Genomic DNA, 576,716 nt, shown 5'->3' with positions numbered 1-576,716 from the left:
GGTAAATATCTATCTATCTATCTCTCTATCTAACTATCTATCTGAGTGTCTATATATCTATCTATCTAGCAACTAAGTTAAACTTTAAACTACTTTAAACTACAAACTACTTTAAACTTTAAACTAATTTAAACTACAAACTAATTTAAACTTTAAACTCGTTTAAACTATAAACTACTTTAAACTTCAAACTACTTTAAACTTCAAACTTTCTGGTCCAAACTTTCACAAGCCAACTTAAGTTTGTCTCAAACTATTATTATCATTATGCTTACTGAAGTTTCTATACTAACTCCTCCTAGAGCTTTTAAGCTACAGGCACCAAACTCGGCACAGACCTTCAGACTAATCCCGAATAGTGTGCTATATCTTTTCTAACTGATCGGACTTACGGTTTTCCTAAAAATGATGATCAAACTCAGAAAAACTCCCATTGACTTAACATTGCGGAATGTTCAGAAATTCAAATTCCAACTGACATTTTCACACACACACACAAAAAGGGCCTGTCAGCCCTGCATCTCTCCTCTCTCTCTCCCTCAGAGGATTTCTTTTATCAAGCAGCCAAAAAGTAATGACCTAAAATCTTCCTAGCCACACGCTAAAACATGCTAAAAGCGTCTTAGCATCATGCTTAACACATGCTAGCATTGACTAGCGAGCGCTAAAACATGCTAAAAATGTGCTAGCATCATGCTAACACATGCTAGCATCGCCTAGCAAAGTGCTAAAAATGCTAAAAACGTGATAACATCATGCTAACACATGCTAGCATCGCTAGCGAAGTGCTTAAAACATGCTAAAAGCGTGCTAGCATTATGTTAACACATGCTAGCATCGCCTAGCAGGTCGTTAAAACATGCTAGCATCGCCTAGCGAAGTCGCTAAAACATGCTAAAAACATGCTAGCATCATGCTAACACATGCTTAGCATCACCTAGCGAGTGCTAAAAATGCTAAAAGCGTGCTAGCATCATGCTAACACATGCTAGCATCGCCTAGCGAAGTCGCTAAAACATGCTAAAAGCGTCATTAGCATCATGCTTAACACATGCTTAGCATCGCCGTAGCGGAGTGCTAAAACATGCTAAAAACATGCTAGCATCATGATAACACATGCTAGCATGATCGCGTAGCGAGTGCTAAAAATGCTAAAAGCGTCATAGCATCATGCTAACACATGCTAGCATCGCCTAGCCGAGTGCTTAAAACATGCTAAAAACATGCTTAGCATCATGCTTAACACATGCTTAGCATCGCCTAGCGAGTGCTAAAACATGCTAAAAACGTGGTAGTATCATGCTTAACACATGCTAGCATCGCCTAGCGAAGTGCTAAAACATGCTAAAAGCGTGCTACCATCATGCTAACACATGCTAGCATCGCCTAGCGAGTCGCTAAAACATGCTAAAATCGTGCTAGCATCATGCTAACACATGCTAGCATCGCCTAGCGGAGTGCTTGAAAACATGCTAAAACATGCTAGCATCATGCTAACACATGTTAGCATCACCTAGCCAAGTGCTAAAAGATGCTAAAAGCGTGCTAACATCATGCTAACACATGCTAGTATCACCTAGCGAAGTACTAAAAATGCTAAAAACATGCTAGCATCTATCTGTCTGTCTATCTATCTATCTATCTATCTATCTATCTATCTATCTATCTGAGGGTCAATATCTATCTATCTATCTATTTGAGGGTCAATATCTATCTATCTATCTATCTATCTGAGTGTCTATCTATCTATCTATCTATCTAGCAACTAAGTTAAACTTTTAACTACTTTAAACTACAAACTACTTTAAACTTTAAACTAATTTAAACTTTAAACTCATTTAAACTATAAACTACTTTAAACTTCAAGCTACTTTAAACAATAAACTACTTTAAAATTCAAACTAATTTAAACTTTAGACTAATTTAAACTTTAAACTAATTTAAACTTTAAACAAATTTAAACTATAAACTAATTTAAACTTCAAACTACTTTAAACTTCAAACTACTTTAAACTTCAAACTTTCTGGTCCAAACTTTCACAAGCCAACTTAAAGTTTGTCTCGACGAACTTTTTCTAGTTATTATTATTCTTCTTACTCTGAAATTTCTATATCTAACTCCTCCTAGAGCTTTTAAGCTACAGGCACCAAACTCGGCACAGACCTTCAGACTAATCCCGAATAGTGTGCTATATCTTTTCTAACTGATCGGACTTACGGTTTTCCTAAAATGACGATCAAACTCGGAAAAACTCCCATTGACTTAACATTGCGGAATGTTCAGAAATTCAAATTCAAACTGACATTTTCACACACACAGACAAAAGGGCCTGTCAGCCCTGCATCTCTCCCTCTCTCTCTCTCCCTCAGAGGATTTATTTTATCAAGCAGCCAAAAAGTAATGACCTAAAATCTTCATAGCCACACGCTAAAACATGCTAAACATGTGCTAGCATCTATCTGAGGGTCAATATCTATCTATCTATCTATCTATCTATCTATCTATCTATCTATCTATCTATCTATCTATCTATCTGAGGGTAAATATCTATCTCTCTCTCTCTAACTATCTATCTATATATCTAAGGGTAAATATCTATCTATCTATCTATCTATCTATCTATCTATCTATCTATCTAGCAGCTAAGTTAAACTTTTTTAACACTACACTGTAGAACTGGCTCATTAGAGTCATTCATTTGGGAATCAGGCTAAACTGGTCACACTGTAAGTTTCACATTGTAGATTCAAAAGAACCGGCTCATTAGAGTCATTAATTTGGGAATCAGACTACACTGGTCACACTGTATGTTTCACACTGTAGAGTCAAAAGAACCGGCTCATTAGAGTAATTTGTTTGGGAATCAGTCTACACTGGTCACACTGTATGTTTCACACTGTAGATTCAAAAGAACTGGCTCATTAGAGTCATTAATATTGTAATCAGATTACACTGGTCACACTGTATGTTTCACATTGTAGATTCAAAAGAACCGGCTCATTAGAGTCATTAATTTGGGAATCAGACTACACTCGTCACACTGTGTGTTTCACATTTTAGATTCAAAAGAACTGGCTCATTAGAGTCATTAATTTGGGAATCAGACTACACTGGTCACACTGTATGTTTCACACTGTAGATTCAAAAGAACCGGCTCATTAGAGTCATTAATGTTGTAATCAGACTACACTGGTCACACTGTATGTTTCACACTGTAGATTCAAAAGAACCGGCTCATTAGAGTCATTTCTTTGGGAATCAGTCTACACTGGTCACACTGTATGTTTCACACTGTGGATTTAAAAGAACTGGCTCATTAGAGTCATTAATGTTGTAATCAGACTACACTGGTCACACTGTATGTTTCATACTGTAGATTCAAAAGAACCGGCTCATTAGAGTCATTTGTTTGGGAATCAGTCTACACTGGTAACACATGCTAGCATCGCCTAGCGAAGTGCTAAAACATGCTAAAAAAGTGCCTGCATCATGCTAACACATGCTAGCATCGCCAAGCGAAGTGTTAAAACATGCTAAAAACGTACTAGCATCATGCTAACACATGCTAGCATCGCCTAGCGAAGTGCTAAAAAATGCTAAAAATGTGCTAACACATGCTAGCATCGCCTAGCGAGTCGCTAAAACATGCTAAAAGCGTGCTAGCATCATGATAACACATGTTAGCATCGCCTAGCGAAGTGCTAAAACATGCTAAAAGCGTGCTAACATCATGCTTAACACATGCTATCATCGCCTAGCGAAGTGCTAAAAATGCTAAAAGCGTGCTAGCATCATGCTAACACATGCTAGCATCGCCTAGCGAAGTGCTAAAACATGCTAAAAACGTGCTAGCATCATGCTAACACATGCTAGCATCGCCTAGCGATGTACTAAAAAATGCTAAAAACGTGCTAGCATCTATCTGTCTGTCTATCTATCTATCTATCTGAGGGTCAATATCTATCTATCTATCTATCTATTTGAGGGTCAATATCTATCTATCTATCTATCTATTTGAGGGTCAATATCTATCTATCTGAGGGTAAATATCTATCTATCTATATCTATCTATCTATCTGAGGGTAAATATCTCCCTATCTATCTCTCTATCTATCTATCTGAGTGTCTATCTATCTATCTATCTATCTATCTATCTATCTATCTATCTATCTATCTAGCAACTAAGTTAAACTTTTAACTACTTTAAACTACAAACAACTTTAAACTAATTTAAACTTTAAACTCATTTAAACTATAAACTACTTTAAACTTCAAACTACTTTAAACTATAAACTACTTTAAAATTCAAACTAATTTAAACTTTAGACTACTTTAAACTTTGAACTAATTTAAACTTCAAACTACTTTAAAATTCAAACTAATTTAAACTTTAGACTAATTTAAACTTTGAACTAATTTAAACTTCACACTACTTTAAAATTCAAACTAATTTAAACTTTAGACTAATTTAAACTTCAAACTACTTTAAAATTCAAACTAATTTAAACTTTAGACTAATTTAAACTTTAAACTAATTTAAACTATAAACTATTTTAAACTTCACACTACTTTAAAATTCAAACGAATTTAAACTTTAGACTAATTTAAACTTTAAACTAATTTAAACTATAAACTAATTTAAACTTCAAACTACTTTAAACTTCAAACTTTCTGGTCCAAACTTTCACAAGCCAACTTAAAGTTTGTCTCGACTGAACTTTTTCTAGTTATTATTATTCTTCTGAGACTAAAATTACCAAGACTAACTCCTCCTAGAGCTTTTAAGCTACATGCACCAAACTCGGCACAGACCTTCAGACTAATCCCGAATAGTGTGCTATATCTTTTCTAACTGATCGGACTTACGGTTTTCCCACAGCGGATGATCAAAAACTGGAAAAATCCCATTGACTTAACATTGCGGAATGTTCAGAAATTTAAATCCAAACTGACATTTTCACACACACAGACAAAAAGGGCCTGTCAGCCCTGCATCTCTCCTCTCTCTCTCCCTCAGGGATTTATTTTATCAAGCAGCCAAAAAGTAATGACCTAAAATCTTCATAGCCACACGCTAAAACATGCTAAAAGCGTCATAGCATCATGCTAAAATCGCCTAGCGGAGTGCTAAAACATGCTAAAAGCGTGCTAGCATCATGTTAACACATGCTAGCATCGCCTAGCGAAGTGCTAAAACATGCTAAAAATGTGCTAGCATCGCCTATCGAGTGCTAAAAAATGCTAAAAGCGTCATAGCATCATGCTTAACACATGCTAGCGTCGCCTAGCGAAGTGCTAGAACATGCTAAAACGTCGCTAGCATCATGCTAACACATGCTAGCATCGCCTAGCGAAGTGCTAAAAAATGCTAAAAATGTGCTTAGCATCATGCTTAACATATGCTTAGCATCGCCTAGCGAAGTCGCTAAAACATGCTAAAAGCGTGCTAGCATCATGCTAACACATGCTAGCATCGCCTAGCGAGCGCTAAAAATGCTAAAAATGTGCTTAGCATCATGTTAACACATGCTAAGCATTGCCTAGCGAGTCGTTAAAACATGCTAAAAACATGTTAGCATTGCCAGCCGAAGTGCTAAAACATGCTAAAAGCGTGTTAGCATCACCTAGCGAGTGCTAAAAATGCAAAAACCGTGCTAGCATCATGCTTAACACATGCTAGCATCGTCTAGCGAAGTGCTAATAAATGCTAAAAACATGCTACCCTCATGTTAACACATGTTAGCATCGCCTAGTGAAGTGATAAAACATGCTAAAAATGTGCTAGCATCATGCTAACACATGCTAGCATCAACTAGCGAAGTGCTAAAAAATGCTAAAAACTTGCTAGCATAACCTAGCGAAGTGTTAAAACATGCTAAAAACGTGCTAGCATCATGTTAACACATGTTAGCATCGCCTAGCGAAGTGCTAAAACATGCTAAAAATGTGCTAGCATCATGCTAACACATGCTAGCATCGCCTAGCGAAGTGCTAAAAAATGCTAAAAGCGTCATAGCATCATGCTAACACATGCTAGCATCGCCTAGCGAAGTGCTAAAACATGCTAAAAATGTGCTAGCATCATGCTAAGACATGTTAGCCTCGCCTAGCGAAGTGCTAGAAAATGCTAAAAACGTGCTAGCATCATGCTAACACATGCTAGCATTGCCTAACGAAGTGCTAAAACATGCTAAAAACGTGCTATCATCATGCTAACACATGCTAGCATCGCCTAGCGAAGTGCTAAAAAATGCTAAAAACGTGCTAGCATCATGCTAAAACATGCTAGCATCGCCCAGCGAAGTGCTAAAGCATGCTAAAAACGTGCTAGCATCGCCTAGCGAAGTGCTAAAACATGCTAAAAATGTGCTAGCATCGCCTAGCGAAGTGCTAAAAAATTCTAAAAACGTGCTAGCATCTGTCTGTCTGTCTATCTATCTATCTGAGGGTCAATATCTATCTATCTATCTATCTATCTATCTGAGGGTAAATATCTATCTCTCTCTCTCTATCTATTTATCTATCTATCTGAGGGTAAATATCTATCTATCTATCTATCTGAGGGTAAATATCTATCTATCTATCTCTCTATCTAACTATCTATCTGAGTGTCTATATATCTATCTATCTAGCAACTAAGTTAAACTTTAAACTACTTTAAACTACAAACTACTTTAAACTTTAAACTAATTTAAACTACAAACTAATTTAAACTTTAAACTCGTTTAAACTATAAACTACTTTAAACTTCAAACTACTTTAAACTTCTTCAAACTTTCTGGTCCAAACTTTCACAAGCCAAGACTAACTCCTCCTAGAGCTTTTAAGCTACAGGCACCAAACTCGGCACAGACCTTCAGACTAATCCCGAATAGTGTGCTATATCTTTTCTAACTGATCGGACTTACGGTTTTCCTAAAAATGATGATCAAACTCGGAAAAACTCCCATTGACTTAACATTGCGGAATGTTCAGAAATTCAAATTCCAACTGACATTTTCACACACACAGACAAAAAGGGCCTGTCAGCCCTGCATCTCTCCCTCTCTCTCTCCCTCAGAGGATTTCTTTTATCAAGCAGCCAAAAAGTAATGACCTAAAATCTTCCTAGCCACACGCTAAAACATGCTAAAAACATGCTAGCATCTATCTGAGGGTCAATATCTATCTATCTATCTATCTATCTATCTATCTATCTATCTATCTATCTATCTATCTATCTATCTATCTATCTATCTATCTATCTATGTGAGGGTAAATATCTATCTCTCTCTCACTATCTAGCTATATCTATCTCTCTATATATCTAAGGGTAAATATCTATCTATCTATCTATCTATCTAGCAACTAAGTTAAACTTTTTTAACACTACACTGTAGAACTGGCTCATTAGAATCATTCATTTGGGAATCAGACTACACTGGTCACACTGTATGTTTCACACTGTAGATTCAAAAGAACTGGCTCATTAGAGTCATTCATTTGGGAATCAGACTACACTGGTCACACTGTATGTTTCACATTGTAGATTCAAAAGAACTGGCTCATTACAGTCATTCATTTGGGAATCAGACTAAACTGGTCACACTGTATGTTTCACATTGTAGATTCAAAAGAACTGGCTCATTAGAGTCATTAATTTGGGAATCAGACTACACTGGTCACACTGTATGTTTCACACTGTAGATTCAAAAGAACTGGATCATTAGAGTCATTCATTTGGGAATCAGACTACACTGGTCACACTGTATGATTCACACTGTAGATTCAAAAGAACCGGCTCATTAGAGTCATTCATTTGGGAATCAGACTACACTGGTCACACTGTATGTTTCACACTGTAGAGTCAAAAGAACCGGCTCATTAGAGTCATTAATTTGGGAACACACAAAGACAAAAAGGGCCTGTCAGCCCTGCATCTCCCTCTCTCTCTCCCTCATTGCATAGATATTTTGTATTGAACATAGCTCTGGATCACAGTGTCATAGAGACAAGTGGGCGGGCTCATTTTACTCAGACGACCAATCAGTCTCTCGGGATCATTGTGAAGCTATCAAGCCACGCCCTAGCAACAATTTAAAGCACCTTAGCAACAACTCCCATAGACTTCTAATGAAAGACATCAAAGGGATATCTCCGGATAGAAGTGTCATAGAAACACAAGGGTGGTCTCGTTTGACTCGGGGCAGCAAACAGCCAATCATGAATCACCTCAACACTTCCTAGCCCCTCCCTAGCAACTATTGTCGAGCACCTTAACAACCAAAATCCATAGAGGGATATCTTCCATTCTGAATGTCACAGAGGCATGGGAGTTGGTTTATATCATTCATACTGACAAGCAGCCTTTGGAGTTTCATGATTGGCAGCTGTCAAGCCACTCCCTAGCAACTAAACAGAGTACCCTATCAACCGTTTAGCAATAACTATATCTCTGCACCAGAAAATCAGAGAGACTTCTGGGTTGATTTATTTCAATCAGGATGGCAAGGAGACTTGATAAGTATCACTATGGTAACTGCCTAGCAACCACATGGGGTTACCCTAGCAACCGAGTAACAAATCACATATCTCTGCACCAGAAAATCAGAGAGACTTCTGGGTTGATTTATTTCAATCAGGATGGCAAGGAGACTTGATAAGTATCACTATGGTAACTGCCTAGCAACCACATGGGGTTACCTTAGCAACCGAGTAACAAATCACATATCTCTGCATCAGAAAAAAGTAGAGACTTCCGGATTGACTTATTTCAATCAGGATGGCAAGGACACTTCATTAGTATCACTATGGTAACTTCCTAGCAACCAGATGGGGTTACCCTAGCAACCGAGTAACAAATCACATATCTCTGCACCAGATAATCGTAGAGACTTCTGGGTTGATTTATTTCAATCAGGATGTCAAGGAGACTTGACAAGTATCACTATGGTAACTGTCTAGCAACCACATTGGGTTACCCTAGCAACCGAGTAACAAATCACATATCTTTGGACCAGAAAATCGTAGAGACTTCTGGGTTGGTTTATTTCAATCAGGATGGCAAGGAGACTTAATAAGTATCACTATGGTAACTGCCTAGCAACCACATGGGGTTACCTTAGCAACCGAGTAACAAATCACATATCTCTGCATCAGAAAAGCGTAGAGACTTCGGATTGACTTATTTCAATCAGGATGGCAAGGACACTTCATTAGTATCACTAAGGTAACTGCCTAGCAACCAGATGGGGTTACCCTAGCAACCGAGTAACAAATCAAATATCTCTGCACCAGAAAATCATAGAGACTTCTGGGTTGATTTATTTCAATCAGGATGTCAATGAGACTTGATAAGTATCACTATGGTAACTGTCTAGCAACCACATTGGGTTACCCTAGCAACCGAGTAACAAATCACATATCTCTGGACCAGAAAATCGTAGAGACTTCTGGGTTGGTTTATTTCAATCAGGATGTCAAGGAGACTTGACAAGTATCACTATGGTAACTGTCTAGCAACCACATGTTAAAAAAGTGCTAACATCATGCTAACACATGCTAGCATCGCCTAGCGAAGTGCTAAAACATGCTAAAAACGTGCTAGCATCATGCTAACACATGCTAGCATCGCCTAGCGAAGTGCTAAAAAATGCTAAAAACGTGCTAACATCATGCTAACACATGCTAGCATCGCCTAGCGAAGTCGTTAAAACATGCTAAAAACGTCGTTAGCATCATGCTAACACATGCTTAGCATCGCCTAGCAAAGTGCTTAAAAATGCTAAAAACATGCTTAGCATCATGTTAACACATGCTTAGCATCACCTAGCGAAGTGTTAAAACATGCTAAAAGCGTCTTTGCATCATGCTTAACACATGCTAGCATCGCCTAGCGAAGTGCTTAAAAATGCTAAGAACGTCATAGCATCATGCTAACACATGCTTAGCATCGCCTAGAGAAGTGCTAAAACATACTAAAAACGTGTTAACATCATGTTAACACATGCTAGCATCGCCTAGCGAAGTGCTAAAAAATGCTAAAAACGTGCTAGCATCATGCTAACACATGCTAGCATCGCCTAGCAAAGTGTTAAAACATGCTAAAAACGTGCTAGCATCATGCTAACACATGTTAGCATCGCCTAGCGAAGTGCTAAAACATTCTAAAAACGCGCTAGCATCATGCTAACACATGCTAGAATTGCGTAGCGAAGTGCTAAAAATGCTAAAAACGTGCTAACATCATGCTAACACATGCTAGCATCGCCTAGCGAAGTGCTAAAAATGCTAAGAGTGTGCTAGCATCATGCTAACACATGCTAGCATCGCCTAGCGAAGTGCTACAACATGCTAAAAACGTGCTAGCATAATGCTAACACATGCTAGCATTGCGTAGCGAAGTGCTAAAAAATGCTAAAAACGTGCTAGCATCATGCTAACACATGCTAGCATCTCCTAGGGAAGTGCTAAAACATGCTAAAAAGGTGTTAGCATCATGCTAAAAACTCCTAGCAAAGTGCTAAAACATGCTAAAAACGTGCTAGCATCATGCTAACACATGCTAGCATCGCCTAGTGAAGTGCTAAAACATGCTAAAAACGTGCTAGCATCATGCTAACACATGCTAGCATCACCTAGCGAAGTGCTAAAAAATGCTAAAAACGTGCTAGCATCTATCTGTCTGTCTATCTATCTATCTATCTATCTGAGGGTCAATATCTATCTATCTATCTATTTGAGGGTCAATATCTATCTATCTATCTATCTATCTGAGGGTAAATATCTATCTATCTATCTATCTATTTGAGGGTCAATATCTATCTATCTATCTGAGGGTAAATATCTCTCTCTCTCTCTCTATCTGAGGGTAAATATCTATCTATCTATATCTATCTATCTATCTGAGGGTAATTATCTATCTATCTATATCTATCTATCTATCTATCTGAAGGTAAATATCTATCTATCTATCTCTCTATCTATCTATCTGAGTGTCTATCTATCTATCTATCTATCTATCTAGCAACTAAGTTAAACTTGAAACTACTTTAAACTACAAACTACTTTAAACTAATTTACACTAATTTAAACTTCAAACTACTTTAACCTTCTTCAAACTTTCTGGTCCAAACTTTCACAAGCCAACTTAAAGTTTGTCTCGACGAACTTTTTCTAGTTTACACTTGTTGTTTTCTAAGGGTACACCCAGGCATTTTACAAAAGTGCCTTTTGGATACTCCAAAAGGACCCTTGGTAACCATAGCCATATACCTAGGATAAAAAGGCTACTACTTTTGAATGCTTCAATGTACAGTCATAATTTTGGGCTCTAATGAAAGATGACACTTAGAGCTATCATATTCCATATCCAGATCCACTAATAGTTTTGCTGACACAGAGTAACTGAAGCATAAACACATTAGAGTGCTTTTTCCCTTCTTGAAACTAAACATTGTGCATATAAAAGAGTCAAAACTAGTGCTATGGTGGAAAATGTGTTTATATAAAAAATACACATCAAACAAAAAAGTATTTAAAAAGCTAGACAAAACTTTTCCATCTTTTCTGTATTCTACCTTTTTACATCCTCACATCTGAGCAATTTACACAATGAAACTAAGAGACACACACACACACACACACACACACACCTCCCCCAAAGGTCAGCTGTGAAACCAAGACACACACACAAACACAAATTATATTGTTATATTCAACGTGTATATATACTTTTTCTTTTCGAGTACGTAAATATATAGTTGTATATGTATATTTACTGTAAATACTGTATACTTTTGCAAAAACATCTTTTGGTAAAACACACACACACACACACACACACACACACACACACACACACACACACATATATATATATATATATATATATATCATGCCAATAGAGCTAGATCTGAAAGAAACAATGAACTAAAACCTCACACATGCACAAACAAATATAAACAACTCCCACAAACAGTTCAAACACTCACGAAAAAAGTAATACAAAATGTGTATTCATTATTCAAACTAAAGCTTATTTATGCAGAATATACAGTAATATATGTTATAAAATACAAGAAAACACTTACTTGTCCAGAGTAATTTCTCCTCCCTCCATAAACATTTCCTCTGCCTCAGAATCAATATATGACAAATCATCCGTATTTTGTTCCGAAATTTCATCTCCAGACTCATCGCTTTCACACCGAATTAATTCTTCTATCACATCCTGGAGCGAAAATCTTGTTTTCCTGGTCCGTTTCGCCATATTTCAATCTCCAAAAGTGTAAACAGTTCCAAAATTACACTATTCAGCTTTTACGCACAGATGCACAAATCACCTCGTGCTAGCCAGTAAACATTACGCACACACTTTTTAGAAACATTCTTGAAACTTCCCACTAAAGCCGCATATCATTGTTTTCAGAATTTCATTGGCTATACGATGCGCCAGTCATCCTCACACTCGGCTGTAACTGGCTTGATCTTTACACAAAGGAATGGGGGGAGGCACATACATTCGACACAGACTGAGATTGACTATTGAAGGCTATGGACAGGACATGGAAGCTCCTATCGGGCCATTTTGATACCAGATATAGGAAATGTTTACATCTGAACTGAAGTTATGACAGAGAATATGTGAAAGATTAAGTACAGCTGCCAGGTACTTTAAATGATGCAACAAGAGTCCGTGGGTATTTATTGATGTAATAATGTGATTTGGACTAAATATTTTACTTGATTTGATCGTTTGGACATTTCACAATGTAACAACACCGTTTTTGTCGGGAACTTATGGATAAGTGGACTACTATGAGGCTTCATAGGTGAGTTGCCTAAATTTTGTTATTGTTTGTTTATATGTTGGTGGTCTGACAAAGATATAGATTATACCTGCTGTTGTGATTATATCTTAAAATGGTTTATATCAAAAGAAAATCAAGAAATGTAGCTTTCCAAAGATATGTGGCATGTGTACCAATGTACACACAGCAGTTGTGTACATCGCATGGTTTTTTTGTAACATTTACAGGCCCGCCTGCGGGCTGTTAAAATGAGATCTATTACAATTTGGTGTCTTTTGAAAACATAGTTCCAATGAAAATTCACAAACAGCATCACAAAATTGTTGAGTTAGAAGCAAGTTTGGGGACAAGTCATGTCATTTTTATTTGTATAGAATTTGTATAGATTCCAAAGAAGCTTTATGGAAAATTGTGTTGTTTTATCTGTAATGTATTGGATTCCTCACTGAGCAGTTTCATTAAAAATATAATTGAAAATCATGCTTTAAAATTATTTATCTTAATGCCCCCAGAGAGCAAGCCAAAGGCGACTGTGGCAAGGAACATATCTTCATAAGATGTTAGTTAATGGAGACAATAAAAATCTTTGGCGAAACCAGGTGTAATGTTTAATGTGTGTGTTCATGTATTTCATGTCTTTTATTTTGAAAAGTTTAGTTCCTGTCCATGCCATGTGTTCCCTAGTCATGTGATTCCTGTTTTCCTCCATGTTCATGTGTCTTGTATTAATTGGTTTATTGTCTTGTTACTCATTATTAGTCTTGTTATCCTGTTATAGTTCTGTCTGTTCATTGGTTAACTAGTTTGTTTTGTTCTCCCATGTCATGTATTTAAGCCTCATGTTTGCCATTGCCTATTGTCAAGTATAGAAAGTGAATGTAGTTGTTTAAGTCAAGCCACGTTTATGTCAAGCAATGTTCATGTTTAGTTTAATTTATGTATGTAAATAAACTACACTTGGGTTCTCCATCTTCACGTCTTCGTCATTGCCAGCGCCAGCAGCTTAGTTACAAAATACTTGACCACCCATAATGAACCCAGTAGTTCAGCTCCTCCGCCTATGTCAGGGGTATCGTCCCCTGGAGGATTATGTAGAGGACTTTTGCAATCTGGCCAGCCAGGTGGATTTTAATGCGGTGGCCCTCAAGGACTGTTTCTGAAATTGTAATTAATGAGCCCATTTCTTCTCTGATGCTAGGCAGTAAGAGTACCCTCACCCTCGCTCAATATATCTACCTCACCCTGCAGATCATTGGTTCCATGTTCACTGTGGAGGAGCGAATGTTGAGCCAGAATTTCACGACATGGCCGCAGAATCAGAGTTCCACATCATGGCCGCCAAATCAGAGTTCCACGACAAGTCTCTGTCCATATTCATGACCACAGAGGTCGTCTCCGAGACTCTGTCTATGCCCACGACCACAGAGGTCATTCCCAAGGCTCAGTCCATACCCTCGACCATAGAGGTCACTCACAAAACTCTGCTCATGTTCACGACCACTGAGGTCTTTTCTCAGTCATCTAGGACACTTAGTTTCGAGCCTCCCACAGCTCCGCCTGCTAAGACTTGGCCACACGTCATGGCTGCCAAGCCCAAGTTCCACATCATGGCCGCCAAGCCCGAGCAGCTCCATGCAATGTCATGCCTCAGCCTACTCAATGCCATGTTACAACAACGCCTCAGTCTACTCAATGCCATGTCACAGCTATGCCTCAGTTTGCTCCATGTCACATTCACGCTTCAGCCTGCTCCATGCCATGTCACATTCACGCCTCAGCCTGCTCCATGCCATGTCACAGCCACGCCTCAGCCTACTCCGTGCCATGTCACAGCCACTCCTCAGACTGCTGCATGCCATGTCACAGCCAAGCCCCAGACTGCTCCATGCCATGTCATACGTCTGCCTCTGCTCCACAGCTCTGCTCAAGCCTCTCATGGCTCCACCCCCCCATGGGCTCCGCCCTGATCCTATGCTCCACACCCAATCACGCCAGACCATGACTCATGCCTCAAGACACCCCCTCCCCCCCCAGCTCCCTACAGAACTTTGGAATTTGTCATGTTCAATGTCTGTGTTCATGTTTGGGGCATCAGGAGCTGCCCCTATGGGGGGGATATGTAATGTTTAATGTGTGTATTCATGTATTTCATGTCTTTTATATTGAAAAGTTTAGTTCCTGTTCATGTAAAGTGATCCCTAGTCATGTGATTCCTGTTTCCTTCCATGTTCATGTGTCTTGTGTTCATTGGTTTATTCTCTTGTTACTCATTATCAGTTATAGTTTGTCATTGGTTTAAGTTTATTAGTCTTGTTATCTTGTTTATAGTTCCGTCTGTTCATTGGTTAACTTGTTTGTCTTGTTCTCCCATGTCATGTATTTAAGCCTGAATGTGAACGTAGTTGTTTACGTCAAGCCACGTTTATGTCAAGCCATATTCATGTTTAGTTCATGTATGGAGTTAGGGTTTTCACATATGTAAATAAACTGCACTTGGGTTCTCCATCTTCACGTCATCATCTTCATCATTGCCAGCGGCAGAAGCTATGTTACACCAGGCTGGGCCAGTTCCCTGCTGGGTATACAATATGAATATAATGACAACATCAGTTCCCCATCTGTCGACGTTGTGTCGGCGAAGCGACACTAGGGGTCTCTCTTGAGCACCGAATATGCCTCTGATCTATGAAAAAAGGCCAATGAGAAGTTGGCAGATAGTATTTGCATACCCCGCCCCCGGTCATACGGGTATAAAGGCGAGGAAATACTATGAGTTCATTCAGAAATTTTGCTGTTTGCTATGGGTCACACCTGTTCCTGTATTCCTCTGATGCTCTGCATGCTGTTGGATTCTACGGCGCATTACAGCGGCTTTCTCCTCTGCACGGCAGTGCAGTTGCCCCTGGGCGCATCGACAACGCAGTTAAAAGAGTTATTTTCTCTAAAAGAGCAAATACACAGCTGGAGATGAACGTCCTTTTCAGGACGCGTCTTTTTAAAGACATGTTTCCGCCTCTGTGTAGTTTCTGGATGCGGTTGATTTCTCCCCTCCTCTGACGGTCATAAAAGCTGCCATTTAATGCCTGGGCTGCGTTTACACGCAGGCAGCTTTTTATGAATGGTCTATGTTCTCAGTGCGAGAACATAGCCATGACAGCATTGTGGTTGCGGCTTTGTGGTTGGCTTTTGTCATGAGAGAAAGCCACTTCAGCCGCCCCCGTGCCTCGCCTCTTTCCTACGGGATTGGGCAGGCGCCACTGGCGATGAAGGTGATTTGGGGACAATGACGGGCTCTGTTCGCCGGGTAAATCCCCTCGAACCACCCGCCTCCCCGGCATGCTTGCTGGCTTCCGTCCGAGCTCGGGATGAGCGATTTCTCAAGGGCACCTTTTACTGCCCGGAACCGGCTTCCTCGCTCCTCCGCTCTCACTACCCTTGACGGTGGAGCGGTCCCAGACCACTTCCGCCTTGCATGCCACGGCCCCTCCTGCAACCAACACCAGGCCAAGGCACTTTAAACTTGCACTTGGGTAGTCCTGTTTTTGATGTGCTGCAGGAACTACGCTCAAAGACCGATCGCACCCCCCCGGGCCACAAAGGTCAGAAGCGCCAGAAGCGCCAGCACTCGAACGGGCGATGGCCAACCCTGTGGTCCAGAAACGCAATCTATGGACTGGACCTGGTCGAAATACGGGCGCCTTCTCGAACGCCCCTGTCTCCCAACTCAAACAACCTGCCCTGCCGCAAACCTGCCTCCAGGGGCCATGCCCAAGTCTGCTCGCTGAGGGTGTCCTCCTGCGGCTTAAAAATACAAACAAGAAAAAAGTGCTGCTCCGCCTCAAACAAGAGTGGGCCCAGCTCTCAGCCACAGCGTCAAGCACCCCGCAGGAAGCGCACGCCCCCCCATCTCACGGACCCCTTCGAGGACCCAGAAGGCTCCCAAGCATTCCAGAGATGGATGACCCAGAGATCGAGACGTTTGCTCCGGAGTTGGTAAACAGACCACTCCATCCCCTGGTGGAGGGCTGGGAAGAGAATCTTCAGTTAAAGGTATTTTTTTTGCACTTTTTTCACTAACAGAGCAATTTCCTCTTTCTGGGTCACCTGGCCCGCAAATGTCATTCTCAAAGCACTCTGCCGCCACACCTCAAGAGTCCCGGCACACTGGATGCGGACCCTCCGCCCTCAGCCCCACGACTGTTCCCCGGCCGGCCGGTCTCCTCCTCAGTCACTAACCCGCCCCCTGCCGGGTGTGCGGAGCAAGGTAAGTGCTTCGAGTCCTTTCTCAGCACTAGAAGCCTCTGGGCGCGTCCTCACCTCCCGACGCCGTACTACCTGCTCTGCCCCGCTGCGAAGCCCCGCCGGGTATGTCAAAAGTTATCATCCCCTTAGTGCCCCCAGCACGGAGCTTGGATGCGTGTCGGTTACTCAATTCAGTTTGCCAGGCCTCCTCCCCCTTCGTGGACATTCGCTTTACCGCAGTACATGGCAAATACGCAAAATCCCTGCGTGTGGAAATCGTCTCTTAATCAAAGACGTGATAGAGCCTGTCCCTCCAACCGAGATGAAGAAGGGTCCCTACAGCCCTTACTTCATGGTACCCAAGGAAGTGCGGCGGCTTATAACTGATCTTTTTCAACCAGGCTGTGCACAAACTCCCATTCAAAAATTTTCACGCAAGAACACATTTAATCTTGCGTTCGGCATCTAGATTGGTTTGCAGCGGTAGACCTGAAGGACGCGTACTTCCACGTCTCAATTCTGTCTCCACACCGACCCTTCCCACGGCTCGTGACGGCCAGGCGTATCAGTACAAAGTCCTCACCTTCGACAAGTCTCTGTCCCCTCGCCTCTTCATATGCGCTCACAGAGACCAGGTGACCCACCTCAGCCATTTAGGGCTTCAGGTCAACTGGGAAAAGAGCAAGCTCGCCCCTATTCAGAGCATCTCTTTTCTCGGCATGGAGTTAGACTCAGTCTCAATGTCAGCCCGCCTCACCAATAGCACGCGCAGTCGGTGCTGAAATGCCTCGCCGCCTTCAGTCCGGGCACATTGGTCCCTTTAAAACCTTTCCAAGCTCCTGGGGCATATGACATCCTCCGCGGTGGTTGCGCCACTGGGGTTGATGCATATGAGACCGCTTCAGCACTGGCCCCAGACTTGAGTCACGAGACAAGCATGGCACGCACCGTGTGATCATCACCCCCGCCTGCCGCCAAACTTCCAAACCCTGGACAGACATCTGCTTTCTGCGGACAGGAGTACCCTTGCAGCAGGTGTCCCGACGCGTCCTGGTCACAACCGATGCCTCCAGACTAGGTTGGGGCGCCGTGTGCAATGGGCACGCAGCTGCAGGCCATTGGAGAGGGGCCCCACTGCGCTGGCATATCAATTGCCTAGAGTTCCTCACTGTTTCTTTGCCCTGCGGAAGTTCCTTCCGTTAGTTCGGGACAAACATGTCCTAGTCAGGTCAGACAGCACCACTGTGGTAGCGTACATAAATTGCAAAGGCGGCATATGCTCCCACCACATGTCTTGACTGGCCCGTCGTCTCCTCCTTTGGAGCCAGGGACTGCCACTCACATCCCCGGCAAACTCAATGTGATAGCGGACGCAGTGTCACAACATTGCTTGCCCAGCGGAGAGTGGAGGCTTCACACCCAGTCGGTCCAGCTGATTTGGGAACGATTCGGCAAGGCCCAGGTAGATCTGTTTGCCTCCCGAGAGACCTCTCACTGCCCGCTCTGGTATGCCCAAACAGAGGCTCCCCTCGGGGCAGACGCACTGGCACACAGCTGGCCCGTGGGGCAGCGCAAGTACGCATTTCCCCCAGTGAGCCTTCTTGCACAGGTGCTGTGCAAGGTCAGGGAGGACGAGGAACAAGTCACACTAGTGGCTCCCTATTAGCCCATCCGGGTCTGGTTCTCGGATCTCGTACTCCTCGCAACAGCCCCTCCCTGGCAAATTCCCCAGAGGAAGGACCTTCTTTCTCAGGGGCAGTGCACACTCTGGCCTCCGCACCCAGACCTTTGGAACCTCCACGTCTGACCCTTGGTCAGAAGTGGCGCTTGTTCGCAAATTGGTGTTCTTCTCTGGCCGAAGACCCGCAGAGGTGCGCAGTTAGGTCAGTGCTCTTATTCCTGCAAGAGAGGCTGGACCCTTCTACCCTAAAAGTGTTTGTCGCTTCTATCGCGGCGCACCACGATGCAGTAGACGGCAAGTCCTTGGGTAAGCACGACTTAATCATCAGTGTCCTAAGAGGCGCCCGGAGGTTAGATCCCTCCCGGCCAAGCCTGTTCCCCTACTGGACCGCACACAGAGCTTTAGATATTCTGAGCAGCTCTTTGTCTGCTTTGGGGGACAGCGGAAACGGAACCCTGTCTCCAAACAAAGGTTTTCCCACTGGGTAGTGGACGCCATTCATTGGCCTATCACACCCAGGCTGTGTCCCCCCCCCCTTGCGGGTCCAAGCTCACTCAACAAGGAGTGTTGCGTCCTCGTGGGCACTGGCCAGGTGGACCTCTCTGGCAGACATATGTAGAGCAGCGGGTTGGGCAAACCCAATACATTTGCGAGATTTTACAGTCTCAGGGTTGAGTCAGTATCATCCTGTGTCTATCTCAGGTCCGAGCCAGTAGAACTCAGTAACACGCTGATGGGCTGGCCGGTTGAATCGCTTGCATATAGCGCCCTTTCCCTCAGTTGAGGTAAAATTGTGCGTTTTCTCTCCCAGGTGATCCAACTCCTCGGATCCCTGGATGATTCCTCCCTAGCCCTTGTGGGTCCGCAGTTCAGCAGAGCAACTCGCCGACCCAATCCACTGCGGTACTTAATCTACCCTGTACTGGAATAGGTGCTCCACAGGTTAAGGACTCCTACGTGGACTCCCCCTGTGTGTATTATCCGCAGTACGGTCCCCTTACAAAAGTGGACCCGCGTTTTCCTTAGGCAGTCCCCGGCTGCCCTCCGGTGGCCTTGTTGTAGCAACTCCCCCCTCCTTAGGCTGGTTCTACCACCGCGCCACTTTCCACATGTCGCCTAAAAACCCATGTGACGTATTCACCTCTCTTACCTCCCCTTCCGGGCAGGTGTGGTCTCCGCAGGGTCTTTTCCCCCTGAAAGAACAGGAAAATGGGTAAGAAACATAGAGAGAAAAGAGGCCCAGCCAGGCTCGGCCCGTTCCCAGGTTGGCAAGCGCTGCCTTGTTCCCCTGTCTAGGGTAACCAGAAGGATTCCGACGACTGTTTTGGGGCATTGGGGAAGGGTACGTGCAGTCTGACACAGCTGGTCACCTGTGCACGTAAAATATCTGCCCACTCCTGTGTCAGCAGAACACGTACACGGCTCAGCGCATGGCGTGATTTAAATTGGACCCCTAGTGTCGCTTTTCTGACACAACGTCGAGAGAGCGACAGACGGGGAACATCTAGGTTACGGATGTAACCTCCTTTCCCTGATGGAGGGAACGAGACGTTGTGTCCTCCCGGCCACGTCGCTGAGCCGAGCCACTGTAGTGGCCGGACCATTTACGGCTCCTCCTGAATGAACTCATAGTATTTCCTCGCCTTTATACCCGAATGTCCAGGGGCGGGGTATGCAAATACTATCTGCCAACTTCTCATTGGCCTTTGTTCATAGATCAGAGGCATATTCGGCGCTCAAGAGAGACCCCTAGTGTCGCTTCTCCGACACAACGTCTCGTTCCCTCCATCAGGGAAAGGAGGTTACATCCGTAACCTAGACGTTAGCTGAATGTAATATAAGTCATGTATTAATTGAGTTCACTGAGTAGATTTTTGGAGGGCAATGTTTAAAACTAAAGGATATTGATTGAACTGTAATATTTGACTGCGGAAGTGCACCTAGATATAGTGTCCTTAGTTATTTGGCTAATAAAGGCTTTAGTTGGCACTAATTTATTGTGTAACGGGGTAAGGAATTGGAAAGGAGCAGGCTGGAACTAAACAGTCAACATAAAGTTTAATGATAAAACGCAACATAAAACGCAACAAAAAACAAACATAAATGCAGACACACATGCAATGTGGCTGCACGCGTCTCTCTCTCTCTCACACAAACTGGCACCTCCGGCTCATCTTTATCCCCCTCCAGGCTTATTAGCCTGATTCCTTATCACATATTTTCTATGTATTCCATTTTAAGAAAGGTGATCCAAGCAGTGGTCAGAGAAGTATGTGTAACTCGCTGTTTGATTGGATTGGAGTTGATAGCAGTTTATTTGCTGTGTACTCCATCCTAAGTTCAACATGATGCAGGCAGTGGTCAGTGAGGTGTGCCTTTTAGTTTGGCTGAAAGCGTGTGGCAGTTCATTTTCTGCACTGTCTATGTTTCTTGACATCGTTGAGGCTTTGATATCTTTCATTCTATAAACAATCACTGACCACTTTAATATTAACACCTGTACATCTACTTATTAATGTGATTATCCAATCAGCCAGTCATGTGGCAGCAGTACAATGCATAAAATCATGCAGATATGGGTCAAGACCTTCAGTTAATGTTCAAATCAACCATCAGAATGCAGTAAAAAAAATTATCTTTGTGATTTCAACTGGGCATAATTTCTGGTGCTAGATGGGCTGTATGGGAAATGGGAGTATTTCTGTAACTGCTGATCTCCTGGGATTGTCTCAAACAACAGTCTCTAGAGTTTACTCTCATAAACATCCAGTGAGCGGCAGTTCTGCAGACAAAAATGCCTTGTTAATGAGAGAGGTAAACGGTGAATGGCCAGACTGATTCGAGCTGACAGAAAGGCTACTGTAACTCAGATAACCGCTCTGTACAATTGTAGTGAGCAGAATAGCACCTTAGAATGCACAACATGTCAAAACCTGAGGCGAATGGGCTACAACAGTAGAAGACCACATCTAGTTCCACTTGGCTGCTGTGGGCACAGGCTCACCAAAAATGGACATTTAAAGAATGGAAAAAAATAGCCCGGTCTGATGAATTTCAATTTTTGCTGAGGTACACAGAGCCTCAAGGTTTGACGTGTTGTGCATTCTGAGATGCTATTCTGCTCACAACAATTTTTATCTGAGTTACCATAGCCTTTCTGTCAACTTGAAACAGTCTGACCATTCTCTGTTGACCTCTCTCATTAACAAGGTATTTCTATTCGCAAAATTGCTCACTAGATGTTTTTTATTTTTGCTCCATTCTGAGTAAACTCTAGAGACTGTTGTGCTTGAAAATCCCAGGAGATCAGCAGTTACAGAAATACTCAAACCATCCAGTCTAGCACCAAAGATCATGCCATGGTTGAAATCATTGAAATAAAATGTTTTCCACATTCTGACGATTGAATATTAACTGAAGGTCCTGACCTGTATGATTTTATGCATTGCACTGCTGCCACACGACTGGCTGATTAGATAATCATATAATTAAGTAGGTGTACAGGTGTACCAAATAAAGTGGTCAGTGAGTCTATATCTTTCATTTTATCAAGACTTCTGACCCTGTTTTCATGTGTAACGGACACCAGCTGGTAGCTGTTCAGTGTGTAAACCTCACTCCCCTGGCCTCAAGAGGCGACTGACGCTAAAGGCTATAGCCTTTAACCTTCTCGTTAGCGTGCTTGCCTCCCATGCCAGAGACGCTGGTTCGAATTCTGCTCGGAGTGGGCTGAGTAGAACCGGTTGCACATACACTTAAGAAAACTACTTGCAGACAGCTGCATTCTGGAACGCTGTTTTCCTTACGTCACTAAAGGGATTAAGAGTAAGTCAATTAAAATTAAGATTCTCAGTCCTGCAGCCTTTTTTCAGGACAATTAATTTTCAGAATCACTGTTTTTAATAAATGCAGCTAATAATTAAACTTCTGAACCCCTATGCCACTATTAATTTTCTTCAAAGTCTCTGTCTGAAGTGTTTGCCCTCTGATGCACTGCTGTGGCTTTCTGCTTTAAATTCATTTAGCATTAATAGCATAATTCATCCTGTTGTACCTCTGCTTTTGCACGAAAGATCTCTTATGAACGTGAGCTGACTGCTCATATTCATTAGTTCTACTAAAGTTTTTAATAATTTTAACAGTCATTGCTTGCAAAAGTATATCAAGAATATAAATACAGTAGTTTGGCTTAAACACATTTTGTTATTTATTTTGTATTCTTTAGGCAATGGGGTAAAAAACTGTTTACACACTGTTATTGTTACAGTGTTACAATACTGTTGAAACACACTGTAATGTATCTTGAAGGTGGCACACTTGTTTATTTTAACAACAGAAGGCTACTAATCATAAGGAGACATGTCTCTGCTCATCACTGGGAAAGTAGGAATAATACATTTTTGGATGATAATGACATAGGGCTATGCTCTTTTTGCAATAATTACAATTAATTTGATCTCCTCGGTTCTTCCTATATTTGCAACTTATTTCAAGCTATCAATGCATATGGTATCCAATGACAACAGTATTTACCCATTCAGCTAGTCTAAAAGCTTATTTTTTCTGCACAGAGAAAGACTCTGTTGTACCAGTTTTTGATGGAAGGGTCTTGTGATACACTTCAAATGGACAGGATGTGGATGCGAGACTGCATCGGTTCAAATCCTGACTTTGGTTGGGAGGTTTTGTAGTCTTTGTAGTCTCATCCCGTAATCCTGATCAGCAGCAGATTGAGCTATAGACATACCTGCCCCCTCTCAAACTGCACTATATTCATGTATTAACATATTTAATTGATCATCTGTGCAATCTGTATTCTATGAAGATTACTGGTACCTTTCTTGATATATGGGAATGCCGTCCTTTTCCCAGTTTTGGAGTAATTATCATCCAATTCATCTGATTTGATACCTGGATCAGTGCCTATAGCATACCCGTCTTTATTCTGAATAACTTCTCAGCTCTGAACATTCTTAAACTATATAAGCATACTGTCCTCATTGATCTCATGGGAGTGATGAAAATGATTACAGACAAATGGATACCATCGTTCACTTACCACAAAATATTAGATTCTTTCTTTTTTGTAGGCTATTTTAACAGAATTTTCAGCAGATCAAATGGATGGTGTTAATGAGACAAATGTGAACTATTAGTGCTGCTGCTAATGCATTGATTAGCTTTCTGTAAATTGATCATGTGTACTCGGCAATGCTTATTAATCTAATTTCATCTTTTTGTTCGTATATATTTATTTTTCTTCTCTTTTAATGTGTATCTTTGTACTGTGCATCTCTATGTTTAGAAAAAACATTTGTTCAGCTATTTGTTGTCATTCATGTGACCATAATAAATGTGGATGCATGTGTCTGTTTTGCACTGTTGTAACCCAATAAACATTTGATGGTAAAAAAGGGATAAAGGTACTGTGGTATTGCCTTGTAGTACAGGGAACTATGGTAATATCATTTTTTTGTACTTGTGACATGGTAATACCATGGAGTGTTTTGAAGTAACTTTGATAACCATGTCAGTATATAATACAGTATATCAAAATACCATATATTATCATATAATACTATCACTGTCCAAAGGTATCCCAATAGATTTTTGTGCAAAATTGTTGGTGGGAAGGGCATAAATAGGCTTTGTTTGGAGTTACAGATCCCCTAGTTTCATTTCTGACTAATTAACTATATAATGTTTATTATGTTCAGAGATTTTAGAATGATTCAACATGTAGATAAAGAAGCAAAGCTTATTTTTGCAACTTACAGTGCAATTATTACAGGGACAATCCCCCCGGAACAACCTGGAGTTAAGTGCCTTGCTCAAGAACACAATGGTGGTGGCCGTGGGGTTAGAACTTGTGACCTTCTGATTACCAGCCCTGTGCTTTAGCCACTACGCATGAATGACAGATTTTAACAGTTTTGTATACTGTACATGATTTTATCATGGCTGTGAGGTCAGGAGCAAATGTAATGCTAGTTATAGGACAAACATGTTTGACTTTTGAATCTTTAAAATATGAATTGCCCATTATTTCTTGTCCGCCGATATCTTCCATATACATATTCCAGTTAAAAATGATCCAACCCATTTCAGATAATTATAAGGTACTCACGATGGATATAAAAATAACATAATGCCATATTATCAAGGATGAAACTAATACTTAGTAATATTACTAAATACAGCAATTACATTATTTATTTGAGGTGTAGTGGGTTAATAGAATTAAATTAGTCCCACCAGTCTATCAACTTTGACTTCATCATGTTTATGACATGTTTAGTAACTATCATCTTATGAAGGTTATCACAGTTGCCAATATCAGTTTGTATACAGTTTTAATTTTCATAAAATTATTGGGTGTGTTATTTAGTAGCTGTATTGTTGCTATAAAACACCCAACTATTCTTGTGGGAAAACATCACATTTGTTGTTAAATTTTTCAAAGGACTACTTACCTTTAATTTCCAGTTTGACAAATGACAAATCTGGACTGAAAAATCTTTGAAAACAAACTTACACAAACTAAAATGCAAAATAATGTATTTGTTTTTATTTCTGAGATTATTACTGGATACCACTTGCTTAATTCAGAAGCATTTTTCCCATTCATTTCTTCCACATGGATTCCACAAAATCCTTCATAAAAGAGTTTTAAGCCATTACACAAACCAACCAGCTCCAATGTGAATCACAACATTGTGTAATTTTTAACAAAAAAGTATTTGAAAATCAGAGGTGCAATACTGTGTAGTTAACGTCTTTAATGAGGGAATAAACTAGTCCCATGAAGCACTGTAGTTGACAATCAAATTAAAAATGATGGGAAAGTATAAAACTACTTATTTGAAAGTTACTGATTCAAAGAGTGAATCAGAGAGTGGGGAGAAAGACTGGGTAGCATAGCATCATTCACAGTATGTCATATGAGTGGGCGGTCGCTGCAGCGCTGACTCAGTTTCTCTCGATTCTCAGGTTGGTGGATAGATTCACTTCAGGATCATAAGTTGTTTCGTTCTTAACCAGAAATTATGCTATTAAACACTTTTTTCTTTTTTAAATGAAGATGAATTTACGCAGACAGGTGGCTTCGACAAAAGCATACACAATCCATTCACAACCTTGGTGCTCAAAGTTGGTCTGTCTAATTTCTGTCTGAAATTATTGTTAAAAATCAATATGTTAAAAATCAATATTAAAAAAACTAATGGGATTTTTACTTTCAGGACGAGACAGTTGTGCTCCATTAAACATGCAATCTAGTGAGGTCATGTGACATGCAACATAATGCAAACTGTTTCACATGCCATTTAAAATAAATAGGCAGTAGTGGTGGAAATATAAAAAGTTTGATTTGGGTAGTCATGATCCGATTCTTCTTTTCAGTGGCAGTACAAGAATTATCAATTTTTGAGTAAGTTATACATCGTGTCCCACTGTGTCCCACTTATACCGACAGAATCATACTGTTTTAAAATTTGATTATGATTTTTTGTCTATCACTCCAGAATCATATGAGAAAGAATCATGATGCAAGTTTTCTACACTGCATCAGTCAACATTTCTTCCTCCACCCTACCACTAAAAGGCAGTACACAGTAAGCAGTATGCTCGAATTCCATCCTGAACATAGCCTTAGTGATTTTTGAAAGTGTTATCAGATGGTTCTCTCATCTCACACTCATTGTATTAGAAATCCATGCAGACTGACATAATCAAAATGATCGATGACTGCAGTGAACAGCAGTGACTTGTGCATGGTGCATTTCAGAAGCTCCTGCAATGCAGTATAATTTTCACCTTTAGACCTGGTAAAAGTCATAGCACTAATAAGTCTTAGAACAGAAGTCATCATGTCATGTATGAGGTTTGACCAGCTCTAATGATAATGCAGATGAAATATAAATTAGCTCTTTATTGCAGATGTATTAGGGTATGAGCCCATCTAAGATTAGATTTTCCTTTCTTTGTAATATTTTTTTTTTATTGATTGTTACAATTAATAAAGAAAAGAAAAACATATATATACATAGAATCAACATTTAAACTCCACAAGCACCCCTCCCAATCCCAAACCCCTCCCTGACCCCAACAAACATCCCTGTAGTCACACATGAGTATATACACACAAAAAAAGCAAACAAACACACACAATATATATATATATATATATATATATATATATATATATATATATATATATATATAAACTGAATTTACAGAAGAGTGAATGTTTACCCATAAATCAATCTGGCCAAAAACTACAACAGAATGACATACCTTTCCGATTGGAGAGTTCTAAATTCAAGTATCTTGGTATTACTATTACTTGGAGTGGTGGTGATGTAGTGGTCTAAGCACATAACTGGTAATCTGGTAATCAGAAGGACGTTGGTTCAAGTCCCACAGCCACCACCATTGTGTCCTTGAGCAAGTCACTTGACTCCAGATTGCTCCAGGGGGATTGTCCCTGTAATAAGTGCACTGTAAGTCGCTTTGGATAAAAGCATCTGCCAAATGCATAAATATAAATGTAAATATATTAATGTTACCCTTTCTTATTCTGCCTTAAAGGCAGCAAATATTACACCTTCAGTTTCATACATGAAGTCAGCTTTTTTAAGATGGGCAGCTCTTGCATTATCTCCATTAGATAGGTTAAACACTGTAAAAATTAACATTCTCCCAAAACTTCTTTACCACTGTGGCAGGGCGGAGGGCGGGGCCGGGTCGTGATTCTACGCACCCGGTCCCGCCCTCCGCCCTGCCACAACCACTTTCAAGCTATTCCTTCACTGTAAATGATTTCTGTTGTTTTCACAGTAATATTGCTGTATTTTCAGTGAAAGTTTACTGTAGAAACAGTTTAGAGTATGTTGCTGTCAATTTCATAGCTTTTACAGTATTATTGCTGTATTTCCAGCTTTGTCTACTGTAGAAACTATTTACAGGAAAGTTGCTGTCAATTTATGCTATTCTTTGAAAAAAAAAACAGAGTTGGACAATAATAACAGTAATCCTTATATTACTGTTAAATTGATGACAGTATTATTTCAGACAAGCCCCGACAGAGGACGTTTTTTGGTTTATTGAGGTAATTTCAGCTTAGGAATTTTACAATACATTGTTTCATAAGGGAACCCATATATGAAGGCATTTAGTATATAGTTAAAAAAAAGTTAAACATTTATGTGGGTGTTTTTTAATTGCGTGTCTTTATGGTTGCCAGATTTTGTCACAGACCCAACTAATCTAATAGGTTTAGCCTACACTTTTTTGGGTGGGAGATGTGATTCCCATCCAATGATCAATAACATAGGTTATGCAAAATAGATAAAATCAATTCCCATGATTTTTTTTATTATTAGTATTTTGCTTTCTAATTGCACACTTAATTACACAAAGAGCGAAATCGCAATGGGTATACCTGGCAACCAATCATCTAAACCGTCAGCCAGGTGAGATGTAAAATTCTATTTGTATTCAATATTTTAAAGATGTGTATTTCTAAACGTTTCACCCCAAATGTGAAGATATTCGTTTTACCATTAAATAATCGGTGGTGATTTTGATATAAAGATAACGTTTGCTTTGTAACGCAAACATTCTTGCCAGTTAGCCAAATACTAGTTATCACAAGGTTTACTGTTAATGTTAGTTAATAATTTCAAGTTTAGAACAAAGTAAATCGAAATGTTATTTTTTCTGAACATTTGTGTGTAACGTTAACTTACACCGTGTGCGTGCGTGTGGCCTGTCACAATCAAGGCCTCATATGCGCCCGTTAACGTTACGTTACCCCTACAAGGCTATGTTCAAAATCGACCTATGTTATCCACGACTTGAAGGGACAACCACAGTGTTTTCACTCATATTATACATTTATAACGTGAGTACAACCGATGTACACTTAAAGTGAATTACACAGTCGGTGAAAGTCGCGCCGAATGAATTCCCGCGTCTCGGCATCCTTCAGACCAGACGTTCACAGGGTTCGATTTTGCTCACTCGTTTTCATTCACTTCAAGTACACTACCGTATATTAGTTTATTAATGTCTGGAAACAGCCACTGCCAACGGACTGAGGTAAATTTAGTTGTATATTTGATATTCGTTTGATATTCACGACAATGGTCATTATAATCTCCGTTTTTGTCACCTTGGGTGCTTCTCATTTCTTATTTGTGACAAATCAGGTTCTCCCTCGAAATCGGGTCTCTGTCAGGACCCCAAGCGATCTCAAATTAGTTTTAATTGGTAGGCCTACTCTCTTTAGTGTCTAATTACAATTCCTACAAAATCATGTTATGATAAATCCTTTTTGAACCACTTTAAAATGACCATTAATATCTGTAACTTATTATTTAGCATACTAGCACAGATACCGATTGGCCTGATAGCATAAACGCATTTACACCTACTGTACATGTATTCAGTCATCTTTAATGCAATTATGTGTTAAAAAAGATCAGGGTCATTAAGAAAGAGGATTCATTGTGAAACGAAGCTCTCCGTAGGTTTATGCAGTGTTGAATATGTTTTTCATCTCTTTCAGCGTGTATGTAGTTGTTCGACATTGCAGCGCGCTGATGAGTATTGCTCTTATGGTTAATACAGAGGTAAGTAATTTTCAGCTATTGAAGAACACATTCAAATACATCAAATTAGAGCGGTTTTAGCTTTTAACATGGATCGAGGAGATCAGGATCTTAGAATTTAGTTTAAAGGGATAGTACACCCAAAAATGTACTCACACTCACATAGTTTCATTCTCATTTAAAGGTATTAAGTTTTGGCTTATCTCCTGGTTCAATGTATTGTGGTTCCATATACTGTAAATTAAATGAAAGCTGTTTATCACATTGATGTCTGCCAAGCTGTAGTGCAACTAAATTTTTGTTTTGTTCTCTATAGGCAGCAAAAATCTGGGATCTGCATTGGCCCTTCGAAGTCTGGACTGGAGAATGTTTTTACAGTTTAATGAATTAAATTTTAATAAAAGTTTTTAAATGGACTTCTGAGTGTTGTCATAATTGATGTGACATCTTATAATTAGTAATATAACTGTGAAATATTTGTGCATACAAGTCTTTATATTTCATTCTTTTTAAACGTGTAACAGATTGTATTTAGTCATAATATGTATATATGTGAATATAAAAACTATAATATGTGAATATAAAAACTACCGTAATCAATTATACTGCATAGTAACTTTACAGTGTTTTAAAATACAGTGCAAAAACAAGAACTGTAATTAATTTTACAGTATAAATATACTGTAAGTTATTATACAGTATGCTGTGAACTACTGTAGTCAGATTTACAGTAATTTTACCATGGAATAAAATACTGAAGCTTGCTGGATATTTGTTGCCAGTAAGTTACTGTTGATTTTACGTTAAATTTTTTACAGTGTTTGTTTCTACCCAAATCTTTCTTCAAGAACATAGACCAATTAATATCCTCTTTTATATGAGCAGGAAAAACCTATATTTTTCAAATATTTGGAGGGCTTTCCTTGCCCAACTTTATGTAGTATTATTGGGTGGCAAATATTCAGAAATTGGTGTTCTGGGTACATGCCTCCTCTTTGCCATGGTGACACTTAAAAGCTAAGTCTTGAGCTTCAACATCTCTCCCTACTATGGTGTTCTCTTCTCTCCCCTTGTCCTTTTCACATTACACGGATAACCCAATAGTATGCTCTTCTCTCAAAATATTTTTTCAATTTTGGCGTCATTTTAAATTTAACTCGGCATCAACTATGGCTCCTTTATGTAATAATGATCTCTTTCCTCCTCCCTTTTCAGATTCCGTATTCTCTTTCTGGGAAAATAAATGCCTGAAATGCTTTGAAGATCTTTTCATTAATAATGTGTTTGCAAGTTTTTCTGAATTATCATCATTTAATCTGCTTCCCTCTCACCTATTTCATTATTTTCAAATTAGGCACTGTGCCTCCTCTCTGTTCTCCAGGTTTCTCTGTCTGCCTACAAAGTCTACATAGGAAGATGCATTAAAACTGAATTAAAATTAAAATTTGACATTTTGATATATTAGAAAAAATAGATTGTGTGTCAAAAACAAAATTATAAAGACCACGTTCCTACATCAGAGCAACAAACAAACCCCGAACTTCCCCAGAAAAAAAACAAAAAACTGAAAAAAGAAAAACATGCACATTAACCCCACGCATGACAGTGCCAACTGGTGTCCATCCCTCTAAACTCAAACAGTCCAAGTATGCCTACAAGAGCCCCCGCGACACTTTTGCTGTCGGATTGCTCAAGTATCTATACAAATTTTGTGAGACAGAATTACACAACAGAAAAAATCTAGAAAATAAACTTCAGCCAATATGAGGAATAAGCACAAAGAATGTGTAGATTCATTCACATAACTGTCCCAAAGGTGTGTCCGTCCTCAAATTAAGCTCCAGCCGCTAGCGGAACCAGCAAAAAAAAAAAAAAACACAAACACAAAAAAACAGTTCCCTCAGACAGTCAAACGAATGTACAGTGAGCTGGCTGTTACATGAGTGTAACACATGCCCTAATCACTCTAATGATTTGCAAGAAATATTCCACAAAACATCATGGTTACTGTTGTAACATCCGTTTCCTGAAGGAGGGAATGAGCCGTTGTGCCGAATGAAGTAACACAAGGGGTCTTCCTTGGGAGCCTCGCATACCTCTGAACTTGAGAAAAGGCAAATGTGAAATTGGCAGACAGAATTTGCATGCCCCACCCACAGACATACAGATATAAAGGGAAGCAGGCATGTGTCTGTCAGTCAGGATTTGCACTGAGGAGCCGAGAATAAGGCACGGCGTTTACAGTGGTAGGTCTAGTGCTGTGGCAGGAGGGACACAACGTCTCATTCTCTCCCTCAGGGAATGGAGGTTACGACAGTAACCATTACATTCCCCTTCTGTCACTCACTCAACGTTGTGTCGAATGAAGTGACACAAGGGGTCCCAAACACATTCAAAAATGCCATGCACTAGTCCGTGTTAGGTGAACTGACGAAACAGGTGCAAGCAGAGTGCTGCGTGCTAGAGGCAACTGTGTCGGCTGCACGTAGCCCTCCCCAACACCCCCAAAAGAGATGTCATATGTGACCCGTCACGGAAACCAGTGACACAAGTCGGCAGCACAACTTGTGAGCAAAATGAGAAACAAGTGTTTTTTTCCAAAATTGGTGATTTCCGCTTTTTTGCAGAATCTGTTAGTTGAGATCATGAAGAAGCCTCTCCATGTTTGAGATAACAGTATTGGTATATTTAAAAGCGTACATTTTGAGGTTGAAATCGGCTTGTTTTTCGGAGATTCTAGCATGCAGTAGGGGCGTGTCATTGTCTGTGTGTATTTCCGTACTGAATAGCCGCCGGCGCTTTTGCCCCCGCCCCTAACAGCGTGGCTACTTATTATGCAGCGCTCTAGCCGGCTCTATCTGATATCAAAATTCAATGAAGATGGACGCCGCAAAGAATGTCGCAGACGAGCTGAACCGTGGCCGTTACAACGAAAATGTTTTGAAGTACTTCTTCGACAAGCCGGATGCTTATGAACAAGCGTTCACTGATTCTGAAGACGATCTGAGCGACGATGAAAGTGGCATGATAAGACTGAATAATATCCCTAATCTACAACTGAGCGAAGATGAAGACGAGGAAGAATGTATCGGACTGGCGTCATGCGAATTATTGGACATTTAGAGGCAAACAGACGCACAGTGCAAACTTCGGAGATGGTTACATCCACAAAGAAGACCCCGACAAAGAGAAAGTGTGCCCGAACGACTTATTTCATTGGAGGCAACGAGATCTGCAAGAATACTTTTCTGTTTCTTATGGGGTGAGTTTCCATAAACATCAAAGTTTGTCGTTTTTTGTTCATTCTAAGAACACGTACACGTTATCTCATGTTTAGTCCATGTTTACAGGGGGGAGCTTTACAGGGGGTATGGCTTATCTAAATGAGATGTGTGCAAGCATAACACCCGGTTGGTTGTGCCGTGTTACAGAGTTCTACCGGGTAGGACCTGACAAAACACGGGACGAGACCGACTCAACCCTGATATTTTAAAACCTGCCAAATGTATTGGGTGTTGCCCAGCCCACTGCTCTGCAGATGTATGCTAGGGAGGTGCCGTTGGCCAGTGCCCACAAATATGCCACACTTCTTGTCGAGTGTGCTCGAACCCGCAATGGGGTGGGCATGGCCTGGGTCTAGTAGGCCAATGAGATGGCATCGACGACCCAGTGAGCTAACTTCTGTTTGGAGATGGCGTTCCCTTTCCGGAGTTCCCTTTCCGCTGTCCGCCAAAGCTGCTCAGAATATCTAAAGCTCTGCTGCGGTCCAAATAGATACGCAAAGCACATACCGGACACAGCAACGAAAGGGCTGGGTCTGACTCCTCCCAGGGCAGCACTTGCAGGTTCACGACCTGGTCCCTGAAGGGGGTTGTAGGAACCTTGGTCACATAGCCCGGACGCGGCCTCGGGATAAAGAGAGTATGCGCCAGACCAAACTCCAGGCAGGTGTTGCTGACAGAGAACGCTTGCAGGTCTCCAACCCTCTTGATGGAGGCTAACGCGATCAGGAGGGCCGTCTTCAGGGAGAGGGCCTTGAGCTCAACTGAATCAAGTGGCTCGAAGGGGGGGTCTCTGAAGGCCTGTGAGGACCACAGAGATCCCAGGAGGGGAACAGGCTTGGCTGGGGAGGGTTCAGCCGCCGGGCACCTTTAACCCTCTGGTGTCTGAGGGTATTTTGGGCCCTGGAGAAGTTTTGACTTGCCTTGATATTTGTGCTTTTTTCAGTTGCTTAAAAACCTATTAATGGCTAAAGTCTGATAACACTGTATTCAGCACAAACTGGGCTACAGTAATATGTGAGCAACATGTACATATGTACAGGTTTGTATTTTTGAGAAAATAACGTTTATGAGTGGTTTTTGAAAAAACAAAAATTTTAAGTCACTGAAATAAGGCCATATAACACATACGAACTGGATCTTGTAGCCTAGATTTGTTGCTACAAAATGATGTGAAAAACCATCCTGATCACTCATTCATACAAAACAATATAGCAATTTATCTTTTGTAAGACAATTTTAGTGTTGAAAGGTAATATGCGAGGAGGCGTGAATGATCACGAATATTCATTGTAATTCATTGTAATTCACACATGAGACACAAAGACCCACCCCTGGGACTATCAATGAGGGATAGAGAATGAATGTGAGGAGACTTAATGATCCAAATGAAGTTTTAAGTTAAAAGAAGTAATCTGACTATATATTTTCTTTACATAAAGACTTTACTTAACTTTAGACCTACACTACCGTTAAAAGAAGTCTCTTCTGCTCACCAAGACTGGATTTATTTGATCCAAAATACAGTGGATTTATTTGATCCAAAATACTCTTTTTACAATTTAAAAGAACAGTTTTCTATTTAAATATATTGTAAAATGCAATTTGTGATCAAAGCTGAATTTTCAGCATCATTACTGCAGTCTTCATCATTATAATATGCTGATTTTCTAATATGGACATATTTAAAGTGCATTTTACTAATTTACACCTGAACAGATATTAGCAAGCACAAGCTTTGTTGATGATAATGAGGCAGCATAAACGCTACTTAAAATATAATCTAAACATTCATATAATTTTATATCATATTACATATAATTTATATTATACAGCATACAATTTAAATACCTGCTTTAAATGTTCATCGGAGTCCCGCTCTTCTTCTGAGGAAAATTTTAACTCTTCCATAATATCCTGGAGCTTTCTCGTCTGTGAATCGTTGCAAACGTGCAGAAAAATGAATGAAATGTGTTTAAATCAAACCTCACAGTCGCCTGTGTATCATTACAAACAGGCAGAAAAGTTGAGTTGTGTTGTGTTTACATTAAACCTCAGAGTCGGGGGCGTGTACATTTGCATTGATCGTCTCAGCACATTAGCGTATGAATGGCGCGCTCTGCTGGTGGGTGGGATCGCATTACAGATAACTAGATAATTAAAACTGTACAAACTGAACATCGCTTTGTTTCAAACAGATTGCATTGCAGGAGAATATTTGTTTTAAATTTGACTTGTTTTATTTAAAAGTAGACATTTTAAGCTTTCTTTAGACATATGTTTCATGTTTGTGTGATAAGTATTCACAGAGTTTCAGTTCATTTATGTGACGTGTTTCTGAAATATGCTCGTGAACATGGAGACTGCTGAAAGCTCACCCTTTTTATTGTCTTTATTTTACAAAAGCACAAGATTTTGTTGTTATTGTGAGTGTACACAAATAAAAGTAGACCCTTTATAGTCTCTAATGATGTCTTACACTTATCTGTATACCCAAAAATGACGGAGTATTTTAAGTTGTTTCTGCTTTAATGACGAAAATATCCAGCAGGAGGTGCCGGCAAATCCGTCGACCCCAGAGGGTTAAGGAACCTGATAATCAAGTCGCGCTTACCCAGGGACTTGCCATCTACTGCATCGTGGTGGGCTGCGATAGCAGCTACATACACATTCAAGGAGGAGGGGGACAGCCTCCACTCCAGCCTCTCCTGCATGAATGAAAGCACTGACTGAACTGCGCATCTCTGCGGGTCTTCGACTCGGGAAGAAAACCAATTTGTGAATGAGCACCACTTTAGGGTGTAAAGTTGCCTGCTGGATGAAGATCTGGCTTGGTTGATCATGTCTACGACTGCAGGTGGTAGATCACTTAGATCTTCCACGTCCCGTCCAGGGGCCAGACATGGAGGTTCCAGAGGCTCCGCGCCGTAACATGCTCTGTGCACCAGGCAGGGGGCGGTTTAGAGACTGAGATCCTGGAGAGGCATCTTCATAATTCATCAGCACTGGCCTGCTGGTGCTGAGCAGTCGCAGATCCGGAGGCGAGAGAGCTGCATCCGGGGAAACTGGACTGTGGAGTTTTGAGGCAGAGGTGCCGGTGCAGGTAAATCATCTTTTAATGGCTTTTCAGTTTCACTTACACAGTCTTTGGCTTTTCAGCTTCACAATAAAGTATTGGCTTTTTAGCTTCACAATAAAGGTCTCAGGTCTCTGGGGTTTTGCACACACAACTTCACACTAATGATAATCTGCTTCACACAGACAGTTATAAATAGCTTTTCAGCTTCCGCTTTCGGGGTGTGTAGGTCTCGGACTCTCTCTGTCATCCTTGACAGCCTTTTCAAGCCCGTGTCCATCTTCACTGTAATGAGACTGTGGCAGAGGGGTCTATTTGAGCGCCAATCAGGAGAGACAGTGAAAGCGGTAAGGGTGCTTACACTTTAGCTAAATTATGTATAACACCTGTCTCTAATTCCAGTGAGCTTGGGGAGAGTGGCATATATACAGCCATGCCACCACCAGAACAGAGAGAGAGTCTTGCACGAGTCTCATATTGAAACTGCAGCGTTCGTGATGCTAAAGAATTGTGATAACATCTTTGTGATGATTAAGAGACTGTGACTAGGAGCCTGTGATGCTAAAGAGTTTGTGAAGCTGAAGAAGTTACTGTGCCAGTTGTGACTGTGTTACCCCTAAGTTTGTGTTTAACAAGCTCACCTGAGACCTGAACCTTCCTGTCCCAGTGACCTCCTTTCCTTTACACTGGTGCCGAAACCTGGGATCGAAGTACACCCCATGGATTCCTCCCAGGTTGCCGAGATCCTCCAGTTCATCGTCAGCCTGCATCAGTCCAACCAGAAATCCATGCTTGAGCTATGCCAAGACCAGGAATTATGGTTTTTCGAGATCCTGCGAGCTCAAGCAGAGGACCGGCTCACGATCCAGAGCCTCCTCGGCCAGGAGAGAGAGCAAGCGGTGACCCTGGACCACCGCAGCCAACAGCCTCCCCCCACACTCCTGAAGATGGGCATGGAGGACAATGCTGAGCCCTTCCTCGATTTGTTTGAGAGGACCAAGGAGATCTGGGCAGCCAGACTCCTCTCATTACTGTCCAGGGAAGCCCAGCTCACGGCCCAAAAGTTGCCTATCCTGCAGCAGGTGGGTCGTAGCCCAGAATAGTATCGCCAACTGTTCCGGACTTGACCGCCCATTTGCCTTTTTCCAACGGCTCCGAGACACGTGCTGGAAATAGCTGCTGCCGGGGAATCGTGAGGTGGTACTGAAACAGCTGATACATTGACTGCCGCAGGGGTCAGGAAGGTTCATGTCTCAGGTAATTTTTTTTTATCAGATCTTGTAGTTATCAGATCTTGTAGTTGTTACTGTAGAAAGAGCTTTAACTGTTGGTGACTTCAACATTCACATAGATAATGTAAATGACACATTGGGATAAGCATTTATCGATATTCTCAACTCTCTTGCAGTCAAACAAAATTTGACAGGACCAACTCATCGCCATAATAATCTCCTAACGTTACACAATCCACACCATGCTATCATTCAGGTAGAACTATTATTTCAACCACTGAAGATAGCTTCACTAATATAAAATCTTCCAGATCTATCTCATACACTCAATAAGCCCCAAAGTCTAGAAGAACTTGATGAAATAACAGAAAATATAAATACAGCCTTCTCTAGCACTCTTGATAGTGTCACCCCTCTTCGGTGAAAGAAAATGAAAGAAAAAAGCCCTGCACCATGGTACAATGTTCACACTCACGCTCTCAAGAGAGCAGTTCGGAAATGGAACGCAAGTGGAAGAATACAAAATTAGAGGTATTTTGTAGTACATGAAAGGATAGTGTCTTTAGCTACAGACAGGCACTAAAAGTTGCCAGGTCAGCATATTTTAGAAAATAACCACAACAATCATAACTTCTGCAAATTCTGCCTGCCAATTTCACATTGGCCTTTTCTCAAGTTCAGAGGTACGCGAGGCTCCCAAGGAAGACCCCTTGTGTCACTTCATTCAACAAAAAATCTCGTTCCCTCCCTCAGGGAACGGAGGTTACGACAGTAACCATGATGTATGCGTTATCCTTGCAAAATGATGGACGTTGGAATTGAATCATTTTATAGGGAAAGATGTGATGAGAGAGAGCCACCAACCACCACCAGATAGGTATGAAAACTTATGGCTGATGAATAGTTGAGCTTGTTTGTTGATTTGGGTTAGGTCGACTATAATTCAGGTAAGATGAGGAAGACCAGCGTCCGAGCGTCTTGATGGTGGACTCCTCGAATAGCGGCAGTAGTAGCTGCTCCGATGCGAAATGCGAGATGCAAGTTCCCCAAGAAGACATGAGGGGAGAGACCACAATGTTTAGGATATCGGAGAGGTGGTTTCTGAACCAGTAGCATGACATGGGGGCTAGGCATGGAGTGATGAATAGTGGAGGAAATGTGAGATGTCTAGTGTGAAAGCAAAAGGAAACGAATATGCACAATGGGAGATCAGAACGTAAAATAGAGGAGTACTGTGTGATTGGCAGAAGTAGGAATAGTGGGCCCAGGCAAAGTTGTAGGAAGTGAGTGTGGACTGGGCAAGTCCTTTCTGCATGAAAGTTGTAGTGGAATTTAAATGGGGTAGTAAGGAGGGGTTTAATCCGGCAGGAGGTCTGAGAGTGGTAGGCAGGGAATGTTTTTTTTTGCTGGCGGTCATAGTCTGTGGAACTCCTTGAAGCAAAATGAGAGAGGGAGTCTCTCAATGATTACCAAACCTACTTACCTGCTACTAAATTTAACGTCCTCAACTACACCGCCTGAGAGAGAAAGCGGTGGGTGCTTGCTCCTGAGCTAAATTATGTTTAACACCTCTCTCTAATTTCAGTGAGCATGGGGAGAGCGGCATATAAACGGCCACAGAACCACCAGACGGGAGAGAGTCAGAGACTGAGAGAGTCCTGTTGGGATGTTATTTTGACTTTGTTACTTGTGAAGCTGTAAGTGCTGACGTGACTAATTAAAAAGTCTTCCCTTGGTTTGGCGCAACCTGCCTCCCATGTCCTTCTTACACAATCCTCTACATACACCCTGTATGATCTGATCATATAGGCGAAATGCATTATGCTGGAATGAAACGATCTGATGAATAAGGGAATGCAGTGTGGAGCCTACCGCTAGGTGTCAGAGGCGCGCTACGACAGGGTGCGTCCGATGAGAACGTGGAATATGTATAGAATAAGAAAACGCTGTATTTTCCGAAGCGGCATTAATGTGCCCTTGAAGTCGCTCGGGTTGGGAACACCACTCGAAATGTTGAACCGAACTAAATACTGTAAGTTAATTATTTCACTAAGGACGCTTTCACAATTTTAGTGAAGGCTATATTAAAATGTGATGCCATGTCTTTCGTAGTGAGTAGGGTATAGGGATGATACCTTGTACTGGAAGTGATTTAGAGTGAAGGCGACCAACAAAATGGGGATATCTTACTGAATGGAGTGATGGGATGCCGTACAATGAGCACTGTACATCATGACATGCCTGAATAATGATCTTAATTCCCCGATGGGAAACATGCGAACATGCTAATAGTTCGATGATGTATAGCTGCTAGTCTTCCCGCTAGAACTACGCTGCACTTACATTAACTGTATTCCATTACAGTTACAATTTAATCATTGGTAATTATAATACAGTTACATTAAAAAGTATTTTGATTACTGAAGTGATAACTTTGCATTTTATTGTCATTTGTTTCATTTAATATTTAGTCCTGTCAAAGATGGAAATCATTTATACCTATAAATAATGCGATCAAAAGTGCATTTGAACAGCGGTTAAACACTTTCTTATGATGTGCTACATTCATACGAGCAGACAGAGAATTACGTTTGAAGTAAGTTTGGAGCAGAAGAAATATAAATAAACCTTGTGCAAATTGTCAGCTTTACGCTAAGCTAAAATGCTATTTCTAGCCATTTTACATGCACATGATCATATTTTTTATCAAGAAAATTCACATTAGATCATAATAAATTTTTTTCTAGTAAGATTTTTGATATTAGGGCAAAAATCATATTCTTGATAATTTTTGTATTGTTTTCCTGTAAAAATATCTAAAAATCCTTAAAACAAGATCAATTTAATTAATCTTGTTTTAGAAACAACACTTTATAAGATATTTAGGTTTTTCAGAGAATGTATTTTTAACGTGTATTTTGTTTTACTGTACTGGCAGAGTTTTTATAGTCAAAACAAGTGAAAAAATCTACCAGTGCTGAAGAAGTAATCCAAAGTATTTAGAATATGTAACTTACCCTGAGTAATGTAACAGAATATATTACAAATTACATTTTACAGCATGTATTCTGTAATCTGTAGTGGAATACATTTCAAAAGTAACCCTCCCAACCCTGCTTATTGCACATACCTACTTTACTACAGCATGTTGTGACCTATAAACCAAAAGTATCAAATCAGTGTATCTGATCAAACACAACATTTTCTTTAAATGTTCTTTTGTTTTAATTTAGTTGTGTTGTGGCTTCTTGTCATTATGTTGTGGTTTATTGCTGTTGTGTATTAAACGTTTGTTCGCTTTACTATTTTGGTTGTGTTTTAAACCCCTGGGCATCATACAGATAAAGCTGATTGGCAGTTGATTGTATGGAACCCAGAACATTCCTTTAAATCTTACAAAATGTTGAGTATAACTATGATTTCAGAAAGGTAACAGGGTTGACCATTTTTAGATTAAATTTTTTTTAATGTAATATTTATACTTAATATTAACAGAGTTAACAATGTAGATCACTCCCTCCTGACAAACTTAACAAAAAAAAGTGATAACAAAGAGGGAACATTTACTTGTCTTGAACAGATATCTCTTGGATTACTTCATGAAAAGATAACTCTTCAAGGACAAGTATGTTTGTATTGTTTTCCAGTAAAAATATCTAAACAATCTTAAGATTTGATTTATTTACTTGACAAGCAAACTGGCATAATATTTTTAATTCTTGTTTTGAGAGAAATCTAATCAAATTTAGTGAGATTTATACTTAAAACAAGAAAAACACTATTTGCCAATGGGGTAAGAAAAATAAACTTAAAACAAGAAACAAAATCTGCCAATGAGGTATAGCAATATAAACTTGTTTTCCCTTTGAATTTTTGTTAGATGTATCTTAAAACAAGTCTTAGTATCATATCCCATTTTGCATGACAATAAATAAATCACGTTTTAAGAATGCTGCATTATTTACAAGACAAAAATATTTGTCGTTTGGGCCCATTTGGGTTTGGGCCCATAGGCAACTGTTACGAATGCAGGAGAAGGCAGTCGGGAGGTAAGGATCTAAATGCGGTTTATTAGGCAAGAACCAGACAAACACAGGAACAAATGAAAAGTCCACAATGGGAAAATCAAACCAAAAACAGGAAAGAACATCCAGGGGGTACACAGATTGACAACACATCCACAGTGGGCAAAGTAACATAGAACTAACATCCATAAACATCGAGGGCAAACGTGGGCAAACATCACATTCAACAATGATCGACAATGACTGAACAAAGAACCAGGGTTTAAATACAGAAAGGAACAAACAAGGGAATGAGGGACACCTGGAGGAAATAATCAGAGAAGGAGAAATAATAAGGGGAACACCAATCATAAAAATAAACTACAAAGGACTACAAAAACCAAACAGGAACTAAACTAAACTTCAACATAAAAGCACAAAAACAAAGGCAACAGTGAACATGACAGAATCCCCCCTCAAAGGATCGGATTCCAGACGATCCTAAAACAAAAATAAATGACAAAAAACCCACAAAAAACAAAATGAGGGCACCAGGGGCAAACAGACAGTCCAAGGGGGCACAAGGGGCAGACAGACAGACCAAGGGGACACAACGGGCAGACAGACTGTCCAAGGGGGCACAAGGGGTAAGAGGGCAGCCCAAGGGGGCACAAGGGGCAAGAAGGCAGTCCAAGGGGGCACAAGGGGGAAGAAGGCAGTCCAAGGGGGCACAGAGGGTAGGCAGGAAGTCCAAGGGGGCACAGAGGGCAGGCAGGAAGTCCCAGGGGCAGGGACAGGTTCAGGACTCTGAGGGAAGAGCAGAGGCAGGCAGAGCCGAGGGAGGCTCGGGAGGCGTAGCCGAGGGAGGCTCGGGAGGCTCAGGAGACGGAGCTGTGGGAGGCTCAGGAGACGGAGCCGAGGAAGGCGGAGCCGAGGAAGGCTTGGGAGGTTCAGGAGGCGGAGCCGAGGGAGACTCAGGAGGTGGAGCCGAGGGAGGCGGAACTATGGAAAGCTCTGGAGGCTCAGGGGGCGGAGCCATGGGAGCCTCCGGAGGTGGAGCTGAGGGAGACTCAGAAGGCGGAGCTGAGGGATGTAGCGCCGTAGGAGGCTCTAGAGGCGGAGCTGTGGAAGGCTCGGTAGGCGGAGCCGAGGGAGGTGGCGCCGTAGGAGGCTCCTGAGACGGAGGCCTGGAAGGTTCTGGACGTGGAGCCGAGGGAGGTGGCGCCATAGGATGCTCTGGAGGTGGAGCCCTAGAAGGCTCTGAAGGCTCTGGAGGCAGAGCCGTGGGAGGCAGAGACCTGGAAGGCTCTGAAGGCAGAGCCGAGGGAGGTGGCGCCGTAGGAGGCTCTAGAAGCGAAGGCCTGGAAGGTTCTGGAGGTGGAGCCGTAGGTGGATCGAGAGACTCGAGAGGTGGAGCCCTGGGAGGCTCGAGAGGCAGAGCCCTGGAAGGCTTGAGAGGCGGAGCCCTGGGAGGCTCGAGAGATTTGAGAGGCGGAGCCCTGGGAGGCTCGAGAGACTTGAGAGGCGGAGCCCTGGGAGGCTCGAGAGGCGGAGCCCTGGAAGGCTCGGGAGGCTCGAGAGACAGAGCCCTGGGTGGCACGAAAGACTCGAGAGGCGGAGCCCTGGGAGGCTCAGGAGGCGGAGCCCTAGAGGGCTCGGGAGGCTCGAGAGGAGGAGCCCTGGGAGGCTCGAGAGACTTGAGAGGCGGAGCCCTGGGAGGCTCGGGAGGAGGAGCCCTGGAAGACTTGAGAGGCGGAGCCCTGGAAGGCTTGGGAGGAGGAGCCCTGGAAAACTCGAGAGACTTGAGAGGCAGAGCCCTGGGAGGCTCGGGAGGAGGAGCCCTGGAAGACTCGAGAGACATGAGAGGCGGAGCCCTGGGAGGCTCGGGAGGAGGAGCCCGGCTCTTGGACGGTCATGGCTACTGGCACTGGCTCTGGGACAGTCATGGCTACTGGCGCTGGCTCTAGGACGGTTGAGGCTACAGGCGCTGGCTCAGGGACGGTCGAGGCTACAGGTGCTGGCTCAGGGATGGTCGAGGCTACAGGCGCTGGCTCAGGGACGATCGAGGCTACAAGCATTGGCTCTATGACATCTGAGGCTACAGAAACTGGCTCTCTGACATCTGAGGCAACAGGCACTGGTTCACTGGCGTCTGGGGCTATAGGCTCTGGCTCAATGTTGTTTGAGCCTGTGGGCATTGGCTGGTTGACTGTGGTGTGCGCTAGCTTGGGCTCACTGGACGCTGAGGGCAGAGCCACGGGGGGTTCTGGGGACGGAGCTGCGGCAGGCAGAGGCTGGGGAGCAGAGGCCTTTCCCTTTCTCCTCTTCCTCTGGGCGGATGAGACTGGCGACGCTGGAGCGCTGTTCGTGGTCGGTGTGGCTTCAGGCTCGCTGGCCGTGGCTGGTTTGGGCTCAGGCTCGCAGGCCGTGGTAGGCGTGGGCTCAGGCTCGCAGGCCGTGGCAGGCGTGGGCTCAGGCTCGCAGGCCGTGGCAGGCGTGGGCTCAGGCTCGCAGGCGTGGACTCAGGCTCACAGACCGAGGCAGGCGTGGGCTCAGGCTCGCAGACCAGGGCAGGCGTGGGCTCTGGCTCGCAGGCCGGGGAAGGCGTGGTCCGGGAGGCGGAAGCCCGTCTTCGCTTCCTCCTCCGGGCAGATGAAGTTGACCGCGCTGGCTCATGGAAAGCGACTGGCGTGAGGGTTTGCTCGCTGACAGTTGGGGCTGGCGTTACAGGGAGCGCTAGGGACAACCGGAGAGTCACCGCCGTGGGTGGAGAGGTAGGGTCCTCCTCAACGACGCCCACGGTGAACGGCGAGCCGCAGACCAGCAAAGTTGCCTCCAGGAAGTCGCGGAGAGTCCAGCCGCGCGTTGCCTGCGGCAACCACTCCTTCAGCGAACTCTGGAGGTTGTCCCTGAAGAAGACCACCAGAGAGGAGTCCGGGAAATCCGAGATACTCGCCAGGTTCAGGAAGTCGCGGATGTGGTCTTCCACCGGTCAGTCCTCTTGCTTTAGGCAGAGCAGCTGGTAGTTTGCTTGTTGAACCGCTAGATCCATTGTGGTCGATCGTTCTGGCCGTGGTAGGCGTGGGCTCAGGCTCGCAGGCCGTGGCAGGCGTGGGCTCAGGCTTGCAGGCCGTGGCAGGCGTGGGCTCAGGCTCGCAGGCGTGGACTCAGGCTCACAGACCGAGGCAGGCGTGGGCTCAGGCTCGCAGACCAGGGCAGGCGTGGGCTCTGGCTCGCAGGCCGGGGAAGGCGTGGTCCGGGAGGCGGAAGTCCGTCTTCTCTTCCTCCTCCGGGCAGATGAAGTTGACCGCGCTGGCTCATGGAAAGCGACTGGCGTGAGGGTTTGCTCGCTGACAGTTGAGGCTGGCGTTACAGGGAGCGCTAGGGACAACCGGAGAGTCACCGCCGTGGGTGGAGAGGTAGGGTCCTCCTCAACGACGCCCACGGTGAACGGCGAGCCGCAGACCAGCAAAGTTGCCTCCAGGAAGTCGCGGAGAGTCCAGCCGCGCGTTGCCTGCGGCAACCACTCCTTCAGCGAACTCTGGAGGTTGTCCCTGAAGAAGACCACCAGAGAGGAGTCCGGGAAATCCGAGATACTCGCCAGGTTCAGGAAGTCGCGGATGTGGTCTTCCACCGGTCAGTCCTCTTGCTTTAGGCAGAGCAGCCGGTAGTTTGCTTGTTGAACCGCTAGATCCATTGTGGTCGATCGTTCTGTTACGAATGCAGGAGAAGGCAGTCGGGAGGTAAGGATCTAAATGCGGTTTATTAGGCAAGAACCAGACAAACACAGGAACAAATGAAAAGTCCACAATGGGAAAATCAAACCAAAAACACGAAAGAACATCCAGGGGGTACACAGATTGAGAACACATCCACGGAGGGCAAAGTAACATAGAACTAACATCCATAAACATTGAGGGCAAACGTGGGCAAACATCAACAAACATCACATTCAACAACGATCGACAATGACTGAACAAAGAACCAGGGTTTAAATACAGAAAGGAACAAACAAGGGAATGAGGGACACCTGGAGGAAACAATCAGGGAAGGAGAAACAATAAGGGGAACACCAATCATAAAAATAAACTACAAAGGACTACAAAAACCAAACAGGAAACAGGAACTAAACTAAACTTCAACATAAAAGCACAAAAACAAAAGACAACAGTGAACATGACAGCAACGTTGTTGCCGGTGATGTCTAGTTAGGACCTGCCTTACAAAAGGCCTACAAGCCCTCAGTCCAGCCTCTCTCAGCCTGTTGCGGTCAGTCTGAGCACTGATGGAGGGATTGTGCGTTCCCGGAGTAACTCGGGCAGTTGTTGTTGCCATCCAGTACCTGTCCCGCAGTTGTGATATTCGGATGTACTGATCCTGGGCTGGTGTTGTTACACGTGGTCTGCCACTGCGAGGATGATCAGCTGTGCGTCCTGTCTCCCTGTAGTGTTGTCTTAGTCGTCTCACTGTACGGACATTGCAATTTATTGCCCTGGCCACATCTGCAGTCCTCATGCAGCATGCCTAATGCACATTAATATTACAGTTCTACACAATCTTACAGGGACCCTGGGCATCTTTCTTTTGGTGTTTTTCAGAGTCAGTAGAAAGGTCTCTTTAGTGTCCTAAGTTTTAATAAATTTGACCTTAATTGCCTACCGTCTGTAAGCTGTTAGTGACAGTTCAACAGGTGCATGTTCATTAATTGTTTATGGTTCATTGATCAAGCATGAAAAACATTGTTTAAACCCTTTGAAATAAATAACTGTAAAGTAATTTGGATTTTTACAAAATTATTTTGTTATTTTATTATCCTGTCAACACTATGAACACATTTTCATGCTTTTAAGAAAACGGCTTATTTTGTGGGTTTTGCAGAAAGTTTTATGGATTATAAAAGTAACCAATATGTGACTTTCAAATGTGAAAGTGGAGATTTAGATTAAAAAAATTATTAAATATTGACCTGTTTGCCTCCCACACCCATCATATCGCTTCGTAAAATATAAATTTAACCATTCATATGGATTGCTTTTATGTTTCTTTTATGTTATTTATTCACTTGCATTGTAAAGACCTTCAGAGATTAAATATTCTTCAAAGAATCTTAATTTGTGTTTAGCAGAAGAAAGAAAGTCATAAACATCTGTGATGGCATGAGGGTAAGTAAATAATATATTTTTTTTATAAATAACTATATCTTTAAGGGATTAAAAGCTGTTAAGAGAAAGCACTTAATCACACAGTTTCTCTCAGAGAACACTGCTTTTAGGTCAAGACATTTTTATTTATAGTTATTTATTTTATTTATTTTTAGTGTTTTTCACAACACTCATAAGCAGCTTTACAGAAAATCATGCTTTAACAGAAAATGAAACTGTAATATCTATAGTATAAAGTCTTAGTTATAATTGTATAGTTGACTAAAAATATGATTATAGTGTATAGAGATATAAATAATTAATTAGTTAAATAATTACTGTATTTAAAATCCCAGTGAGCAAGCCAAATGTGACTGTGGCAAGGAACACAAAACTATATAAGATGTTGGTTAATGGAGAAAAATAACCTTGGGAGAACTCACTGTGAGTGCCAGTTCCCCTCTGACTATAATGACAATATTAGTTATGTGTGTGCAGTGCAAATCATGGTTTAAAATGGGTAAACTAAGTAATTGTTAAGGGTCAGTGTTTAAACATAGATTTTGTATGAACTGTAAGATTAATGACTAATGTCTTTGAAGTCCATTCTGGATTAACTGCACAAGTTCACATAGATCAATTGTCCTTTGTTTTTTGGCTGATGAAGGCTTTTGTTGCCAATTAATTAATTGAATTCAAGAGTGTAATCCATCAATAAACAAATGTGATACATGCAGAGATCAATGAGATGCATCGCAGTTCAACCGGCAGGTAATTTCAGTGAGGTTTGGTGGAGTCCATCCTAAATCCAAGGTTCAGGCAGTGGCATATGAAGTATCCAAAGTCTTACAGTTGGAGTTGTCATCAGTTCATCTTCTGAAATTCATCGTAAAAGACTGAAGTGATGTCTGGCTAGCACCGGCTGTAGTTTGTCATCATCACTCAGTGACAGGTAGCAGTGGAGTCCGACACAAAGCAAGAACGGAGCTGGATCTGGCTGGCTCTGGTAACCTTGGGAAATGAATCCCAAGGTTGAGACATGGAAAAAAATAGAATAATATTAGCGTAGATGCCATTCAATTTATTTCAGAATTATAGATTAGAAATATTTCTGAAATGTTTCTGGTTCCAGCAGACCTACCTAAAGCAGCCTAATTGTGAGTTGATGGATAAATTAGGTGAATGCCTGGATGATTAGATAGTCTTTAGTCTAGACTTAAACTGAGTGAGTCTGTCCGCATCCCAAATAGTGTTAGGGAGAGTATTCCAAAGTTTTGGTGCCAAATAGGAAAAGGATCTCCTTTTGTGGACTGTGATATTCTAGGAACTATTAACAGGCCAGAACTTTTGTGATCATAATGAACGTGATGGAATATAGCATGGTAGAAGGTCACTTAAGTATTGTGGAGCTAGACCTTTCAAAGCTTTGTATGTAGTTAAAATAATTTTCAAATGAATACAAAATTTAACAGGTAGTCAATGTAACGACGATAAAATTGGGCTTATATGATCATATTTCTTTGTTCTAGTCAGCACTCTGGCAGTTGCATTTGGAACCAATTGAAGTTTATTTACTGAACTTGCAGTATATCCTCTCAGTAATGCATTACAATAATCTAGTCTTGAGGTCATGAACACATTAATTATTTTTTCAGCATCAGCAACAGAGAGCATATGTCGTAACTTAGCAATATTTCTGAGGTGGAAGAATGCTGTTCTACAAACATTGGACATTTTCAAAGGACAGATTAGTATCAAATATAACACCTACGTTCTTTGCTGTAGATGACAACGTAACAGTACATCGATCAAGAGACTCGAGCTAGGCATCAGCAGCAACAGGTAAAATACACACAGATAAAACTGTAGAAAAGAAGAAAACACAGAAACACACAGTAAAATGACACACGAATGTATGAGAATAAGAATAAGCAATGCTAAGCAGGCTACAAACACTTGTTCAGCGTGCGGTCAGCAACAGCAGTGTTTACACTGTTTACAGTCCCGTAGTGTTTACACCCTGAGCTGGAGGTATTAAGGTGTCAGATTACCAGAGATAACCTTGGAGGAGCTTGGCGGGGTAGTTAAGGCCTTGCCTACAGGCAAGGCTCTGGGGCCAGATAGTTTTGCTGCTGAATTTTTTTTTTGTTAGAAGTTTATATGTGATCATTAAAGAATCCCGGAAGCCCAGATCAGTCTGATTCTTAAAAAGGACAAAGATCCAAGCAAGTGCAAGAGTTACCGTCCAATTTCCCTGATCCAGCTAGATGTAAAAATATTGGCAAAAATCCTGGCTACTCTTATATATATAGATCAGGTGGGATTTATTCAGGGCGTTTCATCAATATCAGATAATCAGTGGCGAATGATCAGACACTCACTTAACGCCGAAAAGCCATTTAATATGGTAGAATGGGGTTATCTTTTTAAGATTTTGGAAATAAATGGGTTCAGGAACACTTTTATTGGATGGATTAAGTTACATTATAGACATCTGGCAGCAGCGGTACAAACAAATTGATTAATTTCAGATTATTTTACTCTGGATAGGGGCACCCGGCAGCGTGAACTTCTTTCCACATTATTGTTCTATCTTGCCCTGGAACTATTAGCAGCTGCGATAAGAAAGGAGGATGATGTTCCAGGGGTGGTGGCGGGAGGAATGGCGCATAAACTTTTGCTTTACGGAGATTATATTTTATTATTTGTCTCCGACCCCACTAGAGATATGCCTTGCTTTCACAGCCTTTTCTCAAGTTCTCAGGATACAGAGTCAATTGGCTTTGGCTCTGACAGCATACTGCCTAGTAATGGGCTTCCAGCCGGGCACCTTCCAGTGGCCCAAACAGGACATTTAGTATTTGGGCATTTTATTCCCAGTAAATTTGTGTGATTTCATCAGAGTTAATTTTGACCCTTTAATAAAAAGTTTTTCGAGCGATGTGAGCAGGTGGGCTTCATTAGATTTATCTAAGATTGGGAAGGTTAATGTTATTAAAATTAATTGCATTCCAAAATTCAACTACCTGCTATAGTCATTTATTTACATTTACATTTATACATTTGGCAGACGCTTTTATCCAAAGCGACTTACAGTGAACTTATTACTGGGACAATCCCCCCGGAGCAACCTGGAGTTAAGTGCCTTGCTCAAGGGCCCAACAGTGGTATCTCGGTGGTGCTTGAACCCCTGACCTTCTGATCAGTAACCCTGAGCCTCAACCACTGAGCCACCACTGCCCCTATAGTCTCTCCCTGCAGAATGGAAAGAGTCCTAGATTACATTTTAATAAGTTACATAGGCCAATTGACAAAGGTGGGCTTGGCTTACCCAAAATTTAGTTCTATTATTATGCATTCGGTCTTAGACATTTGGCTCATTGGTCGCTTCTACCTGAGAGAGCCCCTCCATGGATTTGATTTGAAGAGGAATTTCTTGCCCCTATTTCGCCATTGCAAAGCCTTTCTATCAAACTAATCGGAGAAGTTAAGTTACACCCCGTTATCTCATATTTGCACTCAGTATGGACAAAAGGGTCCAGAATGTTTAATTCTGACATTTTTTCATGTTGCCTCAAGCATACGGCTGAACCCTAAATTATTTAGGGAGTTACTACACTTGGGGACATACATTGTATATAAGATGGAGTGCTGAGATCTTTTGAAGAATTGGTTCAACATTTTGGCATTCCTAGATCTGTTTTTTAGGTATTTACAGCTGTGCCACCTGCTCTCTACTATTTTTGGGATTAGCACCCTGTCATCAAGCTTTATGTTGTTGAACCAACGTGGTTCAAACAATGGATGTGCGACATAGTTACTTCGGTTTTGGAAAACAGTCTTAACTAGCTAGTTAATTTCTACAACAATGCATCATACTATGGTGGTTATTTGAATTTTATCATCAAAATGGTGTTTAAAATCATTAAAACTTGAATCAAATGAAAGCATAACAATTCATTTTCAACATTAAATTGTATTATTTATGTCAAATAAAGTGCCTCATAACAGAGCATCACAGATTTGAGATATTGCTTAAATATAATACAATTACTATTCATTTATTATCATTAGTAGTAGTATTAGTATTAGTAGTATAACAGTGAATATTACATAACTATACAGAAGTGATCTATTTCTGTCATAATTTGTTCATTTATATGATCAAATTATGAAAGAGCTTTTATTTTATAATGTTTATGTGTTATTTTGACAAAGGAGCTCTGAGGTTATGACAGCAGCTTCCCAATATGGAAAAGCTTGTCGCTTCATGACAAAGTGATTAAAGGCTACTAAATAATTAAAAAAATATATTATTGCACTGCTTGCTGTCATCTGCTACAAACAGAGCATTCGATACTCATAATAGTATTTTCCATGTGTGAGCCAAGGATCTCTTAACCCTCTGGGGTTGACGGACGCGCTGGCGTGTCCTGCTGGATTTTTCGTCACTACAGTGGAAACAACATAAAATTATCTGTCATTTCAGGGCATACAGATAAGTGTAAGACATCATTAGAGACTATAAAGGGTCTACTTTAATTTGTGTACACTCACAATAACAACAAAATCTTGAGCTTTTGTAAAATAAAGAAAATAAAAAGGGTGAGCAGTCTCTGTGTTCGCAAGCATATTTCTGAAACATGTCGAATACTTATCATATGTCGAATTCCTTACCTTAATCAGTGATGTGGATGTCAATATGGTCAACTATAAGACAGACATAGATGAGCTCTGCTGTGAAGTCATCACATCAGGTCAGGAATTCATCATTGGGCTCAGGTTGGTTTGGTTTATGAATAATGGAAATCCTTGTCAATCATGTGAAAAATGTACATAGACATTTCAAGAGTTCATTTTACTCTTGACAAGCTCAGATTTCTGAGACGTGTACAATAAGAGGCAAGACCAAGGCCATCCGATTTGAAATTACATTGTGCACATTTTGATTTAGTTTATTAAGGTCAGGGTCCTGATGACCCTGTCAGGGTTTATTTTGCAATAACAACCGGCTGTCTGTACATTATACCTTATATATACACACTATTATCTCTTATTATATAAATTAGCCCATTTTTAAGATTTACTCAGTTCAAATTCATAATATATTTTCATCAAATTGAACTGGGTAATCTTTAACTAAATAAAATGAATCAAACTTAAATATATTTAATTTTGTCATCTAAAGATTACTCAATTACATTTTATGGAAATTGGATATGAAATTAAATATATCTTAAAAACAAGCTAAAATATTTTTAGGAGAATCAAATTTTACTCAGATGTATACAGAACCTGACACACAGTATGGCTATATACACACCAATAGTCTGATGGAAACAAACATTTACGACAAATGCACTTCAGGTGTTGCTGCAGCACCGTGGAGTGTAACAGCATTGCAAATGTGCTTTTTTGTTTGGGCGGAAAATTTAATTAAGTCCATTGAACATTTAAAATTTTTTATGCATGTGTATATGAGGGACACAAACGGTACACGTTTTGTTAAATGACCTTTAAAATCTACAATACTCTAGCAAAAAGCATTACAGTATCCACAGCATTTAAGGCTTTTCAGTGCAAGACAAGAGAATGACCAGAGACTAATGAAGTTTTTAAACACAGAACATCCTGTGAATGTCTACCACAAGATTTCATTAATTTAACCTGATAACAAAGCACGTTGGAAAAAGTGCAGGCTATTGTATTTGTGTCAATCGAAAGTTAGAGTGTAAAAAATGGAGTGAGCACATTGTGCCGCAGCGGATGTTATACAGCATCAGTCCAATCCTATAAATTGTCAATTCAGTCAAGCTTTACCTCCCAAAATCAATAAAGGGAGAAATGTTAATGAAAATGGCATTTTGGCCAGTGCTGCTGTCTATTAGCATAATACATTGAAGGGCCATAGAGCAGCTGCGGAGAGCTTAGCTGTCATGGAGCAGTTGTTTAATGGAGGACTCGTCACACTGCTGCTTTTAATTGACATTAAACGTCAGTGAGCAGCATGCTAATTCACTGTACACCTGAATGCTAGCAACTCATTTACAATTCTGCACCAAATAACTATTTGTTATTGAGTGATTTTGTAAAAAAAAATGAAAATATTTGCCCAGATATGTTTGTTAAAACCTTGCTTTGCCCAGTTTGAAATAAGGAACACCGTGCCAAATATTTGTACTGAAATAAAAGCTTTTCTTCCCACTGTAGTTTTAGTTTTTATTGCCCTGTATTTTGCATAATAATCGCATCAAAGTAATTTTTTTTAATGTATTTACATAATATATGTAAAATTGTTCCTAATCCATACATTTATTAAAATCTTTTTTATTGATAACATTTTCAATACTAATAAATTATTATATTTTCACACATGTTCTTCATGTCCACAGCCTGCATAATAATTAACTGTAAAAGTTTTCAATAATTCAGAAGTAGAGGGCAATTGCAAATCATTACAAATCGTCATTAAAACATTTGTTTTTCAATTGTGGAAGCACATAACGTTTAAAACACAAGGACTGAATACTTGTGTAAACAGCATAATTATTTTTTTTAAGTTTAAAATGTTTTACATAAAACATTAGCAAATTAACAAACCTGAAATTTCAGTTAAGGAATTCATTAAAATGAGGGAACTAGTCTGAGTAATTTTGCAAATCATCTCTCTCTCTTATGATACCTCTTCATTTAAATTAAGCTCTTAAACCTTCAGATTATTGTATTGTTATGGTAAATCAAATTATTGATTTATTTTGTAATGAAAACATTCTATCTGACACTTCCTAATTCATGCACCAGCATCTCAAAACCTTCAGAGGTGACTCATGTGGACATTACAAAAAAAATGAGCAAAAATAAAATGACAGGAGGGTTTGGTGAGAGAGAGGGTCACAGAGTGAGAGCAAAAGAATGTGGGGCAACCCGGTCACTTTGTGGATAAAGAGAACGGTTAATGGATTGCTACATCCTGTTAAGAGGCTACAACAGAGATAAAGGTACAGTGAAATAAAAGCTGCATTTCAAAACCCCTTCAAGGACACATGACTCAAAGAGTCACTTCGATGGCTTCAACCTCACTTTAGGGGTTGAAAAGTGAAGTTTGGGAACATGGAACGATGCTCTTCCAGGGAGAGACTTCTGATTTGAACAGGTTACACCTGTTATTGTCCCTGGAAACCAGTGTTTAAATTGGTGCCCCAGAAGACCTATCAATAGTTCCCACTATACTAATATACACACATGGTCAAAAGTTTTTAAATACTTATTCTTTATTATAATTTATTTTTCACATTTTAGAATAATAGTAAAGTCATCAAAACTATGGAATAACATAAATGGAACTATGGGAAGTATGTTGTGACTAAACAAAATAAATCAAAACGGTGTTATATTTTAGCATCTTCAAAGTAGTCCCCCTTTGCCTAGATTTTGCCTAGACATGTATGCTTGACATTTTCTCAAGCAACTTCTTTGAGGTATCACCCTGGGATGCTTTTTAAACAGTATTGAAGGAGTTCCCATCTATGTTGGGCACTTGTTGGCTGGTCCAATTATTTGGTCCAAGTCATCAATTTCAAAAACTTTTTCTTTTTTAATTACATTTTAGTTTTATAATGAAATAAATTAATATGGTGGCACTATAATATTTTTGTCTACAAAACTAATTTCAAAGATTTAAGCATACACCTTCAGATCAAAAGATTTTTAAGATCACGAGAAATATTTCAGTCAAGTGTTTAAAAATTTTTGACTGGTAGTGTATATATATACACAACAAAAAATGGAAAAAATTGAGACCACTACAAAATTATCTGGGTCTCTGGATTTACTGAATAAAATAAACACAGATCCTCCACCAAATTTCACAGTGGGTGCGAGATAATGTAGCTTGAAGGCCTCTCCAGGTCTCCGTCTAACCATTATATGACCATAGGATCAATGATGATCTGGGGGTGCTTCAGCAAGGCTGGAATGGAGCAGATTCGACTTTGTAAAGGACACATGAATCAAGCCACGTACAAGGTTATCCTGGAACTTGCTTACTTCTGCTCCATCAATGTTCCCCAACTCTGAGGATTGTTTTTTCCAGCAGGAAAATGCTCCATGCCACACAGCAAAGTCATTCAAGGTGTGGATGGAGCACCACCGGATCAAAATCCTGTCATGGCCAGCCCAATCTCCAGATATGAACCCCATTGAAAACCAACTGGAATGTGGATGGCCACAAGCCATCAAACAAAGCTGAGCTGCTTGAATTTTTGCACCAGGACTGCATTAAGTCACCCAACAGCAATGTGAATGACCGGTAGAGAGCATGCCAAGACAATATGAAAGCTGTGATTAAAAAAAAATCAGAGTTATTCCACCAAATATTGATTTCTGAGCTCTTCCCAAGTTAAAACATTAGTATTGTATTGTTTATAAATGAATATGAACTTGTTTTGTTTGCATCATTCAAGGTCTTAACACTGCATCTTTTTTGTTATTTTGACCAGTTGTCATTTTCTGAAAATAAATGACAATATTTCAAATCAAATCAAATCAATCAAATCAAATCAAATCAAATCACTTTATTGTCACACTACCATGTACACAAGTGCAACAGTAGGTGAAATTCTTGTGTGCAGTTCCAAATTATTTTTATTTGTAATTGGGGAGGAAAGTTGTCAGTACTTTATAGAATAAAACTAAAATGTTAATTTTACTCAAATACATTACTATAAATAGTAAATCCAGAGAAACTGATAATTTTGCAGTGGTCTCTTAATTTTTCACAGAGCTGTAAATATACACTCAGCCACAACAATAAAACCACTGAAAGGTGATGTGAATAACATTAATTATCTCGTTACAATGGCACCTGTCAAGGGGTAGGCAAGCGTAAGAATCTCAGCGAATTTGACAAGGGACAAATTGTGATGGCTAGACGACTAGTTCAGAGCATCTAAAAAATGGCAGCTCTTGTGGGGTGTTCCCAGTATGCAGTGGTTAGTACTTACCAAAAGTGGTCCAAGGACGAACAACCGGTGAACTGGCGACAGGGACATGAGCACACAAGGCTGATTGATGCAAGTGGGGAGCAAAGGCTAGCCCATCAAGTCTGATCCCACAGAAGAGCTACTGTAGCACAAATTGCTGAAAAACGTAATCCTGTGATAGAAAAGTGTCAGAACACACAGTGCATTGCAGCTTACGGTGTATGGGGCTGCCTAGCCGCAGACCAGTTAGAGTGCCGATGCTAACCCCTGTCCACTTCCGAAAATGTCTACAATATGCACGTGAGTGTCAGAACTGGACCATGGAGCAATGGAAGAAGTTGGCCTGGTCTGCGCCTAGAAGAGGGTTTCCCGACGGCTCCTGTACTAACAATAGGGTTGTATTTCATGCATCACTAGATACAACCTATCTTTGATCATTGAAAAATATGTGTATGTGAGTGACACATCACGCCGGAGCGGTTGACCATCGATTACTCACAGTTGGTCAGTCGTGTGTTTGAGAGACTTGTCACGTGACTGCTCTAGAGGGAACTCTCTCCCCTGGGTCATCATGACATGGAGCAGATGCAAACGGCCCTGACACTGCCTCGCCAGCCATAGCATCACACGTCAAGAACGAGCTTCCATTGGTCATAAATTCATCTCCGTCTCTAGTCTCTTTCCAGGGGGCCTTAAAAATGTATTTATTTTCCCTAGCTTTTAATTAATTGCATTATAAATTGTACTTGGTCAGTTTTATCATATCCTGTTTTTATTGGTTTTAAATGCTTGTCGCATTCTTAAGCTGTATGCATGTGATTTTATATTTATTTTTTGTAACTCCCATGTAAAGCACTTTGGTACCCAGTGTGGTTTTTGAAAATGCTCTATAAATAAAATTGAGTTGAGTTGAGTCACACTGAGACAACATTTTACAGGACACATCCACACATATTTACATTAATAGATTCTTAAAACCAGGCCAATTCATTCCCAAAATCAGTGGATGGGTGAAATGGGAATTAACCACGATCTCTATACTTTTTCCCCAGAATAATATCTTAAATGGTAACCACTGGATACCTGTGAACATCCCCATGCACACACCGCACCCTCACTCGTTTATCCGTGCCCAAGCGTTGGTGAATTTAGGTTTGAGCCTGAATCCACCAATGTGTGGTATGTATCCCCTTACAATATGCCCCTGTACGATCAGGGGCGATCTGCAGAGCATCAGGGATCTGGACCAGTGTTGCCACCTCCATCGCCGAGCACTGATCCTGGAAGTGTCCACCTTCCCTTCAGCCACAGCAGACTGGCCCAGGTCCTGTCAACGTGGGGAGGAGAGTAGAGAGAGACAGGAGAAGTGGGGGACACAGATATAGGTAAGGTACAAAGTCATTGAACACAGTCTTTGGTCATACAGTGAACTTAGAGCAGAAGGCACAGATCCACAAATGGTTAATTCCAAACTAACGTGTGCCCAACATGTAACTTAAACTTCAGACAGGGTCAAAGGTGAGTCACTTTCATAAATTGAGGAGCAGGTTTGTATATCAAGACATAATGTAAATTCAGAGTTCTCAAAGTCACATTTCCAACACATTCAGAGAGTAGTATAACATGCAAGTTTCAAACAAGTGAGTAGATATGCAGTAAACGGGTTTCACAAAGTCACTTATCTTGCATGTCTGGAGCAGATCGTTGACAAACAGGTGTGGTTAATACAGGTGAGTAGGTATGTAGTAATGAGCTGCAGGTGTGCATGATTAAAACTCAGGCAAGTGAGAGCGGTTGACTGACGTAAGAGAGGGAGTCCGGTGGATAAGTGACAGTAATTGTATATACAGGCCCGCCATCAGGGGGTCAAAGGATACATATGACCTGCAAAGGTCTATAGTTGGCCCTTAATGGGATCAAGTACAACAATTTACTTATTAACTTATATCACAGAAAATAGAATGTATATGTATTTACATGATAAATACATTAATCATTATCATTAAAACACATTTCAACTTGTCATATGATTCTGATCCCCATCCCCCCGCTGTTATTGTGAAAATGGTTCGGTCGAAACATCTGGCCAATCAGATGTACGGAACACACACGATGTGCATTGTGCAGCTAATGTAAAGCGGGGACTGACTAGAGAGTCAAAATGCCTCACCATCTACTTAATTAAAAAAATAAACATCGCAATTTTCCTGCCATTTAGGCAGATGTAACTGTTTCAAGGTTTCACTATATACATCATTGACAGTATTGCATGAAGATAAAGGCTTAATCAGTTTAATTAACATAATCGCGACATTTACACATCATTATATAAACTTGGCTTGATAAAATACATTTTTAAATTGCACCTTCCTCATGTTGCATTTGACTGACACTCAGTTTTAAAGGTGACATGCAGGTGTTGTGAGCACTGCGCATTACTAGCACATCAGAAGTCCAGCACAAGCGCAACATATACAGACATGTCCGGGTGAGCCTGAACCTTTATTTCCACTGTCTGGGATTACTTGTAAAAGACCCAGTCTGTAAAGTTTGCAGCAAAAATTATCGGCTCAGGAAGGAAACACTTCAAACCTTAAGCACAATCTCCGTGAGCACAATCCCACTGAATTTGCGGAGATAAATGTATGTGGAAATACAGTACACAGGATAATAAATTATAGCCCGTTTCATAAAAACACAAGATTCAATTTAGTTTGACATGATTTGTAATGACTATTTATGCTGAAGTTTTGTTTATGCTTTCTGTCACATTCACAAATGAAGCATGTGCCAACTGTGTGTTCTTTTGCCTAAGTGCAGCGCAACAGCAGGCCAATGTGTTTTGTGATGGTTATCATACCGTTACACCCCTATTAGGCAGCAAAGACGGTGACAGGTCCACCTGCACTTGACCCCTGTGTGTGCAGTTTGATTGACATCAAACACAACCCCTTGATGACAGCCTTCCCTGCTTTCTTCACAGCCATTGGATACAATTATTTGATTGACATTTTAGATTTGTTTCCAGTGAGATATTGAGTTTATATAGAGACTTTTTGGGATATGGGGGGCCCAATTTGGAAAATGTTGTCCCCTGTACATAAATCCTGATGGCGGCCCAGGGTATATATCACAACGTAATATTTTTTTTCCCCCCTGGAATAAAAGGTAGCAAAAAAGGCAACAAAGTATATGGTAATGTTTTTACAATTTTTGGTCAATAAAGATGTATGATATGAAATATATCCTACACATGTTGATGGAAGTGATTGAAATAACTAATAAAAAATTATTACAATTGTATAAAAAAAATATATAAAGTTATTTTTATTTAAAATTATGTCCAATGTAGCCTAATGAAAGACCTGTCATGTCCATTACAATAAAAAGCTTTATCAATAAATAAATGTATTTTTTTTTTATATTTGATCTATTTTCTCTACTCTGTATTGCTTTTCAATACAAGTACAAATAGGCATTTCTATTTGAATATAAGCATTTGCGTTGATTCTGAAGCAAAGCCCTCCATCAGGGATTTGTTTTGGATTTTGTCTTCCATTAGATACTGGAAATCATTTTGGTAACTACAGTATATAGTCTAATTTATATAAATGCACTGTTGACAAAAGTGTTATTTATTAATTCCTGATGTAATTACGATCGCTTCTCAGTCGGTACAAAAAGCTTGAAGGTGTCATTGGCAGCTGAGGCTTGCTCTTTCTCCCTCACATGTCGTAAACAGGCTTTCATACAATAACGTGAGACCACACCTTTTAATGCAAAAATATATTCCTCCTCCTGCGTTTGACTTGTTTCGGAGTCGTCCTGCATTCTGTTTTTCTATCAGTCTCACCTTCAGCCAAGTAGAGTATTGCATGCAGATATTTGCATACCCTGATATAGACAATATAGAAACATTTCTACTGATGGACCCTTTATTCCATTGCTACTACATATATCGCCATTCCGCCCAGCCCTATTGGATACTACAACATATTGAACTGTACTCATGCTTTGACTACACACACAGATATTTCCCATTGCATAGACAGGAATTTCAGGCCTAGTCCACACTAATAAATTTTCGTTTGATAAAGCATCTTTTTCTCTCTGTTTTGGCATCCAAAATTTGTCCACGAAATCTGAGCTTTTTGAAAATGCACTCCAAAGTGGATACATTTGAAAATGCTGTTTTCGCATTGTAGTGTGGACTGTGAAAACAGATGCTTTGGAAAACTATGATGCAATTTTAGTCATGTGATCTATCCAACCATAACAATCAAGATGGTGGCCTGTGTTATAGTGGCACTTGTAAGCCCGTTTATCGGTCTAATGGCGGTCTCCAATAATACGGGTGAAGGTCTCTGCACGTTACTGTCTTTCATTTTACGCAACACAACAAGATTAAATTAAATAAATTTTCTCTTATGTATTACCTCGTTATTTCATCTGACTCCATAAACGAAAAAGGTTTTATTGATATCTGAGCATCATCAAAAGTGAGCGAATGTTTGATTATTCTTTTTAACTCTTTATTTATATTTTACCCATTCAGATTAGGAAATGTCGCTTTGAGGTCCTCTCTTTTACGCAGGTCTCACGATCACAAGCTCATCAGTCTTCGATCATCAAACAGAGGTAATTGCTATATACCTAAGATCGGTCACATTCACGTTTACACAATCAAAGATACATCAGTTTAGCCCCATGGAATTGCATACACTTGAATTTAACTTGACGTTTTCTTCAGTAGAGGTCATGGCCACTATTACAGATATAAATTGACCAACATAACTTCTCTTATAATAGCTTTGGATTGGCCATGCCGTGGTTTCCCGCGTACACTTATCTGGAGAAACATTCAATTAAAACAGAGGTAAGACACACCTGAATTTAGATTGGTCAAGCAGCGTTTGCTGTTCTAAACGGAAATTCCCTTTTTGTCTTTGCAAACCAAGTACACTTGAATTGATGCCAAATATTAGTCATCACTAATCTGACGCAGACTTGCGGATACGAATCGTTTAATCTACTTGGGAAAACAATTTCAGAGTCAGTCAGAATAAAATCAAATGTTTACAATTTATTGACCAGGTAATAGAACAATAATTCAATTCATAGAGTAAAATCATCGATCAATCAAATATAATAACAACAATTTGGAAATCAAGGAATTTATAGAAATATTTACCTGGCAACGAAACCTACACTCGTGTGGGAAGTCTACCTACAGACTCCCAGAACCTTTTGCCCATTTTCCTTATAAACCCAGATAATTCAATATGCTTACCAAATGGTGGTGTCTGTCATTATAATTAGATTTTGGTCCTCTATTGAGGGGTTCACAACTGTGGGATCAGAATTTGTAATTTAATTGGTTCTTGATTCCTGTAGATTTACATACAGGAGGTAGTTTGTATGGAGGATCTGGGGGAGGGCAAACCTTTAAGGGGCACACCACATTTCTGATATTTTAGAACTTCTTTTAGCTTTTCATTATGGCTGGGAGAATGAGACCCTTTAAATGATACCAAACATGTATAGTTACTTTTTTGTACACACTTAACTTTGCATAGGTTTTTAGTGAGCTTTAAGTGAGGAGGAGAAGGGGGGAGTAGGGGGAGATGATGAGACTGTAGAAGTGATGTGTGAGCTGCCCTGTGTGCTGCGTCTCGGATGTTGCTGTTACATATGCAAGAGATATTTCACATGTTAATTCTCATGAGAGCCTTTTGTTTTCTCGAGGGGTAGTCCAGACTTGCTGGCAGCCGCCTTATACACTGTTGTGCCTGATAATAAAAAATAAATGTCACTTTTTTCAACCTTCACATTGCAGTCTTTCAAAGGCGAAGGGAAGTTTACTCGGAATTTGTGTCCGTCGACAGAACATGAGGACAATTGCGTTCCCCTTCTATCACTCACTCGATGTTGTGTCAAATGAAGTGACACAAGGGGTCTTCCTGGAACGCCAAACGTACCTCTGAACCTCAGAAAAGGCCAATGTCAAGTTGGCAGACAGAATTTTCATGCCCCGCCCCGGACATACGGGGGAAGCTTCTCTAGTGAGTGCCAGTCAGAATTTTTCTTCAGAGCCGAACGGTTGTGCAACAGCAAGCTGAGTTCACCACTGTTTCACTCACCACTATAAGCACTGCTGTTGGATCTACGGCACATTTCCACCTGGCGTTATCTCTCTCTGCACGCTGTGCAGTCTACGCCCCTGGGCGCTTCGACAGCGCTTTCATTGCCTGAAAGTGTGTTTCTCCTCCTAAAAAGAGTTTATTTCCTCTAAAAGAGTTTGAGTTCCCACTCATAAAAGAGCAATATGCAGCAGGCGTTGAATGTCCTTTTCAGGACGTGTCTTTTAAAGATGTCTTTCCGCCTCTGTGTAGTTCCTGGATGTGGTTGATTTCTCTCCACTTCTGACGGTCATAAAAGCTGCCTCGCGTGCCTGGGCTGCGATCACACGCAGGCAGCGTTTTATGAATGGTTCATGTTCTCATTGCGAGAACATAGCCATGGCAACATTGCGGTCGCGGCTTTCTTTTCTCAATAGAGAAAGCCAAATCTTCTTCCCACGGGATTGAGGACGACCCGGCTGGCGATGAAGAAGATTTGGGGATGACGACGGGCTCGGTTTCGCCGAAATCCGACCCCGACGTGCATGCCATGGCTCTCCTGCAAGTTCACCAAGCCAAGGCACTCAAAGATCTGCACCTGGGTAGTTCTGACCCCGACGTGCTGCAGGAACTGCACTCTGCCACAGACCTCGCTCTCAGAGCCACGAAGGTCACAGCGCAGGCACTCGAGCGTGAGCTCTTTCACCGTGCTTCACCTGGTGGATATTGTGAGAAGCGCTACACAAGTATTTTAATTCTAAGAAGCCCTAAGAAGTGATTTCATGTGATGGTTTCTGTATGTGAATGAAAAAACACGCTTTTTCAAAGGATCTGTACCTTGATAAAAGACATGTTTACATGTGTCATAGCCAAAAGCCGACCATACCTTGCAAGCTGGTAGAAGAAAAAGCCCCAGCAACCCAGAAACTACGCAAGTTTGATTTGGCTACCTGATTACATGTTCACAAAAACACTGTGATACAGTAATCAGTATCACTGTATCCAGTATATTGGAAAATAATATTGCAAATACAAATATGAATTGTATTTTAATCATTTCAATTGTTTTATACCAATAAACAAACCGTGATCACAATAATTACCAATACCGTAGTATGAGTGTGCGCATGTGTGTGTGAGTATGAAGCTTTCCAATGTTCCAGTGCACAATATATACAACAGTTAACAGTTAATGTCCCGGGAGTGCAAAATCCAACCAGCGCATTGTTGAATGTTCCTCTCTGGTAAGTAATCCAATATGGTAGAAAACTCCTCAAAGAGACAAATAGAGTCCTCTATCCTCCAACTCAAATGCACAAAACAGAAATCTTTAGAATGTACAAATATCCAGTAGCACTTCACTGGCTTCTTTTATATCCTTATATGATTGCACTTGACTGAAGTCTTGCGGGAAGTAACACAGGAACCAAGCACCATATTAGGGCAAACAGAAAATGACAGGAGTAAACAGAATAATTAGGTTTACAGCATATGGATACATTTATCTGTGATTATACTGATTAATCCCCTTATGTGTTTTTTTTTTTGTAATACCAGGTAAGATCTTGATCCAAACTCAAATGGCGAGCCAGAACCTCTGATCTGTGATTCAAAATACATTGGGATTCCTGATCTGTGGTCCAAGATTCATCGGGATTCAACATGGATTCACTGGCTAGAATAATTCTACACCTTACAGCTAATCTGAGATCTCAGTACACACACTCTACCCGGGTAGAGAGAGAGGGAAAATAACTAAAAGGACTTTCCACGCATTGATTAAATTTATGCAACTATACATTGAGACATTTACACATTTCAGGGACCAAGGAACCTAAACACCAGTGGAGTGAAGTGAACGGACATTAAATCTTTGTGGGGGAAACTTTACTGAATTACATTGGGATGTTTCTTTTCTTCATTTTTTTTTCCTTTTCCTTTTATTGTTGTGTTGTTATTACATGTACTGGCTGTTAACCTTTTCCCAGACTACTGAGCCCACTTCATTTATATCCTCCTAGAGTTGAATGTAGCCCCAAGTATTTGATTGAGTAAAAACGTTTTGATACCTCTTACATGAAATTTTCCGATTTAAGTAAAAACATTATAATAATCATCTTTTACTGTTGATAATATTGCAGTTCTGCCACAGAGCAGATTAGATCTTAGATTCTCTCGAATAGGCTTTAGAATTATGTTGGCATTTGTGGACAGGCATGGTTTTGGGGCCTATTTATTGGACAGCTACCACTTTGTTTGTGTAAACTAAGAGTTTTCAGATAGAGTAGTATTGAAGAATGGAGTGCCACCAGGCTTAGTATTAGGTCCTCTGCTTTTCTTCTTGTATATGTTTCCCCTGGGAGACATTACCAGGAACCATAGAAATAATTTTCACTGTTATGCTGACAATAGTCGCTCTATATTTCCTCAAAACCTGATAAAATGTCCCAATGTCAAAAACAGCATCCCAATGAAGTTGTATATCCGAATCCACAGTATTCATGAAGCAGAAAATGAGAAATACCCAGATGACCTTCCATTTCCGGCAAGATTTTGAAGTGTGGATTGACAGGACAATTAATTATCCCTCAATCTTTCGGGAGCTGAGCTACGTCACGTTCAAAACACTGGACTTTAAGGATCTGTGGTGAATCACAAGACACCTTCTCAACTGTAAGTGCTATATATATACAAATATTATAGTCTTTGAGCTTGAATTATGCTTGTTTAACAAAACAAAGCAGATCATTGTTATTGTTGTTGTTATTACGTAATATATTTGTAAACATCCCCGGATGAATTATGCATACCTAAAAGAATGTACTGTTTTGCCAGCTGATAAGTGTCTGTGATAATGTTGAGTTAATGGGCAGTGGAGGAGTCAGGAGACAGCGAACAGTCAATCTGACTATTTTATAACAGCTTATCGACTGACTTGCTGTAGCTAGTAAACAGTGTTTCAACAAACATTCAGTAGCCTGTACATAGATCTCTATTAATGACCTACTTACATTATTGTTGAGAACATAAGTTCATAAAAGGTTATTAATAAAGATCTATATACAGGCCACTGAAAGTCTACTGAATGTTTGTTGAAACACTGTTTACTAGCTATAGCAAGCCAGTTGATAAGTCACTTTGTAACGAACCCCGCTCCTCTAGTTCTCCCCGCTTCATCGAGCTCACAGGCTCGCTCCCCGAGCTCACACGCTCACTCCCAATCACCCCCCTCTGGCTCTCATGCACGCTCCCAATCACCAGAGTATTAGTTTCACCTGTACTCGTCCCAATCACCTGGTTATTCGTTTCACCTGCACCGCTCGTTTTTTCCCCTATATATGTCACAACCCTTTCGTTTCACTCTTGTTGGTTATTGTTTAGTTTACCCCTTCGCTTTGCCAGCTCTAGTGTTCCCCTAGCTCCCCTGTCTATTCAACTCGCTTGTTTACCCGTTCTACTATTCTGACTTCCCCGGCTTCGACCCTACGCTTTCCTCGACCACTCTTTCGTAGATTCGCCCTTTACCATATCCTGATTCCCCGGCCTCGACCTTGCGCCCCCCCTGACCGCTCTTCTTCTGGATTTACCCTGTTGTACTTTTGCCTGCAAATAAATAAAAGCAGTTTTCATCGACATTGTGACTGTCTCTTCTTGTGCGGGTTACACACTTATTGTCAGTTCAATAGTCACTTATAGTCAGTTAAATATCTACTTGAGACCATCAAAATAAAGTGTTACCATTCTAATTTGTATATTTTTATGAGCAATTATGTGAATATTAGTTTTGTAAATTGTGTTGTTTAAATCTGACGTTTATTGTAGACTGTCATGACTGCTATGCAGGGGTGTAAAGTAACACATTTCAAATACTAATGTATTTACTGTAATTAACTACTTTTTCCCAAGAATTGTACTTTTTGAAGTAGTTTAAAATTGTTATACTTTTACATGAGTTCATTTTAAGTGCTGTAACTGTACTTTTACTGCACTATTCGCTACTTCCCTGTCCTGATTTTATTGTTATCTGCAACATGATTGGCTAGGGAGAGTCTCATGCTTTCCGTCAAATCAAATCACACGTAAAAAGCTTTAGATCAGTGGCAACTGTGGAGAATTCCTCAAGCACATTTCAACACCTGAACATATCCGGCCGCACCTGAAAGGGCTCTTTGCAGTGAAAAAGGCCAATTGCATGATCGTGTCATATGAGATTATCTGGCTCAAGCCAGATATCAGCATTAATCCTGCCTCTAATTTGAAGAAACATATCGAGGTAAATTTCATATTTCGTAGCCTGTAATTTAACTATCTATCACTGATATTATTGTGCTGCTGTGAGAGATTAATGTAAAGTTATCAATAGGGCTGGGCAATAAAATGATCTAGATGTTTATCGGAAAAAAGAAAGATGTCCTCAATCAAACATTTCAGTAGTTTCCTATATTTAGCCTATGTTTTACATCTAGAACAGGGGTGCTGATTACATCAATCACAATAGCAAGAGCACCACTGGTTGATTGATTTAGATGAAATATAAAAGATTTACTTTTTATTTCCTGACGCCTGTTGCTGCGTGCTCTTTTATTGACAGGCAGCTAATGCTAAATGCAGGTTCATGCCTAAATGATCAAATTGTTAGGATTACCATGTCTTGTCTCAATGTTGCCCTTTGTTTGTCATTTTTGTCACGTTTGCAGTTCCTTAGTTTTCACTTTTGTCACCCTTGTAGCTCCATAGTCTTCTTGTTAGCCCTCGTGTTCACTGTTCATTGTTTTCACCTGCTCTCATTAGTTTCCCATTGGTTTCTGTTGATCACCTTGTCATCTTGTTTGAGTTCTGTTTGTTCATTGATTCCCGTTTTCCCATGTCCATGTATTTTAACCCGGTTGTTTTCACTCCCCTTTGTCAATCGTTGAAAGTTGTCATGCCTGGTATGTGTTCCCTGCCCGAGTTCTCAGTTTTATTTCATCGTGTTTAGTTTCCTGTTTTCCCATTGTGGTTGCTTCTTTTGTGTTTATTCTTCAAATAAATAAGTTGCGTTTAGATCCACTCTCCTCGTCTGCCTTCGCTGCCTCCATTCGTAACAGAACGATTGACCACACACACATGGATCTAGTAACCTATTCGGCGAATTGGCTGCTCAATGGCCTCAAGCAGGAGGGCCGCCCTTTGAAGGACCACGTCCAGGATTTTCTGGAGCTGGCACACCTCTCTGACTTCCCCGACTACGCCCAGGTGGTATTCTTTCGAAGGAACTTGGACGAGTCTCTGAGGGAGCGGTTGCCACCGGCGAGTCGTCGCTGGACGCTCCTCGGTTTCGTGGAGGAGACCCTGCGGGTCAGCGAATCGCCGCCCACTGTGGGTGTTCTGGAGGATGACGCTCCTCCCACGAAGATACTCCCCCTGTCCGCCACGGTTCGTCTCTCCACGCCCGTCCTGACCTACACGCTGCCAACCTCGTCCGCTTCAGAGCCGGTGTGCCCCGCATCCGCGATCCTCGAGCCAGCGCGCTCAACTTCGTCTGCCCGCAGGAGGAAGAGAAGACGGGCTTCCGCCTCCCGGCCCACGCCTGCCCCGGTCTGCAAGCCAGAGCCCACGCCTGTCACTGTGAGCGAGCCAGCGCCCGCGCCTGTCACGGTGAGCGAGCCTGTGCCCGCGTCAGCCACGGTCAGCGAGCCTGTGCCCGCATCAGCCACGGTCAACGAGCCTGAGCCCTCGCCTGCCCCGGTCTGCGAGCCAGAGCCCACGCCTGCCCCGGTCTGCGAGCCAGAGCCCACACCTGTCACTGTGAGTGAGCCAGCGCCAGCGCCTGTCGCCACCGCCAGCAGAGAGCCAGTGCCAGTAGCCATGACCGTTCAAGAGCCAGTGCCAGTAGCCATGACCGTCCAAGAGCCAGCGCCTGTAGCCTCGACTGTCCCTGAGCCAGTGCCAGTAGCCATGACCGTCCAAGAGCCAGTGCCAGTAGCCATGACCGTCCAAGAGCCAGCGCCTGTAGTCTCGACCGTCCCCGAGCCAGCGCCTGTAGCCTCGACTGTCCCCGAGCCAGTGCCAGTAGCCATGACCGTCCAAGAGCCAGTGCCAGTAGCCATGACCGTCCAAGAATATAATTGGTTTCTCATTGGATGCACTGTCACAAAGAGATAGTCCTGCCCGAATTTACGCCATAAGTGAATAGTGAATAACATTCTGTAACATTGTTGGGGTGGGTATAAGTAGGTCACTCAAAACAATCAGAGCAATTTTCATAGTGCAACAGAAATAAAGTGATTGCAGGTTTCAAGAACAAATTGGTGTATATTTTAATCCCATTAAATATATACAATCCCATGTTCTTAGCTTCTAGTTTCTAGAATGTTAATTTGTTTATTTCAGTTTTAGTTATGTGTAGGCACCAACACAAATTTTTTAATTAAACATGAAAATCAGATGGTTACAATTTTGTTGAAATGTAGATAAAATAATTATGCACACTAACTGAGTGAGACAGAATGATTATAATGATAGAAACAGTGAGAGAGGGTTTAGAGAGAGATGCCATTGAGAGCTAGAGTCTGACATTATGGCCTGTAACTCAGTCACCCAGGAGCAGAGGCCAGAGAGAAGATGCAGAGAAAAGAGTGAGAGCACAATTTTCAATATTCGCTGTGTCCGAATATCCAAACTTCTATACTATATAGTATGTCAAAAACAGCATCCCAATGAAGTTGTATGTCCGAATCCACAGTATTCATGAAGCAGAAAATGAGAAATACCCAGATGACCTTCCATTTCCGGCAAGATTTTGAAGTGTGGATTGACAGGACAATTAATTATCCCTCAATCTTTCGGGAGCTGAGGCTACGTCACGTTCAAAACACTGGACTTTAAGGATCTGTGGTGAATCACAAGACACCTTCTCAACTGTAAGTGCTATATATATACAAATATTATAGTCTTTGACCTCGAATTATGCTTGTTTAACAAAACCAAAGCAGATCATGCTTGAATTATGCTTGTTTAACTAAACCAAAGCAGATCATTGTTATTGTTGTTGTTATTACGTAATATATTTGTAAACATCCCCGGATGAATTATGCATACCTAAAAGAATGTACTGTTTTGCCAGCTGATAAGTGTCTGTGATAATGTTGAGTTAATGGGCAGTGGAGGAGTCAGGAGACAGCGAACAGTCAATCTGACTATTTTATAACAGCTTATCGACTGACTTGCTGTAGCTAGTAAACAGTGTTTCAACAAACATTCAGTAGCCTGTACATAGATCTCTATTAATGACCTACTTACATTATTGTTGAGAACATCAGTTCATTAAAAGGTTATTAATAAAGATCTATATACAGGCCACTGAAAGTCTACTGAATGTTTGTTTCCTGTTTTCCCATTGTGGTTGCTTCTTTTGTGTTTATTCTTCAAATAAATAAGTTGCGTTTAGATCCACTCTCCTCGTCTGCCTTCGCTGCCTCCATTCGTAACAGAAAGATTGACCACTCACGGTCTGCGAGCCAGAGCCCACGCCTGTCACTGTGAGTGAGCCAGCGCCTGTCGCCACCGCCAGCAAAGAGCCAGTGCCAGTAGCCATGACCGTTCAAGAGCCAGTGCCGGTAGCATGACCGTCCAAGAGCCAGTGCCAGTAGCCATGACCGTCCAAGAGCCAGCGCCTGTAGCCTCGACTGTCCCTGAGCCAGTGCCAGTAGCCATGACCGTCCAAGAGCCAGTGCCAGTAGCCATGACCGTCCAAGAGCCAGTGCCAGTAGCCATGACCGTCCAAGAGCCAGCGCCTGTAGTCTCGACCGTCCCCGAGCCAGCGCCTGTAGCCTCGACTGTCCCCGAGCCAGTGCCAGTAGCCATGACCGTCCAAGAGCCAGTGCCAGTAGCCATGACCGTCCAAGAGCCAGTGCCAGCAGCCATGACCGTCCAAGAGCCAGTGCCAGTAGCCATGACCGTCCAAGAGTCAGCGCCGCTCGAGTCTCCCAGGGTTCCCCCTCCCGAGCTATCCAAAGCTCCGCCTTCCGAGCCTTTCAGAGCTCCGCCTTCCGAGCCTTCCAGAGCTCCGCCTTCCGAGCTTTCCAGAGCTCCGCCTTCCGAGCTTCCTAGAACTCTGCCTTCCGAGCTTCCCGAGCTTTCCAGAGCTCCGCCTTCCGAGCTTCCTAGAACTCTGCCTTCCGAGCTTCCCGAGCTTTCCAGAGCTCTGCCTTCCGAGCCTTCCAGAGCTCCGCCTTCCGAGCCTTCCAGAGCTCCGCCTTCCGAGCTTTCCAGAGCTCCGCCTTCCGAGCTTCCTAGAACTCTGCCTTCCGAGCTTCCCGAGCTTTCCAGAGCTCCGCCTTCCGAGCTTCCTAGAACTCTACCTTCCGAGCTTCCCGAGCTTTCCAGAGCTCTGCCTTCCGAGCTTCCTAGAACTCTGCCTTCCGAGCGTCCCTAGCTTTCCAGAGCTCCGCCTTCCGAGCTTCCTAGAACTCTGCCTTCCGAGCTTCCTGAGCTTTCCAGAGCTCCGCCTCCCGAGCCTTCCAGAGCTCCGCCTCTCAAGGCTCTCGAGCCTTCCAGGGCTCCGCCCCCCCAGCCTCTCGAGCCTCCCAGGGCTCCGCCTCTCGAGCCTTCCAGGGCTCCGCCCCCCCAGTCTCTCGAGTCTCCCAGGGCTCCGCCTCTCAAGACTCTCGAGCCTTCCAGGACTCCGCCCCTCAAGCCTCTCGAGCCTTCCAGGGCTCCGCCCCTCAAGCCTCTCGAGCCCTCTAGGGCTCCGCCCCTCAAGTCTCTCGACCCTCCCAGGGCTCCGCCTCACAAGCCTCTCGATCCTTCCTTGGCTCTGCTTTCGGAGCCTCCTATGGTCCCACCTCCCGAACCTCCTACGGCTCTGCTCCCAGAGACTCCAGAACCTCCTACGGGTCCGCCTCCTGAGCCTCCTATGGCTCTGCCCCCCGAGACTCCCGAACCTTCCTCGGCTCCCCCTCCTGAGCCTCCCTCAGTTCCGTCTCATGAGCCTCCCTCGGCTCCACCTCCAGAGCCTTCCAGGCCTCCGCCTCTAGAGCCTCCTTCGGCGCCACCTCCATCGGCTCCGCCGCCAGAGTCTTCCAGGTCTCCGCCTCTAGAGCCTCCTATGGCGCTACCTCCCTGGGCTCTGCCTCCCGAGCCTCCTATGGCTCTTCTCCCCGAGCCTCCTACGGCTCCGCCTCCAGAGCCTCCCGAGCCTCCCTTGGCTCCGCCTCCTGAGACTTCCTCGGCTTCCCCTCCTGAGCCTTCCTCAGTTCCGTCTCCTGAACCTCCCTCGGCTCCACCTCCAGAGCCTTCCAGGCCTCCGCCTCTAGAGCCTCCTACGGCGCCACCTCCTTCGGCTCCGCCACCAGAGCCTTCCAGGTCTCCGCCTCTAGAGCCTCCTGCGGCGCCACCTCCCTCGGCTCCGTCGCCAGAGCCTTCCAGGTCTCTGCCTCTAGAGCCTCCTACGGCACTACCTCCCATGGCTCCGCCTCTTGAGCCTCCAGAGCCTCCCTCAGCTCTGCCTCTTGAGCCTCCAGAGCCTCCTTCAGCTTCGCCTCCAGGGCTTCCCTCAGCTCCGCCTCCTATGGCTTCTCCGCCCCCCGGACCGGTCCCTATCCTGCGACTGCCGCCCAGGCCCCCAAACCTGTCCTTGACCTGTGGCCAGCTCCCAGGCCTCCTGAACCGGTCCCTGTCCTGTGGCCACCTTCCAGGCCCCCTGACCCAGTCCCCTCTGTACCCCCCTTGGACCGCCGGTCTGCCCTTTGTGCCCCCTGGACTGCCTGTCTGCCCCTCGTTGCCCCCCGGACTGCCTGTCTGCCCTTCGTTGCCCCCTTGGTCTGTCTGCCCACCACAAGCTTCCCCCCAGTCAATGGACATTTGTTCTTCTTGTTTTTTGTGATGTTACTTTTGAGCATCTGGAATCTGCTCCTTAAGGGGGGGCTCTGTTAGGATTACCATGTCTTGTCTCACTGTTGCCCTTTGTTTGTCATTTTTGTCACGTTTGCAGTTCCTTAGTTTTCACTTTTGTCACCCTTGTAGCTCCATAGTCTTCTTGTTAGCCCTCGTGTTCACTGTTCATTGTTTTCACCTGCTCTCGTTAGTTTCCCATTGGTTTCTGTTTATCACCTTGTCATCTTGTTTGAGTTCTGTTTGTTCATTGGTTCCCATTTTCCCATGTCCATGTATTTTAACCCGGTTGTTTTCACTCCCCTTTGTCAATCGTTGAATGTTGTCATGCCTGTATGTGTTCCCTGCCCGAGTTCTCAGTTTTATTTCATCGTGTTTAGTTTCCTGTTTTCCCATTGTGGTTGCTTCTTTTGTATTTTTTCTTCAAATAAATAAGTTGCTTTTAGATCCACTCTCCTCGTCTGCCTTCGCTGCCTCCATTCGTAACACAAATACACTTTAAATCCTCATCAAGACGGGCATTGGAGGTATTATAATGTAAACGCAGTCGTTTATGTCTAAAGTGAACTTAAACGGTGGGACAAAAAGTGTATTTGCATCAAAATGTCAGACTTTAAGGGTACATGTATGTGAATTGAGCACTGTCTAATATGTCATAAAAAGGCTATTTAATCAAACAATATTAACAAGGAAATGAGAAAACCACTCACTACTTTTGACTGAATAACTTTAGTAGCTTTAAAAGTATTAATGTAATAGAATAAAACTGTGAAATTTTTAATAATAATATTTGTAAAAAATATTGTTCGTTTTTTATTAATACCGACCCCCTGATGTAGAGAGTGTGTTAATTTCTATTCATAAAATAATTTATATTGTCAAGCTGGTTCTCACCTCCTCCTTTCCATTGAACTGATTACAGGTAAGTTTTTCAGTGGAATATATGTCGCATATATGCTACCGTTGCCTTGTCGTCTGTTCGAACCAACACGTGCTTGCCCTGGATCAATGGCTGGAACCTCCGCAGGGCGAGCAGTATTGCCAACAACTCGAGGCAGTTGATGTGCCAACGTAGCCGTGGGCCTGTCTTGGAGGCATCGGTTGTAACCACGACGCGTCTGGAGACCTGTTCTAGGGGAACCCCTGACCGTAGAAATACAAGGTTGTTCCAAGGGCTGAAAAGGCGGCCACAAATCGGTGTGATTGCCACGCGATATGTCCCATGGCACCATGCCCATCTCAGAAGTCGAGTCCGGAGCCAGTGCTAAAGCGGTCTCATATGCATCAACCAGAGCAGTGTGGCCACCACCGACGATGCCATATGCCCATGGAGCCTTCAAACAGGTCCGCACCTGTTTGGACATGCTCATTCGTGAGGCGCACCATCATTAAAACTGAATCCAACTCCAAAACGAGAAAATAGATGTTCTGAACTGGGAGGAGCTTGCTTTCTTCCCAGTTGATCAAAAGCCCTAGCCGGCTGAGGTGCATGAGCACCAGGTCCCTCTGTGCACACAACACATCTCGAGAGTAAGCTAAGATTAGCCAGTTGTTGAGGTAGTTGAGAATGCGAAAGGCCACTTCCCTTAACGGGCAAGGCAGCCTCTGCAACCTTCATGAAGACACAAGGATTCAAGGACAGGCCGAAAGGGAGGACTTTGTATTGGTACGCCCGACCCTCGAATGCAAACCGCAGGAAGGGTCTGTGTCGAGGTAGAATCGAGATGTGGAAGTACGCGTCCTTCAGGTCTACCACCGCGAACCAATCTCGATGCCGGACGCTTGCTAGAATGCACCTTAGCATCAGCATCTTGAACGGACGTCTGTGTAAAGCTCGTTTCAGAACTCGTAAGTCCAAGATTGGCTGCAAACCACCACCTTTTTTCGGTAGGGGCTGTAAAACCCTTTCATCTCGGCTGGAGGGACAGGCTCTATCGCATGCTTCCGTAGAAGGGTGGGGATTTCCACACGCAAGGTGGCGGCGAGCACCTGGCAAACTGAATCACGTGGCCTAGTCGGACGGTCCAGGTCAGCCATCGCGACAGGTTGGAAAGCGCGAGCCACGCATCCAAGCTCCGGGCGAGGGGGACCAATCTTGTACCGGTGGGTGGGGCCTTGCTGCGGGGTGGAGCCAGGGAGGCCACATTGATGGGGTTTGATCCCCTGAGATGAGAGACATCAAAGCACTTACCTGACTCCTGATACTCACCGGCAGATCAGTCGAGGAGGGGGGAGGAGGTGAGGAGATTAGAAGACGGTGGTCGGGCTGATGGCCGAACAAACTGATTATGTTACTCAGGGACTAAGGAAACTGTTCTTTTGTTGAATGTTTGGATACAGCAGCTACTGGAGCGTTCGGAAAAACAAAATGAAAAGGGAACAAAATTGACTGCATCAATCCTGGGGTGGAACTACCCTCGTACTTTCAGTGCCTTGGTGTACACGCAGGAGAGCTGTGGTGTGCAGGAAGGAGACGGCTTGTCCGGCGGCACAGTAGGCTCTGGCCATCAGGGACAACGTAAGCCTACAGGCCTTGGATGGAATTTTGGGCGTCCGCGCCAGGTGGCGGCGCTTCATGAGCATAGGTGCACCGCGAGCACCTTATCCACTGGTAGTATCACGGAGTAACCCCTGGCCGCTCCGCCATCGAGGGTATTGAGAGCGGGGAGCCGAGAGTTTGGGGCCGGGCAGTGAAAGGTGCCTCCTACGAACTCATCAGCTCCTCGTGAACCTCCGGGAAGAAAGGCACTGGCTGGAGCGTGGCTGTGAACTCAGATACCAATCGTCGAGCCGCGAGGGTTCATGGGAGAGCGTTCCACTCTAGCCCGATGCTTGCGACGGCCTGGGAAAGGATTTCCATCACCTCAGCGTCTGCCTGTGACTGGGCGACCACACCCGAGGGGGTAAGCTCAGAGGAGGTTTCCGTGTCAGACCGGACAAGCCCGCTCACTGATCTCATCGCCTTCACGGGCACCAAATAAGAGGTCGAACTCGCCCTGGGACGAGCCGGCAAACTAATCAGAGTGCCTAACCAGAGCAAACGAGCATGCCTGGGAATGGGAGGTCCGCAGGGATTTACCCGGTAGTGGTGGTCCAAATCGCCAGCCGGTCACCAGTCAGTGACACCTGGTCTTTCCATGGAGATTGATGCCCAGTGTTTGTTGACAGCCAATACCCTGTGGTTTCTCCTCTTATTTCTTGGATCAATAATTTTTCACAGGCATAGTGCTAACTTCTGTAAATAGTTTTTTTTCATTCGCTTAATTAATAGCCTTTATGCAGAGGGGAATCATGCAGCTAAATTATTAAACAGCAGTATCACACAGAGAAGCCACCAAGCCATGAAATGGTGGTTTTGGTATATGCATGTGTGTTGGCACAAATTGTGGGAGAGAGTAGAGAGATGCCTTTTGAGAGTTATGAATACCCTCTCCATTATGAATACATGATGCCCCCAAACTCCTCGGTCTCCTCTACACAAACATAGTTTTGCTCACCCCATTTATTTTTTCTCTCTGTCTTTAGGGACCTTGTTGAAAGAAGCCCTCAAAGGGCTTTTAGAATTGAACAACAAATAGCATAATTCAGCAGAATGCCACAACTTGCAGCTTGGACCCATGTGCTGTTCTTTACTTTTTATTTTGGAACAACACTATGCCACTAGCTCAAATATAAATTTGCCAGTTAATTTGTATTAATCTTATTTGCACAACAATAAGCAAAGTGTAAAATAGTTACTGTATACTTTTGTGGCTTTTTTAAGTGCCTGCCACAAAATGTTTTAAAGTGTCTGTTTTGAACTATTCTATTTATGATTTATGTTGTCATAGATGCAAGAGTCAGACCTGCCTCATTCTACTTAAGTTTTGGTGTTGGCCAACATTGTAAGTTTGTATCTATAGAGCAATCTGCAAAGCTCTATTTTCTGTTACAATTTCCTGCAAATCTGCTTTATAATTATGTGTGCTGAGAAAAACGCTATACAAAGACAAATTACTTGACTTGACATGTTACTACATGGAATACAAATTTCAAGTCTCCAATTTTAAAATGTTGAAAAAATAATTAATTGTGAATCTAACATTAAAAGAGGGCAAATCATTAATTTTCATTATATATATATATATATATATATATATATATATATATATATATATATATATATATATATATATATATTTGCCTTGAGGTCCACATATGTTAGTCAAGGTTTATTAAACCAAACACCTACCCTCTTTCTGATCCTCAGAAAGCAATAGATTTTGATGGATTCACAAAAGAATCAGACTAATCACACTTTGAATGATTTGAACCACTGACCCCAGAGGCCAAAATTGTTGAGATAAAATTTCCACAGGGTGGCGCCAAAAGTGAGTTGTAGTTTTAGTGGTAAATGATGTACATTAGTCATTAATATTACAGTTCATAACAAGTAGTTATGATTACTAATCTTAAACCATGACCTGCACTGTGTATAAATAACTAATATTGGCATTATATTCATGCTGGTTAGCCAGAGGGGAACTGGTTCCCACAATGAACCTGGTTTCTCCCAAGGTTATTTTTCTCCATTAACCAACATCTTATGAAGTTTTGTGTTCCTTGCCACAGTCGCCTTTGGCTTGCTCACATGGGTTCTAAATACAATTGTTATTTATTTATAACATTTTTATACACAATTTACAATCATATTTAATCAAACTACTCAATAGTCACTGTAAGACTTTATAGATATTACAGAAAATGTATGCATGATTTTCTGTAAAGATGCTTTGAAAATATGTGTTGTGAAAAGCGTTACAAAAAAAAAAATTACTTGACTTGATATAACAGTTAACCCTGCCCCCTAACCTAACTGTCAGTGGAGGAAAAATTTATTTTAGAGTGAAAATGCATAATCTGAATCACACTCACCATAGCTCAAGTGAACGTGATTACTTTCTGGTTTTCACAGGACCCGAATCTATGGCTGTTTCTCAGTGTGGTAGTCTTATATAGGTCTGAGTTCCATTCATCTTGGCTCGAGTAAGGTGATGTTTTTCAACAATAACAAACCTCTGGCCATAAGACCGGTAACCCTTTTTGGATTTGGGCTCATTCTGGTCTTCTCTGTCAAAATGGAACTTTATTACTCCCCATTCCAGTTGTGTTGTCTGATCTGTCATTCCCGCTTGGATTCAACAACATATAATATGTGTAAGAATCTTGGGATTGCTCATTGACCACGTTATATTAATCAGTCTCCTAGAGCTGGTGGATACGTAACTGCCCCTCTCCATCTTCGATTCCTACGTTCTGGTCTTATGGGCCGAGGTGCTGCCATCATATAGGTTTCATGGCTGTTCTTGATTATTTTAATACAACACAGCACATTGGTTTTCTCCTGAAGGCTAAAATAAAATGACAATTGTGGCAGGGCGGAGGGCGGTGCCGGGTGGTGATTCTACACACCTTGTCCCATATCAGGCTAATCAAGCCTCCGAGAGGGATAAAGGCTGACTGCGGAAGATGGTGCGGGAGAGAGATGTTGTTTACAGGCATGTCCGTCATGTGTGTGTTTGTGTCTTTTGTTTAAGTTTATCATTAAAACTATTATTTATATTGCCAGGCCTGTTCTCGCCGCCTCCTTTCCATTGAACTGCGTTACAACAATAACTTATCGCAACCTGAAATAAATAAACACTTCCCATTTCTATGTTACTATCTCTGCCTCCTCTCTACCATCCTCTGTCAACCTTTCCAGTCCTGATTAAATTCTCTCATTCTATAATGAGACCATCTCTAGTGTACTGAATGCATTTCCCCGGTAAAGACTAGGGTCGTTCTTTCCACTCATTCCTCTCTATGGTCCATACCCGAACTCCAAGTAATGAAAGCTAAGGGCAGGGCCTTGAATGACTTTACAAGAAAACATGCCTCTATCTTCATACTACTTTTATTCATATATTAAAATACAAATCAGCTCTTAACACTGCATGCTCTACCTACCAATCCTCTGTCATAATTAAATTCAAGTGTAAACCCAGAACACATTTTTGTAATATTAACAAACGTGTCAAACCTCCAATTGCTACTCTTTCTTAGACTTATGTGAATCATTTTAAACCTTTTACCTAAATAAAATTGACAACATCTATCAGATATTCTTTCCCTCTGATCCCTCAGAATTTTCTCCTGAATGCTCAGTCCACCCACTCATGGCCTTTTCACCTACCAATACATCCTTGGTAATGGATAAAGCTAGCAGGAGGAGGAATTTGATTTAGAAATCATCTCTGCGACCAACACATCTTAAAAACATCTTGTCTGCTATTATTTCACCTATCACCCACATGATTAACAGATATCTTGTTACTGGTCATGTACCGCTTAGACTAAAAATGGCTGCTATCACTCTGGGACTCAAGAAACTTGAGTAACTTTAGGCCTATCTCCAACCTGCCTTTTTTGATAAGATATTGGAAAATATGATCACCACACAGTTACAGTCTCACTTGGATTAATACAACCTTCATGAATCTTTTTAATCGGATTTCCGCCCCTTCAGAGTACAGAGACAGCCCTCTTAAGGGTAGTAAAGACCTTCTCTCATCTGACTCCAGTGCCCTCAGTCTCCTAGTCCTCTTAGATCTTCCCACAGCTTTTGATACTGTTTGCCACTCTGCAAACTACATCGCCTCACAGTCCAAATCTTTTTAGTGAGTTTTTAGACTCACTTCCGTTACTTCTTGTCCCCAAGATCTTAAAGTCTGGATGGTAGCAAACTAATAACTGAACACAGACAAAACTAAAAATTGTAATTGGCCCCAAACCTATATTTTCTTCATATCATGAACTCTCCATTGACATTTATGGTGTTATGGTTAGGACTTCACCCACTATACAAAATCTGAGTGTGCTTTTGGACACTACACTGTGTTTTGAGACCCATATTAACCAACTTGTTAAATCATGCTTTTTTCAACTTTGCAATATTTCACTCAACTTTAAATATGCTAAATCTGTCACCCATGCATTCATAACCTCTCATTTAGATTACTGTAACTCTGTTTGCAGGTTTACCTGCAAAAGTGCTTCATCGCTTATAACTTGTTCTGAACTCTGCTGTTCGTGTTCTCACACATAACAAGAAATAAGCTCACATCACACCTATCCTTTGCCAACTATACTAAAACTATTCTTGTCTTAGTGTGGTGGTGATTTGTTTTGATTTGTTTAAACTGAAGAGTGTAAAATCTAAAAGCTTTATGTTGGATTGTTTGCCGGCTCCCACAGAGTTACAAACCTGCCACATTCTTGTTACATTGGTGCCGAAACTTGAGATTAAAGGAGGAAGAACGCTCACCACTAGAGGAATTAATTGCAGCATCAGGCCCTTCTTGAGCTGTGCGTAGAGCAGGAACAGCGCTTCATTTCGATCCTCCAGGCCCAAGTGGACGACTGGCAGGTACTCTGGAGCTTGCTGCCCTGAGAGGGGGCTGCTGCCATGACCGCGGACCCCACATCTTCCCCACCCCATGTTCCGCTGGTCAAGATGGGCCCCCAAGATTATCCGGAGATGTTCCTGGAGCTCTTTGAGCAGACGGCAGGGGCATGCACTTGGCTAAGAACCCAGTGGGCAGTCCGCTTGATCCCACTGTTGTCCGGGGAAGCCCAATTTGTGGCACAGCAGCTACAAGTGCAAAACCTCATGGTGTATGCGAATTTGAGGAAAGCCATCTTGCAATGGGTCAGCCGGACTCCAGAGCAGCAGCACCAATGTTTCCTCTCGCTGACCATTGGTGAGCACGGTCGCCAGTTTGCCATTGCGCAGTAGCTCCAGGATGCCTGTCAGAGGTGGTTTCTGGTAGAGCAGCACAATGACGGGTTGTGATAAACCTGGTGGTATTGTAGCAGTTTATCGCCCAGCTTCTGGCAAGGATGGTGGTGTGTGCCCAGTGCCACCACACGTCGTTGCTCCACATGGCCATCCAGCTAGCAGAGGAACACTTGGTGGCATATTCGTTAGCGAGCCCCTAGACCCTTCTCTTCTCTCTCTCTCTCTCTCTCCTGTCTTCCCTCCAAGGGGGTTCCCCATCCCAAACTGGCTCCCTGGCTTCGGGGGCTGCCCCACCCACCAGTTTCCCCTGTCCCTCTGCGCTCTCACTCCCAGATTGGTGAATCCTCGGGTGCGGGCATGAAGACTGGGGCGGTTTGCTGGAGCAGCGGGGAGCCCGGGACCGGTTGCAAAGAGAATTCTCCAACATGTTCTCGACTCTTCCCGGTCATACGAACCTCAATGAAATCCATATCGAAACAACCCCAGGGGTAGTGGTACGCAGTCGATTACCCAAGCACCAAAAAAAGTGGTTCGGGAAGAAATAAAGGCCATGTTCGATATGGGGGGTAATAGACGAATCCCACAGCGACTGGGCCAGCCCAGTGGTGCTTGTTCTGAAGAGCAACTGTTCGGTCCAGTTCTGTGTGGATTATAGAAAGGTAAATGCAGTGTCTAAATTTTTCTTTTAATTATTATTATTAATATTTGTATTTTGTATACTTTTTTACATGCTTTAAATTACTTTCTGTTTTGCCTATGCTTTGTTAATCATCATGGATTCTTAAAAGGTGCTATATAAATAAAAAATATTATTATTATTAATGTCCTTTTTGTGTTCTTACATAACTTGCTTGACTTCATCTCCCACCATCTCAGAGGTTGCTAGCACATGACACTCCATTAGCATGCAGTCTTTACCACCACATCAATGAGCTTCTAGCAGGAGTCAAGTCAAGGTTGAGCTTGACTCTAGTGAGCTTGGTCCGTCAAGCTCACTAGTCATAGTTTTGTTTTGGGAACAAATCCATGATCATCTTGCACTGTATGGATAACACTTCCCATTACCCAAGAGTTTTTGGGTGCTGATTCTTCCACAACCAACACAATGTTTCCAGGGAAATAGTGTCGGGACACTTTTGTCAACTTTTGACATATTTGAAACTCTGGTAAATACTCTTTAAGCCATCACTTCCAAAAGATGTTAGCCATATATCATGCATCTTCTATGTGCATAAATGTCCTCTTTTTGGAAAAGTCTGGGGGGAAAGATGGTTTTTACTTTCATCAATAGCAAGTGGTTTGAAGTAACAGCTTCTAGATTGTTTCGATCAGAAGGTGTAGTTATGGATCGACTGTTCAAGATGTGTTCAATTCACAAAGAAATGTCAGAAGACCCTCCTCATTCAAGTTCAGAACCTTTAGCTTGGCATTGAGAATTGTATTCATAAAATGGATTATATGCTTACATAGTCATCCATGGTGAGAGCCAGCTGGAGGGTTGAACATCCATTTGATGCCACATTGCAGCAAAGTGTTCTCTATTTTGGAAGCACACCATACTTGAAATGCTTTTTCGGTGTCTCGATCAGACCCAATAAAATTAATTTATTGTCAGAATGTGTCTTGAAAACTTGACGTTTTCTTGCTGTAAAGCATTGAAGGACATTGATAAATAAGTCTGTATCCAAGGATTTTGTTTCCTCTGTGTGAAAAGCTCTGCAGACCAGGCAGATAAAGATGACACTGAATCATTTTACTGTATATCCATCTGGAAGGACTCTATTCCTAGGTTAGTCTATCATAATTTGTTCACATGTAACACCATGTTGGCTTAAACAAATTGTACATCTGAACATATACCAGATATTCTATGGTCCTTTGGAAAGCCAGCTAGATGCTTAGCTTCCACTGGCATGGTTGCACCACTTCCACCAACACAGAGAATTCTGTTTTGATGTTCTGGCTGTAGTATGAATAAGTAACTCACTCTCTCAACTCTCTTGTATTTGTAGTGCAGATATATCATTTTGATATTTTCTTTGCTGGCAGTATTGAATGATTTCCTGCTCACCTTGATGAAGCTCATCAACTGTGAGATTCTTCCTATAAATACTTGAAATTTTAATTTATCCTGTTCAAGTTCAACCTGCGTAAGACTCTCACTTAGTTGGAAAGGTTAACAGTATTTTTTTTAGACTGAGAAGACAAACAAAGACCCTTTTCTTGAGTGTCCAAGAATATAAGTATTCTATTAACTGCATTGCTTCACTCTTTTTCTCAAATGCATTAGAATTACCAACAATACATTTCCTAAGCTCGGGATCTGCTGCAGTAAGATCTCCTAATTCATCACTGTAGGCTACATGTTACTGGACTGTCCTATTGCTGATGGCACACCGCAAGAGTGTTTGTAGCCTGCTTAGCATTGTTTATTCTTATTCTTATACATTCGTCTTTTTATCCTTTGTCATTTTATCATGTTTCGGGTTCCCCTTTTGTCACTCACTCAACGTTGTGTCGATTGTAGTGACACAAGGGGTCTTTCTCGAGAGCCTTGCGTACCTCTGAACTTGAGAAAAGGCCAATGTGAAATTGTCCCGCCCGCGGACATATGGGTATAAAGGGAAGCGGGCATGCATCTGTCAGCGGTTGTGTGATCAGCGAGCTGTGTTCACGACTGCTTCACCCACCTCTGCAAGACAGCTTCTGTTGGATCTGATGGCGCATTCCAGTGGCTTTCTCCTCTCTGCATGCTGTGCAGCCTCTGCCCCTGGGCGATTTGACAGCGCTTCTTTCAGAAAAGAGAGTGATTTCTCTGAAAGAGTATATTTTCTTTAAAAGAGTTTATTCTGATAAAAGAGCAACATACACAAGTGAGTGTTGAAGGTCCTTTTCAGGACGCGTCTTTTTAAAGATGCCCTTCCGCTGCTGTGTATTTCCTGGATGTGTTAGGTATCTCTCCAGATCTGACGGTCATAGATGCTGCCTCCTGTGCCTGGGTCGCGATCACACTGAGGCGGCATTTGTTGATGGTTCATGTTCTTATTTGCGAGAACATGACCATGGCAATTTTGCAGTCATGGCTTTCATTCTTGAAGACGAACGCCACTCCAGCCGCCCCCACGGCGCTCCTTCCCACGGGATTGACGATGGAGGTGATTTGGGGATGGCAGCGGGCTCGGTTTCGCCTGGCACCCCCCGGCATGCTTGTTTGCTTCTGTCTGCCATCGGGACAACATAGGGTCACGGCCAGTTTTCCTCCTCCCTAGAGCCAGATCTGGATGATGACATCAGCGCTGCATCAGAGAGCGCTCAGGCATCTGACACTGAAGATTTGACTGGGCTGCCGTCCTCGGGTCTGAAGCGCAGATGGCCGACATGCTTTCCCAGGCTGCCGTTCTCCAAAGCCATTGCACCAAAGCTTTGCAGTCCCGGCTCCCCAGACACGGCCATCTCGCCTCCGGACCCATGACTGCCCGGCCCCGACAGGCCAGCACTGACGAGACTCAAAGGCGGCACTGCAGGACCTCCTCCTCTGCCTATAACCCGCCCCCTGCCGGGTGCGCAGAGCAAGGTAAGTGCTTTTAGTCTTTTCTCAGAACCCAAGCCTCAAGATGCGCTTTTGCCTCCCGAGGCATTATTACCTTGCTTTGACAGACCGTGCTGCTGAAATGTCGGCTTTCGTTACTCCAGATAATATTCTACAGTACACCGTCATGGTTTTGGGATGCAAAACGCCCCAGGAACATTTTAACATCTCATGACAAAGGTTTTATCTGGAGTACCGGACTGTGAAACTTATCTGGTGACATAGCCATTTATTCTGATACGTGGGAAAACCACCTTGATGCACTGTCCATTGTGTTCCAGCGTTTTCATGATGCCTCTTTAACACTAAATTTAGCGAAGTGTGAGTTTGGAAAAGCAGTCGTGACATATCATGGAAAGCAGGTCGGTCAAGGTCAGGTGTGTCCAGTACAGGAAAAAAGTATATATTGTATATATATTAAAGTAAACTATATTGAGTTTTCCTGTCCCTTGTTTAGGCATGTTCGGTTATTTGCGTGGTTATTGTAAGAACCATGCAGACAGAAATGTTTGTGTGGACTTCAGGTTGCTCTGCTGTGTTTAACACTGCAAAAAATCTCTTGTGTAGTGCTCCTGTGTTGGCACCCCCATATTTTGCCAAATCTTTTAAATTGGAGGTGGATGCATGTTCCACTGGATTAAGAGCTGTGTTATTACAGCAGGACCAGTTCGGCATTAATAATCCTGTTTCTTATTCTTCTGCCTGCTCAAATGAATTACAGCACGATTGAGAAGGAGGCTTTATTTCTATATGTCCACACTGCGATAAGACTCCAACCTTATTCTCTTGCTCTGTGACCCCCCTCATTGTAGAAATGCACTTCATTCAGTGCACTGCAGTGACAGTGATAGAGAGCCTATTGACAGCAGCTTTCATTTGTAAGTTGTTGTGAATAATAGCAATAGATTGAAGGCAGCATAGAACACGAAAGTGTATTGATTGCAGAAAGTTTGGCTTGAATAAAGACAGGCCTTCAGTGATCAAATCAATTGTCAACTTGGTCAACATTATGAACCAACATTAGAAAGGGTAATCACTGGTGACCTCCATGAAGAAGCCATTAATCATTCCAGATGTTCAGATAAACGGTGGCAAAGATGCCCTGTCTTGAGCCAAAGTCTGAACTTGGTAGCAGGTAGTGAAATTAGACTACATTTCACATTTTAGAATAATACAATTATTCTAATGGTTAAAGTGACTGACAGCTTCAGACAAAATATATTATGCATAATGTTAGGGTCCAGATCCTAACATTCTGCCAAACATCTTTGTGTCCAATATAAACCATGTAACACCGCAGGCAATCGTGCTTGGTTCTTTTGAGCAGCAGTTTAAATAAATATTTTAAACATTATATAATTTAATAAACTTTACTTATGTTAATAAAAATTATTATAAATAGATATATGGTTTACAATGAAGAAATATATGTAGGTACTATCTGAATTATCAGCAAAGTCAGTTTTAACTTGGCCCAACAGGCCTGTATGATTTTGTTTGACATGTTACAGGTTGATGATAGCACGTCCTTACATGTTTAACACACTTCTAAAGCCTGAGAAATTGGAGTAATATTATTCTCATGGCTTATTGACAATAATATTACACATATAGGGATAGCTTCGAAGCAAAATCTTTTGGAAACAGGGATGTGATTATTTATCAAAATATACCACAGTCATACTATCTTTAAAAGGGAAATATGAATAATTAATCATAACTCGTTATAGTTAATTATGAACATTTGGATCGGTTAACCATTTCCGGCCTGAGCCCAAAATTCAGAGAATTCCATTATGTGCTAGAATATGGCTTTCATATTCAAATTCATATTATATTCATATTCACATAACATAACACACCTGAACTCAATATACCATTTTGAAGAGAAGAACAAAGATTAGTGCAGGCAATTTTAAATAAATCAAAGTCAAAGAAATCTACTAAATAAAATTTATTTCTCTGTAGAATTGGTGATTCTCGCTAAACCTGTCAAAGAAATGTCATATTTAACCCCAAATAAATACATGCATTATATATATATATATATATATTGAATATAGAAAATTAAGCCTACTTTTAGGACAATTATTGCCATTATTTTCAGGACACTTAGGACACTTTAGCACATTTTACCCCCAAATTCTCAGTAGCATAACTTGGCAGCTGAAGGTTTATTTATTTGTATTTTTTTTACTGTGTGATGGATGGGTAAGGCTATCTGCTACATTATAGAAAGATATCTATCATTTTTTATTACATGGGGAAATCAACAAGCTAGATAACTTATCTAAATAGCAGGCCTGTTAAAAAAAAAAAAAAAAAGAAAATCTGAACAGTGTCTGCTCTCTGCATCACATTAATTCAGGTGGATTATTTAGCAAGTTTCACAGAAACTGATTTATATAAAAGGAGGCTCGCCGATGACGGTCAAGTATTTTTCCAGAAAAAAAACGTCTCAGATTACGACTGTAACCCTAGTTCCCTGAGAAGGGAACGAGACGATGCGTCGATGGGAACGCCTTTGCGTGAACACCCCTGAAGCACGTATGTCAACTAGTCCAATGGAATGAATGAACGCCACGGGCGGGTGACGTCATGACCAGGAAAGGATATAAGCACATCCGTTGCGTTACTCGCGTTAGCTTTTAGAGCCGAAGCAAAGTCAATTGCAGGGATGCAGGAAGTATGGCAGGGCGACGCATCGTCTCGTTCCCTTCTCAGGGAACTAGGGTTACAGTCGTAACTGAGACGTTCCCTTACGAGGGAACTCGCGATGCGTCGATGATGCTTTGGGAACGATAATACCCAATACGCCATAATTACAAAATGCCAGATGATAAAAACTGTCGGCAAATCAGTAAAAAGCACCTGGGATCCTGGGGCAACTTCCAGGTCCAGGCTATAAAACCCCACAAAAGTTAGTGGCGAGGACCAACCTGCCGCATCAGAAACCTCCTGAAGGGAAACTCCTGATACGAGGGCTTTAGAGGCCGCCATACTTTGAGTAGAGTGAGCTCTGACCACCGAAGGGCACGGCTGGCCAGAGGACTCATATGCAAGAGAAATAGCCTCAGCTATCCACTTACTGATTAGATCTTCTCCACAGGGCATCCCTGTGGACATAAGTGTCCAGTGCTCGCACTGGACACAAGAGATTCAGTTTTTCCTGGTCCGAAGATGTAAACGGAGGAGGACAGAATGCCTGCAGTACAATAGGCCTTGGAATATTGGTTGGCACCCTAGTTCGAACCACAGGCCTCAGCCTCAAGGTGCCACGAAGGAAACAAATAATCAGGGGGTCTCGACCCAAAGATGTCCTACCCACAGGGGCGTGGAAGGCCGCAATGGCCGCCATGTAAACCTTTAAGGTAGAAGGACATGAACCTGATGTAAAACTATACTGGAGAAACTCAAGTACTGTGTTGACTGAACAGTTAACTGGATCTCGCTGATGCTGGTGACACCAAGACGTGAAAAACTTTCCACTTAAGTGTATATAATTTCCTCGTGGCTGGAGCTCTGGAGCTAAGAATGGTCTCACCGACCTCAGTCGAGAGACCACTCTCTAAAAGTTGGGCCCCCTCAGAGGCCAAACCCATAGGTTCCAAATCTCCGGTCGGGGGTGAAATATTGTGCCCCCTGCCTGAGACAGAAGGTCTCTCCTGACGGGTACCTCGAAAAGAGGGCCGTCGAGGAGATGAATTAGGTCCACAAACCAAATTCGACTCGGCCAGCGTGGAGCTACTAATAATAGACTTACTCCGTCCTGGCGGACTCTCTCCAGAACTCCTGGGAGCAGAGCAACAGGGGGAAATGCGTACAGACGTGCAAACAGATCCACTTCTGCTTGGCCGTAAAATTCCCAAATGAGCTCCACCGCCTAGGGGTGGAATCCAGGGAATTTCAATGCAATCCAAGAGAGATGATGGTTCCTCCACAGACCCTGAGCTGAGCGGCCTTCCATTACCGCTCCCCAGCCGGTGAGAGAAGCGTCTGTCAAGATAGCAACTCGATGGCAAAGAGCTCCCAGCACCGGACCCTGGGACAGGAACCAATGTTTCCTCCATATAATCAAGGCGCAGATGCACCGCCGCGTGATCTTGAACATACGAAGTGGGTTCCCCCTCGGGGAGAACCCTCTGGTCCTGAGCCACCACTGCAAAGGTCTCATGTACAGCAGGCCAAAGGGGATCACATTGGACGCTGCTGCCGTGAGGCCTAACAGTCTCTCGAACTGTTTCACAGTGCGTGACTGGCCTAGCTTCAACTCTTTTGTGGCTGTGATGATAGCAGCTACACGAATGGGCGATAGTGTGGCCCGCATCATGACTGAATCCCATACCACACCAAGGAAAGTGGTTCTCTGTAATGGAGAAAGCACACTCTTCTTGGCATTGAGTCTCAACCCCAATTTCTTCGTATGAGCGAGAACGACATCTTGATGCCGAACCGCTGACTGCTCTGATTCCGCCAGAATCAGCCAGTCGTCGATGTAGTTCAGAATGCGTACGCCCTGCAGCCTGAGCAGGGCCAGAGCTGCATCTACGCACTTCGTGAACGTGCGGGGTGACAGAGCTAGACCGTACTTAGGGTACCAGTCTCTCGAGACTGGCCTCTGGTGTTAAAGAACAGCCACTTCAGCGACCTGATGCATATTGGCAGGAAACAACCAAACTGACTGTTTTTGAACCCCCCTCAGAGGGCTCATGTCCGACGCAACGTCGAGTCGACATTGCGCCGAACTTTCGCTGGATACCACTGCGCCCCGAAGCACCAAGGGTGGCGGGGTTGGCAGACTGGTCCCATGAGGACCCCGAAGTGGAGCGGGCACCGTATTCTGAGGTGTACACCGCTCCACCCTGTTAAAGGAACAGCCCCTTCGGCGACCTGAAGCATATTGGCAGGAAACAACCAAACTGACTGTTGAACCCCCCTCAGAGGGCTCCCGTCCGACGCAACGTCGAGTCGACATTGCGCCGAACTGTCGCTGGATACCACTGCGCCCCGAAGCACCAAGGGTGGTGGGGTTGGCAGACTGGTCCCATGAGGACCCCGAAGTGGAGCGGGCACCGTATTCTGAGGTGTACACTGCTCCACCCTGTTAAAGGAACAGCCACTTCGGCGACCTGAAGCATATTGGCAGGAAACAACCGAACTGACTGTTTTTGAACCCCCCTCAGAGGGCTCACGTCTGACACAACGTCGAGTCGACATTGCGCTGAACTTTTGCTGGATACCACTGCGCCCCGAAGCACCAATGGTGGCGGGGTTGGCAGACTGGTCCCATGAGGACCCCGAAGTGGAGTGGGCACCGTATTCTGAGGTGTACACCGCTCCACCTCAGTTGGGGCTGTCCTCGATGGTCTGACGTGCATAGCATCAGGACCTTTTTTTCTGAGCCGAAGCCTTCTTAGCCGTAAGCACAGTCCTCAGATCCGGCTTAGACTTAGCCGACTTCGGCTGAGAGTGTTGGCTCGGTCCCCAAGATTTCGGGGGAGCACGAGACGCAACACTTATTTTCTGTTGCACACGGTGCGAGGAGCTTGGCTGGGGATGCTCACGCCCAGCATCCCCAGGGGGATGGACTCGGCGAGGAAGGAATTTTTTAAAAGCCTCAGATTGTTTTCTGTTTTCTAGAAATCTTTCAACAACCGTATTCACCGAGTAACCAAAGAGACCAGAGGGAGACACAGGGGCATCTAAAAGAAAAGCCCGCTCTTTATCTTTAATCTCTGCAAGATTTAACCAAAGATGTCTCTCAGTAGCTACGAGGGCTGCCATAGACCGCCCAATAGCACGGGCGGTCTCCTTCGTAGCTCTGAGAGAAAGATCTGTAGCCCGACGAAGTTCTCGAATTTCGTCGGGACTAACTCCCTCACTCCTATCGATATCCCCCAGCAGATCTGCTTGATAGGCTTGGAGCACTGCCATCGTGTGCAGACAGGCTCCAGCTTGACCTGCTGCCGTATAAGCCTTACCCACTAAATTGGATGTGGTTTTTAGTGGTTTATTCGGCAACACGGGATCCTTCAGGGACGATGCTGACCCAGGAGACAGATAGCTCACGAGCGTCTGTTCCACTGGGGGCATTGACCCATAACCAAAATCTTTCAGTCCCTTAATATTTGAATATGTGTGAACAAGGGGACTAAAAAGACGTGACGAATATGGTTTATTCCATGATCTACATAGCTCACTATGTAGATCAGGAAAAAATGGAAGGGCCCGTGATTGAGATGAAAGATTAGATGCTTCTAGAAAACGCTCGTCTAATTTGCTTTTAGGACGAGTATCTCTTTTTTCTGCTGGCCAGTCAATATTTAATTTACTAAAAGCACGAGTTATCACCTCAATAAGCTCCTCATATGCTGGGGAGAGGGATGGCGAATTCTCTCCCCTTATTGTTGTTAGTGTTTGTGTCACTCTCATGAATGCTCATTAACTCTACCTCCTCAGAGCTAGAGCACCGAAGCATCGGGCTCTCTTCCCGGGCGGAAGAAGCCGCAGCGCGGGCTTCCGACACCGGCAAGAGAGCAATGGATCCCTCGGGTAAAGGAGGAGATAAGGCAGAGCCCGTCTCCAACCCCGCAGAGAGATCCATTTGTGAACCCCAAGAGAGCCTTCTCCGAGCTGCCTCGGCAGCCGCGGGTCCAGAACCCTGAGGCTCGCGAGCCTGTCCATCATCCTCAAATGCGGACAGACGGGAGCGGAGCATGCGGAGCGGCAGACGCTCACAATGGTGACAGTCAGCCCCCTCGAAAGCTGACATCGCATGCTCCACTCCCAAACAAACTACACAAAGCTCATGTGTATCTCCACCCGTGATATAACGAGGTCAAGGAGAAGCACAGGCTTTAAATAGTTGTTTCGCCATAATATTGATCAATATAAAGAGAGACAGACAACAATAAATAAGACAGACAGTTTTGACACAGAGCGCTTTGCTGAGGCACAAAAGCTAACGCGAGTAACGCAACGGATGTGCTTATATCCTTTCCTGGTCATGACGTCACCCGCCCGTGGCGTTCATTCATTACATTGGACTAGTTGACATACGTGCTTCAGGGGTGTTCACGCAAAGGCGTTCCCAAAGCGTCATCGACGCATCGCGAGTTCCCTCGTAAGGGAACTAGCTAGCAACGATACTACAAATAAATTCTTTTTAACTAAAAAGGTTTGACTATCTTCCACAAGAGTCAAAATTGTTAAAATTTTGATTAATGATTGATGTTAATTCACGATGGACTTCAAAAGAAATTTGTCATAAATCTTACAGTTCATACAAAAGGTTTTTGTTTAAACATCTGCTTCTAACACTTACTTTATTTATGTGTAGTACAAGTCATGGTTTAAAATGAGTAAATCTAGTAACTAGTATTGACAGTATAGCCAGAGGGGAACTGGCCCCCACAGTGAGCCTGGTTTCCCCCAAGGTTATTTTTCTCCATTAACCAACAATTTGGGAGTTTTGTGTTCGTTTCCATAGTCACCTTTAGCCTGCTAACTGGGGGGTCTAACTACAAATATTACTTAATGATTTATTTTGAGGCACAATTTACAAGCATGCTTTTTATTAAACCGCACCATTATGACTCTAAGACATTACATATGTTACATCTTCTTTTTCTGTTAAAGCATAATTTTCTGTAAAGCTGCTTTAAGATCTGTTTTGAAAAGAGCTATGTTTATGAGCAATGTAATGTGTTATTGCATTTAAGGCATTTGATTAGACTCAAAACGTTTGTTAATAAAACCTCTGAATTACCCTGTGACATTTGTTCTTAATTGTATTTAATTTCATTAAACCTGCATACTCCATACATTTCTGGTCGTATCTTTTATTGAAAAACTGGAAGAAATATTTATCCCAGGCAACACTATATTACATTATACAATAAATGTATCTATACAGCCAATGCTAATAACCACTGGTGGTATGATTCATTTCTGGAATCTGTACGAGGATGTTTCTTTCCAATGCTTGTTACAAGTTAACTGATGAGTTTACTCAAATTATTACCATTAAATCACAAAATTTCAATTTTTTTATATATCACATGAAGTACATTTGTAAAGAAAAGCCACTATACAGTCATTTTTAAAGTGTTAAATTTCACAATTTATAATCCATTAAAACAAAGGGACAAATAAAACCCCCACACACACACACAAACAAAAAAATTAAATAAATACAAATAAATAAAAAACATTGACCACAAGACAAGCTGATAATCAAACAACAGTTTTGGTGGTGTGGTCAGTAACACTAAAGAAAGAGAAAGAGACAAATAAAATTAAAATAAATGTGTAACTACTGTCATTACTGGCTTGCAAAACATAAGCATTTCAACAGTTATTGCCTTGACAGTGAACAATGTGTTGCATAGGTATAGATTAACCAGCGTAAAGACATCTAAAATACTGTTAAAGGTTACGAGTTATTTAAAATAAATCAAATGTAAATAAATAATTTGTAATTGAGCTTAGGCCCTTGGCATTTTGTCATAATTTAAATGTTGAGTGAGTGCATTGTAAATGTATTAATTATTTAATTAATATTTAATTTAATAGAATATCATTGATCTGTAAAACCACAGGTTTGAATAAAACCTAAACACACACACTGGATTTGTCAATAAAAGCCATTATGTGGCCGCGAGTCAGATATCATATGTGTCAAACAAAGCAAAATGACAAACAAAGAAAATTCTTTTTTGTAATGTTATGCTTCTGGCCAATATAATCTCAATATAGTTACATATAAAAAAGGAAAAGGGATACACCTGTCCTGCTATTGCCACTTTCCACAGATAGGGTAAAAATAGGGCCTGAAACGCTTAAAAAGGCCATTTTTGTGTTGTTGTAAATTTTGTTATTCAACAAATGGACAGTGAAAGGAGACCATTAGAAAATGTGGGTTGTTGTCAACCGGAGGAGGTTAAACAATATATTATATGATCAGATTAATTTTTTATTCATTTAGATGAGATTTGCAATTTCTGTAAACAATTTTTGGATATGTCTCCATACAGTTAGAAACATAGGTCTGTGTGATTTTATATTGCCTGGTAAAAAACATTTAATACATATCAAAATAAATAAAATGCGAAAAATTAAGCTTGTTTGGGATCAAATGTTGCATTGTAGTTATTGATGAACATATTTCCCATTTGTCTTGCAATAGCTTTGGTAACAGGGTCGAAATTGATCAGTAGGCTAATAGTGGATAACAGCTAAATAGGTAATAGTTTATTTACCATATCTAATGGTTCAAACGCACTCCCTCACTCAAAAAAAAGGAAAAACTAAACAAAAACAGGACAAAAATCATTTCTTTAAAAACAAGGGACACCAAATGTATCCTATTCATGAAAAGTACCTAGTCCTTTTTTATGAAATGCCCAATAAATTAACCTAAACATCTAAACCTATTTATATCAACATATAACTGTTATCTATGTATACCAGTAACCAAATGGAAATATAAACACAGCATAAACAATAAATATCTAAACAAATAAAGCCTTTGGTTCTTAATCTGTTTATTAGCAACTGCGAACATTTACAGTATGCATTTGACTATGTGCCTAAAATCTTTCAGGTTTGGCAGCAGTTCTGATTTAACTAGTAAAATTGTGTTGAGTCAGACACACATAAACAAATATTGACTTCAGTTAAACAAGTCTATAACACTGAACCACACACTGAAAACCCAAACACACATTATCAGGACAAGAGAAGTCTGAAACAGTCTGTGGGCAATTCCGTGTAATAAAGACAAATGGATGTGGAGTTAAATGTGACTCAATGAAACACATAGTTTCTGCCTTGCTGGCATAAGTCAGCTGGCATTTCATGAGCAAATAAAAATTGCACGTATGTAATGCAAATATTTTAAAAGAACGCTAAAAGACATCCAATATGTAAGAAATATTATCTGGCAAAATGTGTGCAGCTAGTTCATTCTGGTTTGTGAGCTCCGTTTAATCTTGAACAAACAACAGATTTGACACTTTGTGCAACGGCTTTAAAATATTGATTTTGAATATAGATCATTCCTCTTGCAAGTCTTTTTTTTTTAATTCCTTCTGTTTCTTTTAAACATTTCCCCTGTAAAGCAGAAAACACAAAATTTACGCTGTTCTAACTATGGTTTTACAAGAACATTACAATTATTTTTTATTTTGGACTGTCGTCTAATACCCTCAATTCAAGACTCTGACTTGCGTCTTAAAAGTTCAGAGATGAATTTGAAAAGGACACAAACTCAAATTATACAGAAGATAATATATGATTAATAAGACATTTATTAAATGATTGTTACCTGAATGGATTTAATTAGGTTGTTTGGACCTTAAATGTACCATATCTGTGTCCTTTTTATTGTTTGTAGGGGCTTGCTTAAATATTAGCGCAGCTCGCATATCTTATGGGGCTTACAAGCACTTTTATAAGCCAATTTAGACATTTTTGTGTCACACAAGGAGATTTCTCAATTAATCATGTAGTTTGTTCAGTGCAACAGTGGTCTAATTTAATGTTTGCTCTAAATTTCATACAAAGGATTAATATGTACTATTTAACATTTTTAGTAAATCATACAAATTTAGTAAATCATATTCTTTATTCCTATTTAACAAATACAATATTCTAACTTTTCATCTACTGTTATAACTGTTTTCTGTCTAGTGTTATAGGAAAATGTAGGACTATTTTAACAAAACTAAACATTGCTCTGAACAGTAAACACACACACACACACACACACACACACACACACACACACACACACACACATTGCTCTGAACAGTAAACACACACACACACACACATTGCTCTGAACAGTAAACACACACATTGCTCTGAACAGTAAATACACACTCACACACACACATTGCTCTGAACAGTAAACACACACACACACACACACACACACACACACACACACACATTGCTCTGAACAGTAAACACACACACACACACACACACACACACACATTGCTCTGAACAGTAAACACACACATTGCTCTGAACAGTAAACACACACTCACACACACACATTGCTCTGAACAGTAAACACACACACACACACACACACACACACACATTGCTCTGAACAGTAAACACACACACACACACACACACACACACACACACACAAAGAGCACAAATAGCCAAAATTTGCACAAGTTTTAAAGACAACAAAATGCACAGTAAATCTCATGTATGCAGAGAGCATCACACAATATTACCATACCACACCATAATTTTGTGTACTAATGTAAAACAGGCATCTTCAAAATGTTATGGCATATGGATAAAGCTATTAAATTGAGTGGTCTGAAACACTGTGATGACACAATTTTTTACATTGAAAAAACAAAAACAGGTGACACAGATGGACACATTTCCTGCAGTGACAAAATGCGGCAAGAGTGAAACATTGAAAAAATAAATATTGAATAACAATTAAAAAAGCGTTGTGCATAGTTTATTAATCACATATCCTTTCTAAGATACTATTTCTTCTGAAGAGGAAGTGCAAAAATGTACATCTCTCAGTTGAATTAGTTCACTGTTGCACTGAAGGGTGTCTTCTTTTGTCTCAATACTTGTTGAGATTTATTGTTGTTGTAATGCACATGAATAATCAGCCACAACATTAAAACCACCTGCCTAATATTGTGTTGGTCCCCCTCATGCTGCCGAAAGAGCACCAACGCGCAGCTTATAATAGCATTCTAAGATGATTTTCTTCTCACCACAATTGTACAAAGCAGTTTTCTGAGTTACCCTATAATTCAAATCAGTCTGGCCATTCTCCATTGACCTCTCTCATCAACAAGACATTTCCATCCATAGAACTTGTTTTTTGTTTTTGACAACATTCTGAGTCGATTCTAGAGACTGTTGTGTGAGAAAATCCCAGGAGATCAACAGTTACAGAAATACTCAAACCAGCCCATCTGGCACCAAACTGTTGATCTCCTGGGATTTTCTCACACAACAGTCTCTAGAATTTACTCAGAATGGTGCCAAAAACAAAAAACATTCAGTGAGCGGCAGTTATGTGGATGGAAATGCCTTGTTGATGAGAGAGGTCAACAGAGAATTGCCAGACAGGTTTGAACTGACAAAGTCTACAGTAACTCAGATAAACGCTCTGTACAATTTTGGTGAGAAGAATACCATCAGCAATAGAGATGCGGGTTGGCATTATTTTGGCAGCATTAGGGGCACCTACACAATAATAGACAGGTGGTTTTAATGTTGTGGCTTATCGCTGTATGTATGTGCGTGTGTAATGTGTATCCTTAAAAACCCGCATGTGTGTTAATTGCACTCACTACTAGGGTTGAGTCCATTCACATCCATTAAAGGTTTTCCCGAGCTTTGGCCCAGTGAGCTGATACAATCACTTGTATAACAGGCCAGCAGTACTAGACTCATACCTCCCCCACCCAAACCACCGTGTTCCCTCTCTTGATGTCTGACACCTCACAGTGAAGGCCGCTCTGTTTGCTGTCTATAACAAACAGAGACTCGGCCGACGATGTGACCAAGTACCGTCCAAACACCCCACTGGACACCACAACCCTATTGGTGTCTCCCCATGGCCAAGCAGTGACTGGAATAGGCTCCTTGAGGCTCTTGAAAATTTTACTGTTTCCCATTGACAGGTCAGAGAAGAGCAACTCTGTGCTCTGAGCTGAGGAGGCCACAACCACATACTGGTTGGACTCTGTGAAAGACGGATGAAAGTCCAAGTCTGAGAGTGGAAACAAGAAGTCCAATTCGTGGCTTTTCTGAAGCTCACCTTGAAAAGAAACAGTCTGAACTTGGAGTTTGCCACATCGCTTATCCGTGGAGACGATGAAGCGACCATCTGGAGATATGAACGGCTGGCCGTTGATGTTAGGGTTAGGTCCAATGACTGCATCGGATACGCTGTCAATGAGAAGCTGCACATTCAGACTGGAATTGTTTTTGACTTGGCACTCAATAAAATAGTAGCCACTTAAATGAGTGTAGGCCATGCTGGCTGGGATACAGCTGTAGCTCTGAAGACTGATGTTCTTAATGAGGTGGAAGGTCTCAAGGTCAATTTTATGCACTGCAGCCTCTGATTTGAAGTAGACAAAGCCAAACCTGAGATGACAATGGTCAAAGACAGGTTAATATGATATCTGGAGATTTATGAAGTGGTTGGCTTTTAATTATAACTGTAATTTGCTCAGGTCCCATTTCTGAAAGAATTACGCCAAAAAGCTAATGATGTCATGCACACTGATCAGTCATGATCACCTCGTACCTTACGTGAGTGATGATCAGATTGGTGGGGGGTATGTAGAAATCTTTCACTCTTTCATACAGAGTACGAATGATTTGATGCTGGTCGCTCAAGCTTGCAGAAGAGATCACCTAAACAAATAAGGTAAAATGTGAAAATGTATATAAAAAAGAACATGCATCTGAAAGCAGTAAATAATCGATATGTATACCTTTTTTACGACCCTGTCCGTCTAAAAGACGGACGATGAGAATGTCTAACGCAAGCACTGTATGTGACTTGTTTTTTGTTTTTTTGCATAGCCCAATTTCAAACATTACAATTAAACACGCTACTAAGACGGAGATAAAACATGGACAAGTTCTTGAAAATGAAAAAAATTGACGATGGTTAGCCTATGTGGGATGGTGTGCTGTGGCAGAAAAAGGTTGGGAAACACTGTATTAAAACATGTTTGTTAGTTTTGATGCAGGGATTCTGTGTATGAACTGGGATTCAAGAATATCTACTTTGCCAATGTACAGTATTATTAGGCGTACACATTCAATTGAGGTTGTTCTAATGTTTGTTAACTCATTAGCACCCCTGTAGAACTGGTCCTGGTTTACGGACTGCACATTCCAGCGTCACAGCGTCTTTTTCCTTCTATAAAACTTTGACCGTAGTCCAGTAAAACCATCCATTTAACCATCTGTTTATTGACATTTATATGGGAAGATAAAACCTATTTTGAAATATGAAAAAAAGTGACAAACCCCATCTTTCAAAATATATCTGTATTCAAAATGCAATAATTTAAACTGTCATTCAAGACTAAAATACAAAATGAATGAAATTGCAAAAATATAAAGGGTATACAAAACATAAAGTTATTATTTTGTAACAATGAAAATTGTTTTATTACCAAATTATATAAATTATAACATGCTGTATAAACATGTGATAATATCGCTCTGATAAAAACATGATAATTTGCCCCAATCTGATATTTACCCAAAATGTCCTCATTCTGAGAACACAGTTCAAATCTCCCTTTTTTATATAGTTGACTCTAGCCTGAATGTTTGTCAGTGTAATTGTATTGTGTTTAGTTGTTTACCAAAAGCTGTTACAAAAATATTATGAGATTGGAAATTTAGTTGAGTTGAATTTACTAAAATTATCCTAATAAGCCCGTTAAGATGGATGGATGGATAGAGACCAGTTCATTGTGTATGTAAACAATAAAATTGTGATTTTCCCTGTGAAAATTTTTATTTGTCAGATGACGACAAAGATTATAAATGCTTCTCTATTTCCCCTCACAACACTCGCCCTCATTTGTTTGATCTAATGAACTGACAACCAATTTCAGATGTTTGACTAAGGATGTTGAGCCTTTAAAAAAAAAAAAATAAAAAAAATCAGTTTGATGTTTCACAACTCTAGCTGAGCACAGCCTCAGGCCCTGACAAATTGCCCATGCCCGGGTCAATTACTTGCTTTCAAAATGATTAGAATATTATCAAGCCATTTATTTGCGGTGTGAATCCTTATCCCCTGTAGCCTCCTTTGAAAAGTGCTCTTTATAATTTCCAAGTTGTTCATAGCAAATGCTTGCATTATTCTGTGCCATCACGTACTGAGGCTAGTGCTGAACAAGCAAACATACCTGAGGTCTTTCCCATAATTTAATAAAACATGAATAATTCACGTGTGCAGGGAGTAATGATCATTTTATTTGTTAAATACAAATCTCTTTAATTTCTGTTTTGTTTGGGGCCCTGTGTTACTCATCTGTGTATAGAATAAAAATAGAAAAGATAATTTTTCATGGTAAAATTCAACACACAGCAGAAAGAGTGTAATTCACTCACAGCTATAGTCAGGAAGTGTACACTCACAGTGAAGTGAAATTAATGAGCACCCCATTCATTTAAACAAGCCAAAATCAAAGCACAAATGTATTTGTTGAGCAAAAACTCTCACATTTAAACCTAATGTTCAAAAATACAGACAACAACAAATAACAGGCAAACAGCTCCTCACAAACCCCTGGAATGAACCTTGGAAATCTAAGACACTCCTTTGTCCTTCGATATAACCAATTTGCTACACTTAAAAATTAGACTAATAAGGCAGCATGAGACACTTTCTCTGGAACGCCTGACCATCACATGATAAAAACTCATCCAAGACAAACGAGATTGAAGTCTTGAAGAAAGCAGACTTTCTTTGAAATGATCCCTTTGTATTATCTTTTTAGCAGGGCACAAAACTAATGCTCTGCTCATAATTTCAAATGTACAAAATGAACCTTTCATGTGTATACACATCAAGAAATCTCATCTTAATCCAGGAACTTTGACACAATTGCAAAACTTTACTGTAATTTTATCCTGCACATAATCTAATCATAAAAGTGCCTAGAACTCTCATTCAAGGTTTAACCTGACAATAACCCTGGAAATTGTGATACAATGACACATAGTCATGTCTTACCCATGTTGTAAAACCAATGAATTAACCATTATGATTTTTAATCAGGTATTCTCATGTTTTGTGACTAGCACGTTGAATATTCGTGAAAGTATGTCATATTTACTATCATTGAGTTTCATTTTGCATGTCTTGAAGGCTAATGGAGGTTATGTTATTATATACCTACCTTAGCATATGAATTATATTAAAACTTATGATTAAACATTACCCTTTTTCGAGCGGGAAACTGGAAAGTCTTGAGAACAATGCTCATAAATCACCTATGAAGAAGCAGGGAAAGAGGTGACCATGTGACATAGCAAAAAACACTTCTGACTGGCTCAAGACACCTTTGAGGTGCGGCCAAGCCCAACTAAAAAATATCCACGCCTCGAACAACAACTGTCCTTTTCCTCTCTGGAAATGTTTCAGCAAGACAAGTTCTCATTTAACAATCAAGCTAGTTTCCATCATGGGTGTCCTCGTTTCAAAGTCTGCAAAGTCACTAGAATGTCGAATAAGCAAACTTCTTCTGCAGCCATCTCTGAAGCTCAGCTGATTTTTCCATCATCGATCCAGCGTGCATAATCGTTTTCTGCTGCATCGGAACCTTAAGACCGTCAATCTCAACATATAACCAACCCAAGGACTTCACTTAAACACAGTGCAACATTACCTCCAGACTTTTGCTGAAATCTGGTGCTTTGATTTATAATTTGAGGATCCTGATCTCAAATCAAGACGTGTTAAATGAAGTATTGCAGTTGTTAAGGGCAAACAGGTCTCTAGACTCAACACGCATTCCTTTTCCTCTGTTAAAGTTCAATTAATTTCTTGTCAAAACTCATCCATTAACCTGTGTTCATGTTTGTCAATATTTGTTAGTTTTGTTTATGTTGTAGTTTAGTAAATAAAGTTTGTTTGTATTCAAAAGAGAAGTTGACTGGTAAATAAATAAATATATTCGGTCCCTTGAACTTTAAGATCCAAAATCAATGCTCATAAACAATATTTCAACATATTTGTGATGTTATTTTCAATGGCCATGAGAGTAATATTGCCAATATTTAAGAGTTAACATATACACACACATATATATATGGGTAAAATATAACCTGAACATTTCACAATAGGATATTCTCTGCAGTTTGAATTGAACACTCAGCAAACAAAAGTTCAGAGGTAAATGAGTGGCATTATATTGTGTACTGTACAGGTACCTATGCTCACCTGTAAAGTGGAACGTGACTTCAGCAGGTCTCCCCAGCTCAAAATCCACAGCTGGTCATGTGATTTATCATAGAAGAGTTTGACTGGCATGGGGTCTGTTTCCACAACCTGCCATTCACACAGAAAGAAAATAATTCATATTTACTGTGCAATAGCAACTGATAATGTAGTTGTTTAAAGGGAAGTGTGCGACCATTCCAATTATATGGCAAGTTTTTCATGTAACATAATAAACAATGAGGTTTCAATAAAAATACACACATAATAATGATTATATTAATAATAATAATATACCATATGACCATATGAGAGATGTATACTAAACTTCCTAGATGCACCTCAATTAAACATCTTTAGAGAATAGTTCATCCAAAAATGAAAATTCTCTCATCATCTACTCACACTCATGCCATCACAGATGTGTGTGACTTTTTCTTCTGCAGAACGCAAATCTTCTAAGATTTTTAGAAGAATATTTCAGCTCTTTAGGTCCATATAATATAAGTTAATGGGTGCCAAAATGTTGATGCTCCAAAAAGCACATAAAGGCAGTATAAAAGTAATCCATAAGACTCCAGTGGTTTAATCCATGTCTTTTGAAGTAATATGATAGGTGTGGGTGAGAAAGGAGGATAATTAATAGTACAAATTGACTTAAACATTGATCTGTTTTTCTCCCACACCATCATATCAGTCCTGAAGACATGAATTAAACAACTGGAGTCTTATGGATGTCTTGTGGGTATCCAACTGGCCAGCTACAAGTTTAGAATGGGCATCATATCCCTACGCTATGACTCCAGCCATAAGGACAATTGAAGCTTTCTCAAACAGAAGTCATTTGAGCTGACTGGAGATGGATGAATTCTTACCTGCAGCACTTTCTGAGCTTGTGTGTCGATGAGCAGGAGTCTGTTCAGCAGCGGTTGAGACACATAAACATACTTGTCTCTCACACTGACTGCAGATGCCCACACACACTCATGTGCTGACACACCTCTGCTTCTGTAACACAGCTCTTCCTGTGGGGAGAAGATGGACACAAAGTTAAATCAATGTCTGAGATCGTCTGTGAAGGTCACGAAACCTGTTGAAAACATTCCCAGGTCATATTTCACAAAAAAAAAAGAAATTAAATAATTTTAGTGTGCTCCTCTGACTAGTTATAACGCTTGTCTATAATCCTGCATTGTTTTTTGCTAACAAAGTTAGCTCATTGGCTAATGGCTGAAAACCCTGAAGGCGAAATTACTTTTCAAACTATTTGGAAAGATATTAAAGCCACTAAAGATGAGATTAGAACACAAATTGACAAGATGATCAACGACATCCAGCCTAAATCAACCGACACTGAAACGTCTATATGAACACTGTCCAAACAAGTGGTGGAGGTCAAGACTCAGGATAGCCCCACAGAAGATAATCTGTGGGAAGAAGCTCGGTAGTTTCCCCCATGGAGAAAGAAGTTTCCTACATCAAAGATAAATGGAAAACATAAGCAGATGTTTGAAAATCCGTGTCGTCAGCTTCCCAGAGAAATCCGAGGAAAGAGACATGTTTTTGGAACGAGTCGGATAATTTTCCATCTCAACCAATCATTGAGAGAGCTCACAGAACTGGCAGCATCTCTTCTGACAGACCAGGCCCTCAAATAACCGTGGAGAATCTATTAAACTTCAGAGAGAAGCAGAATGACTTACATGAGAACGCAAAATGGTATACTTTGGCAATCGCCGCATCCATTTCTTTCCGGATCAGCACAGAGCTACAGAAAGCCAGAACTGATACAATGGTGTGAAATAGATGCTGCAGGATTGAGATATCAAGTACTTCTTTGTATACCCTTCCAATCTTCGGGTAATGCACATAGGTAAATCAAAGGTGTTCTCCGCTCCATCTGAAGTCAAGAACTTTATTGATAATCACAAAAATTAGAGAGATGCATCTGCTTCCAAATAGATGATGGCCGACATATCCCTTAAAAGTTTTGTAATAGATTACATTTTTGTGATTAATGACATATTTGATTGATGGACATTATAGAATGAATTATTATAGACTAACATCATCCATTATTGCTGCTGAATTATACCCTGTTATTGTTTATTGGCTGTTCTTTAAGTTCAGAAATGTTTATGGCTTTTTTTCCACCAATCTTGTATTGACGTTTTAGCAATCTATAATCTGTTAAATGAATGGTACTATATATACTAGCTCCTGGTTAGTTTCGGAAACACTTTGTTGGTGGCTATCCAACTGGCCAGCTACAAGTTTAGGAGTTATTTTATGTGCCATTTTAAATAAACATATCCAGAATTACAACAAATTTATGAATCTGTGCAGCCAATATTTCTAATGTGTAAACCTTATGAATGGAAATGGGCAAAGTGTGATTTCAGAATGGATGGGCGTGGTCTCGACTTAGATTGTGGTCTCTGTTAATTGTGCACGTTTGGATCTTGTCAAGTGTAATATTAATATTAAGATATGACATCATATACACTTTTCACTTCTTGAAATATCTGTTAATATATCACATGGACCCACTTTATATTAGCTGGCCTTAACTACTATGTATTTAATCATGTGATACAATGTACCTATTGTGTACATACATGCTGTTGCTGTCACATTCAGTCTGCACCTTTTTCCATGACTCCTATTTTGAAGTTCTCTCCCTCACTAAATTTCCCATAAGCCACTGCCCTGATCACTCCTTTATTGTCCCCACCTGGTTGTCATTCCCTCGTCTAATCCTTTGTGTATATATACCCTTCAGTTTCTCCTAGTTTCTGTCAGTCCTTAAAGTGTTATGTTTAGAGTGTGATGTTTACTCCAGTGTTTGCTCCTACTCCAGTGTTTGGAGTAGTCTCCTCTTGACTCTCCAGCACACCAAGCGTTACAGTTGCATTGTAATGACATTTAAAGTACTTTCATTTAATGTTAAATTTTCCCCTAACTCTAACCCAACCAAAACCTAACTCTAACCCCTAATTCTAACCCTACCCTTACTCATAAACCTACTCTTACCTCAACTTCAGTAGCAGAAAATGTTGGAATTTTGCAGAACAACATGTAGTTACACAGTAAATACTAAACTTGTATGTATTTAATGTTAGTACATAGTAGTTAAGACCACCTAATGTAAAGTGTGACCTATCACACTATTCACATGTAATTCCCATGTATTTATTTATAGCCTAAACATGAGCCCAAATGTTAAATACCTGACCTGAAGTGATGTGTAATGTATGACCTTGTCTTGTTCTACTGTTTCCCCTTTGTCTTCCATTTTTGTCACTTTCGTTACTCCATAGTTTTCACTTTTGACCCGTCTGTAACTCCACAGTCTTGTTAGCCCTCGTGTTCATTGTTCATTGTTTTCACCTGTCCTCGTTAGTTTCTCATTGGTTTCTATTTAGCACCTTGTCATGTTCTGACGAGTGCACGAGTTCTGTTTGTTCATTGGCCCTTTCATGTATTTATACCCTGTCTGTTTGTTCAGTCACTGTCGATCGTTGTTTTGTTAGTGAATGTTTAGGTTTGTAGTTAGCCTGGTCTGTGTTCCCTGCCCTTGTGCTCTGTTCATGTTTACTTCCCCATTGCGGGTGTTCCTTTGTGTTTATCAGTTAATAAAGATACTGCAAGTGGATCCTCAACCTTCGTCTCCCTCCGCTATCTCTGCTCAGCGGAACAGAACGATCGACCGCACATGGATCCAGCAGTTCAACATGCAAACTACCACCTGCTCAGCCTAAAGCAAGAAGACCGCCCCATAAAGGACCACGTCCGCGACTTCCTTAGGCTGGCAAAGGTCTCGGATTTCCCGGACTCCTCGTTGGTGGTCTTCTTCAGGGGCAACCTGAATGCTGCACTGAGGGAGCGGTTGCCACCAGCGACTCGCTATTGGACACTCCGGAACTTCCTGGAGGCGACCTTTCTGGCCTGCGGCTCGCAGTTCACCGTGGGCGGCGATGAGGAGGACCCTGCCTCTCCTCCCACGACGGTGACTCTCCAGTCGTCCCTAGTTCCCCCTGTCACGCCAGCCCCTCCGGTCAGAGAGCAAACCCCCGCGCCAGTCACTTCCCCAGAACCCACACGGTCAACCTCGTCTGCCCGGAGGAGGGAGAGAAGACGGGCTTCCGCCTTCCGGCATAAGCCAGCCACGGTCAGCGAGCCTGAGCTGACGCCTGCCCCGGTCTGTGAGCCTGTGCCGACGCCTGCCCCGGTCTGTGAGCCCGAGCCAACACCAGCCCCGGTCAGCGAGCCAGTGCCTACAGCCTCAGTCGTCAATGAACCAGTGCCTGCAGTCTCAGACGTCAGTGAGCCAGTGCCTGTCGCCTCAGACGTCAGTGAGCCAGTGCCTGTCGCCTCAGACGTCAGTGAGCCAGTGCCTGTAGCCTCGACCGTCCCTGTGCCAGCGCCTCTCAAGTCTCTCGAGCCTTCCAGGTCTCAGCCCCTAAAGCCTCCCACGGCGCCGCCCATAGAGCCTCCCGAGCCTCCTATGGCTCCGCCTCCCGAGCCTCCTATGGCTCCGCCTCCCGAGCCTCCTTCGGCTCCGTCTCCAGAGCCTCCTACGGCTCCACCTCCAGAGCCTCCTACGGCTCTGCTCCCAGAGACTCCAGAGCCTTCTACGGCTCCGCCTCCAGAGCCTCCTACGGCTCCACCTCCAGAATCTCCTACGGCTCTGCTCCCAGAGACTCCAGAGCCTTCTACGGCTCCGCCCCCTGAGCCACCTACAGCGCCACCTTCCTCGGCCCTGCCTCCTGGGCCTCCCTCAGCTCCGCCTCCTGAGCTTCCAGAGCCTCCCTCAGCTCCACCTCCTGAGGCCCCTGAGCCTCCCTCAGCTCCACCTCCTGAGCCTCCTAAACCTCCCTCAGCTTTGTCTCCAGAGCCCCTCTCAGTTTCGCCCCCGGGACCTGTCCCTATCCTGAGGCTGCCTCCCAGGCCTCCTGGACCCGTCCCTCTGTTCCCCCAGGGACTGCCTAATTGGCCCCGTGTACTGTTTAATTTCCCCTCGTTGCCCCCCTTGGACTTCCTGCCTGCCCTCTGTGCCCCTTGGTCTGCCTCCCTGCTCATGTGCCCCCCGGTCTGTCTGTCTGCCCCCGGTGCCATCATTTTGTTTTCTATGGTTTTTGTCTTGGGTTTTGTTTTTTCTCTTTTGGATCGTCTGGGATCCGATCCTTAGAGGGGGGGCTATGTAATGTATGACCTTGTCTTGTTCTACTGTTTCCCCTTTGTCTTCCATTTTTGTCACTTTCGTTACTCCATAGTTTTCACTTTTGACCCGTCTGTAACTCCACAGTCTTGTTAGCCCTCATGTTCATTGTTTTCACCTGTCCTCGTTAGTTTCTCATTGGTTTCTATTTAGCACCTTGTCATGTTATTTTGAGTTCTGTTTGTTCATTGGCCTTTTCATGTATTTATACCCTGTCTGTTTGTTCAGTCACTGTCGATCGTTGTTTTGTTAGTGAATGTTTAGGTTTGTAGTTAGCCTGGTCTGTGTTCCCTGCCCTTGTGCTCTGTTCATGTTTACTTCCCCATTGCGGGTGTTCCTTTGTGTTTATCAGTTAATAAAGATACTGCAAGTGGATCCTCAACCTTCGTCTCCCTCAGCTATCTCTGCTCAGCGTAACATGATGATTTGTTGTTGGAGCTCGTCTACATGTATCCTTGTTTCAAAGTTGACAACATTTATATGCACATCAGCGATTGAAGTTAATAATATAGATGAGACTTTATTTAGAAAAAAGATAGAATATTCCATAAAGGTTTAAATGCTCTATAGAGTAGCCTATTCTTCTATTAAGATTATTCATCCTTACATAAAATGAAGAAACTGAAACATGCACCATCTTTTTTTCTTATTATTCTTTAAACTGTGCTAAATTTGAGAATGTTATGTGTTATTGAACTCTGGAAAGGCACTACATAAATGTAACATTATTATTTGTATTATTAGCCTATTATTATTATTATTATTATTATTATTATTAAGTAAATAATGGTGTCCTACCGCAAAAATTCCAAATAGACTTTCACTTGTTTGTAGGCTATTTTGATTTTATTTTCATTTCTTTTAATATTTGAATTTGTATTTAGTATTCACTGCAAAATATGTGCTTGACATTTCACATTTTGCTTGACACCTCCTGCCTCCAGAATAATGTTTTTATACATGTACAGACAAACACGAATTCTGTTTCATGCAGATATTAATATCAGAAATACCAGGAGAAGGTATTTCAGAGACAGATAATTTTGTCATATGAACAGATACAGATACAAAACAGATAATGACTTCGTTGCACTCCCTTAGTATATAGTATGCTAAAAGCTCTTTTCTACTGTAAATGCTATATACAGTATATCATGAAACTTGTTCCTTGTAGTTAAATTGTACTTCTTTAACAAAACCAGAGAGCATTTTTTTTAGTTTGGGAATTCTGACACAGCCATAGATTCAGTTTCGCTAAGACTTACATTACTACCCTGAATCCTCTCCGTCCGTTTGATATGTCTGCGGATCTCACAGTTGTCTGGCTGGAGTATTGTGATGCCTTCACTGGAGAACACATAGAACATGTTCGCCACACTCAGTCCTACAACAACAAACAAGCACACAAGGGAACAGCTTTATTCATGCACTTCTTGTAAAGAAAACATCACAAAACAAAACAGGCTCTGTCGGATTAGAAAACAGCCTCAAACAATCCAATTGTCCCTCCTGCAGCTTGTGTAGTCTACGAGGACTCCAGAAAGTGCATTTGCAGTTCTGTCACCTGCCAGCAAACAACAGCTGCTAATTAGTGTGCACACAATGCTGATGCTAGCTGCAGACTTGTCATGTTGTCAAAAAGCACGAGGTGTAAAAAAAACAAAAACAAATTGCATGTAAACTATGTGTGCTGTAATGCTATACCGCTTGTATTTAATGCTGCAACTAATCAGCGCTCATTGTTGGAGGATTATTTTACAATCTTCTCAATAAGTAAAGTAATTACGATCATTCAGTGAATGTGGCAGATGATGAGCTGGAGAGATAATGTGAACTGACTGTGGTCAATGAAATGCTATTGTTGGAGTGTCCCGCCACCTCAAAATTATTTTAATTGATTTTAGCCTGTTCTGTGGCATTAAAAAGCATCTTAAACTGTCACAGAAACACTGTGTAAGATGAGAATTTGACATCTAAAAAGTGTTATCATTTCACAGGCACATTTTGAAAGATTGTTGCATAGGTGACAATTTCTTGACATTAAAAACTTAAATGAACAGTTAAGTTCATTTTACCCCCCATTAAATCATCTATAACTTAGATCTATCATACAATATATCATACATAATACAAAATATCACTCATATAGCTGTACCTTCCTCCCTCCAGAGGATGTTGGCCACTGCACCGACAGCATGAAACAATACAGGACAAAGAATGTTAGTGAATGACAGAGAAAAACACAAACATGAAAACATCAGAATTTAACATAAAAGTATTTTCTAGATTATTTAAATTGCAGCCACCATCCTCTTCATATGGATTCTCAAAAGGTGTCACCTCTCCATTATTAGCTTCTTTCAGTTTAACTGACAAGATGAGTTATGGCATTTTTATTATAATACTTTTGATAAAGCTGGTGAAGTGTTCATAGAAAGGATATGATTTATGACCAATATCGATATCTTCTAGTTATATCATGATTCTTTTGTAATGATCTGTTCTATTGAAAGTGTTTTATGTTTACATCATTCAAGCTAGCCAGCTAATATTTATTCTGAAAATGGTCATTTATTCTAATAAACGCTTATAATAAAAGATATAACCAAAACCATGAAGAAGCATAGACATAGACAAACTATATATTACAATTCTATTTATTGGCAACGAGTTTCATCTGTCCTTATCGTTCTTTTTTTTTGTTCTCCATTTAATCAAAAAATGTAAGCGCATGAACCAAACATTTAGCAACATCTAGATAAAAGTTATATCAAACTATTTAATAATCTTTTACAAGAAATATCACATTAAACTTGTTCTTTATTTAGTGTAGTGAATTAACTCAGAATTATGTTTTTCTGTCTCTGTCATTAACTTGTGACTTAAGTCTTTTGAAACCATTCAAAAGAGTAGTTCAGATTCGTTCAGTGACCATTTTTGTGAATCACACTTTTACGTCAGTAGACAGCAACAAATGAACGTCTTTTATGTGTTTTGAGTGAGTCATTAAACCATTGATAAAGCAAAGAGTTATACTTTATTAAAATGTGCATGTCTACCAGAGTATGCGAGTGCAGCGAACTGGAGCAAGGAGCGATTTTAAAAAAAATGTCAGAGGGTCATTATTTTCTGAGAGCTCCACTATCGCTCCACCAGCACAATGGCCCGTCAATGGCCCATAATCCAGCAAGAATTCAATATGTGTTAAGCACAGTGTTAAACACTATTGGCATGAAAGAAAGATGGAATTTCTGAAATATGTGAGAGAATGTGCTAAAAATATTCAGTATGTATATATATGTATATTGAAAATAATGACAGCAAAAGAGAATGCGAGTTAGGAGGTGATTTCCATGACGAAAGGTTTGTTATGGAATCTTAAACAGCATCCAGAAAACATTAGAAAGTGTTCCGTTCACATCTGAAAAGAAAATCTAAAGGTCAGTAATACAATTCTCTCTTTCTCTCACTTTCTCTCCAACTAAATATTATGAATAATCATATCATCATTCTAGTCTAATGTATCGGCATCTCAACTGTATTATGTCCCGCATTAAATTAAATGTATCTTTTAACTATCTAAAACACCAATTGAACTTATTCATTTGTTAAAATCGCATAGATTGACTTAAATTGATTTAAAATAAAATTAATTTGAGTGCTGTAATTTATGCAATTTAGAAGAAGCTGAGCAAATGCGAGCCAAGGTAGAGGGGTCTATTTAAAATCTTTAAAAGATTTCAAAAGCTAGTATTTCATTCATTTTTTTTCTTCCCATTCCCAAAATTATATGGCAAGCTTAATTTAAATTTATAAGGCAATTATTTAAAATAGCTTTGAGCAGCGATGACGGGTACATTTCCACCCATTGGCTTTCGGAATATAATGCAAGGTGGACACATGCATTTGGCATTTGACATTATTCTAGACAATTTGGGTAACTACTATTTAAAAGTCTCTTTTAAGAGCCACGCTTCCTGCTGCCCGGTGATGGTGCTATGTCCGTAAACCAAAATCCATGTGATTAGCCCCCCAACATACATCTCAATTTTGATCTAAATCACACATTGCACACAGAAGTTGCGTGACACTAATGTTTCCCATTTTTTGCCATTCATTTAATGCCTCACTATGGCAACACCGTTCGATATTTCAAAATCTGTTAGCAATTTAGCATCTTCAATACCTTGACATAATGTTCTCTAAATGTGGTGACAGTTACATGAATCCCCTAGGAGGAGTATTTAAAAGTTCAGAGAATGCAATTTTCAAAAAATAAAAAATGGATGACTTCCTTTTAGGCAGAGCTAAAAATTATAATTCTGAAAGTTGAAAGTCGAATTATAAATATCCATAAATTTGTGATACAACTGCATTTCCATAGGAACCACATAGTAACAATTTTGCTACTGATTTGCCAACATTAAACACATCAACAAATTCTAAATGTTCCTTAGCTTGACATAAAACTGGCAATCTGGAATAAACATCACATTATGCAGGACAATTTTTGTGCATGTATATCCAATGTTATTCTGGTAATAAAATCCTGTAGGCCTATCAACTTTGTAACCACTGGAATAAGACATGTGAAAGGGAACATTAACACAAAGTTAGTTCTAAATATAAAATAAACTCTAAGAAAACAATACTTTGGGCGACAGTGCTGCGAAACTCATGAATATTAATTATTTTATGCACAATAAGTGATTATTTTAAATCACCAATTTTGATAAATAGTCATTCTTAATGACCTATTCAATCACTCAAATAGATATTTCACATAATATGGTCATTTTATCTCTATATCTGCCACTATCAGTCTTGGGATTTTGTTAGTGAGTAGATGAACATAGATCAGCAATTTAATCAAGAACATGACTGATTGGTCAAGTGCAGTGTTTCTCAACTGGTGGGTCGTGACCAACGTGTCTATTTGGACTGGATCGCAGACAGCAGGGAAAGAACAATGCCATCGTTCTCCCACTGAAGATTTTTAGGGTGACTGTTCAAGTGATAGCCCATTTAGGTCTACCGAGGCAAATTTAATGAAAATCTCTCATTCAGCCGAAGACTTCTCATCCACACTGCAATAATTTTCGCTGTCCAATTAAAGCTTTAGTGCAAGTGTAATGGAACCAGCTCACGCACATGATCTGCTCTGCTCTATGGCGCATGCACTCAACAACTTGGCTTCCCTTGATATTGTAGTGCACACTGCGCAGACCTCAAAACTGATGAGACCCATTTCAATTCTAATGAGACTTTTCAAGTTTAAGTGTTACGGAGGAAGTCAAGTCAAACCTCTCAAACTGTAGCAGTCCTGATATTCCAAATAGCACTGAGGAGGAAAGAGCAACATAGTGCAATGTGCTACAATAAATTTTTTTTATCAAAAATTAATTACACTTCATCACCTTAAAATAATTGTTTCACGATTTTACCTGAGTAAAGCTGACTGTTATATTTCGATTTTTTTTTTATAGTTGCATATGAAATAATCTATAGGTAGAATCTATTAGACCTCATTTTATATCAACAGTGGCAGTTGTAGTTAAAGTTTCAAGATGTCTTTTGGCTAGTTTATTATTATTATTATTACTCTTAGACTAGCTACATTGACCTAACCATGGTAATGAGGAGCCTTTTCTCCTGTGTAATATGTATGTTCTATTTTAATGATGTTTGAAATTAGGAAACAAACAAATAAATATGCTCCGTCTGCGCTGTTTTATAAATGATTTCAATGTAAACGTGCGCTAGATAGATGTCTTTGATGTCTTGTTTGTGTTTTTAGATGCTATATCAAGTTAAAAAGAGCTTAAATTGTTTAGCGTCTCAAGTTAAGGCCAAAATGTAAGACCTCAGCAAACAAAATTTTAGACTTCTTGTAATTTATTTAAGATGGCCTTACATTTTAAAAAGTAAATTTTAGAATTTTTAGGACATTTTAGGGATGCGCAGGTACACTGTTGGCATCTCATTGAGCACACAACTGAATAAAACAGGCTGCTTGACACTGATAATTGATTACTGCCAGAGTAACATTCGCATACAAGTGTGAGGGATAGTTCTTTGTGTCTCAAATAACACAAAGAACTATTCCTCTAAATAGTTTTTTCTCACTTGCCCCCTCTGTGTGCGAATGATGAGTATAATATTGCACTATTGAGGGCTAAGTATTTTATTTATTTATTATTCGAAGATGAGAGACAGAGACCACACTCGCAGGCAAGGTTGCCAGATTGAAAAAGATGTATATTGTGGCAGGCGATTTTTGTGAATGAAACGCAATCAAAAATAAGCCTAAATTGCATAGAAAGGAGGTGTGTTTGGACAGGAATGACAATGATATACTAATTAATTATTTTTTTATTTTAAAGCCATTATAATATATAGCCATTGATCCCGCCTACATTTTCATATCAGCAGTAATTAATCAAATGATGGAGAAGAGCATTACAACCAGGATAATTAAACGGCTCTCTTGAATACTCGACTCTGATTGGTCAATGGCACCATCAAACATTCTGATTAACAACCACTCATATGGGGATTAAGTCATATCAGACCGCTTATCCAGGTATTGCGAGTCATCTTTGCTACTTCTCGTATCACTTTGCGAACTCTCTTACACGCATATCAATGTTTTGTGTACATTTATTTATCTATTTGGCAAGTAGTATTGTAATAAGATGGATAATAAGCAAGTCATTTTCACAAAATAAACACCACCAGAACTCAAACCGGAGGTGCAAATCAGCTGTTCAGTGATTTCTTTCTCACATAACAACAATTTCATTGCAAATCAATATTGCATGCCCATTAACGTATTTATTTGGCAAGTAGTCTTGTAATAAGCTGGATAATGAGCAGTCAGGTGGTCATTTTCGCAAAATAAAACAACAGAATTCCAACGCAAAGATGGAATTCAGGTGTAGAGAAGTGCACTTTCTAAATATGATTTAGGTGTCTGGTTCACAGTAGACAGTGATGCTGTTCCTGCCACAGTGTCAGATAACAGTAGTTTGCTGCATCCTCCACTAAAGAGCCCTCAGAAGTGGCACATCAAAATTCCATTCAGTAACAAGTTTGTGGGACTTGGAGACTGAGTTCACCAAACTTGGACTTTTAAGATGCAGTGAAGTACAAAATTTCTTCAGAGAAGCTTGCATTTCCAGTTCAGTCTGTACTCAGTCTGTACTATCTGTACTATCACTCAGACAAATTATTCCTGGCAAAAGTAAGCTGCAAACAAAACGTTAAATTAGATTTGTTTTAGATATACATATCTTTGCTAAGTATAAAATTACACTTTAAAAAAAGGCAACCTTAGAATTAGATTTGTTGGTGTACCTTTATGATTCAGTGATGTTAAATAATATGTTTGACTTCATTTAGATGTTACAGCATGAAACACATTTCTTTTTAAGTTACTACTTTTTTTCAGTGTAGTAAGAATTATTCCAAATGTGTTTTGAAATAGCTTTGATTGCTTACATGTCTTGCGTGCCGAGTCTTCCACAAACAAAGACGAGATGTCTTCATCCACGCCAACTTCGTTCTTTGCGATGCAGGTGTAAGCCCCAGTGTCTTCATAACGCACACTAGCGATGTGTAGTTCACTGCCATTAGCTGAACAAAAACAAAAACACAATACAATAAACAGTTATACTGTATAATTGATTGCAATTTCCTCCTCACTATGAATTCCTCAAAAAATGCACACAGAAGCACATGTTTCCAACACAATCTACAAGCAAATACAGGGCAATAATTTTAATCTCAAAAGTAAGAAAAAGCTACCATCAACTTAAAGGATTTTGTTCTCAAATGAGCAAAATAACACTATTTAACAATAACATGGGAGGAATCCTTAAAACCTATAAGAGGTTCCCTGTGGTGTATCTTATACTGCTACAGCTTATAAAACCCAATACGTGGCTTTATTGAGCGTTTGTGTTTTTTTTCCCCCAGCAGAAAAAAATATATATTTTGAAAATGGAAAAGAAAGAAAAGGTAAATGATAAATGGGAAAACTCCAGTGTGCACATACATTAGTCCCTTTGTTGGCTGTACAGTATTATGTAGTAAAATCTAAATTAACTGGTTTTATTGAAGTCAACTATATATATATATATATATATATATATATATATATATATATATAGACACACACGTATACACTCACACACACACACACACACACATATATACATACAACAGTTAGTTCCAGTCCTCAATTCCGATTGGACGATTGAAGTTCCATGAGTATTGATTGTCTGACACCATCAGCACTCGGACGCTTCACTCCGCTTGTGTTTGTGCAGTTCTAAACTAAAGTGTAAGAGTAGTGCATAGTCGGTTTTTTTTTTTTACATGTATTTATTTTTTATATTACATATAATATATTAGCCAGCAGGTGGTGGCAAAAGATAATTTTTGTGCGTAATATGAGCCAGTTAGTTGACGTGAAGTTTAGAGCCAATGTCTACATAAAACGAATCTTCGTGATCGCATGTATTACTACTACACAACTAAAGCTTAATAGATTTAAGAAATAGATTTAAATGGCTTTAAACAAACAATTTCAGCATTACGGCTCATCACAGCTGAGAGACAAAACAGACTGATTAATTACACAATGGGTGCTGTTTACAATGGTGGAGGACATTGCAGTTTCTATAGTGAATGATTCTTGTGCACCAGCTACCGTGAAATAGGTAGAATTACCCCTGCTTGGACGCTATTTGTCCATTGAGAAATCTGATCTTCAGAAAGCTGAGAGCATCTCTGCTTGAGAGAGGCAACAGGTGATCGCACACGCTCCGTCATTCTCTCTCTCTCTCTCTCTCTCTCTCTCTCTCTCACACACACATCCTTGTTTATCCAATAATAGTTTGAAACAGCACAAGCCATGATACTAGTTCTGAGGTGACATTTTTTAATTACTAAAGAAGGCTTGGACGCATCATTTGTTTTGAACCAGCAACGGCATATTCTGGTCCATCGCGTAATAATGTAGTTCCAAGCATAAATGTGTTTTTATGACCGTACTCAGTTTTTCCTAATTTTTACAAATGTACTTGTTCATTGAACTGTTGTATATAAGCAATATCACACTCAAAATTGTGCTATATGGCCCTAAATCAGTACCGCTGTAATTACCTACGGCCGAATCACAGCAGTGCTGATGTACGGCCATATCACACTCTTGCTCATGTGATATTGCTTATATTATATACATATATAGAATACTTGAGATGTTATAAAATGGCAATTTTTTTTTTTTAATTATCAAGAAATTCTCAGACCTTTTCTCTGAATTTAATACTCAAAAACTTAGATCTTGATACATTTTGTGACCACAAAGTTTTTTCTTAAGGTGTTCCTTTAACCCCGTTGTACCCTATAAAGTATAGTTGTCAAAAAGGTCTTCAGCATGTCACGGAAGGCTACAACTTCAAATTACAAATAGGCAAAGAAATGTGTGATGCAGTTTCATTCAGGATGTCCTACTAAAAAGAGAGAAGCCAAATTTTTCCAGGAACAGGAAGAGATGTACTGTGATAAACCATATTTATCGTAACAAAATTAACCTGTTATTAACCAACCAGCATTTACATATAAAATGATCGTTACGGAACAATTGAAAGGGATTTTTTTCCCATTTTGCTCAGGCTCTGCGAAAAAAAAATACACAATTTTTTGTTTTCGTTCCTTGAACCGTTTTAGTACCTGTTCAGAAGTGATGAAATTTATGGCATATTCCCTTTTTAAGTTCTGTTTTGACTAATCCTACAACATTGCTCATTTCGAATAATTTCTTCTATTTGGAATGCACTATATGTCACTATCACTTTGGGTTGCTTTTTTTCTCCTATTCCAGAGCTTGGACACTATTTTTCCACTGAGAAAGCTGAGAGCATCTCTGCTTGAGAGTGGCAACAGGTGATCACACACACTCCGTCATTCTCTCTCTCTCTCTCTCTCTCTCTCTCTCTCTCGCTCTCTCTCTCTCACACACAAACACATACATCCTTGTTTATCCAATATATTGTTTGAAACAGCACAAGCCATGATACTAGTTCTGAAGTGTGATAAACCATGCACTATATGTGTATCACTTTGAGTTGCTTTTTTCTCCTATTCCAGCAGCACAGCACAGTCAAACGACACCCAGCTGCAGTCAGTTAGAGCTCATCATCGCTCAGCATGCTGCATGGTATTAGTTTATCTCTTGCAGAGCACAACCAGACTTGGCTGCCCAGTTACACTGTGTCTGCACCAGCTCGTATTCCCACACATCAATAGCACTCATCAGATCCTATCAGCACTTTCTATGAGCACTGCCACATAGCTGAAGAGCAGGTTTGTTGACACTTTTGAAAAATATCTTATAGATCCACATAGTAAAGTCATAAGGATGGATGAATGCACATACATAGTGCTCCCAGAACTGTGTGATGCACTGTTACTCCAAAACATGAAAGGAAGTTGTTTAGTGTCTGCAGACATTTTCATTCATGCCATCACTGGAGGCGTCTAAACACAGAGAAGATATGATTTGATGATGATATGATAATATATTTAAAAACATGTTGTAGATAAACAAACTAAGATGGTGTCATTCATATGCACATTAATTCACAAAGTAATAAGTTGACTGTAAAGTGATTATTTGTATATTAAAATACAGCCTCTTATTGTATGAAGTAAAACGATATATGGTGGTCAGGCCTGCATTTTCCAAAAAATAATAGATTGTAAAAATTATGAAACATAGACTTGCAGGCTGTTTCTCAAAAGCATTGTAACTTAATAAGCTCTTAAAAATCGACAAAGATCTATGAGCACTCTGAAGTAATCATAGATTGTCAGTGTCAAGTGCATTTTGAGTAGACAGACTTGTGAAGGACACCAGCTGGACAACCGCAAAATTACACCTAAACTTTACAGTTAGGATGTTTACACTTCATGTAGCTTGGTTGTAATTAAAGAACACTTTATATTCTATTCAATTATATTTAATATAATACTTAATTAGTAATTAATATTACATCAATTATATTTAAAAATAAAAAATAATATAAAATTAGACGAAATAGCTGACACTACTCTTATATGTAGTTGGTTTATTGCATTTTTAAGAAAATATGCTATTTGCTGCTGGTCAATTACATGTTTTAATGTTTGTTTGTATTTTTAAATCATTATTCAAAAGGTTATAATGAAGCCATAATGAAGTTACAATTATGAGTGATTGACTTTTCATTACTATGTGAACAGACGACTACTCTTAAGTAGCACTTTAGGCATTTAGATGCACATTCATGTCAAGATAATATTTAGAAAGACTTGTAGAAATGGAAAGAACGTTCGTAATATCACAAATAAAAAAGTGCTAAGATCCATTGTTATCAGCAAATGCAACCCATGTCCTTTTGCTTACACATAGTACTGCAACTACTAGCATAAATAAAATACATAAATATTTGTATTATTATTTTCACATGAGTAAGAGAAAAGGATCAGACATAAGACACAAAAATAAAAGTAAGTTGTTGAAGCAGCTGAGAAATTACAGGATTATTCATATTGGTCCCAGTTGTCTTAAAATGAACAGCATTGTTTGAATAGTAATATTTAAAGTGTGTTTACATGTGGTGTTGTTTACATGACACAGGGAGCAACCAAAATGATAGGGAAGTACAGGAGAGTACAATACATTGTACTTTTAACACAACAATCTTGCTGTTTCCAATTAATGTCCATCCATGTTCATAAACCTTAATTTTTATTGTGATAGGGAGAATAATGGTGATTGTACTTGCCTTAATGGTCAGACTCTAACACTACTGTTTTTGTACTGATGTTTTTAGGAAACAGGCAGAGAACATCTGACATGTCCGTTAATATGGAGTTCAGGGAGACAAGAGGAAACACTGATAGGACAGAGTAGGTTTTTTTAGTATTTATATGTAGCCCTGGTATATGCAAGTATACATATATCAACATCTTTTTTTAAGGCTAGTGATGATCTACCAGTACTTCAACCATCCCAGGATATGGATGTGCCAGATTGCTGGACTAGAGAGAGAAGTGGTGTGGCTGGAAGGACAGAAATCCCTAGCTGTACATACAGGATGGGAGCATATGATTCACCAAATGCAAGGATGCAAAGACATTGTTGACAAAAGAGTTAGACTGTATATTTCTGATGAGTGGATTAATGAAGTAGTGAGTAGTAGGAGCAATTTACAAACACAGGGAGAGTACATCACATCAGAGGACTATGGAAATATCAGACCTGAAACAGAAGGAAACACTTCCTACCAGAATAACAGAAACACTTGATCAATGAGATAACATGCTAATTTAGTACTGTGTAACTCAGCCCTCTCTAGGGCTGGGGAGGGGGATGAGGGGATGGAAGGGAAGGGAAAAACAAAACAAAAAAGAGGAGAGGGAAAGGGAAAGTGCAAGGCAGAGCAACAAATGAGAGAGAGAAAAAAGACACCAGACACGCCATCGCCAGGTCCTCGATCACTCCTCAGACCCCTGGCGGATGGAACACCCTGCTGCGTTTTGGCGGCCAGTAGGGAACTCCTCCGCCCCTGGCAGTGGCTCCACCACTCCAGGCGGCCGGCAGCGAGCCCTTCCTCCCCTCTCGGATGGTGGCCATTTCTCTGCATCCAGGTGGTCAGCAGCAACTCCTCCGTTCCCTGGCGGATGGCCGTGGCTGCTCCTTTGATGGATGGCAGTGGAGAGGACTCCACGACAGCGCATCCCTCCTCCTTCCCGAGCTTCGGCACCAATGTAACAGGGTTCAATGGAAAGGAGGCGCCGGGATACCGAATGAAGTATCAAAGTAATGTTTTAATAAATGCAAACATAACAATCACAAACAAATGCATACAGGGAAGCTGCCTGTAGCTCTCCCTCTCTCCTGAACTGCCACGTTCCGCTGCATTTATCCCTCTCCTTGGCTGATTAGACCAATTAGGGTCTGGGCGTGCATAGACACGCCCCCCTCGTCCCAGACTGCATACACTATTGCAAAAAAAAAGACTGTCATTTAAGACTGTCATCTTGGAGCTTCACTTTTGGACTGCTATGGGACAGGTGCACCGCACAGATCACTCATGTGCTGAGATAATAGAGTACATATCAAAGAAAATGAAAAAGAGGGTGGTGTCCAATTTAAAAGCTAAAAACTCTCGCATTAGTGTAACAATTGATGAGAGCACTGTATTTGGTGTTGCCTTTCTAATCATATTTGTCAGATCTGATGTCACTAGAGAGTTTACAGAAAGCTGGCTTTGATGAAAAAATTCTGCAGAAGAATATCATTGGAATTGCTGCTGATGGGGCTTCAGTTTTGACAGACCAAAAAAAATTGAGTGATTGTGAAGCTAAAACATGACTTCCCCAGAGTTAAATCCATCCATTGCTTGGCATACCGGCTGGAGTTATCTGTGCATGATTCATTAAAAACTGTATCTGGCTGCAGTCATTTTGAAGTGTTCCTCTCAAAACTGTAAAGCTTGTTTCAACAGTTCCACAATAATGCACGATTATTACGAGAGGCAGCAAAAGATCTGGACATTAAAACAATTGGCCAGCTCTTCACAATTAGAAAGGTAGCCAGTAGTTTTAACACAGTAAAAGCAGTGTGGAAAAGTTTCCCTGCACTAGCAAAATATTTCCAACTGGAAAGAAAAATCTCAGACTTAGGTTGAAAGACAAAAATAAAGGACTTTTGAAGCACATCACAAATGCAAGTTTTCTATATGATTTGGCATGTATGAAGGATGTTTTATGGGAACTTCAGAGCCTATAATTTAAGCTGCAGAGAAGAGATGCAACACACAAGTGTTGACAGCAGCCACTACAATGCTTCAAGCACTAAAATGTCAGGTAGGTAAATCTACTGCAAAAGCTGAATAGTGTATCTCAGCAGGCCAGTTTAAAGGGGTGGATATTATTGGTGAGAGAAAGGGGAAAATAAGTCAACCTACATTTTTTTCAAGCAGTTATTGACAGCTTGAAACAACGACTGCCAAGCGATGATCTTGTGGAGTTACTGAAGCCCCTTGACATGTCAAAATGGCCAAAACAGCATGAAGAACTTGTCTTGTTCGGTGACACTGAGGTGCACAACCTGGCTAAAGTTCTTGGTGAATCCACAAGACAAGCAGTCGAGGAATTTAGAGACTTTAAATTGCAAGGGACACTGAAGGGAGAAACCCTGAAGAAAATTAGAACTGCAAGTAAAACCTAGCTAGCTACCTCCGCAGAACATGAGATGGGATCCTCTACCATAAATGACAAAGACACCAAGTCTTGTAACAGACTTACTTCATGAAAAGAGCTTATCTTCTCTTCTTTTTGTTGACATAAATGGACCACCCATAGATCTTTTTGACCCTAATCCATTTGTGATGTCCTGGATTAAAAGTGGTCATCTTCTGTCTACTCCATGGCTGACAGGGAGGCAAGCTGAACAGAGTCAACCCAAATATTTGTGGTCAATTGTTTAGGGAAGACACCAGCTGTTGTTATTTGTGAGTCTGCTGCCTGTTTGTTTGGTGTATAAATAGTTTAAATGGTCTGGTAATGAAATTTTGCCATTGTATCGTACACAGTCTGAATCCCAGATATTGTTCTGGATATTATTGACTGCATTGCATTTTTTTTATTGAATAAACAAGATACAATTTAATTTCACAAAATTTAGTCAACTAAATACATGCTTGCATGTTTTAGACTAGAGAATCTGGTTGAAGTCTCTTTAAAAAAGGACCCCCCGCATATTATAAAGGTCACTGTATAATACGCACATTGGTCACATCCATAGGGGTAACAGGAAATAACAACTGACAAAGACACAAGCAAACAAAAGGACATTAAATACATTGGGGCAAACAAGGTAAACGAGAAACATCTGGGAACAATCAGGTCAGGAACCAGGAACTGAGACACAAGAAGGTAAACATAACTTTAAACTAAAAGTCTCTTAAACACCTAGCGAACTCTGGTGGCCGCTAGGGCAGAAAGTCTCAGGTGTAACACCAAGATTTACACCATAATGATCCAAAAGCATATAAAGATATAAAAAATAATAATGGATTTTTTTTTTCAAATAATATTAATAAGGTAATCAAGTGTTCCCACTTTATAGTAGGCCTTTATCTCAATATTTTACTCTATTTCAGTTGCTTATCAAAAGTGGGGAAGCACAAACGTCTAGGTTACGGATGTAACCTCCGTTCCCTGATGGAGGGAACGAGACGTTGTGTCGGAGAAGCGACACTAGGGGTCTCTCTTGAGCGCCGAATATGCCTCTGATCCATTGAAAAAAGGCCAGTGAGAAGTTGGCAGTCAGTATTTGCATACCCCGCCCCCGGACATACGGGTATAAAGGCGAGGCAAATACTAGAGTTCATTCAGGATTTTTCTGAGGAGCCGGAAATGGTTCTGGCCACTACAGTGGTTCGGTTCAGCGACGTGGCCAGGAAGACACAACGTCTCGTTCCCTCCATCAGGGAACGGAGGTTACATCCGTAACCTAGACGTTCCCCGTCTGTCGCTCTCTCCACGTTGTGTCGGAGAAGTGACACTAGGGGTCCAATTTAAATCCGCCATGCGCTGAGCCGTGTACGTGTTCTGCTGACACAGGAGCGGGCAGGTATTTGTTACATGCCAAACGACCAGCTGTGCCAGGGCACGTACCCTTCCCCAATGCCCCAGAAAAGTCATCGGGATCCTTCTGGTTACCCTAGGCAGGGGAACAAGGCGACGCTTGCCAACTTGGGAACGGGCCAAGCCTGGCTGGGCCTCTTTTCTCTCTATGTTTCTTGCATAGAGCAATAGACAGCCGGAGCCCTTACACGCACTGAGGGAAGGGGGTCTTACCCGATTTCCCATACTTTCAGGGGGGAAAAGACCCGCGGAGACCACCCCTGCCCAACTGGGGAGGTATGGTGGTGAATACGTCACATGTGTTTTTAGGCGACACGTGGAAGTGGCGCGTGGCAGATCCAGCCTCAGCGAGGGTGGAGTTGCTACACACGGCGGCCGGGGGGCAGCCGAAACTTACCCAAGGAAAACGCGGGTCTGCTCGTAAGGGGACCGTATTGCGGAAAATACACACAGGGGGAGACCGCGTAGGAGTCCCTACTCTGTGGAGCACCTATTCCAGTACAGGGTAGATCTGAGTACCCGCAGTTGATTGGGTCGGCAAGTTCCTCCGCCGAACTGCGGACCCATGAGGGCTAGGGAGGAATCGACCAGGGATTCGCGTTGAGTGGAGTCTCCTGGGAAAAAAGACGCACTGTTTTACCTCAAGCGAGGGAAAGGGCGTATATGCAAGCGATTCACCCGGCCAGCCCATCAGCGTGTTACCGAGTTCTACTGGCTCGGACCTGAGAAAACACGGGATGAAACTGACTCAACCCTGAGATTGTAGTATCTCGCAAAGGTGTTGGGTGTCGCCCAACCCGCTGCTCTACAAATGTCTGCCAGGGAGGTACCCTTGGCCAGTGCCCACGAGGACGCAACACTCCTTGTCGAGTGAGCTCGGACCTGCAAGGGTGGGGGCACGGCCTGGGTGTGATAAGGCAATGAAATGGCATCTACAACCCAGTGGGAAAGCCTCTGTTTGGAGACAGCGTTTCCTTTCCGCTGTCCCCCAAAGCATACAAAAAGCTGCTCAGAGCGCCTAAAGCTCTGCGTGCGGTCCAGGTAGGTATGCAAAGCACGTACCGGACACAGCAACGAAGGGGCTGGGTCTGCCTCCTCCTGGGGTAGCGCTTGCAGGTTCACTACCTGGTCTCTGAAGAGCGTGGTAGGAACCTTGGGCACATAGCCCGGTCGCGGTCTTAGGATCACATGAGTGTCTGCCGGACAGAACTCCAGGCATGTGTCGCTGACAGAGAACGCTTGCAGGTCCCCGACCCTCTTGATGGATCAGCAGGGCAGTCTTAAGAGAGAGGGCCCTGAGTCCAACTGATTCTAGCGGCTCGAAGGGAGGTCTCTGGAGGCCCGCGAGGACTACCGAGAGGTCCAAGGAGGGGAACAGGCTTGGCCGGGAGGGATTTAACCTCCGGGCGCCTCTAAGGAACCTGATGATGAAGTCGTGCTTACCAAGGGACTTGCCGTCTACTACGTTGTGGTGAGCCGCGATAGCAGCGACATACACCTTTAGGGTGGAAGGGGACAGCCTCCCCTCAGCCTCTCTTGCAGGAATAAGAGCACCGACCTAACTGCGCAGCTCTGTGGGTCTTCCGCCCTGGAAGAACACCAAACTGCGAACAAGCGCCACTTCTGGGCGTAAAGCTGCCTGGTAGAAGGGGCTCTGGCTTGGTTGATCATGTCTACGACGGTAGGTGGTAGACCAGCTAGATCTTCCGCGTCCCGTCCAGGGACCAGACGTGGAGTTTCCAAAGGTCTGGATTCGGATTCCAGAGCGTGCCCTGCCCCTGAGAAAGAAGGTCCTTCCTCAGGGGGATTCGCCAGGGAGGGGCTGTCGCGAGGAGCACGTGGTCTGAGAACCAGGCCCGTTGGGCCAGTAGGGAGCCACTAATGTGACTTGTTCCTCGTCCTCCCTGACCTTGCACAGCACCTGTGCAAGAAGGCTGACTGGGGGAAATGCATACTTGCGTAGCCCCGCGGGCCAGCTGTGCGCCAGCGCATCTGTCCCAAGGGGAGCCTCTGTTCGGCCGTACCAGAGCGGGCAGTGGGAGGTCTCTCGGGAGGCAAGCAGGTCTACCTGGGCTCTGCCGAACCGTTCCCAAATCAGCTGGACCGACTGGGGGTGGAGCCTCCACTCTCCACTGGGTAAGCTTTGTCGTGACAGTGCGTCCGCTACCACATTGAGCTTGCCGGGAATGTGAGTGGCACGCAGCGACCTGAGTCGCTGCTGGCTCCAAAGGAGGAGACGACAGGTGAGTCGTGACATGTGGCGAGAGCGTACGCCGCCTTGGCGATTTATGTACGCTACCGCAGTGGTGCTGTCTGACCTGATTAGGATGTGTTTGTCTCGAATTAACGGGAGAAACCGCCGCAGGGCAAAGAAAACAGTCAACAACTCTAGGCAATTGATATGCCAGCGCAGCGGGGCCCCTCTCCAATGGCCCGCAGCTGCGTGCCCTTTGCACACGGCGCCCCAACCCAATCTGGAGGCGTCGGTAGTGACCAGGACACGTCGGGACACCTGCTGCAGGGGCACTCCTGCCCGTAGAAAGCAGAGGTCTGTCCAGGGTTTTAGTGTTTTTCGGCAGGCAGGGGTGATTGTCACACGGTGCGTGCCGTGGCGCCATGCTCGTCTCGGGACTCGAGTCTGAAGCCAGTGCTGAATCGGTCTCATATGCATCAACCCCAGCGGTGTGGTCGCGGCGGAGGATGCTATATGCCCCAGGAGCCTCTGGAAGAGTTTTAGAGGGACCGTAGTGCCTGGCCTGAATTTGGCGAGGCATTTCAGCACCGACTGCGCACACTTGTTGGTGAGACGTGCGGACATTGAGACTGAGTCTAACTCCATGCCGAGAAAGGAGATGCTCTGGACCAGGGTGAGCTTGCTCTTTTCTCGGTTGACCTGAAGCCCCAAGCGGCTGAGGTGCCTGAGCACCTGGTCTCTGTGAGTGCATAGTAACTCTCGGGAGTGGGCTAGTATGAGCCAGTCGTCGACGTAATTGAGTATGCGAATGCCGGCTTCTCGGAGCGGGGCAAGAGCTGCCTCTGCGACTTTCGTGAAGACGCGAGGGGACAGAGACATGCCGAAGGGGAGGACTTTGTACTGAAACGCCTGGCCATCGAACGCGAACCGTAGAAAGGGTCGATGTCGCGGCAAAATTGAGACGTGGAAGTACGCGTCCTTCAGGTCTACCGCTGCGAACCAATCTAGGTGCTGGACGCTTGTCAAGATACACTTGTGCGTGAGCATTTTGAACGGGAGTTTGAGCAGCGCTCGATTGAAAACTTGCAGGTCCAAGATTGGTCGTAAGCCGCCGCCTTTCTTGGGTACAATGAAGTAAGGGCTGTAGAAACCCTTCTTCATTTCGGTTGGAGGGACAGGCTCTATCGCGTCTTTGAGTAAGAGAGTAGCGATCTCCGCGCGCAGGAATTTGGCATGTTGGCCGTGCACTGCGGTAAAGCGGACGCCCATGAAGGGGGCGGGGGCCTGGCAAACTGAATTGCGTAACCGAGTCAGATGGTCCGGGCCAGCCAGCGAGACGGGTTGGGAAGTGAAAGCCACTCATCCAATCTCTGTGCTGGGGCACCAAAGGGACGGTTATTTTTGACGTACCCGGCGGGGTTTCGCAGCGGGGTGGAGCAGGTAGTACGCTGTCGGGAGGCGCGGACGTGTCCCGAGGCTCTGGTGCTGAGAAAAGACTCAAAGCACTTACCTTGCTCCGGGCATCCGGCAGGGGGCGGGTTGGTGACTGAGGAGGAGGTCCTGTAGTGGCGTCCTCTGGACTCGTCAGAACCGGCCGGCCGGGGAACAGTCGTGGGGCTGAAGGCTGGCCTGGGGCCGCGTCCAGCGTGCCGGGACGGTTGAGATCTGGGGGCAGAGTGCTGTGAGAATGGCATTTGCGGGCCAGATGACCCAGAGGCAAAGGAAATAGTTCTTTTATTGAGAATTTGGGTACCGCTGCCCCGGTTAAGGGGAGCGGCAAAAGAAAAGTTAAAGGAAAATTCTCCTCCCGGCCCTCCATCGGGGGACGGAGTGGTCTTACCATCTCCGGAGCTAACTTGGGCTCTGGGTCGTCTGTCTCAGGAGCGCCTGGGAGCCTTCCGGGTCCTCGAGGGGGTCCGTGAGACGGGGGGCGTCTGCTTCCTGTGGAGCGCTCGACGCGTGGGCTGAGAGCTGGGCCCAGGTTGAGGCGGAGCAGCTTGTTGTTTCCTCGCAGGGGGACGCCCTCGGCGAGCAGACGGGGCAGGGCCCGGGGTGGCAGTCTTGCGGCGGGGCAGGATATGTGATATTGCCTCCGTCTGTTTCTTCACCGTGGAGAACTGCTGGGTGAAGTCCTCGACTGTGTCGCCGAACAGACCAAACTGGGAGACTGGGGCGTCGAGAAAGCGAAGCTTGTCGGTCTCACGCATCTCGACCAGGTTCAGCCATAGGTGTCGTTCCTGGACCACGAGGGTGGCCATCGCCTGCCCGAGTGACTGCGCTATGACCTTCGTGGCTCTGAGGGCGAGGTCGGTCGCTGAGCGCAGTTCCTGCAGCACGTTGGGATCAGGGCTACCCACGTGCAGTTCTTTGAGCGCCTTGGCTTGGTGCACATGCAGGAGGGCCATGGCGTGCAGGGCGGAATCGCCAGTTCCGGCGGCGCTGTAGGCCTTCGCTGTCAGCGAGGATGTTGTCCTACAGGCCTTGGAAGGGAGTACAGGGCGACCGCGCCAGGTGGCAGGGTTTCCGGGGCATAGATGGAGCGCAACAGCCCTATCCACCGGGTGGATCGTCGTGTACCCGTGGGCCGCTCCGCCGTCGAGGGTAGCGAGAGCGGATGAGCGTGTGGCTTTGTGATGTCGTGTGGTGAACGGTGCCCTCCACAGCGACGTCAGCTCATCGTGCACTTCCGGGAAAAACGGGATCGGGACCCCAGGAACCAGTCATCCAACCGCGATGGCTGTGGGGAGGACGGGGGATTCCAGTCCAAGCCCACGCTGGCGGCGGCCTGGGAAAGCATGTCGGACATCTGCGCGTCAGCCTCGGCTTGTGCGTGCTGGCCCGAAGGCGGCAGCCCAATGGAGTCATCCGCGTCAGACACCGCGCCCTCCGATGCAGCGGCGAGCTCATCCACCTCTAGCTCTAGAGGATAGGCAAGCTGGCTGTGAGGCGAGCTGCTGTTGCCTCGAGCACGGACGGGAGTCAACGAGCGTGCCGGGGGACGGGTGGTCCGAGGGGGGGTACCCGACGGAGCCGCACCCGCTGCCATCCCCGAATCGCTTCCAGCGCCACTCGCACCGTCCTCAATCCCGTGGGAAGAAGGAGCAATGCGAGGCGCGGCTGGAGTGGCTTGCTTACGGTTGTAAGCGAGCCGCGACCGCAACGTTGTCATGGTCATGTCCATGACCATGACAACTTTTTGGTATCTGCAATGTTGCTACCAAAAACTTATTTTAAACACATATAATTAACACAGCTCAAACTGTTTTTTGCAACAAATTAGGTAAAATATCAGTTTATGAAAATGGAAGTAAATGTTGCATCTGTATGCAAATAACTGTGTGTGTGTATCTCCGAGTCACTGAACACACTGCACTTGACAGCAGTGATTTTACATTTCACAAGCTGTCAATTACATACATTATCATTTCTATTATTGGCAGTTTGTTGCTTCCTGCCCATTTAAGACCTTGGCCAATCATCATATAGTGAAGCCGGGCTTCCAGGTGGGATGCAATTTGCTCCTATATTGTTGTAACTATATGAGCTCTGCTTTGCTTTCATCCTTATAAGCTCAGTGTGAAGCGTAATAATAACATTTAGACTGAGAAGAGATTTTGTGAACAAACAGACGATTAAGAAAATACATAGTTTGTCTATATTTTCCTAATGATCGCTGGTACAGTTCTTCATCTGCACCTGTAATTTGCTTCAGGCTGCATATTTAATACAAATCATGCTTTCTGCTTTATTCTATGAATGGAATCCACATTAGATAAGTAAGAGAAGCTGTTATAACTAGATGATAATTAAAAGTAAGATGTATTCAGTAGTTAATGTATTATTTGTAATGTTTGCATACTGTATTCATGGCACTAATGCTAGCATGCTAACCTTGGCAATAATATGCACCTGTTACCCTTTTATTGTATTTTATAGTCAAATGTGTGAAACTCTACGGAAGATCATAAATGTTTTTGTACTCATTAAAGAAAGACATTTATTGCTACTGCATGGATGGGAGGATTAGTCAATGGATAAAAGAACTGTACTTAAAGGCACATCAATGTGTCCAAGGTCTGAATGGTTTACAGACTGTTGATCAGTCCAAAAATAAAAATGTATAGCGTTTGCCATGTGTACTTCAAAGGGAGAAAAATAATAGCCATGCTGTAAGATATGTTCAAAATGACAGAACAAAAACAGTTTAAGAGGATAAATGTTATCATTCAACAGAACTGTGCAAATGTAGACTATTTGGTGGACAGTCTACAATTACTTTCAGATAATCACACCAAATAAAAAAAATACCTTTTTCTCAGGTCTCACTGATAATGCAGGTGATTGTGTGCCCTGCAGTGTGCAACCAAGCTTAGGTTAATAATGTAGATCTGTTCTGCATTTCCATGTCTAATTGTAACCCTCATCGGGGAATCGAGATACAATCTTCAAGCACGTCATCAGGCAGTACTCAGCATATGTGTTCTGATTATATCCATTAAGTAAGAGCATACTCTCACGTTTTGTTGGTCACTCCTATAGCACATTAATCTCAAAGCGTCTTTTGACTTAATAAGGTTATTTACGCATTCTCCTTAAAGCGGAAGTATCACTGCTGCTATGTGTCCTGACACAGCGTTAGGCTTTCCTCTAAATTTCTGCATTTCATTATCAATTCAATGCTCTCTGCACTCTAATAGTGATCTGGCATCATTACAGCATAAAGATGGGTTACTGGAATATAAATTATTTTATCAGTGATATACCATGAAGCTTCTAAACTATGGGTCCTTACTACACAATGGGGCTTTATCACAAATGTTTGAAATTACAGATTTCATTACACAAGTTTCTGCATACATTTCATATTCTGCATCTGCTGGTCAAAGCATACGCTCCCCATTATTTTTCTACATTAGTCATCAACATACGTGTTCACAATTTGCTTGTGGTCAGGGCAGTAACATTTAGTAGCAGGTAAGTATGGTATTTTTATGACTTTATTGAAATAATAATAATAATCACAGCTGCACAGCAACAGCTCCTCAAGGTCTATCAAAATTTGCGAAGCTGGGCACTGGGCACTCAAAGCTGGGCACTGGTTTTCTCCTGCTACAAGATATGAATTTGCCCAACCCTCAAACCATTAGCCACGTGCACCTCTCGTCAGCAGTAAGTAAACTCCATCATCGTAACATATCTGGTGAAAGCCTGGGATCACATTCATCCATTTGTTTCATGCATCACAATTGCAGGGGTATTGCACAATCCAAGCTTGCCCTAATCGCTAGTGTTCAAATCTCAAACATTGTTTATCCTTTAGCAAGGATATTGCACATGTTCCCTATCAAAAGCTACACTTTGATGCTGCTGCTGATTTTTAGGCGTGACCAGCTGTGAATATGTGTGCAACACATCAGTGAAATTGACTGGAATTTATAGCTTCTGCTGGTGACATCATCAGGATGCACTGGTACCAGGGGCTATAAATAGATGCGCCACTGGTGCTTCATCAGGTCTTTTGTCTTCAGACCATTCTGTGTGTGTTGTGCTTCTCAACCCTCACAAAAACTTTCTATTTCCCTCTGTTAGGAGATAGAATTTGTTAGGCAGTGTGCAGAAACCGTTCTCTTTAAAAAAAAAAGAAAGAAAGAATAAATGCCTTGTGGGGTTAGCCCCCCCTTGGGATGGTCGTGTGAGACATTCACCTGTACCTTCCCGATCCCCCACGAAACCTCTCCATTCCCGCCACCTCTGGTGTTTGGGGAGTTAGTGGTTTCAAGCTAAATGTTGTGTGTTCTGTTGTTTCCTGCTATAGTCCAGGATGTGGAACACTCAACATTCCCTTAACAGGAAGAGTCAAAATTGATACCCATCTCAGAGAACGTGGCAGCGTGGAAGCTACTGCCGGGTGTTTCTATGTGGGTCCTGAGAACAGTAGGAAAAGGCTACAGAACTCAATTTGTTTGCCGTCCTCCGCGTTTCAACGGCGTGGATCTCACTACCGTGAAACCAGAACAAGTATGTCTACTGTGGAAAGAACTGCAAAATCTCTTGGTCAAAGAGGCCATAGAACATGTTCCCCTTCCAGAGTGAGAGTCTGGTTACTACAGTAGATAGTTCCTGGTTCCGAAGAAGGATGGGGGGGTTGAGTCCGATTTTAGACCTTCAAGGCTTGTATTGCTCAGTCAGGCATTTTAGTTCTAGATGCTAAACGTCAAGATGGTTGTGTCTCAAGTCCAACATCACGATTGGTTGGTCACGATCGAGCTCATGGACGAAAATTTCTAAATTTCATATAGAAATTCTGCCACAACACAGGAAGTTCCTGAGGTTTGCTTTCAGGGGCGAAGCTTTCCAATATCGGGTTCTTCCATTCGTCCTAGCCTTAACACCCCGCACATTGACAAAGTGCATGGATGCAGCACTGGCTCCTTTGCAACTATGGGGCATCTGCATTCTGAATTATATAGATGACTGGCTGATACTACCACAGTCACAAGAACTGGCATTACAGCACAGGGATATAGTCTTAGCTCATCTGGTTTCTCTGGGTTTGAGGCTCAACGTCAAGAAAAGAATCCTCTCTCCCATTCAGTAAACTACCTATCTGGGGATTGTATGGAATTCAATCATAATGAGTGCACGATTGTCTCCCACTCAAATCGAGTCCATTCATAACACTCTGAGCAAAGTCAGGCTAGGCCAAAGTTGCACTGTTCGTCAGTATCAACGAATACTAGGTCTCATGGCATCTGCGTCCTCGGTGATTCCTTTGGGCTTTTTGCACATGAGACCGTTTCAGTTGTGGCTCAAAGCCAGGGGATTTCATCCAAGGGCCAGTCCCCTTAGGCTGATAAGGGTTACACGCCACGCACTATGTACCCTTTCTATGTGGTTCAGACCAAGTTCCTCACTTTGGGTCCCACTATAGGTGCGTCTTGCCATCGCAAGCAGCTAACGACAGACACCTCCCTGACGGGCTGGGGAGTGGTCTTAAGTGGTCGTCCAGCTCAAGGGGAATGGGAGGGTTGTCAGCTCGTTTGGCACATCAACTGTCTCGAGTTGATGGCTGTATTTCTGGCCCTGAAGTACTTCCTCCAGTATCTGAGAGGCTGCCATGCCACCTTGGTGCGGGTGGAGAAAACACAGCGGTAGTCTCTTACATAAACCATCAAGGAGGTCTACGGTCACGCCAGCTGAACAGACTGGCACGGCAGATTCTCCTTTTGGCCCAGGGCAAGCTCCTGTGAATCAGAGCAGTTTATATTCCTGGATGCCTGAATGCGGGAGCAGATTTACTGTCCAAAAAAGAAAATACCAGCGGGGAGTAGAAAATACACCCCGAGGTAGTGGAACAAATCTGATTGAGATTTTACAGAGCAGAAGTTGACCTCTGTTGCTGTTTTAAACAGCGCAATGTCCCCTCTACCTCTCTCGGAGTCACCCAGCTCCAGTGGTTCTGGACACGATGGCACATACATGGCCCAGAATGCGCCTGTATGCGTTTCCTCCAGTTTCTGGGAGGCTTGTCCAGGGTTCACCAGCAAGGGTCCTGCCTCTTACTAATGTGCCGCATTGGCCGAACAGGGTATGGTTCTCGGAGATAATTTCTCTCCTCGATGGCTCGCCTTGGGTGATTCCGGACAGGAGGGATCTTCTGTCTCAGGCGCAGGGGCCAATATTTCATCCCCGGCCTGAGTTGTGGAACCTTCATGATTGGCCCCTGAAGGGAACCAACTGAGGGACACTGGGCTTTCACCTGAAGTTATTGAGACCATTCTAAGTGCTAGGGCTCCCTCTACTAGAAGAATTTATGCCAATAAATGGGGTGTCTTTGAAAGATGGTGCAGTGCACATAATGCAGATCCAGTTAACTGCCAGATTGCTTCAGTTCTGGATTTTCTGCAGGAAAAATTAACAGCAGGCACATGCCCTGCCACTCTCAGGGTTTATGTGGCCACTCTGTCGACTTGCCACGTCTTGATTGAGGGGATGCCGTTGGGGAAACATCCTCTGCTCGCGCGCTTTGTTCGTGGAGCCATGCGATTAAGACTTCCTGCTAGGACCAGGATCCCTTCATGGGACTTAGCAATAGTCCTTGAGGGTCTGGCTGAGATCCCCCTTTGAACCTCTAGACTTAGCATCTGATAAACTTCTGACTCTCAATATGATTTTTCTTATGGCGGTTACTTCTCTAAAAAAAATTGGGGATTTGCAGGCTCTGTCTGTCTTGCCATCCTGCTTAGATTTTGCCCCAGGAATGGCTAAAGCAATATTGCACCCTCATCCTGACTACCTGCCTAAGGTTCCTTTCTCGGCCGTACATCAGGTCACTCTTGAAGCCTTCTCCACCCCCGTTTACAATGCCAGATCAGGAAAGACTTCATGGACTGTGTCCGGCAGGCTGGTCCTCTCCGCACATATTCATAAAATGTATAGTTGGATGTTCATGCCACTCCAGGCCCTTATGTCCTTAAGTCAACATCAGAAGCTCATGTCTGAGACCTCTCGCGCTCTTGTGAGCACAACCATAAGGGGTCCAGACATTTGCAGTGCTGCGGCGTGGGTATTCTCGTTCCCACATCCGGTGAATCAGCGCAGCATCAAAGTGTAGCTTTTGATAGGGAATGTCTTGGGTAGCATCTCGTTTTTTCAGGGAACGTCTCGGGTTACTTGACTGTAACCCCTGTTCCCTGAAAAAGCAGAACGAGATGCTGCGCTTCATTGTTGCACTGAGGATGCCCCAGGACTGCTCTTCAGACAAAATACCTGACGATGCACCTGTGGCACATTTATTTATAGCCCCTGGTACCAGTGTATCCTGATGATGTCACCAGCAGAGGCTATAAATTCCAGTCAATTTCATTGACGTGTTGTACACATATTCACAGCTGGTCACTCCTAAAAGACATTCCCAAAGCGCTAAATCAGCGCAGCATCTCGTTCCGCTTTTTCAGGGAACGGGTTACAGTCAAGTAACCAGAAACGTTCTCACTAATTGCTAGGGTTCACATGCATTCAGCCAGACATTTACAAACTTGCACTCACTGATTCATTTTAAAGTCCAAATTAATATTTTTGCTTATCTTTTTCAGATCGTACTCCCTGACCATGAATTGCATGTTTTGTCTGCAATTTTGTTTAGTCATTTTCTCTTTTCTTTTGGGGAATCATTATTTAAGATTTTCTTTTGGGGTAGGCTCCTCGCCCCTGCCGCCTTTCATCTGGAAGGATTTGATGGTTCGATTTGGAATCTCAGCAGCTTGATGCATTCCTTTAATAATAGATTCCATTAATCAAATAATCTGCGAGTCTAGAAATTAAGCGTTAGCGTAGTTCTATTGGCAGCTTCATAGTCATCATCATTACACAATAATTAATATAACCTGTTAGCCAATCACATATGAACTCTCCCTCTAAAGGTCATCTATCGGCCTTTCCTCCTTACTGTTCAGTGTGCCAACGTGGCTACCTCCACATCCCCCACCAGCATGAACCGCTCAGGCAATTTCAGTGGTATGACACATTTTAGGGGTGGCTGAAATTACAACTTAAATTCAAACAAAGTTATAGGAATGCATATTAAACTATAAAATTATTCATATTAATAATAATAAAAACTATGAAGTTCCATAAATATTAATTAAATTGAAATATATTTTTTCACTTGTCATTCTAATGACTACTGTTACGTAAGCAGGAGGAGGCAGACGAGGGGTGAGGATCTAAGTGCGGGTTTTTTATTGAACAAAATGAACATATACAAGACAGGAACAAAGGAAACATCCACAAGGGGAAAATGAAACCAAAAACATGAAAATATCAAGGGTACACGAATTGGGTAGACAAGGCAACACATCGACATCCAGACATCTACAAACAACGATCGACAAGGACTGAACAAACAACGGGGCTTAAGTACACGGGGTAATGAGGACTAAACGACATACAGGTGAGGACAATGACTAAGTGCTGGCAGTGATGAGGGCCGGGAATTATGTGAATTGTGGTTTGTGACAGTGACTAGTGAAACACGGGGCAGTAAAGTTTTTTTACCTTCATCCTTACAAGGAGTCACAAATTCACACCCACCACACTAAAGACTACACTGCTGCTACAGAGGAGTGTATGAATGAGTAGTCCAAAGGTTAGAATATCAGTCAGTCAGTTTGTATATTTATTCAGCTATGTGATCCCTGTGATGAAAGGATGAGAACGTTATTCATACCAAGAAGTGAGAGCTGTTTAGATCCACGTGGCAGGTCCAGGCCGTTCTTAAGCCAGGAGAGTTTAGGGTTTGGAATGCCATCTGCATGGCAGTGCAAACTGGCAGCTATACCAGGCTCCTGCGCCTGAGTCTCTGGATAGACCAGGATTACTGGAGGGACTACACACACACACACACACAGAAAGAGAGAGACATTAAAAACACTGACACAAATAAAGGAAATTATGTGAATGTATTCCAGAATAACTGCTTTGTTATGGATTTACTTGTTTTTGCAAGATAGAAACTGCAAATAAACTGTAATTTAATGAAAGAGCTGAATTTAAGGGGGGGGTATCAAGCAACAAAAACATCCTGCTCAAGGTTTCTCATGGATTTTTAATTTTAAGCGATTCTACTGACAAAACAAGCTCTCTAACAATCACACTCATTGTCCATTAATTTAAAATCCTTCAAATATTTTTTTCTCACATATATAACACAGCAAATGAAACTGTATTATCTTTGTTTCTAAACAATGTATGTACAATGTTTTTTATACCCTTTCATAAAGAGAGACACTGTAGAACATTATTTTCTATAGCAAGACATTTTCATATGCATCGAAATCAAACAGATGGCTGTTGTTCTGTAGTGATCTAATATACAATAGGGTTAACTAACTAAAAGTGGGACCATTTTTGGTAGATTCACGATAGGGCACAGATAAAAGCTTTTTACTCTTGGTTTTACATGATGTTCACAACAATCCCAAATGTAAATCTATCAAAACATCTGTTTAACATAATTTCCGTGATAATTATGTGTCACTTTTGATCACAGTTAGTCACTGCCTTTTACCTTTTCTTGAGACAGGCCATCAGCACAGTTTCAATACTAAAAATCTTCTTTGAACTATGTTCCTTTATGTTGAAATTGAAATTAGAGGTACACCGAAATATCAGTTTAACCGATTCACTCCATAAGATGTTGTGTAATAGAGAAAAGAACCTTGGGAAAAACCAGACTCACTGTGGGGGCCAGTTCCCCTCTGGCTAACATCATGAATATAATGCCAATATTACTTATGTATAGTGCAAGTCATGGTTTAAAATTATTAAATTAAGTAAGTGTTAAGGGTCAATGTTCAAACAAAGATTTTGTATGAACTGTAAGATTAATGACTAATGTCTTTGAAGTTCACATTGATGCAGTTGTCCTTGTTAGTTGGCTGATGAAGGGGCAATTAATTGATAGTCTACGTATTCCATTTCAAGAGTGCATGTCGGGTTCTTGTTCGGGGAACAGAGGGGGCTGATAACCGAGGCTGCACTGGAAGGGTGATAACCCAGTAGACGACGACTGCAAGGACTTGTGGGCGTACTCGACCCAGACTAAATGATCACTCCAAGTAGATGGATTATGTGAGGCCACACAGTACAGGGCCTTTTCCTGCCTGATTCGCCTGCTCAGCTTGCCAATTTGTCTGGGAATGAAACCCAGACAAACTCACAATAGCCCCCAGCTGTCGACAGAATTCTGCCCAAAAATGTGACAAAAATTGTGGGTCTCTGTCAGAAACCACATCGACGGGGAGGCCATGAATGCGGAAAATGTCGTTAATGACTGCTACCAGTGTCTCCCTCGCTGAAGGTAATTTGAGGAGGGAAATTAAATGAGCTGCCCTTGAGAACCAGTCCACTACAGTCAAAACGACTGTTTTGTCATGGGAGGGGGGAAGACCAGTTATTAAATCCATGGCTATGTGCGACCAGTGTCTCGAAGGGACAGGCAGCGGTTGAAGAAGTCCGACTGGGGGTTCACAGGATGTTTTATTATTCGCAAAAATGGGGCAAGCAGCTACAAATCGACATATGTCCTACGCTAATGATGGCCACTAGAATTGCTGTCTAATGAGTGTCTGGGTGCGAGTCGCCCCTGAATGACATTTAATGTTAGATGAGTGACCCCACTGTACAACGTACGTACGGGCAGATTGCAGAACAAATAACTGGCCCACTGGGCATGTGGCGGGGGACGCAGTGTTTCGTACCACACATGAACTTTAGACTCCACCTCCCAGGATACCATGCCCACCACACGAGTGGCAGGTATACTGGTATCCGGTGGGGCAGTGGAGGTCTCGACCTCAAAACTTTGAGAAAGGGACTAAGGCTTGACATTTTTAGAGCCTGGGCGATAAGACAGAACAAAGTTGAATCACATGAAAAATAGGACCCAGCGAGCCTGTCTAGAGGCGTTTGCAACTGCAAATATACTCTAGGTTCTTCTGATCTGTCCAGACCACAAAAGGTACCCCCAAAACCTCTAACCAATGATGCCACTCACCCAAGACCAACCAGACAGCCAATAATTCTCGGTTGCCAACATCGTAATTCCTTTCAGCTTTTGTTAAGCAGTGCCGAAAAAAGCACAAAGAAGCATCTTTCAATCTAAGGGAGAGTGCTGCGACAAGACCGCTCCAACACCAACCTCAGACGCATCCACCTCCACCACCAACTGACTTGCAGGATTGGGAGTAACAAGGATGGGTGTGGTAGAAAATTGTTCCTTTAATTTAGAAAACACGGCCTCAGCTCACGGGGACTAATAAAAGTCAGTGCGTATGGATGTGAGGTCAGTCAGAGGTGCGGTGAGCTGACAGTAGTTCCTTATGAATATCCAATGAAAATTAGTGAACCCTAGAAACCTCTGCAATGCCGGAGAATCTGGGGTTGGCCAATCCGAGATGGCTCTAACCATAGTTGAGTCCATGCACACTCCCTTGGACGAAAGGATGAACTCCTGTAATGGAACCGACTGTGCATGAAAATGCTCAATTCTCTGCCTTGCCAAATGGACAATTCTCTAGCAGTTGCTGAATCACCTGCCTGATGTGCTGTACATGGTCCTGAAGATCAGAATATCATCAAGAGAGACAAACACAAAATTATCGACCATGTCTCTAAGCATGCATTTCACAAGCCCCTGGAAGACAGCGGGGGCATTGACCAATCCAAAAGGCATAACCAAGTATTCAAAGTGCCCCCTATGGGTGTGAAAAGCCATCTTCCATTCATCCCCTTCCTAATCCGGGCAAGGTGAAAAGCGTTGCACAAGTCCAACTTCGTGAAGACGGAAGCTCCCTGCAAGAGTTTGAAGGCTGAGGATGTCAACAGCAAAGGATAAGTATTATTCATTGTGATGTAATTCAGCACCGATAATCTATACAGGGTCTTCTCCTTCCTTCTTCTCCATGAAGAAACCTGCCCCTGCCGGCAAAGAAAAAGGATGGATGAGACCGGCTGCCAGAGAATCATTGATATACCTGTTCATGGCCTCCCTCTCGGAAGCCGAGAGTGAGTACAGCCTTCCCCCGAAGCAGCAAAGTGCCCGGAATGCCGTTCAATTGAACAGTCGCACGGGCAATGAGGAGGAAGAGTCACATCGCGGGACCAGGAGTTTTGTCTAAAGGTGTTGCACTCACTAATAACCCCTTTTCTTACCAACAAGCCATGTCTTTTACCGGACAGGAAGCAGATAGATGATCAGAATGAGCACAGTAAAAGCACAGTCCATTCACAAGACGTTGTTTCTCACTGCGTGAGATTTGAGATCAAGCCACTTAAATCGGCTCAGTTTCCGGCCATGATACTGGTGAGTTGGCTGAAGAGGAAGAACGGATAGGAGGATCAGCCACCAGGGTAGGTGGAAACAGCATCGACAGTGGTGACGGCGCAGGGCCAAGCGCAGAATCGACTTGGACAACCAAATCCATGAAGTCATTGAAGCGCGGAGGCAAATCCAAAGAGTAAATCTCGTCCAGAATGTCCTCAGAGAGACAATACAGAAATCGATCCCACACAGCATGGTCATTCCACTCAAAAGAAGCAGCTACCTCAACACTCGGCGGAACTCCGTGGTAAAGGCATGATAGGACACGAAGCAGGGATGTCTGTTGTCTCACATGGCATGTGACACAATCGGTTATTGGCAAACTCTATGCAGATATTTTTTTAATTTTATTATTCCTGTTACTCTGTGACCGGCACTGGAGGATTGTACAGTTTGAACAGCTTGATTTTATAGTAGAGTATAACTGCAGGCTCTAGATGTGAAATAAATCATTCACGGATACCTTGTAGGGATTTGCTGTATCTAAATCTGTCATCATTTACTATATTCATCTATATTTTCATCCTCAGTTTAATGCATACAGTATTTTGTTTTTTCAGTGCTCTTAAGTTCCCCTTCTGTCGCTCTCTCCACGTTGTGTCTGAGAAGCGACACTAGGGGTATTTAAGCGGGCAAATACGGGAGTTCATTCAGAAAATTTCTTCTGAGCCGATGGTCGTGCATGTAGTCTGCTGCGAGTCACACGCCAGTTCCTGTTTAATTCTCTGATGCTCTGCATGATGTTGGAATCGACGGCGCATAACAGCGGCTTTCTCCTTCCTTGCACGGCTGTGCATTGTTGCCCCTGGGCGCTTCGACAGTGCAGACAACTCGAAAGAGTTATTCTAAAAGAGTAATTTCCTCTAAAAAATAGCAAAACACAGCGCCGTTGAACGTCCTCTTCAGGACGCATGTTTTTAAAGATGTTTTTTCCACATCTGTGTAGTTTCTGGATGCGGTTGATTTCTCCCCACCTCTGACGATCCTAAAAACTGCCTCGCGTACCTGGGTTGCGATCACACGCAGGCAGCGTTTTTATGAATGGTCTATGTTTTCAGTGCAAGAACATAGCCATGACAGCATTGCGGTCACAGCTTTCTCTTGTAGTGAGAGAAAACCACTTCAGCCACCCCCCGTGCCTCACCTCCTTCCTACGGGATTGGGGAAGGTGCCGCGGGCGATGAAGATGATCTGGGGATAATGACGGGCTCCGTTTCGCCGGGTAAAATCCCCTTGAAACCCCCCGCCTCCCCGCCTCCCCGGCACGCTTGCTTGTTCAAGTCCAAGCTCAGGATGAGCATTCTCTCCAATGGGTTATGAACCTTCCTATGGTTCGCGTTCGACTGTCAGGCGTATCAGTACAAAGTCCTCCCCTTCGGCCTGTCTCTGTCCACTCGCGTCTTCACGAAGGTCGCAGAGGCAACCCTTGCCCCACTCCGAGAAGCCGGCATCCGCATACTCAACAACCTCAACGAGGTAGCGCACAGAGACCAGGTGCTCACGCACCTCAGCCGTTTGGGACTTCAGGTCAGCTGGGAAAAGAGCAAGCTCACCCCGGTTCAGAGCATCTCTTTTCTCGGCATGGAGTTAGTCTCAATGTCAGCACGTCTCACCAACGAGCGTGCACAGTCGGTGCTGAAATGCCTCGCTTCTTTCAAGCCAGGCACTATGGTCCCTTTATAACTTTTCCAAAGGCTCCTGGGGTATATGGCATCCTCAGCGGCGGCAGCATATGAGACCACTTCAGCACTGGCTTCAGACTCTAGTCCCGAGATGAGCATGGCGCCGCGGCACGCACCGTGTGATGATCACCACCGCCTGCTGCCAGACACTCAAACCCTGGACAGACTTCTGCTTTCTGTGGCAGGAGTACCCTTGCAGCAGGTGTCCCGACGCGTTCTAGGTCATGACCGACGCCTCCAGATTGGGTTGGGGCACCGTGTGCAACGGGAACGCAGCCGCGGGCCGTTGGAAAGGGGCCCCGCTGTGCTGGCAAATCAACTGCCTAGAGTTGTTGACTGTTTTCTTTGCCATGAGGAGGTTTCTCACCCTAGTTTGGGACAAACATGTCCTGGTCAGGTCAGACAGCACCGCAGTGGTGGTGTACATAAATCGCCAAGGCGGAGTACGCTCCCACCACATGTCACCACATGCCCGTCGTCTCCTCCTTTGGAGCCAGCAGCGACTCAAGTCGTGCCACTCACATCCCCAGCAACCTCAATGTGATAGCGGACGCACTGTCACGACAACGCTTGCCCAGTGGAGAGTGGAGGCTTCACCCCCAGTCGGTCCAGCTAATTTGGGAACGGTTAAACAAGGCCCAGGTAGACGTTAAACAAGGCCCAGGTAGACCTGTGTGACTCTCAAGAAACCTCCCATTGCCCGCTCTGGTACACCCGCTTCAGAGGCTCCCCTCGGGGCAGACGCATTGGCACACAGCTGGCCCACGGGGCTGCACAAGTACGCATTCCCCCCAGTGAGCCTTCTTGCACAGGTGCTGTGCAAGATCAGGGAGGACGAGGAGCAAGTCACCTAAGTGGCCTCCTATTGGCCAACTCGGACTTGGTTCTTGGATCTCACGCTTCTCGTGACAGCCCCTCAATGGCGAATTCCTCTGAGGAAGGACCTTCTTTCTCAGGGACGGGGCACGCTCTGGCATCCGCACCCAGACCTCTGGAACCTCCATGTCTGGCCCTTGGACGGGACGTGGAAGAGCTAGCCGGTCTACCATCGACCGCCGTAGACACAATCATCCAAGCCAGTGCCCCTTCTACCAGGCATCGTTACACCCTAAAGTGGCGCCTATTCGCATATTGGTGTTCTTCCCAAGCTGAAGACCCACAGAGGTGCGCAGTTAGGTCAGTGCTTTTGTTCCTCACGGCTCACCACGACACAGTAGACGGCAAGTCTCTGGATAAGTACGACTTAATTATCAGGTTCCTAAGAGGTGCCCGGAGGCTAAATCCCTCCCGGCCAAGTCTGTTCCCCTCCTGGGATTTCAGGGCCCTCTCTCTCAAAACGGCCCTGCTGATCGCGCTCGCCTCCATCAAGAGGGTCGAGGACCTGCAAGCGTTCTCTGTCAGCGACACTTGCCTGGAGTTCGGTCCGGCAGACACATATGTGATCCTAAGACCGGGCTATGTGCCCAAGGTTCCTACCATGCCCTTCAGATATCAGGTAGTGAACCTGCAAGTGCTGCCCTGGGAGGAGGCAGACCCAGCCCTTTCGTTGCTGTGTCCGGTACGTGCTTTGCGTATCTATTTGGACCGCATGCAGAGCTCTAGACGTTCTGAGCAGCTCTTTGTCTGCTTCGGGGGACAGCAGAAAGGGAACGCTGTCTCCAAACAGAGGCACGCCAACTGGGTTGTCGATGCCATTTCATTGTCTTATCACACCCAGGCCGTGCCCCCCCCCCTTGCGGGTTCGAGCGCACTCAACCAGAAGTGTTGCGTCCTCGTGGGCACTGGCCAGGGGCACCTCCCTAGCAGACATCTGTAGAGCAGCAGGGTGGGCAACACCTAATACCTTTGAGATTCTACAATCTCCGAGTTGAGTCAGTATCGTCAGGTCCGAGCCCGTAGAACTTGGTAACACGCTGACGAACTGGCCGGGTGAATCGCTTGCGCCTAGTGCCCTTTCCCTCAGCCGAGGTAAAATAGTGCGCCTTTTTCCCCAGGAGACCCCATCTCTCGGATCCCTGGTTGATTCCTCCCTAGCCCTCATGGGTCCGCAGTTCAGCGGAGGAACTCGCCGACCCAAGCCACTACGGGTACTTAATCTACCCTGTACTGGAATAGGTGCTCCACAGGTTTTAAGGCCTCCTGTATGGACTCCCCCTGTGTATAATCTCCGCGGTACTGTCCCCTCATGAGCGGACTCCCGTGTCTTCCCTCGGTCGCCGTGCTGTAGCAACTCCCCCCTCTACGAGGCTGGATCTACCACCATGTCAACTTTACTACATAGGTCCTAAACGGCCATGTGATGTATTCGCCACCTTTATCTCCCCTGCAGGGTAGGTGTGGTCTCCGCAGGGTCTTCTCCCCCTGAAAGAATAGGAAACTGGGTAAGACCCCCTTCCCTTAATGCATGTAAGGGCCCTGGCCGTAATTGCTCTATGTGAGAAACATAGAGAGAAAAGGTTCCCAGGTTGGCAAGCATCACCTTGTTCCCCTCACTAGGGTAACCAGAAGGATTCTGATGACTTCAATGGGGCATTGGGGAAGGGTACGTGCAGCCTGATACAGCTGGTCGCGTTTGCACGTAAGAATACCTGCCCACTTCTGTATCAGCAGTTCACGTACACGGCCCAGTGCATGGCATTATTTAAGTGGGACCCCTAGTGTCGCTTCTCCGATACAACGTGGAGAGAGCAACAGAAGGGGAACGTCTAGGTTAAATAATGTAACCTCCGTTCCCCGATGGAGGGAACGAGACGTTGTGTCTTCCCCACCATGTCGCTGAGCCGAGCAACTGTTGTGGCCGGACCATTTCAGGCTCCTCAGAAAAATCCTGAATGAACTCCCGTATTTGCCTGCTTAAATACCTGTATGTCCGGGGGCGGGGTATGCAAATACCGTCTGCCAACTTCTCATTGGCATTTTTTCATAGATCAGAGGCATATATCGGCGCTCAAGAGAGACCCCTAGTGTCCGACACTATGTCTTGTTCCCTCCATCGGGGAACGGAGATACGTTATATCTTAACTACAGAGCATTGTAACGGAATCAAGAGAGCCCAGTGTGTTTGAGGCTTGTTTATAGTTTAAAGACCTGCATTTTGAACAAAATCTTAATTTTTAAACAGTTATAAGTTATAATTAACAATAATGCATCTGAGATGTAATTCATTTTGTAAGGAAAAACTAAGAATATTTTTTACATTCTATAAACTATTTTAAAAAGTAGCAGCCAATTAACCAGTTTTCTGCCTTTTCCATGACCTTAGTTAATGTATCGGTCAACCTCTAATTGAAATCACATTCAGAGCTCATGGTAAGTCTTATTTGAAAAATGTATACTTTATTTCTAAAAATAATTTTCTCTATGGTAAAAATGAATGGGAATTTTACTTCCACGATTGTTGTGCTTATAGTAATTACAACAAGATTTAACTAAGAAAATTGTGAGATATGAAAGATTCTACTACTAACCATTCACCTGGAGCATGTGTGTCTGGTACAGCTCCTCATAACCATATGCATGACAGCTGTAGTTGCCCATGTGAATTGTAGTCACCTTCGTAATGTAGAGTGAGCCGTCATCGCCAAAGTCCTAATTGAACAAAAGAAAAGGATGCAGAATTAAACAGCAGGAAGTCATTGGATGAATACACTATGCATCACTGGCATCCCATGAGTGGGCAGGCACAGGGGTTCGTTCCTCTCTGTCATCTTCTCTCAGGCTGATAAATGGTAAGGGTTAATTATATAGCCAACATTAGCCTGATTAATGAAGCCAGTTGTGCTTTAGTGAAAACGCATCTGCTCACCGGGCGTTTTGGGCAAACTCGAGGGGGATTAAAACATTAAACTGTTTTGTAGTTATGTGAGGGTAAATGATTTAAGGACACTAACACTCGCTCTTAAACCCTTACACACCTGCAGCTTTATAGGGCACACTCTGAAAGTGGTTGAGCTTGGTTGAGGAAATGTAATAGCAATTTGTTTGTTTAGGAGGTCGTCACTAATCCAGCAAGATGGATTATCAGGGTACATAAAAAACTACAACTACATTCTAGTTTTAGGATGAAGAGGGCATCTTCTTTCAAGGGCATAAATGCTGTTGAAACCCAATGACAAAACCTAATTACTTTCTTTATTAAATAAAGATTATATGACAGATAATACTTCACCTCTTCTATGGCCGATATTATGTTGCATATATTAAAAAGCTCTGATTAAATTTTTAATCACTGGAGCTGCACCGGCTGGAACTTTCCAATGATATGTAATTCAGGATTTGCCAATCAACTTTTCAAGTCAATTTATATGTTTTAATGTCACACAACAGTCTCTAGAGTTTACTCAGAAAGGTGCCAAAAACAAAGACATTCAGTGAGCAGCAGTTCTGCAAATGGAAATGCCTTGATGAGAGAGGTCAAAGGAGAGTGGCCAGATGAATGAATGCTCAAGTGGCATTCTGCTTTAATAAAATGACAGCAAGAGCCATTAGATTAAATACAAGAAATAAATATGTGTTAATGTTTAAATAAATGAATATGAATGATCATTGTAAAAAAAAAATCCACCAAGTAATACTGTTCATCAGCCTACCTATGAGTTGTTTACAGTTATTATCATGCAACATTGTACCTTATTATACAACAGAATGTGTGTTTACAACAGGTTTGAATGTGGCTCATGCAAAGAAAAGTTTGAGTCTGAACTGTTTAGATAACTTCCTTTGATGAACCCTCTATAAAGGCAATAACCTCAGCTAAAAGCTTTCTGTAGTTCTTAATCAAACCTGCACAGCAGTGAAAAGGTATTTTAGCACATTCTCTTTCAAAAAAAGCTACTTCAGATCACACAACACTATTTCTGTTGAACTGAGGTCGGGACTCTTAACTGGCATTTCTAAAACTCAGAGCTTCTTCTGTTCAACCCCTTAATCTACTCTTGTCTTTTACTCCAGTGTACGGTCATTGTTGTGTTGGGAGGCCCAGCCTTTTAGATCACACACAGCCTTGACATTCTGCTTTAAAAGATCCCTATACAGTTTCAAATTCATTGTTGCTCCAAGCCAACTTTCACCATCTTTACTTCTCCAAACATAATGCTGTGTGTGTTAATGTGCTAGATTTGTATATTAAGATATGACAGTATAAAAAGTTATGTTGTAATACGTAATGTTAATTTAGCACAGTGTTCCAGATTTGCTGCAATTCACAATATAGTGAAACACACCTAGTTCACCTAGCTATTGTGTATCCAGGGTGATCTCATTTAAATTTGTAGATCTGTGTTTGTAAAGTTTACATGTACATTTTTGTACATTTGAATAGACTCTTATATGTACAATATTAACAAATTCTCAACATCTAAAACATAAACGCATTTACACATATACAGCTTTAGAGATGTACAAATCTTTACGAATCCTCTGACGACTGGTCGGAACTGAAATAACCAGAGGTGCATTTCCCAAAAGCATCGTTAGCCAACTATGGTCTCAAAATCCATCATTACCAACATAGTTCAACGATTTGGTGTTTCCCAAAACCGTAGTTCCAATGAATATTTTCAAACAGCATCTCGAAGTTGTGTGGTTGGAACTACAGCTTTCCACCTGTGGTTAGAAGCATAGTTCCTTGTTAGTGGACATCATTTCACCTCACTAATATATATATATATATATATATATATATATATATATATATATATATATATATATATATATATATATATATATATATATATAATTTAAAATATATATTTGATTCTGTCTAGACTTATCACATTTACATGTTTTTAAGATAACAAATTATTCCGGGGTTTCGCAGAAAGCAGCGTACTGAAACGTCATGCAAATGACAATGCAGCCATTTAAGGGATAAAAGACTATTAAGAGAAAGCGCTTTAACACACACGGTTTATGTTGGAGAACACGGATTCTGTGTCCATGTTAACGCACAAGTGGCATTTTGGGCTGTGTTCTCTGGGCCTTACCATCAGGTAGCTTAGGGCAGCTTTTGACATCTATGCAGTGATGCACAGGGCTTTTGCACAAGTGGTGGTATTTGACATGTTGGGAGTATGAACGGGTTGAAAATCCCAATGGCGGGACTTTCATTTATCAGTGAAAGAATGAGAAATTATGTAATGGCATATTTATGTATAAATTGAATACAGATGAGCCTAATAAAGGTATAATCATTTCCACTTTTATATGGATTAATTAATTTTAAACTAAAAGTAAAACACTTTTGATGTTACGTTGTCATATTAATGCATGTTTTACTCATTTCCTTATTTGTTTATTTGTGCTTGACAATTGTTCCAAAACTTCTGATTCTTTGGACCACAAAGAATTCTTAAACACTTGATAAGACTAAAACATAAAAGGGTTTATGTTTTAGATGCTGCCAATACATTGATATTTTACATTCAAAATGCAGTCAAAATGCACTTGTTTCCATCTTAGGAAAGAAAACAAAAAAAATGTAACAATAATGCTTAATGAACATTTTCCAAACAAAGCCTGTACAGATACAATGGCACCAAAATAGCACCAATGCAAGTAACATTAACCGTTTCCAAAAGTAGAAGTGGGAAGTTCACTAACTGAATGAACTAGACCCCATTGGTTGCAATCATTCCAATATGCTTAAAATCTCTTAAATCATCATCCTCCACAATATGAATCAACTTTGAATGATCAACTTTGGATATGGAATTCACATGAATCGCGTCAGAGCATCAAGCACTGTTTTAAACTCCACATGAAAAGCGCTGCAGATAGTGGCTGTGTCCGGAATGGCACACTTCCCATACTGCTCTTACTGCTTCTGTCATATATATGTATAATACAAATAGTAAAAGTAGTACTGAAGTTTATCATTTAAAAAACTACCATTTTGTTCTGCTTTTAGCGCTGACACTGCCCACATAATGATACTTCATTTGAATGAATCATTATTCCAGTAATCATTAGCTATTGCTTTGAAAGTTCAGTGGCAATGGGTAAAAAGTTGAAATTACATGAACTTTGAGTGGAGCATCGACAGACCCTCCATGGGAGGACTCCAACAAACTGCTCTTGCGGTCCCTCATCTGCCATATTGTTTGGCTTGTAGGAGATCAAGTAGTTAAGACTTGACATGCTTCTGTGGTACAATTCCAACTTACAAAGGACTAAAGCACTTTATTTTTGTCACAAGTCCCTTCTGGCTTTTGTAACAGGTCCCTTCTCCATCACTTCATCATTGGCATGGAATCGCTAATGTGTGCTTCTGGGACTTTATCTTCTTGCAGTAGCACGTCACTTCATGAAGGTTTAAATAAAATTTGTGTCCATCAAATAATGGAGAAGAGTGTAATAACCAGGCTATATCTAACCATACATCCAGACATCTGGTGTAGTCAAGCACACTTTCAGTATTTTAAAGTGCCGGTTCAAGTGACTTGATTACAATGATGGAGTGATGCATTCTTAGTAAAGTATGATAGATTATATTGTAATACTTTGCTGCATCCTCCACAACTGAACCATGAAAATTGTAGGCACAATTCTCTTGAATTCCTGATCATTTGCAAAAAAAATTTAAATCATAATTACTATACAGCCGTTTATGGGTGTCAAATGCTCCTGATTTAAAAAATGTAGTAATGCAGTTGATTAAACCCGAGTGTAGTTGAACCAATATTTAAATTGGGAACGAGCAGTGTGGGACAGTGTCAAACCCAAACCCAGAGTGAAACCTAGGGAGTTTAATCTAGGTAAACTAATCTGATTACTTTTAGATTACTCAATGTATATTTTGATTAAAATCAAATCATTAAATTGAATTATATCAACCCTGTAAAGCCTGACGTATGAAATAATTGTCAGAATTTTTTATTTTTATTTTTTTTTACATTAAACTGCATATTTAGACATTAGACAAACTATAAAAATAATTTTAAAAAATGCACTTGTTTTTATGTATTATATTTGATACATTAGGCTTTAAAGGTCATTATGGTAAGATGACCTCATAATAGCTTGTAATGTAAAATAAAGAGATATTTATGATGACAGAGCAGGCTGCATATATGAAAATTAACAGAAATATTAGTTTATCTCTATAAATATGTCAGAATTAGAATTTTTTGTGATGGCATGAATGTAATTTAATTGTGAATGAAAGATATGCCTCAAAAACCTAGTGTATCATATGTGATTGATGGATTTCAAAGGGCTTTTAAAATAAAATAATGTTCAAACACAAGTTGCTTATATTCAGCAGATACTCATTTAAACATATCAGTAACAACATAATCAGTACGTCACTTTAATTTATTAAAATAAGCTGTCATTTATACCAACATAACAGTCACTTTCCGTGCAAGTCCACCACGATTTTAAATAGATCAATATAAACATTAAAACCACTTTTTCACAAATAACCACTAGTTGATGCCATAAACATGTAAAACATACATACAATAGATTGTTTGTCTTGTTAAATTGAACAGAGAGTGAAACAGGAGCCATCAAACATTGTGTATCTTACTGTTACAAAATGAAGGCAGCGAAGGCAGACGAGGAGAGCGGATCCAAATGCAGGCTTACTTTATTGATAAGCAAAACAAACAAACACAAAGGAAAAACCCTCAATAGGGAAACAAACATAAAACTAGAAAAGCACAGGCAGGGGAAACACACCAGGCTAACAACATTTCAACGATTGACAAAGACAGAACAAAGAACCAGGGTATAAATACACAAGGACAGGATGATTACAAATGATAAACAGGTGTGAACAATGACACAAAATGGCAGTGATGACGGCAGGTGGATTGTGGGAAATGTAGTTCTAAACAATAGACTGGTGAGACACAGAACACAGGGCAGACAACAGGGGAACGTGACATAGCCCCCCCTCAAACGAGCGGCTTCCAGACGCTCCTCAGAAAAAAGGCAAAAAAATCTTCCAAGGAGAGAGGGGGAAGCTTGAGGTGGGCAGACAGACCAAGGGGGCAATGAAGGGCAGACAGGCAGTCCAGGGGGCAACGAGGGGCAGATAGGCAGTCCGGAGGGCAACGAGGGGCAGATAGGCAGTCCGGAGGGCAACGAGGGGCAGACAGGCAGTCCAAGGGGGCACAATGGGCAGTTAGGAAGTCCAAGGGGCACAAAGGGCAGGCAGGAAGTCCAAGGGGGCACAGAGGGCAGGCAGGAAGTCCAAGGGGGCACAGAGGGCAGGCAGGAAGTCCAGGGGGCACAGAGGGCAGGCAGGGAGTCCAAGGGGGCACAGAGGGCAGGCAGGGAGTCCAAGGGGGCACGAAGGGCAGGCAGGGAGTCCAAGGGGGCACGAAGGGCAAGGACAGGTTCAGGTGGTCTGGGAGCTGGCCACCGGTTAAGGATAGGTTCAGGAGGCCTGGGAGCTGGCCACAGGGCTGGGCCCGGTTCAGGAGGTCTGGGAGCTGGCCACAGGGCTGGGCCCGGTTCAGGAGGTCTGGGAGCTGGCCACAGGGCAAGGATAGGTTCAGGAGGTCTGGGAGCTGGCTACAGGGCAAGGATAGGTTCAGGAGGTCTGGGAGCTGGCAACAGGGCAAGGATAGGTTTGGGGGACCTGGGAGGAGGCCACTGGACAGGGACTGGGTCAGGAGGCCTGGGAGGAGGCCACAGGACTGGAACAGGGTCAGGAGGCCTGGGAGGAGGCCACAGGACGGAAACAGGGTCAGGAGGCCTGGGAGGAGGCCACAGGACGGGAACAGGGTCAGGAGGCCTGGGAGGAGGCCACAGGACGGGAACAGGGTCAGGAGGCCTGGGAGGAGGCCACTGGACAGGGACAGGGTCAGGAGGCCTGGGAGGAGGCCACTGGACAGGGACAGGGTCAGGAGGCCTGGGAGGAGGCCACAGGACAGGGACTGGGTCAGGAGGCCTGGGAGGAGGCCACAGGACGGGAACAGGGTCAGGAGGCCTGGGAGGAGGCCACAGGACAGGGGCCGGGTCAGGAGGCCTGGGAGGAGGCCACAGGTCAGGAACAGGGTCAGGGGCCCTAGGAGGTGGCCACAGGACAGGGGCCGGGTCAGGAGGCCTGAGAGGAGGCCACAAGATAGGGGCCGGGTCAGGAGGCCTGGGAGGAGGACACAGGTCAGGAACAGGGTCAGGGGCCCTGGGAGGAGGCCTGGGAGGAGGCCACAAGATAGGGGCCGGGTCAGGAGGCCTGGGAGGAGGACACAGGTCAGGAACAGGGTCAGGGGCCCTGGGAGGAGGCCCTAGAGGCTTGAGGAGCGGAGTCCTAGAGAGCCCGGGAGGTGGAGCCATAGGAGGCTCGGGAGTTGGAGCCATAGGAGGCTCGGGGGGCGGAGCCGTAGGAGGTTCGGGAGGAGGAGCCGTAGGAGGCTCGGGAGGCTCCGGGAGCAGAGCCATAGGAGGCTCGGGAGGCGGGGCCGAAGTAGGCTCGGGAGGCGGGGCCAAAGGAGGTGGAGCCGTAGGATGCTCGAGGGGTGGAGCCCTAGAAAGCTCTGGAGTCTCTGGGAGCAGAGCCGTAGGAGGCTCGGGAGATGGAGCCGTAGGAGGCTCTGGAGGCGGAGCCGTAAGAGGCTCAGGAGGCCCTGGGGGCGGAGCCGTAAGAGGCTCTAGAGGCGGAGCCGTAGGCCTGGAGGGGCTCCGGAGGCCTGGAGGGCTCCGGAGGAGGAGCCGTAGGAGGCTCGAGAGGCAGAGCCGAAGGAGGCTCGGGAGGCTCTGGGAGCGGAGCCGTAGAAGGCTCGGGAGGCTTGAGAGGCAGAGCCCTGGAAGGCTCGAGAGGCTTGAGAGGCGGAGCCCTGGAAGGCTCGGGAGACTTGAGGCGGAGCCCTGGAAGGCTCGGGAGGCTTGAGGGGCGGAGCCCTGGGAGGCTCAAGAGGCTGGAGGGGCGGAGCCGTAGAAGGCTCGGGAGACTTGAGAGGCGGAGCCCTGGAAGGCTCGAGAGGCTTGAGAGGCGGAGTCCTGGGAGGCTCGAGAGGCGGAGCCCCGGAAGGCTCGAGAGGCCGAGCTCTGGAAAGCTCGGGAGGCGGAGCTCTGGAAAGCTCGGGAGGCTCGGAAGGCGGAACTCTGGGAAGCTCGGAAGGCGGAGCTCTGGGAAGCTCGGAAGGCGGAGCTCTGGGAAGCTCGGGAAGCTCGGAAGGCGGAGCTCTGGGAAGCTCAGGAAGCTCGGAGGGCGGAGCTCTGGAAAGCTTGGGAGGCAGAGCTCTGGAAAGCTCGGGTACTGGCACTGGCTCTTGGACGGACACGGCTACTGGCACTGGGACGGACAAGACCACAGGCGCTGGCTCAGGGACGGTCGAGGCTACAGGCGCTGGCTCAGGGGCGGTCGAGGCTACAGGCGCTGGCTCAGGGGCGGTCGAGGCTACAGGCGCTGGCTCAGGGGCGGTCGAGGCTACAGGCACTGGCTCACTGACCTCTGAGGCGACAGGCACTGGCTCACTGACCTCTGGGACGACTGGCTCGCTCACCGTGACATGCGTGGGCACTGGCTCGCTCACAGTGATATGCGTGGGCACTGGCTCGCTCACAGTGATATGCGTGGGCACTGGCTCGCTCACAGTGATATGCGTAGACTCTGGCTCGCTCACCGTGACAGGCGTGAGCCGGGAGGTGAAAGCCTGTCTTCTCCTCCCCCTCCGGCTCCGGGCAGACGAAGTGGGCCGTACTGGCTCGCTGGCCGTGGCAGACATGAAGGAACGAACCACGGGCGAATGGAGTACCAACACTGTGGGAGGAGTGGCAGGACTCTCCTCGATGACATCCACAGTGTATGGTGAAGCGCAGACCAGCAGAGTCTCCTCAACGAAGTCCTGGAGCATCCAAACGCCACCAGGTCGGAGTCAGGGAAGTCAGTGGCACCCGCAATCAAGAGGAAATCGCGGGTGTAGTCCTCCACCGAACGGTTTCCCTGCTTGAGTAAAGCAAGTAAAGCCTTTGGATCCATGTGGCAGTCAATCGTTCTGTTACAAAATGAAGGCAGCGAAGGCAGACGAGGAGAGCGGATCCAAATGCAGGCTTACTTTATTGATAAGCAAAACAAACAAACACAAAGGAAAAACCCTCTATAGGGAAACAAACATAAAACTAGAAAAGCACGGGCAGGGGAAACACACCAGGCTAACAACATTTCAACGATTGACAAAGACAGAACAAAGAACCAGGGTATAAATACACAAGGACAGGATGATTACAAATGATAAACAGGTGTGAACAATGACACAAAATGGCAGTGATGACGGCAGGTGGATTGTGGGAAATGTAGTTCTAAACAATAGACTGGTGAGACACAGAACACAGGGCAGACAACAGGGGAGCGTGACACTTACACACGGCGTTCTGATTAACAATCATCTCGTTAGTAAACATGAAATCAAACAGAAACGTGCTAGTTTTCGGTTTCAGTTTGTGCTCTATTAATTAATGACATTTAATAATCTATACAAAACAATTTAAAAAAATCTGAAATTTTTTTGCAAATAATTGTTATTATTAAATAAATGAATTGTTCCAAAATAATCATATCGAATCCAGACCAAATTTCAGATTTCACTATGCATCATAATTGTTAGGTAAAATTTTTAATCTATTGAACCTAATCGTTGGCAGAGACAATATTTACACCCCTAATAATCAATAAACTCTGCACTAGTTCTTGCAGTTGGCTGACTGTTAATGTGATCATGTGATTCATAAAAATAAACTGTAATCTGATTAGACACATTATAAAATGTAATCTAATTACAATTACGTAATAATCCAAAATCCAATTATGTAATCTGGATTGCATACAATCCTTTACTACCCAGCAGTACATATCTGACAACTTCAAACCTATAGCTAACACTCTCTGGTGTATAAATGCATGAATTAGGAAGTGAGGGGCAGTTTCACTAAGAATTCATTGCGCCTGGTAAAAGTATTGTTTTTTGCACGCGCTGTCTGTGCTGGTTTAACGCAACATTCACAGAAAATATTATGCAGATCAGGCAGCGGTGCAAACTTGGCCACAAAATCACTGCTGAACACAAATTTAACACAAGCAAATCTGATGCTGTGCGTCAATTCTGGGTGTTATCTAGCGCAGGATGCTGCAGACCACTGTACTGTATTTGGCACACCCTGCCAGGACTGTACAGCATCACTGTGATCAAGACACCTAAATCATGTCTTAAACATGCCAAAAGTGTGATTGATGGATTAATGCCAACCTATAACGCTCTTTACATCATCTGATTGAGAAGATCAATTTGATGAATTACTGCTGATATGATCGGTTTAAAATCTTTACAAATATCTCTTTTAAAAAAAATGAATGCCTGCTTTCATTCGCGGTAATAGCGCAATCTAAATTGCGGCAGGCAATTTTGTGAATGAAGCGCAATCTAAAATGAGAAAAGAGATGTGTTTGTGTGGAAAGGAATGACAATGACTTAATTTAATACTCAAGACGGAGCGCAATTTCAGTGCTGATTGCGCCCGCTATAATAGATTGAAGGTGGTTAGTGAATAAGATGCAGGTTTCATGAATCTGCCCCTGAATGTTAAAAATGGCTTGTTGGACAAGAGGTTAGGAAACATTTCACTTTGAGCACAAGGGATTGTGGGTCTTTATCAGGAGCAGGGATGCATTTTTGTTGCTTTTTAGTATCAGAGAGTTAATTTTTATTTGTAAAAGTTTGTAAAGTCTTCTCCAATGCAAGTGATGCATCAAAACAATGTTCAATCAAATATTAATGACATGACTGCTTATTATGGCAAAGGTAGAGTGTAATGCAGAACTATTTACTGGTGCACACATTCTTGTTGAACTGTGCATTTATGTTGATGGGTCAGTGTTGCAACATTCAACAAACACTTCATTAACATGCAATTAGAGTATTGTAACGAGCGTGTGGAACCCATGCTTTCAGGAGCGCAGGTGAGCCGAACGCAAGCGTGACACACCTCATTAAGCACTACCATTCTGCATTTTTAAATTCAATCCCATTTTTTTCTACACATGATTTGCAGTGTTTGAAATCAGCATGACACAAATCATTGTGTTATTTCTCATTACAACATGATATAAAGTGCAGAAAACGCAAGAATGTATAGTAATTGGAAATAGGAAGCCTGCCTCTGAATAATGAGCATGTGTCATGGTAATGAACATTAACATCCATAATTTGTTTTGCAAGAGCTTTTTTTACCACTAACATACTGATTAATTGTTAAAAATCAATGCAACTGGATTCCAACTTAGCCCTGTTTATTGATAATTATCAAATATTCAGCAGCTGCTCAATTAACAGGAGTATGTAATTATTTATCATCGAAAATCGAAATCATGTTTAGCTGTTGTTTCTCAACTGTGGCCAAAGTCTGCGTGTACCCTTAGTCATGAAGACAATCCTAGAATGCTCTGTGAAAATCCCTTGAAGTTTAATTTAAATACATTTATATTTCATTTAATTTTGAAAATTATCCATAAAATGCACAACTTTTTTTTATTAGAGTATTTAAGTTAAGCAACATGCTAACATCAATCTATATTGGAATCCTGTGAGTAGTGCTGTTTTGTGTAGTGGGGATGTGACCATATCATGTTTTTTGCACTCAGTGCTTGATATTGCACCGTTTATTTGTGATCTGTGGTTTGAGAGCAGCAGGTCGTAGTGGTGCCTTTCATCACTCCAGTAGAGACTGGAGTGATGAAACTCTTCTCACTCTTCTTTGGACATTTTATCTTTGCACTTGCACTTATTCTGTTTTAACTGCCGGGTGGATCACACTCCTGCTGATCAATACCATTACTCTGGACTACACTGTATACTGTAGGATGTTTATTGTGTTTGTTGTCATATTGTTTGGTTTGCTTGATTTCTTCATATGATGGATTATTGTCTGAAAGTATTATATGTGGTAAACATGTTATTAGTAGTAGTCAATATGGCAGTGCCCATAAAGTGGTGGGGGTAGTTTTATTTAACTACTGACATGACTGGAGTCTTCATCTAACGTGAGTGTACATAAATTTAAAAGTGTTTTTCATGTCTTTATCTGTAAAACTTTTTTGAATAAGCAAAACCTTACTGAGTGCCTCTTAAATCCAGCAGGAAGGGAAAAATACAGTCTTTTAGGTGTATGAGCCAGCTTAGTTGTCATTCAGAAAGTCTGCAGTGTCTGTCAGTGAGCAGGTTTCACTGAAGTCATCGGCATCTCACTCCATGATTACTACTATTTTTAATAAGTAACGGAGGCTTGGTAGCATCTTTAGATCAAGCAACAGCAGATTCTGATCCGTGGCATTTAAAAAAAGTAGTTTCCTTGTTTTCATTGAATGCAATATCACACTGGCAGTTGTGTTGCAGGAAACAAGAGCACTTTGCTCATGCGATACTGCTTTAGTGAACACTATAAATATATTTGTCTTCTGTTCTTTGCACTGTAACTGTATCCTTCTTGAATGTTAGATATGTCTTTATGACATGCTATTTAGATTTGCCTGTAAAAGGCAGTGGCGTCAGGAATAATTGAATAATTATAGACAATGTAAGCAGGAATCCCCTGCAAAAATGTAGATGCAGAGTTTAGACTTTGTGCTGAGAAAAGACTTGTTTCTCAGACATCTAAAATGCCATGACCTATTTTTGTCACAAAAAGGGCTAATTAAATTTTTGCACAGTATAATTTAGATTTCTCAAATATACTGTACACCCAAAGTTTGCACATAAACACCCACAGAAAATTCCCATCAATGCCCAGTTGTACGTTGTCCTGGGAAAAAAATCATACTTGGATTTAGTGCTCTCATGGAGACAGATTAAGACGTATTGCACGGTCATAATGCAAAGTGCTACACCTAAGCCAGGTACAAAATTGAAACATTTTATGAACTTTTAAAATGACAATATTCTGTTAAAAAGTTTTGTTTTAAAAGTACTTACATTAATGTCCTCCAGGTCGAGGAAGTTGAGGATGATGCCATTTCTTTTCCAGATGATAGGTGGTCGCAGGGTGCCCTGAATGGCACAGGACAGCATTGTGCTTAGACCAACAGTCACAGTGGTAACGCTCACCCGCTTATCATCGGCTAGACTGAGCTGAACAACCTCTGCAAGACAAACGTTAAATAGAGCATTATTAAGAAATCACGTGTGGAAATCACGATGTAGAAATCACGTGTGAACATTTACTTCCATGACAATTTGTAGATGTCAGTTTAACAATGTGACACAATGGACTATTCGCTTAGCCCAGCCTTTAAAATGTCACCAACTGGGTAGCAACGCATTACATGTAACCTGGATTGCGTAATTATATTACAAAAATGAAGTACTTGTAATTAGATTCCATTACGATTTAAAATTTGTGTAATCAGATTACATTTACTTTTAAGTATTACTTTTTATTACATTACATATCAGATCACTGTAAATGTGTTGTACATGTGCTCTTCGCATGCATCAAGCGCAGGAAAGTGTAATCAAGCTTCTCTCATGATCGCACCAAGGACACTGCCGATGTCAAAGAGTGACATTTTGGTCTGTTTCTTACCCAAAACCAATCATATTTCTTTAGAAATCATGGATTAAACCACTCGAGTCATATGGATTACATTTATGTTGCCTTTAAGTCCTTTTTGGAGCTTGGAAATGTTGGACCCCATTGACTTGCATTATATTGTATAAACACATTACTCCTAAAAAACCTTTGTTTATGTTTCGCAGAAGAAAAAAATTCATACGAGTTTGAGATGGCATAAGGGTGAGTAAATGATGAGAGAAGTATCATTTTTGGGTGAAATATTCCTTGAATAACATTTATACATTTACATATTGTTTCAGGTCTTATTAGTGAAGATAGGTAATAAATGTGGATAAAAATACTTTGCATTATTCCAGCCCACATAAAAATAATATTCATTGAATGTTTACCACTTTATGAGCACATTGCACTGAATACAGCACTGTTCACTAAAATCACAGTCATGTTCTGTAAAGCTTGTATAAGAGTGAAACATTAACCAAGGGGGTTGGATATTAGCAACGGGTCAATTAGTTAGTCTGTGTGCAGGTCAATAATAGTCTGGGTTTCGGGTCAGATATATCAGAGCAGAAAATAATTTTCAGGTGCTGACATGAGTCTAATTTGGGCACACAAATGCTTGATTGATTTTACTTGAACAAATGACATGTGCCAATTTACATTCTGGTGCAGCAAAGAGAAACTAACTGAACTATAACATGTATGATTTGTATGTTCCCTTTACAAAAAGCTTCACTACGATGTTGCGCTGCTAAGCGCTACGGGAAACAGCTTTAGCTGTGAGCCGAGCTGAATAATGTGTGGAACACGTCAATGAACATTGACCGGAATTTATAGCCTCGGCTGATGTAATCATTAGATGCACCTGAGGCCAGGCTATAAATGGATACGTCACCAGGTGTCGTCAGAAACTCTTTTTTCAGAGCGATTCTGTTTCTGTGTGTTTCACAAACCCAGTCAAAACTTTCTTTCCTCTGTTAGAAGTTAGAATCAGTTAGGCAGTGTGCAGTGAACGTTGTTCTCTTCTGTTTAGAAAAAGAGAGAATGACTGAAAGCCGCAAACGGTGCGTGTTCCCCTCTTCAGCTCTATAGCTGAAGACGACACACACATCAGTTTTTGCTCTGTTTGTTTGGGGGTAAGAGCACGCTGCTCTCGCGTTGCAGCAGGGCGGGTGCGAGCACTGCGATTTGCTTTAACAGGCAGAGTGCGCCGTGCTCGCCTCGCTTGCTTCCGGGAGTCAGCACTCACGAAAAAAAAAAATCGTTCGTGGGGCTCTTGCATGGATGTGGCTGAGGAGCAAGAGACGGGTTGATCCCTTTCTCTCACTCTCTCCCCAAACCCAGCTGGTCCTTCACACATGATCTCGATGCTTCTTCGGGTCATTCTCTTCCCGCCTCCGAGCTTTCCGTCCACGATAAAAAAATCTATGGAGGAAATTGCTCGATGTTGTTACTCGTGCGGTTGCCAGATTGGACTGGCCACGTGAAAAAGAGACCCCCAAATGCTCCAAACGCTTCAAATTAGGGGATATATTTTATCTTCCAGTCTAAGAAAGGGAACACCTCATGGGTTCCTTCCCTTCTTTGATAACCTCCATGAAGAGCTTTTTCAGCCCAAAAAAAAATAAATAAATAAAAAAAATATATATATATATATATATATATATATATATATATATATATATATATATATATTTCCTTCCCGTGTTCGCATACCCTCAACGTCATTATATTCGACTATCATGGGTGCTGAGGCACGGCGGTATTCAGTGATGCCGCCGGTCGAAGAGACGCTTGCGGGCTATCTCTCGCCGGGCTTGGCATCGTCACTTAAGAAGCCCTCTCTCCCCTCAAAGCCTTGTAGGACAACCTCCACTTTAGTGGGAAGGGCTTATCAAGCAGCAGGTCAGGCTGGTGCTGCTCTGCACACTATGCTGTTTTACAGGCCTACCAGGCTGACCCCCTGGACAACCTGAGTGTGGGTTCTGCGCTTGACGAGCAAGCCGCAGACCCGCCTCGGTCCTGACTGAAGGGAGGCTCAAAAACAAAGCGTGGCGAGTCGTGCTCCTCCTCCCAGGGATTGGGGACAGTCCCGCCGCCCTCGCTAGCCCCGAAGCAAGACCAAAGAGAAAACCCTGACGGTCTTGCACCTAGATTAGGGGGTACCTCCCCTCGGGATGGGGCACGTGTTTGACTTCACCCCTCCCGGTACCCCCTCGAAGCCCCCCATTCCCGCCACCTCTTGGTGTTTCGGGTTGCAGAGGCTTCCATCAAAATTGGGTGTTTTCGCTGTTCCTGCATCTTATTCAGGACGCGAAACACCCGACAACCCCTCAACAGGAAGTGTTAAAATATAATACCCATCTCAGAGATCCTGGCAGTGTGGAAACTCCTGCCGGATATATTCTTTTCTGTGGGTCTTATAAGGGCGTCAGGATTTAATTCACTCGCTGCTTTTCCGTGTTTCAACGGCGTGTTCTCACTACCGTAAACCGGATTTCTTTTTTGTAAAAACAAAAACTCATTCTCCTGGTTAAAGGGGCCATGGTATGTGTTCCCCTTCCAGAGCGAGAGTTAGGTTATTACACTAAATACTTCCCGTTACCCATGGAGGGTGAGGGGTGGCGTCTGGCTTAGATCTTAAAGCTTGAACTACCCATGGGTGTTCAAGTCCAAGATGATGCCTGTCAAGACGGTCGTGTCTCAAGCCCTACAACTCGTTTGGCTGGTCACCATCGATCTTATGACGCACTTCTATACTTCATTTAGAAGTTCTGCCACAACATGGAAAGTTCCTGAGGTTCACTTCCTGGGGCGAAGTCTTCAAGGGTCAGGATCTTTCACTCAGCCTAGCCCTTTTTACCCACACATTCACAATGCATGATGTAGCGCTGGCTCCTTGCGACTCCGGGGCATCTGCATTCTGAATTATGTAGACGACTGGCTGATCCTAGCGCAGTTCCAGGAACTGGCAGTTCAGCACAGGGACATCATCTTAGCTCATCTGTTTCTCTGGGGTTGAGGCTCAACGCCAAGAAAAGCGTCCTCTCTCCCACTGAGAACACTGTCTATCGGGGCATCGTATGGAGTTCAATCTCAATGCGGGCACAACTGTCTCCCGCTAGGATTGAGTCCATTTAGATCACCCTGAGCAAAGTCAGGCTAGGTCAAGGTTGCACTGTTATCAGTATCAATGATTTCCAGGTCTCAGGATGAATGCATCCACAGTGATCCCTCTGGACCTTCTGCTCATGAGACCGTTTTTGTTGTGGCCAAAAGCCAGGGGATTCTTCCAAGGGCCAAAACCCCTAGGCTAAATAGGGTTACGTGCCTCAGGCTTTGTTCCCTTTCTATGTGGTTCAGACCCCGGTTTTCTGCCTTGGGTCCCACTCTAGGTGCGTCTTGTTGTCGCAGGCTGCTAACGACAGACGCCTCCCTGATGGGCGGGGTAGCAGCCTTAAGTGGTCGTCCAGCTTAAGGGGATAGGAGGGTCCTCAGCTCGGTTGTCACAGTCACTGTCTCGGGTTGATGGCTATATTTCTGGCCCTGAAATACCTCCTCCTGAGGCTGCCATGTCTTGGTGCGGGTGGACAATGCAGCGGTAGCCTCTTACATAAATCATCAAGGAGACCCACGTTCTTGTCAGCTGTATTTCTGACACGCTGTGTTCTCCTTAGGGCCCAGGGCAAGCTCCTGTCACTCAGGTCAGTTATATCCCTGGATGCCCGTATATGGGAGCAGATTTACTGTCCAGACAGAAAATACCAACGGGGGAGTTAAGAACTCCACCCTAAGGTAGTAGTTGCCCAGAGTTCGCCAGCAAGGGTTTTTGCCTCTTACTGATAGCACCGGTCTGGCCGAACAGGGCTTGGTTCTCGGAGCTAATCTCTTCCCTCGACGGCTCGCCTTTGGCGATGCCGAACAGGAAGGATCTTCTGTCTCAGGCACAGGGCAATATTTCATCCCTGCCCCAAATTGTGGAATCTTTCATGTTTGGCCCCTAAGGGTACCAACTGAGGAACACAGGGCTCTCTCCTCAGGTTATCGAGACCTTTTTAAATGCCGGGCTTTTTCCACTTGGAACAAGTTTGGGTGAGATCTTAGGGCAGAAGAGGACCTCTTCGCCTCTATGAATAGCGCAATGTCTCCTCTACTTCTCCCTGAAATCACCCAGCCCCTTGGGTCTGGACGTTAAGACACATACATGACCCAGAATGCGTCTGTACGTGTTTCTTTCCCGGTTTCTCTGCTCCGGGAGTCTTGGCAATGTTCACCAGCAAGGGTCTTGCCTCCTATTAATGGCGCTGCGCTGGCTGAACAGGATATGGTTCTCGGAGTTAATATCTCTCCTCGACGGCTCGCCTTGGGCGATTCCGAACAGGTAGGACCTTCTTTCTCAGGCTCAGGGGACATATTCATCCCCGGCCCGAATTGTGAAACCTTTCATGCTTGGCCCCTGTAGGGTACCAACTGAGGTTCACAGGGCTTTCTCCTGAAGTTATTGAGACCATTGCAAGTGCTAGGGCTCCCTCCCTTGGAACTGATCTGGGTAGATTTTACAGGGCAGAAGAGGACCTCTTCGCCTCTGTTGATAGCGCAATGTCTCCTCTACTTCTGCCCGAGTCACCCAGTCCCCCCCCCCTCGGGGGTGCTGGCGGTTTGCCACGCCTTGGTGGGCGGGGTGCCCTCTAAGAGGCATCCTTGCTAGGACCTCTTCATAGGGTAAGACCCCCCCCTTTTTAAAACCTCTAGAGTCAGCATTTGGTAGACTTCTGACTCTCAAGATGGTTTTTCTTATGGCAATTACGTCTCTGAGGAGACTTGGGTACCTACAGGCTCTGTCTCTCTTGCCGGCCTGTTTTGAGTTGCCCCAGGTAGGACCAAAAGCATTCTTTGCACCCTCACCCTGACTACCTGCCCAAGGTGCCTTTCGCGACCCTTGGCCGGTTATTCTCTAAGCCTTCTGCTCCCTGCCGTTTGTAACGCCGGAGCAGCTAAGACTTCTCAGACTTTGTCCAGTCTGTACCCGTCAGACTTATGTCCACCGCATTTGCTAGTGGCATAAAATCAGGGCAGCAATTCTTCATTTGGAAGCCGTGACTGGGTGGCAGTCACGTCCTGACAGACTATGTCACTTTGGGTGAGGGACATTACTACCCGGGCCTACGAGGCACGCGATCAAGCTTTGCCAGTAGGTTTTAGGGCGCACTCTACCAGAGGGCTCTCCTCCTCTAAAGCCTTGGCGAGAGATCTCCCTCTGCAGCAAGTTTGTGGTGCGGCAGGTTGGTCCTCTCCGCTCACATTCATCAGTTTTTATGACAAGTTTGTGTTGCGATAGGGTTCTCTTCATACACATTCATCGAACTTTATGGGTTAGATGCTTTGCTACTCTGGGCTCTTATGCCCTTGAGTCGGCATCTCAGCTCATGCCTGAACAAGTGTGTGATGCGGCAGGCTGGTCCTCTCCGCTCACATTCATCTGTTTTTATGACAAGTTTGTGTTGCAATAGGGTTCTCTTCACACACATTCATCGAACTTTATGGGTTAGATGCTTTGCTACTCCGGGCTCTTATGCCCTTGAGTCGACATCTCAGCTCATGCCTGAACAAGTTTGTGATGTGGCAGGCTGGTCCTCTCCGCTCACATTCATCAGTTTTTTATGACAAGTTTGTGTTGCGATAGGGTTCTCTTCACACAAATTCATCGAACTTTATGGGTTAGATGCTTTGTTACTCTGGGCTCTTATGCCCTTGAGTCGACATCTGAAGCTCATGTCTGAGACCTCTCGCGTTTTTGTGAGTACACTGCACAACCGTAGGGGTCCGGACAGCCCCAAGTGCGGCGCCGTGGGTATTGCGTTCCCCGTAGTGCTTAGCAGCGCAACATCATAGTGAAGCTTTTTGTAAAGGGAACGTCTCGGGTTACATGTGTAACCCTTGTTCCCTGCAAAAAGCGGAACGAGATGTTGCGCTGCTTTGCCGCACTGGGACGTCCCAGGACTGCTCTTCAAAAAGAAGTATCTGACGACACCTGGTGACGTATCCATTTATAGCCTGGCCTCAGGTGCATCTAATGATTACATCAGCCGAGGCTATAAATTCCGGTCAATGTTCATTGACGTGTTCCACACATTATTCAGCTCGGCTCACAGCTAAAGCTGTTCCCCGTAGCGCTTAACAGCGCAACATCTCGTTCCGCTTTTTTCAGGGAACAAGGGTTACACATGTAACCCGAGACGATTTCCTGACAGTACCAGGAGGGTTTCATTCTTTCAAATGGAAAGAGGTTATTTGGGTGACGTTGAGAGTTGAACACATCAATTTGCTAACCATTAATTATGGTTCAAAGAGAGCATAGGTAATACTTTTACTTCCATACAATACTTGCCAAATATTGAGCTACTTTACCTCACATGTTATAAATACTTAACACTTATTCAACATTAGCGAACTAATAAGATGTACTCTAATGTAAAAAAGACACGTGAAGAATTTATTAAGGAGTTGCCAACATTAGAAACATATATAAAGGTCAGTATGGTTTAAAGTTGCTGTAAGTGATTATTTTATGAAATGACAAGCAGAAAACACCTGGAAAAGATGTCCGCTGGCTGTGGTCAGATGATTTGTTTAGCCAGTCAGAAGACTTTCTGCCTGTCAATTGTGCACATTCACATGGCAGCCTATATATGCTCTTATAAGTTCCGGTATGGTGACCTGTTTCCGTGAAACGCTCCCCTCTGCATCTGATGTGTATGTGTGTGTTCACATGTCTCTGGGGTACAGGGTTTTTGAAAGGGGGACGTGGCTAATTCAACAGCTAATCTGTTGAAAGTTACAGAATAGCTCAAATTGCTTCCAGCACCTTTAAAATTCCAGACATGGAAATTGTTATCATGGACTTAAGGTAACTAGATCTGGTTAAGACAGGACACCACTCGGAGTTGCACATCCTTTTGACATCAATGTGACAAGGAAATTGCACTGTTAAAAATCCAACAAATAATTGTTGTGCTAATGAAGATTTTGGAGTTACCTCAATGTCTACTTTGACTTACAACAGCTAGTTCAGCCAGCAAATGTACACATCTGTTTAGCCTAACAAACATTACAATGTCATTAAAAGAGGTCTGTGTATGCAGAGCTTTGTTCAGAGCAATTGACTACAGTGCACATGCTCAGTGAAAATAAAGCAGAGATTTGTATTTTTAAGTCACAAATATTAGGACATTTGAAATTAGAATCTACACACAAATACATGTTAGACCAGCAATAATCCCCAAATGTTGGTCCAACTACCCTAACAAACACGTCTGTGCAAACACTTTCATTTCGAACACTGGTTTGTTAAGGGGTTGTGAATTCCCTGCCTGCAGAAATGAATAAATTAAACAGTTACTGTTTTAAGTCTGTTTGGAAGTTTGCTGTTTTGTTGTTGTTGTTTTGTCAACACTGTTAGTTGTCTTTTGTGTGGTGACATTCATTAAAGATGTTTATGCTGTTTGTCACTATTATTGAGATTTATGTGAATATGAATACGTGTAGTCATTAAGCATTTAAAACATGTTCTTTTCAACTGCTCACTATTTGGCAAGTATTGCATGAAGGTCGCTCATTTATTCATGTTGTTATAACTGCGTGTCAATGATTTATCATAAATTTATTTATTTTATAATTGAATAATTTATAATTCATGATTTTATAATATTGAGGGTGAGTAAATTATGGGATCATTTTCATTTTTGAGTGAACGCCGATATCCAGAGAGCAGGGTGGCATATACAATATATCACATAAATTAATATAGTAAATAACATAAACATAAAATTACAAAAAAAAATATATAAACTCTTATTTAGCACTATATTTACTCAATTTCACGCAAAACTTTAACTTTGTAAAAAAAAAAATAATAAAATATTGTATTTTAAATGGTAGATAGCAGTTCCCCTTCTGTCGCTCTCTCCACGTTGTGTCGGAGAAGCAACAGTAGGGGTCTCTCTTGAGTGCCGATTTCCACCTCTGATCTATGAAAAAAGGCCAATGAGAGTTGGCAGCCAGTATTTGCATGTCCTGCTCCCGGACATACGGGTATTTAAGCAGCGCAAATACGGGAGTTCATTCAGAAAATTTCTTCGGAGCCGTCTGCAGTTTGCTGCGAGTTTACACACCACTATTACGTTCCTGTTCCTCTGACGATCTGCATGCTGTTGGATTTGACGGCGCACAACAGCGGCTTTCTCCTACTTTGCACGGCGTGCATTGTTGCCCCTGAGCGCTTCGACAGCGCAGACACACACACATACTGTGTATTAAAAGAGTTATTTCCCTTAAAAGAGTGAATTTCTCTAAAAGAGCAAAACACAGCGGCGTTGAACGTCCTTTTCAGGACGCGTCTTTTTCAAGATGCCCTTCCACCCCTGTGTTGTTCCTGGATGCGGTAGAAGCCTCTCCGCTTCAGACGGCCACAGGCGCTGTCTCGTGTGTTTGGGCCGCGATCACACCGAGGCGGCGTTTGTGGATGGTTCATGTTCTCACTGCAAGAACATGACCATGACCACGTTGCGGTCGCGGCTTGCTTTCAACAGAAAGCAAGCCACCCCAGCTGCACCCTGCATTGCTCCTTCTTCCCACAGGATTGAGGACGATGCATCGGAGAGTGTGATGTCTGATGCCGAGGACTCCCTTGGACTGCCGCCTTCAGGACAGCAGGCCCAGGCTGAGGCCAACGCTCAGACGTCTGACATGCTTTCCCGGGCCGCCGTGAGCGTGGGGTTGGATTGGAACCCTCCATCCTCCCCACAGCCTTCATGGTTGGATGACTGGTTCCTGGGGACAGCGCGCCATTCGCGGCCACGCATCCCCCCGGTCCCTTTTTTCCCGGCGGTGCATGACGAGCTGACGTCTACGTGGAGAGCCCCGCTCTCCGCTCGTCTAGGTGCCACCCGCTCCACTCTCACCACCCTCGACGGCGGAGAGCGCCACGGATACGGGGCGATTCCCCAGGTCGATAGGGCAGTTGCGTACCATCTATGCCCCGGTAGCCCTACCTCCTGGCGTGGCCGCCCCGTACTCCCATCCAAGCCCTGTAGGACAACATCCTCGCTCAACGCGAAGGCCTACAGTGCGGCTGGACGCGCTGCCTCCGCCCTGCATGCGATGGCCCTCCAGCAAGTCCACCAGGCCAAAGCACTCAGAAACATGCACGGGGTGGACCTGATCCTGATGTGCTTCAGGAACTGCGCTCAGCGACCGACCTCGCCCTGAGAGTGATGAAGGCCACAGCGCAGGCACTCGGACAGGCGATGGCCACCCTAGTGGTCCAGGAACGCCATCTCTGGCTCAACCTGGTCGAGATGCGAGGCCGACAAGAACCGCTTCCTGGACGCACCTGTCTCCCAGATTGGCCTTTTCGGCGACACCGTCGAGGACTTCGCCCAACAGTTCTCCGCGGTGAAGAAGCAGACGGAGGCCATCTCTCACATCATGCCCCGCCGCACACCTGCCGCTACGGGCCCTGCCCCGTCTGCTCGCCGAGGGCGTCCCCTTGCAGCGAAGAAACCAGCTCCTGCTCCGCATCAACCCGGGCCCAGCTCTCAACCCCAGCGTCGAGCACACCGCAGGCGGCGCACGCCCCCTGTCTCACGAACCCCCTCTAGGACCCAGAAGGCTCCCAAGCGTTACTGAGACAGTCGACCCAGAGCCGAAGACGTTAGCTCTGGAGGTGGTAAGACCGCTCCGTCCCCCTGGTGGAGGGCCGGAAGGAGAATCCTTTGTTTTTTCATTTGCCACACCCCCTGATGGGGGCTGTGGTACCCACATTCTCAATAAAAGAGCTATTTTCTTTGCCTCTGGGTCACCTGGCCCGCAAATGCCGTTCTCACGACAATCTGCTTTCAGATTACAACAGTCCAGGTACACCGGACGCGGCGATCCCGCCTTCCGCCTGCCCACGACTGTCCCCCGGCCGGCCGGTTCAGACGAGTCCAGAGGACGCCAACATCAGACCTCCTCCTCAGTCACGAACCCGCCCCCTGCCGGGCGCGCGTCCAGGTACGTCCAAAACACTCGTCCCTTTGGTGCCCCTAGCGCAGAGCTGGGAAGCGTGGTTTTCGCTTCCCAACGTGTCACGCTGGCTGCACCGGACCATTCGACTCGGTTGCGCAATTCAGTTTGCCTGGATCCCGTCCCCCTTCAGGGGCGTCCGCTTTTCCGCAGTACACGGCGAGCATGCCAGTTCCCTGCGCACGGAAATCGTGACCCTCTTAGCCAAGGGCGCGGTAGAGCCCGTCCCTCCAACCGAAATGAGGAAGGGTTTCTACAGCCCTTACTTCATTGTACCCAAGAAAGGCGGTGGCTTACGACCAATCCTGGAACTTTTCAATCGGGCCTTGTTAAAACTCCCGTTCAAAATGCTCACGCAGAGAAATATTCTGGCTGGTGTTCAGCATCTAGATTGGTTCGCAGCGGTAGACCTGAAGGACGCGTACTTCCACGTCTCAATTCTGCCATGACACCGACCCTTCTTATGGTTCGCGTTCGACGGCCAGGCGTTTCAGTACAAAGTCCTCCCCTTCGGCCTGTCTCTGTCCCCTCGCGTCTTCACGAAGGTCGCAGAGGCGGCCCTTGCCCCGCTACGAGTAGCCGGCATCCACATTCTCAACTACCTCGATGACTGGCTCATCCTAGCACACTCTCGAGAGTTACTATGCACACACAGAGACCAGGTGCTCTGGCACCTCAGCCGCTTGGGGCTTCAGGTCAACTGGGAAAAGAGCAAGCTCACTCCGGTTCAGAGCATCTCTTTTCTCGGGTTGGAGTTAGACTCAGTCTCAATGACAGCACGTCTCACGAGCGAGCGTGCTCAGTCGGTGCTGGACTGCCTCGCTTCCTTCAAGCCAGGCACAGTGGTCCCTCTAAAACTTTTCCAGAGGCTCCTGGGGCATATGGCGTCCTCCGCGGCGGTCGCACCGCTGGGGTTGATGCATATGAGACCACTCCAGCACTGGCTCTCCGAGTCCCGAGACAAGCATGGCACCATGGCACGCATCGGGTAAGGATCACCCCGCCTGCCTCAAAACACTCCGACCCTGGACAGACCTCTGCTTTTTACAGGCAGGAGTGCCCCTGCAGCAGGTGTCCCGACGCGTTCTGGTCACAACCTACGCCTCCTGGTCCGGGTGGGGTGCCGTGTGCAGCGGGCATGCAGCAGCGGGCCATTGGAAAGGGGCCCCACTGCGTTGGCACATCAACTGCCTGGAGTTGCTGATCATCCTTCTTGCTCTCAGGAAGTTCCTCCCGTTAGTTCCTCCCATTACTAAAGTCGCTGCATGCCACTCACATCCCCGGCAAGCTCAACGTCGTAGCGGACGCGCTATCACGACAAAGCCTGCCTGGCGGGGAGTGGAGGCTTCACCCCCAGTAGGTCCAGCTGATTTGGGAACGGTTTGGCAAGGCCCAGGTAGACCTGTTTGCCTCCCAGGAAACCTCCCACTGCCCGCTCTGGTACGCCCTAACAGAGGCTCCCCTCGGGACAGACGCGCTGGCACACAGCTGGCCCTCGGGGCTGCGCAAGTACGCATTTCCCCCAGTGAGCCTTCTTGCACCGGTGCTGTGCAAGGTCAGGGAGGACGAGGAGCAAGTCACGTTAGTGGCCCCCTACTGGCCCACTCGGACTTGGTTCTCGGAACTCAGACTTCTCGCGACAGCTCCTCCCTGGCAAATTCCCCTGAGAAAGGACCTCCTCACTCAGGGACGGGGCACGCTCTGGCACCCGCGCCCAGACCTCTGGAACCTCCACGTCTGGTCCCTGGATGGGATGCGGAAGAGCTAGCCGGCTTACCGGCGACCGTTGTGAATACAATCAACCAAGCCAGAGCCCCCTCTACCAGGCACCTTTACGCCCTAAAGTGGTGCTTATTCGCGGATTGGTGTTCTTCCCGAACTGAAGACCCGCAGAGATGCGCGATCAAGTCAGTGCTCCTGTTCCTACAGGAGAGGCTGGACAGGAGGCTGTCCCCGTCCACCCTCAAGGTGTATGTTGCCGCCATTGCCGCCCACCACGATGCTGTAGACGGCAAGTCTTTGGGTAAGCACGACCTGATCCTCAGGTTCCTGAGAGGCGCCCGGAGGTTGAATCCCTCCTGGCCAGGCCTAGTTCCCTCCTGGGATCTCTCGGTAGTCTTGGCAGGACTCCAGAGACCTCCCTTCGAGCCGCTTGTATCAATTGGACTCAGGGCCCTCTCTCTTAAGACGGCCCTGCTGATCGCGCTCGCCTCTATCAAGAGGGTCGGGGACCTGCAAGCGTTCTCTGTCAGCGACACTTGCCTGGAGTTCGGTCCGGCGGATACATCTGTGATCCTAAGACCGCGACCGGGCTATTTGCCCAAGGTTCCTACCACACCCTTCCGAGATCAGGTAGTGAACTTGCAAGCGCTGCCCCGGGAGGAGGCAGACCCAGCCCTTTCGTTGCTATGTCCAGTGCGCGCCCTGCGCATTTACCTGGACCGCACACAGAGCACCAGACGCTCTGAGCAGCTCTTTGACTGCTTTGGGGGACGGCAGAAAGGGAATGCCGTCTCCAAACAGAGGCTCGCCCACTTGGTTGTCGACGCCATCACACTGGCTTATCACACCCAGGCCGTGCCCCTACCCTTGCGGGTCCGATCTCACTCAACAAGGGGTGTTGCGTCCTCGTGGGCACTGGCCAAGGGCACCTCCCTAGCAGACATCTGTAGAGCCGCAGGTTGGGCAACACCCAACACCTTCGCGAGGTTTTACAACCTCTGCGTTGAGTCGGTTGCGTCTCTTGTTTTCTCAGGTCCGAGCCCGTAGAACTCGGTAACATGTAGACCGACCGGCCGGGTGGATCGCTTGCGCCCAGCGCCCTTTTCCTAACGTCAAGGTAAAGTACTGCGCCTTCTTCCCAGGGCGCCCCACTCCGAGTCGGGACCCTGGTCGATTCCTCCCCAACCCTCCGGGTCCGCGGTTCAGCGGAGGAACTCGCCGACCCAAGCCACTGCGGGTACCCTGATGGCTACCCTGTACTGGTATTGGTGCTACGCAGGTAAGGCCTCCTGCTCGGACTCCCCCTGTGTGTAATTCCATGGTTCTGTCCCCTTACGAGCGGACCCCCGTGTCTCCCTTAGGCAGTTACAGCTGCCCCGGTCGCCGTGCTGTAGCAACTTCCCCCTTTCGACGCTGGATCTACCACCGCACCATACTTTCCACACGAGCCCTAAGACGGCCGTGTGACGTTTCTACCACTTTTCCTCCCCAAGAAAAAGGGCAGGTGTGGTCTCCGCAGGGTCTGGGTAAGACCCCCTTCCCTATATGCGTGTAAGGGCCCAGGCCGTGATTGCTCTATGCGAGTACCCTAGCAACCGTTTAGCAATAACTATATCTCTGCACCAGAAAATCAGAGAGACTTCTGGGTTCATTTATTTCAATCAGGATGTCAAGGAGACTTGATAAGTATCACTATGGTAACTGCCTAGCAACCACATTGGGTTACCCTAGCAACCGAGTAACAAATCACATATCTCTGGACCAAAAAATCGTAGAGATTCTGGGTTGGTTTATTTCAATCAGGATGTCAAGAAGACTTGATAAGTATCACTATGGTGACTGCCTAACAACCAGATGGGGTTACCCTAGCAACCGAGTAACAAATCACATATCTCTGCATCAGAAAATCGTAGAGACTTCCGGATTGACTTATTTCAATCAGGATGGCAAGGACACTTCATTAGTATCACTATGGTGACTGCCTAACAACCAGATGGGGTTACCCTAGCAACCGAGTAACAAATCACATATCTCTGCACCAGAAAATCATAGAGACTTCTGGCTTTGTTCATGGGACTCAGGGTAGCAAGGATCAATCAATCAATCCATCAATCCATCCATCCATCCATCTATCTCATCTATCTATCTATCTATCTATCTATCTATCTATCTATCTATCTATCTATCTATCTATCTATCTATCTATCTATCTATCTATCTATCTATCTATCTATCTCTCTGTCTGTCTCTCTGTCTGTCTGTTGTCTATCTATCTATCTGAGGGTCAATGTCTATCTATCTATCGATCTATCTATCTATCTGAGGGTAAATATCTATCTATCTATCTCTCTATCTATCTGAGTGTCTGTCTATCTATCTATCTATCTATCTATCTATCTATCTATCTATCTATCTATCTATCTATCTATCTAGCAACTAAGTTAAAATTTAAACTACTTTAAACTAATTTAAACTAAACTACTTTAAACTGTAAACTACTTTAAACTATAAACAACTTTAAACTAATTTAAACTAATTTAAACTTCAAACTAATTTAAACTACAAACTAATTGAAACTACAAACTAATTTAAACTTCAAACTAATTTAAACTACAAACTAATTTAAACTATAAACTACTTTAAACTTTAAACTAATTTAAACTAATTTAAACTTCAAACTACTTTAAACTTCTTCAAACTTTCTGGTCCAAACTTTCACAAGCCAACTTAAAGTTTGTCTCGACAAACTTTTTTTTCTAGTTATTATTATTAAGTTGGCTTGTGAGAGCCAACTTACTGAAATCCTATTTAAACTTATTATTAAGTTGGCTTGTGAGAGCCAACTTACTGAAATCCTATTTAAACTTATTATTAGTGGTGCTTGCAAAGCATCACTATTGTAATCTCACATACTTATTAGTGGTGCTTGCAAAGCATCACTATTGTAATCTCACATACTTATTAGTGGTGCTTGCAAAGCATCACTATTGTAATCTCACATACTTATTATTAGTGGTGCTTGCAAAGCATCACTATTGTAATCTCACATACTTATTATTTTTATTTTTATTTTTATTAGTGGTGCTTGCAAAGCATCACTATTGTAATCTCACATACTTATTTTTATTTTTATTTTTCTTCTTTTTATTATTATTCTATCTCCGTACAAAACTTCGGCACCTAACTCGTCCCGCACCGTTTGGCGTAGACCCACAAATGAGGTGTCAAATCGAACGGCCTATTGAGGACACGTGTGCTATGACTTTTATAAGCGATCGGGGTACGGTATTTGCCCCAGGGGCAAAAAAGCTGCCGAAAAATCCCATAGACTTAACATTGTGACAAACTTTGAGCGCCACAGCTCCGAGCGAGGATTTCACAGAAACGTGTGATTTGCCACATTTGAAGAGGCTGGCAGGCTCTGTAAGAGCATACCTCAATATGGGGTAAAAGTTGCACCCCTGGGGGCAGGAGCTGCCCAAAAATGCCCCAATTGACTTATAATGGTGTAGGACGGCCCATGAAATGAAAAGGCATAGGGATTTGTATTGAACATAGCTCTGGATCACAGTGTCATAGAGACCAGGGGTGGGCTCATTTTACTCAGACGACCAATCAGTCTCTCAGGATCATTGTGAAGCTATCAAGCCACGCCCTAGCAACCATTAAGAGCACCTTAGCAACAAGTCCCATAGACTTCTATTGAAACAGATCAAAGGGATATCTCCGGATAGAAGTGTCATAGAAACACAAGGGTGGTCTCGTTTGACTCGGGACAGCAAACAGCCAATCATGCATCAAATCAACACTTCCTAGCCCCTCCCTAGCAACCATTGTCGAGCACCTTAACAACCAAAATCCATAGAGGGATATCTTCCATTCTGAATGTCACAGAGGCATGGGAGTTGGTTTATATCATTCATACTGACAAGCAGCCTTTGGAGATTCATGATTGGCAGCTGCCAAGCCACTCCCTAGCAACTAAACAGAGTACCCTAGCAACCGCTTAGCAGTAACTATATCTCTGCACCACAAAATCAGAGAGACTTCTGGGTTGATTTATTTCAATCAGGATGGCAAGGAGACTTGATTAGTATCACTATGGTAACTGCCTAGCAACCAGATGGGGTTACCCTAGCAACCGAGTAACAAATCACATATCTCTGCATCAGAAAAACGTAGAGACTTCCGGGTTGACTTATTTCAATCAGGATGGAAAGGACACTTCATTAGTATCACTATGGTAACTGCCTAGCAACCAGATGGGCTTACCCTAGCAACCGAGTAACAAATCACATATCTCTGCATCACAAAAACATAGAGACTTCCGGGTTGACTTATTTCAATCAGGATGGCAAGGACACTTCATTAGTATCACTATGGTAACTGCCTAGCAACCAGATGAGCTTACCCTAGCAACCGAGTAACAAATCACATATCTCTGCATCAGAAAAACGTAGAGACTTCCGGGTTGACTTATTTCAATCAGGATGGCAAGGACACTTGATTAGTATCACTATGGTATCTGCCTAGCAACCAGATGGGCTTACCCTAGCAACCGAAGTAACAAATCACATATCTCTGCATCACAAAAACATAGAGACTTCCGGGTTGACTTATTTCAATCAGGATGGCAAGGAGACTTGATAAGTATCACTATGTTAACTGCCTAGCAACCAGATGGGGTTACCCTAGCAACCGAGAAACAAATCACATATCTCGGCACCAGAAAAGAGTACAGACTTCCGGGTTGATTTATTTCAATCAGGATGGCAAGGACACTTGATTACTATCACTATGGTAACTGCCTAGCAACCAGATGGGGTTACCCTAGCAACCGAGAAACAAATCACATATCTCGGCACCAGAAAAGAGTACAGACTTCCGGTTGATTTATTTCAATCAGGATGGCAAGGAGACTTGATTAGTATCACTATGGTAACTGCCTAGCAACCAGATGGGGTTACCCTAGCAACCGAGTAACAAATCACATATCTCTGCATCAGAAAAACGTAGAGACTTCCGGGTTGACTTATTTCAATCAGGATGGCAAGGACACTTGATTAGTATCACTATGGTAACTGCCTAGCAACCAGATGGGGTTACCCTAGCAACCGAAGTAACAAATCACATATCTCTGCATCAGAAAAACGTAGAGACTTCCGGGTTGACTTATTTCAATCAGGATGGCAAGGAGACTTGATTAGTATCACTATGGTAACTGCCTAGCAACCAGATGGGGTTACCCTAGCAACCGAGTAACAAATCACATATCTCTGCATCAGAAAAACATAGAGACTTCCGGGTTGACTTATTTCAATCAGGATGGCAAGGACACTTGATTAGTATCACTGTGGTAACTGCCTAGCAACCAGATGGGGTTACCCTAGCAACCGAGTAACAAATCACATATCTCTGCATCAGAAAACAGTAGAGACTTCCGGGTTGACTTATTTCAATCAGGATGGCAAGGACACTTGATTAGTATCACTATGGTAACTGCCTAGCAACCAGATGGGCTTACCCTAGCAACCGAGTAACAAATCACATATCTCTGCATCAGAAAAACGTAGAGACTTCTGGGTTGGTTTATTTCACTCAGGATGGCAAGGAGACTTGATAAGTATCACTATGGTAACTGCCTAGCAACAAGGATGGGGTTACCCTAGCAACCAAATAACAAATCACATATCTCTGGATCACAACATCGTAGAGACTTCCTGGTTGACTGATTTTACTCTGGATAGCAAGGACACTTGATAAGTATCACTATGGTAACTGCCTAGCAACCACATGGGGTTACCCTAGCAACCGAGTAACAAATCACATATCTCTGCACCAGAAAACAGTACAGATTTTTGGGTTGAATTATTTCACTCAGGATGGAAAGGAGCCATGTATTGTATTACCTTGCTAACTGCATAGCAACCACATGGGCTTACCCTAGCAACCTAGTAACAAATCACATATTTCTGCACCAGAAAATTATACAGACTTCTGGGTTGATTTATTTATGACCACAATTTCTGTTCTTTTCAAGCAGGCTATTTGATCGAGTTTTGCCACGGCAAGCACCACTCACATTTTCTTCAGGAAATGTACCTATCTAGTTTTTATTTTTATTTTTATTTTATATCTCTTAACAAAACTTCGGCACCTAACTCGTCCCACACCGCTTGGCATAGACCCACGAATGAGGTGTCAAATCGAACGGCCTATTGAGGACACGTGTGCTATGACTTTTATAAGCTTATCGGGGTACGGTATTTGCCCCAGGGGCAAAAAAGCTGCCGAAAAATCCCATTGACTTAACATTGAGACAAACTTTGACGCGTCACAGCTCCGAGCGAGGATTTCGCAGAAACGTGTGATTTGCCACATTTGAAGAGGCTGGCAGGCTCTGTAAGAGCATACCTCAATATGGGGTAAAAGTTGCACCCCTGGGGGCAGGAGCTGCCCAAAGTTGCCCCCATTGACTTACAATGGTGTAGGACGGCCCATGAAATAGGGATTTTTTATTAAACATAGCTCTGGATCACAGTGTCATAGAGACAAGGGGCCTGCCTCATTTTACTAAGACGACCAATCAGTCTCTCAGGATCATTGCAAAGCTATCAAGCCACGCCCTAGCAACCATTTAGAGGACCTTAGCAACAAGTCCCATAGACTTCTAATGAAAGAGATCAAAGGGATATCTCCGGCTAGAAGTGTCATACCAACACAAGGGTGGTCTCGTTTGACTCGGGGCAGCAAACAGCCAATCATGAATCACTTCAACACTTCCTAGCCCCTCCCTAGCAACTATTGTCGAGCACCTTAGCAACCAAAATCCATAGAGGGATATCTTCCATTCTGAATGTCACAGAGGCATGGGAGTTGATTTATGTCATTCATACTGACAAGCAGCCTTTGGAATTTCATGATTGGCAGCTGCCAAGCCACTCCCTAGCAACTACACATAGTACCCTAGCAACCGAGTAACAAATCACATATCTCTACACCAGAAAATAGTACAGACTTCTGGGTTGATTTATTTCACTCAGGATGGCAAGGAAACTTGATTACTATCACTATGGAAACTGCCTAGCAACCAGATGGGGTTACCCTAGCAACCGAGTAACAAATCACATATCTCTGCACCAGAAAATAGTAGAGACTTCCGGGTTGACTTATTTCAATAAGGATGGCAAGGAGACTTCATTACTATCACTATGGTAACTGCCTAGCAACCAGATGGGTTTACCCTAGCAACCGAGTAACAAATCACATATCTCTGCATCAGAAAAACGTAGAGACTTCTGGGTTGATTTATTTATGACCATAATTTTTGTTCTTTTCAAGCATGCTATTTGATCGAGTTTTGCCACGGCAAGCACCACTCACATTTTCTTCAGGAAATGTACCTATCTAGTTATTTATTATTTTATCTTATTTTTATATCTCTTAACAAAACTTCGGCACCTAACTCGTCCCGCGACCGCTTGCCATAGACCCACTAATGAGGTGTCAAATCGAACGGCCTATTGAGGACACGTGTGCTATGACTTTTATAAGCTTATCGGGGTACGGTATTTGCCCCAGGGGCAAAAAAGCGCCGAAAAATCCCATAGACTTAACATTGAGACAAACTTTGACGCGTCACAGCTCCAAGCGAGGATTTCGCAGAAACGTGTGATTTGCCACATTTGAAGAGGCTGGCAGGCTCTGTAAGAGCATACCTCAATATGGGGTAAAAGTTGCACCCTGGGGGCAGGAGCTGCCCAAAGATGCCCCAATTGACTTATAATGGTGTAGGACGGCCCATGAAATGAAAAGGCATAGGATTTGTATTGAACATAGCTCTGGATCACAGTGTCATAGAGACGAGGGGTGGGCCTCATTTTACTCAGACGACCAATCAGTCTCTCAGGATCATTGTGAAGCTATCAAGCCACGCCCTAGCAACCATTAAGAGCACCTTAGCAACAAGTCCCATAGACTTCTATTGAAACAGATCAAAGGGATATCTCCGGATAGAAGTGTCATAGAAACACAAGGGTGGTCTCGTTTGACTCGGGACAGCAAACAGCCAATCATGCATCACATCAACACTTCCTAGCCCCTCCCTAGCAACCATTGTCGAGCACCTTAACAACCAAAATCCATAGAGGGATATCTTCCATTCTGAATGTCACAGAGGCATGGGAGTTGGTTTATATCATTCATACTGACAAGCAGCCTTTGGAGATTTCATGATTGGCAGCTGCCAAGCCACTCCCTAGCAACTAAACAGAGTACCCTAGCAACCGCGTAACAAGTCACTATATCTCTGCACCAGAAAATCAGTAGAGACTTCTGGGTTGATTTATTTCAATCAGGATGGCAAGGAAACTTGATTAGTATCACTATGGTAACTGCCTAGCAACCAGATGGGGTTACCCTAGCAACCGAGTAACAAATCACATATCTCTGCACCAGAAAATAGTACAGACTTCCGGGTTGACTTATTTCAATAAGGATGGCAAGGAGACTTCATTACTATCACTATGGTAACTGCCTAGCAACCAGATGGGTTTACCCTAGCAACCGAGTAACAAATCACATATCTCTGCATCAGAAAAACGTAGAGACTTCCGGGTTGACTTATTTCAATCAGGATGGAAAGGAGACTTCATTAGTATCACTATGGTAACTGCCTAGCAACCAGATGGGCTTACCCTAGCAACCGAGTAACAAATCACATATCTCTGCATCACAAAAACATACAGACTTCCGGTTTGACTTATTTCAATCAGGATGGCAAGGACACTTGATTAGTATCACTATGGTAACTGCCTAGCAACCACATGGGGTTACCCTAGCAACCTACTAACAAATCACATATTTCTGCACCAGAACATTATACAGACTTCTGGGTTGATTTATTTATGACCACAATTTCTGTTCTTTTCAAGCAGGCTATTTGATCGAGTTTTGCCACGGCAAGCACCACTCACATTTTCTTCAGGAAATGTACCTATCTAGTTATTTTTATTATTTTTATTTTTCTTATTTTTTATATCTCTTAACAAAACTTCGGCACCTAACTCGTCCCAGCACCGCTTGGCGTAGACCCACGAATGAGGTGTCAAATCGAACGGCCTATTGAGGACACGTGTGCTATGACTTTTATAAGTGTATCGGGGTACGGTACTTGCCCCAGGGGCAAAAAAGCAGCCGAAAAATCCCATAGACTTAACATTGAGACAAACTTTGACGCGTCACAGCTCCAAGCTGAGGATTTCGTAGAAACGTGTGATTTGCCACATTTGAAGAGGCTGGCAGGCTCTGTAAGAGCATACCTCAATATGGGGTAAAAGCTGCACCCCTGGGGGGCAGGAGCTGCCCAAAAATGCCCCAATTGACTTATAATGGTGTAGGACGGCCCCTGAAATGAAAAGGCATAGGGATTTGTATTGAACATAGCTCTGGATCACAGTGTCATAGAGACGAGGGGGTGGCCTCATTTTACTCAGACGACCAATCAGTCTCTCAGGATCATTGTGAAGCTATCAAGCCACGCCCTAGCAACCATTAAGAGCACCTTAGCAACAAGTCCCATAGACTTCTATTGAAACAGATCAAAGGGATATCTCCGGATAGAAGTGTCATAGAAACACAAGGGTGGTCTCGCTTTACTCGGGACAGCAAACAGCCAATCATGCATCAAATCAACACTTCCTAGCCCCTCCCTAGCAACCATTGTCGAGCACCTTAACAACCAAAATCCATAGAGGGATATCTTCCATTCTGAATGTCACAGAGGCATGGGAGTTGGTTTATATCATTCATACTGACAAGCAGCCTTTGGAGATTCATGATTGGCAGCTGCCAAGCCACTCCCTAGCAACTAAACAGAGTACCCTAGCAACCGTTTAGCAGTAACTATATCTCTGCACCAGAAAATCAGAGAGACTTCTGGGTTGATTTATTTCAATCAGGATGGCAAGGACACTTGATTAGTATCACTATGGTAACTGCCTAGCAACCAGATGGGGTTACCCTAGCAACCGAGTAACAAATCACATATCTCTGCATCAGAAAACGTAGAGACTTCCGGGTTGACTTATTTCAATCAGGATGGAAAGGAGACTTCATTAGTATCACTATGGTAACTGCCTAGCAACCAGATGGGCTTACCCTAGCAACCGAGTAACAAATCACATATCTCTGCATCACAAAAACATACAGACTTCCGGTTTGACTTATTTCAATCAGGATGGCAAGGACACTTGATTAGTATCACTATGGTAACTGCCTAGCAACCACATGGGGTTACCCTAGCAACCTACTAACAAATCACATATTTCTGCACCAGAACATTATACAGACTTCTGGGTTGATTTATTTATGACCACAATTTCTGTTCTTTTCAAGCAGGCTATTTCACGAGTTTTGCCACGGCAAGCACCACTCACATTTTCTTCAGGAAATGTACCTATCTAGTTATTATTATTATTCTGAGACTAAAATTACCAAGACTAACTCCTCCTACAGCTTTTAAGCTACAGGCACCAAACTCGGCACAGACCTTCAGACTAATCCCGATTAGTGTGCTATATCTTTTCTAACTGATCGGACTTACGGTTTTCCTAAAATGATGATCAAACTCGGAAAAAACTCCCATTGACTTAACATTGTGGAATGTTCAGAAATTCAAATTCCAACTGACATTTTCACACACACAGACAAAAAGGGCCTGTCAGCCCTGCATCTCTCCTCTCTCTCTCCCTCAGAGGATTTCTTTTATCAAGCAGCCAAAAGTAATGACCTAAAATCTTCCTAGCCACACGCTAAAACATGCTAAAAACGTGCTAGCATCTATCTGAGGGTCAATATCTATCTATCTATCTATCTATCTATCTATCTATCTATCTATCTATCTATCTATCTATCTGAGGGTAAATATCTATCTCTCTCTCTCTATCTATCTATATCTATCTCTCTATATATCTAAGGGTAAATATCTATCTATCTATCTATCTATCTATCTATCTATCTATCTATCTATCTATCTATCTATCTATCTATCTATCTATCTAGCAACTAAGTTAAACTTTTTTAACACTACACTGTAGAACTGGCTCATTAGAGTCATTTATCTATCTGAGGGTCAATGTCTATTGATCTATCTATCTATCTATCTATCTATCTATCTATCTATCTATCTATCTATCTATCTATCTATCTATCTATCTATCTATCTATCTATCTGTCTGTCTGTTGTCTATCTATCTATCTGAGGGTCAATGTCTATCTATCTATCTATCGATCTATCTATCTATCTGAGGGTAAATATCTATCTATCTATCTATCTATCTATCTATCTATCTATCTATCTATCTATCTATCTCTCTATCTATCTGAGTGTCTGTCTATCTATCTATCTAGCAACTAAGTTAAACTTTAAACTACTTTAAACTAATTTAAACTAAACTAATTTAAACTATAAACTACTTTAAACTATAAACTACTTTAAACTACTTTAAACTTCAAACTAATTTAAACTACAAACTAATTTAAACTTCAAACTAATTTAAACTACAAACTAATTTAAACTATAAACTACTTTAAACTTTAAACTACTTTAAACTTCTTCAAACTTTCTGGTCCAAACTTTCACAAGCCAACTTAAAGTTTGTCTCACGAACTTTTTTCTAGTTAGTGGTGCTTGCAAAGCATCACTATTGTAATCTCACATACTTATTTTTATTTTTCTTTTTTTTATTATTATTCTATCTCCGTGACAAAACTTCGCACCTAACTCGTCCCGCGACCGCTTGGCGTAGACCCACGAATGAGGTGTCAAATCGAACGGCCTATTGAGGACACGTGTGCTATGACTTTTATAGCTGATCGGGTACGGTAATTGCCCCAGGGGCAAAAAAGCGGCCGAAAAATCCCATAGACTTAACATTGCGACAAACTTTGACGCGTCACAGCTCCGAGCTAGGATTTCGCAGAAACGCAGTGATTTGCCATATTTGAAGAGGCTGGCAGGCTCTGTAAGAGCATACCTCAAAATGGGGTAAAAGTTGCACCCTGGGGGCAGGAGCTGCCCAAAAATGCCCCAATTGACTTACAATGGTGTAGGACGGCCCATGAAATGAAATGGCATTGGGATTTGTATTCAACATAGCTCTGGATCACAGTGTCATAGAGACAATGGGGCGGGCTCATTTTACTCAGACGACCAATCAGTATCTCAGGATCATTTTGAATCTATCAAGCCACGCCCTAGCAACAATTTAGAGCACCTTAGCAACAAGTCCCATAGACTTCTAATGAAAGACATCAAAGGGATATCTCCGGATAGAAGTGTCATAGAAACACAAGGGTGGTCTCGTTTCACTCGGGCAGCAAACAGCCAATCATGAATCACCTCAACACTTCCTAGCCCCTCCCTAGCAACCATTGTCGAGCACCTTAGCAACCAAAATCCATAGAGGATATCTTCCATTCTGAATGTCACAGAGGCATGGGAGTTGGTTTATATCATTCATACTGACAAGCAGCCTTTGGAGATTAATGATTGGCAGCTGCCAAGCCACTCCCTAGCAACTAAACAGAGTACCCTAGCAACCATTTAGCAGTAACTATATCTCTGCACCAGAAAATCAGAGAAACTTCTGGGTTGATTTATTTCAATCAGGATGGCAAGGAGACTTCATTAGTATCACTAAGGTAACTGCCTAGCAACCAGATGGGGTTACCCTAGCAACCGAGTAACAAATCACATATCTCTGCATCAGAAAAACGTAGAGACTTCCGGGTTGACTTATTTCAATCAGGATGGCAAGGACACTTGATTACTATCACTATGATTACTGCCTAGCAACCAGATGGGGTTACCCTAGCAACCGAGTAACAAATCACATATCTCTGCACCAGAAAATAGTACTGACTTCCGGGTTGATTTATTTCACTCAGGATGGCAAGGACACTTGATTACTATCACTATGGTAACTGCCTAGCAACCAGATGGGGTTACCCTAGCAACCGAGAAACAAATCACATATCTCGGCACCAGAAAAGAGTACAGACTTCCAGGTTGATTTATTTCAATCAGGATGGCAAGGACACTTCATTAGTATCACTAAGGTAACTGCCTAGCAACCAGATGGGGTTACCCTAGCAACCGAGTAACAAATCACATATCTCTGCATCAGAAAAACGTAGAGACTTCCGGGTTGACTTATTTCAATCAGGATGGCAAGGACACTTCATTACTATCACTATGGTAACTGCCTAGCAACCAGATGGGGTTACCCTAGCAACCAAGTAACAAATCACATATCTCTGCACCAGAAAACAGTACTGACTTCCGGGTTGATTTATTTCACTCAGGATCGCAAGGACACTTGATTACTATCACTATGGTAACTGCCTAGCAACCAGATGGGGTTACCCTAGCAACCGAGAAACAAATCACATATCTCGGCACCAGAAAAGAGTACAGACTTCCGGGTTTATTTATTTCAACCAGGATGGCAAGGACAATTCATTAGTATCAATATGGTAACTGCCTAGCAACCAGATGGGGTTACCCTAGCAACCGAGTAACAAATCACATATCTCTGCACCAGAAAACAGTAGTGACTTCCGGGTTGACTTATTTCACTCAGGATGGCAAGGAGACTTCATTAGTATCACTATGGTAACTGCCTAGCAACCAGATGGGGTTACCCTAGCAACCGAGTAACAAATCACATATCTCTGCATCACAAAAACGTAGAGACTTCCGGTTGACTTATTTCAATCAGGATGGCAAGGAGACTTCATTAGTATCACTATGGTAACTGCCTAGCAACCAGATGGGGTTACCCTAGCAACCTAACTAGCAAATCACATATCTCTTAATCACAATAACGTAGAGAGTTCCGGTTGACTTATTTCAATCAGGATGGCAAGGACACTTCATAAGTATCACTATGGTAACTGCCTAGCAACCAGATGGGGTTACCCTAGCAACCCACTAACAAATAACATATCTCTGCATCACAAAAACGTAGAGACTTCCGGGTTGACTTATTTCACTCAGGATGGAAAGGAGCCATGTATTGTATTACCTTGGTAACTGCATAGCAACCACATGGGCTTACCCTAGCAACCGAGTAACAAATCACATATTTCTGCACCAGAAAATCATACAGACTTCTGGGTTGATTTATTCATGACCATAATTTTTGCTCTTTTCAAGTTACAACATGCTGTTTGACGAGTTTTGCCACGGCAAGCACCACTCACATTTTCTTCAGGAAATGTCCCCATCTAGTTATTATTATTATTCTTCTGAGACTAAAATTACCAAGACTAACTCCTCCTAGAGCTTTTAAGCTACAGGCACAAAACTCGGCACAGACCTTCAGACTAATCCCGAATAGTGTGCTATATCTTTTCTAACTGATCGGACTTACGGTTTTCCTAAAAATGACGATCAAACTCGGAAAAAACTCCCATTGACTTAACATTGCGGAATGTTCAGAAATTTAAATCCCAACCTACATTTTCACACACACAGACAAAAAGGGCCTGTCAGCCCTGCTTCTCTCCCTCTCTCTCTCCCTCATTGCATATATATTTTGTATTGAACATAGCTCTGGATCACAGCATCATAGAGACAAGGGGGCGGGCTCATTTTACTCAGATGACCAATCAGTCTCTCGGGATCATTGTGAAGCTATCAATCCACGCCCTAGCAACAATTTAAAGCACCTTAGCAACAACTCCCATAGACTTCTAATGAAAGACATCAAAGGGATATCTCCGGATAGAAGTGTCATAGAAACACAAGGGTGGTCTCGTTTGACTCAGGGCAGCAAACAGCCAATCATGAATCACCTCAACACTTCCTAGCCCCTCCCTAGCAACCATTGTCGAGCACCTTAACAACCAAAATCCATAGAGTGATATCTTCCATTCTGAATGTCACAGAGGCATGGGAGTTGGTTTATATCATTCATACTGACAAGCAGCCTTTGGAGTTTCATGATTGGCAGCTGTCAAGCCACTCCCTAGCAACTAAACAGAGTACCCTAGCAACCGCTTAGCAATAACTATATCTCTGCACCAGAAAATCAGAGAGACTTCTGGGTTCATTTATTTCAATCAGGATGTCAAGGAGACTTGATAAATATCACTATGGTAACTGCCTAGCAACCACATTGGGTTACCCTAGCAACCAAGTGACAAATCACATATCTCTGCACCAGATAATCGTAGAGACTTCTGGGTTGATTTATTTCAATCAGGATGTCAAGGAGACTTGATAAATATCACTATGGTAACTGCCTAGCAACCACATTGGGTTACCCTAGCAACCGAGTAACAAATCACATATCTCTGGACCAGAAAATCGTAGAGACTTCTGGGTTGGTTTATTTCAATCAGGATGTCAAGAAGACTTGATAAGTATCACTATGGTGACTGCCTAACAACCAGATGGGGTTACCCTAGCAACCGAGTAACAAATCACATATCTCTGCACCAGAAAATCAGAGAGATTTCTGGGTTGATTTATTTCAATCAGGATGGCAAGGAGACTTGATAAGTATCACTATGGTAACTGCCTAGCAACCACATGGGGTTACCTTAGCAACCGAGTAACAAATCACATATCTCTGCATCAGAAAAATGTAGAGACTTCCGGATTGACTTATTTCAATCAGGATGGCAAGGACACTTCATTAGTATCACTATGGTAACTGCCTAGCAACCAGATGGGGTTACCCTAGCAACCGAGTAACAAATCACATATCTATGCACCAGAAAATCATAGAGACTTCTGGGTTGATTTATTTCAATCAGGATGTCAAGGAGACTTGATAAGTATCACTATGGTAACTGCCTAGCAACCACATTGGGTTACCCTAGCAACCGAGTATCAAATCACATATCTCTGGACCAGAAAATCGTAGAGACTTCTGGGTTGTTTATTTCAATCAGGATGTCAAGAACACTTGATAAGTATCACTATGGTGACTGCCTAACAACCAGATGGGGTTACCCTAGCAACCGAGTAACAAATCACATATCTCTGCAACAGAAAATCGTAGAGACGTCTGGGTTGATTTATTTCAATCAGGATGGCAAGAAGACTTGATAAGTATCACTATGGTAACTGCCTAGCAACCATATGGGGTTACCCTAGCAACCGAGTAACAAATCACATATCTCTGCAACAGAACAACATAAAGACTTCTGGCTTTGTTCATGGGACTCAGGGTAGCAAGGATCAATCAATCAATCAATCAATCAATCCATCTATCTATCTATCTATCTATCTGTCTATCTGTCTATCTATCTATCTATCTATCTATCTATCTATCTATCTATCTATCTATCTGAGGGTCAATATCTATCTATCTATCTATCTATCTATCTATCTATCTATCTATCTATCTATCTATCTATCTATCTATCTATCTATCTGTCTCTCTGTCTGTCTGTTGTCTATCTATCTATCTCAGGGTCAATATCTATCTATCTATCTATCTATCTATCTATCTATCTATCTATCTATCTATCTATCTATCTATCTATCTGAGGGTAAATATCTATCTATCTATCTCTCTATCTATCTGAGTGTCTGTCTGTCTATCTATCTATCTATCTATCTATCTATCTATCTATCTATCTATCTATCTATCTGAGGGTCAATATCTATCTATCTATCTATCTATCTATCTATCTATCTATCTATCTATCTATCTATCTATCTGTCTCTCTGTCTCTCTGTCTGTCTGTTGTCTATCTATCTATCTGAGGGTCAATGTCTATCGATCTATCTATCTATCTATCTATCTATCTATCTATCTATCTATCTATCTATCTATCTATCTATGTATCTATCTATCTATCTGTCTGTCTCTCTGTCTGTCTGTTGTCTATCTATCTATCTGAGGGTCAATGTCTATCTATCTATCGATCTATCTATCTATCTGAGGGTAAATATCTATCTATCTATCTCTCTATCTATCTGAGTGTCTGTCTATCTATCTATCTAGCAACTAAGTTAAACTTTAAACTACTTTAAACTAATTTAAACTAAACTAATTTAAACTATAAACTACTTTAAACTATAAACTACTTTAAACTACTTTAAACTTCAAACTAATTTAAACTACAAACTAATTTAAACTTCAAACTAATTTAAACTACAAACTAATTTAAACTATAAACTACTTTAAACTACTTTAAACTTCTTCAAACTTTCTGGTCCAAACTTTCACAAGCCAACTTAAAGTTTGTCTCGACAAACTTTTTTTCTAGTTATTATTATTATTCTTCTGAGACTAAAATTACCAAGACTAACTCCTCCTAGAGCTTTTAAGCTACAGGCACAAAACTCGGCACAGACCTTCAGACTAATCCCGAATAGTGTGCTATATCTTTTCTAACTGATCGGACTTACGGTTTTCCTAAAAATGACGATCAAACTCGGCAAAAACTCCCATTGACTAAACATTGCGGAATGTTCAGAAATTTTAATCCCAACAGACATTTTCACACACACAGACAAAAAGGGCCTGTCAGCCCTGCTTCTCTCCCTCTCTCTCTCCCTCATTGCATAGATATTTTGTATTGAACATAGCTCTGGATCACAGTGTCATAGAGACAAGGGGGCGGACTCATTTTACTCAGATGACCAATCAGTCTCTCGGGATCATTGTGAAGCTATCAATCCACGCCCTAGCAACAATTTAAAGCACCTTAGCAACAACTCCCATAGACTTCTAATGAAAGACATCAAAGGGATATCTCCGGATAGAAGTGTCATAGAAACACAAGGGTGGTCTCGTTTGACTCGGGGCAGCAAACAGCCAATCATGAATCACCTCAACACTTCCTAGCCCCTCCCTAGCAACCATTGTCGAGCACCTTAACAACCAAAATCCATAGAGTGATATCTTCCATTCTGAATGTCACAGAGGCATGGTAGTTGGTTTATATCATTCATACTGACAAGCAGCCTTTGGAGTTTCATGATTGGCAGCTGTCAAGCCACTCCCTAGCAACTAAACAGAGTACCCTAGCAACCGTTTAGCAATAACTATATCTCTGCACCAGAAAATCAGAGAGACTTCTGGGTTCATTTATTTCAATCAGGATGTCAAGGAGACTTGATAAATATCACTATGGTAACTTCCTAGCAACCACATTGGGTTACCCTAGCAACCAAGTGACAAATCACATATCTCTGCACCAGATAATCGTAGAGACTTCCTGGTTGACTGATTTTACTCAGGATAGCAAGGAGACTTGATAAATATCACTATGGTAACTGCCTAGCAACCAGATGGGGGTACCCTAGCAACCGAGTAAAAAAATATCTCAGCAGTTATAAAATGCTATTTGACGAGTTTTGCCACGGCAAGCACCACTCACATTTTCTTCAGGAAATGTACATTCTAGTTATTATTATAATAATAATTATTCTTCCACACAAAAGTTTGGCGCGTAACTTGTCCCGCAGCTTTTGTCACACACCCCTGAGTGAGGCGGCAAATTATGCGGCCTATTGAGGAGAGGTGTGGAATGACTTTTATAAGCGATCGGGGGTATGGTATTTGCCCCAGGGGCAAAAAAGCGGCCGAAAAAATCCCACAGACTTAACATTGCGACAAACTTTGACGAGTCACAGCTCCGAGCGAGGATTTCGCAGAGGCTGACCGAGTAACAAATCACATATCTCTGCACCAGAAAATAATACAGACTTCTGGGTTGATTTATTTCACTCAGGATGGCAAGGACACTTGATTACTATCACTATGGTAACTGCCTAGCAACTAGATGGGGTTACCCTAGCAACCGAGTAACAAATCAAATATCTCTGCACCAGAAAATAGTACAGATTTCCGGGTTGACTTATTTCAATCAGCATGGCAAGGACACTTCATTAGTATCACTATGGTAACTGCCTAGCAACCAGATGGGGTTACCCTAGCAACCGAGTACCAAATCACATATCTTTGCACCAGAAAACAGTAGAGACTTCAAGGTTGACTTATTTCACTCAGGATGGCAAGGAGACTTGATCACTATGTTAACTGCCTAGCAACCAGATGGGGTTACCCTAGCAACCGAGTAACAAATCACATATTTCTGCACCAGAAAATCGTACAGACTCTGGGTTGGTTTATTTCAATCAGGATGGCAAAGACACTTGATTAGAATCACTATGGTAACTGCCTAGCAACAAGGAGGGGTTACCCTAGCAACCAAATAACAAATCACATATCTCTGGATCAAAACATCGTAGAGACTTCCTGGTTGACTGATTTTACTCAGGATAGCAAGGAGACTTGATAAATATCACTATGGTAACTGCCTAGCAACCAGATGGGGGTACCCTAGCAACCGAGTAAAAAAAACATATCTCATCAGTTATAAAATGCTATTTGATGAGTTTTGCCACGACAAGCACCACTCACATTTTCTTCAGGAAATGTACATTCTAGTTATTAGTGGTGCTTGCAAAGCAATTGTAATCTCACATACTTATTATTTTTATTTTTATTTTTATATCTCCGTACAAAACTTCGGCACCTAACTCATCCCGCACCGTTTGGCGTAGACCCACGAATGAGGTGTCAAATCAAACGGCCTATTGAGGACACGTGTGCTATGACTTTTATAAGCGATCGGGGGTAACAAAGGACACTTGATAAGTATCACTATGGTAACTGCCTAGCAACCACATGGGGTTACCCTAGCAACCGAGTAACAAATCACATATCTCTGCATCAGAAAAACATAGGGACTTCTGGGTTGGTTTATTTCAATCAGGATGGCAAAGACACTTCATTATAATCACTATGGTAACTGCCTAGCAACAAGGAGGGGTTACCCTAGCAACAGAGTAACATATCACATATCTCTGCATCAGAAAAACGTAGAGACTTCCAGGTTGACTTATTTGACTCAGGATGGAAAGGAGCCATGTATTGTATTACCTTGGTAACTGCATGGCAACCACATGGGCTTACCCTAGCAACCGAGTAACAAATCACATATTTCTGCACCAGAAAATCGTACAGACTTCTGGATTGATTTATTTATGACCATAATTTTTGTTCTTTTCAAGCATGCTATTTTACGAGTTTTGCCACGGCAAGCACCACTCACATTTTCTTCAGGAAATGTACCTATATAGTTAGTGGTGCTTGCAAAGCATCACTATTGTAATCTCACATACTTATTATTTTTATTATTAGTGGTGCTTGCAAAGCATCACTATTGTAATCTCACATACTTATTATTTTTATTTTTATTTTTATTTTTATATCTCTTAACAAAACTTCGGCACCTAACTCGTCCCACACCGTTTGGCGTAGACCCACGAATGAGGTGTCAAATCGAACGACCTATTGAGGACACGTGTGCTATGACTTTTATAAGCTGATCGGGTACGGTATTTGCCCCAGGGGCAAAAAAGCGGCCGAAAAATCACATAGACTTAACATTGAGACAAACTTTGACGCGTCACAGCTCCAAGCGAGGATTTCAGTAGAAACGTGTGATTTGCCACATTTGAAGAGGCTGGCAGGCTCTGTAAGAGCATACCTCAATATGGGGTAAAAGTTGCACCCCTGGGGGCAGGAGCTGCCCAAAAATGCCCCAATTGACTTATAATGGTGTAGGACGGCCCATGAAATGAAAAGGCATAGGGATTTGTATTGAACATAGCTCTGGATCACAGTGTCATAGAGACGAGGGGTGGGCTCATTTTACTCAGACGACCAATCAGTCTCTCAGGATCATTGTGAAGCTATCAAGCCACGCCCTAGCAACCATTAAGAGCACCTTAGCAACAAGTCCCATAGACTTCTATTGAAACATATCAAAGGGATATCTCCGGATAGAAGTGTCATAGAAACACAAGGGTGGTCTCGTTTGACTCGGGACAGCAAACAGCCAATCATGCATCAAATCAACACTTCCTAGCCCCTCCCTAGCAACCATTGTCGAGCACCTTAACAACCAAAATCCATAGAGGGATATCTTCCATTCTGAATGTCACAGAGGCATGGGAGTTGGTTTATATCATTCATACTGACAAGCAGCCTTTGGAGATTCATGATTGGCAGCTGCCAAGCCACTCCCTAGCAACTAAACAGAGTACCCTAGCAACCGTTTAACAGTAACTATATCTCTGCACCAGAAAATCAGAGAGACTTCTGGGTTGATTTATTTCAATCAGGATGGCAAGGAGACTTGATTAGTATCACTATGGTAACTGCCTAGCAACCAGATGGGGTTACCCTAGCAACCGAGTAACAAATCACATATCTCTGCATCAGAAAAGCGTAGAGACTTCCGGGTTGACTTATTTCAATCAGGATGGAAAGGACACTTCATTAGTATCACTATGGTAACTGCCTAGCAACCAGATGGGCTTACCCTAGCAACCGAGTAACAAATCACATATCTCTGCATCACAAAAACATAGAGACTTCGGGTTGACTTATTTCAATCAGGCTGGCAAGGACACTTGATTAGTATCACTATGGTAACTGCCTAGCAACCAGATGGGGTTACCCTAGCAACCGAGTAACAAATCACATATCTCTGCACCACAAAATAGTACAGACCTCTGGGTTGATTTATTTCATTCAGGATGGCAAGGACACTTTATTACTATCACTATGGTAACTGCCTAGCAACCAGATGGGGTTACCCTAGCAACCAAGTAACAAATCACATATCTCTGCACCAGAAGATATCACAGACCTCTGGGTTGATTTATTTCACTCAGGATGGCAAGGACACTTGATTACTATCACTATGGTAACTGCCTAGCAACCAGATGGGGTTACCCTAGCAACCGAGTAACAAATCACATATCTCTGCACTAGAAAACAGTAGAGACTTCCGGGTTGACTTATTTTACTCAGGATGGCAAGGAGACTTCATTAGTATCACTATGGTAACTGCCTAGCAACCATATGGGGTTACCCTAGCAACCAAGTAACAAATCACATATCTCTGCATCAGAAAAACGTAGATACTTCTGGGTTGGTTTATTTCAATCAGGATGGCAAAGACACTTGATTATGATCACTATGGTAACTGCCTAGCAACAAGGAGGGGTTACCCTAGCAACCGAGTAACAAATCACATATCTCTGCACCAGAAAATTGAAGAGAATTCTGGGTTGATTTATTTTAATCAGGATGGCCAGGAGACTTGATTACTATCACTATGGTAACTGCCTAGCAACCATATGGGGTTACCCTAGCAACCAAGTAACAAATCACATATCTCTGCATCAGAAAAACGTACAGACTTCTGGGTTGGTTTATTTCACTCAGGATGGCAAGGAGACCTGATTACTATCACTATGGTAACTGCCTAGCAACCAGATGGGGTTACCCTAGCAACCGAGTAACAAATCACATATCTCTGCACTACAAAACAGTAGAGACTTCCGGGTTGACTTATTTTACTCAGGATGGCAAGGACACTTCATTAGTATCACTATGGTAACTGCCTAGCAACCATATGGGGTTACCCTAGCAACCAAGTAACAAATCACATATCTCTGCATCAGAAAAACGTAGATACTTCTGGGTTGGTTTATTTCAATCAGGATGGCAAAGACACTTGATTATGATCACTATGGTAACTGCCTAGCAACAAGGAGGGGTTACCCTAGCAACCGAGTAACAAATCACATATCTCTGCACCAGAAAATTGAAGAGAATTCTGGGTTGATTTATTTTAATCAGGATGGCCAGGAGACTTGATTAGTATCACTATGGTAACTGCCTGGCAACCAGATGGGCTTACCCTAGCAACAGAGTAACAAATCACATATCTCTGCATCACAAAAACATACAGACTTCCGGTTTGACTTATTTCAATCAGGATGCCAAGGACACTTGATTAGTATCACTATGGTGACTGCCTAGCAACCACATGGGGTTACCCTAGCAACCTACTAACAAATCACATATTTCTGCACCAGAACATTATACAGACTTCTGGGTTGATTTATTTATGACCACAATTTCTGTTCTTTTCAAGCAGGCTATTTGATCGAGTTTTGCCACGGCAAGCACCACTCACATTTTCTTCAGGAAATGTACCTATCTAGTTATTTTTATTATTTTTATTTTTCTTATTTTTTATATCTCTTAACAAAACTTCGCACCTAACTCGTCCCGCACCGTTTGGCGTAGACCCACGAATGAGGTGTCAAATCGAACGACCTATTGAGGACACGTGTGCTATGACTTTTATAAGCGATCGGAGTGCGGTACTTGCCCCAGGGGCAAAAAAGCAGCCGAAAAATCCCATAGACTTAACATTGAGACAAACTTTGACGCGTCACAGCTCCAAGCGAGGATTTCAGTAGAAACGTGTGATTTGACACATTTGAAGAGGCTGGCAGGCTCTGTAAGAGCATACCTCAATATGGGGTAAAAGCTGCACCCCTGGGGGCAGGAGCTGCCCAAAAATGCCCCAATTGACTTATAATGGTGTAGGACGGCCCCTGAAATGAAAAGGCATAGGGATTTGTATTGAACATAGCTCTGGATCACAGTGTCATAGAGACGAGGGGGTGGCCTCATTTTACTCAGACGACCAATCAGTCTCTCAGGATCATTGAGAAGCTATCAAGCCACGCCCTAGCAACCATTAAGAGCACCTTAGCAACAAGTCCCATAGACTTCTATTGAAACAGATCAAAGGGATATCTCCGGATAGAAGTGTCATAGAAACACAAGGGTGGTCTCGTTTTACTCGGGACAGCAAACAGCCAATCATGCATCAAATCAACACTTCCTAGCCCCTCCCTAGCAACCATTGTCGAGCACCTTAACAACCAAAATCCATAGAGGGATATCTTCCATTCTGAATGTCACAGAGGCATGGGAGTTGGTTTATATCATTCATACTGACAAGCAGCCTTTGGAGATTCATGATTGGCAGCTGCCAAGCCACTCCCTAGCAACTAAACAGAGTACCCTAGCAACCGTTTAGCAGTAACTATATCTCTGCACCAGAAAATCAGAGAGACTTCTGGGTTGATTTATTTCAATCAGGATGGCAAGGACACTTGATTAGTATCACTATGGTAACTGCCTAGCAACCAGATGGGGTTACCCTAGCAACCGAGTAACAAATCACATATCTCTGCATCAGAAAAACGTAGAGACTTCCGGGTTGACTTATTTCAATCAGGATGGAAAGGAGACTTCATTAGTATCACTATGGTAACTGCCTAGCAACCAGATGGGCTTACCCTAGCAACCGAGTAACAAATCACATATCTCTGCATCACAAAAACATACAGACTTCCGGTTTGACTTATTTCAATCAGGATGGCAAGGACACTTGATTAGTATCACTATGGTAACTGCCTAGCAACCACATGGGGTTACCCTAGCAACCTACTAACAAATCACATATTTCTGCACCAGAACATTATACAGACTTCTGGGTTGATTTATTTATGACCACAATTTCTGTTCTTTTCAAGCAGGCTATTTCACGAGTTTTGCCACGGCAAGCACCACTCACATTTTCTTCAGGAAATGTACCTATCTAGTTATTTTTATTAGTGGTGCTTGCAAAGCATCACTATTGTAATCTCACATACTTATTAGTGGTGCTTGCAAAGCATCACTATTGTAATCTCACATACTTATTATACTTTTTATTTTTATTTTTATTATATCTCTTAACAAAACTTCGGCACCTAACTCGTCCCGCACCGTTTGGCGTAGACCCACGAATGAGGTATCAAATCGAACGGCCTATTGAGGACACGTGTGCTATGACTTTTATAAGCGATCGGGGGTACGGTATTTGCCCCAGGGGCAAAAAAGCGGCCGAAAAATCCCATAGACTTAACATTGAGACAAACTTTGACGCGTCACAGCTCCAAGCGAGGATTTCAGTAGAAACGTGTGATTTGCCACATTTGAAGAGGCTGGCAGGCTCTGTAAGAGCATACCTCAATATGGGGTAAAAGTTGCACCCCTGGGGGCAGGAGCTGCCCAAAAATGCCCCAATTGACTTATAATGGTGTAGGACGGCCCATGAAATGAAAAGGCATAGGGATTTGTATTGAACATAGCTCTGGATCACAGTGTCATAGAGACGAGGGGTGGGCTCATTTTACTCAGACAACCAATCAGTCTCTCTGGATCATTGTGAAGCTATCAAGCCACGCCCTAGCAACCATTAAGAGCACCTTAGCAACAAGTCCCATAGACTTCTATTGAAAAAGATCAAAGGGATATCTCCGGATAGAAGTGTCATAGAAACACAAGGGTGGTCTCGTTTGACTCGGGACAGCAAACAGCCAATCATGCATCACTTCAACACTTCCTAGCCCCTCCCTAGCAACCATTGTCGAGCACCTTAACAACCAAAATCCATAGAGGGATATCTTCCATTCTGAATGTCACAGAGGCATGGGAGTTGGTTTATATCATTCATACTGACAAGCAGCCTTTGGAGATTCATGATTGGCAGCAGCCAAGCCACTCCCTAGCAACTACACAGAGTACCCTAGCAACCGTGTAGCAGTAACTATATCTCTGCACCAGAAAATCAGAGAGACTTCTGGGTTGATTTATTTCAATCAGGATGGCAAGGAGACTTGATAAGTATCACTATGTTAACTGCCTAGCAACCAGATGGGGTTACCCTAGCAACCGAGTAACAAATCACATATCTCTGCATCAGAAAACGTAGAGACTTCCGGGTTGACTTATTTCAATCAGGATGGCAAGGACACTTCATTAGTATCACTATGGTAACTGCCTAGCAACCAGATGGGCTTACCCTAGCAACCGAGTAACAAATCACATATCTCTGCATCACAAAAACATAGAGACTTCCGGGTTGACTTACTTCAATCAGGATGGCAAGGAGACTTCATTAGAATCACTATGGTAACTGCCTAGCAACCAGATGGGCTTACCCTAGCAACCGAGTAACAAATCACATATCTCTGCATCAGAAAACGTAGAGACTTCCGGGTTGACTTATTTCAATAAGGATGGCAAGGACACTTGATTAGTATCACTATGGTATCTGCCTAGCAACCAGATGGGGTTACCCTAGCAACCGAGTAAAAAATCACATATCTCTGCATCACAAAAACATAGAGACTTCCGGGCTGACTTATTTCAATCAGGATGGCAAGGAGACTTCATTAGTATCACTATGGTAACTGCCTAGCAACCAGATGGGCTTACCCTAGCAACCGAGTAACAAATCACATATCTCTGCATCAGAAAAGCGTAGAGACTTCCGGGTTGACTTATTTCAATAAGGATGGCAAGGACACTTGATTAGTATCACTATGGTATCTGCCTAGCAACCAGATGGGGTTACCCTAGCAACCGAGTAAAAAATCACATATCTCTGCATCACAAAAACATAGAGACTTCCGGGTTGATTTATTTTAATCAGGATGGCCAGGAGACTTGATTACTATCACTATGGTAACTGCCTAGCAACCAGATGGAGTTACCCTAGCAACCGAGCAACATATCACATATCTCTGCACCAGAACACACTACAGACTTCGGGTTGACTTATTTCACTCAGGATGGAAAGGAGCCATGTATTGTATTACCTTGGTAACTGCATAGCAACCACACGGGCTTACCCTAGCAACCGAGTAACAAATCACATATTTCTGCACCAGAACATCGTACACATTTCTGGGTTGGTTTATTTATGACCATAATTTTTGTTATTTTCAAGTTACAACATGCTGTTTGACGAGTTTTGCCACGGCAAGCACCACTCACATTTTCTTCAGGAAATGTACCCATCTAGTTATTTTTATTTTTCTTATTTTTTATATCTCTTAACAAAACTTCGGCACCTAACTCGTCCCGCACCGTTTGGCGTAGACCCACGAATGAGGTGTCAAATCGAACGGCCTATTGAGGACACGTGTGCTATGACTTTTATAAGCGATCGGGTGTCCGGTATTTGCCCCAGGGGCAAAAAACCAGCCGAAAAATCCCATAGACTTAACATTGAGACAAACTTTGACGCGTCACAGCTCCAAGCGAGGATTTCGTAGAAACGTGTCATTTGCCACATTTGAAGAGGCTGGCAGCCTCTGTAAGAGCATACCTCAATATGGGGTAAAAGTTCCACCCCTGGGGGGCAGGAGCTGCCCAAAAATGCCCCAATTGACTTATAATGGTGTAGGACGGCCCATGAAATGAAAAGGCATAGGGATTTGTATTGAACATAGCTCTGGATCACAGTGTCATAGAGACGAGGGGGTGGGCTCATTTTACTCAGACAACCAATCAGTCTCTCAGGATCATTGTGAAGCTATCAAGCCACGCCCTAGCAACCATTAAGAGCACCTTAGCAACAAGTCCCATAGACTTCTATTGAAACAGATCAAAGGGATATCTCCGGATAGAAGTGTCATAGAAACACAAGGGTGGTCTCGTTTGACTCGGGACAGCAAACAGCCAATCATGCATCAAATCAACACTTCCTAGCCCCTCCCTAGCAACCATTGTCGAGCACCTTAACAACCAAAATCCATAGAGGGATATCTTCCATTCTGAATGTCACAGAGGCATGGGAGTTGGTTTATATCATTCATACTGACAAGCAGCCTTTGGAGATTCATGATTGGCAGCTGCCAAGCCACTCCCTAGCAACTAAACAGAGTACCCTAGCAACCGTTTAGCAGTAACTATATCTCTGCACCAGAAAATCAGAGAGACTTCTGGGTTGATTTATTTCAATCAGGATGGCAAGGACACTTGATTAGTATCACTATGGTAACTGCCTAGCAACCAGATGGGGTTACCCTAGCAACCGAGTAAGAAATCACATATCTCTGCACCAGAAAACACTACAGACTTCCGGGTTGACTTATTTCACTCAGGATGGAAAGGAGCCATGTGTTGTATTACCTTGGTAACTGCATAGCAACCACTTGGGCTTACCCTAGCAACAGAGTAACAAATCACATATCTCTGCATCAGAAAAACGTACAGACTTCCGGGTTGACTTATTTCCCTCGGGATGGAAAGGAGCCATGTAGTGTATTACTTTGGTAACTGCATAGCAACCACACGGGCTTACCCTAGCAACCAAGTAACAAATCACATATTTCTGCACCAGAAAATCGTACAGACTTCTGGGTTGGTTTATTTCAATCAGGATGGCAAGGACACTTGATAAGTATCACTATGGTAACTGCCTAGCAACCACATGGGGTTACCCTAGCAACCGAGTAACAAATCACATATCTCTGCATCAGAAAATCGTAGAGACTTCTGGGTTGGTTTATTTCAATCAGGATGGCAAGGAGACTTCATTAGTATCACTATGGTAACTGCCTAGCAACCACATGGGGTTACCCTAGCAACAGAGTAACAAATCACATATCTCTGCTTCAGAAAAACGTAGAGACTTCTGGGTTGGTTTATTTCAATCAGGATGGCAAGGACACTTGATAAGTATCACTATGGTAACTGCCTAGCAACCACATGGGGTAACCCTAGCAACCGTGTAACAAATCACATATCTCTGCATCAGAAAAACGTAGAGATTTCTGGCTTGGTTTATTTCAATCAGGATGGCAAGGACACTTGATAAGTATCACTATGGTAACTGCCTAGCAACCACATGGGGTTACCCTATCAACCGAGTAACAAATCACATATCTCTGCACCAGAAAATCATACAGACTTCTGGGTTGACTTATTTCACTCAGGATGGAATGCAGCCATGTATTGTATTACCTTGGTAACTTCATAGCAACCAGATGGGGTTACCCTAGCAACCGAGTAACAAATCACATATCTCTGCATCAGAAAAACGTAGAGACTTCTGGGTTAGTTTATTTCAATCAGGATGGCAAGGAGACTTGATAAGTATCACTATGGTAACTGCCTAGCAACCACATGGGGTTACCCTAGCAACCAAGTAACAAATCACATATCTCTGCACCAGAAAATCAGAGAGACTTCTGGGTTGATTTCTTTCAATCAGGATGGCAAGGAGACTTGATAAGTATCACTATTGTAACTGCCTAGCAACCAGATGGGCTTACCCTAGCAACCGAGCAACAAATCACATATCTCTGCACCAGAAAACACTACAGACTTCCGGGTTGACTTATTTCACTCAGGATGGAAAGGAGCCATGTATTGTATTACCTTGGTATCTGCATAGCAACCACACGGGCTTACCCTAGCGACCGAGCGACAAATCACATATTTCTGCACCAGAAAATCGTACAGACTTCTGGGTTGATTTATTTACGACCATAATTTTTGCTCTTTTCAAGTTATAACATGCTGTTTCACGAGTTTTGCCACGGCAAGCACCACTCACATTTTCTTCAGGAAATGTACATTCTAGTTAGTGGTGCTTGCAAAGCATCACTATTGTAATCTCACATACTTATTATTTTTATTTTTATTTTTATATCTCCGTACAAAACTTCGGCACCTAACTCGTCCCGGACCGTTTGGCGTAGACCCACGAATGAGGTGTCAAATCGAACGGCCTATTGAGGACACGTGTGCTATGACTTTTATAAGCGATCGGGGGTACGGTATTTGCCCCAGGGGCAAAAAAGCGGCCAAAAAATCCCATAGACTTAACATTGCGACAAACTTTGACGCATCACAGCTCTGAGCCAGGATTTCGCAGAAACGTGTCATTTGCTACATTTGAAGAGGCTGGCAGGCTCTGTAAGAGCATACCTCAATATGGGGTAAAAGTTGCACCCCTAGGGGGCAGGAGCTGCCCAAATATGCCCCAATTGACTTATAATGGTGTAGGACGGCCCATGAAATGAAATGGCATAGGAATTTTTTATTGAACATAGCTCTGGATCACAGTGTCATAGAGACGAGAGGGCGGGCTCATTTTACTCAGACGACCAATCAGTCTCTCAGGATCATTTTCAATCTATCAAGCCACGCCCTAGCAACAATTTAGAGCACCTTAGCAACAAGTCCCATAGACTTCTAATGAAAGACATCAAAGGGATATCTCCGGATAGAAGTGTCATAGAAACACAAGGGTGGTCTCGTTTGACTCGGGGCAGCAAACAGCCAATCTAGAATCACCTCAACCCTTCCTAGCCCCTCCCTAGCAACCATTGTCGAACACCTTAGCAACCAAAATCCATAGAGGGATATCTTCCATTCTGAATGTCACAGAGGCATGGGAGTTGGTTTATATCATTCATACTGACAAGCAGCCTTTGGAGTTTCATGATTGGCAGCTGCCAAGCCACTCCCTAGCAACTAAACAGAGTACCCTAGCAACCGTTTAGCAATAACTATATCTCTGCACCAGAAAATCAGAGAGACTTCTGGGTTGATTTATTTCAATCAGGATGGCAAAGACACTTGATAAGTATCACTATGGTAACTGCCTAGCAACCACATGGGGTTATCCTAGCAACAGAGTAACAAATCACATATCTCTGCATCAGAAAAATGTAGAGACTTCCGGGTTGACTTATTTCAATCAGGATGGCAAGGAGACTTGATTAGTATCACTATGGTAACTGCCTAGCAACCACATGGGGTTACCCTAGCAACCAAGTAACAAATCACATATCTCTGCACCAGAAAATCAGAGAGACTTCTGGGTTGATTTATTTCAATCAGGATGGCAAGGAGACTTGATAAGTATCACTATTGTAACTGCCTAGCAACCAGATGGGCTTACCCTAGCAACCGAGCAACAAATCACATATCTCTGCACCAGAAAACACTACAGACTTCCGGGTTGACTTATTTCACTCAGGATGGAAAGGAGCCATGTATTGTATTACCTTGGTAACTGCATAGCAACCACACGGGCTTACCCTAGCGACCGAGCGACAAATCACATATTTCTGCACCAGAAAATCGTACAGACTTCTGGGTTGATTTATTTACGACCATAATTTTTGCTCTTTTCAAGTTATAACATGCTGTTTCACGAGTTTTGCCACGGCAAGCACCACTCACATTTTCTTCAGGAAATGTACATTCTAGTTAGTGGTGCTTGCAAAGCATCACTATTGTAATCTCACATACTTATTATTTTTATTTTTATTTTTATTTTTATTTTTATATCTCCGTACAAAACTTCGGCACCTAACTCGTTCCGCACCGTTTGGCGTAGATCCACGAATGAGGTGTCAAATCGAACGGCCTATTGATGACACGTGTGCTATGACTTTTATAAGCGATCGGGGGTACAGTATTTGCCCCAGGGGCAAAAAAGCGGCCGAAAAATCCCATAGACTTAACATTGCGACAAACTTTGACGCGTCACAGCTCCGATCGAGGATTTCACAGAAACGTGTGATTTGCCACATTTGAAGAGGCTGGCAGCCTCTGTAAGAGCATACCTCAATATGGGGTAAAAGTTGCACCCCTAGGGGGCAGGAGCTGCCCAAAAATGCCCCAACTGACTTATAATGGTGTAGGACGGCCCATGAAATGAAATGGCATAGGAATTTTTTATTGAACATAGCTCTGGATCACAGTGTCATAGAGACGAGAGGGCGGGCTCATTTTACTCAGACGACCAATCAGTCTCTCAGGATCATTTTCAATCTATCAAGCCACGCCCTAGCAACAATTTAGAGCACCTTAGCAACAAGTCCCATAGACTTCTAATGAAAGACATCAAAGGGATATCTCCGGATAGAAGTGTCATAGAAACACAACGGTGGTCTCGTTTCACTCAGGGCAGCAAACAGCCAATCATGAATCACCTCAACACTTCCTAGCCCCTCCCTAGCAACCATTGTCGAACACCTTAGCAACCAAAATCCATAGAGGGATATCTTCCATTCTGAATGTCACAGAGGCATGGGAGTTGGTTTATATCATTCATACTGACAAGCAGCCTTTGGAGTTTCATGATTGGCAGCTGCCAAGCCACTCCCTAGCAACTAAACAGAGTACCCTAGCAACCGTTTAGCAATAACTATATCTCTGCACCAGAAAATCAGAGAGACTTCTGGGTTGATTTATTTCAATCAGGATGGCAAGGACACTTGATAAGTATCACTATGGTAACTGCCTAGCAACCACATGGGATTACCCTAGCAACAGAGTAACAAATCACATATCTCTGCATCAGAAAAATGTAGAGACTTCCGGGTTGACTTATTTCAATCAGGATGGCAAGGAGACTTGATTAGTATCACTATGGTAACTGCCTAGCAACCAGATGGGGTTACCCTAGCAACCGAGTAACAAATCACATATCTCTGCATCAGAAAAACATAGAGACTTCCGGGTTGACTTATTTCAATCAGGATGGCAAGGAGACTTCATTAGTATCACTATAGTAACTGCCTAGCAACCACATGGGGTTACCCTAGCAACCGAGTACCAAATCACATATCTCTGCACCAGAAAATAGTAGAGATTTCCGGGTTGACTTATTTCACTCAGGATGTAAAGGAGCCATGTATTGTATTACCTTGGTAACTGCACAGCAACCAGATGGGGTTATCCTAGCAACCGAGTAACAAATCACATATCTGTGCACCAGAAAATAGTACAGAGTTCTGGGTTGATTTATTTCAATCAGAAAGGCAAGGAGACTTGATTAGTATCACTATGGTAACTGCCTAGCAACTAGACGGGGTTACCCTAGCAACCGAGTAACAAATCACATATCTTAGCACCAGAAAATAGTACAGACTTCCGGGTTGACTTATTTCACTCAGGATGGAAAGGAGCCATGTATTGTATTACCTTGGTAACTGCATAGCAACCAGCCTCAATATGGGGTAAAAATTGCACCCCTGGGGGGCAGGAGCAGCCCAAAGTTGCCCCCATTGACTTACAATGGTGTAGGATGGACCATGAAATAGGGATTTTGTATTGAACATAGCTCTGGATCACAGTGTCGTAGAGACAAGGGGCCGGGCTCATTTTACTCAGACGACCAATCAGTCTCTCGGGATCATTGAGAAGCTACCAAGCCACACCCTAGCAACAATTTAGAGCACCTTAGCAACAACTCCCATAGACTTCTAATGAAAGAGATCAAAGGGATATTTCCGGATATAAGCATCATAGAAACACAAGGGTGGTCTCGTTTCACTCGGGGCAGCAAACAGCCAATCATGAATCACCTCAACACTTCCTAGCCCCTCCCTAGCAACCATTGTTGAGCACCTTAGCAACAAAATCCATAGAGGGATATCTTCCATTATGAATGTCACAGAGGCATGGGAGTTGGTTTATCACCTTTGGACTTTCATGATTGGCCACTGCCAAGCCACTCCCTAGCAACTAAACAGAGTACCCTAGCAACCGTTTAGCAATAAATATATCTCTGCACCAGAAAATCAGAGACACTTCTGGGTTGATTTATTTCAATCAGGATGGCAAGGAGACTTGATAAGTATCACTATGGTAACTGCCTAGCAACCAGATGGGGTTACCCTAGCAACCGAGTAACATATCACATATCTCTGCATCACAAAAACGTACAGACTTCTGGGTTGGTTTATTTCAATCAGGATGGCAAAGACACTTGATTAGAATCACTATGGTAACTGCCTAGCAAAAAGGAGGGGTTACCCTAGCAACCAAGTAACAAATCACATATCTCTGGATCAGAACATCGTAGAGACTTCCGGGTTGACTGATTTTACTCAGGATAGCAAGGAGACTTCATAAATATCACTATGGTAACTGCCTAGCAACCAGATGGGGGTACCCTAGCAACCGAGTAAAAAAACATATCTCAGCAGTTATAAAATGCTATTTGACGAGTTTTGCCACGGCAAGCACCACTCACATTTTCTTAAGGAAATGTACATTCTAGTTATTATTCCGATTCTTATTAGTGGTGCTTGCAAAGCATCACTATTGTAATCTCACATACTTATTATTATACTTTTTATTTTTATTTTTATTTTTATTTTTATATCTCTTAACAAAACTCGGCACCTAACTCGTCCCGCTACCGTTTGGCGTAGACCCACGAATGAGGTGTCAAATCGAACGACCTATTGAGGACACATGTGCTATGACTTTTATAAGCGATCGGAGTGCGGTATTTGCCCCAGGGGCAAAAAGCGACCGAAAAATCCCATAGACTTAACATTGAGACAAACTTTGATGCGTCACAGCTCCAAGCGAGGATTTCAGTAGAAACGTGTGATTTGCCACATTTGAAGAGGCTGGCAGGCTCTGTAAGAGCATACCTCAATATGGGGTAAAAGTTGCACCCCTGGGGGCAGGAGCTGCCCAAAAATGCCCCAATTGACTTATAATGGTGTAGGACTGGCCCATGAAATGAAAAGGCATAGGGATTTGTATTGAACATAGCTCTGGATCACAGTGTCATAGAGACGAGGGGGTGGGCTCATTTTACTCAGACGACCAATCAGTCTCTCAGGATCATTGTGAAGCTATCAAGCCACGCCCTAGCAACCATTAAGAGCACCTTAGCAACAAGTCCCATAGACTTCTATTGAAACAGATCAAAGGGATATCTCCGGATAGAAGTGTCATAGAAACACAAGGGTGGTCTCGTTTGACTCGGGACAGCAAACAGCCAATCATGCATCAAATCAACACTTCCTAGCCCCTCCCTAGCAACCATTGTCGAGCACCTTAACAACCAAAATCCATAGAGGGATATCTTCCATTCTGAATGTCACAGAGGCATGGGAGTTGGTTTATATCATTCATACTGACAAGCAGCCTTTGGAGATTCATGATTGGCAGCTGCCAAGCCACTCCCTAGCAACTAAACAGAGTACCCTAGCAACCGTTTAGCAGTAACTATATCTCTGCACCAGAAAATCAGAGAGACTTCTGGGTTGATTTACTTCAATCAGGATGGCAAGGAGACTTGATTCAGTATCACTATGGTAACTGCCTAGCAACCAGATGGGGTTACCCTAGCAACCGAGAAACAAATCACATATCTCGGCACCACAAAAGAGTACAGACTTCGGGTTGATTTATTTCAATCAGGATGGCAAGGAGACTTGATTTGTATCACTATGGTAACTGCCTAGCAACCAGATGGGGTTACCCTAGCAACCGAGTAACAAATCACATATCTCTGCATCAGAAAAGCGTAGAGACTTCCGGGTTGACTTATTTCAATCAGGATGGCAAGGACACTTGATTAGTATCACTATGGTAACTGCCTAGCAACCAGATGGGGTTACCCTAGCAACCGAGTAACAAATCACATATCTCTGCATCAGAAAAACATAGAGACTTCGGGTTGACTTATTCCAATCAGGATGGCAAGGACACTTGATTAGTATCACTATGGTAACTGCCTAGCAACCAGATGGGGTTACCCTAGCAACCGAGTAACAAATCACATATCTCTGCATCAGAAAAGCGTAGAGACTTCGGGTTGACTTATTTCAATCAGGATGGCAAGGAGACTTGATTAGTATCACTATGATAACTGCCTAGCAACCAGATGGGGTTACCCTAGCAACCGAGTAACAAATCACATATCTCTGCATCAGAAAAACATAGAGACTTCCGGGTTGACTTATTTCAATCAGGATGGCAAGGAGACTTCATTAGTATCACTATGGTAACTGCCTAGCAACCAGATGGGGTTACCCTAGCAACCGAGTAACAAATCACATATCTCTGCATCAGAAAAACATAGAGACTTCGGGTTGACTTATTTCAATCAGCATGGCAAGGACACTTGATTAGTATCACTATGCTAACTGCCTAGCAACCAGATGGGGTTACCCTAGCAACCGAGTAACAAAACACATATCTCTGCACCAGAAAACACTACAGACTTCCGGGTTGACTTATTTCACTCAGGATGGAAAGGAGCCATGTATTGTATTACCTTGGTAACTGCATAGCAACCACATGGGCTTTCCCTAGCAACCGAGTAACAAATCACATATCTCTGCATCACAAAAACGTAGAGACTTCCGGGTTGACTTATTTCAATCAGGATGGCAAAGAGACTTCATTAGTATCACTATGGTAACTGCCTAGCAACCAGATGGGGTTACCCTAGCAACCGAGTAACAAATCACATATCTCTGCATCACAAAAACGTAGAGACTTCTGGGTTGATTTATTTATCACCATGATTTTTGTTCTTTTCAAGTTACAACATGCTGTTTGACGAGTTTTGCCACGACAAGCACCACTCACATTTTCTTCAGGAAATGTACCTATCTAGTTCTTCTTATTATTCTTCTTAACGGTGAAATTTCGGTATCTAACTCCTCCTAGAGCTTTTAAGCTACAGGCACCAAACTCAGCACAGACCTTCAGACTAATCCCGAATAGTGTGCTATATCTTTTCTAACTGATCGGACTTACGGTTTTCCTAAAAATGACGATCAAACTCGGAAAAAACTCCCATTGACTTAACATTGCGGAATGTTCAGAAATTTAAATCCCAACTGACATTTTCACACACACAGACAAAAAGGGCCTGTCAGCCCTGCATCTCTCCCTCTCTCTCTCCCTCAGAGGATTTATTTTATCAAGCAGCCAAAAAGTAATGACCTAAAATCTTCATAGCAACACGCTAAAACATGCTAAAAACGTGCTAGCATCATGCTAACACATGCTAGCATAGCCTAGCGAAGCATCATGTTAACACATGCTAGCATCGCCTAGCGAAGTGTTAAAACATGCTAACATCATGCTAATACATGCTAGCATCGCCTAGCGAAGTGCTAAAACATGTTAAAAACGTGTTAGCATCATGCTAACACATGCTAGCATCGCCTAGCGAAGTGCTAAAAAATGCTAAAAACGTGCTAGCATCATGCTAACACATCTATCTATCTATCTAGCAACTAAGTTAAACTTTAAACTACTTTAAACTACAAACTACTTTAAACTTTAAACTAGTTTAAACTACAAACTAATTTAAACTTTAAACTAATTTAAACTTTAAACTACTTTAAAATATAAACTACTTCAAATTATAAACTACTTTAAACTATAAACTACTTTAAACTTCTTCAAACTTTCTGGTCCAAACTTTCACAAGCCAACTTAAAGTTTGTCTCGACGAACTTTTTTTCTAGTTATTATTCCGATTCTTATTCTTATTCTTATTCTTCTTGCAGTCAAAATTTCGGTATCTAACTCCTCCTAGAGCTTTTAAGCTACAGGCACCAAACTAAAAACTAAAACATGCTAAAAACGTGCTAGCATCATGCTAACACATGCTAGCATTGACTAGTGAAGTGCTAAAACAAGCTAAAAATGTGCTAGCATCATGCTAAAATCGCCTAGCGAAGTGCTAAAACGTGCTAGCATCATGTTAACACATGTCAGCATCGCCTAGCGAAGTGCTAAAACATGCTAAAAACGTGCTAGCATCGCCTAGCGAAGTGCAAAAAAATGCTAAAAACATGCTAGCATCATGCTAACACATGCTAGCATCGCCTAGCGAAGTGCTAAAAATGCAGTAAACGTGCTAGCATCATGATAACACATGTTAACATCGCCTAGCGAGGTGCTAAAACATGCTAAAAACGTGCTAGCATCATGCTAACACATGCTAGCATCACCTAGCGAAGTGCTAAAACATGCTAAAAATGTGCTAGCATCATGCTAATACATGCTAGCATCGCCTAGCGAAGTGCTAAAACATGCTAAAAACGTGCTAGCATCATGTTAACACATGCTAGCATCGCCTAGTGAAGTGCTAAAACATGCTAAAAACGTGCTAGCATCATTCGAACACATGATAGCATCGCCTAGCGAAGTGCTAAAAAATGCTAAAAACATGCTAGCATCGCCTAGCGAACTGTGAAAAATGTTAAAAACTTGCTAGCATCATGATAACACATGCTAGTATCGCCTAGCGAAGTGCTAAAACATGCTAAAAACGTGTTAGCATCATGTTAACACATGCTAGCATCGCCTAGCGAAGTGCTAAAAGATGCTAAAAATGTGCTAGCATCATGCTAACACATGCTAGCATAGCCTTGCAAAGTGCTAAAACATGCTAAAAACGTGCTAACATCATGCTAACACATGCTAGCATCGCCTAACGAAGTGTTAAAAGATGCTAAAAATGTGTTAGCATCATGCTAACACATGCTAGCATCGCCTAGCGGAGTGTTAAAACATGCTAAAAACGTGCTAGCATCATGCTAACACATGCTAGCTTCGCCTAGCAAAGTGCTAAAACATGCTAAAAACGTGTCTATCTATCTATGTATCTATCTGAGTGTCTATCTATCTATCTATCTATCTATCTATCTATCTATCTATCTATCTAGCAACTAAGTTAAACTACAAACTACTTTAAACTTTAAACTACTTTAAACTATAAACTACTTTAAACTTCAAACTACTTTAAACTTCTTCAAACTTTCTGGTCCAAACTTTCACAAGCCAACTTAAAGTTTGTCTCGACGAACTTTTTTTTCTAGTTCTCTATGAACACCTCCGTTCACTGGACTGTTGTTGTGAAATGGCATTCAATGACACCTTGGTTTCACAACACTCAAATAAGTATGTCTACGCTCCCCCAATTGACCTTCAATGCACTGTGAATTGAGACAACGTATGATATGTGATAGTGGAATTGCACTTGACCATCCAGCGTTGACTACTACAAAAGCCAAAACTGTCACTATGGATAGTGTCATTAATGGTACGTTTTTAAATACATTTTTAAAAGAAATAGCTTAGAATTAACAAAAATATTTTATAATTTGCATTCATTATTATTAGATTAACTATTACGTTTAGATGTCTCTACCTACACCAGAAGATGCCTGGAGTGTAATGTGATATACATGTACCAGGAATGGCAGGATGGTCTTCACCAGGGGTGGAAAGATTACTTTAATCCACATAAATCTGCCTCTGTTTAATAGCCTTTTAATAGCATACTAGACAGTGGTCTACTAAGTTACATGTAAACGTTTTTCCCACTGTTTACATTCACTTTAGAAATAACCGACTGGGTTTACATTAATGCCTCACCAAGATGGGCACTGCGGAATTATAAAGGGTATTTGATCATTTAGAACACATGTGCATGCGCAGAAGGTCAGGTGATCGGCAAACAGTCATAACAGAGCAAGAAGTAAACTCATGGTCAAAACAGACAAAGGAATTATAAGAAAGTATCAGGCAGGCTATGAAGGCTTGGTAACATCTTAGACACAAGGAATAGAGTGTATACTTCACACTGACAAAACGTTACAGAGTTTCTCATAAATGGTGCAGTCATAACTGTGGTGACGAGGTGCAGGTTAGGCTGATCAGAGTTCAGGTGATTGGGATCAAGGTAGTACATTGTGTTGTGGGAATTGGAGTCCGGGACGGCCATGTTTGGAGGCCGCATTGCTTTCTGGGAAACTGAGTTCATGACAAGTAGGCGGCAAGCAATTGAAAGACACTGTTAAAGAAATACTCTATTGGATAGTGGTGTACTTTTAGCCATAGAGTGAGGGCAAGCAGTTACTAAAATAACTTCTCCTTCTGGGAGTTTGGCGACCTCTTTAGCAAGAGAAACATTTAATGTTGCAGCTTGAACAAGAGCGTGTGATGTTAGAACTTGAATGCGTCAAGTGTAAAACTGAGCAAACAAACCTCGATCTCCAGAGATATCGTTTAGATATGTAAGAGAGGGTAAACTTGTTAATGAGAGTCCTGTTGATTTTTCTCTGCATGATCCTTCATTCGACACCATTGGAAACTTGCAATTGTTACTGAAATTTTATGAGAAAGATCCTGATATATTTTTCTCATTGTTTGATGATTTGTCTGATGCAAAAGTTCGGCCTGATAAAGAGTGAACACTGCTTTTGCAGTGTGTTTTTACCAGTAAGGCTCAAGAAGTTTACTCTGCTCTGCCCATATCAGAGAGTTAAAATTACACTACAGTTAAAGACGTTGTTCTAAAAGCTTATGAACTGGTACCAGAAGCATACCACCAAAAGTTTCGAACTTTGTCCAAAGGGGTAAATGCAGCTCACGTTGAGTTTGCCAGAGAGCTTGCCATCCTGTTCAATCGCTGGTGTGTTGCATCTGAGGTACAAGCCTTTGAGAATTGTGTGATTTAATTGTGTTTGAACAATTCAAAAATTCATGTCCGCTCGAATCGCTACTTATATACTGTAAGTGAGCATAAAGTTAACACCGCTGCAGAAGCTGCTTTGCTCGTATGTTTTGACTGATAAGCTTGAGTATGTTTTGACTGATAAGCTTAGTATTGGTGAGTCTTGTAAAAATAAGGAGTCTGACACTTAAGAATGCTGATTTGGTTTGTAACTACTGCCATGGTAAAGGACATTGGAATAATGACTGTCCTCTGCTCTAAATGTAAATATTCAAATACTGGAGTGGTGGTGGTATAGTGGTCTAATCACATAAGTGGTAATCTGGTAATCAGAAGGACACTGGTTCAAGCCCCACAGCCACAACCATTGTGTCCTTGAGCAAGGCACCAGGTTGCTCCAGGGGGATTGTCCCTGTAATAAGGGCTCTGTAAGTCACTTTGGATAAAAGTGTCTGCCAAATGCATAAATGTAAATGTAAATACTTCTACGCATGTTAAATCTGCTGTGCTTGTGGTGCCCGTAACTATTAGCTCTGCTTGTGGAGAACAGTCTAATGTTGTGAATGCTATTAGAGACTTGAAGTACACTCCATTGCTTACAAATGTTTATGTGTCTTTGACTGGAGGAGACAAAAAGATTCCAGTCAAAATTTTGTCTGTACAGCCATTTTCCTGGTTAAGTAACACTGGGAACCAGGGTCCTTATTAGGGGAATTGGGTTAACCACTTTGTCTGTTCTTTTACACAATGTAGTGTAATCTTCTGATCTGGAGAATAGGGAAGTCTTGGTTGGCGTGCATCCCTTACTGCCAGTTGAAGGGGTTGACGTAACCCTGGGAAACAACTTGGAAGTTGGAAGGGTTTGGCCTGATATTCTTTCACCTCTTGAGGTTTCTTCTGTTCCACTGTCACCGGAGGAGTCTCATGAGAGTGCACAGGAGTATCCTGAAGTATTTACAGCTTGTGCTGTAACCCAAGCTATGAGTGCTAACCAACATTTACCATGTGTACCTAGGACTGACAACAGTGATGTATGTATGGAGCCAAAGTTCTCTCTACCCGTCTCTTTCTGTGTCCTGCCCTGACATGATAGATAGATGAACAGCGAGCAGATTCTACTTCTCACAGAACTGTTTGATTATGTTTTACCTTTTGATCAAATCAGAGATATTGCTAATGGCTATTTTTTGCAGGATGGAATGTCGATGAGAAAATGGATTCCTCATGGCAACAGTTTTACAGGTGACCCCATTATGCAAGTGGTGGTTCCAACCAAGTTCTGTACTTAAGTACTGCAGATTTTCCATGACACTATTGCAGGACATATGGGTGTTAATATGACTGCATTCTACACCATTTCTTTTGGCCAAAATTGAAAACAAACATGTTTTTCAGTACATTTGAACTAACTGGGAAGCCGAATAAAAAATGTAGCCTGTCCCATTGTTTCCTATTCCTGTGATAAGTCAGCCATTTGAACACTTGATAATTGACTGTGTAGGTCCACTGTCTAGATCAAAGTCTGGCAGTACTTATTTGCTCACCGTTATGTGTGCTTCAATAGACTTTGCTGTAATAATACAAAAGGATACACTTCAAGGTACCATGTCGGTACCATGAAGTGTATCCTCTTCAAACTATTATGGCAAAGTCAATAGTGAAGCCTTTAACCCAGTTCATTTTGATTGGTAAGAGGGATTGCCATGGCTGATGTTGGTAGCCCAAGAGGCTGGTCAGGAGAGTATAGGTTTCAGTCCGAATGATCTAGTGTTTGAGCATACTGTTCGAGGTCTGTTACCAGTGTTGCATGGTAACTGGGTAGAGACTGAACCTCCTCAAAATGTTATAAATGATGTGAATGATTTTAGGCTCAAACTTTATGAAGCAGTTAAGTTATCAAAAGAAAAATACTTTTCTCGGTCAAAAAGTCTAATTTCTGAACACAGTCAGTTTTTCCATGGTGATCAGGTTTTGGCACTTTTTCCAATAAACGGTTCCCCTTTTCAATCCCAGTATTCTGGCCCTTTTACTACTGTGAAGCATATTTCTGATCTAAATTATTTGATTGCTACTCCTAGGTGGAGAAAATCCACTCAATTATGTTATATTAATCTTTTAAAGCCTTACTACTGCCGTTCGTCTGGGTTGGGGGATGAGGGCACTGTTAACCTTAAACCTGCTCTAGTGGTTGAGACTGCCTTGCACTCTCCTTTGGGAAATTAGGTGGATGAAGGATTCTCAGCAACAGATGATGCAATATTGCTTGGTCATTTAAAGAACTCTTAGTGTATGAATAATCTGGATGTTTTGCTGGCTCATCTGACTGACTTTAGATAAGTGCTGAACTTATTTACCTCATTAAACGATACACCATCCTGTTTGTTGACGTTCCATCTTTTACACACTGGGTGGAACGTGCTATTGACATTGGTGATGCTGAGCCCATCCATCAGCTTTTCTATAGTGTTTCCCCAGAAAAGAGTAAGCATCTCGATGCCAAGGTTCAGTATATGCTTGATCATGCCAATACACAGCCAGTGTTTTCAAGCTGGGCATTGCCCTGTTTGTTGGTGAGTAAATCTGATGGCACATTTCTCTTTTGTACCGAATATAGGAAGGTAAATAAGGTGACTAAACCCACTTCTTTCCCTCTTCCCCGATTGAAGGACTGTGTCAAACAAGTTGGGGCTGCTAAATGTGTGAGTAAATTCGGTCTACTGAAGGGCTATTGACCCTTTGTCCCTTTAACACCACATGCTCGAGATATTTCTGCTTTTATTACACCTGCAGGATTATTCTCGTTAAACATTATGAGTTTTGGTTTACACAACGCCCCCGCTACCTTCCAGCAATTAATTAACAGAGTTGTTTTTTGGTTGGACGTAGTGGCCATTTATTTGGACAATGTTTTCGTTGTTAGTGATTCCTGGGAGCAGCACTTGTGTAGCATTGCAGCCCTGTTCAGTCGCCTAGAGGAGGCATGTTCCACTGTCAACCTGACCAAGTGTGAGTTTGCCAGGGCAACAGAGCCAACCTCAGAAAGGTGATTGGACAGGGATGTGTATGACCAGTACATGCCAAGGTTGACACAATTGATTGCTACATCTCTCCTACCACTAAGAAAGAGTTGATGCCTTTTTTTGGACTGTTAGGCTACTATCATACTGTAGTTTTTGTAAGACCTTCTGCACTATAGTGGCCCCTCTTACTGATTTGCTCAAGGCTAAGTCTGCATTCAAGTCTGCGTGAAACACAAAAGGGATGGTTAACCTTTCTGAAATGCTACTATACTTTTTTTTTACACAGTGAGTGACCTTAAAGAGCAACAACACAAGGGGAAGTAAACCATGAAGAGTTCTGGCAATCAGTAAATTTTGAGATGATTGCTTGTGGCGTTGTTCCCAGTGTCTACTTATTTGACCTAAGAAGAAAATTGACTTTGTTGGTTCTCTCTTATTAGTGTGTTTTTTAATAAAAAAAACCTTTATCTACCCTTGATTTCTTTTTTTTTTTTTTTTTTTTCCTGGAATCTGTATATTTATGTTATTCTTAGTATGCATATAGTGTATACTTATAAATACGTTTAATGAATAAATAAGTAATTTTTATGGAAATAAAGCGTTCTTTTGCGTCACTTTTCTCACAGCCAATTTATCTTCTGTTATGCAATGCATTCCATACAAATAAGCCATGCATTCCATAAAAGAAAGAGACATTACAGGTCATGCTAGCTAATGTAAAACACTCATGTCAAAACAACATTCTAAACAAACAGATATTCAGAAAGTACTGTAGGTCTTCATGTCATATTTATAATAAAGAATCAATAACATGAATATGTATTATTTGTTTTTCCTTCAACATGGCAGCTTTATGAATAATGAAGAATACATCTTGCATAAACCAGCAAATTCCAACACCTGAACATGCATCATATCTGTTATTGTGTGCTGTGCCCATAAATAATGTCAGAGTCTACTTAAGATGTTTTAAAAAAGTCAGGATAAAATTCAGTGGGGAATACCAGTCTAACATGTTCAAGGAATAAGTCTAATGAATAAATGAATATTTTTCACTTACGTCATCTCAGTGGGCACTTGTTTTGAGTTGATCCATGGTGAGTACAGACACCACAATGTCAAAGACACATTTTGATACAACTTGAATATAATCGTTTTTAAAGCTACTAAAATGTCATAAAATCAGTTTAATGAATCAAACTACTTGTTTATTATATAAAAATTTTTTTGAATCTTTTTTAAACCTAAGCCATTTTCTCTGCATACACAATTGATGTAGAACTTTGCTTGGAGCCACTGATCCAGAGTCAGCTTTTCTCATCCCATTCTCACAGTTACAGGGGAGCTAAAACATGGAGCAGTTAGGCTGTATAAATCAGTGAATTGAGCAGGTATCACCCTGTGTATCATGTCGTGGCCAGTGGAAGACCAGTCTTATAATCCCTCTCCTTATACACGTTTACTGATTTGTTTACTGAAGTGTGTACTAACACATAAATCAAACCCGTTTCACTCAACCGAATGTTGACCTCATATTACTCTAAAACATGCACATGAAATGCGCATGCATATTAGAGACATGGAGTCCACTGTGAGATCATGGCTGTTTTAGGTTGCTACATACATTTGTTGTTACAGGAGTTCAACATTATAATTATATATATAGTGTGTGTGTGTGTGTGTGTGTGTGTGTGTGTGTGTGTGTGTGTGTCAGTTGATTGAAACTGTCAGAGGTACCTGTTATTTATTTATTTGTTGACTTATTTATTTATGTTTGTAACAAAGTTATTAATTTTTGTGGAAAGGAGGAAGCCGAAGATGGTGAGATCCTACTCAAAAGGGGCTTTATTTTCCCAAACTTTTCCCACAAACACAAATAATCCTTTTCAGCACAACACAAACATTGCACCCGTAAACTCTCCGCTCTGTGCAGATCAGAGATATCTGGGCTCCCAAGGGTGACCCCTAGTGTCAACTCATCGACACAGCGTCTCGTTCCCTCCATCAGGGAACGGAGGTTACATCAGTAACTGAGACGTTGTGCGTACGTAGTCACACTGCATTGAGCAATTAAATATGTGTTCTCTTGTCAAGACCATAGCAAATCGCTATTTGAAAATATTTTCCAGCAATTTGGTACTTACTGCGGATTTGCAAAACAACACAACGTCTCATTCCCTCCATTAGGGAATGGAGGTTACATCAGTAACGAGACGTTGTGCTTACGTAGTCACACTGCATTGAGTGATTAAAAATGTGTTCTCTTGTCAAGACCATAGCAAAGGAACAAATATTTTCAAATAGCGATTGGTTTTTCCTCTTTCATATGCATCTGTAATTGTGCATTTTTAAAGAAATTTCAAAATATGAATGTTAAACGGTAGTTTGTTTCTAATGTAATCTAAGGAAAACCAGTACTGCATGTCTTCCTTAGGTTTTGAAACCAGCCCAAAGAGAAATTCTGTTTCTAGACTCAAAATGTTCTGAGACACCACTTGGATTTGGTGCCCACAGATACAAAGCTCTGATGTCTTTAATAAAATATTAAATACTTGTGTTCTGTTGTTCAGAGATGGTCACGTTCTTTTGACCTGTCTCTAGAAGTTCATAGTGTTTCACAGATCGTTTGGTTACGTATGTAACCTCCGTTCCCCGAGGGAGGGAACGACACGTTGTGTCGGAGAAGCGACACTAGGTGTCTCTCTTGAGCGCCGATATTCACCTCTGATCTTATTGAAAAGGGCCAATGGGAGTTGGCAGTCAGTATTTGCATACCCCGCCCCCGGACATACGGGTATTTAAGCGGCGCAAATACGGGAGTTCATTCAGGATTTTTCTGAGGAGCCGGAAATGGTACGGCCACAACAGTGGCTCGGTTCAGCGACATGGCGGAGGAAAGACACAACATGTTGTTCCCTCCCTCGGGGAACGGAGGTTACATACGTAACCAAACGTTCCCCTTCTGTCGCTCTCTCCACGTTGTGTCGGAGAAGCGACACTAGGGGACCCATTCCAATCTTGCCATGCGCTGAACCTTGTACGTGGACCGCCGATACAGAGGCGGGCAGGGATTTCATCCAGTGCCACGCATCGTCTGTACCTGGCTGCACGTACCCTTCCCCAATGCCCCATAAGAACATCGGAGTCCTTCTAGTTACGCTGGGAGGGGAACAAGGCGATGTTTGCCAACATGGGAACGGGCCAGCCTGGCTGGGCCTCTTTTCTCTCTATGTTTCTCGTATAGAGCAATCACGGCCGGGGCCCTTACACGCATATAGGGAAGGGGGTCTTACCCAGACCCTGTGGAGACCACACCTGCCCTTTTTCTTGGGGAGGAAAAGTGGTAGATACGTCACACAGCCGTCTTAGGGCTCGTGTGGAAAGTATGCCGCGGTGGTAGATCCAGCCTCGAAAGGGGGGAGTTGCTACAGCACGGCGACTGGGGCAGCTGTAACTGCCTAAGGGAGACACAGGGGTCCGCTTGTAAGGGGACAGAACCGTGGAATTACACACAGGGGTAGTCCGAACAGGAGGCCTTCTTATTTTACCTGTGGAGCCCCTATACCAGTACGGGGTGGCCACCAGGGTACCCGCAGTGGCTTGGGTCGGCGAGTTCCTCCGCTGAACCGCGGACCCGGAGGGCTGGGGAGGAATTGACCAGGGTCCCGACTCAGAGTGGGGCACCCTGGGAAGAAGGCGCACTACTTCACCTTGACGTCAAGAAAATGGCGCTGGGCGCAAGCGTTCCACACGGCCAGTCGGTCTACGTGTTACCGAGTTCTACGGGCTCGGACCTGAGAAAACACGAGACGCAACCGACTCAACGCGGAGGTTGTAAAACCTCGCGAAGGTGTTGGGTGTTGCCCAACCCACGGCTCTACAGATGTCTGCTAGGGAGGTGCCCTTGGCCAGTGTGGGCAGGCGGAAGGCGGGATCGCCGCGTCCGGTGTACCGGGACTGTTGTGATCTGAAAGTACATTGCCGTGAAAACGGCATTTGCGGGCCAGGTGACCCAGAGGCAAAGGAAATAGCTCTTTTATTGAGAATGTGGGTACCACAGCCCCCGGCAGGGGGTGTGGCAAATGAAAAAACAAAGGATTCTCCTTCCGGCCCTCCACCGGGGGACCCTTACCACCTCCGGAGCTAACATCTTCGGCTCTGGGTCAGCTGTCTCAGGAACGCTTGGGAGCCTTCCGGGTCCTGGAGGGGGTTCGTGAGACAGGGGGCGTGCGCCGCCTGCGGAGTGCTTCGACGCTGGGGCTGAGAGCTGGGCCCGGGTTGAGGCGGAGCAGGAGCTGGTTTCCTCACAGGGGACGCCCTCGGCGGGCAGACGGGGCAGGGCCCGTGAGCGGCAGGTCTGCGGCGGGGCATGATGTGCGAAATGGCCTCCGTCTGCTTCTTCACCGCGGAGAACTGTTGGGCGAAGTCCTCGGCGGTGTCACCGAAAAGGCCAATCTGGGAGACAGGTGCGTCCAGGAAGCGGTTTTGCCAGCCTCACGCATCTCGACCAGGTTGAGCCAAAGATGCCGTTCCTGGACCACTAGGGTGGCCATCGTCTGTCCGAGTGCCTGCGCTGTGACCTTCGTCAGCTCTCAGGGCGAGGTCGGTCGCTGAGCGCAGTTCCTGCAGCACATCAGGATCAGGTCCACCCCGTGCATGTTTCTGAGAGCTTTGGCCTGGTGGACTTGCAGGAGGGCCATCGCATGCAGGGCGGAGGCAGCGCGTCCAGCCGTAGTGTAGGCCTTGGCGTTAAGCAAGGATTTTGTCCTACAGGGCTTGGATGGGAGTACGGGCGACCCGCCAGGAGGTAGGGCTACCGGGGCATAGATGGTGCGCAACTGCCCTATCAACCTGGGGAATCGCGTCGTACCCGTGGCGCTCTCCGCCGTCGAGGGTGGAGAGAGTGGAGCGGGTGGCACCTAGACGAGTGGAGAGCGGGGCTCTCCACGTAGACGTCAGCTCATCATGCACCTCCGGGAAGAAAGGGACCGGGGGGGTGCGAGGCCGCGAACGGCGCGCTGCATGTCGGACATCTGAGCGTTGGCCTCAGCCTGGGCCTGCTGGCCCGAAGGCGGCAGTCCAGGGGAGTCCTCGGCATCAGACACCGCACTCTCCGATGCAGCGGCGAGCTCATCTGCTTCGGACTCGGAGGATAGACAGCCGGGCCGTGAGGCGAGCCGCTATCGCCGCGAGCGTGGACGGAGACCAGCGAGCGTGTCGGGGAACGGGAGGTTCGCGGGGGGCTACCCGGCGAAACTGCACCCGCTGCCACCCCCAGCGCCAACCGCACCATCCTTAATCCTGTGGGAAGAAGGAGCAATGCGGGGTGCAGCTGGGGTGGCTTGCTTTCTGTTGAAAGCTAGCCGCGACCGCAACGTGGTCATGGTCATGTTCTCGCAGTGAGAACATGAACCATCCACAAACGCTGCCTCGGTGTGATCGCGGCCCAAACACACGAGACAGATCCTGTGGCCGTCTGAAGTAGAGAGCACTCTACCGCATCCAGGAACGACACAGGGGCGTAAAAGGCATCTTAAAAAAGATGCGTCCTTAAAAGGACGTTCAACGCCGCTGTGCTTGCTCTTTTAGAGAAAATTACTGTTTTAGTAAAAACTCTTTTAATACACAGTGTGTGTGTGTGTACGTGTCTGCGCTGTCGAAGCGCTCAGGGGCAACAATGCACGCCGTGCACTGAGAAGGAGAAAGCCGCTGTTGTGCGCTGTCAAGATCCAACAGCTGCAGATCGTCAGAGGAAAACAGGAACGTTTAAGTGGTGTGTAACTCGCAGCAAACTGCAGACAGACCATCGGCTCCGAAGAAATTTTCTGAATGAACTCCCGTATTTGCCCCACTTAAATACCCGTATGTCAAATCCTCTGTCAAATTTTCCCATAGCCATGAATGGGAAAAACGAATAATGGTGTAGTTATGGCTTCTACCAGCAGGGGTGAACTGAACAGTGCTCAGCCTTGAGCCCTTGATGTCAGCCATCTCAATTTCTGTTGTGACTCCTGTATTCCGTACATAACCGTAATATAATTTACATGGCAAAACTTTACAGAGTGTACGTGATCTTATATGTGAACATTGCACTTGGTGGAGAAAGTTTTACAGAAGACAAAATTCTTCTCAAAAGAGTTTAAAAATGATGTCTTCACACACCGCCTCAGCCCTCAAACCCTGAACCCAAAAACAGCTTCACATTTGAAACCAAATATAAAAGTTAGAGTCTCCCTTTCATGATTCAGCGGATGCCTTGTCTTTTTTACCCTCTAGCAATAAAAATACTTTATTTTCTGACACCGTGCCGAGTTTCTATCTCCAGGTTGAAGAGGCCCTATATTTAAGATTGTTTAACACACCGTCACACAGACGATAGTCTCTGTGGCAGAGATGCCAGCCGAATGACAGACCCATTGCCCATGGCAGCCATTCCCACTAGAATAGGTTGACATGACATTATCTATGTAATGACTTTTTGTGTTCCCCTTTCACCCCAAAATAGCCCCTACTCGCACGCAATTGACTTTCCTGGGATTTGCAAACTATTGATCCATCAAAGGTAGGTGTTATTGCTGGCACCAGCCAAAGGGGAGAACACTCACTTATTACCTAAATTAAAGCTTCTTGCAGGGGGTTAGCGAAACATGCTCAGTGCGAGCAAAATACCTCTTAAAGCCCAAAAATAAAGGTGCATCAACAGCCAGACTGCCTTTTATATGGCATAATAATAATAATAATAATAATAATAATAATAACTACTAAATATTGAAAGAAATTACATAGCTCACAGGACAATTTATAAAAATTGCTGGGAGACCAAGGGCCAGTGAATAAAATGACCAGGTATATCTCACTGTTTTTCACACTACCTTCATCATAAAGGTCATAATTGCTGGTCAGCCACTTTCTTTTTCTAAAACAAAGTCTTATTTCTACACAAATGCACACATTAAAATGTGTGACAGTAGTTCATCAGTTCCTTTGTATTAGAGGCTCAATTGTGGTCTCTTTTGAAAGTAGACACTTGGAACTATTTTGACCAAAAAACTTGAAGAAATATAGTTAGATAAGCTTATACTTCTGGTCAAGTGGTCAGCAATTTATTTCCATTACATACTTTTATGAAATAATATATGAAGCTGACCTTGCATAGATGCACAATGGAGTTAAAGCCACAAGTCTAATAACATTGTACAACTAATGTCAAATTTGTGTATGATAACTCTCAGTATTATGAACATTTATCCAAGATCATGTCATGTGATTCTGTCCAAGTACAGCATTAGTGCTATACATGCAGAATGAACATGACAAATAACATATTATCTACTGATAGGGTTGTCAACTTTCTACCAGTCAAATACGGGACATTCATTTATTCATTCGGCATTCCAATTTAAATATAGGAATTGTTTTTTTCCAGTGAGGCTCCGATGTGAGATGCTGTGCTATGGTTAAAGAGTCCCCCTAGAGCTTGTTTACATAGGAAAACAATTGAAAACAGCACAGACGGAGGCAAAAACGCCTTTGGTGTGAACGTCCTTAATATAATTTATAATTATATAATGCACTTAAAATGAAAAGTGCTTCAATACAACAACCAAGAAGAACCACATTTCTATCAGTCTTCACTTGTAATAAACACTACTTTTTGCCAAACAAATGAAGCTGCAATCAATGGAGAAAGACAATATTTTTCTGTCAAACATTTTCTTTCCCATAATTAAGCTTAAGCCTTTTATGTCTTTAGAGCTTCATACATTAACATTTATGCATTTGGTAGACACTTTTATCCAAAGCAACTTACAGTCCACTTATTACAGGGACAATCCCCCCGGAGCAACCTGGAGTTAAGTGCCTTGCTCAAGGACACAATGGTGGTGGCTGTGGGAATCGAACCAGTGACCTTCTGATTAACAGTTCTGAGATTTAGCCCACTACGCCACCAACATTCATTGTTCATTTTTAAAAGTAAAAGTTATATAGAGTATGTTAACCTTAGTTAACGCATTATAAACTAACATTAACTAACAATTAATATTTGTATGTTTATTAACTAACATTAAAAAAGATTAATAAATGCTGTAAATAAACATATTGTTCATTGTTATTTCATGATACTTAATGTATTAACTAATGTTAATGAATAGAAGGATAACAGATGTAATGTCTTGTCATGAATTACAGGTGTTTTTGGAATCGCAATGTGAGATACAATTTTCATGCACTCAAATGCTACATGTTTGACAAAAAAATCCTGCTTTTGACTGAAAATGTGACAGAAAACTATGCTGATGGTCATTGTTCTTTCCTCTGGCCGTTTCTGTCAAATGTGGCATCCGTGCCACGTTAAAGGCAAGGCAAGTTTATTTATTTAGCACATTTCATGCACAATGACAATTCAGAGTGCTTTACAAAGGAACTATAAAGAAAATACAAGATAAAATACATTTTACAACCAATTAAGAACAAGAAATAAGAATAAAAAGAAATAAAACACAAGTAAAAAAGTTTAAAAAAAAAGAAAAAGAATACAGAAATAAACAGATGCAGTGCAATCAGTAAGTTCAGCTTGTGCTCAGTGAATAATTGCACAAATAAACAGATGTGTTTTCAGTCTGGATTCGTTTAACAGCCGATATCTCACATGCAAAATGTCTGCTTCATGTTAATTTCTCTCAGTTGGTGATACATTCTGAGCAGTTTGGTTGTGAGATGCTAAAATACCGCACAAACAGTGTTAAATACGGGACAATTCCGTGTTATATGAGATGATTCCTTATTTTACGGGACAGTTGGCAACCCTATCTACTGCAAATCCTCCAATCATAATTGAGTTGTTATAAAAGCTGCTTTTATTTTTATGGATTCCATTGATAGAATGAGCAGAAGGCAGATTATTTTTTAGAATATCCAGCATACAACAGATCACAACTGTGCAGTGAAAGCTGTTAATAACAGTCAATTAACAGGAAAAAATACCAAAGACAGCTTGAAAAATATAGACAGTACATATATTTCTGTAATCATAGATTTATTTTACAACATGTCTCATCGGTCAAAATGAAAATTTTTATTCAAACTAATATCCAAACTACATAAACTTATATTAAATAATGATACAACAATTATAATACCCATGAATAAATGGGAAAAAGACTTAGCCTTCTCACCCAACACCGACCTCTGACCTAGAGTTTAGAGCAGGTACAGTGACATTATTGACTGACCTAAATGTATTGTTATTAGTACTATTGTCACTATTATTATTATAGATTGCTAGAGCTAATGCTCCTATTATTGTCATGAATTATCATTATAAATATTACCATTGATCCTATCACCACTAATATTAATATATTGCTGTTGTTGTTGTGATTGTTGGGGTGATTAATACCCTAACTAAAAATATACTGATACTACCGGACTGCCCCTATCTATACTTGCGTCACAGAAAGGATCTCATCTGTCTACATACACCACTTTATCGATGACTGTGTTGGGCTGTTTTGTATTTCTTTGTTTTTGTTTTTGTGCTTTTTCTCTCTTCTGTATTGTATATGTGTCTCACTCCCTTGTATGTGTTACTCTTTTGTTAATTTGCAATAAAAAAAAAAAAAAAAAAAAAAAAGAAAAAAAAGAAAATTTTTGGGACACTGAGGTATGCATAATGTAATAACTTTCTTATTCTATTAACATATTTAGAAAGAAATATGCATGTGAGCACCCCATGGCTTCCTGGTCGAATGGAACTCCATATGAGAGTATTAGAGCCCTTCAGCACTTTATGTCACATTATTTTGTGAAAAATGGATGAATAATAATTCTTTATGAAGAGTTACAATGGGGGGCTACTAATAAACTCATGGGGGCTGGACTTTGAGTACATTTATGCATTTGGCAGACGCTTTTATCCAAAGCGACTTCCAGTGCACTTATTTGAGGGACAATCCCCCCAGAGCAACCTGGAGTTATGGCCTTGCTCAAGGACACAATGGTTGTGACTCTGGGGATTGAACCAGCAACCTTCTGATTACCAGTTATGTGCTTTAGCCCACTACGCCACCACCACTGCTGAGTATCACTGCTCCATAAGCTATAAGGGTGAATCTCATGGAAACATGGCCAGGTCATATTATCCCCAAATGTCAAATTTGTTTAGGACAGTTAATGTTTTTTATTATTAATTTTGTGACAATTAAGCACAATTCCACACCACATTCTCATTACTGTAATGCAAAAAATTTCATTCTCACTACTGTAAAGATTTACAATAGGAACGATCTAAAAATATAAGGATAAATCTTATCAGCTTGGCTCATTAATATAAAAATATTGGTGTAATGTTACGATAGTGTTACTGTAACAATGTGGACAAAGACAGAGGCAGACGAGGAGGTGGGATCCAAGTGCGGTTCTTTATTTAAATCAAAGTGCAAGTAAACAGACAGGAACAAAAGAAACTACCACGATGGGTAAACAAAAACTTAAACACGAACACGTTCAAGGGCACACGAAACGGGAAAACACGACTGAAATGAACACGGGAAGACAGGCAACGGGGAAAACATCAAAACAGTTGAAAACATCCAGAACATTAACATGCAATGAAAACAACGACCGACAGAGAATGAACAGACAACAGGGTTTAAATACAAAAAGGAACAAACAAGGGAATGAGGGACACCTGGGGGCACAATCAGGGAAGGAGAACAATCAGGGGAACACCAATCATAAAAAGAAATTACAAAGGACTACAAAAACCAAACAGGAAACAGGAACTAAACTAAACTTCAACATAAAAAGCACAAAAACAAAAGACAACAGTGAATCATGACAGAATCCCCCCTCAAAGGATCGGATTCCAGACGATCCTAAAAAAAGACAAACAAACCCACAACACAAGAAACAAAAACAAGAAACAAAATCGTCCAGGGAGAGGGGGCAGGCAGACCAAAGAGGGCACCAGGGGTAAACAGACAGTCCAAGGGAGCACAAGGGGCAGACAGACAGTCCAAGGGAGCACAAGTGGCGAACAGACAGTCCAGGGGGGCACAGAGGGCAAGGAGGCAGTCCAAGGGGGAAAGAAGGCAGTCCAAGGGGGCACAGAGGGCAAGAAGGCAGTCCAAGGGGCAGGGACAGGTTCAGGAGGCCTGGGAGGCGGCCACAGGATGGGGACAGGTTCAGGAGGCCTGTGAGGCGGCCAAAGGACGGGGACAGGTTCAGGAGGCCTAGGGGGCGGCCACAGGACGGTGACAGGTTCAGGAGGCCTGGGAGGTGGCCCTAGGACAGAGACAGGTTCAGGAGGCCTGGGAGGCGGCCACAGAATGGGGACAGGTTCAGGAGGCCTGGGAGGTGGCCACAGGACAGGGATGGGGAACTCCAAGGGCGGAGCCAAGGTAGGCGGAGCCATGGAGGGCGGAGCTGTGGAAGATCCAGGTGCAGAGCCATGGGTGGCTCAGGAGGTGGAACCGTAGAAGGCTCTGGATTCAGAGTCGTGGGAGGCTCTGGAGACAGAGCTGAGGGAGGCTCTGGAGACAGAGCTGAGGGAGGTTCTGGAGGCTCCGGAGGCGGAGCTGAGGGAGGCTCAGGAGGCGGGGCCGAGGAAGGCTTAGGAAGCGGAGCCAAGGAAGGCTCGGGAGGCTTAGGAGGTGGAGCCGAGGGAGGCGGAACCATGGAAAGCTCTGGAGACTCAGGGAGAGGAGCCATGGGAGGCTGCGCTGTAGGAGGCTCTAGAGGCGGAGACCTGGAAGGCTCTGGAGGCAGAGCCGAGGGAGGTGGCGCCATAGGAGGCTCTAGAGGCAGAGACCTGGAAGGCTCTGGAGGCAGAGCCGAGGGAGGTGGCGCTGTAGGAGGCTCTAGAGGTGGAGCCGAGGGAGATGGCGCCGTAGGAGGCGCTAGAGGCTCAGGGTGCTTGGGAGGCGGAGCCCTAGGAGGCTCGGGGGGCGAAGCCGTAGGAGACCCGGGAGGTGGAGCCGTAGGAGGCTCTGGAGGTGTAGCTGTAGGAGGCTCGGGAGGCGGAGCCGTAGGAGGCTCGGGGAGAAGGGCCGTGGAAGGCTCGAGAGGCTCTGGAGGCGGACCCGAGGGAGGTGGCACCGTAGGAGGCTCTAGAGGTGGAGACCTGGAAGGCTCTGGAGGCGGAGCCGAGGGAGGTGGCGCCGTAGGAGGCTCTAGAGGCGGAGCCGAGGGAGATGGCGCCGTAGGAGGCTCTAGAGGCTCAGGGTGCTCGGGAAGCAGAGCCCTAGGAGGCTCAGGGGTGAAGCCGTAGGAGGCCCGGGAGGTGGAGCTGTAGGAGGCTCTGGAGGTGTAGCCGTAGGAGGCTCGGGAGGCGGAGCCGTAGGAGGCGCGGGGAGAAGGGCCGTGGAAGGCTCGAGAGGCTCTGGAGGCGGAGCCCTGGAAGGCTCGAGAGGCTTGAGAGGCGGAGCCCTGGAAGGCTCGAGAGGCTTGAGAGGCGGAGCCCTGGAAGGCCCGAGAGGCTTGAGAGGCGGAGCCCTGGAAGGCTTGAGGGGCAGAGCCCTAGAAGACTCGAGAGGCTTGAGGGGCGGAGCCCTGAGAGGCTCGAGAGACTTGAGAGGTGGAGCCCTGGAAGGCTTGAGAGGCGGAGTCCTGGAAGGCTCGAGAGGCTTGAGAGGCGGAGCCCTGGAAGGCTCGAGAGGCTTGAGAGGTGGAGCCCTGGAAGGCTTGAGAGGCGGAGCCCTGGAAAGCTCGAGAGGCGGAGTCCTGGAAGGCTTGAGAGGCTTGAGAGGCGGAGCCCTGGGAGGCTCGGGAGGAAGAGCCCTGGGAGGCTCGAGAGACTTGAGAGGCGGAGCCCTGGGAGGCTCAGGAGGAGGAGCCCTGGAAGACTCGAGATACTTGGGGGGCGGAGCCCTGGGAGGCTCGGGAGGAGGAGCCCTGGAAGACTTGAGGGACTTGAGAGGCGGAGCCCTGGGAGGCTCGGGAGGAGCTGGCTCTGGGACGGTCATGGCTACTGGTGCTGGCTCTTGGACGGTCGTGGCTACTGGCGCTGGCTCAGGGACGGTCGAGGCTACTGGCGCTGGCTCAGGGACGGTCGAGGCTACTGGCGCTGGCTCAGGGACGGTCGAGGCTACTGGCGCTGGCTCAGGGACGGTCGAGGCTACTGGCGCTGGCTCAGGGACGGTCGAGGCTACTGGCGCTGGCTCGCTGACGAGGGCTCAGGCTCATTGACCGTGGCTGACGTGGGTGCAGGCTCGCTCACAGTTACAGGCGTGGGCGCAGGCTCGCTCACCGTGACAGGCAGGGGCGCAGGCTCGCTCACCGTGACAGGCAGGGGCGCAGGCTCGCTCACCGTGACAGGCAGGGGCGCAGGCTCGCAGACCGAGGCAGGCGTGGGCTGGGAGACGGAAGCCCGTCTTCTCTTCCTCCTCCGGGCAGAAGAAGTGGACCGTGCAGGCTCATTGACGGCGACAGGCACGGGGGTTGGCTCCCTGACAGGTGGGGCAGGCGTGATGGGAAGAGCCATGGGCGAGTGGAAGGTCACCACTGCGGGAGGTGAGGTTGGGTCCTCCTCTGCCACGCCCACAGTGAGTGGCATGCCGCTGACCAGCAAATTCTCTTCCACAAAATCGCGGAGCTTCCAGCCGTGCGTCGCCGGTGGCAACCGCTCCTTGAGCGAATCAGTCAGATTCAGAACACCACCAGGGAGGAGTCTGGGAAGTCGGTAGCCCACGCTAGGTTCAGGAAGTCTCTTATGTGGTCCTCCACCGGGCGGCTTCCTTGCCTCAGGTTCAGGAGGCGGCAGCTTGCCTGAAGAACCGCTGGATCCATTGCGGTCGGTCGTTCTGTAACGATGTGGACGAAGACAGAGGCAGACGAGGAGGTGGGATCCAAGTGCGGTTCTTTATTTAAATCAAAGTGCAAGTAAACAGACAGGAACAAAAGAAACTACCACGATGGGTAAACAAAAACTTAAACACGAACACATTCAAGGGCACACGAAACGGGAAAACACGACTGAAATGAACATGGGAAGACAGGCAACGGTGAAAACATCAAAACAGTTGAAAACATCCAGAACATTAACATGCAATGAAAACAACGACCGACAGAGAATGAACAGACAACCAGGGTTTAAATACAAAAAGGAACAAACAAGGGAATGAGGGACACCTGGGGGCACAATCAGGGAAGGAGAACAATCAGGGGAACACCAATCATAAAAAGAAACTACAAAGGACTACAAAAACCAAACAGGAAACAGGAACTAAACTAAACTTCAACATAAAAGCACAAAAACAAAAGACAACAGTGAATCATGACAGTTACATCTTAATGAGTCCAATTTATTATTTGTAATGTACTGTTTTAGCTGTGTACTGTGTACTGCCATGCTTGGCTGTTTCCTGAAGGAGCTTCGTTTAATTTAGTTTATTGCTCAGCAATATGTAAAAATGACAATAAGTCTAAAAGAAAAACAGACAAGAAAAATTGTCATGAAAATAATATACATTTTGTGTTGAATTATGGCCCTAATACTGTATGATCTTGACAGGTTTTTTTGGGATTCACCCAGAAGCTACAGTATATGGCAACTATATTGGTAACAGAGGACTTGACTATAGGCCCTCTCCCACTACAGGAACTAAAGCCCACTTTAGGTACTTTTATTTGGAACTACTACTTTTCGTTGTTTTCAATTGAGGAACTATAGTTCCTCTTAAACATTTAGATGGACTTGAGTGGGAGTTTTTAGCTTCTACTCCAGGGTAGGTACTTTTGGGGAGAAGAGGGACTGTGATTGGTCAAACACATATGATGCACAAGCAATGAGTTGACAGCCGCCATGAGTAAACAAACTTGTAGCTGCTAGCCTGCTACTCAGAGGATTATGATAATTTTCCAATTCCCTTCTAGAAACAACATAAAACCAACAGAGTATCCAAAGAGTATCACCTGTTTCAAATATGATGTGTGTGTGAGAGGAGAGCAGGAATGCTGCATAACTTCAATGGGAGACACAGTTTGAGTTTTCATCGCATCTGTCCTGTGTGGCTGTGTGACTATACAGAAAATAAACTGATTTCTTGATTACTATATTGAATTTGTCCTGGGATAACAGACATAAATATGATGTTTATCGAATGTGGTAATTTAAATATATTGTAAACTTAACAGTCATGAAATCTACTTAACATGTAGAAAGTGTTCTTTGTTTAAGATAATGGGTGAGTAGTTTACTACAGTATTTTATGTTGAGTCATAAAAGACTTTAATGTAAAATATTGTGTTTATAAATCAGTTTATAGTGCATTTTAAACATGTTTTCTGCTGTGTTCAGTGCATGCAGCATGGTTAAAATCGTCTGTGCGTCTTATCTCTCCTCTCACTGTGGCTTTAGGGGCGCAGCAGCAGACGGCTCACGCGCCCAGTGTAAAGACCTCCGTTTGTGTAAAACAACCATAACAAAGGTGTAGCTCCAATCCTGGCATCCATCAGTGTTGATGATTTTTTTGTTGCTTTTGAATCGTACAGAGCCCCTAAGTAAATAGTTTTGAGTGCCCTTATTGATTGCATTCCCTCACAATAAGCTTTGTGTTTCCTTGCAATACATTTACTATGGTTTTACTAAAATAACCATATTTTAACCTTGATATTCCTAGTACAAACCATAGTACTAATATAGGAACACAAAAACTATAGTAATTAAAATACAATTTGTGGTTATTTTGATTTGATTGTAGAAAAACTATAGTAACCACAAGATTAACAATAGTTAATCTATAGTAAACACATGGTTTCTACAGTATATGTATAAACATGGTTACTTAACGCACTTTTCATAATTACTTCAATATAACTATAGTAAAAACGTGGTTTCGGTCAAAAAAATTAATAAGTAAATAAATAAATAAATAAATAATAAAACTGTTAGCCTAAAACAATAATATTTTACAATACAATAATACTATAGATTGCGAGAAAAAAAATATGGTTACTATAGTCTACAATATTGATAGCACTTTATTATAAGTAATTTGTTAATATTAGTGTTGCCTGGGGACGCGGTCATGTGTGGCCTTACCGCACACTCTCTCCCACAGACCGATATAACAATATATGTTTTACAGTATTTATTCATCTTTGCTAATGTTAGTTCATAGTACATTAACTAATGTTAACATATAGAACTTTTGATTTTAAAAATCATGTTGAAATTAACATTAACCAAAATTAATAAATGCTGTTTAAGTATTATTCATTGTTAGTTCATTTTGACTAATTTTGTTAACTAATATTAACAAATGCAACCATACTTTAAAGATTTACCATATTACTATAGTAAAACCATAGTTAAACTATTGTATTTGCATAGTAAAACCAAAAGTATGATTTTTATTACCATCGTTTTTCATTTTCCTGTATTATCACTATGATTTCAGTAAGAATATCATGGTTAAAATATGGTTACTGTAGTAAAACAATGGTCAGTTTATGGGAACACAAAACTATTACAACGGAACACAAGACTTATTGTGATAACTATTTCCGAAAAAAAAAAAAATCCCGCCCTGTCCTCTAAGGGGCTCCGTAGAATCGTGCACACAAACAACATCAGACGAAAAATTGTCACCGCTGAATTACATCACTATGGGTGTTGCTTTTGTTTGTACAACTGCATGTGGGAAGATCTCCTCGGGTGTGCGGTCCTCTTAAAAGTTCTCATCTAGAAAGTTCCTAATGGACTGTAGGTGGAAAGGGCCTAAAATCTTTAAATAAATAGTTCAGCCGAAAATGAAAATGCTGTCTAACCCTAACCATCACCCTAATGTTGGTCCAAATCCTTATGACTTTATTTCTTCAGTGGAACACAAAAGGAAATATTTTATAAAGACATCATATGGTGTTTTGCCATAAAGTGAAAGTGAATGCGTCATAGTCACCATTTTTTTGTGGTGGCCGATTTCTGATTTCAATGGGTGCTGCCGTTGATGTTACGGTAAATAACTTACATATTGGTCTGTTCATCATATGAAGCAATTGTTCAGCTTTGGAAGACATTTAACCTTGTGCGACCCCGAGTCCACATGCGTGGACGTTGTATTTTGGCTTCGCTATACGCAACGCTTAATTTAAATGAATAAAAACTGACTGAATACTGTTTACAAGACTCTAGACTGTCAAATGACACCAAATTGAAACCAAACAGGTTTCAATGAAAAACTTTAAAGATTTTGTGGCAGAAGCTAACCCTTGAAATCAAGGTTTAGCTTCTGCCACAAAATCTTTAAAGTTTTTCATTGAAACCTGTTTGTTATAAAGAGTCTCTAGTTTGATATACTGCTTTAAAAAATCTGTTCATTTTTCGCATGTCAGCGCCCTTATGAACACAACTTGTACCACAAATGTATTAAAAAATAGATTCACAATTTATAATGTATCATTTTATTTTAACATGGTTGGCAGTTATTGGATGATGCTGGTCATTACTTTGAATACAAATTATTTATTCAGCTTTACAGAAAATAATATATAATGTCTTTAACGTCTCAAAAACATGAATAACCAACACTCCTGATAACATAATAAACTATTTGATGAAAAAAATCTGACTTTATATCACTTAGTGTTATTTAAAATTTCACAAAATAGTCTTGCTGTGCACATATGTGGACATAAATGTTTAGGAAAAGTTTTTGCTCTAGAAATGTTTTTATTATTTTTCTTATTTATTAGATGCTACTAGTTACAAATCAAAAGGGAAATGGAAAATGCCCACAGCAGTCATGCGGGCGTCTCTGGAGGTTAAATACTAAAGTGGTGGATTGTTTTATTTTTCACTTATGGAGTCAAATTAATTTTGTATTATATGGTAAAAAGTCATGTGAAGATTCTTAAAATGTCTATAAATATTTATATTTACATGGATAAGGGACTTCCAGTGCCCTTATTACAGGGACAAAACCCCCCGGAGCAACCTGGAGTTAAGTGCCCTGCTCAAGGACACAATGGTGGTGGCTGTGGTGATCGAACCAGCAACCTTCTGATTAACAGTTATGTGCTTTAGCCCACTACACCACACCACTCCATATAAATCTTGATTGAACGGTTGAACTGCTCCACACCTTAATAACAGCATGACATTGTTACAGAATCACAAAAAGTTTGTGTTGAAATGTGTTGCTTAAGTGACAGAAATAAGACATTTCAGCTGCTCCTTTCTTACATTGTGATTCTATAGATGTGCCAATGGTCTCTAGGATCAACTTAAGCTTCAAAGCTTTTGGGAAATGCAGCCTGGCAGAGTCACAGACCAACACAAGATATTATAGTCTTTGCCACATTTTACTCTTGTCATTAGTTCTTCTGGTGTTTTCCCATGAACGCACCATGTTTCTGTACATCAAATAGGTGTTATTGAAGAGTAAATGTTTCATGTGTTGATGTATTAATCTGTCTAATGTTAGAAAGTTGCGGAAGTTTAGTCTCTCTTAAATAAAGAGTATTTAAGTGTTGTTCTATAATGCGACTCACAAGCGCTGTCAAATCTTTCACATTCTGCATGAGAATTTATTTCTCCTTCAATGTGTTCTATTACTAAATATAAGAATAATACCAATACCCCCATAAAGCACAACACCTGCTAGCAACAAACACTCAAAAGAATGAAAACAGTGTACATTGTTTTAATTGAAAATCTGCTCATGCATGAATAATGGCATGTTTAGAACAACATATTTCTCATTGAAGATCTCTTATTTATTTATATAGCTAGATGAATAAATAGTACTAGAAACATGCGTTCATGATCCTTGAGGGGAAGTTCATGAAAATACTGTGAGAACAGGTATCAGCAGTGCTCAACGTTCTGATTGATACAACAAATCTCAAGCTGCAAGCATGCTTTCTTTAACTCAACTTTTACTTTTTATAGAGTATATGTGACAAGAGTAGGGTCATTCCGTTCATGCATTAAATGTGCTTGATGCCATGTGTGTATTGAATAAACACATTGAAAACAATACATATATTGAAAACAATATTTCACTTCTCTTTTTTTTTCACGAAAAGTCATATTAGTTTTCTAACATTGTAAGTTAAGCATTGAAGTGAATTTTAAATAGTGTTTATACCCTCATGTAGAGGATCTCTCATTCTCTCAATGAGCAATGACTAACTTTAACAATTTATTTCCATTTCCATTACATTAATTTACTTTGCGTAAATAATCAAGTGATAATTAACAAAGGAAATGTGCCTAACCAAGATATTTATGAAAGACTAATATACTCTTTTATGGAAATATGTCCTTAAATTACAACACTAGCATGTTTAGTTACAATTAGGGAACTTTAGATAGGAAGGCAAAATGTCAAATATTTATTTGTAATCCTCAGATACATTATATTAATAATGCATGGCATGTATTTTTACTCCCTCTATGTGCTGAAGTTGCCAAAATAACTAGCAGAAACCAATCCTCATGGGGATGAGGTGAAACCAGGGGCGGACTGGCCATCGGGAGAACTGGGACCTTTCCCGGTTGGCCGGCCGTGAAACGAGGCCGAATGGGCCGAGATAAGCTGAAACGGGCCACTGCGTTATGCCGAACGGGACATGACAGGCTGAAACTCCTGTCCCAGTTTAATTTGCAGATACAACTATAAGGTTTATAAGATTTGGGATACATAGGCAACAAAACATACTTATAAATATAAAGACTGCAACTAATGATTATTTAATAATCGACTAATCTACTGATTATAAGAACGATTATTCAACTATTCGGACAATTATTTATAGTAGGTTAAGAAATGCATAGTAAACATATAGGAATGCATTTACTAATGTTAATGAATAGAATTGTATTGCAAAGTGATAACAAAAGAAAATATAACAAAATGTAAATTAAGCTAAATGAGTTGAAAAATATAGCTTGTGCCTCGACTTAAAAGGTTGTATTAAATATGCTTACAATAAAGAGGACAAAAATATTTAAAAAATATCTCTAAATGACATTCATTGAATTACAAGAAAAAAAATACTTGGATTTTTATTGTTTAATTTATTAAAAAGTTCACAGCTAAAAATCCTATTTGTGTCAAGTGTTTTTGTCTTGTTAACATTGTCTAAAAATCCTTAAAACAAGAAACATTTACTTGAGAAGCAACATATAATACTGTATGAATGAATTTTGTATATAAATGTATTTTTTTTACTTGTTCATACTTCTGCTAAGTGAAGTTAAAAAACAACAATTATTTATTATATACATTCTTTGAAAATATTAAATATTAAAAACATAAATATTTTACATGTTGGTTCTCAATTATGAAAGATTATGCAGAAAAACATTTAATGCCATTTTGGAGTAAACTTGAAAGGTTTTGCACTTACATCTCCATATTCTTTACAAACTTTTACATAATATACACATTTACATTCAAGACATTTGAATAAAAACTGAATTTCTATCATTTTCGGGACACACTGTCTCATGAGACCCATAGACCCCCCATAATTCACACCATGACTAAAAGCCACAAAAATCTAAGGTTATTAAGCTATCTATTTATTGGCCAAACAATATAAATTATATACGGTACATGTAAAAGCTGTTATTAAATCCATCTTGGACCTTGACTGGCTAGAACAAAAACTTTCAGGTTGACTTGAGAGTGGTGTTTAGCAGTGCATGTCAGCTGCTCCCTGTAGACCACAGCAGAGATGTGAAGGGCACACACTGAGATTAATTACCCTCCCGTTGGCTGTTTACTCAACCAGCAGAGGTTTAGCCCACTTTTCAAATCTTAACCAGTATTCTTTTTTTATTGTGTATTCAGACTAATGTCATGCTCTCACACTGCTGATATTTTATGTTATTTAAACAGCAAGCAGATGATTGCAAAAGCTAAAAATATAAAGGGAAATCAATGATATATAAATGTCCTTAATAGAGCTTGGAAGTGTTTTACCTTATTGACTTGAATCTCCATCAAATATCTTTGTTTGCATTTGTTGTGTGTAAATAAAGAAAGTAATATGAGATTGAGACAGCATAAGGTTGAGTAAATGATGAGAGAATTATCCTTTTTAAGTGAACTATTCCTTTAATGACACCTTTTCAAAGTTTTCAAAGCCTAAAAGGAAATAATAGGCCTATTTCATTATTATTATCAAGTTAAATAGATTTGAAAGGGCCTATATGAGGCTACATGTATAATAGGCAATGTATAACTGGCCGCATCTTAAGGTTTATGTGTATTATGATTACACTGTTAGTGTTAATTATATTGTTAATCGCTATTATTTGTATGGCAATTGTATTGCTCATACTCCTCAGCCAAAAGAGTAGTGACAGCTCTAATCACACCTAACATGAATGATCCTGATTTATCACAGAAAACTGATTATTTAGTTCAAAATTATGAATCGATTCACATCCCTAAAAAATGTACGTGTATTTTATGGCATTAATTGGGCTTTAAGTGATTTTTTTATTATGAAATGGCATACAGAAATAATTATAAACCTTTAAAGACAGACCTGTCATGAGCTAAGAGATTGTTAATCGATGATATATGCTTCTGCTGAAGCCATCAGAGTGTCAAGGAAAACAAACTGCAGAAAAAAAAAGAAGCTCTGTAGCAACCGCTCACTCGCATGATGGACTGTGAGTGATGCAACTGAATCTGTCTCTCTACACTCTTAAATTACTTCTATATTTGTATTTATCAGAATATTTTGAAATACATGTACAATATTGTGTTTCTGTACTTATACTAAACAACTTTATATCAATGATTTATATATTTCCATTGTTTTAAATTCAATTACATCCTTTACAATGCTTCATGGGATTGTAGTTCCCTCATAAAAGACAGTAAGTATACAGTCTTGTCTTTTTGTCCGATTTTCAAATCAAATCAAAGTTCAAATTTTGTGATTCATCTCAGAGCTGGTTGGTTTAGTTCACTGATAACAAATCTTTTATGAAGGATTTGATTAAATCCCCCAACTTAATGGTCGTCACATGACAGGTACAGCCATCTCAGCCATCTGCTGAAGGAACTCCTCCTTGATTGCCATGGAAACTATAAAATTCCAGAATAAGACCGCCTTTGTTTGTTCATCATAACCAACTTCCTACAAAATTATTAAAGAGACATGCCTTAATTATTCCAATACTAGATCATGACACACGTCTTCGTTGACCATCCTCTTCACACATCACGGGTAAACCCCACTCAGTAAGGAAATCTACACCTCAAATGGGCAAGGCATGACAGTCGGCCTAACCATCACATGCTAAAAACTCATTATCTAAAACAGAGCACTTGAACAGATGGATGACCCCTTTGAATATACTTTAAGAGGACCCAAAATTACTTAGAACAAAAAAACTTTTCCTGTGTCTTATAATGCATATTCATATCTTTCAGCTTAATCCATTAACCTGTGACACACAATCGCAAGAGTCATTTTACCAAAAACATCTTTGGGAAACAGAACGGATTAAAAACGCCATGCCTGACAACCAAACTATGAGTTCTCTTCATGTTCAAACCCATCCGGGTTCTCCAGATTAACAAAATGTAGAGTTCTCATTTTCCTAAATCCAAGTGTTCTGAGTGTCTCAAAGTTTCTAAAGATGTAGAAGTCTGAACTTTCTTCTGCAGCCTCCTCTGAGGCTATGCCCGATTGTGAAACAGCACCCATTCGGTGTGCAGGACTCCACATACTTCAATAGAACTCTAACCTATCGACCATAACACAACAATTACCTCCAGACATTCCCTGGAATCTGGGGCTTTAATATATCATTTGAGTCTCAAATCAAGGCATATTAAATTTACTTAATAAAAGTTGGAAGGTTCACTTACGACTTAAACTTGACATTGCATGCTAACGCATATGGGAGTTTTCCTCCCACACGACCTAGTTGAAACCTCTCTACAATAACTCCATTATTATAATATATGGTGTTTGAGCCCCACCCATTTAGGCGCAAAGCTGTCCATTATAAAACAGGTGCACAAACACAATTCCTCAGAATTTTCTTCTTTCAAGACAGCGATTCATCTCTCGTCTAGAAGCCCTCTACTGCTTTGTCAACGACTACACCAGTCAGCAGGTTGAATCTTCAAGACTCTCTGCTCCCCTGGTAAAAGGGGCGGTTCAGCATGTGTTGTGTAACCTAACAAAGCAATTGTATATTGTATAAAATATATATATCGAAAAAAGTTGTTTACATGTTCGCATCTTTTTAAAGATGTCGTTCCTAAGTGTTCCTTGTGCAAGAGACACATCCCGCCATCAGACAGCATGAAAGCTGCATTCTCTGTCTGGGCCATCAGCTCTCATGGAGACAAACTCATTAGTCTCAAGACGCTGCACTAGCAAATCACCCTCATTCTGAGAGACGATTCAGCTTCCCTGCAAACTCACACCCGCCTCTTTTGTGATATCCAAGGGGTCACACGAGTAGTCACGGCAGGGTTGTGGGGACAAGAAGGATGAATTTGAGGTAGTCCTCAAGCTGGCCCACACCTGCGAGCCCCTCAATCTCCATGCAACGCGTCTATGCCGATACATTATGTGCGTGACAAGCTCTGGCCTCTGGTTCTGACACTGGGGATGACGACTATGTCATATCTCTTGCTGCATCAGGCAAGTGGTCAGTGGATCATGCTACTGTGTACTTTTTTTTGGCGTGCACCTTATTCTGCTCGCCCACGCAGTGATTACATTCTCTCTAATTTGGATCACGGGGAAGAAAATTAAGGCAGCCGCCTCAGCCCAAGCCCCCCATGCAGTGAAGTGCTCCTGACACACAATACTGTTTTCCTCTTCCCCACTGCTGTTTGACGAGAAAGGAATATTGTTGTTCAAAATGTTGTTCAATATGTGGTTTTCTGTGTCTCACATTAATCACATGCAATAAAGTTTGCACATTATGAACAACCGCTTCCCAATTGTGAGCGGCGCATTATATCATGTATGAACATACAAAGATTGCAAAAATAGTACAGCGCTCGCACGAGACGCTCACACTTTTTCAATAAGAGCTTTCCCACTCCAAAGCCACACATTATGCACAACTGCTTTCCACTGGTGAGTGCCACATTAAATCATGCATGAACATATATAGATTGCCGAAAAAGTACAGTGCTCACACGAGACTCTCATACTTTTTCAATAAAGTGTTTTCCCACTTCAAAGCCCACATATTTTGCTCAACTGCTTCCCAATGTTGAGTGGCGCTTTATATCTTGTAATGAATTACAAAGATTACAGCACTCATTACACATGCACGAGACGCTCACACTTTTTCAATAAATGGCATTCCCACTTCAAGCCTCGCGTTATGCGCAACCTCTTCCCAATGGTGAGCTGCGCATTATATATTGTTATGAACATACCAAATTGCCCTCTGACCTGTTATATGAACACGTGGTGAGCTCTTACTGGCATTTTGAGTGCTAAAAATGTTCGGACATGGTTATACGATCCAATTTGTTCTGTCGTCTATGGTTCCATCCGAAGACGCGCAAGTGTTACAAGCCAAAATACACAATCTTCTCGCAAAGAACACAATAGAGGCTGTGCGAATATATGGCGAGTCCTCATGGACATGTCAGAGCTGGTGTTTACAATGATCGAGCATAATCTGTGGTCTGACCACATGATATGCTATGTGGACAGACTGCGACACACTCAGTGGGATATACAGCCATTAGTTCCTCGTTTTAGAGAAGGAGGGCAGGCTTCGGCACATTCTATTTCCTGAAGAAGTGCCCATTCAAAATGTTTACTCAGAAACAGATCTTATTGCACATCTGTCCTCAGGACTGATTTGCATCAATAGATCTGAAGGACGTGTACTTCATGTGTCAATTGCACTGCGTTAAAGGCGGCTTTTTAGATTTGCATTAGAGGGAACTTTGTATCAATTTAAAGTCCTTAATTTCAGTCTGTCTCTGGCTCCCCGCACTTTCACGAAATGTATTGATGCGGCACTCACCCAACTGAAAATTAACGTTGTGTGAGTGTTTTGAATTACCTCAGCAACTGGTTTTTACTAGCCAATCAGTGTCACTAATGAGCAAACACAGAGACTTGCTTTGCCATATGGAAAATCTGGTCTAATGTCAACTGGCGAGAAGCACACTTTTCCCCAGCCAGTAAATCTCCTTTTTAGGCGTTAATGCGTGTGCACCTCATGACGAGCATGTACAGACCATTCTTCGGTGTATGTTTCAGTTTAAACTGAAAAGACATTACAAATTAAGTAATTTCATTTTCATGTGCATCGTGGTAACTCACCACTTCTATAGCACCATGGACAGCTCCAGCCTTCTACTAACAGGGTGTTTTGTTGGGCAAGTTTTCAGAAAGAAAGTGCTGACCACAAATGCATCCAACACAGGTTGGGACGCGGTGTGTAATGGACGCCTGACATTCGACACCTGGAAAGAGGTGCGAAACGGCCATGACATGTCAACCGCCTAGAGCTACTGGCTGACGTTTACTGTTTGGTGTCTTTCACATGGCAAAGACACAGTAAACGGCCCCATACATGAAATTCTCATATTTCTTCAAGAGCGATTAGATTAGGGACTTCGTCAACGCTGAAAGTTTATGTGGCGACTATTTCTGAATATTACGCACCTGATTTAATCATAATGTTCCTTAGAGGAGCAAGATGATTAAATCCACCTCAGCTGGCTACAGTCCCGACTTGGGATTTCTAACTTTGGTTCTAAAAGCACTTGCAGGGCCCCCCTTCGTGCCTTTGGGCTCTGTTGATTTGTGCATGCTCTCCATTAAGACCGCACTCCTGCTGGCTCTGGCCTCAGAAAATGGGTCGAAGACTTACATGCACTATCACTTTACAATTAATTTCTGGAGTCTGGTCCCGGTCTTTAAAAAACCACTGTCAAACCCAGAAAAGGATATGTGCCTAAGGTTCTAACCACACCCTTCAGAGCGAAGGTGGTTCACATTCGAGCTTTCTTCCCTCCTCCATTTTATTCGGATGAGGAACAATCTGCTCTTTGTGTACTATGGAGGAAGCATGAAAGGAATGTCTGTCTCCAAGCAAAGACTTTCTCACTGGATCGTTGATGTGATTGCCCATGCGATTGAGAAACGCAGCCCAGAACATTTGAGGAATATAAAATATAGTGCTGCCTTGCAAAACACTATAATTATCTTTTTAACAAATACATTTTTTACTGGGTTTGTGATTATGCATTTCCACAGACAAACTGTTCCAGTATATATTTTTACAGTCCATACAGCACAACATAACTGTGTATTATAGTCCCCAAAATCCATTGTCATTTCAAAACAAACTTGTCACCAATTATCATTGATTATTATTATTGTAAATAGTCTTGTTGTGACACTAAGGCACAAACTGCTTTAAAAGAACAAACCAGATGGACCATAAACTGATTCTTTTATTTACTGACTCTCATAAACTGCTGTGGTTGTAATAAAGAGTTTAATTAACAGCAAAATCAGAAACTCAATGACTCAATGCTCACATGCACTCAAAAACATTCTCCAATCATAATCAAATGCTTGATTATTTCAATGTGATTTGTATTCACAGCTTATTGTATCGCCAGTTCTGCACTGTATTCTGTTTATTCCTAATGTTTTACTTTAGAGTTTTTGTGATTTTTGGTTCTTAAAGCGATAGTTCATAAAAAAAGGAAAAAGAAAAAAAAAGAATCATTGTGGCATCATTTAATCATGTTGTTCCAAACCCATCTAACATTTATAGTTTTCTGCGGAACACAACAGCTATTTGGTCTTTTTTTTACCATACAATGAAAGTGAATGGGGTCTAATGTTAACATTCTGCCCCACATTTCCTCATTTTGCTTTTATCTCCTTTTATGATCCATGTGACTCTTGTGTGAGATCTATACAACACAGAACATCATGCACATTAGCGCTAGCACTGGCCCCTAGTGTGTGTGAATGAATGGCAGAGCTGTTACAGGACCACAGGTCTCATGTCGTGTCAGGGGCTGTCTGACAGCTCGGGTGGGAGGGACCATGTGGCAGGTGTCATCGCTTAGAAGACAGCATTCAGTTTACAAATACAGATGGCGAGAGCATGAACTCAGCAGACCTTAGCTGATGTTGTGTGTATGAACAGACTAATATGATTGGTCACAATGCTTGTCTTGCACCTGTCAGCTGTGTTTTTATGTACCCTCTGCACTATTCAGCTGAATCATTTAAAAGAGCCTGAACAGATTGTCATTATGACATAGAGTAGCCCCAAAAAGTATTTAAATGCTTAATTCGCACAGAAGTGTGTAGTAACGTGTTACATTTACTTGAGAAACGTTTTGGGGAAAGTTTTACTTTTGGAGTAGGTCTAAAAGTGGGTACTTGTTACTCTCACTCAAGTAAATTTCTAATGATTTTTTTACTTTTATTTTACAATGTGTGGCGTTACTGTCGTTACATTACTGGGTTTAATTTTAATTAATGTGTAATTTATTGAGAGATTATTGAATGGGACTTTTACGAGAGTGGACGTTTACAGCTGCGCGTGATGAGATTAAAGTCACAGCTCTAACTTCAGGCAGCACGCTGAGGTAAGTTTTGGCTTTAATTTTAACACGGTTTTTCAGTGTAATGAGATGGTAATTTTCTGGGTGATTCTGTAACTGGGCTCTTATGACATCAGTTTTTAAGTGTACACAACCGCGACACTCACATCCCTGGCAACCACAACACGACGGCGGATGCGCTGTCGCGACAGGTTTCGGCCAGCAGAGAGTGGAGGCTCCTCCCCCAGGTGGTCCAACTGATTTGGGACGATTTGGCACGGCACTGATAGATCTCTTTGCCTCCCAAGACAACTTCCACTGCCCACTCTGGTACTCCCTGACTGAAGCTCCTCTCGGGACAGACGCTCTGGCACACAGCTGGCCCCGGGGGGGCTGCGCAAGTACGCACTTCCCCCAGTGAGCCTCCTTGCACTGGTGCTGTGCAAGATTAGGGAGGACGAGGAACAGGTCACCTTGGTGGCTTCTTACTGGCCCACCCAGACTTGGTTCTCGGATCTTACGCTTCTCGCGACAGCACCTCCCTGGAAAATTCCCCTGAGGATGGACCTTCTTTCTCAGGGACAGGGCACCCTCTGGCACCCGCGCCCAGACTCCCTTCGAGCCGCTTGATCCAGTTGAGCTCAAGGCCCTCTCCCTGAAGACAGCCCTCCTGATCGCATTAGCCTCCATCAAGACAGTTGGGGACCTGCAAGCGTTCTCTGTCAGTTACACCTGCCTGGAGTTCGGTCTGGCACATTCTCACGTTATCCTGAGGCCGAGACCGGGCTATGTGCCCAAGGTTCCTACGACCCCCTTCAGGGACCAGGTCGTGAACCCGCAATCAAGCTGCCCCAGGAGGAGGCAGACCAAGCCCTCTCATTGCTGTGTCCGGTACGTGCTATTCTATTTGGACCGCACGCAGAGCTCTAGATTTTCTGAGCAGCTCTTTGTCTGCTTCGGTGGACGGCGGAAAGGGAACGCCGTCTCCAAACTGAGGCTGCCCACTGGGTCGTCGATGCCATTTCCTTGGCCTTCCAGACTCAGGCCGTGCCTGCCCCCTTGCCTTGCTTGCTCCCATGCTAGTCCTGTAGCACCTACTCCCCCGGGGTGTGGGGAACCTAAGGTCTGCATATGACATCTCTTTTGGGGGTGTTGGAGAGGGCTACGTGCAGCCAACACAGTTGTTTCTAGCACGCAGTAGTCTGCTTGCACTTGTCTCGACAGTTCACGTTAAATGGTCAGTGCCATGCGTTTTTAGATGGGACCCCTTGTGTCACTTCATTCGACACAACGTCGAGTGAGGGACAGAAGGGGAACGTCATGGTTACTGTCATAACCTCCGTTCCCTGATGGAGGAAACGAGACGTTGTGTCCCTCCTGCCACACCACTGTTAAAGGCCATGCCTTATTCTCGGCTCCTCAGTGCAAAATCCTGACTGACAGGCGCTGCCCTGCTTCCCTTTATACCCGTATGTCCGGGGCGGGGCATGCAAATTCTGTCTGCCAATTTGACATTGGCCTTTTCTCATGTTCAGAGGTATGTTTGGCATCCCAAGAAGACCCCTTGTGTCACTTCATTCAACACAACGTCTCGTTCCCTCCCTTAGGGAACATTTATATATCAATGAACATTTAATGAACAGTGGACTATTTCACCCAATATTTGTGTGTGCTATGCATGTTTGTACTTAATAGATGTATAGCACCTTTAGCTGAGCATTTAGCTTATTATGCCCTTATGCACGTCTGGAGTGAAGAGCTATTTGTGCTTTCTAGAGTTACTAGATGACTGCAGTTTAACCATTTGTCTTAACTGAGTAGCTCGTAGTTGGATAGCTATAGTTTCAAAGTAGCTTTTCCAACACCGTTTAGCATGGCACCTCAGAAGGAAGCTGCCTATGAAAGTAGACAGGTTTTGGAACTAAATAAACAAAAATGGAAGTAGAGTAATTACAGCCTAGGTGACGAGCCTTACCACTTTCCCTATCCCGCAGACAGACACATCACCACACCACCCCCCATGCCAAAGCAATTCATTATGAAAATTATGTTATTTTAAGAAAACTGGTTGTCTCTGCATACTTATTGAGCTTTGACGTCAACACAACAGCCATCAAGACCTGAAATGCTACATCATGATTGTTTTCTATATGTCAATGATGAGAGGCTGAACGCTGAAGACTTTTTAGAGATTGGAGAGCCCTTTCTGCAGCGAGTGTTCCTGTCTTTGTGTGTACAGGGGATGGGAACACTCCATCGCCTCGAGCACTTTTTTTTAAGTCAGACTCTAGCTGAGGCCTGCAGAAGGAATAAATCAATGGAGGCACAGTAATGAATTATTTCCTTCTTGCAGCTCAAGTCTGAATGTGTGATAAAAGAGGAACACACACTGAGCAGCTAACAGCCGGGAGCCGCTGCCTGATCATCAGTGCTACCGCAGCAATTCTACACTTCTGTGTGCTCATGTAAAAGCTTTAAGAAATCATCTTACCAAGCTCTTCTGCACTTGCCAACATTTTTCAAAATAAAATAATAAGATTGGGAATTTCATTGTAACGATGGACGTAAACATCAAGTGTGTTTGCTTTCCAATTTGAACCACAGATTTGGTGGTCCCCAATGAATTCACTTTGGATCTGCAAGATTATTAGTGAAGCAATCTTTAGTGATAGAAATAATTTTTTCTACCTGAAAGATTGCATGGTGTAGATTGAGTTACATTAGCTGATTGCAGCACACAAGAGATGAGGTAATGATCTGAAATGTCATCGCTCTGCGGTATAATTTTTATAGTATCAACATCAACTCCATATGACAGAATTAAATCTAGCGTATGATTATGGTGATGACTTGGTCCTCTCACATTGAGTGAGGAGCTCAGTCATCCGTGAGGAGCTCGGAGTAGGGCAGAGTTTGCATCGAAAATAGTCAGTTGAGGTGGTTTGGGCATCTGATAAGGATGCCCCCTGGTCGCCTCCCTAGGGAGGTGTTTCAGGCACGTCCAGCTGGGAGGAGGCCTCGGGGAAGTCCCAGGATTAGGTGGATAGATTACATCGCCACACTGGCCTGGGAAAGCCTCGGGTCCCCCAGTCAGAGCTGGTTAATGTGGCTCGGGATAGGGAAGTTTGGGGCCCCCTGCTGGAGCTGCTGCCCCCGCGACCCGACTTTGGATAAGCGGTTGAAGATGGATGGATGGATATTCATCCGGTTTAAGCCAGGTAAGTGACACTAATCTACTATAAACTTAGTCACCATGATGAGCATGGAGGAGGCCAGAGCATATTACAGTGTCTTTTGCAAGTTCACACACCTCTTTAACATTATTTCTAGTGATCTCCAACTTTCAAAGCCGGACATCGTTAGTGCCAATATGAATAACATTTTAAGAAAATCTACGTTTAGCATTAGCAGTACTTGTAAATTTGATCTGATGTCAGAAGCTCTGGTGCCCGAAATGCATTTAACGATGGTGGCTGGAGTCTCTATTTCCACGTTCCTTACAATAGAATCACCTATGACCAAGGCTCTTTCAACATGATTCTCAGTGGGTGCATCTTTGAGTGGGGAGAATCGACTGGAAACTCTAACATTGAATGGGAGAGTGTTGTTGCTTTGCTGAGCGAGAATGCCACCAAGACGTCACCCAAACGCCCTGCTGCGGGGGCTCCACACCTGGAAAAAACTGCATGTTGCTCGCTGTACTAACCGCATCCGAAATAGTATCTATCTGCTTCTCTTTCTCACTGACCTCCACTAGCATTCGGATGCGTGTCTCTAACTTAATAAACTTCTCCGTCAGCCTGACTAATTCCTTACATTTATCACAGTGAATCCCTCACTGCTGATGGAAAAAGCTATGGTAAGCATGTGGCATGTAAAGCAGGAAGCAATAATATGGGCGGATGCCACGACTTACCACAATAGTTTGTTGTTCCTGAGCAGCAAGGGTTTGAGATTGTTGCAATAATCCATGAAGCACAGAGGAGAAAACAGGTGCGCACTGAGAAATGCATGCTGTTTAATCGCAATAAAAACAGAAAAAGGATGTACACAGAAAAATGCACGGAGTTGAATCACGATATGAGAATAATGCAGGGGGGAAAACCTGATGCGTGATGAATAATAGCAGATATTAAAGATTAAAAGCTAAAAACAGATAGATAAGTGATGCTAAAAAGCTAGCAGCCTACAAACACAGACTTGAGCAAGGTGCCAGCAGCCAGAATAGTCTGGCTTTTTAGATGGAATACTACTCCTCTAATGAAGCACATGAAACACATGAAACCCTACAGCACAAAATGTGTGGTAACATGATTGTAGTGGGATAAAATCACTTTTTATACTTTTATGTGTAAAGTTAGATCCAATTTTCCAACTTCATTCCAATGACAAAGTAACACTGTAAACCCTGTAATGTCCAGGTAATTATGAAGTCTGCTTCAAAAATTTGGATTTAAACAACTTTACAGCTTAAACAACTTCAACATCTCTATAAATCTGAAGGAATATATATATGTTTTTGTTGTTGTATTTAATTTGCTTTATTTGCTTATCACCAGCAAGACGTGGTGATTTTTTTTTTCTCTCAGAACTAATATCAAAACGATATCATATTCATATGAAATTTACTAGTGTAAATAGTGCCAGAGTGATGAAGAAAATATAAATAAATATATAAATAAATAAAATTAAAGCCTGTAATAGCTAGATGGTTGAAATTTTTTATGCATATTTACAACTACATAGATGTCACGGAGTGGTTGTTAATACCAATGTACCTTTTAAGTCAAGCATTACACAAGAGCAAAAAATACCTAACAAATCCTCCATAGTATTTAAACCAGTATTACCCCCAAAGAGGCTGCAGAAATGTACATTTATCAAACCTTTTGCTAGCGTACAAAAGTTTGCATAAATTCCCAACACACATTTACACCTCTTCCTCTCACCACGTACTGCACAAATGAGATTTAACAGCAATTACAGTGACTTGGACTGCTGCTATGGAGACTCTTCCCCATGAGTTGTGCTGTGGCATGCCCAGAACGCATGTCTTATTTGATTGCTCTACACACTGAGCCCCAACAGAAGCAGGACAGGAAGTGACAACATCAGTAATGACAGTAGTGTTCATGTGTTATGAGGAGAAAAGGGCATTGAAAGTTAATAATGTGTTTTTTATTTTTTTTTCAAGTCACGATGTAATTAATTACAAATGCACATCTGGCATTCTCAGTTACCAAGGAAACCGTCAAGGTGCTGCAATTAGTCACAAAAGCTGAGTCTCCTAAACAGCAACTTCAAAGAATGAGAAGTTCACCTGTCTACAAGCATGAATACAAATGTGTTTGTTCCCTTTACAAAAGGCTTCACTACGATGTTGCGCTGCTAAGCGCTACGGGGAACAGCTTTAGCTGTGAGCCGAGCTGAATAAATGTGTGGAACACGTCAATGAACATTGACCGGAATTTATAGCCTCGGCTGATGTAATCATTAGATGCACCTGAGGCCAGGCTATAAATGGAAACGTCACCAGGTGTCGTCAGAAACTCTTTTTTCAGAGCGATTCTGTTTCTGTGTGTTTCACACACCCTGTCAAAACTTTCTTTCCTCTGTTAGGAGATAGATTCAGTTAGGCAGTGTGCAGTGAACGTTGTTCTATTTTTCTCTTCTGTTTAGAAAATATTATATATATATATATATATATATATATATATATATATATATATATTCTAAAAAAAGAAAGAGAGAATGACTGAAAGCAAGCGGTGCGTGTTCCCTCTTCTTGCTCTATAGCTGAAGACGGCACACATCAGTTTTTGCTGTTTGTTTGGGGGTAGAGCACGCTGCTCTCGCGTTGCAGCAGGGCGTGCTCACCTCGCTTGCTTCCGGGAGTCAGCACTCACGAAAAGATCGTTCGTGGGGCTCGTGCATGGATTTGGCTGAGGAGCAAGAGACGGGTTGATCCCTTTCTCTCACTCTCTCCCCAAACCGAGCTGGTCCTTCACATGATCTCGAAGCGCGTTCCAACGCTTCTTCGGATCATGAGGTGGATCGCTATTCTCTTCCCGCCTCCGAGCTTTCCGTCCGCGATAAAAAATCTACGGAGGAATTGCTCGATGTTGTTACTCGTCGCGGTTGCCAGATTGGACTGGCCACGCGAAAAGAGACCCCCAAACGCTCCAATTAGGGGATAGATTTTATCTTCCAGTCTAAGAAAGGGAACGCCTCATGGGTCCCTTCCCTTTCTTTGATAACCTCCTTGAAGAGCTTTTTCAGCTCATGGAGAACCCCTAAAAAAAAAATAAATAAATAAATAAATAAATAATAATAAAAAAAAATATATATATATATATATATATATATATATATATATATATATATATATATTTTCTTCCCGTGTTCACATACCCTCGACGTCATTATATTTCACTATCGTGGGTGCTGAGGCACGGGGGTATTCAGTGATGCCGCCGGTCGAAGAGACGCTTGTGGGCTATCTCTCGCCGGGCTCGACATTGTCACTTAAGAAGCCCTCTCTCCCCTCAAAGCCTTGTAGGACAACCTCCACTTTAGTGGGAAGGGCTTATCAAGCAGCAGGTCAGGCTGGTGCTGCTCTGCACAATATGCTGTTTTTCAGGCATACCAGGCTGACCTCCTGGACGACCAGAGTGTGGGTTCTGCGCTTGAGGAGCAAGCCTCAGACCCACCTCGGTCCTGACTGAAGGGAGGCTCAAAAGCAAAGCGTGGCGAGTCGTGCTCCTCCCCCCAGATTGGGGACAGTCTCGCCACCCTTGCCAGCCCTCAGGACTATAAATTCTAGTAAGAGAAAACCCTGACGGTCTTGCGCCTAGATTAGGGGGTAGCTCCCCTCGGGACGGGCGCGTGCTTCACTTCACCCCTCCCGGTACCCCCTCGAAGCCCCTCCATTCCCGCCACCTCTTGGTGTTTCGGGTTGCAGAGGCTTCCGTCAAATTGGGTGTTTTCGCTGTTCCTGCATTTTATTCAGGACGCTGAAACACCCGACAACCCCTCAACAGGAAGTGTTAAAATATAATACCCATCTCAGAGATCCTGGCAGCGTGGAAACTTCTGCCGGATATATCCTTTTCTGTAGGTCTTATAAGGGCGTCAGGATTTAATTCTCTCGCCGCTTTTCCATGTTTCAACGGCGTGTTCTCACTACCGTAAACCGGATTTCTTTTTTTGTAAAAAAAAAAAAAAAAACTCTCAATCTCCTGATTAAAGGGGCCATGGTATGTGTTCCCCTTCCAGCGAGAGAGTTAGTTTATTACACTAAATACTTCCCGTTACCCATGGAGGGTGAGGGGTGGCGTCTGGCTTAGATCTTAAGCTTGAACTACCCGTGGGTGTTCAAGTCCAAGATAATGCCTGTCAAGACGGTCGTGTCTCAAGCCCTACAACTCGTTTGGCTGGTCACCATCGATCTTATGACGCACTTCTATACTTCATTTAGAAGTTCTGCCACAACATGGAAAGTTCCTGAGGTTCACTTCCGGGGGCGAAGTCTTCCAGGGTCAGGTTCTTTCACTCAGCCTAGCCCTTTTTACCTGCACATTCACAATGCATGATGTAGCGCTGGCTCCTTGCGACTCCAGGGCATCTGCATTCTGAATTACGTAGACGACTGGCTGATCCTAGCGCAGTTCCAGGAACTGGCAGTTCAGCACAGGGACATCGTCTTAGCTCATCTGTTTCTCTGGGGTTGAGGCTCAACGCCAAGAAAAGCGTCCTCTCTCCCACTCAGAACACTGTCTATCAGGGCATCGTATGGAGTTCAATCACTATGCAGGCACAACTGTCTCCCGCTAGGATTGAGTCCATTCAGATCACCCTGAGCAAAGTCAGGCTAGGTTGCACTGTTATCAGTATCAACAATTTCCAGGTCTCGGGCGAACGCGTCCACGGTGATCCCTCTGGACCTTCTGCTCATGAGTTTTTGTTGTGGCCAAAAGCCAGGGGATTTCTTCCAAGGGCCAAAACCCCTGGGCTAAATAGGTTTACGCGCCTCAGGCTTCGTTCCCTTTCTATGTGGTTCAGACCCCGGTTTTCTGCCTTGGGTCCCACTCTAGGTGCGTCTTGTTGTCGCAGACTGCTAACGACAGACGCCTCCCTGACGGGCGGGGTAGCGGCCTTAAGTGGTCATCCAGCATAAGAGGATAGGAGGGTCGTCAGCTCGGTTGTCACAGTCACTGTCTCGGGTTGATGGCTGTATTTCTGGCCCTGAAATACCTCCTCCTGAGGCTGCCATGTCTTGGTGCGGGTGGACAATACAGCGGTAGCCTCTTACATAAATCATCAAGGAGACCCACGTTCTTGTCAGCTGTATTTCTGACACGTCGGATTCTCCTTTGGGCCCAGGGCAAGCTCCTGTCACTCAGGGCAATTTACATCCCTGGACGCCTAAATGTGGGAGCAGATTTGCTGTCCAGACAGAACATACCGAGGGGCGAGTGGAAACTCCACCCCGAGGTAGTACAACAAATTTGGGAGAGATTTTACAGAGCAGAAGTGGACCTCTTCACCTCTCAAGAGACTGCCCAATGTCCCCTCTACTTCTCTCTGAGTCACCCAGCCCCCCTGTGTCTGGACGCGATGGCGCATACATGTCCCAGAATGTGTCGGTATGCTTTTCCCCCGGTTTCTCTGCTCCCGGGAGTCTTAGCCAGAGTTCGCCAGCAAGGGTCTTGCCTCTTACTGATAGCGCCTCACTGGCCGAACAGGATTTGGTTCTCAGAAATTATATCTCTCCTCGATGGCTCGCCTTGGGCGATTCCGGACAGGATGGACCTTCTGTCTCAGGCACAGGGGACGATATTTCATCCCCGGCCCGAATTGTGAAACCTATCATGTCTGGCCCCTAAGGGTACCAAATGAGGTTCACAGGGTTTTCTGTTGAGATTATCGAGACCATTTCAAGTGCTAGGGCTCCCTCCACTTGGAACTGATCTGGGTAGATTTTACAGGGCAGAAGAGGACCTCTTCGCCTCTGTTGATAGCGCAATGTCTCCTCTACTTCTCCCCGAGTCGCCCAGTCCCCCCCTCCCCCTCCCCCTTGGGAGGGGCTGAACGTAGTAACGCAAATGCACCTGCATGCGTTTCCTTCTACTAAAGTTCTTATTAAAGAACCAGCTAACTGCCAGTTTGTTTCAGTTCTGGATTTTCTGTAGAAAGAACTGTCAGCGGGCACTTGCCTCGCCACTGCCAGGTTCTATGTGGCCACTGCGGTTTGCCACGGCTTGGTGGGCGGGGTGCCCTCAAAGAGGCATCCTCATTATTGCCCGGGCCTACGAGGCGCGCGGTCAAGCTTCGCCAGTAGGTTTCAGGGCGCACTCTACCAGAGGGCTCTCCTCCTCTAAAACCTTGGCTAGAGGTCTCCCTCTGCAGCAAGTTTGTGATGCGGCAGGTTGTCCTCTCCGCACACACTCATTGCACCTTTTTAGTTTGGATGTTCTGCACTCCGGGCTCTTATGCCCTTGAGTCGACATCTCAGCTCATACCTGAACAAGTTTGTGATGCGGCAGGCTGGCCCTCTCCGCTCACATTCATCAGTTTTTATGACAGGTTTGTGGTGCGATAGGGTTTTCTTCGCACACATTCATCGAACTTTATGGGTTAGATGCTTTGCTACTCCGGGCTCTTATGCCCTTGAGTCGACATCTCAGCTCATGCCTGAACAAGTTTGTGATGCGGCAGGCTTGTCCTCTCCGCTCACATTCATCAGTTTTTATGACAAGTTTGTGTTGCGATAGGGTTCTCTTCGCACACATTCATCAAACTTTATGGGCTAGATGCTTTGCTACTCCGGGCTCTTATGCCCTTGAGTCGACATCTCAGCTCATGCCTGAACAATTTTGTGATGCGGCAGGCTGGTCCTCTTCGCACACATTCATCAAAATTGAATGGTTTAGATGTTTATGCTACTCCGGGCTCTTATGCCCTTGAGTCGACATCTGAAGCTCATGTCTGAGACCTCTCGCGTTTTTGTGAGTACACTGCACAACCGTAGGGGTCCGGACAGCCCCAAGTGCGGCGGCGTGGGTATTGCGTTCCCTGTAGCGCTTAGCAGCGCAACATCGTAGTGAAGCCTTTTGTAAAGGGAACGTCTCGGGTTACATGTGTAACCCTTGTTCCCTGAAAAAGGCGGAACGAGATGTTGCGCTGCTTTGCCGCACTGGGGCGTCCCAGGACTGCTCTTCAAAAAGAAGTATCTGACGACACCTGGTGACGTATCCATTTATAGCCTGGCCTCAGGTGCATCTAATAATTACATCAGCCGAGGCTATAAATTCCGGTCAATGTTCATTGACGTGTTCCACACATTTATTCAGCTCGGCTCACAGCTAAAGCTGTTCCCTGTAGCGCTTAGCAGGGCAACATCGTAGTGAAGCCTTTTGTAAAGGGAACGTCTCGGGTTACATGTGTAACCCTTGTTCCCTGAAAAAGGCGGAACGAGATGTTGCGCTACACATTTTTCCTAAAGTGGAGAGAGAAAAACAGCACAGACAGTGCCTCAAGCCAAGACAAACAACCAAACAACCAAAAAAAAGTGCAAATAGAGACACATTCTGTCTTCATCTCCATCTCTAAACCTAGTCAGCTACCTACTGTACCTAGGCAGCATTTTAAGGGATATAGTTGCAGTCTTGATGTGAATGCTTTTCCAAAAGGCAGGCAGTAACATTATACTGCCTTTTTATATACTTTGTCCTGATACTAAAGAAATGTTTATTATGAATATACTTATTTAATTAAATATAGAAAATAATCAAACTATTTGGACTAAATTGGCTACTTTACCAAATATTTGTGGGTTATTTCTTTTTTATGACTTTAATAGTATAGCGTCATTAGCTTATCAACTTTGCTAATGTCAAACTTTATTTAATATTTATTGTGAGTTGAGTCAAAGTCCCTTAATGGCAAGTGAGTTTACTCTGAGGCCATCTTGGTAAAACCCAATGTACGTGTAAAGCCCATTTCTATGTGGGCGTTAGTCATAAAAGTATACATTCTTCAATAACATATTTCAAATAAGCTAAAATCTGACAACCAATATATTATACATTTTTAGCTCAAATCACACTAAAAACAGACAGATCTCACATTGAATTCAGAAGCAGTTAGTTGACTTTTCTCAGTCTGTGCTTACTGAAATTCAAAGTATTGCCCCCACTGGCCAAAGCAGGAAGTGTTTTTGACCATAAGGGCATATGTGAGCTCCAGTTTCCAGGTGAAAAGCTCACAGAAGAGCACCAAAAGAGTTGTTCAGAAAGTTGTTTTTGGCTGTAAATTGTGTAATACAGTATATTGTATTAACTTTACCCCAAACCCTTAACCTAACAGTCAGTGGAGTAAAAATGCAATCCTTGAGGGAATATGGAACCCACAAATTGAACATATCACCATTTATGCAAGCATGATCATTTCCTTGTTTCAACGCGGGATATGAACCAGGGTCTCCCACACTGTTGACACAATACGATATGAGTTGCATCACAAGAGAAGGTACATTTTGAACTGATGTAAAAATGTCAGATGGGTTATGGCACTTGACAATAACTTGGCAAACTGGGGCCGGTGTCAGGGTACTGGAACATTCGGGAGCAATTTGATGAATAGTAACATTAATACTTGTAATAATGACAATAAACATACAATATAACAACATAAAATAAAAACAGAAAATATCAGATGCATAACAAAATCATTTTGATACTACTACACTTCACACTTTTTCAGTCTTCCAGCGGGGCCCAGGTGTACTTCCCTGAAGATCCCTGATTCATAGTTTATTTGATGTTGTCTCGACATTTTCAGTTAAACATGACAATGTGTGGCAAGTGCAACTTTGCTAAATATTAAATAGAACAATTGTTTCATCAGAGTTGGGGAATGTGCTTTTAAAAGTGTACTTACATTATTGATTTTTCTTACTGAGAGTGGTAGAGGACTCTCTCTGGTGATCTCTCTCGCGCACACACATAAAGTACAGCGTGTGTGCAGAGAGCGGGTCGTCGGGCGAGCGAGAGAGTGTAAAAAAGTACTTTGAAAGAGTGTACGCTCTGCCACTCTCAGTCAGATTAATCATATCAGGACACGTGAAGATAGACAGAACGTATGATTGTCCTAACTGTAGAGAGCATATCAGTATGAAGACAAAGCCAAATCTTGGAAATGTTTTGCCAAAAAAAGAGAAAAGAAGACATTTGGTCACCCTAACAAACAGGTGGTCTCTATCAAAAAAGGCACTTGGCTAAAAGGCACAGTTTTGTTATTTGCTTTGGTACTATTCTCACCAGTGGCAGTCCGTGAGAGAATTTTCTGGGGAATCAAATATGTAAATCAGCATTGAAAGATCAAACCAATAAAAGACTGCAGTAGATTTAAATATCATGTTTTATTAGCCTATATGTTTCTGCTGGTAATTATGCTCCCATACACAGATGATCTCCTCTCCCTGATATCTTAAAATAGTCTTGATAACTATCTATGTGTTATAATCTTTCCAACCACCAACCCAACACTTCATTGATTCGCTTTTATATTCAATCCTTTTGTTCAGAAATTGTATGTGTTTTTTGCAGGATCTACAAGGTTTTAAATCTGTTTTGCCTTTTTTTGACTGCATTTTTGATGGAAGCATTTGGTATTTTTGAGACTTTATGCCGTCAGCTTCCTCTGGCATTCATACCGATTCATACAGTGATTAAAACTAACCTGTACAACAGTGCATTATAGAATTGTATTTTTTTTTATTTAAGGCATCTGAGATATGCATGATATAGGTAATTGGTAATTAATTGATTAAAACAACTGATTTGATCTGATCTGATTTGAGTAAAACAAAATAAATTGGCATGCATCGTCTTTGGGTCACGTGCTAACATATCCTTACGAAAACGATTAGACAAATAAACAAAAATGGCTGCCAGTTAAATTTCAGCAGCAAATAACTTTTTATTATTACAAAATGTACAGTGCACTAACAGGTTGCCAAAATTAGGCTGTATTTCAAATTTAGGTGAGAATCGGCACAAGGTGGCACTATAATGAGCTAATTGGCATTGTTGAGAATAACTCCTGAACTGTCAGGGCTAAAATCAAAATAATTTTTCCTCCGATTCCTTTAGTCAAGAAGAACTAAATGAATATCTCCGATTTTATTTCCATACAGAATAATTTTCCACCAGTTAAAATTTTCTGAAAAAATGACTTTTTCTAACTCCTCATAGGCCATTTGTCTGATTGGCTCGAAAATTAGGTATCATCTAGGTCCTGAAAAAGGTTTTCTATTTTTGAATATGTCAAATCATTTAGAAGATATAAGCCAATTAATTATTTTGTTTGAACTGTAACTACTACTTCGCCTTTAATTTTGTGCACAAGTTCCAAACATGACAAAACTTAAAACATATACACACCAGTATAGTCTGAAGACATGTGCTAAATGTCCTCTTGTCAACAGCAAATACAAATATTATTTATATCAATTGTTATTGATAGATGAATGATGTACTACCTATTTTGTCCACTAGATAGAGCATCACGTTAAGAAATTCCATTTGAGTTATTACTCTTGTAATGTAATCTCTGCATTAAAAATAGCAACAGCCCCAAAGAGCCCTACGAAATCTGTAAATTCAGTTTTTCCTGATTTAATTGACCAGCAATCCAAAATCTCATTTATGCATGGTAAATCAAGGATTTATTACCAATATCTGTCCACAAGATGAAGCGACAAGACTAAAAATCCTTGATAATCCTCTTTGATTTAGCTTTTTGCTCTTGTAATGTGCTGCTGTCCACCAATCCAAAATCTCTTCTTCTTCTACTTCTTCTACTTCTTCTTCATCATCATCTTCTATTGTCATACTTTTGTCATTCTAATAACATTCTCATTTCGCAACTGTGATAAAAATTTTTTTTTTTTTAGCATCCACAGGATCTATTGTGTTGGGCCTCAGGTATTCAGATATAAGACAAAGGCATGCCTACATGCAGTTATAAAACCTGACTGAGGACTACATTGTCATAAAGCCTGACTAAAACAATCCGCGCCAAAATCAAACAAAGTGAGTCCAAAACAGACTAATTCTGAAAGATCGAACTCTCAACTCCTATTGGATGAGGCGCACGACAGAATGCGCCCCTCAACCAAGACGTCATCGGGAGTATAACAACCTCAGAAATCTTTCTGTGTGTTGCTTCCAGCAACAGTTTGTGCCATGTCTAGACACAGCTCTGCTGCTCACAGGTGTAGCCTCATTGCACAAGGAAGTAAAGTACAACTTGAAACCTTAAAGTCTCCATCTCGCTGGATGAGTTGAAATTTCTCTCTGATCCACGGTAACCATGATCGTGAAAACCGGCTTCGGTGCCGTTACTCTGTTCATTCTCTCTCTCATACTAACCGCACACACACATGATCCCTCACAAACATACCCGCACGCACATTTGGCCAGAAGATAACTTTCCAATAAAGCTCAGCTTTGTCACTTTGTACCTAAACAGGCAGACGCCATTAACCATCCTCTCTCCGGCCATATTCTCTGGCTGGAAACCTCGTGTGATATACTCTCCACCAGAGCCATAGAGAGAGAGTTGCGACAACGGAAGTTCTAAATGCTTGATCGACACGTGATTCACGTAGACTTCAGATAGTTCCAGGAAGTGCTTTGGCGGGCATTTCAAACTGTTAGAGTAGAGTGACAGAACTGCGATTTCTGGTAATTAGTAGTCAATAAATGCATTTATTTTATATATATATGTAACACACCGACATATGTATGTAGCATGAGTATGTTGTTACAGTGATGTTGTTTTTTTAAAGATCAAATAATCTAATATTTGAGGATTAGTGTTCGCTTACCGTTATTTGCCTTAACTTATTTCAGGCTAGGGTTTCTGTTGCCTTTTTATGTTACCTCATGTTCATTGTTTTCACTAATCTCATATTTATGACTTTTCAGATAGTACAGAGACAGGCTGGTGACAGGTGATTTACAGCTCGCACCGCACAATGGGTCAATGAACTATTAACTATTAGCAGCAGTTACGTAAATGTAAAATTTAGTGAAATGAAGCTTATTGTTTACAATTCTTACAATTCTATATATAGTAATATAATTATTTATGTATTATAAATATTATATATCTAATGTATAATTCTTACAATACTTATTCATATACACAATATATTCAGCTTTAAAACAACTTAAGCATACTCGTATATAAACTGCCGTTCAAAAGTAATGAGGCTGAAAATTCAGCTTGGCATCACAGGAGTAAATTACATTTTAAAATACATTAAAATAGAAAACAGTTATTTTAAATTGTAATAATATATTACTGATATTCCTTTTTTTTTTTAAACGATGGATGAAACTGAATCAAGAGAACAGATTTTACAATTAATAGGGTGTTCGTTACTAACTTTATCCAGCTCCAATCCTTGCCTAATCTGTTAGTTATCCGATAACATCCCTTATCTCCTAATTTAATGAGTAATACTCAACTATAAGGTTTTAATTTACAAGTTATTTTTATTTAGATGTACTGATAATATACAGAATAAGATAATATTATTCTTTAAACGTCTCACCTTTTAAAAGTGCGTCGCAAACGGTTTGTTCTGCTGCATCTCTACGGCGCGGCATGTGTTTGCTGCTACTTCCGGGAACTATTGAGAGGCTCCACGAGCCGCCATTGCTGTAAAAAAAAACGTTCCATTGGAGTCAATGGAGTTGCAACTCTCTCTCTATATGGCTCTGCTCTCCACGAGAGCCACGTCCGCCATTTTGTGTGCATCACTCCTTACACATACACACATGCACACACACACACATTCACACACACACGCACGCATGCATGCATGCATACACACACAAACACACCTTCCTCTCATGTATTATAGGCTTATTTTGTTACCATATCTAATCATGTTACTGTTTCATTTGTAGTTGGAAGTCGAAAGTTTATCAACTGCATTGTATTGATTATGAATTGATATTACTGCATCAATAAACTTTGTTATATTTCAAAGAGAAGTGTTTTGGTATTGTTCTACATGCACATGTGTCAAGAGCTGGCAGGTTATGTAAGTGCTCGGATTCAAGCCTTCATTGTTTTCCTTTTGAATGTCGATGTTCTCCGGTTTTGAATGTCGATGTTCTCCGGACGTTGACTTTCCTAAGAGAAAATACTATCCTGAGACGGTTATTAGTCCCTAATTCCAGGGTGGTGCCTCGGCAATATTAATCCTTATTAATATTCTATTGATTTTGATAATTATCTTTGATGCTTATTGATTTGAAGGAATAATAAGATAATGTTAATTCTAATCAATGCTCCTGAACGTAGCGCCCAACAATTGTGTCCAATTTATTATTTTGGCCATGTCCTGGCTGTACGTGCTTGCAACGCGATGATTACCGCTTGTGGCTATATTTCTGATTATTATTGAAAAATAAACTACATTTGGGATTTTATGTCTGTGTTGACTAAGAAAATGTTGTAACATTCTATGGATCGATTTTAAAAACTATTGGCCGATAAATCGTTATTGGCCTTTTCTACCACCTTAGTATCGGTATGTGCAAAATCTACTTCGGTCGACCTCCATTATTAATATCAAACTTTTCATTTGAATCTGTTCCCCTTTATTTATATATTTTATTTCATTTCATCACACTTATTGTTATCGTTAATCATTTAATCTTTTGGTATATCAATAGATTTTCAACTGGTTTGATTATTTTAGGTGTTTGTAAAGAATCAACATCTACAGTAAATTACGTTCTGAACAGAAATGATTGATACTGAAGTCAAGTTAGCAGGTTTTGAATGACTAGCTTTGTTACAAGCGTGATCAGATTGGTTTTTAGTACTAAGAGTTTTGAAAATTGACCATTTACAGTATATGTGAAAATAGTACTGTGGAGCGGAGGGGGGCGGGGCCGGGGCGGAATATCGCGCGCCCGGTCCCCAATCGGCCTGATGAGGCGCGCGAGGGATAAAGGCGGCCGGTGACGATGGTTCGAGAGAGAGAGAATTACGGGCATGTCCGTCATGTGTGTTTATGTTTGTGCTTTTGGTTTAAGTTTCTCATTAAAATATCATTTATGTTGACAAGCCGGTTCTCGCCTCCTCCTTGCCCATCCTTTAACTGTTTTACATTGGTGCTGAAACCCGGGAAGGAGAAGGGATGCCCGTCGCAGAGTCCTCAACACTGCCGTCCACCCAGGGGAGCGCCGCTGCCATCTGCCGGGTGACGGAGTAGCCCGACCGGCCGGATGCGGGGTACGGCCATCGTCCGCGGGGCAAGTGGGGACTGGATACCCCGACCGCCTGGAGCGAGGGAGCCGCTGCCGGGGGCGGAGGAGTGCCCTGCCGTCTCCAGAGACGCGGAGGGGTCGAGGGAAGACCGCCGTCCGCGAGGGGAGGAGGGAAGAAACTCTCCGACCGCCCGGAGCGGTAGAGCCACTGCCAGGGGCGGAGGAGGGTCCCCATTTGCCACCAGAAAAGCGGAGGCACGTTCTACCTGCTGGGGGTCGACGGTTTCACTCCGGTTCGCCCGGGGTTGGAGCGGCTGTCGTCCGCCTGAGTGTGGAGGAGTGTTCGAGGACCACGCGACGGTACATCAGAGAACCGGTGAGTGAGCTTTTTCTCTCTCTCCTCTCTCTCTCCCTTTCGCACCGTGTTGGCCTTTTCCCTCGCCTATTTTTTATTTTTTATTTTTTTTCCCCTCCTGTCTCCTCCCAGGGCGAGAAAGGCGGGGATGACCACGCGGGACACAAGATACACCCCGCCCCAGGGATGGGGGGTGTACATCATGCCGGTGGCACCCCGGCCTGAGATAACGGCGGGAGGAGTGTGGAGCGGAGGGGCGGGCCGGGCGGAATATCGCTGCCCGGTCCCCAATCGGCCTGATGAGGCGCTCGAGGGATAAAGGCGGCCGGTGACGATGGTTCGAGAGAGAGAGAATTACGGGCATGTCCGTCATGTGTGTTTATGTTTGTGCTTTTTGTTTAAGTTTCTCATTAAAATATCATTTATGTTGACAAGCCGGTTCTCGCCTCCTCCTTGCCCATCCTTTAACTGTTTTACAAGTACCAAAATGAATAAACAAATTGTAATTGAAAGGAGAGATGTTCAATTCACAGAGTAAACATATTGAGCACCTCTTCCCACTTATACTGTCCATGATTGAGTCATTTGTGCTCTTCATACAAGCAGTAGACAGAAAGGCAGCTCACTTGTTTTTAGAACAGAGCTATTGTCTTCATTCAATATGTTTAATTAACTACTTGACCAACTCAGTCATTTACACTCCAGAAGACGCATGTGACCCCTTTTGAAATGCAAAAAACCTTGACCAACCAGCCGGATCAACTGTGTTTCATCAGAAATACTCTATAACCTTCAGGAGTGTGATCAGATACAGAAGCCATGCTCTCAGCAGGACCCCTTCTCAACCAATTACTCTTGTTCACTCATTCCTTCAACGATTGCTCTTTTTCTTTGTCTCTTTGTCTTGAAGACTCTTTCTGGTTAATATACATTTTGGGCATCGTCTATCTCTAGTGCTCTTCTCCTTTATTGTTTTATTTGTTTCAACATGAAATGGCATTCACAACTATTTTAATTTCTCCCTGCTGAAAAACAAAAAACAAAGCTGGTCTCAGCATACTGTATATTGTGTTTTGAATGCTGGACGACATCTCAGGATGCTTGTTTGCTGGTATTCCAACAAGGGTTGGCACAGATAAGATGAAATTGTGTCATAAAAAAGCGAAGCTTTAGCTCATGTTAAAAAATAATTAGGTTATGCTTAAATCAGAGCTGATTGTGAGTTTGCCATCATGATCACACAGGAAGTCGAAATGTTGCTTCTGAATGTTACTGACAAGAGACATCTCCCATCAGACATTTTTGTCTTCTAGTATGTATGTATCAAGTAGTATCACTTTAGTATGTTTACATTCTGCTGTGGCATGACTGACAGCGCATTGCATCAATAGTGTCGGAGACCTAGGTTCTCATTCTGTGTTGAAAACGCAGAGATTGCATTTTCCTTCAAAGATTAGATTTGTACTCCACTGACGGTTAGGTTTAGGTTTAGAGTATCGGACATTTAAAACTAAAAAGACTAAATTTTGGTGACACTCTGGGGACATTTTACATGGAAACTTGAGCTCACAAATTCCTGTATGTTCAAAAACATTTCCTGCTTCAGCCAGTGGAGGCAGTGTTTGAATTTCAGTAAGCACACACCAAGATTAGCTCAAAAACATCCGACTTACTGTCGCTGAATTCACAGTAAAATCACTTTGGAGTTTGCAGTGGATTGTGGAGGACTACTCCCCTCCTGAAACACAGCAGGCACTATTTTTTAGGAGGCTTTTTGAGTGGAACATGGAGACTAAAGGTCTTGTTCACCCTCCAGAGTATCTCTACATATCTCAATAATGACACTTCTTTTTCAAATCTATCATTATTTGCTGTTATTACCATTATATTTGCTACATAAACATTAACCTGCATTAAATTACCGAGTTAGTGAATTATAAAGTGCAATAGTGACTGTCCACTTTTGCCCATTAATTTCCTCCATAGGGATTTTTTTTTTAAAATATTCGATAACCCAAGCCATGAACCTAACAAATCAGCTGCAGTATGAGATGAATCACAACATTACAAACTTTAATTTGTAATCTTAAAAAAAAGACTGTATAATGTCTTTCATGTGTGAATGAACTTCAATCTTTGTGAAAGCAAATCAAATAAAAAAATTATTCATGGTACAATATAAAACTACTGACTTAAAGTAAATGATGATAAGTATAAAAACAATAAATGTGTATTGCAAAATAATCACATTATAACAGCAACCTCTGTGACTGATGGATGAGTCGTCGCCCCCCCCTTTTAAAATAATATGCACTGATGAATTATCCACATTAAGAATGTGTGTTGAGAGAGTAAATAGTCAGTTTGGATTTCATTCTCAAACACACTTTCTCTTTCTCTTTCTGTCTTATCTGCCTCTCTGTTTCCTCTCAAACTCCTGACTGTCAAAGCATTCTCTTGATCCATTAATCAGATCTGATGATGGCTGCAGCTTGACAGAGCAACTAAGTGTCTTTATAATTCCACCATTAATGAGAGTGTGAAAACAGACTAAATAGATGCGCTCTCTCTCTCTCTCTCTCTCTCTCTCTCTCTCTCTCTCTCTCTCTCTCTCTCTCTCTCTCTCTCTCTCTCTCTCTCTCTCTCTCTCTCTCTCTCTAAGACATTGCTATGTGGTTGCTAGGAATTTGTGGGTGGTTGTTAGGTGGTTGTGTAATGGAACCAAGTATCTATGATGTTCCGGTGTCTACACTCACTGTCTACACTCACTGAGCACTTTATTAGGAAGCCCTGTACACCTACATAATAATACGATTATCTGATCAGCCAAATTGTTTGGCAGCAGTGTGATGCAATGAAAAAAAAATGCTGATATGGGTCAGGAGCTTCAGTTAATGTTCATATCATCCATTAGAATGGGGAAAAATTTTATCTCAGTGATTTGGACCGTGGCATGATTGTTGGTGCCAGACGGGTTGATTTGAGTATTTCTGTTACTGCTGGTCTCCTGGGATTTTCACACACAACAGTCTCTAGAGTTTACTCAAAACATCAAGAGAGCGACAGCTCTGCAGATGGAAACCCCTGGAGAAAGTTCAATGTAAAGGGATTAATGGAAAAGGAGGAGGCGAGAACCGGCTTGACGATATAAATCAAATTTTAATTATAAACTTAACTGAAAAGACAAACATACACACACACAGGTGGCAGACAGCTATACGTAAATCTCTGTCTCTGTCCCACTGCAGTCTTCAGTTGGCCTTTATCCCTCTCTGAGACTTGATTAGCCTGATTAGGGGCCGGGTGTGCAGAATCACGACCCAGCCCCGCCCTTCACCCTGCCACAGTCAACAGAGAATGGCCAGACTGGTTCGGGCTGACAGAAAAGCTACGGCAACTCAGATATCCCCTCTGTACTATTGCAGTAAGCAGAATAGCATCTCAGAATGCACAAATCATTGAACCTTGAGTGGATGGGCTACACTGGTTACTTGCATTATTGGCAACCTCGTTATAGATGCTCCAATGTACAAAAGAGATGTCATCATTGGTAATCTCATTTGTCCGAGGGGGATGATGGTATCTATGCCTAGAAACGGCCCTACTCACTGGAAATAGTAGGACATCCGTGAATTTTACGCCTACTATTTTATGAATACTGAGGATTCAGACCCTACTTCATTGCCACATTGCTTTTGAAATACTCTGCAGTAGTGAAATATGGAAATGTAGATGCAGCCATGATGTACAGTTTCAGGATGCCATATCATGATACACTGCGTCACGCTCCACAACCTAGTAATCAGAACCATCCTCTAAAATGTGGGATTGCAAACTGCATTCAGCTCAAATTTTGGGATGTGTTTATGCCTTTACCTGGTTTGCGTAATTCCTTTACTGAATCAGGCATTAAAAAAACACAGGCAGCACATGCAAATAAACCACACATCAGCGGGCATAATTCCCCTTATACTTGTCACTGGGTAGAAATAATCCAGCAGGGTTTATAAGTTATATTTTTGGTGTAGCACTGAAATCCAGGAGTGTCACATTAATTTAAGTCTACTCAGATTAATGTTAGGTGAGCTTTTATAAGATTTATGTTGGCTTGTGATCTTTAATGCTTGATTTGCTCTGCTAAAGTACCATGTGTTATTAATCCCTAAATTTTGTCTAATGTACAGTATAAATTTAACACCCCACAATATATGCACATTTTTTATCAGGTAAAAAAAAGTCTAAACTGAGAAAATAAAGAAAACACCTACATACAAAACAATGATATCTTAAGTATACAATTTAGTAGGCTGTGTTCATTGCTGTCTACTGCCAACATAGGCAGCTGCCATCTAAAGCCCAAAGTATACTACAGTGAAATGCAAACGCTGCTATAGGCGTCTGCATACAGGACAAGTGACGCACTTCTCATCATCAGCATAGTGCGCACTGAACCCGTGCAGTCCGATTTTTCTAAATGCTCGTAATATGAACACACAGTATGCCCATACCACTGGAATTATTTGCACTAATTTGTGGGTCCACAAGGTGGCAACACTCACAGTTAAGCTATTGCTGTAATGAATAAAAAAAACTAGAAAATGATTTAATCACTGCACAATGATTATGCACATTGTCATGTTTAGATGTGTTTTTATTTATTTCTTGATTCCATGTCTTTTATTGTTTAATTGTTTTATTGTTTAATTTAGAGTTTCTGTTCATTCATTTGTTTATGTTACCCAAGTCATGTATTTAAGCCCTCACGTTGCCATTGTCCATGTTGGAGTATTGTTAATGTAACACAGTTGTTTTGTTCAAGTTCATGTTTATGTTTTGTTCTTGTTTATTGTTGGGGTTTTTGAATTCACGTTTTGTTTAATAAACTGCACTTGGGTTCGTCTACATTTCATGTCATCGTCTTTGTCCTGGCCAGCAACGTTACAGAATACTCAACCTCAAAATGGACACAGTAGTTCGGCTTCTGAACCTCTGTCAGGGGAATCATCCACTGGAGAACTATGTGATGGACTTCTGCTCTCTGGCCAGCCAAGTGATCTTTAATGAGGTTGCCCACATAGACATTTTTTGCTTTTAATGATTCAGTCTATCTCATCCTTGATGCCTGGCGGTAGCAGTCCCCTCAATCTGGCCCAATATATCGTCCTTGCCCTGCAGATCAGTGGTTCCATGTTTACTGTGGGGGAGATGGACACTGAGCCAGAGTTCCTCGACATGGCCGCTGCCGAGCCTGAGTTTCATTATCATTGCTGCCAAGCCAGAGTTTCACATCATGCTCACCAAACATGCCTCGTCTGTCCCAGAGCCTGCACCCCCAACTTCGGCCTCACAGAGGAGGAGGAGGAGAAGGGATTTCGTCTCTGAGTCTCAGACCTGGCCCTGACCACAGAGGTCATTCCAGAGTCTCTGTCTATGCCAGAGTCCGCTCCAGGCCATGTCACAGCCACGCCAGAGTCCACTCCAGGCCATGTCACAGCCATGCCAGAGTCCGCTCCAGGCCATGTCACAGCCATGCCAGAGTCCGCTCCAGGCCATGTCACAGCCATGCCAGAGTCCGCTCCAGGCCATGTCACAGCCACGCCAGAGTCCACTCCAGGCCATGTCACAGCCATGCCAGAGTCCGCTCCAGGCCATGTCACAGCCACGCCAGAGTCCACTCCAGGCCATGTCACAGCCATGCCAGAGTCCGCTCCAGGCCATGTCACAGCCATGCCAGAGTCCGCTCCAGGACATGTCACAGCCACGCCAGAGTCAGCTCCAAGCCATGTCACCACCACGCCTGAGTCTGCTCCATGCCATGTCACCGCCTCAGCCTGCTCCATGCCATGTCACACCTCAGCCTACTCAATGCCATGTCACAGCCACGTCTCAGCCTGCTCCATGCCATGTCACAGCCAATCCCCAGACTGCTCCAAGCCATGTCACAGCCGAACCTCACACTGCTCCATGTCATGTCACAGCCAAGCCGCAGACTGCTTCATGCCATGTCATAAGCAAGCCTCTGCTCCACTGTCCATGCCTGCCTCTGCTCCACGGCCCAGGCCCGCCTCTGCTCCACAGCCCAGGCCCTCCTCCGCTAAACGGCCCAGGCCCGCCTCAGCTCCACGGTACAGGTCCGCCTCCTCTCATGCCGCCCTACAGGACTTGACTAATCAGAGTCAAGTCATAGTCAAGTTCATAATCAAGTTCATGTTTATGTTTTGTTCTTGTAAATTGTTAGGGTTTTTGGAATTCACGTTTTGTTTAATAAACTGCACTTGGGTTCGTCTACACTTCATGTCATCATCTTCGTCCTTGCCAGCAATGTTACACACATCAAGAGTGTGTGTGTGTGTGAGGAGGTCAGGAGATCTCTTACAAAAATTGAGAGTTCTGTAAAACTTGCTGCAAACTTGCTGAAACTTTTATGCAAAATTCGCCAAACATTATTTTCACATGCAAATGAGCTTCGCAGCAAACTCTTCATTGTCACCAAAGGTTTGCTGCAGGTTCACCACTACCGGTGAAGAGCAGAATACTTCTAGCAAACATCTGAGGCGAACTGCAAGCTCATTTGCATGTGAAAATAATGAGTGGGAAATTTGCGGCAAGTTAGTCAGCACTCTCGTTTTTTGTTTTTTTAAAGGGATACCTGCATTTGTATAACTAGAGTCTGGAGGAATATAAAGACATACAGTATTAAAGAGACATTGGGAGAAATAGCCCAGTCCTCATAACAGACGAAGGGTCCATGCACCAACCATTGGAGTATGCGCGCAGGGTCAAATTAAGTATACTTTGAAAGGTTAGAATAACTGAATGCTCGAACATGGCATAATTAAAATTGCATACACCAGCTAAACAAATACCTTTAAGATGAATGCTAATGAATAGCTCTCTCCTGGTATTAAAGGCATACTTGGCACCAACTGTATAACCTCGTGCGACCATGCCTCCACATTTGTGGATGTAGTATTATGCCTTCGCTGTACACAATGCATTATTTATTTTCATATAAACCAACTGATCTCAGTTCAGGAGACTCTCAACATACAGGGTCATGTGACAAAACAACATAGCGGCGATTGCAGAGGAGTTTGTGCTTGGTTGAAATGCCAAGAACATTACATCTGGTAAGAAACCTAATTAAGTTTTTACATCGAAACCTCTTTGAGTCAAAGGATTCGAAGACTCTTTTGTTTCATCCGATAAGCCATTTATAAAATGTGTGCGATTTATTGTGAAACGGAATGATGTAGCAAAAATAGACCATTATAGTGACCCAGATAGCAAAAAATATCCGCACGGCTTCTTTTTGCCGCCGTCCCTAAGCTGTCGGCTATAGGTGTGTCCCACTGGTCAAAATCGACCAGCCATGTTGGCTATTATTATTTTTTGCTCCAAAGCCATTAGGGTTTATAACAGAGTCTTGACTCTTGATTCCATGATAAGGTAAGGTTTAGGAAATGACATTTAAATTACTTTGAAACTCTGAAGCGATTATACAGTAATATATGTAAAATATATTGAATTATTTTATGCACTTGAAAATTGTTTACATTTCTTTGATTGCTGTGCATTTGAGACATGCACCAATAAACCAAAAAGAATTCCTTTTGTAAAACTTACTTGGCAATAAATATCTTTATGATTCTGATTAGGTTTTAAAATAGATATTTAATTCATGGTATGAACAATTTAGCAGAATAAATTGATGAAGTTAGACTTTTCACAAATGCCTGACTATCAGGTAACAGTGAAAGACATCTGCAACATGGCCAAAATCTCGGGTATACTTTAATTTTTTTTATTAATTTGCAACCATGGTGATATCTGTCATAAACATGAAAATCCCTGTTTTGACGTGAAGGATAAACTCAATGAAAAAGCGAAATTATCCTCTGGTTTCACAGTTGCGCAGAAATTTCGTTTATGTCTACATTTTTTCCAACCTCGATTTTTTTTTTGTCATTTTACCTTTTACAGGTTTTGCAATTATGCGATGTTCATCGCATTGTTGATGCCTGGTCCCCTGCTCCGACAAGCAAGAGGGACAAGGGCTTTAAACTCTACATATCGAGTTATCTGCACAACTACAAGGGTAAGTATTTTAATCTAATGTGGTGTGCCGGCAGATAGCGGCTAAGCTAGTTTGCCACGTGTTCATTTTTTATGTAAGGTTAGTATAGAAGCTTGTTTTTTCTTAGTTTTAAAGCAGACTGTTTGTTAATTTTTGTGATAATTGTAATATCAATTATATTAACTTGCTCTCCTCTCAGTTTCTAATAAAGATCAGGGCACAGGTGAAGTCACTGTCAGGGCATTGTGCTACAGGTCCACGAGGAAAACAGATAAACCTCACAGTTTGAGTGTATGGTGAAGCTAGATTTGATAAGACCGCAGTTACAGGCTTGTTACTTTAATAGCCCGGTGTTCCTGGGGACTCGGCTAAGGATATTCATGTTTAATGTAACTCAAATCAAATGAAAACAGTTATTGTAGGCAGGTAAGTTTCCCTAACTGGTCCCCTCTGTGTAAAATGCGTTCTTATTCAAGTTTTCAACTCAGTCATTCGTTTAAGATGCAATCTTGTGTTATAAGTATTAGGCTATCATGATTATACAGTGAGCAAGCTATATAAATAAGTATTTAATATAATAAAAGTGTAGAGCAACAACCGAGGGTGTAAGGTAAAGGCTGAATATTGTAGATTTATTACAATATGTTGCATGTTTGAATTAAAATACCTGTGGATATGCAACTTCCCACTCATGAAAGTTTTATGTTATTCAAAGGAGCACACTCTACAAAGGCCTGACTGGAGATTTGCCTGATCTATCCAGTCCTTCAGGTGAGTAGGGATACAACAATAGCAAATTTCACTGTACAGTATGATATATCAACCAAAATCTGTATACCAATATTTCATTATTTTCTTTTTCCTCCCTTTTACAAACAAATATTCTGCTTCAAAGAAAAAAATGAAATTGATGTTATCATAAGGGTTCTTCATTATGAACTTGTATGCCATGCATAACATACTGTGGACAGAAATTACAGGGAAAGTTACTGGTATGATAATTGTGGTTATATTATATTACTATTATAATTAGTGTATTGCTAATCAATATATTGTTACTTCCCAGGTGACAGCGGCTCACTTCAAGAGTAGGTGAAGCAAGTTGGGACAATGTTGAAGACATTTGCTCGCACTGGGCAATCAGGTATAACTTGCAAACAACACCTGTGGTTGTTGGTTTAATTCCCACTGGGGCCACCTGTACATGTAGTAGACCTAGACATAAATGTCATAGTTTAGTAGTTGAAGGACCAGGACTGACTACTTTATTCTTTTATTCTGGGAACCCCTGTAGGTGCAGATCAAACCCTAATGCTGCGACGTCTTGGAGTTTGGCGATATTGTGCGTAGCATGGACAACAAAATGCTATGCTGCAACATTTCAGTGCCAATGTGTCTGTTGGAGAGTTATCCCTGCCAGGGGATCTGTTACTCCCCCCTAGACACCCAGGAAGATTTGGCGTTGCTTGACAACAGTTTGAGGCAGGATAAAGAGCTCCAGCAATGATTTGTAAGTGTGTCGATTTCGTTTATAATGCCATAGGGTAATCTAAAAAGTAAAATTAAGATCGTACACTGCATATTCTACAGTCTGAATCCACAGCCTGTCACATTTAAAATTTATGAGAAGCTTCAGAGAAATGTAATTTGTAACATGTTTTTTTTGTATTTTCAGCTTCGGTTTTTGGCAATCAAATGAGGGACCTAAAGACAACCGTGTGGCGAATGCTTCAGAGTATCTTCTCTAATCCCCTTTCCATCAATACAACCTGGACTGGTGTAGGGGATAAAGCATGTTTTAGAGACATGTTCCTGAAGACCATTGTTCAAAGTAAGTTGGATATTTACGCGTTACCTGAAAGGAGCATCAGAACACGAAGGTGGAAAAAGGCGCCGCACAGCTGAGAGGGACCCACAGCCGACCCCTTAAACCTAGGCTGACTACTGACTGTCACGAATGACGGTGAAGGTAGACTCGGGACGAGGATCTAAACGCAGCAGGGTTTATTGAAAACAAATGGCAAACAAAAGAACACCAACAAAAGAAACATCCACGATGGGAAAAGGTAAACAAAACACGAGAGGTAAACAAAGGGTTAACATAACACGGAAGGCATACACGGGGATAGCTATGGTGAAAACGATGATGGAAGCATGGGAAACAGGCATCTACTTACAACAAAGACCGACAGGGGAAAGAAGAAACAGACACGGTTAAATACACAAACACAATGAAGACTAAACGAGACACAGGTGAGAACAATGAAGAGTGCAGGCAGTGAGAGAGGCCAGGAATTGTGGGAATTGCAGTTTCATGCCCGGACAGTGAGACTACGGGCGGACAACAGGGAAAACGTGACATGGAATGGGAGCGGTGACGGGTGAAACGTAAAACACGGAGCGGACAACAAGGAAACGTGAACCAGAGAACGTAGGACAGACAAACAGGAACGATACACTGACACCCCAGCATCACTGACAACTGGAACCCTTTCTTTATCCTGCAGTCAGTAACATCAAGACCCCTAAAAAAGCCTGCTCAAAGTGTCAGACTACACTCACCCAATCCACACTGTTCACTGTGGAAATTGCTTTTTTTTTTTTTTTTTCTCGTGACCCTGCTTTGAGGGCAGCTCCTTGGATGAATATGGGATGGTTTGTCCTTTTATACAGGCGCACGAGGAATCACTGAAGATATGCCAATTTGCACTGCCTCATTCTGGAGGTCGGGGAAAACCAGTGATTCTTAGCCCACTACACCACGCAGTCCCCAACCTCTCCAGATATTCTGATTGGCTGTGTTCTCTACAGCCAGATTTTCTGCTGTTAATTATATTTATTCCCACTTGTTGTCATGTGTAAATTGAATGTCAAAATGTATATTATACCTGTTATCCTGCACATTCCTTGATACCAAAGATCTCAATTATTTCATATACAGTTTGCTGCTTATTTCATTGTTACAGTGCTTAACTATTATTTAGTTAAGCACTAAATATTTTTAAATATAGCTTGACTGTATTTTTAAATATAGCTTGTAAATCCTAGATTATACATCTAATACTTGATATTTGCACATTATCTGGTATCAAATATTCTACTTACCGTGACTTTAGTATTGGCTTATTTCATTCCGTCAGTGCTTAACGATTCTATTATAGTTTGTAAATCCTATTTCCTGATATTTGATATTGCACATTAACTAGTACCAAAGATTCTACTTTCATTCCGTCACAGTGCTTAACTGTTATTCTATTGTTAAATATAGCTTGTAAATGCTTGTGCCACAGGTCAGCATTGCAGTTATAATGGTATATTCTACTCCAGAGCTTTACTCTAAATTATTACCACTTAACCTATTGTTAGAAATGACTTGTAAATATGATGTTATACCTCAATTTATTTGGTATCCTGCACTTTATTTGGTACCAAATATCCTCATTGCTTATGTTTACTGGTAATTCTTTTCATCCCAGAGCTGACCTCTTTATATTATTAACAATTATTGTAATTGTTACAATAGTGTTTTTACATTTTTTTTTGTTTGTTTTTACCAAAATTGAATTGGAAACCTGCATGTTCTTTAGTGTGTGTGTGTGTGTGTGTGTGTGTGTTTGTATTTTTCTGTTATTTATATTTCAGTGATCTGACATCTTGTTTCAATGACAGTTACTGTACTTTGAAATGTAGAATTAAAACGCCAAATGGAAATTTGTCTGGTTTGATCAATCATTATTTTTGATAAACTGCATGCTATAAATATATATATATATATATATACAATATGTGACGGCAGATCGCTCGAAAAAAGCGTTTGCCTCCGACGGTCCGCCTTCGATATAACGGCGGCGGAACGGCGGATAGCCAGCGGGCCGGCCGCGGAACGAAGGCGGTAGGAAGGCGGTGCGCCGTCAAACGTGTTTGCGATATCGCCATTCTGCCGCTTCTACTGCCGCCGGAGCACCGCCAGCGGCCCGCCGACTTATTGCTATCTGGGGAGATTTAAAGGAGGATTATATAATTTTGTTGCAGTGTGATTTGTGTTAATATTCATTGCTGTATTGTCTTGACTCACTTGTGCTGTCACTTTCCTTGTCATATTGATGAGAATAGTACTACTCTGAGGGTTTTCCAAACGTACCTAGTCCAAGTTACATAAAGTCCTCTGCAAAAATACTTCATGTCTACAGCGAAAAGTACCATATAATAAAGCCTGATGACCATTAAACCATACTCAACTACTTCATGCACATAGCTTTCTAATGTAAGCCACTTCTTGTTAAATTCTTCATATGTGTACACTTTACTTTAAGGTTAGGTTATTTATTTTGAAAAGTGTTATTAAGAATTTATAACATGAGAGGTCAACTGGCTTACTATGTGCCAAGTATTGCATTGAAATTGTCTATTTCTATTAATTTTGTTATAATTGCATATCAATAATTTATAAAGCATTTTTAAATGGCTCATATAGTTATTAATGAAACTCTTTATAAATCCTTAGCTAAGGGAACATGAATGTAAAAATATGACCATTGTGATAATAATGAATACAAATTATTATAATGATTAATTATTAGAATAATTAAAAATATTAGCATTACACAGACTGCATGAAAAAGCAGAAAAACTAAAATTTGTCATAATAAACCATGACAATTATTTTTGTCAGCAAAAAACTATAAGCAATGCTTGTGTCTTTCTCTACAGACTTCAAATGTGGTGAGCGAGCAGAGAATCATGAGTTTGTTATCCTCAGAGACTTGTGTTTGTTTGTGTGGAACACCTGAGTCTGTCAATTTCAAGAATGATCCTATCTGCAGTGATATTTCCCCTCATTCCAGACAGAATCCTTCAAATATCCCACCGCAGCAACACGGCTAACTTTGAGAGGGGCCTGACCAATGTGATGTTTTTAACACTCGTCTCTTTGACTTTACAGTCAAAGTTAGTTACACATCTACCTTTATCCTTTTCGTCTGAGAACCAATGCTAGCTACATTGCATCCCGGTTAGGTGCTAAAACCAAAAGGGCAATATAATGACAACAAGCAGTCAGCTAAACCCAGTCATTACCGCGGTTAATGGCTGGTGCCGATGAATGGACCCCTGGTTTTTGCCCCAGTAGCTAAATCTCCAAAATTAAAGTCACAGCACCTCTAATGCTTTGATTTATCTCCTTGTGGAATGGATGTGTAATTTTAGTTTCAGATGTTCATTTGAGGAGCTGGGACCACTTTGGAAATTCTGTAAGAATGAAATAAGGTAGTTTTCTTTATGCAGCCTTGGACGATGGATGATGTGAGGTAATCTTGGCTTCCACATCATCTCTCTTTTTCAGACAGAACCTCTCATCTGACATTATTGGATCGTGATTAGCATTTATTGGCCCAGAAGATCAGGTGCTTGCTTCACCACAAATGGGCTAAGCAACTCAGAGAGAGCCTTGCTGCAGATTTGCCACATGGTGAGAGAGGATAATTTGCTCTGATAGGGTTTCATTAGTGAGGCTATAGCTCAGGAAGAACTCACGGAAGGCTGTGTACAGCTCTTGGAGGGTCAGGTGACCGTCATTGTTGTAATCATCGTAACGCAGGAGGTCTTGCATCGTGCACTCCAGTAAGATATCCTCCAAATGCTTCTTTATGGAGATCTATGAAAGAACATGGAACATGGTAGTTAAATTACAGATATCATACCATGGTGATGTTGAACTCTTGATTCTGATTGGCTGACACATGCTCCAATGGTGTTAATGTTCAACAGAGCACTGAACTAGAGACTCTCAGCCTAGGAAACTCTTATTTGACATTATTTATCTCTGAATGTAAATAAGGTTGCTCCTAAATTGCTTTTATTTTGTTCCCAATCATGTCAACTGTATCTGATAAAAATGTTGTGATGATGCGACAAAGAAATCAAAAGTTATAGCATTACATAAATAATTTATCATAGTGTCCAAAAGCCTCTGCAAACAACCGAAACATAATAATTGTACATAAGAACTAATTACACGTGCAAACACAATGACTAAAGTATGTATAGCATGCAGACATGATTTTAGTAATGAGATTTCACAGAATGAGTGAGTTTTGAATCTGCATCACTGAGATAGTATCGTTTACATAGCGCCATCTCCTGGTGGACATATGTAACATTGTGCTTCATGTGCATTATCTAATGATCTTTGCATCTGATTACCTTGTGTGTGGACTCGTTTGAAAGATAACAGAACACAAAAACATAACAGAGACATAATTGTCCAAGATATATATTTAGGTATTACTTGATAGATTTTTTGTCTGTGATTAAAACAAATAGGCTGGTTGTATTCTACTCTTTGAGCGCTTTTTAACAACATAGGTCACATGGATATTTGATCAGTTTGATGTTTTGACTGATTGCAATAATACGTAAAGTGTGATTTAAAAAAAAAAATGATCAAAACAGAACACTTCTGATTTGTCAGCAAATTTCAAAGCACTCATCAGTTTTGGCCGGCGGGCCCATCCGATCTTAAAGGGCTAAGACTCAATAAGTACCTGTATAAATATGTGTATTATCACATATTATTAGTTTATATATCGTTTGTGTAGCTCAATATTTGTTACACAGCCAAACTTCTGTATAGAAGTAATGATTCCCATTCTATAATTTTTTGCATAATCTCTTTGAAATATGAGAAATAAAACATAAAATAAAACTATTTGACTTTTTTCTAAAAAAAAAAATTAAACTACCTTGGCATTTTGTAGATCCATCTGTGATAGACATACAGTACATGCTGGGTCACCTATGCATTTAAGAGTTGATAATAATCATAATAAACAGTTTCTCTGGAGTTCATTATCCTCACTGTAGGTGATATTTGACTATGCATTAATATGAATTCTACACAGGTGTGTGCGGATCAGCTGTTTTACAGCAGCTCTGAATGTGGCTCATCCAATCAGAATTTACTGTTGGAACTATCTGTTTTATATTATGTAACTGAATTAATATTCTCACATCAGCAGTCTCCTTACCTCTGCCAGTTCTTCACTGTTCAGATGCCCGTCCTGGTTTATATCTAGATACTTGAACATGGTGTCCACCATGACTCTCCTTTGATCCATCGAGTTTTCTAAAGTTTGATCTCTATCCGTCAGGCTCCTGGGCTGCATATCCAGCAGCATGTTCTTCAGCTTGTTATACTCTGCCATGGTGCATGTGTCGCCTGTTAAGACACACCAGAGGAATTTATTTAGGCTTTACTTCGCTAAATCTGACCAAAGGCAGCACGCGGAGAAGTGTGCCAGAAACGCAGGAGCGTTTTCAACAAAGAAGCTGATTTACATTTATGCAAGGATGTGTTTGCTATTTGCATTTTGGACAGTCATTTGGCACGGAGGGTCCCAAATAATTCATGGTAATCCAGTGATTTACACACAAAGACAAAAGGTAAATGTTTTCATTTAGACACTGTAGTAGTATCGCCGCCACTTTCAGCAGAAGGGGATTAGAAGGCATGTTTTCAACTGTCACATTAATTCATAAGCAGTTATGTCTATAAAATACGCAGAGGAAAGTGAGAAGCATGATTAATCAAGTGTGTTGGTGACTGTTTATTATGCAAAAAATTATGCACACACAGCCCACCCACTGAGGCACTCTTTAAAAGCCCTCCAGTGGGAGCATTGTTTCTTGTATCCTGCGTGAAGGCAGTGCTATAGATGACAGAGAACGGAGGGAATATATACTCCTCAACTGATGAGAAAAGGAAATATAAAAAGCTCAATTGTATGAAAAAGTCATTAGGAGTGATCCTCTATAGAGTGAAGGATCAGTGCTGCCCTCTGTGAGGATCATCACTATATCAAATGCAGTGAAAAAGATCATAGGCCAGCCGTGACTTACACTGACTACCAGAAACTTCGAACCAACGACCTTCTGATTACCAGTCGTGTGCTTTAGCCCACTACACCACACCACTCACAGCAATGGCTGAAGTAACACTTTCGGCTCTTGTCTACAACCGTGCTCCATCAGAAATGCAATGCTTTATCAGTCGAGCTACAGCGCATTGAAATCATTAGGAAGACTTTTATTTGTATTTAACTATTACATAGATCAGGCTTAATGTTTTTTTTATGAATGACATTACAAATAATATTATAAATATATAACATTTTTAAAATACTTCAATATCTGTCTCCCATTTTGGTCAACTTTAGTCTAGGTCCATTTTACATTTACACTATTGTTGGAACCCAGCCAACCTGAATAGCTATTATATTATATTATATTATATTATATTATATTATATTATATTATATATATATACAACAATTATTTTCGGTCTTCAAATCTGATTGGACGAGAGTCGTTCCATTAGTATTGATGGTCTGACAACATCAGCACTCAGACGCTTCACTGTGTGAGTATCACTCCCATTTGTGTTCGTGCCGTTCTAAACTAAAGTGTAAGAACAGTGCATATGTAAAAACAATGATTGACTGATGAGTTTTTAGAGAAAGCTGTTTCTATTTTAGCCATGTTTGACCTAATATTGACCTTAAGACACGCCAGTCTATTGCATACTGTGGCAACTCAAAAACAAACACAAAGACAATGTTAAACTTCATTTAACAAACCAAATAGCTTTCAACTGTGTTTGATATAATGGCAAGTGATTTTCTAGTACCAAATTATCAATTCTGCATGATTACTCAAGGATAAGTTGTGACTTTTTCAAATAGTTATGGTGCTGTTTTTTACATCAGTAATGTCCTGACTATACTTTGTGATCAGTTAAATGCCACTTTGGTGACAATTTCCTTCCAAAACAGCAAAATCTGTACATTATTCCAAACCTTTGGCTGCCAGTGTATATAAGGAGAGCCTTAAAATATCTTGTAAAAGTGAAGAAGTTTGGACAGAAATATTTTGCTTTTGTTTATTCCATGAGCCCTTTTGAATACATGAATGACAGACTTTTAAAGAGTCTGTGTTTCTTCTATCATTTCCTTTAAAATAGAGTAAGCGAGTGTGGCTCAGGGCTCCTCTGTGCCACTGTGTCTTTAATACTGTATGAACTCACAACAACATATAACATTTGCCACCATACAATCGTTTTTGTGTTCACTAAAACCCTTGTTTATATTTTAGTATGAGTTTGGCATGAACCTCTGCAGAGGGCGCATGCTTCACAGCGCTTCAAGTCTGGTTCAGAAGAGCATAATCTCGACACGCTCTTCAGAGGCTGCAGTGTGTCTCACTGAGACGGTTGGAGTTTAACTGAATGAGACACTCACACGTGCCATTCCCTTATTTGGACAGTAAAAGGTAAATGAAATTTAAAGTTCACAACAATCATTAATTAACCACTATCAGACAATTATTTAATAAAGATTTTTTTATAACCAACTTTCTGCCGTCTCTCGACAGTTAACAAGAAACATAATGTCATCAGTGTAACTTGTTAAGCTATGTTATTGTTAATAATCTGTGCCGTGTTGTCAGAAAGTTGTTCATGCCAAGAGCCCTGGTATTCAGCTTCTTTTGGCAGTCTCAGCTCATGCAGCCTGAGAGGCCCCTGGCAGTCTGAAGCCCGGGGCATTAAAACCACTGGACCAGTCCACAATTCAGCCTTGTGCCCAAGTGTTACATTTTTAAAGTAAGTAGTTTTTCACATCCCTGGTACAAGTCCAGGGTCACCCCCCCAGTCAGCACATCCCTATGATTTAATGTAAATTCTGTTGTCTGAACTTTAAGCAAGTAAAATTAGTTGGAGTATGCGGCTGTCACTCCTAAAAATAACCAAACTATGTGTGTACAGAAAACGATTAACAGGAGTGACAACCGTATTAAGCTACAGTTTGTAAATGGCAATAAGACTACTTTCACAATCACTGCAATATGTATTTTATTGAAAGTTATTCAAAAACTGTTGGCATGTTTGTAGCCCAATGCTGAGATTATCTGAATTATATGTGACATGTACCAACAGAAATAAACACTCCTGAATGGCCACACTGAATCCATATACGTATGTGGGACTAATTATCTTATTTCATACTGCATTTTCAGAATGGTTACACTTGAATCTATATTCAGATGTATAGAATCTACATCAGTTGGCAGAAAAAAATAATAAATGTTGTAGTATATCCTTGATATTTTATATATGTGCAATTATGGGGAGAAATCACCGTGTAGTGCCTTTCAAAAAAATGTCGATGTGTTTTCCTAGGCCAAACATTTTTACATATACTCAGTGTCAGATATTAGATGTGCTTTTGTTACCATGACATCAGGGTGAGCTCGATCTGCAAGCCTGTTCTTTTATCAACAATCCCTCCCTGATCAATCATTGATGACCCTTACATTGAGGTACTCCAGTTTATACATTTCAAACATGGTAATGAACTGTATCTATCACTAGTGTGCTAAAAGAAATGTTACCAGTGCTGGGTAGATTGTGTTTGAATAATCTGGTACTGATTACAAATTACATTACTAAAATTGTAGTCAATAACATACTTTATTGAACTACATTTTAAAGTAATATAGTCTGATTGTTTTTTTATTACAGTACATTTGGATTACTTCTGACCTAACTCTTGTTTATTTGATGACACATGCATTTGATTGGTATAAGCTTGTACCATTTTTACATCATGTTGCTTAAATCCATTAAAGAAAACTAATGATGATTTTTTTTGTGTTTTACTCTTAACTTAGTTTCTAAGTAAAATAAAAAAGGCACTAAAAATGTTCTTACTCCTGCAATTTTGGCATTACAAACATCCATGTGTGGTAACAGATCAGACCAGTTATAATTGTGAATCAATGTCACCAAAAAACAATCTCAAATGTTGTTGCAAAAGCATATTTATTAACATTTGGCAATTCCCACACTAATGCAATTGGTTCATCATTTATGTGTGGATTACCGCTCCATCTTTAGCGTAATTATTGCTGGTGCTGAATTGCCTTGAACTCAAAACTACTTCAGGCTTGACAGGACCCAGTTTGATGAGCTGCTGCAGAGGGTGGGTCCCCTGATCTTCCATTACTGCAGGAGCTGAGAGAGTGTAGGATCACGTGAGCTCTACCATCTTGTCTCGTGTTGGCTGTCGCTCCCGTAAGTCGCTCTTCATTTGAATAAAGCTAAACTTGTCTCAAATATGTCGCATCGCTGGACATGCCCACATCTGGTCACCAATGGTCACGACAGCTCGTGTCGCCAGAAGTCTCTGTGCTCTCATTGAAAATGAATGGGATGGAGTAGCTGTCTCGAGCGATGTCACTGGCAGTGTGAACGAAGCTTTATCTGCCCAACCCGAACCTTTGTTACATCATCTGTAGTAGTAAAACCCAGCACTGAATGTCCATGATGATATGGTTTTACCCAACTCCTTTTATTCCTTTTTTCTTTATGAAAGATGTCCGAAGTTTACCCACTGTCCAAAGAATTTCTTTCCAGCTCTAACAAAAGTTTTATATAGTGAAAAAAGGTATAATTTTACTTGAAGACACACATTTTCATTCAAACACACAGCTGATGTTCAAAATCTGGCCTAATGAAATGCTTACAATAGTATCTTGATTTCATGTTGATTTATTTACTTTGCGGAGGACCCGCATCTCCCACGGGCAGAGCTCCCTCTGTCCCTCACTCGCTGTGTTTGTAGATCTCCACCCCATCTAGGCAGGACCTACCACCGCACCACTTCCATGTGTGTTTTTGTATTTGCCACAAGTTAACCCCCCACCCCATTGGGCAGGATATCTAAAAAATATGTTCCTATTGACACACTAAAGCTGAAGATATAAAAAAACTATATAGCACTATTCTTTTGAAATCAACGAGGGATTATTATGACATAATCCCTCTATTTAATCTCACTATAATAAAGGTATTTATGCTGCATTGTGACATAAATAATGAATTGGTCCATTTTTGTTTGTTTGTTGATTAATATAAGTATGATTTTGTGTATTTATTAAGCATCAATAATGTGCAAGTTACAATTAATGAAAGTTACTGTTACGATTCCCTGTTGTCTGCCCCGCGTTTCACATGTCACTGTCATTGTTCGCACCTGTTTATCGTTTGCAATCATCCTGTCCTTGTGTATATAAACCCTGTTTGCTTTCCACTCCTTGTCGTGCGTTGAATGTTGTTGAAGGTTCATGTTCCCACTGCTTTGAATGTTGATGCGCCTTTGTTTGCTCCGTTGCCCGTCTCGCCGTGTTTCCTAGTTCCGTGTTCCTCCATTGTGTTCGTGTTTCATCTCAGTTTTGTCCCCCCGTGGATGTTTTCGTTTGTTCCTGCTTGTTTTGTGTTTTGCTTATTTCAGTTAATAAAGAACCTGCATTTAGATCCAAACTCCACATCTGCCTCCGCCTGCGTTCATAACAGAACGCACGACCAAACATGGGTCTAGCGGTTCTTAAAACGAACTGTCAGCTGCTCAGCCTCATTCAGGGGAACCGACCGGTTGAAGAGCACATCCGCGATTTTTTCTCAATTGCGAGTGCCACCGACTTCCCTGACTCCTCACTGGTGGTGTTCTTCCGGGCGAACCTAAGCAGTGCGCTCAAGGAGCGGTTGCCACCGGCAACGCGCGGCTGGACGCTCCGCGAATTCGTGGAGGAGACTTTGCTGGCCTGCGATTCGTCATTCACTGTGGGCGTCATCGAGGAGGACCCCGTAGCTCCTCCCACAGTGGTAACTCTCCATTCGCCCATGATTCGTCCCTTCACGCCTGCCTTGGTCAAGGAGCCAGTGCTGCCAGCTTCGTCCGCCTGGAGGAGGAGGAGAAGGGCTTCCGCTTCCCAGTTCACGCCTGCCACGGTCAGCGAGCCAGCACCTACGCCTGCCACGGTCAGCGAGCCAGCGCCTACGCCTGCCACGGTCAGCGAGCCAGCGCCTGCAGCCCCTACCGTCAGCGAGCCAGCGCCTGCAGCCCCTACCGTCAGCGAGCCAGCGCCTGCAGCCCCGACCGTCCCTGAGCCAGCGCCTGCAGCCCCGACCGTCCCAGAGCCAGCGTCTGTAGCCTCGACCGTCCCTGAGCCAGCGCCTGTAGCCTCGGCCGTCCAAGAGCCAGCGCCTGTAGCCATGACCGTCCAAGAGCCAGCGCCTCCCGAGCCTCCCAGGGCTCCGCCTCTCGAGCCTCCCAGGGATCCGCCTCTCGAGCCTTCCAGGGCTCCGCCTTTCAAGTCTCTCGAGCCTTCCAGGGCTCCACCCCTCGAGCCTCCCAGGGCTCCGCCTCTCAAGTCTCTCGAGCCTTGCAGGGCTCCGCCTCTCGAGCCTTCTAGGGCTCCGCCCCTCGAGCCTCCCAGGGCTCTGCCTCTCAAGTCTCTCGAGCCTTCCAGGGCTCCACCTCTCGAGCCTTCTAGGGCTCCGCCCCTCAAGCCTCCCAGGGTTCCGCCTCTCAAGTCTCTCGAGCCTTCCAGGGCTCCGCCTCTCGAGCCTTCTAGGGCTCCGCCTCTCAAGCCTTCTAGGGCTCCGCCTCTCGAGCCTCCCAGGGCTCCGCCTCTCAAGCCTCTCGAGCCTTCCAGGGCTCCATCTCTCGAGCTTTCCAGGGTTCCGCCTCTCGAGCCTTCCAGGGCTCCGCCTCTCAAGTCTCTTGAGCCTCCCAAGCCTTCCTCGGCTCCGCCTTCCAGGGCTCCACCTCCAGAGTCTCTCGAGCCTCCCAGGGCTCTGCCTCTCGAGCCTCCCAGGGCTCTGTCTCTCGAGCCGCCCAGGGCTCCGTCTCAAGTCTCTCGAGCCTTCCAGGGCTCCGCCTCTCAAGCCTCTCAGGGCTCCGCCTCTCGAGCCTCTCACAGCTCTGCCCCCCGAGCCTCCCAGGGCTCCGCCTCCCGAGTCTCTTGAGCCTTCCAGGGCTCCGCCTCTCAAGTCTCTCGAGCCTTCCAGGGCTCCGCCTCTCCAGCCTCCCAGGGCTCCGCCCGCCGGGTCTCTCGAGTCTCCCAGAGCTCCGCGTCCTGAGTCTCTAGAGCCTCCCAGGGCTCCACCTCCCGAGTCTCTCGAGCCTTCCAGGGCTCCACCTCCCGAGTCTCTCGAGCCTTCCAGGGCTCCGCCTCCCGAGTCTCTCGAGCCTTCCAGGGCTCCGCCTCTCGAGCCTCCTACGGATAAGCTCCCCGAGCCTCCTACGGCTCCGCCTCCCGAGTCTCCTAGGGCTCCGCCTCCCAAGCACCCTGAGCCTCTCGAGCATCCTACGGCGCCATCTCCCTCGGCTCCGCCTCCAGAGCCTTCCAGGTCTTCACCTCTATAGCCTCCTACGGCGCTACCTCCCTCAGCTCCGCCTCCTGAGCCTCCTTCGTCTCCGCCTCCTGAGCCTTCCACAGCTCCGCCTCCTGAGCCTCCCACAGCTCCGCCTCCCGAGCCTCCCATGGTTCTGCCTCACTTGGCTCCGCCTCCTGAGTCTCCCTCGGCTCCGAATCCAGAGCCTTCTACAGTTCAACCTCCTGAGCCACCCATGGCTCTGCCACCTGGGTCTTCCATGGCTCCGCCCTCGGAGTTCCCCATGGCTGTCCTATGGCCACCTCCCAGGCCTCCTGAACCTGTCCCTGCCCTGTGGCCGCCTCCCAGGCCTCCTGAACCTGTCCCTGTTCTGCAGCCACCTCCCAGGCCCCCGAACCTGTCCCTGCCCCTTGGACTTCCTGTCTGCCCTCGGTGGCCCCTTGGACTGCCAGTCTGCCCCTTCGTGCCCCTTGGACTGTCTCTTTGCCCCTTGTGCCCCCCTTGGACTGTCTGTTTGCCCCGTGTACAATCTTTTGGTCTGCTAGCCCCCCTCCATCCCCAGGACGATTCTGTTTTTGTGTTTTTTTTTGTTTTGTTTTAGGATCGTCTGGAATCAGATCCTTTGAGGGGAGGATTCTGTTACGATTCCCTGTTGTCTGCCCCGCGTTTCACATGTCACTGTCATTGTTCGCAACTGTTTATCGTTTGCAATCATCCTGTCCTTGTGTATATAAACCCTGTTTGCTTTCCACTCCTTGTCGTGTGTTGAATGTTGTTGAAGGTTCATGTTCCCACTGCTTTTAATGTTGATGCGCCTTTGTTTGCTCCGTTGCCCGTCTCGCCATGTTTCCTAGTTCCGTGTTCCTCCATTGTGTTCGTGTTTCATCTCAGTTTTGTCCCCCCGTGGATGTTTTTGATTGTGACGTCGGCTAATTGCTGACGTCATTGGACTTCCTGTTGCTGACGGCACAGCACGCTGCACGAGAGTTTGTTTGTGGCCTGCTTGGCACTGCTTATTCTCATACGTTCAACGTTATAGTCATCGTTCATAGTTATCCTTTGTCATTGTACCGCGTCGTTCATAGTTATATCCTTTGTCATTTTACCGCGTTTCAGATTCTTCCGCTTTTTCTCCCGTTTCATCTGCGTGTAGTTTACCGGTTGCTGCTGACACCTAGCTAGAGTCTGTGTTTGTAGCCTTTAATCCTTAAACATCTGCCATTTTTAAGCACGCATCAGGTCTTCCCGTATTATTCTCTTATCGGGATTCAACTGCGCGCATATTTCACCTGTATCTGCGTTCTATTTTTATCGCGATTAAACTGCGTGTATTTTTTCAGCGCGCACCCGTTTTTTTCTCCTCTGCGGTACACAGATTATTGCATCGATCTCAAAGCATCGCTTACCAAGAACAACCACCACCAACAACAAACAATTTTGTGAGGGATTCAAATCAACCTCAAAACCCTCACCGCTCAGGAACAACGAACAATTTGCGGTAAGTCATGGCATCGGCTCATGTTATTTGTTCATGCATTGCATGTCACATGTTTAAAATAGCCTCCTCCGTCAGCAGTGAGGGATTCACTTGTGATAAATGTAAGGAATTAGTCAGGCTGCCGGAGAAGGTTAATGAGTTAGAGACTCGCATCCGAACACTAGTAGAGGTCAGTGAGAAAGAGAAGCCGGTAGATACTGTTTCGGATGCGGGCAGTACAGAGAGCAACACACACACTTTGGTTCCGGCTATAGAGCCCCTGCAGCAGGGCATTTGGGTGACGTCTCGGCGGCATACTCGTTCAGCAAAGAGACACCACTCTCCCGTTCCTGTTAGGGTTTCCAACAAATTCTCCCCACTCATTGATACACCCACTGAGAATCATATTGAAAGAGCCCTTGTTATCGGTGATTCTATTGTAAGGAATGTGGAAATAGAGACTCCAGCCACTATTGTTAATTGCATTTCGGGGGCCAGAGCGTCTGACATCAAATCAAATTTACAAGTGCTGGCTAATGCTAAACGTAGATTTTCTAAAATTGTTATCCATGTCGGCACTAACGATGTCCGGCTTCGCCAGTCGGAGATCACTAAAGATAATGTTAAAGAGGTGTGCAAATTTTCAAAAACGATGTCAGACACTGTAATATGCTCTGGTCCCCTCCCTGCTCGTCGTGGTGATGAGGTTTATAGTAGATTAGTGTCACTGAATGGCTGGATGTCTGAGTGGTGTCTGCAGACTAAAATAGGATTTATAGACAATTGGAAAAGTTTTTGGGGTAGACCTGACCTGCTAAAGAGAGACGGACTCCATCCCTCCAGGGAAGGTGCCGCTCTCCTCTCTAGTAATTTGGCTTATAGACTTAATAATGATATTAATTGACTAAATGGGGCCCAGGTCAGGAAGCAGACAAACTGGTTAATCCGAACGTCTGCTAGCTGCCATGAGATGTCACACAGGTCACATAAACTACAACACATAGAGACTGTATCACCTAGATATCTCATAGAGACTGTGTCTGTTCCCCGAACTACCAAACACAATACCCTCACTAAATCATTTAGAAAAAATTTGATTAAGGTCAAACTTGAACAAAACAAAGAAATTATAAATAAACATCATATAAAAATAGGGCTACTAAACATTAGATCTCTTGCTACCAAAGCACTAATTGTCAATGAAATGATTACAGATCATAGATTGGATGCGCTCTGTTTGACTGAAACCTGGCTTAAACCGGATGAATATATTAGTTTAAATGAATCTACTCCCCCAGGTTATTGTTATAAACATGAACCTCTTCTGAAGGGTCGAGGAGGAGGTGTTGCTACAATTTACAGTGAAGTTTTTGGTGTTACTCAGAGGACAGGATATAAATGTAAGTCTTTTGAACTAATAATGCTTAATGTGACACCGTCAAATACAAATATAAATAAAAAATCTCTGTCGTCCTTTACCCTTGCTACAGTGTATAGATCACCCGGGCCTTATTCAGATTTCCTCAGTGAATTTGCAAATTTTTTATCAGATCTTGTAGTTACTGTAGATAGAGCCTTCATTGTTGGTGAATTCAACATTCACATAGATAATGAAAATGATACATTGGGATTAGCATTTATCGATATTCTCACCTCTCTTGGAGTCAGACAAAATGTAACAGGACCAACTCATCGCCATAATCATACGCTAGATTTAATTCTTTCATATGGAGTTGATGTTGATAATATAGAAATTCTGCAGCAGAGCGATGACATCTCGGATCATTACCTCGTATCTTGCATGCTGCAATCAGCTAATGTTACTCAATCTACACCACGCTATCGTTCAGGTAGAACTATTCTTTCGACCACTAAAGATCACTTCACTAATACTCTTCCAGATCTATCTCATATACTCAATAAACCCCAAAGCCCAGAAGAACTTGATGAAATAACAAAAAATTTAAATGCAGTCTTCTCTAGCACCCTTGATGTTGTTGCCCCACTTCGATTAAAGAAAATTAAAGAAATAAGCCCTGTACATGGTACAATGGTACAATGATCACACTCATGCTCTCAAGAGAGCAGCTCGGAAAATGGAGCGCATGTGGAAAAATACAAAATTAGAAGTATTTCAGGGTGCATGGAAGGATAGTGTCTGTAGCTACAAACACGCACTCAAAGCTGCCAGGTCAGCATATTTTAGTAAACTCATAGAAAATAACCACAACAATCCTAGATGTTTATTCAGTACTGTGGCTAAATTGGTTAGGAATAAAGCCTCAACCGAACCAGATATTACGTCACAGCTCAAGAGTAATGACTTCATGAATTTCTTTACAGATAAAATTGAAATAATCAGAAATAAAATTGGAATTATGCAATCATCTGTCATAGCACCTCAGAAAACAGTGTTGAATAATTTCCCTCATGTGCAACTTCAATCCTTCGCTATCATAGGTCATGAAGAGCTAACAAAACTTATCGAAACATCAAAAGCCACAACTTGTTTGTTAGATCCTATACCAACTAAGCTCTTAAAAGAGGTATCTCCTGTAATATCAGAACCTCTTCTTAATATCATTAACTCCTCGCTATGCTTAGGACATGTCCCAAGAAACTTTAAAATGGCAATTATCAAACCGCTAATTAAGAAGCCACAACTTGATCCTGGAGAACTTGCTAATTATAGACCGATTTCAAATCTCCCGTTTATGTCAAAAATACTAGAAAAGGTAGTATCCTCCCAAATACGTTCATTTCTACAGAGAAATAGTATATATGAAGAATTTCAATCAGGATTTAGGCCTCATCACAGTACAGAGACTGCACTTATCAGAGTTACAAATGACTTGCTCTTATCATCTGATCGCGGCTGCATTTCTCTTCTAGTGCTTTTAGATCTTAGTGCTGCATTCGACACGATAGATCACAACATTCTCTTGAATAGGCTGGAGAATTATGTTGGAATTTGTGGAGTGGCATTAGCATGGTTTAGGTCATATTTAGCAGACCGCTACCACTTTGTCTATTTAAATGAGGAATTGTCAAACCAAACAAAAGTAAAGTATGGAGTGCCACAGGGATCAGTTTTAGGGCCTCTGCTTTTCTCCATGTATATGCTTCCCCTGGGAGATATTATCAGGAATCGTGGAATAAGTTTCCACTGCTATGCTGACGATACACAACTTTATATTTCTTCAAAACCTGATGAGATTTCACAATTCTCAAAATTAGCAGAGTGTATCAATGAAATAAAAGATTGGATGGCCAGAAATTTCCTTCTACTCAATTCTGACAAAACAGAGGTTCTAATTATTGGACCAAAAACTCTAAAAATAAGCCACTAAAATATAATTTGACTCTAGATGGATGTACTGTTACATCATCTTCAACAGCAAAGAACTTAGCTGTTATATTTGATACCAATCTGTCCTTTGAAAATCAAATTACAAATGTTTGTAGAACAGCATTCTTCCACCTAAGAAATATTGCTAAATTAAGGCATATGCTCTCGGTTGCTGATGCCGAAAAACGAATTCATGCGTTCATGACCTCAAGACTAGATTATTGTAATGCATTACTGGGAGGATGTCCAGCAAGATTAATAAATAAACTTCAATTGGTTCAAAATGCAGCAGCCAGAGTGCTGACGAGAACCAAGAAATATGATCATATTAGCCCCATTTTATCATCGTTACATTGGCTACCTGTTAAATTCCGTATTGATTTATATTTCTGTTAACTACGTACAAAGCTTTGAATGGTCTAGCTCCGCAGTACTTAAGTGATCTTCTAACACGCTATATTCCAACACGTTCATTAAGATCGCAAAATTCTGGCCTATTAATAGTTCCTAGAATATCAAAATCCACTAAAGGAGGAAGATCCTTTTCATATTTGGCTCCTAAACTATGGAATAGTCTCCCAAACACTGTTCGAGATGCAGACACACTCTCTCAGTTTAAGTCTAGACTAAAGACTCATCTTGTTATGCTTGAGTAACGAGGCAGACGAGGAGATGCGGATCCAAACGCAGTTTGAACTTTATTTGATAAACAAACACAAAGTAACAACCCACAATGGGGAAAAGAAACATAAACTAGTTAAGCTAACCACGATATAAACAAACAGGGGACTAGTGAGGGAAGCACACACCAGGCTAACATCAAACAACGATCGACAAAGACTGAACAAAGACACGGGGTATAAATACACAAACAAGGGAAAAAGGGGCCAATGAACGAACAGAACTCAAACAAGATAATAAGGTGATTAACAGAAGCAAACGGCAAACTAATGAGGGCAGGTGAAAACAATGACAGGGAACACGAACGCTAACAGAGGACTATGGAGTTACATAAGGGACTAAAGTGAAAACTAAGAAGTGCAAAAGTGACAAGATGGAAAACAAGAGGGCAACAGTGAAACAAGACAGGGTAACCGTTACACATCTATTTAGCCAGGCATACACCTAATTTATCCCACAATTAGGCTGCTTTAGTTGGGTCTGCCGGAACCAGAAACCAGAAACATTGAGCATGATCTCTAACTCTGCAATAAATTCAATGGCATCTACGCTTACATCTTTTTATTTGTTTCCCTGTCTCAACCTCAGGACTCCTACCCTGAGGTCACCAGAACCGGCTGGATCCAGCACCATTCCTGCTTCATGTTGGACTCCACTGCTACATGTCGCAGAATGATGCTGACTAAATGCAGCCGATGCCAGCCAAACATCACTTCAATCTATTATGACGGACTTCAGAGGATGAAATTATGCCAACTCCAACCTGCATCACCTCGGTCTATTTATGGACTACGATCCTGAAATGAAATGCTTAGACTAACAATTGCCAACAAAAGCCTTCATCAGCCAATTAACAAGGACAATTGCATCTGTGAACTTCTGCAATTAATCAAGATGGACTTCAAAGACTTTGGTCATTAATCTTACAGTTCAAACACAATCTATGTTTAATCAATGACCCTTATCACTTAGTTTAATAATTTTAAACCATGATTTTACCTATACATAATTAATATTTACATTACATTCATAATGTTAGCCAGAGGGGAACTGGCCCCCACAGTGAGTCTGGTTTCTCCCAAGGTTATTTTTCTCCATTAATCTACATCTTATGGAGTTTTGTGTTCCTTGCCACAGTCAGCCTACAGCTTGCTCACTGGGGTTATTAATACAATTATCATTTAATTATTTATAAACACTATTAAAATTTGTATTTTATCTAAATTACACAATGATGATTAATCGACTTTATAGACATTACAGTTCTTATTGTCTGTTAATGCTAATATTCTGTAAAGCTGCTTTGAAACGATGTGTGTTGTGAAAGGCGCTATACAAATAAAATTGACTTGACTTGACTTGTTCCTGCTTGTTTTGTGTTTTGCTCATTTCAGTTAATAAAGAACCTGCATTTAGATCCAAACTCCCCATCTGCCTCCGCCTGCATTCATAACAGTTACTCTTTTTTTATTCATGTCGATATAAATGCATATTATGCATTAAATGACTTTCATTAATAAACACCTTCATAAACACTTAAAGGAAACATTAATGTTAAGTGTTACTGACTTTCTAAATATATTTTCCAAGATTTATTGTCAATCATTCATCAAAATACAATAGTTACATCAAGTAATTTTTTATATGTAAAACACTTTTCACAATCTCACAAATCATTTCAAAGCAGCTTCACAGAAATTTTACGGTAAGTTTTTAAATAAATATAAATCCGCGTTTTCCGTTTTGGCCTAGACCATGTGGGCTATTGATTAATATTGATTGGCTAATAGTTAAATAGCTATTTAGGCATTTTTTAAGACCACCGCTGTAGGTTATGCAGCCTTTATGCAAATAGATAATGCAGAAAGGCTTGTTAAAGTAAAAGTAGTGTGTAGAGGTATGTGCGTCAGAGTAATGACCCCAGACACAGTGCTAAGGTTCTGCCCTATTCCAACAAGTGTTCAGCACTTACAAGGAGCTGAATAAAATGTCAGAATCTAATGTGAAAATTGGTAAATGCATTAATCGTAATTTATACAAATTAACACTTTAAACATTTGAAAAAGAATTGCATGCATTAACATGCTAATTTTGACAGCTCTATGTGAAAGTAATAAAGGATGTCAAAAAGTGGGTGTCAGCAAGATGGTAGTAGTCCAGCACTATTCGCTGACTCCAAACTCAAATTGAGCACCACTTTTCACCATCTTCTCAATTTCTGATGGATAAAATCATGTTCTGCTTAACATTTTCCTGTTAATTATATAGTATGACTTGGAAATATGTAATAAAAAGGAAGTAAAATAGGTTGTGAATGCTATTTCTTGTTGACTACGTTTTTATATGATTCTCATTTTGTTCCTTAGCTCCCTATGTCATGAAGCAGTACATTCTGAACATGACTTCAGGCTATTGGGAGGTTCATCCAATGGCAACTTGAGAGAGAATACATGATAACAAGGGAACAGTGGGAGCAGCGATACTCACTGGTTTTTATGTTGCATTCTGGGAATGTTTAGGGAGTGAACTTTTCTGTACACTGGAATGATTTTGTGAATGGGACGGCCCTAGAAAGGGCTGACTCCCAGTGCCTTGACCACTCTAGAAGGGAGATGATTGAAATACCTCCTTTATAATTTGCTTTTGTATAAAGCGTCTGGTGAAAACACACATGTTACTTAGATGTGATAACTTTCTCAGTTATAAACTACTTCCCAACCAATTCAATTAAAAAGAAGGATAATTCACAAGGCTGAAATAGACTTTACAAGGGCCTGTTGACAAATCTCTCATGGGCAGCTGTGGTGTTTAAAATGTGGTTTTTCAAAACACTGAATGTCGCAAAGCCACAGCTGATTGATTATGTTAGTTCTGTTAGGTTTGGTTGGATTCATTTCTCTTCAGGGGAAAATCAGTCATCTTTTTCTCCTGCTGCTGCCCAGCAGCCTTTAGATTGTCCACAAAAAGAGATCACAGGAAACCAACAGCAAGTGTTCTGGAGCAGACTCTTGATTTCTCTGGAGCATTAGGCACTATGTCTTCTAGCCTTTTCCAAGGTGAATTCATTCATATTCATAGACATTCGTATGTAATGTGTACACATACACTGGTGGCCAAAAGTTTGGAATAATTTACAGATTGTGCTCTTATGGAAAGAAATTGGTACTTTTATTCACTAAAGTGGCATTCAACTGATCACAATGTATAGTCAGGACATTAATAATGTAAAAAATTCGGAACTTCTTAGACTACTTCAAAGAGTTCTCATCAAAAAATCCTCCATGTGCAGCAATGACAGCTTTGCAGATTCTTGACATTCCAGCTGTCAGTTTGTTTAGATACTCAGGAGACATTTCACCCCACACTTCCTGTAGCACTTGCCAAAGATGTGTCTGTCTTGTCGGGCACTTCTCATGCACCTTACAGTCTAGCTGATCCCACAAAATCTCAATGGGGTTAAGATCCATAACACTGTTTTCCTATCTGCTGGACAATCTGTTGTCCATTGTCTGTCTTTCTTTGGCCACTGTAACCTTCTCTTTTTGTTTTTCTGTTTCAAAAGTTCCCATAAGCCCTGCGCCCCTGAGTCTTCTCTATACTGTTGTACATGAAACTGGTGTTGAGCGGGTAGAATTCAATGAAGCTGTCAGCTGAGGACATGTGAAGCATCTATTTCTCAAACTATAGACTCTGATGTACTTATCCTCTTGTTTAGTTGTTCAACTGGTTCAACATCTCTTTCTGTCTTTGAAGACTGTAGTGTACCCCTTTGTATGAAATCTTCAGGTTTTTTTTGGCAATTTCATGCATTGTATAGCCTTCATTCCACAAAACAATGATTGATGAGTTTGTAGAGAAAGCTGTTTCTTTTTTTTTTTGCCATTTTTTACCTAATATTGACCTTAAGTTAAAGTGTTGTTAATGTTAAGCTTCATTTAATGAAACAAATAGCTTTCAACTGTGTTTGATATAATGACAAGTGATTTTCTAGTACCAAATGATCAATTCTGCATGATTACTCAAGGATAAGGTGTTGGAGTGATGTCTGCTGTCTAGATTTGATCAAAAATGACTTTTTCAAATAGTTATGATGTTTTTTTTTACATCAGTAATGTCCTGACTATACTTTGGGATCAGTTAAATGCCACATTGGTGAATTAAAGTACCAATTTCCTTCCAAAACAGAAAAACCTCTACATTATTCCAAACTTTTGGCCACCAGGTTACATTTTTGTGCGTTTGGTCTGATCAGAATTAGAATTGCAGGTGAGTTTAATAATAAGACACAATTCCATAGCGGGACTCTCATTTATAAAAAAAAACTTACCAAAAAAACTTTTTAACAACAAATGTATTTATAAATTAAATTAAGATGGTACTAGTAAAATAATTTCCACTCTTTATATGGATAGGTATAATTCTCATCAAAGCTCAACAAATATGAAATATAAGTGAAACATTGTCAATGTGAGGTAACAGGTAACACTTTACATTAATGTTCCCTCGGTTAAGCATTTACAAACGAGCTTCATTAATGATTAATAAGACATTTAGAAATGCATTCTAAATCATTGATATGCAGTTATAACAATATGAATAACAAGGGTGAGCTTTATGCAATACCTGCCAAATAATGAGCCATTTGAACACATTTTAAATGTTATAAATGCTTGATAAATAGGCTACAAAAATGACGATATAACTTACATTTTTATGAAAGATTACAAATAATCATTGACAATGAGACTTGGAAAATATATTTAGAAAGTAAGTAACACTTAACATTAATGTTTCCTTTAGGTGTTTATAAAGGGGTTCCGGGTCCCCTTTGGTGTTCAGGAATACTTGGCCACATTAGGCCTTGTTTGTCCATCTCACATTCCCCTTTAACAAGGGAACATTCTCATTTACAGTCAGGTCCATAAATATTGGGACATCGACACAATTCTAATCTTTTTGGCTCTATACACCACCACAATGGATTTGAAATGAAATGAACAATATGTGCTTTAACTGCAGACTTTCAGCTTTAATTTGAGGGTATTTACATCCAAATCAGGTGAACGGTGTAGGAATTACAACAGCTTGTATATGTGCCTCCTACTATTTAAGGGACCAAAAATAATGGGACAGACTAACAATCATAAATCAAACTTTCACTTTTTAATACTTGGTTGCAAATCCTTTGCAGTCAATTACAGCCTGAAGTCTGGAACGCATAGACATCACCAGACGCTGGGTTTCATCCCTGGTGATGCTCTGCCAGGCCTCTACTGCAACTGTCTTCAGTTCCTGCTTGTTCTTGGGGCATTTTCCCTTCAGTTTTGTCTTCAGCAAGTGAAATGCATGCTCAATCGGATATAGATCAGGTGATTGACTTGTGACCATTGCATAACATTCCACTTCTTTCCCTTAAAAAACTCTTTGGTTGCTTTCGCAGTATGCTTCGGGTCATTGTCCATCTGTACTGTAAAGCACCGTCCAATGAGTTCTGAAGCATTTGGCTGAATATGAGCAGATAATATTGCCCGAAACACTTCAGAATTCATCCTGCTGCTTTTGTCAGCAGTCACATCATCAATAAATACAAGAGAACCAGTTCCATTGGCAGCCATACATGCCCACGCCATGACACTACCACCACCATGCTTCACTGATGAGGCGGTATGCTTTGGATCATGAGCAGTTCCTTTCCTTCTCCATACTCTTCTCTTCCCATCACTCTGGTACAAGTTGATCTTTGTCTCATCTGTCCATAGGATGTTGTTCCAGAACTGTGAAGGCTTTTTTAGATGTTGTTTGGCATCTCTAATCTGGCCTTCCTGTTTTTGAAGCTCACCAATGGTTTACATCTTGTGGTGAACTCTCTGTATTCACTCTGGTGAAGTCTTCTCTTGATTGTTGACTTTGACACACATACACCAACCTCCTGGAGAGTGTTCTTGATCTGGCCCACTGTTGTGAAGGGTGTTTTCTTCACCAGGGAAAGAATTCTTCGGTCATCCACCACAGTTGTTTTCCGTGGTCTTACAGGTCTTTTGGTGTTGCTGAGCTCACCGGTGCGTTCTTTCTTTTTAAGAATGTTCCAAACAGTTGATTTGGCCACACCTAATGTTTTTGCTATCTCTCTGATGGGTTAGTTTTGATTTTTCAGCCTAATGATGGCTTGCTTCACTGATAGTGACAGCTCTTTGGATCTCATATTGAGAGTTGACAGCAACAGATTCCAAATGCAAATAGCACACATGAAATGAACTCTGGACCTTTTATCTGCTCCTTGTAAATGGGATAATGAGGGAATAACACACACCTGGCCATGGAACAGCTGAGCAGCCAATTGTCCCATTACTTTTGGTCCCTTAAAAAGTGGGAGGCACATATACAAACTGTTGTAATTCCTACACCATTCACCTGATTTGGATGTAAATACCCTCAAATTAAAGCTGAAAGTCTGCAGTTAAAGCACATCTTGTTCGTTTAATTTCAAATCCATAGTGCTGGTGTATAGAGCCAAAAAGATTAGAATTGTGTCGATGTCCCAATATTTATGGACCTGACTGATCTTGATTGGACTCAAGATGGCGCCGAGTATGGCTGCTGCGTTGCGAGCTCCGTTACAGCACTGCGGTTTATTGTTTGTTTTGTTTACAGTTCTTCGTTTTTTGTCTTGGATGTTGTCTGCCTTATTGTTTACGACAGCCAAACGCTTTTGGACATTGGTTCTATAATTTCACATCGAAAACCGGACTTCAAATTCCTTATTGCCGACCCGCTGTTTACAAACACGCCGGCGGAGCCCTTTGTCTGGGCTGCCCGGCCGCGGAATGCAGAAGGAAAAGAGGAAAACGAGCCGGCGTTCTCATCAGAGTAAGACGTCGTGCAAATCGACCCCCGCTACCCAGTGTACTACTGGCAAATGTTCAGTCTCTGGACAACAAGCTCTGCGAGCTGAGAGCACGGATCTCTTTCCAACGAGAGACGAGAGATTGCTGTGTTATCTGCCTTGCAGAAACCTGGATGTCTACGGAGAATCCAGACTCGGCCATCGAAATCACGGGCTTCTCCGTGCACCGAGCGGACAGAGCGAAAGACCTCTCCGGTAAAAGCAGAGGTGGTGGTGTATGTTTTATGATCAACAAATCATGGTGTGATCAGAGGAACGTACATTTCATCAAGTCTTTCTGCTCTCCTGATCTGGAATATCTCATGCTTCTGTGTCGACCATTCTGGCTACCGAGGGAATTCACAGCGGTCATCATCACTGCTGTGTACATCCCCCCACAAGCCGACACAGACCGGGCACTCAGGGAACTGTATGGGTGTATAAGTGAGCAGGAAACCGCGCACCCTGAGGCTGCTTTCATTGTTACCGGGGACTTTAACAAAGCCAACTTCAAAACAATCACTCCAAAATACCACCAACACATAAAGTTCAACACACGAGGGGACCGGGTTTTAGATCATTGTTACTCTCCTTTCCGGGATGGCTACAAATCCCTCCCCCGCCCCCCATTTGGCAAATCGGACCACTTTTCCGTTCTGCTTTTGCCCGCTTATAGGCAGAAGCTGAAACGGGAAGCACCCACCCTCAGAACGATCCAGTGCTGGTCGGACCAATCAGACTCTGCGCTGCAAGACTGTTTTGATCACGCGAACTGGGAGAAGTTCCGGTCCGCCTCTGATGACGACATCGAGGTTTATGCTGACAGCATAACGTGTTTCATCAGGAAGTGCGTAGAGGATGTTGTTCCAACCAAAACAATACGGATATACCCCAACCAGAAACCATGGGTTAACGGCGAGGTTCGCGCGGCACTCAATGCGCGGTCCTCCGCTTTTAATTCTTCTAACACAGAGGAGCGTAAACAAGCCAGTTATGCCCTCCGTAACACTATCAGTGAAGCCAAACGCCAGTACAGGCACAAACTTGAAGGTCAGTTCAACACCACTGACTCTAGAAGTATGTGGCAGGGAATTAATACCATCACGGACTACAAACGGAATAAAGACTCCGCTGTGAACACCGCTGCATCTCTCCCGGATGAACTTAATACATTTTATGCTCGTTTCGAGGACAACACCACCGCCCTCGCGGAGAGAGCACTCGCGGCTGACGCTACAGAGGTTGATTCACTCTTCGTCTCTGTTGTGGATGTAACCCGATCCTTCCGACGGGTGAACATCCGTAAAGCTTCGGGTCCAGACGGCACTCCGGGCCGCGTCATCAGAGCGTGCGCGAATCAACTGGCTGGTGTTTTTACGGACATTTTCAATCTGTCCCTCTCCCTGTCTGTAGTCCCCACATGCTTCAAAACATCAACCATTGTGCCTGTACCGAAGCAAGCCACAATCACTTGCTTAAATGACTGGCGTCCTGTTGCTCTGACCCCCATCATCAGCAAATGCTTCGAGAGGTTAATCAGAGATCACATCTGCTCTGTTCTGCCCCCCTCTTTGGACCCATTGCAGTTTGCCTACCGCAACAACCGCTCCACTGATGATGCCATTGCATCTACACTACACACTGCTCTCTCCCATCTGGAAAAAAGGAACACATATGTGAGAATTCTCTTTGTTGACTACAGCTCAGCATTCAACACCATAGTGCCCTCCAAGCTTGATATGAAACTCCGGGCTCTGGGCTTAAACAGCTCGCTATGCAGCTGGATCCTGGATTTCCTGTCAGGCAGACGTCAGGTGGTTAGAATGGGCAGCAACATCTCCTCATCACTGACCTCAACACTGGAGCCCTGCAGGGCTGTGTTCTCAGCCCCCTACTGTATTCACTATACACACGTGACTGTGTGGCAACACATAGCTCCAGTGCCATCATTAAGTTTGCTGACGATACAATGGTGGTAGGTCTGATCACTGACAATGATGAAAGAGCCTACAGAGAGGAGGTGCACACTCTGACACGCTGGTGTCAGGAGCACAACCTCTCCCTCAACATCAGCAAAACCAAGGAGCTTGTGGTGGATTTCAGGAGGAAAGACGGAGAACACAGCCCCATCACCATCAATGGAGCACCGGTAGAGAGAGTCAGCAGTTTCAAGTTCCTCGGTGTCCACGTCACTGAAGAACTCACATGGTCCGTCCACACTGAGGCCATTGTGAAGAAGGCTCACAAGCGCCTCTTCTTCCTGAGACGGCTGAGGAAGTTTGGAATGAACCAACACATCCTCACACGGTTCTACACCAGCACTGTAGAGAGCATCCTGACTGACTGCATCACCACCTGGTACGGCAATAGCACCGCCCAGAACTGCAAAGCCCAGCAAAGGGTGGTGCGAACTGCCAGAAACATCATCGGAGGTGAGCTTCCCTCCCTCCAGGACATATACACTAGGCGGTGTGTGAAAAAAGCTTGGAGGATCATCAGAGACTCCAGCCACCCGAGTCATGGGCTGTTCTCACTGCTACCATCAGGCAGGCGGTATCGCAGCATCAAGACCCGCACCAGCCGACTACATGACAGCTTCTTTCCCCAAGCAGTCAGACTGTTGAACACTTGATCTATCACGATCAATAATTAGCACTGCACTTTATTCATCTATAATCTCACACTGGACTGTCAACATATTCTCCTCAATATACTACTTCATATATATATATATATATATATATATATTTCATATACTCCTTACTTATTGTATTGTATATTGTGTATTGTATATTGTGTGTATTGTTTACTGTACATTGTATTTAATTATTGTGTTGTGTAAGTATGTGTACATTTTGATTTATAAATTGTTTTGTGTAAGTATGTTGTTTACTGTAATTGGTATATGTCTCGTCACTGTCATGACTGCTATGTTGCTCGGAACTGCACACAAGAATTTCACCTACTGTTGCACTTGTGTACATGGTAGTGTGACAATAAAGTGATTTGATTTGATTTGATTTGATTTGACTGTATGAAAATACAATAAAATCAAGCTATAAGTTGCATGAATTCAATGTTATATAAACCTCTAAAGATGCATACAAATTTGTATATCTAAAAGGGTTTATGTAAAAGTGTTAATGTTTTAGTTGCTGTCAATATATTGGTATTGTACTGTAGGTTTCAGTGTCTATAAAAAAAAAAAAAAATCTGCATAAAAAAAATTAATGTGTACTAGAAACATATTTTAAGTACATATAACTACACATACTAATGAGGTAATGTTAATTTTTCAACATTTTGTGTAACTAATAAAGACTATGTGGAAATATAAAGATGTGTTATTAAATTATTTCATAGTGTAACAAGCAGAACCTGCTCTGTTACTCTGGATGTTGGGTAGAGGGTTTTTCATTGAAGATTACAACTACAGATAATGCCATGAAACTATGCCATATACACAAAGTAGCAGTGATTGGCATAGCATGCTTGCCAGGGGCCAATGCTTTTCAAAGAAAGTAAATACCATGAAATACACTGGCAAAGGGCCTCTGAGCTGTGTTACAGTACATTGCACAATTACATTGTTCTTTGATGTGTTAAAATAACAGAATGCATAACTTATATGCAGCGAGAGTAGAGGAGGATATTATGAAAACTGATTATCTAGTGAGCACATCTTCAGTCTGTTGTGATGAATTTATGATATCCAATTAACATGAATATCACCAGCCTAGTTACATTCATATATAAACCGAAATTCTTTAAATTTTGATACATCAACTGATACAGTGAATACAGTGAAATACATGATCTAAAATGTAGACTGCAGGACTGAAGTGCCTAACGTAAGTGTCATTAACAGACTGCATTGAGGTTCGAATAAAATTTTTCTTCACGGATCATTCCTTTATCTTCAAATTATGTAAGGATACAATAATTGCACTTTGGATGTGCAATATATGATATGATGTGCATTGAATATTAAAAAGCCACAGAACATTTCCATAATGAAAGTAAAGGTGATGACACAATGCTTATGCTAATTACAGTATATTTCATTGCATAGAGAGAAAACATTATTTATTTTTTTTTTGCCAGCATTGAGGATTTGGATGTTTTTAAGAAAAAAAAAACTGTTAAACAATTTAGTTTAGAAATAGACACTTTTTAGATTTGTTCATATTACAGCTATACAGTATATGTGTCGTGTAAACATGTTAACCCGATTGCGATAACCCATAAGGCAAAATTGTTATGGTTTCTGAAAATCACAATAATACACATTAATCTTAATTTTAGGGCAGGTGATATACATAAAACATTGAGCCAAATCATTATGACTGCTCACAGGTGGAGCGAATAGCGTTGATCATCTCCTAACAAGGCCTCATGTCAAGGTCTGGGTAGATTAGACGGTAAAGCGAACATTCAGTTCTTGTAGTCAACGTGTTGAATGCAGGAGAAATGGGCAGGAGTAAAGACCTGAGCGACTTTGACAAAGGCCAAAAGGACCGGGAGCTCCCGGTTAGCAGAATTGAGTACCTACTGACAGTGGTCCAAGGAGGGACAAACAACTAACCGGCGACAGGGTGTTGGGCGCCCAAAGCTCATCGATGTGGGAGGGCAATGAAGGCTATCCTGTCTGGTATGACAGAAGGTCTACTGAGGCACAAGTCACTGAAAATTTGAATGATGGTTGCGGGAGAAATGTGTCACAACACACAGTGCATCGCACCCTGTTGTGTATGGGGCTACGTAAAGGGGATGTGAGTATCAGATCTAGACCTTGGAGCAGTGGAAGAATGTCACCTGGTCCAATGAGTCCTGTTTTCTTTTACATCACGTGGTGTGTAGTTGTGTGTCGTTTAACTGGGGAAGGGATGGCACCAGGATTCACTGTGGGAAGACGACAAGCCAGTGGAGGAAGTGTGATGATCTGGGCGGTGTTTTGTTGGGGAACCCTGGGTCCATTCATGTGAGCGTCACTTTGACACATGCCAACAACCTAAACATATTTGCAGACCAGGTACACCCCTTCATGGCAATGGTCTTCCCTGATGGCTGTGGCCTCTTTCAGCAGTATAATGCACCCTGCCACACAGCACACAATGTTCGGGAATGATTTGAGGAACATGATGAAGAGTTCATGTTGTTGCACTGGCCTCCAAATTCCCCAGATCTCAATCCGATTGAGCATCTGTGAGATGTGCTGGACCAAAAAGTCAGATCCATGGTGGCTCCACCTCACAACTTACAGGACTTGAAGGATCGGCTGCTAATGTCTTACCACATCCTTCAGGGGTCTTGCAGAGTCAATGCCTCGGCAGGTCGGTGTGGTTATTCGGTGGCGGAGGATCAACTGTATAATAGGGTGGTCATCATTTTTTGACTCATCAGTGTATAAGAAGTGAGCATAAATACAGTAAATATACAATCTCATTTCAAATAAAACAATGATGATACTCTGACATTTTACATTATGATATGAGAATTAATAATATGATGAAATTTCTTCAATTTAAATGGAGCATTTTAGGATTTCCAGTATAGAATCATAGAAAGAGAATATAGTTTAGGTAGTTGATGTATGGTGTTCCCATGGACTTTTATTTATTTAAAATGATCATAATTTATATTTAGTTAAATGTTTAAGGTAAAGGTAATGTTGCATTATAAGGTGCATAGTTCAGATTAAGATGACACTGTAATGCAAAATTACACATTAATTATTGCTAAAGAATTTGAGAAATTAACCATTTGCTCCCTATTTTCCATAAGGTGCTGCATATATTATTAATGGTTCTAATCCTCAATGGCAGAGCAGACAGTGCAGGATAATTGTAACCACTATTTCGGGCCTAAATTCATGTAGCAGCTCTTTCCTGCTGGCAGTGACATTTATCCACTGGGATAATCCATATCGCTTATAACCTCATAAATGTACAGAAACTGTCTGACAGTCAAAAGGACAAATTCTCACACTATAATACTGCACTAACTTAATACATATAACTCATACTTTTGAAGAGTTTCATATCCAACTTCAAGAAGATTCAATTTCAGTATTATATTTCAAACGTCATATTTTGCTCTCAGTGATTTTGTTTTTTCTCAGAGAATTCTGTTAATATTATGACAGGAAAGCTTTGATCATGCTGCTTTCACCTCCATATAAGGACTGCAGGGACATAAGGATTGACCACATTATGCCGACTTACTGACAAGCGGCATCTCCTATCAGATATTTTTGCATCAGCTCAAGTTTGTAACTTTCCTTGTGGTGCCACTGGAAATGAATAAAACGAATGGATTTGTTTATAAAACGATAACAGAATTTTTATTCATTTAAAAAAACACTTTTTTTAATCTTGGTTGAAGTGATATTTTCTTTTGAAACAAGTTAAAAAGGGCAGTAGAAATCCATTAACTGCATTAAATACATTTGATGACATTTAACTGATCTCATTGATTAAAAATGTGATACAAATAACTGATTAATTCCATAAACTCAATATTGAATTGAATCAGTATATGTAAGTTTCTAAAGGTGTACATAAAATGATTACATATTAGATGCTGTCACTACATAAATATTGTAATTTGGGTGTATATGCATTTACATTTGCTAGAACCACACTTTACGTAATAATACATACAGATTTTCATGGGATTGAGTTGTACTGTGAGATCTTGTCAGAGGGTTATTTTTGAATCTACATACAGCCCGATTCCTGAACAAATTACTCTTATGAGCTGAATTAGTTTTTACAAAACTCTTATGAATCACAATCTATTTCTATTTTGTTATATCAAGTCTTAAGAAGATGGAGAGAAAATACGTTTAGAGAGAAAAAATGATTTTTTTGTTTTTTTAGAGAAGAAAACATTTTGAGAGAATTTTAGAGGAAACAAATTAAAGAAAAAAAAAGTTTAGAGAGAGAAAAAAATGAGATTAAAAAAACTATTTTTGCAAGAAAAAAATTTAGGAGATACTTTTTCTGAGAAACCTTTTTTAGAGAATTAGAGAATGATTTTTTTTACAGTGTGGTTCAGGGCTTATGTCTTAATCTGAAATCAATCTCATCATTTGGCAAAAGACTGCTGAGAGTAGTAAATGCAACAAGATTTGCATTTCTTATTTTCAAATATGTCTTCTTTAAAAGTACTAAAATAATTGTTAGTGTTTAGTTGACATTAAAAGTTCTGCACCAGGTCTCATGAGAAGTCCTAATTATAGTATGAGAGAAATAAGATAAATAGATCAATTTAGTTTTAAGTTTTACTCCCATAGAGAAAAATAAACTAACCCATGAACAATGTTATTGAGATTTTTCCTAAGTTTAACTCCTAACCCAAACCCTAACCATGATTTTAATAGGAAAAATAACTTTTGTGTAACACATTTAGTCATTTGGGACCTTTTTCTCTAAATATGGACTAGAAAATTATTAACACAGATGATTGACACATACATCACTCATTTGTTTTGCATAAACAAATATGGAATGAGTTAATACATTTGCTCACATATGTTTTCTTTCCAAAAATAAAGTTTTGCATAGGAGTGTAGCTAAAATGTGATGCATGTTTGTATTGGTTTGAAAATCTGTTTGTTGATGGGTTGGTGTTAAAGTCATGTACTTTTTTGTGAGAGCCAAGTCATAATATTTCTGGCCTGTTAGTAGTGCCTGGAATATCAAAATCCACAAAAGATTTAGATCCTTTTCCTATATGGTTCCTAAACTATGGAACAGTCTTCCTAGCATTGTTCGGGACTCAGACACAATCACTCTAGACTAAGTCTAGAATAAAGATTAATCTATTCAGCCAGGCATACACCTAATTATCTCTCAACTCACAGTTGCACTGCAATTGTCAGGTCTGCCGGAATCAGAAACACTTCTGCAGGACCATTTAAAATGAACTAGTGAAGGCAAAAAGTTAAGAAAAGTAAAAATAACAAAGGAATAACATAAAAATGGTTGAGAATCTTAAAAGAAATGGCGACCAGTTTCAGAACTTACTATCAAATGTTAAAATTCAGCCAAAAAAGTGCAATGTTCCAAACCTGTGTGACTTCCTTTCTTTCAGGAACCCAGAATATGAATGTTCACGCTGCTTTTGTCCATTCAATCAATGACCGAAATTTAAGTTATTATTCACTACATTTTGTCCCCTCTCAAATTGTATTCTTTATGGCACATACCCGAAAGAAATTCAATAACTCAACGAATCGTAATAGGTTTGACAGAATTCATACAAAACACCATTGGTGCTAGTTCGAATATGTGGAATGGAGAATAATACTTATTAGCTGCAGCAGAAGGGAATTAGTGAAAAATTACTTTTAGTAATCATATGGCTTTAGAAGACCTTGAATACAGTGCTACAGTGAGTTGTATAGACTACTTCTATGGTGAGATCTGCATGAAGATTTTTCAAAATGTGTTCTATGGAATAAATAATAGCAAACAAGTTTTGAAATCGACACAAAGCTGAGTAAATTATGACAGAATTTTCATTTTTTGGATGAACAATTCCTTTAATGCTAAGGTTAACATATTTTTAACAGAAATTACACAATAGAACGAGAACCTCCGTCAAGTCAACAAAAAAATCCCACCAAACACATAGGTGACTCACACAGTATTTTTCTGAGCCCAAATCCATCACCTCAGCAAAGGGAAACGATGGTACGCCTGTCAAACACTAAATAGATTAAGAGCACAAGCACAGCACTTGATTACATTCTTAGCATCAGTTTGAGCTGCCTCACTTCTACCGGATACTGTACTATGTACTTGTGTGGATTTCCTAAGACTCAATCAATAACAGTCGCCTTTTGCTTTTGGGAGTTTTAGGGCTCTAAATGTACTAACTAGCTTCTTGGGCACTAGATGCATTGACTCGTTCTTTGAACGTCAAAAGACTCATGTCAATACTATGTCTGCTGAGGTCATGAACTTGAATTCGAATTCTTTTTACAGTATATGACAAAATACACCATAAAGCTTTCATGTTTGTTATGAATGGTAGTTATAACAGAAGCTTTAAAGGGATTTGACATGCAACAACTTTTTGTCTCAATCTGGTCTCGCTAAATCACGTTACTATACCTACATTTATTCAAAATGACTTTTACATTTGTACAAATCGCTGTAGTTACTTGGTGAAATGAGATGCTAGAGGCTCTAACACAACAATGACATTATTCCCTTTCACAGAAATCATGAGTAAAACAGCAGATTATCAGCCAATTAGAAAAACAACCGACACGTTTGCAAAATTGTGTGGTAGCATTTAACTCTCTTAACATTTCTTTATGTCTCACACAGTGGACATTTCAACTGCCACAACACGTGTAATGAACTATGTAATATATTTTTGCATAAATGTTGCCAGTCACATAATTTTCATGAGATCAGGCTACAGACAATTTTATTTTTAAAACGATAAGGATGAGATTAAAAAGACAGTGCTCAAACTGTTATAATGAATACATTCTGTTGATGAAAATATGATGAGAGAAATACTGCAAGATATTAACAATGAAAAATAATTAAATATTTGGTTGAAGCTTGGTTACATTTTGATGCATATTTTTGTCATTTTGCTGTTATCTACTAAAATATATATTTTTTTGCAACAGATGCTATTTCTACTAAGTGTAAAAAGCTACAAAAAGCATCGTCTTTGCACTAAGTGCAAATAGTGTTAGATGCTATTTACACTCTTATGCAAATAGCGGCAGACACCTTTGGGGCTTTTCCACTGCACGGTACAACTCAACTCGAGTCTGCTCGGTATATGGGGGTTTTCCACTGTGGATAGTACCTGGTACTTTTTTTAGAACCACCTCGATCGAGGTTCAAAGCGAGCCGAGACGATACTTAATGTGATGTCAAAACCCTGCAAATCACTGATTGTCAGAGAGAATAGTCACTACCAGCGTCGCTGGATTTACAACACAGACCCGCTAGTTTTAAAGTTAGCTACAGCGATAGTAGTATAATTTGTTCCCGTGACCTTCGAATTGTAAAAAGAAATGGCTGTGCACAAAACCACGCCGTGGTCAATAAACGAGGTGCAGACCTTCCTCTTGTTAGTGATGTATGAATCAAAGTCTTTCAGGAAGTGTATCAGCTGTTGGCCGCACATGGCTACCACCGGTGGTGGTAAAAGTAAAAAAAAAAACTTTAAAGTGACTACAGAGTCATCAAGGAAAAGTGGAAGTGGTTCGACCAAATGGATGCTATCTAGACCGGCGAGCAATGGGAGGGAGAGTGCCCTGGACACAGCCATGGCTGGAGTCCACAATGGAGGACGGTATGTTTTGTTACATTAACTCTATACTCTGCTTGAAAGCTTCACTTTATTTAGTTGACCAGCTACTTCAAAGATTGACTCTAAAACATCCAGGCCAGTTTATTTGTTACACTTGTGTAAAATCACCATGCTACAACTGCTGAACAGTGAGCTAGTAGCTAACAGCTAGAGGTCAAGTTATTGTTTATGGTCAGTAATGTTTGTGTAGCATTAAAGATGTCATGGCAGTAGAGGCAGTGCAAATATTACGATCAGCCTATAATCCCACCCGTGTTGAGGGGCACTAAACTGCAGTGGAAAAGCAAGCTCAGAAAAGTAAAGCGATCAGAGTCGAGTCAAGTTGAACCATAACGTACAGTGAAAAAGTGCCATATTACACCCCTGTTTAAATACTAACATACAGTACAGTACAGGGGCATCACTCCAGCATTTGTATTGTGTTAATTTAGAGTTTCTCAGACACCCTACACCTAAACCTAACCATCCTTACACAAATGAACCATTGTTTTACTAAAGTAACCATAGGATCATCAGGTAAAATCATAGTAACCACATATTTAAACATGTTTACTATATTAATAACATATTACTCTAGTAAGACCATGGTTAATTACATAGAAACTATAGTTTCCACCAAAAAAACATGGTTGCTACAATATTACTACAGTAAAACCATGTTTAATTCAAATAAAACCCTCTCTCAACTCCTCAAACTTCACTGTGAGCAAGTCAGTGCAAGAAATCACTTTTATTTATCTTCATAAGTAGTATTATAGGAAATATTAAGAGTGAAGACATGATAAAAGTTGAGCATGACAATGCTTCCTCACACCGTGCTAACACTCTGAGCTCCCACAGCGACACATACGGGTGTGTTTGTAAATTTGTGTGTTTCCACCAGACTATTGGAGTGCACATAATCACTCCATTCTCTGTTATCTTAACCCACTAAACGTCTAACCAGTTAACCTGTTCAATGTCTCTGCCCCATTGTGAAAAATTCAAATATGCCTGCCTTTATTTGACCAGCAGTTGACCCCTAAGAAATATGTCTTGACTGTCATGAGCTTGGTCTCAGCAATGGTGGGCGGAGATAGTGTAAACAAACTTTGCCAACAAGATGGGCTATTTGCACTTAGTTTTATTGTTTCCTTTTTTTTTTCAGTTAAAATTATATGCCATTATTTTTAAGCTTCAAAGATGTTTGCAAAAGCATCATAAAGGTAAATTAAAAGTGGTCCATATCACTCCATGTTAACTTTGTGTGAGGAACAGAAAAAAAATGAATTATTTACTGGTAATCTTCCTCTCTGAAGCAGCTCTCAAATGATATATGTTGTCTATGGCATACTTTGGACATCAATAACATCAAACGTCATTTGTTCTCACATGATTTACGACAAGACATCAAACTTAACATAAAAAGTCCTATAGTATCATTTTTTAAGAACTAAAGCGGAGGGGAAGATTTTCAGTGAATAATGACATACATTTTTGTCTGTTCCTCGCACAAAGCTATCGTATGGCTTTAGAAGACTTGGAATATAGCTTTCAATTCATATACACATATAACATTTACAGTCTTTCTCTTCTGAAAAACTGACCAAAAATACAGATGACTCATCTTGCACTTCCAAGATTTGTGTCCAATCAAATGCTCTTGTAACTCACTAGTAAGTAGCAAATCATTGTTCACAGCTAAGAGGTAAACTATATTGTATATTTAAATAAAAGGAATTATACCATAATACTGTATGTCCTACCAAAACATCCTGTTTCAGAAAAATGCAGTCATCAAGAGATTATAATGGGGTCTGTAACAAACCCTACAAAGTACAAACTGGTGACTCACATTCACTGCCCACTATTTAGAGATTGTACATTATACCTTTAATACCGTAATCTGTGCAATCTAATACAAGCCTGTCATTAGACTCTAGATGCTTATTAACTATTGTAAAGTACTGTATGATTGCATGATAAATATAGATTAAAGGAGAACACAACGGTTAAGCTAAAAATCATAGTTTATCTCAACAAAATCATTGTAGACAGAAGTGGACATCAGCAGAAGTGAATTTGCTCAATCTTTCACTAAATGTTTTTCTCTTCTATTAAGTCATGAAGCCATTACCTCACTCCACTCAGCCCTTAAAGAGACAGTTCACCCAAAAATGAAAATTCTCTCAACATTTACTCACCCTCATGCCATCCCAGATGTGTATGACTTTCTTCTGCTCAACACAAATGAAGATATTTAGAAGAATATCTCAGCTATGTTGATCCATACAATGCAAGTGAAAGGGTACCAAAAAAATTAAGCTCCAAAAAACACATAAAGACAGCTATCCATAAATACATATAGTAATCTATAAATATCCAGTAGCTAAATCTGCGTCGTTTGATGCGATATGAAAAATGTGGTACTGGTACAAATTTAAGTCCTTCATAAATCTCCACTTTCACTTTCACATTCTTCTTCTTTGTTTTTGATGATTCACATTCTTTGTGCATATCTCCACCTTCTGGGCAGAAATGAGTAAAAATATAGTAAAAAAGGAATTAAATGTTGATCTGTTTCTCACCCACACCTATCATATGGCTCCTAAAGACATGGATTTAACCACAGGAGTCTTATGAATTACTTTTATGCTGACATTTTGTGATTTCTGGAGCTTCAAAATATTGGTACTTATTCACTTATACACTTATATATGTGTTCAGCAGAAGAAAGAAAGTCTCACACACATCTGGAATAGCATGAGATTAAATGATGAGAGAACGTTAATTTCTGAGTGAACTATCCCTTTAATGATTAAGGAACCACAATAGAAAATCCTATAGTCAATATAATAATTATATAAACAAATAACACTTATCTCACATAAATATCATCAGCTACAATACCACACAGTCTACTATTCAAAGCCAAGGTGAGAAAGTCCTCAGAATAAGCCTTTTTATTTCACAATACTGTAGTACAGCACAAACACCATCTGACAAGTAAACATCCAGTCATCTGAAATATCATTTACAACAATAGCTGGTTCAGGGGCTGATATCTGGAGGCGATTTGAAATTGAAAGTTTACTATCAGAGTCTGTAGTGATTAACTGTTCTCGACTCATCTTGTTCCTCATGCAGTTCGGCGACTTGTAAACAGGGTGAGTGAAAGTCATTAAGGAGCAGAACTTATTAATTAGATTGTTCATTAATTAACATTCACTTGCAGCAAATGCTCAAAACAATTGAATCTCATTAATTATTGTATCTGGGTCAATTGTGTCCCTCAGCACTTAACAAATCCTCACAGACATGTAAATGCACGCACACTTATGAATTAGAGATGCCAAATAGAAATGAATTACCCATTTAGAAAGCTGAACCCTATTATTGCATAGATTATTAGCCTGACAGAGCACTAAATTAGAACAACTTAAAGACAACGTGAAACCGCACTCATGGGACGAGTGTACCCTCAAGAGCATCTCCATGTATCCCAATGCGCATGCGTTTTTATTGTATAAAATGTTACACCATGTCGATACAGTACACGAACGGCTTTCACAGTTGTGCAGCGTCACTATGTGTATATCACTGTCTCCCACTGAACGCATTTACGTGCACTATTCATCTGCCAATGCCACCATTATGGAACAACTCAATTTACTTGGTCAGCATCCGCAAAGAGTTTTAAAAACTAGCACAGATGCAGTCAATATTTTCACAAAGTTTAATAGCATACTGTAAGTTGTATTGAAATGTAAAAAAATTTCACGTTTAGCAGTAAATTTACAGCACAAACTATGACAACTCTATACAGCTGCCAATGCATCAGCATTTCACTCCAGATGCTAAAAATGTCCTGCCCCTTACTGAAATGGAAAATAGGATTGTTAACAAAAATCCCCTTGGGGCTGAAATGAATGTTGTGATTGGTTTGTTCCACTGAGGCAGACTGTCTAATTTTCCTGTTGCTTAAGATCAGCCCTCATACCTCCCGCGCCATGTGCTATCAGAGAGAACATAGTACACTTTAGTACACTCTGTATACTTTTTTAAATAAATACAATCATAATTCACTAAACGGTGCTGCAGCAACTAATAAAGTTATAAATTAACTAAGTTCTAAAGTCTGTAGTCTGATGGCTTGTAACCTAATTTAATACTGTATCACAAGATATGCATTTGGATATATATTTAGACATTATCAAACAATTATTTGTCAAATATTAGATTTTAGAAATGATTTGAAGTGTTACGAATGCAGACAGCAAAGGCAGACGAGGAGAGCGGATCTAAGTGCAGCTTACTTTATTATTAAAAACACAAAGGAAAACCCTCAATGGGGAAAATAAACACAACACCGAAAACACAGGCAAGGAACACACACCGGGCTAACCACATTCAATGAAAGACAAGGACTGAACCAAAAACCAGGATATAAATACACAAGGACAGGATGATTACAAATGATAAACAGGTGTGAACAAAGACACAAAATGGCAGTGATGATGACAGGTGGATACTGGGAAGTGTAGTTCTTTAAACAATAGACTAGTGAGACAGTGGAGCTAAACAAGGGACAAAAGTGAACCTATGGAAAACAAAAGGGACAAAAATGGAAACCAAAGGGGCAACGGTAAAACAAGACAAGGTAACCCTAACATAGCCCCCCCTCTAAGGATCGGATCCCAGACGATCCTAAAAGAAAAAACACCAAAAGACAAAAAGGAACCCACAGAAAACAAAATGATGGCACCGGGGGCACAGAGGGCAGGCAGGAAGTCCAATGGGGCACAGAGGGCAGGCAGGAAGTCCAATGGGGCACAGAGGGCAGGCAGGAAGTCCTAGGGGGCACAGAGGACAGGCAGGAAGTCCTGGGGGGCAACGAGGGGCAGACAGGCAGTCCGGGGGGCAACGAGGGGCAGACAGGTAGTCCAGGGGGGCACAGAGGGCAGGCAGGAAGTCCGAGGGGCACAAAGGGCAAGCAGGAAGTCCTGGGGGGCACAAAGGGCAAGGACAGGTTCAGGTGGTCTGGGAGCTGGCCACCAGGCAAGGATAGGTTCAGGAGGCCTGGGAGCTGGCCACAGGGCAAGGATAGGTTCAGGAGGCCTGGGAGCTGGCCACCGGGCAAGGATGGGTTCCGGAGGTCGGGGAGCTGGCCACAGGGCAAGGATAGGTTTGGGGGACCGGGGAGGAGGCCACTGGACAGGAACAGGGTCAGGGGGCCTGGGAAGAGGCCACAGGACAGGGACTGGGTCAGGGGGCCTGGGAGGAGGCCACAGGACAGGGGCCGGGTCAGGAGGCCTGGGAGGAGGCCACAGGACGGGAACTGGGTCAGGGGGCCTGGGAGGAGGCCACAGGATAGGGGCCGGGTCAGGGGCCCTGGGAGGAGGCCACAGGACAGGGGCTGGGTCAGGAGGCCTGGGAGGAGGCCACAGGACAGGGGCTGGGTCAGGAGGCCTGGGAGGAGGCCACAGGTCAGGAACAGGGTCAGGGGCCCTGGGAGGAGGCCACAGGACAGGGGCCGGGTCAGGAGGCCTGGGAGGCTCTGAGGACGGAGCTGAGGAAGGTTCAGGAGAGGGAACTGAGGAAGGCTCAGGAGGCGGAGCCGAGGAAGGCTCTGGAGTCTCTGGGGCCTGAGCCGTAGGAGGCTCTGGAGGCGGAGCCGTAGGAGGCTCAGGAGGCTTTGGGGGCAGAGCCGTAGGAGGCTCAGGAGGCTTTGGGGGCGGAGCCTTAGGAGGCGGAGCCGTAGGAGGCTCAGGAGGTTCTGGAGGCGGAGCCGTAGGAGGCTCGGGAGGTTCTGGAGGCGGAGCCGTAGGAGGCTCGGGAGGCGGAGCCGTGGGAAGTTCTGGAGGCTCAGGAGGTGGAGCCGTGGGAGGCTCAGGAGGCTCTGGGGGCAGAGCCGTAGGAGGCTCTGGAGGAGGAGCCGTAGGAGGCTCGGGAGGCGGAGCCGTAGGAGGCTCGGGAGGCGGACCCGTAGGAGGCTCGGGAAGTGGAGCCGTGGGAAGTTCTGGAGGCTCAGAAGGTGGAGCCGTGGGAGGCTCAGGAGGCTTTGGGGGTCGGAGCCGTAGGAGGATCAGGAGGCTCTGGTGGCGGAGCCGTAGGAGGCTCTGGAGGCGGAGCCGTAGGAGGCTCGTGAGGTTCTGGAGGCGGAGCTGAGGGAGGCTCAGGAGGCAGGGCCATAGGACGCTCTAGAGGCGGAGCCCTAGAAGGCTCGGGAGTCTCTGGGAGCAGAGCCGTAGGAGGCTCGGGAGGTGGAGCCCTAGAAAGCTCTGCTGTCTCTGGGAGCAGAGCCGTAGGAGGCTTGGGAGGCGGAACCGTAGGAGGCTCTGGAGGTGGAGCCCTGGAAGGCTCGAGAGGCTTGAGAGGCAGAGCCCTGGAAGGCTCGAGAGGTGGAGTTCTGAAAGACTCAAGAAGCTTGAGAGGCAGAGCCCTGGGAGGCTCGGGAAGCTCGAGAGGCGGAGCCCTGGAAGGAGCCGTAGGAGGCTCTGGAGGCGGAGCCGTAGGAGGCTCAGGAGGCTTTGGGGGCGGAGCCGTAGGAGGCTCAGGAGGCTTTGGGGCGGAGCCTTAGGAGGCTCAGGAGGCGGAGCCGTAGGAGGCTCTGGGGGCGGAGCCGTAGGAGGCTCTGGGGGCGGACCCGTAGGAGGCTCGGGAGGCGGAGCTGTAGGAGACTCGGGAGGCGGAGCCGTGGGAAGTTCTGGAGGCTCAGGAGGTGGAGCCGTGGGAGGCTCAGGAGGCTCTGGGGGGTGAGCCGTAGGAGGTTCTGGAGGCGGAGCCGTAGGAGGCTCGGGAGGCGGAGCCGTAGGAGACTTGGGAGGCGGAGCCGTGGGAAGTTCTGGAGGCTCAGGAGGTGGAGCCGTGGGAGGCTCTGGAGGAGGAGCCGTAGGACGCTCGGGAGGTTCTGGAGGCGGAGCCGTAGGAGGCTCGGGAAGCGGAGCCGTGGGAAGTTCTGGAGGCTCAGGAGGTGGAGCCGTGGGAGGCTCAGGAGGCTTTGGGGGTCGGAGCCTTAGGAGGATCAGGAGGCTCTGGTGGCAGAGCCATAGGAGGCTCTGGAGGCGGAGCCGTAGGAGGCTCGTGAGGTTCTGGAGGCGGAGCTGAGGGAGGCTCAGGAGGCAGGGCCATAGGACGCTCTAGAGGCGGAGCCCTAGAAGGCTCGGGAGTCTCTGGGAGCAGAGCCGTAGGAGGCTCGGGAGGTGGAGCCCTAGAAGGCTCTGGAGTCTCTGGGAGCAGAGCCGTAGGAGGCTTGGGAGGCGGAGCTGTAGGAGGCTCTGGAGGTGGAGCCCTGGAAGGCTCGAGAGGCTTGAGAGGCGGAGCCCTGGAAGGCTCGAGAGGCGGAGTTCTGAAAGGCTCAAGAAGCCTGAGAGGCAGAGCCCTGGGAGGCTCAGGAAGCTCGAGAGGCGGAGCCCTGGAAGGCTTGAGAGGCGGAGCCCTGGGAGGCTTGAGAGGCGGAGCCCTGGGAGGCTCAGAAGGCGGAGCTCTGGAAAGCTCGGGAGGCTCAGAAGGCGGAGCTCTGGAAAGCTCGGGAGGCTCAGAAGGCAGAGCTCTAGGAAGCTCGGAAGGCGGAGCTCTGGAAAGCTCGGGAGGCGGAGCTCTGGAAAGCTCGGGAGGCGGAGCTCTGGAAAGCCCGGAAGGAGGAGCCCTGGAAAGCTCGGAAGGAGGAGCCCTGGAAAGCTCGGAAGGAGGAGCCCTGGAAAGCTCGGGAGGCTCGGGAGGAGCTGACTCTTGGACGGACACGACCACTGGCGCTGGCTCTTGGACGGTCATGGCTACTGGCGCTGGCTCTTGGACAGTCATGGCTACTGGCACTGGGACGGACAAGACCACAGGCGCTGGCTCAGGGACGGTCGAGGCTACAGGCGCTGGCTCAGGGGCAGTCGAGGCTACAGGCGCGGCTCAGGGGCGGTCGAGGCTACAGGCGCTGGCTCAGGGGCGGTCGAGGCTACAGGCGCTGGCTCAGGGGCGGTCGAGGCTACAGGCGCTGGCTAAGGGGCGGTCGAGGCTACAGGCGCTGGCTCACTGACGTCAGAGGCTACAGGTGTTGCTCATTGACGTCGGAGGCTACAGGCGCTGGCTCACTGACGTCAGAGGCTACAGGCGCTGGCTCACTGATGTCTGAGATGACAGGCGCTGGCTCACTGACGTCAGAGGCTACTGGCGCTGGCTCACTGACATCGGAGGCTACTGGATCGCTGGCCGTGACAGGCCGTGGCAGGCGTGGGCTCTGGCTCGCTGGCCGTGGCAGGCGCGGGCTCTGGCTCGCTGGCCGTGGCAGGCAGAGACTGGGGAGCAGAAGCCTTTCCTCTTCTCCTCCTCCGCCAGGCGGACGAAGCTGGCAACGCCGGCTCGTTGGCCGTGGCAGGCACGGAAAGCCCAGAGGCGGAAACCGGAATCGAGAGAGGTGGTTCCCCGGCAGCGAGTTCTCCCAAGACTAAACTCACACATTCCCTCCACGTGAGGTCTCCGGAGTTCGGCAATTCCCTCAGCTGGTATGTTGGTAGCCCGAGCTGGTAGATGGTCTTTAGGGATGCGTCGTCGAAGCCGGTGTGGGGGGCAACAGCGGAAAAGAAGTGGGAGAACTCACGGATGTTCAACTCCGCCTGGGTCAGTTCCAGGAGGTAAGCTGCTAGATCCATTTGTGGTCTTTCGTTCTGTTATGAATGCAGACAGCAAAGGCAGACGAGGAGAGCGGATCTAAGTGCAGCTTACTTTATTATTACAAACACAAAAACACAAAGGAAAACCCTCAATGGGGAAAATAAACACAACACCGAAAACACAGGCAGGGAACACACACCGGGCTAACAACATTCAACGAAAGACAAGGACTGGACCAAAAACCAGAATATAAATACACAAGGACAGGATGATTACAAATGATAAACAGGTGTGAACAAAGTCACAAAATGGCAGTGATGATGACAGGTGGATACTGGGAAGTGTAGTTCTTTAAACAATAGACTAGTGAGACAGTGGAGCTAAACAAGGGACAAAAGTGAACCTATGGAAAACAAAAGGGACAAAAATGGAAACCAAAGGGGCAACGGTAAAACAAGACAAGGTAACCCTAACATGAAGTGTCAGTTTTTGCAATTAATGCAATTAATGCTTGCATTCAAACCTGACCATGGTGTTACAATGAGGAGACACATAATAAGCATTTTTCTACCAATAATTTATTTCAAATATAAAAAGTTAATAACTTAAAGTAAATGGATAATAATGTCAAGAAAATGAACATCAAGAAACAGAAATTAACTGCAAAATTCAGAAAATTTGAGTATAAAACAGAAGAATAATAAATATTTTTCAATTTAAAATGTTCTGTAGTAAAAAATAATTTTGCAAAAATGTGTGCGTGTGTGTGGGTGGGTTTGGGTGGTTTACGGAGAATTTGTTTGGTTAAAAACTGGTAATTGCATGGGTATTTTGCTATAAATGTGGTTTATGAGGACATTTCTAGTGTCCCCATAATTCAAATCACTTAAACATACTAAACAAAGTTTTTTTGAAAATGTAAAAATGCAGAATGTTTTTGTGAGGGTTAGGTTTAAGTTTAGGGTTAGGGGATAGAATCTATAGTTCATACAGTATAAAAATCATTATTTCTATGGAGAGTCCTCATAAGGATAGCCACACCAACTTAGAGACCAATTTATACAGTAAAGTCAACTTGGAAAATGAAGAAACCTTTACCAAAGCGAAAACTAACCTAATAAAGTTAAAACCATCTATAAATTCTAAACAATTAGTTACATGTCCTCATTTGTCACAATACACACATAAAGAAATGTAAGTGCAAGAGACTATGGGTTCCAGACAATTCAGACAGTTCGATTCAATGCCAGTCAATCTCATTCAACAAGGAAACAAGGTAAAATGCACAAGACAAGTTATAGGTATGCACAAAACATAATCCCCAATGTGTAAAAATGACAGTTAAATGGACATGAATTACAACTGGAACTGTAGTGCTTTGGTGCACACTTTAAAATACACTTCCTGGCCAAAACAAAGTCACATACTCTAATATTTCATTGGATCGGCTTTAGATTTGATTAGGATGCACATTCATCGTGGCATTGTTTTGACAACTTTATGCAGCATCACAACATTTATTTCTGTCCAGAGTTGCATTAATTTATGTCCGAGATCTTGAATTGATGAAGGGAGAGTCTAACCACTCCGTAAAGTCTTCTCCAGAACATCCCAAAGACTTTCAATGGGGTTAAGGGTCAGGACTCTGTGTGAAAATGATTCCTCATGCTCCCTAATCCTAGCCTAGACCTGACCAACTGAAGCAACCCTAGATCATAACACTGCCTCCAGAGGCTTGTACAGTGGGCACTATGCATGATGGGTGCATCGCTTCATGCGCTTCCCTTCTTTCTTTCCATTGCTCCACAGTCCAATCTTTATGCTCCCTAGCAAACTGAAGTCGTTTTTTTTTCAATTAGCCTCATTAACAAGTGGCTTTCTTGTGGCCACACAGCTGTTTAATCCTTTAAGTTCTCATCACATTGTGCGTGTGGAAATGCTCTTACTTTCACTAATAAACATAGCCGTGAGTTCCACTGTCCATTTCTTACGATGTGACTTCACCATGAGTTTTAGTGATCTCTGATCACGATCATTAAAAATTTATTTCAGACCACATGCTGACGATTCACCACTACCCTTCCAGATTTTAATAATTCGTTTTAATAATGCATTGGACAGTTCTTAACCCAATTCCAGTGATTTCAGAAATCTCCTTAGATGTTTACTTTGCTTGATACAGGCCAGTAATTTGGGCCTATTGAAACACAATAACATCTTTTCCACAACCATGGGATACATCTTCCGACATGGTTGTTTATGAAATGAGAAGCTACACACTGCATCAGGCTTTTAAAGGTGGGGTATGTGATTTTCTTTTTTGACCATTTTTTCAAAATAACTTGAAATCCTATTCCTAACCCACTTACTGGCTGTAAATTAGAAGCACTGAAATGAAAATTAAGCAATTTAATCATCTGTGGAACGGGCAGGACTCGAAAAACTCCAGCCGATCATTTTCAAGACCATCTAGAATCATTGGACAGAAAATGTGTCAATCAAACGGTCGTACCATGCCCCCTCCCCCACCACTCCTGGCGCGTGTCCCGTTTGTACGCATACTCAAAGCTCGTGACCCAGTAACAGGAAGTGCAAGTCGCCCCGGTACAGAGAGAGAGAGAGAGAAGGAGAAGGTGTAGTTGCTTCCGTTTGTAGAATGGCAGACAAGACACCATCACAGAAAAGAAAATCTATTTTCGAGAGCAATTGCGAACAAAATGGCCGAAAGAGAAAGGTCAAAAACAAGGGTCATTCTAGGCGATGCTTTTAAACGTTGGCGGCAACTGAAGGACCAGGAAGGACTACCAACAGATGCGGCTGTGGCATTTTTTCTGCTTGACAGGTGAGAAGCCGATTAACTAGTAGTATTTAATCAGGGAACTGTCTTTACTGACGATATGCGCATGAGAATTATAGCTGTTCTAACGTTATAGCCCAGCCATATGATGAACTAGCTAGCTAAACAACCTGTTTGGGGAGGAAGCTGATGTGAGCGATTGTATTTATGTATGGAGAATAGAGCTTTAATAGTGCTAGTGGGGTTGTTCCACATTTCTATGAATCCTGTTTTGAATAGAAGACCGCTGTACAGACGCCAGGGCTGGCTATGTTCTTTTTTTTTTTACAGTTATGAGAAAATCAGCTCCAACCTATGCTAGCCTGGCTCGCTCTCGCGCATCTGAGTTTTCGCTCGTGCATGATTGCGCGTCCATGTTTTTCGAATGGGTGGAGTCAGGGCCAGCGTTGGAGGAGAGAAGGTAGGACCTTATGAGTTGTGTATTTTCAAAATCTGCCGGCCGTTTTGCAAATCACATACCCCACCTTTAAGTATCTGCTTATTTAAATCCAAACTGTGACTTTTGTTTGGCCAGGCAGTGTATGTAAGCTCATCTTGAATGTTTTCTGTGTCTTGGTAAAAGTTGCGCTTAGCTTTTGCCAGAATATAGGAAACATAAGACCTGCCTCTTGTGGTGAATTGATTATGGTAATTAAACTACTTAAACATTTTCTTTGTACATTTGCGCACATGCTTGTCCTGCTTTTGAAGACTGACTTTAGCATGAGCCTATAGCATTCAAGTGTGGACTGTGAAGGATATTGTTTGACCCAATGAACGAATACAACCCTCACTAAACTAGTACTAGTCTGTCATTTAAGTCTAACCGAGACATCTCGTTCATGAACGAACTGAATGTATGGGTAAACTCATTTGTGAACAAAATGAATGAATCAGTCATCTTGTTTAGTAAACCTAAACTTACAACAGTAAACTTGAATTTTCTACTTCAAAGTAGTTCAGAGCTTCTGCAGAAAATCCACTTAATGGACAATCCTGTGCAGTTATCATGCATTATGTTGTACACAAACAGTTCTGGAAAGCAGCTGCTAACAAGACACATATGTAGCCTACTAAACTGAGTCTTGATACTGAACAATGGTACTAAAAACATTCGGGGCTTTGAGGAAAACATTAATGTCTTAAGCACCTGTAGCTGTCACGATCCCCTGTTGTCTGCTCTGTGTTTCTCCCCTGTCACCAATTCCGAACTACACTTCCCACAATTCCCTGCACCTCATCACTGCCAGTGTCATTGTTCTCACCTGTTTGTAATTTAATCATCATTCCTTCTGTATTTAAGCCCTGTTGTTTGTTCATTCGTTGTCGGTCGTCAAATAATGTTATGGTTGTCCTCTATGTTTCTCCTGCCCGTGTTCTCCGTGGATGTTTCTCATGTTTATACTTTGTTTTCCCCTTGTGGATGTTTTGTTTGTTCCCTGTATTGTTTAGTTATTTTTAGTTATCCTGTTCACCGTTTGTTCCTTTATTAAAAACTGCATTTAGATCCTCACTCTTCGTCTGCCCTCGTCTGAATCATAACAGTAGCCCAGCCCTAGCGCCACCCATGGCTGGAACCATTAAGTGGAAACCGAATCGATAAATTATTTGCGATTCCTATCCCTACTCCTGCAAATTGAGAGCAATTTCAAGACAAGGACCCTCTCTAGGTTTGAATGTATGCTTTGTGCCAGTTATCCCAATACCTACCTCGCTTTCTGTCTTTCAGCTTCTTTTCTACCTCAATTAATATCATGCCACAGAGTAAGCTCCATTACCCAGAGAGACAGAGAAGGAAATGTGCTTTGACTGATAATATGAACACATGTTTCCCCTGGAGCTATAGCTTCAGCTCACATAGTCCTCCTGTTCATTTGGGTGGCTAATCTGAACACAATGAGGGAAGTTGGGATCCAATGACAAAACTCTTAATTAAAACCCAGACAAAAGTGTCTCATTCACATCTCTTCTGTTAGACTGGAATTAATGAAACCGATGCCCTTAGAAACAGACTATAAAGATTCTGTAGGATATATTTTCTTTATTTTAACATTGTTGAGATGTAATAACCTCAATATCACTTTCTATGCTGTTAGTCTTTTGTAATATCCCTTTATCTAACAGTTAATGCCTTCATCCTCCAGGAAATGGGGTCATTTTTGGTGAGAAAACAACATACAAACAGTATGGACAATAGGATAATAAAAAAATTCTAAAAGGTTTAAAGATATGAAAATGAATTTCAACTCTATGTGTCCATCCTGTTAGACATCCCGTTCATTTTCTTGCCGATTTGTAAATAATCTAATTATAATTAATAAAGTTTATATGCCTGAGATTGAGCATACTGACTTCCCTTAACATATACCTTTAGAAAGTAACTATAAATAGATGGTATAGGACATATTTACATTATATTGACACTGTTGTGATATAACCAGACAAAAAGAGCAAAGCAACAATGTTTATATAAAGGTGCAAACGACACTTCCTCTGCAGCTGAGGGAATATTCTATTCCACCTACAGCAGTCAGATGTCATAGACCTTGTTAAGGTGAGACAGCACTCAAAAGGTGCAAATGAAGTGAAAGAACAAAAATACAAAAATACAGATGTTAAACTCAGTTTTGTCTGATATTCACAAACTTCCTGCAGCCCAGGATGTCAACTGCTTTACCACAGACAGTTTCACAGAAAAGCCAATTATTCCAAAGGGTACATGAAAAAACAAAAATACAACATCTAACACAGCGAACAGAGGATTACATGTATGAGTCTTTGGGGGAACTGTAAGTCATAAAAATGTAATAAAAATTTAAAATTTTGTGAATATAATGTGAGTGGTGCTTACCTGTGCACTGCAAACATTATTTTCTTAATCAGTATTTTTTTATTGATTTTCAGTCAAAAGAAAAAAAACAAACAAACGTACTTCAATAGAAGTATCTCCACGACAATCATGCAATTTGAGCTATCATTCATGCCCAGTATGACATTTTGATAGATAGGGTGATATGTTTGTTGAAATTACAACGTAACACCAAAATATTTTAGGACTGATTAAAGTGAACGTTATCGGCAATGATTTTACAAGCAATCTGGGTTTCATGAAATAACTTTCAACAAAAACATCCCACAAAACAGAATAACAGTAACTGACAGCAAGAAAGCACTCTAAAACCTTTTCTAAGCTATTTTAGACTGTAGTTTTGTGCAAAACATCTCAGACGGCACTGCTATCAATCAGCAAGTTACCAAATAAAGGTGCGTACACACTGCCAACGACTTTGTCGCTGCAAGTCGCCAGTGGCTGGCGGTGGTTGCCTAGTAACGATTCATGGATGCCATTCCATTGCTGTTGACAGCGAATCTCTTTTCTTGCCACTAAAAACAAACATTTTGGAGGGAAAAGACTAAATAGAAATGGAATCAGTACATAAAATGCTTTATATCAAAGATGAATGAGAAACAAGGCGTGCTGTTTGCCATAGCGGCTGTTTATCTCCGGCGAAAATGCAAATGCCGGTCTGTCTGCATCCATAAAATCCCCGCAATCTCAGATACACCTTTCCACGCAGTATTTTTCTTAAAAATGTCCTTGTACGTGGGAAGAGACATATCAAAGAGCACTGGAAAATTTCTAACAGCAAGAATTAGCCTTTCATCCATCTTTCCGTTACTGCACGAGCTGAGAGAGAGAGAGAGAAGGATCACGTGAGCTCTCCCGTCGTCTCTCCTATTGGCTGTCGCTTCCGTTAGTCGCTCTTCATTTGAATAAAGTTGAACTTGTCTCAACCTTGTCGCGTCGCTGGACACGCCCACATCTAGCGGCAACGGTCGCGACAGCTCGTGTCGCCGGAAGTCGCTGTGCTCACATTGAAAATGAATGGTATGGAGTCGCTGTCGCGCGCGATGTCGCTGGCAGTGTGTACGAACCTTAAATAGATAATTCAATGAATGCTCTGTTATGGAAATAAGGCAGTGCTATCAGTCCTTGAGATTTTCAACCCAGCATACACCCTCTTTAAACCAAAACGATATAACTCCTTGAGATTTTCATCCCAGCATACACCTTCTTTAAACCAAAACGATGTTGAATCTCAAAACTGAACTAACCATTTAAGCTCTGAAGGTGTTTTCAAGGGCTGCCTCTGCGACCTTGGTGAACAGCAACATGACGAAGGGGAGGACCTTGTACTGAAATGCCTGGCCGTCGAACACGAACTGTAGGGAGGGTTGACGTCGAGGCAGAATGGAGACGTGGAAGTAAGCGACTTTCAGGTCTACCGCTGCGAACCAATCTGATGCCAAATGCAGGTTAAAATCTGTTTCTGCATGAGCATTTTGGACGGGAGTTTGTGTAAAGTCCGGTTGAGAACTCGCAAGTCCAAGATTGGTCGCAACCCACTGCATTTTTTGGGTACGATGAAGTAAGGGCTGTAGAGAACCTTCTTCATCTCGGCTGGAGGGATATGGTCTATCGCGTCCTTGAGTAGCAGAGTTGTAATCTCTGCCCATAAGGTTCTGGCGTTTTGAAACGAGGCGGGAGCCTGGTGAATTGAATCGCGTAGCCGAGTTAGATGGTCCTGGTCAACCAGCACGATGGGTTGGACAGCGAAAGCCATGCGTCCAAGCTCCGTGCGAGGGGCACTAAGGGGGCCGATCGTTTTCGACGTACCGGGTGGGGCTTCGCAGCGGGGGGAGCAGGTAATAACGTGTTGGGAGGCAAAAGTGTGGCAGGGGGTGGGTTAGAGACTGAGGAAGAGGTCCTGGAACGGCGTCTTCAGAACTCGTCAGCGCCGGTCTGCTGGGGATGGGCAATTGTAGGTCCGGAGGCGAGGTGACTACGTCCGGAGAGCCGGGACTGTAGGATTTTGGAGCCGGGGCGCCGTGAGAATGGCATGCACCGGCTGGATGACCCAGGGAGTGAAGAAATCGCTCTTTTATTGAGAATGTGGCGAAAGATAATAAGGAAAATTCTGATTTTCCACTGGCCCTCCACCAGTGAACGGAGTGGTCCTGATACCATCTGACTGCCCTGGTCTTCCGTCTCAGGAGAGGTTAGGAGCTTTACGGGTCCTAGAGGGATGCTCGACGCTGGGGCTGAGAGCTGGTCCTGGGTTGAGGCAGAGCTGCCTGTTGTTTAGGCGCAGTGTGGGGATTTACCTGGCAAAACCGAGCCTGCTGTATGCCCCAAATCACCTTCATCACCAATACCGTAGGAAGTAGGCACGGTTGAAGTGGCTTTCTCGCATGAGGAAAGAAAGCAGCGACTGCAACGTTACCATGGCTATGTTCTTGCACTGAGAACATGAACCATTCATAAAATGCTGCCTGTGTGTGATCCGCGAGGCAGCTCTTATAACCGTCAGAAGCAGATAGAAATCGACTGCATCCAGGAACTACACAAAGGCACAAAGACATCTTTAAAAAGACGCGTCCTGAAAAGGACATTCAACGCCTGCTGTGTATTGCTCTTTTGTGAGTGAAAATAAACCCAAAATGTGCCGTAGATCAAACAGCAGTGATCTGCCAACAGAGGTGAGTGGAACAGTAGTGAGACTCAGCTTGCTGCTGCACAACTGCTAGGCTCCGAAGAAAAAATCTGACTGCCATACACACGCCCGCTTCCTTGTATATCCCTTATGTCCGGGGGCAGGACATGCAAATTCTGTCTGCCAATTCCTCATAGGCCTTTTCTCAAGTTCAGAGGTACGCGAGGCTCCCAAGGAAGAACCCTTGTGTCACTTCATTCGACGTAACGTCGAGTAAGTGACAGAAGGGGAAATTAAGTTTATGTTGTGGATATAGCTGACTAATGTCACATATATAGAAAAATGTTGGGTTAACACGTTAGTAAATTTCATTGTACAGGTATTCAGCTCTTGCAGCTCAAGCATGAAAATCCCCTACATACTGGATTATTTCTATATTTGTCTTACTTTAACCCTTTCGCACGTATGAACAAACTGTACATTAATTTTACAAACATTCAAACAATCACTAAATAAAAGTTTAAAGCCGCTACCGTCAAAGCTGACAGTTTCTATGTTTCTATGGTGAACTCAGAATCCCATGCTGCATTGCATGTAAACAATATGGCGGCACGCATGGCCAGCAATCGCATTCGCAATTGCATATTATCTATCAAAATCAATAATTATAAACATCTAAAAAACACTCATATTGAGATAATATATAATCTGCTGTGAAGTTTAAGATGTTTTTTTAATTACAGTGCGCATTAAAGACCTCACGCTGTGGGTTCGTCAGTACAGGAGAAACTCACGTGCGAAAAAGGTTAAATATAAATAAACAGTGTTTGTGCACTATTAATATTGTGCAGTATTCCCTTTCCTTGTCATATTTTTGTAACAGTATGATTTACTTAAAATCGTTTGATTATCGTAATGACTCATGCTTTTCATCTCATGTTCGTTATCATTGAATTTTGTATTTTTTTTAAAAGCAAAAATCTTTTTCATAATTAATTTAATTGACAACATTAACACTCACTGGGACTGTGCAGCTAGGGTTGCCAACTTTCTACCAGCCAAATACGGGACATTCCAGCTCTAAATACAGGACTTTTTTTTCAGCGGGGCTCCTGCACAAGACGCCGAGCAATGCTTAAAGAGGTTCGCCTTGTTTACATAGAGAAACAATTGAAAAACAAGACGGATGGATGCGAAAACATGTTCGGTGTGAACAGCCCCTATAAATGCGTAATAAACATAATTCCATAATTAAGCTTATGCCTTTTCTGTTTTTCAAGCTCACCGAACTGGCTTTCCATTTAAAATTCTGGTCATCAGTTTGTAAACAGTATATGACTACTTTGTTAAAACACCCAAACAAATTATTCGGCCTTCCAGGGCACTGTCTTAGTTCTTATTAATGTTTTAAGCAGCATGTAATTTTATTGGAGAGAAAATGCTTAACAAGAAAATAGTGTATTTCTCCTTGGATTACACTGTCGTTGTTTTGGCAGTAAATATCACAAAGGAAATGTAAGATTATCACATTAAGCATTTTAACTAAACATTTACTTCACATTTATACTAAAAGAGCTGCAGTTGTTCTCACCATCATTTAGCTGAGTCTGTCTTCCAGAACAAGCAGCGACATATGCAATGCAATGTAATGATCATTGATCATGTCATTAATACTGTAGGTGCATTACTGGTGTTTAAGAATCACAAGGTAAGAAACAATGCACTCAATTGCTATATGTTTGACTAAATTAATTATCTTCTGACTGAAAACATGACAGAAAATGTGCACTGATTGATTGTCACTGATCTGTACTCTAGCCGCTTCTGTTAAGTGTGGGATCTGTGTAACTTTTAACAGCCGATATCTCACACAACTCACACAAAATGTGTGTGTGTGTCAGGTCTATTTCTCTCGATTTGTGAAGCTTTCTCTGCAGTTTGAGTGTGAAAGGCCAAAATACGGTACAAACGCTGTTCTTAGGGATTTCATACGGAACGCAAATTTGTTCCCTTAAATATCGGACAATTCCGTATTATACATGACGTTTGGCAACCCTATGTGCATCATCACAGTTCCACTGTGATCCAAAAACCTGAATCAACATGCTGAAAGTGCATTGGCTACACCGCATGTCTGGATATATGCGCAGTTATATCACTCTTCTGCATCAAATTATCATCATTTGATGAATTACTGCTGCCATCTGAATAAAATTACAGTTACTGCCTGCTTTCCACGGGTGGCAATAGTGTGACATTCTATAATAAGCCTATTTTACAAAAGAATTTGTGTTTGAAAGTGTGGTTAGTGAAGAAGACTCAGGCTTTTGCACTGAAACAGTTTTTAATGTTTTGATATTACATTTGCTGCCCTTTAAAACAGACTTTTTTTTAGATAAGCAAGGATCATGACATGATTTAGCCAAGTATGATGTGTGCTTTGCTTTCTATATGGAGCTGAGCTACCAAAATCAGCCTCTTCAGCAGCTTTACGCATGAAATGTTCTGTCAAATGTGCTATTCTGTTTCAAGTTTTGCCCAGTGATGGTCTCATCCATACTGAGGTGATGTACAACATTATCATGTAAAACTGAAACTAGGTGAAATGGCAAACAACATTCACAAATACAAAGAATGCAGAAAAGAAACAGTCCAGAATGGACATGGGGAACATTTGACCAAGTCCCACAGTTAAGCTGCTAAATTTGAAATACAAATTCATTGTCAAACAGAGGAATGGAGACAGATATATACACAGGTATGCTCAAAGTAATCAAAGCATAATCCAATTGCATCCTTGTCTCAGAGAATCAAGTTACCACCCACCATTTCATTAAACATGCAATTGTCCCACAATTCATTACAGAAGACATTTTTCGTTTTCAGGTCTAGTGATTTCAATCGCATCGGCAAAAGTTTTAAGGTGATAATGTGATGTTTAGCATATTACATTTGTAAAAATTGCCCCCAAAAAAATCACGTCTCCATAGTGCAAATATTGTACAGGTTTGTGATGTCCTCTTTTAACAGTGTCTCACCCAACTGTTTACTAAGTTGGCCAGTGTTTACCACGTTATAAAGGGAAATTTGTGCAGATGGGTCCTGTAACAAAGCACCTCGTGTGGGATTTGTGATGCGCTGGCTGGGGAAGCAGAGCCAGGGCCATCTACATCAGCTTTGCATGAGGACGACGTAAGGGAGGGGGAAGTCTCGGCTTCCCCAACCCTTAGAGGATACCCCACCGGGGATTTCCCTCTGGAGTAGACGTGAGATGAGACCCTTAGGTACGTCTTCGACCAAGTGAAAGTGATTGATGTTTAATGTCTTCAGCCAGACATCGCACTCTTATATCCATATTTTTCTATTATATATGATTGGTTATATCATGTGACCCAGGACACTCAGATGAAAGACACTCAACCCATTTGTTGATACCGAAGAGACATCAGGAAATGTTATTACAGACGGCTCATCATAATCCAATGGCGGGTCACTTAGGGCGAGAAAAAACACTAAACCATCTAATGGCCTATTTTTATTGGCCGGGCATTCATGCAGATGTTCGCAAGTGGTGTGCGGTATGCAGAATGTCAGTTGGTGAATCTGCCGGCCACCCCAAGAGTACCTATGTGCCCACTTCCTTTGATTGTGGCCCCCATTGAGAGAATTGGCATGGACTTCGTTCGGCCATTAGAGTGGACGGCACGCAGACATTGCTTTGTGTTGGTTCTGGTGGACTACGCAGTGAGATATTCGGCAGCAGTGCCTCTATGCACCATTTCAGCACGTAGTGTTGCAGAGACACTCTTCAGAATCATCTCCAGAGTTGGGAATCCAAAAGAAAATTCTCACTGATCAAGGCACTACATTCATGTCATGTACACTACGCGAGCGATATGAATTATTGTGTATTAAATTGATTCGGACAAGTGTATACCACCCACAAATGGTAGGCTTGGTCGAACGGTTTAATCAAACACCAGAAAACATGATTCTTGAGTTTGTGCACGAAGATGCTAGGAATTGGGATAAGTGGCTTGGACCCCTGTTATTCACAGTTCGAGATGTTTCACAAGCCTCCATGTTGTTCTCCCCATTTTAATTATTATATGGGTGTAAGCCTTGCGGTGTCTTAGACATCGTGAGGGAAAATTGGGAGGAGGGACCTTCAAACAGCAAAAACTAATTCCAATAAGTTCTTCACATGAAACTCCACACGTTTTATGGGCAACTATAACAGGAGGATTGGTTACAGGCTCAAGAACATCAGTCCCGGCTGTATAACAGGGGATATCGGCTATGGAAATTTTTACACAGGGAGATAAATTCCTTGTATTACTACCCAAATCAAGCTCTAAATTACTCAGAAAGTGGAAGGGGCCTTTGAGGTCACATGGCAAGTTCAGGAAGTCGATTATGAGGTTAAACGAACAAATAGGGGTGGAACATGACAAATTTACCACCTCAACCTCTTAGCTTTGGCAATGGTGGTACTGGAGAGGGAGGAGCTCAGGATGGAGGTGAACTTCAAAGCCAATCGAGTCACTCCGGTCACTTGCAGAGACCACCTCTCACCATCGCAAATCACAGAAGTGGCCCGGTTACAAAGAGAATTCTCTCAAATGTTCTCACCCCTTCCCGGTCGTACAAACCTCCTAAAACACCATATCGATATGGGAGTAATAGAAGAATCCCACAGTTACTGGGCCAGACCGGTGGGGCTGGTTCAGAAGAGCGATGGCTCGGTTTGCTCGGCAATCATTTAATAAAGATGTTTGAATATTATTATGATACCTGTGCCTGGCAGAGACTGAGAGGCTGCTACTGCAGATGATAATAAAAAAACATTTCATGCAGGATGTTGTAGAGGACAGAACCGCTCTGAAAACACTGTAATAATGCTCTGACTTAATATAAACTGCTGGGCAGAGCAGTGCAGAACAGACTATTTATTTAATTACGTCACAGCTCTTTGCGATTTAATAATTGCACAAGGTCATTTGATGATCATGATTTTATTTCTATCAATTGTGCAGCACTTGGAAGGTTAGTTTTGTTGATTTTGTTTGACTCAATAGAGCATTAAAATAAAAAACCTAATTTGTTAGGGAAAACGTTTAACTTGTTGTTAGCGCCACACAGTGGACATTTCATCTCAGAACTGCTGCGATGCGTGTTTTATAGAAATTATCCCAAAGCAAAAAAACGTTGCTGGGTAAAATTTGAAATACATTTCTAAAGGATCATGCTGCGGATTAAAATGTGTCAATCTTCATTTCTAAATGAACATACTGTACATAAAATCAGCAAGGACACCTGCATTTGCTCCAAGGTGTATTCAATCCAATAACTTAATGTTAATTAATGTATGTATTAATTCAGGTCTTAGTAGAGGCAATAATAAATAAACAGCTCACATCATAATAGTGAGTGCATTAAACAAAGTTATGATCAGTTCTGTTCACTTACACTAATGTTACGGAGCTTAGCGAAGGGTCAATTACTATTAGGGGTTAAGAAAAAAAAAAGCCCTTAGCAGAATTTTTGAGAAATATCAATAAAGTCAGCCTTTCAAACAATGTGACAAACAGCCGAACAGTAGTATACATATAAACACGTTATAAAAACATATTTTAATTAGCAGGCCAGTAACACCTAATACACAGCCCAAACAATAGTGTAATATAGAGCGTGGTATACAGTAGCAGTAAAGCAGTTTTTAGAATAAAAAAGTAAACTATTGTGGATAGCAATCATTGTCATCTCTGCCTTCTTGTGTCTGATATCATGACTATTTCCTTCTGTTCCAACAGCTGCGGCCTTTAAACTCTGTCACCTCACATGAACATGATTCTAGCAGCCCGTCAACACATGATTTAATAAACCAATGACACTTTCACATTGCTGGGGTCCTTCTGAAGCAGATCTGCTCCGCCCAATGATTTTAGCATTTTGCCAGGCTTATGGTGGAGTTGTGCCAACCACACACACACACTCACACACACGCCAGTGACTAATGCATATCTCTTCCAGTAATGCCGGGTTCCACAGGGAATTTGACCAGATGTCTGTACACCTGCTGATGCATTGAGTTGTCACGCTTGTTTGCATTCATTTACGATTGCAAGTAAATAGGTTTAAAAATCTTCTTTGATGTGATGAGCAAATCATCAACCTTCATTCAGGTTGCTTAGTATTTTAAGTGGGTTTTGTTGATTGTTAAAGCACTGTATTGGATAATATACTGGGACTGTTGATACATTTTGGAAATAATCAAAAGAAGGCATTTTTGTTTTCACTCTGTAAAAGTGATTTAAAGACCATGTCCAAATATAGAGAGGGCTTCAAAAGTGGGGTATAAACTTAAAAGTGCTCTATAGTCAAGGGTTGACAGATTTAAAGACCTTTTGACTAAATGTAATGGATATAATCACCTGGTAGAATGATGATATTTTTATTGACATCGTCAGCTTTTTACTTAAAAGCAGTTGTTCTTTGGAAGGTTAAGGTACAGTGTGGCGTGAAATTATGCCTGCATTATATGTTCATTTAAATATCTGCTAGTGACTACAAATCCATGTTTTAAAAATAATTTGGTTGTGTTATAGCCTGCCAAGAAATTCAGGCACACTACAGTTCTTTAAACAGATTCTTTACTGTATGTCAATGGTAGATGCTGTTTAACCTGTGAAACCTCTAAGCACTATTAAGGTACACACACCTAATATACAGTCTGATGTATCTTACATTTTCATAAATTGTACTGTAGTTATAATACAGTAAAATACTTAACAATTTTTACACATCTAAAGAGTAATAATTCACAATAAACAGGTACACGGTTACAGTTATTTGTGAGTAAACTACAAATTACTTCTCTGAAATTGTAATGAAATTACTGATTACTTCAACGGAACGTGTTTATATTACTATTTACTTTACTTTTAAGTTGCATTCTTAAACACTTTTCACCACAAGATTTTTTTCCCGCTCAAATTCAAATTAATGTCAATATTTCCTCTTCGTCTATTGTAACATCCTTCAGCTGTCACAGAAATGTAAACAGATGTGCATTTGAACATAATTCATATTTGACATGTTTAGACATAAATAAATATTTTAGAATGTACGATTAAAATTTTGCTACTCTACTTTTGACTAAGAAATAATTTGATTAAACTAATTTCTTTGTAATGAGATTACACCCAACACTGATTATGAATGCATTATAATACATTTTAAGAACTTTATATTGCATTAAAAGTACAGACGACATAGAAAGCGTTAACATGTATTTTCTTAGCAGTAAGAGAAGGGATTAATAATAGTACTGCAGGTAAAAAGAGAAAAAGGAGTTTAAAAGCAAGCAAACAAACTTGGAAGTTCTTCAAATTTCTTCTCTACACGTGGGGTTAAGCCCCGCCAGAGGTGGCGTTGTTGTGCAAATTGCATGGTTTCATCATAAATGTATTTGAAGAAATAATATATTATGTGTTTTATGTCCATTATAAAATAAAAAAGTATATATTCTTTTGAGAAATTCTATTATTATTAAGGTATGTTGTGTAAAATCCATTTAATCGTTGTCATTTTCTATGTGTAAGGCTAACCCTTCATCCTCAATGTTAATCAACGGAGATCTAGAGAACGTCATGCGCATGTGCAAGGAGCATTCAACGATGGCCTGAGGAGCTTGTTTACCTTTGTCCCTAAGCCAATCAAAGCTTTGATCATATTTATGTCAAGATGTTGACACGAGCATCGGCAATTATCATGCATTAACACACTGAAGTAATGATGTATGCAGTTATGAAATTAGATACCCTCTTCTCTAAATACAAACACAAAAAAAATGCACAACACCAGGTGTAAATGATGATGTGCGATTTAATACAGTTAATAATATCTAATACACATATTAATACCAGGGAATACACAGGAAACGTTCACAGCGGGAATATGAGAGACAAAGAGTGAAGTCAAAACTGATTCTCTAAGTTAAAATGTTTTTCTTGTTTCTTTTTTACTTTTCAAAATGATGGACAGAATTTGGAATTATCCATCAATGTTTCAAAGATCGGTCAAATCATTGATTGTTAAGTGATTGTTTATGCCCCACAATAAACAATGACCCAGACCTCTGCTTCACACTGCACACAATATAGCTAGATTAAGTTTGCGCAAGTCTACCTGAGCATAACTCATTCTGTCTGAAGTGAACTGAGGACACACATATTAATGGGACAAAAGATAAACAATAACTCATGACGCTAATGCAGGTTATTATTAAAGGTAAGAAAACAATAGCAGTCATTCAAAGAGATTTACAGCGTTCATTTTTCATTATACATTTGTGAAAATATGTACAATAAATCTACTCTTGAAAAAATAGTTATTAGGATTAGTCCCATCGTCTATTCTCAGCCAATACTTTCCCCTTAAGAAAGTGTGTAATATAAGCTGTCACAACATGGACTTCAGTAAAAGATTTCTAAAGGCCCCAATATACTTCCATAGAAGTGTTTGTTCATTCTTTGTTCAGGAAGAACAGCCGAGCAATGATATACAGCTTGCGAACATTCAGAGACCCGCCATACCGCTGCGGAAGACGTTTAGTAGTACATTTAAATATGAGAACTCTCAGTAAAACCTTAACTAAAGTGACATTAAATTGTGTTCTAAACGACTTTATGCCTACGAGTAGAATTCACACGAGGTCAGTAAAAGGAGCTGTTTTAACCACTTGATGATGATTTAAAGTAATATCCTGTATATGCAGTCAAAATGCGCCATCTGTCTTGTTTACATTCTGAAATCATGACGCTAATGTGCTAACATGCTATACACAGCCATAACATGCACCGATTACACTGTTATTGTAATTTATGTATAAAGGAGTGTTTGTTTGGCAGAATAAAGACAAAAAATTATGATAATATATCTTACTATAAACAGATGTGTGAATGGCTTTCACTGGCACTTTTTTTTTATAGACCAATTAAACAAAATAATTTGCATGACATGTTCTTGGAAAATGTCTCTACACGAACAATGTAGGTACATTTGCACCAGCTCACTAATAACTGCACGCCAGAGATTTTGACTGACTGAACAACATAAACAGAATGAGCTGTCGGACTCAGGGTAAGTGGAGCTCAAGGTAAGGTGTTTAGCAGCCAGTAACATGTTTTCCTAAAAGTTCGCCCAGGTGAGCTGTTACAAACCCCAAAACTAATGTAAAAACACATTCTTTTTGGCTAGATTTTGTTCTACATGACATCACACCCATTTGTTCTTCAATTTCGTAGGAAAGGGCCTTTAAAGTAAGTGACTTTTAGGAACTGAACTCCTATCAAATGTAAATAAAATGTGAGTTATTAAATATTCATCAATAAATGGCAAATTCTGTCTTAATTTCTGGCTAAAGCATTCTGGCAAGCAGGTCTCAAATTGTAAATGTAGTGGAATACAGTTACTTACATTTTGTATTTTAAATAAGTATTCCCATTACATGTATTTCGTTCCTCCCTAAAATCACCTAGACTAAAATCAAAACCAAAATGAAAAAAAAAAGGTTATATACAAAAATTATATAAAAAATGCTTTGGCCAACCAATATCGTAACTGAAAATGGTATACATTTATAGCATTTAAAACACATGTGACAACCTGCCCTGATAAATCTTATTTTTTTTCCAACATACTCATGAAAAAATAACAAACAACAAAAAACACTCAGAACTGTGTAGTAACTGCAACACCTTTGTAACCACTCAAAAAACCCTTCAACTGCATAGCAATGAGCTAAAAAGACCATTCAGAGCACCTTAGTAACTGCATAGCAACAACCCTTGCAACCAACCATTCACATTTTCTCCTGAAAAAGGTCAAATCTAGTTCCCTCTTTGTCAGTTTTACATTGTTTTTCTCTTTCAATGGTCAGTGATATGCTTGTGCTGTAATGTCCTTTAAAAAGCACTTTCAACTAAGTCCTAGGAAAATAACTGTACCAAAAATGTACCAAAAATGTACAGATTGTACCGAAGTTGACAGAAATATTGATCTTAATCTCAAGCAAAGAAAGTGTTTGACAAATGCCGACAATATTCCCAACGAGGCGCAATTCCCTTGTAACTCCTACCACTCAAACAGACTAAAATCTAATTACAAGGTGTGCCTGCGATCAGACCGATCTGAGCTATTGCTTAATGTTTTGGAATGAAATATTGCCCCAGTACAGTTTGAGGAAAAAACAACAATCATTTTTCAGGTCTTTACAATCAAATGAAAACAGCAGAGGTCACATTGTTATAATGACAAATTTGGACAAGAAATTTGTGTGCAAATTCGCAGACTGTGATGACACATTTCCACCTTATTTAGCAGTGCAAATCCAGCATTTTATATATAACATTGTACAGTATATTTACAATTTAGTGAAAATGTATAACATTATGTTATGTGTTTTATAACCCGGGAATTAGTTAAAAAAAAATGAGTTCTCACAACTGAGAAGGGGTTTTTAAGGCTATGTTCAGATAGTCAATCCAAATCCGATTTGTGTGCATTTCTTATTGGAATTCACCCTTACAAAAAACCTACAGCTTTGGCAAACTAGCCACAAATTTGCCACTCATTATTTTCACACACAAATGAGCTGTGATTTGTCACAAATGTTTGCCAGAAGTTTACAGGTCTTCATTGGTAGTGGTGAACTTGCACAAAAGATTGGCAACAATGCACAATTTGCTGCAAGTATGTTGCAAAGCTCATTTGCATGTGAAAATAATGAATGGGGAATTTGCGGCAAGTTTTCAGCAAATTTGCCATGAACTAGGTCTTGGGCGATATGTAAAAAAAAATAATAAATCACAATATTTTTTCATATAGTTTGATATCGACATTTATCACAATACACATTTTATACCATTAATGGGGGCAGAACTGCATTCCACATGTTTGTTTGACCTCAAGAATGAATTAAAGATGACTTGTTTGCTTCCAAGTATACTCCAGAGGGTAAGCTACCTTTAAAGTACACTCAGTTTAATATTTAATCCTACAGAAAGTGTGTGACCTCTTTTTGATTAAATTTAGCCAATTTCATCATCTTCAGCGGATGTTTGACTTCACTGAAAGACTTTCTTGTGACACTCAACACTACAGCTCAGTAGGTGGCGGTAATGCACCATAAGATGGATTGTGAACAGTCAATAAACATCACAAGAAGAAACACTTTCTTGTAAACTATGGATAATAATTATTTTTTTTTTTACTATATAGTACATAAATAAATGAATGTTTTTTGATGTCAGAGTTTTTGTTGTGTTCATTGGATAGCTGTTTTGCTTTGTCAGTGCTGTCTTGTTTGTACACAACAATGTTAAATTAACCAGACAGCTAGCTGCTAGAGGCTACTGAGCCTCATTGCCGGTTTACATGACAGCAGGGCTGTCTACAAATACTTCCTAGCCGGCTGATTTCAGTGATTCAGTTAGCTAGTTGTGTTTGCTGAACTGCTTGTGTTTTTTTAGTGACACATACCAGATCTGATCATCTAGATGTAAAACATTGGCTAAATATAGTAAATTACTCAAAGTTTATCATGGATATCAAAAATGTATTTTTTTTCCAATAAATATTGGTATCATTTTATCGCCCAGCCCTACCATGAACTCTTGATTTTTGAACCAATGAATTACCCTTCAGATGATAATTTACCCTCCAGAGCATCTCCATGTGTCCAAATGCTGACAATTCTTTTACTCTCTCAGTACTAAGAAAGTAAATAGAGTACATTTTGACATTAAACTGACGTTAAACACATGAGAGCAGCTGTTGCAGTCAGGTATCGTTAAATATCCGTATAATTTTATTGCTCAGCCCTACCATGAACTCTCGATTTTTGTAAGGGTGATCATATGTAGAAAGTCTGAATGGCAAAAAAATCGCATAAATAAGATTTTTACAAATCCTTTTCAAGCTAAATTCGTATGTGGTTTGAAATCATATTCAAATCACATTTCTGGAAATCCGTTTCAGTCTGACCGCTCTGCTCAGATCTCAAGTGGGTTTTTACCATATGTCACTTTTCTACGCTATGTAAAGACACGTCATATGTCACACATTGTTGCAGGAAACATGCTGGCAGTGATGGCGGAATTAAGCTGTGTGGTGGTGGAGTGTTGGTCTAGCTGAGAATATTATTAATGGAGTCCCACACTGAAGTTCAACAGCCACATCGTTTCATCAAAGGTGGCTACCACCCGAGTCCACCAGTCACTGCTAATCTGTCTGGACCACACACTGCTCTGAACTATGACACCGGCAGAGACATCACGATGAAATAAAGTGCCGCATGCTGCCTCATACGACCTAGTCCAAAACCCTGGAATAAATTGTTTTCTTAAATGCATGTAAACATGGTCAAAGTCTTAACAGAATAAAAGATAAAGAATATATCTTTATATAAATATATAGAATAAAAGATAAAGAAGCCTTACTGAAGTAAAATGATACCCAGACAGCAAACAAACACGACACTATGCTTCTGACCACAGGTGGAGAGCTGTAGTTCCCACACAACTTTGTGATGCTGTTTGGGAATGTTTGTTGAAGCTGCAGTTACAGGAAAAACCAAATCGTTGAACTGTATTGTAATGATGGAACTTGCGACCATAGTTGGTTTTGGGAACACCCCCCGATAAGTTGCGATAAACTGTGCAGACAATCAATCATGAAGATCGATTCGGATTGGATGATTAATACTGACTTGCTTAACATTGCTTAATACAGCTGCTAAGGGAGTGACAGTAAATTTAGCATCTTTTTTGCTGTTGGAGTTTCAAAGTGACTAAAAAAATGAGAACCAATGAACTACCCTCCAGATGATTATTCACCCTCCAGAGCATCTCCACATGTCCGAATGCTGACGCTTCTTTAGTTCATTCACAATAAAACAAGGAACAGAATTAAAAACGTAAATAGAGTAAAGTTTGATATTAAACTCACATTAAACACATGAGAGCAGCTGTTGCAGTCAGCATGCTCTGTCAGTGAAAACAGAACTAGTGAGTGATTGAAAAGGGAGAGAGTAAGCAAGAGAGATAATAGAGCAATAATAGTAAGCATTGACCCTTTGCACATGAAAAAAACACTCTAAGTGGTTTCACTTCACTGTGCTGTAGTCTTCTACCTCTTTATCTTCATCTCCTTCACGTCTCACTTCAGTGCTTTCTCAGAAACATTAAACCCACCAGGATCTCACCAAATCAAGATTTTTCACGACTGAGACTAAGGCCAGATAAAAACTGGTTTCATGGTGTCAGATCCTTTGGAGTGTGTATATCAATTATTTTATGACAGCTTTGAATGTGTCTCTTCCAAGTCATGACTATCCGTTTAATATTCTTTTGTTTTTAATTGTTATGATGCTGTTTTTGCACTGATACTAGACTTACAATTTATTTATTAAGAATAATTGTATCTTTTGGTTTGCGTTCCAAATAAAACAAGAAAATAATCCAATAAAATGAAATACCTTTCATTTGTAAAGTGTTTAAATCAAGGGATTATACAAAAATATTTACCATATGAAAATGTATTATACTTCACTGTAAAGTTATATATGTTAACATTTTATTATTTAATAAGGTATGACCAAAAAATTTGCAATATTTCTTACAGAATTCATTAATCTTGGTTAATGTAAATTGTTTATTGCTAGTTCATGTTAATTCATAGAAAACTGATGTGAAATTAAACAACTTTTAATCTTAAAATTTATTAGTTTATGTACAACACCAGCAAATACATTGTAAAGTATTGTTCATTTATTGTTCATATTCAAGGAATATTCCGGGTTCAATGCAAGTTAAGCTCAATTAAGAGCATTTGTGGTAAGTAAACACATACATATATTTAGACTTGTACCTCCTTTTAGTTAACAAAAAAAGTCTTGGTTACGACTGTTACCTTGATTTCCTGAAAGGAAAGAACGAGATGCTGTGCCAGTAGCTGACACTATGGAAAATCCCCCAAGAGTGACGATCTCTGAAGCACGTATGGAATCAAACCAATCTATTTGCAGATGGCGCGAGATACTCCACCCCTTATGCATCCTCATCATGGGCATATAATACGGAGCACATCAGCATTTCCTCAGGATTTTTATACTGAAGTGAGAAGCCATATCGGTCCCTAAACAGCAAAAAAATGTGTAGTGCGGTAAGGCTATGCACCATCTCATTTCCTCCTATCAGGGAACCAAGGTAACAGTCAAATTCTTAAAGATATTTCAGAATAATTTTCTGTTACAGCCTAATTTTCTTTAAAGATACTTTTAAAAAAACAAATGTGTTGTGAGTAGCACTATACAAATACAAATTACTCGATATTCGAGACATTTCCTTTCAAGTCAGTCATTTTAACGCTGCGTCAGTAACTGATGCTATGGGAACAGTATACCATAAGGCCATGCAATTGATTCACATGCACCAGAGCAATGCACACTAGCCAGTCAGGGTAGTGAAAACATTGAAATTTAGTCCTTATTCACAGTTAGAATCTGAGAAAAGACAGACAAAAAGTCCAGGTTATAGAACCTGTCAAATGGGCACCCAGCCTATCACCTGAGTCCAGGAGGCCAAGCAAGCACAATGGTAAATGGTCTGCACTTATATAGTGCCTTTTTAAGCCTTAACGGTATTCAAAGCGCTTTACACTGCGTCTCATTCACCCATACACACACACACATACATACACCAATGGCGGCAGAGCTGCTATGTAACGTGCTAGCCTGCCATTGGGAGCAACTTGGGGTTCAGTGTCTTGCCCAAGGACACTTCAGCATGTGGAGTCGTGTGGGCCGGGATTCGAACCACCAACCCTGCAATTAGTGGCCGACCTGCTCTACCAACTGAGCCAGAGCCACAATGGCATCAACCAGCCAGTGGGAAAATCTAAACAAATTTTAACAAGATTTTAACAAATGTGATATAGTGATTTACTGATACTTTGTTAATGCTTTTGAATTTTTACAAATGTCAAAACTTATGGACTTTTTACATTTACAAATGTTTTCCGAAATTATTATGTTAACTTTAATTGTATAATTGCGAGAAAGCTTGAGAAAAACTGTTTAATGCCTTATTAACAGATTTATGATAGAAAAACAGGACTCCATTGTGCCATATTTTTTTATTTTTTTTTATTTAACCTTTATTTAACCAGGAAAGTCCCATTGAGGTTAAAAACCTCTTTTTCAAGGGAGTCCTGGCCAAGAGGCAGCAAAAACAATCAATTACATTTATAAAGGTTATACAACACAAACAGAGGTGTAGTGGTAAAAAAAGAGGTGGGTAAATTATAAATTCTGGTGGACCACGATGATGCCAGTATGTGTATCCTGATGACATCGCTATAGGCTATCATTTGATGGTACTACCAATGGTATCACTGGTTGTTCCCTCATCATAGGTCACACAATCACTATTCAATTCATACATTAATCTAAGTTCTTGTTAAAGAGACCCAAGAAGGAATAATATGGTTGAAATCTATAAAGTTTACTAAATGACGAAGCAGAGAGAACAAAAATATTTAAGAGAGATAGAGAGGGAGGCTTATATCCAGGGCTTCCAATGCAATGCACTTGTACATAATGATTAGGGATTTGGGATTATTTTCATAGTCGATTAATCTGTTGAATATTTTCTCGATTAATCAATTAGTTGTTTGGTCTATAATATGTCAGAACAATGTGGATCAGTGTTTCCCAAAAGCCCAGGAGGATGACGTCCTCAAATGTCTCGTTTTGTCCACAACTCAAAGATATTCAGTTTACTGTCACAGAGGAGAAGACACTAGAACATATTCACATTTAACAAGCTGGAATCAAAGAATTTTTTACTTTTGTCTTAAAAACTCAAAAAATGACTCAACCCGACTAATTGATTATCAAAATAGTTTAGATAGTAAAATAGTGCAGATTAACGACAGAAGAATGAATCTGGTGCCACATATTTTAATTTTAATCGTTTAGGCTAGTGAGTGACGGATGAATCTTGATGCAGTCTGCTGCTTCCTGCTGATTGGTCAACACTAACAGTAATGCAGCCAGGGTTTCCCATACGTTCATTTATTTGTGGCGGCCCGCCACAATATCAACGCTGACCGCCACACATTGATTTTCGATTTATTTTTATTTTTTACTAAGCCTATTTAAATTCGTATTTGATTGCAGAGAGCCGTAGCGCATTCGCGCAGCACTAGGCTACCTCTCGCTCGTCCCTCTCTCTCTCTCTCTCTCTCTCTGTCTCACCCGTACCTCTCGCACTCTCTCTCCGTCATGGAACACCGCTGCATAAATCTGTCCAACACAGCACTGTCAGTTATTACTTATTAGCCAGCATGCAAGGAGCCTAGCTAATAAGGAGAGCTAAGTTATTGTTAGAAACAGCTGGATTTTTGAGGTCAGCACGCTGTATATAGCTGGTAGTAGTCAATATCGATGCACGCGCATGGGAAACACTGCCAGCAGCGCATTATGAAAGACTTCGTCTTAGGATTAACAACCTATGAAACTAATAATGAACAATATGAAACTAAAACGACATAAGCTTAATTTAAAATGGCTTAGGAACTGTCTATTTAGAGGTGGATAAATGCAATTTAGAGGTGGATAAATCCACTTTGGAGGTGGGTAAACGCTATTTCCGAATTTTGGGTGGTGCGTAAACGGCGTTTATGTGCGTTTAGCCTCCACTACATCCCTGAACACAAATAATTAAAAACATTTACAATTTAAACAGGTCATTTCAGGTTCTCTCAATCTGGACTTAAAAGCATTTAAGGAAATAAGTTCAGATAATTTCAAGTCTTTTTGCAAAAAGTTCCATGCAGAAGGAGCGGAATAGACAAAAGCCCTTTTCCCCAGTTCTGTTTAGGCAAATGGAACAAAGAGCAGCAAGTGATCATTTGATCGCAATGAGTAAGAACCAACACTTCTCCATGTGATTAAACTACTGATGTAAGATGGCAACAGACCAAGCATGGCCTTATAGATAAAAATATGCCAATTCCCTGATCTCCTGTTGGACAACGATGGCCATCCCACTCTGGAATATAATTCACAATGATGGGTCAAATTTGTACAATTCGTAATAAATCTCAGAGACGCATGATTAAAAGTGTCAATCTTATGCAGACATTGTGCTGAAGCGGTCCTATACACCAGGTCACCATAATCTAAAACAGATAAAAATGTTGCAGTGACTAACTGCTTTTTTACTTTAAAAGAAAAACAAAATTTATTTCGAAAGAAAAAAGACAGTTTAAGTTTGAGTTTCTTCACAAGGTTGTCTATATGAGGTTTAAAAGTGAGAGCATCATCAAGCCAAATGCCAAGGTACTTATAAGAATGAACCACCTCTATGACACTTCCAGTCAAAGTGAACACAGAAGGAGGAACTTTAGAAACCTTCTTAGTATTTATTACTAAACAGCATCAGCTTGGTCTTATCAGCATTGAGAACCAGTTTAAGCTGCATAAGCGTGTGTTGAACCACATCAAAAGCTTTCTGCAAAGACTCAACCGCTTTAGCTGGTGACAATCCAAAACAATAAATAATCGTGTCATCAGCATAGAAATGCATATTAGCATCCGACACATTTTGGCCCAATTCATTTATATACATAATAAACAAGAGAGGACCCAATATTGAGCCTTGTGGCACCCCCTTGTGGACCTTCACTAATGCAGAACATAGACCATCATATATATCACAATAACATTTTTAATTTTCAATTTTCCATTTTCCATTCCAATTCCCATTGCCATTTTTAGCAGGTTCTGCAGCTCTTGCAATAAACCAGTATTACACAAACAATTTATTGGATTAACGTCTATTGACAGAAACATTTCAAATGAATCAGCAGTGTTTGAATTTCGTACCAGGAAGCAGGTGGTCACTTTTTTCCATTCGCGATCTCTGATTGGTGGATCCATGAAGGATCTCACATCAGGATTGAGAGAAGTGTAGTACTTCGCCATTAGTTTGTTGAACAAATTTCGTAACTCAGGAGCAGTGAAATGCCACGTAATAGAGAGGTCGAATATCACGTGGATTGGCATCCACTTTTAGAAAGAAAGCAAGCCTGGAGCATATTCCATGAGTTCATAATAAATACATTCAGAATGAGCAAGTGCTGATTCCACTTGGAACGACAAATCAATGAGCCGGGCTTCCAGAGCATGACATTTAATTGCAACTCTTAAGTAGAAAAATTCGGACAAAATGGCGATATGCTCTATCCGTATTGTATGCTAGCGATGATGCATGCATAAGGGGTAGAGCATCTCACACCATCTCCCAATAGATTGGCATGAAATTACAAAGACTTCAGAGATTTTAACTCCTGGGGAAGTTCCCAACTTGAAGTGACTGGCATGAAAGGGAATCTAGGTTACACTTTTACATCCATAAATGTTATAATTCTTGCTGTTTCAAAGTACAGCCACAAGACATAAACAATATGTTTGTTAAGATGATTATAGTGTTGTAAAATCCCTTACTAACCTTTTCTGTCTAAAGTAATATAAAATTGTATAACTTTGCGGCCATGACGACGTAACACTGTAAACCTTAAAACCCTAAAATGACTGTAAAAACTTCCATTTAGGGCGTATTCACACCTGGTTTGTTTGGAGCATTTGTTTTGGAACCTGGTGCTTTTTCTACCTTATTTCGGTTTGTTTAGGCATATATGAATATGCCTAAACTCAGATCAACACCAAAATAATCAGTCGTTCATGGTTCATGGTTTTTACAGGGATTCTGCTTGGTACGTTGGTCCGTTGGGTCAGATTGCATTCTCACAACAAGCAAACCATTCCAGGCTTCCTTTGCAATCGCCTGAACCCTGGAACGGTTCACTTGTGGTGAAAATGCAATCTGACCCAACGGACAAACAAACCAAACAATATCCCTATAAAAACCATGAATATACCTGAATCTTTGGAGAAGACTACTGTAGGTTAGTACTTCAATGTAATTTATTGTCAAAACGCGTATATAGCCTTTTGGTGACAATATAAGATATATATAAATATAAGAGATAATTTCAGTACAATTGCTACTCTCGGATAGCGGCAGAACACAGGTAGGACTGCGTCAGCAACGTTTTGACAGATAAAATTTTTTTTAAACATTCTGTGGCCTCTCTCTGCCAGTGTGTGTGCGTGAATGTGAGAACAGGCACTTTTCAATGCAGAAATAATGCAAAAGCAACTTGTGAAGCATAAAAATAACCATGACTCAAATTTTACCTTGCATATAATTTGTGTCTGTTGTATAAAGTGTATTGGACAGAGATGTATAAAGTACTAGAGTCCCAGACTTGAGTAAAAGTACAAGTGCTCTATCAAAAAAGTGACTTGAGTAGAAGTTGAAGTGCTCTTTAAGCACCATACTTAAGTGGAAGTACTAAAGTATTCAACAATTTGTGTACTTAAGTATTGCAAGTAGTTTATTTTAAAATGTACTACTCAAGTACTGAAAGTAAAAGTACAAATATTGTGTTATGTAGTTATTAAAGAAAGCAGTCAAAAGTTTGAACATCATATTGTTTATTTAAAATGTTTAGCCAGTAGGCCAAAGTGGCCACATTCAAGTATTTCTTATGTAAAAACAAAAGTGATTAGAGCACCTAAAAACACTGAGCTTAACTCTTTGTATACAAAAACAGATCAAGTATGCCCTTCCCCTTTAAAGCATCCCTCCCTCTCTTCCCTGCTTGTGCTTTATTTTATCCACAGCTTATTCCCTTCTTAAACTAGTGTGCATAAAGCAATCATTTTTTGGAAGTTACACATTTACTTTTCATCCTCAACTTGTTAGGGCAACTAAAGACCTCAAAGGCCAGTAGGCCACATTCAAGTATTTCTTATGTAAAAACAAAAGTGATTAGAGCACCTAAAAACACTGAGCTTAACTCTTTGTATACAAAAACAGATCAAGTATGCCCTTCCCCCTTTAAAGCATCCCTCCCCTCTCTTCCCTGCTTGTGCTTTATTTTATCCACAGCTTATTCCCTTCTTAAACTAGTGTGCATAAAGCAATCATTTTTTGGAAGTTACACATTTACTTTTCATCCTCAACTTGTTAGGGCAACTAAAGACCTCAAAGGCCAGTAGGCCACATTCAAGTATTTCTTATGTAAAAACAAAAGTGATTAGAGCACCTAACACTGAGATTAACTCTTTGTAAACAAAAACAGATTAAGTATGCCCTTCCCCCTTTAAAGCATCCCTCCCCTCTCTTCCCTGCTTGTGTTTTTTTTTTATGCACAGCTTATTCCCTTCTTAAACTCGTATGCATAAAGCAGTCATATTTAGGAAGTTAGAAACCTTTTGTTTATCCTCAAAAGTAGTTGGTTTTCAAAATTTAATGTATTCAGTCTCGCTCTTCTAGGGCTAAAGACTAATCCTGCGATACTAAAAAGCCTCTCGCAGGCTGCTGATGCTGGAAGGGGTGTGTTTAACTTAACAGACAACTTGCACACAGCTGGAAAAGACTTGAGCAAGTCCATGTTATCTGCTGAACAGGACAAGTACGCATGTAGCAGTTTGATGCCGTCTTGTGCTTTCGAACCCTGCATGCCAGAAAAGAAGTCGTCCTCATCGGATGAGCTGGACCTGTTGACCTCACCGGACTGCAACGAGGGGTCTTCAATGCGTCGTTTGATATAGTCCATTCATGAAATATAAGAGTGTTCTATAAACAATAATAGTTTCAACCCATCATGACAGTAACCACAGATTTGACATGATGACATTATCAGTAAGAGAATGATTTTAATGGAAATGACGACTCTATACTTTAAATAATTCCCTTAAACAAAAAGCCAACTTTTGCAGCATTTACAGCCTGGCAGACCTTAGACAGGAAGGCTTGGCTGCCATACTACTAGGCTAAGGAGGAAGGCTCCCATACCCACACAATACTTTGTGGACAGCACTTGATTGGGGGATAGGAAACTGGCCCCAACCGAGTGCTGTCCGCGTATGGCATGACGTGGGTTTAGTAGCCTACCTTCAAGACCCCTTTTCACTCTATACAGATCTACAATTTCACCACCTCAGAAGCAAGACCAATGCTTTAAGCTGTCTATCACGCATGGTGGAGATAGTCTGGGGTACCATCAGGTCATCTAGAAAAAATTGAAAATTATAATGTCTATGGTCTGCCAGGCTGTAAATGCGGCAAAAGGTGGCTTTTTTGATGAAGGCAGTGTTTGAAATATAAAGACATAATTTCCATTAAAATCATAATTTCATACTCTAACATCATAATGCCCTGTTTATAGGTATGTTTGCTATATTTTCTATGCAGGACAAGCTTGTGTGTGTTTCCATTAAAAAAAAAGAAAATTCAAAGTAATCCCAAACTTTTGAGCGGTAATATGTGTGACTCGTGATTGCAAATTGGTAAAATACACACATAATGCACCCATACACTATTATTTCTTACCTATTTTGATTGTCTCATCTTCCTGTGTCCAATTTGTCTTGAATTTTGGAAGCAGAATAGCAGCGGCCACCAGCTCTGGGTCTTCCAACATAGGGCCAAAGCGATCCTCAATGCCCACCTGCAAGGCATCCACAAGCGGCTTGCAGTACTTCAGTGGTAGCTTGATCCTGTTCAGCTTGATTTTCAGGAGCTTGACGGTTGGAAGCAGCCACCCCATCTGGACATTGATTTCAGCTTGCAAAATGTTAGTTGCTTGGGCGACTGTAGTCATAACAGCAGTATACTCTGCCAGGAATGCAAGTTCAGCTGGATTAAACCTGTGATGAAGACAAGAATAAGAGACAATAATATATATAACAGCAAGAGACAAAAAAAAAAAAACAGCATTGCTAAATGATCGGATCATTATCATGCAATGATAATGCATGATATCATGCAATAATAATGCATTTTGGATATCATGTAATGATAGTGAGTTCATCATTCAATGTTAATCATTCAAGTCAATGTTTTACAAGTAGACAATATGGACCAGAATTGAGTTTGACAGAAAGAGTGCCATATGAAACATTTTTAAACTTACATTGGAACCTTCAAATCTGTGCAGAAAACTCTCATTGTTGCCTCTCCCTTTTCTTTCACTATCCTGAGCAGTCTCTCCACAGCCATGAACACAGAGTTCCACCTTGTTGCATTTGGTCGCACAAGCTGGAGGGAGCAAGCATCTTCCACAGTTTCAGCTGCTATTGAGGATCTTGAACACTTATTCCAAAGTGCATTGCACTTGCCAAATGTTGAGTAGCATAATTTCTTGTACGCGTCATTGGACACTGCCTTGCTGGCATCGGCAGTGGCTATTAGGTTTAGAACGTGGCATGTTTCGGGAGCTGGAACTCAAAACCATCATCCTCATCCAAAAGTGAAGATACATCGACAAACTCTACCTCCTCCTCATCTTTGTCTGCTTCTTCTTCGTCCTCCTCTTCCTCCTGAACTAGAGCACCAGCATTGTTATTTCCATCTTCACCGAAGACTTTGAAGGCTTTGATGAAGTTGGAGCCATTGTCCGTTGTTGTTCTGACTATCTTCCCCCGAATTTCATACTCAGCATGGATATCATTAAGTGCATTTGCCAGAAGGTCGAAAGTGTGAGAGCCTCTTAATCTTTTACAGGCCAGGGCCACTGAGCACCTTTTTAAACTTTCGGGTCAATCCAGTGAGCCGTGACCCCAATGAAACTACGGCGCCTGGCTGACCAGCAGTCAGTGGTTGTTGCGATATGGTCAACAGTTTTCATGGCCTCAGTAATCTTGATCTTCATCTGTTTGGCAGCATCATCAATCATAGATGTGAGTGTGATTCTTGTCATTATTTTGTTATTTGGGACCAGGTCTAACACAAAGTCGCGGAAAGCTTCTTGCTCTACAATGTTGAAAGGCTGAAGTCCTTGGACAACAAACTTCATGATTGCCTTGTCGATAAATCTCTGGGGCATCGTGGTCCAGCTACCCATTAATGTGGGCTGCTTGATGGAGGGGGAGGGAATCGCAGCCTTCTTTTTTCGCTTTGCAGATGTGAGTTCCTCGTAACTACTCAAGTGGCAGTTATGCTTGCTCTGAAAAGAGACAAAAAATATATAGTTTTACCTTCACAGAATTATACCATGAGCAACATTATAGGTGAGTGTAATAACTGCTGACACACTATTGATAAAAGCTAAATTAATTCAATTAAAGTCAGTTATCCACCATAATTTGTCAGCACTTTGGTTTCATTACCAAAAAAGTCAGAAGAGAAATGTGGTCACAAATTGGCCTAGTCTACATGTATCACAAAATGCATGTAGCCAACACAGCTCTAACAAGCCATTAGCAACTTATAGTGGATTAACAGAATGTAAGGTTCAAGGTTGACATTCACTAAGACATGTTGGGGCATGCTGGTAGCACAACGGATAACTCACTTGATGCTACATTACACAAAAAAAATCGGTAACACTTTACAATAAGGTTCATTAGTTAACATTAGTTAATGTACTAACTTACATGAACTAACCATGAGCAATAAATTTGTTACTGCATTTGTTTATCTTTGTTAACGTTATTTAATAAAAATACAGCTGTTCATTGTTAGTTCATGTTAGTTCACAGTGCATTAACTAATGTTAACAACATTTTAATAAAGTATTAGTAAATGTTGAAATTAACATTAACTAAGATTAATAAATGCTGTATAAGTGCAGTTCATTATTAGTTATATTATATTATATTATATTATAAGTATATATTTAGTAAGTATATTATATAACTTACCTTGATATGTTTCTTCAAATTCGACGGTGAATTTTTGAAGGCCATTATTTTGCAATCTTTCAGGAGGCAGAGTAAGCACTTCATTCGATATGAATTGTCTTTCACTCCGATAAATGAAAACATTGACTCTAAGTAGGGCCAGGGGTGGTCTCCTTCCTCACCGCCATGATCACTCGAAGTGGAAGGTGTTGAAGGTGGTGTTTCTTTTTCTTCCATCACGAAACAAAAAGCTTCTCTATGGATGCAAGCAGCAGAGCGAAAGGCAGAACGGGAGCGCGTGCAGTATCCTTGATCGCTTGATTGGCTCAATGATGAGCCAGCTTCATGATCAAACCTGGTGACAGAGCCATCTACCGCTCTGGCAGTGATAATGTCGGTTTGTAATGATTGATTCGTAACATTTTATAATAACGAGTAACGATGCAGCACATAAAAAATGTATCGGAGTAAAAGTATTAAACTCATCGAAAATATGTACTGTGTATATATGTACTAAGTAAAAGTGGAAGTAGGAGAAAAAAATAATACTCTAATAGAGTACAGATACAGCCTTTTAGTACTTAAGTACAGTAGTGAAGTAGTTCGACTTCGTTACTATACATCTCTGGTATTGGAGCGCAATCTCTTACTGGAATGCGCATTCTGTATCATGCGGTAATGTTTTGCATAAGCATGACATAAACAACACTTGAAAATGTGTTACGGCTGACAACATTTTAACAGGTATTATAACCAGTTTATCAATGGATGCGCTAAATCCTGGAAAAGCGCATACACATTCTGACCAATAATTGGACAATTAGCTCACATGTGACTTCTGCTGACAAAGTTTTGGTCCATTTTGAAATATTGTGTTGTGAAACTGAACCGAACCAAGAGGAAAGTGCAACATTGTAACAATTTTAGACCGTGTTTTGGAACAAATCAAATGAGCTCCATGTCTAAACGCCCTTAAACAACTTTTCTTCCAAAACTGGCCCCATACACCTTCAGCAAAAAAGACAATAAATAAATAACATTATATACCATTACCATTATACAAAACTACTCATACATAATATAAGATTTTGGATATATACTGCCCAACCCCACCTCCACCCTTGATTGAAGTGGAAAGCCTTCAAAGTGCACCTTCCATTTTCAGTCTAAGAATACTGATAACAACTGCACATGATGTAAAACTAGGGACACCCTGTTCCATAGCACACATGAAAACTACAGTATATTCATTGGCTCCCTAGGTCTCAGCTTGGGCATGGCTGCTGTTTTCTATCTTAACCCAGGCTGAAACAAAGAGTTGCTTCTGGAAGACGGATGAAAGCTTCGGCAATGAAACAGGTCACAAATCTCCAAACGTTTGTGTGTTTCACTCCTGCCTGGCCCATTGAGAACTGGAGGAATAGTTCTCCATCGGATGAGGTGGGACACACAAACAGCTCACTGGCTACAATATTACTACAAAATAAAGCGGCTCCAGAAAGCATTTGACACTTAAGTCACACGAAAAATGTCTGAATGTCATTGCATTAGATAAAAATATCAATACCAATCTGTGTTTAATTAAAATAAACTATTATTAGTCATAGTAGGCCATTTGAATGATCCCCTTACCATAGGAATTAAACCCCACAGTGTACCTCGCCCCAATGTTAAAACCTAGTTTAATGGCAGATATATATTTTCCTTGTTTGATCCAGTGATTTAACGCTTGAACCCTTTTTTAAATCAAATGCTCAGCACATACTTTTGAAGTAAAATGCAGTCTATTTGATCTGTTTGATCTCACTGAACTGCATGCAATTCCATGCGCTTGCCTGCAATCCCTCTGATAGTCTAAATCTGCATTTTAAATGCACTGTTTCATACAATAAACTGCCGTTTCAGAGGGGAAATTAAAATTCCTAATGCAATGATAGTGTTGGCCTTTCACAATAATTGAGCCTTTAAGGATGGTAATCGCACAGAAGAGAATCCCACCAGACACAGAGAGGCATTTCATAATCGAAAAAAAAAAAAAAACTTTCCCTATCTTGCACAGCAAATGAGGCTTATTCAAAACAATCACTCCTGATTATTTAACATATTTAGACTGAGGTTTAAACATTCTTGTCTGTTTACTTCAGGCTTTAGGAATTATAAAAGGAGGATCTTACTGTCAATTGCAAATGCAGATCTATGCAGACTTAGGGGTAGTTCCCACAGGACGCAGACTTGTGTTCCAAAACAGCTAGATGCATTGCTGGATCAGAATGCAAGGGCCTTGAGACACATTTTGAAGTTAAACTTCTTAATAACATCAAGCTGCACTGAAGCAATAACAATTTATGTCTAGTGCATATTTTTATAGAAAAACAATAAAAAATATGACACATATGGGGCAAGAACATGTCTTGTGTGAAGGTGAATGCTTGGACAACACATTACAAGCAAGCAGTCCAGTTGTAAATACTTCCTGTTGTACATTACATACATCATTTTGGTGTTACTGTGGTGGTGTAATGGGGCAATAGACTTACCTTCAATGGATCGAACCTGTTCAACATGATTTTATTTCAAACTATTGCTCTGTCATGACAGTACGCCACCAGTGAAAACCTACAAATAGGACAGCAGTTTACGCTCATTTGCAATAGTGCCTCTTGTGGCAATGCTGAGATTTCGAGCTCACATAGCTACAAGCGTTTGTGCCTACATACCTGTGTAGAGTATGTTTAGGCCTAAGGTTTTAACTGTATTTACGATTTAGAAATGTACATACACTGGTGGAGAAAAGTTTGGAGTAATGTACAGATTTTACTCTTATGGAAAGAAATTGGTACTTTTATTCACCAAATTGGCATTTAACAGATCACAATGTATAGTCAGGACATTAATAACGTAAAAAATTATTATTACAATTTGAAACAAATTTCAGAACTTCTTAAACTACTTCAAAGATTTCTCATCCAAAAATCCTCCATGTGCAGCAATGACAGCTTTGCAGATCCTTGACATTCTAGCTGTCAGTTTGTTCAGATACTCAGGAGACATTTCACCCCACACTTCCTGTAGCACTTGACATAGATGTGTCTGTCTTGTTGGGCACTTCTCATGCACCTTACAGTCTAGCTGATCCCACAAAAGCTCAATGGGGTTAAGATCCATAACACTTTTTTCCAATTATCTGTTGTCAAATATCTGTGTTTCTTTGCCCACTCAAACCTTTTCTTTTTGATTTTCTGTTTCAAAAGTGTCTTTTTCTTTGCAATTCTTCCCATAAGCCCTGCGCCCCTGAGTCTTCTCTTTACTGTTGTACATGAAACTGGTGTTGAGCGGGTAGAATTCAATGAAGCTGTCAGCTGAGGACATGTGAGGCGTCTATTTCTCAAACTAGAGACTCTGATGTACTTATCCTCTTGTTTAGTTGTTCAACTGGCCTTCCACATCTCTTTCTGTCTTTGAAGACTGTAGTGTACACCTTTGTATGAAATCTTCAGTTTTTTTGTGTGCCATTTTTTATCTAATATTGACCTTAAGACATGCTAGTCTATTGCATAATGTGGCAAATCAAAAACAAACATAAAGACAATGTTAAGCTTCATTTAACAAACCAAATAGCTTTTCAATTGTGTTTGATATAATGGCAAGTGATTTTCTAGTACCAAATGATCAATTCTGCATGATTACTCAAGGATAAGGTGTTGGAGTGATGTCTGCTGTCTAGATTTGATCAAAAATGACTTTTTCAAGTAGTTATGATGCTGTATCAGTAATGTCCTGATCAGTAACTTTGTGATCAGTTAAATGCCACTTTGGTGAATTAAAGTACCAATTCCCTTCCAAAAAAATCTGTACATTATTCCAAACTTTTGGCCCCTAGTATAATTGGTGAACCAGCTCTGCCCACACAGTTAAACATAAGGTCATCCACAGTGGGAATAATGGAAGATTTGTATATTCATAAGCTTGTTTGAATTTGAAAAGATGGCTGTTCAAAAGTTACAGTTTTACCCCCCTCTGAAAGTAATTGGCCTTCAAAATTGAGGATGTCCAGATAGAGGGCTAAATTGGAATGGAAGACTTGTGTAATTTGGTACAGCGAGTATCTCCTGCTTGTGATTAAGTGTTGCCATAAACATTAGTTGCATCTCATCAGGTTTCTACAAGGCTATAAAAAAGATCATGCAAATAAAAGGGAAAGAGAAATTCTAATAGAAAGGCATTGTAATAGAATTATACTTGTATGTTGTTCAAGGAGTTTTGGTTGACAATGATTTCAAACCTCACAGGATGGATTCCTGGTCAATGAATATGCCATGCTAAAGCTTTCAGAGTAACATCATTAGTATTCATAACATTATTTAATGGGTGCAATGCTTAATATGAGCCAAAACCAGCCACTAAGGATATGTGTAATATGTTTTAATATTCTTAGATATTGTTGATGTTTTTGACGCAGTGTCATTCAGGATTGATCTGTGCTAATTGTTTATAGTGTGATTAGGGTTTGATTTGTAACAGAGTGACTAGTCATGAATTATGTGTTGGCAGTGCCAGCTGTTGACATTTATTTCTAATGTTTAGATCTGCTTGTAAATCTGTAATTAACCTTGTTGACCCTTGTGTGATCCTTTATTTAATCAAGAACGATCATCTGGAAGACATTGCACTGTAATTGATAACAACTTTAACAGCTTGATGTACTCCTCTAGCATCAGTCCTGTCTTGGATTGCAGCTGTTAAAGTAATTGAGTATTGAAGAGCTGTGTATTCATTTACAGGATTTGCTCAACACATTATCTGAATCACTAACATTTTTAATGTGTATCTCAAGATGAAAAAAAACAAAGAAACAATTAGCAAGAAAATATCAAGAATAAAATGCAGAATAGAAAAAGAGGGAATACAACAGAAATAGAAAAAGAAAGGTAGCAAAAACCAACCACCTCATTTTTAGGTCCTCCAGTGTGTGTGTGTGTGTGTGTGTGTGTGTGTGTGTGTGTATGTGTGAGCGTGTATTTATCACTTTGTGGGGACCAAATGTCCCCATAAGGATAGTAAAACCCGAAATTTTTGACCTTGTGGGGACATTTTGTCAGTCCCCATGAGGAAAACAGCTTATAAATCATACTAAATTATGTTTTTTGAAAATGTAAAAATGCAGAAAGTTTTCTGTGAGGTTTAGGTTTAGGGGTAGGGTTAGGTTTAGGGGATAGAATATAAAGTTTGTACAGTATAAAAACCATTATGTCTATGGAAAGTCCCCATAAAACATGGAAACACAACATGTGTGTGTGTGTGTGTGTGTGTGTGTGTGTGTGTGTGTGTGTGTGTGTGTGTGTGTGTTTTGGGAGAGTACAGAAAGCAGTCTAGGAGAAAAGGCAGTTTAGGAGAAAAGAGCAAAATGCAAGGAATAGTGGGGTAAGTAAATCAGAAGGAATCTTTTGGGATTTGGGACATTTCTTTGAGCACTGCCATTGATGTAAATCTGGGTACAAAAGATTTTGAGCATTTAATGGTCAAGGCATAAAGCATTAAATACACTACTTAGACTGGAGTAACTGAAGTTAGACATTTAAGATATTTAACTGAAGTTAGAAATAATTAACAGATAACAAGAAATGTATTTAGCCAAGTAATGTAACTAATTGTTTTGTTTTTTACTAATTTGATTGTCTCTGATTTCACACAATTTGTTGATTTTTTATGTATTTTTATTGTTAGTGTTAAAAAAGAAACCTTTAAATGAATGGATGATCTCTATTACTGTCATAGAAATATTTTTCTATGTAACATAAACATTTATATTTATATATGACATTTTCATTCCAAAGTGGCTTAAAATAAAGAGCAAGAATTGCAATAAAGACCTAACACACCTAAGCTCTGAAACAAGCCAAAATATCTTGTGTCATTCTACTTTTCAAATATTATAATCTTGTTTTAACTCTCCTCTCATATTCAGCATCTTTGACCGAAATTCATTTTCCTCATTTACTAAAAATGGTTTCTGTAATCTGAGCAGTACATGACTTGGTAACTTTTCCTCCATTTGCCATCTGAACATAAAAAAAAAACAAAACAATTGGCCTGATTCGATGTCGTAAAAAGAAAAAGAAAAGAAAAGACCATTGAAAATGAATGGAAAAACCAAAAAACAGAGCAATTTCTTTCATCCGTCAAATACAATCAATAAATCAGCCACACTGCAGAAAAAACAGACAGAAATTACCGGTTGAGACTCTAAAACATCCTCAGTGCAAAACATACACACCTACTCATACACACACACACACACACACACACACACACACACACACACACACACACACAAACTGGTGAGTCTGTTACACAGAGCTTTTCTTTTCTTTTACTTTTGTCAGAAAAATTTTAAATAAATCAGCCACAATGCTAAACACACACACACTCAGAAATGAACTCACAATGTAGAACACACACACACTCAGAGCCAGGGCATCCATAAGTGAAGCTTTATAGCATCTTTTGGTCACTGAGACTATAGTTAGACTGGCCACGTGAACAAGAGACCCCCAAACGCTCCAAACTAGAATAAAAAAAGGGAAGGGAATGCTATATCAGTCCTCCATAACGAGCGTTCTCATTCATTGTGGAATCCTTATACTTCCCGTGTCTTCGTGCCCTTGACGTCGACATATTAGACTATAGTGAGTGCTGAGGCTCAGGGGTATTCGGTGATGCCGCCGGTAGAAGAGACACTTGCGGGTAATCTCTCGCCTGGCTCGGCATCATCGCTAAAGAGACCCACTCTCCCCACAAAGCTGTGCAGGACCACCTCCACACTTGTGCGGAAGGCTTATCAGGCAGCAGTTCAGGCTGGTGCTGCCCTGCACACTATGGCAGTGTTACAGGCATACTAGGCTAATCTGTTGAAGGACCAGAGTGCGGGCACCAGGGTCGACGAAGAGGCTTTCTCTGAGCTTCGTCGAGCCACGGATCTGTCCCCCCGCACGACCAAGCAGACGGCCCACGCCATTGGCCAGTCTATGTCTGCTTCAGTCAGCACGGAGTGACACTTATGGCTTAACCTATCGGGCATCAGAGACAAGGACAAATCTTTCCTTCTCGATGCCCCGGTTTTGCCTTCTGGCTTATTTGGTGACGCTATGAATAGTTATCACCAGGTTCCAGGAGGAAAAAAGTCACGAGGAAGCCTTCGGCAATTCCTTACTCGCCACACTCAGGGGGAGGGGCCGTCGCCCACCCCGCCCCGGTCCTTCTAGACGGGAGGCTCAAAAACAAAGCGTGGCAAATCGTGCTCCTCCTTGTACAGACTGGGGGCCGGTTCATCGCCCTCAGCAGCCCCCAAAGCAAGACCTTAGGGAAGTTATTTCTAAAAAGAAAAAAACCCTGACGGTTTTGCACACAGCTTTGTGGGGTTAGCCCCCCCTTGGGATGGGTCACGTGAAACATCCACCTGTACCCTCCCAATACCCCCACGAAACCGCTCCATTCCTGCTGCATCTGAGTTAGCGGTTTCCAGTGAAATGTTGGGTGTTCCGTTACTTCCTGCCTTAGTCCAGGACACGGGACACTTGACATCCCCTCAACAGGAAGTGTCAGAATCGATACCCATCTAAGAAAACCTGGCAGCGTGGAAACTACTGCCAGGGAGTTCTATGTTTGCCCTAAGAGCAGTAGAAAAAAGCTACAGAATTTAATTTGTTTGCCATCCTCCGCGTTTCAACGGCGTGGTTCCCACTACCGTGAAACCAGAGCAAGCATGTTTACTGTGGAAAGAACCGCAAAATCTCTTGGTTAAAGGGGCCAACATGTTCCCTTTCCAGAGAGAGAGTCAGGTTACTACAGCAGATACTTCCTGGTTCCCAAGAAGGATCGGGGGTTGCGTCCGATCTTTGACCTTCGAGGTCAAGATGCTAACCGTCAAGACGGTCGTGTCTCAAATCCAACATCGCGATTGGTTGGTTACGAACAATCTCATGGACGCGTACTTTCACATAGAAAGTCTGCCACAACACAGGAAGTTCCTGTGGTTCACTTTCGGGGGCAAAGCTTTCCAATATCGTGTTCTTCCATTCGGTCTAGCCATATCACCCCGCACATTCACGGAATGCATGGATGCAGCAATGGCTCCTTTGCAACTCTGCATCCGCATTCTGCATTACATAGACGACTGGCTGATACTAGCACAGTGACAAGAACTGGCATTACAGCACAGGGATATCGTCTTAATTCATCTGGTTTCTCTGAGGTTGAGGCTCAACGCCAAGAAAAGCATCCGCTCTCCCACTCAGAAAACTACCTATCTGGGGATTGTATGGAATTCGATCACAATGCGGGCACAATTGTCTCCCGCTCTAATCGAGTCCATTCAGAACACCCTGAGCAAAGTCAGGCTAGGCCAAGGTTGCACTGTTCGTCAGTATCAACGACTTCTAGGTCTCATGGCAACTGCGTCCTCGGTGATCCCTTTGGGCCTTTTTGCACATAACACCATTTCAGCTGTGGCTCAAAGCCAGGGGATTTCATCCAAGGATTTCATCCTGATAAGGGTTACACGCCGCATGCTACGTACCTTTTCTATGCGGTTCAGACTCCGGTTCCTCACTTTGGGTCCCACTCTAGGTACGTCTTGCCGTCGCAGGTTGCTAACGACAGACGCCTCCCTGGTGGGCTGGGTAGCGGTCTTAAGTGGTCGTCCAGCTCAAGGGGAATGGGAGGGTTGTCAGCTCGACTGTCACATTAACTGTCTCGAGTTGATGGCTGTATTTCTGGCCCTGAAATACTTCCTCCAGAGGCTGCCATGTCTTGGTGTGGGTGGACAACACAGCGGTAGTGTCTTACATAAACCATCAAGGAGGTCTACGTTCACGCCATCTGAACAGACTGGCAGATTCTCCTTTGTGCCCAGGGCAAGCTCCTGTTAATCAGAGCAGCTTGTATCCCCGGATGCCTAAATGGGAGCAGATTTACTCTCCAGACAGAAAATATCAATGGGGGAGTGGAAACTCCACCCCGAGGTAGTGGAACAAATCTGGGTGAAATTTTTCAGGGCAGAATTGGAGCTCTTCACCTCTCAACAGACAGCGCAATGTCCCCTCTACTTCTCTCTGAGTCACTCAGCCCCCCTGGCTCTGGACGCAATGGTGCATACATGGCCCAGAATGCATCTGTATGCGTTTCCTCCGGTTTCTCTGCTCCCGGGAGTCTTGGCCAGAGTTCGCCAGCAAAGGTCCTGCCTCTTACTGATAGCGCCGCAGAAGTTTATTTATTTTGATACAAACGCAACATTATTGATTTGATTTGTTGTATGGATTGGTTTACCAATGCTCAGCTACATGTTAAAGTGAATAAAGGTGTGCGGGAATTCCCTGCATTATGAATGTGGAACATAAGGAAATTATTACATTTGGGAGCAATGGCTGCAATATAGGTGGGTTAAGGATGCTTCGATATATTGACTGGAAAATAAAGACAAAAACACTTAGTAAGAAAAGTATTTCTGCATTGCATCCGACATGCTTAAGGATATGGGTAGGCATTAAGGTTCGAATACAAACAGCTGTCCCACTATTAAATATCAGCATTAAACCCTCAGTCTAGTTTAATCAGGTGCTAAATGTGCTGAGAATAGTGCAGTGCCATGAGCTTTTTAAGTAAGTCATTGTCATTCAGAGCAAAAACACCACTTTTCTATTGCACTGGGTAAATATTTTGATTTTTCAAAGCATTGAAATCTTCATTTGAATGATCTCGATATCTATTTTTAAATCCAGAAATCGATCTTTTACGATATGTGCAACTCCTTACAATCAATATTTGCATGGCTGTGACATGGCATGGAGCAGACTCAGGCGTGGCTGTGACATAGTATGGAGCAGGTTGAGGCATGGCTGTGACATGGCGTGGAGTAGACTCAGAGTCTGGGGCCATGACGGGGAACCCTGGCAGGGAACCCTGGCTCGGCAGCCATAACAGGGAACCCTGGCTCTGCAGTCATGACAGGGAACCATGGCTCGGAGGCCATGACGGGGACTCTGGCTCAGCGGCCAGCCTATCCAGAATGGATAGAATGGAGACCAAATTTTGTTTTTGAATAATGTCTCTTTTATATTCTTTCTGTTTTTTACAGTCAATTGTTGATCAAAACAACTAAATATAAATATTTAAATTCTAATCAAGAATAGTCCTCTCTGGTTAATATGCACTCAATTACAGATGCTTTTTACAGAACTGCCGGTTTTCTTAAAGAGATGTTTAGTGTGTGTTCTACAAATCAATGTAATTATTTGCAAACAGTATAAATTATACAATACATGTTTCAAATGCTTTTTTTTTGGTATTAATATTAAAAACAGTGATGATCAAATGACAGACAATTATAACCAGGCTCATATCAAGATGTGAATTGCATTCAAGTGCACTATATGTATTTTAAAGAGACAATTCACGTGTCTAGATTACAGTAGGGGAGTGATGCTGTACAGTCCCATTAAAGTATGACAGATTGCAGTAGTCTGCTGCATCTTCCACAACCTACAGTATGGTAGCATTCCATGCTTAGTGAATTCCTCTGAAAGCTTGATATGACAGAGATTCATGCAGGGATCCTTCATGAGATAGTCGATGAGAAGCCAAAAAGGAAGGTGAATGAATTGCACAGCACACGAGTCATCACCACTGAAGCAGTAAGTGATTGGATGACCAGTCAAAGAGATGTGAGAATAAAAAAGAGCAATCCCAGTTCCCTGCGGTATCCCAATGGTGTAGAATGAGATTTTACAGCTTACTAGGTTCAACAGGTTCACGTAGGAAATAAACCAGGAAAACAGGTGACAAGTGGAAATGGAAAATAAAATCCAAAGAAGACACCTGAATTAGGGTGACAGATACTGCGCTTGTAGGTTGCAGGGAGTTGGAAAGATGAAGCATAAAGAACATGAGATGTTGAAGTGCGCTGGATGTTTCTGTCTGAATGTTACAATCGCAAAGTAGTTAGAGTGGAGCAGTTGTCTGAGAAGAGTGTCATATCATCTGGAAATGTTCTTAGAGGCCCAGGGGGCGATAGATGACTATGAGATAAAATCTAAGGCAGTTAGTGACTGTCACAGCATGAAATTCGAAAGATTAGAAATAGTTACATCGAAAAAAGGGGATACGGAATTTCCAAGTGTAATGAGCAATCCTGTAAACCCACCCAGCCTGAAGGAGTGAAAGAAATTGTACTTGGAAGATGCAGGTACAGACCAGTTTCAGTGATAATTCCAATGTGAAGAGATAAAACACAGAGACACAAAGCCTGCCTTTTTTAGCTTGGCTGTGATCAATAAAGAAAGCATAAGTATGGTGATTATATGGTAAGCTGTCAGTGGTATTGCACATACTGCATACAGTATTAAGGCAACTTAGTTTTTCTACAGAAATGTTCTGGGTTACAATTTAAGCTCTTTGGAAAGCCTTTTTGGCATAATGTTGATAAACATTGTTGGGTAAATTACTCAAAAAGTAATCCACTACAAATTATTAATTACTTTTCTGAAAATGTAATCAATTTAAATTACTGATTACTTAATTGAAAAAGTAATCACATTACTACCTCCTTTACTTTAAATTTTATTTCTAAAACGCTTTAAAAGTCTTAAAAGTAATTAACTAAAATGAAAGTCAGAAACTATACTCTGATTAAAATAATATAAAATGTAATTTATAAATTAGATTACAGTTGTGGATTATTTAGAGAAGGCTATAAACACTAGTACCTAGTTCACGGGTGTGATGTCTGAGGATGCTTTCGCACCCTGTTCGATTGCTTGGACCGAACCAGAGTTTGTTTCCTCCCCCTTCCGCTGCCCCCACTGGTCTGTGTTCACATCATATTATTTGGGTCTGAACCGCTTCATTAATGCAAGTACCAGCAGCAGATGTTTACCACTGTAACTAGGTAACAACTCGAGAAGATGTCATTGTGTTAAGTGAATTATTAAAGTTTCTCTCTTTGGATTTACCAAGAAAATTGCCATGCACAGAAGAACACTTGTGTTTACCTGGAGCGGATGCATTGAATGTACAATGATGTGATGAATATTAGTGTTTGTCTGCCACAAGCCTGTGGATGTGTTGCAAGAGATGTGAAGAATGTGAGCTGCTCTCTCAAGGGGATTTATTTAGACACAAGTTGTTATGAGAAATGCATTATACCACAACAACTGCAATTGCGAGCCTGCAAAGACGTGAATTATACATCCTCACAAGCAGTTCACTTCCGTGATTTGGTACGCTTGCATTCTCATCAGCAGCAAACTGTACCAGAGTTCACATGAACTGTACCCCAGACCACTTTTTCAAGCTGACTCGGATGCGGTTCGCAGGTGTCAAGTCAAGTCATTTTTATTTGTATTGCGTTTTTCAAAGCAGCTGTACAGGAAATCATGCATTAAAAAAATATAAAAACATGTTCACATTATCCAAACGAACTGAACTTTGACGTCATTAACCCCGGGTGCACACCAAAAGTGCAAGTGTGATATCTCCCTAAGTCTCTATACTTTGGAAACTGTATAACACTGGAATAAAATAGCATTTTTACAGATTTCCACTGTATGTACTGAAGTTATTCATTATTTTCTGTTATAATTTAAGATAAAGTTGTATCAACCCAGAACATTTATTTAAAGCATACGCACATCTCTTCAGTCAAATATTTCTTATGTGTAACCAATAGTTAAGACTAGTGCTGTCAATAAACACCAATAGTTAAGACTAGGACGGTCTAGTCCTGTATTTTTAGTAGTTAATTGTGATTAATAGCAGATTTAGAAATTTTACACCATGTATAATTATTTTCCTGTCAAAATTTATTTATTTCCATCTTATGAAACAAAACAAAACAATATGTAACAATATACTGTTTTAATAAAAATTTTCAAACAAAGCCTTCCACAATATAAACATATAAATGTTTTTAGTTTAGTTCCTGTTTTATATCATGTCATGTGTTCATGTCATGTGTTCTGGATAGGCTGGCCGCTGAGTCCCCGTCATGGCCTCCGAGCCATGGTTCCCTGTCATGACTGCCGAGCCAGGGTTCCCTGTCATGGCCGCCGAGCCAGGGTTCCCCGTCATGGCCCCAGACTCTGAATCTACTCCACGCCATGTCACAGCCATGCCTCAACCTGCTCCATACTATGTCACAGCCACGCCTGAGTCTGCTCCATGCCATGTCACAGCCAAGCTTCAGTCTGCTCCATGCCTTGTCACAGGCTTGCCTCTGGTCCATGATCCAACACCCATGCCTGCCACTGCCAACGATCCAGCATTGCAAGCCTCGTCCATCCCAGAGCCAGCGTTGAAATCCTTGTCCATCCCAGAGCCAGCACTTACTGAGCTAGAAGACCTAGCATTGGTTCCCGCCCTTGTGCCCACCCTTAGTATTCCTCCTCCTCCTACTGATCAGCCAGTTCCCCCCAAGTCACCAGCTTGTCTGGGATGTCACCCCCTGTGACATCCCAGACCAGGGGAACTTCCAACCCTCCAACGCCGCCTAGACCCTCTGAGCCCTCGACATCACCTCAGCTCTACGTTCCCTGGGCTCCACCGTGGTCCTCCAGCCTCCGCTTCAACGGGGATATTCGTCCCTCCAGCTCCTCCTTGGTCTGTCGGGTCAACTGACTCCGCCTTGGCTCTCTGATTCTCCGGCTATGCCTTGGTCCTCAGCTCCACCAGCTCCACCTCAGTCTTCCGACCCACCAGCTCTACCTTGGTCCTCCGAACCTCCGGTGCTGCCTTGGTCCTCTGAGCCTCTGCCTCCACCCTGGCCCTTTGAGCCTTCGGTGACTCTCCTATCTCCAAATTCTCCAGTTTCGCCCCTCAAAATGTGTCTGGACACACGTGGCAGATGTTTACTTTTCAGTGTGTTGTGTCACGTTTTACTGGTTTTCAGCATCTCTATCCATAACCGCTGTGTTTGCTTGACGCTGTGTCAAGTTAAATGTAGTTTAAACTTAAAACACGCCTCAAGACCCCTGTACGCTGCTTCGTCCATATGTTTAGCTGTCGATTTGTTGCCTGTACAGCTGGGTTTGGGCTTACTTCCCCCTGCTGACTGCGAGTTGCAAAAACATGAAGGTGGAGTGGCTCTTTTGGTTGGACAATTATTTAATATGGAATTTACATATGGTAAGGTATGTATTTTTTTATATATAATTTATTGCACTGAATGTATGCATTAAATTGACTGCTTTAGTTAAAATTCAGACAGAAATATTGTAGTAATTATAAAACTGCATGTGAAGAGCACAAACATGAAAAAGGATTGAAGTGGAAAGAGAATAACAAAAAGACATTGGTTTTAAAATAATATTTAATTAGCCATTCTGACCATTTGGTTTGTTTTAATCATGTATTTGAATTTTGTTTGCTATTATTAGTACTATTTTTCCTCTTTTTAACTAATTGCTTCATCTTTGCCTACTTTATATGCTTCACTTGGTAAATTACTCTCAGAATTGCAGGCAAACATCGACACTGCTATGCACGCATTCATATGTAAAAGAGTTATGTTTCCTCCAGACGGTGTTGATGTAAAATCTAGCATACGTTGTTGCAAGTAATTTAGTATTCAAAACATAGCACACTGTCGATTATACAGACACAGATGTACACATACTGTACGTCTCTATAATAATATAACTGTATCATGGTGGTTAAATTAGGGATATATGTTCAAAAATCATCTTGAGAGCAGGTTGCCTGAACAAATAGTCAACCACTGATTGTTACATACAAAGAAGTTAGATGGAGCACAGTGCAAAGAAACAGAATGGAAAATATATTTTTAAAATTGGAACTATGTTTTTGACACAGTGTCTTAAAAACACGTGGCCCATTCCATAATCCTCAAAGATTTTGCAACAGGCAAAGATGATAGTCTGAATGTGTATGACTGTAGCAGATTGTAGCAGTTGTAAATGGGACAACTTTTCAGAGCGTGTTTCAGGTATAAGATGGAAAAGATATGGCATATATATGTTTATCAGCTTGTCTGAAGATCACAGGAGTGCATGAAAACAATAAAACATAACAAATTTGTAAACCTCCCCAAGACTGTATTAGATGTCTTGGTAGAGGGAAGAGACTGTTTTAAGTATGCTGTTGAGAACATACTCAAACTGAGAGAGTGATTGAGATGCCACCCCTCCTAATGAGCACACAGAGCAAAATGTCACCAGGTATTAGTGGCAGTTTTTCTTGTGGGGCCCATGAGAATGGATGACTGAAAAGGTGAGAGCACGTTTCTCTCTGCGGTGGGCATTAAAATGCTGTGCTGATCTCTCTCTATGTGGGTGCGAAGACTGTCCAGACTCATATGGAGACTGCAAACCAAACTAGACAGACTGGAGCAAGTATATTAATCTCACAACATGGACAGGAGCTTCATGATGCCCATAAATGACACACAGCATTTAGATGTGGGTGAAAAGCTTGTCAAGAACTTGTCCAGGTTATATTTCATCCCAAAATCAAATGAAAGCAATGAGAAATGTTTTTTAGCATTAAGAAAATGAAGTCTATTTCGAGGACCATTGAGAACACACTCTTTTAACGATACATCTCTATTGCAACTGTTAGCCTGTGCCACCAAAATGTCTTCCTTGGTCCTTTTCCTGCATTACCAAAGCATCCATATTCTTAATGGAAATCAGATACCATTTTCTACTCTTTTCAGAGGATTTAATGTTAGAATGAAATGATGAAATCATTTAAAATGAAATTATTTGAAAATTCTATCATCATTTACTCATTGCTTTATTTATTGTTTTGTTTGTCGTGGGACACAAAGGCAGCTTTTTGAATGTCCAAATTGCGGTTTAAAAAATGTGTCAAGCACCATAAAAATCACTTATTAAGATGTTTTTGAATGAGATGTGACTGCCTTCACGAGAGGACGATTTTCAGTTATTAAAACATTCAGTGTCACTTTGTTCCTGACACAGAGCTATCATATGGTTCTAAAAGACTTTAAATGCATCATGACTCATTTTAAATAATTTTTGCCATTTTTTGTATAAATAATTTATAATATTTTATAATAATAATAATAGTAATAATAAATATAGCTGCAAGCAGCAATTATGGGGCCAAGCACACCTACGGTGTTATATTGGACATCACTGATTATGATGTCAAGAAAAAGTACTTAAAAAAAGAAGAATTGTTTATATTGCAACACTATTCATTATAACGTTTGACCAATAGGTGGTGCTGTCACCAAATTCATGTAAATATGCCAAAGTGTTGCTGAGATACAACCTCAGATCCTTTTTGAGGTCTATCCATCTATTTCGTTGATACCTTTTTTGAGGATCTTTTGGTCTTTCAAAAAGCTTTAAATAATTTTGTTGTGAGTGTACCTAGATGATACACGACAAACAGCAAACGAATCAGACGTACGGTCTAGGAGGATTTTGAGGAAGTAGGTTTTCAATGAAATTCAAAATGGAGGACAGGAAGTATGGCGTATTATGGCAAATTTGGAATTATAGACATGACTCAAGGAAGCAAATGACACAAGACTCATGACAATAGGCCACATTTTTTCAATAGGCCACATTTTTTTCAAGCATTTTATTATATTATTTGACCACTAGGTGGTGCTGTCCACAAACTTTTTGAGTACTTTCAGAACATGGCCCTGATGACACGTACCAAATTTTGTAATGGTAAACCAATGTGTTTCTAAAATACAGATATTAAAGCAGAATTCACAATGTTCATGCACAATATGGCCGACATAGGAAAATTGGGTATCTTTCAATTCGTAATGCCCCAATGAATCTAAAGAGACATGATTTTAGGCCAGACTATCCAGAAGTAGCAAAAATATCAATTGTTCATATTTCTTGACCACTAGGTTCTGCTGTGCCGAAACAAGTCATGCTTGTGAAGAGATATACTACGTTTTCTGTCAATTAGCTAAAGCGCTCAAAAGACACAGTCTCCATCAAATTCGTTGATGTGGTATAACATTTTTGGTTTGGTCTTTCATCATGAATTCCAAAAATTTTTTTAATAATTTTTTCTAGATGATAAGTGCAATTTTTTTAGCAAATAGGATATACGATCTAAAGGAGTTTGAAAAAGTATTTTTTTACAGAAAATTCAAAATGGTGGAAAATATAGTGGGCTTAGTTTTGAAACACCAAAATATGTGTAACTTTAAACATTAGGTGGCGCTAGATGTGTGAGTTAGAGACCCAAAATTTGGGTCAGTTGACACATCAGTGTGACAAATTTAATAACATTAATATGTTCAGTTATTTGGCCTGCCATAGACTTTAAGAGTGGAATATAATAATAAGAAGAACATTATGGGATAAAATAGGTCCCTACACACCTTCTGTGATTCGCCTCAAATAAAAATTATACACTATGTCAAAAGTTTGGATACACCCACTCCTTTATTATTGCTCCACATTTTAAAATAAAGTCATCAACACTATGAAATAACACAAATGGAAGTATATACATTTTGTAGAGAGCAAACATTTATCTTGTTAAACAAATCTTATATTTTAGCCTAAAAAAAAAGTTGCCACTTTGTGACATGAGGGTGCGTTAATAATGACAGAACTTTCCTTTTGGGTGAACTAATCCTTATAGGTGTTGAGATCAACTGTAAAAATGTACTGGATTCTTAAAACAATGAAGGACAATGAATATATATAGCTTTACTGGGTAAAAGTATTCTGGTTCCTGTAGTCATAATGTTTTACAATACAATTAGCATAACGAGCCTTTGAGAAATAGGATCAATCAGTCATGTGACAAATTGCATTTTTGTGTTACAGATAGCATTACCATCTCAAGTGAGCTCAAATGCCTGCTATGAGAAAAGTATTTGACACAAACTTAAACAAAGCAATGATACCCTTGTATACCTGCTATATTAAAGGAAACTCAGTGAATTTGGGGATGAGAAATCTTAATGTCTCTCATGACCCAGTGCCCCATACACAAACATCTAGAGTGACCAAGTGGAAGTATCTTATTTGACAGCTCATATTCAAAGAGCTCAAATGTGTCCTCCACAAGGTCAGAGAGAGAGGACACAGAGGAAGTGACTCGTGAAACAGCACAGCCATGTTCACATTTACACACCTGTGATCTGCTCTGGTGGTATTGATCTTCTGAAAGTGAATACTTCAGATCACATCACTTTTATAGGGTGCTTGAGTAAGATGTAGAAACATTGCAGGATAAAATGTTATTTTTTCTGTTATGACTGTTATCATGATGAGCATATATCTCCGTTGAGCTATTCAAGTGGGTTTGACACTCGCTCTGATGAGATTGAGATTGCGTGTTCAGCAATACAGAAAACTACAGTAAATACTCTTGAAAATGGACACCTAACAATTTATAAACATTTCATATTGTTAAATGTATTTATGATGAATGCGGGACACAAAAGATAACTTGAGGGTCACATGTTTAGTAGTGCTGACTTAAAGAAGCACTCAGTAATTTTTTTTCTTCATTAAATAAAATTAACTCCTAAAGAAATTAATTGTAATTTTGCAATATATGAAGAAATCATGATCACTCACATTAAAATGAAGACTCCAGTCAAATCAGCTGTTTTTTTTCTACATGGAGAGGGTCCGCACATGGGGGCTGCCATGTTATGATCACATGATCAGCTGAATACTACTCTCTTAATCTCAGTAACTGTCCTGTTATTTGACACTTTCACTCATTGATTAAAGTAATCATGACTGACTGTGAATACTACATTTCTACAATGTCATCTAAAACTGAAAACTATTGATTTTAAATGATGCTGCATCCAAACCACTAGGTGTCAGTGTAAGTCCAAGATGACACAAAGATAAAAGTTACTGATTGCATCTTTACAGAATACTTCTTAACAAAGTGTTGGTTACAAAAGTCTTGAGTCTCTAAAGGTTTGGTGAGGTGCTTCTAAGAAGTACCCTGACATCGGCCCCAATATGAAAAGTTACTGACAACAGCATCAGTTAAAAAGTCTTTACCATCTACCATGGTGCAATTGATAAAGCGTTGTGTCAGCGGGATTCTGGGTTCTAGTCTGGGGTTGAAAACAGGAAGTAATCGCATTTGTATTATCAGTGACATGCGTAATTCGGAGGTTCCATATTTCCTCTAAGGCAGTAGTTCCCAACCCTGTTCCTGGAGCCCCCCCAACACAACACATTTTGGATATCTCCCAAATCAAACACACCTGATTCAACTTTCAATGTGCAGTGTTGGAGGGCCTCCAGGAGTAGGTTTGGGAACCACTGCTCTAAGATTAAATTTGTACTCTACTGGCAGTAAGGTTTAGGGTTGGTTTTTGGTAGTAAAATTCATAAAATGTCCATTCCTCTTGGCTTTCTTACATATCTTACAGCTAGAAACATTTTGCTCACTTTTGGCACCCCTCTGTAGGCATTTCACCCAGGAACTGGAGCTTATATGTTCCCTCATGTTCAAAAATACATTTCCCACTTTGGCCACTGGGGGCAGTGTTTCAAATTTTGGTAACCACAGACCAAGTTTAGAGTGAGACTGAAAACTTGCATTAAAATAATTGGGAGAAAATGGAACATCCAATATGTCATTGGATGTTCCATTATTTTAATACATTAAAGAATATATCAAGACAGGAGTCAAAAAAGCAGTCTCAATGGCGGTATGCCCCACACCACAGAGTGGCACTTACAATGCAGTTTGTTATACATTTCTATATTTCTAATAGACTATCAGTGTGGAAATTGACACCTTCACACCGGGGTACAAATAGTCACAATTAAATGAGAAAAAGCTACTTTTGAGCAACAACAGAGTAAGTTTCACTGCCGGTTAAAGATCCATGTAAAAACAAATCTCAAAAGTAATAATTTTCTGGCTATAAATGACATATTAGTTTTACCATTCACAATTCTAATTAAGCAATTCAACTTAAATAACTTGATTCTAAAGTATTATAAGTCATTTGGGTGAAAGGCATCAGTTGAAAACCTAGTCGCAGAAGTCTTGAGTGAGAGGCATACACAGTGATAAAAGCATTATAAAAGCACTGTCAAAGGCGCTTAAGCAGATATGAGGATGCGCTTTCACAGGAGATTATGTTGTTTCTGAGCTGATTGGCCATGTGACAGTCTCAGCTAAGCATGCTCTGTTTGGCCCCTCAGGCTTCGGCCTTAAAACTTCTCCAATGATGCTTACCATCAACACAGCCTAGCATACAATAGTTGACCTAATTTGTCTATTTTGAGTTGCAGATCAATTAAGTTGCATAATATTTCCTTTACAAATTAGCACAGTGCATTAGGAACACTAGATGCCATTCTCCACATGCGCCATTCTCCACATGCGACCTAAAAGCCCATGTGATGTATTTCACCACTCTTTACCTCCCCCAGTCTGGACAGGTGTGGTCTCCGCAGTGTCTTTCCCCCCTGAAAGAATAGGAAAACTGGAAAAGATCGCCTTCCCCGAGTGCGTATGATAGCGTTAAGATGGCCCCAGCCACTTTAACTCTATGCGAGAAACATAGAAACATAGAGAGAGAAAAGGCGCGGCTGGCGTCGCCTTGATCCCCACTGTTGGGGGTAAAGAACCAGAAGGCTTTGACGATTTTATGGGGCATTGGGGAAGGGTACGTGCAGCCTGGCACAGCTGGTCGCTTTGGCACGTAAAATACCTGCCCGCTCCTGTGTCTGCAGTAATAGTACACGGCTCAGCGCATGGTGTGATTTAAATTGGACCCCTAGTGTTGCTTCTTCGACACAACGTCGAAGTGAGCGACAGACGGGGAATGTCTAGGTTACAGATGTACTGATGAAGGGAACGAGACGTTGTATCCTCCCAGCCACGTCGCTGAACTGAGCCACTGTTGCGGCCGAACCTCATTGTCGGCTCCTCAGAAAAATCATGAATGAAACAGACGCATTTCCCTCCCTTTATACCCGTATGTATATGTATGGCGGGACATGCAAATTCTGTCTGCCAATTTCTCATTGGCCTTTTCTCATAAATCAGAGATGCAAAAGGCTCTCAAGAGAGACCCCTAGTGTCGCTTCTTCGAAACAACATCTCGTTCCCTCCATCAGGGAACGGAGGTTACATCCGTAACCTAGACGTTTGACTCTCATTAGAGATGTCTCCTAGCAACCCAACTGATAAACAATGCTGCAGCGCTAGCATTTGTGCTTCAGGTGTATGATTATCAAAAGAGATTACAATGATTTTTACACCTGTCATATCCAAACTCATTTATGGATATTACTTAATAAAGTGAATGTTTATCAATTTGTATATCTCCCTGAGTGTGGACATGTTTGTGTGACATCATGCCCCTGCATCTCGGCAAAATCAGAGTTGAGAATTTCTGCACATGCATACAAGTTGTAATTCTGACTTCAAGATGCATTCCATTGCACTTTTCCTAGGAATTTGTCAAATCCGACTTTCCGAGTTGAATGGATCACAGCACAACTTTTAAAAACTTGATCTGACACTGAATGCTCCAGCAGCCTAATTTACTCTTAGAAAACTCCTGATGTTGCTGTAACAAAGCAAAAAGCACTTACCAATTTACTTGAAGTGAAAATCAGTCCTCCTTTCCTGTTTAATTAATCAATCACACGGTCATGCAGAACATCTCATGTTTTTCAAACCAGAAGGATCTCTTTCTCAACAGCTTGATCTTTCGGTCTTGAAATATGTACATCACTTAAAGCGTGATTGTGTCACTCAAGGCCACCTAGAAGGCCTCGTCCGGGACATATCCTAAAGATCACACCACCAAGAACAAATAAATCAATCTGATTGTCTGATGAATCTGACAGTCTGACTTTAGTTGCTCATTCATTTGCACTGTTGAGGGATTCTGTGGAAATTCTGAAGGCCTGAGGGGGTGGAGCTCAGACTCACGCGCTGCTTTGGGAATGTAATTTGTGAAACAGTTGTCACACTTTATTTGTAAGCATCAAGGAATAAATTCTGATTGGATAAACTTGTATTTTTTCTCCATTTGTTTGCAGATGAATTAAGAATGGAAAGTGATAAAAAATACATAGGCACAAAGGTGATTGGGAATGAAAAGATGAAAAATATTTATTTATTTGGCATGCAGAACAGGCTTTGCTAGCCCTGAGAATTCACCACTGCCCTAATCCTCTAGATATAGCAATGCTTGCATAAGCAAACACCACTAATTAAGCTCTGGCAGTTTTATCGCAGTATTGTTGCATCATCATCAAGCAATGGCCAGAAGTTTCTAGAGTCTCTTGTGTCTGAGAGTTATGCTTATGAGGTGACGGACTTATGAAGGAACAAGGGACATTTATAGGTAGAACATGGTATCCATTTCAAATAGCAAATGCTTTAATGTAATGAACCTCAAGGGAGCAATAATATAAATGATGCGGTCATGTGACCAGAGCAATAATATAAATGATGCGGTCATGTGACCAGAGGGACTCAGGGAACCTGTTAATTCACCATCATGAAAGAAGGATGGCAGCACTTTAGGGCTCATTAATTACAAAAACAAGAACAAATTGAAGTTTAGTGTAAAAGCCTCTGCAAGCATGCACCTGGATATCTGGAGAAAAATAAGCACAAAATAAAATGCATTCTTTCATGATTTATATGCCACATTGTAGCAAAAATAGATTATTATACAGCATATAGTGAGATTAAAAGGAGCCATTGAAACCCCTTTATAGACCCTTAACATAAGGGTTTACAAACCTATGGTAACACTTTATTTTAGGGATCAGTAATTAATGACTTGCAAGTGACTAGTTTTGGAATTGTTTGGCATTATAAAGTATTAATCAAGCATTTATTGGCTGATTTCTTATTCTTGCTTTATAGTCCCTTTACATTTGCTTTTGTCATAATTCATTTATTAGCTAAAAACAAAACATATCAGTAGCTAGTATGATGCAATTGACATCCTTTATAGGTTCTCAGCACTCTGTGTGTGTTAGGATTCAGATGAGGGCAGACGGGCAGTGAGGATCTAAATGCAGCTCTTTATTAAATGAACAAGAAAACACAGAATAAATCAAAACACAGGGAACAAACAAAACATCCACGAGGGGAAAACAAAGTATAAACATGAAAAACATCCACGGAGGGCACGGGCAGGAACACAATCAAGGACAACCATAACATACATTGACGACCGACCACGAATGAACAAACAACAGGGCTTAAATACACAGGGATGATAATTAAATTACAAACAGGTGAGAACAATGACACTGGCAGTGATGAGGGCAGGGGATTATGGGAAGTGTAGTTCGGGACAGGTGACAGGGGAGAAACACAGGGCAGACAACGGGGAATCTTGACAGTGTGAATGTGCGGCTTAGAAGTATAAAATACATGTAGAATGCATATAGTATTTCAACAAAGCAGGGAAGGTTAGGGTTAGGTTTAGGGTTAGGGGTTGATGTTGGGTGTCTGAGGGAATCTAAATAAACACATTAAACATGCTGATGCCCTTATAGTTATGGTAATATTTAATCAGGCATGCAAATAGCATCTATTCAATAAGAAGATGCTTTTTGTTGCTATTTACACTAAGCAACAAAAGTATCTGCCTTGTAGATTTATTTTATACTTATAATCTGAACATACACACAGTGTAATAAGAACATATAAAGGATGTATTTTGCACCTTACTAGCTATTGGTATCTTTTGTTTTTACCTAAATAAGTTAATTGTTATAAAAACTAATTTTAAAGAAGCTATTAGGCAAGGGTACGAAATTAGCGAAAAAAGTCCGTAAATAGTCCCTTACAAGTCCAATTATTAGTCATTATTTACTGTCTAATTTCTGATCTCTAAAATAAAGTTTCCAAACGTATTTACCCTGATTTAAATATGAAAATGATTGTATTACAGAGTTAATTTGCTGAAACACTGTTTGCTGTATTGCAATAATGAAAATCTACTAAGTATCGCCAGTGAAAATGATGGGGGAATCTCAAAAGTAAAATCTCAAATGTAAAACTTTCAGCGCAATGAGATTTGTATTGTTTATTTTTTGGGGGCTGAAATGTGACCTGGATGTGCTTTCATGAGATCAACCTCTTCCTCTTGTGATTTTACCCATTTATATATTTGACTCACTGTCACGAACCCAGCTCCCTCGCTCCACCCCCTCGAGCTTCCACGCTCGTTCCGCCCCCTCGAGCTCCCACGCTCGTTCCGCCCCCTCGAGCTCGCACGCTCTTTTTGCTCGCTCGAGCCCTCACGCCCACTTTGCTCCTACTAGCTCACATGATCGTAGGCAATCTCCCTTCCTCGAGTTTCTCACGCGTTTCCAATCCCCCAGAACATTATGACCACCTGCACTCTCGTCATCTGCACTCCTGCACATTAGTTTCACCTGCACTCGTCTCATCACCTGTCATGGTTTACACCTGCACTTGCCCCTATATATATCACTACCCTTTCGTCTCACGGTTGTTGGTTATTGTTCTAGGTTACCCCGCATCTTCGCCCCCCGCTAGTCTCGTCTAGTTTTGTACTCCTCTCGTTTACCCCTTAGCTTGCCAGCCCCCCTTGATCCCCTGTCTTTTCCTCTTGCTTGTCTTGTTTGTATATTGATTCCCCGGCTTCGACCTCACGCTCCCTTTGACTACTCTCTCCCGGATTTGCCCCCTTGTTTATATCTTGATTCCCCGGCTTTTGACCTAACGCTCACCCTGACCATTCTTCTCTGGATTTGCCCTTGTTTTGTACTGTTGCCTGCTTTTATTTTAATAAAGCAGTTTTTTCTCCGACATTGTGACTGTCTCTACTTGTATTTGCTACACTCACAGTATTACTTATTATTTTGTTCATTAAAAGCAAAACCATCAAAGGAGCATGAAAATATTGCAATGATATATGCATGCAGAATAGAGCCGATAATCCACCCCAACATTGCCTTGCACTGCAGTTATTCCCTAACAAGGACAGACAACAGCTCATTATTGTTCAATTAATGAAGTTAAAGTACTGCTGCTACACAAACGTGGGATTGCAGTGATAAATAAGGCTGCTTTGATGGCCAAAATATCTACTGAAGAGCGAGACCGGTCCACAACTAAACACATCTGCTCTGCGCTCGCGCTGCTGTCTAGTGGACCGTGCTGATAATTGCTCCAGGTAGTGGATAGGGGTGTTTTTCTTCCACTTTTGGGTCGTTTATCCTTTAATGTTTTTCATATGCAACAGAAAATTCCAGCGCACAATCAAAAGCAATATGCGACCATTTAGGCCAGATGTGGATGGGGCTTAAACTGGAAAACCCAAATTTAAAAGTGTTTACTCTGAAGAGCACACAAACCATGTAGGCATTTCATTTCATTAATCTCAGCTTTATGTGGTTTAATAATTACACATGACCATATCACAATTTTTATGTTATTTTCATTAACTGTGCAGCCCAAAAGGATAGTGAAATTAGTACAATGATGCAATCTTTAGGAAATCAAGAGGCCAAAAATGTGCATTCAAATGAATGTTACTCTTGACCAGCTCAGATTTCTGAGTTGCGCACAGTAAATGGAGACTGCAATGCAGCCATCCATGTTGCCAAACAAGTCATACTGACTTCACAGACTAACCATTGCATCATTTCTGATATGTTTATTTAAAATATTGGTCTATCCCTGTGCTCACTGGATAATCAGTCTAATTAATATTTGTTGTATTATTCATTAGAATTCATTATTAAGTCATTACTTGATACTTTCCAAATCAGGTATTTGGCTTTGGGCACATTCCTACTCTCTATTGCTTAACCATCTATCCAGAGGATTTCAGAGGTTTCTATGGAGGCACGAGGAAAATCTAGCCCCACTTTAGACTCGGCCATGCTGAAAAGTGCAGTAAGATCATATCAAACACTGCTGTCACTGGCTCGCACAGATGTTATCAGAATTCTCGCCCCATGCCAGTAAAACCCAAGTGTGATCATTAGGAGGTCTGTCACTCAGATAGAGAGCTGCTCACTGCACTGCAAAAACACCTCGCAGCGTCCCCTGACCCACCTGTGATTAATTTGTGCACCTCTGGTGAGAGACACAGCGCTTCTCCCACCAGAGCAGCAGGCATCAGCCAAACACACTTTTGCTTTTTTGTGCTAATCTACCAGGAGAGCAAAGATGAAAGATCCATTTCTTTCTTTTTTTGCCAACTTTTTGTATCTTGTAAGAGAGAGTGTTTTAATCATAGTTGAACAAGTGACACTAGACACTAGCTTCTTTCATTTTAATGACAGGCATAAACAAAGAGAAGGACATCCTGTTTGGTGATTTCCAAACAAGATTCTGAACACCGAAAGACACTGCATTAGATAACAAGCAAGTGTCACTTATTTCAAAGGTGCAATCAGTATTTTTTTCCTTAGTTAAAAAAAAATACATGAGTTGTAATTTTGCAATATATGAAGAAATCATGATCACTCACATTAAAATGAAGACTCATATCAGTAAACTTATAAAAGCTGTTTTATTCTACATGGAGAGGGTTTGCACATGGGGGCTGCCATGTTAGAATCACATGACCAGCCAAACACAGGGGTCCTGTATTCAACATTTTTTAAATGTATGTCGACTTATGTATGTCGAAATATGTATTGGTGTTTCTGTACGCATCTTGGCTAGATGCAAAATTATATTAAGTTGAGTAAGAAACGTAACATTTTCATGCTAATAATAAATATAATGACAGTGCTAAAGTGCTGAAATTGGTAAGAAAACAATGAAGTCGTATCATAAAGTCCCTCTGAAGTCCCTTGACGTGTGCAGTTTTCTTTGGCCTGTTGACATACACACTGAACACTTCATTATGAACACATGTACACCTACTTATTCAGTATTATCTAATCAGCCTATTGTGTGGCAGCAGTGCAATGCATACAATCATGCAGATATGGATCAGGAGCTTCAGTTAATGTTCACATCAACTATCAGAATGGGGAAAACATTTTGATCTCAGTGATTTGGACCATGGCATGATTGTTTTGATCATTTCTGTAACTGCTGAACTGCTGATTTTCATATGCAACAGTCTCTAGAGTTTGTTCAGAATGGTGCAAAAAAAAAAAACATTCAGTGAGCGACAGTTCTGCGGACGGAAACGCCTTGTTGATGATATAGGTCAATGGAGAATGGGCAGACTGGTTCAAGGAAGATGGGCTACAACAGCTAAAGACCACGTCAGGAACTTTATTAGAACCATAGTGTTCCTAATAAAGTGCTCAGTGAGTGTATTTCTAATTGAAATATGCAGTTGGGGACTTAAAAAGCGCCAATAGGCTTTAGTTTACATCGCAGAACCCGGCAAAGCCACACACACCCCTGCTTCTTCTCATGCCAGAGTTTTTATCTTAATAAAGAGTCTGACCACTTTTCCACTGACATGTGAAACCCACTAACATGACCACGTTACTACATAACAAGCCCACAAACAAACACAACATATCCACATTTCTGGTTCATGTTACATCTGCCAAACCTAAAATAGCAGTAATTAAGAGTTGGTCAGATTGTTCAAATTCCAAGCTTTAAAAATGAGACATATTTTTAAATGAGTAGCTTCAAATGAATTAGGGAGCAGTTAAACGGGTAAAACGAAATAAATAAATGTATTAATTTTATTTATTTATTTAATAATTTTATCCGTTATTGGTATCAGCCACAATGAGCTGTGAATTATCATTTTTGGTATCACACCATAAATTCCATATCAGTGCATCTCTAATTTCAATATTTTATTGTGTGCAAACAGCTCTCAGAGAGAATGGGCTGTCACGTCCACACATGCACTTATTTATTTAATAAAATCGCAGCATTTGCCAACATACACTCACCTAAAGGATTATTAGGAACACCTGTTCAATTTCTCATTAATGCAATTATCTAATCAACCAATCACATGGCAGTTGCTTCAATGCATTTAGGGGTGTGGTCCTGGTCAAGACAATCTCCTGAACTCCAAACTGAATGTCAGAATGGGAAAGAAAGGTGATTTAAGCAATTTTGAGCGTGGCATGGTTGTTGGTGCCAGACGGGCCGGTCTGAGTATTTCACAATCTGCTCAGTTACTGGGATTTTCACACACAACCATTTCTAGGGTTTACAAAGAATGGTGTAAAAAGGGAAAAACATCCAGTATGCAGCAGTCCTGTGGGCGAAAATGCCTTGTTGGTGCTAGAGGTCAGAGGAGAATGGGCCGACTGATTCAAGCTGATAGAAGAGCAACTTTGCCTGAAATAACCACTCGTTACAACTGAGGTATGCAGCAAAGCATTTGTGAAGCCACAACACGCACAACCTTGAGGCGGATGGGCTACAACAGCAGAAGACCCCACCGGGTACCACTCATCTCCACTACAAATAGGAAAAAGAGGCTACAATTTGCAAGAGCTCACCAAAATTGACAGTTGAAGACTGGAAAAATGTTGCCTGGTCTGATGAGTCTCGATTTCTGTTGAGACATTCAGATGGTAGAGTCAGAATTTGGCGTAAACAGAATGAGAACATGGATCCATCATGCCTTGTTACCACTGTGCAGGCTGGTGGTGGTGGTGTAATGGTGTGGGGGATGTTTTCTTGGCACACTTTAGGCCCCTTAGTGCCAATTGGGCATCGTTTAAATGCCACGGCCTACCTGAGCATTGTTTCTGACCATGTCCATCCCTTTATGGCCACCATGTACCCATCCTCTGATGGCTACTTCCAGCAGGATAATGCACCATGTCACAAAGCTCGAATCATTTCAAATTGGTTTCTTGAACATGACAATGAGTTCACTGTACTAAAATGGCCCCCACAGTCACCAGATCTCAACCCAATAGAGCATCTTTGGGATGTGGTGGAACGGGAGCTTCGTGCCCTGGATGTGCATCCCACAAATCTCCATCAACTGCAAGATGCTATCCTATCAATATGGGCCAACATTTCTAAAGAATGCTTTCAGCACCTTGTTGAATCAATGCCACGTAGAATTAAGGCAGTTCTGAAGGCGAAAGGGGGTCAAACACAGTATTAGTATGGTGTTCCTAATAATCCTTTAGGTGAGTGTATAATCGCACAGGCTGACACCGCGATTGCGAAATGATTAATCGTGCAACAACAGTACAGACATACATGTACAGTTGGATACTGCATAGAAAAAGAACTGCCTCTTTATTACATCTTGATACCTTGAACGACTGCAATGTTAACATGGTGCCATTGTTTTTTCTCATGATGTAAGCCTTTAAAATACAGAAGTTGCCTTTATACTGGTCAAACAATGTAAGAACTCCAAGTAGCATTCTGTTGATTTGCTCATAGCATTGATGCAATAACCAACAAGGAATAACCAAAACCAACCATACTGATAAAACTATTTTTGCATCTAAAAAAAAAATACATACAGCATCTTTAAGTCTCCTGGGCTATGAAAGAGCAACCTCTGAGCAATGACATTTATTGTGCAAATACATTCCTATTATATATGCTTACAGTTGAAAACACAGTAACTTTGTGATTAAAAATGACTTGTAAACCATGTAGCATGACTCCGGAGTGAATGAAATGCTTGTCATATACATTCATCCACATATGTAACAGTTTATCGCTTACTTTTACTTAAGCTGGGATAAATAAACAAGTCCTTCATGACATTCAAAGTAACGTCTCATTAAATCCTTGCCCTCAGTAAATTCGATTAAACATGTTTCTCCTAGTGCTGTTTTTGCTGTTATGCTTCCCCTCAATAAGCTCAAGAGCGCTCATCAATTGTTTATAGCTCATACTCATGGACCTCCTCAGACTGCACACCTCGGTTATGCACAATGACACAAGGGTTTATTATTATTTATGGGGTGGAACATTGTTAAGTACTTCTTGTGCTTTAAAATGACCTTAATTTAGTTTGAAGCCATAAACCTTGACCGTGTTATCACGAGGCATATACCCTATGCATTACAACTACAGATCGTACATCACAAACTGAAACTTATGTCACATTTGATGCTCCGTTTAAAGATCAGTACTTTACATAAAAATGGTTTATGATGTTAACTGGTTGAGAGACGGAGAGAAGAAGGATCATAATTCTTACAAGTAACATGTTACAAATGAAAGTGGCAGTACTGATTTCATAAGATGAATTAATATTGCTTTGAGCACAGCAGGAGAGAGTTAATTGCGATTTACGATGCATCAATTCACAATGATTGAAATAATATCAGTGGCAAAAGTAGAAAACACCAGGGCTTTTCGAGGAATGTACCGGTTTCAAGTTAAACTCAATGGACCAGTGCCAGTGCTTAAAGCACAACAGGACGTTGACAGTGTTTAGAATGACATAATTCCATACTACTCTTGACTATTTCTGCCATACACAGATATAACAGAATTAGTAAGAGTAGTCTGGATAGAATGGCATTTCTAACATGGTCATCTTCTGCAGCTTTTTCATGTGGAGTTGAAAGCGGCACTGGACAATAATGCTGATGTTGTTGATGCTCTGATGTGAATCATGTTAATGCAGCATAACGAATGCAAACCCTGCCTCTTCAGAGGGCCATTCTTCAACCAGTCCCACAACTGGAGTGGGCAGAGGAGAGAGAGATTTTTCCCTAATTGGCGGTGCGTGATGTGGCTCGCATGAACTCAATAAAGAGCCTCGCCACTGCTGCCTTTAAACCAGAGTGCGCCTCTCCTCAGAAGACCGGTCTCTACCCACTGGCATCCTTGTAGGTCCAGAAATGGAGCAGGGTGAATTAGATGTGACGCGGAGGATTGGAGCACATGTTGCAGCCAACGGGCCAGGAAAACCGGGCTGCTATTCCCCTCAAACACAGAGGCCCAGAGAAGCCGGGCCACTCAAGAAGAAACACCCACCACTAGCACCTGGACCTTACCATCTCTGCACTACCTTTCCTGCACATAGCCCTATGTGCCGCGAGGACACCAGATGCCCTTTTGTTTTTGACAATTTCCCCTTTTTATGTTGTTATTTTTTTAAGAAATGCCTCTCCAAGGCCTGATTGCACACCCACTGTCTCTTGCTCACCCAGCGACACAATGAATCTTAACCTATTGGGATTAGTTCTTTCAATTAGGCAACCTCCCACTTAGACTTTGGGAAACATGTAAAATTGTTTGAATCTGTTTTATTTTAGTTCATTTCTATCTTTTATACTCTGGAAGGGTAAATGTTATCACACAGAATGTCACACATTATTTTCTTTTCTAAGAATAAAATAAATGGGGGGCCTGGTTAGCTCAGCAAGTAAAGATGCTGACTACCACCCCTGGAGTTCGAATCACAGAGCATGCTGAGTGACTCCAGTCAGTTCTCCAAAGCAACTAAATTGGCCAGGTTGCTAGGGAGGGTAGAGTCACATGGGGTAACCTCCTTGTGGTCACTATAATGTGGTTCGCTCTCAGTGGGGCGTGTGGTGTGTTCTGCATGAATCCCACAGTGGATGGCGTGAAACCTCCACATGCGCTATGTCTCCGCGGTAACGCACTCAACAAGTCATGTGATAAGATGCACAGGTTGATGTCTCAGATGCGGAGGCAACTGAGATTCGTCCACCACCACCAGAATTGAGGCGAGTCTCTATGCCACCACGAAGACTTAGAGCACATTGGGAATTGGGTATTCCAAATTGGGGAGAAGAAGAATGTACTAAATGCATTTTGTAGAGAAAACTATGCATTTATAGTTACATTTCAGCACTTTTAAAATCTGTGATTAAACATGAATTAACTCTAACTACAATGGATTAAATCACTTACAATGGAAGTCTATGGGTCAAGGCATTGCACCAGGATCAGTATTGAGTGTAATCTGATGACAAAGTAATTAGTTACTGTAATTTAATTTCTTCTTAGTTAAAATTCAGTTTAACACATTTCATTTTACAGATTATAGTTACTATAATGACTTTCAATGAATTGAAATACTTGTAATTATTAAACTAATCTAATAAACTTTATTGGGTTACCGTGGTGGGGTGAGTAAGAGACAGATACAGCTGGGTGATATGGCTATGTGAAGATACAAGAGTGACAAGAGGGTTCCATCCAGTTGAAAGGAGCAGGATCATGGTCTGGGACATGAGGGACGGCAGCTTCTCAAGCGGCTTGGCTTCTCTGGGGCCGTGGCGGATGAGGAGAATGGCAGACCATCATCTTGGCCCATCTGATTTGCACCGGATACCCGACCAGCTTCATTTCTTCATTGCAGAGAGACTAGAGACCGGTCTCTTAAAGAGAGGTTCACTTGGCTTTTAAAGGCAGTGGGGCGTCATTGACGTCAGGGGAGGAAATCGTCACATCACAGTTACATATATTTCTAAAATATTATTATGTAAAATAATTTGTAATGTGATTACTTTTCAATGAAGTAATCAGTTAAGTAATCTTTTTAGAGAAGTAATTCATAATTTGTAGTTTTTTATTTTTGGGTAAGTTACCCAACACTGACCAGGATAATCTTTAAATTACAAATAATTTCTAAAGTATAGCCACAAGACATAAACAATGTTTTAATATGAGACTACTATGATAAAAACCACTTACTATACTTGTCTGTGTAAAGTCTTATTGTCATGACAATGTAAAGCTAAACCTGGTGACTTTCACACAAGATGGGCAAAGGTACCAGACAGAGATTGTTTACATAAATACAAATCCAAAAACAGGAATTAAGTCGATAACGCATAGAAAAGTATACAGTTCCTTTAGAACAGTGGTCCCAATGCTAAAAGGTCTTTTTAAACAACTTTCCAGCTGAAAAACATACATTTAATAATTAACAAAAATATGGGCTGCATATGCTTTGCTCTATAGACTTCCATTGTGAAATTAAGGATGAGTTTACTTTATTTTCTATTGTAATCAACAGCATACCACAGATACTGTCAACTGAGCTTGACTTGTGTTGAACCTAGACCATTCCGTTATGAATGATCCACTAAAAAAAAGAATACTTTGAAGAAGTAGCAGATACTGTATATTCACTAATATAAACATCATGTCAGCACAACATACTGTACACAAGAACTGGACAGTTACATTTACAGCACTGCAGTGAGTAATGTGCATCTCACCTTTGAAGAAGCAGTCTTTGCTGTGAATGACGTAGATTCTCCTGTGCTGCAGGCATGCGGTGCGGTACAACTCGCAATGATTCTCATAAAAACGTCCGTCTGAGCCGCAGACGGGCACAAATGACGTGTGGCATCTTTCCTGGCACACACACTCAGCCAGACCCGTTCGATCCCTGACCACACACTCCCAACCGCGACCACAGAATGTCCTCTTGCATGGACTCTCATCTGGAAAAAGAAAGTTCAATTAAGATTAGGACTGTCAATTGTTTAAAATGTGCAATCAAATTAATTATATGATTTGCCAATTACTTCGAATTAATCACATATCAAAATTAGCAGAGCAAGGCACCCAAATAAATGTAATTCAATATATTAAATAATATAAATTAAATATATAATAATACTTCAGATAAATAAAGTACATTCAACTATTGTGGCAGATGAGTAAAGTATTGATTTAACAATACAAAAAGTGACTTTAGAAGTCCATATATTTATTTCTGATTCATTGAACATAAGCCTATCATTGGCCTACACTCCACAGCATGTTGTCTTAATAATGTTGCAACTTCTGAGCAATAATCTTCTAACATCTTGTGCAATGAATGCTGTGGAACAAAGACAAAACATAAGAAAAGCCAGGGACACAATATATTGTCCCAAAGAGTATGTTAAAGTTTCTCCAACCAAGCCATAAACACCCATTGCCCCCAATGTGTCACCTAACCCACCCCTTGTTGGTTTCCCCCATCTGCACATAGACCAGCATGAAAAACTGCTGAAGTCAGAAACTGCATTCTCAGAGCCACTGGAGAACAGTATGGAGAGTTCCTGTTGGGATAATGAGCTGGATTTTGGGCCTGTGTGCTGGCCATACCGGTTTTAGCACCTTGTAAGGGTTACAGCTGAAAGGCAAAGTCTGATTCCCAATCCAATATGGACCACTGACAGAGTGTGCTGGAGTAGCCTCTTTAATGCAACAAACCCCGATCATTGGTGCCAGGTTTTAGTATTACATGCCGGTTATGTACTTGTCCAGGCAAAAGTCGCCACTGGAATACTAAGCTGCTGTTGGTGGTTGCTAGGGCATTACTAAATGGTTGCCATGGTGTTTTGGGTTGTTGTTAGGCATTGCTTGGTGGCTACTAGTGTGTTTTGGACAACATGACTAGGAAAATCATCATGTTAAATCAAAATGTTCATCTACTCTGAAATCGACCACATTCTGCAAAAATACTGACAAGTGGCACCCCTTTTGAGGACATTTTTGCATCAATTCAAATGTGATCACCTTTCTGTCTGGCCTACTGATAACACGTTGTGTGAGCAAACTCATGGGTTCTGATCCCGTGGAAATCAGGAAGTAATCACATTCATATAAACAATGGTGAGCATGATTTTGGGGTAGCATTTTGGCTCTGAAATTAGAAATTTACTCCAGTGATGGTTAGGTTTAGGGTTGGGGTTTGGGTGTAGGGTCAATATAATATGCATTCCTGTATACTAAACTATATAATTTACAACTGAATCTAAAGCTTGCACATGCCCATTAGTTCAACATCACTTCCAGCTGCAGCCACTGGGGGCAGTGCTTCGAATTATGGTCAGCAAATAACGATTTCAGCAACTCTAGTGCTGTCACTGTATTCACAGTGAGATCAGTTGGATTTGTGATGGTTGCTACATTTAGGTGGTTGCTTACTGGCAAATTCCCAAGAGACCATGACCAACTATGAAATTCTGGTCTCTTAATATGGTGTGGGTCCCTCCTTTATAATTAGGTTTATTGATTTTCTTGATCCAGATCTTGGCCATTCATTTATTCCATCCTTCATAAAAGTCAAACCAACCAGCTCTGAGGTAAATCACTACATTACAAATGTTGTTTTGATGCAAAAGCGTATTTGAAAATTGGACAAAAAAACAAAGGTACAACTACAAGACTGTGTACTTAATGATTTTCAATGAGGGCACGAAGCACAATACCATCGAATCCCAATTCGAATGAGAAAAGATAGAAAAAATACAAAAATATTGATTTAAAGATGTATAAGTAAAGAAACAACATATTTACTTTTTATTGCAAAATATTCAGATATTTGCAAATATTTAAGTAGGATATTCATGGGAGTGGGCAGTTGCTGCCGAGCACTTTTGGCGCAATTTGTTTGCCATGATTCTCTGATTGGTGGATCTATCTCTTCAGGATCATGGGTAGTGTAGTTCTTCACCAGGAATGCTGCTATTAAAAATTATTTTGAAACCATGAAGTTGAAATAACCCAGACTGATGGCTTTGAAAAAAGCATACCATCGATTAAAACCCAAAGAGCTCAAGATAGGTTTTTCTTTAAGGTTTATAAGTTAGCATTAAAAATGATTTCGCCTATGGAAAAAATATACAGGATTTTTAATTCTGAAACCCAAATGTTACTCTGTATTAAACTTCATAACAGGTATTAAACTTATATTGTGGCAAGTTATGCACTTATGTTTAATTCTTAGGTTTAGGGATTTGAATAAATCGTATATGATTATAGGAATGAACAATAGTAATAGAGATGCTTGTCTTAGCAAACACCACTAATACATTCAGAATACTTAAACATTATATATTGTCTTTTGGAGGCCAATTTTTACAGTCGATTATCAGTTTCATTTTTACTTGCTTAAATGCCAGTGGCTTCATCGTTTGCTCAATAACAGGCTAATGGGCTTTTAAGATTAAGGTGTTTTAATAACTGCAGAGACCCTGCTGAGACAAACACACGCCCAGACTGCAGAGTTGACCATGGAAAGGAATAATAAATGTATCTGATCAACAAGGCAAATAATAAGACAAGCCCCTCAAGGGGCAGTTGAAAAACCCACCTGGTGTCAAATTTACTTATTATTTACAGTGCCTTCATAAACCAATTGCAGGCATGAGCACCCCCTAACACCATGACTTTCTTCCTCCCTGTCAAGGTTGCAGACGATTACCGGATCTTATATATTCTCTGAGCATTAAAGATTAGACGCTTAGCTGAGCTCTGCTTCTGTGATTTTTTCTTCTTTCCATTGGATGCTTGCTGTCTTGCCATCTCTTTCTTTCCAAAGCTTTTTCTCTGTTCGAGGTTGAATAATCTAGAGCAAAACACAAATGCTCATTTTAAAGCACCATTAGTCATTCTGCTAGTAATTCTGTCATCTCTGCAATTATGGGATATGCTCAAGAACTACATTATTCCTAAATGAACTCCACTGCGGTTTACTTAAGAAGCTAAAGAGTTTAATTGTAATCCACTCAGTCTGGGCAACCAGACAATGGTGATACATGAGTTTTAAAGGTTCCACCAAAAGCTTTCTCACTTTGCCAAGCCCATCAGTCGAGGAGCTAATGCGTTTTGTTTATCACTGGCATTCTTGTGACTGTTAAGAAGCTGTGAGACATCGGTTCACCAATTCAGTTTGACTCATTAATTACAAGTCTGTGAGATAAATGCTCAAACATTTCATATGAATCATCCAGGGAAGCATAGAGGGAAGGCTTAAACATATTTTTCGTCGGCAGTGGATTGTTGTGGATCACATCCTATTGTCGTCAAGTAAATGTGTCTAATTGATTCCTTTCATAGTGAAGTCATTTAGACTAGAGGAACAGTGGTGTAATCCCTAAAAGCTCATGTTATATAAACAACATCCTCTCAGACCACCCCAACAACCTCCAGGGTGCGTCCATATTAAAGTCCCTGCAGAATGAAGTGAGCTGGATCAAGCGTTCTCAAAAATGGGAGGAAATGTCATTTTCATCTAAAAATTATATGCGAGGTAAACAGCTATTCGCTTCAAACAATTCCTTAAATCAACAAAGCATCCCATTTCCTCAATCAAAAATTTACTTTTTTAAAATTTATATATTTATCTTCCTGGGACCAGCAAAAAGGTTTTGCCATTATTATTCATTGCTCTTTAAAAGACAACAGGAGTCATTTGTCAAGAACATCTACACTACAGACTAACAATGATTTCATTAACAAATTACATTTACATTTCTATATGTTTTCTTTACATATCTATTGTAACAATAATAAGAAAAAAGATGTTTACATATTTGAATAAAAGGGTTTTCAACATTTTGGAATTTTGTAAGCCCTTTCAACATTTAATCACATGCTGGATATGAATTATATAGATCACAAGTTAAAATGCTACTTCTTGATATTGACAATGGAATTACTACTAGTAAAAAATAACATTTTTATATCAGTAATATGATTTGCACTTGGAGGATCGTTAATTCTTGATATCAGTTTACTCGACAAAATGACAACAAAATGGAATTTCAACTAGTACATTTTTTGCAATCCATTTCCAGATATCTTAAATACTGAATATAAAATGTTAAAATTGATTTAAAGATATTTTTCTAGATTTAATTAAATTGTTGATATAAGGATTGGACATTTTCGCTATTAAATTAATTATTGATATATATTTTTTTATATTAAGAAGTATATAGTTAACATTTAATACCAACCAGTAAAAAATCTATTAATTGCTTGATATCAATTTATCATATAAAATATGTATTGTTGATTGGCACGTTATTTTATCAATATACAGTATTTTTGATGCACTGAAATTTTTAAATTAGCCAATGTTTCAATTAGAAGCCCAATACACATGCTTTCCAATTCACTCAATTGGCCTCTGTTTAACAGTCTGGCATAATAGCATTGGGAGACCATAAGAGGACGATATAACATGTAACTATCACACACAAATACACATAGGATGAGCTGAAGTGCCACAGGAGATGGCAGTCCAAAGTTACAACATTTTTCATACTTATTCAAGAAGGAACAAAGAGACATTGATGAGTTTGCAGGTTAGTGAAACTGGTTTAACTGGGCAAACTGAACGATTAGAATTGGTGACGTTTATTTTGCAATTTCTTGTTGCATTGAATAGGTCTTTCATTCAAGTCAAACCACAAAACGACATACTTGTAACTGAAAATACACTGTGAAGGCTATATGAAAAGATACTTATACACAATATATCATCCAGTTATACTAGAGTAAGTAATTGTTGTCCTTTAATAATGATTTGAGGTCTAATTTAATGGAAACATAGTTGCGCTCCGTGGCACTTCAGAATGTTGATGCTGAGCACTGGCGGTGTGTGCGTACATTTGTAGTAAATAAACAACTGTTTCTAATTTTAGAAAGCACCATGTCGTCCGCCAGATGTGTCCGGTGCGCTAGCTACAAACTTTAATTTACCTGTCGCTCACACTTTATCAAAGTTGTGTTGAGGAATATGTTTGCAACGAGCAGCCCAATTTATATCTGAAAAAATACCATTATATATATAGATAATCATCGGGAAAATCTACCATCCCAAGCCTACTATTTACTAATATACAAAATAAGCATTTTCACTGTAAGTAATTCCATTACAGATATCAAGAATTCTCATTCCCCGTCTTTCGCTCACTTGACATTGGGGAAACACTAGAGGTCTTTCTTGAAGGCCTCGGTTACCTCTGAACTTGAGAAAATTGAGAATGAGAAATTGGAAGACAGAATTTGCATGTCCCTCCCCTGGACATACGGGTATAAAAAGAGGGAATCGTGTATCTGTCCATTCAGATCTACAGAGAGTATCTGCGGCTTTCTCCTTCTCTGCACGCCAGTGCAGCTTTGCCCCTGGGCGCTTTGACAGCGCTTCTGAAAAAGAGAGTATTTTCTTAAAAGAGTACACACAACAGGCATTGAACATCCTTTTCAGGATGTGTCTTTTTAAAGATGCCCTTCCGCCTCTGTGTAGTTCCTGGATGTGGTCGATATCTCTCCGCTCCTGACAGTCATAGACGCTGCCTCGTGTGTCTGGGCTGCGAACTCACTGAGGCAGCGTTTGTTGATGGTTCTTCTTCTCACTGCGAGAACTAAACCATGGCAGCGTTGTGGTTGCGGCTTTCCTTCCTAAAAAGGAACGGCACTCCAGCCGCCCCTCGCATTGCTCCTATTTCCCACAGGATTGAGGACGACCAGGCTGGCGATAGAGGCGATTTGGGGATGGCAACGGGCTCGGTTTCCCCGGGTAAATCCCCACGAACCACCCAGCCACCGGCATGCTCGTAAACTTCCATCCGGGCTCAAGGTGCCAAACATCAGCAGTCCTGGCACCCTGGAAGCAGACCCCTCGAATCCGGACCCACGACTGCTGTCTGCCAGCCAGCTGGTTCTGACGAGTCCAGCGGATGCCTACACAGTCCCTGTCCTCCTCAGTCCCTAACCCGCCCCCTGCTGGGTGTGCTGAGGGAGGTAAGTGCTTTGAGTCTTTTCTCAGCACCAAAGCCTCGCACGGAGCTTGGACGCGTGGCTTTCACTTCCTAACACATCATTCCAACTCGGCTAAGCGATTCAGTTCACCATGCCCCCGCCCCCTTTCATCGGTATCCACTTTACCTTCTGCTTTTGCGAGCGGAGATCGCAACCCTTTTACTCAAAGACGCGATAGAGCCTGTCCCTCCAGCCGAGATGAAGAAGGGTTTCTACAGCACTTACTTCATCGTACCCAAAAAAGGCGGTGGCTTGTGACCGATCCTGGACTTACGAGTTTTCAACCAGGCCTTGCACAAACTCCCGTTCAAGATACTCACGCAGAAACACATTCTGACATGCGTCCGACATCAGGATCGGTTTGCAGTGGTAAACCTCAAGGACGCATACTTTCACGTCTCTCTATCTTCCTACGGTTCGCATTCGACGGCCAGGCATATCAGTACAAGTTCCTCCCCTTCGGCCTGTCCCTGTCCCCTTGTGTCTTCACGAAGGTCAAAGAGGCAGTCCATGCCCCGCTAAGGAAAGTGGGCATCAGCATTCCCAACTACCTTGATTACTGGCTGATCCTAGCTCACTCTCGAGAGTTACTGTGCGCCCACAGGGACCAGGTGCTCAGGCACCTCAGCCGTCTACGGCTTCAGGTCAACTTTTGAAAAGAGCAAGCTCGCCCCGGTTCAGAGCACCTCTTTTCTCAGCATGGAGTTAGACTCAGTCTTGATGACAACGCGCCTCACCAACAAGCACGTGCAGTCAGTGCTGAAATGCCTCACCTTGTTCAAGCTAGGCATAGCAGTTCCTCTAAAACAATTCCAGAGGCTCCTGGGACACATGGCGTCCTCCGTGGCGATCGCGGTACTGTTGTACCTGGTTACCTGATGGAGGCATTGTGTCCCCCCGTCCACAAGCCAAAACTTATTCTTGGCTCCTTGGTGCAAAACCTGAATGGACAGATGCACGATTCCCTCCTTTTATACCCGTATGTCCGGGGGAGGGACATGCAAATTCTGTCTGCCAATTTCTTATTGGCCGTTTCTCAAGTTCAGAGGTAACCGAGGCCTTCAAGAATGTCCCCTAGTGTCACTTCATTCGACACAACGTCTCATTCCCTCCATCAGGGAATGGAGGTTACAACAGTAACCTAGATGTTTTAACTTGTGAAAATTTTAATTAAAGATATGTATAATATATATGTTCATATCAATGTAATTTTAATATTGAAAGTGCTTATGAAGTGTACTGTATGTTTAGTGTAAATGGGCAAAAATTGCTATTCCCATCCTTACATAGTGTCTAAAGTGTTACTGTAAATGTGATGTGTTTTGTCATAGAAATATATCACAGTTAATAGTAATATTGAAATATATAATGTATTTCTGCAGTTTGAGGTATTATTGTCAGCTTCAGAATGCTTGACAGTTTGACATTTGCAGATGTACAGTAATATGGACATCATGTTCATGCCAGTTCATACTGACCTCTAAAAGTCGGTGTTGATGAATAAAAAAAGCAGATTTCATCTGGTCTTCAGGTATATTGTATTTATTGTAAAACAGATGAATGCAATTATATGCCAGGACAGCACGTCACTCTCTGCAAGAGCAGCAATGGGTAAATGGTTTGGACAGCACAATGGTGTCTGAATATCAATGCAGTTACACTCCAAACCTGTTTGCTTTAATTCGATCACTTTCCAGTGTGCTAGCTTATAAAGAAAATCAGGGCACAAACATACAAGTACACAATGAAGACACAAATGTTCAACCTACACATTGCAAGGCTATGGTCCAGTTGTACTGTGCCTACTTAAAATGCCTTCTTGCCAAATAAATACAGTTAATTGGTCTTAAATTAGAGGTACAATAAATAGCATGATTCCAATTGCTCAAAACTCTACTTAATTTCTAATACTAACAAATGTCAAGATATTTAAATATGAAGCAATTTCAGTTCCAAGCACTCTTCAGAAGAATTTTAAAAGACTTGAAGTTTCTAAAGTTGTTCATACAAAAAAAGGGTATTCAAGCATAAAAATGTAAAGGCAATTAAGCATAAACCTCAAGCAAAAATGAAAAACAATTAAATGTATTCACTCTCATGCCATCCAAGATGTGTATGACGTTATTTTTCTGCTGAACACAAATTAATATTTTTTTAAGAATATTTTAGCTCTGTAGGTCCATATAATGCAAGTGAATGGTGCCAACATTTTGAAGCTCCACAAATCACATAAATCAGCATATAAGTAATCCATATGACTCCAGAGATTAAATCTATATTTTCAGAAGTGATATGATAGATGTTGGTGAGAAACAGATCAATATTTATGTCCTTTTTTTACTATCACTCTCCATTTTCACTTTCAAATTCATCTTCTTTTGTTTTTGGTGATTTGCATTCTTCAAGCATATCACCAGCTACTGGGTAGGGAGAATTTATGGTAAAAACAAATATTGATCTATTTCTCACCCACACTTATCATATCGCTTCTGATTATATGGATTTAAACACTGGAGTCTTTTATGCTGCCTTTATGTGCATTTTGAAGCTTAAAAATGTATGTTCCCATTCACTTGCATCGTATGGACCTACAGAGCTGACATATTCTTCCAAAAATCTATGTTTGTGTTCAGCAGAAAAAGGAAAGTCATACACATCAGCATTGGCATAAGGGTGAGAAAATGATGAGATTTTTGTTTTTTTATTTATTTATTTTTTTTATTCTTTTCATGAAAATGCATTATTTATACCAATCAAATACAATTCATTTGAAATTTCCTTTACAGGAGCAGATGGAAGAATATTATTCTTATATTTATCTGCCCCCTTTATAGACATCAATAGTAGATGGCATTAACATTGTTCCCTCCACCATCACCAAAAATTTCTTAACATACATAATAGATATCATTAGCACTGTTCCCTCCACCATCACCCAATCTCCAACATATCTGATATTTATTTAAACTTTTATACATTGACCACATACAGTCCAATTCAAAATTCAATTTGATATAATTCAAGTTGTTTCTTTTTATAACTCTTTTTAAATTCCAAAATATTTTTACAACTTTTTAAGTCTTTCCTTAGAAGATTCCATGCTTTTACTCCAGCAACAGACAAACACATTTGTTTCAGGTTTGTTCGTGCTATTAGATGTTTAAAGTCATACGGCCGTCTGTGATTTCCATCTTCCGAAGTAATAACAAATAACTTTTGTAAGTCATGTGGAAGAGCTTTGCTTCTAGCTTTAAACATCACTAATAAAGTTTGTAATTCTACAATGTCTTTAAGTTTGAACAAACCTGACCTAATAAAGAGTGGATTTGTGTGATCTCTATATCCTGCTTTGAAAATAATGCGAATGGCTCTTTTCTGTAAAATAAATAAAGGCATAATGTTACTATGATATGTATTTCCCCAATGGAGATCATTTCCATTTTTGGGTGAACTATCCCTTTAATCTATTCTTTTATTTAGGAGATTATCAAGACTAGAATTGTGATGCAGGACACCAACTGAACTCATAAAAGTTTATGAATGATAAAGAATGATGATTGAGAAGATATTTTAGGGTCTTTCACTAAAATTCTACTCTAGGGGGAAAAAAAACTTCCTTAATAAGAATATAACAAAGGAATCTTACAAATTATGTACAATAGAAGGTTTGAAGTATGGAGTGATCAATGATAACACTTCTAACAATGAAGGAAGTCGATATCTTAAATAACAAAAGGATGGAGGTCAAAGGTCAAAGAAAAGCTGTGATATCAGCTAAACCTCGGGGACTGTGAGGATGGCCAAGAATGTGCACCTGTGCGCAGATAAAGGAGACTTAGATAGCAAGAGACAAGCCGAAAGACTGAAAACGAGCATTTTAGATGGGCTTTTGGCATCATAACAGGATAAAAGCCAGCACCATCAAGCAAATAGTGCACGCCTTGTCTCACTGGCCAGTCAGATAAGAGTTTATTGATCTTCAGATTCCAGCTCCATCTGTTAGCGCTGTTCGCTCAGAAAGGGTGGTGTGTAGCACATTTTACACCAAATGTATCCTATGAATCAACAAAGAATCAACAAAGACAAACACGCTGAAGTGTATTGTTATTGCTGTGACAGACTAGTTGTTGTTTAGAGACATGATGACCAGAAAATTTGTGAAGCTACAGCATTTTCTAGATTACTGTTATTTACGCTCAGTCACAGAATCGGAGGGGCTTTAACAATTTGGGTTTTCCTTATAGTGAATCCACGTAAGCAGCATGTTAAGCGTATCTACAGCAGCATGCTTGCAATGTGCTTTCACACTGACAGTGTTTCTGCTGGAACAAAGAACTACAGCTTTGAACATAAAATAAAATGTTTTTTGGTTACGACATTGAGTTTGTTTGTGTGTGAGTGAGTGAGTGAGTGAGTGAGTGAGTCAGTGAGTGAGTGAGAGAGAGCGAGAGAGAGAGAGAGAGAGAGAGAGAGAGAGAGAGAGAGAATCCATAAAATACATTGCTTTTGTTTATTTATGAAATGCATAATTGTTTAAAAAATTAAGTCAATCCCAAGGGGAAATACACTGCAGAGACCACACTCTGCCCAAACCGACTTACCATCCGGCAGTATCGCATGTGTAGGAAGTCCCCATTGTAGGTCCTACACGGAGGGGATGGAGCTCTACAAAACAGCGACCGGTGGAAGAGGGAACTCTGCCCAAGTAAGACAGGGTACTAACGGGGAGTGCAACCAGCGCATATGGAGCCCCTACCCCAGTACAGGGCCTACTAGCACACATACTGGGCCGGCATCGAATTTCTCAGCCGAATTCGCCTGCCACAGGGCTAAGTAGGAAGGACATCCAGGGCCCACAGTTTCATGAACTCGGCTGGGGGAAAAAAACCACGTCTTCCCCTCCAGGATGTTAAAGGCACTGTACACAAGCGGTACACCCGGCCAGTTTCCCCACATACTTACCTGTTCATCCCTGACAAAACACGGGATGACATGCCCATCCGGATGCTCGTGTCTGAAGCCAGTGCTGGAGCGGTCTCATATGCATTAACCCGAGTGGCGTGACCACAGCCATGGATGCCATATGCCCCAGGAGCCTCTGAAGTTGTTTTAGTAGGTCCCTGTGCACACACAACAAGTCTCGAGAGTGAGCTTGAATTAGCCAGTCAACGAGAATGTGAATGCCCACTTTCCTTAATGGGGCAAAGGCTGCCTCTGTGACTTTCGCGAAGATGTGAGGCGACAGGGACAGATTGAAGGGGAGGACCTTGTACTGGTACACCCGGCCCTCGAAGGCGAAGCGCAAAAAAGGGCCTGTGCCGAGGTAATACCGAGACGTGGAAGTCATCCTTCAGGTTTACTGCCGCGAACCAATCTTGATGCCGGACGCATGCCAAAATGCGTTTCTGCTTCAGCATCTTGAACGGGACTCTATGCAAGGACCAGTTCAGTACTTGCAGGTCCAAGATTGGCCGCAACCCTCTGCCTTTCTTTGGCACGATGAATTAGGAACTGTAGAAACTTTTCTTCGTCACAGCTGGAGAGACTCACGTCATTCTACAGAAGAGTCACGATCTTTACACGCAGGTCAGCGGCGTTCTCGCCCTTCACCAAGGTGAAGTGTACGCCGCTGAACCCAGGCGGACACCTAGTGAACTGAATCCCATTGCCGAGTCGGATAGTCCAGGCCAGCCAACGTGATAGGATGGAGAGCACTAGCCACGCCTTCAAGCTCTCTTCAAGCCGCCTCTGCAGCGCAGTACCTGCCATGAATGTCCGTTGTCCAGCGATTGTAACAACGGTGGCCATAAACACAGGGTGTGTGACCCAGGGAACGAGGAAACCGCTGTTTCTTTGAAAATGTGGGTACCACAGACCCTCAGCCATGCGGTGAAATCAAAATCAAAGGAAACAAAGGATTCTCTTCCCAGACCTCCACCCGGGTATGGAGTGGTCTGTTCACCACCTTCAAACTTGTAGCGGGTCTCCATATCCCTGGGTTACCTTCTTGGTGGCGGACCGTGAGACAGGGGCTTCAGCTTCCTGCGGGGTGCTCTACACCATGGGCTGTTGGATGTGTTGGATAGCCTCCATCTGCTTTTTGACTGCCGAGAACTGCTGGGCACTGTTTGGACAAATAGGCCAACCTGGGAGATGGGGCATCAAGTAAACGCACCTTGTTGGCCTCCTCATCTTGACCAGGTTAAGCCACAGATGGCACTCCTGGACCCAATCCCGGGTCAGGACTACCCTTGTTCAGTTCTCTCAGCACCTTGACCTTGTGCACTTGTAGGAGAGCCATGGCATGCAGGGCGGAGGAGGCCTGCCCAGCGGCACTCTGAGCCTTGGTCGCCAGGGACGATGTGAGCTTACAGGCCCTGGATGGGAGACTCGGATGATTCCGCCAGGTGGCGGCATTTTGCGGGCACAGGTGCACCGCAACTAACTTGTCCACCTGGGGAATCACCGTGTACCCCCTGGCCATCTCACCATCGAGGGTAGTGAGAGCGGAGGAGCTCAGAGATTGGGACCAAGCAGTATAAGGTGCCTGCCACGGTTTTGTGAGCTCCTCGTGCACCTCCGGGAAGAGGTGCTCTGATCCCAAGAAACAATCGTCAAGCCGCAAGGGTTCAGGGCAGGGTGGAGGTTTCTACTCTAGCCCGAAGCTCGCGGCCACCCGAGAAAGCATGACCACCAGCTCCGAGAGTCCTCCGCATCCGACTGGATCAGCCCGCTCTCCAATGCTGCGATCGAAAGCTCATCCTGTTCACAAGCCCCAAATGAGACCTCAAACCCACCGTGGGGAGAGTCGCCTTTCTCATCCCAGAACTCGACCTGGGAAAACTGGGGAATGGGATGTCTGTGGGGATTACCCAGCAGAACCACTCCCATTGGGGTCCCCAAATCGCCCCCAGTGCTAACCGAAGCAGCCTAATACCCGTAGGTGGAAGGGCCAGGGTGGGGAGCAGCTGGAGTGGCTTTCCCTCTGAAGAAGGAAACCACAATGTTGCCATGGTCATGTTCTCGCAGTGAGAACATGATCCATCCACGAATGCTGTCTCAGTGTGGGCATGGCCCATGCAGGTGAGACAGTGGAATTCAGCTCTCTGCTCGGCTCCAAAGAAAAAATCTGAATGAGTAGTAGCAAGCCAGCTCCTTTTATACCCGTATGTCTGGGGGAGAGGGATGCAAATTCCACTTGCCAATTCCCATTGGCCTGTTTGGTAGTGTCACTACAGCGACACAACGTCGAGTGAATCAGAACGGAATCAGAAGTATAATCCGGCCTTTAGTATGGGTGCTGAAATTAATATGTGTCAGTTATATGTGGTGTGAAACAGGCCTGACATTTCTGATCCTTCATTTTTACTTCATAATGGACTAGTGTTAATTCAAACAGTATAATCAGGTACCATATGTCATTTTTGTAATATATGTGAGAGCAAAGTATTATCAGACTGCTTATGAGAGCAAGCCAGATTCCCAATACATTGACGCTTTAGCAAAGGAAAGAAAAATCACAACTGAGATCTCTTTAATATCTCATTTGTTTCTCCTAGTCAGGAATGACATTAAATGGAGAGCAAATGCTGAAATCTCCAGAGAAAAATACTTTGGGGTCTGATACTTAAAGGGGTCATGTCTTTAGGAATCAAATTGTTCTTGATATTTTTACATATATGAGGTCTTTGTACTATAAAAACATAAAAAATGTCAGAACTCAAAACTTAGTCCACAATGCAATTAAAGACAATTATTGAAACCAAGCTGCAAAAACGGCTTGTTCTCTACTTCCATGACTACCCTACATAACTAAGGGTACATTATTTAATGACTGCTGCTACAGCGAAAAAACATCAATGCCTACTTTACATCATCGCACCCTTGGCCCCGCCCACTGGTGCTTCAGTTCATAGGGAAGGACAAACAAGTCCTACTGTGGCCTCACTGTTTCTGAACACCAAAGCGGACCCATCTGGACTATTTTCAATAATTTTTGTATTTAAACATGCACAGACAGATGTCTTTGACTGCTTGATACATATATTGTGCCGCCGCATTTAAAAGACACCGTGTCAAGTTCAAACGGCTTGAAGCTGTTTAAACTGGGCACGTCGACATAAACTTTCAAGACCATTTATTTGTGTTGGCAGTATTTGCGCCAGCGCACATAGCACAAAATGTAAAGGGACATCTGTTTACTGTCGAAGCAACGCAACGCTCTGCAATGGACACTTCCATGCATCATTGATTATAATGAGTACTATTGATTTTGATGTGACCTGACTCTCATGTCTGGTGTATACAGAGTTGTGAGTGTTAATAGTTGTGCTTGAGAAGAACATTTAATGAACAGCACTAAATTATGACTAGGCAAAACATTTTAAATTAATACCTTACTAACATTATCAATGGCGGTGGATGAATCCCAGTTTGCTCCGCGTCTGAGACCATCAACCGGTGCATCTTATAGCATGGCTTGTTGAATGCATTGCCACGGAGACATAGCACATGTGGAGCTTCACGCCATCAACTGCAGCACCTATGTCAAATCACCACGCACCCCACTAAGAACTAACCACATTATAGTGACCACGAGGAGGTTACCCCAGGTGACTCTACCCTCCCTAGCAACTGGGCCAATTTGGTTGCTTACGAGATCTGGCTGGAGTCACTCAGCATGCTCTGGGATTCGAACTAGCGAACCCCAGGGGTGGTAGCCAACGTTTTTTACCACTGAGCTACCCAGCACAATGCACAATGACATCTTCCTCTGTGTTTTTAAGAACATCTTGCAAGACAGTGCAGTACATTCTGGTAATTAATATTTTCTTTGCCACACTTCTATTATGCATATTACATGAATAAATTCACTCACATTTACTATTAAGTTTACATCAAGCTAATATAGTGGTGTGAGCATGATGTTCATGTCTCTGATTATATTCTGTGCATGGTTATTTACATGCCCTTGTAAACACACCAGTCACTTTATATCAATTCATCTACATCACTTCAAAGTAACAGTGCTGCTAACACAGCAGCGCCTGCTCTATCTAACAGCATAACTAACCTGAATTTAAAGCACACTACACAGGCAACTCGAGAGCAAAAGCAACCCCCTGTAGTGTGCTTAAGCACTGTGCCCCTGACCTGGGCTTGAGCTGATGGACTCCAACATTTAATTGACTTCCATTTCACAATATTAAAGACTGCAGACCAGCTGCATAGAATAGATAATCAATGTAGTCAAATGAGATTAAAATGTGGTTCGCCAAATATAAATCATGGCAATACAAGTAATTTAACATTAGCAAGCTATATTTCATATGCAAAGCAGATACATTTTTGCCATATGAATCCCACAGATATTAGATCAACTATTTCACATTTTCTATGTTCAAAGGCATCTTATTTAGCATATACCATGATGGAAAAGTCATTAATGCCTCTTTTATTCACTGCTGGATTTAATTAATAAAATTTGCCCTTGTGTTGGAATAGTTTAGCTTTAAAGATAAATAATTGGAATAAATTGTATGTCTTAAAAAAGCAGGGTTGACAGTTGACAGGGTGGGGGGGACATGCACATAATAAATCATACAGGTAAGATTCAGCTATTCATGGTTAAACTCATTAATGTTAATGTGGGACATTAAAGCCAGCCGTTTTGTAGAACAACCCACCTAGTTTCATTGCTTGTGTGTCTACACATGAATGTTTTATTTTTTCAGTCCCTGGGGTGGATTGCAGAGCCAACTATAAATTACATTTCCCAAAGCTCTCGCAATAAAAAAAAACCATGGACAGCGGTTCACAGGTAAAGTGATCTTCTGCTTATAGCTTATCGTTATTCTTTGTGCTCCTGTAATAATTATGTTACAGAATTTCTCTAGTGATCACGTCCCTACACTGTTACTAAAAATATGTAATGACGGAGTACAGAACCCCAGAGGTTATGCAATTTTCCTATGATTTTTATTCTAAATGTATGTAATACAATATTAATACAGTGAAGATTTATTTTTACTCTTAACTCAAACCCCAACCCTAAACATTAGAGGGGAAAACGGAACCTCTGAATCGCGATCATCGCACATTATGCTAACGCATTACTTCCTAGTTTCAACATGAGACGAGAACCCGAGTCTCCTACGCTGTTGACACAACACGCTTTCGGTTGCGTCACAGGAGAAGGTTTGAACGCATGCAAAAATGTCTGGTAGGGTATGGCGCTTGTCAGCAACTCGGCATAATGGGGCCGATGTCAGGGTATAGGAACATTAGGAAGCAACATGCAAACCTCCCGTGTGTTCATCTTGACATATTATTGCCTTTCACACATTCAGTGTTTTTCAGAATAGAGGTCATGTGTAAATCCTGGAAACGTTTGCTCTGGGCGTGCACCCACGGCGTGAATTAGATGTGCAACGGGGGATTAGAGCATGCATTGCAGACGACGGGCATGGATGCCAGGCTGCCATTCCCTCACTCTCGCCCTTGGGAAGACAGGCCCCACAGAAGCCGCCACCCCTTAGAAGGATTTAGCGGTGCTCAAAAAGGGGTGGAAGTTCCAAGCCAATATTAAAGACATAGGAAGCCCCTTACCTAACACTATCCCTAACACCTTTGTTGGCGCAACCCTCTTTTGGCGTAACCAAGCCCCTTCTGGAGTAACTCTGCCTTCTTTTGGAGATTCCACCCCATCTTGAGGTCTCTGGCCTGCAGCTATCTTCGCCCCTTATATGTTTATTATTATTTCCAATAAACACCCCTAAAAAGCTTGATGCAACACCCACTGTGTCTGTCTTTTGCTCACCCTAATAAATCATATAAGTGAGAAGACAATTAATTTACATTAAAGATTCATATGAGAATGCTACTTCAGATTAGAAATTAAACACTAGTTATTTCATCTTTTTTTTTTATTATTCTGTATGGCTTTTGAAGTCATTTTGATATGGTGTGTAGCATGAGAAATTATTTCTTGATTAATGTTATAATTTGAATTTTTCAGAATTTCAAAAGGTTAGTGGATGGAAAAGAAAGAAAAAAAACAATAACATAAAAGACTAGAATATTTTACAATACATTATAATTAATCAAATCAGTTATTTTATGAGTGGTTGACATTAAATACAAAGTTATATTAATTTTAAATGTTTTGCTACTTATTTTATAATTATTGTGCACAAAGAAACTACATGAATATCTGTACTTTAAAAATCTGTCACACCGCAGGACTATTAATTAATATGAATTGTATGTTTATCATTTTTGGGTGAAGTATTCCTATAAAAAAAGACACTAAGCAAAATAGTGACCAATCACATCATCTAAAACATACTGTACATTTGACATTATACATTCATTTAAATTTCAATCTAAAGTCTTGATGTTGTTTAATAAAAGTCCATGGACATGTTATCCATCAGCTACCCTTATGACAAATCCCATATTGAATATATCACTCTAAGAGTTGTTAGATTATTGCAAATGATTTTTCTATATGTGCATGTATGTGTGCGATCTGGTCCTCAGAGCAGAGCCAGCTGTGTTCCAGCCGTTCACTGTCTCAGACAGATATTAACAGCAGTGCACTTCTTTTTCCACAAATCAGCAAACTATAAATACGAGTTTGTTTTTGTGTCTGATCATATAAACACAGAACATTTTATTTATGCTGCATCCTGGTATAGTTTGGGCACCAAGATCAGTTTTTATTCATTCAAGGCTGGATTACACTACATAACTTTAACACCTATTTGTATTTGATTTTCAGTTGGGCCAAGTGTTAGTCAGCATTAGTTGATGCTCGATGGCTCTTGTTGGCACCAGTCATGGGTTGAGATATTTCACAGAAAATCTGCCTTCAATGGGGTTTCTTATAATGTGCTTTGTGAATCCAAAAGTGCCCTGGGTTCACTTTATTTAAACTTTTAAGTAATTCCAAATATATTTGGCCATTACAGTTTACTATAAAACACTTTGCACATAGCTACACTGGGTAGTAGACACCAGACCCAACATGTCAACTAGTGGCAGAACTAATCAACTAGTCTGTGAAACCTTTACTGAGTATCGGGAAAACAATGAAACAAATACAATAAGAGGGGGCAGGAAAGGAGGGTTTTAAGCAGGACAATCGAGGAAAGTCTAAATCTATCAAGAGTGGTCAAGGTCAGGGTCAGGAAGGGTAAGAATATCTACAGGAGGAAATTAATTTGCAGAAGAACAATATGAGAACAAATGTCTAGGATCAAACAAGGGACCAGTGAGATGAGATGAACCAATGAGATGAACCCATCCTCTATCACAAAGGCATTTCTGTCCTTCTTTCAAAACATTTTCACCTCTTTCAACAACAACATTCCTTGCACTTCCCGGCTTGTCTAGTGCAGCAGATCAGATGAAGGAACTGAGAATCAGTCTAGTACTAAGGGTCTGTACAGATGAGCTAAGTGGAATCTCGTAACATTTCTTCAACCTCAGCCTGTGCCTAGAGTCATGTTGCACTAGTAAGGTCCAGCAAAACTCTTGAACAATTCAAGACCACAGGCAGTGGCACCTTAGAAAGGCTGGTCTTTGTGAACCACAAAACTGCTATGAAATAATTATGCTATGGCCCACCTATACTCAGTTTCAGATGTTACACCCACAGTCCGTTCATTGACTGACTGATGCATATTGGATGCAGGTCAAGAGCTGGCTGCAATCACCAGCTCTAATCTTATTGGCTGGCATTGTGAAATTACCACGGGTCAGGGTGCACTAGTGGTGTTTACAAAGTAATGAATTGAAGAAATACATTTTTTTGAGGGAAAATGTATCACTGGATTTGTAAAAGTTTGCCAGGTCAGTGGCATTAACTCTTTGAAATATGTTTGAGGCTCTTAGTAGCTATATATTTCACTTTGTTTTCTGAGAAATGTCTGTGAAATAATCGGTATTTATAGCCTATCATTGTTTGGGTGGACAAAAATTCTGTAGACATATAGGACAACACATTTCTGCTAATATTTTCAGTGTTTTCTGTACAACTGGCCATGGACCAAGACTGCAATTATTTGAATTGGCTTTTTCATGCTGGTGTCTTATTATGATACTACAGAACAAAATACACAGGCCACTGATTAAACCTTTGCCATGCTCTATAGACTAATACTTTGGCAACATAAACGTCTCACAGTCGGAAGAGGTGGCAAAATACCGGCTCTAACAGTAAACCAAACCTGTAGTTAGCTGACCCAACAGTCCTGAAAATGTTAGCTATGACCTTTAAATTGTCTGTTTAAGCAAAATGAAATGTCGTACTGTGCTGTTGGCTCCAAAAAAATCGCAATGACAAAAACAGAGGGCTTCACTTTTATCAATTGCCGTCAACATAGCTGACTGGACCAAGAAGATCATTTCCAACTCACAGCATTTCAGCGAACATTTTATTACAGGTGTGTTATTATCATATCATTATAATAATAGTATAGCTAAGAATATTTCTGTATTAATGATGGTTTTGTGTTTTACTTTAGTTTAATCGATTATTATATCTAGCTGTGTTACTAGTAATAGTGTACCCAAACTTAGCTAGCTTTGAAAATGGAGGCTAATTTTATTCTATATTATCTTTTAACAAAATTTAGAGAAGCTAGCTAGCGCTAGCTGTCTACTCTGTCAAATCTAACACAAAAGTTTAACGGCTTTCTGCCACCACTTACTGCGCATTAGGGCAAATACATTTTTAATACTCGTCGAATTTAAGAGAAAAAAAAAGGACATTTGAATGCTAAAACTGTGTATTAACATTTTTTATTTGCACAATGTGGTATTTCGCTGTTATTATGAAGTTTGTGTCAGGGTAGCATACTGTGGCATCAGTAAATGTAACACTATGTGAACTGTCTATTGAAGTACCCCCCCTAACTAATCAAAATGTTAATATTGAAAAAAATTAATTTTCTTTATTAATTTGATTTAATTTCATGTTTTGTTTTCATTCTGCTAAATTATTTATTTTTTTATTTACATTTTTACTTAAATGTGTTTGTTTTTTTGTCTAGTAATTAATTTAATTGATCAAACCCAGAGAATGCTGCCGATATGTTTCAAAAGTAAGCTATAAAAATTATTTAATTTAGTCTTGGGCTAATTTTAGTTTTCCAATAAAGGACATTGCAGCTATTATTCTAATATTTTGTATTTATTTTTCATTTAATACATCTTCTGCATGGAGGGTTGTGATATTTAAAAGCATACTGAAATAACTTTACAGTGGAGAGGTAGTTAGGCGGCAATTTTGACATGGAGCGAAGAAAGAGCGGGGTTCCAATCACAGACTCTTGTTTGGATAGGTGTACTTGTAGGTAGAGGGCACCCATTTTGAAAATCTGTTAAGGGTAGCTGTTCACAAGGCAGCTTTTGTCAACTCAAAGAATACAAGACAATTCAGTGCATACACTTCCTCTGTATTCTCTGTATTTGAAGGATTACATTCCAATATCTGACTATATGTCGATGTGTTATGTTTTATGCAATACAATTTGAAGGTAGCATCATATGTATCCTTCCTAGGCAATCCTAAAATGCACCGTGATGAGCTCAGTGGTAAAATGAATCCAAGATGGGACGAAGCAAGAGAAATTTGGATTATAAATATACTTCTAATTCAGTCAATACTGAAAAGTATCAATCATTTTTTCAATGTCATAGAAAACTGACTATTACCCAGAATGTGTGTGTACTATGCGTATTTATGCTCATTAGAGTATCGCATTGTTCCTATTGCATCACCTCTATTAAAATTGGTTGTAAATCAAGTCTTGCATGCGCTGAGTGTGACGGGTGCTATTTGAATGATGCACAGAGCTGCGAGCCTTTGTAGAGAGTTCCAAATCGCTCTCTTATTAGACAATAATATTTAATAGCTGTATCTGAAACTAATAAGGGACAATAAATATGGAATTACTTAAACAACAGGATGGAAAAATAGACATTTATTCATTTGAATATTATATATATTTCGTACATGTTGAAACTTGTCACCGGGCGGGGTACACAGGTAAGTGCACCGTTAGATTGGTTTCATGCTGAAGAAATACGTTTTGACATAATGTTTTCTCCCGTAAATGTAAACGAGTGTAAATGTCAACATCATAATGTATGTTGAAAGTACTGAAACATGTCAACAAAATCATGAGCTCATTGATGTTATTAAATGAGTCTGCTTTTTTATTCCATCTGTTATTCCTGGTCAGAGGCATCCATAAATATTTAGTTTATAGGTAGGGTTACATCCTACCAAAGTTTAATAGGGCAATGTTCAAATATTTAGTATATTTGCTAGGCTAAGTTGTAACTTACACGTAACTGGTGCATTCAGTGTCAGATCAAGTTTTGAAAAGTAATGCTGCATACCATTCAACTCGGAAAGTCGGATTTGACAAATTCCTAGGAAAAGTGCAATGGAATCCATCTTGAAGTCAGAATTACAACTTGTAGGCATGTGCAGAAATTCTCAACTCTGATTTTGCCGAAATGCAGGGGCATGATGTCACACAAACATGTCCACACTCAGGGAGATATACAAATTGATAAACATTCACTTTATTAAGTAATTTTGCTAAATGAGTTTGGATATGACAGGTGTATAAAACATTGTAATCTCTTTTGATTATCGTACACCTGAAGCACAAATGCTAGCACTGCAGCATTGTTTATCAGTTGGGTTGCTAGGAGACATCTCTAATGAGTGTCAAACCCCTGCTAAGCTAACGGCAGTTTTGTTTCCGTTAATGTCATCTTCCAGATATCGGGGAATGGAATGCATTTATGGTCGGAGATATCAAGTAGGAATATCCCACATCCAACTTGAATGGAATGCAGCATAACCGTGTACCCTGACGAAATGACATTTATTGCAAACAACATTTAAATCCCAAATAATATTAGATAGATTTTTCCAGGTATTATAGATTCATATGAAAAAATATGATTTTTGACATTCATTTCACAAAAAAGTCAAGCTGCAGTTAAATTTAGTCTTGCTTGAGCATTAAGTGTCGTTTCAAGTTCTGGCTTTCGTGCATGGACGTGTTTTTAAAATGTCAATTGGTATTACTAGTTAGCTGCGACATAATGTATGATGCCCAAAGGCATAGGGAGTCTTATTCACTGTGAAACTGTGTTTTCTTAATGGCATGAATCACACTGAAGTTCAAGACTTTAAAATGCATGGTCCACCACTAATTAATAACATCGGTTAACATAGTTCTTGTTCATTTCAACAAATACTAAAATATTTTTTAAATCAAACGTTGTATTAAAAACATTACTTAATGCACTATGAACCAACATGAACTAACTATGAACAATGGTATTTGTACTATTATTAACAAAGATTAATAAATGCTGTAAAAATATATTGTTCATGATACCTTATGCATTAAGTAATGTTAACGAAAGGAACTTTATTGAGATATGTTGAATATTGAGATTGTTGTTGTGTTCCCGGCTACAGTTATGCCCCCTCTGATAAATGGTAAAACCATTTGTTTGCAGTTGATTTGGGAGTGTTTGGGAGTTAGCCAGATTACTGTACAGCAGTAACACAGCACTCTCAAACTCCAGTGCATACTTTGCTCCATTGGCTTTATGATGGTTTTACTGTCCAGTGAAAGCAGTATTTCCTAGTCTCTTTATGAAACGGAAAAAAAGAGAAACGCCCTTTGTTACATGTTGTAAACACTGAAGCAGTCCAGAACAAACAGTGCTGCCCCCCCCGCTAAAACAGGCCTGAACTCTGGGTGTTTCTCCCTCCGATGCTGCACTTCAGTTGACAGGCAACTCAACATCCACATTAGGCTTTAGTCTGAGTGATGGCAGGGCTCTGTCAGCAGAGCATTCATGCCACCACACATGAAACACTCATAAATGTCTGGAGCTCTGCTTAGGTCTCAGTCACAGAATAAACAAAGCGTTTACACAAGGGCATACACAATAATAAACGTAAGACTTTTGAATGACATCATCGTTGGACAAAAGAGTCAATATTTGTATTCAAGAATGTATATGTAATTAATATAACATTTGGAAGGAGGTCACAAGAGCTGGATCTAGATGCATTATATACAAAGGGGTAAATGAGGAAATGAATCACAGGTGAGAACAATAGGGAACAGCTGGTAGTGATGTGCGCAGGGAATTATGGGCAGTGTAGTCTGTGGGAAACAGATGACAGGGGCAAAACACAAGGCAAAGCAACCGTGAATCATGAAACTATGATGTCTTTTTTTTTTTTTTTTTACATGTTAAGAGGTGCTTTTTCCATTGTTTTTTTTTTTTCTCTCACAGAATTTGTGATTTTCTTCTTCCTTTAACTCTGTATTCCTCAATTCTGTCATGGTTTCATACTGATTTTTAGCTCCATCTATTGAATTGTCACCACGGGACAATCTGATTGAAAAAATATTTTTACTTTGGTTATAAGATGATTTAATGTGAAGTTTTTTTTAAATAAAGCAAAGTACTTTAGTGAAATCCAAATCTTGAAATTGAATATAAATCGCTAAGACAAATACAGAAATGATTTATTGTTCAACATGTCATGTCATGATGCAGTGACTTTTAATTGAAGATCTATGTTATGTCAGTAAAGTAATGTTGAAATTATTTTAGTGTGTAACTCTTATTTATATTTGTTTTCCATTATTAGTGATTTTAGTCATAATGCAGTCAAGCATAATATGACCACTCTATGGGAAGGTATAGGACAAAAATTATGTGATTTCAAGATTTCATTATACGTTTACAAATATGCTAACTCACAGACCACCCTGACCGTGCCCAACTAACAGGATGGACTTCAAATTTTTTCATTTAGTCATTTAACTTGTTCTGTATGACAAATAACAACTTTAGAGATAAAATCCTCTCATCATTTACTTGCCATCCCAGGTGTATTTGACTTTCTTTCTTCAGCAGAACATGTTTGAAGAAAAATAGAAAAATATCTCAGCTCAGGTTGATGGTGATCCAACTTTTAAAGCTCCAAAATGAACAGAGACTCAGCATAAATGCCATCTATACGACTCCGCTGGTTAAATTAATGTCCTCTAAAGCAAAACGATCACTTTGAGTGAAAAATGACTCAATATTTAAGTACTTTTTAGCTATAAATCATAGCTTCCAGTCAGCAATAGTATGCACATGTGACGTAATTGCATTGGCACGTTCATGCGAGAACAGACGACTGTGCAACACACCCGGAAGAGTAATGCTGTTTACAACTGAGTAGGAGGAACGTGTACAAAAGCTTCAATGGTTTTGGTTTAGATCTGTATTTGTATCTGTATGTTTAATCACAATGATGCATTTCTGTGCTTATCCTGGATATCTTAATTGATAGAACACCATCAGATTGCATCCAAACATGTCAACGGGAATACGTCACATGACAGACCGTGTGAACTCTGCCCTCTCGTGAATGCGCATACTGATGCTGACCGGAAGCAATGATTTATAGTTAAAATAAAATACTTCAATATTGATCTTTTTCACACCAAAAGTCAGAGCCGGCCCAAGGCATAAGCGAACTAAGTGGCTGCTTAGGGCCCCCATGGCCACCAGAGGGCCCCCAAGAGCACATGAAATGACAGCTTGATTTTGTTTTTGTGATATACTATGTCAATAAACAATGGTAATTATAAAAAAATGCAATAATAAGTTAACGGGCTGCAGGATGCAAGCACATTCAGACAGCAAAACAGCAATGACATAAAAAAGGACATATCCTCTGGTGCAGAGAAAAGGAAAAAGAAGAAAACAGAGGAAGAGAAAGACAGCATGATAAAGGTATGTTAAGTAGCTAGGCTATGTTACGAGCTAACATTAGCTGGCTAGTTAGTTAACATAGCCTATGTAGCATATCTTCCTTTTTAGGAAAGTTTGATTAAACATCCGTAAATAGCCTTGACACCTTAATATATTATTAGTACAACATATTAAATAGTGTTAGATTAAAGTTTTTGTCTTCTGTGTAAAAATAACTTTCCTGGGTATATATTTTTTGTAATAAAAATAAGCTTCTGTTCCATAAACTTGGTACTGATAACAACTTAACATTATTTACATTAGTCTACCATTTTGGGGTCTTTGCCTCAGTTAGCTAGTTATAATTAAGAGTTGTTGTTTAGGTGTACAGATGACTTGCTGCTGTGTATAATAATTTGTGTTGAGAAAATAACCTTCTGTTCTGTCAAATATGTACTCTTATGAAACTTCCCTAGGAGCCCTGTTGAAATATTTTGGAGGTGGGGCACAACCAACGCCACCTACCCCAAGTGCCAGTGCTATAGCTGATGATGATTTTTCAGCAATCCCAGATCATTATATTTATATGGATAAACCATGCCTTTTTTGTTTTTGACAGTTGAATTACCTTCTAATATGACATTTAACATGCTAGCTTTTATTATTATTATTTTCATCTTTCATCAGGTCCATCCTCTGCAGACGAGGAGCACTTCCCAGCACGTACATCCACTGATCCTACTGTTCCTTCCATGTCTGTTTCAACCTCAGTAGATGTGGCAAGTTAATAGCAAAGCAGCCTTTGTATTCGCTCAGTTTACTGTAGAATATCCTGAGATTAATATTTCTAATTATAATTATTAATGTCATTTCCTTATAGGTCCATCTACTTCTGTGGTCATTGGGATTGATGTCACATCTACCCCCTTAGCAACTTCCAGCCTACACCATGGATCAGCAGCTCCTCCAGTTGACCCAGCTGAGTTGTCATCTATCCTGTCTGACTCAGAAAAGACTGATCTGGTAAGCAGAGGGCCACTGCCTATAAAGGAAAACTTCACATTCCCTGAAAAACCTGATGGCCGAAGCTTCCACTACCTCTACACCTACAGAAAATAAATTAATGGGGAAATAATGTAAGCGGAGCTGGCTCACTTATTCAAAAAGAAATGATACTGTCTACAGCTTCTGCTGCAAATTGTTCTCTAGGAAGTTCACAAAACTGATAACGGAGGGATAACAAGACTGGGTAAATATAGGTGTGCTACTGTTACAATTAAAACTTTAGAAGGGTAAAATCATGCCAGGCAGACATTGGTATGTTGTAAGCAACACAGCAACAACTAATAAAATTGATAAGGGGTGTGTTAGATTTATAGTGTGCGAATAATCAAGCATTGACAATAGTCAATCATATTGCCTTTATGGGGCCCTAAGCAGAATTTGATTTGGGGGCCCCTCGGTGCCGCCAAATTAAATTCTGCTTAGGGCCCCATAAAGGCTTGGGCCGGCCCTGCCAAAAATGATCATTTTGCTTTAGAAGACATTCATTTAACCAGCTGAGTTGTATGGATGAGTTTATGCTGACTCTGTTATTTTTTCTGCTTTTGTTCAAATATTTCTGCTTAAAAAAGAAAGTCATGAGGGTGAGTAAATGATGAGAGAATTTTCAATTTTGGGTGAACTATCCCTTTAACATGCCCCTTCAATGACGAAGCATAAAAATACTTCATGTTCTGAGCTAGCTTTAAACTTACATCGTCCACAGGAGCGCCACAGCTCAGTTCAGCAAGTGCACTAACCAGACATTAACTATTAATCTTTTCACCACTTTTGATCAACTCTTTATTCGCATCTAAAATATAGTGAATAAAGAAATTACATGTAGTCTCTTAACTAATATAAGGTCATGAATATGGCACAAAGTGCCTTTCTATATGATCATTCACTTTCTCTGTTCCTCTGTCATGGAATGAGCTTCCAACCTCCATGTGATCTGCTGACACCATCACAACATTCAAGAAAGAACTGCTAGTGGGTTTAGATGAGTTTAACAGGTCAACAATTTTGCATAGGTGTAGATTTAGGTAGGGATTGTATGGACATGTCCTTACCAACTTTTAGAAAATAGGATTCTGTTTTTATGAGTCCTATTTAATATATTTTACAGAATGTAATTTTATGTCCCTAGGATATAATTTTTTTTCTCAATGTAGATATACTTGAAAAGAATTGAATTTGATTTTGACACATTAACCTTAGGTTTATTGCATCGCATATCATTGTCATATAATCCACCAAATTTTCCTCATATGGCTTTTTTCCTCCACATCGTTCAGCCCTAGAGGTCAGTTCTAATATCTAAAAAAATCAGGCTAATCTTTAATGTAATGGGCCAGAGAAATGGAAAATGTTACTTGTTACATAGCCTGTATAAGGAAATAATGTTATTTTGCCTATATTACCAGACTGACGTTCTCACATTTTCTTTAGACTATCATTTTGAAAATTATCCTCTTTGTATTATGTCCCAGCAAACTTTCAAACCAAACCAACGGCCTTGCAATTATGCCACACTGTTTACAACAGTTAAACCCCCATATAATGTATCCACATTAATCAGTAAAGCTTTAACCAAGTTTGATTAATACTGAAAATGTCTCACTTCATTATGTGGAGACATCATACCGCTGGACTGAACAAATGAACATGGAAGTAGTTCTAGATAAACATTACAAATTTAACAGTAAGAGTTAAACTCTCCGTCTTTCTAACTTAAAATCTTCAGATAATGCCACTATTTAAACAATATTTCAATTCACATTGCTCATTTAGATGTTTTTACTATTTCACCATTCGTGATGAGGACTATTACACCTCAGGACAATTTTACTCAAATAAAATAAATAAATAATATAAAAAGGACAAAATCGGACGCCTTTGCTGCCCAGTAAAACTAAAAAAATATAAGAAAAAGAGTAACATTTTGAAGTTGACAGATAATACATGTTAAAAGAATTATAATAACAATACAATAGTTGTATTTTCTAAGTGATACACGACTACAAAAATATACCTTAGTCAGAGTAGACAGCATATTTCATTTTTTCACAACTGAAACAGGACTATGAGGGTAGAAGTAGAGTCAATAGCTTGTACTGTAAAATATCAAAAAGTGTCAGAAAGTGTGGATCTTTCAGCTGATGAAACATTAAAATATGCCATGCCAATAGAAATCCAGTTATCAAAAAACTCCAGATAACAAGGGTTGATATAATTAGACATGGTGTAGAAAGTGTAGGTTGCAGAACCCATCGAACAGACTGTAAATCTGTTCCTCACAGCCTCGTTTTCATTCACCAAAAATCAAATATTACTGTATCCTGACTAAGGTCTTTCGGCATAATTTATTAGCAAGTACAGACTTATTTTTGTAGTAGTTTTTGATTTGCTCTTTCAGGAAAGACATTGTTCTCTATTTATTCACAACTCACTTGCTTAAGGGTTCGTGGAAGGCCAGTAAAATATAGTCTCTCTCTCTCTCAACCGAATCACGATCCATAATACATGTGGTGGTAAATAAGTGATGAGAGCTCACCATGAGAGCATTACACCTGCTATGGAAATCTAAAAGAAGCCTTTGCCATTGCCCTCATTCCCGGGTGTAACACTGGATTCCAAAAACACAGAGGAACACAGAGCTCTCTGAACAAGGAAAGTCTAAAGAAACATATTTCAGTCTGGACAAACAAAAAATGTATTGCATTGTCAAAAAGATTCTTATGTGGAAAGTTTACCCAAACATGGAAATACTGTCTTTATTTACTCAACCTCATGCATTCCAAATTCATATTATTTTGTTTCATTGTTCCAGTGTATTGAAAGAGAACAGGAATCAGTCAAGCTCCAAAATGACCACAAGCATAAAAGTATCATTAAGGTAGTACATACTGTATGATTTGTTAAATTGCAAGTCTTATGAAATCATTGTGTGAGAAAAAGACTGAAATTCAAGTAGTTATTTACTGAAAATCTTCCCCTTTTCTGTAACACTTAATTCAAATCTACGTGGACCGCTTTTATGATATGGTGCTTTTTCCATATTTTTTGGATCTTGACAGCAACAATTCCCATTCACTTTCATGTTAAATTTCTGTTCTATGTAATAGAGAAAGTCATTTCTTTAACCCTTAAAGCTCTGAAGGTGTTTTGAAAGATTTCCTGTTTCAGTAGCATGGCCAAAATGGCTTATAACTCAACCAAAAAACAAACAAAAAAGAAGGGTCAAGTGTTTGGTTTCATTGTAAAGAAAACTTTTCAAAATGTTTAATGATATAGATTATGATACATTCTGAGAGTGTCAGTCTTGGAAACTGCTGAAAAAAAACAAAAATTGCCAAAATGTTATTATATATCTCTGGGTGTAAATAATGTGGCTCAGAAAAACTGCCTTTGTTTTGTTTCCATTCATGTCAACTGTATCAGAGAAAGTGTTGATACGACAAAGCAATCAAAAGTTATAGCACTACATAAATAATTTATCATAGTGTCCAAAAAGTCTCCAAGTATCCAAAAGGACGTCAGAAGTGTCTACATAATATTTTTCCATTTAACTTTAGCGCATTATACTTTAAATGTCACAAAAAACTGGTCTGGAAACACTTTTTGTTGAGAAAATTGGCCTTAAATAAAAAATATAGTGTCACATGACAGAATTTACCCAATTCGTTAGCCTTTGTTAATGACGACAAGGTATACATCCTTGAAAGCCAATTTATTGTGCGTGTAGCATTACTCGCACTGTTATGGATTGATCTGAATGGCATTCCTGCACAGATCCGATGCTGCAAACACATCTGCGTCATGACACTTCCAGGAGTGCCAACACAAATATCTCGAATCATGCACCTGTCATCAATAAGTGCAAGGAGAACAAATGAATGGCCACTGTTTGTGATTAATTTAATCACGTTATCCATCTGTTTATTTATTAAAGTTTCTTTTCCACACCATTCAAAATAATAGTCATGTAATTAGCACACAGTACAAAAAAACATATAATTCCTGTGCACAAATATGTTTTAAATTACAAATAAATACACAATACTAGGAGAAAAGCTTCAGTGTGCTTTTTTTAACACTAACTTATAGCCCAATTCTAAAAAAATATTGTTTAGCTTACTTTTTTTAAATGCCGGCAAAATTCTCTGTATTAAAGCAAATACATTATCAAACAAATTAAGCATTAAAAAAAAAAAAAAAATACATTACCAAATGAAAAAATAATATTGTTAGGCCTTTTCTTTACACAAACTTAAATTAGCCTTAGCCTGTTCAGATGAAACAAGTCGGCTGAATGACATCCTCAGAATGTTCTAGACTTTTTTCAAGAATATAAACTAAAGCTCAGCCAATGTGATAAAGAGGGTTAGATTTAAAATATTTAAATGTTTTAAAATGTTCAAAAGCTCGTTTTCTGAATGTGAACTCAGCATTAGACAAATAGTTCTAAAAAGGTCCAATGCTGAGTGCACATTCAGAAAACGAGCTTTGAACATTTTAAAATGTTTAAATATTTTAAATCTAATCATCTTTACCTCGGATCACATTTGCTGAGCTTCTTCAGAAAATATAAATTGCATTATGACACTAAAATACATTTTAGATGATAATCAAGTTCAGTTGGTCGTTAAAAGTTGCTGGATAAATATGCGGGACATAATGCAGTTGTGATGGCGATGCTTAAGATTAGATGATTTTTCAAAATAGCCTATTAAATATTAGGAATATATCATATATGTAAACCTGATATTACACCGCATCAATGTTTCTTTAATAGTTGTGCACACAACATAAACCAATCGATTTCATTTCTGTATGGAAACAAGTTAAGGGCAGATTTCTTTTGCAATAAAACAAAACTTATACAAAAACGTTTTTTACGCATTTTCACTTTGTAGAAAACAAAACAGTGTGAAAAGAGGATGGAATCTTCTGGTGGACACATGTAACATTGTGCTTCATGTGGATTATCGAATGATCTATGCATCCAATCATATGTTTGTGTTGACACATTTGAAAGATAATCACCTATTTATTTATTTAATGTTCCGTTTATTTAGAATATTCATTAAGTTATAAGTGAAAACGTATCGGGTTACTTAACTGTAACCTCTGTTCCCTGATAAAAGCGGAACGAGATGCTGAGCTGACTTAGCGCTTTGGGAACAACTTTAGGTGTGACCAGCTGTGAATATGTGTTCAACACATCAATGAAATTGACCAGAATTTATAGCCTCTGCTGGTGACATCATTGGATGCACCTGTAGCAGGGCTATAAATAGATGCGTCACAAGTGCATCGTCAGGTATTTTGTTTGAAAAGCAGTCCTGGGGCATCCCAGTGCGGCAATGAAGCGCAGCATCTCGTTCCGCTTTTATCAGGGAACAGGGATTACAGTTAAGTAACCAGAGACGTTCCCCATCAAAAAGCTACACTTTGATGCTGCGCTGATTTAGCACTTTGGGAACGAGAATAACCACGCAGCCGCCGCACTGTGGATGTCCGGACACCTTACGGTTGTGTAGTTGTGCTCACAGGTCTCATAGGTCATAGATCTCAGACATGAGCTTGTGATGTTGACTCAAGGACATAAAAGCCTGGAGTGGCATGAACATCCAAACTATAAAATCCTATGAATATGTGCAGAGAGGACCAGCCTGCCGCATTACAAACATGCTGCAGAGGGACACCTCTAGACAAGGCTTTAGAGGAGGCGACCCCTCCGGTAGAGTGAGCACTGATACCTACTGGCGAAGCTTGACTGCGCGCCTCGTAGGCCAGGGCAATTGCGTCCCTCACCCAATGCGACATAGTCTGCTTGGTGGCGGTCGCCCCCCTGTTGCGGCCCCCATGGCAAACGAATAGTTACCCTAACTTACGCCACTGGATAGTGCGGTGGACATAAGTCTGAAGGGCACGGACTGGACAAAGTCTGTGAAGACTTTCCTGCTCCGGCGTTGTAAATGGCAGGGAGCAGAAGGCTTCGTGAGTGACCGGATGTACAGTCGAGAAAGGAACCTTAGGCAGGTAGTCAGGATGAGGGTGTAAAATTGCTTTAGCCATTCTTGGGGCAAGATCTAAGCAGGCTGGCAAGACAGACAGGGCCTGTAGATTCCCAATTATTTTTAGAGAAGTAATTGCCATAAGAAAAAACATCTTTAGAGTCAGAAGTTTATCAGATGCTGACTCTAGAGGTTCGAAGGGGGTCTCAACCAGACCCTCAAGGACTACTGCTAAGTCCCATGAAGGGATCCTGTTCCTAGCAGGAGGTCTCAGTCACATGGCTCCACGAACGAAGCAAGCGAGCAGAGGATGTCTCCCCAACGGCACCCTGTCAATCAAGGCGTGACAAGCCGATTGAGCAGCCACGTAAACCTTGAGAGTGGCGGGGTATGTGCCTGCTGACAACTTTTCCTGCAGAAAGTCCAGAACTGAAGCAATCTGGCAGTTAACTGGATCTGCATTATGTGCACTGCACCATTTTTCAAAGACACCCCATTTATTGGCATAACTTCTTCTAGTAGAAGGAGCCCAAGCACTTAGATTGGTCTCAATAACTTCAGGTGAAAACCCAGTGTCCCTCAGTTGGTACCCTTCAGGGGCCAAACATGAAGGTTCCTCAGCTTGGGCTGGGGATGAAATATTGTCCAATGCACCTGGGACAGAAGGTCCCCCCTGTCCGGAATCGCCCAAGGTGAGCCGTCGAGGAGAGACATTATCTCCAAGAACCATACCCTGTTCGGCCAACGCGGTGCTATAAGTAAGAGGCAGGACCCTTGCTGGTAAACTCTGGCCAAGACTTCCGGGAGCAGAAAAACCAGAGGAAATGCATACAAGCGCATTCTTGGCCATGTATGTGTCATCAAGTCCAGACCGAAGGGGGGCAGGGTGACTCAGAGAGAAGTAGAGGGGACATTACGCTGTCTGTTGGGAGGCGAAAAGGTCCACTTCCACTCTGTAAAATCTCACCCAGATTTGTTCCACGTTATATTGCAAATTTGAGGATGATCTAACAAAAAATTAGGTTCCTGCAGCTTTTTTCTCTGTAAAATCGTTGGACGGTGTACAGAGTAAAATTAAGACTCCGCCTTTCAAGACGACACAAAATCTGACGGCACTGCTCTGATATTCAGAATAAAACTACGCCGTATTTTAAAAAATAAGACTTTGGGGACAGGCTCATTTTGTTTGAGACTCTAATACATAAGATCATATACAGTTTTACAACATGAATGCTGCTCAGATTGAATAGTTTGTTGAAGAATGATGACGAAGGGTATTTCTTTCAGGCGAGATTTCATGTAAACAATAGAAAATATATCAATATTTCTCAGATTTATCACTTTTATGGGCAAAAAGTGCTATTGGATGTTTTTCAATGAACGCTTGTCATGGACAATTGACCCAAGTGTTTTGAACTGGATTCATCTGGCGATCGCGATTTCATAATAAAGGTATGAAGTCCCGTTTTGATATTGGATGTTTTCATTTGTAATCCTGGCACAGATAACTAAATTCCTGTTTCTGGAAACAGAGATCGGATATCAATGTTGAACCCTGTTGTATTACAAATGTATAAAATGTTAAACACAATCATATATATAAACTGGGAAAGTAGAGTAGACTGCATTTAGCATTTAAGGTATAAATGATAAATATATCAGCTGTTAATTGGAAAGAGTATTCCAGCAAGAGATTTCCTTCCAGTTCTGTTCTCTCTATTGTAAATTAAATTAGTCAGACTACTGACAATCTCATCCTCTGTCTTTTAATGGCTATTGGAGCCCCAGCCCCAGTTGTCTAAATAGTTAGGCTGATTGGATTAGCATCTCTGTATCTGAATAGTTATGCTGATTGGATTAGGACTGGTAACAATCTAGAGTCTAGGGTGGGTTTCCTATGCCTGTATACATCATTTGCATGCTTTAAAGTTATCACCTGGGTGCTTTGTGTCTGTCTCTAAGCACTGCCCTCTAAATGCATGTATAAATTACAATGTAAAGTTCCCTTAGTTAGATGTTGGTCCCTGCAGCTGCTGACAGCACGAATTTCTCAATAAAGAATCCTGCTTGAAGATACAACCGAGTCTCCTGGTCTTACCTTCTGAGTTTCCCACTCTCTAGAAGGATAAAAAGTTTACAACAGTTTTGGTTGTATAGATAGACCCGGATAGAGCTACTCACCTGAATCCAGATTGAAACTTCAAGCTCAACAAAGATCTGACTGCATTCCAGCCTGAATCTTTCTTAAAACCAAAGTTTGGTGAGTGCTACTCTATCCAAAAGAACCTTTAAGACCAGTACAAATCCTCTGCGCCATCAGAGAAGGGTTAACAGACAGCTGTAGGTTTGGTTAACTAAGTTATCCTCTAAAATTGTCTTTTTAGAGAAGATTAGCATTATGTGTTAATCAGAGTTTCCGCTACAAAAAAATGGTGCCGGTCAAAGTGACCGGCAGAGGTTTCGTTTTACGGACATTTTGATGATATGCCGGTCAAATATATCGCCTCTTAATTAGTCAAGTTGAGGAAAACTGGAGGCAGTCTATGTAACTTAAAAAATGACATAATCAGGCCGTATAGAATGCAACATATTATTATTAGCTTAACTTTCAAATAGACGAAAAAAAAACATGAACGTCCGATTGGCGTCAATCAACGCCAATTGTTTTTTACTGTGGTTTCACACACATTCACTTTTTGAAACATTGAGGCACGGATGTACCTAATACAAATAAATAAAACATCTCCAGTTAACTAGCAGATCATTCATTTAGTCCGTTATTAAATAAGAGATCTAGCGCTAAAATCTGTTGTTTTTGAAATCAAGCTGAGCTTCGTGTCCGCTGCTATCAGTTGCATGGACGACGCGCTGCGCGAGTTAGCGCAATCTTCACTAGGACGCAGCGTTTCAATCTATCGCCGTTACGGAGACTCTCTATTAATTCGGTGAAATCACAAAATAAAATGGACACAAACGTGTCCCTGCTTGATATAGACTGTAACCATGCACTGATGAACATAGGCTATTCAGTTTTGATGATAGAGAAAAAAACTGCACTAATGCGCGGATTAGAAGCACTGATCTCTCTATAATGAGATGTTCCTGATTCACCATCGTCTGGCCTCTGAAAAAAGCTTTTAAAGCTAGTCTGCCTGGACCTGGCCATATTTGAAACGTCTCACTCAATCGTTCGTTGTTTAGGTCTATATTGCAGCCGTTTTAGGCGTGCGCTTTATTTGAAATGCAGCATGCGATGTTGTTTCATAACTTTCAAACGATAGAGCCTGTTCCTTTATAACATAGCAAGAGATCGGTGTATTTTTGCTTTATACATTTTAGGCTTATTCTCAAATTCAGATTGTGTTAGGGGGACGGGATTATTAGGCAATTTTAATCGGACAATTTGACCGGAGAGATTTAATTTTGTCGGACATTTAATTTTTTACCGGCCAATGTCCGGTAATTACCGGACAACGGAAACCCTGGTGTTAATATTGGTTACACTCTGTTGTTTTCAGGCAGGGAAGATTAGCATAAAAGGCTAATATTTTGTTTATCCTCTGTATCTGCAGAGAAGAATATTTGTTACCCTCTGTTTTTAGACAGAGAAGATTAGCATAAAGTGCTAGTAATTTGTGTTATCCTTTGCTTGGGTCAAAGAAGGTTAACAATAGTTGAACTGTGTTAACAAGTGTACCCTCTGTTGATCAGAGACGTTTTAGTGTTTGTTTGTGTGATAACAGAACAAAGAAAATCCACAAAATGTTTAAGAAAAGTGCTAGACTAATCCCCACAACTGAAAAAGGTGGTCTTACGACTCCTTTGTGGTCAGATAGTGAATTCAAAACACTGTTAGGAGAACAACTGAACCTAATTGTCACTGAGAATGTTAGACAAGAACTAACTAAGAAATATGAGATTCATCCAAACAAGACTTGGTCAGTAGATGAGTGTAAAAAGGTACTAGGAGCAAGTATTCGCAAGAACAATGTGAAAGGCATTATCTGCTGCCACAGAGAATTTTGTTTAGCACTTGCTACACAACAGTCTAAGCATAACTCAGAGCTAGAGAAAGAGAACAAAGAGCTCCGTGCTAGAGTATCCTCTTTAACCAAGAAATTGAACCACAACAAAGCTGCAGAAAAAACTGTTGTAGAAGAAGTTAATCAGCCGGATAACATATTCCCTGACTTACAAAATTTCTGTGAAACAGATGTAGCTCTCCAATCCGTAACTGCTGTGCCTGTAAATTCAGTCAATGTGTGTGGTGCTGGGAGACGATCTCAGGAAATTGAGGGAACTGAAAGTGTTTCTACCAACTCTTCTGTTGTCCAAATATAAACAGTCACAAAAGCGCTTGGACCTAAAGATATAGAGAGACTATCCCAGAGCTTACCCTCAGCACGCACACAGTTTTCTGAATTTAGAAGAGCATTGATCAACAAAATGCGTCTATATGACATGTCGTTAACAGAAGTCACACAGTTAATGTCACAAATTTTGACTGAATCTGAATTCAACAGTTTTTAATCTGCAGTGACTTCTGAACTACAGCATGCCAGTAGAAGCGATATAAGAGAAGGTGTTTTGAAAATTCTAAAGAATATCATGGGACCCAAAATAGACTGGTCAAGAATCACTAGCTGTGTACAAAAGAAAGAAGAAACTGTGAGTGAATACACTGAAATGTTTTGTCAGTCAGCTGTAACTTACAGTGGAATTGTTGATAATTCTGAAAGTGTGTTAGATGACAAGGGACCCCTAGTCCGCATCTGGTCAGATGGCCTTTTAGCTGAGTACAGAAGAGCCATGCCATTCCTAGATCTCACTTGGTCTAACAGAACTCTTAGAAGTAACCTAGACAGGTTGGCTACATGGGAAAGAGATGCTGATGTTAAAGCCAAAGTGAGAGTAGCAGCAGCAGCTACATTTAGCACAGAAAAACAAAAAAACAGGTGGTCTAAAAAAGAAGGCAAATGCCACTACTGTGGAAAATTAGGACATTGGGAGAAAGAGTGTAGGAAGAAGTTACAACATGCAAATACAAATGCTATGCATAATTCTGCTCCTCCCCCGCCTGCTTACAACCCTGAAGCAGTTCAGCAAGTGTCCACTGAAACTTTAGGACAGCTCATTCAGGCTCTTCTAAGAGCACAACAAGACCAGGAAAAAAACTAATTGTTGGGGCTGTGAGTAGCTACCTTTCCCCTGTAATCCATCATAATGACAAAAGAATTTTTGTGAAAGGTAGCATACGAGAGAAAGAGATTGATTTTTTGCTTGATACAGGTGCAGAAATTACAGTAATTCCTACAAAATTGGCTAAAAGTTTAGACATCCCGTACAAGAAAACCAAACTTTCTTTAACTGGCGTAATAGGTGAAGATTCTGTTTTGTATGAAACCCCGCCCATAGAGGTACAATCTGGCCCGAAAACTCTGACTACAAAACTGCTATGTGCTCCATTAAATACAGGTGCAATTTTAGGCATGGATCTCCTGAGACAAGTACATCTAACTTTAGACATGTCCTCAGAATCTGCTAGCATTAAAATTTGCTCAGCACAAGTTTCTACCAATAATGCAATCCCTCCAGAGTATGCTTTCTTACAGAATCATCCAATTTGGGCTAAAGACAAGGATGATTGTGGTTTGTTGACAGGTGTAGAACCAGTCAAATTGACAGGAACTCCACCTCCGGTCACCAAACAATATCCAATCAATAAGGAAGCTATACAGGGGATCAAACCTATTGTAGAAAAGTTGCTGACGCAAGGAGTGCTAGTTAAAACCAACAGTCCATGTAATTCACCCATATGGCCTATCAAGAAGTCCAATGCAACATGGAGACTTACAATAGACTACAGAGTAGCCAATAAACATATTGATAAAATCACCCCTCTAGTGGCAGATCCTTCTACAATTTGTAATGGCTTGCCATTGGAGTGTAAGATTTTTTCAGTAATTGATATGTCTAATGGATTCTTTTCTGTACCGTTGCACTCTGACAGCCAGCCATGGTTAGCGTTTACAGTTGACTATGAACAATACCAGTGGACACGTTTGCTACAGGGATTTCAAAACTCCCCAACTATATACCATCAGGCTGTCAGACGTGATTTGTGTGACCCAGAATGTCCGGTAAAACAGTCCACTATGATCCAATATGTCGATGATATTTTGATTGCCTCAACAGATCACGAGGTACATCAAACTGAATTGGCAGCATTGTTGGACTATTTGCATAAAAAAGGACACAATGCAGTTTTCACAATGCTCAAATTGCTAAAAAGCAAGTCATATTTCTGGGTCAAACTATTGGTGCAGGAAATAGATCCATCACACAGGATCGAGCGGCTTCAGTCAAATCCATACCTCCGCCTACTACCATTAAAACACTCCGCTCATTTTTAGGAACAGCAGGTTACTGTAGACCGTGGATTGAAGAATATGCCTCGATTGCTCAGCCTCTCTATGACTTGTTAAAAGGCCATGGTAAAGATTCAGATACTGTTTGTATGGAAGAACTTCACCTCAAAGCGTTCAATGATTTGAAGAGAGCACTATGTCAAGCACCAGCATTGGGAATTGCACAAACTGATAGACCCTTTGTTTTTTATGTCCATGAACATTTAAACTTCATGACTGCATGTTTAATGCAAGATCATGGGGGCAGTTTACGCCCAATTCATTACTATTCTGGTAAACTTGACATAGTCGCTCAAGGTATGGGCCCATGCCTCAGAGCAGTACAGGCAGTTCATCTAGCGCTTCAGGCTTCATCAGGAATGGTGTTAGGACAGACTGTAAACGTAAGATGCCCTCACGCAGTGTCCGCACTAATGAATCAAGCAAAAGTCACTTCTGTCACTTCCTCTCGTTGGGGAAATTGGTTAGCAACTCTCACAGCCCCGAATATAGTTCTACAGCATGCACCAGTCACGAACCCATCCTCATGTATGATGTCTGCAATGACTGAAGTTTTGTTAGAGGATGAAGGCGAAATGACACATGATTGTGTTACCCTTACATATACATCTACGAGTGAAGTAAAAGAAACTCCCATAGAGAATTCAGAATTTGAGTTGTTTGTTGATGGGTCAGCTCAAGTAATTGAAGGTAACAGATGAGCAGGTTATGCAGTAACGTCCACCACTGAAGTGGTTGCTTCAGGTCGTCTTCCAGATCATTTTTCAGCACAAGCTGCAGAACTAGTAGCCTTAACAAGAGCATGCACACTAGCTTCAGGATCAGTTGCAAATATCTACACAGATTCCAGGTATGCTTTTGGGGTCATTCATGATTTTGGTATCATTTGGCAAACCAGACAGTTTCTAACTTCTGCTGGATCCCCATTAAGCATGCTGGATTAGTGAAAGATCTAATGTTTGCCATGAAACTTCCAAAGAAATTGGCAGTAATCAAAGTGAAAGCACATCTCACCACTAATACAATGGAAGCTAAAGGTAATGCTCTTGCTGATGTAGCAGCTAAACAAGCTTGTTCCTATGCAACTGTACAAGTGTGTTCAGGTAGTATAGCACAGAAGACAATTCTGCCTCCTGAATCAATAATTGATCTGTACAAAGACGTTCCTCTGTATGAAGCATGGACATGGTTAGACAAAGGAGCCACAGTGGATTCATCTGGCTGCTGGACCAAAAGGGAAAGTATGTTGCTCCCGAATCACTGCTGCCATATTTGGCTCAACAAATACACAATTTGGGTCACAGTGGTCCAGCAACAATGAATCACAGGTTCTCTAATCAATGGTGGAATCCAAAATTCAGAAATGTAGCCACTGAAACAGCAAAGAGGTGTGTTACATGTCAGAAAAATAATGAGGTACCAGCAGCTACTACACCAGCAATACATACCCCAGCTCCACCAGGACCATTTCGTCACCTGCAAGTTGACTACATATCATTGCCTCCGTGTAAGGGAAAAACTGACGTTTTGGTAGTAATAGATAAGTTCTCTAGATGGGTAGAAGCTTATGCAACAGGGCGTGCTACAGCTGCACATACTGCTAAATGTCTTGTCACTGATTTCATACCCAGATGGGGATTACCAGATTGCACTGACTCAGATCAAGGTACACACTTCACAGGACAGGTAGTCAAGGAAGTGTCTAGAATGTTGAAGATTAAGTGGAATCTTCACTGCCCATACAGACCACAAGCATCAGGACAGGTTGAACAATGTAACAGAACAATTAAAACCAGGCTAAGCAAAATGCATCAGGAAGGAGTACCATGGGTAGAAGCGCTGCCAGCAGTACTGTGTAGTATGAGAGCGTCACCTAACAGATCAGTAGGACTGAGCCTTCATGAGATTATTACTGGACGCCCAATGCAAATGCCAGGTGTGATTTATCTTAGAAATGCTGATGTACACATTGCCTCAGATGCCCTGATCGCTTACTGTGAAAACCTCACAAAGGCAGTACAGAGTGCCAAAGAGAGAGTTGAGTCGTGTTGGCAAACTCACACTGCAAAGTTGTTCCCCCACCTACAGGGATAGGATAGGACACAGACCAGTGAGGAGCCCAGGGAAGAACCGAATGCAATATGCATCGGGGGACAAACCCTGTGGTGAAGACTCCCTCATAGGCCTTCCCCATCCACTAGTCCATCCTTACCTCACTGTTCTTTAGGTGTCAAAGGAATTATGAAATAGGGAAAGAAGGAACAACATTAGCAGACACAGAAAAGGACACAACCCGGGTGTTTGAACAAATACTGCTCTACTGTCTTTTGTTTTAGGACACAACCCTGGTGTTTGAACAAATACTGCTCTACTGTCTTTTGTTTTTCTTTCTACCCTCTTTGCAGATACCACTTGATGGCTGTCCCGAGACCCATGGGCATCGACCTCCTCACCTGTGTATGAGGCCACAACTTCCAGAAAACAACTAGACCCACTGCCAAGCCCAGTATCACAAGAAGAACGAAAAAAAAAAAAATACACAACACAGAGACTCACATACGGAATCTTCAGTCATCCATCAACATGATCAAGATTGTCACATTTCTAACCATCATGGACATCTCTAACCATCATGTGGACTCCAGAAACAACATATTCTTAGAGCTGATGAATATGTCAAGAAGTGCCTTGTTTGCAGGAAAGGACGTTTGCATGCCACACGCACCCTCAGTAGGAGCAGGAATCCCATGGGTGGCACACCCTATCTCCAAATGTGACACGTGTACCTTCTTTGATCATCATACCAGTGGATTATACAACATGGATACATGTCACAATGTAACAATTCCTCCACCCTCTCCATGTTGCATTCCTGGATTACCGTCCTGCAACCTAACTTCAGCTCCTCCCATTATGACAGATCTACTTTTGCCAATGACTTTTCCTTGGTGTATGGAAAATTATGCTCCAGCCTCGACTCCCTTGGGTGAAATTCCTCGTGAACTTTGCAGCTTTGTGGTCAAAGTGAGAACAAAATCCCATGTAGACATTACTCCATCAGCAGGAAAAGAGGACAAAGACTTAGAAGAGTGTCTCCACAGGACACCATCCCTTCCAAAACTCTTGGCAATAAATCAGTGGTGTATGATTCCTCCACCGACTGGCATTTTTTGGTTATGTGGAACTTCTGTCTACAATATTCTATCCAGTCGATTCAATGGCAGGTGCACCCTGGTTTATGTTTTACCGGCTATCAGAGAAAATACACACTCCACCCCAAGCTCTACACATTTACAAAATTCACCACCTTCCACAAACAAAGAAGATGGCTGCATTCCAGGACTCACTTGTGCACAAACATGGTGGTCGAGAACTCTTGGAGCAATAATCCTGTCATATGGTGTCATGCAGGCCCTTGATCAAGTCAGAAGCTTATCAAATTCTGTACAGAAATTGGCCAATGATATGGCTTTGGCCCTTGGTAACATCAAGGACACTCTCGCTTCGCACAAGATAATGATCTTACATAACAGAGTGGCCTTGGATTACATTCTAGCAACGCAAGCTGGAGCCTGCACCATTATCGGCCCCGAGTGCTGCACCGGTTTAATGGATCCAACAGAGAACTTGAACAAAATCCAACAAGACATTCTTGATCTTGCAGCAAATTTACATCAGATGACTGAAAATAATTCTTCATGGTTTGGAAACTTGCTAGGTAAACCCTGGCCGTGGATAAAGGAAACAGCAATTCTGCTGTTCTTTTTCCTACTGGTGTACTATTTATGCGTCCACAGTATCAAGTGTTTCATTCAACAAATGACTCAAGCACCTCACGAGAAAATAACAGTTCCAACCAGAAAAGATTATTACCCATAAGAAATTCACGGACCCTAATTGCATGTTTGTTCTGTGTCAGCATGCAATCACAGAAAAAAACAACACAGAGCAAGTGCTATGTGCCTGTAACGATCACAAGTTACAAGAATGAACTTTTAAGTGTCTAAATTTTTATTTTGTGAGAGTTATTAGAACTCTCAAAGGGGGAATTGCTGTATTACAAATGTATAAAATGTTAAACACAATCATATATATAAACTGGGAAAGTAGAGTAGACTGCATTTAGCATTTAAGGTATAAATGATAAATATATCAGCTGTTAGTTAGACAGAGTATTCCAGCAAGAGATTTCCTTCCAGTTCTGTTCTCTCTATTGTAAATTAAATTAGTCAGACTACTGACAATCTCATCCTCTGTCTTTTAATGGCTATTGGAGCCCCAGCCCCAGTTGTCTAAATAGTTAGGCTGATTGGATTAGCATCTCTGTATCTGAATAGTTATGCTGATTGGATTAGGACTGGTAACAATCTAGAGTCTAGGGTGGGTTTCCTATGCCTGTATACATCATTTGCATGCTTTAAAGTTATCACCTGGGTGCCTTGTGTCTATCTCTAAGCACTGCCCTCTAAATGCATGTATAAATTACAATGTAAAGTTCCCTTAGTTAGATGTTGGTCCCTGCAGCTGCTGACAGCACGAATTTCTCAATAAAGAATCCTGCTTGAAGATACAACCGAGTCACCTGGTCTTACCTTCTGAGTTTCCCACTCTCTAGAAGGATAAAAAGTTTACAACAACCCTTAGACCTTTGAAAAGATGTATAATTTGTTAACATTCATTACATTTATAGATGGTAAATTATATATTAAATGTAAACAGAGTGACGTCACTCCCAAGTGTGAGCTATTGCGTATCAACAGGTTAAAGGTGAATCAGTCATGAGAGGATTTTCCTTGTTGGGTGAACTAACCCTTTAAATAAGTCAGGAAATTCAGTTAAATTTGAGCTGATTAGCTGAACTTCGTAGTGCCACCTTTCACAAGACATAATTGTCTGTACACGGGGGAAAAAAATACTAAAAAGTATTGTTGCCTTCAAGGCCTGCAGTGCTTACTTCCAACGGAAATTGTGAGGTCAATAAAGGTGCATTTAAATGTCTTGTGCAAACAGGGTCAGAACTTAATGATCGCTCGGGGCAAAAATACCAGCACATTTTGACAAAAATTGACCCTGAAATTGAAAATATGGGGGTAAAAAACTTTATTTGACATTTTTCATTATTGGTCACATTTTAGCTTTCGTAAAATTCATTGTATTCAATCAATAAATGTCTTGATATATATATATATATATATATATATATATATATATATATATATATATATATATATATATATATGTATATATTGTTACATGTTTACATGCATACTCCAGTGAGTGCATATTAACATAAAAAAAAAAAAAATTAGCTCATCCATGCTACATGATTAGAGTTAAATTATTATTTTTAGATTGTTTTTAATCAACAACTGACTGTAAAGAACAGAATTACATATTAAAAGAGACTAAATTTAATGACTATGATTGTGTGGATCTTGTCTTTGAACACACAGAACGAGTCAAACCAAACTTTTACTCTCAACACGCATTGAATGGATCTCGGTGATAAACTTTCTTGACACTATGCTACTCAAACACTAGTGAGTGAAATCTGAACAGTGGCTAATTATTTATTTTTTTACATATACAAGTGATTTACTCACATTGTAGAGGGTTGTGAATAGAGTTACTTCAAGTATGTGTATTTTAATATGTGTATTTAATGTCTATAATAAGGGACTATAATCCCATGAAGCATTGTGAATGACATCACAGAATAAAAACAAATTCTAAGTCATTACACTGACACAGACAATACACACACAACAATGCTTCTGTGTCAGTGATAAAAATTATGGTGAAAGGACCGCTTAACACTATTTGATTTACAAAACAAGCCCAGATGGGACTAGTGATAAATGCAGAATGAGACATTTGTGTTCAAAGTTGTGCTTGAAGCTGGAGTTGAGGCCCTGACGCAAATCATGAACGCAGCTTCACGATTGCTGTAGCAAAGCGATAGCCAGTCTACCAACAGATTAATATTGTGGATGAGAGTTTACGAGATTTAATGCACATTACAGTGAAAATGTAGCCTATGGGGAGACTAATTCTTTCAAATAGTCAAACTTAGACTTTGGGAAACATATAATTTCCAATTGTTGTGATTTTAGTGCATTTCTATCATAATATTGTGGAAGGTTTGTTTGGAAAATGTTAATAAGGCATTAAATTGTTACATATTGTTTTGTTTTCTTTTCTAAAATGAAAATAAATACATTTTCTCAAGACAAGAAGTGTATATATAGTGTAAAATTTTATCACTTTCAAAATCTGTGATCAATCGCGATTAAAATAATTAGTTAAAATACTGTTTCAAAAGTATAGTGCAAGGTGTAAAAATATTTGTATTAACATGATTTTACTGTGAAAAAAAGCCCTTACTAATTGCTTTGTGTGAAGTTATATCCAATTTTATGACTTTGTCATGACGCTGTAAACCCTAAAACACAAAATGACAGTAAAAATGACCATTAATAACTATATAAAATTATAAGCTTCACGTTTTAGCCTTTAAACCCTCCAAAAAACAGCGCCATTCACTTCCATTGTAAGTGCCTCACTGTAACCTCCAATTTTGGTCTTTTTTTTTGTTGCTTTTTTTAAAAGAGGTCAAAAATTATTGTGTCAAATTTATTTTTGTGAAACTTTTCTGAAAGAGTGACCAGGGAGTGTCTAATGGAAAAATCTAACCAATATTAAGTCTTTCTTTTCTTTCTGTCTGTCCCACACACACTTTCAGACATGCGCATACACAAGACACTCTCACACACACACACTCACAAATGCATTACTTGGGTGAAAGTCACAATGAAACCACTGAGTCTATTCTGCAGAAGCCATGATATTATGAGTGCACTCGCCGTGCATCCCGGATGAAGTCGTCATCAGGGAGCACTAAAAGCAAATTCTGACCCTGTTGATCATCAATAATGCATTGCAAATCAAGGTTAAACAAAGTTCACCGCCATGCAAACACATAATTCATACAGAAGGCATGGAGAGGTGGGGATGGTTGGGCACTCTCTTGTCTTATAAAATTTGAATAAGTCTAGAGGCTTGTCCATGTAGCTGTCCACATGCGTTATGTCATTAGCTCAATTACTGCCAATGCCTGCAACGCCTGACTACATTTAGTCTGTCCCGGTTGACGGAGGACTATCTAGGACGACAGAAAATGGAGCATATCGCAGCCACCAAATAGAGGCTATGTTCAGAATATAGTGTACTGCTTACTGCATGGTGCACAGCATACTGTACTGTGCATCTATTTAACAAAACATATGGCTATGTTAAGAATAGCATGCTAACATACTATGCTTAGTATTTCTGCAGTATATATGTATTCTGTGCACAGTATGCAGTATATTTTTTCTTCTTTTCCAGATCTATGAATTTATTTAAAAAAGAAAAAAAAAAATATTTATTAAAAAAAAAAAATATTAAAATGTTTTCAATTACTGAGTTCAAAGTCATTTTTATATTTTTCTGGGGCTTAAATTAAAATATGTCAAGTAGGGAAACTGTCCAGAGACAGTAAAAAAAAAAAGACATTTTGGCATGAATAGTTTATAATTATCATTTATTGTTATTTCTAAAATAATAAAAAACAAATATTAATAAAACAAATATGATTATTTTCACTCTGTGGTGTAACCGACAGGTATGTTCGACTTCATGTAGACCGATCCACCCCTGACTTCAAGCAGTGCATGTCCGTTAGAAATTTTGTTCAGCTTTAGTATGCACAGTACGCATCACTGTGTGCCATCAAAGAAGAATGAGAGCCCCATCCGCAGCAGCAGTTGCTCCACAGCAGCTTCACAAAATTTGATGACAACAGAGCTTTTTCGTAGATGGCCAGACAGATGTTTATTCTGACCCCCTTAGTTCGCTAAATACAAATCCGTATTTTTATAATAGTAACATTTTCATTTCATGCAATCTTATATATCATGTTAATATATATATATATATATATATATATATATATATATATATATATATATTCAAAATTATTCCAATTACTGACTCCTGTATTGATATTAAAATATTATGTGCTTCTATATGACTTCTTCTACACAGCCGGCACCTTATTAAGCAGCACATAGTCTATTCAAATGAATAATATTTCTATTCAATCCACTTCATCTGCAATAAAGAAAGCAAACATCGCATTCCTTGCCTAATAACATAATAACTACATCCTCTCTGCATTTGTTTGTAGCCGCTGTGTTGTTTATCAAATATTTCCTTGTGTTCAGATATCAAAGACAAGAGCAGCTCCAAATCCATCTTCAATTTCAATACCAGTGCCCGGTTGCATAAAACACCTTTTTTTTCCTTAAGTATTATAATAATAAGCTTTATTTTATATAGCTCCTTTAAAGAGGCCTCTCACTTTACATAGAAAGGAAAAATAAAAATACAGAGCTTAAAACAACTAATGATAAAACAGTAAATAAAGTGATCGTATTAAATTAATTGAATACAATAGGATCAATTAAAAGCCTCCTGAAAAAAATTATTTAAACACACTTAAAGACTGAACTTCTCTAAGTTCTGAGGGTAGAGAGTTCCATAGTTTTGGAGCATAAGAAGAGAATGCCCTGTCACCCATAGAGCAATAACGAGTCCGAGGAACAGTTAAAAAAACAGATTTAGAGGAGCGGAGATCACACTTATCAAATCGCAAATATTGGGGAGCCAAACCATACAAAGCCTTGTAGGTAAGCATAAGAATTTTGAAATCAACACGAAACCTGACAGGGAGCCAGTGCAAGGACTCCAAGTTAGGAGAGATTTGGTCACTTGCCCTGAGCCATCCAAGTTTTTATCTCAAAAATGCAGTTTGAAAAAAGGCATCTGCCAGATTTTCACCAGGTTTAGAATGAATATATATATATATATCTGTGTGTCTGCATAGAAATGATAATTAAGACTCAGTGATCTTAAAAGCTGACCAAGAGGAAAAATATAAATACTAAAAAGTAAAGGTCTTAAAATTGAACCCTGTGGGACACCGGAGTGGACTGAGCCAATCTCAGACCTGTAACCACCTAGAGAAACCAACTGCCTACGATCAGAGAGATAGAACCAACTGCCTACGATCAGAGAGATAGGACCTGAACCAGTTCAATGCAGTACTGGAGACACCAAAGACAGATTCAAGATGGGTGAGTAAAACACTGTGATCAACAGTGTCGAAAGCAGCACTGAGATCAAGAAGGATGAGAATAGAAAAAGAGCCTGAGTCTGAAGCCATTAACAAGTCATTAGTGACCTTGACTAGAGCCATTTCTGTACTAAAACTTTTCCAAAAGCCATTTGAAATGGCTCAAAGAGATCATTGACAATGAGGTGATTGTGTAATTGAGAGGCAACAACTCACTCTAAGATTTTTGCAAGGAAGGGAAGATTTGAAATGGGATGGAAGTTGCTCAAATTGTCCAAATCCATATTAGGCTTTTTTGGAACTGGTGTTACAGCAGCAATTTTAAATGCTTCAGGCACAACACCAGTACACAAGGAGTCATTTATTATGTCCAAGACAATGGGACACAGAGAGGCAAAACAGAATTTGAATAGACTAGTCTAGAATAGACTAGAGGATCAACTATGCTAGTGGTAGCTGTCATAAGTGATACTCAACCATACTTAGAATAACATGGTTGAATTGAGATAAATTTGAGAGAGGTGTGACGGGACAGAATGAGAAATGAAACTGAAAAGACAGATGTAGTAGCAAGAATATTTTTCCAAACAGTGTCTATCTTAGTGCTAAACATTTCTAAAAACATGTTACACAGTGGAAGTGATGCAGACAAGGTGGTAGAACAATTACATTTGAGCAATCTATTAATATTACTGAAAAGATGTCTCTGAATATTTAGATTATTTACAATTATTTCAGAAAAATAACAGGTTTTGGCTGATCTGATTTCTTCTTTATAATCATGTAAGTTGACTTTACAACCTGGTAATATACATTCCCTCTCTGTCGCTCACTTCAAAGTTGTGTCAAGCCACTAGGGATCTCTCTTGAGAGCCTTGCGCATCTCTGAACTTGAGAAAAGGCCAATGAGAAATTGGCAGACAGAATTTGCATGTCCTACCTCCGGACATGCGGGTATAAAGGGAGAGAAATGCGTCTGTCCATTCAGAATTTTTCTTCAGAGCCGAGCGGTTGTGTTATCAGTGAGCTGCATTCACGAGACTGTTCACTTAATCTCTGCAAGAGCATATGCTGTTGGATCTAAGGTGCATATCAGCGCCTTTCTCCTTCTCTGCACAGCAGTACAGCTTTGCCCCTGGGTGCTTCGACAGTGCTTTTAAAAGAGAATATTTTCCTAAAAGAGTTTATTTCTCTAAAAGAGCAATACACAGTGGCGTTGAACGTCCTTTTTAGGATGCGTCTTTATAAAGATGCCCTTCTGCCCCTGTGTAGTTCCCTGATGCGGTCGAGTTCTCTCCATTCCGGACAGTCACAGGCGCTACCTCATATGTCTGGGCCGCGATCACACAGAGGCAGCATTTGTGGATGGTTCGTGTTCTCACTGCGAGAACCTTACCATGGCAACATTGCAGTCGTGGCTTTCCTTCCTAAAAAAGAACGCCACTCCAGCCGTCCCCCGTGTGGTTCCTTCTTCCCACGGGATTGAGGACAACCCGGCTGGGATGGAGGCGATTTGGGGATGGCAGTGGGCTCGGTTTCGCTGGGTACATCTCCATGAACCACACGCTCATTGAACCAAAGTTCCTTTCTTCCCGGAAGTGCATGATGAGCTGACAAGGTCGTGGAGGGCACCTTTTACAGCCCGTAACCGACCACCTTACAGCAGGTGTCCCGACACATTCTGGTCACCACAGACGCCTCCAAACAGGACTGTTCCCTTCCAACTTGAAGGTGTATGTTGCCGCTATTGCGGCCCACCACGACGCAGAAGACAAGTCTTTGGATAAGCACGACTTGATTATCAGGTTCCTTAGAGGCGCCTGGATGTTGAACCCTCCCCGGCCAAGCCTGTTCCACTCCTGGGATCTCTCAGTGGTCCTCTCGGGCCTTCAGAGATCCCCCTTCGAGCCGCTAGAATCAGTCGATTTCAAGGCACTCTCCTGTAAATACTGTTTACAGAGATTATTGTAACATTTTTGTGAGTTTAATTGAGCTGATTTCTAGCAAGTCAGTCCACTGTTGCCATCTTTGGAATGCTTTCGGGAGGCTATTTCCAGTCATGCCAGTGCAGCAAAAAACAATCAAAATTATGATCAAAGAACATATTTCAAATCAACAATAAAATTTGATAATATTAGAATCATACATTTTTCTTCTTTATCCCATATATTACTCTAAAAATTTTCTCACCTTATATAGCTAGTACACATTCACGTTAGCGAGTTAATTGACAGGTGATGTCTGTATCTAAAAGGTGATTGTCTATTTTACCAGTAAGGCGGGACATCCTTCTACATCTGCTGACATTTGTGTGTTAGAGCTTGGTTGGTCATTCTAATTTCTCCCATACTTTTAATCAGGAGTGACCCATCTCTGCTAAATAATCTCATTTAACCATGTACATATGTGTTTAATTGGCAAATTTATATTTTCTTTAATATTAATTGTTTGATTTACAGTTGAAACATGAAGATATTAAGACATATGAGAGCAATACAATAAATATAGAAGTATAGAAGAGAAATATATGTGAAATACAGGTGTATATATGTATATATATATATAAAAGTATAATGAAAAGATAAATAAGTGAAGGAAAATATTAAAATTATTTATTAACAAGAGGCAAATCACATAATAAATTCATCAATGCATTAATTATTATAAGTTATCTATGTACATGATAAAATGTGTTGCATTGATTTCATGCATTTAAGAAAACAAAGCATTGTTGTTGTGAATGTTTTTATTGTAAAATATACTTTATAAAAATTCAAAAAGGTTTGCAGTGGGGAAACATCTCAGGAGTTTTTTTTATTATCAACTCCCCCTTTTCAGGGGTACAGCATGTTGGTGCCACCACAATGCTGGATTTTATAGGGACTTGTGACTAAAAGCACTTATCTTATTGGTTGGTGAGAAAAAAAATATTTGGATTTGTCAGACCCTGTGTGAATACAGACATAATGTAGGAATCCATTGATCCTATTCAAAAGCTTGTTCTCAACAAACACTGGCACTGAAAATCCAGGCTTGGTTTGAATAGGCCTATAGCTAGAGTCTTTAAACATGCTTGATTAAGACAATAATATGCACACTAACCATTCAAATCAATACAAATTGAAATATCCTAGACAAAGCAAATAGCCATAACTCATCTCTAAACTTAAACTTTCTAAACCTAGCTAATACATCCCTTTCTAATAATAACATGTTCTACCCTTGAGGGAAATTTTTTAATTGGTGCATATGCTACAATTCTGACAGTTTTTAATAAAATGTCTGCATTAATATTCATTACCTGACTACAGATGTTAACAGCCTAGAGTCCGTACTGAGACTGAGATTGTAAACTGAATTGCTGTAATTCACATTCAAAAAGAAAGCCACTCTATTCTATACACTTCACATGGAAGATTGCGTCGCATGCCTGCAGGCTTCATGCACAATTTGCATTTATTCAGAGCTGTCAGATTTCAAGAGTCTCATTTCTCCACTAAGGGCCCCTGTGGTGCATGAAATGGTGGATCGATGACACAATGTGTTCAGCAAGTGCAGCATGCGATGGGGGATTTCAATATAATGCATAATACAGATGTAAATAAAATCAATTTCAGTATGTATAACGTGTTCTGTCGCCCTCAAATGGAACACATAGACTGTGTACTGAATGCCTTATTACCATACTATTACTGTTTCTGTTATATCTATGTTTGGAAAAAAACTGAGAGTAGTATGGATAGTATGCCATTATGAACACGGCCATAGACTCACAAGCACGGGGTTCACGAATCGGAGCGATGACCGATGCGTGAAATAATCACTCTTTTGAATCGGTTCTTCACAATGAATTTGTCTAACGTGTTGGCTGAATCATCTGAAGCAGTTGGTCATGCAGTAAAACAGTATGCTTTAGAAGACAGAGAACAAAAACACTGCTGAATGAAGTGGATATTTACTTAAAATTAATTTAATAAAACCTGCAATTGCATTCAATCATTGCCTGTGATGATGAAGTATGGGATGAAATTGCACTCAAAATTATTAAAAAAAAAATTATGTATACTTATCCGGCAGTTTGATAAATGTAGCAATTGTATCTTACAATCCACAAACAAATGCCTTTCAACTAGTGTCTGTGAAATTTATAATTAAATAAATGTGTTGGAATTTGTGCAAAACTTGTGAATACAAGTGTTCCTTTTTGTACAAATACATCACAATTTGTGTGTGCAACCAAAGGGAGATGTTCCAAATCAAACACAAACTGTTCTTGTAAAGCATTGACTGTGCATTTGTGGAACAAGAGATACACATACATTAATTTACATCTAGTTGTGTCGATTCCCTTTGATTCATTTTAATTTTGAGGCTTCCTTTCCGCTGGTTTTGCCTTGCACGATCCAAACGTAACTTGGTGTGAGCAAAGCAGCTACCACTAGACAGCAGTCTCATTTTACAGAAATACCAACTGTAATTTTAAATTAAGTGGTGCAACACAACACAACTCAAATTAAAATAAAATCTGGATCACGAAAACCTGGATTAGCTCTAAACTCTGCTTAATTTATTCCTTATTGGTGCAACCCACCCAGAAATGTTTGTCTAAATAATTGTCACAGCATGAGAACAGTTCTTAATGTAGTAGTATCCAAACACCTAGCACTGTTGCATTCTTTCTTAGGTTTCACTTTGGGATGCCATTACTTCTTGGTCTCATGTAACCAGAGGTGGGTAGTAACACACTACCTTTACTCCGCTATATTTACTTGAGTAACTTTTTTGGGGGGGAAATTACTTTTAGAGTAGGTTTTAAAATGGGTACATTTTACTCTCACTCAAGTACATTTCTAATGATTTTTTTTAACTTTTACTTTGTTACAATGGGCGGCATTTATGTCATTACATTAATGGGTTTAATCTTAATGAATGTGTAATTTATTGAGAGGTTATTGAATGGGACTTTTATGACAGCAGAGCTGCACGCATTGTCACAAACTGTCACTCAAGTCGAGTCCAACACTGCTGCAGCATCATGCTCTTCTAACTAAGCGAAACATTTTCTTCGCTCTGCACAATGAAAAAATAATCATCAGTTTCATCATTTAACAAGCGGATATTTCAAGATTAAAATTGCAGCTCCAACTGATGTATGTCATGGCACTAATGATAACACTGGCTTTTCTGTGTCATGGTAATGGTAAATTTTAGGGTGATTCTGTAAATATGGGCTCTTGTGATATCAGTTTTTAAGTGTACATTTTAAAATCTGTTGCTATATATAAGTGTGCTTTGTCCCGAATGTCATGAGCAGTCTTTACGTATTTAACCCACGCCCTCACGGGGGTTACTGGAAACTATGGCAGCTGATTAACTGTATAAATCCATGTAAACATCCAAGTTAAGTGTAAATGCCTTTTGCTCTGCCGTTTGCATGATTGCCAACTGGAGCGTGAACAGATAGCATTTCTGCTTGTGCACAGCGAGTCACACTCATGAGAGATGTGCGGAAGCGAGGCGATCGTATTGTGAGGAGAGTGTTGTGCGACCGGGGTTACGGGCCCTACGCAGGCTGCGTACTCTTCATTTTGCAAGTGGTACAGAACTAATTATCTAAATTCTTTCAACATTGAAAACTGTAACTACACTAAACTAACAACTAAAACCTGTGAAATAGCAAAAGTAGGCATTAATAAAGCATGATCTTGATTTGGTTTATATTTCATCATTATATACTGTATAATGTCCCTCTGGGACAGACGTGTATGACTTTCTTTCATCTGCTGAACTCAAACAAAGAGTTTTAGGCAAGGCATGGCAAGGCAAGGCAAGTTTATTTATATAGCACATTTCATACACAATGGTAATTCAAAGTGCTTTACATAGAAGAGATTAAAATAAGAATAAAAAAATAAGAATAATTGAAACAGTTTAGAATAAAATAAAATAAAATACAGTACAAACAGTCGGACACACATTGGCACAGTGCTCATTCAGTAAATGCACAGCTGAACAGATGTGTTTTGAGTCTGGATTTGAATGTGACTACTGTAGGAGCACATCTGATCTCTTCTGGAAGCTGGTTCCAGCTGCGGCTGGCATAAAAGCTAAAAGCAGACTCTCCTTGCTTAGAGTGAACCCTTGGTATTTCTAGCTAATGTGATCCTAATGATCTGAGTGATCTGTTGGGTTTATATTCAGTGAGCATATCTGCAATATATTGAGGTCCTAGCCCAATGAGTGATTTATATACTAGTAATAATACTTTAAAATCAATCCTAAATGTAACTGGGAGCCAGTGTAAAGACCTGAGGACTGATGTGATATGTTCATATTTTCTGGTTCTGCTCAGAATCCTGGCAGCAGCGTTCTGTATGAGCTGCAACTGTCTTATGGTCTTTTTGGGAAGGCCAGTGAGGAGTCCATTACAATAATCCACCCTGCTGGTGATGAAAGCATGCACAAGTTTCTCTAGGTCTTGACTGGAAACAAAGCATCTAATTCTTGCAATATTTCTCAGATGATAGATTTTAGAAGAATTTCTTCTTTTGGTCCATACAATGCAAGTGAATGGGTGCCAACATTTTAAAGCTAAAAAAAATACCATAAATCAGTGGATAAATCGATATCTTCAGAAGCGATGTGATAGGTGTGGATGAGAAACATATCACTTTCACATTCTTCTTCTTCTTGTGTTTTTGGTGATTCACATATCACCCCCTGCTGGGCATGGAGAAGAATGTCTAGCAGAAATGGACATCTCTGAAAGCAATTGGATTTATGGCACATTACAGCAGTTTCTCCCCCTTGTGCACCGGTTGAGTGCAAAGAATGCCCCTGGGCGCTTCAGCAGTCTAGAGAGTATATTATTCCTCTAAAAGTGTATATTTCCTTTCTAAAAGATGGCACTGATGGAGAGCATCTTTTTAAAGATGGCTTTCCATCTGTGTATATTTTCTGGTTGTGGTCATTACCTCTCTGCTTCCGACGGCCACAATCACTGCCTCACGTGCTTGGGCGCTGCCCATGAACAGACAGCGTTCATGGACAGGTCATGTTCTCACTACGAGAACATGACCATGGCAACATTGCAGTTGCGGTTTTCCTTCGTCAGAGGGAAAGCCATCCCAGCTGCTCCCCACCTCTGTCCTTCTACCTATGGGTATGAGATACAGTATCGCTGGACAGGCCACCTCTGCGCTGCATGCAATAGCTCTCCTGCAGATGCACCAAGCCAAGGTACTAAGAGATCTGCACAAGGGTAGTTCTGACCCAGGATTAATTTAGGAGCTGGGATCGGTGACCGATCTCACCCTCTGGGCGACAAAGGATGAAGGTCATGGCATGGACTCTCGGGCAGGCAATGTCCACCCTGGTGGTCCAGGAGCAGCACCTATGGCTCAACTTGGTCGAGATGAGGGAGGCTGACAAGGTACAGTTCCTTGTCGCCCCCTTCAACCAGGTTGACCTATTCGGCGACACCATTGAGGACTTTACCCAGCAGTTCTCGGTGGTTAAGAAGCAGACAGAGGCTATTCAATATATCCTGCCCCGGCGTGGATCAAGATCCCGCACCCTGTCTGCTTGTCACCAGGGGTGCCACCCGCAGGAAGCAGACGCCCCCGTCTCATGGCCCGCCACCAAGAACCCAAGGAAAGCTTCTAGGAGCCCACGGATGTGGAGAGCTGTTGCAGGCCTGGAGCTGGTAAGAAGACCACTCCATCACCCGGTGGAGCCATAAGGAGAATCTTTTGTTGCCTTTTCTTTTAATTTTGCCGCATGCCCGAGGGGCTGTGGTACCCACATTTTCAGAGAAACAAAATTTCCTCATTCCATGGACCCTGGATGTCCTTCCTCCTTAGCCCTGTGGCAGGTGAGTTTGCAGAGAACCTCGATGCCAGCCCAGTACGTGTGCTAATAAGCCCTGTACTGGGGTAGGTGCTCCACATGTGCTGGTTGACTTTATGTAACCCTGTGTGATGTATCTTCCGCAAGATGGTTTCCCCGTTTGTAAATCCACGTCTTCTTGGGAAGAGTTCCCCCTCTGCCACTGGCCGCCGTGTTTGTAGTGTGCCATCCCCTCTGGGTAGGACCTACCATGGGGACTTCTCCATATGCGACACTGCCGACAAGGATCTGTTAGACTATATGATGTATTTCCGCACAATTTCCTCCCCTTCAGGCAGGGTGTGATCCCTGTGGTGTCTTCCCCTTGGGAAAGGACCCCCCCCGATGCAGACACTTATGGCCCAGATTTCCTCTCTTTTTGGGGGAGTAAAAAGAAGAGAAGAGGCCACGGCTGGGGCGCCTGTCCCCATGTTGGGCAGTCAACTTATCCCTGAGGTGCGGGGGACCGTACAACACTCGTAGGAGCGTTGGGGGAGGTTACGTGACGGTCAGGTGCGCTGGCTATGAGGCACATGTTGGTTTGTCCGTCTTGCACCACCAGTCAACGTAACACATTTCAGCTAGTTGTGGCGTTTCATATAGGGACCCCTAATGTCACTACATCGACACAATGTCAAGTGAGAGCCAGATAGGGAACGTCTTGGTTTCTTTCATAACCTCCATTCCCTGATGGAGGGAACGAGACGTGTCCCTCCTGCCACAACACTGAACTACCCGCTGAAATGACTGGGACCCTGTGTCGGCTCCTCAGCACAAAACCTGAATGAGTGGTTACAAGACAGCTGCATTTATACACGTATGTCCTGGGAGTGGTATGCAAATTACACTCGTCAATTCCCATTGGCCTTTTCTCAAAGATCAGCTGTCTTTGGGGCTCCCAAGGGGGCGAACACTAGTGTCACTACATCGACACAACATCGTCATTACATCGTCAAAATCTTCCCACTTTTTCCCCAGATTTGTTAGTTAAACATTTGTATGATTCACAATTATTATAATCCACGCCCATGAAAACACCATATAAGGAAGCCACCAGACTTTCTAGTAAACGCTTTTAACATCTGTGGAGAAGTAATGAAATAGATTTTATAAATGAAGTGCATCCCTTTTGATTTAGCAAGCATAAAAGTGTCTCAAAGAAAGTGAGGACTTACTGGCATTGCATGTTTTAGCTCTTTTGTGAGTCAAACAGTTCAAGAAGTTAATAAAAATGGTTTGACATGAGTGTTACAAATGTTCAGTTCACGCCAGCAGGAGGATGTCCACCACCATTAACCTTCTCTGTGAAATCATCTGAAGAGGTATCAGCTGTGAAACGTCTCGGTTCGGGCCTAAATCATTATGGTAAAAGTCAGTGGTGTAGTATACCAAAGAAAGTGGTTTACTATTGCCTAGTCCAGACGCTGGGTGTCTGTTACAATAGATTGTACTTTATTGTTACTGTACACTGCATAATCTGCGTGTAGAGAGATAGGGAACTGCTACTCTGTACACACGTAAATGGGTCATTCCTACAAATCGGTGACATTCTGGCTTTGAAAATTTCTTCATGTTTCATCATTACAGGGACATATTAAAATTTTATTAGTCATACTGGTAAAGCTAAATTACTAACAAAACCAGATGTCCATCCAGTTAAATAGGCAGCATCAGGGTGTACATATTCTAGGAATTTTGTTTCTGTTAACGTAAAAACCGTATATTGAAATTTAAAGTTATATTAATTTCCCATATATCTTCCCAGAACATGGTGGACAAGTTATGCTTGACCGCATATGACTAACACCACAAAATAAAGGAAAACATAAATAAAACAATAGAATTCTAAACTTAAAATAAGTAATTTTGCAGAATGGCTGATGTCACCTCCAGTGTATGTGATGTCATTTCCTAAGATATATATTCAATGAAAGGTCATGGTATCATGGCATAACAGGGTGCGCAATAAATCAAGTGACACACAAAAAACATCCACTATCAGTGTTAAAATTATACATTTACCACAAATAAATACATGTAAGTAAGAGAATCTAACACTAAACTCTTAACTGTATGTGATGATTTTGCATTTATTTTTGTCAAAGATGTTTGACGTGCAGTTTTTGGGACACGAAGAAATGACACAGTGCAATAGAAAAGGATTACAATTATTTAAAATGTAACTTTTAAGCCCACAGAAGTGAGTAACATTATAAAAAGTCTATTCTTTTTAACAAGCCTTTCAAAATTGTAATCTGGTGAAATAAAATTATTTAAATACCACATAGACTTGTAATGTGGAATTAATTGTCACAGAATTGTAGGAATGACCCATATTTACAGGTGTTCCTGCATGAGACGCTGCTTTAAGTGTGAACTTCCCCAGTAAACTTAAAATGAAAATCGCTTTAATACAACGACCGGGAAGAAGACAGAAAGGGAGAGAAAAGGCTGAACATGAAAATTGTTTATTTCTCCTTGGATTAGTGTTGTTGTGTTGGCAGTAAATTGTGTTTATCACAAGGAAATGTAAGAAAATGTTAAGTGTTTTAACTAAACCTGTACTAAAATCCCTATGGTGGGAAACAATTAACATGCACTCGAATGCTATATGATTTTGACAAAATATTCTTGCTTCTGACTGAATACATGCTTATTGTAACTGATCTTTCCCCCAGCCATTTCCATCAAATGTAGCGTCAGTGTAACGCGACAGTCGATCTCTCACACAACTCATGAGAAAGGTGTGTGTGTTTCAGGTCCAGTTCTCTCCGTTTTCTAAGCAGTTTGGGTGTGTGACGCTACAGTACGAGACAAACAGCACAGCCAGTATGGATTTCATGTGGAACCATTTTTTCCCTTAATTACGGGATGATTTCTTATTTTACAGGACATTTGGCATATTTCGGCAATTCATTTTACCTGATACCAGTTCAGTGTGAGGGTGAGTCTCTCTCTACTCACTGTCATAAATTCCCTCAGTCGATGATGGCATTAACAACGGTTGTCAGTGTCAGGGAATGGCAGAATTCAAGTGATAATGCACCACTACAACAAAGAATCTCCAGTTTCACAAAACAGCATCCATACAGTTAAAGGGAAATTAACAACAGTAGATTATGGACTTCTGAAACAGCAAAACAAGTGAGTGTACCAAGGGAATACGCAAATATTGATCCTTAGAAGTCGTTATATGCAAACAGCCCTAGGAAAAAGTAAGCATACGTCGTATGGCCCCGACTATACCACTGGTAACAGAAAAACAAAAAAAAATTCAAGTTGCACTTAAATCTGTTTTATATACTATTCTGATGCTAGTAAAACTTTGTAGTATGGCACTTTTCGTACAAATGTCTCCTTAAGATGATTCGCTTATGTTTTCCTCTTTTGTAAGTCGCTTTGGATAAAAGCGTCTGCCAAATGAATAAATGTAAACGTAAAGAAGATCTTTGACCAAAACTCTAAGATATTACAGATTTGCTAGTTATATGACAGAGTGCGGGCTTTATAAAATGTTTCCCCATTGTACTGTGTACACACCTGCCCGTGATGTGTTTATTTATGGGTTTTACAGCATTAGCATTGACCATACATTTTCAACTGAACGTGATTTACCGATACCTAAATTATGAAACCTAAATTATAGAGCTCATATAAAAACAAAAATACAAAATAAAATCTGTCCAACCAGTCATGTTAGAGGGCATTCATTTCTTTGAGAAACATCTATCACTTCTGCTGGAAAAACGATAAACAGAATTATACTTAAATACTTAAAAATTAATTCAAGCAGTAAAGAAACATTTCTAAATAAGTAGGCCTATAGGCTATGGTTTTAAAAGTAAACTTCTTTTTTTTCATTGTTTACTTTAATTTCACTTCTATCAAAATGTAGTCATGACAGTTTACCTGAAAGTAATACAACGTGTTCAGATGTCTTACACACGATGTACACATGGTCCGGAGCAGGTGTAAATTTCATTGGTACCAACGAACATTTTGAAAATACAAAAACATTCATAAATCTGAGAATTTACGTCAGAACGTTTTACACAAAAATTTGTTCTGCACTTGTTTCATGAACGAGGCCCACTGTTTAAAAGGTTAACAAAACATTTGTATTTATAATAAATACACATCTGGGATGGCATTAGGGTAAGTAAACGATGAGAGAATTTTCATTATTGGGTTGACTATACCTTTTAAGAAATGCTTTGTTACATGAAATACATTTACATAACATTTAATGTATGTGCTTTTTCGGCTAATCGTCTGTAATCATGATTCATGTTTATTGCAGGCACTTGTAGCTGTGCAGCTATTCTTCTGCATTGATGCCTTATATGAGACCAAGAAGTAACAGCTTCTGACAGTGAAACCTGAGAATTGATGTAACGGTAAGAGAAGTCAAGTCAAGTCATTTTTATTTCACAACACAATCGTTTCAAAGCAGCTTTACAGAAGATCAGAAGATAAAACTGTAATATCTATAAAGTCTTAGAGTGATCATTATGTAGTTTGATAAAATATGATTGTTAATTGTGTTTAAAAATAAGTAATTAATTAATAATTGTATTAATAACCCTTTAACTGTAAAAAGACTTTACAGTTTAAAGACAACATTTTGACTCCAAATGGGTCTTCATCACGTCAAACTAAATGAAACATTTTGTTTGTTCTGTATGGGTCAAAGCAATTTCATTAAATTGGAATGTCAGCAGTGTGCCAGAATTGTTTTCACATTCAGAATCTTACACACAAACAATGGAACATCACAGCTAAATCTTTGTGGCATTTTGCTTGAGGTTAGCCTTCCTCATTCCCAGGGCTGTAGCAAGTGCTCTGGGCCCCTTTCCTATAAAAAAAATACAGTTTAGAATTTGTAGTGGGGCCCCCTGTACATTTGGGCCCCTAGAATCATTACCAATTTTCACCCCACTAACTACGGCTCTGCTCATTCCTACTGCATGACGTCGTGTCAGTTGCCTGGGACTGATAAATACTTCTAGCCAGGGCAAGAGCAATCTGGATGGATACATTGAAAATACAACTTGTTGAAACTTGTTGAAACAAGGTTGTCCATAGGTCCTACAGCAGTGTCAATCTACAACAAATGGGCCAGAATCATGAAATATTCTTAAGAAGAAAATGGTAGTTAATAAGAATTTTGTTCTTAATAAAATTTTGTGAATCTGGACCCTGTTTGTGTTTTCAAAGCACATGGAAAACTTTTTCTATGGACATTAATTTATAGATGCATTACATTACTTGTAAATTGAGTATACATGCAAGATGTGTGTAAATTATCCTAAATGAAGTGTATTTTTTATATGAAACTGTACCCAAAGTTTGTTCTGCATTTATACCTTGCCCCCCCCCCAATCCATCCTGATGAATTCTGAAACTATCTGTAGATTGTTAGTACACAGGGCTGATCAAGCAGGTTAAAAAAATGTCTCAGCAGCATTTACAATGTCACAAGCCTTGAATAAGTTAGCATAATTTATGAAAAAAGGGCCGCAAGGGTCTCGGATCGACCTCCTCCCCCCGCATCAGCGCTACTGTTGTGGTCAGAAATAAAGAGCATCGGCTGCCGTTTGCAGCAAGTATGTAAGAGGAGGTAAGAAATATCGAACACATGTCACTTGTAAGCACTCTCATTAAATTCAGAATTAATGCTCTTCTACTGTTCGAGAGATCCGTCTGTCCCATATCTCCGCATGTAAACAATAATTGGGGAAGCGGGTAATCGTGCTGCCAACAAGATGAGCCATTGAACTCGCAAAGGTAACCGTGATTATTTTTAACAAGCTTTAAAGTTTAGTGCAACAGAATTATCAGATTCCTTGTTGGCTCAACCCACTGTCAGTCTTTAACTGACTGGTGCCAGAAACAATAACAGTCAGTCAGGTTTTGGAATCCTATTAACTAGAACTACTGACATGTAACTCAAATGCATCGTCACCAGAACTTGCACTCTAAAATGGGCTTTATTCATCTTTTAAAATATTATGTTATCCTTGGTTATATATGAAAGAAATTGAGACAAACCTTTGATAATTTCTGCTGATGTCAGCCTCTGTTGGCTTGAAGTGTGGAGCACTTGCTCATTGACCGTTGCGTAAAATGAGACTGCTGTCTAGTGGTAGCTGCTTTGCTCACACAAAGTTACGTTTGGATCGTGCAAGGCAAATCCAGCGGAAATGATGTCTCAATTCAAATGAATAAAAGAGAATAGACACAAATAGATGTAAATGAATGTGTGTGTATCTCTTGTTCCACAAATGCGCATTCAATGCTTCACAAGAACAGTTTGTGTTTGATTTGGAACATCTCCCTTTGGTTGCACACACAAATTGTGATGTATTTGTACATAAAGGAACACTTGCATTCACAAATCTGTCTCTATCTGTACAAATACACAAACACATTCATTTAATTTTGAATTTCACAGACACTAGTTGAAAGGCATTTGTCTGTGGATTGTAAGATACATTTGCAACATTCATTAAATTGATGGATATGCATGCATTTGTTTATAATTTTGAGTCTAATTTCATCCCATAATGAAGGTCATGTGCAAGTGTATACAGCCTGTGAGCAATTGTCTACTGCAGGTAAAGACATTTTCAAAACAAAAGTGTATCAAAATATTAACATTGCATGAAAGCACTTAAAAGAACCAAAAATGACCAAGCTCCATGTTCCTTGGAGTAGCCTACCATGTAAATACCATGATATATTCAAGTCAAGTGGTTTTTATTAGAACTACAAAGGTTTTACCATATTGTACCATCACTACCACCATGATACTGCCACAGCAAGCTTTTGAGAATGGTAACTTTGATAAACTTAATCTTGTTCAGTAATGTTCATGAGATCAGGCTTTTATAAACACATACAGATAATTGTATTATCTCTTCTAATGACATGTGTCTTCCTTTGCTTTTTTTATATTGTTTTTCTACGTTTACATTGTACAGTGACAATGATGTGACTCGTTGCCTCATAGCAGCTCATTTAAACATAATTTGTAACAGTAAACGCTTAACTTGAGCTTTTCATTATGTTCTTTGTTTCTTGTTGAAACATTGGCATGTGATGAATGCACAGGTCCCTGTGAACATGTGTCTCAGTGCAGTTCAGAGATGCAGTGAGTGATTTCACTGGCGGATGAAATTACTCTGGTATAGCAGTTAGCTTTCATCAGCACATTCAAAACATTACAAAGACAAAAACAATAGCAATAAATATTAATTTTACTATGTGCATTGTGAGTGCATCTGAACTGGTTTGTTCAAATGTATAGGCTACAACTATTTAAAATATTTATTTTTCTTTGCCAGTTTTGTTTAAGAATGAACATCAGGATATGCTTCCCAGTCCACCCCTAGTTGGAAGTGTGACGATTGGGCCTTAATACTTAGGGATGTGAATTCATTTTCAATAATTCAACGATCAGAGTCAGCTTATACCCCAGTTAGCACATGTAGTATTTGGAAAACACAGAATCTACTCATATAAATTGCATTAGCAATAAAACGTAGAATGTCATGGAATATGACATATTTGAACAGAAATCCATGTTTGAATGTACAATTAATCAAATAAAAATTTTGTGATAATTAAACAAAAAAGTCTCTGATTTTATTGAATAAATAAATCATCTGCAAGTGATGCACACTTCATAATGAACGTGTAGAGCTGGCCGCTCAAACACTGAAAACACATAATCATAACATCCACTCTTGCGTGTGAGAGATGACAGAGACAGAGAGCACTCTGAAGTGCACAGCACATACAGACTTTGTATTTATTGAATTGAATCACAGCTTTACATGGATTAATAATCACACTGAGCCATGCAGTGAACTGCCCATCTGGAGGTGTAAAACTTCCGTCAAAACACAGAAATGGAAAATAAACACAAAACACGAAATAAAAGCTCGATTTAAATGGACGCATGTGTTTTTGCTTAAATATTACACTTGTTGGGCGCATAAAATGTCCTGGAAATGTCCTGAAAAATTGTGCCTTGAAATGAGTGGGAACCCTGGATAGGCTTATGTTCAATAATATGGAAATAAACAAAATGTTGCATTCTAAAGCCACTTTTTGTATTGTCTTTTTTTTCAAGCTTAACTTGTGTGCCTAAATAATGTAATGCATTTAAAAAAAATAATAATTATACATATATTTTATTTATAATTATATAAATATAACTATTTATAATTATTTAATCATTCTATATTTAAATATTATTATTTGACAGGCTTTCTCTTGCTAATTGCTAAACTATTAAACAGAAAGAAATAGTAATAGTAGAATAGTATTTATGAAAAACATGTTTAAAATGATGTAAACTCACATGAGATAAAAACTCATTATCTTGAACTCAATACAATTATACAATTTTGCTTGTTCATTCATGTGCTTGAAACTCGTAATTATGATTTTTGTAATTACACTTGAAGTGCTCATAACACACAATGACGTTTACACAGACACCAAAAAGCTGTTTATTGCAAGAAAGCTGCTTAAGACTCAAAATCGGCATTCGCTTTCTCTTAACGTTCTCTTGACTAAATATCTTATGCAGTGTTGTTTCTAAATATATGTTTCTATAAGATCAATCGAAGTGATCTTGTAAAGAATTTTTAGATATTTTTACATGAAAACAAGAAAAAAATGATTACCAAGAATATGATTTTTGCCCTAATTTCAAAGATCTTATTAGAAAAAATAAATTATGATCTAAGGTGAATTATAATGGGAATTCTTGATAAAAAAAATATGATCGTGTCTGGTAACATGAGCATGTAAAATGGATAGAAATAGCATTTTAGCTTAGCGGGAAGCTGACAATTTACACAAGGTTTATTTATATTTCTTCTGCCCCAAACGTACTTCTCTGTCTGCTTGTATGAATGTAACACATCATAAGAAAGTGTTTCACCGCTGTTCAAATGCACTTTGGATCGCATTGTTTATATGTATAATGTTTTCCATCTGAAAGGACTAAATATTAAATGAAACAAATGACAATAAAATGCAAAGTAATCTCATCAGTAATCAAAATATTTTTTGAATGTAACTGTATTCTAATTATCAATTATTTAAATTGTAACTGTAGTGGAATACAGTTACTTATATTTTGTATTTTAAATACGTATTCCTGTTACATGTATCTTTAATCCTCAACCCTGTGTACAGTAAGTAGCTTTCTCCACAGAAATGTAATTTCCCTGCAATGCTTGTGTAAATAACAAACATGGGATCCGAGGAGAACATTGCTATTTTATTCTCTGTTGCTTTGCTTTATTTCCAGATACTCCAGAGTCGTTGCTATGTTTGTTTCCTTAACTTTGTAACGCGACCAAGTGTGCCGCACAAGCCCTTAAAAGTGAAGCCAAAATGTCTCGATCGCCCCCCGGTGACTGGTCCTAGTATAGGTCATAAACCCCGCCTGCCCATGTTATTCAACGGGACGTGAGACCAACTAAACAATTAAATTACACTTCACATATCTTTTTTCCAAAGATAGTTCCTGTCATCACGTTGATGTAATTTCAAGTGTTTGTTTTCAAAATAAGTTTGTTTTTAGTTAGTTATTTGATGCTATAAAAACGGTGCTGTGACATCATGATTGACAGCTGTGATTGACAGGTTCTCTGAGCGAAGTAGTCACTGAAGCACCAACTGACTTTTGTTTGGGATCTTCGGAGGACTGAGGAGATTGGAGCTTTCAATTTAATATCTACATTTCTATAATTAATTATTTCACCCCGTCATAAGTCAAAAGTGCAGGGCGTGTGCTTGCGATTGATTCAGCGAGAGTGAGGGCGGGGCCTTGATTTCGCGGCTTTACTTCCTGCTCACTACTGCGTAGGTCTGGTCCCGAAATCGCAACTGCGCAGACTCAAGTCCCAAGATGTCAGCGCCATAACGGGACACTGGCGGCTTCAGTTCTCACCAATGGAAAAGAGCGAAGGGGCGTCGTCCATCTTTTTTACAGTCTATGATCGCGACCTACAGCGAAATTGCTTTTAAATAGTGGGGCTTCCCATTTATGTGACACTTCTAGATTCCCCAATATACTTGACAAAGTTCCTCATATTGGAAATGGGTGTGTTTATAAATGGATATCATTTATAGTGTATGTGCTAGAATTATTTCTTCTGTGGTGACTTGTTGATATGATGTATGGCTATCTATCCTATGACTGTCATGAACCTTGCAAACTACATAAAAATCCATCAACTGTTTTTTTCTTTCTTTCTCAATAGCATTCATATTAAAACTCATTTTAAACAAACTTGAAAGCACTCAGTGACTTCATTATCGTCAGTGTGCAATATGCACTATAAATACCAAAAAACAAACAAACAGTATTTTAAAATACATACACATATAAAAACGCAGCACTTCTGGTATTTGGATGTGTCTGAAGCAGACTAGGTTAGACATTTTTAGTTTTAGCTCCAGTAATACTGAAAGATTTGCTTCATTAAAATGCAGATGTTCTGTCAAATTTCAACACTTGTATTAAAGTGAATTATTCTCAATATTCCAAGGATGATCTGAGACGCATTCTGGTCTGGGCTAAGCACCAAATATATACTGACCCAAGGATGCCTTGTTTTATTTAATGACAGTTTATTCTACAATTTAAAAAAACACATTAATAAATTAGGCACACAATTATTTGACCTAAAGCTGTGGTCATCTTAGTCAACATCTGTGCATCAGACACAAAACTGCTACTCTGCTCACTCGCCATATCACATGTGGAGGTGAGGGTCATACAGATGAAACATTGAATTTCACTTACATATTGTATGTATCTGAAATCTTGACGGAAGGTTATTTCTATCCTTGTATGCCATTGCTTAAAATCTGGAATTTTAAACATTTTCTATTTTATAAATTAAATTAAATAATTAATAAAAATGTGTTACAAGGGTTTGGGGGGATGAATAATCCATTTCTTCTTCCATTGAATTTATAATGTCTTAATATGCTAACAATAATAGAAGGACATAACTTCTCAAGATCTTTAACCTTATTATTTGCTTATTATGCAAAGAATATTTCTTGTTTGCTCTTTGAAATGGAAAAACAATTAATCAACGATTAAAGTGATATAAACCACATACTCTCTCTCTCTCTCTCTCACTCTCTCTCTCTCTCTTTCTCTCTCTTAGCACATGCCATGCTGTACAGCCAATATTCAGCCTTCGTATGAAAGAGATTTTTAAGCAACAGAGAGGGAAAAAGTATGATCATTGTGCAAACTGATTACAAAAACCTACAGCTGCTGCCAAAAGCTCAGTTTAAAATCCTTGTGAGCTGCCTTGCAGTCATCATAATAAGCTGTATTCTATCAAACTGAAATGGAAACACTCTACATATCAGCATATCCACGTCGACTAGAAAAAGCTCTCCTCGCATGAAGTGCACAAGAGAATTGACTCACAATTGATTCCAATGGAGTTTGACATTAGCATGTCGCTAGGCTAACAACACAATACTTCAAGGTGCAATATGTAACAATTTTCATATAATAAATGCTTTTTTCTAGCAATGTGTGAACGTCTTGCAACTTAAAAAATTAGCCCTTCCCAGACTTCCTAGGTCGAACATTTATCAAAACAAAAACATTTATCCACTGAATCCCATCTGGCTAAGTGGGAACGTGATCGTGGTCAACCTCCATTCCCTGATGGAGGTAACGAGATGTTGTAGAGATGAAGTGACACTGGGGGTCACACTTGGGAGCCAGAGACACCTCTGATCTTTGATAAAAGGCCAATGGGAATTGGCGAGTGGTATTTGTATACCACTCCCCCGAACATACGGGTATAAAGGAGCTGGTGTGCGAACCGCTCATTAATGTTTTGTGCTGAGGAGCCGAGAGAAGGTCCCAGGTATGTCAGCGGGTAGTCCAGCCTTGTGGCAGGAGGGACACGACATCTCGTTCCCTCCATCAGGGAACAGAGTTTACAAAAGTAACCAGGATGCTCCCTATCTGTCACTCACTCGACGTTGTGTCGATGTAGTGACACTAGGGGTCCCTATACAAAACACCACAACTAGCTGAACTGTGTTACGTAAACTGGCGGTGCGAGATGGGCAGACTACTGTGTGCCTTGTAGCCAGCGCACCAGGCCGACATGTAACCTCCCCAACACTGTTATGAGCGTCAAACGACTCTTCGGCGACATGTCGACTGCCCAAAAAATAGGGACAGGCTAGCCCGGTCGTGTCTCTTTTTCTTTTTTTGGACCTCTGCCCAAGGAAGATGCAGTTTATCAACAGGGAAACGATTTAGCGGAAGATATACGTAGCATGGGGTTACATACGGGGAACCAGCACATGCGGAGCACCTACCCCAGTACAGGGCTTAGTTAGCACATGTACTGAGCTAACAGCGAGTTTCTCTGCAAACTCGTCTGCCACAAGACTAGGAGGAAGTCATCCATGGAACACATTTTGTGAACACTACTGTCTTCAGCTCAGGTGAAAGATAGTGAAAGGCGCTATGCGCAAGCGATACACCCAGCCAACTGTCCCTGTTCTTACCTGTTTGTTCCTGCCAAAACACGGGATGAACCCGGAGATTGTAGAACCTCTCAAAGGTGTTGGGTGTTGTCCAGCCCGCTGCTCTGCAAATGTCTGTTAGAGAGGTGCCACTGGTCAAGGCCCAGGAGGCCGCCACGCTCCTGGTAGAATGGGCTCATAGCCATGTAGGAGGTGGCACATGCTGAGCATAATATGCCATTGCTATGGCATCAATGACCCAGTGGGCGATCCTCTGCTTGGAGACAGCGCTTCCTTTCCGCTGTCCACCAAAGCAGATAAAGAGCTGCTCAGAGACTCTGCGTAAGGCGTGCACCGGACACTTTTTCAGTTCTGCCCACAACTTTACTATTGGATTGAGGTCAGGCCTTTGTGATGGCCACTCAATTTCTTGACTTTGTTGTCCTTAAGCTATTTTGCCACAACTTTGGAGGTATGCTTGGGGTCATTGTCCATTCGGAAGACCCTTTTGTGATGAGCTTTCCTGGCTGATGCAAGGCAATGGAGTTGAGGCAGAACCAGGTCGTGAGTACAAGCGGCCGAAATGGGCTTCCTCAGAAGGGTGGCGGGCTTCTCCCTTAGATATAGGGTGAGGAGCTCAGTCATCCGTGAGGAGCTCGGAGTAGAGCCGCTGCTCCTTTGCGTCGAAAGGAGTCAGTTGAGGTGGTTTGGGCATCTGGTAAGGATGCCCCCTGGCCGCCTCCCTAGGGAGGTTTTTCAGGCACGTCCATCTGGGAGGAGGCCTCGGGGAAGACCCAGGATTAGGTGGAGAGATTACATCTCCACACTGGCCTGGGAACGCCTCGGGGTCCCCCAGTCAGAGCTGGTTAATGTGGCTCGGGATAGGGAAGTTTGGGGCCCCCTGCTGGAGCAGCTACTCCAGACTTCGGATAAGCGGTTGAAGATGGATGGATGGATGGATGGATGGATGGAGGAATATTCAATACATATATTCAAGCTAAAATAATATGCTTTTGTTGGCTGAAAACGTTTTCTATTTAGGGACATTTGTTAAAGTCAGCATGTGTGTTGCTCATATTTCATCATACAACATTTGTGCTATATACTTGAATTAAATGCCTATATCAAATAAACTTGTTGAGCTTGTTAGCAACTCGATAAAACAGTTGGAAAAAATCCTTTAGACTTACATGAAGGAGGACCCCAAGCCATATCTAAAGACCAGGATGTCATAGATTATATGATATTGATGATATGATATTGGCTTTATTGTCAGACAAGGTCTGACATTTTTCTTGCGTGACAGTATGTACATTCACAATTATTACAACATAAATCACTAGGCTTTCACATGCACCCAAGCAAGTACATCTACAACAAATAAACATTACAAAAATATAGAAAAGGTTCTTATTTTTTTGTGTGCCTTGTTCAGTTCAAGGACGGCTTGATGCACAAAAGACTTCTTTAGTCTCTCTCTATTAAATCTCGGTACCTTGTAGCGACAGTACAGAGACTTGAGGGTGGATTCCTTTGACTTCAGCAAGTAAGTAACCAACTAGCAACCACCCAGAACACTCTTAAAATGGTTTATCTGTGCAATAAAACCAAAACACATTAACTGCAAACCAACCCCCTGGCAAACCACACACTACACCCTATCATACTGCCTTGGAGTTTTGTATGGGCAAACACTCACATTTTCTTGAGAAAATGTAAAAATCCATTCTATTAAGTTTTCCAGCAGATAAGTGTGCCCTTTCCATCCCCACACACAGCATCATGACTGTTGAGGAATTTCTGAAATTACCGGACACCTGTTCCTCACTGATCTCTCAATGTATCTTCTCTTATTTTAGCTTTCTTTTCTCCAATTATGTTTTGATCATTCTATCATTCAGCTTGACAGAAAACATAATGCAAATGACATAAAAAAAAGGTGCCATTAAAGCAAACACTGTGGAGTGAAATGCAGCGAGCCTCTTGATACATGTGCAAAATGCAGTAACAGCTATAAATATCAGTTATTACACAAATGGGACGAAAAACGTGACGTGGGCAACTGCGCGGATATCATCTCAGACAAATGGCTTTTGTGAGATGGACTAATGCTTGATATTCCCTTCACATCTGCCTGCTGTGAGACGCACCTCTGCTATTGTTATTCCCCAAACACTCTTTGTGTGATGTATCATTCTCATCGGTGATGAGAAAAAAAAAGCACGATAGCTAAGTAGCCAAGCATATTTGTAGTAGCATATATGGATATACAGCTTTTAATTTGATCAAAACCAAGACTTATGAGAAATAACATGACAGGAAAAGGGGATTTTACAATCTGATGCCATAGGAGTTGTGTAATTTCTACGCCATCATCACCAAACAATTAAAATCAAACAGCAAAACAAAAGGATGGGTTCTCTTACGAGAGGTTCTCTCGTATTGCGTAAGCTAGCTTACGCTACGGGAAAGATTCATCTTTTCTGAGATATTGAAGCCAAAAAATTATCCTTAATTTTGTATCCATTGTCAACGCAGTGCGGCAGCTGCAGACCTTGAGCGGGCTAGCTAGCGAGCTCATTGGTTGCTCTGCGGCAACTGCTGCAGCCTATAGACGAGCTTGGGCGAACTCGCATCCGATGAGAGGCGTCCGCGCGCTCACTGCATCAAAGCCCACCAAAAAGGGCGTGACTAGATTGCATATAAGCGTAGTTCGTAGGCTGGAACCCTGATTTTCATCTCTTCAGCGAAGCTCTTCGCATCTCTGAACTGGAAGCCGCGTCGCCGTTCGAGGGGCATCTAGCAAGCGTGGACAGCGCTCGAAGAAGCCGGCCGTCTTCGCCACCTTCAGCTATCCTGCGAGCTACGCCATCCGGCGACGTATCCTTTTTTAGAGCAAGCTAAGTTCCTCAGCGAACTTCACAAAAGAGTATCGAGCGTCTTTTTAAAGATGCCTCGCACTTTCTGCGGCTCATGTCGCACTCCTCTCAGCGCCGGAGACCGACACATCATCTGCGCTCTCTGCCTGGGACTGGGGCATGCAGAGCTCGCCCTCGCTGACGGCGGATGCGACCTCTGCGAGGAGCTTCCGATGTCGACCCTGCGGGCTCGACTCGAAGTATGCAAAACCGGAGCTGCCGCGCCGCCTTCTGTTTCGCCGCGCCGGAAGAAGCGCCGCTCCCAAAGGCTGCCGGAACCGGTTTTAGAAGCGACTGTCTCGCCGGAGCCCCTCCCTCAAGCATCGCGTTCACCCTCCCCGCCCCCCCGGGACGCGCAGTTAAAGCCGAGCGGCCGCACTGCTGCCACCTCGGAGAGCGAGGCGGAGGACAAAGGCTGCTGTTCCAGCATGGCTTCGGACAGCGAGGAGTGGTCACAAGCCTCCTCAACGGCCCAGGAATCCAGCAGGACCCGCGCCGGAGTCGAAGGGGAACTGATACGCCTCCTCACACAGGCCGTCGACCGCCTCGGGCTCGAGTGGTCACCGCCCCCTGAGCAGGCTCCCAACAGACTCGACGGCTGTTTTCTTCAAAGCCGTCACCGCGCGGCGCCCGCGGCCCGGGCCGCTCCCTTCCTGCCGGAACTCCACGCCGAGCTCTCTAAATCGTGGAACGCGCCTCTCTCGGCCAGGACTCGATCCCACGTCTCCACCGCTCTCGCTTCAGTGGACGGCGCCGCCGAGAAGGGCTACTCTTCCATCGAGGATTTGGTCGAGGATTTGGTAGCAGCACACCTTTGCCCGCCCTCCGCGAGATGGCGGTCTAAACCAGTGCTCCCGTCTAAGGCCTGCAGAACTACTTCCGCCTGTGTTGGCCGCGCCTATTCCACCGCCGGCCAAGCCGCATCTGCTCTGCATTCCATGGCAGTCTTGTAGATCCTCCAAGTGGACCTTCTTCGGGAGTGGGATGAGAGAGGCAGGCACCCAGAGGCTGTTACAGATCTAAGGAGCGTGACGGACCTCACCCTTCGCGCCACCAAAGCTGCAGCCCAAGCTATAGGGAAGTGCATGGCCTCGCTGACTGTAACCGAGAGACACCTGTGGCTAACGCTAGCCGACATGGGAGAAACTGAGCGCTCCACGTTCCTCAATGCGCCGCTCTCTCCATCTGGTCTCTTCGGTTCCGCGGTAAGTGGCATTGTTGACCTTTTTCGGAAGTCCAGAAAGCCACCCAAGCCATGAATCTCTTCCTGCCTCGCCGCGCTAGCTCCTCTGCAGGCCGCCCACGTAACCAGCCTCCTGCACGAGCATCTTCACAGCGCCCAGCTCAACAAAGCCAGACTTCCCAGCGCCGACAGGGCGGCCGCCCCAGATCGCGCTCAGACAGCCGCCGTAGACCACCACCCCCCCACGGGCCTCGGCCTAAGATTGCGCTGAAACCTGAACAACCGAAGTCCTCCTAGCTTTGTTGAACAAACGACGGCTCAGTCCCGCCGCGGCCGGACCACAGTCAAAGCTTCGCCCCCTGTCAGTCCCCTTCTCTCAGGCTACTGCAGTGGTGAATTTAGCAGCCAACAAGCCGGTGACACTGCCCGCTTGCCTGCACTCAAACGCAGTTTTCATGGCGACCCAAATAAATCTTGTAAAGAGCAAACATGTCTTATGTGTAGAAAATGTGCCCACAACCCTGTGTTCGCCCCTACACACAAGCATAACACATCCCGTGCCCCTATCAGAGCACACAGAGCTCATAAAGCGGTTAAATAAAGCACACAGAGCTCGAGCGTCAGAGTCAACGAAGGCGCCCACAAATGCGTGCGCGCGCCCATTCTCTGGCCGCTCTGTCACACGACCAGCCATATGTGTAGAAAACGTGCCCACAATCCAGTGTTCACTTCTGCACACAAGCACTGCATGTCTCGTGTCCCCACCAGAGCACGCTCACATAAAGCGGTTACGAACCGCTCGAGCGCTAGAGTCAATAAATGCGCCCACGAATACGTGCGCGTGCCCATTCTCTGCCCGCTCTGTTACACGGCCAGCAAACATTCCTCTGTGTGTAAGTCCCGTGCCCATGACTATGCTTGCGCATCACGTAACAGATGTGACTCTTTCCCCATTCATTCCAATCGGAAGTCACTCACAAAACAGCCTGTTCATGCTGTCTGCGAGCAATCATGCATAAACACACTAAACGCGCTCACACATTTTGTTCAGCGCTCTGTGTGCGGCAATCAGAGCGAATTGGCCATTCACCCTCTAGCGTTACGCTTCAAAGCGTGGGAAGCTATTCCAGGGATATTCAAGTGGGTGTTAAGCACAATACAACAGGGCTATTTGCTACAGTTCGATCGCCGCCCTCCTCGCTTCAGAGCGCGGCTCGAAACCACTGTGAACACGGAAGCAGCGTGCATGCTTCGTTCAGAAATAGCAAGCCTTCTGTGCAAAAGGGCCATAGAGAAAGTGCCACCCTCTCTGAGCGAGTCGGGGCTTTACAGCCATTATTTTCTTGTTCCCAAGAAAGACGGCGGCCTCAGACCCATATTAGATCTCAGGGTTTTGAACAAGGTGCTTGCAAAAAGACCGTTCAAAATGCTTACAATCAGGAAACTCCTCGCGCATGGGCTCCAGGGGGACTGGTTTATTTCTCTCGATCTGAAAGATGCATACTTTCAGATTCAGATAAATCCCTGTCACAGGCCATTCTTGAGATTCGCCTTCGACGGCCAGGTTTATCAATACACCGTCCTTCCGTTCGGCCTGTCCTTAGCACCCCGTACTTTCACGAAGTGCATGGATGCGGCGCTCGCACCCCTGCGGAGTCAGGGTTTGTGAATTCTGAACTATTTGGACGACTGGCTGATTATGGCTCAGTCACATATGGAGCTTCTGTCTCACAGAGCAGTTCTCCTCAGCCATCTGAACAGTTTGGGTCTTGCAGTCAATTGGACCAAGAGCTCACTACAGCCCAGTCAGACAATTTCCTTCCTTGGGATAGCACTAGACTCCGTGGCAATGACGGCTCGCTTATCTACACAGCGCGCGCAGTGTTCAGCGACTAGCCGCATCTTTTCAGATGAACAGCCTCACGCCTCTGAAGAAATTCCACAGAGTGCTAGGTTACATGGCCTCAGCCGCAGCAGTACTTCAGCTGGGTTTACTGCACATGCGCCCGCTTCAGCATTGGCTAAGCACCCGCGCGTCTCGCCGGGCTTGGGCCACAGGCCGCCAGCCCATCAAGGTGACTCAGACCTGTATTTCAGCTCTGCAGCCTTGGACAGTGGCCGAGTGGTATCAGCGAGGAGTGACAATGGGAGCTGTATCTCGCCGAAAAGTCATCTCGACAGACGCGTCCAACACGGGTTGGGGCGCGGTCTCGCGAGGGCTCTCCGGTTTTCGGCCTATGGTCAGTTCAGGAAAAGCTCCTTCACATAAATTGTCTGGAAATGATAGCGGTCGAGTACGCGCTCGTGCGCTTTCTCCCGGTCATTCAGGGTCACCACGTCCTGGTCCGTTCGTACAACAGATCTGTGGTATCCTACCTAAACCGTCAGGGCGGTGTCAGATCCAGGAACCTTTTCCATCTGACGGAACGCATACTGAGTTGGTCCCAGTGCCACCTGCGCTCGCTGAGGGCGACGCACGTGCCAGGCCACCTGAACGACGGCCCGGACAGACGGTCCAGAGACAATATTCCCCCAGGGGAATGGTCCCTGCACGCTCAAATAGTCCAGACGTTATGGCACCTATTCGGCAGAGCAGAGATAGACCTCTTTGCGTCAGAAGAGAACTCTCACTGCCCGATATTTTTCTCGAAAAGCGAGGACGCGCTGGCCCAGGACTGGCCCAGGCGCCCGCTTTACGCCTTCCCCCCTGTCTCGCTATTGCCACAGGTAATGCAGAGGATCAGAGAAACGCGTCACTCGGTGCTCCTCATAGCCCCGCGTTGGGAGAATCAGACATGGTTCCCGGAGCTTACGCAGCTGTCACTGACAGCGCCGTGGCCCATCCCAGTGAGAGCAGATCTCCTCTCTCAAGCTCGCGGCACAATCTGGCATCCTCACCCAGAGCGCTGGGCGCTGCATGCGTGGGTGATCAACAACTACCCGTCGCTCTGCCAGAAGGAGTAATAAATACCATTATACACGCTAGAGCCCCTTCCACAAGAAGACTCTACGCGTCAAAATGGTCTGTGTTCTCAAAATGGTGCACCGACAGAGACCTGGACCCGCGGACATGTGGGGTGTCGTCGCTGCTCGTATTTCTACAAGAGCTGCTGGATAAGGGCAGATCCCCATCCACGCTCAAAGTGTATGTGGCAGCCGTTGCGGCATTCGCTGAACGCGCCCTTTCGGTTCCTATCTGGGATCTTTCTATATTTCTCGAAACTATGAAAGCCCCCCTTTCGAACCACTTCAATCCGTGGATTTGAAATACCTTTCACTCAAAACCGTTTTTGCGTGTCTTGAGTTTGGACCAAGTGACTCCAGGGTCGTTTTAAAACCTAGACACGGCTATGTTCCCAAGGTGATCGGTACTCCTTTCAGAGCACAGGTCATTTCCCTATCGGCGCTACTAGCATCCGATAGCGAACGCGACGCCAATCTCCTTTGCCCAGTCAGAGCACTGAGATTGTATACCGCGCGCTCCGCCGCTTTCAGACGCTCTGAGCAGCTTTTCGTTTCGTTCGGAGGGCGCACCAAAGGTCTCGCCGCCTCGAAACAGACACTATCTAGATGGATAGTGGACGCTATTGCTGCTGCATACGTGTCAAAAGACCTGCCATGCCCGTTGGGCATTAGGGCTCACTCCACAAGAGGCATGGCATCCTCGTGGGCATGGTCCAGCGGGATTCCCATTCACGACATATGTGTGGCAGCGGGATGGACTTCCCCCTCCACATTTGTCAGATTTTACAATATGGAAGTGCCCGCTCTGCAGGCAAAACTACTAGCGGTTTAATACGCTACAGCTCCCCTGGTGAGCTGCACTGATGGGACACATTCCACACAGACCGGCACCGCCGCTCTGTCGTCCCTTCCCACTATGTGCTTATATATTACACAAACACTGACCCGCATTCTTGCCGGCCAAATCTTATTTCCCCACTCATAAGGGCTCCCCCGGGTTCCCCTTAATTCCCTGGGGCTCATACAGTGGATGCTTGGCGCGCACGGCGTTGACAATGGGTTCCCATAGCGTAAGCTAGCTTACGCAATACGAGAGAACCTCTCGTAAGAGAACGTATCGGTTACCTAACGTAACCTCGGTTCTCTCTAGATGAGGGAACAAGTATTGCGTAGCCGGCCGTGCTAGCGCCACGAGCGACTTTTCGCTTCAGTCAATGAAAACCAGGGTTCCAGCCTACGAACTACGCTTATATGCACTCTAGTCACGCCCTTTTTGGCGGGCTTTGATGCAGTGAGCGCGCGGATGCCTCTCATTGGATGCTAGTTTGCCCAAGCTCGTCTATAGGCTGCAGCAGTTGCCGCAGAGCAACCAATGAGCTCGCTAGCTAGCCCGCTCAAGGTCTGCAGCTGCCGCACTGCGTTGACAATGGATACAAAATTAAGGATAATTTTTTGGCTTCAATATCTCAGAAAAGATGAATCTTTCCCGTACCGTAAGCTAGCTTACGCAATACTCGTTCCCTCATCTAGAGAGAACCGAGGTTACGTTAGGTAACCGATACGTTTTCAAACATGGTTCCTTAAAGGAATGTTCCATGTTCAATACATGTTTAGCTCAATCATCAGCATCTGTGGCATAATGGCAATTACCACAAAAATTTGTTTCTACTCATCCCTCCTTTTCTTTAAAAAAAAAGCAAAAATCTGGGTTTCAGTGAGACGCTTACTATGAATGAGAATGTGACCCTAACCCTAACCCTATAAACAGTTTTTTTGTTTTTTATCTAAACTTTTTTTTCCACAGTCTGCATTCTCTGAAAGAGGGGTGTTACATGGTTTCTCTTAATTCCTTTAAATGCAGTACAGAAAACAGAATGCCGTGCAGAAAGCAGTTTTCTTAAGTGAATGTTAACAGGATCTTTTACTTACACAATGAAAAGGTAAATATGGAATGGAAAATATAGAACCCTCAGCAAAGTCAAATGATGTCAACACCGCAATCTAACAAGACAGAGCTTCTAACGACAGGAGAGCTGTTATTCCAACTACAAAACATTGCGATTCTGTTTGTGAATGTTCGTTGGTTGGTTCTATGGTTTCAGGAAACACAATGTAATGTTTGAACTATGGTTTAGCACCACTAAGTTGTGTGGTTGGAATTACAGCTCTCCTCCTGTGGTTAGAAGCATGTGTACTAGTTAGTTTGCGGTGTCTACATCATTGACTTCACTGATCTTTCATTCTGTCAAGACTTTTGAACCGGTTGACTTATGAAATCTGGTTATTCTAGTGTTTTTGCAGAAAGTGGGGTTCTGTAATATGATGTAAATTCAAATGTCGTTTTCCTTATGACGTTTAAAGGATTTAGAGAAAGCGATTTATAACACCTAGGTTTATGTCAGAGAACCCGGCTTATGTGGCCATGTAAACAAGTAAGCAGCATTCTGATTTTTGAAGAAAACCACTCAAGTGCTCCAGGGTAAAATCAGAGTATGACATAAGAGGAAAACCCCACTATTGCAGCGCAATGCCGAAGCTGGCCTTTATGGAAAGTTAAGCAAACAAACCACAGCAACTGTGGAATGTCTGAAAATACAGTGAAACAATGGAGAGCAAATAATAGTGAAGTCTTCCTCAGATGCCATTTTCCTTATTTTAACATGCGTCACAGGGAAATTACATTGCTGTAGCTGAAGCTGCAGACTGACTATGTCTGATGTGTATGGGGGTAAAGAGTACACCGCTTACACGGTACATGCGAATGCCACTTAGATGTCTTCAGCAGTTCTTTTGAAATAAATAGCTCTCTAGTGTCTATGTAATCAAGCAGGTGAAAGAGTTAGCTTCAGATTTTTGTTATTAAAAAAATGACATCAAAATGCCAACAGTTTAACCAACTTCAGTATGATGCTCTTCAAAAGTATGACATTAATTGACTTTAAACAGAGAACAGGCCGTAGTAGAAGACACCAGTGTCCACTATGGTGCCCCTTGTGGCAATGCTGAGAATGCAATGTGTATTTGCGTTGAGTTATGAATTGTGGTCTGATACATTTCTGCTGTAATAATGAAACAACATGTGAAAATGAGCTTGTGTAGCTAAGCATTCATATTAACTAACTTTTGTTGAGTTTGCTTGAGACAAAACAGTGAGCTGGAGAGCTTTAACAACTGTTTTAACATGGAAATACATGTTTGTAATCGCACATAGATGTAAGTTCTTCTGTAATCTTGTTCTCTTAGCAGTACCTATAGCCACTTAATACAGAAATAAAATGAGCCCGGATCACTGTGGAAGTCTGTCAATCTCAGCAGGGGGGTCTATAAACCTCCACTATATCAGGCAGAATCTCCCCCAGCTAGTGGGTGGCATCTCCATCTTCCAGCATTCCTCTTTGAACTCTCTCTCTGTAACTCATGTGTGTCCTCAACTGTCCTTTAAGTCCTGTAGCACCCTGATATTTCTTTACCTAAAGAAAAAAATTACTTAAGAAACTACACTAAAAAACTCACTAAAAATGATATATATATATATATATATATATATACAATTAAAATGCATTACATTATTTAGACACACAAGTTAAGCATTAAAAAAGACAATACAAAAATGGCTTTAGAATGTAATGCTGTACATTGTTTATTTCCATATTATTAAACATAAGCCAATCACTGGCCTCCAGTTCACAGCAATCCATTTTGTAACTGAATTCTTCAGTCAGTCCGAGATTTATTATAAGGGTTTATCTAAGGACGATTCAATGTACACTTGCATCAGACGGAGCTTTTGGAGTGTGTCGGTTGCATTGCACCGTAAGCATACTGTTTTCAGGTCACTGTGTCAAATTAAATAACGTTTGAAACATGTCTTGAGATCCCTGCCTTCGGATCTGCGGTCCACCCAGCTGTATTTGTAAGCAATAACATGTGTCGTCTGCTCTCGGTGAGTGTGGTTTGTTCTCTGTCTGTATGAGATGTGTGTTGCCTGTACACCTGGAGTTTTGCTTACTGCCCCCTGGAGAAAACAGGTGATAGATACTAAAAGCTTGATTTTCTCTGAAATAAGGATTACCTTGGAAATAAGGAAATAATGGCAATCTAATACATGTTGCTTTCACCCAGTGACTTTGATTTGGTGGACAAAAAGCATTTTTAAATATGAATCATATTTTAAAACACAATTGTTTCAAAATATGTGAATTGCATTTTTTTTAAAAGTATTTTTAATTTAATAGATCTGGACAAAAATTAGCAGCACTTCATTGACCCTTAGGACACATGGCCAGAATATGCATCTGTTATCCTCTGTAATTCTTTTTTATGATGAATTCTGAGATTTATGTTTTGATCATGAAAAAGGGCATGGCCGGGCCGTGATTGGTGTCTGCCAGAGGGCAGAGGAGCAATTAAGGTCCAGGTGACAGCGTGTCCGGGAGCCAGCGAGCAAGTTTTTCTCTCTCTCCTCTCTCTCTCGCTCTGTCGCCCCGCCTCTATCTTTCCCTCTCCCTTTTCCCTCCCATCGTCTCTCCCAGGGCTCCAGGATGCCGGGGAATACTAGCCATCAGGAATGGCCAGAAGGGAATGGCCCCCCCCCTCCAGGAAGAGAGGGGAGTGTGTTATGAGCATCCCGGCCTGAATCGGGCGATGGAGGAGTGTGATGAGGAGGAGGGTGTGGCCAGGCTGTGAGGACATATGGCCGGCCCTGAATTTGGCTAATCAGCCAGGAGGGGGATAAACACTTGCCAGAGGCGCCAGTTCAAGAAAGAGAGATGCACATGGCTGCATTGCATGTGTGTCTGTTTATGTTAGTTTTATGATGAGTTTTTCATTAAACTTTACATTGACTGTTCAGCCGGTTCCCGCCTCCTCCTTGCCCAACCTTGAACTGTCAGAGTTAAATTAAGGGCCAGCTGTGTGTCCTCACGGCCTGGCCCCGCCCTCCTCCTCATCACACATTCTGTTCTCTTATTTATAGAGATAGACAAAAGATTGCCTTGAACGGTTCTCTTGGCCATTTAAACTTGCATCACCTTCAGTGGCATAACTTTCAGGTGAACACTAGGAAGGACAAGTCAACCTATTGTTAAACTCCAATATACCTGCCAGTATTTTGAGAAAACCGGAGTCTTTTTTCTGTGGAGAGAGCTTGCATGCTCATAGTTGCCAGATTGTGTGACTCAAGTGTCACCCTGACAGAATATTTCCAAACTATACAAGTGTCAAGATTTGATTGGGGGATTTCACCAATAGAAATCTAGCAACCTCGATTTTATTTATTTATCAAACATAGAAAATTAAATATTTTACTTGCAATGATTAGAGATCGACTGTTAGTCTGATTTTTGCGATATGTTTTCTGATATTCAAGCTTTTTTCTTATCGGATCCACCGATAACTATCACCATCTAGCAGGAGTTTCTGAAATTGCAAGCAAGACGGCCATTGCAGCACTGCGTGTCAGAGGAAAACTGCTGGGTTTTGTCCACAGGTAAAGTAACTTGCTTTTTTCAATGTATTGCCTGAATTGATCAATTGTATTAAACGTAACAGCCATTCATGTTCAAGTCAGATGTGTTACATAAATGCTTGATGTGTCGTTTAAGTGCTTAGAATTAGAGATGAACCACTCATGTAAAGACAAATCCTGCAAAGTCCCAAAGACCTAACATTACTTCACATTAATTAACTGGAAGAGCCTTGGATGAGTGCATGTTGGAAATATGACAGTTTAATTTAATTCTCTGTTGGCTGTGTTTATTAGTTTCCATTCAACATGCTCATGTTCCAATGAAATGACTGGCCGTATGCAGCGCAGTTTTTAACAAGATCCATTTGTTTAATATTCCCTAAAGTATATTAACATTTACTTTTAAATTGTATTTCGCTATGAATCATCATTTACATTATTACTGCTTTTTGGAAATACATTATCTTGTGACACAGTTCGAGTAAAAGCTGCCATGAAGCCGGCTGGTGTTGGACCTGATGCTGCGATACCGCCTGTCTGATGGTAGCAGTGAGAGCAGCCTATGGCTCAGGTGGCTGGAGTCTCTGATGATCCTCCGAGCTTTTTTCACACACCGCCTGTTATAGATGTCCTGGAGGGAGGGAAGCTCACCTTTATGATGTGTCTGGCAGTTCAAACCATGCTTTGCAGGGCTTTGCGGTTGAGGGTGGTACTGTTGCCATACCAGGCGGTGATGCAGCCAGCAAGGATATCTCTACAGCACTGGTGTAGAACCGTGTGAGGATGTGGTTGTTCATTCCAAACTTCCTCAGCCATCTCAGGAAGAAGAGGCGCTTGTGAGCCTTCTTCACAACAGCCTCAGTGTGGACAGACCTTGTGAGTTCCTCAGTAATGTGGACACCGAGGAACTTGAAGCTCTCTCCACCGGTGCTCCATTAATGGTGATGGGGCTGTGTTCTCTGTCTTTCCTCCTGAAGTCCACCACAAGCTCACTGGTCTTACTGACATTGAGGGAGAGGTTGTGCTCCTGACACCAGCATGTGAGAGTGTCATGGACGTGTAATGGACAAGTTCTTTCGCCAATTTGTGCTACTTTTAATTGGTGATGTATGAAAACATGCGCTATATGGACGTCTTTGACCGTTTTAATACATTTCTGGCAATGTGATTCTGTATGTGTGCACGTCTAGTTCACACCATGCTTTGGACTATGTGTATGCATCATGTAGATGTGTCTTCATCGTATTTCAGTGTGGATTGTTGTTTTTTTGGTTCATGTCAGCATGGATTGCTTGTGAACCAGTCATAACACGATTCAAGCTATGCAATGCAACTAGTATTAAAGGATGTGGCAGTTAAAAACACTTGGACCTAATGCAAAACTGTTTCATTCAAGAACATTTCAAATGTCATGATTGATTAAAAGTGTATGGTGCTGAGTGTTAACATTTGTGCTTGAGATAAACAGTGTAATATATTTGGATACAATGTGTTGGATGAGTGTTATGTGTAAGCTCTGAAATGTAGTTTTATAATATTGTGGGGTTGTTCATTCTCTTCTGATTGAGTCCGAGGGGCTGCAAGCTGTTAGCCAATCATAACAGTGGCCGTTTACATTGAAATTTTAAGGAGGTTCTCAGGCCAAAACAGTGCATTTAAGTCAGATGGCCAGAGACAGGGTGGAAAATGATCTTATATTACAAATTATGACTGTTTTGACTCGAGTCCGAGTCATGAGTCCAATTTTAATGGACTCGTATGCATTTTTACTCTGACTTGACTTTGACTCGAGCCATTGGGACTCTGAATTTTTGAGTCCATGGCATTTGTGATGCAATGAAAAAAAATTATAATAAATAACGAAACAGAAATAAATTAACATCTCTTTTTGCTTGTAGCTGTAGTATGCCCTGAAGTCGTAGATGTAGCTAGAGGTTGTTTCACTGTGTTAAGCAAACACGGCCACACACACTCGTCAGTCAATACCCTTAAATGTTACTACAGAGACTACTGTTTAACATTGATTACCAAGGTGGGTGGCACACTAAAAACATAAAACAGGTATGTAGCCAATGTACAAGAAACAAGGCAGTTTCACATTTGGTAAAATTGCACATGCCATTTGTGCAGCCAAGAAGGTGCTCAGATTGCGGTTTCATCGTGGTTAAGATCTTCATATCAATACGTTTACTGAGTCACCCACATCATGACAAATTGCTAAAAACAACATTTTGAAATAAAAAGTTGTATTATTGGTCTATTAAGTCTTTTTAGGCATAATGTATCATCACATGAAGGCTTCTGTAGTCTCTTGTGGTCCACGCAGTGTTGTCAGCTTGAACTGGTCCATAATAGCTCAATGAATTAACTGTGTAACTTTTTAAGTAGTCGAAAAAAAAATATTTATTGCTAAAGCAGACAGCAACTTTAAACAGATCAACAGCACCTAATTATTATTTATGTATGTACTATTTTCAAAGCATTCAGAGCAAACACCATAAAATGTATTATTCGAAGGCAGAGTTTGTGAATGAAGCTACTTCATGTAACGAGTTGAATTTAGTTGGTTATAACATTTTTATTTTAAAGTTTTTATTTTATTTTTATAAAACTTATAACTTATGCACATATTGTTTTTAACCTATATCTCTGACACATTTGAAGGACAATTCTGATTAATTTAAGACTCAATATTATTATTTTTCATGTTTTTGCAGTTCAAGAAGGCAGTTTCTTCGGCGTCAGCTGCTGCTAGAGGCACACGGTTCAGAGTTTTAGATGCTCGAGCAGCACGCAGAACTGTTTTCCGTCAATTAACTGTCTGTGTTAAATGGCCCTAATATTATCCGTGGGCTTTTCCAGTGTTTTTGGATGTAACATTTGCAGTCAAATCATCAGATGTATCTTATCAGCGAGTGCTAATTACTATTGTGTTGATCCATTTGTATGTGTTTTTCCAAACCAGTCGGCAGATAGAGACTCTCTTTATAGACTATTATTTCTTTAGATAGGGATCATTTTAGCTTAAACTAACCTAAATTGAACGGACATATTGAAAATGTAGTAGAAATAAAAAATAAAATTCTAAACAATAATAACCCAGGTTGTAATGACTCATGAATAATACAAGTTTCACTTACTTTAGCCTATATTTGTTTTGTTATGTTTTTATTACATTTATATTTTGAACAAATAGTTTTTCTTAGTTGTGAAGGTTAAAATAAGCTTACAGTATTGATGTTGAATCTACGTTTTCAATTTTCAGATTAATTCGGACTCGGCCTGTTATGGACACGGACTCGATTGTTTAAAGACTCGGATTTGACTCTGACTAGACTAAGGTGGACTTGAACCCTAGTAAATATTTTGGATATTAGCTTTACTGTATGAACAAACTGAATTGATTTCATTCATTTCTTTGATGAAATTAAGGATTCATCAACTTCCAGTCCTGAATGCTGATTGGTGAATGATACAGTATTGCAGTCTTGCTATAACAGCTATGATGTAAAACACCTCTTCATCAGCTACTGTGGATTTCACTGCACCACACTCATAGAAACCAATTATTAACCTTAGTTTACATGTCAGGAACTATATCTTATATTCTAAAACAATATTTTAATCAAAAAATACAAATTAACAAAAAACTATTCTGCAAGGTTGTTATGCACAACATAGTAAAAGTTTTATTAAAAAAGATTTTCACACACACAATGCTTTTTCACAATAAAACATGACCTCTCGTACCTTACTGCTAAAGTATTAGACACTGTACCAAATGTACATTAACCCTGTTGCTTTAGGTGTGCAACTGACCCTTTTATGCCAATTACAAAATTTTTAAATAATTACATTATCCTTGCTGAATCCCTCTGTGGCATAAATATTTAAAATATTTATACTGCCATGAAAAATTATATGAATGAATCATGTGAGACAGAGAGCCTGTCCTGAAAATCTCCATGTATTTCTGTCCCTGACTAAATAATATTGAGATACGATATCAATTATAAATGAACATAATTAGGTCATATATTGTTTCTGGTAATGAATGGAATGAGACCCATCTGAATACATCCCACATTATGTCCATAACTCTGTTCGACCAGGTGTGTTGAGAGTGCTATAGCAGACAATTTTGTCACATGACACTATTCCCCAGAAAGATGAATTTCAATGTTTAGTGTAGTTCTGCTGGTTAGAAGACGGCATCTTGCATTGGAAGCAGCTCATTACTATGTGTTTAAAATGCTTCAATGCATCTGACAATGAATATTCAATCCATTGATCATGGAAATTAAAACATCAATTATAATTACTAAAATGATACCAATATTCATTTCTTACCCAAAATACTTGAGCCTGTGATTGTATAACCTGGTGTACTGATTTCTTCACTTTTCTCAACCTTTTTAGTCTTGGGAACCCCACTAACACCAAACCAGCAATATGGCAATGAAAGTGAATGGGCCAGTCCATTCACATTACAATACACACTGTATTTATCAGCGTTACATTACTAAATTATAGGGCTTACTGGCATTATTTCATAAAGACAACTAAGTTGTAATATTATATATATCTTTATGCAGATAAGGTTATTAAGCAATTGTATCACTCCAAAATCATGTTAACATCTTTATCTATACTATATTATCTATAATAAACAGTGTATTTCAGTGTTTATGGACTGGGCCCCATCCACTTCCATTATAAGTGTCTTATTGAAAATCCTTGATTCATTATTTACAATTTTAATAAACAAGGGACACTTAAATTATTTTGGTCATTATCAACATTACGATACAAATGCTGTCAATCGAGCTTAACTTATATTGAACCCAGAATATTCCTTTAATTACCCCCTAGATGAAACCATGATTGGGAATCACTGCCCAATGGGATAAATTGTCCTTCCAGTTCCATTTGTGTCTATAGCAAATATATATTTATTAACATAATTATGAATTATACCAAACATATCAAACCAGATCAACTCAAATCATGATTTCATGATGCATCCCACTATTGTCAGAGCAAATATTTACTCGTCTGTGATTACATGATATACTGTACTGTAGAGTGCATCAGAATTTAATGACATTTTTGTTGCACTCTTAGAAGAAAAGGTTGTCTATAGAACCCCAGTGAACCTTTTTTTCTGAGATTGTGGTGTTGAATGAAGGTGCATTTTGTTTTGTGCTGAATGCTGATTTTGCTCTAGTAATACAGCCAATCTATAGATTCAACAAAATAGCTGATAACAGAATCAATAATAAATATAGCTCCAAGCCCCCTACATTTCATATTTGGCCTACAGGTCCCATGTGATCCAAAGATTGGCTATGATGTGTGAGAAACAAGTGTGGGCTATATGTTGAACTATAGGTGGTGCTGTCTACAAACCTCAACATACAAACCTTAAAAAAAACACACAAAAGAAAAGTAAACTTGTTTTGATAAACTTGTTTTCAAACTTCTATAGAGTTTGTCCTAGTGACCCCAAAATTTGTCTGGTGGCTATTGATGCCCAACTTTATAAGTGTGCCAAATTTCTACTTTTTCCTATGTATGGTTCTCTGGGCTGCTATAGACTCCCACTGGGGAGGAAGAATAACAATACCAACGGATACAATAGGAGCCAAAATGGCTTACAAGTTTCCAGTCTTTTCTGAAGAGAAAGAAATGATACATCAAAAGTTTTAACATTGACTAAGCATTTTGACCACTATGTGATGCAGTCTCCAAACTGCTCAGGTAACCTCTGGACATGATGCATCCCAATTTTCATTCAAATCTGACAAAGCCTTCAAAAGATATTTTTTTCAATATATATATTTTTTTTATTTCAAAAGGGTGGAGATCTGATATGACTGATATCAAACACAACTGAAAGCAAGAACAGTCCAGATACAATGTTAATTGCTTCTTCTAAATAGCTGACAGGTTGTCCAGATTGAGTTTGGCTCAAACCTGCACTCTTTCCATCTCTACGGCTGACAGATATGGCACACGGACCACTGCGCTACATAGCCACAGGGCTGAACAGGTGCTAAAAGACATACAAAGCTGCGAGTCAGCAGGTTTTAAATAAAATAAAAATAATAATAATAATAATTTGTAATATATTTTTTGAAACTTCTCTCTGGATTTTCTGAAAATTTAGAATAAGGGACCAATGATACATGAAAAGTTTTGTTTAAATTGTCAAAGCATTTTTATGTAGAGCTGTCTCCAAACTTCTTATATACCCTCAGGACATGATGTTGTAGACGCAAACCAATTTTCATACATTTTAATCACATTCAATATGGCAGAGTATGGCTGATATGGGGACAGTTGCTATAATTGAAATCCTCATGACAGAATCCATTGACACCAACCTCATGATGGCTATAGCAATTTCTTTCCCTAAAATGTATTAACCCATCAGTGGGGATTTCTTTAAGACTGCAAGGGAAGCTCAGCTTCCCCTATAATGTAAAAAAAATAATGGTCAAATATGTACTATTGTGTAAACAATTTATTGACTAAAAATGCGTTAGAACACGTTCATCTCGAAGACGAGTTCGTTCAGAATCAGCTACATCACATATAGCAGGTCGGCTGACTCGATTTACTTCTCATACATTCCCGTAAGCGTCAGTGCATTTCCCTGTTGAAGCTGAGCGTCCATTGACTTCAATGGGGCTGCTCTGAACAGTTTTTTTCAGTGCTCGAAAATAGACGGTCATTGGATAAATGCTGCGATTATGTCCCGCCCACGGACGCTCAGCGTCTCTGGGGGTGAATGAGGAGTGGGCTGGCCCGGACTCCAGGCTTCCGCGTGATGACTGGAGGATCTGTCGAAAGACTGCATCTCCTTTTGATTGACAGCGAATCTGTACTATAAGAAGTCACTGAAGCTATTTCGCGCTCAGTCCCATCGCAGATTTCTCAAGTGTAGTCGAAAGACAAACTGCTGCAACCTATTTCTTTATATTTGTTTGGCGAAATTGCTAGTCAATTTGCATAATACATTTCACACAATTATACACCACATTCCTTGTTTCAGTTTTACCAAGTTTAATATATTTTGTTTTAGAGCGTTCGTTCATTCATTCATTCATACAGTAGGCTAGGCTAGCGTCGTACGGGTGAAACTGCGCACGATGGCAGACGGTGCTAATATTGTCGACCTGATTTTGGCGAAGCCATTTGAAAGTCTTCCTTACGAGGAAAAAATTAGAATTAAACAGCAGGGCAGATCAACACCTAAGATTGATTTAGTGCAATAAATAGGGTAAATAAGTTTATAATGCCTCTCCGGGAACCAGCACCTTATCGTGGTGGAGAGGTTTGTGTGCCCTTATGATCCTGAGGGTTGTGTTGTCTGGAGCCATGTGCTCCTGGTAGGGTCTCCCAAGGCAAAGTGGTCTCAGGTGAGGGGCCAGACTAAGAATGGTTCAAAAATGACTCATGGAAAAAACGGCAAGAGGAGGAGTTACCCTGCCCGGAGGAAGCCCGGGGCCCCTGTCTGGAGCCAGGCCCAGATGGAGGGCTCGTCGGCGACGCCTGGTGGCCGGGTTTGTCACGGAGCCCGGCCGGGCACAGCCCGAAGAAGCAACGTGGAACCCCCTCTACATCCCTTGGGCCCACCACCCATTGGAGGAACCGCAGGAGTCGGGTGCGCTGCCATATGGGCGGCAGTGAAGGCCGTGGGCCTCGACGGACCAGACCCGGGCAGCAAAGGCTTGCTCTGGGGACGTGGAATGTCACCTCACTGGGGGAAGGAGCCGGAACTAGTGAGGGAGGTGGAGCGCTACCAGTTGGATCTGGTGGGGCTTACATCGACGCACAGTTTTGGCTCTGGATCCGTACTCCTGGATAGGGATGGACTCTATTCTTCTCTGGAGTTTCCCAGGGTGTGAGGCGACGGGCGGGTGTGGGGATACTCACGAGTCCCCGGCTGAGCCACTACGCTGGAGTTTACCCCGTGGATGAGAGGGTCGCCTCCCTACGCCTCACGGGTTGTGGGGAAAACTCTGACTGTTGTCTGTGCATATGCACCGAACAGCAGTTCAGAGTATTCGGCCTTCTTGGAGACCCTGAATGGAGTCCTGAATAGGGCCCCAGTAGGGGACTCCATAGTGATGCTGGGTGACTTTAACGCACACGTGGGAAATGACAGGGACACCTGGAAAGGCGTGATTGGGAGGAACGGCCTCCCTGATCTGAACTCAAGTGGATGTTTGTTATTAGATTTCTGTGCTAGTCATGGATTATCTATAACAAACACCATGTTCGAACATAAGGATGCTCATAAGTGTACGTGGTACCAGAGCACCCTAGGCCGAAGGTCGATGATCGATTTTGTAATCGTGGTCGCCGGATCTGAGGCCATATGTTTTGGACACTCGGGTAAAGAGAGGGCAGAGCTGTCAACCGATCACCATCTGGTGGTGAGTTGGGTCAGGGGTGGGGAAAGACTCTGGACAGACCTGGGAAGCCCAAGCGAGTAGTGCGGGTGAACTGGGAACGCTTGGAGGAGGTCCCTGTCCGTGAGATCTTCAACTCACACCTCCGGCGGAGCTTTTCAGGCATCCCTGCGGAGGTTGGGGACATTGAACCGGAGTGGGCAATGTTCAAAGCTTCCATTGCCGAGCCGCGGTGGAGAGCTGCGGCCTCAAGGTTTTAGGTGCCGCAAGGGTGGTAACCCTCGAACACCGTGGTGGACACTGGTGGTCAGGAAGCCGTCCGACTGAAGAAAGAGGCCTTCCGGATTTGTTGTCCCGGAGGTCTCCGGAGGCAGTTGCAAGGTACCGAAGGGCCCGAAGTGCTGCGGCCTCGGCCGTGAGGGAGGCAAAGCAGTGGGTGTGGGAAAAGTTCGGAGAAGCCATGGAGAAGGACTTTCGGTCCGCACCAAAGTGCTTCTGGAAAACCGTCCGCCACCTTAGGAGGGGAAACGGGAACCATTCAAGCTGTATACAGCAAAGATGGGACGCTGTTGACCTCAACCGAGGAGGTTATTGGGCGTGGAAGGAACACTTTGAAGAACTCCTAAATCCCAACACGCCCTCTATGGTAGAGGCAGAGCCAGAGGATGATGGGGATCAGATTCTATTTCCTGGGGAGGTCACTGAGGTAGTCAAACAACTCCGCAGTGGCAAAGCCCCGGAATTGATGAGATCCGACCAGAAATGCTGAAAGCTCTGGATGTGGAGGGGGTGTCATGGATGACACGCCTCTTCAACATTGCGTGGAAATCTGGGACAGTACCTAAGGAGTGGCAGAACGGGGTGGTGGTTCCCTCTTCAAAAGGGGGATCAGAGAGTGTGTGCCAACTACAGGGGTATCACACTTCTCAGCCTCCCTGGTAAAGTTTACTCCAAGGTGCTGGAGAGGAGGGTTCGGCCGATTGTCGAACCTCAGATTGAAGAGGAACAATGCGGTTTTCGGCCCTGGTTGTGGAACGACGGACCAGATCTTTACTCTGCAAGGATCCTGGAGGGGGCCTGGGAGTATGCCCATCCGGTCTACATGTGTTTTGTGGATCTGGAGAAGGCGTATGACCGGGTCCCCGGGAGAGACTGTGGGAGGTGCTGCGGGAGTACGGGGTGGGGGGTCCCTTCTTAGGGCTGATCCAATCCCTGTACGTCCAAAGCGAGGGCTGTGTCCGGGTCCTCGGCACAAAGTCGAGTTCATTCCATGTGGGGGTTGGTCTCCGCCAAGGCTGCGCTTTGTCACCAATCCTGTTTGTGATATTCATGGACAGGATATCGAGGCGTAGTCGGGGTGGGAAGGTGTGCGGTTCGGTGGGCTGGGGATCTCATCGCTGCTTTTTGCAGATGATGTTGTCTTCATGTCATCATCGGTCCGTGACCTTCAGCTCTCACTGGATCGCTTGGCAGTCGAGTGTGAAGCAGCTGGGATGAGGATTAGCACCTCTAAATCTGAGGCCATGGTTCTCAGCAGGAAACCGATGGAGTGCGTACTCCAGGTAGGGAATGAGGTTTTGCCCCAAGTGAAGGAGTTCAAGTACCTCGGGGTCTTGTTCACGAGTGAGGGACAATGGAGCGGGAGGTTGGCCGGAGAATCGGGGCAGCAGGGGCGGTATTGCACTCGCTCTATCGCACCGTTGTCACTGAAAAGAGAGCTGAGCCGAAAGGCAAAGCTCTCGATCTACCGGTCAATTTTCGTTCCTACCCTCACCTATGGTCATGAAGGTTGGGTCATGACCGAAAGAACTAGGTCGCGAGTACAAGCGGCCGAAATGGGCTTCCTCAGAAGGGTGGCGGGCTTCTCCCTTAGAGATAGGGTGAGGAGCTCAGTCATCCGTGAGGAGCTCGAGTAGAGCCGCTGCTCCTTTGCGTTGAAAGGAGTCAGTTGAGGTGGTTTGGGCATCTGGTAAGGATGCCCCTGGCCGCCTCCCTAGGGAGGTGTTTCAGGCACGTCCAGCTGGGAGGAGGCCTCGGGAAGACCCAGGACTAGGTGGAGAGATTACATCTCCACACTGGCCTGGGAACGCCTCGGGGTCGCCCAGTCAGAGCTGGTTAATGTGGCTCGGGATAGGGAAGTTTGGGGCCCCCTGCTGGAGCAGCTGCCCCCGCGACCCGACTTCGGATAAGCGGTTGAAGATGGATGGATGGATGGATGGAAGTTTATAATGTAGGCCGAAAATGAGCTTCCCCTCTTTGAAAGACCAGCAGCCGCCACTGTGACCCATAGATGTTGCTGTCTTGACATTATGCATATACCCTCAACCAAACCAAGTTTCGTTTTGATAGGACAAAGTGCTGTCGAGATTTTGCCTTAAAACTAATGGATACAATAAATAGCATCAAAGAATAACAGTATTGTTGAATTAGATTCTGATATAATTTTGTGTGGTGCTTTACTGTGCAAAAACCGCCACCTAGTTGTGTACCAACCAAAGTCAAAAGAGCCGACCCTCACATCTCTATGATACTCTGGTCCGTAGATATGGCTCGGGTTCCTCCTTCAATGTAAGACTATGGGATTTTTGGCCCATTTTTCATTCACAAGGTGAAAATCTGATCCGAAATACGAAAGTCAGATCGAAAAGTAATATTACCACAGGCGCAATTCTTAAGACATTTGCATTTAGTCATCGATTAAAGCAACATTGCAGGCGAGCGCAGGGAAAGCCAGCATTTGTTTTCACTTTGTTTGTCCACTATGGACAGACACGACAAATATGCTGACTCGCATTCAAATATTCACAGACATAATGATTAATGTTTGATACTGCACTAAATTATTGTAAAGCAGCCAAAAACCATGTGTGTGTGTGAGTGTGGTGTGGTTATGAATTCACCATCAATATGTCATAAATTGCCATTAGAATGATTTCTCACAGATCCATCCATGGAAATAAAGTTCTCATTACGCAGGCCCTCTGTGTGATTTTAATGTGTCTTTAACTGCTGTTATATTTTTTAGTTCTAAAACTCTACTGGCTTTCAATATCTACTATATGGTGAACAATACTAATGTATGACAGGTAGAGATGTGTAGAGATGTGTGGTATTTAAGGTGTCTATAATACATGAAGAAAACTGTTAGCATTCCCATTCATCTCAAAGGCAGATGCTCGGCTGGCATATGCAGCCAGGAAGTACGTGACCTGTATGTTGCCATCTCTGCTCATGGGCATGCTGGATTTGTTTTTTGTTTGATTTTAACCAATCACCTGAGCCATGAATGTCATGTAACTGATCACTCTGGAGTCGCAGGAAAATGACGTCATCACCAGACACTGACTAGCTGATGGCTCCACAAGAATATAACCAAACACTTTAGTGACATGCGATTTACCATTGGTCGAGAAACTTTTATTGTGTATGGCTAGTAAAGAATCGAATAGTAAAGAGTTGGTCTGTAAAGAATTGTGCCTAAAACGGCATTAAACTACTGTTTGTTCAACAGGAAACCGCAGTATTCACAGGTTCAAAGGAACCTATTCAAGCTAATTTTTAATGTTACAAAATATCAATGTAGTTACTGTATGCTGCCAGAGCTTTTTACAAAATCACTTGTGCAAAACTCCAGACATAATATTAACATATACTGTGATATTTCCTTGATCCATTAATCATCATCCAGATAAACACAACTCTGGAAAAGTAATATCTTTTCTGTAATATCTCTGTGATGAGTATTTTGAGTAAAGGCGGGTAAACACTGCATGATTTTGGCCATGATTCTGCTTTCTGAGACAAATTTCGGGACTCCTAAAGGATTTCTTTCGTCACAGGGCAAAATCAGCAATCTTAAAACATTCAGTGTGACATGTTCACCGACGGCCAATTAATTGCCTTTGCGATGATCTGAAGTTTGGGCAGTGTCTGAAATTTAGCATCATAGCTGTATAGTGTGACTGCTATTACGACGCCAGATGAGATATTCTGCTCCTCTCTCGTACCCAGTTATCACTACTCAAGCGCTTTCAATGTTTTTCTTCTCTTAATTTTATATAAAAACTTTGAATAAATAAATAAACAGAAAATACTTGGAGAAAAGTGTAACACATCAGCAATATGAAAGCATTATTCTCTGAATTAAATAAATACAGAACTTACAAAACAAAAATAAATAAATGATTGCATTTTCACTATTTTTCTTTACATTTATCAAGCATTTTCTTTACAACATTATTTCAATTACTATTTTACTTTTAATAAATTTACTTTAAACGTCTGTAAACTGCTTTAGTTAAGATTCACATCACACCAATTTTATTTATAAATAAATAAATAAAATAAAATAGAACGTTTGAACAATTTATACTGGTAAGTATTTATGGGACGTTTTAATCCAAATCAGCAAATACAGTTGGATAAAATTATAGAAATCTATGTCATGTTTGTGCATTATCCATTGGGAATTTGAAGGCATGATATATTATCAGTCTTTAGGAATTTTAGAAAATTTCACATGGCTGATCAGTAACTAATCTAAAAGAGGAGAAAGATGTACTTTAACCCACATTTTTGTTAAATGTTAAATGTTATGACGACAAATCTGAAGTTTTTGTGAGAGATTTTGAATTGGTTTTAAGGTACTTTTTGATCACAGAGTTTAACAATAGAATAGAGCCTACGTAGTTCCGTGATTGATTCCTTCTTTAGCCAATCATTGTGAGAACCTTATTAAACTGAGGTAGGACTTCCTATTCCTATATACTGTTTGTTCAGTCACACCTGCAGTGTTCAGTGATGTCTCTAGTCAGGCTTGTGGCAAAAACAGGATATGAACCAGGTAACTTGGAATCATGAACCATTCGAAACACTAGATATATTTTCGAACTTGTTCCTAATGTAATTGGGGGAGCGCTAATGTGTAAATCGTATTGCATCTGTTGGCTATTTAGTAAAGTATATCATTAGTCAAGTCAAGTCAAGTCAAGTGGTTTTCATTAGCTTATATCTCGTAGCATGTGTAGGCAGCATTCATGTTAGCTACTGCACTTCTTATCAGTTTAAATGTCTAGTTTAATATTGGAATGCTTTTCTAAAACATTCCATTTTGTTTCTAAGCAAAATTGACAGTATGCTGTTTAAAGACCAATACCAACATCAAAAGAATTCATAGTATATACTTTTTAACCTAACAGCTTTGTTTGGTTGTGCAGTATAGACAAACAAAACTGTATCACGTTTTTAAGGATTATGTTTTTGGCAAATGTTTATTCTTATACTTACATTTTATTGAAAAACAATTTAAGGGTTAGTTCTCCCGAAAATGAAAGTTCTAACTTGCTCACCCTCATGCCATCCCAGTTGTGTATGACTTTCTTTCTTCTGCTGAACACAAACAAAGATTTTAGAATATCTCAGCTCTGTTGGTCTGTAACGTGCAGGTGAATGGTAACCAAGCCTTTGAAGATCCAAAAAGGAGATAAATTCATCATAAAAGTAATCCATACTCCAGTGGTTTAATCAATGTCTTCTTAAGTGATCCAGCTGGTTTTGAGTGAGAACAGATCAAAATATAACAATTTTTTCACTATAAAAATCCTATAAATTCTCCTCTGCGATTATGATTTCAAGCTTGATTACACTTCCTAAAGGCATTATAGGCATAAAGAAATTATAATTGAGCTTGGAATCATGATCGCCAAGGAGGCAAGGAAATTATTATTGATTTTTTCAAAAGTCTCAAAGACGAAATGTCACCGAATTTTAGGTAAGACCCATATACTGTATATACAGTGATGCAGTTCCACCGCTCCCCATATGCAGATTACATATTCTGTGTAGGACTGAAATGCGGCTAGATTCGGTAGAGGGAATAAAGGTGAATAACACATTTTGTCTACTCTTTAGACAAAGCTATTGTATAATTTCAGAAGACTTATAATATACCACATTTATCATATGGACTACTTTTATAATACATTCATGGTACATTTATGGTGTTTTTTTGTTCATCCGTTGTCACAATTAACTTGTTGTATGGAAAAGAGCTGCAAGAAGATTTTCCCAATTTGTGTTCCACTGAAGAAAGTCACAGGTAAGAAATGACATGACATTGAGTAAAAATGATAGAATTTCTTTTTTGGTTAAATGGTTCCTTTAACTCGGCAGTGTAAATTTCACAAACTCCCAGTTGGGAAAACCTGCCTTAAATTATCAAAAATCCCATTATGGGCAACAAAACCCCTAGCCACCTGTATAAAGCAGCAATATTTACATCTGCTAAAATGAGAACTTTTGTAACTGTATACTCAGATAGCCCACGTACATCTCCATGTCTGTATAAGAGCGTTTCATCTGGAAAGCATTGCATTCTAACAACATCTGATAGACATCTTAAAAGATTTACATAGGTTCTAAATCATCAACATGCAGTATACCAAGGTGAAAACACATGCCTGGGTTACACTGAATGTGTGTGTTATCAGGGAAATAAAAAATAGACATTGGTTACTACTAAATACTATACTAAAGTTAAATATAGCTGCAAGCAGCAGCGACGGGCCCAAGTGCAACTGGTCCATTTCAAAGTCTGTTAACAGTGCCATACTTTCTGCTGCCAGTTGGTAGTGCAATGACCGTGATCCATAATAGCTGCATTCATGTGATCAGCCCCCATTACCAAATATACAGCTGAATTTAAAAAAAATCACACAATGCACACAGAAAATATAAGGTACTTACTGTTTCCCATTTTTTGCCATACATTTAATGCTTTGCCATGGCAACACATTCAAAATATAAAAAATCTGCTTGAAGTTTAGCATCTACAATGTCTTGGCATGATGTTGCACAAATTTGGTGCCAGCCACATGAATCCCCTAGGAAGAGTATTTGAAAGTTCAGGGCCTGCAATTTTCAAAACACATTAAATTCAAAATAGCTTACTTCCTGTTAGGTGGAGATAATGACTGTTATTTTGAAAGTTGTCCAGCTTGATGAGAACAAGATATGTAGCAAGTTTGGTGACCGTAGAAGAAACTGACCCCACCACATTTGTCAAAAGGTGGCGCTACAGAGCTCCCCAGCCACACCCATTTGTTAAATTTTGCCCAGGCTTAATGGCCGAAAACTCTGATATGTGTGCAAAATATCAAGAAAATTCAAGCATGCCAAGTACCTCAAAAACATACATAAAAAGGAATAATGACATAATGCATTGCCATTGCAACAGTATTTAAGACATCAAGAATCCCTTCAGAATTTTAAATCTGCACTCTCTTGTGATCTTTATTAAAAAAAATGTGAAGAAATTCAGGTAAATATAAGAGAGACTTTTCAAAGTCTGTTAAACTTGCCGCACTTCCTTCCGCCAGTTGGTGGTGTTACGATCGTGACCCACAATAGCCACATAAATGTGATCAGCCCGCAAGGCTAAACATTTGGCTCACTTTTTATGTCTATAACACGATGCATGCAGATGCATGCAGAAAGTATGACACTTCCTTTCCCAATTTTTGATGTTAATTTATAATGTCGGCATGGCAACACCGTACGCCATATACAAAATCTGTGTCGTGATGTCGCCCAAATTTGGTACCTGTAACATGAAATCCCTAGGAGTAGGCTTCCAAATTCCAGAGCATGTATTTTTCAAACAATTCAAAATGGCCAACTTCCTGTTGGGCAGAGCTTATGACTGTCAGTGTGACAGTTGATGAGATCTGTATGTGTACAAAGTTTGTTGACGGTAGCTCAAAAGGAAAGTGCTACAGAGCCCCTTAACTTGCCCTCTTCTAGGTGGCGCTACAGAGCCCCCACTTCCACCCCCCCCCCCCAAATTTGCCCAGCCCTAATGGCTGACAACTCTGTGTGTGCAAACTTTCAAGAGTTTTCACGCATGTTAAGTACCCCAAAAGTACAGAAAACCTTGAAAAGAAGAATCCTTAGAAGAACAATAGAGTCTCCACACTTTCAGTGCTTGGACTCTAATAATAATAATCCTTAGAAGAACAATGGGGTTTCTGCACTTTCAATGCTTGGGCCCTAATAATAATCCTTAGAAGAACAATAGGGACTCTGCACTTTCAGAGCTTGGGCCCTAAAAAAATATATTCATATTGAACATTTAAAATATGATAAAAACGTAATACAATACGTTAGAAACCAAACAGACTGAGCCTCTAAAAATGACCAGCACTGCTTCATCAAATCGAAGATCCACAGCCGCTGCTTTCAGTCCAGCACCAGTGTCCTTATCCAATGACATAACTAATTCATTCTGCTGGCCCACTTCTGAAACTTTAACTGATGAGCTCAGGTGAGAGCCCCTCTCAGGGGTCCACATGCTCCAACACACCTCACATCCTGCCCAACATTACATATGATATTTGCACAAATTACCCAGTTTGTGTTTGAATATGAAGTACATTTTTAACAAAGGTATTTCCCAGGAGTTTCAATGACATATGAGTGTTGCTTTTTCCTCACACATTGCTTTCATTTCGTCGGCTCTCGAAGCTAAACTTGAAACTCTCAGCTTTGAGATCTCAGGGGTTTGTACTCTATCAAAGCACACAAAACACATGAGCTTCACAGATACAAGGCAACTTTTTACTGTTTCATCAAAAAGAGCTGGTTAGATGTCATTATTTTAAACATAGTGGAAGGAGAAACGTTCTGTGTTAGGTTGTCTCTGCCCCAGGTGGAATGCCTGTCCACAGTTCATTCACATATTGCACGCAAAAATGGCAAGTGCTAGCTCAAAATCAGCAGTTCCAGTCTGAGGAAAAATATTTTGAGGATTAAATAATCACTGGATTTAGTGGCTTTGAATGATACTCTGAAAAATACTTTGAAAGAGTTATGCTTAGTAGCAAGTAATCTGGATATCCACTGGATTGTTTTCTAAATTATGTCTGTGAAATAATCTGCATTGTTACTATAAAATAGACTGAAAAGCTGATGCCAAACCTATACACACATTTCAGCTTATTATTTTTGCATATTTTGTAAGGATTGTCATCCCTAAATTGCATTTAACACTTTAAGCTCTGAAAGTTATTTTTTTAAGATTTCCTGTTTCAATGGGTTACCCAAAATTAAAGGCTTATAACTCGACAAATAATAAAAAAAATAAAAATAAAAAAAACAAGGAGGGTCAAGTGTTTAGTATTATTGTAAAAAAACGTTTTCCAATTTTTTTAATTGATATAGATTATGATACATTCAGAGACTCACAGCCTAAGAAACTCCTGAAAAATCATAAAGCAAATTGAGACAAAAATCTACATTTTTTTCTTCGTATTTTTCTTATATGACATTTTATATCTCAGGGTGTAAATAAGGTAGCTCTGAAAAAAAAAATACTTTTGTTTTGTTCCCAATCATGTCAACTGTATCTGATAAAAATGTTGTGATGATGCGACAAAAGCAATCAAAAGTTATAGCATTACATAAATAATTTATCATAGTGTCCAAAAGCCTCTGCAAACAACCAAAACATAATAATTGTACATAAGAACTAATTACACGTGCAAACACAATGACTGAAGTATGTATAGCATGCAGACATGATTTTAGTAATGAGATTTCACAGAATGAGTGAGTTTTGAATCTGCATCACTGAGATAGTATCGTTTACATAGCGCCATCTCCTGGTGGACATATGTAACATTGTGCTTCATGTGCATTATCTAATGATCTTTGCATCTGATTACCTTGTGTGTGGACTTGTTTGAATTGTATGTAATTATTTATTTTGTATGTTCCGTTTGTTTTTTGTGAAGTTACAAGTGGAAACACGGCATATAAGCAACATAATTGTCAAAGACATATATTTAGGTATTACTCAATATTCTTTTGTCTGTGAGTAAAATAAATTGGCTGGTTGTATTCTACTATTTGAGAGCTTTCCAACAGCATATGACACATGGCTATTTGATCAGTTTGATGTTTACACTGATAAAATAAATACAGTGCAATTTGTTTTTAATAAATTATCAAAACAAAACTCTTCAAAAAAAAAAAAAATCATTTCAAAGTACTTGTTCAGTTTTGGTCACAATGCCTGCATACATTGGAAAGTAGAGATTCTACGCTTTCAAGCAATACCTATTTTGTGTTGGTCAAGACTGTAGTTGTTAATATTTTGAAGATTTGTTTTTTTCTCGCCCATCCGAGCTTAAAGAGTTAAAAAAAAACAAATTGGTTGATCATTTTACATGTCAATCATATGATCTCTTCCTGTCAAAGTGGCCGGTTCATGGCCAGAATAAACTGCAAAGTGGACCTGAATTTATACTGTTAAAGTCTGCAACCCTACCATAACATCCATGATAATGATGACTCGTGCTTCCTCATGCTTAAACAGATCTAGTTGAGAGCAATGAGAGGCAGAGAACAGACTGAGACGGCAGCAACTTTAAGGGATGCTTTTATAGGCAGCGTGCTGTGTCAGAATGAAGCTTTTTCTTTATTGCCCCTGACAGCAAGGGGCTCTGAATGTTACGAGATGGCACACACAAGAGGAAAGTTAAAGTCTTCAATAAAGCAATTTCATCAGAGAGAGAAAGAAGGAAAGAATATTACTTTACCTAATCATAAAAAAGATAAATAATGCTTTGTGCAGTAAAATAAATAGTGTATATTTAGTTCATTATAAAAACCATGTGATCTGCCTTGCTGTCTGTCTACATAGGAAGCTGCCTTTCAAGTCAGTCTCCTAAATTAAATGGAACCTAAGTGATGATTTGGAATGCTTAGCAACTCTGCCGATACATAATTAATACTCCTCATGTGAAGCACAGGAGGGATTCAACTCACAATTGATTCCAATAGAGTTTTTGTAAAATGGACACTTCTTAATAAGACAATATATTTAGTGACATCCAACCTGGTTGGAAATGTCAACACACCATTTTGAGTCTGATGTAGATACAAATGAGAGTTCAGAACTCTTTTATTATCAATAAAATTATCTTGGTAACAATTTACCCTTGGTAATAATTTATGTTCCCTTTGTTTAGGTTTTATAATGGAGTTTATTGATGAATAATAGGTCATTTACAAATGCACTGTAAATCACTGATATGTGGTTATATCAACATAAATAAAAGGGGAACATTTATTCAATAATTGTTAAATCGATTTATGTCACAAAGCAGCAAAAATAGATTATTATAGGGAAATTATGTGATTTTGTCATTTTGCTTATATATATTCCTGTAATGTCTTGACTCACTTGGGCTGTCATTTTCTTTTTCATGTTGATGACAATGATGCCCCAATTGTTGTCCCAATGTACTGTACCTAGTCTTAGTTACCTTTCAGGTCTTCTTGCTAACAACTCGAGGCAGTTGATGTGCCAACGCAGTCACGGGAATGTCCAAGGGCCAGCGACTGTGTGCCCATTGCACACGACGCGCTAGCCACACTGGGAGGCATCTGTTGTAACCACGACGTGCCTGGAGACCTGTCCAAGGGGAACTCCTGCCTGTAGGAATGCTAGGTCTGGCCAGGGGCTGAACAGAAGGCAACAATCCTGCGTGACGAGAACGCGGTGCTTGCCGTGCGCCATGTTTGTCTCTTGACTCGGGTCTGAGGCTAGTGCTGAGGTGGTCTCATATGCATCAACCCGAGCATTGTTACTGTCACTGAGGATGCCATATCCCCCAGGAGCCTCTGAAAGGATTTCAGTTGGACAGTTGCATTCTGTATGAGTGTACACAGAGAGTTCAGCACTGGCTATGCACGCTCATTGGTGACCCGAAGCCCAAGCCAGCTGAGGTGCCCCAGCACCAGGTCCCTGTGCGCACACAACGTGTCCCGCGAGTGAGCTAGAAGTAGCCAGTTGTCGAGATAGTTGAGAATGCGAACACCCACTTCCCTTAATGGGGCAAGGGCTGCCTCTGCGATCTTCATGACGGCGCGAGGTGACAGGGACAGACCAAGGGGAGAGGACCTTGTACTTGTATGGAAGTACGTGTCTTTCAGGTCTACCACCGCGAACCTTGATGCCGGCCGCTCGCTAAGATGTGTTTCTATTTCGGTGCAACCTGCCTTTTTTTTTGGGTACCATGAATTAGGGGCTGTAAGACCCCTTCTTCACCTTAGCTGGAAGGACAGGCTCTATCGCATCCTTCTGTAGGAGGGAGGCGATCTCCGCACACAGAGCAACGGTGTTCTCGCCTCTCACCATAGTGAAGTGGACGGTGCTGGACCTGGGTGGGCGCCCAGCGAACTGAATCACGTAGCCAAGTCAGACAGTCCTGCTCTGCCATCACGGGGGGTTGGGAAGCACGAGCCACTCCCCCAAGCCCCACACGAAGGGGAACAATTGTGTCGGACAAACCAGCGGGCGGGACCTCGCGACGTGGCAGAGCCTTAGGTGCCAATGGTGGCTGTGCTGAGTCTAGAGACATCAAAGCAATTACCTTGCTCCTTGTGACCGCTCCCAGAACAGCCTGGGACGGAGGAGGAAGATTTTCGTCCTCGTAGCCCATGGAGACCATCACATCAGGGGCAGATTTTGCCACAGCTGGGCGAGCAGGGGCGGGAAGCCCGCCTCCGAGGCACCATACCTGCCAGAGAGAGAAACAGTGCCTGGTGGTCGTAATAACGATGAAATGAGAAAACCGCTCTTTTCTTAGAATGTGCGTACCGCGGCCCTTGGTGTATGCGGTGAAATAAGAAAAGGAAAATAAAGAACTTCCACCCGGCCCTCCACGGGGGAAGGAGTGGTGCTCTTACCAGCTCCTGTGCATCTCCTACTTCCTTGGCTGCCCATCGCGGGGAACACTTTGAAGCCTTCTTGGGTTCATGGCGACTGGCCATGAGACAGGTGGTGTCTGCTTTCTGTGGGTGGCTCGATGCCGGGGCCAGCCTACTGGAGCAGGCTGTGGTGGAGCCAGTGTTGCTGCACAGGAGGACGCCCTTGGCGACAAACAGACGGGGGTGCGAGACATTGCGTCGTACAAGGGCAGGAGGTTTTGTATGGTCCCCATCTGCCTTTTAACTAATGAGGATTGCTGGACGAAATCCTCTATGGTGCCGCTGAATAGGCCAAAGTTGTTCGACCAAGTTGAGCCAAAGGTGGCGCTCCTAGACCAATAAGGTGGACATCGCCTCACCTGCTTGTAGGCCGAGATTGGTCACCGAGTTACAGTTACACCGAGATACAGTTCCTGTATAAATTTCAGGTCAGAACAGTTCTTTGAGTGCCTCGGCTTGGTGCACTTGCAGGAGATTTGTGGTGTGCGGCATGTCCAGTGGCACTGTAGGCTCAGTTGTGAGTGATGACATAAACCCACAGGCCCTGGACCCGGCTCTGCCAGGTGGCGGCACTCAGAGGGGGCGCAGGTGCACCACGATCGCCTTACCAACCTGGGGGTCGCCGAGCACCCCCTGGCAGCCCCACCGTTGAGGGTATTGAGAGAGGATAAGCCCGCGAACCGGGTCCGGGCAGTGCTTAGAGCCCCGGGACCAATCATCGAGCCGCGAGTTCAGAAAACTTGGACTATAGAACATGAGCTTAAGTATGTGGTCACTATGAACTGCTGTATGGAAAAAAAAGCTGTGTAAAAATTATTTTAAAATGTACCCTTTGTGTTTCACAATTTATATATTTATATTATAACATCAGACAGGTTTGGAACAACATCAGGGCTGAACGATTACTTTAAATCAGTGTTAAATCAGTACAAGGCAAAAATGGTCGGCTGAACGATTACTTTAAATCAGTGTTAAATCAGTACAAGGCAAAAATGGTCGGTTTGGAGAACAGGGAAAGAACAATGGCAAGGCTCTTCCTCCAGTGAAAATTCAGGCCGCTGAGGCAAATGTAATGGTATACATCTTGCATTCGACACTTTATATGTGCTAAATATGCATCTCATCTGAAAACTTAGATCTGACATCAACAACAAAAAAAGTTAACTTGATACATGCTCTCATACTTGAAAAACATGAAGAAGAAAAAACTATATAAGATAAAAGAAAATACGACCAAGGCTACATAAAATACAATTTTCATTTTTTTACTGTGTTGGGTTGTCACTTTTTTTTAAATCAGATACCATCAGGGCATGTAAAGCATGTCAAAAATAGTCCAAATGTACTATATATGCTCGCTCATCCAATTAAGGGAACGTTGTGGTAGAAAAGGAAAAGGAGAGAGAGAGAGAGAGAGAGAGAGAGAGAGAGAGAGAGAGAGAGAGAGAGAGAGAACTGAGCTTATGTGTTCACCTGAGCCAGATTCACATTTGCCTAATCATAAATAATTCAATGTTTGAATACTAGCAACAGTAAACTAGCAACCACAAACCACCCCCAAACAGTGCCAGGATTTCTGTTATTGTTGTTATCATTGCCTTGCAATTTGTTACCATTCTACTGCTCAATTAAGAACTAAAGTGTAGGCTCTTTCCCAACAACTAAAAGCATTTTTATGACAACGTCAGCTCTTTGTTGTGCATCATATAATCAATTTCAGGATTTAAATGTCCTTCCAAGCTACATCACACTAAACACAATCGGCAGAACAGAAAACAGTGCTGTGTTACACTGCCAGAATGAATATTCAGGTAACTGCCTGTCAAATATAGAAATGAACAAAGTTACACAATGAATGTTGTGCTGTTCTATCTACTGCAGGTGCATCTTGGCAGTGTGCTCATCTGCTTCATTTGCATAGCTGTGAGTTGTTAGAAGACCCTTTAAATAACACAGATATATGCTGTGAATCGTCAGATAGATATAATGAGGCTCAAACATCAAGAAACACAACAAAAAAACTCTATGGAACACATTTTTCCATTCAGTAAATATTCTGTTATTTATGACCTAAACTCTGTGGATACAATTTTAGCATGTAGAATTTGGCAATAATTTCGACTCATCCCTCAGTTTGTACAAATTAAGGGAAATGTTTTACGGAAACAGAATATCCTTTGTAGTATTATGCCATTTTGGCTTCACCTGCACAGTATAAAGATTCCAAAATTACGGGCAGTCACGTGACACAATGCGAGGATAGGACACCATAACTGTTCTAAGAGGACAATATGTCAAATAATTCAAATTCGTTGAATTATGTTGTAACCTCCATTCCCTGATGGAGGGAATGAGACATTTTGTCGAATGTAGTGACACAAGGGGTCTTTCTTGAGAGCCTTGCATACCTCTGACCTTGAGAAAAGGCCAATGAGAAATTGGCAGACAGAATTTGCATGTCCTGCCCCCTGGACATACGGGTATAAAGGGAAGCGGGCATGAATCTGTCAGTCAGGTTTTTGCACTGAGGAGCCTAGTGTCGTGGCAAGGGGGACACAACGTCTCAATCCCTCCATCAGGGAACAGAGGTTACAACAGTAACCATGACGCTCCCCTTCTGTCACTCACTTGACGTTGTGTCGAATGTAGTGACACAAGGGTTCCCATTTAAAAACACCATGCACTAGACTGTGTTACTTGAACTGCTGAGTTGCTTCTAGCAAGCTACTCCGTAATAGAAGCAACTGTATTGGCCGCACGTAACCCTCCGCAATGCCGCAAGAAATAGGTGTCACATACAGGCCATAGGTTCCCAGCAACCCTAAGGGGGGAATATGACTATCATGGGAGCAAGCCGGCCAGCTGTGGCCATTTTTCTCTCTCTATGTTTCTTCTCATAGAGCATAAAGCGGCTGGGGCTATCTTAACGCTATGAAATGCATCGGGGAGGTGACATTTTCCGGGGGCAGAGGGACTGCCCAAGGGAGATGCGGGTCCGCTGACAGGGGGACCATACTGTGGAAAATACATCAGAAGGAGTTGCCTGAAGAGGGAATTAGGCCTGTGAAGCCCTACCCCAGTACAGAGCACTTGCGGCTCTGATTCCTCAGCTGAATTTGCAGGTCAGAAGGCTATGAAGGAAGAACATTCAGGAAGCGAGAGCTTTGTGGCTAACCTGGGAGAGAGAGCGCACTGGATCACTTTGGTGAAGGGCGCTAGGTGAAAGCGGAAACACCCGGTCGGCTGTTCCATATTACCGAGTTCTACCGGCTCGGACCTGATAAAACACAGGATGAGACCGACTCAACCCTGCGATTGTAGAATCTCGCAAAGGTATTGGGTGTTGCCCAGCCCGCTGCTCTGCAGATGACTGCTAGGGAGGTGCCGTTGGCCAGTGCCCACGAGGATGCCACACAGGATGATGTGAGTATCTGCCGGACTGAACTCCAGGCAAGTGTCGCTGACAGAGAACGCTTGCAGGTCCCCAACCCTCTTGATGGAAGCTAGTACTATCAGGAGGGCCGTCTTCAAGGAGAGGGCCTTGAGCTCAACTGAGTCAAGTGGCTTGAAGGAGGGTCTCTGAAGGCCAGAGAGGACCACTGAGAGATCCCAGGAGGGGAACAGGCTTGGCCAGGGAGGATTCAGCCTCAGGGCATCTCTAAGGAACATGATAATCAAGTCATGCTTGCCCAAGGACTTGCCGTCCTCTGCGTCGTTGTGGACCATGATAGCGGCTACATACACCTTCAAGGTGGAAGGGGACAACCTCCCCTCCAACCTCTCTTGCAGAAATGAAAGCACTGACCAAACTGTGCATCTCTGCGGGTCTTCAGACCGGGAAGAACACCAATGCACTTTAGGGTGTAAAGCTGCCTGGTAGAGGGAGATCTAGCTTGGTTGATCTTGTCTAAGACCGCAGGTGGTAGGTCATTCAGATCTTCCACGTCCCATCCAGGGTCGTGGCGCGGATGCCAGAGGGTGCCCCGTCCCTGGGAAAGAAGGTCCTTCCTCAGGGGAATTTGCCAGGGAGGTGCTGTCGTGAGGATCCGAGAATCAAGTCTGAGTGGGCCAGTAAGGAGCCTCTAAGGTGACTTATTCCTTGTGTCACTACATTCGACACAATGTCGAGTGAGTGACAGAAGGGGAACCTCAGACTCTGGAGACATTACAAGACACTTACGTGCTCAAGCTGACACCCCCGAGCAGGCCACGAGCCAGGGAGTCGATTTAGTCGGAGAGATGTGAGAAATGCAGCGTTAGGTGCTGAACAAGTCGGCAATGAAAACAAAGGCCATTGCTGACTTGGAGGATCTTGTTGTGATATGTTGATCAATCACTGCCATGGAGGCAAAGTACTTTGAGGAGGTTACAAGAGGTGCATGTCGAGAAACTATTATCTGGAGTCATCGAAAGGGGAACTATCTGCTAATTCGCTAGTGACCAAGGTGGATTTTGAGCGTCGATTCGCAGAGGGAGTCAGGCCCCGATCAATTCTGGCCAAATTTCGGAGATCATCTGATAAAGATCTTGTGTTACGTGAGGTGTGAGTATGTGAGTAAAGGAAGGCTCTCTTGTTCCCAAAGTTTGCATATTCGACAAAAGAGAAGCATGATCGATTCAAGAAATGCAAGAAACTTTCCATCAATTGAAGTTTGCTTTTGCAGTGATATTCCTGGACAAATTGAAAATAGATGCTAAGGATGGCCTTAAAACATTCACATGTCCAAAGCAAGCGATGTCCTTCTTAAAGTCAATGGAGTGAGCAAGTCATCTTGCTGTACTCACCTTGGTCACTAGCGAATTAGCAGATAGTTCCCCCTTCGATGACTCCAGATAATAGTTTCTCGACATGCACCTCTTGTAACATGACATGAAACAGGAACTAAACTTTTCAAAACAAAAGACATGAAATACGTGAATACACACATTAAACATGTAGTGTCCCGACTATACTTTGTGATCAGTTGAATGCCACTTTGGTGAAATAAAGTACCAATTTCCTTCCGAAACTGTACATTATTCCAAACTTTTGGCCGCCAGTGTAAACTGTGACATTCTCTGATTAATATCTTCACTGCTCCTGACTCACAGGTATGCAAATACAGTTTGACCTCTGCACAGTGAGAAAGTGCTGCAAAGGACTTCAATAGACAAGATCCAGAGCCATAACTCAAGCTCAGATTACTCCCAGAGTTAACATTCATATGTGATTCATTTATTCAACTTCACTGTAAGAAAATTGAAAGTTGAGCAAATTAACACGCTTAGCTATGCACTGTAAAATAGAAAGAAAAAAAGCACAGCATGCATTGAGATTTTTCCAACATAGTCTCATAAGTTATTGTACTTGTCTCTGCTATTCCCATACAGACCAAACCATCAGACAAGGCAACTGCCTAGAGTCTCCGAATTGCTGGGGGGCCTCCAAAAGACAAATTAACTTGGTAGTTAAAAAAAGTTTTAAACCTATTTGCACGTGTGCGATAAGTTTCATTTTAAGTGCTTGGAAAATCTCACAAATGATTATCAGCGTTGCAACAAAGAACATGTCAAATTAGTCTGATGTCTACTTAACTATCTCGAAATCTTGAGTGCTCGAACTTTAGCACATAGTCATGGATGTGTTTTTAGGGTCGATGTAATGTTCCCTCTGTGCTGCGTGTGCAGCTGCACTCAAGATCCGCAAACCACAATTTTATGCACTGCACGGAAAAAAAAGAGCAGCAGAAACTGTGAGGTTATCAAATAAAAAGCGAGATATTATTCTTTTTGCCAGCAAGTCTCTGAGCATTTAGATGCTTGACTTACACAGGACAAGCTTAAAGATGGTGAGCTTATGACACATTCACTAAATAAGTTATTCATATTAGTGGTCGACAGATAAAGGGTTAGAGTGGTCTATTCTTAAGCCAGTAGCCCACAAATAAAACTATTAATATAGTAATGTTTGTTACAAAGCAAGAAATAAGAAAATGCATACTTTGAATTTTTATAATGGCTATAATTTATCTAAACTTGAATATTATTAGTAATATAAATTATGTAATTTTATTAAAATATGTAATGGGTATGGGATTGATTACTTTGCATTCCCTTATGTTTTAGTTCTGTACCTGTAAAACACTAAACAGTCTCATACAACATGCCTATGAAATCCCCACAGACCATTCACAGCAAGCTTGATGCATATAGATTATGCAGCAAAAATGGCAAAAGCTGGCAGAAAATCCATTCTGATTGGCTGGCTGCAATGCAGCTCTTGTGAGAAAGGGGTGCACAGGTTTTTATCAGGTCATCAGGCAACAAGGTTTTTTTTAGAAGTTACCAGGCTGTTACAATGAGCACCTTTGAGGAAGAATTATTAGATTTTTTTTATTATTAGATTTGACAAAACTTGCAAAATGTATGGCATTGAATCTTTGAAAGAAAGTATACTGTTTGAAACAGATTATGTGATTAAGTGATTATTTGAATGAGCTACCACTTTGTTGTATGTCATACCAAAGTAATAAATAAAAAATAAGCAAAAAATAAATAAGCAATTTGACCATTTCAAAATATTTTGGACCTAAACATTTTCAAACCAATATGCATTACTTCTAGTCAGGCACCGGCACTGCAAACCATCAACAAACAGAAGTTGAAATCAATATAATACAGTCATTACGTTTTAGTTAGCCTCAAATTTCGTTACTCATTCCATATGTATGTATGCAATACAAATCAGTGATGCATGTCAATAACTTGTAATATGTTTCCAATGTCCCGTTCCAAATACTGATGTTTTTTTCTTCCGAGGTACTCAACAGTGATTTTCCTTTTAAATCATGGTTAGGTTTAGGGTTTGGGTAAGGGATTAGACTTAATGGTTAGGTTTAGGTTTGGTTTAGGAAAAATCGTAATAACATTTTGTTGCTTTGTTTACTTTCTCTATAGGATAATAATAATAATAACTATATTTATATAGCACCTTTTAGCAATTTAGCACAACGTGATTTACAAAACATAAAATCAAAACATACTTATTAAAACGAGACCAAAGTGCTTCAAAAAGATCAAATCAGAACACAATCAGTAAAACATAAGGTAAAAACAAAAAATTACAAAGTAGTAAAAGCAAGTTTATACAAAATCATTTTTAAAAGAAAGATAAAAACAGTCATACGTTCAGCAGATCTAATATCCCAGGGCAGGCTTTTGCATAATCGTGGGGCATTCACAACAAACGTTCTACCAATAATAACCAATACTTCATGATAAGTTGATCTAAGATGTCTAACTGTTTCGTAAGGTCTTAAAAATTCTGCTAAATAATCTAGCGCCAACCCATGTTCGCGCAGCATAGTTCTAGCGGGAAGATTAGCAGCTGTACATCATGGCACCATTAGCTGGGTAATTCCCAGCCAATCACATGTAAGTAATTGCTTTATACGACTGCTCACAATCTATCACATTGCTGTTTCAGTGTGCTAACACGGCAACCTCCACCACCACCAGTTGAGTCCCGTCCTGCACGGGGGTAGGCTCTTCACCCCTGCCTCCTATCTCCAGCAGGATATGATGGTTCCGAATACAACTACTTCTGAATGCCAGACAGGGCTTACACCAAAGAGAAAAATTTATTTTTTGTAATGCCTTATATGTAACTAATAAAATCAACCCTAAAATTAATTGTTTATCAATGCAAAGAAGCTAACACTGGAGTAATATGATTATCATGATATGATATGAAAACACCAAGTTTGTGGCAAAAGTCTAGCAGCAGCATTTTGCACTGATTTTAGCCATGCTAAAGTGTGTTGATTTAAGGTTGAAAAAAGTCCATTACTATAATCAAGGCAAGATGTAATAAAAGCATTAATAAACTCCTCTGTATCCTTAAAACTCAAAACCTGTTTCACCATGTAAATGTTCCCAAACTAATAAAAACCAGACTGAACTAACTTCCTGACGTGATATTCAAAATTTTAATTTGTGTCAAAATAGATGTCCAATTTTCCTGCTGAATATGAGGGACCACTTGATTATGACTTAATCAGACTTTTTTTTAAACCATGACAACCTCTGTTTTATCAGAATTTAACTGCAGAAAATTACATGCCATCCAATTTTTTATATATCTGGTTTACACTATTGAAGATCATTTTAACAGACATTTTAAAATAACTTTTATCTTCTTTGAATATTGAGCAAGAGTTGTACGGACCACTTTTATTGTGCTTTTGTGTTCTTTTTGAACACAAGGACTTCAATTTTTGTTCAGTCCTTATTTATTGTAACTGCATGAAAAAGAGCAACCACATTCTTCAAAATCTCTTATTTTGTGTCCCACAATAGAAAGCCATATGGGCTTTGAACTACATGAGAATATTCCTTTAACTGTATTTCTGCTAATAACCTTTCATGTCATTTACGCAGACTGCTCATAATTTCTAAGAGTAATCTCAAGAGTTTTGAAACTCACAACCCCTTCTGAGAGACAATGTTCAACTTCGGCCATCATAATTCAACATTATGACAAGTTTCTGATGGCTCACTGACTTTGGTTTCTGAATTTTATGGACTGTGAGGTGTGAAAACTTTATTGGACCTGGGAATAATGTAATTATCCACCTCTGGAGATTTATGCTCCACTAATCTGACAGTGACGTACGACTGTAATCGCTCGGTAATATCTAACTATAATACTGAATGTTGGCAATGTCTGCTTCTTTGGAGAGCTTCAGTGGTTGTTTCTGAAATAAACCCAAATCCTGTGCAGTTGATTTCAAGGCCACAAGGATAATCGCCATCATTTGCAGGCAATAATACATTGGGTAGATCATAAAAATCTTCTTTAGACTGCATTTTAAAATGCCGACTGATTTTGTGAAATGGGGCAAGAATGTTTTCTCTTGGTAGCTATTGTCAGTTTTTATCTGTTCAATGCTCATGAAAAATAGTTGATGTGAGAGTGGAAGACCTCTGGAAACTGTTTTATTCAGTACATCATTACATATTACTGAGCTGTTTCATCACTTGCATTGTTATATTATAATACGGATGCTGATGTGATTTCTTTGTTTAAAAGAAAAGTTGACCTGAAATGTTTAATTCTGTCAGCATTTACTCAAGTTCATATCATTACAAACCTTTATGACTTAATTTCTTCCATGAAACACAAAAATATTCCTTTCCATACAATGAAAGTGGATGGCAATTTATACAACCTAGTCTCATAGAATCGCGTTACTATACAAACATTTTTGCTAAATGATTTGTACGTGGCTCGATGTATGTATTGCGGCAGTTCCCTGTGGTGCTACAACAACAATGACGCTTAAAATCTGAGTAAGATGGCAGATTATTAGTTCATAAACACTTATGTTTTGCTCAGATGTTAAAACATTATAGTGCATAACTTGCAAAGTGATACATTTTAACGTTTGCATTATAACAAGTAATTACATTTACTAGCTGTGCGATTTAATCGGGTAGTGCCATTTCGACACACTTTGAGTATTTTACCGGCCCACTGGGAAAACTCCCTGTGCTCCAGATGTCCAATCCATACCTGCCTTTACTGGTGATTGAAATTTCAGTGCAAAATAATTTTATTCAAGAATTCATTTTTATTTAATTCAAAACCATTATTGTGCCTAATTAAACTCCACTTTCTCATGGATCAAACATATGGGGTATGACTAAGATTTTGTTTTTTACACCATCAGAATATTGAAAAGAGAAACATAAATGTATTAGTTTTATTTCTTCATTATTCTTAATAATGTATTTTTATGCCAAACATTTTATAACAAACCCGTATATGACCTCAACATTTTATAACCCACCTCTACACCTCTATTGATGCTATAGTAATGAACGTAACTTCCACCTGAGCCTAATTGACAAATAAAATGCACGCTATTATTTCATTTTTATTGTTAATTTTGTGGTTACTTTTCTTTATTTTCATGACAGCTTGCTTCATACATTCAATTTAACAGCATTACATTAAAAAGAGTAAACTTTATTATTCAACTTAACCGTGCACATACATTTTAGACACTTAGTCCCCCTAGAAGAGTGTCAATTTTGGGTGAACTGACACATTTACCTTAAATGCATACCATAACTTTAGTGACTCAGGACCTCATTCCAACCCTTTACCTCATCCATTTCTTGAAGATTTGTCTCTTTAGCATTCCTAAAATCTTCTCTTATGAGTAGTATAACAAAAAAAAATTAAATACCAAAAAACATAATTTTTTTTATATTAGTGACTTGAAATATGTAATAGTGTTGCAATATATATTTGCACATTTTTATGATTTTTTAATTTCTATACAAGTTAACTATCACAAGATATGTCTTTGTTTATTACAAGACAAATGAGTACTAAGCCTACAGTATGTTCATTCAATGAAACAATGGTGAATTATCAGTATCCCAAATGAATGTACATATAGTACATATTATACATGCTATTTATTACTCAAGGTATTCTTTGAATCAACAGCGATTGCTAAAGGTTTAGTCAGTGAGTTCCATTCTCACATGGGACCTCCTCAGCTAGTCTCTCCAAAATAAACAGAGAGTGATTTGATCATCAGCAATGGCAATAAACTATTGTTGACTTCATATTACTGACTATCAGTTTAAATGTATGAAAGTTTGGCACGTTACCTTTGAATAAATAGCCTACACTTTCGTTAGGCTATACTAATTTTTCACCTGTGCTTTTCTCGTGCTGAAGCTGATGCTCGGCTTGTGCTTGCCAAAGGATCTGTGAATCTCTCTTGCAACTGTTATGCAGCGGGCAGAGGCAAAGCACGTCAAACGTGGACAAGCCATTCTTATTGTGTGCATATACTGTGTTCATGTCTATGTAACCACTAATGATTCATTTATTAATAGCAATTTTATTTGGTATGCATATTCTTATTATATTGATGCATAAATATGCGCATTACATATAGTTCAAATGACGTTCTAAAGCGCTTAACGTGGTTTTATTGCTACTCAAAACAATAACGAGGAAGAAAACACATTTTATCACAATTTCCTTTGTCTTATTCACTAATTGATATCAAGCTCATAATCTAAACACAAAGCATATTTTCCATAAAAACCTGTTATAAAGAAAAAACTTTACATCAGTGGCCTTGGTTGAAATATGAAAACTGACTGCATACAAATGGATGACCCAATTAAATGCAAAGGAGTTTTGGACTGTTTATTTTCTACAAAGAGAAACCAAGCCACGTCACACGTTTTTCTTGTGCACTTCTATGAATGACTGGCATAAAGTAAAAATATTTCTTACCATGCCATTTTATTTAGCTCATGTAGATCATGTTTGTGACAAGTGAATTGAGAGAAATGTGGTTCTTGCTTTAGTCCATTACATCAAAATATCTGCCAGGGGAAATGGGGGAAAACAATATGCAGAAAATCATGTTAAGACGTTTCGTACATAATATTAATAATAATAATAAATATAGCTGTGAGCAGCAATGATGGGCCCAAGCACCATGGGTCCATTTCCATGCATTAGCTTTTGGAAAGCAATGCTAAGAGGACACAACAACAACTCGACATTAATGTAAACTTGAACACTAATCATACAATGAGTAATAGATATATGCCGCTATTCCAGTTTGATTACAACTTCACAAAATTTTCCATCAGCAGTGTCTAAACAATTTAAGCAATTTGGGTAAATAAAATACAACTTTTTCAAATTCTGTTGTAAGAACCACACTTCCTTGTGATAAGCCCCCAAGAAAAAACAACCACATTTTAATCTATATCACACCATGCAGGCAGAAGAAACAAGACACTTCATGTTTGCCTATTTTTGCCATTAAATTAGTGAATTGCCATGGCAAAACCATTTGATATTTAAAAATCTATTTGCAATTTAGCATCTTCGATGTCTTGGCAAAATGTTGTCTAAATGTGGTGACAGTCTCATGAATCACCATTCAGAGAATCAATCAATCTATCTATATACATTTTTAATTGTAATTTAAAAAAATTTGATAACTGAATAATTAGAAATTTTTGCTATAATTTACTATAATTATTTATTGAAAAAAAATGTAGATCTAAAGATTATATTGTAATGAAGTTATTTACCATTTTTATTTATCCATAAACCAGCTTTAAATTAACAAATGTAATTCTTGGCATTAGGTTTTAAGATATTCTAAGTAGATTTTAATATGAGCACAGAAGTCATTTAGCCGTGTAATTAATTATTCATATGCACAACTGTTTTAATCGCCTCTAAATTAATGTAGGACATAAATTAGTTTAGAATAATGCATGTTCACCCATCGAATAATTATTCAAAGCATAAATTACCAACTGGTTACCAACAAACATCTATTTGTCATGGTTACGGCATTTGTGCTGGCTCATACTGTTGTTTGTTTTTCTCTCTTCCTCTTGTCCCACAGGTGGAGTGACACACGATCAGCATTTCCATGGGAATGGTGATCGATCTCGGGGAGATGCTGATCACAGTAATTATTTACTCGCCCGTTACCATCTGCTTCACTCTGATTGCACTCCCTACTTATTCCTTGCGTGTCATCTCATTATTTGCCTGTTTATTGTTAACTGTCATGTTAACTGTGCTCTCTTGTGTAGTTGGAGCATGCTCATGTGTCTGTTTGTTGCCCCTCTGCAGAGGCTGCACCTTCCTGCTTGCCGTCACCCTCGCCAGTTCTGTGCCCAGTTCACATGGAGGAGGATTCCTCTGTCTCTGCCCGGATCTCGGGGACAATATCATCTGGGCATTGCTTCTCAACACACTTGCTTCAACGGACTCTCTTCGGATTGTTCCTGACTTCCACAAAGCGCTTGCTGGATTTCAGCCTTCTGCAGCTGGCGCCAGGTGTGCAGAAGATATGAGACATTTCCTTATTCAATTTTTTTTATGTTATTTTATCACTTCGCAATGGCATCAATTTAGCATCATCAATGTATTAGCATGATGTCGCCCACATTTGGTACCTCTAAAATGAAATTGCACTGAGGAGTATATCAAGTTCCTCAGCATGCATTTTTCAAACAATCCAAAATGGCCAGCTTCCTTTTGGGCAGAGCTTATGACTATCAGCATGAAAGTTGTCCGCCTTGATGAGCTCTACATGTGTACAAGGTTTGGTGACTGTAGCTCTAAAGGGAGTGCTACAGAGCCACCCGAACAGGCCCATGGTGTTTCCGCAAACTTTCAAGAGTTTTCACGCATGTTATGTACCCAAAAATAAATAATCTTTAGAAGAATAAACTCTGCACTTTCAGTGCTTGGGCCCTAAAAATAGAAAAAAGCTCCCCCTTAACAATTAGCGCTTAAATCATTACAAATATTAAATGAGTATTTTTCCACAATTTTACTCTTACACTCTGAACTTAGGGTTCAAATTATTATTTTATGTTTTTTTTTCACATTAATTTTACAATAATTTAAATTTAACAATTATTTTGACACTTGACAATAAATACACAACAAAGCCACATCATTGGCCAAAATAATGTATAGATTAATTACACACACACACACACACACACACAAACACACACTAAAGGAGAATTATGTAAATTACATATCTGACTGAATGGAATTAAATACAGTTTGTTCTAACAGATTTTGCGTTTGCCTTTTTAAATAAACTCTAAAACAGAGATTAAATCACCGCCTGGTATGGCAACAACGCCTTAAACCGCAAAGCCCTGCTAAGGGTGGTGCGAACTGCCAGACACAACATCGGAGGTGAGCTTCCCTCCCTCCAGGACATATATAACAGGCAGTGTGTGAAAAAAGCTCAGAGGATCATCAGAGACTCCAGCCACCCGAGTCATGGTCTGTTCTCACTGCTACCATCAGGCAGGCGGTATTGCAGCATCAGGACTCGCACCAGCCGACTACATGACAGTTTCTTCCCCCAAGCAATCAGACTTTTGAACTCTTGATCTCTCACGATCAAAATACATCAGCACTGCACTTTATTCATCTTACACTGGACTGTCAATTATATTTCTCTTAACAACACACTGGCAACTGACTATCAACCGACAGCTGAATGTCAACACAACTCTTCACTGATTACATGGTATAAATTACAATTTATTGTAATTGTCATACTGCAATGTTGCTTTCACCCACTGTTGCACTAGTGTATATGTTTGAGTGAAAATAAAGGGATTTTATTTGAGTTGATTTAAATTTAACTTTAGTTAGATTTTTACTTTTGCTTCTGTATAATAAACTTTTGGCAATATCTTCCAACGTTTTTTTTTTTGTTAATTTTGCTGCAATTTTTCTCTTCACAGTGTTGCTATGGCAACAGGTAAACAAATGAAGTTTCATCTAACCTGTTTGTGTGGAAACGTTTGAACCATTCGTGTTACGGCTAGCCCCGCCTAAACTTCCACACAACACATTTGTAATCAAGACATTTGGACACAAACAGAATTTTCATCATTTTGAGGACACTGTGTCACTCATCCACGACCACAAGTGTATAATAATGATAATAATAATAACAATAATGATAACAAATAACGTCTAGGTTACGGATGTAACCTCCGTAACCTACGTTGTGTCGGAGAAGGGACACTAGGGGTCTGTCTTGAGCGCCGAATATGCCTCTGATCCATTGAAAAAAGGCCAATGAGAAGTTGGCAGTCAGTATTTGTATACCCCGCCCCCGGACATACGGGTATAAAGGCAAGGCAAATACTAGAGTTCATTCAGGATTTTTCTGAGGAGCCGGAAATGGTTCTGGCCACTACAGCGGTTCGGCTCAGCGACGTGGCCGGGAAGACACAACGTCTCGTTCCCTCCATCAGGGAACGGAGGTTACATCCGTAACCTAGACGATCCCCGTCTGTCGCTCTCTCCACGTTGTGTCGGAGAAGCGACACTAGGGGTCCAATTTAATTCCGCCATGCGCTGAGCCGTGTACGTGTTCTGCTGACACAGGAGCGGGCAGGTATTTGTTACGTGCCAAACGACCAGCTGTGCCAGGGCACGTACCCTTCCCCAATGCCCCAGAAAAGTCATCGGGATCCTTCTGGTTACCCTAGGCAAGGGAACAAGGCGACGCTTGCCAACCTGGGAACGGGCCAAGCCTGGCTGGGCTTCTTTTCTCTCTATGTTTCTTGCATAGAGCAATAGACAGCCGGGGCCCTTACATGCACTGAGGGAAGGGGGACTTACCCAATTTCCCATACTTTCAGGGGGGAAAGACCCGCGGAGACCACCCCTGCCCAACTGGGGAGGTATGGTGGTGAATACATCACATGTGTTTTTAGGCGACACGTGGAAGTGGCGCGGTGGCAGATCCAGCCTCAGCGAGGGTGGAGTTGCTACACACGGCGACCGGGGGACAGCCGAAACTTTACCCAAGGAAAACGCGGGTCTGCTCGTAAGGGGACCATATCGCGGAAAATACACACAGGGGGAGTCCGCGTAGGAGTCCCTACTCTGTGGAGCACCTATTCCAGTACAGGGTAGATCTGAGTACCCGCAGTGGATTGGGTCGGCAAGTTCCTCCGCCGAACTGCGGACCCATGAGGGCTAGGGAGGAATCGACCAGGGATTCGCTTTGAGTGGAGTCTCCTGGGAAAAAAGACGCACTGTTTTACCTCAAGCGAGGGAAAGGGCGTATATGCAAGCGATTCACCCGGCCAGCCCATCAGCGTGTTACCGAGTTCTACTGGCTCGGACCTGAGAAAACACGGGATGAAACTAACTCAACCCTGAGATTGTAGTATCTCGCAAAGGTGTTGGGTGTCGCCCAACCCGCTGCTCTACAAATGTCTGCCAGGGAGGTACCCTTGGCCAGTGCCCACGAGGACGCAACACTCCTTGTCGAGTGAGCTCGGACCCGCAAGGGGGGGCACGGCCTGGGTGTGATAATCCAATGAAATGGCATCTACAACCCAGTGGGAAAGCCTCTGTTAGGAGACAGCGTTTCCTTTCCGCTGTCCCCCAAAGCATACAAAGAGCTGCTCAGAGCGTCTAAAGCTCTGCGTGCGGTCCAGGTAGGTACGCAAAGCACGTACCGGACACAGCAACGAAGGGGCTGGGTCTGCCTCCTCCCGGGGCAGCGCTTGCAGGTTCACTACCTGGTCTCTGAAGGGCGTGGTAGGAACCTTGGGCACATAGCCCGGTTGCGGTCTTAGGATCACATGAGTGTCTGCCGGACCGAACTCCAGGCAAGTGTCGCTGACAGAGAACGCTTGCAGGTCCCCGACCCTCTTGATGGAGGCGAGCGCGATCAGCAGGGCAGTCTTAAGAGAGAGGGCCCTGAGTCCAACTGATTCTAGCGGCTCGAAGGGAGGTCTCTAGAGGCCCGCGAGGACTACCGAGAGGTCCCAGGAGGGGAACAGGTTTAACCTCCGGGCGCCTCTTAGGAACCTGATGATTAAGTCGTGCTTACCAAGGGACTTGCCGTCTACTGCGTTGTGGTGAGCCACGATAGCAGCAACATACACCTTTAGGGTGGAAGGGGACAGCCTCCCCTCCAGCCTCTCTTGCAGGAATAAGAGCACCGACCTAACTGCGCACCTCTGTGGGTCTTCCGCCCTGGAAGAACACCAACCTGCAAACTAGCGCCACTTCTGGGCGTAAAGCTGCCTGGTAGAAGGGGCTCTGGCTTGGTTGATCGTGTCTACGACGGTAGGTGGTAGACCAGCTAGATCTTCCGCGTCCCATCCAGGGACCAGACGTGAAGTTTCCAAAGGTCTGGATGCGGATGCCAGAGCAAAAGAAGGTCCTTCCTCAGGGGGATTCGCCAGGGAGGGGCTGTCGCGAGGAGCACGAGGTCCGAGAACCAGGCCCGGTTGGGCCAGTAGGGAGCCACTAATGTGACTTGTTCCTCATCCTCCCTGACCTTGCACAGCACCTGTGCAAGAAGGCTCACTGGGGGAAATGCATACTTGCATAGCCCCGCGGGCCAGCTGTGCGCCAGCGCATCTGTCCCAAGGGGAGCCTCTGTTCGGCCGTACCAGAGCGGGCAGTGGGAGGTCTCTCGGGAGGCAAGCAGGTCTACCTGGGCTCTGCCGAACCGTTCCCAAATCAGCTGGACCGACTGGGGGTGGAGCCTCCACTCTCCGCTGGGTAAGCTTTGTCGTGACAGTGCGTCCGCTACCACATTGAGCTTGCCGGGAATGTGAGTGGCACGCAGCGACTTGAGTCGCTGCTGGCTCCAAAGGAGGAGACGACGGGCGAGTCGTGACATGTGGCGAGAGTGTACGGCGCTTTGGCGATTTATGTACGCTACCACAGTGGTGCTGTCTGACCTGATTAGGACGTGTTTGTCTCAAATTAACGGGAGAAACCGCCACAGGGCAAAGAAAACAGTCAACAATTCTAGGCAATTGATATGCCAGCGCAGCTGGGCCCCTCTCCAACGGCCCGCGGCTGCGTGCCCTTTGCACACGCCGCCCAAACCCAATCTGGAGGCGTCGGTAGTGACCAGGACGCGTCGGGACACCTGCTGCAGGGGCACTCCTGCCTGTAGAAAGCAGAGGTCTGTCCAGGGTTTTAGTGTTTTTCGGCAGGCAGGGGTGATTGTCACACGGTGCGTGCCGTGGCGCCATGCTTGTCTCGGGACTCGAGTCTGAAGCCAGTGCTGAATCGGTCTATTATGCATCAACCCCAGCGGCGTGGTCGCGGCGGAGGATGCTATATGCCCCAGGAGCCTCTGGAAGAGTTTTAGAGGGACCGTAGTGCCTGGCCTGAATTTGGCGAGGCATTTCAGCACCGACTGCGCATGCTTGTTGGTGAGACGTGCGGACATTGAGACTGAGTCTAACTCCATGCCGAGAAAGGAGATGCTCTCAAATACCAGGTTGAGGCAGAGCAGCTTGTCGTTTCCTCGCAGGGGGACGCCCTCGGCGAGCAGATGGGGCAGGGCCCGGGGCGGCAGGTTTGCGGCGGGGCAGGATATGTGATATCGCCTCCATCTGTTTCTTCACCGCGGAGAACTGCTGGGTGAAGTCCTTGATGGTGTCGCCGAAAAGACCAAACTGGGAGACTGGGGCGTTGAGAAAGCGAAGCTTGTTGGTCTCACGCATCTCGACCAGGTTCAGCCATAGGTGTCGTTCCTGGACCACGAGGGTGGCCATCGCCTGCCCGAGTGACTGCGCTGTGACCTTCATGGCTCTGAGGGCGAGGTCGGTCGCTGAGCACAGTTCCTACAGCACGTCGGGATCTTTGAGCGCCTTGGCCTGGTGGACTTGCAGGAGGGCCATGGCATGCAGGGCGGAAGCGGCAGTTCCGGCGGCGCTGTAGGCCTTCGCTGTCAGCGAGGATGTTGTCCTACAGGCCTTGGAAGGGAGTACAGGGTGACCGCGCCAGGTGGTAGGGTTTGCGGGACATAGATGGAGTGCAACAGCCCTATCCACCGGGGGGATCGTCGTGTACCCGTGGGCCGCTCCGCCGTCGAGGGTAGCGAGAGCGGATGAGCGTGTGGCTTTGTGATGTCGTGTGGTGAACGGTGCCCTCCACAGCGACGTCAGCTCATCATGCACTTCCGGGAAAAACGGGACCGGGGGGCACGGCTCTGAGCGGCGTCGGGACCCCAGGAACCAGTCATCCAACCACGATGGCTGTGGGGAGGATGGGGGATTATCCAGTCCAAGCCCACCCTGGCGGTGGCCCGGGAAAGCATGTCGGACATCTGAGCATCAGCCTCGGCTTGGGCGTGCTGGCCCGAAGGCGGCAGCCCAAGGGAGTCATCTGCGTCAGACACCGCGCTCTCTGATGCAGCGGCGAGCTCATCCACCTCTAGCTCTAGAGGATAGGCAAGCTGGCTGTGAGGCGAGCTGCTGTTGCCTCGAGCACGGACGGGAGTCAACGAGCGTGCCGGGGGACGGGTGGTCCGGGGGGGTACCCGACGGAGCCGCACCCGCTGCCATCCCCGAATCGCTTCCAGCGCCACTCGCACTGTCCTCAATCCCGTGGGAAGAAGGAGCAATGCGAGGTGCGGCTGGAGTGGCTTGCTTATGGTTGTAAGCGAGCCGCGACCGCAACGTTGTCATGGTCATGTTCTCGCAGTGAGAACACGAACCATCCACAAACGCAGCCTCGGTGTGATCGCTGCCCAGACACACGAGACAACGCCTGTGGCCGTCTGAAGCGGAGAGCACTCTACCGCATCCAGGAACTACACAGGGGCGGAAAGGCATCTTTCCAAAGACGCATCCTGAAAAGGACGTTCAACGCCGCTGTGTAGTTGCTCTTTTAGAGAAAATTACTCTTTTAAAGAAAATCACTCTTTTAAAGAAAATTACTCTTTTAAAACTCGTCTGAGTTTTTATACTGCGCTGTTGAAGCGCCCAGGGGCAATATGCACTGCCGTGCAAGGTAATGCGCCCTCAATCCAACAGCATGAAGTAGCGTCAGAGGAATACAGGAACGGGTGTGTTTCACTGCGAACAGCATGCACAACCATCGGCGCCGAAGAAAATTTCTGAATGAACTCTAGTATTTGCCTCGCCTTTATACCCGTATGTCAGGGGGCGGGGTATGCAAATACTGACTGCAAACTTCTCATTGGCCTTTTTTCAATGGATCAGAGGCATATTCGGCGCTCAAGAGAGACCCTTAGTGTCGCTTCTCCGACACAACGTGGAGAGAGCGACAGACGAGGAACCAAAACATCACTGCAGTAAAGATTGAGGTTTGAAATTGACTTCTTGACTTCTTTTGGTTATAAATCTGCAGTGCGCTGTCATAGACATGTAAGCAATCATCGTTTTAACATTGCAAAAAAATATTTTATAATGCAAATATCTGCAAAAGTTGAACATCCATTTACACAGCCTATTATTACACAAGGCAATATGGGAGAGGATCAAATCAAATCAAATGTGACCAAATGTGATTGTGACAATTTTCACAAATCAGGCTCTGTCCAAATCAAGTTGAGCATGAACCCAGACTGAGTGTATATTGGAAATAGCAGATAAAAGTGAAAAGCGCTTATTTTTCAACATCCCAACTTGTGGACTTCATGACAGATGAACAAAACTTTGATGCGGAAAAAGTTCACAAAGGTGTTTACCCTTTGTTTATTATATATAATAAAGCATATAGTTTCAGTCACAATGTAAAATAAAACAAAAATTAAGGAGCGGAGGATGACATCAATTAAATTAGGAGGAGAGGACTATTCACACCTACAGCAGACCTACACACCCAGACCCCGTATTATCACTCCTACACTTGTAATGTAAATGTGGCTAATAATAAAGTAGAGTGTGTACCGTTAATTTCTTAAAGTTGTTATGGCTTTCAATGTGAATTATGTCATTTTTTAAGCTATGAAGATTTACGCGTAATGTATTCTGGTCACTTACTTTATCACATTTAGGCCTACCTCAAAAATATAGGCCTTCCCTCCCCCAATTCCTCATTGACTCCCCCACAAAGGAGAGATGTGTTTCATGTGAAACCAAAGAATTATGAAAATAATTTTGATAAACTATGAAAAAAAACACTAGCGGTCTGCACCATCATTCAGCGATAACTTGAAACATTTCGGAAGTTAAAATTGCACTCATTAATTTTATTCAATAAACTTTTTGACAAATTCTGCAAATATCTCCTCGCAGTCTGCTAGCTGTCTGTACTGTAGATGGGCTGACAAAAAACATCTAGTATTTGTACACCGCCCTGTCTCTGCAAATGGGACAAAAACAAAGTGGATCAGACCGATCCACACAACACTACTCCAGCCAATCAGCAACAGGTGGTGGTTCTTGCTTGTGCACAGGATGGGGGGTGGGGGCAGAGCAAGAGAGAAATTAATCAGAAGAGCGACAGCAAATCTGGCTGATGTGAACTTTCTAAACACCAAGCAGGACAAATGGCTGAGAAACAGACTGAGAGAAAAAGGTGTGACGAATTAAAACTAAAAAAGTCGAGGGCTCAACATCGGCAAGGCTTTTCAGCAGTGGAGAGAAAGGCTTGAAGATGGATGCAGAATTTGCTCTTTTTCTTCTCGATAGGTGGGTAATATGAATTTAGCTATGTTTCACAGAACCCATATATGCTGTTGTAGAGATGTTAGATATAGTAGCAGGAGAGCTGTGAGTGTCTGGAGCTCGTCTTCTCTGCAAGATATCTTAGCAGCAGCATCTTACTGTAGCAACAGTTTGCTAACCCTTTACATAGCTAAAGTTATGTACATTACTTGCCGTGTTGTTGTTCGCTGTAATCGTCTAATGGTATTTGTCCGCACAACGTTTGCAAAGGGTTTTATAGCCACAAAGAACTGTTATTGTCATTCCCTTAGCAATGTACTTGCATGAATTTGGGGGAGCGGAGCTTTCAAAGGAGCATTCAAGGGAGGGGTGTGTTTGTTTTGGCAGCTGAGTTTGAATATCAACAGTGTTTCTCAGGAATCACTGAGTGCATCTTTAATCAAATCCAATGGAGAGAGAGTCTTCTTCACAAGTTTGAGAACATGTCTTATTAAGTTATCTCGGCGCTGGCTTGTTCAGAGTTTGATTGTATGATTATTGATTTGAATGTGAATTGATAGGCCTATAATTAAAAAAAGGAATGCCACAAACTTGTGATCTCGTTTTCAGTGCTACCATTATCTATAGCCCATGCTTTAATTCAAGAACTGTTCTATTTAATATTTGTTGTAAAATGTGAAATTATTTCATAAATGAAGACATTCTCCAAGTCCATGATCGCATGAATGCAGCGATCGGCCAAAACCACTCAAGCAATGTAAGATGAATTTGTCCACAGCCACTGATCTAAAGTCAGCCTTTCACTTCTCACTAGTTATTAAGGGTTGAATTTGTGGTGGGGAAGCTGATCCTAGACCAGCAGCGACTTTTAGAAATTCCTTTATTAATAATTCACTCATCCCCGTCAACCGTGGCTAGCCACATGCTTCTGAGCCTTTAACAAATAAACCAGGTTTAAAATGATTCACTTTAAAATATTTAATTCCAAGCAAAACTATTTGAAAATCGAAATATTAGCCTGCAAAACTGTATGCTTAACATACAAGAAACATTATGCAAGTTACAGTGTCTGACATGCCTATGTGGAAAAAATTAAAATAAAAGAAGTATTTGAAATATCCGAAATATTTAAACATAGGTTCACTTTGCCATTTACAACAAAAAGGTCAATATTTGCATAAAATCAAATATGGATGTCCTCCATTTCAAAATAATTTAGCCTGTATCTTTTACTCTTTATATGCTCAGATTTTTGGATATATTCGACAGCCCGAGAGGTCTCCGACACAAAAATAATAATATATTCTCCAATATGATCATTGACAGCTTATCCTCCACACACATGGTTACTGTTGCTGCCAAGTGCGTCTTTTATTCACATTAGCTACAATAACTAGTTCTGCAAGCCGCATGAGATATACTGTAATGCGGGTTTCTCAACCACTGGGTCACGACTCAAAAGTGGATCGTGGATCATTGTCTGCTGGGTCGCGAGTTCTTTTCTGTCATGAGTACAAATGACCAATTAGAAGGATAGAACTGTACATTTGCAATGTTTGGGCATACAGTGACCTCTATTGTCGAATCGTTTATGTGTAATATCTAAATTTCCCTTAATGTCGACAGAAAGTTACTGTTGCGCACAAAACATGTTCAAACAATGCAAAGAATGCAAAAAAACACAATATAAAAGCAGGGTCACTTGGCGTGTCATGTAAAGCACAATAGAGGCGGTAGAGCAGTTGTTTGGTACAGGGGTCACATCGGGTTTCAAAGGAATAATTCACCCAATAAATTAAAATTCTCTCATCATTTACTCACCCTTATGCCATCCTGGATGTGTATGACTTTCTTTCTTCAGCAGAACATAAATTAAGATTTTTAGAAGAATATCTCAGCTCTTTAGGTCCATACAATACAAGTGAATGGGTGCCAAAAATGTAAGCTCCAAAAATCACATAAATCAGCATAAAAGTAGCCTAATCCATGTGACTCCAGTGGTTTAATCTATGTCTTCAGAAATGATATGATAGATGTGGTGAGAAACAAATCAATATTTAATTCAAAAATTCCTGCTAAGTAAATCTCCACTTTAACTTTCTTCTTCTTTTGTTTTTGGTGAGTCAAATTCTTCATGCATATTGCCATCTACTGGACAGGGTTAAGCATTTCTAGTAAAAATGTACTTAAATATTGAGATTTTGTTCACCTACAACTATAATATTACTTCAGAAGTCATATATTTAACCACTGGAGTTCTTTTTGGAGCATCCAAATTTTGGCATCCATTCACTTGCATTGTATGGGCCTACAGAGCTGAGATATTCTTCTGAAAATATTAATTTGTGTTCTGCTGAAGAAAGAAAGTCATACACATCTGGGATGGCATGAGGGTGAGTAAATGATGAGAGAATATTCATTGTTGTGTGAATTATTTCTTTAAGTACCACATCATCCTCTTTTTGAGATACAATGTTCCACTTTGATTTAGTTATTGTATCTTTTAAGCCCGGCAATAGTTGAGTTCTCATTCTAATGCATGATGCACAATTTTCTGAAGTTTGTGAATATTCTGCCTGAAGTATTGCTCTACAAATGTTGATTCTTTTCTATCTTTATAAAGCTAAGCATAATTATACATTTATTTTATCATCTCTACTTTCCTGGTCATTTATTATACAAATTAACACACTCTCTACATCAGGGGTTGGTATTATTAAAAATAAGTCACTGTTTTATTCTATTACATTAATACTTTTAAAGCTACTAAAGATATTCAGCCAAAAGTAGTGAGTGGTTTTCTCATTTCCTTGTTTTCTTGTTTGATTAACAGCCTTTATATGACAGCCTACTAGACAGTGCTCAATTTGGTTACGTGCACACCTCAAGTCCAACCCAAGCCACCTGTCAATCACACAGCACACAGCTACAGACAACAAGAAATAAAAAGTCAATCTTTTATATTTCATCTAGATCAATCACCCAGTGATGCTCTTGCTATCACGATTTATGTAATGAACACCCCTTTTCTATATGTAGAACATAGGCTAAATGTAGAAAACTATTCAAAAGTTTATCATTGAGTTTAACATTGCCTTAATCTCTCACATCAACCCAATAATCTCAGTGATAGATTTACAGGCTACATTATAGACTCTAGAAACTAGTAAGCAGAAATATGAAATTTACCTTGATATGGTTCTTCAAATTAGAGGCAGGATTAATGCTGAAATCTGGCTTGAGCAAGTTAACCCTTATGTTCTGTTGCGATTTGCTTCACTTCCTCGTTGTTTGGGGTCACTGTTACCCCAATGACTAAAGTGTGAAAATGATAATTATTATGAAATAAACTTTTTTCCTGCTTAAATGTTCCTTTCCATTTATCCTCAGCTTATTGAACTGATAAAATAATAGAAATAAGTGTATCATTTAGGGCCATATAGCATGGCTTGATGTGTGTGAGAAAGAGAGAAAGAGATGGGGCATGTGCGCTCACCTGTTGCCACTGCCAAGCAGAGATGCTGTCAGCTTTCTAAAGATCAGCTTTCTCAGTGGAAAAACAACGGTCCAAGCAGGGGTGTTTCTCCCTATTTCGCGGTAGCTGGTGCACAAGAGTCATTCACTAAAGAAACCGCAATGTCCTCCATTTTAAACCGTGTGTCCACTTCAATGTGGGAAGTCCGATAAGAGGTAAGCATCTTCGGTTTGTGTAATTAATCAGTCTGTTGTGTCTCTCAGCTGTGATGAGCCGTAATGCAGAAGTTGTTTGTTTAAAGCCATTTAAAGCTATTTCCTAGCTTTAGTAGTGTAGTAGTAATATGAGTGATCATGAAGTGCACTGCTCTTGAATATAAACACTGAGTGCTGCTGACTCACTTCATGTCACCTAACTGGCTCATATTACACACAAAAATTATCTTTTGCCACCACCTGCTGGCTAACATATGTAATGTAAAACATAAATACATGTAAAAAAAAAAAAAAAGAGATTAACCATAGCTCTTAACACATCTGCACCAGTGCTGTTGGTGTCAGACCAGCAGTGCTCATGGAACGTCTCTCGTCCAATCAGATTTGAGGACCAGAACTAACTGTTGTATGTGTATATATATATATATATATGTGTGTGTTTGACAAAACAAAATATTTTTCCACACACTTACCAACTAGGCAGACTAACTATGTGCAAATTTACAGTATTTTTACAGTAATTTACAGCAGCCAGACTCTGTTCCCTAAAAAACACATATTTTACTGTTACCTAAGACAAACACAGAACTTTTTTCAAACAGAACATTTCCAGAGCTAGATAACTGATGTGCTCTCTGTAATAGATTTTGCCAATATGTCTTAAACTGCTGATGTTCAAAGAGTTTTTCTTTTATTCCCTCTACATACATATACAATACACAAAAAGGATGGCCAAACACTTTTCTTCTAAAACCCTCTCACACCACAAAAATGTTCACGCTAATGGTGAAAACCAAAAAAAGGCTAACTTCAGATGCAAGAGGAACAGATAATTTGTGCGTGTGCTGTACACAAATACATGTGACATTTCAGACATCTTTTGTTAGTCTTTGAATATTTTTTTTCTGGAGCAAACCTGGGATCGTCCACATATTCCAGCAGCTGCTGGAGAAGTGATTGCTTCAGGCTGACTTTGAATCTCCCTCACAGTGGATGCAGAATAGTGACCATGAAGGTGCTCTGTCCTGTCAATGTGAGGCCTCTCCAAGACATATCCTAGCTGCTTCAAGAATATTCTCCTCCGGTTCATTTTGCCACCACACCACTAGTTGTTGATGGCACACCATATCACAAACGCATTGTATGCACTGATATCCAGGATGTTGAAGAATATTACCTGGGGTAAGTGACAGCTGTATGTGGCAACCACTTTGTCCAGGTTGTCTACCCTTCCTTTTGTGTTATTGTTGTCTAACACCATGTTTGTTTTTTTGCTATCTCTGGTGCTCAAAGATGTATCTCTGTGCAATATGCTCATCAGAGAGTGTGTGTGAGAGAGATATATAGAGAGAGAGTGTATGTGTGTGTGTGTGTGTGTGTGTGTGTGTGTGTGTGTGTGTGAGAGAGAGAGAGAGAGATAGAGAGAGAGAGAGAGAGAGAGAGTGTGTGTGTTTTGTATTGAGAAATGCACCAAGTACCAAACAGATTCAAAGCATAAAGTCAATATGACCCCAAACATCACATGTGTGTAGTCATGTCATAGCGGACATCAGAAACATTATCATTAAGTAAAAAACTAATTTCTTAAGTAATTAGGAAAATCCATGAAATATCAGGATAAAATAAAAATAATGATGCATGTTTTTTTACTATTTGAAGAGGGTCCGGGGTCATACAGAACCCAAACAGAGCATAAGGGTTAAACCCACATGACACAGTCAAGCAATTGGCCTTTTTCACTGCAGAAATCCCTTTCAGGTGCTGCCGTGATGTTCAGGTATAGAACTATGCTTGAGGCATCCTCCACATCCACAACAGTTGGCGCCAGATCTACAGCTGCATTTAAAGTTTTTTACATGTGATTTGATTTGACTGGAGTCATGAGACTCTCCCGAGCCAATCATGTAGATAGATCCAAATAAAATCAGGACAGGGAAGTAGCGAATGCAGAAGGTGGGAAAATATCATACATTTATTACAGTGAAATACAGTTACAGCACTTAAAATGTGCTCAAATAAAATTATACAATTTTAAAACTACTTAAAGTACAAATCCTGGGAAGTGCTACTTAATTACAGTAACATAAGTATTTGTAATTCATTACTTTACACCCCTGCTAGTTCAATATATTTTGACAGCCAGTTGTGGCTCATAAAAATGCAGCTTGGAAGTTAAGAACTCTGTTCTGTCATTTGTTGCATCATCTCTGATATATGAATAATAAAACAACATTTTCACAAACCCTCAATTCATTACACAGTGTTCTCACCACTCCAAAGCTCTTCCATGGCCCAGACATGCAATAAAGCCTACGGGGTTCGCCTTATCAAATTACCTTCCAATTAGTGCATGAATAAACCACAGGGCTTTTTAATGGGGTTTGCCTTATGATATTGTTTAATTTGTGAGAGTAACAAACCTCTTATTAAGATTTCATGTGGATTCAAGTCCAAATTAAACATGATGCTTTATGCTTTGAATAGGAGAGATTTGATTGTGCATGGTGTCTGCCACAAAAAAGCTCTTTCTTGCAAGATTGCTTCCTGTCTTTCTCGCTGAGTGACCTTTTCAACGATGAGACGTGCTGCCAGCGGCACGTTATTTATTTATGATTTGCGTGGAAGCCAAAAGACTGTCAGCTTGCCCTGTTTGATGTTATCGTCTGGTCATCCACTCAAATGGGTGGGTGGTTGGTTAGATGTGTGGTGTTCAAAAAACTGGGCCAGTCTGATTAATGTCACACTCTGGTGAGATGCACAAACATGGCAACAAAATGGCTTCTTTGCAAGGGAGGGAAAATGAGATAACAGTTTACATACTGTGATACGCAGATGCGCACATATAGAAGACCGTATTGTGATTGTCAACATGCAAAGAAAAGAAAGATCACACACATGCCATTGCATGGTTTGCTATATTTAGACCAGTCAGTGAATAATTAGTCTCCAGGGAGATATCAGCACATCATTTACACATTGCTGGAGAAGCTGTCTATTTACACTATAAAGGACGGGAAACTTTTTTCTCAAAGTGATTTGCCTTACATGGCCATTTTGATCAGTTACATTCGGCCACATGTAAATCCATAAGATGATTTCCTTGTTTTCTTACAAATTACAAGATCTGAATCCAGAGAAAACATACACTTGACTAACACTTTTCACCACTTCTTTAAATGTATGCTCTTTATGATCTATTACATTTTGAATGCTAGAGCTGATTTTCTATATTAAAATTGAGATCGCCCCTCTGAGAGAAGAAAAACAAATGAATGTGAAACGGCAAGTATGGGAGACTGGGGGCAACACAAATTGTATCCTTGTGATATGAGTGATGATGATTACTCTGCACATGCTCAGTAGAGTGCAAAAAAGAAGTGTGATTGTTTCAAATTTTCTACAAAATAACAACAACAAAAACAACAGCAGGTTTTTAGATAAAATAAAAACAGTGAAATGTCAAAAATGTAAATACAAAATTGTGGTATCACTTAGTTAAGGATTTATAAATGGGTTCATTAATGACCATTAAGTAATTTACAAATGTGTTATAAATCATTTATATGCAGTTATAGCAACATGCATAAATAAGGCAACTTGTAACCAATACATGCCAAATAGTGAGCAAATTAACATATATGTTATAAATGCTTAATAAATACAGTTATTCATGCTTATATTATTACAAAACACAAAATTCCTTAATTCATGATTTATGTCATAATGGCATTAAAAATAGTCTATTATACTGAGATTAAAAGGTTTTATTATGTAATTTTGCTACAGTGTATTTTGTGTTTTTATTCATGACTGTAATGTCTAGACTCCCTTGTCAAAAGAATGGTGCTACTTTGAGTGCTGTCCCAACTTAACTAGTCCTTGTTACCTAAAGTCCTTTGCAAAAACACATTTCATATCATAATGCTCACTCACAGCATATATCATATAATAAAGCCTGATTACAAATACAGTACATAGGTTTGTAATGTTGGCAACTCCTTAATAAATGCTTCACGTGTCCACTTTACAATGAGGTACATTTTTCCAAGTTATTCATGTTGAATAAGTGTTTTATAACGTGAGGTAAAAAGGCTCACTATTTGGTAGGTAGCATGAAAGTCGCCCTTTTATGCATGTTGTTGTAACTTTATATTAATGATGTATAATGCATTTGTAAATTCATTATTAATACCTAGTTGAAGACTGGTAGTTCTTGACTCACTAGCAGATCCATATATTTTAGAGAACATTATTTAATTTTCTTCAGATATTATGAGGTCACACTTTTGCTTCAAACACATTATTTTTCACAGCTAAAATAATTAGTACAATGTAAAGGTGAAAACTATATTCAGAAATAGGTATTAAAGCAATGATAATATTACTTTAAGTTGTGGTTTAATGTTTCAATGAATTGACAATTTATTTTTCAAATGTTACAATTGCCCTGTAATGTATTATATATGATATTATGATCTTGTCTTTCTCATTATAAATCCAATTGTACAGTTATTTTTGGAACATATACATGTTTCTTACAGCATAAAATGGAAAATAGATTTGAAGAATCTGTGAGCCATGAAGGAAAAACTTTTGGTCTCCACTAATCAAGAGCCGTTTTACGACAATATCATTTCATTCACATTAAACTGTCTCAAACATATCCAAAGTTTTTTCTTGACCTATTTATGAGTTGGCAATATCGAACCACACTTTAATAACAATCAAGACTGATCACACTGGGATCACACTTAGTCATAAAATCATTCAGAACTAACATGCCAATTTCTTGTGTGATTATTGTTGAACAATATGTTAGTCAAAAGCAGAAGCACTAGCTCCAGAGACAGATTCACACAAGTGATGTGTGGAACAGTGCTAGCCTGTTTTCAATCAATACTGCACACAGGAGCAAATTCAATTTCACCAACATTCAACATTTGTTTCAATTAAAGATCCAGTATCTAATGCCTTTACTCAGTGTACACAGTATTCTACCATTTTTGAAAGCTGATGAAAAAAGTAAGTAGGATAATCCAAAAATATATTTCCTGATAAACCACAGTGCACAAAGAACAGAAACAAATGTGCATGCATGTATTGAGCTGAGTTTGGACTTACATGGGCTGATTGGCTTTTTTTCAGCTGGTCCATACTGCTGCAGAACAAAAATGGAACAAATTAGATACACTTCATAAATAACAGAAGAACCTTATTTCATGACCAAACAGAGATTCTGAAAACATTACAAAGCTTGGCTGATTTGGTAAGTGGTAAAGTACAGCTAATAATGTTACAGTCATTGCAATAGTAAATGTAAACAACCTCAAAATTGTGGAGACCACTTTGAGTTGTGGGAAAATTTGATAAGTAAATAGTCTATGTGATATTTAATAACTTCTACATTTTGTAAAGTAGTGGATAAATGCATGGATCAGCAGATCAGCAAATAATGACTTGTTGATCTAGAGGTAATTTTACTTGTTAACTTGTTATTTTAATAAGTCAAGTCAATTTTATTTGTATAGCGCCTTTCACAACACACATCGTTTCAAAGCAGCTTTACAGAAGATCAGGTATTAACAGACGATAAAACTGTAATGTCTATAAAGTCGATGAATCATCATTGTGTAATTAGATAAAATACGATTCTTAATCGTGTTTAAAAATAATTAAATAATAGTTGTATTAATAACTCCAGTGAGCAAGCTGTAGGCGACTGTGGCAAGGAACACAAAACTCCATAAGATGTGGGGGACCAGACTCACTGTGGGGGCCAGTTCCCCTCTGGCTAACATCATGAATATAATGTAAATATTAATTATGTATAGTTAAAGTCATGGTTTAAAATTATTAAACTAAGTGTTAAGGGTCAGTGTTTAAACATCGATTGTGTTTGAACTCTAAGATAAATGACCAAAGTCTTGAAGTCCATCCTTGATTAATTGCATAAGTTCACATAGATGCAATTGTCCTTGTTAATTGGTTGATGAAGGCTTTTGTTGGCAATAGTTAGTCTATGCATTTCATTTCAAGATCGTAATCCATCAATAGACTGAGGTGATTCAGGTTGGAGTTGGCACCAGTTCATCCTCTGAAGTCCGTCATAATAGACTGAAGTGATGTTAGTAATAAACCAAGATTCCATATTTGCAGTAGTGAATATATCACTGTAAACAATTTAAAGATGCTTGAGGAATCATTGTTTTATTTTAATTTCTTTTTCTTTTCTAAACAATTTTCCTTTTTTTTTTTTTTTTGCATAAAATACCATTTGTTGTCTTCCTTTTGTGCAACATGTTGCTGAGTGACTCCAGTCAGGTCTCCTAAGCAAACAAATTGGCCCGATTGCTAGGGAGGAGAGTCACATGGGGTAACCTCCTTGTGGTCGCTATAATGTGGTTCTCACTCTCGGTGGGGTGCGTGGTGAGTTGTGCGTGGATGTTGCGGAGAAAAGCGTCAAGCCTCCATATACTCTGTCTCCGCAGTAAAAAAAATTTCAGATGCTTTGTCTGTGTAAATGTAGGATCTGACCCAGTCCTGGCTGACAATGTTCTATGAAAATTGAGTATTCAAAGCCAAATCAAAGATAGTTAATTGCCTTATGAGTTCCATACTTTATACTACTTTGAGTATTAGAAACAACTAAAAAACAGCTTAAATGTTTTGATGTTTAGTCAATGTCATTCGAGCATGCAGATCTTATAGATGGGATAATCATGCAGCTACTATTCTTAATAAAGTTTATAGCATAAAGGTACATTTCAGAGTTTTTTTTTTCCTGTTGTGTTGTGTGAATTAATCAAACTGAGAACTTGTCGGAGTGGTGGTGGTCTAGTGGTCTAAAGCACATAACTGGTAATCTGGTAATCAGAAGGTCGCTGGTTTGATCCCCACAGCCACCACCACCATTGTGTCCTTGAGCAAGGCACTTAACTCCAGGTTGCTCTGGGGGGATTGTCCCTGTAATAAGGGCACTGTAAGTCGCTTTGGATAAAATGCATCTGCCAAATGCATAAATGTAAATGTATGTCAAATGAAAGTAAGTATATCATCTGGTGGTATATTTCAACTCAAAAGTAGTTTTTAAGTTCTTTAAGAATTTGATAACACTGAACCCATTCGTTATCATGCAGTACATTTCAGCCTGACCTCAAATTAATGCTAAATTAAGAGGCTGTGTTAAAAGGATATTAAGTGGTTCATTATGCGCAACTTGGCAGTTCTGAGGTGAAATACCCACTGTGCGGCACTAAAGAGGGTTGAATGTTCAATTGATAACCCAAACCCTAAGGTTAATGCTTTATCGAGTTTTAAATCACCTACCGATGACGTCATTATAAGCAAATGTGAGATGAAAAACAACATCCAAATAATTTTGTGGTGCTTCTATGACACCTTTTGCTCACATGTCCATTTGCTTGCTCTTCAGGTGTAAAGTGGTTACTCAGAGAGAGTGGGGTGTTAGAATCCAACAGCAGTATTTATTTAACAAAGATACAAAATACACAACAATACAGTGCAACATACCAAAGTCATGATAGGGAACAATAACTTAAAACAACCTTACCAAATATACAGCCATAAATATATAGCAAGACCAGAACATTAACAATGGAAACATGAGGGCTTAAATACACATGAAGCTAATGAAACACTAGACACACCAGGGCAAGATAATTACAGGAAACAGGAACAAGGGAAACAGGAAAACACAAGACTATCAAAATAAGACTCCATATAATAAAAGTACAACTTAGACATTAAGGTCTGTCGGGACAGACAGAGGAGCGAGGCCAGGCAGGACTGACATGAATTTGTACATGGCAGCCATGACAAGGGACTCTAGAAGGGCAAAGGCCTCAAGAGGAGACTCTGGAGGGGTGACGACCTTGACAGGGGACTTCAGGAAGGCCTCTATGACCATGACCAAAAACAGGGAAACATAATCCTTAGCCATGACAGTAAACTCAGGGAACTTAGGGACAACTTAAGTAGTTGGTTAAGAGACAGCCTCTTTGGCTGTGCCTGGGCTAGATGAGGCACAGGTCCTCCCACTTCTCTTCATAGCATGGCAAGATGATACAACTGTCTCAGGACCACCAAAGATGGGATTACCGAAGCTTGGACCTCTGGGACCACCGGGCCAGATACCTCTAGGAAAACCGAACCAGGAAACTTTAGGACCACCATAACAGTCTCCTCTGGGACAACAGAAGCTGAGACATCTGGACCAGGACCCTTTGGGACCACAAATGTTTGGACCACCAAATAAAGAACCTCTGGAACCACCGAAGCTGGGACCATCAGGCCAGGAACACCTCTGCTCCTCCTTCTCCACCTCCACCTCTTGAGATCAGCAAGAAGAGAGGTGAAGTAAGAAGGCGAGAAGGCGCTGGATGCCACAAGGGGAGTAGTGTAGTATACCACTGTGTAGAGGAGAAGCTGAGCCATAGAGCAAAGCCAATGCACTGCTCCAAAGTGAAATCACATCTGCCTTCTGGCAGACATTTTTCAATGGGCTCATTGAGACCAAATCGAAATAGGTCTTTTAAGATGATATTCCCCCAGTCAACACAGTTCGCAAGGCCACAGAACAGCTCAGTTTACTCCACTATGGAGTCTCCTTCCTGCCTAAGGTACAGTAATTCTAATGGTCTGGTCTTCTGTTACATGATTACTCAAGAGAGAATGGGGCGTTAGAATCCACATGCAGTATATATTAAACAAAGATAGAACAACAATACAGTGAACTAAGTCATAATAGAGAGCAATAACTTAAACAACCTGATCAATGTTAGCACACCTGGAGGACAGAAGAAAGCTATGGGCTGAAAAGTTTGCTTGCTAGTCTGTTTTTAACTCACTGCACACTGCACTTTGTCGATAAGGGCACAAGGTCAGTAATGTTTATTTTATGTGTTAATATTTTACATATTTTCTGCATGTCTCTTTTTTCCTCTTAAGTTATGGTAAATTGGGGAGAGTATTGAGAGAATTCATTGAAATTAGTCAGCTTCTTGTCATTTTAATTTCACAAATAAAAGCAATCAGAAGAGGAGGAATTGCAATCAAAATGGAACAGTTGCTCTTCCGATGGGACTGTAATATTGGACCTGATGTTGCGTCTATCACAGAATTGTCACCAGTTCTGACCCGAAAGTGAATCGACATGGCCCTGGTCAAGCTGGCAACCTGCACTAAGTAGTGGGGCGGCATTTTTTTTTAAAGTAAGCTAAACAATAATTTTATAGAATTGGTCTATATGTTAGTGTTCCAAAAAACACTGATGCTCCTAGTATTGTGTATTTGTTTTTACTTTAAAACATCTTTGTGCACAAAAATTATATATATTTATTTTGTATATTGAGCTAATTCCATGACTGCCGCCTATTATTTTGAATGGTGTGGAAAAGAAACTTTAATAAATAAATGGATGGATTAAATTAATCACAAACAGTGGCCATTCATTTGTTCTCCGTGCACTTATTGATGACAGGTGCATGATATGAGATATTTGCATTGGCACTCATGGAAGTGATGTTTGCAGCATCAGATCTATATGCCGTTAAGATCAATCCATAATCACGTACAATAAATTGGCTTTCAATGATGTATCATCATGATTAGCAGGCTAATGACTGGGGTAAATTCTGTCATATGACTACATGTGATTCCCATGTTTTTCGCGACATTTGAAGTATCAACAGAGTTTATGCGCTAAAGTTAAACGGAAAAATATTATGTCGACACGTGAAATCTTTGTGTTAATTTGCATTTCCATCAGCTTTATTTTGATGCGTTAAAACGTCTTAAACTACAAAAAATGTAGTTCTATCGGGAAGACATGCAGGCTTGAGTGAGGTTTAAGATGCCATTTATTTGATCAATGTAAAACAGAAGGTAATGTCTCTCTCTTTGGCGTAGGCCCCGTCCGGCGGTCCGAGGGAGTTGTGCCCGGAACCGTCATGTCCTGCCGGAGATAGGAGGCAGGGGCGAGGAGCCTACCCCTCCGCGGGACAGGGCTCAGCTGGTGGTGGTGGGGTGGCGGAGGTTGCCTGCGTTTTAGCACACTGAAACAGCAATGTGATAGATTGTGAGCAGACTTATGAAGCAATGGGTTACATGCGATTGGCTAGGAATTACCCAGCTAATGAAGTGATGATGTACAGCTGCTAGTCTTCCCGCTAGAACTACGCTGCACTACGTTGCACTTCCATTTCTATCGGGAAGACACGCAGGCTTGAGTGAGGTTTAAGATGCCATTTATTTGATCAATGTAAAACAGAAGGTAATGTCTCTCTCTTTGGCGTAGGCCCCGTCCGGCGGTCCGAGGGAGTTGTGCCCGGAACCGTCATGTCCTGCCGGAGATAGGAGGCAGGGGCGAGGAGCCTACCCCCAAAAAGAGAGAAAGTAGTATACTACCCCCAAAAGATATGATCCTGTTTGGTACGGCGTTCATTCTGGAGAAGAAAAATAGAGATGTGAGCATCAGAATTGACATGGAATTTGTGATATCTCTGGTATGGTTGTGTGAAGCCTTTGCAATGGGAAGGTTTTTTTTTTTTGGTGCGTTTTTGGGCTCTCCGTTGAGGCCCCTGGTTGTGCAGAATCTGCCTAAGGCGAGCAGCATGGTATGTGGCCCTACGTTAGGCTGGCGTTGCTGTGTGGTATCTTTGTTGAAGGACGACGTTTGATATGAAAACCCTCCGACGAGGGTGGAGTTGTTTGAGGTATCCTTGCTGAAGGTGGGGAACGTGTATAAGCCATACGATAATGGCACATTGCGTGCAGTCCCTTCGTTGAAAGACATTTGATATGAAAACCCTCTGAGGAGGGAAAGATGTTTGAGGTATCTTTGTCGAAGGTGGGCAACACGTGTAAAGCCATACGATGATGGCACTTTGCGTGCAGTCCCTTCGTTGAAAGACATTTGATATGAAAACCCTCCGACGAGGGAAAGATGTTTGAGGTATCTTTGCTGAAGGTGGGCAACGTGTGTAAAGCCATACGATAATGGCACGTTGCGTGCAGTCCCTTCGTTGAAAGACATTTGATATGAAAACCCTCCGACGAGGGAATGATTGTTTGGGTATCTTTGTTGAAAGAGGTGGGTGACGTGCATAGCCATACGATAATGGCAACGTTGCGTGCAATCCCTTTGCTGAAAGGAAACATTTAACTGTGAAACCCTCCGAAAGTAGTGATTAAAAAAAAAATAAAAAAACAACACACACACACACACACACACACACACACACACACACACAGCATGCATGGGCTGTACGATACGACATGCATCACTTTGTTGAAAGTATAACCCTCGCCGAGGAATGATTATGGCATCTTGCATGGGGCGTGTATGATAATGACGATGTTAGCGTGCAATCCCTTTGTTGAAAGGAAACATTTGATATGACAACCCTCCGACGAGGGAAAGTTGTTTGATGGTTATCTTTGCCAGAGTAAACGCATACATAAGGCCATGCGATAATGACGATGTTGTCGTGCCATACCTTGTTGAAAGCCATCTCGTTATGGTGAGAGTTTCCGGCGAGGGTGGCTGGTTTGAGCGATCCCTATGCGACGGAACTATGTTGGATTATGGAAGCCCGGCGAGGGGAGGGGGGACATAGTTATGTGCTGTCCTTGCGAACGGTGAGCTTGCTTGAATTGAATCAGTGCAGGTAAGGATGAGCTGGGGAAGAGCCACCGACCACCACCAGATATGCATGAGAACTTATGGCTGATGGAGAGTTGAGCTTGTTTGATGATTTGGGTCAAGTTGACCATTTCAGGTACGATTAGGGAGAGCAGTGGCCGAGCATCTTCGTAGTAGATTCCGGTATACCTCGAAGGGTGCCCGTCGAGCTGGTCTGTGGAACTCCTGCGAAGCGAAGGATGGAAGTTGAGGAACCCGGGAATGTGTCTGGCTGGGATGATGAAGTCACAGGAAAATGCACTGCCAGGTCAGACGTCTCATAGGGGACATGATGGTTCGAGGAGGGCCGGACTTTATTGATTGTAGTAACTACTGCGGAATTGTCGCATGACTACGATGCGTTTGAGGGAACCCATATGACGCTGGCCATGATGATGGGTGTGGAATAAGGAAGGCCCATTTTAAACTTCTTTTGTAGATGTAGCTTGCTGTGTCATCGCGGAACGAGGCTGCAGTGGTTCTGCGAGTGCATTTCCCCATTTCTGAACTCGAACATATATTTTACCCTGTATGGGGTAAAGAACCATTTCATTGGAGGGTAGAGGGAAAGGTTGTTTGCTGGACCGCATGGTGAAGTGCTGTACGAATGGCAAGGAAGGATTTGAAGCTTGGGTCTCGGTGTCATTTCTTTCTTCCCTCCGCTGAGCCGCATTGAGACTGGGATTGTAGGTCGAGATCATTTGTTAAATACATTCAATTATTAAATATCTAGCAATGGGAATACTTACGAAGAGAGCGTCTGGAGCCTAGGAAGCTATATTGAAGAGAGTATCATTCTGGCCATTCCCCTGTGAACCATGGTCCTAGACGGCTCCCTCCATAGGATTCAGGGGTTGCCATGTCCGAGAATAGGGGCGTGTCGTCCAGAAATTCATCGATTGGTGGGTAGGAGAGGCCGTCTATGGAATGAGCTAGTGTGAGGAGGCGGAAAAACGGCGGAGTGGCCTTGAGGAATGATAAGCATGGCAAAATTGAGGTGGACTGATGGGGCTGGAGATTGCGTTAGGAGACACAAATGGACCAGGGAATGACGTGAAAATAGACCTGATCCTGTCATGTTTCTTTAGGGGGGAAGCTTGCATGGTTAGAGAAGGTGTGTGATGTCTAGAATTCTAGAGATGTGGCTTGTTGAGTTTTTATTTTTTTTCTCTCCTCTCTCTCGCTCTCCTCCCTCTTATTCCTCGAGCTGGAGCAAATAGGGTGGGAAGAATAATGTCTCAGCTTCATGATTTTAGTTGTTGGCTGTAAAAGGAACATGAGAGTCTTCATGTACTCCCGGCATAGAGCCCTGAAGATGCAGTGGACAGTTTAGTTTTTGGAGGTGTGCCCCAAAACATACAAGAATGTGTGCATATTTGTGCGAATCATCTTGCACGAGACTGCTTTGTGAATGTGGGTTGATATGAATCGGGATCTTCAGGATGTGATTCTCGAGCATGGATCAGTTCCGGCTGTTCATGTCCCACCTTTATGACCTGAAGATGCAGTATCGCACTTTATATTTTGTGAATATTTGCAAATCTCCTTCCGAATGTGCTTGATAGCTGATTCGACGGCTGCTGTGCCAAGTTACCATTGTCTCTGACATATTTCGGAGACCAGATACACACACGCCTAAACATGTATGGCTGGATTCCGGCATTTACGCTGTCAATCATATTGGTTCGGATTAGTGGTTGCTGTAGTGGTCTGACCACGATGAGTGAATGATTTGTGAAGACATGCCAACGAATTTCTGCTCTTTGATGATGCCTGAATGATAATAAAATGAAAGTATGCCATGGATGGGAATTACTCGCTGTATGTCCTGATCATAGCAGAATGCCTTACGCTGGTGGTAGATAATCTGAAGAATAGGGGAAGCGGTGCGGAGCCTACATTGGTTGAAGCGATGAAAACATGGAAGTACGTCTGGAGTAAGAAAATGCTGCGTTTTATGGATCGCGTAAATTCGCCCTTGGAGGCGCTCTGGGAACCTCATCGAATGTTGTACTGAATGAAGTAAATTCTTTCACAAGGCTTGGTGGAAGCTATATTAACCCGTTGATACGTATTTGTTTGCGCTCGGGAGTGAAGTCACTCTGCTTACGTTTAATAGATTTGCATTCTGATATATGCATGCATGAATATGCAATTAATGATAACAGATTATATGTCTTTTCGAAGGTCTAAGTGTTCGACGTTGATATCCGATCTCTGTTGCATGATAACAGTCCTCCAAAAACAGCAATTTTTTTATTTGTGCCGGAAGTGCGGATGGCAACATGCAATATCAAAAACGGGACTTCATACCTTATGAAATAGTGATCGCCAGATGAATCTAGTTCAGCCTGCTTGGGTCAATTGTCCGTGTCAAAATTAATTCTATAACGTCCAGTAGCACTTTTGTACGCAATTATAAATCTTAATATTTTCTCCATGTTTACATGAGATCTCACCTGGAAGAATTACACTTCATCGTTCTTCGACAGACTATGCAACCGGAGCAGCATTCTGTTGTAAACACTGTTGTCTTACCTGTTGTACAACTGTATATTATCTTTTATATGAAGTCTTCTAAACAGAATGAGCCCATCTCAAAGTCCAAAACTTATTTTAAAGCAAAAAAAACAAAAAAACATATATTAATTCTGAAACTTGAGAAGTGAAGCCCGAAGTGTCTTCTTTCAAAAGATACTACAACTGTGTCCATACTCCAGGGGAGCCAGTAGATACGGCCATTTAAGTTGGGTATGTAATTTGCAAGGTTGGTGCTCGGGAAGGGGGGGCGCGCACATCGACAGGTGAAACTGATGTCATGCTCCCTCGGAAGGCTCAGATCGTGGGCTCGGTCTTCCTAGTGAATAGGGCATAGGGAAGATGAATTGGATTGGAACACGCTACGTGATTTGGGCGAATCGCGCCGCAAAATCGCGGGAATCTTACTGAATGAAGTAATGATAGCCCGTATGATAAGCGTTGACTGTACATGATGATATGCATGAATAATTCTCAATTCCCCGATGGGGAACGCTCGGGCATGCAGACTGTGAATGAGAAGTGAATGAACCTTGACCGAGTTGCCCTCATGAGATTACGCGATTGCCTGCCGTACTATGAATGAATGCGCTGTTGGCGTGAAATACTGGCTTTTGATATTGATGCGAATGCGTTATGATGAACAGGCAGCGTTGCAACTTTGTGATTGACATGACAACGGAAGGTTTAGACCCATGACTAGATCTGAATGCATTTGATGGATATGAAAAATGACTTAGCTTATTTCTGATGGAAGCCGGCTGCTGCCTGAGCCGATGATTTTGCAGGATCGCGGGGTGCACGCTCCTTCCATGACGGGTCGTGCAATCGGATTGAGAGAGATCTCCTGAGTGAATGAGATATGTTTGCTGGTTGTTTACTCCCCATGGGATTTGATGTTGGCAGAAGTTGAGATGAAGTGACGATGTCGTTGGAAAGGGAAGGCGGGCTTCCGGAGAAGTGCTGTGCACTGTTTATATGTGGCCTGGAGATGTTGAAGCGCGTCTAGTTGCCTGCGTTTTAGCGCACTGAAACAGCAATGTGATAGATTGTGAGCAGACTTATGAAGCAATGGGTTACATGCGATTGGCTAGGAATTACCCAGCTAATGAAGTGATGATGTACAGCTGCTAGTCTTCCCGCTAGAACTACGCTGCACTACGTTGCACTTCCATTTATTGTTGTTTTAGAGCATTTATTGTTCATTTCACCAAGAAAATGCTGAATAACATTTGAGCCACATGCAAGACATTTAGCAAACATTTAGGTTGAGTAATATGTTTATGAATCCAGGTTGGTCAATTTACCTTTAAAGAACCAATATTTTGTTTTCTGTGGTGATTACCACCAAACTCACATTTATTGTATAGGCTCTCAATCGATAAAAAAAAAATTTAATCAAATTAATTGCATGGCATGGCCATTAATTAATCGTAGTTAATCACATATAAAAATATTTGCAGAGAAACCTCTCGAATAACAATAATTTTATGTATAATGATGAAATAATGATAAAGTTATATTTAAATAATTACAAATTAAATATACTGCATTATATAAAAATATAATTCAGATAATTAAAATGGATTACATTATTGTGGCAGATGAGCAAAGCATTGATAAGTAGCTTTAGGATCCAGTATATTTTTTTATTTCCAAATGACTGAATATAAGCCAATCATTGGCCTACAGTTCACAGCAATCCATTTAGCAATTTATTATCAGGGCTTTTCTAAGGAGACGTAAATGAGCACCTGTGTCAGACTGACGCATTTGGAGCGTCTCACTTAGGTTGAGTTGCATCATATACATACCATTTTACGTTGCTGTGTCAAGTTAAACATAGTTTGAAACTAAGAAAAATATGTCTTGAGATCCCCAAGTTCGGATTAGCGCACCATCAAGTTTTTGAACACAAAAACGATTCCTCATTTTGTGCTGTCAGCTATCGGGTGAGTGTGGTTTGTTCTCTGTATAAGCTGAGTGTTGCCTTTACAGATGGAGTTTTGCTTACTGCCCCCTGGAGAAAACAGGTGGTACTTCAAGCTTGAATTGCTCTGATGGTAGGAATATTCCTTATAACGGTACGAAACATGATTAATTGTGTAATTATTTTTATATAATTCTATAATTATAGAAACAATTGCAAATCAACAGCCCTAGTAATTAACTCAAATGGCCTGATGAAACAGTTCCTTTTGTCAATGCACTGGAGAGATGAATAGTAATATATTTTTTTTCCTTCAAATTACAGTACTAATAAAGCGCAATAAATATAAAACAAAACAATATAGTAAACCACTAGAAAATATCCTGATAGCCAACTTGTCTAAATCCTTGAGTTTAAGATTTCACAAACAAGGAAAATGTCTGGAAACAGTCAACATATATGACAAATATATATATATATATATATATATATATATATATATATATATATATATATATATATTCTAAGCTAACTTACAGTTTATATTAATGTGTAAATACAATTATTTATTATTGTCATTTGCACATTTGCATATAAGGTTACTTTGGCCTGTTTGCTTTGAGACCCTAATATAAGCAATGAGCGTACAATAGGAAGATTTCCAAATTGAAATAAAAAAGAAGCAGAAGGGGACAGCTCGCATGAGTACACAGGCAATATGAAATGTGCTTGACACTACAGTACATGCCCCTAAACTCATCAAGACATTAGTACTATCATTTGGCAAATGTGCCTGTACCTCTTCAGCTGAAATCGACTGGCTTTATCTCACTGCATCCTACAGGAAATCAACATTATGATTACTCTGGAATACATTTTGGGGACTGATTGCAACTAAATAGTTCACCCGATAAGCGCTGAAATATGAACTATTCACTGTTTATTGATCCTTAATAGATGTAGAGTTCACCCAAATATTAAATTCTGTCATAATTTACGTTCCAAACCTGAATATCTGTCTTTTGAGAAACACAGTTGAAGAAATGTGGAAGGATTTAGTTTTCTTTTTAAAGTCAATGGGGACTTGGTAAGCTCCAAAACGACCAAAAAGCACATTAGAAAAATTCTGCGCTATACTCGCTATATGATAGCTTTGAGTAATTTGACATTTAAGTTGTTATTCATTAAAAATGCCATAGCTCAACTAGCTTACTCTAGTAAAACCTTGGTTAAAATAAGGGATGGATAAATATTTCAAGGAAACACAAACCTTTTTGTGAGGGAGCACCAACTATTGCAAAGGATGGCAAAACTTTTTGCTAGGGAATACAAAACTATTTCAGAAAATACATTCCCTCCCTGTTCTCTAAGAGACTCTGAGAGTTATAGCTGAGGGGGGAAAAATAGTGAATAACCAGAAGTCAACTGGACTGCTATCATGATAGACTTATGCAGGGGCATGGCGACCCCAGGGGCATGGCGACTTATGCAGGGGCATGGCGATCCCAAACAAAATTCAAAACTGTGACTGGGTTCTTCCCAAGTCAGAGGCGGGCCATCAATAAAACCAGGTAGAAACTTGTATAAATAATCCTCAGTTATTTATAGCTTAGTTTTTAGTTGATTATATTAGTACAAAAAGAAAAGCCACAAGATATGTGTTTTTATGTTTTTACCATTATTATTTCTTCTTTTTTTTAGTTATTTTGCCTATCAGGACTTTTATTTTGAAGAGCTTTCTGAAGAACGCATACATAACAGTTAATGACCCACAGTCAGGGCTGGACTATTAATCTGGCATACCGGGCATTTTTATGGTGGGCCGACGCACTTTGGGGCCGATCAGGGGTGAATTGTGCATCATGAGAACCGAGCGGTACGGTGGGTCAGCCACGAAACAGGCCGAATGGGCCGCGATAATCTAAATTGCGCCGCCGCGCTATGCAGAACAGACCGCAAAACTGTGCCACTATATGCATAAAAGGACAGCGAACACCCCCACCCCCCGCTCAACTTTTGGGCCAGTTGCTTTGTAAAATCACGGGCCAATTTCTCTTCGCAGTCCAGCCCTGCCCACAGTGTAGTAAAGTGGACATGTGTCCATTTTTTTTATTTATTTAATTTATCTAGTACCTGGTTGATAAGGGCACAAGGTAAGTAATGTTTATTTTATGTGTTAATATTTTGCATATCTTTGTCTTGATTTCATTTATTTTGGATAATGTTCAGTTGTATGTTGTTTATGTTTAGATATCGGGAAGATGTCAGGAAATTGCAGTTATCCATGTGGAGGGTAACACTGCATACAGTCATTCGAAATGAAATATATAGATCTAGATCGCGCTGCATGTCTCTGTATTCTCAAGACCGGAAACAACTAAAGTGCACCCATACAGAGAGCTTAAGTAAATCAAGTGAAGGACCATTTCATGTTATATGCACTGCAAACACTGTACAACATGACAAAAAGCACCATGAACATCCATCCCATTACAGGTCTGGGCCTCGTTTCCCAAAAGTAGATAGCAGAATCCATCTTACTAATCATCTTAGTTTTGCGGCCTGTTTCCCAAAAGCATCGTAACTTAAGTAGTACTTGAAAATGCTCGTAGATTAACGAGTGTTCTGGAGTAATCGTACAAGGACACAGACTTATGCAGACACCTGCAGGACACACGCCTAATACAATTTAAATACCTATAGCTACACTTTATGCTCATTTAATATCATTATACATACGTTTTATTTTATTATTATTTTTAACCAACAAGGCTAATAATAATAATAATAAATGCAATATTGGATGAACTGATAAATTAATAAGTAAACAAATAAAGTTATGTGTGGACTAGTTGGTAACAACAAAGTGGTGGCATGATTGTTGCAGAGAACTGTAAAAATGACAATCAGAGAGAGAAGGAAAAAAGTCAATAACTTGCTGCCGTGCAGGAAAATCTTCCGTACTGTATATTGGCTCATCATCCTCGTCTCCACTTCCTCTCTGACACCTAATGGCGCTCTTGCCCGCACCAAGCTTTGTGTGGACTGCACATGTTTTGTAGCATTGCCGTTACCATTATCACTTTTGGTAGTAAAGTGCAGATCTCCCTTTGATTAGTGAACGTCCCTAAAGCTCAGATTCCTCTCCTTATTTTGTGCTCCTCATTAACTCAGTGAACCTCGTTATATTCAATTAATGTTTGTTGTCATTAGCAACAGGTCTCCGATATCTTCACTAATCTTGAAAGCTTTAATCTCGTCCCAGAGAGCAAATGTTTTAAACAAAATATTAAAATGCACATCTGATGAACGAAGCAGTGATTGTGTAAAATAAAAATGTCATTCTGCACAAAACAATTGCAAAACCAAATGCAATTATGTGGTGAATTAAGTTGTACATTTAAGAAAATATTGTAAAATATTTCCAGCAAGCTAAATTACAAACTTTTTTAAAGTTAAGCACAAATATAATGAAGTTGCAATGACGAGCAGCACCATACGGACACATTTCAGCACTTCATGTTTATGGACATTACTTAATGTAATGCATTCAGTCTTTAATCGTTGTACAAATTAAGGAGATCAAGGAGATTAAGCAAGAAATTGGAGATCTGGAAAACTGTCCTATTAATATCAAATTAAGTTGTTTTTAAAGCACTGTTTAATTAAATAATCAAATTACCTTTGGCAATTCCAATATATGGCTAAATTGATTAGCTTACACAGAACTGACTGTTTTGTAAGCTCATTACTCAGAAACACACTGGTCATTTTTTTTTCCTCTGTAATTTAATGTGCAAATAAATGTCAAGCCATACTCTGTATTGAATCAGATAGATCAGCTAACACACACTGGAGTGATGGATTGATTGATAGAATGTTTGTCTGAGACTATCAGTGTTAAGCCGTGCCTTAAACAAGCCCTAGTCACCTCACCACATATCTCAAAACTACAGGTTTGGAAAAACATAAGTGTAGGTAATTGATAACAGTATAATTTTATTTTTGGGTGAACTTTTCCTTTAATTGATGCAATAATTTTTTTTAGTTCTAAATACATGGGTAGTCCTTAGATCACTAATTAATCTTTAATTATAAAAGATCCCAGTAGGCCTCATTGATGCAGCCTCACGATGAGCTTGTTTAGCAGATGGCCAGTGTTCAGTGGGCGCTTTGATATTATCAGCTCTGAAAACTCCTCAAAATCTCATTTGGGACAAGCAATTACTAGCACTAAATCCACATTACACATGACATTTAACAGACTGAAATGGCTAATTTAGGGCTTCAATGCCCCCTCAAAGATGCTGCAAATTTCTGTTAAGCACGGATCTTTCAGCAATACTACAACATTTGATTAAATAGCTGTACTAATGTGTTGGATAAGTTGTAAAGATGTCTAGTTTTGGTTATTGGTTAATTTCTGAAATATATCGTAAAATATCTGGTACAAATGTACATTTATGAGTTTGTTTATTTTATTTTTGCTTTGTAAATTTAAATAGTTTCAGTGAAGTATCTATATTCATTTGCACTTATTCACCCTGGTGATCTTAGTAGCTTTTGAAGGTTTTCATACATATAAGATATGCATACATTTTTTTACATTTGAATAGACACTGAAATGTCAACTTAATTTAATCAGTATTTGTAGGTATTTTTAGGTAAAGTGTGGTTCTATTTGTTATGGTTACCCTGTCTTGTTTCACTGTTGCCCTCTTGTTTTCCATCTTGTCACTTTTGCACTTCTTAGTTTTCACTTTAGTCCCTTATGTAACTCCATAGTCCTCTGTTAGCGTTCGTGTTCCCTGTCATTGTTTTCACCTGCCCTCATTAGTTTGCCGTTTGCTTCTGTTAATCACCTTATTATCTTGTTTGAGTTCTGTTCTTTCATTGGCCCCTTTTCCCATGTTTGTGTATTTATACCCCGTGTCTTTGTTCAGTCTTCGTCGATCGTCGTTTGATGTCAACCTGGTGTGTGTTTCCTCCTCGAGTCCCCTGTTGCTTACCTCGTGTTTAATTCGCTATTTTATGTTTCATTTCCCCATCGTGGGTTGTTCCTTTGTGTTTTCCTGTTTGGTTCACGAAATAAAGTTCAAACTGCGTTTGGATCCGCATCTCCTCGTCTGCCTCGTTACTCAAGCATAACACTATTAAACTTACATTTTGTCCATTTGAATAGATACCAAAATGTTCAAAATGTCGACATATGGACTGCATCAGAAACATAAAACCTTTCTTTATGTTTACAAATCCTTTAGAGCTCCTATTCTCCTTAACAATCACCATCGACTGGACATGACAATCTGATGATAATTATATGATTAGTTCAGCGGGGATGAGAAAGATTATTTTTCTCTGGCTTATTAGTAAGATGTGTATGCACTCAGGTGAGGTGCTTACCGTATTTTCCCAGAGTATGGGAAACTGACAAAGCGGCCTCTGAGGCTTACTAAGATCTCTGCCCAGAAAATTTTAATGTGGACAACTTGGTGTCAGTGGACTGACACCCCAGGTGCCTCCATTTCACCTAATCAGCCCTCTTGATTTCCCCGCTGTTGCAAGCTGGGAACAAGTTGGTGGCATGACACTGGTCACATAGGTGCATGTTTTTACTGTTGTTGGTGAAGAGCCGGAAAACTGCCATGTCACAACATAAATTAATACATTGTTGTGTATGCACAAGACATACATGCTGGTTAAACCCTGTGAAATGGTTTCTTCCACATTCCCAGGACAGCGCTCTTGCTTTCCCTGGCGTTGTATGCCAGGAACAAGAGGGCTTTTACAGTCTTGACTGTTTGTGGTGTGCCAGACGTCTGCCATCCCCCAGCACGACTGACAGACCTCATAGCAGCCGCACAAGGCACAAACACATTCACAAAATTGAGCAATATTCAGCTTAACTGACTAAGTTGGGCTTAGCAACCAGCCCTAGACGAAGGGTAGCATCCAGCTGCCAAAGGCCACACAGAAGTCCCTGGGTCCTTTGACCCGCTGTGTGTATGTATGATACGGTCTTCCAGGGGTTTCCAGATGGGAGCTGAGCAGAAGAAGATGGCAATGTGCACCATAAGGGGTAAGGCGAACGCCTCAAAACCTTACTGCGTTCTGTGGACTGTGTACTTTAAGTCCAGTGTGGGCCACAACACACCGTCCTACATGGTGACCAGAAAATTAGCAGCTGTTGAAACCATTTCGTGCATTGCACACCAGTACTTCCTCTATCGCATCGTTGGGGAAAAGGCACTGCACCACTGAGAGTAAACCTGACCGACAAATGCGTTTAGTCCATTCTCCTACAATTGAGTTGGTTCAAGCTGGGGAGAACTCTGCTAATGCGAGCACTAGGTTTGATGGCCACTGTAGCCGCCGTCACTCTGCTAGGCTTACTAAGTATGCTATCTGTGGAGACTGCATGTCGGGCCTCTGAACGGGGCTCATCTGACACAATAGGGTTGTCACAATCAGTGCTAGACACCATAATACAAGACTTTTGCGGTTGCATGCTGTCTCCGTGCTTATGGGCCTCCCACTGAATGTGTTTAGATGCGCACTACAATATGTAATAGCCTTTCTCTGGACCCCCCTTTCAAACAAAAGGTCCAGTTGTCTCCCCTTATCAGCAGCCCTGGTTGTCATGATAACAAATTTTTAATACTGGATACAACTTTACACCAATTAAGGCAAGTGTAAGATTTCAGCACACTGAAATCATGTTAACATGTAGAATGTTTACGTCTTGTGGCGAAAACTTTTGAAACAGTGCATATTTGAATGAATATTGACTGGCTACATTCACTTCCTCACTGTAGCTGTGATTAACTCTTTTTTATAAATTTTTTTATTAAAGAGGGACTAGTCTAAATAACGTTTTGTGGTAATCAACATTATGCCACAAATGGTGTTGACTGATCTTAACCTGCATTGAACCCAAAATATTCCTTTAATCATCATTTATTTAAGTGCATTGATTAAATGTCATGCTATTAATCAATAATATTTATTTTAAACACAATAAAATCAACTTCATATGATTAAAAAACATTTGTATGTCTCTAAAGTTGTTCATAGGGTTTATGTTTTAGAAACTGTCCATTCATTGATACTGTATGTTTTCATTTCTATCCAATAGATAGAATGAGACAGAAACACAATTTAGGGCTTTTCACGTTGTGCTTAGCCATGGGTTATTACCTATTAAAACCAAAAAGAGTTGACAAACAGAGCTGATTTGCTTGGCAACATTTCCACAGATAAGTTTGTCCATTGATAATAGTTATAAATACAGGTTGCATGCCACCGCGAGCTGTATTCATCCAATCATTGTTATCAACCTCATAAATATGCCCAGGGTTTACAAATGTGCACTGTGAAACCTCAAAACCTGAATACCCAGTATACATTCCTAACCCAGGGTAAAGTATAAACAGTGAGAAACATGAAACAAGACAGCCCAGGATTTCATATACCCAGGGTTAAGCATGACCCTGGGTCAAACATTTCAATTGTGAAAAGCTATTTTATGTATGAATACTTATGAATACTAATGAGATCACACTGATTCACCACATGCTTTGAATCCTAAACCAGTTTCAAGTGTTTCCTGACATTGCTGTCTGTATGTCAGTGGTAAAAAGGGCAGTCCTCATGAATCTGTTTGCACAGTGGGATTAGATAGGTTTGCAATGCAATGACTCTCTCTGTCTCTCTCACTGCCAACTGAACATCCCATGAGGAAGACAGAAACAGACGGAGGTTTCCGCGCTTAATTACACAAAGAATTGGAGGGAAAACAGAAAGTCAAAGCGATTCTTCTTTGTCTTGTACTGTAGGTCATTGAGGCAAGTGAGGATTTTTAATAAGTGGTCACTATATAGACCTTAATCAGAGCCACATACTAACACAAATGAATGAGATATACATGCCTGTGGTAGTTCAGCTGCTTCATTACAACACATTAAACAAAATATGACCATGAAGTTCATACATCTGAGATATAGCAATATATGTAAACCACACAAACATGTTCATACATGGTTTGCACTACTTTTAAAAAATGTCACAAACATATACTGTATGCAACATATATTTAAAATACTACAAAAAATGACCTAGGTTTTGAATATGATAAGATCATAAACAAATTGAGGTTAACATGAAACAGGATATTCAGCAAGAATCAAGGTAGGGTAGGATTTGACTGGATCCATTGGGAGTTGATTGAATGGTGAAGAGTATTCTTTATAATGGAGGGGAGGGGCTAAAGAAATGTGGCTTCATGACGTCAGCTGAAAAGGAAAGTTGTTTCAGACGAGGGGGATGTTATTATATTTGATGAAATATGAATTTATTACTTTTCTGTAGAGATAATTTAAGATATTTTCTTAAATATTCAACCTCTGTAACTACATAACTATATTGTTTTGCAATCGTTTAGTGCAGAATTGTTTATTTATTTTACACAATCACTGCTTCGTTCATCAGGTGTGCATTTGCAATATTTCGTTCTCACTGATTCCACTGTGAGTCTGTAAATGTTCCTGCCAATACAAGCATTTATTGAAAAAATATTTTCAGCTGTATTGCGGAGTGCAAAATAAGCAGACGTGTGGCGCTGCACTTTAGGGATATTCACTTAACAATTGGTGTGTTTTACTCCCAAAAGTACACGATGACAACAACTTCAACATGTGGTGCAGGCGAGGGTCCCTTGGGTGTCATAGAGGAAAAGGAGATAATGATAATGATATGTATTCCTCCATTTTTATAAACAATTTTATGCCTATATTTATTATTATTATAAGCCTTGTTATATCTAGCTGCACTACAGAACTTTGTGCTCTCTAGTGGCATCTGTTGTTGAAACTTAAAATCGAAAGCAACTTTCAGAAGAACACTTTACGTGAGATGTTTTGACACTGCTCTTCTGTGCGGATGAATCGAATGATTTGAGGTTACCTGGACATCACAACGTGCCATATTTAATGTTGATATTATGTAATTCAATGAAACTGGAGTATTTGTTGCTTTGATGAAAATAGACAAAACACTCCTATTTATATACTTTTAATGAATGAATGAATGAATGAATGAAAGAATAAATGAAATAATTCTACACTTATGGTGCTAATCTTTCATTACACTCAAAGCGCTATTACATAGAGAACAGTTACCAGTATATTTTAATATGATTATTCAAGTGTTTTATCTACTATGTACAATGTTTGTATTGTACTATTATACTCAATACTGATATGGCTGATATGAGTTTAAAGGAAGACTTTTTTATTTTTATATTATTAGCCTTAGATGATAATGCAAGTAAACCATATATAGCACATCTATGCACCGCAAACAAGAAGACTGCAAGCTAGAAACAGAAAATGAGGATTCATTAATGATGAGGATGAAAAATACTTCATTAACATGAAAATAATATGCAGAAATGTGTTTACAATTTTTACAATAACAAGAGTGATGAGGAGGAGGGCATGGCTGGGTCATAACGATGGACGCCCGGTGCTGAATCTGCCCAATCAGCCAGTAGAGGGCTAAAGTTCGGGCGACATTTATTGCATGTACACTTTTCAGTGTCACACAATATGATGGTCGTTATGACCCTGCCACACCTTCCTCCTCATGACAATACATTTCATGAATTATTTCTTTAGCATTAAAGTTATAGTGTATAATGTATATCAGTTGCAAGACAAAGTATGTGAACCCTTTAAAATTTGCTGATTTTCAGCATTAATTGGTCGTAAAATCTCATCTTCATCAAAGTCACAAATATAGACAAACACAATGTGATTAAACTAACAACACACACACAGTTATAATCTTTCATGTCTTTATTGAACACATCACTGTGCTGTGGAAAAAGTAAGTGAACCCTTTGATTTAATACTGGTTGATTATCCTCTGGCAGCAATACCCTCAACCAAGTGTTTCTAGTATCTGCGGATTAGACCCGCACAATGTTCAGAAGCAATTTTGGACCCATAGTGGCTTTTAAACAGACTTTTAAACAGATTACAATCTGCTAAATGGCCAATGGAAAGTGATAATTTGTGGATGTCTGTGCCTTGAATACAAGAAATGAGAAAACAGTGGCACACACACACACTTAGGGAATCTCGAAACTACAGCAATGCAATAAAATATTCAGAAATCATGACTTTATTAAACATGCTAAAGTAACTTCACCGGAAAGCGTAGACACATTGCGATCGGTTAACACACAAGTAATGTTCAATTCATAAAAGCATGAAAAGCAACATAAGCTTCTACCAGAAAACATATCCAAGCATTATAGCAAGTAAAGAATTTTGCTAAACAGTTAACAGATAAACATCCATCCTGACTGCTGCGATGCTGTCCTGAACTGTGTGACTGACTGAAGTCATTTCCCCAGCCAGAACACGTGACAGCATGTACTTATTTTCTGTTTATATACATGATGTAAAGATTGCGGATGAAAGCCTGTGATTTCCCGCTAAATCTAGACATACAAATAATTTTTATAGGCTTACCGTAGTGAAACAGTGTAGGGCAAAGACATTGTTTTGAACACTGATTTTTTTATGTACTCAATCAAGAATGGCGTTTTATCCTTTTAAGCAAAACATTTTCTGTAGTGCAGCTTTAAAATTTAAATAAATAAACAGGCATCCTGATACTGAAGTCTCATAAAGCACTTCAGATATTTAAATTTTATAATGTGTAATTTTGCGATTATCCTGCAGGGGACTGCATAAGTCTGCCTCCTGAAGTTGCTCTTAGCTCTGTACAAGTCCTCCAGAGCACTCGTAAAAGAGCATTCTCACATACTACTTAACCCTCTGGGGTCATCGGACATGCCGGCGCGTCCTGCTGGATATTTCCGTCATTAAAGCAGAAACTATTTAAAATACTCCTTCATTTTTGGGAATACAGATAAGTTTAAGACATCATTAGAGACTATAAAGGTTCTACTTTTATTTGTGTACACTCACAATAACAACAAAACCATGTGCTTTTGTAAAATAAAGACAATAAAAAGGGTGAGCTTTCAGCAGTCTCTGTGTTCACGATACACAGACGAGAAAGCTCCAGGTTAGTATGGAAGAGTTAACATTTTCCTCAGAAGAAGAGCGGGACTCCGATGAACCTTTGTATATTGAAAAGAGACTTGATCCAGCCGAGGATACAATTTCGGACGAGTAAGTAATTTAGTTTTCATTAGTTGACATGCTACTTTATAAAAACATGAACATATTTTACTAGTGGGACTGTTTCCAGACTTGCCAGCCAGGATTTAGAGTATTGAAATTTGAAATATGTCCTAATAGGCAAGTTTTAGTTACATTTAAATGCTGTTTCGGCTAAAGCAGGTATTTAAATTGTATGCTGTATAATATAAATATAATATGTAATATGATATAAAAATAATATGAATATTTAGATTATATTTTATCTAGTGTTTATAAGGCCTCATTATCGTCAACAAAGCTTGTGCTTGCAAATATGTGTTAGCATTAAATTAGTAAAATAAACTTGAAATATGCCCATATGTGACGCACACAAGAAGACATAGTCACAATGCTGGATAAAACTGCTTTATTAGCAGACAGGCAAAAGTACAAAGGGGCAAATCCAAACAAGCGTAGTTAGAGGGAGGCGTAAAGTCGAAGCCGGGAGATCAGAATAAACAAAGACAAACACGAGAGTAGGTAAACAGGGGAAAGCTAGCGAAACACTAGTGAGTTGGCAAAGCGAAGGGGTAGACTAAACAATAACCAACAACTGTGGGGAGAAAGGGCAGGGTATAAATAGAGGAAATGAACAGTGCAGGTGAAACTAATATTCCGGTGATTGGGAGCGAGTGTGAGAGCCAGAGGGGGCGGAGTGAACTCGGGGATTAGAGTTCGTTACAGTACTTCCCCCTCTGCTGCCGACGGCTCTGGACGGCCGCGCTCGGTTGCGAGGAGCGCGACCTCTGGGGAATGGTGCGGGATGATCGGGATGCTGGCGATGGTAATCAAGCTTGAGAGCTTGGTCCAAGACATCCCTCGACTGTACCCACGACTGCTCCTCAGGTCCGTAGCCCTCCCAGTCTACCAGATACTGCAACTGACCACCATGACGTCTGGAGTCCAACAAGGCCCGGACCGCATATGCGGGCTGACCTCCAACATCGAGTGGTGGAGGGGGTGTCTGGGATGCAGTGGGTGGGAACATGGGGCTGTAAAACATGGGCTTAAGTAGGGAGACATGAAACACAGGACAGATTTTGTAGCGGGGTGGCAAAAGTAATTTATAAGTGACAGGGTTGACTCTCTTTAAAATCTTAAAGGGATCTACGTACTTGGGGCTCAGCTTTTTCGACAGGAGACGAAGACGGATGTCTCGGGTCGATAACCACACTCGCTGGCCTGGGTGGAATAGAGGCGTGGGTCTGCGTCGGCGGTCAGCCTTGGATTTCTGGGTTTGGCTAGAGTGCTGTAGACGGTCATGGGTGGCTCTCCAGACCTGGGTACACTTCTGGGCCCAGGTATCCACTGCAGGAACGTCACTCGGATTTGCCTCCCAAGGGAAAAGGGGAGGCTGATACCCCAGGACGCATTGGAATGGGGTGAGGCGGGTTGAAGAGCTGACCAGGCTATTTTGGGCATATTCGGCCCAAGGAAGGTAGGTGTGCCAGTTACCCTGGTTCTGAGCACAGTAGGCTCTCAGATATTTAACTATCTCTTGGTTGAGGCACTCAGTCTGACCATTAGTTTGGGGGTGGTATCCCGAGGAGAAGTTTAGCTGGATGCTTAGTCTGTCACTGAAGGCTCGCCAGAATCGAGACGTGAATTGAGTCCCTCTATCCGAAGTAATCTCCTCGGGGATGCCAAAGTTGCGGAAGATGTGACTGATCATGAGGTCGGCCAGCTGGGTTGCATTGGGTAGTCCAGGTAGGGAAATCAAGCAGCACATCTTGGAAAACCTGTCTATCACCACTAGGAACTCCGTCTGACCGTCTGAAGGAGGTAAGTCGGTGATGAAGTCCATGGCGATATGGGACCACGGCCGATCGGGTATGGGCAATGGTTGGAGGAGTCCAGCGGGAAAGTGACGAGGAGTTTTGGACTGGGCACAGACCGGACAGTAAAGGACATAGTCGTGGACGTCGTCCTTGAGTGAGGGCCACCAAAATTTCTTAGTGAGCAGCTCAGTGGACCGGGTGATACCCGGATGGCCGGAACAAAGGGAAGTATGGACCCACTGCATAAGCTGAGGGCGAATAATAGTAGGTACATACATCTTTTTGGGGGGGGGTTTGAGGAGGCACGGGCTCGTTACCTTGAGCCCATAGGATGGTCTCCGTCAATTCCCACCTAACGGGGACTACGATGCACGATGTAGGGAGAATAGTCTCTGGCTCCGGAGGTTTAGAGCCGTGGTTGAAGAGTCGAGAGAGAGCGTCAGCCTTGGTGTTTTTGGAGCCTGGGCGAAAGGTTACCGAAAAGTTAAAACGAGTGAAGAACATGGCCCATCTGGCTTGTCTGGGGTTCAACCTCTTGGCTGAACGAATGTACTCCAGGTTCTTGTGGTCGGTGAAGACAACGAAAGGGAACTTAGAACCCTCCAACCAATGACGCCATTCCTCTAAGGCTAGTTTAATGGCTAGCAACTCTCTATTCCCGACGTCATAGTTTTGTTCGGGGGTAGACAGTTTATGGGAGTAGAAGGCACAAGGGTACAGCTTCGCGGGAGTCCCGTGTGGCTGCGAGAGTACCGCTCCCACCCCCACCTCAGAGGTGTCCACCTCCACCACGAAAGGGAGAGTAGGATCGGCTTGCTGGAGAACAGGGGAAGTGGTAAAAGTGTTTTTTAGAGCTTGGAAGGCCTGTTGAGCAGGTGTGCTCCATGTGAGGGACTTCGGGTTGCCTCGTGTCAGAGCAGTGAGGGGTGCGGCAATCTTCCCGAAGTTTCGGATGAAGCGCCTGTAGTAGTTGGCGAAACCCAGAAACCGTTGGAGCTCCTTCAGCGTCCTAGGTTCAGGCCAGGACAGGACTGCAGCAACCTTGTTGGGTTCCATCCTCATTGTTCCTGCGGACAAGAAATAGCCCAGAAAGGAGACGGAGGAACGATGAAAGGCACACTTCTCTGCTTTAACAAACAAATCGTGCTCTCGAAGTTTCTGTAACACCCTCGAGACCTGGTTAGTGTGTTCCGAAAGTGTAGGGGAGTGAATTAAAAGATCATCTATGTAGATGACGAGGAATTGGTCCAGCATGTCTCGGAAGATCTCATTCATGAAAGACTGAAACACCGAAGGAGAGTTAGCGAGGCCGTACGGCATAACCAAGTACTCGTAGTGCCCCCTGGTGGTGATGAACGCTGTCTTCCACTCGTCCCCCTTACGAATGCGCACGAGGTTGTATGCGCTCCTGAGGTCAAGCTTAGTAAAGATTTTGGCTTTGCTGACTTGCTCAAGGGCTGGCTGGATGAGAGGCAAGGGATAGGCGAACTTTACCATTACCTTATTTAGGGCACGGTAATCGATGCAGGGACAAAGCCCGCCATCCTTCTTGTCTACGAAGAAGAAGCCCGATGCTGCTGGGGAGGTGGACGGTCGTATTATGCCGAGACTGAGCGCCTCGTCGATGTAGTCCTCCATGGCCTTGGTTTCAGGCAGCGTTAAGGGGTATACTCTGCTCTTAGGGAGCGGGGACCCCAGAAGAAGATCGATGGCGCAATCCACACTATGATGTGGAGGGAGATTAACCTGGGTCTTTTCGAACACGTCAGCATAAGAAAAATACTCGGGGGGAATGGAGACCGGAGATCTCACTTCGGGGCTCTCTACGGAGGTTGAGCAAACAGGTAGGTGAATACAGTGAGACAGACAATGGTTATTCCAGCGCAACAGCTCCCCCGTGCGCCAGGAAATATGGGGGTCATGGAGAGATAGCCAGGGGTGACCCAAAACTACTGGGTCCCTAGGTGATCGAATAATAAAAAACTGAATGATCTCCTTGTGGAACAAACCTACTTGAAGGGACAATGGCATAGTTCTGTGGGAAATTAATCCTGATCCGAGAGGTGCACCATCTAAAGAATTAACCTTGAGAGGTGGTACACCTGGACTAAGTGGGATACCAAGTTTTTGAGCCAAGCCATCGTCCAAAAAGTTCCCCGCTGCCCCGGAATCAACTAGGGCTGGGGCAGAAAAGGAGACATCATTAAGGATCAAAACCACAGGGAGGCAGACTTGTTTCTGGGTAATGTTAAGAATGACAGATGTTCTGACCTGGCTTCTGGAGAGAGAAGGCTGAGGGCAGACCAGGCATGAGGCAATACGATGACCCGGCTTGCCACAGTACAGACAGAGGCTCTGTGTCAAACGTCTAGTGCGCTCTGCAGGGGTTAATAGAGCGCGGCCAAGCTGCATGGGTTCAGGATTGGAAGAGCTTTCGAGAGGAGGGGGGTGAGATGAGTTGGAACCCACAGTACGCTCTTGGATGACCGAGGAACTTCTAAAAGCGCGATCGTGTAGGAGATTATCAACTGTAATGGAGAGTTGAATATAATCCTCCAGCGACAATGATTCTCCTCGACAGGCTAGCTCCATCTGCAGTTGACTACTCAAACCCAGGCGGTAGACAGTCAGAAGAGCGGGGTCACTCCACCCGCTACCAGCGGCAAGGGTGCGGAAATCAAGGGCATAATCGGCTGCAGTGCGTGACGCCTGTTTAAGAAACACGAGGCGGCTGCCCACATCTCTACCAGCTGCAGGGTGATCAAATACAACGGCAATCTGGTGGCAAAATTGATCATATGCAGCTAGAAGTGGGCTATCAGCTGTCCACAATGCGGTGGCCCATTGCCGCGCTTTGCCAGTGAGAAGTGAAATTAAAAAATGAATTCTCTCACTGTCAGAGCGTAAAAGGGGGTGATACTTCATGTAGACACTGCACTGCATTAAAAAAACCCTGGCAAGTGTCAGAAGAGCCATCAAACCTCTCGGGAGGTTGAAAACTCACGGCGCTCGGAAATACGTTGGGAGCATCAGCGGGTTCAGGGACATGCACAGGTGGAACAGGATTCAACTGATCAGAAAGAGCACGTACCGTTTGTAGTATCTCTTGGATCTGCTGCCCCTGGGTTGCAAGCGCTTGGTCGTGTCTCCCAACAGTAGATCCTTGGGCAGAAATCGCCGCACAAATCCGCTCTAGTGAGCCGTGAAGGTTTTACGCGGAATCCATTGTGACTATATTCTGTTCAGGTTGGTTATTTTGTGACGCACACAAGAAGAGATAGTCACAATGCTGGATAAAACTGCTTTATTAGCAGACAGGCAAAAGTACAAAGGGGCAAATCCAAACAAGCGTAGTTAGAGGGAGGTGTAAAGTCGAAGCCGGGAGATCAGAATAAACAAAGACAAACACGAGAGTAGTTTAGCTAGCGAAACACTAAACACTAGAGTTGGCAAAGCGAAGGGGTAGACTAAACAATAACCAACAACTGTGGGGAGAAAGGGCAGGGTATAAATAGAGGACATGAACAGTGCAGGTGAAACTAATATTCCGGTGATTGGGAGCGAGTGTGAGAGCCAGAGGGGGCGGAGTGAACTTGGGGATTAGAGTTCGTTACACCATATTAGAAAATCAGCATATTATAATGATTTCTGAAGGATCATGTGACACTGAAGATTGCAGTAATGATGCTGAAAATTCAGCTTTGATCACAAATTGCATTTTACAATATATTTAGATAGAAAACTGTTCTTTTAAAGAGTTCAGAATAGCAATGTTGTTTCTGTATTTTGGATCAAATAAATGCAGCCTTGGTGAGCAGAAGAGACTTCTTTTAACGGTAGTGTAGGTATAAAATTAAGTAAAGTCTTTATGTAAAGAAAATATATTGTCAGATTACTTCTTTTAACATAAAACTTGATTTGGATCATTAAGTCTCCTCACATTCATTCTCTATCCCTCATTGATAGGCCCAGGGGAGGGGTCTTTGTATCCTCAGTTGTGAAATATATCCATATTCATGATCATTCACGCCTCCTCGCATATTACATTTCAACACTAAAATTGTCTTACAAAAGTTAAATGACTATATTGTTTTGTATGAATGAGTGATCAGGATGATTGTCACATCATTTTGTAGCAAAACCTATAGGCTACAAGATCCATTTTTCAAAAGTATTGTGGACAAATGTTTAGTATGTGTTATATGACCTTATTTCAGTGACTTAAAATGTTTGTTTTTTCAAAAAACACGCATAAACGTTATTTTCTCAAAAATACAAACCTGTACATAGATGTTGCTCACATATTATTGTAGCACAGTTTGAGCTGAATACAGTGTTATCAGACTTTAGCCATTAATATGTTTTTAAGCAACAGAAAAAAGCAAAAATGTCAAGGCATGTCAAAACTTCTCCAGGGCCCAATATACCCTCAGACCTCAGAGGGTTAAGTAACGATGGCTTTGGGAAACGGGCGGCAAAACTTAAAATGATCGTAAAATGGATTCTATGATCACTTCGGCTTACGATTCTTTTGAGAAATGAGGTCCAGAAATGTCTTTTAGGAAATAATTTTAGCAAAACATTTTTTTTTGTTATTTTTGTTTCATGTTATCTGAATTAACAAAAAACTGCACTAATATACAGACATTAAACGTATCATAATAAGACTAAATTCTAATCTTGACAAGAACTGACTATTTACTCAGGTACAGTGAACTGAATTCAATAACATAAGCTCAAGAAGATTGAGAAAATCATCTTACCACTCGCTGAAGTTCCTCCTGTACCTTCTGTACTTTAATTCCAATATTAGCTCTGGCCCAAACTCCATGAACCAGCCATAGTGATCCGAGCAGGACAGAAACCCAAACGCCCAACCAGCCCATCAGCAACAGCCTGTTGAGAGAAGAGCATGTACAAGATGGCCATTTTATACCTGCACCACTTTAGTGATGTCTCAGACGAGACATTGTCAAACATTATCACTATTACAGTATTTAATTCACAAGTGATTATTGCTATGTAATTATATGGAAGACTTGCATGCTGTGATAACTATCACAGCTGTCCCCAAATAACATAATTGCATGGCAAAGGCAGAAAATAAAAGTCAAATCAACCATGACTGAAATGAACAGATTTTTGCATTGCATTGTACACCCCTTAAATCCAGACATGACTTACTGAAACAAGCCATAAAAACTGAGTAATTTGATTCCTGCTATAGAGCGCAACAGTCTGGTTCCAGAAGTAAAAAATACAATATTATTTTATTTTTCCATAGGGGAATTGATTATTAACAAAAATGTAAAACTTGAAAGAATGACTTTTTAAAAACAATCCTGTTTAATCCACAGTTACTCTGAGCAACCACCACGATGATCCGAACAACAGAATCCTCCACTCTCACTACCCTCAATGGTGGGGCTGCCAGGGGGTGCGCGACGATTCCCCAGTTGTATAAAGCGGTTGCGGTGCACCTGTGCCTGAAAAACGCTGCCACGTGGTGGACCGTCCAAGACTCCTGTCCAGGGCCTGTAGGTTTACGTCATCACTGGCAACTAAGGCTTGCAGTGCCGCTGGATAGGCCGCCTCTGCCTTGCACCCCATGGCTCTCCTGCAGATGCACAAAGCCAAGGTGCTAAAAGAACTGCACGAGGGTAGTTTTGACCTGGGATTAATGCAGGATCTGCGCTCAGCCACCAATCTCACCCTCCAGGCGATGAAGGTCAAGGTGCAGACTCTCGGGCATGGCTCTCCTGCAGATGCACAAAGCCAAGGTGCTAAAAGAACTGCACGAGGGTAGTTTTGACCTGGGATTAATGCAGGATCTGCGCTCAGCCACCAATCTCACCCTCCAGGCGATGAAGGTCAAGGTGCAGACTCTCGGGCAGGTGATGTCCACCCTGGTGGTCCAGAAGCGCCACCTATGGCTCAACTTGGTCGAGATGACGGAGGCTGACAAGATACGATTCCTTGAAACCCCCATCTCCCAGGTTGGCCTGGTTGGCCTATTCAGCGACGCCGCAGAGGTCTTTCCCTGCAGTTCTTGGCAGTTAAAAAGCAGACGGAGGCTATTCAGCATATCCTGCCCCAGCACAGATCAAGATCCAGCACCTCATCTGCTCGTTGCAAGGGGCGCTCCTCTGCGGCAAGACACTGGCTCTGCCGCAGCCCGGGCCAGCAGCTGCGTAGAGCCACGCAAAGGAAGCAGATGCCCCCTGTCTCAAGGCCCACCACAAATAATCTAAGGAAGGCTTCTAGGTGCCCCTGAGACGGGCGACCCAGGGACGTGAAGACCCGTTGCAATCCTAGAGCTGGTAAAAAGATCACTCCATCCCCTGGTGTAGGGTCGGGTGGAGAATCTTAGTTGCCTTTTCTTTTAATTTCGCCGCATGCCTGAGGGGCTGCAGTACCAACATTCTCAGAAAAAGAGCAGGGCCGGTTGTGATCGATTACGTGGATGGTTACCCTCTTCTCCCATTGCTGACCAGACCCATGCTGGGTACCCAGAGTCAGGTAAGTGCTTTGATGTCTCCCGACTCAGCACGGCCACGAGCTTGGGGCTCAAGCCCCCTAAGTGTGGCGCCTCCAGCTCTGCCCCACCGCGAGGCCCCACTAACCACACGTCCGATTGTCCCCTTGGTCCCCCTCACTCGGATCTTGGAGGTGTGGCTTGCGCTCCCCAACCCATTGCAATGGCTGGCCAGGACCGTCCGACTCGGCTGTACGATTCAGTTCACCAGGTGGCTGCCCGGGTTTAGCGGCATCTGTTTTACCTCAGTGAAGTGTGAGAACGCCGCAGCCCTGCATGAGGAGATCGCAACCCTTCTGCAGAAGGACAGCCCCTACTTCATCGTACCCAAGAAAGGTGGTGGGCTGCGGCCAATCTTGGACCTGTGAGTAATGAATCAGGCCTTGCACAGACTACCGTTCAAGATGCTGATGCAGAAACGCATTTTAGTAAGCGTCCGGCATAAAGATTTGTTTGCGGCGGTAGACCTGAACGATGCGTACTTCCACGTCTAGGTTTTACCTCAGCACAGGCCCTTTCTGCAGTTCACCTTTCAGGGCCGGGCATACCAGGCAACTAAGGCTTACAGTGCCGCTGGATAGGCCCCCTCTGCCTTGCACCCCATGGCTCTCCTGCAGATGCACAAAGCCAAGGTGCTAAAAGAACTGCACGAGGGTAGTTCTGACCTGGGATTAATGCAGGATCTGCGCAACGCGTACTTCCACGTCTAGGTTTTACCTCAGCACAGGCCCTTTCTGTAGTTCACCTTTCAGGGCCGGGCATACCGGGCAACTAAGGCTTACAGTGCCGCTGGATAAGCCAAGGTGCTAAAAGAACTGTACGAGGGTAGTTCTGACCTGGGATTAATGCAGGATCTGCACTCAGCGACCGACCTCACCCTCCAGGCGATGAAGGTCAAGGTGCAGACTCTCGGGCAGGTGATGTCCACCCTGGTGGTCCAGAAGCGCCACCTATGGCTCAACTTGGTCGAGATGACGGAGGCTGACAAGATACGATTCCTTGAAGCCCCCATCTCCCAGGCTGGCCTGGTTAGGCCTTGCACAGACTACCGTTCAAGATGCTGATGCAGAAACGCATTTTAGTAAGTTATGCTTAAGATTAATACTAAGCAGTTGATCTTCCCTTAGGATTTAAAATGTCAAAAATACATAATCCAACCTGCTATAGTCAAAGTCTCTTTAAGACAAATCTGTTCACTTGGCAGCCATACTGAAAATATGAACTGAAATATCATTCAAAATGACTTTCAAATAACATATTTCAAATGAGAAATTAAATCTGAAAACACTGGCATCATAAATTGTGCTTCTAGAGCTTAAATCATAAAAAAACTAGAGCTGTAAAATTTACTCTTTAACGCATGCGAATAATTTAATAGTTTAACACTTCAATGTTTCTTTACTGCAATAAACACATTTAACATTAATACAGCATAAACACTGGTTGGAAGTGTGGAACCTTTGCGATGTGTCTGCCCGGAGTCATAACACTGACACACACCACAAACACAGCAGTCAGATTTAGTGTCAGTTATAATGCTATTTGTTGTACAGAACATATCTACATGGAAAATTGTGACAGAAATCTATTTTTTTAATGCACATTTTAATGACCACAGAAGCACACCAAGTCTTAACTATCACCAAAGCACAGAATGAGATGTTTTTGTCTGCAAGTGCTTTTCATGTGGAGTTCAAAGGGGGCTTGACACTGGCGCTGATGCGAATCGTGAATGCGGCTAAATGCTTGCTGTAACAAAGAGGATAGCCACAGTCTACTGGCAGATCAATACTGTGGAGGATGAGAGTTTAAGAAATGTATGCCCATTGCAATGAATATGCAACCTATGTGGGGACTAGTTCTTTAAATTTGTCAAACTCCCACTTAGACTTTGGGAAACGTTCAATGTTGAATTGAATTGGTGCTATTTTAGTAAATTTTTATCTTTATACTGTGGAAGGCCTTATTTGGAAAATGTTAATAAAGCATTTTATTGTTACATATTGTTTTGTTTTCTTTCCTAAGAAGGAAATAAATACATTAACTACGGATAATTATGCGATTAATCACAATTTAACATTTGAATTGACGGACAGCACTAAAAAAATACAAATAAAATGTGTGGCTCGTACAACTAGTTTTCATGCATATTTAAGTAAAAAAAATAGATAAGGTATTGGCCCTTTTATCTGTAAGTCGCCACATTGCTTGTTGTGATTTCTCTTATTTGTACATGTTTGAGTTGTGGTTCGTCACAACTCCTTATAATGTGTGGCTTATAATGTGTGGCAGCAGGAGGCTTTTCTCCATTGAATCCATTATCATTTCTGGCTGATGGGGTGGGCTGAATCATACAAGACCACCAACTAAGAGACGACAGCTCCAGCACGATTCATGCTAACCAGACATCGTTCTAGCTCACATACATGCAGACTCTGCTGTGACAGTAAGACTACTCCCTGTGATGTTGAATATTTAAACTTGTGTGACAGATGTGTTATCTATAATAGAACTGCAGTGATAGAATGCTCACTGAAGCACTTTTTTCTGTATGTTAAGTTCAACTCAAAAACATGAGCTAAAGCACAGAGTGTTGAAACAAACTGATCTTATCTTGAATTTTAGATGGCATATAGACTGAGAATTTTTTTTCTGATGGTATTTTATAAATTGTAGGACATCATTTTTTACATTTTAGGTTAAATATTATGCTTATGTTTTTAGACGTTGCAACTGGTCACCAATTGTTTTATGTTTTTCGCCACTTTAATCTACTTTTTGATTTCACTAGTTCATATCATTTATCCTGTAGTGTGACTGAATTTTTTAATAAAGTACTAATATTCCATGTAGTCTTTCAATTAATAAAAGCTCATGAAAATACATGCCCAATCATGTTTAAAGTACATTTGTGTTTAGGAGTTTTAAGCATTTGCGCATCAACAAAGCAAGTTTTTTTTTACGGTGAGTGTGTTGATTTTTTTATATATATATTATTTTTAGTTTTTTACTAAAAAACTAAAAGTACTCTTTTTAGGAAAGGGATATGATATAAAATGACATTTGTGAAAGATATCAGATGCAAACAGCACATCTTTGCTACTGTTAGACTTAAATTGTAAAAGAATTATAAAGCTGGCACGTTAAGCCTAATATAAACGTTTAACACTTAAATTTTTCTTAATCAAGATTAACACAAAAAACATTAATACAGCACAAACCAGCATAAACACTTGTTGGGAGGGCGGAACCTTTACAATTTGTCCGCCTGGAGTCATTACACTGACACACACACCACAAATACCCGCAACAGCGTCTCCCTGTCAGTGACAAAATTATGTACAAAACAAGCCCAGATGAGACCTATGTAAGGCGCATTTTACTATTCACAGAAGTACGTCTAGTCTTAACTATCACCAAAATGCAGAATGAGATGTTCAAAGCACCGTTTGATGCTGCCGTTGACGCTTTGACAAGAATTATGTACGCAGCTTCACGATTGCTGTAAGAAATCTGATGAAAACTGTACGCCACAGTCTACCGTCAGATTAATATTGTGGAGGATGAGAGTTTAGAGGTATAATGACCATTGCAATGAAAAATGAATCTATGTGGGGACTACTTCTTTCAATTAATCAACCTCCCTCTTAAACAATGGAAAATGTTTAATGTTACTTGAATTGGTGCTATTTTAGTGCATTTCTACCTTTCTACTGTGGAAGGATTTGTTTGGAAATGCATATTGTTACACATTGTTTTGATTTCTTTCCTAAGATGGAAATAAATGCATTTTGACAGGAAAAGAAGTATAGTGTATGGTGTAGAATTTCAACATTTAAAATTTTTGCAATTAATCATGATTAACTACAAAATAAAATGTGCGATTAATCGCGATTTAAAATTGAATTGACTGGCAGCACTTGTTTTTATTTATATTTATTTTATATAATTTTTTTCTCTCTGGTGCAAAAGTGTGAATAATCACTTGCTTTTGGATACCTTTGTGAAATATTGATGAATCTAAATTTTAAAAGAATATTCCAGGTTCAATACAAATTAAGCTGAAACTACAGCATTTGTGGCAAAATATTGATTACCACAACAATTAATTGTCACTTGCCCCTTCTTTTCTTTAAAAGAGCAAAAATCTGTGTTCCACTGAAGCACTTACAATGGAACTGAATGTGGCCATTCAGTAAAGGTGAAAATATTCAATATTTCAAAAGTATAGCAACAAGACTTAAACAGTATGCATGTTAACATGATTTTAGTGTGATTAAAATGGCTTACTAACCTTTTCTGTGTAAAGTTATAGCCAATATTACAACTTCGTTGCCATGAAGATCAAAGACTTCCAGTGATTGGAGTGGTGGTGGCGTAGTGTGCTAAAGCACTAAACTGTTAAGCAGAAGGTTGTCGGTTCAATCCCCACAGCCACCACCATTGTGTCCTTGAGCAAGCCACTTAACTCCAGATTGCTCCGGGGGGGATTGTCCCTGTAATAAGTGCTCTGTATGTCGCTTTGGATAAAAGCATCTACCAAATGTAAATGTAAGTACTTCACTTTAATCTTTGATTTTTCCTCTTTTTTATAAAGAAAAGGAGGGACAATTCAAAATTATTTTTGTGTAATCAACATCATGCCACAAATGCTGTCGGTTGAGCTTAACTTGTATTAAACCCAGAATATTCCTTTAACTTTGCTGTTAATAAAACTATTCTGGTCCTAGATGCTGATAGGTTCAGTACAGTTTCAGCATTTCACTGCAGAGCACCCATATAGACCAACTATTAACCATGATTAGCCAATTAATCAATTATAAAATAACTTTTTAATAATAAGCATTATAGAAAAGAAATAAGGCACTTAAAACAGTCACTCAACTGCTTGTGATGCCTAACAACACCCTTTAGCTGTGTGAAATATATTCACATTATAATTAAGATTCTTGTACCTTATTGCTAAATTAGAGTTTAAGCCTTGCTATCTTAAGCATGCTATATATTATTATGACATAATGATAATGTTTGAAATCTCATTCTTATAATCTCAGCTAACATAAAAAATATATATGGTAGTCTCTTTTGGAATGTATTTCGTAGTCAATACCTTCATACCATTGATATAGAAACTACCTTCATCAAATATTAACTTTATTTCAACAACAAAAATGTGTCCTATATCGTCCTATATGTGGCAAACATTTAGGCCAATGGTTTTCAAATGGTTTTTTGGAGGACCCAGACTGACAGCAAAGTATCAAGTGTATCAAGTACCTAAGTTGTTTCATTAAGTAAACAAAATGTAAATATATTAACATTACCATACACTGCATAGGCCCAACAATAGGCAAAATTATTAACATTTCAATAGTTTCATGTTCTTGGCAGCCAATACTTCACTTATTGTAGTCGGCACAAACCAAATTTATCCTCCCTGCAAGTGCAACTCTTAAACTCTTATTTAATGTAGTCTGTGTGGTATTTTCGTTTGTGTACTTTTTCTCATGTCATGCATCGATCATTGTTTACATCTACCAAGTCTGACTATACTGTAGCTTCAACATGATCAAGTCGGTATGATGTTTCCAATAGTTTCGGTACCCTAGGATCGGTGACTGTATGCCGACATGCTGACATGCAGTATTCTTATAAGACATGTTTGCAGTGTTTACATTTCCACTGTTGTGATTGGCAGCACATTGCGTCAGCTGCGTGAGAGACTAGGGTTCACAACCAGGCACTAACCATGTTTGAATAATCAATGACGAGGATGATTTGGAGGTTTCACTTTTCTCTCTAATATTACTTTTTTACTCCACTAATGGTTAAGGAAAGGTTTGGGATTGGGTTGGGGGTAGAATCTATAAATAAATGCATTTCTCTTCATTGTATAATGTCCTGTAAAGCTGAAAACAACTTGCCTCACTACTAGCTTTTGGCGACCTCTCCTGGACATAAATGCAGCTCACACGTGTCCATATGCCCTACAACACTTACCACTTTGGCCACTGGGGGCAGTGTTTCAAAATATCGGTCACCATATACCGATTTTGACAAAAGAAAAGTCAATCTACTCTTTCCGATTTCATTGTGAGATCAGGCTGGTAGATTATACCAAGTGAAAGATACATTTGCAACACCAACAAAAAAATCATAGAGTTTGGACGCACAGCCTTTGACGTCAAGTCATTTTCATTTGTATAGCACATTTCACAACACACATCATTTCAAAGCAGCTTTAAAGAACATTATGCTGTACCAGAAAATGATGCTGTAATGTCTGTAAAGCCTTAAAGTCCTCATTGAGCAGTTTAAATGAAAATCATGCTTTAAAAGTGAGCAAGCCATAGACAGCTGTGACAACGATCCCAAAACTTTATATCAAACATTAAAGATGTTGGAAGCATTTTTTCCTACCATTAAAAGCTTTATTTAACTATCATAACAATGCACTATTATATGGTTAGTTGCATTTTATTATTTACATTTAGCATAGTTTTTTCCTGCTGTCATAACCTTTTCAGAACAGACGTGCCACCCACGTGTTTGCCAATTTAATTAATACTTTATGTCTGTGAGACTCATTCAATACTTCCTCTTGTCACTTACAGCTGTGCCATGACAAACCCCAATGAATCCAATGAATGCTTTATTGGCTATTTTTCAGTCTTTGCTTGATAATATTTGTTCAATGTACACTAAAAACTGTCGACAGTGGTTGCCTGAAATTCAGCGCAAAAATACAAAGTTTAAAGCATTTTAGTGCCTGATGTATTTTTACAGCTCATGACCGCACATATCATTTACTAATAATGTTACAATAGCAACCACTTGAACTACAAAAATCTGCTTTTTACTAACTATTTACTAATAACAACAAATAGAGGGATTTCTGCGAACTGCTTTTATTGTATATATATAAAAAATATAAATATTTTCTTATTAAAAGCACTTTTTCCAGTATTTTACAGTTAAATTACATGTATTGTCACGCTAGATTAAGCATACTTTTGTATTGAATATGGTAAGGTAAAGGTAACAAAATGACATGTTTTTACTGTAGTATGTTTATATTCTTTATTCTACATTTTTTTTAATACATTTTATAGCCTTTATTTTTTTTTAAGTTTTGCCTGTCTAGTTTTCTGTCTTACATCTGACACAGTTATTAGTTCATTTTCTCTTATTAGAGACATTAAGTGTCTTACCTGTTTTTCCAGCATGTTAAAGAACAGCATATGAAATTGAGTGCATTTTTGGGCAATGACAGAAAATTATTCTGTATTTTATTTTTATTTTTTCAATCTAACTTGTATCTAGATTTTCACATAAACTGGCCAAACTGACAACAGTAACAACTAAGAATTGCATCTATGGGAAAAAACACAACCTAATCAATCAGGTCAAAACATTCAGAGATTTACTCTATGCATTCCAGCAACACAAACATGCTTCCAAAACTAAACGTTTGAATGCTTATTGACATAAATTGGTAGAAAATATACAGTAATCTATTAACCCAATGTACTGTACATCAGTGTTTAAAATAAACCAGCGTTCAGAGCAAAACTGTCCCACATATATAAACCGAGGGCACATGTAAATTCCTACCATGTGATATAAAGTAAATATAAAGTGTTTTCATCTCTAAAAACACTGAATGTAAAGAAAACACTCCAAAACTTGAAACACAAATCTAAATACATCTAAATCTCCCGTGACAGAAAGAGCTGAAGAATTCAACATATAGCAACAATCCAATTATTTAGAATATATTCTAGCAGCGTGTTTATTGTTTTACAATATCTTTTGCATTATTTACAGCTACTTTTGTTTTTGATGTTTATTCATTTTTATTGATAACAGCAATATTTTTTCAGATTGAATATTTATTTGAATTAGCTGATTCTACTTAAGCATTTGAGATAAACAGGCAATTTGCTGTTAAAAAGGTAAAACTGCCCCAAAGATCAATTCCAAGGGGATATATTGACCTTACTAAAAAGAAAAAAGAAAAAGCGCAAAGAACTCTCAGTTCAACCACACAGCCCCACTGCAATGAGACTGAATGTGTGCTGATTGTGTTTACAAATTAGCCATTGCAACTGTAATGCAGGTGATATCTGCACACAATAGTGTTTGGAGAGGGTTAGCCGCAAACCTCATACCATAAGTCAAACTGTGAAAACAAGTCACATAACAACACCTAGCACAAATCCAAACAAAACCCTTCAGATGTTGCAGTAGGATATACTGTATATACCTGAACAGCATTATAATAACCAACACAGACTTCAGTTTGACATAATAAGAGCTTCTCATTGTATTGCAAATTACATGTGGAGCCACAACAGACCAGTTCTTTGTAAATGAAATGTATAGTGGGGTTTATTCACAAACTACTGATGAACTGAGACTGTGAATAACATTCTTCCACATGTGTGGGACTCAAAGGACTCTGTACCAATGCACATGTGATGCAGGAACTATTTCACAATGATCAAATACATGATCAGCTGGGAATGATTTGAATAATGGCAGAACTATTCTGCTGTCTGCCAATGTGATTATTTACCTACACTAGATCACACCTGCTCTCCAGTTATTATGTCATGTGAATAAATTGCCATAAGCATTCCTATCCCAAATACAACATTGTCCTTGTGCCCCATTATGAATGCTCTTTGATCTAAAGCTATTGTCCCTAAATCACCACTTTGTGCAACTTATATATATATATTTATATTCAGATACCAACAATGACCGAATTCATCAGATGAGTTAGACAGATGACAAAGTTTCAGAAGCGTTAACAATGAGATAATACCAATTTATTTAATATAAAATAATTAATTCTAGTGAGTCTTAATGGAACTATTCATTATAGGTTAGATCAGGGGGTTTCAAACTGGGGTTTGGGTCACCAAGGGAACCGTAAGGGTCCACTAAAAATTTGAGAGAGATAAAAAATGTACAATAGATATTTTTAGGGCTGACAAAGTTAACATGTTAACTTAAGATATTAATTTTCTAGGTTTAACTAAACTAAAATAACACATTTACTGAATTTGAGATTCAGAACTGTTTCATTATGCTTTTTAATGATTGGTCGGACATCAATAGATTAATCACAATTATTTTATTTTATTGACAGTCATACTTTTAAAAGTCAACAACAACAAACAGATCGTTATACAGTTTGTGAGGAAAGAAACTGTTTAAATTTATTTTAAAATTGTTTATTTTGGTTGTAGTATAATGACAATCTAAAAGCCAATTGTTTTGTTTTATTAATTTTTATTTATCTATTTATTTATTTATTTCCCCATATATATATATATATATATATATTGTTTTTATTTTTTTTATTTTTTTTACTGTAGGCCTATCCATATGATACTTATATGATCAGTATCATATTAATCATTATACTATATGGGTCCATGACAACAAATACAAACCTTTGGGAAGTTGTGTGGTTTGATATGTTATACTACCTATATCTAACTCTTAAACAGCATATCGCGAATTCTATAATTATAACGCATGCAGCCTTCATGACTATAAATGAGAACTTTCATGGAATTAGCAATATGTAGGCTACTACTTGTCAAATTAATTTGTCACATCTCGGGGCCATTTAAAGGAGCTAGCGAAGGAAAGTGATTTAAAGGAGAAATTGTAACAAGTTACAACATAAACACACACTTTTCCTTACACGTTGATATGAATTCTAATGGATAGCAATTATGCTCCCACAACCACAATATATTACAATGAGTTTAAATACAGTTCGGCAGCGGAATGCAGAGCCACACGTCACAATATTGTGGTCTGTGTGGCAAAACCTAGTGAGCTGCTTACCTCGACGACAGTTCCGGGCATCATAAACGTTTCGACTTAAGTCCACAAATGTTGCGCACCCCTATAATGCCCCTATAAAGTTCTGTCTACTAGGATGGCAGTTTACTAGGGTTTAAAACAGATGCTCGGCAGCGCACACCAAGTGTCAAACGTAAACTTACGGTAGGCTACACATACTTATTACTCACATACACCAGAGACATCGAGTTTGGGCATTCCACCTCACATGTATACGCAATAAAGCATAGTCCTAATGGTTTATAATGATGGCGGGTTATGATTTTTTTATTTAAACCCATGACTGCGTATACTAAAGCCACAGAAACGCAAGCGAACTCTTGTTTATTCCGGTAGGCTACAGCGCGTCTATTCCGTTATACACCGAGAGCGGAAAGTGACAGAAGCGCACAAAAGGCGTCATATATCAGTCGTTACCTGTCGTATTGCTCCGGATATACAGAAACGGTGCTTCAAATCTGCTGCGTATGTGTTCCAGAGATTGACAAAACCTCACAGTCCTTTAATAGAATAACACGCGCGCTCTCACTCCATCCTTCAACTGAGAGTGACCCGCTATTCCAGCTCACCCTATTTCAACTGCTCGACGTCATACAGCGCATATATAACGTCCACACACCGTGCTGCTGGTGAAGACACTATTGTATTACTGTCATAACTCAGGAGCTGCTGCTGAAGGGGAAATAGGAAACACTTGACGGTAACACTTAACATTCATGTTTAAATCATTATAATTGTGTATAGGCATGATATTTATAGAAATTATTATAAACCTTACAATTTATATACACTTGACCTGCTGTTATAACACAATTAATTAAAAGGGCGACTTTCAAGTAAAACTTGCAAATTAGTGAGCATTTAAATATACATGTTATACAAGCTTAATAAATACACTTATTCATACTTACATAAAACAAAAATATATAAAATGCACTATTATATGATTTATGTTCAAATGCAGCAAAAATAGTAAGATTAAAAGGAGGGAATGCCATTTTGCTACAGTGTATTTTGTGTTTTTATGTCTAGACTCACTTGTGATGTCACTTTCTTTGTCACATAGATGTTAAAAGAATGTTGCTATTCTGAGTGCTGTCCCAACTTAACTAGTCCTTTAAAAAGTCCTTTGGATAAACATGTTTCATATCATCATGCTCACTCACAGCATATATCATTTATAAAAGCCTGATTACCAATAAATTACCATACTGATTATGCACATAGGTTTTTAATATTGGCAACTTTTTAATAAAATCTCAATGTGTCCACTTTACATTAAGGCACATTTTCATTTGTTGCTAAAGTTGAATAAGTGTCATGAAGCATCTAAAACATGTAAGGTAAAATGGCTCATTATTTGGCTGGTACTGCATGAAAACACCCTTTTAATGCATGGTATGCATATGTTTTAAACATATGTCAATGATTTATAATGCATTTATTAATCATTATTGAATCCTGTTATAAACCCTTAACAAAGGAAATACAAATGTATATTGTTACCCACTTGACATTACAGTGCCCATATTATATGGCATCTTTAGATAATTGATTATAATATAGGCTAGCAATATCAATATCTATAGAGATAGTATAGCAGGTTCCAGGACAATTTCTACAACTGGAAGTTGTCACAAGGGCTATCAGTTACTTTAAAGTTTGGAGTCAAAAGTCCAATTACACAATGGTGTGTTGTCTCTAGCAGTGGTTTTGTTAGTTTCAAACTCCTATTTAAAAAAACAAAAACCCAACTAAAATTCCAATATCATCACTGTAACAGCTATTGGGTAAACAAGTGACTATAATCAAACAGGAGGTGGTCTCCACAAGTGTCTGTGGCGATTTGATTGGCTTTTAAATTCACCTCCAGTAAGAGCTCCTTCCTCTTGGGAACCACCGTTGCCTACATCATGGAGACCGCTTCTCTCTATGGTTTTGGGATGTTGAGGTTCCCTCATAGTCGAGTTCCCCGACTCACTGTTTGAACTCAAAGGGCCCTTGTCACTTGGTGAGTAATTTGGAGCTCGATGTGGGGAGTAATACAAGAACTTTATCTCCCGATGCAAATTGGCATAGTCGAGTACCCCATTATACAGCCAACATTGTCATTCTTGAGCCTGGATCAAATTCTCCTGTATTAGTTGCCCCAAAGTGTGAAGTTTTGCCTTCAAGTCAAGAACGTATTGAATTTCATTCTTACTAGTTGAAGGTCCCTTCTCCAAATTTTCACGTATGACATCTAGCACGTCTCCTGGCCGACACCCAGACATAAGTTCAAATTAGTAATATCCTGTGGAGGCTTGTGGGACCTCTCAAACTGCGAATAATAGGGGTTCGAGCCAGTTAACCCAATTTTACATTGTTGTGAATGAATAGGATCTGATTAAATTGTTTGAACAATTTGAGGGTGATAAATGCAGGTACAAATCGATTGAATCCCCAATAATTCGTACAGTTCTTGTTGTGTAGGTGACATAAATGTAGTGCCTTGATCAGTGAGTATTTCTTTCAGAATACCCACTTGGGAGATTATTCTGAAGAGTGCATCCGCAACACTACGTGCACAAATGTTGCGCAGAGGTACTGCTTCTGGATATCGCATTGCATAGTCCACTAGAACCAACACAAAGTTATGTCTGTGTGACATCCGCTCTAATGGCCCAAAAAGGTCCATGCTAATTCTTTCCAAGGGGACCTCGATTAATGGAAGTGGGTGCAATAGCGCTCTTGGTGTGGCCAGCAGATTCACCAGCTGACTAGTTATGGGCATTCCGGCTCTTTTCAGTCAAACAGTTTGCGATAGTTTGACTATAATTGGTGTTAAAACAATTCTAATTAAATAATTACATGAAATCATACTCTATATTAACAACAATGTATTTAAAAATGCATTGATTTGTTATGAAATTGAATGCTATTAAACATTTGCATTTAAAGTATAACTTTTTATTGTATATAAACAAAGTGCATATAAATGTAATTATTCAAAATGAATACAGTCTGAACAGCATAATAGACAGGGCCACCCCTGGCCAAATTGATGCCCTACTCAGAGAGGGGGGGAGGGGGGGTGTTCACATGATATGAGTGTGAAGTGATTGTCTGTGTTCCACAACTGTCTTTGAATAATGTACGATTGTAATGTAACGTGCAATTATGGGCAGCCGGTGGAATTTCTGGTGCCCCTCTAGGGAGTTGGTGCCCTACGCAAACTGCGTAGTATGCATGTAGACATTTACATTTACATTTATGCATTTGGCAGACGCTTTTATCCAAAGCGACTTACAGTGCAATTATTACAGGGACAATGCCCCCCGGAGCAACCTGGAGTTAAGTGCCTTGCTCAAGGACACAATGGTGGTGACTGTGGGGTCAAACCACCAACCTTCTGATTACCAGTTTACCAGTTATGTGCATTAGACCACTAGACCACCACCACTCCAGGTAGGTAGCGGCGGTACAGATAATAGAATATTGCACTATATCAAAGAAAAATAAATAACAATTTGCAAAACTGCAGCATCCCACAAATTGAAACAAATGTAAAAAAGAAGGATGCTATTTCACATTTAAAGTATAACTTTTTAATGTATATAAACAAAGTGCATATAAATGTAACAATCCAAATCTGAACAAAGAAATAATTTGGCTCCGCCCTCCCTCATGCATCTTTGGTTAATTAGTTGACAATTCGTGTATGATTGACAGGAACAACAGGTGTTATTCTGGGCAGACAGTCAGAACGAGTAAGTGCGCTTGAGCATTTAGGCCTATATTATTTAGATTATTCATATCTTTGGCTCTTCTGATATGCGAGCCGGCTCCCAACATTCACCTACAAGAGCAGGCTCTTAAATCCAATTTGTTCGTGAACAACCCATCACTACAGCTGACATACGTGGCATGCTGAACACCACCTGCAGACATCCCCGAGAATGCCCATCCAATAGAAACAGGCCATTAGACGGTTCAGTATTTTCTCTTGTCCTAAGTGACCCACCATCAGATCATAATGAGCTGTCTGGAATAGCATTTCACGACAACTGGATTGTATACTTCTTTGTCTGAGCACCATGCATAACTTACTACAACCCTTCCTTAATAATAGAAAAATACAGATATGAGAGTGCAATATCTGGTTGAATACGTTGAACATCAATAACTTTCACTTGGTCAAAGGGTTTCATCTCGAGACTGTTCCAGAGGGAAATCCCCTGCAGGGAATCCTCTAAGGGCTGGGGAAGCTGAGACTTCCCCCTCCCTTACGTCATCCTGATCCAGCCTCCCTAGCCAGTGCATAGCAAAGCATACACCAAAACACTTTGTTACAGGACCCATCCAAACAAATTTCCCTCAACAAGGTTAAATACTGGCCAATTTGTTCCCAAAAATATTGTATGGGTGAGGCGAGGACTTACCGCCACCTCTATTCTATGCTTTTGCCCTTTAAATTGAACAATGAGGGACACTAAGAGATAATCGTGAATATCCCCATGCACACACCTCACCTTCACCCTGTGACTAGCACCCAAAGCCTTGTCTTGAACCAGGCATTGATGGATAGAGGTTTGTTTACAACCCAAATCCACCAAGGCCTGGTATGTACACCCCTTAACACTCACAGGTATGCGATCGGGGGTGACCTGCGGCTCGTCAGGGACCCGAACCAATGCCCCCACCTCCATCACCGGGTATTGGTCTTGGAAATGCCTGGGCTCCCTAAAGCTCCAGCAAACCGGCCCAGACTTACCACTCCCGGCAGCAGATTCACCAACCTGGGAGTGAGAGCGGAGAGGGACAGGGGAAACCAGTGGGTTGTGCAGTCCCCAAAGCTGGGGAGCCGGTTTAGGAGGGGGAACTCCCCATTTCCGGGAAGGAGGAACAGGACGGGAGGAAGGGCAGGGGAAAGTGAGGGTAGACAAGAGACAGAGAAAAAAGGACCCCGGTGCACGCAGGATTCCGAAAACTCCACCAAATGGTCCTCTGCCTGCTGGATAGTCGTGTGGAGTAATGGCTGTACTGGACTCACTCGACTGTTCCTCTCGGAAGCCAAGCAATAAACTACTCCAGTAACACCAGGTAGATAACAATCCCAACGTCATGTTACTCAACCAGCAACCACCTCTGGCAGGCATCCCAGGGCTGCTGGGCGAAGGCTAACCTCCTGGTGTAGCAAGCTGCAGAGCACCTGAAGGTCCTCTGCATGGGCGTGGAGGAGCGCAATGAATTGTTGCTGCTGCTCTGCACGCAGCTTGGGGAGGGCCTGATGAATGGTGGATGCTGACAAGGGTCTTGAACACATTCTCCAGAGGTGAGCATCCATGATGGCCTTCTTCCCCCCTTGCTCCCGGGTTTTGGCACCAATGTGGAGTTTAAAGTTTAAAGTGAAGGTGCAAGGAGGAAGTGGTAGACAGCGAAATCCTACCACAAAAAAAGGTATTTTATTTTAAAAAAAAATCAAACTCTCTTTTCAGCTTCATATTGAATGCACACATGATGAATGCTGCTCTCTCCCTTCACTCGCGTCTGTCTCGATCTTAAATCTGTCAATGCAATGACAAACATCTGTTAGATACAATCATTGACAGGTGATGATCCTTACCGTTCTCATATCTGATCTCGCTTTCCATTCACAAGCTGGCGCTCGACCACGCCTCCACCTCCGCAGCACTATAAACCAATTTATCAACACAATCTTTACTGAACTACTCACACATTGACTTAAACCAAGACATCTTGATGCAAGTTAACCACTCTGTAACAGGCACAAAATACTTTCCTCATGTAGGTTAGATTGCATGACTGTTAAGTTTATAATATATTTAAATGACCCACTCTCGATAAACATCTTATGATTTAGTTATTAAACTCTCCATAGCCACATAGAAATAATTGCAAAAGGAGGCGAATACAATTAATACAAGTTTTTGAAAATGCCTTTGTTTAAACAACAGTGCATTTGTCACGTTTATATGTTTTGTTCATGTATTGTGTTCATGTCTTTTATTTTGAAAGTTTAATTCCTGTTTCATTGCCATGTCATGTGATCTGTTCCCTCATGTGATCCTCTCTTGTTCCATGTGATTTGTTCTCATTGGTTTGTGTTCATGAGTCTTGTTATCAGTTATGTTATGTCATTGGTTCATGTTTCATTGTCTTATTATTAGTTCAATCTTGTGATTGGTTGTCTTGTTTACTTGTTTCCTATGTCTGTGTATTTATCCCTGATGTTTCAAATTGTTCTGAGTCAGGTAGTGTTTGTGTAGCCTCAAGTCAAGTCAAGTTTAGTCAAGTATAGTCAGGTTCATGTTTATGTTTTGTTATGTTTCACGTTTAGATGCCACTGTATATAAACTGCACTTGGGTTCTTCAAATCATCATCATCATCGTCTCCGTCTGCCTGTCATTGCCAGCGATTGTTACAGCAGTGTCTCTGTAAGACTAATGCCATCGTTTCAACATCACTTTTTCAAAGGCAAAGAGGAGATGGCACAGTTACAGGGATAATACAGGGTGAGCCATCAATGTTGCATGTGTGCCTGAAATATTCATGCCCAATGTAACATTTATCACAAAAGAGAAAATAACTTTATTTTGTGTGGCAGCCAGTTGATTGCAAGGAAGTAATAGATAATGTTACTCTTTACAAATAAATGCTTGGCAGCGACAACTGGAGCTGTATGAGGCCAAATATGATCTAACGGTGATCTTATACAGCCATCGAAGATCTTTGTGAATGGATATGCAAATAAAAATAATGTTTGTCTTTGCATTTTTTGGAATGCAGTAAGGATGTGTTGACCCCCCCACCCCCCCACACACACACCCTCTCCTCCAATTGCCACAGTACACTGCTCAAAATCAAAAGAGCCCACCCCCCTGTCTCTATGATATTCTGGTGCCAAGATATGGCTGCATTGGAAAATCCCTAAATGAAGGTTAGAGCAACAGTAATAGTTGCGCCTTGCTAAAGCACTTCACATAACATTGTAATAGCTTACTGAGGGGCTCCCAGTTAATGGGCTGGCCTACTGAGCCATGATTTATTTTAGCCACAAACTTTAAGCAATTATGATGCAGATGGATTTATTTTATGACATTGAAGTGCAACCCTAAAAATACTGCAATGCACTGGTGTCTCGCATGTACATGACAAGCTGAACCAAACGTCCTTTGCATGATATTAAAGTTCTGATAGTGCTTTGAAATTTCCAAAAGAACCAGGCTTTAATGTGCTTATCATCCTAGAGGCATTCAGAGATCAAGGCTCTTCTATTAGTCAATAGCTTTTACCTGTTAAATCTTTTGATATGCCGTTTGAGTCGAACAAAATATCTCAATGTTAAAAGAGGAAATCTTGCTCATGAGACACACCTGCACACTCTGACAATCCAGAACTCACTACATCACTTGACAAGCCTGTTTCTTAACTTTCATACCTGGCTCATGCTACATTTGCCCAAAACTTTTCAGAAAAAAAAAGTTTCTAGTAGCTTTTTGACTCCTCTAAAGGCTGTTTGACACTGATGTTCATTGATTGGTGCAAACCTAACATCTCTGGATATGAAATCAAAGCTGTAAAGCAATCCGAATAAGAAGGTAAATGACAGAGGCAACCAGGCAATAGAAAATGTATGAAGGTTTGATGTGTAATGTACGTTGAAGCGGATCAACAGAATCACAGGCCACTTTTCCTTTAATTTGGTGTGATGGCTACCTTCAGTGAGTTCCAAAATGCTGCAATTTGTGATGTCTATTCCCTGAGCCTCTCAGCGTTGCCACTTTAACAGGTTTACACATGGCAGCTCATGGAATGAATGATTCAGAACAGACCGAATCTCTTATCTCTGCTACTAAACGATAAGCAAGGACCCAATGGGTTTAACAGGGTATACATGTGCCCCAGTAGTAGTGATTTTATTGAACTATGACATTCTAAAATGGGGTCATTTTGTAACATTCTGTATGCCGATTATACTTGATATATCATTATTTGCAGAGAAAACAAGAAAGTCCTGAAATTAAGATAATAGTAACACTTTGCATTAATGTTCCCTTTATTAAGGGTTTATACATAATTAATGACAAATAAGTAATTTACAAATGCATTAGAATTAATTGATAAACAATAATAACACCATTAATAAAAAAGGGCACATTTTATGCAATACTTGCTGAGAACTTGCCAAAAACACAAGTGTTATAAATGCTTAATAAATACACTAAATCATACTACTATTAAATACAACATACAATTCATGATTTATGACATAGATCACTGTATTGTGATTAAAATGAAGGATTATGCCATTTTAATACTGTCTGCTTTGTGTTCATATTCATTACTGTTATGTCTTTACTGACTTGAGTTGGAAATAAATAAATGGTGCTACTCTTGAGTGCTGTCCCAACTTAACTAGTCCTAGTTACTGTACCTAAAGTCCTCTGCACAAAGACATTTCAGGTCTTCATGCCCATTTATTATATAATAAAGCCCAATAGCCATTAATGTAAATTGGCTTCTAATGTTGGCAGCTACATGATTCATATATGTCCATATGTTACTAAAGTTTAATAAGTGTTTATAAGCATTTATATCATGTGAGGTAAAATGAGTTACTATTTGGCTGGTATTGCATGACTGTCACTTTTTATACATGTTGTTATATCCATATATTAATGATTTAATATGCATTTGTAAATTAATTATGAATCATTTATGAACCTCTTTATAAACACTTGAAGGGAACATTAATGTTAAGTGTTACAAGATAATTTAAAGACATTGCATTATTGTGGCAGATGTAATCGTAGTCTAGATTACAGAAAGCTGCTTTAGAAGTCAATACATTGTTTGTTTTACTGCCATATCATGGAACATAAGCCTACCACTGAACTACATTTCACAAGAATCCATTTTGCATTACATTTTTTTCAGTTTATCCAAGGTAGATGTTCCCGCAGACATGTTGTTGTGTTCTGTCTGTGTTATTTTGTTACATCGCATTCCACTTTGTCTGCAGTTCAACTTTGTAAAAGCGTTCGGTTTAATTTTGTTGAGCTCAGTCCAGCAAGTTTTGAATGCAAGTATGTATCCTGTGTGAACGGCCCCCTCTTTATTCTGTGCTGTCTGCTCTCATTTAGTGTGGTTTAGCAAGGCATATTGCCTGTAGTAGCAGCTGTGACTGGACTGACTGTGCATAAATATGAAGAAGTTATTTCAAGCTTGAATTGCTCAGATGGTAGGGAAATTCCTAATTACAGATTTTACATGCCGGTCAGTGGGCATGATTTATTGTTAAATTTTTATATCATTCTATTTATTGTAATTAACCACACACACACACACACACACACACACATGTTGGTCTACCTATCATTATGAGGACTTTCCATAGACATAATGACTTTTATACTGTATAAACTGTAGATTCTATCCTCTAAACCTAACACAACCCCTAAACCTAACCCTCACAGAAAACCTTCTGCATTTTTACATTTTCAGTAAAACATTGTTTAGTATGATTTTTAAGCGATTTGAATTATGGGGACACTAGAAATGTCCTCATAAATCACATTTATAGCATAATACCCTTGTAATTACTAATTTGTAACTTACAAAATTGTCCTCGTAAATCACAAAAACACGCACACACACCACACACACACACACACACACACACACACACACACACACACACACACACACACACACACACACAAAAAATACATTGATTTTTAAACTTTTTTCCCAAAAATCTTCATCAAAGAATAATATAGCAGCATTATGCATTGCTTGTCACCACTACCATACTTAATTTTGTCTGCAAATGTAAATGATGATTTGTTTGTAAACACAAGAGATCTTGCATCTCACTATGCTTTATGTAGCTACTGCAAAAGACCATATTAAACATTTCACATACCATTTGGCCAATTTGGGCAACGGGAAATTTTAGTGTATGTAATAGTGTTATATTAAGACCTCAATAGACATACAAAATATGGAGGCACTTTACATTAATGTTCCTTTTGTTAAGGGTTTATAAAGGGGTTTATTATTTACTAATAAGTCATTTATAAATGCAATTTAAAATAATCCATAGGGGGGGTTATAACAACATGAATAAAATGGACAACTTTCAGGGGGCCTGCGTAGCGAGTCAAATCCAGAGCGTGCTCAGTGATTCCAGCCAGATCTCCTAAGCAATCAAATTGGCCCGGTTGCTAGGGAGGGTAGAGTCACATGGGGTACCACTATCCTTGTGGTCACAATTAAGTGGTTCGCTCTCAATGGGGTGCGTGGTAATTGTGTACTGATCGCGGAGAGTAGCCTGAGCCTCTACATACAGAGTCTCCGTGGTGTCATGCACAATGACCTACGTGATAAGATGCGTGGATTGGTTGTCTTAGAAGTGGAGTTATCTGAGACTTGTCCTCAGCCACCTGGATTGAGGTGAGTAACGGCACCACCACGAAGACCTACTAAGTAGTGGGAATTGGGCATTCTAAATTGGGAGAAAGGGGGATAAAAAAGGGCAACTTTCCTGCAATACGTGCAGAATAGTCAGGATTTTAACTTACACTGATGAGACAAAACTTTATGACAACTGCCTAATATGATGTTGGGCCACCAAAACAGCACCAACCCGCCAAGGCATGAACTCAATAAGACTCCTGAAGGTGTCCTATGATATCTGGCACCAAGACATAATCAGCGGATTCTTCAAGTCCTGTAATTTCCGAGGTGGATCCACCGTGGATCGGACCTGTTGGTCGGTTTCAGATCTGGGGAATTTGGAGGCCAGGTAATGTTTGAACTCTTCATCATATTTCTCAAACCATTCCCGAACAATGTGTGCAGTATGGCAGGGTGCATTATCCTGATGAAAGAGGCCACAGCCATCAGGGAATACCATTGCCATGAAGGGGTGTACCTGGTCTGCAACGATGTTTAGGTAGGTGGCATCATAAATTTACCTTATACCCAGGATCTCCAAGCAGAACATTGCCCAGAGCATCACACTCCCTCCACCAGCTTGTCGTCTTCCCATAGTGCATCCTGGTGTCATCACTTCTCCAGGGAAACGACGCTCATGTACACGGCTATCCACATGATGTAAAAGAAAATGGGACTCATCAAACCAGGAAACCACCTTTCTAAGGTCCAGATTCGATGCTCGCGTGTCCATTATCTGTTTCTACGCAGCCCTGTCCGCATCAGGGTATGATGCGCTGTGTGTTGTGACACATTCTTCCCGTAACCATCATTAAAAGTTTCTGTGATTTGTGCCACAATAGACATTTTGTCGGTTCGGAACAGAGAGGGATAACCTTCGTTGCCTTCACGCATCAATGTCGCCGGATCGTCCCTACTTGTCTTGTTGTTCTTGTTTGTTATTAAGCATTTATAACGTGAGGTAAAATGGCTCACTATTAAACAAGTGTTGCATGACAGTCTGCTGTTGTTATAACTACACATCAATTATGTATAATACATTTGTAGATGAGTTATTTGTCATTAATAAACCCTTAACAAGGGGAATATTAATGAAAAGTGTTTCCCTACGTACTTTGTTTCTGTGAACTTTCAGTCTTCAAATGTACTTGTCATAATGTTAAAATTTTCATCATGGAGTTTACATTGATGCAATGTATTTGATGTAAATTTCATACTTAAAAGATCCCTTTACAGTGGAGTGCATAATACTCATTTTCATTATTTAATTCATGTGATTGTTCTCTTTATTATTTCATGGCTCTTACTTTTACCCCCTCTTATTTGCAAAGCTTTCAGTAATTCAAAGTCACAACAAAAAGAGTTCACATCACTAGAATGGGAGGTTTCTGAAGACATTGTGACAATGTCTGATAGGTGATTATGTATTGTGATTTTGTATTACTTTGCCAGGGGCTTGAATATAACAGCAGGCTGGTACAATTACATTATGCAAAGGACTTCTCTGTGGATGTATAATGGCAGACTTTCCTTCAGAAGTAGCAATATGTCAGAGCTTACCTGGCCTTTTTAAAATGTAGAGTCAGATCAGTATCCCGTTCGTGGTAAAGGGCATCACTTTCTACTTAGTTGCAGGTGCAATAATTAACAATATAGTCCTGTATGTCATAATCAATGATAAAGAACGTGAGAAATGACCACTATTGTTATATTCTATATAGTCTTTTGAGATTCAGAAGTAATAATAATAATATGTTTATTTTATATAGCGCCTTTCTTGAACCCAAGGTCACTTTACATGAGAGCCAATACATGAAATAGAGCAAATGGACAGATAACACATACACTACAAAAAACCTCCCTAACAAGCAGCCGAGAAATAGCACTGAGTGAAGAGATGAGTTTTTTGATGCAATTTAAAGGAGGCGAATGTGGTGAGTTCCCAAAGGGGTTGTGGGAGAGCATTCCAAAGTGGAGAAGCAACAGCCATAAATGACCTGCCTCTCATTGAAGACAACCTGAACTTCAAGACAAACAAGACATTTGCACCAGTAGACTGTAGAGTGTGTTTTATATATATATATATATATATATATATATATATATATATATATATATATATATATATATATATATATATATATATTTATTTATTTATTTATTTATTATTTAAATAAAAATACAGAAAATGTAAGTGCAATACATTATTTAGGAATACAAATTAAGTATTTAAAAATACAATACAAAAAGTGGCTTTAGAACGCAATAAATCTTTTATTTCCATATTATTGAACATAAGCCCATCATTGGCCTACAGTTCATCAATTAGTCCGAGATTTATTATAAGGACTGTCTAAGGACCTGCCAATGTTAATCTGTTTTTGAAGCGTCTTACATACAGTTTTTAAGTCACTGTTTGAAACTTAAAAACATGTCTTGAGATCCCTACCTTCGGATTTGTTCTCCATCAAGTTGTGTTTGTATGCAAGAAGATGTTATCTGTAAGTGTGACTTTGTTCACAGCGTTGCTTATAAAGCTGGAGTTTCACTTACTGCCCCCTGGAGAAAACAGGTGGGACTACAAGCTTGAATTGCTTAAATGAAGGGAATATTCCTTATTCCCAGATAGCAAAAAATATCCGCACGGCTTCTTTTTGCCGCCGACCCTAAGCTGTCGGCTATAGGTGCGTCCCACTGGCGGGGATGAAATGTTTGCCGCCGAATTCGTCACTCCCATTTCTTGTGACATGCCGCCCGCGAAAAAGCTGGCGGCAAGCCGCTTTGTAATACAAGGATTTCTACTCTCAAAATCGACCAGCCATGTTGGCTATTATTATTTTTTGCTCCAAAGCCATTAGGGTTTATAACAGAGTCTTGATTCTTGATTCCATGATAAGGTAAGGTTTAGGAAATGACATTTAAATTACTTTGAAACTCTGAAGCAATTATACAGTAATATATGTAAAATATATTGAATTATTTTATGCACTTGAAAATTGTTTACATTTCTTTGATTGCTGTGCATTTGAGACATGCACCAATAAACCAAAAAGAATTCCTTTTGTAAAACTTACTTGGCAATAAATATCTTTATGATTCTGATTAGGTTTTAAAATAGATATTTAATTCATGGTATGAACAATTTAGCAGAATAAATTGATGAAGTTAGACTTTTCACGAATGCCTGACTATCAGTGAAAGACATCTGCAACATGGCCAAAATCTCGGGTATACTTTATTTTTTTTGCAACCATGGTGATATCTGTCATAAACATGAAAATCCCTGTTTTGACGTGAAGGATAAACTCAATGAAAAAGCGAAATTATCCTCTGGTTTCACAGTTGGTTTATGTCTACATTTTTTCCTACCTCGATTTTTTTTTGTTATTTTACCTTTTACAGGTTTTGCAATTATGACCTGTACAAATGTTTAAGAAAGTGTTAAAGTCCCTGTAAAGGCAATAAAAAAAAATCTAAACGCATTATAAATGTTAAAAATGTATTGCTAAAACACATTACAAAGACTGAACTGTGAAGTTCCGCTGTCGCCATATCTGTTTCCAGTTTACTTGCGCGTCGCCCAAAATGTCTGTTTTTACTCGATGTCTCCAGAATCTTCAGAAAATACGCGTTAGCGATGTTCATCGCATTGTTGATGCCTGGTCCCCTGCTCCGACAAGCAAGAGGGACAAGGGGTTTAAACTCTACATATCGAGTCTGCACAACTACAAGGGTAAGTATTTTAATCTAATGTGGTGTGCCGGCAGATAGCGGCTAAGCTAGTTCGCCACGTGTTCATTTTTTATGTAAGGTTAGTATAGAAGCTTGTTTTTTCTTAGTTTTAATGCAGACTGTTTGTTAATTTTTGTGATAATTGTAATATCAATTATATTAACTTGCTCTCCTCTCAGTTTCTAATAAAGATCAGGGCACAGGTGAAGTCACTGTCAGGGCATTGTGCTACAGGTCCACGAGGAAAACAGATAAACCTCACAGTTTGAGTGTATGGTGAAGATAGAATTGATAAGACCGCAGTTACAGGCTTGTTAGTTTAATAGCCCGATGTTCCTGGGGACTCGGCTAAGGTAATTCATGTTTAATGTAACTCAAATGAAAACAGTTATTGTAGGCAGGTAAGTTTCCCTAGCTGGTAAAATGCGTTCTTATTCAAGTTTTCAACTCAGTCATTCATTTAAGATGCAATCTTGTGTTATAAGTATTAGGCTATCATGATTATACAGTGAGCAAACTATATAAATAAGTATTTAACATAATAAAAGTGTAGAACAACAACCGAGGGTGTAAGGTAAAGGCTGAATATTGTAGATTTATTACAATATGTTGCATGTTTGAATTAAAATACCTGTGGATATGCAACTTCCCACTCATGAAAGTTTTATGTTATTCAAAGGAGCACACTCTACAAAGGCCTGACTGGAGATTTGCCTGATCTATCCGTCCTTCAGGTGAGTAGGGATACAACAATAGCAAATTTCACTGTACAGTATGATATATCAACCAAAATCTGTATACCAATATTTCATTATTTTCTTTTTCCTCCCCTTTTACAAACAAATATTCTGCTTCAAAGAAAAAAAATGAAATTGATGTTATCATAAGGGTTCTTCTTTATGAACTTGTATGCCATGCATAACATACTGTGGATAGAAATTACAGGGAAAGTTACTGGTATGATAATTGTGGTTATATTATATTACTATTATATTTAGTGTATTGCTAATCAATATATTGTTACTTCCCAGGTGACAGCGGCTCACTTCAAGAGCAGGTAAAGCAAGTTGGAACAATGTTGAAGACATTTGCTCGCACTGGGCAATCGGGTACAACTTGCAAACAACACCTGTGGTTGTTGGTTTAATTCCCACTGGGGCCACCTGTACATGTAGTAGACCTAGATATAAATGTCATAGTTTAGTAGTTGAAGGACCAGGACTGACTACTTTATTCTTTGATTCTGGGAACCCCTGTAGGTGCAGATCAAACCCTAATGCTGCGACGTCTTGGAGTTTGGCGATGTTGTGCGTAGCATGGACAACAAAATGCTATGCTGCAACATTTCAGTGCCAATGTGTCTGTTGGAGAGTTATCCCTGCCAGGGGATCTGTTACTTCCCCCTAGACACCCAGGAAGATTTGGCGTTGCTTGACAACAGTTTGAGGCAGGATAAAGAGCTCCAGCAACGATTTGTAAGTGTGCCGATTTCGTTTATAACGCCATAGGGTAATCTAAAAAGTAAAATTAAGATCGTACACAGCATATTCTACAGTCTGAATCCACAGCCTGTCACATTTTAAATTTATGAGAAGCTTCAGAGAAATGTAATTTGTAACATGTTTTTTTTGTATTTTCAGCTTCGGTTTTTGGCAATCAAATGTGGGAGGGCCCTAAAGACAACCGTGTGGCGAATGCTTCAGAGTATCTTCTCTAATCACCTTTCCATCAAACAACCTGGACTGGTGTAGGGGATAAATCATGTTTTAGAAACATGTTCCTGAAGACCATTGTTCAAAGTAAGTTGGATATTTTTTTTATATTTAAGTAGATGTGTATGACCTTATGCCATTCAAATGGAATGACAGATCTTTATTTTATACAGGAGCCATCTGGAAGAACCCGGCAACCCAGGATGCCACTGATGAGGCGATCCAGGTTAACGTTACGCGTTACCTGAAAGGAGCATCTGACCGTGAAGGTGGAAAAAGGCGCCGCACAGCTGAGAGGGACCCACAGCCGACCCCTTAAACCTAGGCTGACTACTGACACCCCAGCATCACTGACAACTGTAACCCTTTCTTTATCCTGCAGTCAGTAACATCAAGACCCCTAAAAAGCCTGCTAAAAGTGTCAGACTACACTCACCAATCCACACTGTTCACTGTGGAAATGGCTTTTTTTTTTCTTTTTTTTTTTTCTTTCCTCTCGTGACCCTGCTTTGAGGGCAGCTCCTTGGATGAATATGGGATGGTTTGTCCTTTTATACAGGCGCACGAGAAATCACTGAAGATATGCCAATTTGCACTGCCTCATTCTGGAGGTTGGGGAAAACCGGTGATTCTTAGCCCACTACGCCACGCAGTCCCCAACCTCTCCAGACATTCTAATTGGCTGTGTTCTCTACAGCCAGATTTTCTGCTGTTAATTATATTTATTCCCACTTGTTGTCATGTGTAAGTTGAATGTCAAAATGTATATTATACCTGTTATCCTGCACATTCCTTGATACCAAAGATCTCAATTATTTCATATACAATTTGCTTCTTATTTCATTGTTACAGTGCTTAACTATTCTATTTTTAAATATAGCTTGTAAATCCTTAGATTATACATCTAATACTTGATATTTGCACATTATCTGGTATCAAATATTCTACTTACCATGACTTTAGTATTGGCTTATTTCATTCCGTCAGTGCTTAACGATTCTATTATAGTTTGTAAATCCTATTTCATACCTGATATTTGATATTGCACATTAACTAGTAACAAAAATTTTACTTTCATTCTGTCACAGTGCTTAACTGTTATTCTTTTGTTAAATATAGCTTGTAAATCCTTGTGCCACAGGTCAGCATTGCAGTTATAATGGTATATTCTACTCCAGAGCTTGACTCTAAATTATTACCACTTATCCTATTGTTAGAAATGACTTGTAAATATGATGTTATACCTCAATTTATTTGGTATCCTGCACTTTCTTTGGTACCAAATATCCTCATTGCTTATGTTTACTGGTAATTCTTTTCATCCCAGAGCTGACCTCTTTATATTATTAACAATTATTGTAAGTGTTACAATAGTGTTTTTAATTTATTTATTTTTTTTTTACCAAAATTGAATTGGAAACCTGCATGTTTTTTTGTGTGTGTGTGTGTATATAATGTTTGTATTTTTCTGTTATTTATATTTCAGTGATCTGATATCTTGTTTCAGTGACAGTTACTGTACTTTGAAATGTGGAATTAAAACGCCAAATGGAAATTTGTCTGGTTTGATCAATCATTATTCTTGATAAACTGCATGCTATAAATATATATATATTAAAAAAAAAAATATATATATATATATATATATATATATATATATATATATATATATATATACAATAAGCGGCGCAGATCGCTCGAAAAGCGTTTGCCTCCGGCGCCCGCGGAAGGTCCGCCTTCGATATAACGGCGCCGGAACGGCGGATGGCCAGCGGGCCGGCCGCGGAACGAAGGCGGTAGGAAGGCGGCTGCCGCTTTTAAAAAGCGGCTGCCGCCGGCGGTGCGCCATCAAACGTGTTTGCGATATCGCCATTCTGCCGCTTCTAGTGACGCCGGAGCACCGCCAGCGGCCCGCCGACATATTGCTATCTGGGTTATGGTCTGGGGACATGATTAATTGCTTAAATTTTTTTGAACACATAATTTTTTATATAATTAATCACACTGAATTAATGCATTAAATCGACAGCCCTAATATAGTGAATATATTTAGTTTGTTCTATTCCCATATCATTGAACATAATCCTACAGTCGGCAGCAATCCATTTAGCAATTGAGTTAATCAATCTGTCCTGTTCTAAAAGGACATGTTCTTATATTCCATCTGCGTTATTTTTAATTTTCAGTCTATGTATGCATCAGATGGACGTTTTTGGAGCATCTCACAGATTTTTTAAATTTTTAGGATGCTTTGTCAAGGTAAAAGGAGTGGAAACTATATATGAACCTCCTGAGACCCCAGCGCGACTGCTGTGTGCATTTTCCATTTCCCTTTTTGATTTGAACTAGTATGAACTAATAAACAATAGCAAATCATTTTCCTAAAATTTTTTTGTTTTAGGCACCATTCTGAATAAATAATAGAGACTTCTCTGGGTAAAAATACCAGGAGATCAGCAGTTACAGAAATACTATATTCTATAATGACAATATTATTTTATTTGTTTCCCTTTCTTAACCTCGTTGATACATACCCTGAGGTTACCAAAGCCTGCCAGTGATGACAAATAACTGCAGCCTGTGCCAGCCAGATATCACTTCAGTCTAATACAATTGACTTCACAGTCAGAGAACTGTGAACTGTGAGAGAATGAACTGTCAGACATGGAATACGTCACTGAACACTGCATGACGCTTGGACTTAAGATGGACTCCACCAGAAATGAATCTACCACAAGCTTACAGTCGAACTGCAGTGAACCTTACTGACTTCTGCCTGGATCACCTTGGTCAAAGGATGTGCTACAATTTTAAAATGTAATGCATAGACAATAAATTAACTGCAGGCTTTATCATCCAAATAACAATGGACATAAAGTCTTAGAATTTACATTCTTAATTTGCACTTCTGCAGTTAAGTATTCAGACCCTTAGCTATGACACTTGAAATTTAGCTCATATGCATCTAATTTCTCTGGATATTCTTTTAAATGTTTCTACACTTTGTTTGGAGTCCACCTGTGGCAATTAAGGGGTTTGAATATTTTGTAAATGCACTATATATATGTATGACATATGTATATATATATATATATACACACACACACACACACAAAACACACACACAAGCAAAATTTGTAGGCACTTGTGAAAAACTTCAAAGTGAGGATTTCTTAAAAAAATAATGACATAAATAGTTTTCATTAATCAATTACCGTCATATAAAGTCCAGTAAACATAAAAAGAGCTAAATCAATATTCGATGTGACCACCTTTGCCTTTAAAACAGCACCAATTCTACTAGGTACACCTGGACACAGTTTTTCTTGGTTGTTGGCAGATAGGATGTTCCAAGCTTCTTGGAGAATTCACCACAGTTCTTCTATCTATTTAGGCTGTCTCAATTGCTTCTGTCTGTTTATGTAATCTCAGACTGACACAATGTTCAGTGGGGGGCTCTGTGAGGGTTATGACATCTGTTGCAAATTATAGTTGCAAAAGGAATGTTTGGGTGTCAAATTTATATTTCCTATTGAAACACTAAGGTAGCAGATATAAATAAGTGGTGGCGTACCAGAGAGGTGGTGGCGTAGTGGCTAAAGCACATAACTGGTAATCAGAAGGTTGCTGGTTCGATCCCCACAGCCACCACCATTGTGTCCTTGAGCAAGACACTTAATCCAGGTTGCTCTGGGGGGATTGTCCCTGTAATAAGAGCACTGGAAGTCGCTTTGGATAAAAGCGTCTGCCAAATGCATACATGTAAATGTGTCTAAGACTTTTGCCCAGTACTATATATATATATATATATATATATATATATATAGTATGTGTGTGTGTGTTTGTATATTATCTATCTATCTATCTATCTATCTATCTATCTATCTATCTATCTATCTATCTATCTATCTATCTATCTATCTATCTATCTGTCAATCATCGGTCTTGTTTGAGGGTGTAAATCCTGCTCTCACTTTCTCTCTCCTCTCAATAATATGGAGAATCATACAGAACTTGTCACTTTTAGTGTGGCTGTAAAATGCTCCCCTCTGTGGGATGGTAATCTAAGTGCAGCAGCAGCTTTAGGACGTGGTGTCAGGGCATCAGCCCCATCCAGTGATTTGATGCACATTCACAGTCTCTGCTCGATGCTGCTCATTTCTTTTGTTTCCTTTGCCTTTCTGATTTGATGGCGTCTGAAGCCCAGATGACAATGTGCTCAAGATGAGAGATGAAAGCAGGACCATGATGAAACACAACACAGTTCCTTTGGCCATCTTATGGCCTATACATCACTCTTATGGAGAAAGTCACCTGACCTGCACATTATATGCACCCCTGCAGCACACTCGCCATTTGTTTTCACAGCTCTGTTTGCTTATATCTTGCCACTTTATGTGCCTGTATCTGTCACATTACCAATTTCCTCTCCCTTTCTCTTGTTTCTTCTCAATTTCCTGCCATTTCTCCCCTGTAGCTGACATTAACCTAGAAAAGGCAAACAGCTCCCCCAAATAATCAGATTTCATTATGAAGCGCTCTAATGCCATCGTAAAGCATCTTTAGAGGAACATCCATATTTAACATGGCTTATCATGCTGTGTGACAGTAGATTTGCAGATTCATAATAAGGGAAAAAATGACTGTGTTCCTGTTTTTGTGAACACATATTGGGCGCTTAATACACACTTACCAAAGCTTGTGAAAAAATATCAATACATGAAAGTCAAACAGTTTTTATAAAAAATGTGAATATGAATAACATTATGAATATTGTTAAAATTGTAAAATGGCCCTTAAAGACCTTTTATTATTAGCAACATATTTCAGGTCATTGCCAATCAGCTTTAGGAATTAAACATATGCATTAAAATAAAGTGTAAAATGTGAAGCGATTGTCAATGTTATAATATTATTACAACACAGTAGCAACAATACTATAATAACACTAATCTTATCAATTCCATGTGTAATTTCAGGACAACTGACTATGTTGTGTAGTTAGTAGTGTTTGCTAAGACAAGCATTATGATTCAACAGGCTTGGAGAGATTACTTGTAATCAGGATACACAATTTAGGTAACTGTAATCCATTACAGTTACATAAAAACATTGAAATCCGATTACATTTACATTTGGGGAAAAATTGAGATTACTGTCAGTATAAACTTTTTTTAATTTTTGACAAAAGAAATAGTGAATTTTCCTGACATATTGTGATGCAGACAGCTGTTTGTTTAGAGTGAGAGATGTTTAGATGTGTGTTCTCTTCGGGTTCTCTCGTGACTCACTTGAATCAGGATCATGCCTCTGTTCATTCAGGTTTTGCACTGAGGAGCCAAGATTAAGGTTCGGCCATTACAGTGGCTCGGTTCAGCATCGTGGCCAGTGGGACACAATGTCAGCGAATGGGGGGGAGGGTGGTTCGTGGGGATCTAACCGGCGAAACAGAGCCCGCTGCCATCCCCAAATTGTCTCCATCGGCAGCCGGGTCGTCCTCAATCCCGTGGGAAGAATGAGCAACGCGGGGGTTGGCTGGAGTGGCATTCCTCTTTAAGAAGGAAAGCCGCGACCGCAACGTTGCCATGGTTAGGTTCTCGCAGTGAGAACAAGAACCATCCACAAACGCCGCCTCAGTGTGATCCAGACACACGAGGCACCATCAGTGACCATCAAGAGCGGAGAGAAATCGACCGCATCCAGGAACTACACAGGGGTGAAAGGGCATCTTTATAAAGACACGTCCTGAAAAGAACGTTCAACGCCAGCTGTGAATTGCTCTTTTAGAGAAAATAAACTCTTTTTGCAGCGCTGTCGAAGTGCCCAGGGGCAAAGCTGTACTGGCGGGCAGAGAAAGAGAACACTGCCGATACTCGCCGTAGATCCAACAGCATAAGCTAAATGTGAGTGTTGGTGGTGTAGTGGTCTAAGTACATAACTGGTAATCTGATAATCAGAAGGATGCTGGTTCAAGCCCCACAGCCACCACCATTGTGTCCTTGAGCAAGGCACTTAACTCCAAGTTGCTCTGGGAGGATTGTCCCTGTAATAAGTGCACTGTAAGTCGCTTTGGATAAAAGCATCTGCCAAAGGCATAAATGTAAATGTAAATGTATAAGCTCTGTAGAGGTGAGTGGAATAGTAAGGGATCTCAGCTCGCTGATTGCACAACCGCTCAGCTCAGAAGAAGAAATCTGAATGAACAGAGGCACGATTCCCTCCCTTTATACCTGTATGTCCGGGGGAGGGACATGCAAATTCTGTCTGTCAAATTCTCACTCGGTAACCGAGGACTTCAAGTCCCCTAGTGTCACTTCACTCGACACAACGTTGAAGTGAGCAACAGACAGGGAACCCCTTGTTTGCTTGGTTGTAAATGTGAACTGTACTATATTAGCCAGGACGTCCTGTATGCTGTTCCATTCCATATTGAAGCTGAAAAAATTTCCCTCCCCCAGGTGATAGATACTTAAATAAATAAGCAATTATTTAAGAAAAAAAAGTTCTGAATGCAACAACAATACAAATATCAACTGAACAAATACCCCTGGGAAACCTGCCATGACTTTCTCTCCTTTTTCACCTCTCATGATTTTGCATCCCTGATCATTATTAACAAACCTAAATTGTACACATAAATTAATTGAAAATATATTTTAAGTTTTTAGGAAAGTTAGATTAAGAATTTATCAGATTTGTATATATTGTTGAGAACTGTTCAGATGTCTGGGTGAGGGTTTTCTTGCAGGGTACAGTCTACAAGTTTCTTTTCCTTAAATATAATAACAGCAAGAACAGTACTCATAATATTACTCAAATGTGTTCTGTTTGCATTCAGATCATCATTTAAAGTTTTAGAGATCATAATGATTTTATCTTGACTTTATTTACATATGTGCCTGTTACATATACCTTGTTTTGTTTTACCGTTGCCCCTTTGTTTACCTTTTTTGTCCTTTTTTTCATTACATAGTTTTCACTTTTGTCCCTTGTTTTGTTCCATAGTCTCCTTGTCAGCGTTGGTGTTCTCTGTCATTGTTTTCACCTGTCCCTCGTTAACTTGCCCTTTGCCTCTGTTTATTCCCTCGTCATCTTGTTGGAGTTCTGTCTGTTCATTGGTCCCTTGTTCCTGTGTTCATGTATTTATATCCTGGTTTTTGTTTCAGTCCTTGTCTTTCGTTGAACGTTGTTAGCCCGGTGTGTTTTCCCTGCCCGTTTTCCCAATGTTGTGTTTATTTCCCCATTGAGGGTTTTCCTTTGTGTTTGTTTGATATTGTTAAATAAAGTAAGCTTGCGCTTAGATCCAGTCTCCTCGTCTGCCTTCGCTGCCTTCTGTTCACAACAGAACAAAAGACCCACATATGGATCTAGCAGCTTACTGTAAGGAGCCTGTGCCCACGCCTTCCACGGTCAGCGAGCCTGTGCCTACGCCTGTCATGGTGAGCGAGCCAGCGCCCACGCCTGTCACGGTGAGTGAGCCAGTGCCCACGCCTGTCACGGTGAGCGAGCCTGCGCCTACGCATGTCACGGTGAGCGAGCCTGCGCCTATGCATGTCACGGTGAGCGAGCCTGCGCCTACGCATGTCACTGTGAGCGAGCCAGCGCCTGCGGCCTCTACCGTCCCAGAGCCAGCGCCTGCGGCCTCTACCGTCCCAGAGCCAGTGCCTGTAGCCTCTACCGTCCCAGAGCCAGCGCCTGTAGCCTCGACCGACCCAGAGCCTTCCTGGGCTTCGCCGCGGCCCCGCCGTCCACGGCTCATCCTTCTACGGCGTCAGCCTCTCGAGGTCTCCGAGCCTTCTAGGACTCCTCATCCCGGGGTTCCTCCACTTGAGCCTCCCGAGCCTCCCAGAGCTCCGCCTCTCAAGCTTCCCAGAGCTCCACCTCCCGAGCCTCCTACGGCTCTGTCCCCAGAGACTCCAGAGCCTTCTTGGGCTCCGCCGCGGCCTCGCCGTCCGCAGCTCCTCCTCCTACGGCGTCTGCTTCTCCAGTTTCCCGTGCTTTCCAGAGCTCCTCCTCCCAAGCTTTCCAGAGCTCCGCCTTCCGAGCTTTCCAGAGCTCCGCCTTCCGAGCTTTCCAGAGCTCCGCCTTCCGAGCTTCCTAGAGCTCCGCCTTCCGAGCCTCCCGAGCTTTCCAGTGCTCCGCCTTCCGAGCTTTCCAGAGCTCCGCCTCCCGAGCTTTCCAGAGCTCCACCTTCCGAGCTTTCCAGAGCTCCGCCTTCCGAGCTTCCTAGAGCTCCACCTTCCAAGCCTCCCGAGCTTTCCAGAGCTCTGCCTTCCGAGCTTTCCAGAGCTTCACCTCTCGAGCCTCCCAGGGCTCCGCCTCTCAAGCCTCTCAAGCCTCCCAGAACTCTGCCCCTTAAGTCACTCGAGTCTTCTAGGGCTCCGCCCCTGAAGCCTCTCGAGCCTTCCAGGGCTCCGCCTCCCAAGCCTCTCGAGCCTTCCACGGCTCCACCTCCAGAGCCTCCTACGGCTCCGCCTCCCGAGCCTCCTACGGCTCTGCTCCCAGAGACTCCAGAACTTCCTAGGGCTCCACCTCTCGAGCCTCCTACGGCTCTGCTCCCAGAGACTCCAGAGCCTTCTAGGGCTCCGCCTCCCGAGCCTCCTACGGCTCTGCCTCCCGAGCCTCCTACGGCTCAGGCCCCAGAGACTCCAGAGCCTTCCAGGTCTCCGCCCCCAAAGCCTCCTACGGCACCCCCTTCCTCGGCTCCGCCTCCTGAGCCTTCCTCGGCTCCGCCTCCTGAGCCTTCCTCAGCTCCGTCCTCAGAGCCTTCTAGGCCTCCTGACCCGGCCCCTGTCCTGTGGCCTCCTCCCAGGGCCCCTGACCCTGTTCCTGACCTGTGGCCTCCTCCCAGGCCTCCTGACCCGGCCCCTATCCTGTGGCCTCCTCCCAGGCCCCCTGACCCAGTTCCCGTCCTGTGGCCTCCTCCCAGGCCTCCTGACCTGGCCCCTGTCCTGTGGCCTCCTCCCGGGCTCCCTGACCCAGTCCCTGTCCTGTGGCCTCCTCCCAGGCCTCCTGACCCGGCCCCTATCCTGTGGCCTCCTCCCAGGCCCCCTGACCCAGTTCCTGTCCTGTGGCCTCCTCCCAGGCCTCCTGACCCGGCCCCTGTCCTGTGGCCTCCTCCCAGGGCCCCTGACCCGGTTCCTGACCTGTGGCCTCCTCCCAGGGCCCCTGACCCGGTTCCTGACCTGTGGCCTCCTCCCAGGCCTCCTGACCCAACCCCTGTCCTGTGGCCTCCTCCCGGGCCCCCTGACCCAGTCCCTGTCCTGTGGCCTCCTCCCAGGCCTCCTGACCCGGCCCCTGTCCTGTGGCCTCTTCCCAGGCCCCCTGACCCTGTTCCTGTCCAGTGGCCTCCTCCCCAGTCCCCCGAACCTATCCTTGCCCTGTGGCCAGCTCCCAGACCTCCTGAACCTATCCTTGCCCTGTGGCCAGCTCCCAGGCCTCCTGAACCCATCCTTGACCTGTGGCCAGCTCCCAGGCCTTCTGAACCTATCCCTGCCCGGTGGCCAGCTCCCAGACCACCTGAACCAGTCCTTGCCCTTTGTGCCCCACAGGACTTCCTGCCTGCCCTTTGTGCCCCCTTGGACTTCCTGCCTGCCCTCTGTGCCCCATTGGACTTCCTGCCTGCCCTCTGTGCCCCCTTGGACTTCCTGCCTGCTCTCGTGCCCCCCCGGTCTGCCCGTCTGCTCCTGGTGTGTTTTTTCTTTTTTCCCATTACATAGTTTTCACTTTTGTCCCTTGTTTTGTTCCATAGTCTCCTTGTCAGCGTTGGTGTTCTCTGTCATTGTTTTCACCTGTCCCTCGTTAACTTGCCCTTTGCCTCTGTTTATTCCCTCGTCATCTTGTTGGAGTTCTGTCTGTTCATTGGTCCCTTGTTCCTGTGTTCATGTATTTATATCCTGGTTTTTGTTTCAGTCCTTGTCTTTCGTTGAATGTTGTTAGCCCGGTGTGTTTTCCCTGCCCGTTTTCCCAATGTTGTGTTTATTTCCCCATTGAGGGTTTTCCTTTGTGTTTGTTTGATTTTGTTAAATAAAGTAAGCTTGCGCTTAGATCCAGTCTCCTCGTCTGCCTTTGCTGCCTTCTGTTCACAACAGTGCCATTGTGGTAATCCAAAAGTAATGAGAAGTATTCTGATTACTGATCATATTTCTGTAATTGGATTGCGTTAATGATTACATTTATCATTAAGTAATCAGTAATATTACAGACTACATTAAAAAAGTAACCCTCCCAACCCTGTGATTCAGTGCATTCTTATATAATTTGTGATGAGCCAAAACATTACAATCACTCCCAGGTGAAAACATTAACGTTGATCTTCTCATAAAAAGGCCACATGTCAAGGTCTGGATAGATTTCATGGTAAGCGAACATTCAGTTCACATAGTCAACATGTTGAATGCAGGAGAAATGGGCAGGAGTAAAGACCTGAGTGACAAGGGCCAAATTGTTATGGCCAGATGACTAGGTCAGAGAATCTCTGAAATGGCAGAGCTTGTGGGGTGCTCTGGGAAAGCAGTGGTGAGTACCTACATGTTTCCAAGGAGGAACAAACCACAAACTGGCGACATGAAGGCTCATCGATGCACAAGGACAACGAAGGCTATCTCGTCTGGTCCGAAACGATGGAAGGTCTAATGTGGTACAATCACAGAAGATTTTAAGGATGGTTCTGGGAGGAATGTGTCACAACACACAGTGCATCGCACCCTGCTGCGTATGGGGCATGGGGACCAGTCAGATTGGCCATGATGACCCCTGTCCACCATTGAAAGCACCTACAATGGGCACGCGAGTGTCCGAACTAAACCTTGGAGCAGTGGAAGAAGGTCGCCTGGTCTGATGAGTTCCGCTGTCTTTTAAGGATGGTTGTGTACGTGAGCACTATTTACATGGGGAAGTGATGGCAGCAGGATGCACTGGGGGAAGACGGCAAGCCGGAGCTGGAGGGAGTGTGATGCTCTGAGCAATGTTCTGCTGGGAAACCCTGGGTCCGGCCATACACGTGGAGGTCAATTTGACATGTTAAATTTTACATTTGAATAGTTTTGAATAATAATAAGGCTGCACAATTACATCTGGTAGAAATGGGGAAAAAACGAATCCCATACATTGAAAGAGAGAGCCAAACCATATTTAGAGAACAGAAAATCATAGACTGAGGGTGAACTCCTTTGACTTTGGCCAGTAAACAACCACCAGCTGTTCATTCAGACCAGTGAAGAGGATATCACAGACATATAGTACTGTTTAATTTTCACAGGCAAGGTAAATCTCTTTCATATGGCTATAAATGCTATGACACAAACCTGCAAGTGTGACATCACACAAGGAGGAAGGCTTTACAGCAAGGACAGAAAACATTTGTCTAGTTTATGTGCTGGGTTGTGGATGGATGAACAGATTTATGATCAATGAAATCATATCTGCACCCACTGCTTTGCTTTGTTTACATGAATTTTTTGTTTTTTTAAATCTAATTTTATCGAAGAATTTTTCAGTTTCAGCTAAAATGTGCAAAAGTCACCACAATGTTGCTATGTTGTTCCTAAGGTGTTCTGAGTTGTTGTTACCATGTTGGTACACAGTTGTTCTCTGTGGTTTGTTCTTGGGCATTTCCCAAAAGCATCGTAAGCCTAAATAGATTGTAGAAACCATTGGCGCCAATGGTCTCTACGATCGACTTAAACTTGCAATGCTTTTGGGAAATGCAGCCCTAGCCGGCTTCTAGATGGTTGCTTTCAGACTCATGTCAAAAGAGCCCACCCCAAAGTCTCAATGAAATTCTGGTCTCAAGAGATGGCTCAGATTAAATTCATTTTATGTGATTTTTCTGGCAGTTTTAAGCACCTGGTGAAAACTTTAATTCCAATAGCTTAGAAAAGTATTAGCACTCCTCTTCTAAACAAGCTGCATAAGGCACCATTCACGTTTGTGGGAAAATGATGCAGGATGAGTAACGGGCAATAGTTTAATGTGTAGTTTTAGGGGTTTGTTCATATCACTAACCCTATGAGCAATAGCAACAGTACTGTTTACCTTAGTAAACACCATTATTTAAGGTTTTGTAGGCATCTTCATTTGACAGACCTCTCTACCCACATGTAAGTCAAAAGTCCAGCATGCCTTATTACAGATAACTCTGTATGGGCTGTATAATATTTGGCTCACAGTGGTCTGTGTAGTATGGAATGACCTTGGAATATTGCTTCATCTGTGCTCACAGAGGCAGCGCTGTGGTCCGGTGCTGCTCTTTCATCCTGATCCACATGCATTTCACACCAGATCAGCCAGCAAGATAACCTAATGGAACTGATGATAACATTCCATATAAAATATGGTTCTATATATATTCAATGCTCTGTGTCTAATAGAAATTTTTCTGTGATATGAATATATGCAGAATTTTATTATTCATTTTAATTGGGAATTAGGATGAAAGGTGTCATTCACGTACAGTATTTAAGTTATTTATAGGGTTACTATTTTAATGTAGACAAGATGATAATTATTAAATGCAAAATAAGAAAAAGAAATTCCCATTATGGTACAATGATGACTTTTAGTTATTAACGCCTAAATGTGCCAGAAAATAATGGTAACATTTGACAAGGTTGTATTTGGTAATATTAGTTAACTATTAGTTAACATGAATTAACAATGCACAATGCTTTCACAACAATTGTTAATATTGGTAATGTTAATTGCAACATATACAACTTTTCATTTTGTAAATGTGTTAGTATATGTTAACATTAATAACTGTATTTTAATAAATTAAATAATGTTAACAAATACAACCTTAATGTAAAGTACTCCCAAAATAATTTGTCTGTTACAATAATGCATTAGATATTTATTCTTAAAACATTATAAAATGCCATTGTAATGTATTAATTTGTTTTAAAAAATAATTGTAATTTTAATATTTGTATTATGTTAGGATAATAATTAGGCCAACCTCCCACATGCTATATACTGAAACTTAGTGTTGGTTTTAATGAATTATAATCTTTAAAGTTGTTTAAACCCTGTTTTATTACCATAAATAGGTAATTATTTTTTATTTAGTTTTTTTTTTTTAATTTATTAATTATTTTAAAGAGCATATAACTGGTGATAAGGTGTACTATACAGCAATATAAATGCATTATAATAATTAAGAATACCTTTGTTATGCATAATATCCTGTAGGCTATATAGAAAGTGTTACCAATTTTCTTTTTGAATAATTTTAATATTACATAAGATCAATGTTATCTAGTATCCAGGTTTTCATATCTAAAGTGTGGTTCTATCACACATGTATGTATGGTCAGACAAATACAAAAGTTTACAAATCCTTGAGATTCATATAATAAAATCAACCAATTAATTCAATATTCTATTTAAATTAAATGAATTATGTTAAACATCTTTATATTTTACATAGTTAACAAATATTTTTTTTGTTTTGTGTGATTCTTCAAGACTGATCAAATTTGTGAAAATGTGAAATTTGGCATATTGAATCTGTAAGTACTTGTTAATAAACCGTTTAAGTTCGAAACCTCAGTTTTCAGTTTCTTAACATCGTTGTTTTTAAAGTATGCAGTCATGGAAAACATTTCTGAAAGACTCTGGTGGAGGAAAACACTGTTCCATTGTGGATGTGAGGTGTAAATGTAGCTCATTCAATGCATTTTCAAACGGAAATGTAAGCGCAGCGTAGTTCTAGCGGGATGACTAGCAGCTGTTCATCATCACACCATTAGCTGGGTAGTTCCTAGCCAATCACATGTAAGCCGTTGCTTTATAAGCTTGCTCACAATCTATCACATTGCTGTTTCAGTGTGCTAACACGGCAACCTCCACCACCCCACCACCACCAGTTGAGTCCCGTACTGCATGGAGGTAGGCTCCTCGCCCCTGCCTCCTATCTCCGGCAAGATATGGCGGTTCCGAGTACAACTTCTTCGGACTGCCAGACAAGGCCTACGCCAAAGAGAGACATTACTTTTCTGTTTCATATTCATCAAATAAATGTAATCTTAAATCTCACTCAAGTCTGCAAGTCTTCCTGATAGAAACATATTTGCATGGATATTTGACACATATATACTGTAACAGAGTTTAAGATTCTTTCAATATGTCAATATTATACGTTTTAGAGTATGTCCAAATGACCAGATTGTATGAGTATGTACAAATACCTACGGATACGAGATCATCCTGGAAAAACTACATTTTTGCAAAGTGTTTTTTGCAAGGATGTCGTGTGCTGTGGAGATTTACATGTTTCTGCTTGTTGCATTTTTGTGAAACATTAATTACATCAATAACAGTTTAACCTACAAACTACAAAACTTCATTAAAATAAGTTACATTTCAGTGAACTAAGTAGTCTTCCTCAAAAAGTTAGAATTGTTGTCCCAACTTCAACCTAAAATAACCGAGTTGAACATTACAGCAATAACACAGTTTTCATCGTAGGACAAATGAAAGTGACCACTCTAAGAAAGTGAAGATGTTTGCTGGTCATTTGGTAGAGGTGGGATACAGTCAGTGTTCAGTCTGTGGGGGTGTCTTGTGATTACTTCAGCTTCACACTTACTAACTCATCTAATTACACAAGTCCACCTGAAAGGCCACGCTGGCAAAAAAAGGTTAATTGCTTAATTTTCCCACCATATGTACTACACCAAGTTCACATGTCAAGTTTTTTTATCGAATGCATACACACTATTTTATTTGTAAACAGATGCAGTTGTCCATGTGTATGTTGTACCACCACACTTTTGAGTGCACTTAAGACAGAGGGCATGTTCGTCATTGAAGGACTTTGAAACCTCAAGAAAAGGTCATTCATGTTTGGATGTGGATCTCATGCCAAACCGCCTCACTGCGGAGAGTAGGAGCACATCCGTGGGGAAAGCAGAGACATTACATGGATCATTACCTACTAATACAGGAGAGAGAGCAGCAACTGGCTTAATGATGC

At 41.4% G+C, this 576,716-nt stretch overlaps 1 protein-coding gene and 1 long non-coding RNA gene across 2 annotated transcripts; one reads left to right on the top strand and one right to left on the bottom strand.

The window, feature by feature from the left end:
* Positions 1-94,751: 94,751 nt before the first annotated feature.
* On the bottom strand, positions 94,752-546,363 carry LOC127627389 (follistatin-related protein 4-like). Its single transcript, XM_052103721.1, has 16 exons — positions 546,251-546,363; positions 534,177-534,309; positions 505,354-505,390; positions 373,603-373,830; positions 269,777-269,967; positions 268,284-268,404; positions 154,023-154,189; positions 141,576-141,696; positions 132,773-132,931; positions 112,146-112,280; positions 106,801-106,827; positions 105,911-106,029; positions 100,300-100,449; positions 99,428-99,535; positions 95,759-95,868; positions 94,752-95,595 (listed from the first exon to the last, which is right to left on the bottom strand). Exons 2-16 carry the CDS (start codon positions 534,297-534,299, stop codon positions 94,893-94,895), a joined length of 2,499 nt encoding a protein of 832 aa, XP_051959681.1. The 5' UTR covers positions 534,300-534,309; positions 546,251-546,363; the 3' UTR covers positions 94,752-94,892.
* A 14,899-nt stretch (positions 546,364-561,262) lies between these two features.
* Positions 561,263-562,034, top strand: LOC127627394 (uncharacterized). Its single transcript, XR_007968543.1, has 3 exons — positions 561,263-561,502; positions 561,668-561,826; positions 561,913-562,034. It is a non-coding gene; the product is annotated as an uncharacterized LOC127627394 (long non-coding RNA).
* The last annotated feature ends 14,682 nt before the right edge of the window (positions 562,035-576,716 follow it).

The sequence above is a fragment of the Xyrauchen texanus genome, chromosome 34 (assembly GCF_025860055.1).
Source record: "Xyrauchen texanus isolate HMW12.3.18 chromosome 34, RBS_HiC_50CHRs, whole genome shotgun sequence".
NCBI classification, from domain to species: domain Eukaryota; kingdom Metazoa; phylum Chordata; class Actinopteri; order Cypriniformes; family Catostomidae; genus Xyrauchen; species Xyrauchen texanus.
The sequence above is the reverse complement of the archived record's forward strand: the minus strand, read 5'-3'. Positions and strand labels throughout refer to the sequence as shown.

Coding starts and splice junctions, on each gene's coding strand:
- LOC127627389 (XM_052103721.1), bottom strand. CDS start 534,299: ATGGGCTGGTTGGGCGTTTGGGTTTCTGTCCTGCTCGGATCACTATGG. Junction 268,405..269,776: donor ACAGTGAAGAACTGGCAGAG/GTAAGGAGACTG, acceptor GTTCTTTCATAG/ATCTCCATAAAGAAGCATTT. Junction 95,596..95,758: donor CTGATCATCACTCACGTAAG/GTACGAGGTGAT, acceptor TTGTCATCTCAG/GTTTGGCTTTGTCTACTTCA.